The sequence below is a fragment of the Sceloporus occidentalis genome, unplaced genomic scaffold (assembly GCF_023333645.1).
Source record: "Sceloporus occidentalis isolate IW3139 unplaced genomic scaffold, rSceOcc1.0.p SCAF_4, whole genome shotgun sequence".
Classification (NCBI taxonomy): domain Eukaryota; kingdom Metazoa; phylum Chordata; class Lepidosauria; order Squamata; family Phrynosomatidae; genus Sceloporus; species Sceloporus occidentalis.
The window spans coordinates 196,099,159-196,675,874 of NW_028316984.1; the positions used below are offsets into that span (position 1 = coordinate 196,099,159).

The 576,716-nt window shown below is 42.2% G+C and overlaps 7 protein-coding genes, 1 long non-coding RNA gene and 1 other non-coding gene across 22 annotated transcripts; 4 read left to right on the forward strand and 5 right to left on the reverse strand.

Annotated features, from left to right (window-relative positions):
• Positions 1-19,091: 19,091 nt before the first annotated feature.
• LOC149315239 (dapper homolog 1-like) lies at positions 19,092-47,087 on the reverse strand. The gene is made up of 4 exons (XM_089523184.1): positions 46,806-47,087; positions 32,755-32,887; positions 30,299-30,454; positions 19,092-28,259 (listed from the first exon to the last, which is right to left on the reverse strand). The coding sequence occupies exons 1-4, from the start codon at positions 47,085-47,087 to the stop codon at positions 26,404-26,406; spliced, it is 2,427 nt and encodes an 808-aa protein (XP_089379310.1). The 3' UTR covers positions 19,092-26,403.
• A 55,898-nt stretch (positions 47,088-102,985) lies between these two features.
• On the reverse strand, positions 102,986-212,532 carry KIAA0586 (KIAA0586 ortholog). Its single transcript, XM_089522804.1, has 33 exons — positions 212,184-212,532; positions 211,701-211,786; positions 209,498-209,564; positions 208,537-208,606; positions 201,270-201,435; positions 199,047-199,283; positions 196,942-197,104; positions 194,677-194,865; positions 193,930-194,032; positions 191,677-191,824; positions 190,833-190,874; positions 188,579-188,695; positions 187,594-187,817; positions 185,523-185,595; positions 183,223-183,378; positions 181,993-182,167; positions 180,613-180,801; positions 178,963-179,159; positions 175,500-175,595; positions 173,349-173,429; positions 167,191-167,390; positions 165,757-165,932; positions 164,548-164,732; positions 159,490-159,652; positions 156,922-157,147; positions 155,613-155,854; positions 154,469-154,545; positions 153,111-153,245; positions 151,863-152,034; positions 148,302-148,426; positions 146,078-146,159; positions 117,108-117,173; positions 102,986-103,373 (listed from the first exon to the last, which is right to left on the reverse strand). Exons 1-33 carry the CDS (start codon positions 212,419-212,421, stop codon positions 103,228-103,230), a joined length of 4,812 nt encoding a protein of 1,603 aa, XP_089378930.1. The 5' UTR covers positions 212,422-212,532; the 3' UTR covers positions 102,986-103,227.
• A 1,171-nt stretch (positions 212,533-213,703) lies between these two features.
• LOC149315241 (mitochondrial import inner membrane translocase subunit Tim9-like) lies at positions 213,704-222,656 on the forward strand. 6 transcript variants are annotated; one of them, XM_089522807.1, is made up of 5 exons: positions 213,704-213,791; positions 216,729-216,746; positions 217,676-217,744; positions 218,001-218,096; positions 222,127-222,656. In XM_089522807.1, exons 3-5 carry the CDS (start codon positions 217,706-217,708, stop codon positions 222,259-222,261), a joined length of 270 nt encoding a protein of 89 aa, XP_089378933.1. In that variant the 5' UTR covers positions 213,704-213,791; positions 216,729-216,746; positions 217,676-217,705; the 3' UTR covers positions 222,262-222,656. The 6 variants fall into 6 exon arrangements, with proteins under 6 accessions (XP_089378933.1, XP_089378932.1, XP_089378935.1 ...); XM_089522806.1 differs by lacking the exon at positions 216,729-216,746; XM_089522809.1 differs by lacking the exon at positions 216,729-216,746 and having other exon boundaries at positions 217,681-217,744.
• Positions 222,657-222,659: 3 nt separating this feature from the next.
• Positions 222,660-234,314, reverse strand: TOMM20L (translocase of outer mitochondrial membrane 20 like). The gene is made up of 5 exons (XM_089522805.1): positions 233,768-234,314; positions 229,854-229,897; positions 226,368-226,449; positions 223,628-223,770; positions 222,660-222,796 (listed from the first exon to the last, which is right to left on the reverse strand). The coding sequence occupies exons 1-5, from the start codon at positions 233,892-233,894 to the stop codon at positions 222,764-222,766; spliced, it is 429 nt and encodes a 142-aa protein (XP_089378931.1). The 5' UTR covers positions 233,895-234,314; the 3' UTR covers positions 222,660-222,763.
• An 8,321-nt stretch (positions 234,315-242,635) lies between these two features.
• On the reverse strand, positions 242,636-327,853 carry ARID4A (AT-rich interaction domain 4A). 3 transcript variants are annotated; one of them, XM_089522812.1, is made up of 25 exons: positions 327,579-327,852; positions 325,200-325,269; positions 322,868-322,978; positions 320,578-320,643; positions 317,651-317,741; positions 307,556-307,635; positions 307,366-307,460; positions 303,097-303,229; positions 296,086-296,165; positions 293,333-293,409; positions 289,424-289,593; positions 272,590-272,662; positions 270,770-270,864; positions 270,528-270,625; positions 269,404-269,632; positions 265,621-265,865; positions 257,475-257,672; positions 256,192-256,276; positions 255,133-255,334; positions 254,828-254,890; positions 252,540-253,667; positions 251,269-251,373; positions 249,864-250,076; positions 244,978-245,124; positions 242,636-244,529 (listed from the first exon to the last, which is right to left on the reverse strand). In XM_089522812.1, exons 2-25 carry the CDS (start codon positions 325,203-325,205, stop codon positions 244,426-244,428), a joined length of 3,894 nt encoding a protein of 1,297 aa, XP_089378938.1. In that variant the 5' UTR covers positions 325,206-325,269; positions 327,579-327,852; the 3' UTR covers positions 242,636-244,425. The 3 variants fall into 3 exon arrangements, with proteins under 3 accessions (XP_089378938.1, XP_089378939.1, XP_089378941.1); XM_089522813.1 differs by lacking the exon at positions 251,269-251,373 and having other exon boundaries at positions 327,579-327,853; XM_089522815.1 differs by lacking the exons at positions 307,366-307,460; positions 307,556-307,635; positions 317,651-317,741; ... (2 more) ...; positions 325,200-325,269; positions 327,579-327,852 and adding an exon at positions 305,099-305,200.
• A 311-nt stretch (positions 327,854-328,164) lies between these two features.
• Positions 328,165-334,548, forward strand: LOC149315244 (uncharacterized). Its single transcript, XR_016281044.1, has 2 exons — positions 328,165-328,615; positions 333,581-334,548. It is a non-coding gene; the product is annotated as an uncharacterized LOC149315244 (long non-coding RNA).
• A 4,604-nt stretch (positions 334,549-339,152) lies between these two features.
• PSMA3 (proteasome 20S subunit alpha 3) lies at positions 339,153-358,860 on the reverse strand. The gene is made up of 11 exons (XM_089522816.1): positions 358,728-358,860; positions 353,457-353,539; positions 350,175-350,298; positions 349,771-349,872; positions 349,168-349,241; positions 347,898-347,970; positions 346,024-346,089; positions 342,984-343,030; positions 342,479-342,546; positions 340,108-340,172; positions 339,153-339,317 (listed from the first exon to the last, which is right to left on the reverse strand). Exons 1-11 carry the CDS (start codon positions 358,746-358,748, stop codon positions 339,273-339,275), a joined length of 768 nt encoding a protein of 255 aa, XP_089378942.1. The 5' UTR covers positions 358,749-358,860; the 3' UTR covers positions 339,153-339,272.
• A 206-nt stretch (positions 358,861-359,066) lies between these two features.
• TRNAK-CUU (transfer RNA lysine (anticodon CUU)) lies at positions 359,067-359,139 on the forward strand. Its single transcript has one exon. It is a non-coding gene; the product is annotated as a tRNA-Lys (tRNA).
• Positions 359,140-371,038: 11,899 nt separating this feature from the next.
• KTN1 (kinectin 1) lies at positions 371,039-536,620 on the forward strand. 7 transcript variants are annotated; one of them, XM_089522818.1, is made up of 48 exons: positions 371,039-371,190; positions 394,611-394,666; positions 419,474-420,031; positions 429,754-429,891; positions 436,941-437,117; positions 442,662-442,792; positions 444,732-444,848; positions 445,644-445,784; positions 446,843-446,949; positions 448,153-448,285; positions 452,641-452,728; positions 453,937-454,103; positions 454,779-454,847; positions 456,754-456,791; positions 459,331-459,421; positions 462,803-462,871; positions 464,778-464,815; positions 467,355-467,445; positions 472,195-472,263; positions 474,964-475,001; positions 475,145-475,235; positions 475,633-475,701; positions 481,263-481,297; positions 481,679-481,769; positions 483,113-483,181; positions 485,853-485,890; positions 496,551-496,641; positions 496,820-496,888; positions 500,431-500,468; positions 502,351-502,441; positions 502,530-502,598; positions 503,751-503,788; positions 504,838-504,928; positions 505,012-505,080; positions 505,942-505,979; positions 507,888-507,978; positions 511,090-511,176; positions 516,355-516,444; positions 519,139-519,219; positions 520,906-520,995; positions 521,096-521,188; positions 523,619-523,690; positions 524,637-524,720; positions 525,275-525,358; positions 527,556-527,639; positions 532,588-532,680; positions 534,131-534,254; positions 536,067-536,620. In XM_089522818.1, the coding sequence occupies exons 3-48, from the start codon at positions 419,509-419,511 to the stop codon at positions 536,069-536,071; spliced, it is 4,290 nt and encodes a 1,429-aa protein (XP_089378944.1). In that variant the 5' UTR covers positions 371,039-371,190; positions 394,611-394,666; positions 419,474-419,508; the 3' UTR covers positions 536,072-536,620. The 7 variants fall into 7 exon arrangements, with proteins under 7 accessions (XP_089378944.1, XP_089378943.1, XP_089378947.1 ...); XM_089522817.1 differs by lacking the exon at positions 394,611-394,666; XM_089522821.1 differs by lacking the exons at positions 394,611-394,666; positions 511,090-511,176.
• The last annotated feature ends 40,096 nt before the right edge of the window (positions 536,621-576,716 follow it).

Below are 576,716 nucleotides of genomic sequence, written 5' to 3' on the forward strand. Positions count from 1 at the left end.
TCTATAAAAAAACAAAAACATACAAAAGTTAAAAAAATAACTTTTAAATTTTTAATTTTTTCTTCTGCAGTCGTGAAATGAATGCAAACATTTCACGTTAGACAAAATTGCCCAACCATTTCCATAGATGAATTTATGCATGCATAAGACGCTAACAGGATTCCAGCGATTAAAGAAATATTTGCATTTAACATGCAGGATTTTTAAAGAAATGCAAATAACATTAACTGCAATGCTATGGTGATTATTAACAGGCACAGAGAGAGAATTTAACCTTTCCTTTTCTCCATCTTACAGTCTTTAGAAAACCTGTCCTCTGAAACTGGTATTTCCTTTAAGGAGAAATCACCAATGAATTTGTTTCTTGTCCCTCTGTCTTTATGCAATGGCACTGAAAATTCATACACAAATTAAATGTTTAACATTTCTTTTCAATCAAACAGGGAAAGTTGGTTTCCCCATCTGTTTGTTCTTCTGAAATGGGTTCAAAAATCTAACAGAGGAGAAAAGCTGCAACTGCCCAAGCTTTAGAGTTTTCTTTTTTCTTAGAAAGCGAAATACCAAGTTGCAAAAAAGGAGAAATGTATTTTGGGCTTCCATCTCTCAATTGCAGTGACCACAGGAAAGACACTGCTTTTGCTTCCTATTCGGAGTTTATCACACTGGGACTGATTTTCACATTAAAATGAGATTAAAGCACATTTAAAGCATCCCACAAATGAAGTGGAAATGGCGAGTAATTGCACGAATGATTATCACACACAATTGTGCAAATAAAGTATATCCGAAATGCATTGTCTCTGAAATCCAGAAAGATGTGCATTAATGCTTCTTTGTGACCACTTTAATGGCGGGTTTTGTGTGACGTCATGTGAAATCGTTATATGTAAATATGTTATTTTTCTGGGATATTCATGGGATAAACTTCCGATCTCCTTCGTGTAATAAACTCGTCAGTAATGGGATACCCACTAGATATCCTTGGACTGCATTATCCAGCATTAATTGTGATGGTTAAAACAACCAACAGTGAGGAATGCTGGAACTTGCAGTCCAACAACATCTAGAAGGGCACATTATCCCACCCTGCTTTAGACCAGAGGTTCTCTATTTTCGGTTGTCTTTAGAACTTCAAGTGCCAGAATCCTTTACCATTGGAGCTTCTGGGAGATGAAGTTCAAAACATTCACAGGACTAAAAGTTTTTAGTCCCTCCCCTAAACTGATGATTTATAGTCTAAGATATCTGGAAGGTGCAGGTTTGCAGGAGGCTGCTCTATACAATTAATTCCTTGTTCAAGGACTGAGAACCCAAATGTGATCACTTTCAGCACTGAAAACACCTGACTCAAATTGTAGCAATTCAGAAGCTAGAGATGAGTATCACAGCATCAGCAAGGGAGAAAAATACACTCAATTATACTGGCTAGTTATTATTCACTCCATTCTTTTCAGTGGGGGAGAAATAGCAGCAGATTGGAAAGCTCTTAGATAGTGATCCATATTACAGCCATAGATAATTGTCTCACCGGGTAGGATGTAATTGTCGTACAGATAAGCGACAGGGAAATTGCTTTCAATGTTTCCCCCTTGTAATGCATAGTTGCAAATCTTAAGCCAGAAGCTTCTTAGAAGGAACAAGATATTAGCTGCCATTTCTACATTTTTAAAAAGAAAATGTTCAGAATCTTATTGGTGTCTTATGCACATAGCATTTCCCCATAGAAGAAGCTGGACATTTCTGTCTGATGCAGAATGGCTCTATCCAGTTCAAGATTACAGACGCAGCACTGCACATATAATGCATTTGCTCATGGTTGCTCATTGCACATGAACACACAAATAGTGAGGGTGGTGCCTTTGATCCTGATGGCATCATTGACCACAGCTGCCTCACTGCTCACCTTTAGCTCCAAGCCATCCTCAATATAAGAGGGTTGAGGCCCTTCATCAAGGAGATAGTGTGTAACTTTATGCTCAGAGTTTTGTGGCAGTTGTGCAACACCACTTCCATAGTGAATTGTGACACTCTGAAACCAACTGTGCAACCAATGCACGTGCACAATCTCGAACTATGCCTGGTGTGCATCCATGTACAATATGCATCCACACATAATGCACAATGTACCTCATATGCAAGATGTGCAATGAGCAACCATGCACAAATGCATTATATGTGCATCTGTAATCTTGAACTGGATCAGACAGAATGGTTCTGAAGGCAGCATTGACCACAAGAGGTCAATGAGCCACAGGTAGACTCTATGCAAGTAGCAGATTGGCCTGTTAGCATGTTAATGAGGATGTGGCCCTGCCCATCACTAGAGGTGATCTCAACAGCTGCCAACATTCATGCTTCACATGGCATGACATCCAAGGAGAGCTGGGAAGCTCCTCTGAGGTAAACAAGTGGTTTTCAACCTTGGTACTCCAGATGTAAAGAACTTCAACACAAGGCATCCTTTCAGGAAGGAAACAAGAAGCGGAAGGCATCTGAGAGTATTAGGAAGTATACATTAGCTGAACCAGGAAGCTGTGCATCTGATTTTAGAGCTAGAAGCAACCAAGGATTGTCTGTGTCTATGGCTGAAGCAGATAAGAAGGAAATCATGGTGCTGTTGAAATCTCTTTTCCTGTATCTGATGTCCACTTCGGAGACCTGAGCCAATGACTCCACCATTCCCCTTCAGCAGCCCACCAAACCTCATTCCGGACAAAGTTTAATGGCTCTAAGCCTCATATATTTCAGTTGACTATGGCCCCATACAGACAAGCCGAAATAAAGCTGCTTCTAGTCACGTTGGAGTAAATTATGCATGTATCCTAAGAGTCCGGAAGCTGCACCAAAGCTGCATTCCAGTCGTTAGGACTGGAGTGTGGCTTTGGCATGGCTTCTGGTCTCTTAGGACGCATGCATCTTTAAACAGCATACATCCAAAGTGACCCGAAGCAGCTTTATTTTGGCCTGACTGTATGGGGCCTATATCTGGATGCTGATATAAACACTTTCTGATACAGCTCAGTGCAGTATGCTCCCTTGCAAAGCAGCAGGCTGCTCTGCTCAGGCCCTATAGGCTGTGGCCTTCTTGATTGAAAACTGCAGTTAGAATAGTCATAAAGTGCAAGGATATATAACTAAATATTAAAGTTATGACTGTCCATGCCTTTGTATTTCCCATTTCTATGCATGGTTGTGAAAGCTGGACAGTGAAGAAAGAGGATAGGAAGAGATTCAACTCATTTGAAATATGCTGCTGGAGAAGAGTTCTGCAAATCAAGCAAATCAAGTTTGAACTCTCCCTAGAATTAAAGACAATTAAACTGAGGCTGTCGTAATTTGGACTTATCATGAGAAGACAAGACTCACTAGAAAAAAACAATAATGTTTGGCAAAGTAGAAGGCACAAGAAAAAGAGGATGACCATATTCCAGATGCATAGATTTAGGAGATTATCACATTCTATGTAAACTGATTTATCCCTGATGGGATAAAATCTTGTTTAAATTTAAAAGCAGATGTTATCACACTCAGCTGCAGCTGGGTGAGTGAAACCTGTCTGCAGACTGGACCCCAGCTGCACTTATCCAGTGGCTTTTCAAAAACAGCAAGCTACCATTTTTTAAAACCCATTGGATAAGTGCGGCTGGGGTTCAGGCTGCAGACTGATTGCACTCGCCTGGCCACAACTGAGTGTAATAACACCCGCATTTAAATTTAAATGCGACTTTATCCAGTTGGAGATAAATCGATTTAAATAGAATGCAATAATCTTCTTGATCAAGGAAGCAATGGGCCTGAGGACTCTATCACACGAAGGAGGCAAGCGTCATTAAAGTGTGATTAAAACATGGTAATAGCGCGATCAGGGAGAAGATTATCACACCCCGCGTGCTTCTCCCATTCATGTTCTGTGCATAAACTGTAATAGATGTGTCATTGGCTCATAACGGGTGTTTCCATTATTACCCAATGATGTGTCCATTATAGTTTATGCACGGGACATGAACGGGAGAATGTTATTACCATGTTTTGATCACGTTTTAATGATGCTTGCCTCCCGTTGTGATAGAGTCCTGAGTCTGCAAGACTTGAGTAGGGCTGTTGATGACAGGAGGACTTGGTGGTCTCTCATTCATAGCGCCTCCATCAATTGAAGTTGACTTGACAACCATTAACAACAGCACGATCTCAACTGATAATATAGAAACATCTGGGACAAAATGTAGTCCTGTGACTCTAATATTGTCACTTTTCTTCTTCTGTATCATTTTAAACATCTTTTCAAAATGAAGAAGTTAGTGGAGCTTCAAAAGCTTGCATGATGTATTCCATGCTTTGGAGTTGGCCCAATGTACTGCTATATTGCGGATGTTGAATTTGGTTCTATTTTGCTCTATGGCCATCATGGCTACCCCCAGAATACCCAGAATATCTCTCTCTCTCTCTCTCTCTCTCTCTCTCTCTCTCTCTCTCTCTCTCTCTCTCAATCTCTCTCTGTTTTTGTGTGTGAGAGAGAAAGGGGGAGAGAGATAAATGAATCTCTCCTCTAGCGTCATCCCATCAGAATTCTTATCCTCTTTTACGCTAAAGACTCAGAGTAGAAGTTATTAGTGGGGTTTATATAATACAGCCTGGATAATATCTTTGGTTCTCTCTAAACCCACTGCAAAGGCCGGAGATTAAAGGTGCAAGCACCACATCTTTGAGCAGTGGAGAGAACTTTAAAGCTGCCATCTGCCCACAAAGAACTTCTTGCCTGTCAATCAGTTTCTTCCTAAATGCCGGAGGCTGAGTGATACAGATCTTTAGATGGGTTTCTACAAAGGGGAGCTTTGATGTTCAGGTTTCAGTGCCAGCCTTAGCCACCATCCCTGCTGCATCCTCTATAAGGAAAAAAAGCCAAGGTCTTGCCAGTTGTCCAGGTATTAGGTTTACACTCCCACTTTTGGGGTAACCCTATCCTTGTGACCTTTATGTGGGACCTTCTGCTGCCTCCCATCTGCGTATCCACCAACATTTGCCAAATTAAATCAGCATCTTTTGTTTTTCATACAGCTCTGTGCAGGGAAGTGGTGAGGGGCTGGGTGAAACCAGGAAGAGGTGCACTTCTGCATGTATTATTAAAGAAACCTTTATGAAATATTTGTACAAAGATATGCATTCATCTATTCTGTGGTTTTCGGGGACATGCTTGTGGCTCCCAGGGATCCCTAAGAGATTAAAAATGCTCCAAAATGCACACCCAATACCATCTGGAGAGCATGGGGAACATTTCAGGTCCAGGGGAGCCATTTTAAAAAAAAGCAAGAGGTGATTTCTGGCAATTTCCTGCTGTTAAAAAAGGGTATTCCTTGACCTAAATTGGCTTGGGGGGACTAAAAACAGGGTGGGATGCCCCATGCCCCTAGAAGGCACTTGAGTGCATTTAGGGACCAAATTTTTTTTTAATTGCATGTGTGGGGGCAAGGGATGAGGCCTCCTAGCATCCCACACTTTTTTATTGTTGTTAACTGCCTTTGCATCGATCACAACCCATGACAACCCTGCTGATGAGACATCTCCAGCCCCCCTTCCCTCTACTGCAATGCCCAGCTCCTGCAAACTCATATTTGTAGTGTCTTTAATAATGTCCATCCATCTAGCATGTGGCCTTCCTCTCCTTCTACATTCTTCTACCTTTCCTAACATCATTGTTTTTTTCCAGTGATTCGTGCCTTCTCGTGATGTGTCCAAAGTACGTCAGTCTAGGTTTTGTCATCTTGGCTTCTAGGGATATTTCTGGCTTGATCCGCTCTAAGACACCATCTTTTGGTCTTTTTGGCTATCCATGGATTCCTCAGCACTCTTCTCCAGCACCATATCTCAAATACATTGATTTTCCTCCTATCTTCTTTCTTAATCATCCAGCTCTCACATCCATACATGGTAATGGGAAATACAGTGGCTTGTATGATTCTAATTTTCATGCTCAGTTGTATATCTTAGCATTTTAGGATCTTTTCTAGTTCTTTCATGGCTGCCCTACCCATTCTTAATCTTCTGATTTTCTGGCTGTAGTCCCCAGTCCGATCAATGTTTGATCCCAGATGTGAGAACTCTTTTACTATTTCTATTTAATAATTGTCTAGTTTGAATATGTGTAAGTTCTCTGTGGTCATTATTTTTATTTTCTTTATGTTCAACAGTAAGCCTGCCATTGCACTTTCTTCTTTGATCTTCCTTAGTAGTTGTTCAAGGGCTGTGAAGTTTTCTGCTAGTATTATGGTACGGTCAGCATATCTCAGATTGATGATATTTTTTCTTCCTATTTTCACTCCTCCCTCTTCTGTTTCCAAGCCTACTTTCCTTACTATATGTTCTGCATATAGTAAGGGTGATAGGATGCAGCCTTGTCTGACCCCTTTGCCAATTGGGAACTATTCTGTTTCTCCATGTTCTGTTCTGAAAGTAGCCTTTTGTACAGAGTACAGATTCCTCATGAGGACTATAAGATGTCTTGGCACTCTCATGTTTTTAAGGATGTTCCATAGTCTTCCATGATCTATGTAGTCAACGGCTTTGCTATAGTCTATAAAGGACATGCTGATTTTCTTTTGGAACTCCCTGCTGCGCTCCATTAGCCATCATATATTTGTGATGTGATCCCTAGTGTCTCTTCCTTTCCTGAACCCTGCTTGGACCTCTTGGATTTCTCTCTCCATGTGTGGTTGGAGTCTCTGTTGCAGTATTTTGAGCATAATTTTGCTTGCATGAGAGATCAGTGCTATGGTTCTATAGTTGCTGCAGTCTCATGTGTCTCCTTTTTTGTGGATGAGGATGTATATTGATCTTTTCCAATCTGTTGGCCATCATTTTGTTTTCCATATCTGTTGACATATATTGGTTAGCACTAGAACTGACTCTGTCAATGTGTGTTGCAACAATTTTATTGGAATATCACACAGTTTATTGGAATATCCCACAAATTACCCCTCCTGATTTACAGCAAGCATCAAGATTGCAAAGGGTGTCAAAGAAAGCAGAGAAACAGATGTTCTCCTCTCTCAAAGGTCTAGGTGTTGTCAGTTGTATTCAGTAAAACTTCCAATTTGGATCAAATGAAAAGAAGTACCCATTTTTAGTGCCACAATGATAGGCTGGGGGATTCTGGGAGATATTGTCAAGTCCAGTAACTCCATGCTTTAGTCCACAATCCTCAATGGCAGTTACAAATCATACACTAGAGTTACGTACTCATGACTATTTGCTGTTGTTGTTAACTACCCTTGAGTCGATCTCGACCTGTGGCAATCCTGCTGATGAGAAATCTCGAAGACCCCGTGTCCTCCACTGCTCTGCTTAGTTCCTGCACATTCATACTCATGTTCTCTTTAATAGAGTCCATCCATCCAACCTTCCTCTCTTTCTACTTCCCTCCACCTTTCCTAACATTTGGGGCGGGTTACAGACCGCCATTAGGGACGTCCTGAGGATGTCCCAGTTTGAAAGGGACGTCCTTGGATGTCCCAGTCTTCTAGATGCCCCTACTCCTATTACAGACAGAGTCCGTAACAAATGGCGGCGGCCATTCCACACGGCCACCGTCATTTTGACGTAATGGACGCTCTGCGTACGCACGTCATGCCCCGGAAATGACGCCGCGAGTGCGCGACTAGAGCCTTGCGGAGTCTTTTCTGGGGAGCAAGAAGGAACGTGATTTTTGCGCTCCTTCTTTGCTGCGTCCGGGAACCGCACTGTTTGGCTGCTGCGGTTCCCGGACGCAGCAACCGGCGGTGGCAGCAGACCGCCGCTTCTCGGCGGTCTGTAACGCGCCATTGTTTTCTCTGATGAGTCATGCCTTCTCATGATGTGTTCAACGTACAACAGCCTAAGCTTTGTCATCTTGGCTTCCAGGGAGATTTCTAGTTTGATCTGCTCTAGGACCCATTTGTTTGTCTTTTTGGCTGTCCACGGGATCCTCGGCACTCTTCTCCAGCACCACATCTCAAATGAATGGATTTTCTTCCTATCTTCTTAAATGTCCAGCTCTCACATCCATGTATGGTAATAGCAAATACAACGGCTTGTATGATTCTAATTTTTGTGCTCCATTGTACAGTATATCTTGGCATTTTAGGATCTTCTCTAGTTCCTTCATAGCTTCCTTCCCCATTCTAAATCTTCTTCTGATTTCCTGGCTGCAGTCCTCATTGCTATCAATGTTGGATCCCAGATATGGGAATTCTTTTACTATTTCTATTTCCTGATTGCCTAGATTGAATTTGTGTATGTTCTCCATGGTCATTATTTTTGCTTTTTTGTGTGTTCAGCAGTAAGTCTGACTTTGCACTTTCTTCCTTGATCTTCCTTAGTAGTTGTTCCAGGTTTGTTACAGATCTCTAGCCATGAAAGTCATTGGGTACCAACTTACCAGGCAAGAGCTGCTGCCAGTGATGGGGGTCTGTTCCTCTGTTAATCAGGAAGCAGCTGACATTCCTACCCAGCTCTCACATGCACCAGGAAAACTTGTGACAAAGTCCTGCTTCTGTCTGTCACACTAGAGATCGCTCATGAAAGGGGTGGAAACTGCAGCCAGCTGCTTCCCAAGCAACAGGAAAATAGGTCACCCTCAGTTGCAGTGGCTGCTCTCCAGTAAGTGGAGGTTAGGGAGGGTCAGGCTGGGATTCACTGTGTAGCACTGTAACTATGATGTTTATACATCCTGGTCTTCTTCCCAATCCTAGTCTTCGGATTTCTTCAGTGCAGTCAATATGTGAATTCCACAGCATTGAGCCATGGCAGTTAAAGCAACGTCAAACTGCATTATATCTGCAGTGCAGTCGCAGCTGTATTGAATCAACTGCTAAATGGTCAGCATTTGCCATCTATACTAGACTATATGTCAACCTCATTTGGAGCCAAATATATGGATTTGATATGACCCATGGATTTTTTGCCATGCATAAGTCAAGGGTAAAACTTAGGGGCACATAACAAAAGATCTAAAGGATGAAGCAAAGGACAATTACACCCAGGAACTTACAAGGTCCCAGCAGGCATAACTGTTTATGCTCACCCTAAAGCCTGGATGGATGAGAGAACAGAGGTGTGTGTGTGTGGGGGGGGGGGGGGGTGTCAGTGCTTCCAGGACAGATTATACTCTTGTCTTTTTACCAGGAGCTGGTTCCTTTTTACAATAAGACTTAAAGTATAGTACTTACATTAACCCATGGATAAGTCGACTCAGGTTTTTGGGGTCAGTTTTTTCAACTAACATTTCTAGATGTTTACATCAGTATATACAATAAGTAAGTGGCATTGATTCAATGAGTCTACTCCTTTAAATGAGCCTTACCAACATGATACACACCTGAGAGTTCTGAACAACAACAACACCCAGATCTTTTCTCTGCTCTTTTCCTCCCTGGAAAGTAGTAACAAACAGTATTGGATGTGGCTGTTTCCGGAAAATATGAACAGAAGTAATGAACCGTGCCCAGTTTTAAGGGATAGGAGGGAAAAGGGGGAAATCTGAACCCATTGAACAGACTGTTACAAATGAGAGGAAGGAAAAGTCAGGTGGCTTTTATCTCCAGGAGCATCTCTGGAAACAACTGGAACTCCCTTTCAGGCACGAATTAGAGTTCAGACCATCTGCTAAATGGGTGGCTAGAGAGAATGGGAAGGCCTGATCAGAGGCAGGGAGTGCAGCCTGACACTCATTTTCTAGATTTAATTAATCTAATTAGCTTTCTCCTGTTGGATTCCTGAGCCTGGATAAATGTTTCAACAGATGTGCACTGAATTCGAGGGTAAAGACATGCTTTCTAGCATCACAAAAGTTTCATGTCAAAGGATAGAGCTTGGAAAAACCTGGTATTTATTTATTTATTTATTTATTTATTTATTTTATTTTATTTCAGCTCCCAGAATCCAGTCTGGTCAAATGCTGGGTGTGGGGTTCTGGGAGTTTTACTTTTGAAACAACTTTTCCAGGCTCTGTCTAAGAATGACTGCAGTTTTTCATTGCATAAATAGCATAAATATTTGCTGGTGAAGATATATCTGCCCTAGGTAACCCTCATCCAGAATAGCAACATTGCACAGCACAAGTTCAGGAATGGAATGCAATGTGCGATGCACAATGAGCAGTGTTCAGTGACAGCCGCCTATGAATGTAGCCTTTTGTGCATCTGCATGCATAATGATTCCAGTTGTGCTGCTCTGTTTCTGCCATTGACAGTTGAATATGGCCATTGAACAATGGTCACCTAATGTTTGCATGTGTCACTAACAGGATGCAAGTCCTGATTGGAATAAAGGCAGGTTGACAACAGTGACAATGATGGTTATGCCCCTAGTTGATTTACCATCCTGTGGAAGCCACCAGTCACCAATATAGTATCTTCAAACATGTCTATCGTGTCCTTTAATGTTCATAACTTTGCACAATTGGGATCCAAAACAAAACAAATGAAAGCTAAGTATGATTTAGGTGGGGCAGCATGTGGTGCTCTATGGCCAGAAAGTGTCTTACATGTACATATATTCCCCAACAGAACTTTTTTTTTCCTGATGCACAACATCCATATTAAACTCAGGGTTGTGGAATCAGAGTTGAACTTGCCATGCTGTAGTGCATGCAGAACTGTTCACTGATTTGCAAGGGGATACTTTTGGTTGTACACACATTTGGTTGTACAGTCATTTCCACATTTAGAAGTCTCTTCATTTGTGTAATGTTACCATTCAACATAAGGACTGTGTAGTACAATCAAGGCATAACCTCACATGTACAGATTGATGCAGTGAGAAACCTTGGGTCCCTTTCTGGGAGAAAGGTGGAATATAAAATTAATTAATTAATTAATTAAAATACTGCACAACCCTGATGTAGTATCTCCTCCAAAATGTTGCTGAAATTCAGCTTTTCTCATTCCTCACTGTGGCTGTACTGATGAAAGCTGCTAACAGTTGTAATTGACCAACATTTGGAGGACCACAATTCTGCTTGTGGTTTAAAGAGCGATCACATAAATGTCTCCGACATAAGCCGAGATCCTACATCATGCCTGTGTAGTGCAAATCAATACGAATGTGGTTAAGTAGTGGTTGACCATAAGTCAGCAAGTATCCAAGGAAGGAAGAAGAAGATACCAAATAGTCAGTCCAGTCCAGGTCAGTCATGGGTTATCTGAACAAAATAGAAAGAGAAGCACAAAGGTTGCCATTAGCCAGTCCAGAACTCCAAATGCACAAGCCAGCAGGGAGTAAACAGAGCAGTCCAAATGCAGTTAGTGCAAGGTCAAGACAAACAGGAACACAAGAGAGTTGTGCCGGCAGTTGTGAGAGTTGTCAGCCTGAAGGCTGGAAGAGAACTACCAAGATATTTATGAGCAGTTCCTGCAAGGTCATCTGTGCCTCATTAGTTCTTAATAAGTCCTGCATTTAGTTTTTAATCTGAGTTGAGCCTGGCGTCTCTCTCTCCTTCGTTTACTGAAGGATTGGGGGGGGGGGTGTCTTCTGTGTCTATGGCCTCTGTCAGCTCTGCCAACTCCAAGAGAGAATTGTCAGCAGCTTCCTAGTACACTGTCCTTTCCTCCTGAAGTGGGTCATCCAGAGGCTGAGTTATGATGCTTTCCTGCTCTTCATGGGATTCATCTGAGGAGATGAGTTATGACAATTACACCACCCTTCTGCCAAAACATTGCAGAACCAGTTATGTCTCTGCAAATCTGCTTGCTGTTTCTGCAATCCCAGTGAATCAAGCACTCATGAGTAGCTGTGTACCATCCAAGAATGTATAACTCCATGTGCAATATGTTACACTTGCAGAACTCTGCTTATACATCCTGTGAATGGAATGCAGGCATTATGCTATGGCCAAAAAAGTACAACCAGATGCATAAGGGAATGTATACGCACTTAAAACACCAAAATAATGTCGGCCACAGATTGAAGCATTATTTCAATGCTTTGGGTGACATCACAACCATATCAATGGCATCACTGCCTAATTTGCATTACCTTCCAGGACTAGTGGGAAAGGGAAGCCAGTCTCCCAGTGTGCTTGACTGGAGAGATGGTAGTGGTGGGAAGAGGGAAGCCCACTGTTTTACATAGAGCACCTTTGGTCACAAGAGATCTCAAAAGCACCCACAAATTGAAAATTGAGGCTGAGGGCCTTATTTTACAGGTCTGAGACTGTGACAGCTACACGTTGAGTGATGGAGCAAGCACACTCTCCTTCAACACTCTTCAGCCTATCAGTGACCACTCAGATCAGGGAACAGAATTGTCTGACTCCTTTAATATCAGGACTGCAGGAAAGAGATGTCTTACACCCACAAGCGTGTGTTCAAAGCATTACAGTCATGCTAAAACAGTTAGATGTGATAAGAAAAGTTTTCAAAGTGGTATGTTCCTGTTTCCATTCATAACACAATTGCTGTGAGACAGGAAGCTGATTTGATAATGTCCTTAGGTTGTAAATGGCTAGGGCTATGCTGACATCCTGCTAATGACATGTTCAGGTGTAACTTGAGTTTGGGGGGGCAATGCATCATATCCAGCTGAAGACAGAATAAGGACAGTTATACATTTGGTAATGCATTGAAGTACAGTGAGGAGCATGTGTAGGCACATTGCCTCTATGCATTCTCTTTGTGTGTTTCACATTGCAATTGCATAATGGGTTCTCAGTCATGCACATTGACCATCAATTCATATATAGAATCACAAGAGTTGGAAGAGACCACAAGGGCCATCCAGTCCAACCCCCTTCCATGCAGGAACTCTCAGTCAAAGCATCCCCGACAGATGACCATCCAACCTCTGTTTAAAGACCTCCAAGGAGGGAGACTCTACTACACTTCAAGGGAGTGTGTTCCACTGTCAAACAGCCCTTACTGTCAGGAAGTTCCTCCTAATGTTGAAGTGGCATCTCTTTTCCTGCAGTTTGTATCCATTGTTCCAGGTCCTAGTCTCTGGAGCAGCAGAAAACAAGCTTACTCCCTCCTCAATATGATATCCCTTCAAATATTTAAACAGGGCTATCATATCACCTCTTAACCTTCTCTTCTCCAGGCTAAACATTCCCAGCTCCCTGAGTCGTTCCTCATAGGACATGGTTTCCAGACCTTTTACCATTTTCGATGCCCTCCTTTGGACACACTCCAGTTTTTCAACATCCTTTTTAAATTGTGGTGCCCAGAACTGAACACAATATTCCAGGTGGGGCCTGACCAGAGCAGGATAGAGTGGCACTATTACTTCCCTTGGTCTAGATACTATATTTTTACTGATGCAGCCTAAAATCGCATTGGCCTTGTTAACTGCCACATCACACTGTTGACTCATGTTCAACTTGTGGTCTACTTGGACTCCCAGATCCCTTTCACACATAGTTTCATTCAGCCAGGTGTCCCCCAACATCTGGATACTGGTTAGGAAATGCCAGAGTGTAAGAAGAGTTCCCAGTGCCTATCAGAAATGCCCGATGCATGTCGGAGCAGTTTTGCTCGTGCCAGAGTCACATCTTCTTATTTCACTGATGGATTCATTGCATTTTTGCAACTTAATGATGGATTCATAAAATTATGAAATGTGATGTAGGGTCTTGACTAAAGTTTACAACAGTATGAAACTGTATAAAGTCTAATATGTGTCTTCTGAGAATACTGCTGAAACCTCTAGAGGATTCTTTGCTTCTCAGCACTTCTGTAATCATTTCACATCTGGCCACAGGAACACAGCCAGACAGTTTGCTTCTCAGTCTTGTATTTGAAATTACTACACCATGCTGACTCATGTTGAATTGCAGCCTGTGATGCAAAGTTATACTCCACCTTTATGATGTGAGGATCTCAGCCTTTCGTCTAATGTGTACATATTTGGGCAAGCTCTCAGTGTTGAGAAAAGCAAAGTGTCTTGCTGTTTTGCCATCTTCCTATTGTGTTCTGAAGTTTACACAAGCATTATGTTCTAAAGATTGCATAAGCATAATCTTCTGGGAAACACTTCTTTTCCTTCTGCCTCACAAGTAAACTGCCCAGCCCCCGAGAGAGCTTTCTCAGGTTTTCTTTGGTTCAAGGTTTATGCTGCAATCTGGTCTCTTCTTCCCTTTCCCGCCGCCTCCAAATGCCTATAATTGCACCACCAAATCCTTGAGCAAAGACCAGGAATTCCTAGTCAATCTACTTGAGAGCCGTGATGAGGGTAAACAGACCAATAATGCCATATTTTTTCCCCTTCCCTTTCAACTGGAATGAGGTGCAGTGGGGACTTTGGAAGGATGACTACTAATTGTCATGCAACTGCTTCTTTTCCCACCTTGTGAAACAACTGAATCCACCCCATTCCCTTTAAATTAAAATAAATGGATCTGCTTAACAATTTGCCTTTCCAAAAATTACAAAAGGGATGTATGATCCCCCTTCCATGTACAAGAAATGTGCCCGGAGAAGCAACATATTTGGCACTTTTCTGGACTAATTGGTGGGATCTGCTGATCTTATCTCCAGCATAATTGTGTCTGACTCCTTGGAATGTAGAGATGTAAAAAAAGAGACGCTTTTGAGCAGAGTGTCAAATGGGCTTTGTGGATCACATAGCTAGCAAGCAAATGACAAGGACGAGAAATACTGAAGACTTGAACAAGAAATAGAAATTCTGAAACCTTGGCCATCATAATAATTATGGTCAATCATCTGTCCCTAGATTTTCCAACCTGCGGTCCTGCCAGATATTATGGTTGCATTTTCCTTAACCATTGGCTGGAGTTGATGGGAGTTGCAGTCCAAATAATTAAAAAGAAACCAATTTGGGGAAAGTTAGTACAGTGGAACCTTGCCATATGTGCGCTCGCCATACGCGGCCTTGAGCATACGTGAATGGGCAATTGAATGGGCGCATGCGCCCGTTGTGCCCTGCGTGCGCCTGTGCCGCCGCGCATGAGCCCCATTGTTTACAATGGGGCTCGAGCATAGGCGGAAATCACCATACGCGGCGGGATCCGGAACGGATCCCCCACGTATGACGAGGTTCCACTGTACATCAAAAACAGAACTGTCTCTGCCCTCAGAGATACAATGTAATATGCATGCTGTGTGTGTGTGTGTGTGTGTGTGTGTGTGTGTGTACTGGTAGAAGGAATGAGAATGGAGCAGGCAAATGCAGGCTCTTATTTTTCATAACATCACACACATCACATCATTCAAGATCTTTTAGAAGAGAAGAATTGTGACCTGGCTTGCATTACAGAGACCTGGCTGGGGGCCGAGAGCAATGCAGTGTGGGCACAGGCTCTCCCAGCCGGGTACACAGTTAAGGAGCAGGCCAGGACTCGTGGGCGGGGGGGGGGGGGGGGAGGTGTTGCCATAGTCCATAAAAACACCTTTACCTTAACCAGGAACTCTATCTGGAAAACAGACTATATCGAATGTATTTACCTGACCCTGAAGGCTAGGGATAGTCTGGGGATCCTGTTGGTCTACCATCCACCCCGTGGGTTAACAGACTCCCTGGTTGAGCTGACACAGCTGGTCTCGTAACCGGTGTTGGAGTCCCCTAGACTTTTAGTTCTGGGGGACCTCAACATCCCTTTCAAGGCCGGCTCACAAAATCTGACAGGTGCAGCTCAGGAGTTCATGGCTTCCATGACGGGCATGGGCCTGTCCCAGTTAGTCTCAAGTCCAACACATTGCGCAGGTAATACGCTCGATGTCGTCTTTAGTACGGATTGGGATAATCCGTGGGCAGAGGTATGTAGTACCTCTGCCTTGTCATGGATGGACCATTTCCTGGTTGAGGTTCGACTTAAGGCAACTATCCAAAACCCTCCCAGGGGTGGAGGACCTATTAGGATGGTCCACCCTCGAAGGCTGATGGAACCCAAAAGGTTTCAAGAAGCCTTAGAGGGGTTTATGGTTGGATCTGACGGCGATTCTGTTGATGTCCTGACTAACATCTGGGATAATGATCTCTCCAGGGCTATACACAGTATCGCTCCTAAGTGTCCTTTCTGACCCGTTTCTAATAAGAAACCCTGGTATACGGAAGATCTTCAGGAAATGAAATAGGCCACGCAACGACTAGAGCGCAGCTGGTGGAGACACCAGCGCTTATCTGACAAGACACTCCATGAGGCTCTTTTGAAGTCTTATGGAGTGGCAATAGGTGCAGCAAAGAACTCCTTCTATGCTGCACATATTGCGTCTGCAGAGTCACGTCCAGCAGAGCTGTTCAGGGTGGTGAGGGAGCTTACCCAACTTCCTCCCACTCTGAACCCTATTTTAGAACCATCTAAGGCCTGCTGTGATGATTTTAACAACTTTTTTGCAGATAAAATCTCGGATAAGGGCTGATCTCGACGCTGGCATTTTAAGGGAGACAATGGAAGAGGTGTCCGGAGCTTTCGTGGACTCCATTAAACTGGATCACTTTGAGTTTGTTGATACCGATGAAGTGGAGAAGCTTCTTGGAAATGTTAGGAAGATGACGTGCTCTCTCGATCCCTGTCCCTCCTGGCTGACCGCCCAGGGTGGTGATGCTGTAACATCATTATTGCAACGCGTAATTAATGCATCATTAAGGGAGGGTAAATTTCCATCTAGTTTAAAATTAGCAACAGTTAAGCCGTTGCTCAAAAAACCCTCCCTGGACCCCCTGGTGAGAACTATAGACCAGTCTCATTATTGCCATTTTTAGGTAAGGTGATCAAGAGGGCGGTTGCCTTCCAACTCCAAGCAGTCTTGGATGAAGCCGATTATCTGGACCCATGTCAAACTGGCTTCAGATCAGGATATGGGGTTGAGACTGCCATGGTCGCCTTAGTCGATGATCTCCGTCCGGGAAGTGTGACCTTGTTGGTGCTTTTGAACATCTCAGCAGCTTTCAATACCATTGACCACGGTATCCTTCTGGAACACCTCAGAGAGCTGGGTATCGGGGGCACTGCGCTCCAGTGGTTCCGTTCCTACCCCTCAGGAAGATTCCAGATGGTGCAGCTGAGGGACACTTGCTCCTCTAAGAGGGAACTTACATCTGGTATCCCTCAAGGAGCTATCTTGTCCCCCACTTTGTTTAACATTTACATGAAACCGCTGGGAGAGATCATCCGAAGACACGGGGCGCGGTGTTATCAGTATGCTGATGACACCCAAATATGCTTCTCTGTGTCCCCGACTGATGCAGTGACTAAGGATGGCGTCTCTCCTCTGAATGCCTGCCTAGAGTCGGTAATGGGCTGGATGAGGGAAAACAAACTCAGCCTGAATCCAGAGAAAACGGAAGTACTGGTGATAGATTCCCCAGGCTCGGGGAAGGAAATTTATCCACCTGTCCTGAATGGGGTCACACTTCCCCTGAAGGACGAAGTTCGCAGCTTAGGAGTACTTCTGGACTCGTCCCTGCAGTTGACATCTCAAGTAAATGCGACGGTCAGAAGTGCTTGCTATCAGCTTCGGTTGATACGCCAGCTGCGACCTTACCTGGGCCAAAGGGACCTTGAAACTGTGGTACATGCTCTGGTAACCTCTCCCTTAGATTTCTGTAATGCGCTCTACATGGGGCTACCCTTGTACCAAGCCTGGAAGCTTCAGTTAGTACAAAACATGGCAGCCAGACTGGTCACCGGCGCATCCAGGTTTGACCATATAACACTTATTCTGAAAAATCTTCACTGGCTGCCCATTCGCTTCCGAGCGCAATACAAGGTGTTGGTTATTACCTATAAAGCCCTACATGGCTTGGGCCCGAGTTACTTAAGGAACCACATCTCCCCACACAATCCGCCCCGCACACTCAGAACATCTGGGAAGAATCTGTTGGAGTTTCCATCTTCCAAATATGTCTCCACATCCCAGATGGCCTTTTCAGTGGCGGCCCCGCAGATTTGGAACAGTCTCCCTGAGGAGCTCCATCTCATGACCCCCCTAGAAACATTTTAAAAAAGGCTTAAAACCTTTCTTTTTTGCCAAGCCTCCCCCGCCCCCCAAGGAATGAAGTTGAGTGCTCTTGATGCCATCGATTCTCTGCCTTACCCTATGAATGATTTTGTTTGTTTAATTGTATTACTTGTTTTTATCTATTTTTATGAGCTGTTTGTAATAGTTTTATAGTCTGTAAACCGTTTTGATCTAGGGAAAAACGGTATACAAATAAAATTTATTATTATTATTATCATACATGAAGACTTTTCCAGAGGCATAATTCATGCATCACATGCAGTACAACATAATGGATGAAATTCCTGTATTGGAGTTCCTAGTGTAGATCTCCATGTGTGAGATTACATATTAATTGTGCCATACAACTCTTCTGATGAATGGCAATGTTGTGCAACTGACCCAAGTCACTAAAAGTGCAACTGAACCCCAACTAAATGTGCATGCGCATCCCTGCCCAGGGCACACCACTTCACAATGTGCAATGCTCATCATTCATAATGTGCATTTACAAAGGTACTACATGCACACCTTTATTCTTTTAGTTATAGGCCCACATAGAGATGTACAAGGCTGTTGAAAATTCTCCCTTCCCTGATTTTGGCTGAGATCCTATGTCATGTCACCCCACTGATGGAGCTACATTATGCAGTTCTGATACTGAATACTAATGTAGTGGAACATATTCAAAATACGTTCAATTCAAAAAAGATGTTGAGAAACTGGAGCGTGTCCAAAGGAGGGTGACCTTGTGGTCTCTTCCAACGCTATGATTCTATGATTCTATTTGTGGAGTGCATCAATGCACATCAGTACTCACTGTGTACTGAACCATTGTGCATCAATAACTCTATTGGCTACCACTGTGCAACAGACACCAGCATGTTGTAATGCGTGGCAGTCCCTAAGTGAATATGAATTTGAACTTCAGCCCCCATAATTCCTCACCATTGGCCAAGTTGGCTGGAGCTTCTGGGAGCGGAGATCCAAAACAAATGGAGGACCAAAGATTAGAAAGCTTTGCCCAATAGGACTGCCCTGCCCATTGATATGTCCAGTCCATTGGGGTAGTTTCTTTGTTCTTGAAAGCAGTTGGGGTTAGATCACACATGAGGCAAGATTAAAAGACAAGTGTTTATTACAGCATATTGATGCATTATATTAATTTACAAAGTGATATGATTTATATATATAGATATAAAATACAACTGCTTATGATGTACAATTATGGGACACTGACAGAAATATTAACACAATCAATGCTCATGCTCTTAACATGCATATCTGCACGAGTTTTAAGAAAACATATATTACACAATATACTCAAAAAACCTTTCAGCTTTCAACAAGTTCAAAAGAGGGAAAACTGACAGATAATGACCAGGGCATTTAAACAATTGGGTTCTGGTCACCATATCTTTAAAAAGGATACTGTAGAATTAGAAATAGTGAAGAAACAGGACAGGGCAGCGGAAATGATCTGGGGGTTGGAACAACTCCACTATGAGCAAAGCTTTCAATGTTTGTTAAGGGGTGTTAATTCAGAAAGGAGTAAAGGCCCTATCAAATTGCACTTATATAGCTATAATTCCATTTAACTGCCATGCTTCCCTCTAAGGGGATCATGAGATTTGTAGTTTGGTGAAGATTTGAAATTCACATCAGAGAGCTCTGCTGCCCCATGTAACTACAAATCCCAGGATTCCATTAGATGAAACCAGGGCAGTTAAAGTGGAATCATAATTCTTTTAACTATGTAGCATGAAAGGGCGCAAGGCTTGTAGAGTTTTGCCTGCTGTGGAGAAAATGGATAGCGTGTAGTTTTTCTCCCTCTTCCATAATATTCAATGGCTACTTTCCACATCTGTAGGCCAGTGAAGCTGCTAAGGGTTTGAATGTGAACTCTAACAGAACTCTCCAAGCTGCTGAAACTATTAGAGAGTTGGGAAGAAGGTTCCACACCTTGGATTGCTCTTTTAATGTTCATACTACAACCAAGAATGGATTCCCAGCTCCATGCACAAGGATGTCACCAGCCACCATTGAAAATGTTACGATCCAATGTCCTTCCAATGTAGCGGGAATTCAAGTTGGACAGAAAAAAGCACTTCTTCCACAATGTAGGGGAATTTGCACCTACAAGACACTATGATGGCTCCCAATGTAGATTGCTTTAAAGGGGAATTAAAAATGTTAATGGAGGATAAGTCTGCCATTGCCTACTAGTCAGAACAGGTGCAAATTCACTCCAGTATGAGGCAGTATGCCTCTTAGTACCAGCTGCCTGGTGACACAGGCAGGCAAATGGTCATTGTCCTTATGTCCTGCTTATATACCTTGCATTGCTTCACACTGAAACGTAACTGCTCTGTGCAGAGCAGAATGGATTCACTGCTCCTCAAGGAGCACTTCTTGAAAAAAGAGCAAGCTGGTTTTCTGCTGCTCCAGGGATGAGTGCAATGGATTCAAATGACATTTGACAGTGGAACCCACTCCCTTTGGGTATGGCAGTCTCTCTTTCTTTGGAGGTTTTTAAAGAAAGGCTGGATGGCCATCTGTCAAGATGCTTTGACTGTGAATTTCTGCATAGCAGGGGGGTTAGACTTGATAGCTCTTGAGGTCTCTTCCAACTCTATGATTCTATGGGAAAAGATCCCACATAAACATTAGGAAGAATCTTCTGGTGTCAAGAGCCTTGGCGTGCAGTGAACTCTCAGTCTTTGGAGGTTTTAAAAACAGGCTGGATGTCCATCTGCTGGGGGAAGCTTTGATTGTGTCTTTCCCGCATGGTAAGGGGTTGGATGGCCCTTGTGGTCTCTTCCAATTCCATGATTCTATGACATGGGAGCTACAAGGCACCTCAGATGAAAACTCAGGCTTATCCAATGAAGTTTAAAGATGTAGGAGTACAGATTTTCAAGAGGACATTGGTTGGTCAGGGTAACAAGAGGCTGGAGTTTGGTTTGATCCAAACAGCACCCTTCTTATATTCTTCCACTAGAGAGGATGGCAGGGGTTCCATCACAGAGTCAAAACAACCAACAAAGGTCCTTAAGGGGGGAAACTCTCACTATAGCTTCACAAAATATATTCAAGACTTGATCCTAATGCTTTTAAAATCTGTAGATAGAATCAGCCCAATGAAAAAGGTCTAGAAATGGAAAACCAAGTCAAAACATGGGCAGATTCGTTGCTGTGCTAAGGATGGTCTAGAGTTAGGATAAGTTATTTTGGGGGGCCATAACATTCCAAATCTCCAGCTAACTGGTAATTGTAGTCCACAAGGTAACTCCCTCTACATGACACCATTCTCAAAGAGACTATGTAATGCCAAGGGATGAAACCTATTGTTAATGCAAACTAGAGCAAACCCATTGAATCAATGGAATTGACCTTTACATTAATTCACCAGTCAACAACTGATCAAGACTTGCTCCTTGCACTAGGCCCCTTTCTAAGTACTCACAGAAAGCATCTCTTTTCAAGGCATTGCATGCCAATTCTATACATCCTTCCTTATGAATTAAGTCCCCATGAATTCCAGAGGACTCAGCCTTGGAGAGAGGAACACAGGATTTCACCTTTAAAGGATTTAGTTATCCAAAGCAATGCATTATAATATTCATCACATTGACAGGGACATTTTAAAAAATGCCAGCAATTAACTGCCTGGCAAAGAGAAACATGTTGCACTATATTGTTTCATCCGAATGATTTGAAATGATTTGTGCCATCTGTGAAAGTCTCAGAGCTAAAAGCCCTTTTGAGACTCTTAAGGAGGAAAGGAACTCCAAACCATCTTTTCCCCAAACTGACTTGCTTGCAAAAAAAAAAAAAAAAAAAATGGTCAAGCTTTTTGTTTTACAAATTTCAGTACAAATTTGCATAAATGGCAATAAATATGAACATGTTTCCTTGACATTTAAACATTTCCAATAATAGATTGGTAAGGTTTGGCAAATAAAATCCCATATCAATTTCCCCAATTGACACTACACACTACAAGATTTACACTGGTTTTTTTAAAGCATTTCTTAAAGTTTTTCAAACTTCCTGTTGAATTCAAAAATGTAAAAATCTGTTTATGACTGGAATGTCAATTTCCAAACTGAGAAATTTCCCCAAAGTTCAAGAGTTGTGCTGCAATTATTTTGATTTTGAACAGGGCCACATAGCCTGAAAAACCCACAAAAAACTATGGATGCCAGCCATGAAAGCCTTCAACTTTATATTTTGATTCAGTGTGCTGCTCCAGTGTTTCTGGGACAGTAAAAAAAAACTGCCAAGTTTTCAGTCTCAGTTGTGAATACAAGAGCCTGGTCTTATTATATAATGAGGCCATCTTCTGAGAATACCAAATACATTTTAAAACTAAGGTGAAAACTCCAATTTCCTGGCAGACCACCTTGTACCTGGTGATTCCTAGCACACTTAACAAAGGCTGTATCTGCCTTTTATTGTCATAATAGCTTGATTACCTCTTTCAACTGCACCCTACAAATTCCTGAGATTTGTATGCTTGGTGAGGCCCTTTAACGTTTCTCTGCTAGAAAGATTTTTAGGAAGAGTTTTGGTGGCAAGTACAGTACAGTAAATTCAGCAGCAAATATCAACTCTCTGTGGTACAGGCAAGTTCCAGAGCAGTGATTCCCAAACTTTGGTCCTCCAGGTGTTATGAACTTTGGCTCCCAGAAGCCCCAGCCAACTTGGCCAACAATCTGGAATTCTGGGAGATGGGGTCCAAAACACCTGGAGGACCAATGTTGTGGCATCACTGTTGCAGAGCTTTCTCTTGTGGCAAAGAGCAGCTTGTCCCACATTCCAGAGTCTCCTTCTCTGCCAGAAGGGGAGAAAACTAAGTGCATCTGCACTGCAGAAATAATGCAGTTTGGCACCACTTTAACATGCTTTAAAACAATGGAATTCTGGGATTTGCAGTTTTGTGAAATATATCTCTCTTTGCCAGAGAGCTCTGGTGCCACAACAAACTGCAAATCCCAGGATTCCACAGCATTGAGCCATGGCAGATAAAGTTGTGTCAAGCTGCATTATTTCTGCAGTGCAGATACAGCCACAAGGTGATGGCACTATTCTGATAGGAGCTTGGACCTTGTTGCCCAGGCTGCAGATGATAGAACAATCTAGGCCTGAGACCATGGAAAGGTGGTGCAACTCTGAGTAGACTGTATTGGATTCGATGGACATTGTCTGGCCAGGTCCTTCATTCCTAAGATATCCTGAAAATATTTCCTTGCTTATGAAATTTCAAAACACATCAGAGGCCTGTAGGGTGCCAGGTTATTTTTTTTAAATGTCACACAGGATTGAAGTCATCCCATCTCATTCCATAAAAGCAAGCCATCTTTTTACTTTTGTGTCTCAACATGGCATATTTCTGCCTCTCTGAATTTCCTATCTGAATGAAGGATTTGTAGAAACCAAAGTAAAGATCAACAGATTGCTAAGATCTTTGTTAACCCAATCCCAGCCCCCCAAAAAAAGAAACTTGCCCAGAGTTTTTCATATACTCAAAGCTGTCACAGTTGAAAAACGATGGCCCTTCGATAAAAACTAGCACAGTGGCCTTTGTTTTGCCACTTTAAAGGCACTAGCACAACATTCGGAGGTTCGGGTGACAATGTTTGAGCAATTCAAAAGTTTTAAATAGTGCATCTTTTTTATTAAAAAATGCACAACCAGCATTCTGGGAAAATATATACAAGAAGCACCTTGTTTCATTTTGGGAGCTGTATGCATGAGCACATGCATGCTCACCCAAGGCATGACTACTGTAGAGCTTTGTTTTGGCATAGTAGTGCACATCTGGAGAGGAGAAACAGCACCAGAAACCAAGAAAAGGTTCTGCATAGAGCAAGGCATTGGTTATCATTTTTGCTGTGCATCACCAGGCTGAGCTAGTCGCTTGCCCAGTGGCTTATGGTATCTTCAAGCTACCAAGCACAAAAGTCTTTGTAAACTAGAAGAGAGCTGCTCTGTTTCTTGCACCTTCTACATTACACACACACACGTACACACGTACACACACTTACCAGTTAAGGCCCCTGACATGTCACATGCAACCAACACAGACATTTGCTCAGTTTGGACCTATGGGTTTGTTGTTGTTTTCAAATCCACTTTTCCTTCTGCTATGTTTTGGGGCAGATGAAATGAAGATGAAATGAAGGTAATAACCCCTCCCCCAAGAAGAATTCTGAAATTTTCCTTCAGTCCCCATAGTTCCAGCACTGCAGAGTGTTAGACAGTGAAAATCATTATTACCTACGCCTCTGAAATTTGCTGCCTTTGCATTCCCTTTGTAAACTTTGCTTGGTCCTTTTCTTTGGCTTTGTTATTGTTGTGTTCCTTCAAGTTGTTTCTGATTTATGGAGACCCTAAGGCAAACCTATCATTGGGTTTTCTTGGCAAGATTTGTTCAGAGGTTTGCTATTGCCTACCTGAGCCTGAGAGAGTGTGACTTGCCCAGCGTCACTCAGTGAGTTTGATGGCTGAGCTGGGACTTGAACCCTGGTCTCCATAGTCATAGTCCAAACATCAAACCACTACGCCATGCTAGCTCTCCCACCTAAATAGTATTTCTAAATGCTTGGCTGCATTTTAAAGCTATTGCAGTGCTCAAAATCAGGGGGGTGATGGAAGATTTCACAAGGAAGAAATTCTTGGCAGAGGGGCAATAAGGTTCCCAGACTGGAAACTGGAGAGAGCTGCTGTACCCTTGAAAGGTATTTACAAGAGAGAACTTCAGGACATGTTGTCTATCATGCAAACAGGTAAGGCACAACTCCTGCTGAAATTCTTGCTTCAGCACAACTAGTGAAGACATCAAAGCCTTCTCCAGTTTTCATTCTGATAATCCTAAGGGGAAATGCCACACCGCCATAGATACACCCCTGACTAGAAGTGACAGGTTCTATCTACATTTTGTCACTGATGAGGTTTCCAGTTCTGCATTTTCATATAGGACCACTAGGATCAAATTGCATTATGGCATTCCATCACTTTCTTTAAAATTATTTTGTTTTTAAACCGCAGTTGCAAGGAGAAGACCTACTCAGGACTGACAATGAATTGAGTGGGGTTTAAAAGCACCTGTCTACAATGTCATGATTATGCCTCAAACAGCCTCTGCTCCCAACCTTCCCCCGGCTGCTATTTATGAGAAACGGGAAGCTGGTGTTTAATACCCTTCAACATTTTGTCAATGAAAACTTGGACAGGTGTAACCAAGCAATATCAGAGTGGTCAAGATGGCAACAGTTATTATTTAGGAACAACACACAAGCCCAGAGAGGCTGCAGTGGTTTGCTTTTGCTTGAGCCTACTGGGAAGGGCAAGATTTCATTACTACCCTCATCTCTAACTGAATTCAAACTACTTTAAATTGAACTAATTGGATGCAAACTATTTTATAGACTTTGAATTCTGTCTATCCCAGTGGAAGTAAACCAGGACAAGGGGGGAAAAGAGAGAAATAGGCATTTTAAAAGCAGCTGAGAAAGTGGAAAGACAGAAAATTAATCAGGATTGCCCCTGCCAAATATGGATAGCTGGAGGGTATGCAACTGCAAAGTGGGACCTTATTTGCTAAAATTTCTTGGCATTGTTTTATATAAGTAGATGATAAATCCACATGGAAGAACCTCATAGAAATATGCTAGAAGCACTCATGAATAAAGATAAGGGACAGACAACTGTCATAATATGGGTCGACAAGTCCCCAGGACAGATTTTGTTCCCTGGGGATTAACCGTGGATTTGGGGGCAAAAAAAATCCTGGTGTTCATTGGCGGTTTCCCATCCAAGTACAATGGGCCCTTGATATTCACAGGGGTTTGCTCCCAAGACCTCCTGTGGATACCAAAATCCATGGATGCTCAAGTCCTATTAAATGAAATGGCAAAGTAAAATGGAGTTCCTGATATAAAATTGTCAAATCAAGGTTTGCTTTTTGGATTTTATATATTTTAAAAATATTTTCAAGGCTTGGATGCTTGAATCTGTGGATAAAGAATCCACAGAGGACTGACTGTACTAAAAAGGGCTGACCCTACTTATCTTTTAAAATCAGATGGGATCTGGTGCCTTTAGGGTATTTAGGCCCCCTACACACACACACACACACACACACACCCCAACACTGCTGCCATGGAGTACCTGAAAACTTTACAGCCACCATAAATGGCTTCTGCATTTGCACATCCCACTTTTTGTATGCTAGGGGACACTTTGCTTGGTGACCCTTTTGTTGGATGGGTAGAGGAGCTAGCATTACTTTTGTGCCTTCTGTGTACTGAACAAAAGCACCCAAGGCCCCACAAAAACTTGGTGCACAATGTACATGTTCACACACACCAACTAGAGGCACATATTTACACACAGATCCCTCTAGCAGGCATGTGTTTCTTCATCATCATCATCATTAAAATCATCACTGTTACTGTTTATGACCAGTAGAAATTTAGACAGTAGTCATCAGTTTGAGAGAGCCAGATCTAAAGCGGAGGATTTTCTTCTTTAGGTTATGCGAGGCTTTAATCTTAACAAATGCTTTGGCTGCATTTTCGTGGAGCTCTGAAGCAGCGGCAACTGCCTGGATTGGAAGAGTCTGGACGAACTGGGACCAAATGAGACCCCCACTTTCATCTGAGTCACTGGTTGTTGTGCTTTCGCCAACAAACTCCACCCCACTCAAGCTGGATTCACTGTCCCCAAAACAGTTGGTCGTGTAGTTGCTCCTTTCATCCTCACTGGTATCCACTACCGTGGAATGGAAAAGGGATTCACACTCCGCTGAATACTCTGAGTCACTCGCCACATAGGCATAGGGGCTGGTGTAAGGATGGGGGGCCTGTGTGTAGACCCCAACTGCTTCTCTCCGGTTTCTCCTTGCCCGCCGAAGGGCTTCCTCATAGGACACCTCAGCTGACAGTTTCCAGCGACGATAATCGGCCCGCTTATGCTTGGGTTTGGCTACCACAGGTTCTCGGCCATGTCCGTGGGGCCTCAATCCAGATTTCAACACGCCCGATGGCCGACTAAGAAGGCTTGTTTCTGGCAGCACATGGCTGCTTTTCTTCCCTTTCATGGTGGCCTTCTTCGGCTTTTTAGTCGTATCCAGGTCATCAGGGAAACGGCACTTTTTGCTCGTGGGTTTGCCTTTCTCCCGCCCAACCTGTGGCCCATTTTCCATCACGGTGACAAGATGGGACCTCTGTTTTGCCATAGAGCTCTTGAGGATTTTGACACTTCTGGTGCCCTTGTGAAGTCTCACTGGTTGGGGCTCAGCTGGTATGTACTGGCCGTTCACCAGTACACTCTCCTCTAGTCTCTGAGAAGACAACACTTCACTCTTGAAATCAAGTGGAAGCCTAGTTTCCTGAGTGGGTGGAATGGAGCACGCTGCTTGTACCCCACTGTTTTTAAACAGTATCTTTTTGGGAAGCTGGGTGGCTTTACTTTCCTTCAATAGTGTCCCATGATGACAAGGGCTTTCTTTAGGACATGCCACAAAGGCCTGGCCATTTTCCTTGGCGATGTCCCCCTTGTTGACCACAGGACACCGCGCCACCTCTTGAGATTTGAAATTCCTTCCCGAGTGTTTGCTTTGAAGTTCATTGTTTACATTTGTTGGAGGAGGCATCTTTTTGGTCTCCTGATGCTCCATTTCTTTTGAATGCTCCTTTAAGGGGGAGAAGGCACCATTATCAAGGATGGTGGTGGTGGTGGTTCCACTGGAATGAGGAAATACCTGGCCCATACTCTTAAGATTTGTAACACTGTTGTGTGCTGTACCAGTCACCTGTCGAACACACATGCTTCCATGTCTCAAAATCCCTTTGGCAGGGTCTGCATTCAGGTTTGTTCTTGGCTTGTTAGTCCTCACCGAAGGGATCTTTTTCTGCACAAGGCTCAAAATGTAGCTGTCAATTTTTTGGCTGGCTGTGGGACAGGATGTGGAATGAGAGATGTGTAGGGGACAAGAAGCACCTGGTTTTACTGAGTTAAGTTCAGATCCAGCACCAACATCAACAGTGTTGTCTTCAGGTCTCTCTTCTTCATCCACTTCTCTCGGGGGGTTACCAATTACTGGCAGGAGAAACATTGGGCTCTGAACAGCAACTGCATGTAGGGGACTGGGGTAACGGTACACATCATTTCCATTTTTGGACACCAGATCACACTGATATTTTGGATGCACATCAGAAATCACATCAAGGGAATTTGAATATGGTGTGGAGGAAGAGGGAGACACCATCCCCATAGATTGGTCTTCATGTTGGCTTCCTTTGTTATACTCCAACCAGCCAATGAGATCTGAAATTCCATAAGAAGAAAAATAAGTAAATAAAAATTGTGATCTTATAGGGAATGTTAACATTCATGACTATGACAAAGATTTTAAGAAATAAGGATGCAACTGACAAAGGCATTTAGAAATGTGCAACGACCATAGTTACATAGCTATATATAGTAGGCCCTTGGTATCCGCTAGGCTTTGGTTCCAGGGCCCCATGTGGATACCAAAATCCATGGATGCTCAAGTTCCATTATATAAAATAGCATAGTAAAATGGTATCTAAAACTAAATAACTAAAACTAATAACTAAAAGCTGGTGGTCCATATCCACCCAGCCTGCTCACTGATGCTGCTAAAAGGAGTGACTACTGTTCAGTGGTACAGATAATGTTCTACTTGCAAAACAGATGCATTGTAAACAATAGTACTGAGAAAAGCTACTATTTCGAGTATAGTTCCCAGAATCATCTACTTTTGCAAGATTTGTTTTCAATGCTACATTAGGTTTAGAAGGTCTTTAGCCTTTTCTACCAAAGAATGCTGGTGCCTCAACAAAACTACAAATGCCAGGATTCTGTAGGATGGAGCTACATCAGTTAAAGTGGTGTCAAACTACATTATTTCTACAGTGTAGATGCAGCCTAGGAGAGAAATAGTGTTTTTGTAGGGGGACTGTCAGCAGCTAAATCTTTCAACTTGCCTGCCAGAGTTATAAACAGTGGCTTTGCTTGCTTTGTTGGTGTATAATTGGCTATATAATGTACTAATACTGGATGATGGGACACATAGTTGCAAGAAAAATTGTAAGACTGGCACTTACATCCATGTGGTGGTTAATGAGCAGATGGGAAAAGGAAGAAGAAGCAGTGCAGGGAGTTTTAAGGACAGTTCCATGGAAATGGATGGTACAGGGTGAAAAGAGGGGCAGGCAGGGAGAGGCAGAAAGAAGTTTGTTTGATTATATGGACAAATGGGGTGTCCTCTCACTCAAAATTTGAATATTGTATACTTAAATAAATGGTACTAACATTGGACTCTTAGTCCTATCAACACATATCTGTGGTGAACATCTATAATTTCTGAATAAAGCCTTCCTAATTTTACTACAGAAAGTCAGGATTTCTGAACCGAAGTGTTCCTGTACATGACAGATTTTCTAGATAGTTACCAAAAGTATTAAGACTAAAGAGACAACAAAATATGGATGGTACAGGAGTTCAAGAGCCCTGGTGGCACAGTAAGAGCCCTGAGGACACAGTGGTTAAATGCCTGTACTGCAGACACTCACTCGCAAACCCTAAGGTTGCAAATTCAATACCAGCCAAGGGCTCAGACTCGATTCAGGCTTGCATCCTTCCGAGGTGCGTGAATGCAAATATGCACACTAAACAAACAAAATATATTTATTCATATACTATATCAAATGGTGTGTGTGTGACATCCACATATAGCTGTAAAGAGGGGTCAGAACGGTAAAAAGTTCATGAACAATTGTATGAGAGAGGTAAAGTAGGATGTAGGAAACATGGGTTCTAGTCCACACTGAGCCATGAGAAGTCACTGGATGGGTGATTTAGAGCCACTCTCTCTCTCAGCCTAACTAAAAGGGTTGTTATTAAGGATACAGTGGGGTGGCGGAGAGCCATGCACACCATATTTGAGCTTAATGGAGGAAAAATGGGATGCTGGGTTTAGCTTGTGGATTCCTGCACTGAACCAAGGGGTTGGACAAGTTGACCCTTGTGTTCAATCCATCATTATAGTTCTATGATACAGTGGACTAAATAAACATGGCTAAAGTGCTACACAACCTGGCTGATGGGAGGCATGCTTCCTTGAACTTGAAAAACTCTCATGTGCAACACCCAGAATCCTGCAATCATGCTAGCTGGAAAGTTTTTGCCATCATAGTCCAAAGAAAATAACTTTTCCAAGAACATTAGAGCATGGGCAAAAGGCAGTGTGGCAAGGGCCAAGATCACAATTCAGAAGTCTCCCCTATTTTAGCCAAACTCTCAAACTGCTCCTGCATTAATCTATCTATTTCCAGCCATACCTGCAGATTTGGGGCGTCCATCTGAGCTGTTCAAGGAGGCATCCAAAGGGCTAGAGAAGCAGGTACTGGAGTGGCAGCTGGACAAACACTCGCTGAAAACAGAGTTGGACGAATTGGAGAGGGACCCGGAAGCTCCATCACTCAGCTCATAAAACCCTAAAGCAACAACAGGAGAATCCATTAATGTTATACCTGGTTAATACTATAGGAATATGTGGGTGTCTAAGTACCTTCAGGTTGCCTGTTGACTTATGGTGGCCCTATGAATTTCATAGGGTTTTCTTAGACAAGGAATACTCACAGGCAGTTTTTCCAAGTCCCTCCTCTCAAATACAGCCTACAGCACCTGGTATTTGTTGGCAGTCTCCTTTCCAAGTACTAACCTGGACTGACCCCAAGGCTCTTTTTCTGACCCCCAAACCCTCCCTGCTCCCCAGATCACTAAAAAAGGGGGTGAATGTACCTGTCCTGGGAACCTTCAAAATCGGTTATTCACCTTTTAAACGGGTTGCAAGGCCAGCCTGCCTTATTTAACATATAAAAATAAATTTGTTTTGCATTTCTCTCCACTCCACACACACACACCCTTTTCTTTCTCCCTTGTTTTAGAACTTTTGGCAGTCTGTGTGCTCTCCAATGTGTCATAGGTGCAAAAAACGGCCCCCCACCAGGCCAGACCTGCCACAGCTGCCCAGTCCTGAATGGCTGATTGTCAAGGTGGCCACACCATAATAAAATATAAATTTTCCTTTTGTTGTTATTCTTGTTGTGTGTCTTCAAGTACTTTCTGACTTATGGTGGCCCTAAGGCCAACCTATCACAGGGTTTCCTTCCTATTCAGAGGGGTTTTGCTCTTGCCTTCATTGGAAGCTGTGAGAGTGTGACTTGCCCAAGGTCACCCAGTAGGCTTCCATGACCAAGCAGGAATCTGAACACTGATCTCCCGGGTGTCCTAATTCAACACTCAAACCACTACACTATACTACACTGGCTCTTCTTCTGTACTTGAAGTATTTTGCAGTACAGTGACTTAACTCACATGGCTCAGATCCTGCACTCTGCTGGCAGAGCATAAATCTTCACCTGGCACAGTTAAGTGTTCTGCTGCTCCCTGAGTCCACTAGTGTTGACAGACTTGGTGTACATCCACACAGCAATTCAGTGACCAGCAAAAGAGAAAGGCCAGCCAGGCAGAATCCAGCTCTGTTCCAGCAGCTAGCTTCAAGAATATGTCGTCTTTCTGGGCCCCTGGGAGGTTCAGGAGATGCCTTTTTCCTTCTTTGTTCATCTGCAGATATAGAATTGGAAGGCTTCCTGGCTGCCCTCCATCCTTCTTCCCCTGACTTCCTCTGTCCAATGAATGCCCATAGGAGGACTACCCAGGCTGGTAACAAGTAGGTGGCTTAGGAATGGAGTTGTGACAGATGGAGGGGATGAATTCCTCCATCTGCCATGACCAAAAAAGCACATACACAGGTGTAATTATACTTGTTATATCCCTAACTTGACAGGCGAATACACTATCTGAATTTAAAACAGTATTATAGACCAGCCTCTTCTAGCAGGCTTATCCAGTTGACTTTAAATTGTGAATTTTAAATAATGAATTTTAAATGTGGATTGTTTTAATATGCATGTGTTTTATTTGTTTTTTCAAACTGATGTGTGTTTTTAACTAATGTGTAATCTTAATCTGTTGTTCTCCACCTCAGTCCATCAGGAGCGATGGGTTAGAAATTATTCTTCTTATTCTTAGGATGTCAACCCATGGTCAAGACCCTGTAACACACAGTATAGCATAAGCATCCTGCATGCAGAACTACAGTACTTCTCTGCTCTCACCCCATCTCCAGACTCACCATTTGGCCACCTCAAATCCCACCCACCCCCAACCTCATTCAGTAACTGCTGATAAATTGGGAGGCTCAGTTAAACATCTGGCTATGCCCTCAGAGCCAGACACAGACCACTGACATCATCCATTGACACCGTCCAAGTTCCTCCAGGTCTCACCAAATTATGCAATTATTCTGTGTCTGATTACTGGGACACAGGCAGACACTTCTGTGATTCTCCCCCACTCCCCACCAGACAATGAATGGCAGGAGGGTGCTACAGCAACTGAAGAGCAAGTCATGGGGGAAGAGCTTTGAAGAATGGAGAGTAGAAAGGTATATCCGTGACCAAAAAAGAATGCGCAGAAGTATGTTGGACTTGTGTCTGTGTGTCATGAAGAGAATGCCAGCAGATGCCTGCATTATGCCTTCTTTGCAGTCTTAGCACCAACAGTTTATTCCATGCATAAGCCACAGGCAGGGAGGAATCTGTGCCTGGAATGCATAGATTGCAGAGTTCAAGTGCAGAAACACATTCAAAAGCTGTAAAATAATCATGATAGCCATGTCTCTGAGGAACCGCAAATATCCACCAGTAGCATGACTACAGGAAAAGCTTACCTGAGCTGGGACGGCTGTCTGTCTCAAGGTGTTCATCTGCTGTTTTTTCCACATCCAGCCTCAGATCGCTGATCTGTTTGTCCAGTTCTTGCAGCTGGTTTAATAGTCCTGCATCGCGCCTTCGCAAGCAGTTCTGCCATGACAAAAAAGAAAACAACATTCCTGATTATTGATTTATTTTACTGAATTTATATCCCACTTTCCTCCAGACACGGGACCCAGGTGGATCACAGCAACGTTAAAAACAAGGTACAACTAAAAATGTGACGCCTTTTCTTAAAAATGTAAATTAATTATCATATTAAAATACCAATAATGTAAAAGAGTAAAAAAAATTTAAAACCATAATAATAGCAACCAGGATAGAAGTACAGTACACACACCTCATTAAAAATCCATCTGCACAGTCAATTAGTCACCAAATGCCTGTTTAAATAAGACACAACCAAGCCAGACTGGAGCTGTCTAAATATCCGAAAGGCATCAGATCTCGGTTTATCTTGGAAGCTAAGGAGGGTGAGCCCTGGTTAGTACTTTGATGGGAGATAGCCAATGAACACCAGGTGCTGCAGATAATATTTCAGAGGGAGGAACTAGCAAAACCACCTGAGTATCCCTTGTCTGAGAAAACCCTGCAAAATTCACAGGGTCTCCATAATGCAACAGGCAACTTGAAGGCTCATAGTCCAGAGCTCCAAGCATTATAAACTACCTTTCTGAAAACTGTTAGCAGCCACATTTGTGGAGCTGCAACTATTAAAGGCTCCCCTTTCTCTTCCTCTCCCATCCCTAAAGCTGGAATATTTATCTACGCCAGAAGATATTACAGTTCTGCCTCTTCTGCCACTCAGATTCTCTATCTGCTGAAATTCTATTACAGTATTGTGATTTTTTTGTGGGTTTTTTGGGCTATGTGGCCATGTTCTAGCAGAGTTTCTTTCTGACGTTTCACCAGCATCTGTGGCTATGGGCATCTTCAGAGAATGCTTGCCTGGAAAAAGTGGGTGTATATATACTGTGTGAGCCTGGGAATGCAGGAGTGATTTGCATGTGTCTTGTTCTGTGCTGATGGCTGGCCTCAGGCTGGGAGGCTAATGCAAACGAGGATTAGTGTCTGCTAATTGGTGATCATTATCTGCTGGGACTCTGAATGGTTTCCCATTTGCATTTGCTGAGTCCTAATTTTGCTATTCCTCAGGACTGGTAGTCCAGAGGGGAAGGAACCAAACTGGTGAAGGGTCTGCAAACCACCAATCCCTATGAGGAGCAATTTAGGGAGCTAGGTATGTTTAATCTGGGGAAGAGAAGGTTAAGAAGTGACATGATAGCTATGTTTAAATATCTGAAGGGATGTTATACCGAGGATGAGCAAACTTGTTTTCTTTTTTTATTTTGAAGGGTAAGACTCACAGTGGATCTGGAAAGGAGGACTAGCCTCTGAGCTCCTGGAATTTATGCACCTTGTTTTGTTGATAGTATTTCATGGAATATTCTTGCCATCTGTCTTCAAGTTAACCCTCTATTAGGGTTTTCTTGGAAAAGATTTGTCCAGAGGAGGTTTGTCATTGTCTTCTCCTGATGCTGAGAGAGTGGGACTTATCTATGGCCACTGGGTGGGTTTCTATGGCTGAGTCTTATTCCCATTTCTGCATATGAGAGAATTCTAAGCAGTTTTTAAAATTAATGTTTGATAGTGTTCATCATTAGCTGGCTTGAAACCTTTTTTTAGAGTAAAATAGGGATAGAACTTAAAGGGGGATTTAAAAACTGTTTAAAAAAAAATAAAATCCAGTTTTCAAAATACTGAATTTTGAACCCAGCACCACAAACTATACTTTTCTGACATTTCCTCAGAATCCCAATCTAACAATCTTTGACAGTGTTAAAATATCCAAGGCAGATACATCTTCTGAGCATTTCAGGCTAGGCGTTTAACCTCATTTTACAATACAGGCATTCAATTACAACAACCTCAGTTTGCATATGAAGGTTCTATATCCTTATAAAGCAAGCAGACATGATTATAAGAGCTGTATCAATGCAATGGATGGACACATGGTAATTCATTTCTCTACCCTCAATTATACTAATGCATTGCTTTCTTGAAATAACAAGAGCGTTTAAGCAGTTTTTGCAAAGGTATTCGTGATGCTCACTGCTACAAAGATTGAGTTTAAAATAAGCTCATTAACCCCCAGGTCAGAGCAATCAGTTTTCCTGCTGAATCTTATAATTATCTCTATCCATCAACCAACCAGTTGGATAAAGCTTTTTCTACACGTTTTGCTTTGCGTCTTGTGCAGTTTCACTGCACTGCCTTCTAGAAGGTGTTTCTTCTACGAAAAAGAAGGATGAGAAACTCATTAACTGGCAGAGGTCCCATCGAGTGACGTAAAAGCACTGAGACCTTTGTTTGTTGGGATGCTGTGATTCAAAAGCAGCTTCATACAATCCAAGCCCCACTTAAATACCTGTGAGCACATGCCTTTAATGATGCTTTGAGATGGTAGTTTCCAATCTTTGTAGGTTCAGGGGGCTGTGGCTGGCTGCCATTTTGCCACACCTTTGTCAGGATTTATGTAACAAAAACATCCCACTGCTCTGAAAGAGGGCCTATCGGTTTGTCCATGCATGGCTACAGAATCCCCTTTGCTTGCATGGCTAATACCATCAGCAGAGGTTGGTGGGCTCCATGTCAGTTGGGCAGTGAATCCATTCTATGTTTTAACATGAATTTTAAAGCCGTGGTCCTAATCCTGTCTTAGGTATAAGGTTCAGAATAAATAAGGGAGCCAGTGTGGTGTAGTGGTTTGAGAGGTTATAGTGGTTAGGGATCTGGGTTTGTTTAGCCTGGAGAAGAGAAGGTTAAGAGGTGACATGATAGCCATGTTTAAATAATTGAAGGGGTGTCATATTGAGGGTGTAGCAATCTTGTTTTCAGCTGCGCCACAGACGAAGGGCCTGAACAGACAGGCCAAAATAAAGCTGCTTCAGGTCATTTTGGAAGTATGCTGTTTAAATGATAATCACATCTTAAGAGGCCAGAAGGTGTGCCAAAGCTGAGCTCCAGTCCTTAGGACTAGAGCGTGGCTTTGGCACAGCTTTCAGATTCTTTGGATGCATGTATCATTTAAATAGTATATCTCCAAAGTGACCTGAAGCAGCTTTATTTTAGCCTGTCTGTTTGGGCCTTAAGACACAGAGCAATAGATTCAAACTACAGGAAAAGAGATTCTGCCTCAACATTAGTAAAAATGTTCTGACAATAAGAGCTGTCCAACAGTGGAATATGCTGCCTCGGAGAGTGGTGAAGTCAAACAGAGATTGGATGGCCATCTGTCTGGAGTGCTTTGATTGTGTATTCCTACATGGCAGAGGGTTGGACTGAATGGAAAAGGAACCCCACTGAAACTGAGAGCTGATTCTTCAACCTACTGAGATCACTGAATGAGGGAACCATAGAACCACAGAGCGGAAAGGGATTGCAAGGGTTATACAGCAAGAACCATCAGTGATCCCAATAAAGTTTCGAGGTACATGACTGTCCTAGACTGCCTCTGCTACACCTTTAATTTCAGGCCAGTCCTTCACCATCTCTAAAGATTGCACAGTAATTTAAAAAGGCAGCAGTTTTCTGTAACATCAACACCCATTTCAGAATCATCCTTAACTTCCTTTCAGACCTCTGTACATGTCTAGCAACCAACAAGCCTCAAACTAAGGAAAGGAAAGCAATTAAAAGATTTTCTATATGATGACTTGGCCATGAATCAAAAAAGAGATCGAGAGCTAGTGTGATGTGTGGCTTGAGCACTGGACTATGATTCTGGAAACCAGAGTTCAAATCCCGCTCAATCGTAGAAACCCACTGGGTGACCTTGGGCAAGTCGCATTTTCTCAGCCTCAGAGGAAGGCAAGAGCAAACTGAATAAACCTTGCCAAAAAAACAAACAAACACCATGATAGGGTCACCTTAGGACCACCATAAATCAGAAACAACTTGAAGGCACACAACAACAACAACAACAACACAATAACAACAATGTCAAGAAATCAGAAGAAGACTAGAACTTGGAAGTGCAGCTATGAAAAATCTGATCCTTAACTGCAAATATGCATAATTAAATATCGAAGTCAGAATAATCTTCCAGTGGTTTCCAATCTTTGGCCTTCCAGATGATTTGAATTCAGCCCCTATAATTTCTGGTTGTTGGCCATGTTTTCTGCGGCCTCTGAGAGTTGAAATCCAAAACTAATGGAGGACCAAAGGTTGGGAACCACTGAATTCTATACCATATTATTATTATTATTATTATTATTATTATTATCATTATTATTATTATTATTATTTCTGTATATTGCTGTGGAAGCAGGACAGTGAAGAAAGCTGACACTCATTTGAAATGTGGAACTGGAGGACAGTTTATGGATACAATGGATTGTCAAAAAAAATCAATCAAAGGATCTGAGAGCAAACCAAGTCTGAACTCCTCCTAGAAGCAAGCAACAACTAAAATGGAGCTTTGGATATATCATGGGAAAACATGACCCACTGGAAAAGTCATTTGTTGTTGTTGTGTGCCTTCAAGTTGACTTTGATTTTATGGTGTCCCTATCACAGGATTTTCTGCCTAAGATTTCTTCAGAGGTGGTTTGCCATTGCCTTCCTCAGAGACTGATAGAGTGAGATGTGCCAAAGGCCACTGAGTGAGTTTCCACAGCTCAGCACATATTTGAACCCTAGTCTTCCAGATTACAACATTCAAAACACTACAATTTTTCATTGTTCCATCTCCCAGTCTCTGGACTAGCAGAAAACAAGCTTGCTCCATCCTCAATATGACATCCCTTCAAATATTTAAACGGGGCTATCATATCACCTCTTACTCTTCTCTTCTCCAGATTAAACATACCCAGCTCCCTAAGTTACTCCTCACAGGGCACAGTTTCCAGACTATTCACTATTTTGGTTGCCCTTCTCTGGACACACTCCAACTGGTCAATATCCTTTTTGAATTGTGGTGCCCAGAACTGGACACAGTATTCCAGGTGGGGCCTGATCAAAGTGGAATAGAGTGGTATAATTACTTCCCTTGATCTAGACACTATACTTCTACTGATACAGCCTAAAATCGCATTGGCCTTTTTAGCTGCTGCATCACACTGTTGACTCATGTTCAACTTGTGGTCTGCAAGGACTCCTAGATCTCTTTCATGTGTACTGTTGGTAAGGGAGGTGTCCCCCATCCTATAAATGTGCATTTCATGTACATGTAGCACCTTACATTTCTCTGTATTGAATTTCATTTTGTTAGTTTTGGCCCAGCTTTCTAATCTATTAAAGTCATCTTGAATTTTGATCCTGTCCTCTGGGGTATTAGCTACTCCTCCTAATTTGGTGTCATCTGCAAATTTGATAAGCATGCCCTCTTTTCTTTCATCCAAGTCATTGATAAAGATGTTGAATAGCACTGGGCCCAGGGTCGAACCCTGTGACACCCACTGGTCACTTCTCTCCAGGACGAAGAGGAGCCATTGGTGAACACCCTTTGGGTTCGGCTGGTCAACCAATTACAAATCCACCTAACAGTTGCATTATCTAACAGATAATGCAACTGTTAGGTGGATTTGTAATTGGTTGACCAGCCGAACCCAAAGGGTGTTCACCAATGGCTCCTCTTCGTCCTGGAGAGAAGTGACCAGTGGGTGCCACTGTCAAAGTCAAAGCCAACCTAACAGCAAATAAAAAGAAAAACAGAAAGGGACAGAATGCATTCTGCACACATTTTCACTTCCCATTCATGTTCTGTTGGCGGGACTTCCCTAGCCTGGTTGGCTGCTGTGTGAGCAAAATGTTGGACTAGAGGAATCTTCTTTGATTCAGTATCACTTTTCTTATGTTCTTATCAATAGGTTATAGGCAGCAAAGTCTGCTCAGCCCAAATTCCCCAATTCAAGAAGTTTGCTATTAAGCCACTCTATAAAAAAGGCAAACAGAAATAATAAAAATGAGTCTACTGAACCCTGAATTCTGAGCAAGACATGCAAATACTTCATCTGGCATTTTTCTTTAACTAAACACTAATATGGTGGGCCTTTCCCATGTACAAGTGTTTGGTTTTGGGCTCCCCCATGGATGGAAAAAATGTGGGAGCTCAAGCCCATATTAGTTAATGAGTGGCAACATGCACATACCCACAATAGAATGTATGACCAAATGCTCTTCTGAATGCAAAACTGGATATACAAGTGAATATATACAACTGAACTTGCAAAAAGAAAAGCATTTAACTAGATACATAACCAAATGCACAATGATCCTTTATGTATAATTCCAATTTCATGACCTTGTATTAAATGCAGATGTTGCATATGAGCCAAAAATGCCCAAAGGCTTCCATAAGGGGAATTTATACATATATGAAAGTCATTAACAGGATTTGGCCTGTGACTACAGGCTGGGATAGAATGTTTCTCCATAACAGAGGTTCTCTCCTCATAGAAAACTAGATACACTGTCATGGAGATGGGAAAAGTGTATTAATTAGTCCACCCATTTATTCTCATTACTGTGTGTGCACAGAGAACTGCCTTTGTATGGAAGCACTCTGAACCATACTTAAGGAGTCTGGTATTGCAGCCCAGACAGGGCTGGTGCCACCACATTGCAGACACTTTTCAGGTTCGCTGGCTTCAGGACATACTATTTTGCTGCTGCCCATAGATCTGAAAAGGCTTATGTTATCGACAGCTACAGGCCAAAATGGCTATATATTAACCTGTGGAGTCATTCAGACATCAGGCTTTTTTAGTGTAACAATGGCCTGTTACAGACAGCCAAAATAAAACTGCTTCGAGTCACAGTGGAGGTATGGTGTTTCAATGATGCATGCATCCTAAGAGTCCAGAAGTCGCACCAAAGCCACACTCCAGCCCTAAGGACTAGAGCGTGGCTTTGGTGTGGCTTCTGGACTCTTAGGACGTATGCATCATTGAAACACCATACCTCCACTGTGACTCGAAGCAGCTTTATTTTGGCAGTCTGTAACAGGCCAATGCGATTAATCTCGCACATTGCAAGTTTGTTATTTACACTACGGAGCCATATCTATGCACATCTCTACAAATTCGGAAGCTCACACATGCCAGCACTCAAATAAAGATGAAGTTGATGATGCGAATGTATTCAAAGCATATTCAAGGCATGCAGAGTTTTATCCTGGTTTATCCTGGGTCTATCCTCATTGGTTATTCACACTGCCAACGATGCATTTTTTTGAAAAAGAACTCCCGATATCGATTATCCCAGATTAAATGGGGGTATTAGCAGCCCCACCCCCCAAAAAAACTTTAAGTGGGTGCATTCAAAATGCATCTGAACAACAAAGATTCAACCCAGATTATTTTCACCGTCTGGATAACCTTGGTGGCAGAGGATAGCATCCACATTATAGTGAGCAAGTGGACCCACTCTGGGTTATATTTTGTGGTTTAAAGGAACCAGCCATGGTGCTGAACTCTATTGCCTACTACCCCAAGACTCCTCACCATTAGCTAGGCTGGTTAGGGCTGGAAGGCTATACTATCCAACAGTCTTTGAGGTGATCCCTACCCCTGGCCTGCATTGAAGGAAAACCCCATTTTAAATCTCCAGGTTCAAACCAGACTCAGCAGGGGGGTTGTGTAGTTATGTAGTTAGCTTCCTCATTCCCTCCCAGTCACTGTAACATCAGGACTCACCTTGCACAATGTTTTGCATCTATCTTCAGCCTTAGAAGAAAGTAAACTATATTGCTTACCACCCCACTTTCCTAAGAAAGTGAGGAGTAATCCTCTCATTTCACTTTGGCCTGGAAACAGTCTCTTTAATTTTGACTTAATTTACTAACAGAGGGTCTCTCTCTCCCTCTCTCTTCCATGTGTGTGTGTGTGCTTGCAGAATCATAGAGTTGGAAGAGACTCCATCCAGTCCAATCTCATTCTGCCATGCAGAAACACAGAATCAAAGCACCCTCAACAGATGGCCATCCAGCCTCTGTTTAAAGACCTCCAAAGAAAGAGACTCCACCACACTTGGAGGCAGTGTATTCTACTAGTAAACAGCTCTAACCACCAGTAAGTTCTTCCTAATGTTTAGGTGCAATCTCTTTGCCTGTAGCTTAAATCCATTGCTCCAGGTCCTAAACCAAGGGTAGGCAACCTATGGCCCGCAGGCCGAATCCAGCCCAGCGAGGGCTTGGGACCGGCCCCAGTCCGGTCCTGCCACCGATTGCTGCCAGGGCCTTTGGGGGGCAACTGTCTATAGAAACCTCAGAAGCATGCATTTATATTAACTTTTTTTTAAAATCAGAAAATTTTTTCGCATGTCCTCCATTTTTAAAAAAAAACTGTCCTCCGTTGGAAAATTTTGTCCTGCATTTGTCCCAGTTTATTTATATATTTAAATTTTTTAATTTTTTAATTATTTATTTTTTGGCTTCGGCCCCCCAGTTGTCTGAGGGACAGCAACCCGGCCCCCGACTCAAAAAGGTTGCCTACCCCTGTCCTAAACTGTGAGCAACTATGATTGGTACTTAACACTTAATGGCATCACCAGGGCCATCCCTTGATCTCAGGTTTTGACCCAGAAACCTCAGGTACTGGGATGATCCTAATGGGCAACCCAAACCCTGGGGCTCTTGTATCATGTAAGCCACAGGCCACTGTCATGCTGGAGCCCATGTGCCAAAAGGATTGCTAGCCTAACATGTATATGTCCATGTATAAAATAACTCGCAGCACACTGTCACTCCAAGTGAGGTGCAGAGGGGAAGGATAAGTGAGCCCTTCCCATAAAATGAACTGCTTGCCTTGCTCTGAGCTTTTTCTTAGCTAAATGAAACAAACAAACAAAACAAACAAGCTTCATTTATATACCGCTTCATACCGCCTAAGCAGTGTCTAAGCGGTTTACAACTGTAAGCTAATTTGCCCCATTGTACTCATTTTAGCCACCTCGAAAGGATGCAAGCCTGAGTCGAGCTTGAACCCTTTTGCTGGTCTCGAACTCGCAACCTTATGGTTTTGAGTGAGTGGCTGCAGTACAGCCATTTAACCACTGTGCCACCACTGGTTAAATTAACAGATGGAACTGGATGGAAATGCAGCCGCAAAACATGCAAGTGTGCTTTCTGCATTCCTGCTGCATTCCATTCCCAGTTTCCATTTGCCAAATTGAAGGCTTACATGGGAGATGTTTACACGTGTGTATGCACTCTCTTGCATTGGTGAAGCCTTGGATGATGTTTGGCAGAGCTAGTGTGTTGGCACAAAACAGCCACAAACTTGCCAGCTGCTCAAGCAACACATCTGTTGGCATGTTTTCAGTTCACCTTCCATGGGGGGAAGGAAACTTGTCCCTTTGTGGCATCAGCCTAGTAGACTTTGAAAGGAATGTTCTATATTTTAGGAGCAGCAGAAGGGAGCAGGGATTTTGTAGCATGTGGCCTAGCATCTACTGTTGGCGACAGAACTGTGATTTGGCAACACGCTATAGAGAAGCAGAAACTAGAGCCAAGAAGCAAAATGAGAGTTTGGGTGAAATGACTCTTTTGGACTACGATTCCCAGTAGCCTCCCTGGCTGGGAGACTCTGGGAATTACAGTCCAAAAGACTGATTTTTCTAAGCTCTGGAATAGTCCAAATTGAATTTCTCACACTGTTTTGAATTAGCCAAATTGTTCTAGTCACAGGCATCCCCTTTCATTTTTAATATGGCCTCTGTGCCCTTCATCGTGACCTTCTCGGGTGCATCTACGCTGTAGAAATAATGCAGTTTGACACTTCTTTAAGTGCTGTATGCTCCATCGTGTGTAATCCTGGGTTTAGTAGTTTGATCAGGTCTTTAGCCTCTCGGCCAATGAGTGCTGTTGCCTCACAGAACTACCAATCCCAGGATTCTGTAGGATGGAATCTAAAGTGAAGCCAAACTGCATTATTTCTACAGTGTAAATGCAGTTTGTTTCTACAAACTGCATTATTTCTAAAGTCATTCTTATAGCTTCCTGACATGTTCCTTACTAACACTCTCAAGCCCACCCATATTTTTTCTGTTTCCACCCATCCACCCCATTGCTCTTTATCTGCAATGTTCTAACTTTACACTAAAACACACAAAATTAAACACACACACACAAATCTTAACATCAAATTAAAAAAAAAAACACATAGCAACTGAGCACTCGCTTTGGAGTTTGCTGTCTTTCTATTTTATGATTTTTGCATCACTGGATTTTGCTAAAAAGGTATTTTGGCTTGTCCTTCCTCAGCAGGGAACTCAGATCTCTGTAGCAGGGAACACACCACCAGCCCCTGCTCACTGGTTCTCTAAGCCAACTCTCCCATTGCTGTCGCTACAACAATCCTTCCTTTTTAATTACAGCCACAGGGACGGCCCTCTATCAAAACGTCCCTTGCACAAACCCCTATTGATAGGAAGTCCAGACAGGCCTCGGAGGTGGATCTGGTGGAGTGGGGGTGCAAACCACCAGGGAATTTTTCCCTGCACGAACTCCCCTGTAAAGAGAATGAGAGGCAAGAGAGAAAAATCCTCTGCACTGAGATGGACAAAAATCCCTGGCTCCCCATCACCACAAAAAAAAAAAAAAAACCACACACACAGCCTTGCAAAAGCCATGCTGGAATGCCGCACACTCAGCTGAGGTGGGAGTGAAGGAACATCACCCAAGCAAAACAACACCTGATCTTGATTTGATTTGATTTTCCCCCTCCTCTGTTTGCTGCAGCTCAAAAGCTCGGCTGCCAAGGTCTGCAGAAAGCATCCTTCCACTTTCCAGTTCCTTTGCTGAAGGTTGTGTATGTGTGTGTGCATGAAGCAACGGCAGTGCAGTTCCCCACCCACTTTGCTGGGATTTCTGCAGGGCAGAATGACACCCATTGTCCTCTAAATGCTCCTCTGCTTGGTGCCAGTCCATTGAGTCCCATTTTTGGTGCCTGCAGCAACAACAAACCAGTTCCTACCTCCTTTTTATCCACCACCCCATTTTACGTGCAAGAAACCTGCAAAGCATCCGGCATCACTGACAGAGACTCAGGAAAGGAAATGCTTCAGCTTCTCGTGCTAGCAATGGTCTCCTGGTTCCCATACCAGCTCTGGGCAGATACCCGTCCACCACATCAGGAGGATGGAATGCAATGCCCTTAAGCATCCAACCTAATATCCACCAAAAGATGCCCAGCAAGACATGAGCATCCATGTATTCTTCATGTCCTCCCCATTTGTCTGAAACTCTTCACCGGGCAAGACATGAGCATCCATGTGTTCCTCCTGTCCTCCCCATTCATCTGAAACTCTTCTCACCTACCCTCCCACCCACCCGGCTTGCAGAAATGGCCTCCCCAAATCTGTCATGGCAAAAATCAGGAATTGGACCAGTTGCAGCACCGGTCAATCGTTGGTGGAGGGAACTATTCCCTGTACTTGCAGTACAGCAAGATGACCACAAAAAAGAAAGCAAGCAAGGAGGAAAAAGGGGGGAAATTCCCTTCCTTGGAAAGCTGCAGTAATTAATCATGATATCCTAGCAGGAATGGCTGCTATTGTTAGCCCAAAAATGGGACAAAGGACAGCGGAAGATGCAGGAGGCTAGAAAAGGAGTAAAGGCCAGCTGTCTTACTTCTCTTCTGAGCCCCAAATTCAAACCAGAAACAGTTCTTTTTTAAAAGTGAGGCTGAGACATCTGTTCCCATCTACTGGCAGCATGACAGTCAGGAAACCAACCTGCCAAATCCTGAATCTCACAGACACAGGGTCCAAAAATGTGGTACCTCCTATTTTACAGAGGTGCACAGAGGTCACCTTTTGCCCACCTTTTTATTTGGGAGAGGAATAGAGGCACTTCCATCTGCCTTCTTCCATCTCTTCCATCCTTCAACAAGCTGGCTCTAACCACAAGCATATTCTAGTAGTGGCTAACTACAACTCTCCCTGCAACACATCATCCCTTTCCTCAGTGAGTTGGTGTCTCAGCCCTTTATTTTCCCTGGGTGACCAGGCAACTTCACCGTCAAGGAGGATGAGACACTGCAAAATAAGAGGACCTTCCAGAAAAAGATAGGGACATGGCCAGGTCCTTGGAGTAGGGAAGAGAGGATCCCCATCCCCAGGCCTACAGAATCACAGCCCAAATAACCGCAAAATCCTGCCATTTCCTTGCAAAGATGGCACTCCACAACATGGCACAAGAGATGCGCAAAAGCAGTCCTCCCCCCCCCCATCACTAGTTAGAGTTCAGAGGTCCAAATATGGCTCCATAGCCCCCCCTTCCTCTTCTGGTAGTGGTTTGAGACTATGGAGACCAGGGTTCGAATTCACTTGGGTGACCCTGGGCAAGTCACACTCAGCTTCAGAGGGTGGCAATGGCAAACCTCACCTGAAGAAACTTGCCAAGAAACCCCCAGGATAGGGTCACCATAAGTTGGAAAGGACTTGAAGGCACACAACAACAACACTGAATTAATTCCCTGAGCGCGTAAGGTGGCAACGAAAAGGGCACTCTGCACATGCACAGAGTTCCTCCTAGGCATGATTGTCAACCATCCCCATTTTGACACCATTGGGAAAAGGGATGGAAAGAGGGTGACCAGACGTCCTCCTTTTCCAGGACACATCCTACATTTCAGCCTTCTGTCCAGGAAGAAGGCAAAAATGTTGTCCAGTTTTGAGCATGCCGAAGAAGCGCAGATTTAGAGTTCTATCAATGTTTTGAGCCTTTCTTTAGTAATATCCTACATTATTATTGTTATTATTATTATTATTTTGGAATGTCCTACATTTTGCAGTCCTTTGTCCTCCTTTGCAGGGAGGACACTGGTCACCCTAGGAGGGAGGCAGGGATATTGTGGAGAGGGGTTAAACAGGGTGACCAGATATCCTAACCACAAAGGAGGACAAGGCTCCACAAAATGTAGGGCATTCAAGAAAAATGTAGGGCTTGGCCAACCTACAATTTACATTGTAGAAATGTAAATGCACGCTTCTTAGACCCGCTCAAAAGGGAGGACATTTTGACATTCCTCCTGGACAGAAGGTTGAAAAGGGAGGACATGTCCTGGAAAAGGAGGACGCCTGCTCATCCTGGGTTTAAAGCTGTCCCTTCATCACTCAGGTTTCCTCAGCCCCCCCCCCTCTATCCACCCTCTTTCTCCTTCTCTCAGGGTGACCAGACATGTCTGCTTATTCCAGGGCAGGTCCTCCATTTCACTCCAGGAGGAGTGCAAAAGTGACCAGGCATTCTCCTTTTCCAGGACATGCCCTCCATGTCATCTTTCTGTCCAGGAGGAATTCCAAGCTGACCAGGCATGCCCTCCTTTCCAACGACACGTCCTCTGTTCCCCCCTTCTGTATGGGAGGCGCTCCAAAATGAAGAGGAGTCCTTCATGTCCTCCATTTCACCCTTCCGTCCACAGCAAAAGTTCCCTGAACGTGAAACCTTTTGGAACTCCTGGACAGAAGCCTGAAAATGGAGGGCATGGCCTGGTCACCTTGAGTGCAGGGCGTCCTCCTATTCCAGGACATGTCCTCCATTTCCACCCTTCCATCCAGGAGGAGCGCCAAAACGAAGAGGCGTCCTCCTTTCCAAGGAGATGCCCTCCATTTCATTCTTCTGTCAAGGAGGAGTTCTCAAATGCCCTGCAGGACATGTCCTCCATTTCACCCTTCTGTCCAGCAGGAATTCCAAGAGGACCAGGCATGTCCTCCATTTCCCCCTTCCATCCACAGCAGGAGTTCCCTAAACGCAGGCCCTTTGTGGAACTCCTGCTGGAGAGAAGGCTGCCATCGGAGGAGGTGGCTGGGTCCCCTCAGGGCGTCCTCCCTTTTCACCCTCCTGTCCGGGAGGACTCCCGAAAGGCCCTCCCGTCGCCCAGCAGGACCAGGAGGGGTGGGCTTTACATTTCTAGGAGTGGTGGGTTGCTTTTGGTTTGGGGGGGCATGTCCTCCCTTGGTCCGGGAGGTCCTCCATTCCGGTCCTCCTTGGAGGCCAGGGACTCACCAGCTGCCTCCTGAGGAGCAGGATGTTCTCCTCCAGGACCTTCTCCTCCAGGCTCCGGGGAGGGGGCTCCAGGGGGGGCCTCTTGGCAGGGGCTCCTCCGCTGTTCTCCCGGAGCTCCCTCCGGACCCTGCGCTCCTGCCTCTGCCGGAGGAGGGCCAGCTCAGCCAGGCCGGCCAAGGCGGCCCCCAGCCTCTCCCTGGTCCGCAGCCTCTCCCAGGAGCAAGAGGAAGAGGAGGAGGAGGAAGGAGGACCCTCTGCTGGCTCCGCGATGGCAGGCTTCATGCTCTTCAGGGAGGAGGCTTGCAAGGCACCAGCAGCATCCCTGCTCCTCCAGAGGCTTCTCAGCAGCAGCAGCAGCAGCAGCAGCAGCAGCAGCAGCAGCAGCAGCAGCCGCCTCCTCCTGCTCTGCTCCTTCTGCTTCTTTGGGGCTCCTCCTCCTCCTCTCTTCTCTCCGCCTCCCCCAACAGGGAAGTCAGGGAATAACGCCTCTCTCCAGGATCAGGGCAGGCACCCGCCTCTAGGGGGCGACAGAGACAACAGCAGCACTAGCCCCACTCACTCCTCCTCTGCAGAAGGAGGGCTGCTTGGGACAGAGAGTGGGATGCTGCTGGGGAGGGAAGGGGGGCAGTGGGGGCAGCAGGAAGGAGAGGGACCAGGGTTGGGGGTTGGGGGTTGGGTTGGTTGGTTTCTTTTTAATTAAAGTTTAATCATTTTGATACAATTATTTGAAAAAACATTTAATGTGTGTGTGTGTATATATATATATATATATTATAATACAAATACAATAAATATAATATTATATATGTGTGTGTGTGTGTGTATAATATATATATATATATATATATATATATATATTGGAGCAATGGATGCAAACTGCAAGAAAAGAGATTCCACCTGAACATTGGGAGGAACTGCCTGACAGTAAGGGCTGTTCGACAGTGGAACACATTCCCTCGGAGTGTATGGAGTCTCCTTCCTTGGAGGTCTTCAAGCAGAGGCTTTGATTGAGAGTTCCTGCATGGCAGGGGTTGGACTGGATGCTGTTTCTTCCAGCTCTATGATTCTATGATTATATGTAATGCAGCGGGCCCATGGTATCCACTGTCAGGGAGAGGAGAAAGGAGAGGGCCCGTTAAATTGAATTTAATTGAATTTTTATAATTTTTATAAAATTATGTTTTGAAAAAAACATTTGTGTGTGTGTGTGTGTGTGTGTAATACAGTGGGTCCATAGTATCCACTGTCAAGGTTGTTGTTCTTGTTTTAAATTAAATTTTAGTAATGTTTATAATTAATGTATATATATATATATATATATATATGCCTTGTCCTCTTTTTAAAAATATATGGGTGTGTATGTGCCTTCACCTCCTTTTTAAAAAATTATATATATATATATATATATATATACCTTCTCCTTTTTAAAAAAGACCCCTTTATGGGTCTGAAACATGGGTCACCTATCGCCAGCACCTACGACTCCTTGAACGCTTTCATCGCTGTTTACGCACAATTCTAAATATACACTGGACTGACTATGTGTCAAATGTTGCTGTCCTTGAGCAAGCAGGGATCGCCAGCATTGAGGCCATGCTATTGAGGACGCAGCTGCGCTGGGCAGGACACGTTTCTAGGATGAAGGACCATCGCCTCCCAAAAATAGTATTCTACAGTGAACTAGCCACAGGTCAGCATAAGAGGGGCGCCCCAAAGAAGAGATACAAGGACTCCCTGAAACAACATCTCAGGCTTGGCCAAATTGATCACCAACAATGGTCTGCCTTGGCCTCGCATCGGGAGGCATGGAGACGCACTATCCACGATGCTGCAGCCTTTTTTGAAAGCTCACACCGAACGAATCTTGAAGAGAAATGACAACACAGAAAGAACCGCAACCCGGAAACAACACCCAAGGAGACCTTCCACTGTGCTTTCTGCAACCGGACCTGTTTATCCCGGATTGGCCTTTTTAGTCACGAACGCGCTTGTACAAAGCGCAGGATGCGTCCTTCCTGAATCTTCATTTGCAAAGAAAAGCCAGATATATATATATATACACACAACATATATATGCCTCCTCCTTTTAAAAATTTTATACATATTTTTAAATATAATATACACACACACACAGAGAGAGAGAGAGAGAGTATATATATATATGCCTTCTCCTCTTAAAAATGATTTTATATATACACATATATTTATATATATATATCTAAATATATGCTTTCTCCTCCTTTTAAAAAAATGATTTTATACATACACATACCATACATATATTTCTCTATATCTCAAACTGATGCAGTGTCTATGGATGGCATCTCTCCTCTGAATGCCTGTCTTGGGGCGGTAATGGACTGGATGAGGGAAAACCGACTCAAGCTGAATCCAAGTAAGATGGAGGTAATTGTTATAGGAAACCCAAGCCCAGGTATGGAATTATGTCAGCCAGTTCTGGATGGGGTCACACTTCCCCTGAAAGACTCTGTCCGCAGCTTAGGGGTGCTCCTTGACTCGTCGCTTCACCTGACAGCTCAGGTAGATGCGACAGTCAGGAGCACTTGTTATCAGCTTCGGCTGATACGCCAGCTGCGCCCCTTCCTGGAGCAGGGAGACCTTGAAACAGTTGTACATGCGCTGGTAACCTCTCGATTGGACTTCTCTAATGCGCTCTACATGGGGCTACCCTTGTGCCAAGTTCAGAAACTTCAACTTGTACAAAATATGACAGCCAGGTTAATTACAAGTACTCGTCGTACCGATCACATAACACTGGTTTTGAAATCCCTTCACTGGCTGCCAATTAGTTTCCGGGCAAGGTACAAGGTGTTGGTGATTACCTTCAAAGCCCTACATGGCTTGGGTCCAGAATACTTAAGAGATCGCCTACTTCCATACTGTCCGTCCCGCACTCTAAGGTCCTCAGGGAAGAATCTATTTCAGCCAATAAAATCTAGGCTAACTTCAGTCACCCAGAGGGCCTTTTCCATCGCAGCTCCGAAGCTATGGAATGACCTGCCGAAGGAGATCCGTGACATTTCTACTCTTACAGCCTTTAAGAAGGCTCTTAAGACGGATCTCTTCCGGCAGGCCTTCCCTACCTAGTTCTACTCCCCATTTACTGTGACTTGTGTCACTCTGTCCACCAATTCTTCTCTTAAATTTAATGAGAAGAATTAAATTAAAATTAATTAAAATAAAATCCTTGCCTCAAGAAGAAGAGCCCTCCCTCCATGACATCATCATCAGACCTGGGAGGGAATGAAAAAGAGAGGCCCAACTTCCATCAGGCCTAACTGTGAATGTTCTCACTTCGCTCTCTTTAATTTTATTGTATTTTATTTATTTATTGTATTTTATTTTATTATCTGTTGTAACCTGCCTGGATTCCTTGTGATTGGGCGGGCTATAAATAAATCATTATTATTATTATTATTATTATTATTATTATTATATGCCTTGTCCTCCTTATTAAAAAAAACTGTGTGTGTGTGTGCCTTCTCCTTTTAAAAACGATTACACACACACCATATATACTTGTGTATAAGTGAAAAAAAATCCCAAAAACTTGAGCCAAAAAACCTGCTGGAAGAGATCCGTCTTAAGAGCCTTCTTAAAGGCATCTAATAAGATGGATCTCTTCCGATAGGCTATTCCATAATTTGGGGGCTGAGGCTGTAAATGATATGAGAAGTTGTTGTTAGCCTGGACTTATGGTGTTCCAATAAATACTTCCCTGATATTCTGAGGGTGTGGGGCAGAATGTGTAGGGAGAGGCATTCCTTCACATAACTTGGGCCCAAAACATGTAGGGCTTTAAAGGTAATAACCAACACTTTGTACTGTGCCTGGAAGCTAATTGGCAGCCAGTGAAGAGATTTTAGCACTTGTGTTATGTGGTCCAACCTCTTCCGGTGACCAATCTGGCTGCCGCATTTTGAACCAATTGAAGCTTCCGAACTTGATATAAAGGTAGCCCCATGTAGAGCGCATTACAGAAATCTAAGCGAGAGATTACCAGTGCAAGTACCACTGCTTCAAGGTCCTTTCGGTCCACGAAAGTTGGCGTATCAACCGAAGCTGATACCAAGCACTCCTGGCCATCGCATCTACTTGAGATGAAAACTGGATCCAGGAGTACTCCCAAACTGCAAACTTCATCCTTTAAGGGAAATGTGACCCCGTCCAGGACTGGTTGACAAAGCTCCGTCTCCGGATTTGGGGTACTTATCGCAAGCACCTCCATTTTCTCTGGATTCAACTTCAGTGTGTTTTCCCTCTGTGGGCGGGGCAGGTGTCACTGGTTGCATGATGTGGGTACAAGGCTCCTCCCACCACCTTCTCCTCCACATGAGTAACAAACTTACTACACAGCGTGCAGCAACAATAACTTTTAATAATAACAGAAGAGTCCACAGCGGGTTTAAACGGAACTAGTAGTCAACTTAAACAACATGGCCCAGCCACTTCCCAAAGTCCCAGGCGAGTCTTACTTCAAACTCCGGGCTTCCAAACCGCTCCCCGAAGATACCGAATCCAGTGTTCGTCGGCAGCGTCCCCCTGAATGCTTCTCCAAGGGTTCCAGCTCATCTTTCTCCCGTTCTCTAAGCTTAAGTCCTACCTCCCAATGTTCCCCCTTTGGGTCCCACCATTCCGCTTCCCGACTCTGGGAGTCTCGCGGCTTCCACAACTCTACCTCCATCCAGGGAAAAACACCCTCCTCCCGAGGATCTCGCAATAAAATTTCCTTGTGGGGTCCTCTCTTCCTGAACCCCGCCTTCCCTTGCAGGGAGACCGGAGTTCTATCCCGCTTTGGGCTCCTTTGTACTAATTCTCTCCCTTTCTCGACTGCCACTTCCCGACCAGTTCTTCCGTGTCCTTCCCTGCCTCCCGCGTGCCTCTGACCCTCTCCTTTTATTTTCCCAAGAACCACGCCTCCTCCTTCCCTTGGCCCCGCCCCTGGGACTCTTTCCTTTTCCTCTCCCACCTGATTCTCCTTAGCCCTCTCATCTCTCCCATTCTCAGTCACCACCTCACTACACCCTCATCTAGCCCATTACCGACCTAAGGCAGGCATTCAGAGGAGAGATGCCATCCTTAGTCACTGCAGCAATCAGAGGCATAGAGAAATAGATTTGGATGTCATCAGCGTAGTGATAACACAGCGCCCCGTGTCTCCGAACGATCTCTCCCAGCGGCTTCATGTCAGTGTTAAACAGCATTGGGGACAGAATCGCACCTTGAGGGATGACGGATTTGAGGTCCCTCTTGGATGAATAACTGTCCTCAAGTGACACCATCTGGAATCTTCCCAAGAGGTAGGACCTGAGCCACTGCAAAGCAGTGCCCCTGATACCTAACTCCCTCAGGTGTTCCAGAAGGATGATATGGTCTATGGTATTGAAGACTGCTGAGAGGTCCAAGAGCACCAACAGGGTCACACTTCCCCTGTCGATACCCAGACAGAGATCAACTAAGGCAACCATGGCCGTCTCAACTCTATATCCTGTGCTAAAGCCGATTTGAAGTGGGTCCAAATAATCGGCTTCATCCAAGACAATACACGGCCAGCATTCACAAATAACAGATCATGGAGAAACAGAATGGTTCCCAATTGGCAGAGGGGCCAGGCAAGGCTGCATCCTTTCATGCTACCTGTTCAACTTGTATACAAAAAATATATAAAGAGCAAGCAGACACAGAAGAAGGAGGAAGAATGAAGATAGGAGGAAGAAACATCAACAATCTAAGATATGGGGATGACACTATACTACTAGTGGAAAACATCACTAGACCTGAAGCAACTATTAAAGAAGATCAAGGGAGAAAGTGGAAAGGAAGGCTTGCTACTAAACATAAAGAAAACAAAAATAATGACTATGGAGAATCTACACACATTCAGGGTAAGCAATGAGGAAACAGAAATAGTAAAAGTGTTCCTGTACCTTGGATCAAACACTGATGTTTGACTTGACTGCAGAAATCCATAGAAGACTAAGAATGGGGAGGGCAGCTATAAAAGAACTAGATAAGATCCTAAAGTACAGAGATATACAACTGAGCACTGAAGTTAGAATTGGCCAAGCCATCATATTCCCCATCACCATGTGCTGATGTGGGAGCTGGACAGTAAAGAAAGGTGACAGAAAGAAAATCAACGCATTTGAGATGTGGTGCTGAAGAAGACTGCTGAGGGTACCATGGACAGCCAAAAAGACAAACAAATGGGTCCTTGAACAGATCAAGCCTGAATTCTCCCTGGAAACTAATATGATGAATGTTGTCCTTTGGTCACATCATGTTGTCCCCATCTTCAAAAAGGGAAAAAAAGAGGATCCCAACAATTATTGTCCAGTTAGTCTGACATCAATACCAGGAAAGAGTCTGGAGCAGATCATTGAACAAAGACTCTGAACATCTATAAGGCAATTCCATAATCACAAAAAGCCAACATGGGTTTCAGAGAAAGAAGTCATGCCAGACAAATCTGATCTCTTTCTTTGATAAAATTACCAGCTTGGTAGATGAAGAGAATACTGTAGATATAGTATATTTTGATTTCAGAAAGGCCTTTGACACGGTTCACCATGACATTCTTGCAAACAAGCTAGTAAAATGTGGGATAGACAAGGCAACCGTTATATGGATCTGTAATTGGGTGACCGGCTGAACCCAAAGGGTGCTCAACAATGGCACCTTTTCATCCTGGAGAGAAAGGACCAGTGGGGTCCCACAGGGCTCTGTCCTGGGCCCAGTGTTATTCAACATCTTTATCAGTGACCTGGATGACAAAATTGGGAGCATACTTATCAAATTTGCAGATGACACCAAATTAGGAGGAATAGCTAATACTCCAGAGGAGAGGATCAACATTCAAAATGACCTGAATAGACTTGAAAGCTGGGCCAAAGCTAACAAAATGAAATTCAACACAGAGAAATGTAAGGTACTGCACTTAGGGCAGAAAAATGAAAGACACAGATATAGGATGGGGACACCTGGCTGAACAAGACTACATAAATAAATAATAAATAAAGCTTTTATTTATATACCGCACCTTCCATAGATCAGGGCGGTTTACATAAAATTACAGTACACATACAATGGTTAAAAACGGCACCATACAATATACAAGAATAAAATTAAAATGAAACCAGCTAAAGCCCCAGTAGCCCATCCTCATAGCCACGGAAGAGGAGGGAGGTCCACAGGATTTTTATGCGGGGAATGCTAGCTGGAAGAAAAAGGTTTTCAACTCCCTTTTAAATTGGGCCAGGGAGGTAATCGAGCGGAGCTCGACGGGCAGCGTGTTCCAAAGGGCCAGGGCGGCGATGGAAAATGTCCGCCTTGCGACAGAAGTAAGCCTAGCCCCAGGCACCTTCAGTAATAGCTGCCCGGATGTTCTGAGGGTGCGGGACGGAATATATGGGGAGAGGCGGTCCTTCAAGTATCCTGGACCCAAGCCATTTAGGGCTTTATAGGTAATCACCAACGCCTTATATTGGGCCCGGAAACAAATAGGCAGCCAGTGAAGATCTTTCAGCACCGGTGTTATATGGCTGGTCCTGGAAATACCAGTGACCAGCCTGGCTGCCATATTTTGCACCATCTGTAGTTTCCGGGTTTGGTATAAGGGTTGCCCCATGTAGAGTACATTGCAGAAGTCCAATCTCGAGGTTACCAGAGCATGTACAACGGTTTCTAGGTCCCTCTGGGCCAGGTATGGGCGCAGCTGGCGAATAAGCCGCAGCTGATAACAGGTGTTCTTGACCGTCGCATTCACCTGAGCAGTCAGGTGAAGCGACGAATCAAGAAGCACCCCCAGACTGCGCACGGAGTCCTTCACAGGGAGCGTGACCCCGTTCAGGACAGGTGGAACCACCGCCATTCCTGGACCAGGAGAACCTATCACTAGTACCTCCGTTTTCTCTGGATTCAGCTTGAGTCGGTTTTCCCTCATCCAGCCCATTACTGACTCTAGACAGGCCACGAGAGGAGAGACGCCATCCCCAGTCACTGCATCAGTCGGAGACATAGAGAAAATGATTTGGGTGTCATCAGCGTACTGATAACCCCGCGCCCCATGTCTCCGGATGATCTCTCCCAGCGGTTTCATGTAAATGTTAAATAGCATGGGAGACAGAATGGCTCCTTGAGGGACCCCAGTTTTAAGGGTCCGCTCATCGGAGCGCACGTCTCCCAGCTGCACCATCTGGGACCTCCCAGAGAGGTAGGACCGGAACCACTGGAGCACAGTGCCCCCGATTCCCACCTCTGCCAGGCGCCCCAGAAGGATACCATGGTCTATGGTATCGAAAGCCGCTGAGATGTCCAAGAGCACCAACAGGGACACGCTTCCCCTGTCGATGCCCAGACGGAGATCATCGACCAAGGCGACCATGGCCGTCTCAACCCCGTAACCCGTCCGGAAGCCAGTTTGAAATGGGTCCAGATAATCCGTTTCATCCAAGATCGCCTGAAGTTGGATTGCAACCGCCCTCTCGATCACCTTTCCCAAAAATGGCAGCAGTGAAACTGGCCGATAATTATTATAAACCAGGGGGTCGAGGGAGGGCTTTTTTAAGATAGGTTTTATAATGGCCAATTTAAGTTCTGATGGAAATTGGCCCTCCCTCAAAGATGTATTAATAATCCGGCGTAACAACAAGGTTACCGCCGGTCCCCCCTGGGCCGCAAGCCACGAGGGACAGGGATCGAGAGAGCAGGTTGTCTTCCGGACACTTCCGAGGATCTTGTCCACATCATCGGTACTTACCAACTCAAACTGATCCAGTTTAATAAAGTCCACGGAGGCTCTGGATACCTCTACTCTAGGTTCTGCTTGAATGTCGGCATCAAGACCTTCGCTTATCCGAGAGGTTTTATCCACAAAGAAGTCGTTAAATCGGTCACAGCAGGCCTTAGAAGGTTCAAGGATCTGGTTCAGGGCGGGAGGGAGCTGAGTTAGCTCCCTGACCACCCTGAACAACTCTGCCGGACGCGACTCTGCGGACGCAATACGAGCACCATAGAACGAATTCTTTTCTGCTCGTATTGCCTCTCCGTAGTCCTCTAACAGTTGGTCTAGGAGAGCCTTGTCGTCTAAGCGAAGGTGTTTCCGCCAACGGTACTCTAGCCGTCGCAGTTCCCGCTTCCTTGCCCGGAGATCTTCCGTATACCAGGGCTTACATTTGGAAGCGGGCCTGAGAGGGCGCTTGGGAGCGATGCTGTGTATAGCCCTCGAAAGACCGGTATTCCAAATACCAGTCAGGGCATCAACAGAATCGCCGTCACTTCCAACCATGAACCTCTCTAAGGCTTCTTGGAACCTCTCAGGTTCCATCAGCCTTCGAGGGTGGACCATCCGAATAGGTCCACCACCCCCGGGAGGGATCTGGGTAGAGACCTTGATTTTTGCCTCCACCAGGAAGTGATCCGTCCATGACAAGGGGGAAATATTAATTATTTCCGCCCACGGATTTTCCGCATCCGAACAGAAGACCAAATCAAGAGTATTACCCGCACAATGCGTAGGACCCTCTATCAGCTGGGACAGGCCCATGGCCGCCATGGTGTCCATGAATTCGCGAGCTGCACCGGGTGGAACATAGCTGGCCGTGAGGGAGATGTTGAAGTCACCCAGGACAAGTAGCCTGGGTGTCTCCAGCATCAGCTCCGCGACCAGCTGTGTCAGCTCGTTAAGGGAGTCCGTTAGCGCACGGGGTGGCCGATACACCAACAGAATCCCCAGACTGTCCCTAGCATTTAGGGTCAGGTAAATACACTCGATATAGGACGTCTGTCGGATGTGGTTCCTGGTGAGGGACAAGGTGTTCCTATGTATCAAGGCCACACACCCCCCCCCGCCCACCTAACCTGGGCTGGTCCTTCACCGAGAACCCGGCAGGCAGGGCCTGAGCCCACACAGCATCCCCTTCAGGCCCAAGCCAGGTCTCGGTAATGCAAGCCAGGTCGCATTTTCTGTCCTCCACCAGGTCGTGGAGGATGTGGGTCTTGGTATTAATCGACCTGGCATTGCACAGGAGCAGCGACAGGGTTTGTGGCACGGTTGGAGTGACCCTCAGGTCCCTTTGGTTGGGAGAGGGACAGGAAGGGGAGATAGATATGATGCATCGATCTCTCCTTCCCCTGGAACGCAAGTCCCTTCTCCCACCGCCATACCTCCCCCTGCCCCACACTACCTCAATAGGAGCTCCGCTCGTATAGATGTTATCCCTCCCTTCCCCAGCCCAAGCATCCCCCGCAACCATCACCTCCCCCCGCCCTTCCCCAGCAATTAAGAGAGCAGGGGTTAACCACCTCAGGCATCCCCTGCTCTAAGGCTAACAACAATATAGCCACCTTATACCCTGTACCCTACCCCTCCTAAAACGCCCTCCCTGATGGGAGGGAACAAACGGCAGCGTCTCCGGCGGGAAGGCCGGAGCCGGCTTTATGGGGCCGCTCTCACCGGGCCCACCCCTCCGCAAAACGCCACTCCGGGGCGAAGAGTCCTTCCTGGGCCGGTGCCCGATGGGAGGGGGCAAACGGCAGCGTCTCTGGCGGGGAGGCCGGGAGCCGGCTTTATGGGGCCGCTCTCACCGGCCCCACCCCTCCGAAAACGCCGCTCCGGCGGCGAAGAGAAGTCCTCTTGGGCCGCTGCCCAGATGGGAAGGGGGTGAGCGGCAGCGTCTCTGGCGGGGAGGCCGGGAGCCGGCTTTATGGGGCCGCTCTCACCGGCCCCGCCCCTCCGAAAACGCCGCTCCGGCGGCGAAGAGAAGTCCTCTTGGGCCGCTGCCCAGATGGGAGGGGGGCGAGCGGCAGCGTCTCTGGCGGGGAGGCCGGGAGCCGGCTTTATGGGGCCGCTCTCACCGGCCCCGCCCCTCCGAAAACGCCGCTCCGGCGGCGAAGAGAAGTCCTCTTTGGCCGCTGCCCAGATGGGAAGGGGGCGAGCGGCAGCGTCTCTGGCGGGGAGGCCGGGAGCCGGCTTTATGGGGCCGCTCTCACCGGCCCCGCCCCTCCGAAAACGCCGCTCCGGCGGCGAAGAGAAGTCCTCTTGGGCCGCTGCCCAGATGGGAGGGGGGCGAGCGGCAGCGTCTCTGGCGGGGAGGCCGGGAGCCGGCTTTATGGGGCCGCTCTCACCGGCCCCGCCCCTCCGAAAACGCCACTCCGGCGGCGAAGAGAAGTCCTCTTGGGCCGTTGCCCAGATGGGAGGGGGGCGAGCGGCAGCGTCTCTGGCGGGGAGGCCGGGAGCCGGCTTTATGGGGCCGCTCTCACTGGCCCCGCCCCTCCGAAAACGCCGCTCCGGCGGCGAAGAGAAGTCCTCTTTGGCCGCTGCCCAGATGGGAAGGGGGCGAGCGGCAGCGTCTCTGGCGGGGAGGCCGGGAGCCGGCTTTATGGGGCCGCTCTCACCGGCCCCGCCCCTCCGAAAACGCCGCTCCGGCGGCGAAGAGAAGTCCTCTTTGGCCGCTGCCCAGATGGGAAGGGGATCTAGGAGTCCAAGGCGGAATACAGATTGCCCAAAAGGGCTGTCTGCCACCACCCTAGTTTGCTGCGTGAGGGAGCCGCAGTGTACAAATGGCGCACTTGCAGCGTCATAAAAGCACCGAGACATGTGGACGCTAGGCGTCCGTCACATCAAAATGGCGGCATCCGTGTGTACAGGGTGCCGCCATTTTGACACCCTCATCAGGGGCGAGGGGCGTCTGAAAGCACCGCCCCTCGCACATGATGACGGTGCCCCATAGGGCCCGTCTATCGTGCACCCAAGTAGACCATAAGTTGAACATGAGTCAACAGTGTGATGCGGCAGCTAAAAAGGCCAATGCAATTTTAGGCTGCATCAATAGAAGTATAGTGTCTAGATCAAGGGAAGTAATAGTGCCACTCTATTCTGCTCTGGTCAGGTCCCACCTGGAATATTGTGTCCAGTTCTGGGCACCACAATTTAAAAAGTATGTTGAGAAACTGGAGCGTGTCCAAAGGAGGGCAACTAAAATGGTGAAGGGTCTGGAAACCTTGCCCTATGAGGAACTACTTAGGGAGCTGGGGATGTTTAGCGTGGAGAAGAGAAGGTTAAGATGTGATATGATAGCCCTGTTTAAATACTTGAAGGGATGTCATATTGAGGAGGGAGTAAGCTTGTTTTCTGCTGCTCCAGAGAACAGGACCCGCAGCAATGGATGCAAGCTACAGGAAAAGAGATTGCACCGCAACATTAGGAGGAACTTCCTGACAGTAAGGGCTGTTCGACAGTGGAACACACTCCTTCCTCAGAGTGTAGTGGAGTCTCCTTCTTTGGAGGTCTTTAAGCAGAGGCTGGATGGCCATCTGTCAGGGATGCTTTGATTGAGATTTCCTGCATGGCAAGGAGTTGGACTGGATGGCCCTTGTGGTCTCTTCCAACTCTATGATTCTATGAGATGGCATGAGCCATTAGAAAAGACAATAATGCTAGGAAAGTTTGAAGGTAGTGGAAAAGCGAGGAAGACCACACACCAGATAGATGGACTCCTCTCTGGAAACCCAATGGGTGAATAAAGCAATAATAAATACACTACCCAAATGTGGATTCAGCATCTGCTGGATCAACCAGTCCTTCAACATGTGAACTATCACAAAGTGAAGTGGATCCCAGGCTGCTGCCACACAGCAGAATAATGCGGTTTGACACTACCTTAAGTGTCATGGCTCCATCCTATGGAATCCTGGGATTTGTAGTTTGAATCTGACAGCAGAACTGTCTGACAGAGAAGGTTAAATATCTCACAAAACTACAGATCCTGCAAAGTGACAGATTAGGGTCATGAAGTATGTTCAGCATTCTTCTGGCTGCGTGTGCCATTTCTCATTTGGGCGTCCTTCTCATCTGAGCCAGCAATATATATTTTGTAATTAAATTATGCACATATTTGGGAAAAAAGGGTATAAAATTAAATTTTTCACATCTTGACTCAGTAAAGCTATGAGGTAACGGAACTCCAGCATTTGGGATCTCCTCCTCCTCCTCTTTTAACGTTAATGATGCATTTAGTAATTCATCTCCTTGGAAACGTGAACCTTTCAAACCATTTATAATGATTTAAGATCTCTTTATAATGACTTAAGATGAGGCATCAAGAGAGCAGCAAAAAAATGTATAAACCTCACTCATAAAGCCACCCACACCTGGGGATTTCCCAGGTCTGACCTTATTATCACACTCTTAACTACATCTTTCAAAATGGACTTATTTAGGGGATGAGCTATATTCATTGCTTAGCTTCTTACCCATAGGGAATCAAGGAAAACATTTGCATCACTGCCTGATCACATTCTGCCTTATAAATTTGTAAGAAGAGCTTTTTTTTTTTTTTTTTTACTTCTTTCAGGGAAATCAGGCACCCCTGAAATGAGGATTTGTCTATCTGCTACTATTTTTTAGCTCCTCCGGCTTATTGAGCAAACTGTCTGTGAAGACTTGCAGATCCTGGGCTCTATGGTTTTCCTTTAAGCTTAAATCTGAAACTCTGGGCATGTTTGTGTTTGTACATGACAGTTTTGCCAAAAGTACCATTCTTTCTAGAGTGCCTGCTTATCAGATTTGCAGATGACATCAAATTAGGATGAGTGTCTAATACCCCAGAGGAGGGGATAAAAATTCATGCTGGGCCAAAAGTAAGAAAATGAATCTCAATAGGGAGAAATGTAAGGTACTACACTTAGGCAGAAAAAATAAAATACACAGATATAGGATGGTGTGACAACAATGCATATGAAAGGCAACTAGGAGTCCTCCTAACCCACAAGCTCAACATGAGCCAACAGTGTGATAGGGTAGCTGAAGCCAATGCAATTCTAGGCTGCATCAATAGGAGCCTTTAAAGCCCTACATGGCTTGGGCCCGAGTTACTTGTGGGAACGCCTCTCCCTACATAATCCACCCTGCACACTCAGAACATCTGCAAGAATCTATTGGAACATTATAACACGAGATTAATATTGACTTCCATAGAGCAGTCACAGCCGCAGCCCCCACATTATGGAATAGCCTACCGGAAGAGATCCATCTTATTACCATCATAGATGCCTTCAAGAAGGCACTTAAGACGGATCTCTTCTGGCAGATGTATCCACCTGATTCTATATAAAATCATAATTAATACTCCACTCCCAATGACACTCATAGGACTACAGTTGGTTATATATTTTAAGGAACTAATAGGAATGTTTAATTCAGTGTTAGTATTTTATAGTTTATATTTGTATTGTACTATATTTTTAATATAATGTAATCCCACTTCGATCTTTGGAGAAGCAGGAAATACAAATTATTATTATTATTATTATTATTATTATTATTATTATTATTATGTCTAGATCAAGCGAAGTAATAGTACTACTCTCTTTTGCTTTGCTCAGACCTCATCTGGAATACTGTCTCCAGTTCTAGGCACACAATTCAAAAAGGATGTGGACAAGCTGGCGCGTGTCCAAAGGAGGACAACCAAAATGGTGAAAGATTTGGAAACTGTCCTGTGAGGAGTGTGACAGGGAGCTGGGTATGAGAAGAGAAGGTAACAAAGTAAAATGTAACAGCTGTGTTTCCTGAGAAAAATTCATTAGATGCAGAAGCTCCAAAGCTCAGCATTTCCACACAGGGAAAAAGCTTCTGTTCTGGCATCCCAAAAAGGTGCTGTCAGTAAATGTGTATTCAGGCCTCCAGATATCGAGTGGTATCCATATTGCTGCCCTACAACTCCCATCATCCCCAGTCAGCAAGGTTTTCCACTCCCCATCCATGTTGGCAGAATGTGAGCCTCTGAGAGTTCCTGCATGGCAGAATGGGGTTGGACTAGATGGCCCTTGTGGTCTCTTCCAAATCTATGATTCTATGATTCTCTGAGTTTTGAACATTTACTGGTTTTATTTTTAAAAATGCATTGGGGGAAAGGAATAAGGTCTGGAATCATCTGAAGTTCCATGTCCAGTGGCAAAGTTGGAAGTCACATTCTTTATGTGAAAATGTTGCTACTAAGAACTGGGGAATGGGGCCACAAAATCTCTCGTCCCATCTCCCTGGAAGTCAAAATGCCACAGTAATAGAATAACAGTAATGACTAACAAATTGCTGCCTTGTCAGCAGAAATCACTGAGATGGTTGATGCACTTTGCCTAACAGATGGGTTGGATTCAGATGGCTCTTTGATCATTTCCTAATGGATGTAACTAATGCAGTTAGGAAAATAAACTTATGGATGGAATTTGGAAACTTTACTTATTTGGACTAGGGCTCACATCCTAACAGTGGCTTGTGTGAGCATAAGCCACCTGTCAACTTATGATGAATCCATGAATTTCATAAGGTTTTCTTAGGCAAGGAATACTCAGAAGTGGTTTTGCCAGTTTCTTCCTCTGAAATATAGCTGACAGCACTTGGTATTCCTTGGTGGTCTCCCATCCAAATATGAAATACTAAATAGAGTTGACTCTACTTAGCTTCCAAGGTCAGAAGTGATCTGATGCCTTTCCGGTATTTAGGCACATGATAGTGAATTTGTTGTTGTTGTTGTTGTGTGCCTTCAAGTTATTTATGACAACTTATGACAATCCTAATGCTGTCTATCATGGGGTTTTCTTGGGAAGATTTATTCAGAGGGGTTTTTCCATTGCAGTCCTCTGAGGCTGAGAGAGTGTAACTTGCACAAGGTTACCCAGTGGGTTTCATGGCTGAGCTGTGAACTGAACCTTGGTCTCCAGAGTTGTAGTTCAACACTCAAACCACTACACCACACTGACTCTCTGACAGTAACTTACACATGTATAATTCCCCTTATGTATGTAGTTGTAGTGTTTAGTCATGGCATAGCATCGGTATTCAATTGAAGGCTCCAGAAGCAGAGTTGAACATATGATGCTGTTGCACATGTGGTGCCATTGAGTATTTCACATGCAGGGATACATAGTGCTGATCTGCCTTGTGCATTGCCATGATGGATTTCACATTTCTTTGCACATTCATTTGTGCAGTGATGCAATTCACTATTGTACAGTTCCCCCTCCATTTTCTGCCTGTTCACAGGCGGCAAACAAAGGGGAGCAAAATGTGACTATGGTGCATCCCTGGGGGGCACACCAACATTCAAGCCAATGGGGCATGAATATAAGCAATTTTCCATTTAATGGATCCCCCACAAAAACAGGGGGGCAACTGTAGAAACATCACAAAACCCTTTGAATGCAATGTTACATGTCATCTCCTTGATGCCTCCTCCTTTAACTCCCAGAATCTCCAAGCCAGGTGGGGATAATGGGAGTTGCAATCCGAAATGTAGGTTTCCAAGTGCTGCTTAGGGCTCCAGGTCATTTCCAGACAAATCCCTATGTAAGTTTCTAACATTTCCCTTTGTTTCCCACTGAGAACTAGGCTCAAAAGATTTGGTGGTCACTTTGGAATGCATGGTGACTTCCCTTTTGTTCTCCTTTCCCCCTTCAAAGCCTTTTCCCCTTCTTTATCTTCCCACCCCACATGCTCTCCCTGCAAGGAAACCCCACTGTAAATCCCAGACCATAATTAGTCTGAACATTTGCTCTCTTGCCACCACTCTGCCAGGCTGACAAGGGCTTTTTGATCCCTGTCCTCTGCAATTTGGGACAGTCCTGTGTTCAAAGGGCTCTCCCTTCTTCATCTCCCTGGTTCCCTTCTCTTTCAGATTGCCTGGGAAATGGCTTTCCTCCAACATCACTTTTGATTTTACATTTGTGGTTGTTAAAAAAAAATACACAGCACTGAAGCACAGAGTGTCATGTGGAATGGTTTAAAATCCCATATAAAAATAAATCCAGTTTTGGTCCAAGTGCTTTATCAGAGCTTAGAAAAGCTAGGTGGGGTTTTTGGACTACATAGTTTTTTGTGGGTTTTTTGGACTATGTGGCCATGTTCTAGCAGATGCCAACCACAGATGCTGGTGAAACATCAGGAATAAACTCTTCTAGAACATGGCCACATAGTCTGAAAAACCCACAAAAACTATGGATGCCAGCCATGAACGCTTTTGACTTTTTGGACTACAATTTCCAGGAGGCTCTAGTCAGTAAGACCACTGGTGGGTAGGGTAGGGATGATGGGGGCAGTAGTCTGATATAGAGAGAGGATGCTCATTGGGGAAGGCTGACCAAGGGAGCCAAGTCAAGTCAGGTTTGTTGGCTATAATATCATTAGATGCCATGAAAGCTTTCAGTCATCTTCGTCATAGGTACTTGTTGCTAGAACTATTTTTTAAAAATTAATATCTCACAAAACTACAAATCCCATCCAGCCTTGGCAGTTAAAGTGGTGTCAAATCAGAATTCTGCAGTGCAGATGCAGCCTTCCCTCTTTCACACTGCACAATTACAGCCCTTTGGTACCCCTTTAACAGTCATGACTTCCGCTTACAGAATCCTGGGATTTGTAGTTTGGCAAAGAATTCTAACTATTTCACAAAAACTACAAATCCCAGGATTCCATAGAACGGAGTCGTGGCAATTGAAATGGTATCACGGTGCTACAGCTGTGTAGTGTCAAAGAGACACCGGTCCCTGCTGAAGTTTAATACCTCCTTGGCTTCATTTCCACTGCAGAAATAATGAAGTTTGATGACGCTTTAGCTGCCATGGGTCAGTGCTATGGAATCCTGGGGTTTATAGTTGTGGAATCAACGCTTTCTGACAAAGAAGGCTAAGTGTCTCACAAAATTATAAATCCAAGAATTCCATAGCATTGAGCCACGGCAGTTAAAACCGTGTCGAACGGCATTATTTCTGCACTATTACTTAGCGGTATTTCATTATTCGGCATTATTTCTGCAGGGCAGATGCACTATCTTTGTCATGGCTGGAGACTTGGGGAAATGTCAACAAAAAAGGGGAGGAAGGGGGGAAGAAAAATGAAAGAGGGAAAAGAGAAGAAAAACAGTCCCAGAAGATTTCTCAATATATAATCCAGTTTTGTCTCTTTTTTCAGAGAAAACATCCTGGTCCCCACCCAGTCGACTGGAATCTGGAATCTCATGACCAAGCAGCTGATTTGGGAAATTGGATCCTTTGCATTTTGCTTGCTTGCTATTTTATGAGGACCAGATGTGGGGGGAAAGGAGGGTTTTTTCTTTCCCCAGAATACCAGCCTCCTCCTCTCTTCCAGGAGCCACTCAGCACCGTGGAATGCATTTCATTTCAAAGCTTCCAGACGTTGCTAAGCTAATTAATCCCTTTATATTGTCAGGGGGCATCATGTGCAGCCCATGATGGAAAAGGGGCTGGTGTCACAGGTCTATTTCTTTTTCATGTCTGGCAGATGGTAGGCTGCAGAGGTCCAACTTAGGCAACTTTCCTTGATATTTGAGGACTTTGTGGGTGACTTGAATGTGTGAATCGGCCTCCCAGGTCCGACACCTGACAGAAAACAACCACATCCACTCTAATGCCATGCTTTTAAGTGGCGAATGTTTGCCTTTTCCACCAATTACCATCAGGATGATATCGTCTCCCTTTTATCTTACAACACTGCATGCATTCTCTGGCTCCATTCCCACTACATAATAAACCAGTTTGCAAACTGGTTTGAAGTGGTTTAAATGGCCCTTGTTCGCACTTGTGCTGAATCCCTGGCATGGTTTGTCAAGGAAGGCTCTGGTGCTAGACTCATTTAAAGCACTACTTCCAGATCTGCTAAATTCCCCGCATGTTTTGCAATAAATCAATTCAACACTAGTGTGAACAGACTGTGGGTCAGAATTGGTTCCTGTGGCATGATCACCCCTATGAGGCGACTCCATGTTAAATCGATCCATCACTGAATGTGAATGCAAAGTGGATTAAACTGAAACGATAAGTAAATCAAAGGCACAAATAGTGTGAACCACAAGAAACTACAATTCAGCACTAAATTGTGTCATCAATTTGATTCCAAAAACAATTTACACAATCATGCTGGCTGTCTCTGGCTACATCCACACTGTAGAAATAATCCAGTCTGACACTGCTTTAACTGCCATGGTTCTCTGCTATGGAATTCTGGTAATTGTAGTTTGTTGTGGTACCAAAGCTCGCCGAATATCTCACAAAACTACAGCCCCAGAATTCCATAGCAGTGAGTCATGGCAGTTAAAGCATTGTCAAACCAGATTATTTCTGCAGTGTGGATGGATTCTCTATTCTTGTTGTTGTATGCCTTCAACTCATTTCCAACTTACAGCAAACCTAAGGCAAATCTGTCACAGGGTTTTCTTGTCAAGATGTGTTCAGAGGGGCTCCTTTGCCATTGCCTTCCTCTGAGGCTGAGAGAGTGCAACTTCCCCAAGGTCACCAGTGGATTGCCATGGTAAAGCAGGGATTCAAATTTTCATCTCCCGGAGTCTTATTCCAACACTCATACTACAACACCACCTTGCCTCTCCTGCAGGTATCTTACACATGCCTGAAGTTCCCTTATGTATGGGAACAATCACACATTTTTGTCCCATATGGAAGATTCACTTCACAGAAGCAGACTCACACATGTGGAGTTGCACTTGTGCACTGGGTTGTTTCACATTACACATTTTAACACTATAATTTCACTTAAACTGGCCTGATATCATCTTGGGAATCCTGGAATTTGTAGTTTAGAAAGAGGAGTCTCCTTAAGAATTGTAAGCTAGAGAGCAATTCTAGTGCCACCCCAAACTACAAATCCCAGTATTCTATACGATGCAGTCATTGCAGTTAAAGTGGATTCATTTTATAACTGTGTGGCATATACCCTTGCTATTCAACACAAGGAGTACATAGCACAATCAGGATTTATTATTTGTTGGATGGTTGGTTCCTTTATCACTTACAGTAGTGGTTCTCAACCTCTGGTCCTCCCTTTCCTTTGGTCTTTAGTTCCCAAAAACCCTAGCCAACTTAGACAACAGTCAGGAATTAGAATCATAGAATCATAGAGTTGGAAGAGACCACAAGGGCCATCCAGTCCAGCCCCCTGCCATGCAGGAAATCCAAATCAAAGCATCCCGACAGATGGCCATCTAGTCTCTGCTTAGAGACCTCCAAGGAATGAGACTCCATTATATTCCAAGGGAGTGTGTTCCACTGTCGAACAGCCCTTATTGTCAGGAAGTTCCTCCTAATGTTGAGGTGGAATCTCTTTTCCTTCAGCTTGCATCCATTGTTCCGAGTCCTGTTCTCTGGAGCAACAGAAAACAAGCTTGCTCCCTCCTCAATATGACTTCCTTTCAAATATTTAAACAGGGCTATCATATCACCTCTTAACCTTCTTTTCTCCAGGCTAAACATCCCCAGCTCCCTGAGTCGTTCCTCATAGGACATGGTTTCCAGACCTTTCATCATTTATGGGAGCTGAAGTCCAAATCATCTGGAGGACCAAAAGATGGGAACTACTGACTTAAGGCATATGTTTATCACTGCTCTGCCCACTAGGGATATTATGGCAATGTGTGATAGGTGGAAGCTCCACATGCAGAAACATTTGCTGTGCAGTTGTGATGCAAAATCATGGCCTGTGCCTTTTTATTTACTTTGCGATGCATTCACTCATGCTTGCTTTTATCTCGATGACTGCAGTGTTGCAGGATAAACTCTGTGGCCAAGCACTCAGAAACCCTGCACTGCAGATGAAGGTTGCATATCAACGCCCCCATTTTATTTATCAGATGATGCAACTTTGTAAACCAAGCCAGTTAATCTGTGGTGATATTTCTGGCGTCAAGGGACAGGGCAGTGATGGAAGGGTACCACTGTTAGTCTGTAGCAGCAAAAACAACCCAGAGTCTTGAGATAACCTCAGAATTGGCTGGGTTTATTTGGCATAAACTTTCTGGCAGCTAGAGTCCACAAACGCTTATGCCAGATATAACATGCTGGTCTTTAGGATGTCAAGGAACTCTTGGCTGTAGCCAAACATATATGTATTTATTTATTACTCTGTTATCCTGATTCTTTCCATAGCTAAAGGTGGCGTTCAGCAGGGGCAGGTGGAGCATTACAATAGTAGTAAGACAATGTAACAGAATAATATAGTCTACCTTTCCCCCAGGAAGCTCAAGGTAAAATACAAGGCTCTCATCCTCCACATAGCTCTACAAGCTAGCCAAGACTGATCAAATGCCCTGGTTTCCCTTTCCTCTTCCGATTTCCCCCTTTGTTATGCAGACTGGCAAAAAAGGGTGAAAGCTGTTTGCACTTCATTAACCCAGCAGCAGGAAGAGCAACAGAATGGGCAGAATATTGTCCTTCCCTGTAGGCTCCGTCCAAAGCAAACTGCTGCAGGCTGTCCTTGCTTGTGTGCTCTTCCTGCTTAATAACATTGGCCATCTTAACCATACTCTGATCTTGATTAACTACACGAGTCCTGGATTTCATCTGTGAAATGTTGGAAGACAGGTCATCATGGTCATCCTAGTCCAAAATTCTATCAAGTACCCCACAGCTTCGGCTTCCTGAAGTTTTACATCCCCTGTGAAGAGTAGCCAGAGATACTGGAAACCTCATCAGGCCAGTCATTACATACAATAATAATATGCAAGCTGATTTTTTAAAATTAACATCAGCTAAATGAAAGCAGAATAGTCAGACCAAGTAGTGTACAGGTCGATCAGATTCCTTTACTCTTGGGAGCTTTTATAATTAAAGCCTGGAAGAATCCTGGACAAAGTGTTTCTGGTTACCCCACACATGATTGTTTGGCTCCTTCCAGAATGCCTTGCAGCCGTATTTGACAAAGCCACTGTCTAAATTTCCCATCATGCCCTTGATGGAGCATCACTCAGGAAAACTGTGTAAAATTAAAATGACAGCTTCTGGACCCAAACACACTTTCAATGGGCAGCACAAGGCAGGTGTCAAATGAAGTCATTTTCCAAAAAGATAACTCTGTCTCCCCTAAAAAAAAAGTGGTAGCATTACTCTATTTCTCCATTTCTGGGATTTTCCCCCTCCAAACCCAAAGCCACCATCATAGTAACATGATGAAAATAAAATCAACTTGTGTGCATTGCTACGTGGGAGTTTTTGTTTTGTTTCCACTCAAATCCTGGAATTTGCAATCAGAAAAGCAATCAGAAAGGTCATTCTTCTTACTTAAGAGGTCTAAACTTGGCAGCTCCACACCCATTTTTTGAGAACAGGCTCCCTCCCCCCCCCCCCCCATACACAAAACACAGAGAGAGAGAGAGAGAGAATAGCTGGTTTTGTTCCTTTCTGGACTTTGCTGCTCTCTGGTGATGGCTGAGCTGGTTATCAACAAAATGCATTCCTTCCATCTGCAGTGGCCTCTTTCTCAGGAGGGCAGTGAATCTGCACCAAGTTTTAGATTGAACTCTAAAGGAGCTATCCAAGTTACTAATCTCTATCCTCAAGGGAGCTTCCTACCCTTTAAAGTTTAGACTAAACCCAGAGTGGGATCATTGTCCCACTGACATGGGAACCACGACCCACTAATATCTCCAACTGATTCATTGGTGCATGATGACACATTTCAGTCCCTCTTCTCTGCTTTCTTTTCCCCCAACTCTTTATTCTCATACTGGGATTGTTTAAGTGCTTTCAGAACTTGAAGTGGTTTGAAGAATTAGTGCTTAGTCCCCAGCATATCAGGGATGGCCACGCTCCAGACCCTGGGTGGTTGCCTCAACCAATGTTAGGCTCATGTGGCGCTCCAGAGGACCACAGCCATGCTATCATGGCTGCCATTCTGGGCAACTGGAAGTGACATCACATCACTCCTGGTTGTCTTTGGGGTGGCTTTGGGGTTGGCTGCTTGCTATACCGAGGTGTGGGACTGTCCTTGCCATCATATTTCTGATTTCAATATATGGTTATGAAAGTGAAGAAAGATGATAGGAAGAGAATCAACTCATTTGAGAATGGTGCTGGAGAAGAGCTCATCGGATACCGTGAATTACCAAAAATACAAATAAATGGGTCCTAGAGCAAGTCAAGTCTGAACTCTCCCTAGAAGCCAAGATGACTAAACTATGACTGTCATACAGTAGACCCTTGGGATCCACTGAGGTTCCAGGGTACCCCATAGATACCAAAATCCATGGATGCTCAAGTCCTATTAAATACAATCCCACACAAAATGGTGACCTTTACAAAATATGGCAAATCAAGGCTTGCTTTCTGAAATTTCTATTTATTTATTTTTTAAATTTTGAAGTCATGGATAGTTGAATTATGTGGATAAAGAATCTCTGGATGCCGAGAGCTGACAGTACTTTGGATATGTCTTGCGAAGACATGACTCATTAGAAAAGAGAATAATGCTTAGTAAGATGACAGGAAGAAAATCCATTCATTTGAGACGTGGTTCTGGAAAAGAATGCTGAAAACCCCGTGGACTGCTAAAAGGACAAACAAATGGGTCCTAGAGCAGATCAAGCCAGAAATCTCCCTGGAAGCCAAGATGACAAATCTGAGGTTGTCATACTTCGGACAATTCATGAGAAGGGAAGACTCATTGGAAGAAACAATGACGCTAGGAAAGATGGAGAGAAGCAGAAAGAGAGGAAGGCTGCATGCTAGATGGATGGACTCTGTTCGGGAGGTCATGGGCATGGGTTTTCAGGAACTAAGCAGAGTAGTGAAGGACAGGGAGTCTTAGAGATGCCTCATCCACAGTGTTACTATGGGTCAAAACTGACTTGAGGACACTCAGCAACAGCAAAGGTAGAAGGCAGTAGAAAAAGAGAGAGACTGCATTACATGTGGATAGACTCAGTCAAAGAAGCCACAGCTCTGAGTCTGCAAGACCTTGCTGTTGAAAACAGCAAGACTAGGAGGTCTCTCATTCATAGGGTCACCATAAGTTGAAGACAACTTGACAGCAATTAACAAAATAGCTAGGTTAGTGTTTGCTACAGTGGAGTTATCCTGGATAATTTAAATGGGCAGCCACAACTTTCACTCATGTATCGCATAACAGTGCAGTTATTTCCCAGCCGCCAAATGAAATGAAGGCACAACAGAACTTCCTAGAAAGCATGCTGAGTTATGCAACCATTGCATCCCAGTGTGCAACCATTCCACCGCTTGGACAGCCCTGAGACCACCCTTGTGCAACCCACCGCATAGTGCCAGTGTAAAATTGCCCTCAGCCACAGGATTCATACAAATTTATCATTGTAATTAATGAATGTTTGGGAGGAAATCACATTCAGAAAGAGAAATTCTCAGGTGCAGGGCAAGCTGTTTGACAAAGGGAATCAACCAGTAGTGGTGATGTATTGTTCATCCCCATTTGGTTGTGGTGGTATTGCTGCTTAAACCCTCTCAGATGTTGATTGCCGTATCCTTTTGTATTGGTGCAATGGTGGAGGGATTATGAAGACTGCAAATAGCAATTAGCATGCAGATTTTGAGACAGAAGCACATCTGTGTGTTTTGGTTGCCTCTGTGTTTGTTTAGCTGATGCGTCTGAGGTCTGAACTGGAGCTTCCCTTAGCCCTGCAATTAGCAGCATAAATATGAATTTGGGATGATGCTAATTATTGCATGCAATGCCTTGTCTTTTCCCTTAAATGGCCCTGACGCTTATATGGACCCAGGAGAGGGCTTCAGCCACTGCTTGGTGGGTGGTTTCCTAAAGGAACTTCTCCAAATAAAAAAGAAGATTGGGGAGGGTGGGGGAGGAAGAGCAGTGAAATCCCCAATTTAATTAAAAGGCAAAGGCAAGCTTTTCTTTAAAAAAAGAAATGAAATGAAATGAAATGAGAGCCACGTAGCAGTAAGCTGTCAGCTGTAATGCATACATTACCGTAAAATGCATGGGAATTAATTGGGCTCCTTTCAAGGTGCAACCACAGAGGTGGCTGGGTTCTGATAATTGCCTTTGTTTTATGGGAAAACCTTTGGGGGATTGGAGGGAATAAATTAAAATGAATGTAGAAGGGAGAGAGAGCGCAAACTGTTCTGAAAGGAGAAGAAAAGGTCTTGGCAGGTAGAGAAGATCAAGGTGGCATGACCTCCAAAGCCTCCTCCTCTCATTTCTCAAGGTGGGCCATTTTTGGCCCATCCTCAGCCACACCGAAACATTGTGGCACATCAGTTGTGTTCACCTTTTCCATGTAGTTCATGGCCTAAAAGAACAGAGTTTGGGGGTTTGTGGTTCTGGGCAGCCGGTGGGGAAGCCATATAGAAAATTACCCAAAAAATATTGTGGAAGAGCTTATGAGGAAAACATGGGGTCCAGGGGCTATACTTCCCCAGCCCTGAGAGCTTTTGTGTGTGTGTGTGTGTGCCCCCAATAAAATAAAATCAATTAAATAAAATCAATACAATCAGTCACACTCTCTCAACCTCAGAGGATGGCCATGGCAAACCCCTTCTGAAAAAGCTTGCCAAGAAAATCCCTTGATAGGTTTGCTTTAGGGTCGCCGTAAGTCAGAAATGACTTGAAGGCACACCACAACAACAAACCAATAAATAAATTAACTTATTTACCAGTTAAAAACAAGACAATTTAAAACGAATTAAAACAATTTACAATTGTTCCAATATGCACTATCACAACAACAACACTACAACAATAAACTGTGCAATACCCACAGAGTAACCTTACACTAGTCACAGGTTTGTTGTGAGGATAAAGTGGAGGTAGGGGAGAAACAGGGATGCTACCTTAAACTCATTGGAAAAAAGGCAGGATAGTTGTTGCTGTTGTTGTGTGTCATCTAATTTTGGGGCCTGAAGGTGAACCTATCATGGTGTTTTCTTGGCAAAATTTCTTCAGAGGAGGGTTGCGAGTGTCTTTCTTCCTGTAAAGATGAGAGAGTATAACTTGTCCAAAATGCCATGAAATGGTCACCATACGTCAGTATCCATTTAAAGGCATATAACAACAACAACGTGTCACACCACCCAGTTAGGCTTATCTTTCTGGAACAGGGGATGAATGAAGTCTTCTCCTTGTCTTCTCAGGTGACAAATTTATAGCAGTCATTTTTTAATGTTTAAATCTAGGACATTTGCAGTTTCCAGACTGGTCTTCAGACCTAATTGATGTATTATTCTTTATCAATGGAGATGTTGAACTGCAGCAGATCTTGAAACAACTTCCTTGAAACACTACAAAGAAGTTTTAGAGTATCAGTCATCAATAGTTAAATTGTGAGCAATAAGACTGTGCTGCCGGCATCACCCGGTATTATCTTCTCTCTCTGCAGTGAGATAGCTACTGTATCTCTTTGTAAATTATAGCAGAGGTGTAAAGAAACCCTATTAATGAATTGTGAAGATGCGTAACCAGCACCCTAGCACACCAGGATCAATACACATAATTACCATTGTGCATTGGTCACACTACTGGTCCTTACTGTCAGGAAGTTCTTAATCTCCAGGTGGAATCTCTTTTCCTGTAGTTTGCATCCATTGATCCATGTCCTGGTCTCTGGAGCACCAGAAAACAAGCCTGCACTGTCCTCAACATGATCCCTTCAAATATTTAAACTGAAGAGATTATTGGACAGGGGGAAATAGGGGAAGAAAAAGGCATACTCCCCAAGATAATGCTTTCACTTCCACCATCCTTACTGGAATGGTAGGAATGGTAGGAATGCAGGAGAGGGCCTTCTCCATAACTTCTCTTACACTCCAGCACTCCTTTTCTTAAGAAGTTAAACCTACTCCATCCTTACTTTCCTTGCACCATTAGATAAAGACATTTCTATTCCTGCAGGTATTTGGAAACCCATTGCTTTATATGATGTCAGCTCTGTGTTGTTTTTAATATATGCATTTAAACACATGCTTTATATAATTTTAATTCTATAGTCTGTTTAATATTACAGTGGACCCTTCACATTCGCTGGGGTTAGGGACACAAGACCTCCACGAAAGTGGACAAACCACAAATTTAAAAAACCACTTTTTTTTACTGGGGAGAACACCTCTCTAGGAATCATTAAGTCCTCCAGAGAAATTCTATGGTCAGGATCTGGCAGAAGTTGACCATGAAATTGAGCTGGAGGACCTACAAATGTCTAGAGAAGTGTTCTCTCTAGGAATCTCTAGGTCATTCAGTGCGACTTTTGGTTAAAGTTGACCATAGAGTTACACTGGAGGACCTAGATATTCTTAGAGAGAACATATTAGTAAAATCCATGAATAATCAAATCTGCAAAAGTCAAAGTCACAAATGTGGATGGCCAATTGTATTTTAATCCTACCTTCTTGTACATTTTTAGCTATATGTGTTTTTACCTGTATTCACTCTAAACCCCCTAAAGTCCCACTTTTGGGAAGAAGGCAGGATATAAATAAATTCATCCACTGACTGGTGTGAAGAGGTACACTGTGCTACTTGTGTGTAGGGTCTCATACAATGGGGGACAACAGCTAAGTGGTGACCCTAACAGAACTGTAGTCTTACCCTCATTGTCTGCCCCATTACAGACTCTTTTGCCTCCTCCAGACCTATTGCAGTTTAGGAGACAAAGAACAAGAGCAAACAAAGCCAAGCACCTTTGGTTCTGCTGTGAAATTTATGGCTCCCCTGGGTGCCCTGGAGCAGCCTTATTAACACTGTCTATTCTTTAGCAGGGGAGCCGAGTCAGTGGAATAATAAGCTCCCAGAATCATTAGTGTCAGCACCTTTGGAATCATGTGTATTAATGGCGGGTGAGAGATCTGTGTACACCACCCAGCGACAGCCAGCACAGAAGTGTTTCCTCACTGCTTGACACCCATGAATAATGGAAGATGTTGTGCTGCATTTGGAACACATGACTAACCTTCCATCCCATGCGCCCACAGAGCAGGGTGGCAAGCAGTGGCAGAAAGACCAATGTGTGTGTGTGTCTTGGGGGGCTGACATGTCACATTCTTCACTCCAACCATCATTAACCTAGTTGAAAGCCGCAGATGATATGGCGGCTAATTGAAGCGCTTGCCCGACATGATTTTATTAGCCGAGCTCAGCCAGCATTAAATGGAATTTTAATCGTGGGCTTGTCCCAGTGCACTTGTTGGTCTCCCATGAAAAGACTCGTAAATAATTAGAAGTGTGTTTAAAATGCCTGCAGGGTGGTAGCAGATGTGTGTGTATCGGTCTGCAATAGCAACACCAGTGAAATGAGTGCTGGAAGGGTGAGAATTTACATGTATACTTCCAAAATAGTAATAGAAGACACTTTGCATGAATTTGTGGGAGAGAAAAAACACCCAAGAACCAGTCACAGCAACAGTATGAGAAAAGGGGTCTTTGCATGCTACATAATTCTAGAATTATGGCTGCATCCACACCTCTTGAACTGTCGTGGTTCCATCCTATGGAGTCCTGGAATTTGTAGTTTGTTGTGCCATCAGTGCTTCCTGACAGAGAAGGCCAAATATCTCACAAGACTTCACATACTTGATTTCCATAGTACTGAGCCATGGCAGTTAAAGCAGTGCCAAACTGCATTATTTCTGCAAGCCAGATGCAGCCAAAGTTTCCCTTCAACTGCCAAGGTGGCATTCCATGGAATCCTGGAATTTGCAGTCTATGTGGTGGTTGTGCATTAGTGAATTGCAACACTGCACAACTGTTTGACACAATGTGCCTTTGTATCTGCAGTATGCAATGGCACCATGTGCCTAACTCTACATCTGCAACCTTCAGCTGAATACAGATTTCCACTTTGGACAAACATTGTCCAGCCACATGTGCAAGTCATGAACAGAATGCCATTCAGAGTCACAAGAAATAAGTGAATATCCTTGAAGAGAAAGGAGGGGGGATGCCAGGCAGGCTCCAACTTTGAGAGGGCCTAAATACTGTAAAGGCACCAGATCCCATCTAATGTTGGAAGCTAAGCAAGCTCAACCCTGGTTAATAATTGGAGGGGCAAGTGCCATTGAATCCCAGGTGCTGTAGGCTATATTTCAGAGGAAAGAACTGGCAAAACCATCTCTTGAGCATTCCTTGCCTAAGAAAGCCATGTGAAGTTAATGGGGTTGGAACTTCAAGGCACATACACACACATATACATAGAGGACCTTGAAGTCCACAGTGCAAAGATCTCTTCAAAAGAGGCAGGGAAAATCCCATGTGTAACCTCCTCCACCTTCCAGAGCAATAGACTGATGCACCTGAGGCTATTTCTGCATCTTCATTTAAATAGTCCCTATTCTGCCTTTTGTAACATTTGTCTATAGGGATTTTAATTATGAGTGGCATGGCACAAGGACCCTTATTTGATCTTATCCATGTCAAAGCTGTTCATTCAGAGGGCATTCTTCAGGCAGACTTACAGGAAGGAAGCCCATGGAAATGCATCTTAATTGCCTTTTTTGAGTGGCTTTTCAACGACTGCTTGGCTTTAACAATGAGTGATAGCCTTGAGACAAAACTGTTACAGCTGAGATTGGGTGGGAGATCATTCATGAGTAATTCTCATTACAGAAAAAATGATGAGAATCTGGCCAAACTGCTCTTGTCAGTTCCAAATACACATACCTATGATGAAAATGTTTTTTTTCCTAAAAAAAGAATATTGTAGCTGTTTCAAACGTATTTTTGACTGCTGAATTTGAAAAACACAATAAAAATGTCATACCACACAGTTCTTTCACAAATGTGACTTTTTTTTTATCAATTTAGTCGTTGCCCAGTTTTGATGAAGTGCAGATACTGTTGTCCCTGTGTGGTTTCTTTTACTGCTTTTGGACATGTTTTTGTGCTTCATAGCAGCAAATTCAAGTGGTAACCTCTTGCATACTCTTTGAAGGACAATCCTTTGCAGGATCATTTCATTCAGTCACATATTACAGAAACATCAAACAAGCTGTGGGGGGGGCTGTTTGTGATGGAGCAAATATGAGGTCATTTTTTTAGATTTCAAACTCGAAATTCCTATAAACCATTTTTATATACTAGGTTGATACTGGCTTGTTGGTGGTGGTGTGTGCCTTGGTTGGTTAGTTCCTTAGCGTTATTCCTTAGCGTAGTGTAGATGCAGCCCTGGAGACCTTTTATGTTACCAACATGCACTTTTGTAAAGCCTGAATATCATGAAAGTTCAAAAAACAACCACATATACAAGATACAGCTTCATGTTTCTTAAACTAGCAGATTGTCCTGGAGATGGAACAAGGTAATCAATTGCCAAAGTCAGTTCCGGACATCTGGTGGATTTGGCTTCGTGCATGTGTCCATGTGTGTTTTTAAAGGACTTGGGGGTGGAAGAGCCATGTGGGTTGAGAGATCAATAAAATGTTCATAGAAGGGCCATTGTCATCCCCCCCCCCCCCCTTAGGTCTATGAAGCAGCCAGCAAATGCAGCCAAAAAAAGACTTAAGGCCTTTCGGGTCAGGTACTAAAGACAAGAAAAGGCAGAGATTAAAAGCAGACTCAGCCAAAGCAACACTACTATGCAGCATTGCTGGATAATTTGTGTGCACCAAGATTTTTATTGTTTTGTTAAATAATAACAGCATGGAAATGTAAGAAGTTATCCAGACATGCATTGGGAAAGATCACGGCAGTTCTCCTAGCTACTGGACCAACACACCCCCCCCATTGTCTTCAGTCCTTGAGTTCAGACCTTGAATTGATTGTTCTCCCCCCCCACACACCAGTTCAGATCTATATTATCAAAAGATATTTGCAACACAAAAGGATGTAGTGTAGTGCTATGTGGAATGGAACAAAATGGAGAACTTCACGTTCTAGAAGGGGAAAGCATTTGGGCAGAGGACTAGGAAATTTTTACCAAGACATTAAGGAGAAGCTACTTCCTTCCTCCTTTTTATGGACAGGAGAGTCAGAAGGGAAAACTATCAATGTTTTTACCTGTAACTCATCTTGATTGGTCACATCAGACTTGTCACTTTGGCACAGAAAGGACACCTTCCCCGCAAAAGAAGGGGACAGGTTGTTGTTGTTAGCTGCCCTTGAGTTGACTTTGACTCATGGCGACCCTGTGGATGAGACAGCTCCAAGATTCCCTCTCCTCCACTGCTCTGCTTAAGTTCTCTAGACCCAGGTCAAACCATCTGGCATGTGGTCTTCATCGCTTTCTACTGTCCTCACCTTTCCCAGCGTATTTGTCTATTCTAATGATTCATTCCTTCTACTGGTGTGGCCAAAGTCCAACAGTCTCAGTTTAATCATCCTAGCTTCCAGGAGGAATTCTGGCTTAATCTCTTCTAAAAATCCATTTATTTCTTTGCCATCCACAGTATCCTCAGCATTCTTCTCCAGCATCTGAACATGAGTTGATTTTCTTTCTCTGTCTGCTTTCTTCACTATCCAGTTCTCACATCCGTACATGATATTAGGGAATACAATGGCTTAGATCAGTGGTTCTCAACCTTCCTAATGCCGCGACTCACAGGTTGAGAACCGCAAAGGGGTCATGACCCACAGGTTGAGAACCGCTGGCTTAGATGATCCTCACTTGAGTTTTATCTTTGCACTTGAAGAACTTGTCCAGTTCTTACATAACTGCCCTGCCCATTCTTAATCTTCTTCTGATTTCTTGACCCTACTCTCCCTTCTGATTGATATTTGATCCAAGGTATGGATATTCTTTTACTATTTCAATTTTCTCGCTGTCTAGGGTGAATTCTTGTACAACTTCAGTGGTCATCCTTAAACCTACCTGGGCACTTTCCTCCTTGGCCTCCAGGTTTTTTAAAATTTCTGCTAGTAGTATTGTGACATCTGCATATTTTAGTAGTACTGTGTCATCTGCTTATCTTGTTAGTTTATATCCTGCTTCTTTTCCAGCAAGGGATTCAGGGCACTGTACATTTTAAAACACAATACAAAACAAAACAAAATTTCTCTTGGTACAAAAGTTAAAGCACAATTAAACTAAACTTTGAATTAAAAAAAAACACAAATTAAAAACAGCATTAAAAAGAGCAAGAAGAGAGCGAACTGGACCTCCCATGGAAGGGAGTTCCACAGCTTGGGAGCAACCACTGAGAAGGCTGTCATCTCCTCACCAAAGTTGTCTGAGATGTTGGTGGACCAAGAGAAAATCTTCCCTCGCAGATCTTGGAGAACAGGCTGGATCACATAGAGAGAGATGTTGTTTCTCTCTTTATTACTTTAAAAAAATAGAGAGAGAATACAGGCTTTTCCAAAACACTTTTCAAATTTTCCAAAAGGAAACTTCTTGGAATTTAGGAACAACAAATTAAGGGAAACAGCAGAAAACTGCTAGATTATTTTTAAAAGCTGGGTCTGGAAGATCAGCAAAGCAATTTTATTAGACTCTGCAGGGCTGTTCCAGCAGTGCATTCCTTTCAAGCACATGGCCAGGTTTAAGATCTTCTCTCCAGAGCCGAGAAAACCAGATCCAGTTAAAATCAAGCCATTCCATCCAACTTCCTTCAATCTGACATTCAGTGAAAGGATTTGAAAGACAGAGGAGAAAGTGCACATGCCACTGGAAGGTTGTCGTCTCCAGAGAAAATCATTTGAAAAGAGAGAAGCTGTGCTGGAGGCCAGGAGGTTGGCTTGTGACACAGTTCAGACGGCCCATGTCCCCTGGGGGTTTTAATAAATAAATCAAATGGATCTGAATCACAAGATAGTGCAGAAGCATATGAAGTTATAATAAGGATGAGAGTTCACTCAGCGGCAGCTGCTAATATCCATCTCAGTGGGCATGTTGAATCAGCTCCTGGTCTTAGAGCCTCATTGCTATGAGAAAAGAAAGCTGAAATGGGGTGGGAGAGTAGCGGCTTTCTCCGCATGTCATTGTAGCACTGCTCATCTCTTCCCGAGGGAGATGGTTATAACAGTGTGCTTTTTGTCAAACAGATTTTTTCCAGCACAGCAAAAGACATGGCTTTATGATCATCATCCTCAGAAAGAGAATGGAAGTGATACGACTTCATGTGGAGAGGCAAGGAGAAAGTTGCTACTCTCTTACTCCATTTTGGCTTTCTTTACTCATGCAATGAGGTTATTAATCTAAAGGAGTTATCAAAGCTGCCAAACCAAATCAGTCACTTGGATAGCTGACTACTAACTGAGTATAGGTACACCCATTGCTCCATGTCCTAGGGTGCATCTACACTGTAGAAATAATACAGTTTGGCACCACTTTAAGTGGTGTAGCTTCATTCTATGGAATCTCAGGATTTGCGGTTTTACAAAGTCTTTAGCCTTCTCTGCCAGAGTACTGGTGCCTCACAAAACTACAAAATCCCAGATCATGCAGGATGAGGCCATGACAGCTAAAGTGGTATCAGACTGCATTACCTCTTCAGTGTACATGCACCCCTAGTATCTGCAGCAGCAGAAAACAAGTTTGCTCCATCCTCAGTATGTCATTACTTAAAGATAACTTTCAAAATGAACTTGGTGCACCACAGTTCACTGAGTGTTTCAACTCTATTTCCTATGGTTTCAGCCAGAATATAGAGTTTTCTTTTTCTTTCTAAACCACACTAATCAGTTTATGCACTGCAATCAACAATTGTTTTAATACAGATGTCTGTGTTATCTGTGTTACTCATATGTCCCATGAATGGTCACCTTTAAGGTAAGTATCCCATCCTTTTAACTATCTGCATTTGAATTTCTTCTGATCTCACTGTTTCTACGCACGCACGCACACAGAATTAATATACATATCTAGGACAAACGCAGCAATACTGATCAAAGGCTTTTGTCAGATTATGGAAAAAAGATGGAACTATACAGAAAGATCTCCAGACTGACATTACATTCCATTTAACATTTTTTGCTTGCATGGTAAAGGGGGGAAATGTTTTAAAAGCATTACCTTCTGTCAGTAATCAGACTCAGTCAGGATGTAACTGTCTCCCACCATCCCCCCCCCTTTTCTTTCTTTCTTTCTTTCTTTCTTTCTTTCTTTCTTTCTCTTATTTTGCTTCCCTTCTTTGTTATTGCTTTCAAATTCTGGTTATTTTTTTAAAACTGTGGCCAGAATCCTGTTTGTGTCTTACACATACCTAAGTTTCTGGACTTTTTTTTTTTTAATGCAGAATGGCTGCATTCAGTTCAAGGTTGCAGAAGCTAAGTTGCGCATGAATTCACATTGTACATGGACACTCATGGGCATAGGTATTTGAAGATACCAAGACGAGAAGATTGAGAAATGATATGATAGCTATCTTTAAATATTTGAAGGAATGCCATTTAGATGGTGGAAAAGAGACTCCACTTAAACAAAGCTTTCCATTGTTGGATGATCATCTTTTAAGATTGCTTTAGTTGTATATTCCTGCCTGGCTCTTGTGCTCCCTTCCAACTCTATGATTCCTCATGGAACCCTCCATGTGAAAGCACAAAAACAAAAGAATATGTTTTCCTGCAAAAGAACCTTGAATCAATGACATTTGAGTGCCTGGGTAGCAGATACGTGACTTACCTGAGATTTAACCAATACTTCAATTGGTATGACAGCTGATTCCTTCCTGGAGCAGCTGGCATGCACCATCCCTGTCCATGTGGCATGGGCAGAGTACACAATTAAGAAACTGCAAAACATACAAGTGGATGATAACAGCTTCTAAAATACAAAATAAGAATTGAGCTAAGAGCAAGTGGTAGAAATCCAAGGATGTATCTGGAGCACAGAGAAGCAAATAAAGCTAATAAATAACAGAAGGGTTATTATGCACCCTCCAAATGTTTAGCTTACTGACCCCGTATCCCAGCATGTTGGCCACACTGTATAGAGCTAATGGGAGCTGTAGACAAAAACATCTACAGGGCCAAAGAATTGAGGGGAAGCCCCCTTCTAGTCATGAATCAGGACTTCAAAGGTGATGGAATGTAACCCCATACTGACTGGGACATGTGAAGAGTGTGCATTCGTGAGTTGCAACACCGTCCAATGGGATGTACCAACAAAAACACAAAGCACAATTTACTACTCCCTTTCCCAAAGGCTCCTTTTTTAACCCCCTAACCTGCTTAGCCTTCTGTTGGAGGACTGTGTTCAAAAATAAACTATTATTATAAGGTTTTGTCCCAGGCCAAGGGTATTCATATGAGCATGCATCTGTGGAAGTAGGCTCAAGTCTACAAAAGCTCATGGTATCAACTTCTTTCTTTCAGTTAGTCTCAAGGATGCTACAAGATCTATAACACTATAGATATAATGTATGTAGTCGTACCTTTTTAGCTATGGTGGAACATCTGTATTGAGCTGAAGGTTGAAGAAGTAGAGTTGTGCATGCGATGCCATCATAAATGTGCATTATGCATGAAGCGCTGCACCTGTGCCTTTCACTTTGCTGTTGTGCATTCCACAATTGTTTGTACACAATTCAGTAATGCATACTCATTGCAGACATCCATTAATATAAAGTTATACTCCATTTCCTTCATGTAGGATCTCAGCCAGCGCCGGTGATGGCTGTGCATCTTGGTCCCCTGTACCAGGCCAAAAGTAACGCACTGTTTGCACTAAAGCAGGTGGGGGCAAAGTGCAGGCAGGTTGTGACCGCAAAACCTTTTTTACAGCCTAAAAGCCCCTCTGATCATCCCTTCCCATGATTATTCTGCTCCTGGAAAGGGGGGGGGGGTTAAATTAGAAGGAAATTCACGGCCTCTGAAAAGCAGACACAGACACAGACAGACAGACACAGATTTGCACAAACAACACACAAAGGCTGACCTGTCATTAATGTTGTTGTTATTGTCGTCATTGGCCAGAATTCAGTAAGCGGACTTACATTTTCATAAGTGGACTTATGTCTGTAGGAAATAGAATTGAGTAGTTTTGCAATGTTTGTATTCAACAAGGGGTTGCCGTGAAGTGGCCAAATGAGATCCAGTTATGGAGTGTTGATGCCCCTGTCCTGCAACACATCTTTGCAATTCACTACCAGGGCTTTTTTAATGCCTCTGCTATCAGCTAAGTATATACAAAACTGCAAAATTAATATAGTTTGACAATGCTTTGACAGGCATGGCTCCATGCTATAGAATCCTGGGATCTGTAGTATGTTGTGGCACTAAATCTCTCTGACAGAGAAGGCTAAATATCTTGCAAAATGACAAATCCCACAATTCCATAGCATTGAGCCATGGCAATTAAAGCGGTATCAAACTGCATTAATTCTGTAGTATAGATGCAGCCGTAGGCAGGGATAGAGAAATCCAACCAGTATTATTATGGATTTTGTTTGGTTTGGTTTGGTTTGGCCTTGTGCTATCCACATACAGTTCGGAGATGAAAAATTAGTCCTCAACCTGTTGGTGGTAGACTCCTACAGTAGTAGAGTTCAGAAGGGTCCCAGTGGTAATTCATTCCAAACCCTAGGCTAAAATGGTAATATAATATAATTATAATTTTTAAATATCTGAAAGGATATCATGTAAAAGAAAGAGCAAGGTTGTTTTTTTGCTGCTTCACAAATCAATGGATTTAAATGACAAGAAAAGAGATTGCAGCAAAACATTAGGAAGAACTTAATTGTCAGAGCTGTTGGGGAATAGAACAAACTGCCTCAGAAGGTGGTGGGTTCTCCTTTGGATGGTTTTAAACAAGGGTCAAATGGGTATCTTTCAGGAGTGCTTTCACATTACCGCATTGCGTTCTGAGAACGTTCCGTGTCGTAACGTGATGAGAACGTTCCTGGAACGGATATTACTGCATTAGCAAACTAGAACGTGATCAGAACATGATGAGAACGCATTTTACCGCACAGCGATTCCTTTTTCTTGAAACCGTTCCCAGAACATATTCCACTGAGGTCCATTCAAGCCGAGAGAAATCCATTCTCTCATTCCTACGTCTCCTGATTGGCTGAAAGAATGACAGGCAGGGAGGCAGGCGGGCAAGCGACTGCAGTGAGGGAAGGTGTGTGTGTGTGAGAGAGAGAGGGGGGAAAGAAGGAGGGAGGGAAGGGAGGGAGGGAGAGAGGGAAGAAGGAGGAGCTCCATGCAGGTCTCTTCAAGCCGAAGGAAAGCAAGTTGCCAGGGAGGGGACTGGGCCAAGGGCAGAGCCCTGTCAGCCATAGCAGCTCTTTAAACCGGTTAGAAAAGAAGAGTCCTCTGCTGTCATCCCAATTCCCCTTTTTGGCAGCTTGTCACCCTTTTGCCTCCTGTGTCTGTGCGCATGTAATGTGTGCCTTCATAGAATCATAGAATCATAGAGTTGGAAGAGACCACAAGGGCCATCCAGTCCAACCCCCTGTCATGCAGGAAATCACAATCAAAGCATCCCCGACAGATGGCCATCCAGCCTCTGTTTGAAGACCTCCAAGGAAGGAGACTCCACTACACTCCGGGGGAGTTTGTTCCACTGTCGAACAGCCCTTACTGTCAGCAAGTTCCTCCTAATGTTGAGACAGAATCTCTTTTCCTGCAGCTTGCATCCATTGCTCCAGGTCCTAGTCTCTGGAGCAGCAGAAAACAAGCTTGCTCCCTCCTCAATATGACATCCCTTCAAATATTTAAACAGGGCTATCATATCACCTCTTAATCTTCTCTTCTCCAGGCTAAACATCCCCAGCTCCCTGAGTCGTTCCTCGTAGGGCATAGTTTCCAGACCTTTCACCATTTTAGTCGCCCTCCTTTGGACACACTCCAGTTTCTCAATGTCCTTTTTGAATTGTGGTGCCCAGAACTGGACACAATATTCCAGGTAGGGCCTGTGAGCTTTCCTCCTCGCTTTAATTCTTGTCTGGCTCTTTGCAATGGAATTCTGGGAGTTGTTTGCTTGCTTTTGTGTGGTGCTCCAAACAGAGGAGCTTTTGTGGGTTCCTTCCTGGAGGGAAGGAGAAGGTCCTGGGCATGCCTGCCATCCCTGCCTCCTGCAGGCTACCAGCACAGGAGCCCCGCTGGACATGACACTAGAGGCCCCCGCAGAAGCAGCCAGACCCTCTCCCTCTTGCTCTCTGCCCTGGCCCCCTGTTTCCCTCTCTCTTTCTCTCTCTTTCGCTCCTTTCCTCTTCTCTCCCTTGTCCCAACTTTCCTCCCTTCCCTCCCTCCTTCTTTCCCCCCTCTCACACACACACCTTCCCTCACTGCAGTCGCTCGCCTGCCTGCTTCCCTGCCTCCCTGCCTGTCATTCTTTCAGCCAATCAGGAGACGGAGGAATGAGAGAACGGATTTGAGAACGGATAAGAATACCGCACAGACATCTGTTGGAATGTTCTCGTCACGTTACAGATCGCTGGGAACACATTCAATCCGTACCCTCCTGGAACACATGTAGAACACATTTAGAACGTTCTCAGAACCCGATTGGAACACAGACGTGTGGTATTCTTAAATGTGTTCCGTTCTCATCACGTTCTGAGAACGTTCTCAGAATGCAGTGCGGTAATCTCCCATGTGTTCTCCATCGCAGGAGGTTGGCCGTCCCTTCCAAATCTATGATTCTATCAGCAGCCCTGCTTAAGTCTTGCAAATTCAGAGCAGCTAAGGCTTCCTTGATTGAGTCAATCTATCTTTAATGCACTGTTTGTTTGTTTGTTTGTTTGTTTGTTTGTTTGTTTGTTTTAATTCAGAATTTTAAAAACTGTGTTTTATATGTGCTGGGCTTATTTATTCTTTTAAATGGGTGTGGGCTGCATTATACACCTACACCAAAGATTTCGGAAGGCTGCACCCCCTATTTCCCCCACTCCCACAAAAGCATCAAAACCATGTTTGGTCCCTGAACACCTTCTAGGGGACATGAGTGTATTTTTACAATGATTTGGGTCCATTTTACAATGTTTCCTGGTCCATGTTAGTCCAGGAGAGGCCTTTTTCAATAACAGAAAATAAGCAGAAGTCCTTTCCTGTTCAAATCCTGTTGCAAAACTGGCTTCCCCTGGGCCTAAATTGCCCCCCTTCCCAATGTGGTTGAAATGCAAAAAATTGGGGAATTTTTTAAAAAAAATTTACTCTAGGGTTACACAAAAAAGGCCCTGGGAAACCATATAAAACCCGTGGCCCACACCTTGCTGTAAGTGATTGGATGCCAGGCAAGAACCCCAGGTTATCTTGTCGTTTTCCCCCCTTTGACTTCAAATAATTTTGGCAGCTTTTTAGCCATTGCTTTCTGTGTGTACAGTGGGTCCTTGGTATCTGCCGAGGTTTGGATCCAGGACCCTCTGTGGATGCTAAAATCCATGGATGCTCAAGTCCCAATGTATACAACAGTGGAGTAAAATGATGTCCCTTATTTAAATGGCAAAATCAAGGTTTATTCTTTGTAATTTATATATTCTTTGAATATTTTCAAGCCATGAATGGTGAAATCCATGGATAAAGAATCTGTAGGTACAGAGCACCAAGCATACGTACAAGACTGACATTTGTCTGTCTACACTTTCACTAAACACAGGCCTGTTTCTGAGGCAGTGCTCCATACAGCCACATCTGCTTTCCAACAATACAGAAACCAAAAGTTATCTGTGAAAAGCAGCAAGGCAGACGAAGTTGCTAAAGTGCTCCCATTGATTTCCCCAAACTTCTTTTTAAAAATGGAATGCAGTTCATTTTAACGCTGGCGTCAGATCCCCGTAGGAAATGATCTTTGCCTTGTCTTCTTCCCCAGGAGCGATGTTTAAATTAAGTGTTGTGGCTATACAGAGGCTTTCAAGTGCTCGGTGTTAAATTAGACTTGTTAACAACATGCCATGGGAAAACCTGGCTCGTTTTCAAATGGAGAGTCAACAGACTTAGAGGGAAGCGATATTCTCCTGTGCTCTTGACTGATAAGTACTCTCAGATATAAAACCATGTGAGGAGAAGTGAAGAGAGCTTAATCCCACAGAGCTGAGCTCTGGAGGGGGACCAGAGCTGTGGTGTGAAGTGTCAGCATAGCAAAAACACACATCCCCAAACCCAACAGGAACTATGCCTTTCCCTTGTGCACTTCAGAGCTGTTAACTCCTACTTCTCTCAAGGCTTTGTCATACCTTGATTTCCACTGGGCAGGAGGAAGAGGTTTCTTTCCACAAGATCAGTCTGTCCACACACAAATATTTCAGCCAAGATTGTGCACGGGGATTCGGAGCATAATCACATTGATTATTCTATGCAGCCCTTATTGGTTGTTGTTAACTACCTTCAAGTCAACCCTGACTCATGGTGACTCAGTAGATGAGAGATTTCCAAAAACCCCTGCCCTCATCTGCTCTGCCTAGGTCCTACAGACTCGTGCCCATGACCCCCTTAATTGAATCCAACCATTTAGTGTGTGGCCTTCTTCTCTTTCTGCTTCCCTCTACCTTTCCTGGCATTTTTGTCTTTTCTAATTAGCTGTGCCTTCTCATGATGTGGCTAAAATATGACCGTCTCAGTTTGATCATCTTGGCTTCCAGGGAGAGTTCAGGCTTGATCTGTTCAAGGACCAGTTTGTCTTTTTGTCCGTCCACATGTTCTCAGCATTTTTTTCTAGGACTACATATAAAATGAGTTGATTTTCTTCCTCTCCATTTTATTCAGCATCCAGTTCTCACATCCTTACATGACAATGGGGAATATGATGGTTTGGAGATTAAAACTTTCATGCTCAGTTTTATATCTTTGCTCTTTGGATCATGTCTAGTTCTTTCATAGCTACCCTTCTCATTCCTAGTCTTCTTCTGATTTCTTGAATGCAGTCTTCATTCTGATCAATGCTTGATCCAAGGTATGGGAACTCCTTTACTATTTCAATTTCCTCATTGTCTAGTTTGTATGTATGTAGGTCCTCCATGGTAATTATTTTTGTTTCCTTTTTGTTCAGCAGCAAGCCTGCCTTTGTACTGGATGGTAACTTTGAGCATGCAACCAAATGTAAAGCTGATGTGCAATACTTAGTCAGGCCCATACACTATGGGCTTCATTGCACAATGGTACCACAGGCACAACTCCACTTCTGCAACTTGGAATTGAATGTAGAAAAAAGCCTCACAATGTCTGAAAAGGAATTTGTGCATGTATTAGAGACCACCGGGAAATCTAAGCTTGCAGTTTCTTATTAATTCTTGTTGCGCAGGTCTTGCATTGAATGGCAATATTGCACAACTAAACTAATCACCAAACATAGAACAAAACACACAACCAAATGCACATGCAATGCACATCCTTGTCATGTGTTTGTTGTTGTGTGCCTGCAAATTATTTCTGATTTATGGCAAGGCTAAAGTGAAGCTAAATAATGCGTGGCAAGATTTATTCAGAGAGGGTTTGTCTTTGCCTTCCTCTGAGGCTGAGAGAATGCGACTTGCCCAAGATTACTCCGTAGATTCCCATGGCTGAGCTCAGTAGGTATCCATGGTCTCCCAGTGTCCTTACCCAGCACTCAAACCAGTACACTAGGCTGGCTGTCATTCCATGTGTGTCCATGTGCAACTCTGATTCCACAACCTTGAACTGAATGCAGCTATTCTGCATCAAACAAAAATGGTCAAGGGCTTCTCCAGGGGAACTTACATGTGCCCCACTACCAACACCCATTTTCTGGTTTTTCTGATCTCAGATCAGCTGCTCAGAATTATAGGATCAGAATAATAACAACTGAAAATTAGATTGGGGATTACTCCTGACATTCATTCTCCAAGAAAAAAAATGGTGCCTGATGTGTTCTTTAAGGACTGGGCCACACCAGCAAGCTCAGTCCATCTCCTGGTTTCTACCATCAAATGATTCTTTGGGTATATTTTCACATTTTCTTAGGTACCTGATTTTCAAACTGAACAGTTGCCAAGTCTATATTTTGATTTATTCCTGAAGTGAATAGAAGCAGATGTTTCTAGTTTCCCAAAGAGACTCTGGAAGAAGTTGGACTAATCAACAGAGCAGTCGGTTTAGCACAACTGTTTCAAGCAGCTCCAACAATCCCTAGCTTTGGAGCCGTTTCATAATTGGATAGGATTTTCTTTCTTGTAAAGATATCCATGGTTTTATTTTTGCACATTTATGATTTGTTTTTGTTTGGAAAATGGATATTTTCTACAGCAGAGAAAGAAACATTGCTCACAAACATCTGGCGCAACCTACATTTTAATGTGTAAAACAACAACATGCATCAAAGAAAGGAAGCCCACAGGTTTCTGGGTTTCATCTGGGCCATGTTTTCATGACTAAAATATTTCTTCTCTAGAGAAGGCTGCACTTCTTCTGTTTCAAAGATGAAGTTCTCCTTCCCCATTTGTGTGAATGCTAGGGTCAAGAGAATAACTACATTATCAAAACCATAGGATCATAGAGACCACAAGGGCCATCCAGTCCAACCTCCTGCCATGCAGGAACTCTCAATCAAAGCACTCCCAACAGATGGCCATCCAGCCTCTGTTTAAAGACACCTGAAGAAGGAAACTCCAGCACTCTCTGAGGGAGTATCTTTCATGGTCAAACAGCTCATACTGTCAGGAACTTTCTCCTAATGTTGGGCTGGAATCTCTCTTCCTGTAGCTTGCATCCATTGCTCCATGTTCTAGTCTCTGGAGCAGCAGGAAACAAGCTTGCTCCCTCCTCAATATGACATCCCTTCCAATATTTAAGCAGGGCAACCATGTCACCTCTTAACCTTCTTATAAACATCCCTAGCTCCCTTATTCATTCCTCATAGGGCATGGTTTCCAGACCTTTCACCATTTTAGTCGCTCTTCCTTGGACACGCTTCAGCTTCTAAACATCCTTTTCAAATTGTGGTGCCCATAACTGGACACAATATTCCAGGTGGGGCCTAATTTTAGAGATACTCTGACAGCTACCAGTTAATGCTCTGAAGTCATAGAGTTGGAAGAGACCACAAGGGCCATCCAGTCCAAGCTTACAATCCAAGCACTCCTGATGGATAGCCATTCAGACTGTTTAGAAACCTCCAAAGAAAGAGGCTCCACCACTCTCTGAGGCAACGTCTTCCACTGTCAAAAAGCTCTTTACTGTCAAGCAATTCTTCCCAAAGTCAAGGTGGAATTTATTTTCCTGTTATTTGAATTCATGGCTCTGTGTCCGAGTATGTGGAGCATCAGAAAACAAATGTGCACCTTTAAACATGGCTATCATGTCACCTCTTAACCTTCTCCAGGGAGGCAAAAGACTATGCTGATGGCAGCAGTTTTGTTGGTAGGGTCTCCCATGTCAGACAGATTTTTGCTGAAGAGCCAGATTACATGTGCAAAACTGCTACTGGGCAGCAGCATATGTTCACACTGGCAAAGGATCTGTCAGAGACAACGACAGTGGCACCATAGCTAATTCCTGTTAGTACATACTGTTCAAAGGGAGGCACAGGTAAACCTTCTTTTGAAGATCTTTTGCCACAAATAGGAGTAGGAAGACAAGATCAAAATTCAAAATGAACTGAATAAGCTGGAAAGCTGGGCCAAAGCTAACAAAATGAAATTCAACACGGAGAAATTGATGGGGGGACACCTAGCTGAACGAAACTACATGTGAAAGGGATCTAGGAGTCCAAGCAGACCACAAGTTGAACATGAATCAACAGTGTGATGCAGCAGCTAAAAAAGCCAATGCAATTTTAGGCTGCATCAACAGAAGTATAGTGTCTAGATCAAGGGAAGTAATAGGGCCACTATATTCTGCTTTGGTCAGGCCCCACCTGGAATATTGTGTCCATTTCTGGGCACCACAATTCAAAAAGGACGTTGAGAAACTGGAGCGTGTCCAAAGGAGGGCGACTAAATGGGTGAAGGGTCTGGAAACTATGCCCTATGAGATATATTTAGCCCTGTTTAAATATTTGAAGGCATGTCATATTGGAGCAAGCTTGTTTTCTGCTGTTCCAAAGAACAGGACCCGGAACAATGGATGCAAGCTACAGGAAAAGAGATTCCACCTCAACATTAGGAGGAACTTCCTGACAGTAAGGGCTGTTTGACAGTGGAACAAACTCCCTCAGAGTGTACTGGAATCTCCTTCCGTAGAGGTTTTTAAAAAGAGGCTGGATGGCCATCTGTCAGGGATGCTTTGATTGAGAGTTCCTGCATGACAGGGAGTCGGACTAGATGGCCCTTGCAGTCTCTTCCAACTTTATGAAAAACCGTATGATGAGACAACTCAGAATGAAATATGAGCTAATGCCAGATGATGAGACTCCCATGTCAGAAAGCACTAAATGAACTACTGAGTAAGGGAAGAGGTTAAGTTCAAGTAGCACTGTGGCTAATGGCACAACTGGTCTCAGACTGAAAGGACTTCAGCTGTTGACATGCTCAGAGTTGAAAGAAATGTCCAAAGCTGAACTATACAAATTATACGTACATGGTACGTGAGAAGCATGAATCAAGGGAAGCTAGACATAGTAAAACAAGAAATGGAATATATGGCATTGCAATACTTGGGATGAGTGAGTTAAAGTGGCCAGGAATGGGACATTTTGACTCAGATAATTGCCGTGCACAGTGTTTTATTCAGGAAATGGAAATCTAAGAAGATATGGAGTAGCATTAATAGTGAGGAGAGATGTAGCAAAAGCAGTCATAGGATGTAATGCAACATCGGCTTGAATAATATCAATAAAACGTCAGGGAAAACCCATCAATATAATCAGCAGGGGAGCACATTGGGGCATAGGACAGACGGGCGCAATAGGGCACCCTCGTCACGTGCAAGGGGCAATGCTTCCAGATGCCCCTCACCCCTTGCATGCGACGAGGGTGTCAAAATGGCAGTGCCCTTTATAATGGGCACCACCATTTTGACGTGACGGATGCTTAGCATCCGCACGTCGCAGTGCCATAATGACATTGTGAGTGCGCCATTGGCACACTGCAGAATCATTATGGTGACACTTTTTGCGAGTTCTTTTTGCTGTGTGAGGTAGCCGTGCGGTTTGTCCGCTGTGGCTTCCTTGCGCAGCAAAACAAGGTGCGGGCAGAGTGCCCTTTTTGGGCACTCTGTACCGGGCCTACGTGACCAAATAGAAATAAAAAGACAATGGAAACAATACACTGTAGAACTATATAAAAGAAATGAAATGGTGACAGAATCATTTGAAGAAAAATCATCTGAAGACAAACTGCTGATTTTATGATCCGCTAATTTTACCTGCACCAACAGAACTGTTGCAACAGAGGAGTTGTATGATCCTTATAGCCACAGTTGCTGCAGCTCTTTGGGCCAGCTGAAGTTTCTGAGCATTTTTCAAAGACAGCCCCATGTAGAGTGCATTGCAGTAATCCAAATGGGTACAGAGCCATTGTGTAAATGGGATTTACCCACATGTTGACTCATTCTTTAACAATTGATTCAGGGGCTCCACTTTAGTTGCAGCTAACCAACAGGACTCCAGCCATCATAGTGAGATGTTACTCCTTGTCCCCATGTTTGTAATGTATAATGGCCCCATGTTTTCCCACTGACTCCTCTGTCTTTTTCCTCCATCTATTTAAAAATGTGCTAAAGAGATGCTGGTTAATGGAGCACTGAATAAGCTACTGCTGGAAAGAAAGAATTGGAGCACAGTGTCTTTGACTAATGCTCCCTGCCTCATGGCCTCCTCCCTCCGACTCTGTGGACTTTCCCTAAATGATTCATTTCTGTTTTACAGTGCGATCAGCTTATCCCACCTGTTTCATATACTCCAGCTATCCTGATTGTAGCCATTATAAAAACATTCCAGTTTCATTCTCCTCCTTCCACTTTCCCCCTTTGTCCTCAGTTTACATTAATTACTGCAGAGTTCAAAATGGCAAAGTATTTTCCACTGAATTAATCCAGTATGGAGGAGAAGAGATGGCAAAAACTGGTCCTTCCCAGTTGGGTCAGGCAAAAGTAAACTGCTGCAACTCTTCTAGCTTGTGTGTTTTTCCTCCTTAATAACTGGTGGCACCTTGACCATGTTGCTTGGTACATGCGTCCAGGTTATCATGTGTGAAAAGCTGGAATGTTTGGTATCTGTTTCAAAGCAAGCATGATTGAGTTTAAAGAGGACTAACTTCCAGGTGATTTTGTCTGGTTTTCAGCCTTCCTTCCTTCCTTCCTTCCTTCCTTCCTTCCTTCCTTCTTCCTTCCTTCCTTTCTTTCCTTTCTGTACCTGTTGCTAGCATAGCTGATGTTGTCCTTTTGGGATTACTGTGTTCACTGAGCAACGTTTTGACACTGAGGATTGATTTATTATGTTTATGGTTGGAGTGTAATACTGCCTGTGCCCCAAGGTAATTCTAAACGTGTATAATGCCATAACGTGCTACATGAATATTGTGTATTTTAGATATATTACTCTCTTACGTGTGATTTATTTAGTGGTGTTCAAAAATGTGCAAAAGCTGCTTTCATTGTAATTAGTTTGTTAGTTGGGTGGGTAATGATTTAAAGCCAATAAATCTGATGGTGAGAAAAAGAAAGAGTAGATTCCACACTCCTTGTTTTGAGAGTGTCTACTGTCTGCTGTCTACTTTCTGCCAGGTATCTCTCAGTCTCAGAAGAAGGCAATGACAAAGCCCCTCTGAAAAAAATCTGGCTCAGAAAATGCTATGATAGGGTTGCTGTAAGTCAGAGTTGACTTGAAGGCACATAACAATTAAAAATTAAGAACCAGCAAGGAGTAGTGGTTGGAGTGTCAGACCTTTGGAGATCAGGGTTCAAATCTCCACTCAGCCACAGGAACTCACTGCGTGACCTTGGCAAGTCACACTCTCTCAGCCTCCTCAGAAGAATAAATCCCACCTAGGATCGGGATTTGAAGGCATACAGCACCAACAACAAATAGTCTTACGCACTTGTAACACGCACCTAGTTTCCCAACCAGTGCCAAAAATTCTTCAACCCAAAGCCACAGTGTCATGAAAACGTTGAAAGTTTTAATTTTGGAATTGTTACGCTTCTGAAAAACGCCCAGCTTGAGAGTCTATTTTTCCGTGCTTTGGACATTAGTAAAATGATTGTCTTACTTTGTGGACCACTATAGCTGTCAAAAAATTGGCCAACCAGCTTTAGGGCTTTGTTTTTCTGGCTATATTCATTGCAAAAACATAAATTAACTTTCTAAAGTCCATTCCTCTAGCAAATTCACCTTTGGTAAACAAGAGGTGCCACAACCATTCTTGCCTTGTTGCAGAACGCCTGCAGTTTTCGTTGAGCGCTAGCTTGCTGTAATGTCTTTCCACTTCTGTCAGAGTCACCAGCAGGGTGCAAAAAATAAACTATGCTCTTCCCTGACAATTAAATGCAGTTGTGTCTTGTAAATCTCACATAACAATATAGTTCCAACAGTAGACCTGAAGATTTGTTTGTTTGTTTGTTTGTTTGTTTGTTTATTCATTTGCCAGCTGCAGCATTTCACAAGAATTTCCTGAAAGACCTGTGGGACATTTCAGAGATATTCAGAAGCTATTTCCTATTCCCCAGCTATTAATGTCATATATGTTAAAACTGAACACAATGTAAAGCAAATGGTATTGATTTCTTGGAAGATGTTGTTTAATGCTCAGATGACATTGCCGAAAGTCGCAATGTGACTGTGAGAGAATTAGAAGCTTACTGAGGGTCCTACAAATCCTACCATATGTAGCATAACCACTTTCTCCCACTGTCTTATAGTGCTTTGCCTTCTACTTTCTGCCAGGTATCTGTTCTTCTAGCCTACATTCTAGGTGGATTCCCAATGTAGATTACAGCAAAATAGCTTCAAAATTTAGTTTCTTGGGACAGATGAGGATTGTGCTATAGCTAGTGTACAACAGAGAACCATCTGGACACAAAGAATACTCCCTTCCAAGCTGCCACCACAACTTTAACATCTTAAGTTTTATAATCTTGTTAACACTGGAATCATTTGATCTATTCCAATCATAAACAAAAGTAAACAAAAAGTCCTATGTCCGTTTGCATTTATGGAAGAACCAAAAGAGAAATATAACATGTTGGCTCTGTATAATAGTTTCTCATGTAATTAATGACTTAATTCTGGAATTATGTTAATACAAAAAGTCCAATGTACATAGCTCAATTCATTTAAAATATTTTTTAAGTTATCCCATTTTATTAAGAAAAATCTAAGTTAATTTCTAACTTGATTGATTTTTAATTATTTAAATCCTATCCTGGGTTTTGGATATTTTATTGCGTATTCATAATAGCTGGATTCCGGTGGCTGTCACATGCACATGTATCCACACATGTGGCTGTCCTTCTTTAGCTGTTATTTAATGGATGTAACTATGCTTCTATTTAGTGCACAGTTGTATATGTGGAGTTCTACAAGTGTAACCCTTTCACATGCAGTTTAACACCCTTGGATGGTAGATTAGCTATTGATTCATCACTGCATTTCACAGATGAAAACCAGGACAGCTGCGACCAAACAACATCAGAGTGTAGTCACGATGGCAATGAAGAACACATAAGCTGGGAGAGGCTACAACTCTTTGCTTTTGCCCTCGCCTTCTGGAAAGGGGAAGATTCTGCCCTTTCCTCTCCTCTCTGCACTGATGAATTTATTGAGTGCAAACTACTTATGCACTTTGAACTCGGGTCCAAAACACATTGCAGAAATAATCCAGTTTAAGACCACTTTAACTGCCCTGGCTCAGTGCTAGGGAATTCTGGAAACTGTAGTTTTGTGAGACATTTAGCTTTCGTCAGAGAGTTCTGGTGCCACAGTAAACTGCAATTCCCAGGAGCTGAAGACCATCCTGTTCAGAGAAGCGTTCCCAGGCATTGCATAATTGTCACTTGCTATTTGATGTTCTTTTGTTGTCTGTTTCATTGAATCACTTCCTGTATTGCTATGTATTTTATATGTATTATCCTACTAGAAAGGCCCCCTCCCCACCATCTTTCCCTTCTCCTTTTGTGTCATGTCTTTTTAGATTGTAAGCCCGAGGGCAGGGAACCATCCAATTAAAAAGATTGTATGTACAGCGCTGTGTAAATTTAGAGCGCTTTATAAATAAAGCATAATAATAATAATAATAATAATAATAATAATAATAATAATAATAATAGGATTCTCTAGCACTGAGCTAGGGCAGTTAAAGCAGTCTTGGACTGGATTATTTCGGCCAGTGTGTTCTGGACCGCAATTTCCAGCAACTAAATTAAGCTGAGACCAAAGGTAGAAACTGGCTGTAGGGGAGAGAAACTGGGCCATTTTAAAAGCAGTTGAAAAAGTGGGGTGGCAGAGGATTAATCAGGACTGTCTCCAATCCAACTGGGATGTTGTACCTCTTGAGTCACCGGGATTGTGGAAGCCAGGATTGGTAGTACAATCAACATGAAGCTTGGCAGATTTGCAGTCAATATCAGTATTTAGTAGAAGCATAGTAATGATGGGGAAGCCACCACATGTTGTCGTTGCTCTGTGTCTTCATGTCATTTCTGGTTTATGGCAACCCTATCATGGGGTTTTCTTGGCAAGATTTATTCAGAGGAGGTTGTCACTGCCTTCTCCTCAGGCTTGAGATTGCCAGGCCAAAATGTGAGAGCTTGGGAGTGCTCAATGTGCAACACTTTGCTGGCTCCCTTAGTAGTAGTTACTATTGTTAACCGCCCGGATGTTGTTAACCGCCCGGATTGGTTTGCCAGAGGGCGGTATACAAATAAATATTATTATTATTATTATTATTATTATGTAGTAATATAACGACAACCCCTTGTTGAATATGGACACTGCAAAATCGCTCAATTCTATTTCCCACAGACAGAAGTCCATTTGTGTAGGTGTATGTCTCAGACTGAATTCCAGCCTGTATTTTAAAATTTTGCATTAGAATTTAAAATGCGTATCACTGTTAACCTTTGCAAGCCATTTTGAGCCTATTAAAAAGGAGAAACATAAATATAACAACAAATATAAAGCATGATCCACCCTATCTATGGGACTGCTACCCATGGTTTCGCGTATCCACGTCCAAAAAAATGGACAGGCATCTGGCGGCCCTCCAGTGTGATTCTGTGGTCAATTCCAGCTGGAAACATAGGATTTGCTATTATCCACAATTTTCACAAAGTCAGGGAATGTATCCCCTTTGGGGATCCCCGAGGATGTGGACAAGATCCTTAGAAGTGTTAGGAAGACAACTTGCTCTCTCAATCCCTGTCCCTCGTGGCTAGCGGCTCAGGGGGGGACGGTGGTAACTTCCATGTTACACCGCATAATTAATACATCACTGAGGGATGGGCAATTTCCATCTAGCTTAAAATTGGCCATTGTAAAACCCTTGCTAAAAAAGCCCTCCCTTGACCCCCTGATGCATAATAAGTATCGGCCAGTATCGCTACTGCCATTTTTGGGGAAGGTGATTGAGAGGGCAGTTGCAATCCAGCTTCAGTCGATCTTGGATGAAACGGATTATCTAGACCCATTTCAAACCGGCTTTCGGGCAGGTTACGGGGTTGAGACCGCCATGGTCTCCTTGGTCGATGATCTCCATCTGGGCATGGACAGGGGTAGCGTGTCCCTGTTAGTGCTCTTGGACATCTCAGCGGCTTTCGATACCATAGACCATGGTATCATTCTGGAGCGCCTGGGGGAGTTGGGAATCGGGGGCACTGTGCTCCAGTGGTTCCGATCCTATCTCTCTGGGAGATTCCAGATGGTGCAGCTGGGGGACATGTGCTCCGACAAGAGGGCCCTTACATCTGGGGTCCCTCAAGGAGCCATTCTGTCCCCCATGCTTTTTAACATTTACATGAAACCGCTGGGAGAGATCATCTGGAGGCATGGGGCATGGGGTTATCAGTATGCTGATGACACCCAAATAGTCTTCTCTATGTCTCTGACTGATTCAGTGACCAAGGATGGCATCTCTCCTCTCATTGCCTGTCTGGAGTCGGTAATGGGCTAGATGAGGGAAAACAGATTCATCCTGAATCCAGAGAAAACGGAAGTACTCATGATAGGCTCCCCTGGCCCGGGGATGGCGGTGGTTCCACCTGTTCTGAACGGAGTCAACGCTTCCCGTGAAGGACTCAGTACGCAGTCTGGGGGTGCTCCTTGACTCATCGCTCCACCTTACATCTCAGGTGGATGCGACGGTCAGGAGCACCTGTTACCAGCTTAGGCTGATACGCCAGCTGCGACCCTACCTGGGCCGGGGGGACCTTGAAACGGTAGTACATGCTCTGGTAAACTCTCGGTTGGATTTCTGCAATGCGCTCTACATGGGGCAACCCTTGTACCATACCCGGAAGCTGCAATTGGTGCAGAATATGGCGGCAAGACTGGTCACTGGTACTTCCAGGACCAGTCATATAACACCGGTCCTTAAAGACCTTCACTGGCTGCCTATTCGCTTCCGGGTGCAATACAAGGTGTTGGTTATTACCTATAAAGCCCTAAATGGCTTGGGCCCAGGGTACTTGGAGGACCGCCTCTCTCCATACAATCCGCCCCGCACACTCAGGTCTGCCGGGAAGCAATTGCTAAGGGTTCCAGAGGCTAGATATGTCACCACCACGCAGAGAGCCTTTTCTACCTCGGCCCCCAAGCTCTGGAACTTGCTTCCCGTCGAGCTCCGCTCGGCCGCCTCGCTGGAACAATTTAAAAAGGGGTTAAAAACACACCTATTCCAGCAGGCATACCCTGACCCCTGATGTACTCCCTTCCTCTCTCCTCTCAGCAGCATTGTTGAGCTAGCGTGAGACTGTTTACTGTATGATTTGTTTTTATGATGTTTTTAATGGTTTTTATTGTTATATGTGTTGTGTTGTGAAACCGCCTTGATCTCTGGAAAGGCGGTATATAAATAAAATTTTATTATTATTTATTATTATAAGGGAGTCACATTGTATAAACTGTACTCACACATTTCAAGGCAGTTCTCTCAACTTGAGATTCCTCCCTTTACCCTAAAGACCAGAGAAAGAAGGGCCAGGCTCTTAGATGCAGGATCAGGCCTGGAGATCTAGGAACTCTGGGTATTATTAAATAAACAAACATACATGTGGGAATCATCAAACATGCATAGGGACTCCTAGTGATCTTCCGTCCCACCTTCCCAATGCTACATCTGCAGGACAAGACAAGGTGATACGAAAGCTCTGTTTAAATATTTGAAGGGGTATCACATTGAGGATGGAGCAAGCTTGTTTTCTGCTGTTCCAGAGACTAGGACCCACAGCAATGGATGCAAGCTCCAGGAAAAGAGATTCCACCTCAACATCAGGAGGAACGTCCTGACATTAAGGGCTGTTTGACAGTGGAACACACTCCCTCAGAGTATGGTGGAGTCTCCTTCCTTGGAGGTCTTTAAACAGAGGCTAGATGGCCATCTGTCGGGGATACTTTGACTGAGAGTTCCTGCATAGCAGAATGGGGTTGGACTGATGGCCCTTGTGGTCTCTTCCAGCTCTAGGATTCTATGATTCCAAGTCATCTGGACTGTTGACCTCTCTGGCCTTGTTGCAGCAGGTAAGAAACGCTCTTCCTTGGTTCTGCAGGAGACAACAAGGAAGGAATGTGGTTATTCTGGCTGGGAAGCAGCATTTTAAGTGCAGCTCTGGCAGGAGAGCTGTGGCTGCTTCTCCATGTAGGAGAAAGTGCTGGGGGTGGGAGGTGTGGGGAGGGGTGTTTCTTCTCTTGCACCAGTGCCAGACCACTAGCTTCGTAGTCTTCAGTTCCTACCCAGAAGAATGCTTGACGCAGAGCTTAGCAACATATTAAAAACAGAGGAACAGTGTGCTCTTCTGAAGATTTATAGCATGCCAGATTCCAAGGTCTCAAGGAAGGTTACAATATGGAAAGAGTTTCCTGCCTCCCAATCTCTAAAATCAAACAAAGCCCCCAACTGTAAAAGCTGGCTGGGGGCAGGGGGGAGGGGGGAGCTCTGTATGTTTGTGTGTGTGTATGTGGGAGAAATTGCAATAAGTATCAATGAGACCAAATCTGCAATTTCAAAATTGCAGATTTAACAAACAACTAAATGCTTCGACCCAAAAGTGGGGAATTGGCAGTTATTTGGACAGATGTCACCTTGTGAGATTTTCCCAGACAGGCATATCTGTGTTAGTTGGTTATCCATTCCATGACAAGCTGTTTTGTCTTTGTTGTAAGAGTGTAGAACATGGCACATCTATCTACTTCCAAGATTCGTGTCCCAAGTTGCGAAGAGGTACTGCAGGAAGACAAACACTAGGCATCCACTCTCGCTTTTCCCCAGCTGACACACATACATACACACTCAGCTTTGCCTGGAAGTCATCATCTTCTTTGCCAACAGACTCATATCTGTATCTGCATGCCATATATAGGAAAACTGGAAGGAATGAGATGCCCCATGTTCGCCTGTGCCATGAAAACAGTATTGCTGGCATCATCATGCTATCTATATACAGAATCACTGAATTATAGAGGTGAAATGGCTTCCATCTAGTTCAATCCTCTGCTAGTACTAAAGTACCACTGTGTGGTGGTCAACTAATACCTGTTTTAAAAACTCCCCGTGCAAGAGAATATATCATAAGAAACATAGATGCCACACACAAGTGCACATGCAGGCCAGCCCCACGCACAAATCAAAGTAAAACACTTTTTGTTCCATACAATTATTAGCTGCTAACATTTTGATTTGATTTAAATTTCCCTTTCGTTTCTTGGATCTTTTGGAAAAGGTTTCTTGTTCTTCCTTATTTGTTGTCACCCTTCTGTTTCTCTGCATTCATTATTATAGTTCTCAATGTCTCACTGTACAAATTGTTGAACAGTTGCATTCAGAGTTTGACTCTGTTTCAGTCCTTTTAGTTTTGCTTCCTGACTGTGCGTAACTCTCTGAAAAGTTTCATCTTTTTTCTTTTTGGCTATAGATAAGTGGGGTTTTGTTGTTATTTATTATTATTATTAACCTTTATTTATAAAGCGCAGTAAATTTACACAGCGCTGTACATACAGTCTTTTTAATTGGACGGTTCCCTGCCCTCAGGCTTACAATCTAGAAAGATACGACACAGAGGGAGTGCTGGTGGGGAAGGGGCATCTCTAGTAGGATAATACATATAAAATACATAGCAATACAGGAAATGATTCAATAAAACAGACAACAAAAGAACATCAAATAGCAAGTGACAATTATGCAATGCCTGGGAACGCTGCCCTGAACAGAATGGTCTTCAACTCCGTTTTGAAGCTGGTTAAAGAAGTGATGGCTCTTGTTCGCGGGGGAAGAAGGTTCCAGGAGTGAGGGGCAGCAAGTGAAAAGGGGCGAATCTGAGATGGGGCAGAGGAAATCCTGGGCTGAGACAGCAGGCCTTGACTACCAGAATGGAGGGCCCTAGTGGGAAGGTGAGGAGAAATAAGGTCTGATAAGTAAGGGGGGGCCAGCCCATGGAGGGCTTTAAACGTCGACAGCAGGAGTTTGTACTGAATGCGGAAAGGGAGGGGGAGCCAGTGAAGGGATGCCAACACAGGAGAGATGTGGTCAGAGCAGTGGGTGGAAGTGATAATGCGAGCAGCTGAATGCTGGACAGAGATTAAAGGACGGAGGTGAGAAAGAGGAAGCCCAGCCAGGAGGATGTTACAGTAATCAAGTCGTGAGATCACTAGGGCATGGACCAGGATCTTGGAAGTAGAGGCGGAGAGATATGGTCGCATTTTGGCAATATTGTACAAAAAGAATCTACAAGCCTTGGCTGTGGTCTGGATCTGAGGGATACACGACAGAGAAGAATCAAAGATAAAACCAAGACTGCGGGCTTGCTGGACTGGTTGAATAGACTGGTTGTTGTTGTTTTGTTGTTTGCATTTGTCCCTAAATTCAGTCCAGACTTCTTCTGCTTCCTGGTCAAGTATATAGTGCAAATCTATTTTTCACATTCTCTTCAAATCATGGATGCTTTTCAGGTTGTATTTAGGCATGATAGTTCATTTAGTGTTATTCTTTAGCTTTATTTTAATTTTTATACTAGTAGTTCATGGTATATGCTGCAGTCTGATCCTGGTCCATGCATAGCAAATTGAATTATGAATCAAGAAAAGGTGAAGGCGGATGCTGTCTTTGGATACACCAGAGTGAATGGCCTGACCTACCAACCATAAGGAAGGAGAGAGTGAGCTTTACTTCTGAGTTGTTGATAGGTCCATCAGAATACAAAGGCTTTTCTTTCCTGTTTGAAAAGGAGCTCATGTTCGAGATGAGGATCCTCCACTGATAGAAGAGTGATTACAGAAAATTGGTGAATTAAAAGACATGGACAGGCTAACTTTCATGTTAAATAACAAATCAACTCAGAAAGTAGAAAGAGACTGGTTATCAATTCTGGAATATTGGAAAGAATTATGGGATATAAATAAAAATCTTCAGAATTAGTAACTTAATGAAGTAGTAACAACATAATAAAGCTACAAGAAATACAAAGGATGACAAAGATTACTAAACATATGTAACCACTTGTATATAGAAATATATGTAGTATTGTGAAGAACTCTAGAATGAAAAAAAACCATGAGAGGCAAGGAATTATGGAGAGAAGGCTTTGCTTAGTGGACCCTATTTTTTAAAAAAATGTATGGCAATAATTTTTACTATTGATTTAAGACTTCAGATTTATACATTGTAATGAAGGAAAACTAAAAAGTTAATATTATTTGGACAGAAATGTTCATATGCAGATATAAGCTGCCCTGCTGTCCTCCAGGAAGTCCTGGCTCAGCTGAGGGAGTGCCTGCCCCAAACCACTGGGACTCAGCTGCAAACACTCAGAGGCATGGCAGAGAGCGGCTTAAAAATGCTGCCCTGCTGCCCTCCTTGCCCTTTTCACCTGGGCTACAGCTGGGCTCCGTATCTGGCCAGGAGGTGGGCAGAGAGGCGCCAAGGTCTTTTCCCCCCACCACCTCCAGCCAGTTTTACATCAGTAGACGGAGGAGAGCGGCGGAGGACTCTAACGCCAGCTCCAATGTCCTCAGAACACCTGGCTATACTGGCCCAGTTTTTTATTATTTCAGATATGTAATTGATATTTGATAACTGACTGTTCTTCTGTTGCTAGGGGAGAGTTGGGGATGCATTTTTTGTGTACTTTGTATTCTCCATGATGTAATTTGGATTTTTGTGTGTTATTATTCTATTATTCTATAATTGTGCTGTAATTTGGAGGGGTGTGTGTGTAAATTTTTGTATTGTTTCTGCTGCCTTTACTTGTAATTTGCCTTGATTCCACAAAGAAAAGGTGGAATATAAGTTGTTGTAGTTGTTGTTGTTGTTATTATGAACCAGGTAACTGGGGTGGGATTTGCATAAAGCCACTTTCCTACATTTTCCCTATGTGGTCTGAATCTTTTTCTCCTCCCAACATGTAGTGCTGTCAGACAAATCTAATCCACAAAGATGTACAAATATGTTGAAAAATTAAACTCGTCTTTTAAAAAGAAAAAAATATATATTTTATTTGTTTCTTTTAAAAAATGTACAAGTTCACATGCAAGACACACTCACACAAATGCACACATACATCATTTATGATGAAGAGCAAGCTGATTCTGCATCAAACCACTGGTTCTGGAGAAAATGTTTGCCGTGTCCATTATTTTGAGCCAACAGCTGGGGCTGTTTCCCTCTCCCCACCTGTGCTTTCCTGTGCACAAGTGCACAGAAGACTGCTTCAAAGTGTATCTGCTCCAGAAGAATCTGAACTCCCATGGATAGAACTGAAGCTCTGAAGCTCATCATCAATATTGACAGATGGCACCATCACAGACATCTTTGCTGGTTCAGGCAGCTTGCTCAGGTGTGGTGCAGTTTCTGCCACTGAAACAGAAAGAATATTTAGTTCTTTGCAATCCAAACCAAATAAATACAAGATGCACTAAGACCGCCAGCTGATTCATCATCGATCTGCAGGGAGAGGCAGGAAATATAAATAAAAATGGTATTATCATCATCATCATCATCATCATCATCATCTTCAGATGAAAAAATATCAGACTTTGTTATGCATGTCCAGTGTCCATAAATCAGACCCTATTTCAGGCATGGTTTGTTCCAAATTTTCCTGGGTGTGTGCTTCAACATGTGTTAGCGACCCACACAGTTTGTGACACCTACAAATAGTGAATACCAAAATTGGAGGATGGGCAGCAGGGGGAGAGGAGCACCTTTCCAAAATGCAAAAATGAACTATTACGTTATTCAGCCTTAACCATATCAATCCCAATAATTGAGGACTATAAAAACAGTCAAAGAGCATAAGATATAAATAAGGTCAGCCCTCATACCCATGGATCTTTTATCCATGGAGTAAAGCATGCATGGCTTGAAAAGATTCCAAAAAGATATACATTCCAAACAGCAAATCTTGATTTTGCCATTTTATATAATGGATACCATTTTACTAGCCATTGTATTTAATGGGAGTTGAGCATCCACAGATTCTGGTATCCCTGGGGGGTGGGGGGGAGGCGGCCTGGAACCAAATCCTAGTGGATGCCAAGGACCCACTGTAATTCTGCATTCCATCTCTCCAGCCATTTCAAATCATAATTCCAGTCTGTTTCAATGTGACAGGACATGATGATTTCCATAAACAGGGAAGAAAGACGCACACTAGACAAGGAGAAATAAAGCATGCAACTACGAGTTTTTAGCACAAGCGGCAAAACATAATTCATCATTACTTGGGTGTAAATTCTTAGGTCAGCTTCACACATTTATGTAACAACAAGCATAGACTGGCAAACATTATGCCTTTAGAATTCAAGGTGGAATTGTTGTGTATGTTAGTGAAGATTACTCTGTTAGTGAATATTACTTTAGCATGCTCTGTACACAGGTCTTGCAAGAGTGAATTAATACATAAAGGATCAAAATATAGTCTTTCAACTTCTTGTATTGAGTAATATTGACTGGAAGATTTATACAAAACATTTGCTAGCCATACTGTTCTGTTTGGCACTGATTTGTGAGTCAACCTGTTCTCTTCCTGCAGCCTCCCCGCCCCTTGTTGATAATCTGAACTACCTTCATCCAAAATCAACATCCAGAGGAGGCATTTGTTGCTACATAGAGACACTCTGGCTGTACCCTTGGTATAGTGAGGTTCAACAAAGCAAGAGCAAATTGAGAACTCTGAAGACTTGAATTGTATTCAAGTATGAAATCGAAATCTCTAGTGGCATCTGCATTACTATCAGGACATGCTAAATTAATAATCCACCTCTTCTCATTGACATGCACAGCCAGTAACATTTCCCCTTCAATTCTAAAGGGATAATATTTGCCAACCTCTGCCCCCTTCCCTGCTTAGTTATCTGCTGTGACTATGCAATGGCAACTCAAATTCATTTAGTCTGTTCTAGATTGTGCTTTGGAGACTACTAATTAGCTGATCAGCCTTGGCATGAAGCCTTTCCTCTCTGTGCATCTGCCCATCCATTCCTTTGTTCATAGCCCACCTTTCTCACAGACTGGAACATCGTATTCAAGGGATGGAAGTGAGTTAAATAGATGAAGAATGGGCTGCCTCTCTCTTTGCCACTCTCACCATAGGGTCAGCATCTCCTCTCTACACCTGGCCAGTTCAAATGGCATCCACAGGGCATCTACCCAGAGTGACAAAAGAAGTTGCCTCCTTCTCTTTGAGGCTGGATGAGATCTTCTTTATTTATTGCCCAGCTGCCAGCTCTGCCAGGAAGACTGCCATTTCATGTATTCAGCTTAACCTGAAGGGTACACATTCAAAATGGACACCAAGATGCTCAAGGGACACTTGTTTCCCTGGATAAAATGCTTATCCCTCCATGACACTAAGTAAATATGTATTCTTTTCAAAAATGTTTATAGCATTCCCATCTTCCACTAAAACGTGCTTCAATAAAGCCTTGCCATTGCAAGATGTTGGGTTACACTGTATAGTGTACATACAAGGATGCAACAGCCAGTGTACAGAAGCATTTACTGTATATATTCGTGTATAAGTCTAGAAATTTAGGTCCAAAAATTGACCCAAAAAACTTGAGTCGACTTATCCACAGGTCAATGTAAGTACTGTATTTTAACTCGTATTTAAAAGAAGGAAACTTTCCCTTGTCAAAGGCAATGGTATAATCTGTCCTGGAAGCACCAATCCCCTCTACTTTCTCATCCATCCAGCCTTAGGAGTGAGCACAAAGAACTATGTCTGCTGGAATGTTGTAAGTTCTTTGACATTGTTTTGCTTTGCATTGTCATTTAGATCCTTTGCTATATGCCCCTACGTTTTACCCTTGACTTATCTACGGGTCATAGAAAAATCCGTAATTTTGGCCCCAAAACTTGCCCTCAACTTTCACATGAGGTCGACTTACAGTCATACCTAAAATTCCATGCTTATGTATAATGGAACAGTCATTATGATGTTCCTCATTCAACTTTTGGGGGTCAAAGCATCTCCCAAGGGAAAGCAGCAATTGAGGAGAAGCCTAAGTGCTACACTCCTGTCTTGGCTGTATCTTTTTGCAGTGCTAAAAGCTGTATCCTGCAACTCTTTTTTGCCCTTCTGAAATGATTCCAAAACTCTTCTTCGTGCTCTTTTAATATACTCTCTTTCTTTTTTTTTCTTTTTTCTTTTTTTCTTTTTTTTTAAATTTTTATTATTAAAATACACTCTATACAAAAAACAACACTAATAACTTTACATGTCCACAAATCAAAAATAACAATTAATTAAAACAAACTTGACAAAACTAAAAAACAAAACAGACAACAAAACAAACTAAACTACAAACATCTCCTAACAGCTAAACAATAACATAAAATCTTCCTTCCCTTCCTTTGAGCTAAATATTTATACTACATTATTTATTTGACTTTCTTTTAACTCCTCTTACGACTCTTTAATCATGTTTATGGAATATCTTTCCCTTCTCCCTTTATACATATATAAATATATATTTATCTATCTATTCACTTTCTATTATACTTCACATAATAACCTATTACTTTTAATTAATATCTATTTGTACATATATTCCAATACATTTCTTTTTTTTTTTTTTACAATTATCAGTATTTCATCAAACATCTTATCTCTTAAAACTATAACTAATACAAAGGTCATACTATGCATTCTGATATCGAGTTAGTCTCTTCCTTTTCGTGCCATCAAATAATCCAGTACTGGTCTCCATTGTTTATCTACCTCATTAACATTTTCATTTCTGAGTAAATATGTTAATTTATCTGATATTATCATGTCATATATCTTGTTATACCATTCCTCCTTTACCGGTGTTTCTTTACATTTCCATTTTCTTGCAAAGACCATTCTTGCTGCAGTCACCAGGTAAAATATCACTTTACCATATTCCTTTTCTATCTTTGTATCTGTTATTATCCCTAATAGGAATAAAATCATATCTTTCTTTATTTTGATATTTAGGATTTTTTCTATTTCAATGTGGATCTCTTTCCAAAATTCTTTCGCTTTTTTACATTCCCACCACATGTGTTTAAAAGTTCCAGTTTTTCCTTTACAATTCCAGCAATCTGGTTTACCATTTTTATTAATCTTGCATAGCTTTTCTGGTGTCAGGTACCATCTATATTGAGTTTTATAATAATTTTCTTTTATATCAGCACAGAGCGTGTATCTTATTCTTTTATTCCAATTTTTTCCCCAATCATCCAACATTATTGGTCTCCCTATATCTTGTGCCCAGGTTATCATAAAATGTTTAATTGTTTCATTTTCCATCTCTAGATTTAATAAAAATTTATATAATTTAGATATTCTGTGTTCCTCCTCATTAATTAAATTTTTTGCCAACTGTGTCCCTTCTTTTTCAATCTGATGTGTTTTAGAGTCTAATTTATATCTTTCCACCATCTGCATGTAGAGGAACCAGTTACAGTTTAGCCCTTCTCCTATCAGTTCTTCCATTGTTTTTACTCTATGTTTTCCTACTTCCTGCTTAAGTAAATCATCGTATATACTCTCTTTCTTTATAGGACAGAATGGCTACTGCTAGCCACTACTGAAATGTAAATTATGCTAGGACTTTATTATCCTGGCTTTCTTTGGACCCAAGGGCTGTTGTAAAAAATAATAAGTAATAAGTAATGAATACTACCATTACTACTACAACTAGCAACAACAACAACAAACTAAGAAAACTGGAACAGGTCCATTAGGTTGCAAGCAAAATCAACACAGAATGAAAGACATTCAAGAAAATGCAAGCCATCAAGTACTAAACATGCTGTAGTCCGTTTTGTGATATTCTTATATCAGTGTTTTTACAGCTGTGCTCTGGAGGATCCAGAGTATTCCCTAATTTTTTCTAAGGGGCTCCTCTAAAGAAGATGAGTACTGGCAGACAAGATAGCTCAGGGATGTGATGCTAAACGCATTGACAATGTCTGCTCAGTATAAAAAGTGCTGAACAAGGCAACCTCCATGGCCAGGATCCCATGGGGTCAAACCTCATTCTCTCTCTCTCTCTTGCATTTGACTGTTTCATTACCCATGCAACGAGGTATCTGCGACCATGCAATATACACTGGCAGACTGAAGCCTTCTCCTGCATATGTGCAAGGAGAGAAACAATAAAGAACCTTGTTATACCATAACATTTTACTGGATATAAACTTTCATGGAGTCCAGTCCACTTCAGCTGATGCATGAAAGTGTATCACACAGACTCCAGTGGACTTAGTGCACTACCTGTGGGTTGTCACAGTTTGTGTCACAGAATAGTGGCTGGCCAAATCAGAACATTAATCTGATGAAAGAGAGTGTACTGTATTTCTTTTCACATTGCACTATTTGCAATTACAACTGCAACTGGTTTATATCATACAATGTAATACATATAATATAAAATATACTATTTCCCCATGTAGAAACCTTACTGTTTTGTATTCTGCTTCTCACGTTTGCAGTGGCTTATAGCTATAAGCAATTAACAATTCAGACAAAGGGGAAATAGGCACTAGTCTTAGACGGATTATTTGGTCTGATCTATCAGGCCTCTTGTAGTTTTCTTGAAAACATCACATTGCTTCATGTGGTCAGAGGTGAGCATTGGGTGCATTCTACACTGTGTTCCATACAGGGCCAGAGCTTGGAAAACAGCTTTGAACTGCAGCTCCCAGTTCAAAGCTGTACAATGTCAGCTGGGAGTAATCTGGGAGAACAACAGCAACACCTTTTCCAACCTTTGCAAAGGGCAACAATGTGACTAAATCGTCCTGGCCACCACAAAGTCAACATGATAGCTCTGTTTAAATATCTGAAGGGATGTCATATTGAGGAGGGAGCAAGCTTGTTTTCTGCTGCTCCAGAGGCTAGGACCCGGAGCAATGGATGCAAACTGCAGGAAAAGAGATTCCACCTCAACATTAGGAGGAACTTCCTGACAGTAAGGGCTGTTCGACAGTGGAACAAACTCCCTCGGAGTGTAGGGAGTCTCCTTCCTTGGAGGTCTTTAAGCAGAGGCTGGATGGCCATCTGTTGGGGATGCTTTGATTGTGATTTCCTGCATGGCGGAATGGGGTTGGACTGGATGGCCCTAGTGGTCTCTTCCAACTCTACGATTCTATGATTCTATGCCCACTAAAATACACCACAAAATATTCTGCAACATGCAGGGATTCCGCTGCAGACTTAGTGATTCCGCAGCCAAGAAATAGCCCTTAAAAGGTTCCCTTCAGAGAGCAAGTTTGAAACCCATTAGCTTAAAATTGCAAACTAAAACTGCATTGCCCTCAATCAAGCTCACTGGCACTCTCAAAGTGTGACAACTAATTTTAAGCTTCATGACATCACTGTTTCATCAGGTATTTCCAGGTTTAGAATGAAAGGCAGACAGACAGACATAATATTCCTAGAACTGAGAGGTTCACTGAAATTAAATCCCCACACCTCCAGTCTTGAATCTGAGGTGGTAACAGCCCACACTGGCTCTGACATCTGCTAACACGGAGTGTGATACATATTGTGCAGGACTAATTGGAACAATTTTATGTTAAAAACACCACTCTGGAAAAAGGTAATTTAGAAAGCTGAAGGTTCATCAGTGTAAGTAGTCTGCTGTTTTACTCCTCAAAACACTATTTTAATACTTGTTAATTAAAAAAAAAGCCACATTGTTCCCCTTACATATCTTGGCTTTAAAGTGCTATCTGCTTTAACATCTGTATAAAATACATTTGGAAATACCAGCGTGTATGTAATACTAGAGTTCCATGGATACTCTTCTGGGGGTGCTTTGAGATTCCAGTTAATGAATGCTGAATTACAAGGCAAGTGCTTGCTGCAAACTCTCAAAGGGCCCAGTCACTTGACTCCAAATGGCTTTTATCTGGCTTGTATTAATCTCACTGGTTGTCAGAACTTCAGCATGTGCAAGTCAGACACTTTATAAACACAAACCCCTGGAAGCTCATGTTCTCTTGCTTTCATGCTAGTGTGCATGTATCCACACGCACACACACACACACATATACACAGCTCTACTTGGCAAAGCACAAAAGTACACCAAATTTCTCACAGCTAGGGCTGTGAGTAGCTTGAAGTAAAGCACAATGAAAACCCCCATGTTGTATTTCATGCATTGGAAACCCAAATTCTAAGCACTAAAATATCTTTGCATAATTTCCTTCAAATGTGTCTCAGTGGGAATAAAACTGGCATTCAAACAAAGAGCTAGCTCATATGTATTTTAGACTTAAGTTCTCAAATGCGACTCCTAATATTATTTAGTGATTAATCTGATATTAGTGCCCTCCTTTGCTCCCCCCAAAACCTGGTATGTCCCTTCTCCAACCCAAATGCAACAACCACAGATATCTTTATCCCCATAGGTAACTTTTTCAGCGACTGCTCCAAAATCATGGAACTCCCTCCCACTGGAGGTCTGCTTGGCTCTCTTTCTGCAGTATTTCTGACAGCAAGGCAAAGAGCTTTTTGGTTTGGCAGGTCTTTGGCTCCAAGTGCCCCAGAAAAGGCTTTTGGTGGTGTGTGTTATCCTCTTATTCCTTTTTAGTATTTTTTTAAAAAAACAGAACTACATATTTAAATAGAACTGCTTATTTAATTGTTTTACAAAAATTATTTATTCAACTTTTGTATCAAGCAGGTTTTAGCTTGTTTTAATTGACGTAAGCCAGTTTGGGACCTACACTGGGCAAATGACAGGATATAAAACTGAATACTGTATATACTCATGTGTAAGTCGAGAAATTTTAGTCAAAAAAAATTGACTGTGAGCAAAAATAATTAAGTCTCCTGGGACTTAGTTCCCAGGAGTAAGTTCTTTGGCATTGTTTTCCTTTGCTTCATCCTTTAGATCCTTTCTTACATGACCCTAAATTTTACCCTCAACTTATCCATGGGTCATATCAAAATCCTTAATTTTGGCCCCAAACCTGCTCTTGACTTATGCATGAGATCAATTTATAGTCGCATATATACGGCACAGGAGTGGGCAGCATATATAAGCGGCTATAAACAGGAATTTAAGCCGGAGTGAGTGCCATTTGCTTATGTCACTTGTGAACATTAAAACAAAAGTGGTTTATTACTTTGAAGGCTTCATATTCCATGGGGCATATGCATAAACTATTTAGAAGCCTGTACCTCCCCATACAAGCCTGTCTACGTCCTACGATCTTCAGAGAAAGGCTTTCTCTCCATCCTATCACTTTCTCAGGCTTGGCTGGTGAGGATCCAGGAGAGAGCTCCCACCCAAGGGAGGATTAATCTGCTCCCTATGCCATCTTTCCACCAACGGATAAAGAGCTTCCTGTTTAAACAGGACTTCCGCTTCAACTTACAAGACTAGATAGATTATCTATCTATCTATCTATCTATCTATCTATCTATCTATCTATCTATCGGATTTATATCCCACCTTTCACAAAATTGGATTCAAGGCGGCTTACAATAATTTAAAAGATAGAACTAAAACACTGACTACAAAAGTTAAAAAAATAACTAAATATTACTAATATTACAACATCAGTTAAAAATAGAATATGCAACTAGGTGTTCTGCTTTTTGGTAAGAAATATGTATTTTAGGTGCCTTAATCATTTCAATTGTTAAAGTCTTAAAAGGAGTGTTTTAATTGGATGTATGGTCAGTGGTGTCACTACGGTTGGTGTCACCCAGTGCAGTAACTCATGGTGCCAACCCCTATTACCCACCCACCCCCCACACACACACCATGTAGAATTTTAGTATTTTTTTTGTACTACTGTTACTCATAAATTGTAATACCCGTATATTTTGTAATTCCTGACTGTAATGGCAATAGTTGTGACAGGAACAACGAGGAAAATTAAAATTACATCTTTAAATTAAATTATATGCACAGCCTAAATGTATTTACAGGTACATTGTTTCATGTAGTTAAAGTGAAAATCTGGTAAAACATGATTGTTTAAAACAAATCTTTAAAACATTAAATTTATTTAAAAAACAACCCGGGCCTCTTTCTCTTCCCACTGAGCCTTGCCGCTTCATACCATCTCTTTGACCTTTTAAAGGGACGCAGGCAAATGCCACAGCCCATTTCTTCCAAAAGGCAGATGTTTCAGGAGTAGTGGTATCACTCCCATAGGGAGTGTGGTCTGAACCTCCTGCACACCTGTGTACAGTGAAATGTTTTAAAACTTTATTGTACTTTATATTGTTTTAGATCGAGATGAATCCAGGTCCGCAGGATTCTTTTTTGCAGGCCCCAGGGGTCAAAAGTACTAGGGTTTGTATTTTTCACTATTTTCGCCATGACTGGTGGCCCCCAGGGGTCAAAAACAAAATTTGCAAAGTTTTATTTAAAAAAATGACCCAAAATGGCTATTAGCAGACATGAGGTCTATTTTCACCACATTTTGCAGGCCCCAATTTAAGCCCAGGAGAGGCCTTTTTTGAAATCCAAAACATGGTAAAATGCCCCCATATCTCTTAGAGGTATTTACGGGAACAATGTATTTTTTTGCACACCAGTACAGATGCAGCCCTCCATGTTGTGTCTGAAGCCCATGGGTCTAAGGTTATTTAAAGGATTGTATCCCTCTTTATGAACCCATTAGAATCATAGAATCATAGAGTTGGAAGAGACCACAAGGGCCATCCAGTCCAACCCCCTGCCATGCAGGAAATCCAAATAAAAGCATCCCCAACAGATGGCCATCTAGCCTCTGCTTGAAGACCTCCAAGGAAGGAGACTCCACTACACTCCGGGGGAGTTTGTTCCACTGTCGAACAGCCCTTACTGTCAGGAAGTTCCTCCTAATGTTGAGGTGGAATCTCTTTTCCTGTAGCTTGCATCCATTGTTCCGGGTGCTGTTCTCTGGAGCAGCAGAAAACAAGCTTGCTCCCTCCTCAATGTGACATCCTTTCAAATATTTAAACAGGGCTATCATATCACCTCTTAACCTTCTCTTCTCCAGGCTAAACATCCCCAGCTCCCTGAGTCGTTCCTCATAGGGCAAGGTTTCCAGACCTTTCACCATTTTAGTTGCCCTCCTCTGGACACGCTCCAGTTTCTCAATGCCCTTTTTGAATTGTGGTGCCCAGAACTAGACACAATATTCCAGGTGGGGCCTGATCAGAGCAGAATACAGTGGCACAATTCCTTCTCTTGATCTAGACACTATACTTTTATTGATGCAGCCTAGAATTGCATTGGCCTTTTTAGCTGCCACATCACACTGTTGACTCATGTTCAACTTATGGTCTACTTGGACTCCTAGATTCCTTTCACATGTACTTTCATTCAGCAATGTGTCTCCCATCCTATATCTGTGCATTTCATTTTTCTGCCCTAAGTGCAGTACCTTACATTTCTCTGTGTTGCATTTCATTTTGTTAGTTTTGGCCCAGCTTTCTAGTCTATTCAGATCATTTTGAATGTTGGTCCTGTCCTCTGGAGTATTAACTATTACTCCTAATTTGGTGTCATCTGCAAATTTGATAAGTGTGCTCCCAATTCTGTCATCCAGGTCATTGATAAAGATGTTGAATAACACTGGGCCCAGGACAGAGCCCTGTGGGACCCCACTGGTCACTTCCCTCCAGGAGGAAAAAGAGCCATTGTTGAGCACCCTTTGGGTTCGGCCGGTCAACCAATTACAGATCCATTTAACAGTTAGATATTTAAGATCATCTGGAAAGGCCCTCCTTCTCTCTGTCCCATCACCTTCTCAGGCTTGTTTAGTGGGAACAGGGGAGAAAGTCTTTTTGGTGGTTGCTCCCAGACTTTGGAACTTCCTCCTCAAAGAGGCCAGGTTAGCTCCATCCTTGCTGTCCTTCCAAAAGCAGGTCAAAGCATTTCTGTGCCACCATGTTTTACTAATTAATTAAGGTTGGGCTTTTTATGCTTTCCAGTTCTGTTTGTAAGGTTGGTATACAGTCTTTTTTGTTATTTGTAGTCTTTTAATGTATTTTAATATTTTAAATTATTGTTTTGTTCAATTTGTGTATGCTATTAATGCTTTTGTGTGGTTTTAAATTTGCATTTTTTAAACTGTTGTTAGCTGCTTTGAGTCCCATTATTGGGAGAAAGGCAGCACACAAATTAAATAAATAAAACCATCCTCTGGCCTTACTACCCACTGGAAAGAAGCCTCTGGTAGCACAACACAAATGTCGCTCTCTCCAGCTGGTGTTTTCCATTGGTTGACCAGAAAGAAGGGATCCTGAGTCCCATACTCTACCCAACTGGTACCCAGCTGGTCCCATACATCCCTCCTACATTCTCCAGGAACACTCATTCTACATGATAGATCTTTTAGAACATTCTTATCTGACTGGCACCAAGCCAGTGCATTAAATGCACAAAGTGACTGCATTCTCTTAAAGATTACCCCTGTCTATCTTTGGATATTCCCCAACCCCACACATGCAGGGAGAGAAAAAGAGAAGGAGAGGGGGAAATCAAAACATCCTCCCCCCTCTTTTTTTTTACAAGTTTGCAATGTAGTCCAAAGATAAAATTGCTCAATTCAATGGAAAGAACACCTGGGAAAACATCCGTTGCACAGTATTTGTCTCTTATTAAGAGAAGGGCTGACACAAGTGTCTTGTTTCTTCTGCTGCCAGATTCTGGCTGAATTGCTGACTTCAAAGTTTTCGAAGCTGTCGTGTTCCAGCATTTTAGTGCCCACCAATGGCACTGTCTTAAGCCTGATCCTTGGAGCTTTGAACACACACCTGCAACCTTCTAATTCAACTTTTTAACATGCTTCCAGCAAGGAAGTAACAGCTCTCCCTCCCTCTCTCGCTTTTCTAAACCATCCCTCTATTCCTCTTCTTGGTACTCCACTCCTCTTTCTTCTTTCCTTGAGCTGCAACACATCTGGATCATATTTACAGATGCAATTCTTTTGCAAATTACAGATCCCCTGGCTAGCAATGCTCAGACAGGTCTCGCTGCAAAGAAATATATCTGCATGTGAACATGACAGCTTCTAAAGACATACATGCTGCATTGTGGATGCTATATACTGGGGAGAAATGCTCCTCTCCCTGCTCAGATATCCCTCTACTGTAGACTGTGAGCTTAAGATGGAGGGAAGAGGTTTGCTGCATGAGTAACAAGCAAGATGGAGGGCAAAGAGAAAGAGAGATCTTTAAACAGAGGTTAGATGTGCATCTTTCAGTTGTGCATTGCTGTGTAGTCCTGCACAGTAGGGGAGTTAGAGTGGATGGTCCTTGAGGTCCCTTCCAACTCTAAGATTCTATTAAGACAGCCATGAAAGAGAAGGTGAGTGCAGGACAGCTATGAAAAAAAGCTTTGCTGAAGAAGCGGGTCTCCAACAACCAAATAAATAAATATGAAAGTGAAGACATCTGAGATAAAAAAAAAAGAACTATGTGTGTCTGGGGGAGGGATTGTTTACAGGAAAGTAATGTGGCTTGCAGGAGGAATAGAGATAGGAGAGGGAGAAAAGATGTGAAGCAGGAGAGCATGTGGTGTCAGAAAGAGAAAGAGGTGGGATGGGAAATCAGGGAAGAGAGAAACTTCATTTATTTCCTTCTTTCTCTCTCTTTTAACTTACTTGATCTGCATGTAATGTTTTAACTGTATTTGGTTCCTTTTTAAAAATGTATTACTGCTGGTTGCCTTGGGTGAGCGCTTTTTTGTAAATTACATATAAATTTACAGTTGGCCCTCCACATTTGCAGCTTTGTCTTTTACAAATTTTATTATTTGTGGATTTAATTAATATGTTCTCTCTAGGAATCTCTAGGTCCTCCATGATTCTATGACTCTATGGTTAATGTCCACCAGATGACCACAGATTTGTGCTGGAGGACCTAGAGAGAATATTTCTGTAGGCATTTGAAGGTCCTCCACCCTAGAGTTGGACAGGAGAGCCTAGAGATTCAAAGAAAGGTGTTCTCTCAGGTAAAAAAAAGTGGGTTTTTTATTTGCAGTTTTTCCACTTTCACAAGAATAATCCCTGGATCCCTAAAGCCAGTGAATGTGGAGGTCCCACTGTAATAGATAGGTGTCTTGCCTTCTTTTCATTTGAGGTGGCTTAAGAAACAGGGTATTCTGCCATTGCTCAGAGATGACTGCAAACACTTTCTCGAGGAAGACTGCTGGCCTGGCACGCATGGCACAGCACACCCACATTAGTATTCCAGTGGGCGAAGAAGCACTCTGTTGGGTCAGGCCAAAAATTCTGTACTCTGTCTCTCATAGTAGCCAAACACAAGGCCACAAGAAGAACAGGAAAGCTAAAGCACTTCTCCACTCCACATGTTTCTTCTAAAGGCCATCCTTACTTCTCGTAGGATGGGACATCTGGCAGGACAGTCAGGGAAGATCTCAACTCGTACAAATAGGAGAGTAAAGCCATGGATGGATATGGATGAGAAGAGACATGGATGCAGTCTTGGTCTTGTGACTATAAAGCGATTCAGAAATTTAATGAAGCAATTTTGAATTGAGCCTGAAAGTGAACTGGTGGCCTGTGCAGCCAAAATAAACATGGCTGACCATGAACCAACTTCCTTATGGTCTCAAGGAGTCTGTGCCAACTGAAGCATCTGAGATATCTTGAAAGGGAAGTTTCATGTAAAGCTAATTAAAACAAGTCCCCTTGAGAAGTTACAAAGTAATGAATGACAATTGGTGAGGTTCATTTTCTCCAAAAAGAGTGCAGTTATTACACTTAGGCAAAATAGCTTCCTGTCCCTTTCGGAGTAGAGATGGATCTAGCAGCACCTGTTGTGGTAATGCTTCTTGGATTAACTTTTTGAGCCCATCCACTCCAAACAGAAACAGAGACTCTCCCCAGAGCATCTGATCTCCCCAGTTCTTTATGGCTTCACCTTGTTCAGCGTCAGATCAGATTAGGCATTCCCAGTGAGTTGGACCTTCAGAGAAGCCAGGGAGTATCACCTAGCCCACTTTAGCCTATTAGCAACTTCCTCATTGGCTTGGTTAGTCTCCCTCCTTTAGCTAGTGATAGAGGGCAACACTAGTAGAAATGAGGTCTAAAATCTTCAGATTAGGACAACATATTTCCTTAGGGGAATGCAAAACTTACCTGGAAGTAATGATGCAAAATATCCACTGGGTTCAAACTGAGCATGATTAGTATTTCCTGGGAAATCTGCATAAAAGGAAAAATGACATTTGTTTGGGTTATAATCTAGAGTACCAACAAGAAAAGAAAGAGAAAAATCATAGAATAAACAAGTGTGCTACCAATATTATGTTAAGAAGCTAGAAAACAGGCCTGGACATCTCTCTGCAGTCCCCCAGCAACTTAGGTTTAATAATACAGTGGACCCTTGGAATCTGCTGGAGTTTGGTTCCAGGATTCCACATGGACACCAAAATCTCTGGATGCTCAAATCTCATTAAATACAATGGCATAGTGGAATGGCCTCCCTTTTATAAAATGGTAAAATCAAGGTTTGCTTTTTGGAATTTATGTATTTTAAATATATTTTCAAGCCATAGATGCTTAAATCCGTGGATAAATAGTCTTGGATATGGAGGGCTGACTGTAACAACAACAACAACAACAATTTCTTACCCTCCTCTCCCCATGGACTGAGACGGAGAATGGCAGACTAACAAATACACAACATCAGTTAAAAGCAAACATCAATTTAAAAGAACAAACAAGACCCATTCATATTAAAACAAACCATATTTAAAAAACTATCATTTCAGTTCAAAAATCATCTGGATAGGCCTGCTGGAAGAGATGGGTCTTCAATGCTGTTTTAAATTTGGACAGCATATTCAAATTGTCAAATCTCTCTTGGCATTTTTTCCACAATTTAGGGGCAGCTAAAGAATGAGTCCTGTGGCTGACAGTTGCTAACCTAATCCTGGCTGACTGGAGTAATTGTCCCCCAGAGGACCTGAATGTACAGGGTGGATTATAGGAGAAAAGGTGATCCTGAAGGTAGCCTGGGCCCAAACCATGTGAGGCTTTAGCTCTCATGGAGGTGCTAAACCTGTGTCTGGACCATGCTTCATCAGATTGTAGGCTGAATGTTGTGTGACTGAGTGCACTCATTTATTTATTCCCTACACAGCTAGCCTCCGACTCTTTTCCTTGGAATACAGGAACATCTAGTCATATACACCCCACAACTCTAATTTTATATGATACAATTCAGGCTAGCTTAAGGAGTCAAAAGAAGATGTCTGTGCGCTTAGCATCAAGATGACCTATTTTGCATCTATAGACGTTTAGAACTCTGGGGAGATTATCTGACACTGAAGATATATGTTCTTATCTGTTATCTGAACGCTGGGTGAGATTAGCAAAGCAAGTGGGAAGCCTGATGACTGCTTCCTTAGAGAATATGTACACAGAGACAGAAGACCTTCACTGGAGTCAAAGAATATAGACTTCAACTGGAAACTCAATATCCACTGTAGGATTTGTACTCAAAAAGGACAATTCAATATTTGGCTTACTATGCTAAATTCAATATTTAGCTTACTATGCTAAATCTACTAATTACAACTGTAAGATTTAGTAATTATTTCCAGGAATCTTCCAAAATTCATAGCAAAATTGGACATTTCTAGCATTCAGAATGGCCTACTTTTATCCTCCAAGAGGCCATGGCTGTAGTCATGGAAAAAATGGTCTCCCATGGCCATCATTAATCTTTTTTTTTACCAACTCCCCCAACCCACTTTCCCTTTTAGTTCCCTGCAAAGATTCATCCCAAATGCAAAAGTCCTGCAAAGAATGCACTCGTGGGATGTTCAGTCTCAACTCTGTCTCCACAGCTGCAAGGCAGCTGTCAGACACACCCATCCCAACCACAGAACCAGTGTGGGCTGCTTGGCAAAAGTCCAGCTTCTGCTTCTGAGCATGGAAAGATAGCTTCTTCAAGCATAATAAAAGGCAAGTCACTTTCTAACCACTTTATAAGAAAAAATAAAATTGCTCCATACAGTCAATTCCATTTTAAGTTTTTAAACTAAATAATGTTATTGTGATGTTAAAGTCAGTCTTATTACTATTATTTCTATGGCACTGTTACTGTGCATGGTGTTTTTTATAGGATTAATCTTTGTCCCTGAGCAGCTCAGAATCAAGGAACAGATATTGTTGTTGTTGTTGTTGTTAATTTATTTCTTGCCTACCTCTTCCTATGAAGTGAGGTAGGGAACAACAGATTGAAATACAACAGATGAACACATTACATCAGTTAAAAACACAAGATGCCAGCCACAGATGCTGGTGAAATGTCAGGAAGAAACTCTTCTAGAACATGGCCGCACAGTTTTTTGTGGGGTTTTTTGGACTATCATCTCACTGGGTTTTATAACAACATAGCACAAGAACTTTCCCTTCCACAGGGCCCAATATGCCAAATGTATCCTTTATTAGTAACCATAGTAGTAGTAGTGCTATTACTACTAGTAGTATTACTACTATTATCATCATGATCACCACCACCACCACCACCACCACCATTAATCCAAGATACCCCAAGATACCTCTGCTCCAAAGAGCTTACAATTTAAAATATGACATGGGAAACAACCAAAAACGGAGAACACAGAAGCAAAGAGATATCGTTTTTCTTGTGCTAAGGACAATACGGAATGGTGAGGCTGGGAGAAAAGCTGTCATGTAGCTGCATTTTTATCCCACATCTTCTGCAAGGAGCTCAAAAAGTATATTGGGGCCCGGGACAGATGGGCCCTTTATGGCGTGGTGGCGGCGGCGCAACTAGGGTTAGGGACCACGCGGCAACCGTACGGTCCCTAACCCTAGCACGGACTGGTGGCGCTACAATGGTGGCACCCCATGTACACGGGAGCCGCCATTATGATGTAACGGAAGCATAAGGTCCACATGTCGTGCCAAGCCAGTTATGTCACGAGTGCGCCATTGGCGGCGCAAAAAGAACCGTTTTTTTCGGGTTCCTTTTACTCCAAAGTGACGGCGCGTGGTTTGGGGGCTGCAGCGTTCTTTCGGAGTAAAAACAGGCACCAGCAGATCGCCGTTTCTTGGCGGTATGTTCTGTGCCATAGTTTCCTTTCTGAATGCCTTCAACCACCCTATGAAGAAGGTTGGCTAGAGTTACTGACTGGTCCCTGACTTGTTGTTGTTGTGTGTCTTCAAGTCATTTCTGACTTATGGCGCCCCTAAGGTGAACACAACATATGGGGTTTTCTTGGCAAGAGTAGTTCAGAGAGGGTTTGCCATTGCCATCCACTGAGGCTGAGAGAGTATGGCTTGCCCAAGATCACCCAGTGGTTTTCCATGGCCGAGCCGGGATGATCAGCTGGCTTGGAAATGTCATTTTGAGGGGGACAACAACTCCCATAGTCCCCCAACCACCATGACTTTGAGAGGACCTGGGAGTTACACAATCTGCCAAAGGCCACTCAGGCTCCCACAGTGAACTCATGTACTGCTGTTAAACAAAACCAAACTACAGAGAAGTACTTGTTCATTATGACACTGGTTGACCAAGTCACTTGGGGCTCATTCTCACGTATGCTTTTGGGCTTGGCTCACTGTGGACAGGCTGACACAAATTCATCTCTAGGAGAAGAATCAATAACCTTCAAATCGCATATAGTCCTTTAGATCTAACATCTGATGAAAATTATTTTCACATCTAATCCTGTATTCTCTGTCCCTGGAAGCTCTTCTGCCAATAACTTTAATAAACATTCTCTCTAAGTGCCTACAAGATGTTTTTTCAAAAACAGTGGCTAAAAGCCTTCTTGGAATTTACATGCAAGACCTGAAACACATTTATGATAATGTGAAGAATTTAATGGTGTGAAAAGGTCTGCACCTCAGCTGCTTTTACAGCAGATTGCTGAGAGACTGTCTACTGGGCTATGCGCCAGCACTTTCAAAATTACTCACAAGCATCTGGGACAGTACTGGAAAGAACTGTCAATAAATGAGAAGTTTCCAATTCTCCTTCACAGATCATGCTACAATGCTGTGAAGGAGGAGGACTACTATCAAAACAATAGGCTGAGAAGATGGCTGTGCTTACGGCTTAACCATTTATGTAGAGAAAACAGAGTGTAGGAAGTAAGTTTTGTTTTAAGAAATGATACACCTCAAGGCTTTGTGCCGGGGTCTGAGCTATTTATTTAATAAATGATCTAAAAAAAGATAATTGTAAGATATTGAAAATAGTGAAAACTCAAGAAGATTGTGAAAAGATTGCAAAAATCATCACAGAGGGTAACAGAGTTATAAACAGCATCATGAAAGTAAAGCAGTATTTTTACCCCCCTCTCAAATAAACTTTATTTGAGACTAGGACTTGATTCACCGCAGTGATGTAAACAGGCACCAAGTCAGAACTGATTACTGAAAGTATCAGCTACAGCAATCAACTTGGGGCTCTCCAAAAGTTCCTGATTACCATCTCCACTGAGCATCCCATGGAAAATGATGAGGTTTTAGTCTAACTCATTTAGAAGGCACCAGGATGGGTGAAGATTGGGCTAAGAAGACATGTTCTTTGAATGACCTAGCAAGAAAAGTCCATGGCATCCTCCCAAACCAACTGTCTATGGAAAACTCAAGTGTTCAAAGAGAGAGAGTGAATCCATTGTTGTTAACTGCCCTCAAGTCAACTTCAGCCTGTGGCAACCTTGTGAATGAGGCCTCTTCAGGACTCCTTGTCCTCGACAAACCTACTCACTTCCTGCAGACTTAGGGCTATGGCCTCTGACTGTGTCCACCCACCTGGATGCGGTCTTCTTCTCTTTCTACTGGCCTCTATCTTTCCAAGCACTGTTGCCTTTTCTAGTGAGTCATGCCTTCTCATGACGTGACCAAAGTATAACAGCCTCAATTCAGTCATCTTGGCTTCTAGGGGAAAGTCAGATCCACTTTGTTCTTGTATCCATTTGTTTGTCTTTTTGGCTGCCCACGGTGTTCACAGAACAATTCTCCACCATCCCATCTCAAATGAGTTGATTTTCTTTCTATCAGCTTTCTGCACTGTCCAGTTCTCATGCCCATATACAGTGATGGGAAATACAATGGCAAGCTTGTTTTCTGCTGCTCCAGAGAATAGGACCCGGAACAATGGATGCAAGCTACAGGAAAAGAGATTCCACCTCAATATTAGGAGAAACTTCCTGACAGTAAGAGCTGTTTGACAGTGGAACTCACTTCCTTGGATAGTAGTGGAGTCTTCTTCTTTGGAGCTGGATGGCCATCTGTCAGGGGTGCTTTGATTGTAAGTACCTGCATGGCAGGAGTTGGACTTTGGGGTTTCTTCCAACTCTATGATTCTATGAACACTCCTTACTCTCCATACCAGAGAGTAATCCAATATGACTTTGGTTTGTCTCACACTGTCTGGATGGAGGCTTTCTCCATCAACCTTCAGGGGTTCAGAATCATTTGACTTCATGTCCTCTACCCCACACCAGGAGAGAATGCTGGGAGGCATCCCATCCCCTGATTATATAGAAATTGTTTAGTTAAAGCATTTTTTACTCTTCTCTTTTTAAAAAAATTGTTTCCCATCAACAGAAATTTCCACTGTCGCGGAAATAGAACAAAACAATGAACCTTGAACCCAGAGATGCTTGAATGCTGGGTGAATTCATTTTCAATGACTGTTTACAGTTCCTTTCCCATACCGTTTCCTTGGCTTTGGATATGAAGCTTTTATCTTTTTATTGGAAATATTTGTAGCTTATGTTCAGCAATGTTTTATATAAAAGTGCTATATAAGGGAAGGCTCTGAAGGAAACAAAACAAAACAAAACACAAAGATGATGATGGCATTTGTATACACTATTTTTATGTGAGTGAAAGGAGATAGCAGTGAAGCTAACACTTACTGCTCAGGCTTGGGCTGAAACTATGCAAACAAGAAGATGTGTTTTAACTTCAATCCCAGCTCTTTCATCTGTGGTCAAATCCATGCTTGCCAGGAAACTGGCATAAGTTTCTTTCAGATTTTTTTTAAAAATTAGAAGTTCTGGCCTTGCAATAAAAGCAGTCAAGCAAAACATACATTTTCTTACTTGCTCACTCATGTACACACCCAAATTACTGCACTGAATTAATATCTCCAGCTGCAATTCTCCAGTGCTTGTGCTTTGCATTCTTTGTTTGGGATTTAACAGTAAATCCACAGTATGGTAAAAAAAAAACCCCACTTCCAGGAGCATTCAAGTGTGTGAAAATAAAGGGATTAAGAACATCTCTCTTGTTTTATCCTATTTGTTTGTTTAATCATTTAAATGTGGGCCCTCCAGTCATATGCTCATAGGGTAATTTATAAGAAAAACAAAATCAGCAAGGTAAAACAGGATAAAGGTGAGCAAAGGACCATAAAAAAGAAAATGCACAGCAAGACAGTGAAGATGAAAAAAAAATCTAGAAATCATCAATAAAACCAGCAGAATCCCATAGGCTGGCTGACGTGTTGCAGTTGTGCGCCTTCACGTCATTTCTGACTTACAGAGACCCTCATGTGAACGTATCTCAGCGTTTTCTTGAAAGTTTTTTTTCCCAGAGGGGGTTTGCCACTGGCATTCTCTGAGGCTGAGAGAGTGTGACTTGCCGAAGGTCACCTAATTGGTTTACATACTCAAGTGGGTGTTTGACCCCTAGTCTTCAGAGTCATTGTGCAACACTCAAACCACTACACCATGCTGGCTCTCAACATGCTATTAAGGTATAAGCAAATAAAAAGATCTTAGAATCATAGAATCATAGCTTGACCAATAATAGAAAGATGTCAAAAGTTATGGCAGGTGAATCACGGCCATCCAGCCTCTGTTGAAAATCTTCCAACGAAAGAGATCCCAAAACCCTCCAAGTCAGCATCTTCCACTGTCAAACAGCTCTTACGGTCAGAAAGTTCTTCCTAATGTTGAGGTGGAATCTCATTTCCTAGAGTTTGACTCCATTGCTCTGTGTCCCAGTCCCTGGAGCTGCAGAAAATAAGTTTGCTCCATCCTCAATATGACATCCCTTCAAATATTTAAACAGGGCTATCACATCACTCTTAACCTTCTCTTCTACAAGTTAAACGTACTGAGCTCCCTAAATCTCTCCTCATAAGGCATCGTTTCCAGATCCTTCATCACTTTGGTTGCCCACCTCTACATTTAAAGGTTTTTCTTTTTTTAAAAAAAACTTTCCAGCTGTTGTCATTAATCCTTTTCTAAATAAGGAAAAAGTCCTCTTTCCTGTATTGTTAGAAAAATCAGAATGATAAACCATTAAAATATAAAAAAGATGAAGAAGACAGAAGAGTGGCCCTGTGAATAATTAAACATACTGCCCAACAGAATCCAGTGACTATCTTTATCTTTATTGCCCTTTGGGCTACTTGAAGAATTTGTCCTTGGCCTAGGAAGGCAAGTTAAGATTAAGGCAATAAACACCCTAATTTAGAGGGTCCAATTTTGACAAAGAAGTCAAATGTACATGGACAGGGAATCTACTTAGGTAAAAATAATCTGAGGAATGCTTTTAGCATTACAGCTTGGGATCACTTAAACACTTCAACAATTCCTTCTTGACAAAGAAAACTGTAAGATAGGAGAACTTAAATAAGTTATCATTTAGCTATGCAAGAATGGTGGAACAAGAATCCTGGGGGTGGTCCATGAACACAAATGGTAATAGGACTGGCACGATTCCTTCCAGAATATTTATCTCATCAAGGGAGAAAATTTTCAGAGCAGATGGATTGTGGAATGGTAGAATATCCTGTTTTCCCCCCATTTGCAATGCTTGCATTCTCCTGCTGTCTGGGAGAGGAACAGAATTATAAAGGCTGAGAGGAAAGAGGAATTCATATTACCTGTTGCTAGTTTAAGAGAGAAAAAGATGCTTTGAAATGACATTGTTGCATCCCCTGAAATTACACTTGCAGCAAATGTTTTCAGAATGTTAAGAATGGGAAAAGGAAGTCACTTAATACCTAAAAACATTCAGCAATGTTCAGGCTCACCATTATCAATGTGGATGTGTCCTTCCAGCCTGTGCAATGGATTTTTCTGGTGGAGCGCAGCGTGCACAGAACTGGCCTCACCCTTTAAACCAGAGGTTCGTCTGCTGAGGCCTTGACAAGCATGGACAGTGGCAGCGAGGTCCTCGGGTCGTAGGTTTGATTAGAGTTTCCTTCTCTGAGATGGTTGACCTTGCAGGGTCCCGGGTTTGGGATTAGAGTTTTCCTTCTCCTAGGATGGTTGCCATTAGGCTAAAGAGCACATCCTGCCCTTTCGCGCTCTTGGTCAGACCCTTCGGTTGTGACCTGTCTGGCATGGGATTCCCTGCCGGTGGCTATTATACCACCGCCAGCATAGCTCACAGCTTCATTAGCATACGCAAGCCTCTCCCCCAGGACAAGGGGGCGTCCATGGAGAGGATTATCAATGTACATACATGAAAAATACCATGCAGAGTCCAATTACTACTCCCTAATCCAAGGCCTGAGGCCAATGTCTTTTCCTAATCTGCACTGCCCCGAACCTAACTCGAAGCTAAAGCTAGAAAAAAACTACCTTTGCTTGGATTACAATCCCCAGAATCAAAATAAAAAATTTTAAAATCCCAGTATACTAGAAAATGTAGGGAAAGAGCTTGGAATTTGGGTTGGCAAATTTTGCTTGTGAAGCTTAAAGGGAGTACAGAGTACAATGAAGCTAATAATGTAATTAAATCCATACCCCACATACCGAATGAAGATTTTTGAATGTAAACAAATACTGATTCTAATATCTATTAAACCGGGGGGGGGGGGGGGGGGAGGTGGCACAAGTTATGTGTAACACTATTTGTATTTATTAAAATAATTCAATATAAATAAATAAAAACAAATAAAAACAAATAAAAACAATCCCTAGAATCCCCCGGGCAACATGGTCATGATGGTTAGGTAATTCTGGGAGATATATACCAAAAAAGGATAACTTTTCAAAATTTTACCTGGAACTAGGGCCTTTGGTCCTATGCTGTATATCTGGCAAAGGTCTTAAGAATACGCATTCCCAAAGATCTGCCAATTTAGCTGATGAAGGAAGCACTACTAATTTTTTAAAAAAACACTCTTCAAGTATTCATCCATACACACTAGTTTCCAAACAATTCATGTGTGGTAAACCTGTGAGGTTGTACTAGTGAAACTTCATCAAAGGCTGATTCTGTCCAACAGATTTGTTGCTGCTGCTGCTGCTGTTGTTACTGGGGGTTTTTGTGCCTTCAAGTCATTTCTGACTTATGGCAAACCTAAGGTGAACCTATCCATAAGGTTTTCTTGGCACATTTCTTCAGAGGGGGTTCGCCCCTGCCCTCCTTTGAGGCTGAGAGAGTATGACTTGTCAAAGGTTACTCAGTGGGTTTCCATTGCTGAGCCAGGAATCGTTATACCACACAGGCCCTTGCAATATGTTTACTAGTGAGTTATGTCCTTCCGGACCTCAATACAGACTGATAACAGAATGGCATAAAACTTGAAATGTTCACCTTTAAAAGTAAAATTTGAAAGAAACACAGCTACCCCTGAATGTTTTCTATACTAGGTACTATTATTCACTATATCAACTAAGTCAGGGGTCGGCAACCTATGGCCTGCGGGCTGGATCCGGCCTGGCAAGGCCTTGGGACCGGCCCCAGCCCGGTCCTGCCAATTGCAGCCCCCACCGCAGCTTCCGCGCCGCTCCAGGCACCATTTTGAGTTCGGCCCCCCAGGTGTCTGAGGGACAGCAACTCGGACCCCGGCTCAAAAAGGTTGCCTACCCCTGAACTAAATTAATTTCAATCTTGCTTGACACTTTTGTTTTGCAACTTTGTCACTTCCATCTGAAAAATAACTACAGTGGACCTTTTGTTATCCACTGGGTTTTAGTTTCAGTACTCGCCATTGATACCAAATACATGGATGCCATTATATACAATGGCAGAGTAACATGGAGTTCCTTATTTAAAATGACAAAACCAAGATCGGCTTTTTGGAAATTATTTTTTTTAAAAAATATTTCTAAGTCATTGATGGTTGAATTCATGGATGCAGAATCTGTGGCTACAGAGGGCCAACTGTTGTTACAAATAACTGCACTGCTTGCAACTTGTTCCTTTTCAGCTCTGCTTAAAATAAACAGCAGCTTAGCAATAGCGACTTCATTTATATACCGCTCATACTGCCTAAGCAGTTTCTAAGTGGCTTACAATTACTTCATTATTAGCAAACAATGCACTGGAAAAAGGAAAAAGAAAATGCACAGTAAGACAGTGAAGATGAAAAAAATCTACAAATCATCAATAAAAACAGCATAATCACATGGGCTGGCTGACGTGTTGCAGTTGTGTGCCTTCAAGTCATTCCCAACTTATGGACACTGTTAGGTGAACCTATCACAGGGCTTTCTTGACAATATTTTCCCCAGAGGGGTGTGTTGCTTGTCGAGAATGCCAGCATTTTTCCTTTCTTTTAATTTGAAAATGATACACTTGACACCATGCGGACAATGTCTGATAAAAATCACACACGCTAGACCTTCCTTGTGACCAAGTGAATGCAAATCTGCCTGCGAGAAAGTGCTATATTAGAACAATGGAGAGAAGCTTCTTTAGATAGTCAAATTGTTTCTAAATCCTAATTGCAAAAAGTGTCAGGAGCAAACAAAGTTGACAGAGTGTTAGTAAATGACGGGCTTTCCATTTTCACATTGGATGGCATATTGGCAGGTTTAGCACTATGCCTGCACTCATGCTATTTTTCAGAACTACATAAAAACTCAGCCCAGGATTAAGGGGAACACACACAAAAAAACTCATCTTCTATGCATTACAGAGTACAGTAAGAGTTACTGGCAACAAATCATTGGTCTCTGGAAAGCATAATGGCAGTTCGACCTTGTTCTATGTAATTTAAAAACTTTTTTAAATATTAAAGGCTTTATGAATGCTGAGATCAAAAACTTGAGGCAAAAACCTTAGCCACAAATCCAAGGCTAGATCAAAAGAAAAAAATGTAAGCCAGTTGTTGATGATGCTCGGTAAGGTGGAGGGAAGTAGGAAAAGAAGAAGACTGCATTCCAGATGGATAAACTCATTCGAGGAAGCCATAGCCCTGAGTCTGCAAGACCTGAGCAGGGCTGTTGACACGTTGACTTGGAGATCTCTCATTCATAAGGTCACCATAAGTGAAAGTCGACTTAAAGGCAGTTAACAACACCAAATCAATCACCCCTTCCTAAAATCAGAGAGAAAATTTCCTTTCCCTCCACCCAAATCAACAGTAACTAAGTATGTAAAGGGATCTTGTAGCACCTTTGAGACTTCCTCAGATGCACGTGACTTCCATCTGAGCAGGTAGACCAAGTCTACGAGAGGTTATGCTACAACTTCTTTTGCACAGTTAGCCTCAAAGGTGCTACAAGATCCCTTTGCATACTGATATCCCAGACTAATACAGCTATGTATCTGAATTCTAGTTACTAAGTATGTTAGAATTCAAAGATATAGCCGTGCTAGTCTGTAGAATCAATATGTAGAGAGATCTTGTAGCACCTTTGAAACTAAAGAAAGAAGTTGGCAGCATGAGCTTTCATAAACTTAAGGTCTAGTTCCTTAAATGGAAGTAGACCTAAGTCTAGGAAAGCTCATGCTGCCAACTTCTTTCTTTAGTTAGGCCCTCTACAAACAGGCAGGAAGGGGCGGCGAGATGCTGCCCCTTTCTGCCCTGGATCGGTGCCACAGCAAACACACACCCTGGCACCGATCTGGCCTCCGCAGATCACAAAAAGGAACGGGTTTTTCTGGCTCCTTTTTGGGCCTAGGTGGCTTGATCATGCCCCTTTGGCGCAGCCCCATTTGGGCGCTGCATCAAAGGGATTATCAAGGCGCACACCTGTGAACAAAGATGGCGCCTGAGCAGCGCAGGGTGGGTTGTGAATGTGGAGACGCTCAGCCCTCACCCTGCCCACAGACCAGCGTTTTTCGCCCATCTGTACTGGGACCTAATCTCAAAGATACTACAAGATCTCTCTACACACTAATTATGTTAGAGATATTATCGATTCTGTGAAAGTGGTTGGAAGAAAGATCCCAATGGAAGCCTTGGGATCCAGAAAACATATTTATACCAGGAAGGAGGAGAAATGTAGCAGAGATGAGTTTGGTCAAGGTGAAAGGCAACAGATAGATGTCTCCCTGCCACCCAGGAGAAGAGGACCAGGAGAATATGTAACCAAGACTTTGTCATCAAGTCAGCTTCAATTCTCATGATCTTATGAATGAGAGACCTCCAACCAAGAGAATCCTCCAACTAACCAAGACTGCAGTCTGTCATAACCGATGATGGTAAATAACAAGAAGTAAAAGCAGCTTGGAGTCGTGTTTGTAAGAGAAAGAAGGATCTCTCAATTTTATCAGAAGCCCTAGAGCAGTCTTCATAGGCTATCTGAAGTAGGACTGGCAATTATTGTTTTCTAATATGCCAGAGACTGGTACTAAATTTGTGACTGTTAGGAACAACTGTTTCTTCCTCTCATAGAAATTTGTGAAGGAATGACTGCCAATGTCTCAGGGACCAAGACTAGGGATCATCATTTGGATTATCACTGACAATACAGAACCTGGTGAAAATCTAGCTTTCTGTGGGCATAGTCAGTTGAGACAGTCAAGGATGGGAAGAGCCTCAAGGATCCCACAGTTAAAGGTAAATATATGCACATACATGTAAGACTCATCTTCTTCCTCAAAGGAACCTACAACTGCAGTCTTCATTGGATCATGGTAGGACTAAATAGCTGAATAAAATTTGGAAAAGTTACCTTCTAGGACTCCAGATCTCAGACCCTAGCACAGGCAGATAGATACATAAGAACTTGGTAGCAGGACAATCTGCAGGTGGGGCACTCCTTTGTGGATCCCCCAGTAGAGGCAACACACAATGAGGGGATGCAGAAGGGAATTTTTTCTGCTACAGCATCCCGTCTGTGGAATAGCCTCCCCAGAGAGGCCTGCCTGGTGCCAACACTGGTATCATTCTGGTGCCAAATAAAAATGTGGCTTTTTACTGAAGCCTTTGAACTTATATGTTTTGATACAGATCCACATGTGTACGTGGCATTGATTTTTAAAGCCGAGTTAACTGGTTTTAATTTGCCTTGTTTTAATCTGTGTAACATGTTTTAGTTTGTGTAAATGACATCAACAATTTTATTTTACATTACCCTGAGAGCTTCTGATGTAGGACAAGATATAAATATTTAAATATTTGTTTGTTTATTTAGTACAAGATGGAGGCTGCTGCTGAACGGCTTCCCATGAGCAAATGGTTGGCCACTATGTGAACAGAATTCAGGATAAGCCAGATCATTCATCTGATGCAACATGGCACTTAGGACATTCTTATAAGTCCCTCTCCCCGACCAGCTGCGATTTCCAAGGCATTCATAACCACCAGCTAACCACACATGCAGGTCTGGGACTGCATGGGGCTAAAGACTGTTTTCACAGCTAGGTTGCTTTTAATGGGGGAGGGGGAAGCAACCAGGAGCCCAATCCCCACTTAAGCAGAAGTGGACATCCAACTATTTCCATTTTGTTGCTGTTTTGCAGTTCTACATATAACACATAGGGTTTGCAAATGTACAAAACTACGGTAGCTCTCAGACCCATTACCATTGCCTACCCCTGAGCTTTCTTGTTGTTGTGTGCCTTCAAGTTGTTTCCAACTTATTACTACCCTAAGGTGAACCTATCAAAGGGATTTCCTAGCAAGATTTTTTCCAAAGGTGAGGCTCTTCCTATGAGGCTGAGAGACTATGTTTTGCCCAAGGTCACATGTTTACATGGCCAAGCTGGGATTCGAACCCTGGTCTCTGGAGTTATAGTCCAATGCTCAAACCACTATACCATCCGGGATTACAATTCTGCACTAGGTTAAGAATTCTCCACTCAGAAAGCACACTGGACAATGTAAAGCCTGGTTCTGCAAACAATTCCTGAAATTTCCCCATGAACTCTATTTACTAAATACAAATGCACCCTTGCTTCCACTAGGACTCTCATAATAAAAAGAAAATCATTGTTATGTATATTTGATACTACTGTGAACCGCTTTGATCGCTGCGGAAAAGCGGTATATAAATAAAGTTTTTATTATTTATTTATTATTATTATTATAGTTCAAACAAGCAAGCTTTATATACATACATACATACACCTGTGGCATTGCAGCTCCTACCTTGAACAATGCCACAGGAAACTGGGCTAATGGTTTTTCTGTTTGTGCATACACAGACAGACGCATGTTTCACTCTTTAGGAAAAAACTGGTACTCTTGGGTGCAGGAAACTGTTGTAAATGGGGAAAAAAACTTTTAAAAGAAGGGATGAAAACTGTAAGTGGAAAAGGGAGGGGTTCCCCAAAACTCAGTTGGAGGGTGCAGTATTATTGCATTGTTCACTGTACTTACATGACACCAATGGGAATAAGGGCCGATTCAAGTTCTAAGTTGCCATTATTTGGCTAATAGCTTCAAGCTGCTGTGGCACAGCTGCATGGGTCCAGCCAGACAGGCTCTCACAGCAATGCTTTGATAGCGTGGGGGCCCTTAAGTGTCAGGATATAGAAAAGGCAGCAGTTGTTGGCTGTGAAAACAGTCTGATGCAAACCAGATGGGGACTCGCTTGATGGGCAACACAAAAGGAAAACAATTGGTTCATTCAACAAAAAGTCAAACCTTCTGCCCAAGAGAGTTAACAGAACACAACAACAATCAAACAGAGAGGAAGCAAACAAGAAACAGTTGTGCGGTGCTGGCTGAAGGAAATTTGTTTCTCTTCAGACTAAACAATTTCTAATTGTAGAATTCATTAATTTTGCCCCAGATTACACAGCACTCTCCCTTCTGCCAGAAAGCCTCTACAATCTTATATACCTTGGTTCATTTTACTTGAAGCAGAAGATTCCTTGGGAAAAAGGAAAGGTAATGGTAAAGAAAGATTTACACTAAATATGTCTTGTAAAGTTTCTAACAAGGGAGACGTCTTTTCTTGAATACATTCAGAAAGGTGTGGCCATCTTACTACTAGGAGTAAGATGGCCACACCTTTCTGAATGTATGTATGTATACACCTTTCTGAATGTAAAATAGGAGTTTTTCACATACCAAAGAAAGGCACTGCTGAACCTTTTTTTCCCCAAAGGACAGAAATGATCTGCTCTGTTATACTGAAAGATCTTTCCCCCACCTCGCACCTTCCAGATGTGTTGGATTACTGCAGACCACGGGCAGAAATATCTAGTTTCTGCACTCAAGTATTATAAATACTAAACAATAGAATACAGGTGGGAACCCTCTTTCAGCAAAATTCTGGTGTGGAAGTTTTCCAATGTTGGGCTGTGCCAAAGGCAAAAGAATGGGATTAAGAACATCAGCATATTTTATTCTAAAAGTCTTAGCGACAGCAACTAAGCCTTATGAGTGTTATTTCAACATTTTAGAATGGGGAAAAACATACAAAAGCTGGGAAGCCACCAAATGAAAGTATTATGCAGAAGGAAGAGCATCATCTAAGAAATTTTAGTGGGTCAAACTACAACTCTGGGCAGGTCTAATTCATCTCCAGCGCCTGAGGTTTCCCATGCCCATGACAAGTTATGTGTGTTGTGTTGCATTGTTTGCTACCAAGTCATTTCTGACTTACGGTAACCCTCAAGCAAACCTATAACAGGGTTTTCTTAGCAAGTTTCTTCAAAGGGGGATTGCCATTGCCATCTTCAGTGGCCGAGAGACTGTGACTTGCCCAAGGTCATCCAACAGATCATGCACTTTATTAATTATTGTGATTATAATAGACACACATGTTAACTCCAATCTCATGAGAGGATGAGGAGAAACAAGCAACTATCATGCTTACTCTGTTCAGCAAAAATTGTTCTTGCTAGTATGCTCTAGCCCACAGAGGGGCAGCTGTGAGAGGATAGGCATAAGCCAGCTGGGAGAACTTGTTAGACCATACTCTCACCACAAAATATAAAATAAAATAAAATAATACACCCCAAATATCCTCTATAGCACATAGGCAGCATTTTCATCATGCTTTTAGACTTTATTTGAACATTCTAGGTCTAGAAAAGGTCTTTCTTTAATAGTAGGAAGCAACTATAACTCACTTTCCGTTCCCTTCCTGATTTTAAAAAAGGCCTCTCCTGGGCCTACAATGGCCTAGGGGGCTCAAAAACATGGCAAATGTGCCCCTATAGTTGCTAGAGGACATTTGGGGCAAAGAAAATTGTCCCAAAGATGACAACCTCAGTTTATTCATTTTAGTTTCCAATAGGAATTCAGGCTCAATTTGCTCTTGCACTGACCTAACATGGAGATATGAAGAAGAGAGGAAAGTGTTTGTCACAAAGCACATAACTTAAGAGTACTAGTTGTCACAAAGTCTGCTGATGGTCCTTGGTTTCAATGGTTTTTAAAAAGTGTCTACCTGCTCATAGAGGGAAAGACTGCAGATTCTTATTATGCAGAACACTGTTATGGAAACCCTGATTTATGGAAACCCTAATTTTGAGGTGGGGAGGGAGTCAGTACCCATCTTTCCACTTCAGGACTAAGAGCTCAAGGTGGCCAGTGTTATTTAATCACAATTCCAGCATGCTATCTAGATCTGTTAACAAGTGAATTACAGTTGACACATTGGCAGACATATATATGTAGCTGTTATTGCACAGCTGAGTGCAAAGCATGATAACCTTTATATAAAAGCATCTGAATTATGGGGTTAGGCTTTTCATATTTTGAAGGAGAACCAAGTATCTAGTCCCCCTTGTTATAGAGAAAACTGCAGAATTTTGCAGTCAAGGAACGATGTTTCTTTATTCGTGAGTACAGAGCTTCTCCCCAAAGCCCCACTGGCATTTACTGTACATAATATTTGTCACAGACTGGGATTCACTCTGCTCCACTTCTTTCGCAACAAAGGGAAAATGGAAATGCACCAACTACAACACGCTCAACTTTTTGTCTCTGATTAAGACTCATTCACTGCAGCATATAGGCTGGGGGCAACTAAGGACAGCTTTAATTTTTTTTCCTCAATTGGCAAGTTGGGAGTGACAGACACCATGCTGCGACAGTCCTCATTTGCAAAAATTGTTGGGAAGGGTAACTAAATTGTCCTTGGTTTCACACAGTCATTAGCATCACAGCAAGACTCTTCCTTTAATGTTCATTCATTTTGCTTTTTGGTCCCTTGTTCATGTAAAGGGATGTATGCTGGAGGAAGGTGAAAGCAGGTCAGCCTTGCCAGCTTTTATTCACCACCACCACTCAGACCTGGTGCCAACAGGATCCTTGCCTGCTTGGCCAGCTTGCTTTGCTCCATGAAGGCAGAGGAAGTTACGAATTGCTATGATTTGCAAGGCCAGAAAGACAAAGCTGTTCCAGCTACATCCTCACAGGTTTCTGAGTCCTGTGAGGAACTTTGAAATTACACGCTTCTGAAGCAATCTTCATCAGAATTGTAAGTGTCCCAAGCAAGATCCTTACTAACCTCCAGAAAGTTTTAGTTTTCAAAACCATTGTTTCAGCTCATACAAGCAGCTTCCAACAGAGCTATTCCTGTTTGGAGTTAGGGAAGGAAGGGTTAGATAGGTTGGATGGGTTGCTACACATTACACTTTTCACCTACATAAGCAGAAAACCTTTATAAGGAAAATAAATTCTGATTAACCTTCATTTGCTTATAAGGCCTGAATCTGTCTAAGGGTCTAATTCTGACCTGCTCTTTGCTGTGCAAAACCCACTCTCTGTTACCAGTTCTCCTGGTTAATTCTTCCAGGCTTTCCAATTAATTGAGAATTAATTAATTGGCTCATAGCCAAGGTAGCAAGGTATACGTTATCACTCACCTCCTGCTCTTCGGAAACCACCACCAAAAAACCACAGAAAGAAAACGAAACACTGGGTACAACTATTAAGATTCATTCTCAGTTGGTAGAGAGGATAAAACTGCACAGAATGGATTACATCCATCAACACCCAAAGAGAAGCAGGAAAGTCAAGAGATCTTAGACAGATTGGCCATATGCTTTTTCACACCCTCATAAGAGCACAGAGAGACAAGCAAAAAAGGAACAAAAGGGAGGAACCAGAGGGAAAAACAATCCACCCACAGTATCTGGTGAATAGATAGCCACAATGAGGAGGGTATGAGTTCTTAGAATCATAAACTCATAGAGTTGGAAGACACTCCCAAGGATCATCCAGTCCAATCCTCTGCCATGCAGGAATACACAACCAAACTACTCGTGACAGATGACCATTCAGCCTCTATTGAAAACCTTCCGAAGAAGGAGACTCCACCACACTCTGAGGTAATGTATTCCACTGTCAAACAACTTTTACTGTCAGGAAGTTCTTCCACATGTTTAGGTGGAATCTCTTTTCCTGTAGCTTGAATCTACTGCTCTATGTCATGGAGCAGCAGAAAACAAGATTGTTCCATCCTTTCAGATATTTAAAAATGGCTATCATGTCACTCCTTAACCTTTTCTTCTGCAAGTTAAACACACCCTGCTCTCTACGTCACTTCTCATAGGGCATGGCTTCCAGATCTTTCACCATTCTGGTCACCTCCCACTGGACACATTCCAGTTTGCCAATATCACCTTGAACTGTGGTGCCCAGAACTGGACACAGTATTTCACATGACCTCTTTACCAACCCAGAATGAACCTTCATGGTAAGTACTGAATGTATCATTCTCTGGGTTGGCAAGAGGAGGAATCCATACAAATGGGATACACCCAAGACTTCACATACCTTAAGAGTGGCTTTCTGAACATTTAAATGTGTCAATATTGTAAGCCTGAGGAAAATAGTCAATGTACTCCACTGCTTGACAGATCTCTAAAAGTGATGCACTGGAAGAAAAGGTGGAAGACATGACAGAAGCTCTAGTGGAAAGAGCTGCAAGGTGGATTTCTGCAAGATCATAGGCTATGGAAATACATGCCTTTATCCATCTGGGCAAAAAGAATCTGGGGACCCGATACCTCCCAGGACAGAGTGAAACAAAGTAAGCAAGGTACAGCATCTGACTTTCTGAATGATTTAGTTCTAGCAATATAAACCTTCAAGATGAGACTTATATCAAGATCATGCCGTGTGAGTTCCAATGACTACAATGGCTTTGGACATGAAAACAAAACAAAACAGGGGGATCTTCTGGGAGATAGGAAAAGAAGGAACTTTTGGCAGGAAGACTGAATGTAACTGGAAAGAGATAAAGAGGCATAATTGGGATGCAGGACAGGTCCTTGACAGTGCAGGAGTAGAGGTGCAGAGAGAAAACATGGTTCTTCAAAAACCTATTATCTCAGATAACTATGCCCTCCTCAGTCTGAAGAGAAATCAATGCACCACCTGCCTCCCCCCCAACCCATCAACAATATTCACACAAGGAATAACTGAAGTGAAAGTTGGTTGAGTGGTCTAGTTGGCCAGGGAGGCAGAAACATGGTGTGTTCAATTGTACTGTAGAAACTGTAGAAACCCATGGGCAATAAACCCTAGTGTACAATTGGAATTGTTTGTGTTGGCCTTCAAGGCAAAAAATACCTACTATCATGCATCCTGTCCTCTATTTTATTCTACATTTACTAAATGAATACTCCACCTTTCTCCTGGGATGGGATCCAAGAATTTGAAGGAAGACTCTTGATGTGATGTGTTCATGTTGAGAACACATCAACATGAAAGTCTATCCCCAAATTTGTGGAGCCCTGAACCCACTGGGATGGTATGGGCAGTACTATTTTCTCCATCCGTTTGAATAGAAGGGATGCCTCTGTGTAATGGGAGTGTGGTCAAAATCCACCCTGTTCAAAAAGGTGATCCCTTGTTGCAGTGTTGTCAGTTCTTAATACTATGTTCTGCTACAATAGAAGAAAGTAGGAAAGCTGCAGTTTCACCAGCTGCCTAAAGCTCCCATCAGTTTATGCTGAGTACATTCCTGAACCTCCCAACAATGCTGCATCACTTCTAAGCAATGTGCCTTTCATCACTGAAGAATGATATAGGATTGACCAGAGTCATTACAGGTCTAAGCAGATGGGGAGACACTCCCTAATTTGGCCCAACTTGTTCACCACTGAAGTGACTACCTCTCACCTGGACAAAGGCAAATTACAAAATGTTATGGCAATTCACCACTGAAATGGTCTAACATTACTCTGAACTGAAAATGGGGTTAGTTATAAGAAAACTTTACAAGTATCCTGCTCCTTGGGACCATCACTACATGCAAATAAAACTGTTAAATCAATAGAAGCCAGAATTTTTTTCTTCTGGAGGACTTCCCCAATAATAGACAAGGTTTATATTTGTATACATACAGTGGGCTCTCAGTATCCATGGGGATGGTTCCAGGACCCTGCACGGATAACAAAAAACATGGATGATTGAGTCCCCACTAATAATATAGCATAGGGCAACAGCTGAGTGTCAGCAAGCCCTGGCCACCATATGCATATTCTTTGGGCTCCTCTGTCTCTGGGGAGCACGCCACCCATCCACGTCTGCTTAGAATCTCTCTGCAGCCTCTCCAGTATTGCAAATAAAGTAGTGTATATACTATGCTACTTCTGTTAAATGTTGTATTGTTTACAGTACTGTAGTTTGATATTGTGACTGGGAGAATCTGAAGATTGTGCACCTGTGGATATGGTGAGCCTGCTGTACTGCAAAGTACTTTATGAATCTGAAGTCCTGAATGGAAGGCTAACTGCCTCCTTCCCTTTGGGAACACAAAGAAAATACTGTACAATAAACTCCACAGACATGATCCTCCAATGGAATTGGTTCTTTTGCCCCAATGAGAGGGACAGTCTTGGTCCCCAGAGAAGAGGCAAATTGTGAAACAAGCAGAACTGTTAAGGAATCAGATAAGATTCTTTTTTTAAAAGTTGTTGGCATTGCTTTAAGAAAAATGGGGTCAAAAAGCACTGTGCAAGTAGAACAAATGGTGCTCTGCTTCTGTCTTGGCTCTTCCTCACAGCTGTGATAAAATCATTGCTGCTGCAGCAACAGATTCAGGGTAAACATGTGTGCCAGTGCCAGAGAAGGTGTCAAAAGGACATGACCAAAATGGGAAGTATTTAGCTGTTGGAAAATAATAGGAAAGTCTAGCACAAAACAGCATCTTTTTCAGAGCCAGAAAACACCGTGCTTCCCTACTTTCCTAGTTAGATCTTTAGCCCCTTTCTGCCACTGTTTCAGAGACGTAATAGGTTGTTGTGTAATGAATAGAAGATATTCATGACTGCAGGCTTCACTTTCACTTTGCTGTTGTTGTGTGCCTTCAAGTCGTTTCTGACTTATGACAACCCTAAGGCAACCCTAACATGGGGTTTTCTTGGCAAGATTTGTTCAGAGGAGGCTTGCCATTGCCTTTCCAAGGCTGAGAGTGTATGACTTGTCCAAGGTTACCCAGTGGGTTTCATGGCCAAGTGGTAATCAAACCCTGGTCTCCAGAGTTGCAGTCCAACACTTAAACCACTATGCCATGCTGTCACCTTCACTGCTTGAGCCCAAACCTAAGAGATATAAAAAAAGGGTGATGCTACTTCCCTTATGACTCTGCTTTGGTTTCAGTAGTGGTTGTACATGGTGCCAAATTTGTGAGTTCAATTCAGAATCTCTCTCTTCAAATTCAAAGATCAAATTAGATGGGAGTTGAAGAAAAGAGATCTGCTCTGGGCAAGACTAGAAGGAGAAATGACAAAGTGAGTTGAGTATGCAAAATGACCAGTCAGTTTACAATCATGTGACTTTCTTGCTTCTCTATTGGCAATGAATGGCACAACCTACTTTATATGGATTCCTCTTCTCACCCATTCCATCAACTACTATGCTTCTTTAGACCTATTTGTGTTCTGAAGTTGGCCTTAATGTTACTCCAAGCATCTGGTAGAGATTTGCTATACCACAGTAAGTATTGTAATTCATTAGAATAATTTCTGTCTAATAAGGAGATGACAGTGAAGCATCTTGCAAAGCTCAATAATGAATATATTAAGAGAGGAAGTGAATTTTGTGAAGCCTAATGGGTTTCAAATCTAAGAAAGGAAGATATTATTTTCAGTGTGGAACATGACGCTTCATCAAAGCTTTTACAGATTTCACTTTGGACCACCCACTTCCTCATCAATGCTTTCCCACTTGCTAAAAAGACTGGATAAGGGATGATGATAAACATGCTGGTTTCTCCTTCCACACTACACACCAACACACAAAGCAGATCCAGATTACTAGTGTGCAATGCCACATAGCAGTTATTATGCAAACTTTGTTTGGCAGGACCCATATGAAGCTTGGTCCAATACTTAATTGACTCTGTGACCAGCAAGTTATTAGCTAGGAATTCTGCACAAACTGAGATTAGATCGTGAAATGGCTAAAGAACGGTGTCCTTCTAGGATTCAGTATCCAGAGGACTTCCCCATATATTGCACACACAAAATGTACTGGAAGCTTCTCATAAACTGTGATCAAACAAAGAAAACCTGCACCCCAAATTACAGATATTTGTGTCTGGTGCTCTCCAATTTTGCCTCTTGTTAATTGGAGGCATCCAGGACATTTAGGTTATATAGGTTAAAAATCACCACCTTTATTTGTACCTTGAATACTACAGAAAGCCAAAACACATCTAACACAAAGCAAGACCCAACAGAAAAAAACTAGGAAGACCATTCTCTTGGCAAGTCTACAAATCACTGGACTGAGCAAAGTTTTAACATAATTGGCAGCTTACATATTTTTACTACCATAAATAATTGCCTGAGCTTCTGAAAATGCATTTTAATGTACTGTATTAGAAGAGAACATCTGCAGGCAATGGAAGAAGATTAAAGGATATATTCTGAAGCCAGTGTGCATCTCCACAAGAAACAGTGAATATATATCTTTCTGTCCAAAGTTATACTCCACACTGAAATCCACCAGCTATTGTTTTCAACATCTTGCTCCCAACAATACAGTGGGCCCTTGTTATCCGCTGGGGTTTGGTTCCAGGAACTCCCGTAAATAACAAAATCCATGGATGCTCAAGTCCCATTAAATACAATGGCATAGCAAAATGGTATCTCTTATATAAAATGAAAAAAATCAAGGTTTGATACTTCAAATTTATACTTTTGTTGAATATTTTCAAGCCGTAGAGGCGTAGATGCTTGAATTTGTGTATAAAAAATCTGTATATAAGGAGGGCCAACTGTATAACTTAAGAGCTTTGTTGACCAAGAACTTTCATCTTAAGCAATCTGTCTGCATACATGATCTATGGGATTGCAAATTTCTTGATCAGAAAAATGGATATTGGGTCTGGATTTGTTTGACTCTCCTGAACAATTATGTACAAACACACACACACACACCATGTCTGTAAAATACCAAAATAATTATTAGAATTAAATACTAGATATTAGCATTCAGTTTTTAAAAACAGAACATCATTCTCTATAAATCCCTGCAGGTTAAATTATAAATCAATGGAGAAGTGTTTACTGTACTGAATACGCTATAAATGCTCCTACACACTATATATTTGGGGTAGGAACTGTATAGTCCTTCAGATGTTGTTGAACTGTCACTCCCAGCAACTCTAGCTAGCATAGCCAAGGGTGAGAAATGCCAGAAGGTACGATCCAACAACATCTGGAGACTTGGACAGTTCCTCCCTCCACTATGAATGATGCAATATTTCCACAATAATGTATGGAACTATGTATGGAACCACCCATGATACAGTAAAGTAATATTTCAACCAATAATATTAAATGTATTAAATTTGTTGCTACTTGATGTTGCACCTAATTTTTGGGTCCTAATCTTCTAGATAATCTTCTTTCACCATAGAAGGTGAGAAATGCCAGATGTCTAAGCTGGGTTCAGAAAATGAAGAAGAACGATGTATGCAAGCATACGTTAGATAATGGAACACACCAAAAATTAAAATCAGCCTGTGGTTTACAGATTATAGCAAAGCCTTTGATTGTGTTGCTCACGAAAAACATTTGCTCACTCTTAAACATTTGATTGTCCTGATGCGTTATAACATATTATCAGGACAAGAGGCTCAGAATATGGAAAAACAGAATGGTTTCTAATTGGCAAAGGGGTCAGGCAAGCCTGCATTTTATCACCCTATCTGTTTCATTTGTATTGTATTTAAAGCAGGAATAGGCTCAGAGGAAGGAGGTATAAAAATTGGAAGAAGGAACATCAACAATTTAAGATATGCAGATGACACCATACTTCCACTCGAAATAGCAAAGGCTTGGAACAAGTACTGAAGGAAGTCAAGGAAGAAACTGCAAAGATAGGTTTACAGTTAAACATTAAAAGAATGACCACAGGTGATTCACATAAATTTTAAACTGACTATGAAGAAATAGTTCAAGATTTTCTATACCTTGGCTAGTCCTTTGATATTTTTTAATAACTACTTATATACTCATGTGTACGTCTAGAAATTTAGGTTAAAACTTTATTTAAGATTTATACAGGTTTAATTATTTGTTTTTATCCTCCTTTACTATAAAGACAAATGTTAAATTGCTGTTTTAAAGATTATAGAGATATTTTTGATAACAGAGCTGATTATGCTAAGTTTAATGTACTTATTCTACTTATTGAATGTATACTGTATAATTAACTGAACGCATATTGTGTTGTACAATCAATTTCGTGCTGATTAAGAGAAATATTTTTTTTAAAAAAAAGGAAAGAAATAGATCTCAAAAACCTAAGTCAACATATCCACGGGTCAATGTAAGTACTGTGTTTTAACTCATACATACATACATACATACACATGGTGAAAGGAAAGAGTTTAATCTGCCCTGGAAGCACTGACCCCCTTCTACTCTCTCATCCATCCAGCCTTTAGTACATGCGCAAATAGTTATGCCTGCTGAAATCTCCTAAGTTCTTACACATTGTTTTCCTTTACTTCATCCTTTATATCCTTCATTGCATGTACCTAAGTTCGTCTTATCCATGGGTCATAGCAAAATCCATAATTTTGGCCCCAAAACTTTCCCTCGACTTAAAATGTTATTTTAATCCACAATTTTTATGTGGCATCCTTTCCCTGTGTTGTTCAAGCAACCTATCAATAACTGCATTGATTTCATGTACATAATGAACTGAGCACTGCAAGATTCAGCCCGTTACAAAAACAGGTCAACTGTAACTTATGGCAACTCTATCATATGGTTTTCGTGGCAAGATTTATTCAGAGGAGTTTGCCACTGCTCTCCTCTGAGGCCGAGAGAGTGTGACTTGCCCAAGCATACCTATTCATCTGTGACTGAACAGACCCTGGTCTCCTAGAATCCTAGTCAAACACTCAACCCACTATACCACTGGCTCAAAAAAGTATGTATAAAAATTAGTATGATTAAAATTTGCTCCTGATAAACTAAGCAGTTTTTTAAAAAAACAAAAAGCCCAAAACATTATTTTAAATAACTTAATTTATAAACAATCATAAGCAAATGGCATCTGAGAAGATGTATTTCCTTCCAAGCTGAGAAAGAAAGGAAGGCGGCTTCTTCTAAAATGGTGATTGCTGGACTTTCCTTCAGTACTTGAGTACCCTACTTAAGAAGATGGTGGACTTTTTCTTCTTTATGGCTATTTTTATTCATATGCAGAAAAACCCACAGATCTTATCAGTTAGAAAGAAATTCTGCTCCTTGCCTCAACACACTTGGCTATAATACCTTTAGCTTGTAACAGAGGGATCAGTGAGAAGAGGCCCCTCTTCAATGCTCATAAACCATTTCAGTCTAGCTGCTTTAATGGTATAACAGTCAGCATTAAACTAGATTTTCCATGGATTAGAATTTTATATCTGTTGCATCTTTTTTTTATTTTTTCTCTTTTAAAGTCCAACAATTCTTTATTGATCAATATATGGAAGAAAATCCAGCTATCATTCTCCTGTAATAAGAAGAGACAGATGGCTGCCATCTTGTGGCCAAGACCTCACATACAAGCAGAACTACTGAGGCAGATTCATACATTATCCAGCAGAAGATGTAGAATTTCTACAGGTTTACCAAGTGTTCTTTATTGTAATGGATGCCCCTATTTTAAGGTTGGAAATATTTCCTTTTATAGAGACTTAACAGGATGCCAAAAAATCCCATATTTTGGGTGCAGAACTTTCATAAAGACAGAATTGTGTGCATCACGTAATTTACGAATGTGGATAATATGTTAATGTCACAGAAAAACACAAAGCAAAAAAGTATACATTTCAAATATCAAACCTTGATTTTTTTTTATAAGTGACACCATTTTGCTATGTCATTATATTTAATGAGACTTGAGCATACACAAATTTTGTTATACCCGGGGGATCTTGGAACCAAACTCCAGCGTATAACAAGGGTCCACTGTAGTTTCATTTGGCATTTAGATAGATGAGAAACTTGTAAATAACTGCTCTCTGAATGTCAATTCTACATATCATGAATTTCAATTGTCCCTTGTTGATACTTGGAAGACCCGATAATACATGCTTCAGGAGTCACAGCTAATCCTAGCCCCCAGCCAAGTGTAGCTGTATGATGTATGTGCTAATATACTGGCCAACTGCACACTCCACGTACTCAGATCTACACTAATTTGTAGGCCATAGAAATGAACCATTTTTTTTCTAATGAAACAATTCAGAACCCATCTTTTTTCAAAATCTCTCTTCTCTATTTAAACATCTCATACGACTGCTTCTCATATCTAAGCTTTAAAATGTATTCCAAACATAATGTAAATTCTGCCTAGAAACTTGAAATACCGTTTTAGAAAAGATTTTTCCAATGAAATATACAACTCAGCTTGGCAATTGCTTCCATTTCTATAGCATTCTGTTACAGTAACCTGCCAGACTAAATTAAGCTTTAAAATGCAGGCACATACAAAAGACACCAGAGCATTATTAAAAGATCAAGACAGTTTACTCACTCCAGACTGGAGTTGATTTTTCTTTAAGATCTTTTTCTCCATGGCCTTGCTGGGCCAGCCTGCCTTGTTCAGAGGACTGAGTACTACCTGCTCTGCTCTCATTCTTCTGCCTATGCATTATCTTTTGTCCATTTCTCATCTTGAACATCTGCACCTGGCATTCATGCAATGTACTTGGCAGTGCATTCACTGTGGAGGGGAGGGGAGGGGGGGACAAAAGCCTATACTGAGCCACTGAGTACCACTTGTGGGAACTGTGCGGCCTATGACCTGCATGCGGCCCACCATGTATCCTAACATGCTGCCTATCAATGAAAAAAATTGCAAATTGCACTTTCTGAAGGTTTCAGGCAACAAGGTGCTCCATTCAAGGTCTTTTCAGGTATGGGTCGCTGTGAAGACACACCCTACTAAAGATGGTGGCAGATTTGGGTGTGCAACGCCGGTACCCTGGTAAAATCAAACTCTTTTACCCAAAAAGGCTCTGATGTTGAATATAAAGTTCAAAAAGGGGGGAGTTTAATTTAAAGAACAAAAGTAAAGAGTTTTTTCCTACCCAGCTCTAGATAACTTGAAATAAAGAATACTTTAAAGTTTGAGTTTCAGCAATCTTCAGGATGTCATCTCTCTGGATTTAATCTTGGTTTGATTTTCTCACTCAATGGAGCTGGTGCAAAGTCTTTCAGCTCCTGATTCCTTTCACTTATTTGTTGTTGGTAACTAAATTGGCTAACGTGTAAGAAATGCCCTTTCCGGCTGTCTGGGCCTGACTGCCACCAAAAAGACAGTTCTCTGCAAGCTCACAGCAAAGACTGCCTAAAAACTAAAAAGCCTCTAGCTAAAACAGAGCTTGCTGGGAAGGGGCAAACCAAACCTGGAAAAATGCAGGGGATACATACAGCTCCTCCCACAACTAATACAAAGAACTAAAACTTACTATGGCCTGGACTAATATAAAGGGAAATGCAGGGGGAGATTCAAACAGTCCTGACTGGACATCACAGTCGCTGCTTCTTGCTGTTGTTCTCTGCAAGATCCCCTGTCCTCCACTGCCCTGCTCAGGTACTGTAAGCTCAGGGTTACGGCCTCTCTGAGTTGATCTATCTTTCTATTGCCTTCTATTTTTCCTAGCATTAGTGTCTTTTCTAATTGTTCATGCCTTCTCATGATGTGGCCAAAGTAGGACAGACTCGATTCAGTGATCCTGGCTTCCAAGATGTTTAGGCTTGAATTGTTCTAGAACCCATTTGTTTGTCTTCCTGTCCATGGTATCCTTAGCACTCTTCTCCAGTATCACATCTCAAATAAGTTGACTTTCTCTCTGCTTTCTTCACTGTCCAGCGTTCACATCCATACATGGTAATGGGGAATACAATGGTTTGGAAGATTCTCACTTTAGTGTTAGGAGTTATATTTACACTTCAGGATCTTGTCCAGTTTTTACACAGCTGCCCTTCCATATACTAGTTGTCTTCTAATTTCCTGACTGCAGTCTCTGTTCTGGTCAATGTTTGATCTGAAGTATGGAAATTCCTTGACTATTTTAATTTTCTCGTAATCTAGGATGAATGCTGGTAGATCTTCCATGGTCATTAGTTTTGTTTTCTCAATGTTCAGCGTTAAGCCTACCTTGGCACTTTCCTCCTTGACCTCCTTCAGTAACTGTCCATGTCATTGTTGGTTTCTGCTAGTAGTATTGTGTCAACTGCATACCTTAAGCTGTTAATGTTTCTTCCTCAGATCTTCACTCCTCCTGCCTCTAAGTCTAAGCCTATTCTCCATGTTTTCTGAATACAGATTGAATAGACAGGGTGATAGTAATTTGCTGATGGGGAAACCATTCTGTTTCTCCATATTCAGTTCTGACAGTAGTCTCTTGTCCTGAGCATGGGTTATGCACCAGGACAATCAGACATAGCAGTTCTCAACCTCAGGCTTAAATTGACAACTGTCAGGCCACAAAACTGTTGGCTCAGTGTGGGAAGATCATATTTAAGAAATTATAAAAGGAATAATTTACCTTGCTGCTCTGTGCTTTCAGATCTGGGTTTCACACAGATGACTCTGGATTTCATTGGCTGCTGTGTCTCTTGGTGTTTCTGCTGCATACAAGTTATTAAATGTCCTGTTAACATTCTGATATTTAACAACCATCTAAGCAAACGGAGCTTCAAGAATGACACAGTGGGTACCTACTGTGAAGGTGAATTCTGGGGTATTGAGAGGAGGAATCCGCACAACTTGGGTTTCTCCCATCACAGCCCAGAGACAGGCAGGAAGAACAACAAAGTCTTGCAAGATCTGAAAACAGACCCTGATGCCCCCCCCCCCACCCAAACTTGGCCATCTTAGAGACCAGTTCACTTTCTAGCCAAACCACTTATACAGAGAGGTTAAAAGAGTTATAGAACAGGAAACACATTGCACCTTGGTGAAACTTTGAGTGATCATGATGGGTGAGGTGGATTCCTCCTATCAACAACCCAAAATGCACCTTCATAGTAAGTACCCAACGTGGCATTTTCTAGGCTGTTGAGTGGAGGAAGCCACACAACCTGGGAGGGAAGTAAATATGCATTAGTCTCTAAGCACCTCCAATAGCACCTTCTACTATGTGCTGACCTGAACTTGTCAATCTTGTAATGAGGAAGGAAGGAAGCAAGCAAGCAAGTTACTGCAGGTAGTTGCCCTACAAATGTCAGTGATCAGAGCATTAGTGGAAAACACTGTTGAAGTGGCAGCTGCTCTGGTTGAGCCAGCCACCCGTTAGCCCAGTGTAGTATCTTAGCCAAGTCATATGCCATCAGGATGCATGTCATGATCCACGTGGCTACCATAGAACGAGACACCTTGCACTCTTATGAAGCTGGACTGAAGGATACAAACAATGAGCCATTTCTAAATGACTTAGTTCTTTGAATGTAAATTTTTAATGTTCTGAGCACTTGGAGGTTGTGCCATAACTTCTCTTCTGGGTACAATGTTAGGACAAAAAGAAGGCAGAGGCAGGAAACAGAACTGGGCAAGTGGGGAGAGTCATCAAGGTGTGTTTTCAGATACCACAAAACTATGTTGTTCTTGCTGCTTGTCTCTGGGCAGTGATGGGAAAAACTCAGGTTGTGTGGATTCCTCCTCTCACCAACCCAGAGGGAGAAAAACTTTTTTAAAGAAAATGTGTTATATTTAAATTTGCTTAAACATGGATGATTATAAAAATAATGTATGGCACCTTGAGTTCTTGGGAGAAAGGTGAGATATACATTAAATAAATAATAAAAAGGGGTGGTATCTAATGCCTATTTCTTCAAGTAAGATCAGAGCCCGAAAATAAAGTGGAGCTGATAAAATGAGTCCCTATCCATGATTGTCACTTGTGGGATCTGGAATGGAGAAACACACTGAAGCTGAGCACTTTATTCAGTGATGGAAGGGATGCATCATATTCTGAGATGGATCAAGAAAGGCCCTATTCAAGATACAACTATTGCAGGCACAAGATCAGTATTCACTGAAAGCAGGGTTTATCAGGAATTGCCCTAAAATGTGGAATACCATTCCTCAGAAGGTGAATTTTGTCCCACCATGAACTTTTGGAAGCAGGCAAGCTTCTTTGTTTCTGACTTTAAGGCCATTGTACATTCTTAAACAGCCCTGTTTGATGTTTTATTTGGCTAGTTTTAAGCATTAGCATTCTATCAATTCACATTTCTGTCTTGTAAGCTACTTGGCAAATGACTATTGAGAAGTATGCAGATAAGCAATAAATAAACTCAAAATGCTTGTCCACTCTGAGGTAGCAAGGATTGCCAACAAATACTGCTTCCATCATGTCTGAATTCTGTTTCACTCTGTTTGACCGCTGTATAATGATGCATGCGTCCTAAGAGTCCGGAAGTTGCGCCAAAGCCATGATCAGTCCTAAGGACTGGAGCGCAGCATTGGAGCAGCTTCTGGACTCTTAGGACGCATGCATCATTTAAACAGTATACCTCCAAAGTGACCTGAAGCAGCTTTATTTTGGCCTGTCTGTATGAGGCCATAGTTATGTTAGTCTGGAAAATCAGTATACAAAGGGATCTTGTAGCACCTTTGAAACTAATTGAAAGAGAGAAGTTGGTAGCATGAGTTTTCATAGACTTAAGTCTAATTCCTAGGTTGTATGACATCAAATCTGTCAATCCAGCCTGGGTGTTTTAAGAACACTTGAAAATACAGAAATACAAAAAACTGCTGCAGGACGTTACCAGGGATGTGCTGTCCAAGTGAGATGCCAGTCTGCTGTCTCCATAAGCTGTTGGGGAAACAGGTTGATCCAGTTCAGCCACGCTCATTGGTCCATGAGTAACATCAGCATCTTCAAGAACCTCTCCTGTGAGACAGCATATTTAAAACAGTAAAGCTGTGTTAAAAACCACACAGCATGTTCCAAGACAACCACAGCAAATTAAAGTGAGATTTATAGCCTCCCACATATGAAAGAACACTTCGCTGTGAGGGTGTTATTTAGATGTATTTATATGCTACTCTCAAAAGAAGAAAGCAATTCTCTCTCATGCTCAACATACTGTGAGCATGACTCTTATGTTACCAAAGCAGTTGATCTCTGTACTGTGCTGTTCTGGAAAAACTGCAATGGGAATTTTGCCAAAGAAAGCTTTGAAACGGAGGATTCGAAACTAGTCCTAGGTAGTATCAAATAAGATTTCACCATAAATCTACCAAATATCATTTTCATCATCAAGTTCATTGCAAGAAAAAAATATAGTGACCATGCAGACAAAATGAGGCCGACATTTAACTGTGTATAAGAGCATTACACTTGCATAAACTGTATGGTTAATGCTGTGTGCTACAATTCTGAGTAAGTGATCTGAATCACATTTAACAGAGAATCTATCCAACTTTAAACTCTGGTTAAAGTTGGTGCCACAATAATGCATCTTTACAATTAATGAGGAAGGAAGATGAGGAGGTGGTGAAAACAAGGATTCTGATTCTCTGAAGATGCCAGCCACAGATGCTAGCGAAATGTCAGGAAGAAACTCTTCTAGAACATGGCCACATAGCCCAAAAAACCCACAAAAAACTAAGGATTCTGATGGTTAAAAGATTTGCCCCACTACATTAGCACAAACCTAGACTTATTTTGTGTGCTGATTTTTTAAAGGTACATATTAATGTGTAACCTCAGAAATTCTAAGGTTCTTCTGCACTGTAGAAATAATACAGTCTCACAGAATTTTAAATGCTTTAACTTCATCCTATGGAATCCTGAGATTTGTAGTTTTACAAGGTCTTTCATCTGTGCAGATACTTCATAAGACAATAAATCCCAGGATTTTATAAGACAGAGCCACGGAAGTTGAAATGGTGTCAAACGGCATTATTTCTACAGTATAGATGCATCCTAAGTCTGCAAGCATGCACATTTATGAATTGCAGTTTCCAAAATGATTCACATTTATAAACTATGGTATCAAAAGCAAGAGAATTTCAATTTATTATGGGAACAAGCAAAAAAACAGCACACACTAATTCAAAACAGAGTCATTATTTACAAGTATTGTACATTTACAGACTCTGTGAAAGATAACAGCGGCAGTTCTGAATCCACTGTGCTTCAAGTCAGAGTTGTTGTTGTTTTAAAAAATGCATAAGCCATTAGCTACAGAAAACACTGATTTATATTGGAAATGTGGATAGCGCCACAATTATTGCTTGGCGGCTCAACCAGACATGACTAGCTCATAAACTCTTGGAACAGCTCACTGAATTTATGACATGTAAAATAAAGGCAGGTCACACGAATGAAGACATGATCCCTAGCATGCTGTACCATAACAGTTAACATGTAAAGCTTTTATTTGCTAAATGCGGAACCTGAAGGTCTACTTTTAAGTAATGTGGTTAACTTAATGTTTATTTCTTCAATGTATACACAAGGTCAAACTCTAGAAATATGTAATCTTTTATAACCAGATGATGTAATGGGCTATTTAATTGTTCAACTTCTAAATTATAATATAGGCAGCAAGACTGAAATAAAATATAGCACTTAACCTTAACTGCTGACGGATTGATGCATAACCTCATGTTATACATTATACTTATTAGCATGAAAAGTGGCAGCCATTCAAAAAGTAATTATCCTGTTTCACTTGTTCCTGGAGGGGATGATTCTTTGTTGAATGTGCTGTTTTAACTGTGCTGGGTTTTTGGCTGCTATGAAACAAGAATCCTTGATTCTTTTTAAAATGAAAAATCTTTCTTGAAGAACTGCCCAAAGCTTTTCATATTTGGAAGTGTTCAATTAAAAAAAGATACCAAGCTTGTAAGAAAGCGGGTGTTTTTTTGGCAGTTTGGAAAAGTTACTTATTTTTAGGCTACAAAATCCAAATGCACACTTATGGGATGGGAGATACTTGGCTTAGCAGCAGTGCATCTCAAAAGAACCTTGGGATCATTGATGATTATAAGCTGAACATAACTGAGCAGTGTGATGCTGCAGCAAAGAAGGCAAATAATATTTTAGAACAGTAGTTCCCAAGACAAGGGAAGTAATAGTTTCTCTATGTTCAGTTCTGCAATAGACATGCCCCATTTGGAGGACTATGTTCAGTTCTGGGCACCTTATTTTAACAATGATAAAAGCTGGAGCAAATTCTGAGAAGGGCAATAAGATAAAGAGACATGAAGAACAAAACATATGAGAAAAGGTTGAGAGATGTTCGGCATGTTCAGCCTGGTGAAGAAAAGGCTGAGGAGTGACATGCCTACCTCTCTGAACTTCTAAAGGACTATCAGAGAGAGAAGGGTACAGGTTTTTCTTTGTTGCCCCAGAGGGCAACCAAATCTAGTGGTTTTAAGTTAAAGGAGGGTAGATTTTGCTTGAATTCTGTTGTAGGTTTCAATTTTGATTTATCTTCTATTTTCCCCTGACATATTTAAAAAAAAAAAAACCCTAACACATCAGTTACCATTGTATCAGATTGTACTGCTATGCTAAAAACTAACTTTTTGTGCCTGTTTGCTTATTTCTTTAATCAATTTATATCCCACTTTCTCTCAGTATGGGACTCAGGTACAGCTGAAACCCTATTTGATGCAAATGTTTTTTTTTAAAAATAAAATTGAATAAACAATTACATTAAAACACCAAACCATCTGTCTGGCGTGTTTTGATTGTGTCTTCCTGCATGGCAGGGAGTTGGACTGAATGGTATCTTCCAACTTTAGGATTCTATCATTCTAAAGCAGTTTAAAATGAAGTGAAAAGGGTAAAAGTATAAAATATTCTATTAAAAAACCTTTCTGGCACTGTAATGAAAGAGACAAATAAATTTTAAAAAAGGTCTTTGCTTGCTGATGGAAACAGAGCAAACAGGGCAACAAATGAGCCTTTTGTTGGAGGGAGCTCCACAAGTTTGGAACGGTCACCAAGACGCCTCTCGCCTGGGTCCTCATATTATCAACGGACAAGAAAATACATTTTGAACCTGTAGTGGGCTCTATCTGGGACAGGGATGGGCATCTCTGATGGATCAAGAGGCTGAATTTCCACCACTGGAAACATTACAGAAGCCACAGTTAGTGCTAAACATGAAACAAACACACACAAAAGTGGACAAGAGCCCATTTCTTATTCTGGAAAAAAATGTATTTTTTGATGTGAAATAGTGCAGCCTGCAACCTATTCAAAAGGGAATTCTGCCAGAAAGAGAGTGGAAGAGTGGTCTGGGGAGGCTGAGGGTACAAAAATGGCCTTCAGGACACCCCAGAAAAAAAAGATTATTTCAAATCTGCACCTGCTTCTCTGCCATGTTGTCCAGGTGATGGCTTATGGTGATTTGGCTGCCTAGGAGCCTGGCTGGCAGGTCGGTCCATATAAACAGATTGTCCCATTAGGATAGTTTCTGCAGTTCTTGTCAGCCTTGGCCTCTGACCCTCGCTGAGTTCTCCAGCACTGTCATCAGTATTCTAAAGCAAAAGGGAGAGAAATAGGTCTGAAAGAAGCAAGGGGAAATCATATTTGCCTCCATAGTCTTTTGGATGCACACTGTCCACAAACTGACAATTTATAGAGATCTATCCTGCTTCCCAGCCCAGCAGCCACTCAATCTATGTATCAATGTGGCTGGGGTGAAGAGTGAGAGAAGATAGCCTCTGGAATGCCTTGAGAAACATGTTGCTGTTCCTGCTCCTGCACTCCCCTGAAAGCTAGAAAAGCACTGTGATTCACTTCGAATGGATAAACGGAACTTGTAGCCCCTTTGAGGCTTACCGAGTGAAAGAAGTTGTAGCATTAGCTTTTGTAGACTTGGTCTATGCCCTCCATGCAAGTCTACAAAAGCTAATGTTGCAACTTTGCAAAATGATATTCCAGACTAACACGGCTATGTCTCTGAATCACTTAGACCAGGAATTTCAGACGTCCTTCTCTAGGGGAGCACATCCTCCCCCCTGCTTTCTCTTGGCATTTTCTACTGGTCAGTGAGGATGACAGGTGGCTTCTATACTATACAAGGCTTCTGCTGTGCTCATTTACATAAGGACACGGTTTAAAGATTCACCTTTTTAAAAATCTGTTGTGCTTCCCCCAGTATTTTTTGGATACCATGTTTTGCTGTGCATTGTAATGTTAAGTCATGTAAACTGCCTTGGGTGATGTGCAAGACAAAGGAAGGCAGGGATAGCATTCCTAAATAAATAAATCAGTCCTGGCTTCCAGAGAGAGGAGACAGGGAAGAGGGAGTACACAGCAGTAACAGAAGCAACTTCAGCAATTGCTGGAGGGGAAGGAATAGTAGTGGCTGCCTGGATGTGTGTAATAGAGAAGAAATTGCGGTGAGTCAATATGAGCAGGATGCTATAGGGAAAAAGTAGTGGTAAGTGAACCCATTTTCCACTCCATGCCTCATCTACCTAGACTACAAAAAATAATCCTGCTCTGGAAGTAGAAGAAACTTCAAGATTTAACCGCTGTAAACCATTTGATGCAGACTGAAGTATGGACGCAACTCTGTGATTCATATTATGCTGATAAAAGAAACTACCTCAGATCCACAGATCTCTTCCTGAGAAGCAAGTGGAGCTTGGTTTAATTTTGAAAAGAGAGAGAGCGCCAGATCCCTGTGGTATCCTTTGTGAGGCCTCCGCAGCACTTGTCCTTCACTGGGGGGATCGTAATCCTGAAAGATGCATAAGAGAATTGTGTTGATTGGTGATTAAGCCATACGTCCTCAAAATCAGTCATTTTTCTGAATCATTATATACTCTGATATATCCACAGACTCAGAAACAGCAGCAGCTAAGTAAAAAGGAATTTCAAAACACTTTGTGATGAGGGACACTACAAGATCAGTGCTTATGAAAGTATAACACTTTACATGCCATATTCTGTAATGCCATGAATGCATGATGCCTTATAATATGCAGTATAATATAATGAAAACAATGTTCCTAGATACTGAAAGGTCTGTGGTTTTTCCCTAAGAAGAGTGTATGTGTATACATGTGTGTGCTATTTCCATACAATAAATAACCTAAAAGACTAACAGAGAGCCTGCCCTTTCTCCCATATAAATACCCTGAGATTCCACTACTTAAGAATGTATAAGTAGGTTAATGCTAACTCTGCCTGACTGGCTTTTAACATTAGTTACAAGATGCATGCTTAGGTGACCAGAGATGATAAAAATGACCTTCAGATACAGATTAGCTGACAAATGGCTAAGAGCCCTTGTTCCTTCAGTCTAAGAGACAGGAGTGAGGAACCATGCCAGCTTAAGGATACCATGCCCATCACTAAACCAAATCTGGGCAATGTCCTTGCCCATCAAATGTCACATTTAGATGCAAATAGACAGCATGGTGTAATGGTTTGAGTGTTGGACTAGGACTCAGAAGACCAGGATTCAAATTCCAGCTCAGCCATATAAACTCACTGGGTAGCCTTGGGAAAGTCACACTCTCTCAACCTCAGAGGAAGGCAATGGTGTCAAACCCCCTCTAAAGAAACATGTCAAGAAAACCCTATGATAGTTTCACCTTAGGGCTGGCCTAAGCTTCCCTACAGCTTCTGCCACAAGTCTTTAGCTAGCACTGAAAAATGTAATTAAATTCATGTGATGGAACATTCACACCTTTAAAAATAAGGTGGGCTGCTATCTTGGTAACCAAGTCAGTCATACAGAAAGAGTGACCCATTTGCTATTTCATGAAGTTGACACATGACATGTTTCACCTTTTTTATTTGCAAACTGAACTGTTTGAGTTTGTTCTCTCAGATTCTGCTGCTCTTTCTGCAATTCATTTAAACAGTGAATAGTTATTGGAACTTTAATAACTCACTCTAAGGTATAATGAAACATTCTCTGCTCATTTCAACTGTCTAATGAAAGGATTTCATTACCATCTCTTGAGCATCATGAAGAGAGTTGGTCAAACTGTCGCTAAGGTTTGGAAGAGAAAGTCCTCCCTCTGCTAAAGCTAGAATAATAGTAAGAAAAAATACACACAGTTAGGCAGAAGACTTCAATTACCTTTCACTCACAAATATTTCCACAGTGAAAAATATGTTTTGTAGATGAGGGTACGGAGTGTCTCTCTTTGTACTTTCCATACATTTCTTTTTGCTTTAGTTTGCAGACACTGTTCCCCTAATCTAAAGCTTCTTCAACATCAGTTTTAACCCTTTAAGTTGAAAGGGCTTTGTTATTTTCCTTCAGATTTTTTTTTTTTCAGATGATCCCAGGCCATCAAGAATCATACAATTACAAGACTATGACATCCTAGCCCATCAGATCTTGCTGATCCCAATGAAGCAATGTGCTTTACTTCAATTAGTTATGGGAAAGGCAGGTGAGTGGAAAAAGAGATAATGGCCCTGTACAGATGGGCCCTTTGTGGTGCGTTCACGATGTGCTAGGGTTGCCTCAGGGTGGTGCATGCACACGCCCCGCAACCTTAGCACTTTGTGCACATGCTGCTGTAACGCAGCGCCATACAGACGGCACGCGTAACGGTTATGTCGCAGCTGTGCAGCCTCCAAACGGGGTTGCACAGCTGCGACGTAACCGTGCCGTCTCTGGCACTTTGCGGTGTCACAAAAAGGAGCCATTTTTGGAGCTCCTTTTTTCCTGTGCAGGAGCGCCCCGCAATTTGTATGCTGCAGTGCTCCTGCGCAGCAAAGAGTGGCGCCGAGGAGGCGCCTCTTTTTGGCGGTCTGTACCCCACCATTGTGTCCCTATAGCAGAGATCAATGGCTTGCTTCCACAGTCTCCGTGTACTGCTTTTTGAATGGTTCCCCATGCTAAAGATAATCGATACAACCCCAAAGTCTTTTACTTCAACAATTCAATGTGTAAAACACCTTGATGTGATCTCCAAGAAGCAACCATGGGAGCAGGCAGAGGAATAGTTCCCAACTGCCATTTCTATATATCTTATGAATTACACTTGTTCTCTTAAGGAATGTGCTGTCTCTTCCTACTCTTGAGGGATGCACAGTTCTAAAAAATACTACAGCAAGGATGGATGGATGGGAATAGTTTCACCTTTTGCAGCTAGCAGTTGTCCGTAACTACACAAAAGTTCTCCTTCTGAAATTGGCCTGTCCACAGTCTCTGTTTCTGTGGTGGTTGGACTGCTTTCTTCTGTTGAAGAGCCAGAACTAGGGGTATGCAATGAAGGAGATTGTGCCCTGGGTTCCTGAGACTGTAGATCATGGGGCTCAGTCAGCACTGAAGCTGGCAAAACCAAGTTGTCTGGTTCTTCATGTTTAGCCACAGACATGATCCTAAAAATGACAAAAAAGAATGCACCTTTAAAAATTGATGACACATACCTTTTTTTTTACTCTGCATAGTTTATTGAAGAAAATAACTCTTCCCTCATTAAACCTAATGTTATTTCCTGCCTCCATCCCATTATCGCAGCTTCCATTTGCACTGCCACTGGAATAAAAGCAACAAAGATATGTACACTGTACAGCTTTCAAGATAATAGAAATAAACTTGATGGTTAGCCATAAAAATGCATTTCCCACAGACATCTTGAATGGATAGGACCATTTAGCTTAGCTCTGTTCATCAACTTTGATACTTTCCTGCCCACAGTAACTGCTTCTTCTAAAGAGCCACTTCTCATCTCATCAAAGCAGCAACTACAGGGAAGGAATGGGACAAAGTGAAAACACTGAAATAAGAAATAAGACTTCTGCTCCCAATGAAATTTTCTTTGAGTCCACAAATTTCTAGCATCGCAGTAAACTAAAACTTCAGTTGAGCCTTCAAAGTTTAGGCATCCAAAAAAAGGGGCACACAAAGCAGCCAAGGCAATACCAACACAGTAAATATGAGATATAGAGAAGCTGGTAGCATAAGCTTCCTTAGACTTGACTCTATTTCCCCAGATGCATTGGGTCATATGAGGAAATAGATACAAGTCTACAAAAGCTCATGCTACCAGCTTTACTCTTTCAGTTAGTTTCAAAGGTGCTACAAGATCCCTTTGCATACTCATTTTTTAGACAAACATAGCTATGTCTTTCAGCAATTAGTTTTAGTTGTGAATGATTTTCAATACCTTACTCTCTGCAGAGAAATTTGGGAACTGAAGGAAAATTTCATGGTGGGGAAAGATTCCTATTTGGAAGGGCAAGTGCACTTCTGCTCTTCTCCCCCCACCCCATAACTATATTCCTGCATCCCACCCACCCCAGGTAAAGGTAACAAGAGAACAACCTCATCCAAGTAAAAGAGCTGCTTTATAAGATAAAGCGCTTTATGCATGTCTTTCTCACTACAGCTGAGAATATTACGGAGGAGGTTAGAAAGTGATTTTATGTCAACTCATTGGACTCACACAGCTCTTGGATGATAGGCACCTTCCTCACTCTGTGGGCTGGGCTTTTCTTCTTCCAGAGGAAGCTCTGCATCTTCCCAAGGGTTCGGAGGTGCTGGTTTTCCTTTTGCTTCCATGTCTGGAACATGTTCTGATACAGGAGGACTTGGTGTAACTACTTTGGGTGGTGTAGTCACAGGGGTAACTACAGGTGTGTGAAGCAGGCTAGCAACAGCTGCCTCCAGTCCTTTTTCAAAAAAAAGAAGACAAAGAAGAGAGGGAGATAAAAAGAAAAGGAATCCAAAGCAAAGCTACATTTCTGGGTCCTTTGTACAAGGATTTTCTCACTGCAGGGACCCAAGCTTAGTTTAACAGCCAGAACTGGTAAAAATTATTACTTTCAGTTTTTTATTACTACAGGTTGAGCATCCCTTGTCCAAAATGCTCCAAAATTCAAAACTTTCTGAGCACTGACATGATGCTTCAAGGTGGTGGCTGCAGTACTCCTATTTCTTCATTAGAAAGTTGGAAGCAGGCCACTGAAAGTCTTCCTGCAGCTCTGTAATATTGTTTTCCCCCGCAGTGAGGTTGGCTAGAGACACGAGGCTGGGAAGAGACACAAGGTCTGTGAAAATGGCAGGAGGCATAGGTTTGTGCCAAGAACTGTTTGGTTTCTGCCATTTCACAGATCCTAACATCTGTCTCTAGCCTTGCAAGTACAGTACAGTGCAGTACAGTGGACCCTCAGTATCTGCGGGGGATCCGTTCTGGACCCTCCCCCCCAGATACCAAAATTCACAGATGTTCAAGTCCCATTGTCCTCAATACTGGTGTGGCCAAGCAGCCATGCCACCACTGGGGTCAGGACTTCACCTCATCCATTCTCTATCCCTCCCTCCTTGCTTTCACCTGAGGTGGCAGGGACCTCTGATGCAGCCACCATTGCTGCTGCTTCTTTCTCCTCTTCCTCCTCCTGCCTCCTTCCCCTTCTTCCTCCCACTGCCTCCTTCCTTCCCTCCCTCCCTCCTCATCCTCATCTTCCTCCTCCTCCACGGTTTCTTCCTTTTCCTCTTCCTCCCGCGTCCTCTTCCTCCTGCTCTTTCCTCCCCCTCCCCATCTTCTTCCTTCTCCTGTGGCTTCCTCCCACCTCCTCCTTCCATCTCTCCCTCCTCCTGCACTCTCTTCCTCCTGCTCCTTCCTCTTCCTTCTCCTTCCTCTTCCTCCGTGGCTTCTTCCTACTCCTCCTCTCACTCCTTCCTCTTACTTCCCCTGCTTGAGTCTGCGGGTGCTTAAATCCGCAGATGGCTAGTCCAAGGATATGGAGGGCTCACTGTATTCCAAAATCCAAAATATTCAAAAATCCAAACACCCAAACACCTTTGGTCTCAATTATTTAGGATAAAGGATACCCAACTTCTCCTTGTTTTGAGGTTTTAAAAAGCAGATCTCCTTTGTTCAACTGACCAATAACAACACCAATGGCATTTACATTTCTATACCACTTCATTGTAAACTACGCACTTTCTAAGCCATTTAAAACATAATAATAATAAATAAATAAACTGTTTATTTATAGCCCGCTTTTCCTGGGAGATCAAAGCGGGTTACAACAGAGTACTACACAATGTACAATTTACAAACAGTATTCATATAAAAACCACAATAATACATCAGATTAATTAAAAACAGAGTAAAAATTTACAAGATAAAACCGAACAAACTAGCATAAAGTGCTGGTGCAATGGGGAGAGAGTAAATCTCATAACATCTGGGGGAAAGCCTGTTGGAAGAGGAAAGTTTTTAACTTCTTCCTGAACAGGTCAAGGGAGGTAACCGAGCGGAGCTCACCGGGAAGAGAGTTCCAAAGCTGCGGGGCAGAGCTAGAAAATGCCCTCTGGGCAGTCACAGAATATCTCGTTTCAGGAACCCTCAAGAGTTGCTTCCCGGCCAACCTGAGAGCGCGGGGCGGATTATATGGGGAGGGGCGGTCCTTCAAGTACCCTGGGCCCAAGCCATTTAGGGCTTTATATGTAAGCCAATTGCCCCCAACAAGCTGGCTGCTCATTTTACTGACCTACAAAAGAATGGAAGGCTGAGTCAATCTGGAGCCCTCTGGGATCCAACTCACAATGTTGTGCCTGCAATACCAACATTTAACCACTGTGCCACCCAAGTACAGCCATGCATGTGCCTTTGGAACAGGAAATGAATTCCCTCTGCCCAACTGAACGGAAACAAGAGACAGCTTACATTCCAGCTGGGCTGAGATCCAGCTGGTTTTCAAGATACTTTAATTTCAAAAGCAGAGTAGAGAGGTTTTCAATGGCCTTTCCATCTAGCCTTCCAGAGGAACCCTCCAAAATTATGCATGAAATTCCTTGCCTCCTTGTGCACAGAGAAGGACAAACGGATGCCTGTAAAGAGGCAAAGCTAAATGACCAAGAGAAACACCATCACCCTGCCCACTGGCTTGATCCTGGGAGAGAGGGAATTTGTCCCCAGGACAATCCTTTTCCATACTTTAGAGAAAAGGTGATGGCTAACAAGTAAGTAAACACTTTTTTGTAACCTGGAAACATGTTTGGTTACCTGCTCCTGTTCTTAGTGGCTGTCCACCAGCATTTCCATCCATTTCAGTCACCGATAGAGAGGACTCTGGGGTTTTTACTGGAAATGGTTCATTTAAAGGTGGTGGTGGTGACTGAGGCGGTGTGGCTTCAGGTGTGACCAGAGGAGTAGATAATGCAGTTTCCTGAGGAGGAAGAACAGCACGTGACAGCAGTAAAAAGAATGGTAATTCCAGTACATGTGTTGTGTACCTTCAAGTAATTTCTAATTTATTATGACCCTTTCATGGAGTTTTCTTGACAAGATTTATTCAGAGCTGGAGTGCCACTGCTTCCCCTGAGGCTGAGAGAGTGTGACTTGGCCAAGGTCACCCAGTGGGTTTCCATGGCTGAGTGGGGCTTTAAATCCTAGTCACCAGAATCCCAATCTAACACTCAAGCCAATACACTATGTTAACAAACCCTATTTTAACATATATACTTGTATATAAGTTGAACTCATGTATAAGTCAAGGGCAGATTTTGGGGCCAAAATTGTGGATTTTGATATGACCCATCGATAAGTCGAGGGTAAAGCTTTGAGACATGTAACAAAGGATGTAAAGGAAGAAGCAAAGGGAAAAGATGCCAAATAACTTAACACTTCCCAACAGGCATAACAGTTAGTCACCCTGAAAGCTGGATGGATGAGGGAACTACAGGTAAATGGCAGCTGTGTGATGTAGAAGAGAGGAGGCCAAGTGCAGGCAGGGCTAAAAAGATGTAATGGCAAGAATGAAGGTACAGCATTTACTCTTCTCAAAAAAAGAACCATCCCCTTCTCTGAGTAAGGAGAGAGCTTAGTCCGTCCTGGGAGAACATAAAAGAAGCATCAGCTCCTCTCTTGGCACTTTTTTGAGAGGAAGCACCAAAAAGCTGCTCCCACTAGAACTGCCCTGCCCAGGCATTCAAAAAGTCCAGAAAGTGGTGTAATGGTGGACAGTGTAGAGAGGGGCTGGAGCTTCTTTTAGGGTCTCCTGAGACAGACTAAGCTCTTGGTAGGCTGGTTCCTTTTGTTAGGGTACAGTACTTATACTGACCTGTGGACAAGTTGGCTCAGGCTTTTTTGTGACATTTTTTAACTAAAATCTCTAGACTTATACATGAGTATATATAGTACTCTCTCCTAGTTCTTCAAATTGAATGCGGGGGGGGGGGGAGCAGGAGCAAGTCATCCAATAAGCAATCTCACCCTTTCTCAGTAAAGGAGGACTAACAGGCATTAATGATTCCCAGAAGGGAAATATTACCATGAACAAATATTTCATATACTGAGGATCAGCAGAAGCTGGGTGAGGTTGCAAAGCCAAAGCCATGAGAAGCCTACAAATCAATACTTCCTCTCTGGTGGGATGTTTGAAATCTAGGGCCTGGTGGGATAAACAAGTCCAACTTAATGCAGTTAATCCTTGAACTATAGACTCAGATAAAACTGATGGAAGAACATAAGGATGGGTTTCTGTGATCACAACTTAAGCAGGGATTATTGATTTTCTTTTTCACTTCTAAGTGCTTCTGTCCACCAGACAACGTAGCTACATGTGCTGTATGAAAGCATAGCCAAAGAAAGAACCCTCACACAACTTCATATTCACCATCCTTCCTCAAATCCATTTATAAGGTATGTGCTTTTACTAGTGTTTGTTGTTGTTGTTGTTGTGTGCCTTCAAGTTGATTCTGACTTGCGGTGCTCCTAAAGTGAACTATCATGGGGTTTTCTTGGCAAGATTTGTTCAGAGGAGATTTGCCATTGTCTTCTTCTGAGGCTGAGAGTGTGTGACTTGCCCAAGGTCACACAGTGGGTTTCATAGATGAGCAGAGAATCAGGGAATTGAACCTTGGTCTCCAGAGTCCCAGTCAAACACTCAGTACTTGGTACTGTTTTTATTTCTAGCCCTTTTTAATGGATACATTTTAAATTCTTTTTAATTCTACTGATAGTTTAATTTCATTATCATATTCATCCATTCATTCAATTCAAAGCGTTCGTTTATCCCTTTTCAATCCACCAGGGCTGCTGAGGCAATGCCTAATCAATAAAAACTCTTCAAAAAAATTAAATCAACAGCTAAAATCCAATTACAAATTTCTTCCTTAAGAATGATTCTAAACCAGACAAGTAGGTAAAAAAAAAAAACCACAGCCAGGGCAACCACTCCTAATTTTAAAGGCAATGGGATATACACACTATTTACTGCCCAGCAGAGAACCCTACAAGAGTCAGAAGGGATGGAGCCAGCCTAACTTTCCTTGGGAAGGACTTCCATAATTGGGGTGCTGCTACAGAGAAAGCTCTTCCATATGTACCCCCCTGCCTAGTCTCACAAATTTCAGGCAGGTTACATATGAGGAGGAGATGGTCTTTCAGATATCCTGGTCCCAAACTGTTTAGGGCTTTATAGGTTTTTTGCTTCTTCTTTGTTATGGTATGTTTGTACAGTTGGCCCTCCCCTTTTGCAGATTTGATTATTCACAGTTTTGATTAATATGTTCTCTCTAGGAATCTCTAGGTCCTCCAGCATGACTCTGCCAGAAGTTGCCCATGTGCTGGAGAACACAGAAGTCCCTAGAGAAAACACTTCTCTAGGCATTTTTAGGTCTTCCCAACATGATTTTATGATCAACTTCTGGCAAGTGTTGATCACAGAGTTGCACTGGAGGATCTGGAGATTCCTAGAGAGGTGCTCTCCCGTGTAAAAAGAACAGTTTTTTTATGTGTGTTTTTTCCACAGAGAATGTGAGGGACCATTGTACACATACATACGTATACAAACATTTTCTATGTTTATTCATAGGTATTCAATTTTTGTAAGCTGCCCTGTGATAGATTCCCCTTAGGGTCACTGTAAGTCAGAAACAACTTGAAGGCACATACAGCAGCAGCAGCAACAACACTTGAGTCCCTATTCTGGGGAAAAGGCTAGATAATCACAACAATAATAATGATGACAATCTAAACAATCTAGCTCCTCCAAAGGTTGTGTACTACAACTTCCATCATCCCCAATGTGGAAAGGACAGAAGCTGAATGAAAAGAACTTTTGTTAATACTGAGAGAGCAGGTTGGGAGGGAAAGGAGATACAACACTGACCAAAATTAATTAGCTTACAATTATTACCAAATATCATGGTTTAGGCTGAAAACACAGCAAGCAATAAAGAAATTAAATAGTTTTTTGTGGGTTTTTCGGGCTATGTGGCCATGTTCTAGCAGAGTTTTTTTCTTACGTTTTGCCAGCATCTGTGGCTGGCATCTTTAGAGAATGCTTTATGTGTGTTTTTTCCACTGAGAATGTGGAGGTACCATTGTACACATCGCCAACCACAGATGCTGGCGAAATGTCGGAAAGAAACTCTGCTAGAACATGGCCACATAGCCCGAAAAAACCACAAAGATGCCGGCCATGAAAGCCTTTGACTTTACATAAGAAATTAAATGTTTATTCTTAAGCATGAGTATTTAAAAACTTCCCTTTGAAATTACAATTTAAATGGCACACAACAGCAGCACCCATTTATCACTTCATATCACTGTGGAGTAACTACTCAGAGAAAATGAACCAAATTAGCTTCCTGCTGATTTCAGATACTATGGCCCGTTACAGATGGGCTAAAAGTGCACACTCTGCACGTGCTAGGGTTAGGAAGCGCCAGTGCTTCTGCACCCCCCAATCCTAGCGCGTGCAGAGCACGCACAAAATGGCGGCAGCCGTTCCACACGGCCACTGCCATTACTATGCCACAACCGCAACGCCTCTAAACGGGGTGGCGCGGTTGTTACGTAGTGGGGCCGCGCAAGGGCGCTTAGTGCGCCCTTTCCGCGGCCCTGGAAGGAGCTCCATTTCGGAGCTCCTTCCAGGTTTGCGTTGCTGGGCGCAGCCTTTAGATGGCTGCGCCCAGCAACGCAGAGGAGAAAGGGGCCAAGCAGCCCCTTTCTCCTCCTCCCCGCCACTGTGGGGTGTCCTTGGGGCTTGAAGCCCCAAGGGCACCCCTTTCCAGGCCTCGGGTAAGCGGCCTTTTGCTGAGGCCCCAATCCGGTGGGGAAAGGGGCGGGTGCAGGTCGCCGCTTTTTGGTGGTCTGTAACGCGCCATAGTATTTTCAAGAAAAAACAAGTACCAAGAAATGCTAGACTGTGATTCTAAAAAGTTAGAATGAAGACATCAAAAATTTATTATTATTATTATTAGTAGTAGTAGTAGTAGTAGTAGTGGTAGTAAAATTGCCCTGTATTTAACCCTTTAAGCTGGCATGGGGAACCTGAGTTCTGGGGGTCTTAATCCAGCTTTCCATGTGTCCCTAGAAGTCCATATCCCCTTCATCATGAAAACATCAACTTGGTGATTTCCCAGAGTTGGTTTGGGTTACTTTCCTGCTCTAAAAGGCTGAGATGACTCTGCTGATGCACAGCTATTGGCAGTGAAGAATTTTATGCCAGGCTTTGCCCTACCAGTTTGGTTTTGGCCCCAGACATGTGAGTGAGACTCCCAAACTTGTCTGAGAGTGAGTTGGATCCTGGGATTCTCTAACCTTGATTCTGCTCATCAGCTGTATATACACCCGCCTTGCAGCAAGCTCAGTTGCCCAAAGCAATGACTCCTTCGGACCCAGAAGAGAGCCAAAGTCACTGCTAAAATTTAGGAAGATAGTACAGGAGGATGAAGTGAAATCCTGAGGTACACTTCAGTAACCAAAGTAATGGGCTCCAGAAATTGTACAGAGATTTCTTCTTCGTTTACCCTCTGAGTCTGGGACTACCATGTCCAAGTCAGGGCATGTAACATGCTGGCTAGCTTGGGCCCTGGCATCAGATCTTAAAGTTATTGTGCTGGCCAAATGGCCGTAATAAAGTTATTATTATTTATTATAAAGTTATGCCTTTTGTTTATGCCTTTGCACTTTGAAGGTGCAGGAAGTCCAAGAAGCACCTCCTTTTCAAACATTCTTCCCCTGGGTACACAACCAAAATGAAACAAGACATTAGGATTACAAAAAGATTAATTGTCCTTAACTGCAAATCCAGAACAGGAGAAAGCAAATCACCTTTTCTGGTAACACTGTTGGAGGAACGACTGGAACAGAAGTTGCTTTGTGGGTCTCTCTGTCTCCAAGCATGGTAGCCACTGTCTCAGCAAGTGCCTCATTCACAAATCGTCGAATCATTTCTGAATCCACTGGGATGCCAGCATCCACAAACAACTGAAAGCCAGCAGTACCTGCAGCTTCAACTAAAAATAAATTGAAACGCATGTAAAAGCTAAATTCAAATTGATGAGTATTTATTGTTTGGATTTTAAGAATCACCAGTCATGTTTTCTGAAATAAAACTTCCCCATTGTCTTTTACCCCCTCCCCACGTCTGTCCCCCAGCCCAGCCCTGCTGTTCGTGAAGGTCAAGGAGTCCTTGGAAATGGTGTGCCCTTCTCAAGTCCTTAGCTCCCCAAATTTAATAAAAATATTTCCAGGCAATTTCCCACCTAATAGTCTCTCCAAAATGGACCAAAATTGCTGAAAAATGCTGCAGCTTTGCTCCCCTAACCCCCATATCTTAGAAATGAACCAGATTCTTTATAAAACTCAGTTCCAGTCAAAACCAGACATGAGCTCAATCACCTTGTTTCAAATCTGGCCAATTTTCAGCCACTTTTGGGGGGTTCTTGCATCTTTCTAACGTTTTTGCGGCATTAGTGCAACAACCGAGAAAAAATATTTCAGAATATTTTTAATGAGATCTGGGGGCTTTGGCACCCTGTTGTGGCCTGGGGAGGGGTGGGAACAGAAAATGGCTACTGCCCCTTCTGCACTTGCTTTTCCCTGGTGTAATGGGGAAAACCCTCACAAGCTTCCAGCCAACATAAATGTTGATTAATACTTGACTAAAAATTTTCTGAACTGCCGTGGAGGACAACTTCAAATCAAGAGCATAGGTTTTACATCTCCTTCAGATTTGCCCTGTGGAGAATTTGACAGCATCATATAATAAATATGATTTGCTGTACTGGGTTTATTTGATGGCATATTGTTTGTTGCTATTAAACTGAAAAAATTGGTGTTGGGGTGAGGGAAAGGGGTAAAGAGAACTATTTTTGCATGTTTGGGTTAGGTTGAGGAAATGCAAGGTTCCACGTCTGAATCAAGCTATGCGGACCATGGGCCTTTCCTAAATTCAGACTGTTTGCTATTCAAATCTTGGTTCCATTTGAGGAATTGGAAGAGATGACAGAGAGAGGGAAAGACAGTGCTGCTGCTCACCAATATCCGATGACACAGATAGACTGTGCTCACTCTCTGAAGAGTTTATGCTGGGCACTGCCTCTTTCTGTGTTGGATACATCCCATTGATGATTCGCGCCATTACTTCTTGCTCCACCCTGACAATATAAAGAAGTTGTATTTTTTGTCCATTTGCCTTTAAGCTGTTCAGCATCCTGAGTACATAAGAGGAGAATTACTTTTGTTCAGGGGTTTCCTACTGCTTTCTACACCAAGTTTTTATTCTTGCCTTTCTAGCTTTTCATGCCTTTGGCCTAATCCACCACTTACAAATTTAGTTGTTCATCTTCCATGGAGGTTTTCTTCAACCTGATGCCCTCCAGGTGTTTCGAACAACTCCTCCCCAAATTACTCATCACTGACTATGTTGGTGAAGAGGACTTTCTCCAATCCCTTGGAGCCATTGGGAACAAGATAAACCATAAAAATTTCATAGTGCCAGTTTACTCATCTGGAATAAATTTCCCCAGACCAAGGCAAATAATAAAAGGGAGACAAGCTTTTCTTGTCTCCAAATACTGGAATATTTTCCAAAATATTCAAGAGGACACCAGTCTAGGGAACGCTTCACTATGGTAAGCTGAGTTAGGTGTTCCTTTAAATAACTGTTTCTGTTCTTTACTAACTATCCTGAGGCTTAGGTCTCTCCCACATTAACTCCACGGAGCCAGCTTCTTCCCTTCAGATTCTGCAAAACCAATTCTTTGTTTTGTCTTGACTCACAGAATCATAGAGCTGGAAGAGTCCCCAAGTGCCATCCAGCCCAACCTCCTGCCATGCAGGAATACACACTCAAAGCACTCCTGACAGAAGGCCATCCAGCTTCTGTTTAAAACTTTGAAAAGAAGGAGATTCCATCGCACTCTGGGGGAGTGTGTTTCACTGTAGAACAACTTTTACTGACAGGAAGTTCTTTTTAACATTGAGGTGGGATCTCTTTTCCTGTAATTTGAATCCACTGCTCCATATCCTGGTCTTTGGAGCAGCAGAAAACAAGCTTGCTCCTTTTTCAATATGACATCCTTTCAAATATTTAAATATGGCTATTATGTCACCTCTTAACCTCCTCTTCCCCAGGCTAAACAACTCCAGCTCTCTAAGATGCTCCTCATAATGTTTCCAGATTCCTTATACTGCATGTCTAACCAAAATTAGTACAAATCTACCTTTCTCATCTCTTCTCCTTCCCTTCTTTCCTCTCTGCCTCTGTTGTGCCCATAACAGTAGAAGTTTAGACCCTAGATTCCTTAAGGCAGAGACCTGTTTGTTTTATATGTGATAGTCTGGAAAAAACTATCTACTTTGATGATGCCACTAGAAGACAACAAAGTATATGGAAAAGAATATGTCACAAAGAACAGAAAGCAAAATACAGTTCATCAACATTTTATGATCACACCTCTGAGAACTCACCAGTCAACCAGTTTGTTTTCCAGGGTCTCCCGTTTTTCTATGATCTCATCCAGAACATCGGAAGAGACTTGAGGAGGAGGAGGAGCAGCTGGTGGAAATGGGGGGCCATTATATTTGGGGGATTCTCTTTCTCCTCGTCTGTTGAACTCTAGAACTGGTTCTACAAATTCTGGGATGTCAATATCCTCATCTTCTTCATCCTAATGGCAACAAATATTTCTTCAGCACAGCCAGGGAAATTTTCACTACCTTTTTATTAGAAATAAAAATCAAACTTCTAGGTTTTAACACTCATGATATTCAAAGAGTGCAACAAAGGAAATCTGAATTTTGTTTCATATGACGTTGTGCAACTTAAAGAAAGCATACAAACCTCCACTTGTATTAGAAGGCGCATTACTGGAGGCGACTCTTTGGGCTGGGACTCTAAAAGTAGCCTTGATGGCAATTCTCTAGAAGTCCCCATAAACATTATTACATCCTGAATCTTTGTTTTGTATTCTCTGCTGCCATCAGCAATGTTGCCGTGCACCAAACCATATGAACAAAAAGAGAAAAGACCACACTTTGAAAATGCATGCAGAGAAAACACAAACAGCAAACATCTTTCTTTACTCTACCAAACTTAACATCTTTGCTGTTTGTGTTTTCTCTACATGCATTTTTAAAGTGTGGTCTTTTCTCTTTCTGTTCGTGTGGTTTGGTGCTATGGTTAAAGTAGCTGCACAGAATAGAAAACAAAGATTCAGGGTACAATAATGTTTATGGAGACTTCTAGAGAATGATGTCTGGCAGAACAACATAATGAGAGTCAATACATAAAATATTCCAGAAATACCAAAGAGAAACCTTTTATCTAATCAAATGTCAGGAGGAAATCGCTGAATGATAGTTGAACAGTGAATGGATGTGAGGTTCCTCCCAGTTCTGTGGTGAAAGCTGCAGGTGAAAGTTGGACAAGGGCATTCTACATCATTAAGAAAGAATAGATTTTCTTGTGTAGACACAAAACAAAGACAGCAACAACCCAGGATGTGAGCAATAGCTATTGAAAATGATTGCTAACAAAAGATAATCAGAACCTAAACGTACCTACATGACCTGCTTCTTTTTTCACTTCAACCACTGGCTATGCAACATACTGTATATAGCAGAGACTAGCATCAGTAAACAGGTGCCTGTATTCAAAGAAATGTGCCATGCATACATAAAGTGTCTGTAGCCCTTAACAACCAATGCAAATTGTCTGTGGAGGGGAAAAAACATGAGTCTGCTGCAATATATGAATATACAGTCCGCTCCATCAGCTCTAATGGGAATGATGCTAATTAATGCTTAAGAGGCAGGGATGGATGGCAGCTTATTGACACACACCATGATACCTTTAAATTCTACTCAGTTGGCTTCCACTTGTTATGAAGGTATGGATTTAATTTTTTGTTCCATTTACATTGCAAGAGACAGAACAGCAATAGTAAAAGGCAGCAAACTGAGAGTGAGGCAGGATGTCTTCTTTTATTTGTTTCCTCCTTGTTTCCTTTTGGGGGGGAACAGAGAAGACAAAGGTCAAAGAATTCTCCTGCCTGATGAATGCTGAGATTAAGGGGGGTTTTCCCCCAGAAAAAGGAATTGTTTGTCTCTTGAAAGAAGTAGAGAAAGCTCCTTACTGCATCATTCAAACCGCTGTCACAATAGAACTCAGATCCTAAACTGGTGAGCATAAGTTGGCTTGGTGTGGCAAAGTAGGTGACCATGCTAATTGGGGGATAATGAGAGTTATAGTCCAAAAAATAACTTTGCAAGCCCTAGGGGAGGTTCTATTGACCACTGAGGAACAAGAGCTACAGGCTCTTCTAAGTGCTACATGTTTTTTAAGTGCTGCTCTCCACATGTGTGTTTGCACAGAAACCATAAAGAATGTTTTCTCACCTATCTCATGTGCTCACAACCTTCATGATGTAAGTACGTATTTATTCTTACTCCCATAGCACAGATGAAAGCCTAAGATCAAATGTGGCCAGCATTCCCAGGGTCATAAAATGACTCTGTGACAGACGTATGACTGAAACCCAGATCTCCCCAATTCAAATGCAAGAACCCACTCACTGGACCACACTGTTCTTAAACCGAGCTTTCCTATCCCAGAAACTGGTTACCACAGAAACTGATACGTCTCTTCAGTGCAAAGTTCAAAAGACAAATGATATTCTACACATTAATACCCACATGCCTCATTAATTTTAAAGTTCAAGCAAGGCTTCTATATCCTTCTTCACAAGACTTAAAAACTGGCAAACATTCCTCCCCAGTGGAATATAGGCAATCATAGTGGTAATTTACTCTGACAGCAAAAGTATAGTTTGTTATCCAAATGTCACGTTACTGGACAACATTTCTTCCATTGGATCTCTGTAACAGTTCTATTAAATCCAGCCTGCCCTGATGATATTAGGACAGAACACACATGGCTGAGCTGAAAATACTCAGGGGGCGTGCAGTTGCTTTCTTGAGCGCCAACTTCTTTTCAACATTTTTTCGGGGGAGGACAGGGGCAAACACTTACTGGGTACATGTTGTCAATGCTATGCTGTAGTTGTGTGTTGCCCTGGCTTCTGCAACAACTGGTTCAAGCCCTATTGCTTGCCTTCCATCTCATTAGTCCTTGCCAGCATTTAAGATCAAGTTTAAACCAATACTAAAGACCAATCTTTTCCAGCAGGCTTATCTAGATTATTTTTCACATTATGATTTTTAATTTTTATGTTGGTTGTTTTTTTAGCTGTTTTAGTTTCATAGGCTCTTTTAAACGTGTTATGAGTTTAATTTGTTGTTTTCCCCCACGTCAATCTCTAGGAAGAAGCAGGTAAGAAATAAATATTATTTATCATAATAATCCCTTAACTTGATGGGACACCTTGTGTGATTCCATTGGTGAGGTCACACTTCCACCTTTGATGCAACGACATTATGAATTCCCGGAAACAAAGCCACATAGGTCAACGCACAACCAAACTAAACAGCAGTGATGGCAAATGAGGTCAAGGCCAGAGAGATCAAAACAGGATCAAAAGATGCTGAAAAGAATCAGCAGCCAAGCTAAGGAAAGGGTATTAAACACAGTAACCACTGAACAGGGAGGGAAGTCAAGAGTATTCTTCAACTCGCATACTTTTCATAACGAAAAGTGAATGTCATGCCAAACAGTTTACAGATGTTTTTTGTATGTATGCACTTCCAGCAAAGCTGTTAAGAGGATTTTCTTTTCATGTCTGAAATATTTTTCTATTTTTTAAAATGAATACATATATATACATGTTTCCAGATGAAAGTGAATTCCCACACATCTTCCAGTCCATCATCTATGCAAAAGGAAGCCAAACGTGTGCTGGAGCTAGAATGTTTTAAAGAATTTGTGTACGAATAAAAGCAACTCCTGAAAAAATGGAAAGGAATGGGGGAAACAGTGCTCCCATCTTTTTTAAAAAATGATTGTCTTTGTGTCTTTTATGGCTACTTTCTTCACATGATGTGGAAGGAAAAGGCTAGGCAATTCAGTTTTTCTTTTTAACAGAAAAGAAATGCTTTTTCTAAGCAGAAGAATTCTTGCTTCTGACATTATAGCCTGTGCAAAAGTTTATGGATTTTTGTATAAAGAAAAATCTGAATTAAAATGAGAAAGAAAACAAACTGCAAAAAAATAAAAACAGAAAAACCCACCAAGAACATCAAAGATAAGAACATCATAATTGCTGAAAAAGAAAAAAAAATGAAGGAAAGTCTGTTTTACATAGTTCAAATTGCTGAAAGTAGACTTTTTTATAGGACTGTGGCAAGCCAAGCTTATGGACTATAGGAAACAGCAAAATAAGAAGCAAAAATGGTGGATGGATGAGACTCAGTGGATGGAAGAAACAGCCAAATAAGAAAGAAAGAGAGGAGAGAAGGTAGGAAATAGCACAGCAAAAGCCCCTCTTCTGAACAGTCTATGGTTTAAATCCAAGGCGCATTACAGACCGCCCCTTTGGGGCGGCCTGTAGGCGCACCTTTCCCCGCCGGATCGGGGCCTCAGTGGCCAGAGCAGCAGCCGCTGAGGCCCCGATTCGCCACTTTCCGGGCAGCAGGGAAGTGGCAAAAGGCCCCTTCCCCGCAGCCTGGAAAGGGGTGTCCTTGGGGCTTCCAGCCCCAAGGACACCCCGCGGCGGCGGTGAGAAGGAGAAAGGGGCCATTTGGCCCCTTTCTCCTTTGGTCCACTGGGCACAGCCATCTGAAGGCTGCGCCCAGCGGACCAAACCAGGAAGGAGCTCCGAAACGGAGCTCCTTCCGGGGTTGTGGAAAGGGCGCCCTAGGCGCCCTGCCGCGACCCTAATATGTCACTACCGCACCGCCTCGTTTGGAGGCGGCGCGGCCATGACGTATCGATGACAGCGGCCGTGCGGAACAGCCGCCGTCATTTTGTGTGCGCACAGCGCGCACTAGGGTTAGGGCGGTGTGGAAGCACCGCCCCGCCTTAACCCTAGTACACGCTCTGCGCGTACTTTCCTGCCCGTGTGTAACGGGCCCAAGTTTCAACTCTAACAGTAAATGCTGAATTATCATGTTCCAATTGGTTGAATAGATCAATGTTAGTTGGGATTAACAGTTACGTTTAGGCCTATGTGACTCCTTGTTCCATCATGAAAGCAGCTGCCAAAAGTATTGTAGCAAAAAAATCTAGTTGGAAAAGCTACGTGCTGTAAAAGAACTGAGCTTGGAAACCCTCAGAAATTCCTAGCCAGTAAGATAACTGGTCATGCTGGTTAGGGTATTCTGGGGGCTGTAGTCTTCAAAGGTGACTTTTGCAAGATCTGAAAAAGTGAGCAAGCTTAGTAAACTTGAGGACTTGCTTTTCTAGAGGAATCCCCCCAAATATCCCAGCATGTACAAAATGTTCAGTCTCACTCCCACAGAGAGCAATACCGTGGTTTTCTGTGGTTTTTAAATCCCTGTCCCGCAATATCTGGAACAGCAACCCATTTGAAGATCACAGAATCACAGAGTTGGAAGAGACCACAAAAGCCATCCAGTCCAATCCCCCTGCCATGCAGGCACACACAATCAAAGCACCCATGACAGATGGCCATCCAGCCTCTGCTTAAGGCCCTCCAAAGAAGGAGACGTCACCATTCTCTGAAGGAGAGAGAGCTCAAATGTCAAACAGCTCTTACTGTCAGGAAGTTCTTTTCCTGTAGATTAAATCTGTTGCTCTGTATCTTAGGACTGGAGCATGGCTTTGGCATGGCTTCCGGACTCTTAGGATGCATGCATCATTTAAACAGCATACCTCCAAAGTGACCCGAAGCAGCTTTATTTTGGCCTGTCTGTATGGGCCCTCAGTCTCTGGAGCAGCAGAAAACAAGCTTGCTCCATCCTCAATATGACACCCTTTCAAATAAAGGGCTATCATATAATCTCTTAAATGTCTCTTTCCAAACTCTGGTATGCTGGCCCTCTACTGGCTCCTGAAGCCCTGAAGAAATTGGCCTGTTACAGACTGCCAAAATAAAGCTGCTTCGGGTCTCTTTGGAGGTATGCTGTTTAAATTATGCATGCACCCTAAGAATCCGGAAGCTGCACCAAAGCTGCATTCCAGTGTGGCTTTGGTGCGACCTCCGGACTCTTAGGACCCATGCATCATTTAAATAGCATACGTGCAAAGAGACCCGAAGCAGCTTTATTTTGGCAGTCTGTAACAGGCCATTGCAACTGTAAAAGATTCTATGAAGATACCATGATTTCACCTCTCTTTGTATACATGTGTAACCAGCTCCTATTGCATGTTTTTTTTTCATTAGAGGCTTGCCTCTTTTTTCCATAGGCAAGAACCTCCACAGTTTATGCTGCTCCCACATGAGTTTACAGTGCTTCAGAGAAACCATATGGATAGGTTTTAGCTGAGATTCATATGCACCACGGAAGTCAATAGTCATGTTGCTGCTGATTGCAGTAATGAGTGCTGAATTTTTACAAATGCTGTTTGAGGAATTTGCTTCTGCATATGTCCTTCTGGCATTTATAAATTAATGAAATAAGCCTACTAAGATTATTTTAATTGACAAAAAGGTCTTTAAAAGGCAAACTTTTTTTCCCTCTAGTGCAAAAAAGGTTATCATAAAACTCACCTGACTGACATCAGTGACATCAAAATGAGCACCAGGAAGTTTCAGTTCTTCATCCTGGAGCTGACTACCGTCTGGAGAGGCCTACAAAAGCACAGCGGAAGTAAATCTAGAGGTTTAACTGTAGAAAGCAAGTAAACTGCTGAACTGCAATATAAGAACTAATCAAATGTCACAACTTTTAATTCATCTATTAATCTCTTGCAGGGAGGGTAACCAATCAAAAGTCTTCAGGCATATTAAATATTACCAGTAGCATATATGTGAAATATGATTTCTTGTACAGCCAGCATGGGGTAGTGGTTTGAGCACTGGAGTATGACTCTGCAGATCAGGTTTCAAATCCTGGCTCAGCCATGTAAATGCACTGGGTGACCTTGAGCAAGTCACACTCTCTCAACCTCAGAGGATGGCAAACTGCAAACCCCCTCTGAAGAAATTTGCCAAGAAAATGCCATGCCTGCTCCCACATATGAGTTTACAGTGCTTCAGAGAAACCATATGGATAGGTTTTAGCTGAGATTCATATGCACCACGGAAGTCAATAGTCATGTTGCTGCTGATTGCAGTAATGAGTGCTGAATTTTTACAAATGCTGTTTGCTTAAAGGTAGAAAAATCATGGATACCATGGCCATAGTGAGCTATCCTCCTTGAAAATTACCATGTCTGTGCCCACCCATCTCCCCATCCCCACTTCTTTGAGGATGCTGAAGAGACTAAGAAATTTGCTCTTCCAAACAGAAGTGAAATGGTGAGGCCAAGGGAAGCCCTGTCTCCTGCAGTAAGAAGCTAAATGCATCTTCCTACCAGTTGGGAGAAAGGTGAACCTTCCTCTGCATCACTGGGAGAAAGCAAGTAGTACAGATTTGTGCAGATTTTAAGATCCAAAGCATATATGCACAGTCACCAAGTTCAGTGAACCTTCTGTGGAGTTTCAGTGGTCTTTAAAATCAAAAAAACATTTTTTTTCATGATTTCATCTACCTTATAGGAACCATCTAAGCTACACTCAGCCTTTTTTGATCCTTAGTATCAAGGAAAAGAAGCCCCAAATCCTATAAATCTCTAGATCTACAGTCAGAGAATCTACAGGCTGTCACAAAAATAATGGAAATTAAAGGAGGTAGAAGAAATTGGCTGTGCATTCACAATGAAAGCTTCTCTGAAAAGTCCCCTACTGATAGGCCAACCAGAGCAAATCCACTGAAGCAACTAGTGACTGTAAATCAAACACACTAATCCAAAAGAACTATTCTACAAAGATTACCAATAGGATTCAGACTAAGAGATGGTAAGCACAGCCATTCCTTAACATGCATATTTATTGTTTTAAACTGATTTTATCATAACCCACCCTGAAATCTTTGGTTATGGGGTGGGATATAAATATTTAAACAAATAACTAGCTATTTCAATTAATAAATAAAATATTTATTCCCAGAGGATTTTTTCCTTTTTATTGCAGCTCACATCTCCTTGGAAATGTGGAACAGCAGGAACCGCAATCAAACCTGTAAGAACTCTTTGTCCCCATGAAAGCACTTTGGTATAAATAAGATCACATCTTATAAATGAGTGCTTTTGACTGGGGGGGGGGGGAGGTGTTCTGGGAGAGTTTTTTTTCTTCATAAAAGCAACTTTACAAAGCTCTATAGGAAAGAATGAAAATGGTATGCAGATAGATAATCATGCAAACCAGTTACTCAAAAGGATGTTTTTGTGAGATATACAGACTGTGCAGGGACGTAGCCAAAATTTTGGGAAGGGGGGGGGTCCAGGCTAAGTGCCACTGTTATAATGGGGCTTGGGTGCGGTGGCGCGGCAGCATGCACCATTCATTTTATCTAATGGAGGGGGGGTCTGGACCCCAAGTACACACACCCCTTGGCTACATCCCTGGACTGTGATGCTTTTAGCCATAGTATTTTCAAATACAAAGATATGTGGAAAAACAGCCACACACACTGTGACATAAGAGTGCTTTCTAGTAAGACTGGATTATACATGGAGTAGCCTGTTGAAGTGAAATTCCTTCTTTCAACAGCAACCCCTCTAGACCTCCCTTCTGTGAAAAAGAAAGCCCATTATGATACAAATTGGTACTGTTTCAACATTTTAGGTATCAGAAATCATCAGGATCAAATTAAGGTACCTGTATCATACCCTTTGTAGGAAAGGATGTTAAAGAATCTTGGCTTACACTTGAACGGTCACTAAAAATACTGTCAATATCAACATTTGGTAGCACCTGAAAAGAAAAAAGAAAAAACAGAGAGATATAAACTAATTTTTAAAACTTCTGAAATGTTAACCAGGCAAAAATCACTCAAACACACTGTTTTTTTCTGAACCATCTATGGTTCATTTTCATTTTCTAAATAATTTCCTTCATTCTTCTGAACCATTTCCTGAACCAGCCAGAGGTATTAGATATACAGCACATGGGTGGGAAGCAGTTAGCGGTACTGCAAACCAGGCAGAAATCTCTGCAGAAATTATCAATGCCTGGAAAGAAGTTCTTCGTGCTTGGAAAAAGGAGCTTTGAGTTACAAAAACTCAGGGACTGGCTTGGCAGCATCTGAAAAGGGAAGCTGATTAGCCAATATCAACAAGATTTCAGTCCTAATAAGCCATTAGCAAGAGGCAACTGTGCACCCATTTTGCTAGGTCAAATTCCCACTGGAAGATAGTCAAGCTGACATACCACTCACTAGGAGGCAAATAAGCTGAGGGCCAAACAACATGTCAGAAACAAATGGGGTGCTTCTCTGCTTTTGGAGGGGAGTTTCTTATTTCAAGTATTTATGACCCTTTGGTTTTTAACTGAAAAGGATGTTCAGTGGCAAAGAAGGAAAACTGCAAACACACAGGAGATGATAACTGAATCCCAAGCACACCTCCAATCAGCTCACAAGACAGTCCAAATGCATATGTGATTGTAAAATGTGAGTAAGGAAAGCCATGTATGGAGCAAGGGATTTGGCTGTAGAAATGGCAGATGGAAACAGGCTAAGCATGTTTTCCATTCACAATTCTCTCCTCCTGTGGCAGCATTTGGTCCACAAAATAGGGGCAATACATGCCATGTATATACATCATACTGTTTTACTTTGTTATAGGTCTGTCTGCCCTCTCGCAACCACCCAAAGAAAAACAAACATATCCTAACAGACCTTTTAAAGGCCTGTGTTGTATTAACTTTTTGCCATCATTTTTAGGAAAATAAAAAAAACATAGAAGTTATTTTGAGGCCAAAGCAGACAGGCAGAACAGCATGGGCCAAGCCCATATTATCCTGTCCTATAGTCTAACCTTACTCAGTCCCCAGGCTGGCATGGTGACAGGCAGGTGTTTACATGCCCACCTGCCACTGCACCATGGACCACTATTGCTGCACACTCTGTACCTGCCTCTTCCATCACATCTGTTCAGAAGACCCGTATCACGGCTTGTAAGGGTGGAAATGGAATACCTGGTTACACCCACATGGCCAGGCACCCCCATCTGATGTGAATTTGTGACAGGGGTCCTTTGAGCAGAGGCAGGTATCAGGTGTGCAGGGCCATGTGGTGTGCTGGCTGTTGCCATAAGAGTTTCAAGGAAATTCCACTGCAACCAGCAGGTTTATATGCCCCAGGCTAACACTCCTTTGGGCTGGGATAGGCCCATAAACACCAGATTGGCAACCAGACAGGCAGATTCTGGCCTGAGGTTAATTGCCTGTGTCATCCATTAAGGATGAAGCAAGGCCAGGAGGAGCACGGGCTTTTTGTAACATGAGTACAGGCCCTTAGTTACCACAGGGATGCCAGTAAAAATTGGAGAGGGCTCCTGTACCTTTGCTGAAAGAAGACGATCCCTCCCTCTATCCAGCATCTTGAAGGAGAGGAAGACAAGCCAGCTCCAACAGGCCTTGCCTGAAAAGAAGAAGAGCCCTCCTTCTATTCACCACCTTAAGGGAAAGGAAGGTAAGCCAGATCAAACAGGCCTCTGAGGGACAGCAGATCTGCTGGACTTTTCCCCTTCCTTACTGTCATTCCCTTCTCCTTTTGTGTCTTTTCTTTTTAGATTGTAAGCCTGAGGGGAGGGAAATGTCTAATTAACAAACTGTAAGCTGCTTTGATAACCCTGGCTGAAGAGCGGGGTATAAATAAATAAGTATTATTATTAAGTATTATTAGCAGATGAAATTTCAGCTGATGTTGATTCTCATGCAACCAAACTTCCTCTTCTACATAACTATTAAAGCCCTCTCCAGTTTTAAGCCTGGCAACCCTAGTTACTTCAGATGAGAAAAGGAACCCATGCCAGTATGCCTCCTTGATCATGGTAATCAATGCCTTCAGAATGCCTAATATATGACAATCCATTCTTCTCTATTTGAAGACAAACTTCTAGCTGAAGCACGTGACTACATACAAAAGATGGAGCCATCTGTATTGTAGCTCAAACACATGGAATAATAACATGAAAAACTACAGAATACTCTGGCCAAATTATCTAGATTTATTTTAAGCATGCCCAACACATCTTGTCATGCTTTTGTAGCTCTCCTGATATTTTTATGGTTGTTTTCATGAAGCCTTGCCTTATCCTACATACAGTTACAGCTTTACCCTTCAAACAATTATTGTACAGCTGGGGTAGGGAACCTGTTAAGTTCTAGAGCTTACTGAACCACTAGCTATTCTGGCAGCAGCTGATGACTAAGTCCAACACTCTCTGGAGGACCACAGGCTTCCTCTAGCATAGGGGTGGGAAACATGCAGCCTATAAGCTGCAGGCAGCCTTCAGGATCCAAGAGCCACCTTCTGAACACCTCTTGAAAAATAACCGAGCCCCCAAAACAGTAAACTGTGGTCCCACAAACCCAATGGTTGCAATTTGTCCTTGAAGTGTAGAATATCTGTATCAGAGATATATTATTGAGGTATAACTGGTATTTTCAATCGGGAAGTAAAGCCAGAGAGAGAGATGACTGATATGGTTGTTGTAGAGTCAGTGCAACTAAGTTGTTTATGTTTGTCTGTATGTACTATATTTGTGTAAACTGCAATGGTCATTGGCCTAACTGCAAATAAAATTTAATTTGATTTTGAGCTCAGATTTATCCGTGCCTAGAGATCCCTAGTAATCCTTGATGGTCTTTCATGCATGTAAAAACAGCCTGCTTAGCTTCCAAAATCAAATGCGATCAGATGTGAGGAGAAAGCTTCTATGCTATGCTGAGTCAGACCACTGGTCCATCAAGGCAAGTACAGTATTATCAATTCTTACAGCAATGGCTTAGCAGGATAAGGCTGGATTCTTTTTTTAGCCCCATCTAGAGATCCCTGATGGTCTCCAATCAAGGAATTTACTCAATCCTGCTTTGTTTCTAGATTGGCTTTGTTGGTTGGGCACACATGGTTGGTTGGTGGGCATGCATTAAATCTTAAATCACAAGCAAAGAATTCTACAACACACATTTCTACAGAAAACAATAACAACTGCACATTCAAATTGTTTTAAAAGTTTTAGATATTACAAAGAAAGCTTGACCAGCTGTACAGAAGAGATGAAGTGGTATTAGGTTTACATTTTGTAATCCAACTTTTGCCATTCTTGTTCCATACCTGCAGAGTCAGTTTGGGAGGATCCTTTTTCTCCGATTTCATGTGTATCACTGCAATATTGGGCTTCTTAACATTCAGCTGTGGCTTTTGTAGATTAGGAGGGGGAGGAGGAACAGAGGTTGTCACAGTAACAGGATGGAATTCACCTATACTTATGCCTGAAGGTTGAGGCGAAATGCCGTTGATCTGTTTTTGGCCTAGTAAAAATTCAAAAGAAAAGGAAAAGTCACTTTTAAGAACTCTGTGACCATGATGTAAGTTATAACAATGGTGGAATTTGAGTTAACATTTTGTTTTTTTACAAATAATATTTACTGATTATATAACATCCATTTTTAAAATCATTCAATGAGACATTCATAACACCTCATAACAAATTATAATATTATTATTCCTCACACTGACACACTGTCAAAAGAAAGAATGTTCTGGACTACATCCAGTATTTTTCTGCCTGTATTAAGTGGCCTGTAGTTTAACGTGTTTTCGATTAGCATTTGAGCTTGACAAAGTTCCTTTTTTCAGATTATAACTCGCAGAATCTCCCAGCCAACACAAGACACATGAAGAGCAAACTTTCCCTGTGCTCTGTGGAAATTTGGTTTATTACAGTGACCTCTATGGATGTAAAAACAAAATTGCAATGACTATCACCCAAGTTACCATATACTTTAAGCTACCCTGATCAAGTTGGTAAAAGCTGTGGTCTTGATCCTCCACATGGGTTCAGTGACATAACCGCTCAATTTACTTAGAATCTCAGAGTTGTAAGGGGCCTCAAGGAACATCTAGTACAACCTTTGCCATGCAGTAATATACAACTACAGCAATTCTGAAAGATGGGATACCCTACGGAATATCTTGGTTTGGTGTCACCTGGTGTGGGGCGGCTGCTGGGGAGGCCCTTGCGGTCTCTTCCAACTCTATGATTCTAGGTATCTGCTTCCTCCACTCATTTGGTCAGATGCCTGTCCAGGGTGGCTCACCCCTCCTTCACCTCCATGTAGCTTCCTTCTCACAAGGAAGCCAGGCAGAGGCAAAGCCAGGAGGACCAAACTTACCCTTCCTTTGCCTCCGTGCAGCTTCCCCATGAGGAGGTAGCCCCTTCTCCTATTCTGCTGCCTTTGCTTTCTCCTCAGGGAGAGCCACAGCAGCAGCACATCGCCCCCTGCAGCGCAAGAATGGCCCCCATCAGGTATAATCCCTCTTCATAGGTGTCACCTAGTGCAGTCCGCATCCCCTAGTGACACCACTTTGGACACCCAAACTGTTTAAAGACCTCCAAAGGAGAGTCACCACCTCCAAGGTTGTCTATTGTTGGAAGAGAGAGAGGAAAGTACAGCAATTACGGCAGATAAATTCTTCCTAATGTTTAGGTGGCATCTCTTGTTTTGTAATTTGAATTTTATAGTAAGATGATCAAGACACACAGAGGAGATACAGACATTCTGGGACTCAGAACAGAATTCTAACCCCACCATGTATTGAATCTGAAGTCCCCATTTTTTAGTTAAATACAGCTGAGCAACCTCGACTCAGCATTACATTCTCAGAAAAAGAAACTCATGCAAATCTCCACAAATATGGGAGAATTCTTTCTGAGTTAAGGCAGCCCATGTAACCTGAGAGATCCTTGGTTGTTGTCCATACCTAGTGGAATAGCCATTGGAATGAGATGACCCTCAAGAGGACCAGAGGTGCTGGGTGCCTCTTTATTGGGGCTGAAGAGATACTGGAGTTCTTGATGAGGAGCAGATGCCAGGTGTGGCCTTTCAGGACTAGCAACTTTGCTATGCATAGAGTAGTTGGTTTGTGTCCTCGCTGACTTAACTTTTGTACCTAGGAAGAAAGTTTGATACATTATGAGTCTTTTGAAACTATATGTACTTGCCCTGGGTTTTTATGCGATTTGTATGAAGTTGTGATTGTAATATTTTATTGTTCTGTACCGTGACATGTGTCACATAATTTGCTAAACTGTAAACTGTTTTGATCTATAGGAAAGGCAGTATATAAATAAAACTTTTATTTATTATATTATATTTTGAAACATATTCAAGGGTAGCTGTGCTGGCCATACAGCAAAACAAAACAAAACAAAATCCACAAAAGTGTGGTACTTTTATTGGTCAGCCAAAATGCACAAACATATCATGCAAGCTTTCAAAGCTTCACTGACTTCTTCATAAAGCAAAAGATGTTTTTAAAAATCATAAAGGAGGAAGAGAAAATGGCAGTGTTCGAGGCACAGGAGTACATTTTGTATACATGTTGTTTCTGCTGTAGTACTTTTGGTTACCAACATCTCTATATAATGCAGGCCTGTGACCCCAAAATCATGACTTTTCTTCTTCCTATATAATTTTTTTAAACATCCTTTGCTGATGAAGAAGCCAGTTGAGCTTTGAAGGCTTGCATTATAGCTTTCATGCATTTTGGTTGGCCAATAAAGGTATCACACTTTTATGGATGTTAGATTTTGTTTTATTTTACTGAGCCCTATGAGCACAGAAAGGGAGTTTCAGAATAAGTTTTAGCAGAGCAAATAAAACAAAATAAAATAAAACAGTCTCCAGTGCTCTTGAGACTATTGGACCTTAAGGTAGGGTAGCTACTTCAGCATCTAATTTATGTGTACCTCATGCGCTTCTGATTAAGTATGGAAACCCCCTCACCTTCCAGCCTGTATCTTCCAGCTGCATGGGAAAAGCATAAACAAAATGATGCTATCCTCTCATCCTTCAAAAGGGGCTGAATACCTGCCATGATTTTTCTGGGTACGTCTTTATGGAACTTAAGGAAAACAGTTCTGAAAGGTTGAGTGCATTGAATACTAAAGACATTCTCCCATTGCAGATGCTTTATATATGGCCAATAGTGGCCACAATAATATGAGCTTTGCTGATACATTACTATAATAAGGCTACTGTTATGATGAAGTAAAGAAGCGAGAAAGAGAATGCAGTGTGGAAATCAGGAGCATGATCTTTGAAATACTAGCTTTAAAAGGGAGGGAGCAAGATTACTTACCTTTAACACTTTCTATCAGTTTAGGTCTTGGAGGCTTTGATTTGGGAGGGGGCGAGTTGAACCTGAGATATGGAGATTTTTTAAGTGTGCTCCTGTGACCCTGGTAAATCGGCCTGCCATAAACCTGAGAGAGAAACTCTTCATGTGGTAACCCCATCCTTGTTTTCAGAAACCCCTGTATAAAACAGAAAACCTTCAAATGTCCAATTTATACAGGAAAGTGATTAAACAATAGCCAGAACATCACAAGTGATAGAATGCTGGAACTTGATCACAGACACTGGAGGTTCATACACCTGCTCTGCCAGGGCTAATGGCTTGTTGGGGTTTTATGTATGTTTATAGCATTATGTTTTATTATTTTTGTCTTTGACTATACATGTTTTATAAGAGCATTATAAATATCATCATCACAGCCAAATAGGTGGCTTTAGGCAAGTTACCCTCTCACTCTAAAACCATTTCAATGAAGCACCTGGAAGAACAAAACTGAGTAACTACATTGAGTGCCTTACAGCAGTGCTTCTTAGACTAGTTGATGTGGTGGCCTGGCAAGTATTTTTTTTTCTAATGTGCTAGGGACTGGTACCATATTAACATCCATGAACCACAACTGTTTCTTTCTTTCCTGAAGACTCATCATGGGCCAGCAGACTATTGCAGACTGGCAATAGTCCACAGGCCACTATTTTAAATCGCATGGTTTTAGGGGAAGGGCAAGCAAACATAAATAGCCCTGAGAATGGGCAAGTCCATAGTGCAATAGACAGAGGCATGGGACTTTCTGGGGAAAGTAGGCTGAGAATGAGAAAACACTGCTGTTGTGTGTACTAGAACTGATATGGAATGAAAAAGATGAAAGTGTCAAGTAAATGCCCAATGCGGTCCTTATGGTTTTCAGCTGAAAACATTTGGAATCAAAGTTTAGGCTGTGATGCTCTAGTAGAATCTGAATTTATGACTGTAGGCTCTCCAACCTAAGGTCTCTAGAATCAATTGCTATTCCTGGGGCCTGAGATGTAATGTTGAACAGGAAAGTACCAAATTCCTAGCACATTCTGAATCTGGTCAATCTTTAGGCTTCATATTGCCTGACAATACAGGGGGCTGATAATGCATGTGACTTTTCCCTTCAGTGCTCCCCCAACATGTAGAAGCACATGTAATAACTTGTAGGTTCTTGAGTCAATCCCCTAGGACCTTAACAGCTATCGAACTCTACATTCTCACCATATCTGTGAGCTTTTGAATGGGTCTTGTTGCAGGCACAGGCCTTTTTGTTGGTATTCTTGGGGGATATTGAGATTTTCCATTCATTTCTCTGCTGGCTTTCGTCATCTTGGTGGCTTGTTGCCTCTTGAGGCAGTCTGTCCTTCCCATTTCATCCTAAATACAATGTAAGAAGAGTTGGAAAACTACAATTTTAATTGCACCCAAACAGTTTGAGGACACATTTGACTAGCAAATCACATATTCAGCAGAAGTGACTACAATATAAATAAGTAGACAAGTAAGAGTTTTTATAAGCCATATCGCACAAATGCAGGTTAATGAGACAGCTATGTTCCTGGGCTTTATTTCTTTGCTACCAGAGGCAGAAATAACATGAAAAGAAAAGAGACAGTTTCCTACACCATAAGAAAGAAAAACCAACTGTTCAACATGTTTCAGCTTTTTCATCAAAACTTAATAACATGTGCATGTGAAATTAAACAACCAGATCAATTAAGCCTTGGATAAGTAAAGAAAAATATTGTGAATCTTCAAGAGACCACTTGAAAGCTTCTACCAAAATGCATTCCAGGATAACTTTTTTCTATCAACAGCTTCCACTTTTTTTATGATTTTCATTTTAGTGACAAAAGTTAAAGATCTATGTTTTGACAATATGCCAGAGTAGCTGGTGTTGCAGGCTAATCTGCCTTCCTCTTTCCTTTCTGTTTCCCTCCTCACATGTGCTCAGTAAGCGATACTGGAGGTAGATGTTTACTTTGACTGATATACATAAGCATACCCATATATAGTACAACCACCTAGAGTAGAATCCCATTCTTACCCAGGTCAAGCTGCAGACCCACTGTTTCAACCTAACATTTAAAGTTTGTCTTTCTCCATCATCATTCACCATCCTCCCAATGTCAATGCTATAAGAAAACTTCTAAATAGACAGATGAAAAAAGAGAGAGGAAAAAAAAAAGGGGGGGGAGATGGCTGGACTGGGTTCCCCTAAAAAGACTTTGTAAAAAGGAGGTTCTCTATTTGTATAGCAGAATATACATGTTGAGTCTCCCATACCTGGAATTCCAAACACTGAAATACTCCAAAATCCGTAACTGTCTATATGGGTGGCTGAGATAGTGACACCTTTGCTTTCTGATGGTGCAGCGTACACAAAGTTTGTTTCATACATAAAATAATTAAATATATTATGTGTAAAATTACCTTCAGGCTACGTGTATAAGGTATATATAAATGAATTTTATGTTTAGAGTTGGGTCCCATTCCCAAGATATTGCATTATGTATACGCAAATATTCCAAAATACAAAAAATCAAAAATCAAAAATACTTCTGCTACCAAGCATTTCAGATAAGGGAGACATAACCTATACTCTAAGAACTGGTCTCTAAATTTCCATGCAACCAATCATAGCATTAAAAAAATTCCATACACAAGTTGGGCAATTACTCCAGAAAATATGAACTTTTATGTTTTTTACACAAGAATTTCTTTTCAACAAAACCATTAAGAGTGTGCTCTCAAACACTGCCCATTTACCTTAAAATGTAAATAGAAAATCCTGTATTACTTGCTCATCTGAGATACATGCCAGAAGATAACAAAACACCATAAGATACTGCAATTATGGTGCCATGTATGTACAGTATGCGTCTCTGATAAACAAATATCATGAAATATCAAGAAGGCTGTGGGAATTAACAGCACTTTCATCCTCTCCTCTGTACTGCTGGAATATAGAATTCCTAATATATTTCCAGTTTTCTGCAGTGCTGTCACAGACTTTTTTATAGCCACTCTATGTGGACAGTTGCCTAATTAGCCAATGAGAATATCTGTCTTTTCCAAGTGGTGAAATCAGACTATAGAATTTATAGTCACTACTATTTTTTTTCTTACTTATCAACTTTATTTTGGAAAAAATAAAGATCTTAAAATGCTGATAAACTCAAATCTATGCCATGTCTCAAATATAGCCCACTTCTGTATTTCTCAGAGTCATTATACTCTCCAGATTAATGCCCAGACCCACACTAAATTTAGCCCCACCAAGCAGAATGGGTTTCAGCATTAGAGAAACTCTTGAGCCCAAACAACAAACAAGTATCTCCAAGTCCCTCAGAAAAGCTATAAGACACTGAAATATCTCTGCACTCTGGGAAGGACAAGCAGAAGCCTTATAAACTTGTTTTCTGAGTTTTACCTGGTTCACACACCAGCTGTTAAACTAGATAAATGCTTCTAAAACGTTAGGAACACTCTTGCTCCACTTGTAATCCTAGAAGCCATACCTGGATTTCCATGCTGATAGTCTTGATCCATTCATCCACAGTCTTTCTGATCCGTATCTCCTCCAGCACATCTCTAGATGAGGAAGAGAAGGAGAAGGAGGATTATAGCATCTATTGACAAGAAAAGATTTTGTTCACGAGGATTAGGGGGACTGACCTCATACTTAAGGTTTCTTTTTTCAAAGTATCTGAAAGTAATGCTTAGATGGAGAAAGTACAGCCCACAATTGTGGCCCTTAAAGTCCCACACCAGGACTGTCAAATCCTTCCATTCCCCAATTAAATATATATTTGTATTATTAGCATGATTTTTGGAATATCTGCAATCCCAAAACTATGCAGAAAAGCTCCCCAAACTTATGAGTATATGCAAAAATATCCCCCCACCCTCACAAGCACCCCAGAACCCAGAACTATCCAAAATACTTCTGTTTTCCTCTGTGGTCTCTCTCAAAATGGTGTCAGAAAGTGATGGCACAGCACCTTCTGTCACCACTGTGAGAGGGACTGCAGAGAAATATGGAAGTATTTGGGCTTGCTGTTGGGGAGTGTGGCCTTGGAAGGCCTAGTGGGAAGAACTGGGCCCCACAAAATTGCCCACTCTGCTTTAAACTTTCCTTATTTCCCCAGAAAATTCTTAGTCTTGCTAATTACATATGTTTCTGTATGTACGTATAGTATACACTATTAAATCTCAAGAGCCAAGGCAGGTTTGAGCACTGAACAACAACTCTGGAGATCAGAGTTCAAATCCACTCTGAACAAATCTGGCCAAGAAAACCCAATGATAGGTTCTCCTTAGGGTCACCATAAGTTGGAAATGACTTGAAGGCACACAGCAACAACTGAATCTCCATCTCTCTATGGATTCTGATGCTACTGATGACAGAAACTTGACTGACTGGTTCTGTGGGTTGGGGGAACACACAAATATGATGACTCTCCTTGCTCTTGAAAGAAAAAAGCAACCAGTTCCTTCAACTTCCTTCCTCACATCATCTGTTTTGGGATTTTTTAAAAATCCAATCAGCTCTTTTTAAAATTCTTTCAGTGTTTATTTACTTTATCAGATATTATCAGATGTCATTCATTTCAGAAATAATAGCTTTAGAAATCCTGTGAAGAAAATTTTTAACACATTTTACTTTAGATTTTTTAATGTCCTGCAATAATAATAATAATAATAGTCTTCATTGTCAGAATGCATTTGTGGAAACCAAAATTTAAAATGCTTACTACTTTCTCTGGAATAAATTATTCAGAATTTATACAAAGGACTCCTTCTGTATCTTTCTATCAATAGAATCCACAAGTCAGCTCACAGTAAACTGACAGGATACACAGAATACTACTTAGTGAAATGTCAATTAAAATTGAAGATAAAAATTCAGTTAGAAAGTTTAAGAAGCAGGACCCTCGTATTCTAGCTATCACACACTACACACCCTGTAAGTTATCCTCCTTCTTTCTGCTGATGCTTTTTTGCTTGGTTTCTCACTTTTATTATTAAACATTCATAATGTGCTGTGAAGAGACCAAGCACAGGACAGAGAGTTACATACTTGGACAAATACAGGACACACTGAAGTCTAATGGGCTCAGAATACACAGTCATGGTGTGTTTTTTTAAAAATATCAGAATTTAGTACCACCAACATGAGTGTCACTGTTATTCTTTCCCTACCTACTGTTCATGTGTGTCTTTACAAGGAAGCAAACACTAGCAGTTGGAATAATGTTTCCCTTCTGATGCCATTTTTGCTCCTCTTCTTTAGTTCATACTTTCTTACCCCAGGCCTCTGTCTGTCCCATCTAATTCTGCCATATGTCAAATATATCTTTTACTTTTCACTTCTAGACACAATATATATATATATAGATTAGGAAGTGCAGAAACATTTAAAGTAAAGTTGAAGAGCTTCACAAAGGAGGCAGAGAGCAGCCTTCTGGCAGGTGAGTCACACTCAAGACTTCTAATATCCACAGTGCAAAGGAGTAAAGACAGATATAAACATCAGACATCAGTGTAAGAAATGCAACATATCCTTTTAAAAAAGCAACAGAAATCAACCTGTCTGCTGTCAGCTCATCTATGAAGGCATGTAAGGCATTGCCATCCTTGGCACGAATAATGGCTTCCAGGTTTTCTTCCAGGAGCTTCTTATTCTTCTGCACAGCTCTCAGGATCTTTTCAGCATCTCTCAGTATGGATTTTGATGCCTTGGTTGATTGAAGAATGGATGACTTGGAAAGCTGCTGAAGCTCAAGAAGCGTTGGAGCAACAGGATCTTTTTGCTTAAAGTCCAAGCAGATAAAAATGTAAATGGAAACAACTATTCTGCTTGCCACTAACAGCCAGCAACCAGAGATATATCAGAACTATAAATCAAATCAATATTTCCATATGCAAGCTTCATTCCTGTTACTGTGCAATGAAGGCATTATTCCCATCCCCAATGGACAGGCATAAGAAGAAGAAAGTAAAGGAAACAAAAACTATTATCTTAAGATACTGGTCATCTTAACAACTCTCATACATAAATTTTACCATCCAAAATCAAACCTGAATGTTATTTTTATTTGCTGTCTACTGCCACTCAAAATGATTAAACTGAGGGTACCATACTTTGGACATATCATGAAATGACAGGACTTAATGGAAAAGCCAGTGGTGCTGGGGAAAATGGGAGGCAGTAGGAAAACAGGAAGACCAAGTTAAGATGTATGGATTTCATCAAGGAAGCCACAGCCCTGAGTTTGCAAGACCTGAGCAGGGAAGTTGGTAACCAGCATTGATGGAGGTCTTTCATTCATAGGGTTGCCGTAAATCAAAGCTGACTGGACAGCAAATAACAATGACAAGTAGGGTGAGCAACACCACCAGTTAAAAGCAGCCAAGAAAGAGAAAGACAAAGAAAAAACAATCTTAGAATGTCTGAGAAATGTCAGGTGCCAAAAAGATAGCAAAGTAAATTCTAGGTAAAGCTGTCTGGGGACAGAGTTCCAAGCCAGGGTGCCACAAGTGAGGAGGCCCTCTCCTTGGTTGGTGCCTGTACCTCAGCTGGAGGAGGCATGGGGATAAGAGCCTCTGATGATGGCCACAGTGAATGTGAAGACTGAGGTTGCTGTAGGTGATCTTTCATTTGGACTGCTTCTCCCAGGTTTGGTGTGGTCTACAATTTAATAGAATCATTATTAAAAATTTAATATAAACACTGAAAAAAAGGCTCAGCTCTCCTAGATATGTTTCTAAGGCAACACCAGAGATCATCTACAGTAGGAGAGGCTGATAACACCAAGCTCTTCAGGAGAATCTTAGTTTTTACTGTACAGGAAATAAGTACATGAACATCTTCAAAATAGAAGGAAACTTCTTAAGAGCACATGGTTGCCAGTCACTGTACCAATTTCCAAGTTCCAAAAAGAGAGAGAGAACATTATATTGTCTTTAGGTTTAATGCTGCAGCACAGACTCTGTTGTTATGTTCTCATCAGCTAACCTGAGCCTTTGTACTTCAATCAAATTGAGCCACAGACCCAAAGAACGATGACTCCAAGAAGGGAGCACTATTTGATCATGTGCACAAAGTCCAAGATCTGTAAGACAATTTTGTTTATTTGTGTACATAGCCCACTGCTGCTGAGGAACATTTCATCTGTTTCATGTTCTTTATTTCTTGTATGTAGAGATTTTGTAGCACCTTTGAGACTAACTGAAAGGAAGAAGTTGGCAGCCCAAGCTTTCATAGACTTAGGTCTAGTTCCTCAGATGCATTTGGAAGTAGTTAAGTCTCAAAGGTGTTTCAAGTTCTCTCTACATCCAGATTCTGCAAACAAACAAGGATATATCTTTACATTCATTTCTTGTGTATTTCTTTGATTTCTTTGATTCTCATCCTGGCCTCCATAAGAAACCAAAAGCAGCTTAAAATATAAGTTAAAACAAACTAGCTAATATATATGGTACAAAAGTTTTAAAAGGATTTAAAAAATCAATCCATTTACAACATTACTTTTAAAAGTTAATTTTAAACAATTAAAAACACCTAAAGCTCATATTAACTATTGAAAAACACCACACCCTTTGCACATTCCTCTACCAACTAGTTAAAAGTCTGAAGGCCTTTTTAAACAAGAAGATCCTTGCCTGCCAGGAAAAAGAGAGCACAGAGGGAGTTCCATAGTCTAGGTACAGCCTGGGACCTCCCCAGCCAAGCCTGGGAGAGTGACAGGACAGAAAGAAAACCCTTAATTATAAGGCTAAGGCATGTTCATACAGGGTCATAGTCTGGGCCTTAGCCATACAGAGCTTTATAGGTCATAACCAGCACTTAATTCTTTTAAACATAAGAGCACTGTGGATCAAACTAAAGGCCTCTCAAGTGTAGGATTCTGTTCCCATAGTGACCAGACAGATGTCTAAGTCCTAAGGAAGGAGGTGAACACAGTATCATCCTTCTACTCATGTAAATGAGCTACTGATATAGGAACACGTAATGTCTCTAATAATGGAAGTAATGCAAAGCCATCATGAGTAGCAGGGTTTTTTATTATTTAAAAAATAACAAATCAAAATGTACTACTTGTACTCTATTTTAATGACTTTAAAATGGGTCTAGTCCAGTGGTACTCCAACATTTTACCCTTGGGACCCTCCTTTACATCCACATGCGAATGCCATGCCGCCCCTCCACTCAAAGTAGTATAGGAATGAAAATATTTTGTTTATTTAGTGTGAATATTTTCATTTGTACATTTATGTATATTCATTTTTTAACATTTTATAAGGAAACAACATTCATATTAGAACAGTTTTATTTAAGTATATTCAGTATTTTACTCAATGCATGTGTAAATCTGACACACAAAAAAGTTTGGAAAAGAGGAGGGGGGAATCAGGGACTCCAATAGCAACAGCAGCTTCATTTATATACCACTTTATACTGCACTAAGCAGTCTCTAAGGAGTTTACAGCTGTAAGCTAATTGCCCACAACAGGCTGGGTGCTCATTTTAGTGACCTTAGAAGGATACAAGGATGAGTTGACCCTGAGACCCAGGCTGGGATTGAACTCACAACCTTGTGGTTTGTGAGTGAGTGGCTGCAGTACTGGCATTTAACCACTGTGCCAACAGAGCTCCAAGTCTTGCACACACCTCTTGAGCAACTCTCAGGCCTGCCCCTGGGGTTCCGCCCTAACATTTGGGAACCACTGGCCTAGTTCATGTATTTTATTGATGCTGATTTCAGTGCCTTGGAATTGAATAATTGGCAAATATATATAATTTTTAAAAATTCAGTGACACAGACCTTCATAATCCTATTCATGTCTGATTTCCAATCCTTTGCATCCTGTAAAACAGAAAAAGAATCTTACAATCATGACAAAGTTACAAAGATGTACTAGAAGTGGTCTTGCATATTCCTAGTGAAGATAGAGCATAACATAACTACTACCTCTTTGGGCCTTCTCCTTTTTATTGAAACATTTTTAAATAGCCCTTTATCTTAATGGATACCAGAGTGGTGTATATAAAAACACATTCATTATTTTAGGCCTAATAACCATGAATAAAATGTTCTTGGTTACTTAGAGAAGGAAGTATCTTTGACTATCTAATGAAGTCAAATCAATGTGATTGCTTTATTAACAAGAAGGGTTGCAAAGTATACATCCCTGCAATAAACAAGCTTTTGTATACTTACATCTACTTCTTCAGATGCATTTTATGATTTGAGGTATTCTCCACAATCCAGGAAAGAATGTTTGCAAAAGAGAGGAGTGTATGTATACCGTGCGTCAGCTCTGGCTCACAGGCATCCTGTGTGGTATGTATGGCTAACAGAAACTGACTTGTTCAAGACTGACCCAGCAAGGTTCACAGCCAAGTTGACAGGTGAAGCCAGCTAAAGAAAACTGTTTTTAAACTAATGTGCACCAGAGTTTTAAGGAGCTTACTGATTTACATCCACTGCATACTATCTGCATGATTATTCTGCTTGAAGGAATGTCTGAAGCTTTTATTTCCAGGCAGCAACATTTTAACTTCCAATAAATACCTCTGCATGCCCAGATATCAGGATTCTGATTTATAGATTGTTTCAGCTTTCCCACTTTCAATTATTTCAGCAATACAATTATCTTGTGCCTTACCTGCAAGATGTCATGCATTTCCCTCTTCAGCTGTCCCAGATCACGGAGCACATCATCTGCTTTCTTAACAGTTCTCTCAATTGGATTGGAATTTTGATCTGTGCTTTTAAAGGCATGGATGGGCTCTGGCTGCTGAACATTGGATCTGCTAAGAAGAATATTTACAAATCCCCACAAATCCCTACTGAGAGTAAGAATACATTTTTATGAAGCAGTCTAGATTACAGAGTGGTGCTGAGTAAAAGTCAACTGAACCAGTAGGTGACCTGCGTCACTTATAAAGAATCCTTGGGAAAGCAAGGTAAAACACATCAGAACTGAGCATTTATGGCTCATGTTGTTTAAATCTACAAATGACCACCTATTCTCACTAAAACAAACATATATAAGGAAAGCAATATCTAAGCAAGCCCTGTTCCTGTCTGCCACACCTGTCACATGTCAGCTGAGCAGGCCATCAACTACCTCTTTCGATTCTGCCCAGCATAAAAGTACATTTCTTAGAAGGAAAATTAATTTTGCATCTCTAGTGAGTTCAGCCTCTGGCACTAGACAGGTTTTGGATACCTAGCCAGCCTCATGGCCAAACCTTAACAGCTGTCCAGTGACACAAAGAAAAGACTAATTTGTAGCAGCACGTTTTTAGATACTTTTTTCCTTAGTTGTTGCTGCTTGTTGTTGTTGTTATTATTTATATAGTGCCCTAAATTTGTATGGCACTTTACAGGCATTATCATTATTATTATTATTTATGGTTATATTTATTTATATCCCACTTTCCCCCCAAAACTGGGACTCAAAGTGGTTTACAATTTAAAAGAACACCACAATTAAAAACACATAAAAACCAACATAAAAATACCATTAAACTATTATTAAAACACATCACTCATTAAAAGAATAAAATGCAATTTAAACAAACAAATAACACTTAAAAACAGTACAATTAAAACCGTACAGTACTCCCAGCATATTCTTCAAAGACTTTCTGTTTTAAAAGCCTGTCTGAATAAAAATGTCTTAGCCTGCCAACAGAAGGATAAGGGGGCCATTCTGGCCTCCCTGGGAAGGGAGTTCCAGAATCTAGGGCAGCCACTGGAGAGGCTCTTTCATGCATTCCCACCAACCATGCCTGCGATGCTGGTGGGACTGAAAGAAGGGCCTCTCATAATGATCTCAGAGCCTGGGCCAGCTCATACAGAGAGATATGGTCTGCCAAATAGCCTCGACCTGAGCCATAATAGGGCTTTATAGGCCATAACCAGCCCTTTGAATTGTACCTGGAAACAGTGGAGCTGTTTCAGCCAGTGGAGCTGTTTCAGCAGGGGTATTGTGTGGTCTCTGTAACCAGCCCAGTTAATAGTCTGGCTGCAGCTGTTTGGACCAGCCAACATTTCCAAACACTCTTCAAAGTTAGTCCAAAGTAGAATGTGTTACAGTAGTCCAAACAGGATGTAACTATGGGCCCAAACAGACAGACCAAAATAAAGCTGCTTCGGGTCACTTTGGAGGTATGCTGTTTAAATGACATACACATCTTAAGAGGGCAGAAGCTGCACTAAAGCCATGTTCCAGTCCTAAGGACTGGAGCACAGCTTTGGTACAGCTTCTGGCCTCTTAAGAGGCCTGTGTCATTTAAACAGCATACCTCCAAAGAGACCTGAAGCAGCTTTTTGGCCTGTCTGTTTAGGCCCTAAGGCATGCACTATCACGGCCAGATCCAACGTCTCAAAGAACGGGCCCAGCTGGCGTACACACTTTAAATATGCAAAAGCACTCCTGGCCACCTCAGAAACCTGGGTCTTCCAGGTTCAAAGCTCAGTGCAGGAGTACATCCAAAGTGTGAACCTGCACCTTCAGGAGTAGTGTAACCTCATCTATCACAGGCTCAATTCCCATTCCCTGATCTGCCCTCTGACTGACCAGGAGCACCCTTGTGTTGTCTGCATTAAGTTTCAGATGGTTTACTCTCCTCCAGTTGATGGTAAAGATATGCAAAAAGATATGCAAGGATGAAGATGGACTTGGGGAGTGAATTTTCCTCTGTTACTAACCTGCTTGCACAGTTCTCATAGCTACTGGGGGAGGGAGATGGGTCACAGGAGATTCCTAAAGACTCATTGTTTCCCCAGTTCATCAATCCTTTTAGACCCAGCTGAGATAAGGATACCATGGCTGATTCAATACTTTTTAATTTTTTTTTAGCTGGGCTTCTCCACATTATAAAGCTTGAGGCAACAGGAAGATACTTACCACTCTCTTTCAAAAGGCCACAGCACTGTATTGCTTTTCATTGGATCCTGTCTTAAGGGAGTTTCTTGAGAATTCAAAATCTGTTCTAGCAGTTTTCCTCCTCCTAGGGGGGAAACCAACACTATAACTAAATAGGGCCCTATGTGTTAATGTGAGAAACAGTGTTGCTAGTTTCCATTCTAGAATGGCAGCACTTCTACCAATTTAGGAGTTAAATTTCAATGCATGTTTTTGAAATAAATTGGTTGTAAAAAAATCAATTATTTGAGCTTCAGTTCAATAATAATAATAATAATAATAATAATAATTTATATTCCGCTTAATCACTTGGAATCCAAGCGGATTACAATAATAAAATGAGATACAGTTAAAAATTCTAAAAACCGCTATCCCCCAGTATAAAAGCATAGTAATACTAAAAAGAGATTAAACCAGAAAGACATTAAAACAATAGTACAATACAATACAGAATTATTTGGATCAATACCTGTACCAATAAAAGACACACGTGGAGATTTAAATAAAAAGAACTGAGCTATAACTGACCATCACAGTATGCCTATTTAGAATAAAAGCTAAAATACACTCAGGAGGGCATGATACTGTAATTGGCACATCCATTTAAATAGATAAATCCCATTTGGGGAGAAAGGTGGGATACAAATCCCATAAATAGATAAGTAAATAAATAAATGGGGGTGAGGTCACGGCTACCTCTTAACCTTTCTGGCTACCTCTTAACCTTACCCAAAGTTCTTCCATAAGCTGACTGATGCATATTTTCTTTTTCTCCAACAGGTTGTTCTCTCTTGGACATTTTTTGAGAGATTTTAGCATCTCTGGATACTGGCACAGGAGCATAGCGCCGTGGTGCTGGTGTGTTTAGAGGGGACTTCTGCCTATGGACATTATGGTTTCCAAAGTGCCTTGAACAGGCTAGAATGTAGAATGAAGAACAGATTTGTCCATGAAAAGAATACATATTAAAAGACAGCCAGAAAACCAAGAACATTTACTATAATACTTCGAAAACCTTGCCAATTTAAAGGAATCTCATTCAGATGGAACCATTCCATCTTACAAGAAAGGTGAAACCAGCAATCTGGGAGTGAGTGATAAAACTCTCAAAAGTACAAGAATACCATCTGTCCCATAATTACTTAACACAGACAGAATGTACTGTCAGATTCTTGGTGACTGCTCACCAAGAGTGAAAGACTTGTGGAGACCTGCCAAACTTGGACATATTTCTAAAATGATATTTTTATTTTGGAAATCTTCCAGAAGTCTATAAAATATAACATGGAAAGGGGGAAGTTAAAGAGAAATCATACATCTTCTCTTTTTCTATCACCCCATTCTTAGCAGGTCATTACAGCTTGAAAATTTAAGCTTTGCACAGGGAACATCTTCAAAAAATGTAGGTCAGTTCTAAACTTTTCTATTCTTGCTTTTCAGAGAAACTCCAATTCAGACATCACAGCATGTCATGGTTAAAAAAATTTAATCATTTGATGAGGCTTTTTTTCCATTTTTTTTTTCATTTATTAAAAATATTATTAATTACTTTTTTTTTAATCCACCAAGGCCTGTTACAGACTGCCAAAATAAAGCTGCTTCGGGTCTCTTTGGAGGTATGCTGTTTAAATGATGCATGCATCCTAAGAATCTGGAAGCTGCACCAAAGCTGCACTCCAGTGCTTAGGAATGGAGTGTGGCTTTGGTGGGACCTCCGGACTCTTAGGACCCGTGCATCATTTAAATAGCATACCTCCCTAGAGACCCGAAGCAGCTTTATTTTGGCAGTCGTCTCCCAAAATGATGCCTAATAAAATAATGCCAATTTTATTAACCAAAGATCACATAGAATCATACTGTGTTGAATGAGTTCTAGAAGCACAGCAAAAATGGATCCAGACTGACTTCCACCCACAACTGAGCTGCTGCCCCAGAGAAGTGACTGCTGTGTATACTCATTATCCTAGCCTTTTAGTGTTGATACAACAGAATGGCTACTAAATTTCTCAAAATTTGATCAGGCTTACACAAGAGGAGGCATCTGAACTGAGATGCAACAGTTTGCAATTGGCTGGCAAATTAGAATCATGATTTGAAGTAAGTCGGCAAAGCATGGTTTGGAACGGATGTTAATATTGACAAATCAGAATAATCACCATTGTTTTGCTGCATCACAAAGAGCTAAGTGAATCCTACAATCTGGAGAGGCAGGATATAAATAAAACATATTATTATTATTATTACTACTACTACTACTACTACAAAAACAAAAATAAAAAAACCTGTGATTTACCTACTGCAAAATTGGAAGTTCACATCATGGTTTGGATACTAATGTATGATAAAAGCAAACCATGATTTGATGTTATTACAAATGACTTACTGTTAATGCTGCTGAGTTGGCCAGAGGGAGGGGGGAGTTCAGTGTTACTCACTTTTGCATAATCAGAAATTTAAATGTTTTTATGTTGTCTAAATTTTATGGAATATTTTAAAAATAAAACAAAAAGGGCTACTAAGTGCCGAAACAGATGACCCATTAAAGCCCACTTCCGGGCGTCTTGGGAGCGTGGCATTTACACACCGCATGCTCCAAAGCCACCTGGAAGCTGCCCAGCTGCCCAGACATGAATGATTTCAAGATGCTCCTGCAATGTGATGTTTACATGCCACACACTGCAGGAGTGTCTTGAAGCTGCCCTGGGGTTGAAGTGGGGCTGGAAAAGGCATCTCTTTCTCGACCAAAATAGGTGCAGATCTTTTCCACTCCTATTTGGGTTGGGTGCAGGGTGGATTGGGGTCACACGGCATATGTTTGCTGCAGCCCCAATGCATCTTCAGTGGGGGCAGATTCAAGCCACTCCTTCCTAGCTGTCTGTTCCAGCCCTAAAATAGCTTTAAGCCTCTGAAAAATACAAATAGTATTACTCTTTTGCTTTTAAACAGAACATAAAAAGAACACAATGACAAACAAAACAACTGAACTTCTCCCACCTTGTGTATGCACAGCACAAGCAGAAAATAAATCCTGTTGAGTTGAGGTTTGAGTGGCAAGTGATCTTCCTGGTTTTGCAGCATTTTTTGTCATTTCTTTGGAAGGTGCTGTGCTGGCAGCTTGGAAGCCACCAGAATTCAGTGCAGAACTAATTAATTGGGACTAGGAGGAAGAGATTACAGAATTATCAGAGGAATCACTTGGTAAAATCCTCTTTGCCTACAGAGACAGTATCAGCTGCAGAGATAATATCACACATAATTGCCCATGATCCTGTTCCAATTCAAGATGAATAACATATGACCACCACAAGAGAATCAGTATTAGAGTAATGTATTGGGAGTACAGAAGCTTAAGCAGGACTTCCCACCTGACTTCTAGCTAGCATTAGACCCAAAGGATCTACCCACCTCACACAGTTTCCTCAAGGAAAGAGACAAAGATACAGAGTTGTGAGCTCCTTCTTTGCCAATGTGAACAGTAACAGAAGCTTTAGCCAAGTTTCCTTGGCCAAGTGCTGAAGCCCATTTGAGAGTCAAGGTACAACAACTGGAAGCACATTGCCTTTTATGTGTAATGGAAGAACTGCTCCCAACTTTCTCTTGCTAGTCACGATAGGGGATTTTGTTCAAGATCCTTTTGCCTATGTCTCAACTTATGTGATCAAGTTAGCAGGGAACACCAGTGTTGTTGGTCTCAAACTCTTGCTCATTTCAAAATATGGCTCCTGCTGTTAAACAAGTTGCTGATCAGTGATGTACAGATTCAAACAAAATATCACACATTGAAATATGTGCCTTCAACTTCACCTTGAATCCCATTTTGGAGAAAGGCAGGACATAAATAAATAAAATAATGGGCAGGAAGAAAGCAGCCAGAACAGAGCGTAATGATCTCCAGTTCAGTGTGACATCAATATCCCATTTACAGCTTTTGTTCCACTTGTGGGATTCTACCTGGAATGATGTTAAGAATGGGCTGCAGGCCCATTCACACTTATTCCTCTCCCAGTGTGGTCACTACAGACAAAATATAAAAAACAAAATCCTCCAGTTTTCCTAATTATCTGAACAAAGCACCTATCTCACCTTGTTTGGAGTGGGTGGGTAAAGATTTCTAATTTTAAATACGGATGCTAAAATAATAGGACTCTTAGCAAGCAGAAAAGGACTGTTAAAACTCTGCCAAAAACTGTCCATCTATAGTTGCTATTTGTCATCAGATGGACAGTCCTACTGGGCCTCAGGAAGTGGGGGCCAGAGGTTCTTCAGGATGGCATGTCACAATTGTAATAACTATCACCTTTGTTCCCAGCATCTACCTATTGCCAATTTTAAAAATGCAGACTCACCCCAAAGACACACTGAATGTCACACTTACTTTTGGTCCTAAACTTCCACTATTATTAACATAGCTCAACCCAGCATCCTCCTCAAACTAGGAGACAAACTTCTGTTAGGTATTACAATTGTAACTACTTAATTAAGGCTGTGATTCTTAAGGTTTCAAAGGCCCTGTACAGACAGGCCAAAATAAAGCTGTTTTGGGTCACTTTGGAGGTGTGTTGTTCATATGACACACACATCTTAAGAGGCCAGAAGCTGCAACAAAGCTATGCTCCAGTCCTTAGGGCTGGAGCATGGCTTTGACGTGGCTTCTGGCCTCTTAGGACACATGCATCACTTAAACAGCGTAACTCCAAAGTGACCAGAAGCAGCTTTATTTAGGCCTGTCTGTTCAGGGCCAAAAAGACTTATTTGTTATAATGTGCACAAAACTGAATGGCAGCAGCATAAGGAGACCAATACAAAACCAACATAAGATATCCCCCCGCCCCCATGCAAATCTGGTGCCCCACTCATGTACTGGACTACAATTCTCATAATCCCTACCCAATGTGACATAGTTGGATATAGATTTTGGGAACTGTAGTTAAGCACGCTGAGAAAGTACCAGGTTCTTGGGGGTGGAGGGACTTTCTGCAAAAGGCAGAGGCTCATAAAATGAGCCACACATCCTTTCATGCTGTTCTGTAAAACATCAGTAAGATGTTTATTCAGCAGTGATCAGACAGAACTGCATTTTTTAATTTTTCAGCTGTTACCTGAATATTCATTTGCTGCTGCTGCAAGTTTTCCAGATGCTGAATTCGCTGTTCCATAAATAGGTTCATTTGCTTCTCAAGCTCGCCAACCCTCTGGTGGCAAGGGGACTTATTACTCTGTTGAGCCTTTACGGTTGCTTGCTGTTCTGCCACACTCTGCAGTTGTCTGTCTGTCTCCTGTAACTTATTCAGTATTTCGGATACAGAGCTCACTTTTGCTTCCAAGTCACTTTGGACCTGAGGAGAAATGTACATCAACATCTAAGGTGCTGTGAAGGTGAAATCTTCCACTTCTTCATTTATTAAAACGTCTTTTTATTATGAGACCTCAGTGCAGCAAACAGATAAAACAATTCCATGTTAAAATCAAGAAATAATTTAAACATAATTAAAACATAGTAAGGCCTTTGACAAGGTTTCCCATGATATTCTTGCAAATAAGCTAGTAAAATGTGGGCTAGACAAGGCAACTGTTACATGGATTTGTAATTGGTTGACTGGCCGAACCCAAAGGGTGCTCAACAATGGCTCCTTTTCATCCTGGAGAGAAGTGACCAGTGGGGTCCCACAGGGCTCTGTCCTGGGCCCAGTGCTATTTAACATCTTTATCAATGACTTGCATGACAGAATTGGGGGCATACTCATCAAATTTGCAGATGACACCAAAACTGGAGAGTGTCCAAAGGAGGGCGACTAAAATGGTGAAGGGTCTGGAAACCATGTCCTATGAAGAACGACTTAGGGAGACGGGCATGTTTAGCCTGGAGAAAAGAAGATTAAGAGGTGATATGATAGCCCTCTTTAAATATTTGAAGGGATGTCATATTGAGGAGGGAGCAAGCTTGTTTTCTGCTGCTCCAGAGAACAGGACCCGGAACAACGGATGTAAGCTGCAGGAAAAGAGATTCCACCTCAACATTAGGAAGAACTTCCTGACAGTTAGGGCTGTTCGATAGTGGAACACACTCCTTCCTTGGAGTGTAGCGGAGTCTCCTTCTTTGGAGGTCTTTAAGCAGAGGCTGGATGGCCATCTGTCAGGGATGCTTTGACTGAGACTTCCTGCATGGCAGGGGGTTGGACTGGATGGCCCTTGTAGTCTCTTCCAACTCTACGATTCTATGATTCTATGAAAACATATTAAACAATACATGCAAATTAAAAGAGCTTTAAAATGCTAAAAGAATTAAAACCATGCACCTGCTTAAAAGTAAAGTAAAACAAAACAAACAGCTTCATTCATATACTGCTTCATACTGAACTAACAGCATCTAAGCGATTTACAACCGTAAGCTAATTGCCCCCAACAATCTGGGTAGTCATTTTAGCGACCTCCTCGGAAGAATGCAAGCCTGAGCCAAGCTTGAGCCCTTTTGCTGGTATTGAACTTGCAACCTTATCGTTTTGAGTGAGTGGCTGCAGTACAGGCATTTAACCACTGCACCACCAGGACTCCTAAATTAGGCCCCAAAGGTTTTAACAAAAAGCCCTGCTTTGGCCTGGCACTGAAAAGAAATCAAGATTGGCACCAATCAGGTCTCCAAGGGAAAGGATGCCACAAGTAGGGTGCCACAGTCAAGAAGGCTGTCTCCTGGGTCCTCCCTACCTGTATTGTCTTCAGCAGTGGGAGGGCCCTCCAGCAGATCTCATTCCTTGGGCAGGCATGTGCGAGGAGAGGGACTCCTTTAAGTACTGAGGTGCCAAGTTGTTTAGGACTTTGAATGTCATCACTGGCACCTCCTAGGTCAATGGATTAAAAAGCTATATGTTGTTTATTCCCAAAAGAATGAATGTGACAGGTACCTTTAGGAGAAAGTTAACCAGTAAATTACAGATAAAGACTACTCCTCAGAATCTGGAGAAACATGCACCTGAATAGATTGCTTGGACTTGCATGTGTGTAGAGAGGTGGTAGCCAAGGTCCAACTGTGGCAGGAATGGGACACCATGAAGTGGGCTGCTTTGAAGGGACCTTTTTCCACAGAACCACAAAGAGTTCTGGATCTTTTGTAAAGGTTGTTCGAGAGTCACAAATCCACACACACAGATGTGGAACAGATGTTGGTAGGAAAAGAGAGGGGAGGAGATTACTTTGTCCAAAAGTTTCCACACAAATTCAGGATCCGACTCACAGTCTGCGTATGCTCTCAGTGGTTGTGGTGGGAACTGATATCTCAGCTCCCTCCTCCCTGCTTATTGGAACAGTTATCCAAATCAATCACTTACTTTGAGAAGTGGAGCTGTAGAAGCAATGGCTGCTGCTGTGGCGGCGGCAATCGTAGTTGCTGAATCCATCTCACTACATGTTGATTTAGGATTGTCCTTTTTGTCTGGCCACATGTTATCTAGAAGCTGTACCTTCACCTCTTTAAACACCGGAGCATTTTGAATTCTAAGTTGAAAGACAGACAGGCCCATGGTTATTTCTCTGAAAGGCATTTTTCACTAATTCTTCTCTGTACATTTTTCAGTGAACACATTTTCTTGACATGAGTTCATAATTGGACAGAAGAAATTGCCTTACATCAGGTAAGACTATTTGCCTACCAACAGCTATCTTATTTGTCTGTTAGAATATTGTATACTGTGACCAGTAACAACTTTTAAATGTTTCAGCCAGAGATTAAAAAAAAATGGAAACATTCTTTCCAAAACACTTTATTGGGGAAGATAAAGCTGCCCAATCCCAAAAAGAAGAACAAACTAAAATGAGCTTTAGCCCTATCCTCCCTTCAGGTGCTTTTCAACAGTACAGTGGGCCCTTGGTATACGCAGGGAATCCGTTCCGGACCCCCCCCCCCCCCGCATATACCAAAATCCGTGTATGCTCAAGTCCCATTTGTCCCCATTGGGAACAAAAGTCCCAGGCTTCCCCTCCTCTCCCTCTTACTTACCTTTCGGACTAAGTGCCGCTGCTGGAGGTCTTGGAGGCCTCCGGCGTGGCTGCTTGGCCTCCTCGCTGCCGCCACAGGAAAAGTCAGGTGGTGGTGGTGGCGGCGGCAGTGGAGGTCAAGCCACAGCCTCCTTGCTGCTGCCGCGGAAGGACCCGATGGCGGCATTGGAGGCCAAGAGGGCCCCAGCACTGACACCTGGCCCTTTCACGGCGGCAGTGATGCCAAGTGGCAGTGCAGGCCTTGAAGGTCTCTGGCGCTGCTGCGCTCTGCCTCCTCATTGCCGCCACAGGAAAGGCCCAGTGGTGGTGGCGAGGAGGCAGAGCGCAGCAGCACCAGAGGCCTTCAAGGCCTCCTGCACCGTCACCCAGTGTCCTCACCCCTGCCACTGCGGAAGGGCCGGGTGTCGGTGCTGGGGGCTTCTTGGCCTTCAACACCGATATCCGGCCCTTCCATGGCGGCGGAGGCGTCGAGGAGGCCAAGTGCCTGCGCTGGAGGCCTTGAAGACCTCCAGCGTGGCAGCTCTGCCTCCTCGCCACCGCTGCGGGAAAGGCCCGGTGGCAGTGCTATTGGGGGACAAGAGGCCTCCAACACTGCCATTAGGCCATTCCGTGGCAGCAGCAATGAGGCCGAGGCTTGACCTCCGCCACCACCCAGCTTTTCCCGGGGTGGCGGCGAGGAGGCCAAGCAGCCACGCTGGAGTCCTCCAAGACCTCCAGCACCAGCACCCGGCCCAAAAGGTAAGTAAGAGGGAGGGAGGGATGGAAGAAAGGGAGGGAGGGAAGGGAGGAGAGGAGGGGAGGCCAGGGACTTTTGTTCCCAATGGCAACGCGCGTGCACACGTACCACCACTGGGAACAACTTCCGGGTTTGGCATCCACGGATGCTCAAATCAGTGTATAAGAAGGGCCGACTGTAAATACAACATAAGCATAGACAAGCCCATCTGTGAACAAGGTACTGAGTGGTAACGGGCAGCAGAAATTCTTGCTATGGGGCTTGTCTTCACGGTCCAGAATACGCTGGGTTTCCCTCAAGAGTATTCTGACCCCCAATTTTCCCTGTTATCTGTGCTCTCTCTGCAGTGACAACAGGCAGTTGCTTTCCCACTCGATTTCTGTTTGTTGCCATGTGACACCACTGAGGTTACAGCGTGGTGTCCATCCAGGTTATCAACACAAGGATGCCTCATTCTGCCCTCAGAGTGAATTACATCCAAGCTCCAGGTGGCTTACAGGGACTGCAATGGGAAGGTGGCTGCCTGTCATCGCTATAGAGAAAGCCGAAAATCGAGAGCAAAAGGTTTTTAAATTCAGGTTAAGGAGAGGAAAGACTGAATCAGATGCAGACATTGTGAAGCCAGTCTGAGCCTGATTCAGGGTTTTGGCCCTGAGTCATGCAAACAGGACAAAGTAGGCACGGGGAGAATTCAAAGTAAATAATCCACACAGACAAGCCCTATGAGAACCTTTTGGCTAGAACAGGGGCAGGCAATGCACAACTGGTGTCCCCTTTCCCAGATGATTGAGACCACAACACCCACAGTTTTTCAACAGTGACCTGACGATTATGAGAAATGCAGTCCAAACCATCTGGAGAGCTCCATAGCTTGAACAAATCACCATCTAGAGTGCTTTGAAGCTGGGATGCAGTCAAAATAGATTCAAAGGGAGAAGAAATGTCACTTGCTCTTCAGGAACCTTTAAAACACTGTAGGCATCCTGTAGCATCATTTTAGCACAGGGTATGTGTCAAATATCAGCGCCCATCCCGGGGGCCAGGAACACCTGGAGGAAGGCGGAGGAGGGGGCGTGTCGGTGAGAGCGACTTAGATAAATCCAACGCGTCTGGCCCTCCTCCTCCGTCCCGCCTCTGCCCGCCCCCAAGGACTGTGTTGCTGCTGCTGGGGCCACCGCCGTGCCGCTGGACGGTCCTCCGTGTTTGGAGGACACTGCGCAGCTGCGCACCCACGCGGAGGAGCCGCCCAGGACTTACCATCTGCGGCTCCCCAGAGAGCAAGCGCCCATCCCGGGGGCCAGGAACACCTGGAGGAAGGCGGAGGAGGGGGCGTGTCGGTGAGAGCGACTTAGATAAATCCAACGCGTCTGGCCCTCCTCCTCCGTCCCGCCTCTGCCCGCCCCCAAGGACTGTGTTGCTGCTGCTGGGGCCACCGCCGTGCCGCTGGACGGTCCTCCGTGTTTGGAGGACACTGCGCAGCTGCGCACCCACGCGGAGGAGCCGCCCAGGACTTACCATCTGCGGCTCCCCAGAGAGCAAGCGCCCATCCCGGGGGCCAGGAACACCTGGAGGAAGGCGGAGGAGGGGGCGTGTCGGTGAGAGCGACTTAGATAAATCCAACGCGTCTGGCCCTCCTCCTCCGTCCCGCCTCTGCCCGCCCCCAAGGACTGTGTTGCTGCTGCTGGGGCCACCGCCGTGCCGCTGGACGGTCCTCCGTGTTTGGAGGACACTGCGCAGCTGCGCACCCACGCGGAGGAGCCGCCCAGGACTTACCATCTGCGGCTCCCCAGAGAGCAAGCGCCCATCCCGGGGGCCAGGAACACCTGGAGGAAGGCGGAGGAGGGGGCGTGTCGGTGAGAGCGACTTAGATAAATCCAACGCGTCTGGCCCTCCTCCTCCGTCCCGCCTCTGCCCGCCCCCAAGGACTGTGTTGCTGCTGCTGGGGCCACCGCCGTGCCGCTGGACGGTCCTCCGTGTTTGGAGGACACTGCGCAGCTGCGCACCCACGCGGAGGAGCCGCCCAGGACTTACCATCTGCGGCTCCCCAGAGAGCAAGCGCCCATCCCGGGGGCCAGGAACACCTGGAGGAAGGCGGAGGAGGGGGCGTGTCGGTGAGAGCGACTTAGATAAATCCAACGCGTCTGGCCCTCCTCCTCCGTCCCGCCTCTGCCCGCCCCCAAGGACTGTGTTGCTGCTGCTGGGGCCACCGCCGTGCCGCTGGACGGTCCTCCGTGTTTGGAGGACACTGCGCAGCTGCGCACCCACGCGGAGGAGCCGCCCAGGACTTACCATCTGCGGCTCCCCAGAGAGCAAGCGCGCAGCTGCACAACTGCGCAGCTGCGTTTTTTAGGTGGGTTAGGGAGGCTGGGTTCGAGCCCTTAGAGCAGGGGATGCCTGGGGTGGCTAAACCCCTGCTCTTTATATTGCCACGGTGGGATGGGGGGAGGAACTGGTGGCGGGGAATGCACAGGCTGGGGAGGGAAGGGATAACATCGTGTTGAGCGGAGCTCCTATCGAGGTAGTGTGGGGCAAGGGGAGGTATGGCGGTGGGAGAAGGGGCTTACGTTCCAGGGGAAGGAGGGATCGATGCATCATATCTATCCCTCCTTCCGGTCCCCCTCCCAACCAAAGGAACCTGAGGGTCGCTCCAACCGTGCCACATACCCTGTCACTGCTCCTGTGCAATGTCAGGTCAATCAACAACAAGACCCACATCCTCCACGACCTTGTGGAGGACTCAAAGTGTGACCTGGCTTGCATTACCGAGACCTGGCTAGGGCCTGAAGGGGATGCTGTGTGGGCTCAGGCCCTGCCTGCCGGGTTCTCGGTGAAGGACCAGCGCAGGTTAGGTGGGCGGGGGGGGTGTGTGGCCTTGATACATAGGAACACCGTGTCCCTCATCAGGAACCACATCCGACAGACGTCCCATATTGAGTGTATCTACCTGACCCTAAAGGCTAGGGACAGTCTAGGGATTCTGTTAGTGTATCGGCCACCCCGTGCATTAGCGGACTCCCTTAACGAGCTGACACAGTTGGTCGCAGAGCTGATGTTGGAGACGCCCAGGCTTCTTGTCCTGGGCGACCTCAATATCCCTCTTGCGGCCAGCTATGTTCCATCCGGTGCGGCTCGGGAATTCATGGAAACCATGGCAGCCATGGGCCTGTCCCAGCTGATACAGGGTCCCACACATTGTGCAGGTAATACTCTCGATCTGGTCTTCTGTTCGGATGCGGAAAATCCGTGGGCGGAAATAGTTAATATTTCCCCCTTGTCATGGACGGATCATTTCCTGGTAGAGGCAAAAATCAAGGTCTCTACCCAGATCCCCCCCGGGGGTGGTGGACCTATTCGGATGGTCCACCCTCGAAGGCTGATGGAACCTGGAAGGTTCCAAGAGGCCTTAGAGGGGCTCATGGTTGGTAGCGACGGCGATTCTGTTGATGCCCTCACCGGTATTTGGAATACCGGTCTTTCAAGGGCTATACACAGTATCGCTCCTAAGCGCCCTCTCAGGCCCGCTTCCAAATGTAAGCCTTGGTATACGGAAGACCTCCGGGCAAGGAAGCGGGTACTGCGACGGCTAGAGTACCGTTGGCGGAAACACCTTCGCTTAGACGACAAGGCTCTCCTAGACCAACTGTTAGAGGACTACGGAGAGGCAATACGAGCAGCAAAGAACTCGTTCTATGGTGCCCGCATTGCGTCCGCAGAGTCGCGTCCAGCAGAGTTGTTCAGGGTGGTCAGGGAGCTAACTCAGCTCCCCCCCTCCCTGAACCAGATCCTTGAACCTTCTAAGGCCTGCTGTGACCAATTTAACGACTTTTTTGCGGATAAAACCTCTCGGATAAGCGAAGGTCTTAACGCCGACATTCAAGCAAAACCTAGGGTAGAGGTGTCCAGAGCCTCCGTGGACTCTATTGTACTGGATCGATTTGAGTTGGTGAGTACCGATGATGTGGACAAGATCCTCGGAAGAGTTCGGAAGACGACCTGCTCTCTCGATCCCTGTCCCTCGTGGCTAGCGGCCCAGGGGGGACCGGCGGTAACTTCGTTGTTACGCCGGATTATTAATACATCTTTGAGGGAGGGCCAATTTCCATCAGAACTCAAATTGGCCATTGTAAAACCTATTCTGAAAAAGCCCTCCCTCGACCCCCTGGTATATAATAATTATCGGCCAGTTTCCCTGCTGCCATTTTTGGGGAAGGTGATCGAGAGGGCGGTTGCAATCCAACTTCAGGCGGTCTTGGATGAAACGGATTATCTAGACCCATTTCAAACTGGCTTCCGGGCGGGTTACGGGGTTGAGACGGCCATGGTCGCCTTGGTCGATGATCTCCGTCTGGGTATCGACAGGGGAAGCGTGTCCCTGCTGGTGCTCTTGGACATCTCAGCGGCTTTCGATACCATAGACCATGGTATCCTTCTGGGGCGCCTAGCGGAGGTGGGAATCGGGGGCACTGCGCTCCAGTGGTTCCGGTCCTACCTCTCTGGGAGGTCCCAGATGGTGCAGCTGGGAGACGTGTGCTCCGACGAGAGGCCCCTTAAAACCGGGGTCCCTCAAGGGGCCATTCTGTCTCCCATGCTATTTAACATTTACATGAAACCGCTGGGAGAGGTCATCCGGAGACATGGGGCGCGGGGTTATCAGTACGCTGATGACACCCAAATTATTTTCTCTATGTCTCCGACTGATGCAGTGACTGGGGATGGTGTCTCTCCTCTCGTGGCCTGTCTTGAGTCAGTAATGGGCTGGATGAGGGAAAACCGACTCAAGCTGAATCCAGAGAAAACGGAGGTACTAGTGATAGGTTCCCCTGGTCCAGGAATGGCGGTGGTTCCACCTGTCCTGAACGGGGTCACGCTCCCTGTGAAGGACTCCGTGCGCAGTCTGGGGGTGCTTCTGGATTCGTCGCTTCACCTGACTGCTCAGGTGAGTGCGACGGTCAGGAGCACATGTTATCAGCTTCGGCTGATTCGCCAGCTGCGCCCATACCTGGCCCAGAGGGACCTTGAAACGATCGTACATGCTCTGGTAACCTCAAGACTGGATTTTTGCAATGTACTCTACATGGGGCAACCCTTATACCAAACTCGGAAGCTACAATTGGTGCAGAATATGGCAGCCCGGCTGGTCACTGGTGCTCCCAGGACCAGCCATATAACACCGATTTTAAAAGATCTTCACTGGCTGCCTATTCGCTTCCGAGCTCAATATAAGGCGTTGGTAATTACCTATAAAGCCCTAAATGGCTTGGGTCCAGGATACCTGAAGGACCGCCTCTCCCCATATATTCCGTCCCGCACCCTCAGAACATCCGGGCAGCAACTCCTGAAGGTGCCAGGGGCTAGGCTTTCTTCCGTCACTAAGCGGACGTTTTCCATCGCCGCCCCGGCCCTCTGGAATACGCTGCCCGCTGAGCTCCGCTCGACTACCTCCCTGGCCCAATTTAAGAAGGATTTAAAGACCTTCTTATTTCATCAAGCATTCCCCCCATGAACATCTTTTAGGGCCTCCCTCCTCTTCCGTGGCCATGAGGAAGGGCTAACTGGGGTTTTATCTTTTTCATTGCTTTTATTGTTCTTTGATGCACTGTTTGCGCGCGATTTGTTGATTTATGTATTTTTCACTGTTGTACACCGCCCTGATCTATGGAAGGCTGCGGTATATAAATAAAACTTTTATTTTATTATTATTTTATTGTTTACATTTATGCCTTTTCTGTTGTTCCATTTAAAACACACTGAAGGGAATTATGGGACACTCCACTTTTTTTGGCCTCAAAAATCTGAATTGAGAACAGCAACACTTTACAGCTGTTCAAAGAGATCAAGACACTGTTCTAAGTTGTCACACTTACCGCTGCTTGAATACAGCTCTTACAGCCTCCTTCTGCCCAGCATCATAATGGGAGACAAAAATGTCTGCTGCTATAAAACAGAAAAAAAAGAAACTATTGTGTTGTTGTAAGCAGGAATTAGAACCCTGGACTCCCAGTGTCCTACTCCAAGGCTCAAGTAACTACACAGCACTGGTGCCCAGAACAAACTATACTTTGCACAAAACAAAATTGTCACAAACTGCAACATGAGGAAAAAAGTCATCTTCAGATACTACTCATCACCGACAACTGGACATACAACAAGACTGGATCTTGCCTGACACACCATTTTTTGAACCCCAACCTTATGTCAAAGAGCATTCCAGAAGTATGGATTCCAGGATTTAAAATCATTTTAAAAGGTCGTTTTAAAGCTATGTTTGGAATAAGAGAAAGAACCAGAAAATGGTAGGGCTATTGTATGGAGAAGAATGTGAGGTGCTAACAGGAAACAGAGGGAAAACACAAGTATATATGTATCTTTCTACTTTGTAATCTCTTTGTTAGCTAAAGCTCTGTGAAAAGGGGGAAGCAGGGCTCCAGTACCATCCTCTCCTAATGTTTTCCAGAGCTAGCTTTTGAAAGAGTATAGAAGCATGTACATATGCAAAATATATAAACCCTCCAAGATCATGATTCTATTTTGTGTGCTCACTCTGATTCTAGCTGAGCCAGAATTTTAGCTCAATCCATCATGTGTTTTATTGTTTGAAGGAACATTTATTCTAAACTGGTAACTTGACTCTTTTTCCAAGTTCAGACTCAACAAAGACTTTCAGAGCAAACTGCAGGTTCTATTCTGGTTCAGGAAAAAAGTAAAAATTTGTTGAGTTAAGATCAATTTCACTCTCCGAGGAACACTGAAAAATTATTTTAAAAAAGACAAACAGAAGCAAGAAACAAGGATGCAATCTTATGCATAAACAACACATTGCATTACCTTTTTGTTTAGCTGCTGCTTCTTTCATTTCTGAAGGAACATGTACTGCATTTTCATGGCAATAAGCCTATTGGAGGGAAAAAAGAAAATCATGGAAAAAGCTTCAATTCTGTGTAACACAGATAGCACAACATCCTGTTACATATATACATGCATCTGTCTTTTTGGACAAGGGGCATGTGGGGCTATTCTGTACCAAAACCTTCCCCCCCATACAACTGTCAAGCCCCAACTGTCAAGGACTCTGCTACTTCTTGCTGGAGAGGGGAGGAAGAGATGATGAATATGTGGCTGGCCTGAGTTCCTTAAGGAAGGGAAAGCAGGCTGCACTCCATCTGTGAGAGCACTCTTGCTTCTTTCCCCCTCTGAGCTGAGACCAACACCTTCATCATCATCTGAATTGTCTCCTCTTATCCACTGGTAAGCAGCAGCAAAGCCTGCCCCCTCCTGCAGTTTGACAACTCACAGGACAAAAGGACAACAAATAACATCCACCAGCTTGATGCTGAATTTTGACCATGGTCATCCTGTTTGTTAATTCTAGATGGATAGCCTTGTGGATGTGATGACACCAAGAGTATGCTATTACTATTATTATGGCTGTTGCTTTTGTTCATATTTATTTATATAGCACCATCAATTTACATGAGATTTTACAGGCACAACAACCAAGGCACATCTTACTTGTCAGATCGATCTTTTTCAGTGGTCTCAGGTGGTCAGACCTCGTCTTCTGTCCCCTTATCTGTTGGAGTTCCTCAGGGCTCTGTTTTGGGTCCCCTTCTGTTCTCTTTATACACACTCTCCCTTGGCAAACTTATCAGTTCTTTTGGTTTCTCCTACCATCTTTACGCCGATGATACCCAGCTGTACCTTTCCACCCCTAATCTTTCACCAGAGCTAGAGCAGCAAGTGTCATCCTGTTTAACAGCTGTCTCCCACTGGATGCACCATCGGCGTCTGAAGCTCAATATGTCCAAGACTGAGCTTCTTGTTTTCCCTCCTAAGCCCACCCTTCACTATTCCTTTTCTATTTCCGTCAATAACATCTCGATCCAGCCGGTCCAGGAAGCCCGCAGTCTCGGTTTCATCTTTGACTCCTCTTTGTCATTTATCCCACAGATCCAGACTACAGCCAAAGTCTGTAGATTTTTTCTCTATAATATCGCCAAAATCCGTCCATATCTCTCAGCTTCTACCGCAAAGACACTGGTCCATGCCCTAGTGGTCTCACGACTAGACTACTGTAACCTCCTCTTGGCAGGGCTTCCCCTCTCTCATCTCCACCCATTAATTTCTGTTCAGCATTCAGCTGCACGCATTATTTCACTCGCTCGCCGTTATGATCATGTCTCCCCTCTGTTGTCTTCCCTTCACTGGCTCCCTCTTCCTTTCCGCATCAGGTACAAACTTTTGCTACTCACCTTTAAAGCCCTGCATGGGCTGGCCCCTCTTTATTTAACTGATCTTCTCTCTCCCTACATCCCTACTCGCACTCTCCGCTCTGGTAGCCAAAGTCTCCTCTCTCAACCCAGGATCTCCTCTGCCCCATCCCGGATCCGTCCCTTCTCTCTAGCTGCCCCTCATTCCTGGAACCTTCTTCCTCTGCATGCACGGCTCATCACTTCCCTAACCAGCTTTAAAGCTGAGCTGAAAACCATATTGTTTAGGGAAGCGTTCTCAGGGAATTTGTGATTGTTATCTGGCTGTCTGACAATATTTGAGGTGATGTGATTTGTTTGATATTTGATGTTTTTACTCTGTTTTTTCCTTTCTATATGGTAATTTTATCTATTCCTCTTTTAATTGTTATTATCTTAGAATGTACGCCTTGGGCAGGCTTTTATTTACTTCTAATTTCACCGACTTTGTACAGCGCTGTGTATAATTACAGCGCTATAGAAATAAAGTTTAATAATAATAATAATAATAAAACTGTGGGTCCTGCCAAATGCATACAATCTAAAATGTGTGCATACACACACATGTAGAGGGAAGGAAGGAATATATATTTATACCCAACTCCTTTCCAGGCAAGCATTCTCTGAAGATGCCAGCGAAACGTCAGGAAGAAACTCTTCTAGAACATGGCCACATAATCTGAAAAACCCACAAAAATCTATGGATGCCGGCCATGAAAGCCTTCGACTTCACAGAGGAAATATTACTTGTCATCAAAAGAAAAGAATACTACTATGCTTACCTCTGGAGTTGCCTGTGAGGCTTGTCCATCTTTTCCAGGAGATGGCAACTCTTCTGACCCTCTGGCAAAATATTTGCTTGGATCACCTAGAAGAAATGTTAATTTACTGTATGTTGTGTTTCCTGATTAATCAGTGAATGGAATACTTAATGGAATGGAAAGCTGCCAAAATGACAACCAAAACTGAACGTGGTCAGAAACCCACTGGAGGAAATAAGATGGAGCAAAGCCAGCTGGGGAGAAGAAATTTGCAACGTAACAATAGGAAAACACTTCACCTGTGATTTAGATGAAAAGGTGAAAACATTATGGAAACAAACGGTTTATGGAAACTGTCAAATCTGTAGTACTTATGGCTTATAAAGAGAGGTGACAGCCTCAGAGAAAGTGCTGCAGATGTATGTGTCAATGAAGTTTTCTACTGATACAAATCAGTTGGACCACATGGAAATATTTCAGTCTGTATAACACTAACAAACGTACCATCTGTTTTGCCTTCAGATGTTTCTGTTGTCAGCTTACGAGGTTCAGGTTTGTTTGCCGCCAATGCTGGTGGGACATAGGCTCCCTCATCCTTAGTCAGCGCAGGGCGTTCCAGGCGACGGGGAGGAGCTATTTCCCGAAGCCTCTTTGCTGAAATGGAGACCTTCTTCTTCGCACAAGCAGCAGGCTTGCTGTCAGCAGACGCTGCCGCCTGAGCGTCAAGGGGTTTCTTCTTCATGTGGAAGGAGATGGAGTGGACAAGGAGGCTGTCGCCAGCAGAAGCTCAGCTCCAGACAGCGATCTCTTCGGAGAACTCTTGTTAGCTGCTCATAGAAAACAGTTCGGCTCTTGTTCCTTTAAAACAAAGCACAAAGCTAATGTTGCGCTCAGCTAAGGACAGGAGGGCAGGCCTCCCTGTTGTTGTTGTGTGCCTTGGCATTGTTTCTGACTTATGGTGACCCGGTCCCCATGACTAAGCTACACCAGGTGTCTCATTCATAGGGTCGCCATAATTCGAGGCCGACGTGAAGACGGTTAACGCACACACAAGACGAAGGGGGGTAGAGTCTCACCACGTTCATGGTTGCCATGCAAGGCAATTTGACACTGAGACTTTAGTGTCATCCGTTTTGACATCGCTTTAAGTGCCTTGGCTGAATGCTATGGAATTCTGGGAGTTGTAGTTTGTTGTGGCGCCCCGAACGAAGCTCTGCTCCACTTGGGGCCCACAACAAACTACAATTCCCAGAATTCCATAGCATTCAGCCAAGGCACTTAAAGCAGTATCCAATTATTTCTCCAGTGTGGATGCAGCCTTAAATCTACTTCCTCAGATGCATTTTACACCTCTTCCCATCATACACATGATGCCCATGGAGAGAGAGACAGAGAGATCCCTCTCCTCACCAGAAGTCTAACCAGCAGCAACACCCGTTGCCATGGCAACAGCCGCACCCCACAGACTGCTCTCCCGCCGCTTCCCAACCGGTCAATTCGGCACAGCCCCTTCCGCAGGCTGAGGGCAGAGTGCGCACGCGCGGCTCCGAGTCACTTTACATCCAAGTCACAGAGCCGGAATTCTATGCGCATGCGCGGTTCACTTCACGTTCTCCCCCCCCCCCGTCAGAACGCCGGAGTTCTACGCGCATGTGCGATTCTCTTCTAAATCGCCAATCAGAGCGCCGGAGTTCTAACCGCACGCGAAGTTTCACGTCTCCAAGTCAAAGCGCCAGAGTTCTACACGCATGCGCGGCTCATATAGCTCGTTCCCTCACAACGCCTGAGTTCTATGCGCATGCGTGATTCACTTCACGTCTCCCAGAGTTCCTGGGTTTTGTGCGCATGCGAGATTCATTTCACATCCTCCAGCGAGAGCGCCGGAGTTATACGCGCATGCGCGGCTCACAGCATGTCCCCGCGCCGGACTTCAATGTTAGCGCCTGTCCTACGCGCGTGAGCAGCTGACATCACTTCCCCAATGCCAATCAGAGCTCCACGCGCATGCGCCTCAAGCTCTTCCCGCCCGCTGTGTTCCTTACCGACAGCCACCCGGGTTCAAACAAGGCCTCTCCACGAACGGCCCGGCGCTTTTCCGTTCCGTCTGTACAAGTATGTAACGAGGCCATTGGCGACATCCCCAGTTTACCATCGTTGAGTAAAAGGGGGAAAGGCCCAAGAGTTCTGGGGTGGGGAGGTTGGGAGTGGGGAAGTTTGACTGAAGTGAGGGGGACGCTTTATAGTGCTGCACCCGCCCCATGCGGTCAATGGAAGGTTACGCTGCGGCTTCAGCCCTCGAGAGGTATGCGAGGAGGAAGGCTGGGTGCTCCGAGGGGAGCCAGGCGGAGGGGCCGCTGCTGCTGCTGCTGCCGCTTGTCATAAGCACAGGCCAAGAGGAGGAGGGTGGGTTGGGGAAGGAGGGATCATAGGGTTTGGAGACACCCCAAAAGGGGCCCTGGTCCAGTCCAGCCCCCTTCTTCTGCCATGCAGGAACTCTCTATCAAAGCATCCCATTGACAGATGGCCATCCAGCTCCAAGGAAGGAGACTCCCCCACAATCTCCGAGGAAGGAGTGTGTTCCACTCTCGAACAGCCCTGACTGTCAGGAAGTTCTTCCTGATGTTGAGGAGGGAAAAGTGGGTGTCTCTTTACAGGGTCACACTCTCTCAGCCTCAGGGGAAAGCAGTGGCAAACCTCCTCTGAAGAAACTTGCTTAAGTCAGGAACGGCTTGGAGGCACAGCAACACATTTGGTTTGAAAACGATATTTGTCTGTGAGAGCTTTGTGTTATTGTTGTTAAATAATAATGATAATCAATATGAAGGCAAAGGCTTTCAAGAGAGATCTTGGAGCAGTTGGCAGCGTAAGCTTTCCTAGACTTCAGTCTGCTTCACTGGGTGGCCTTGGGCAAATGGTCACACTCTCTCAGCCTCAGAGGAAGAATCGTCAGAAAGAAACTCTGCTAGAACGTGGCCAGATAGCCCGAAAAACCCACAAAAAACTATGGATGCCGGCCATGAAAGCCTTGGGCTCATAGCCCAGCACCCAAACCACTACGCTCCTAAGAGCAGCCTGTCCCAGCCACATTTAGTGAGTGGTATTTTCTTAATGGAAGAGAAAATGTCGTAGGGAGGGGAAAACGCTTTGCCTGCTAGAGTGGCTGCATGTCAGGCTCAGGGTGACCAGATGTGATAACCGCAAAGGAGGATAAGGCACTGCTAAATGTAAGACGTTTGAGACAAAAATGGAGGGCATCACCAAATCAAAGCTGAAAGCACTCATATAAATATAAATCCATGCATCTTAGTCATGCTCAAAACGAAGGACATTTTGAAATTCCTCCCAGAAGGCTGGGAATGTAGGGAAAAGGAGGAGGCCTGGTTACCTCTGGTCAAGTTGCCCTCAAGAGTATAGGAGTCAGAGGCTGAAAAAAGGTGGCAACTCTAGGATGAATGGAGGGAGAGCTAGGAAGAAATCCGGGGGGGGGGGGGGAGCTTTGCTGCTGTGTTTTCGCGTTCCTTGCTGCTTTCCAGCATTTCGCCCCAGAAGATGGGATTGGATTACAAGGATTCATGATGACCTCGAGTCAACCAAGCCCAATGTCCTTCACTGTTCTGCTCAGGTCCTGCAAATTGAGGCCCTTGACCTCCCTAACTGACTCTATCCATCTAGTGTGTGGTCTTCCTCTCTTTCTGCTAGCCTCCACCTTTCCTAACATGATTTTCTTTTCTAGTGAGCCATGCCTTCTCGTGATGTGGCCAAAGTACAGCAGCCCAGAACAAGAAGGCAACCTGACAATAATACTGATGGAAACACACCACCTGGCATAACGGTGGTCTATATACAAATATACTGTACACCCATTCCTTCTGTCCAAATGCACATTATAAGTCAGGTTAAAACCCAGCATTAGGCAAGCACAGCTTCTCAGCGTAATTTTCATCACAGGAGTGTTGTAATGATAAACAAAAAGTATTGGAAAAATCATTTCCACTTGGTCCTCCTCATTTGTGGCTTAGACTTTTGCAGCTTTGATTAATTGAGGTTTTTATTAATATCTTCTCTCTAGGTATCTCTAGGTCAGTGGTCCCCACAATGTGCCATTTAAGAGATTTTGGACTTCAGCTCCTAGAAGCCTCAGCCATGTGGGCCAGTAGTCTGGGATTCTGGGAGCTGAAGTCCAGAATCCCTTAAAGGGCAGTTTGGGGACCATACTCTAGGTCCTCCAGTGCAGCTCTGTCAGAAGTTGGCCATAGAGTTGTGCTAGATGTTCCTAGGCATTTGTAGGCCCTCCAGCATTATTCTGTGGTCAATTTCTGGCAGATGTTGACCATAGAGTTGCAATGGAGGACCTGGAGATTCCTAGAGAGGTGTTCTCTCAGGTAAAAAGAGTAGCATTTTTTTATTTGCAGTTTTTTTCCACGTTCACTAGAATTCTTCACTCCTAACTCCAGCGAATTGAATAATCATAAACTACAAGTGTGTGCGATGAAACATTCTTATGATTAAGACATAATAATACATGTTACATAAAATAAACAGTGATGCATACAGCTCTTATCCAAGGAGGACATTTAGTTCCATTCCCTTATTGGGAGATTTCTCCTTCTCCAGTAAGACCCAAGACAAGAGTATACTGGGCACTGTATTCATCCTTTCTGTGTGTATAGAATAGATGGTAATGTTATTTGTATAGAGCACTATTATATACCAGGTGTTCTGTTACTATCAAAGTACGACAGCCTTAGTTTGATCACCTTGGCTTCCAGGGAGATTTAAGGCTTCATCTGTTCAAGGACCCATTTGTTTGTCTTTTTGGCTGTCCATGGCCTTCTCAGCATCCTTCTCCAGCACCACATCTGAAAGGCAGTCCATTTTCTTTTTATCCGCTTTCTTCACTGTCCAACTCTTACGTCTGCATATGGTGAAAATTCAAACTTTTGTGCTCAGTTGTATATCTGTACGCTTTATGATTTTGTCTAGTTCTTTCATAGCTGCCCTTCTCATTCCTAATCTTCTTCTGATTTCTTGACTGGATTCTCCATTCAGGTCACTGTTTGATCCAAGGTACAAGAAACTTTTAACTATTTTGATTTCTTCATTATCTAAGTTGAATTTATGTTGATCCCTCTTGGTAATTATTTTTGTTTTCTTTATCTTCAGCAGTAAGCCTGCATTTGAACTTTCTTCTTTAACTTTCCTTGGTAATTGTTCCAAGTCTGATGTTTATTAGGGGACCCAAAATGGGATAAGGGCTCACTGTCAAATTGTCTTGCCATTGTCACATTGTATAGTGCACTTAAGTCTAAAAGCTAAAAATTATCTCCCTAAATTTTAGGGCCCAAAAAGTGCATTGTGTCATTTGTTTTTATACGAACAGATCAAAACAAATATTTTGACTTGATTTTATATTAGTATTAGCATGCCCAATCCCGTTAAGGACCTGCATTCAGCATAGCTGGTTCAAAAACAATATATAAATTAAAGGCTTTGCAGAACTTTCCCATAAATACAATGCTTCCCAGGTATGCAATATCAGAGTTAGCAAAGGTCCTTTTCATTGTGCCCCTCTCTCCTTTGATTTATTACAGGAATATACATTTATAAATAAAGATTTATACCTATACCCAATTGGTAGTTCCAACCAGAAAAGGTACATTGAATCAATGGGATTTACACAAGTATTGACTGATCCTGTCTGATCTTGGAAGCTGGGCAGGGTCAGCCCTAGTTAGTACTTGGATAGGAGACTACCTACTAGGTGATATAGGCTACATTGCAGAGGAAGGAACTGGCCAAACCACCTCTGAGTATTCCTTGCCTAAGAAAACACTATGAAAGTCACGGGGTCACCATAAGTCGACAGGTGACATGAACGCACACACGCAAACAATTACCTTGGTGGGTCTGTTCTGGATGTAGCCTTTGGCTGCAGTGTTTGTATATCAGTCATAAATGTTACGGAGTAAACATTGACCTAAATATTTTGTGTTCAGTTTAGGTGGCGGCTGGCTGAGCATTAAATTATGGCTGGGCAAATATCGGAATCTGATCAGATCAAGCAGGTAAATATGGTACTGTTTCTCTCAACTTAGAACCAAGAGGATGCTTTTAAAATGTTTGTATTAAGTAAGAATTTGACAGTTTGGTACTCTCAGCAAATATTGTTTTTAGCATTAGACATATTTTTAATGTGCTGTATGAGTGCCCTTCACTTCAATAGATGTTACCTTTTCTGTGTCCTCATGCATCCTTTTGTGGCCAGTCTTCTGTGAAGTAAGGATCTACCCAGTTCTGAAGATCTATTTGATTTATTTACAGTTCAAGGAATTTCTTGGGACATACAACAAACTGACAGAAACCTGCTTCCTGGACTGCGTGAAAGATTTCACTAGCCGAGAAGTCAAGTCAGAAGAGGTAAGTTGCAGCTTATAAGCTTTGAATTTGTTTCTGTTGGAGCTTCGGTGTACATCGGAATGCTATGTTTAATGAAGAAAGACAGTTAAAATCCAACCAGTACAAAAAGAATTATGCAACTTTTCAGTCTGCGTAGTTATAAAAACGAAACTCCAGAATAAGACCAAAGGCCTGTCTAGTCCAACTTTCTCTTTCAAATAGTGTCCAGTCATATGGGAGGACAAAAATGTTGGACTAAAGAAGCTCTCACAAGTGGTGCAGAATTCTGCTGCCTGAGCTGCCATCATCTATTCACACAGGACTGGATTTCATCTTTTGGTAGAGTTCACCTCCCAGGAATTGGCAAATTATTTTCTAAAGCCATATAAACCAGGACCAGATGAACTACATCCAAGGGTACTAAAAGAACTGACAAATGTAATATCGGAGCCATTGGCAATCATATTTGAAAACTCCTGGAAAACAGGAGAAATCCCAGCAAACTGGCAGAGGGCAAACGTTGTCCCCATCTTCAAAAAGGGAAAAAAAGAAGATCCCAACAATTATCGTCCAGTTAATCTGACATCAATCCCAGGAAAGATTCTGGAGCAGATCATTAAACAAAGAGTCTGTGAACATCTAGAAGGCAATGCCATAATCACAAAAAGTCAACATGGGTTTCAGAGAAACAAGTCATGCCAGACAAACCTAATCTCTTTCTTTGATAAAATTACCAGCTTGGTAGATGAAGGGAATGCTGTGGATACAGTATATCTTGATTTCCGTAAGGCCTTTGACAAGGTTTCCCATGACATTCTTGCAAACAAGCTTATAAAATGTGGGCTAGACAAAGAAACTGTTAAATGGATCTGTAATTGGATGACCGGCCGAACCCAAAGGGTGCTCAACAATGGCTCCTTTTCATCCTGGAGGGAAGTGACCAGTGGGGTCCCACAGGGCTCTGTCCTGGGCCCAGTGCTATTCAACATCTTTATCAATGACCTGGATGACAGAATTGGGAGAATACTGATCAAATTTGCAGATGACACCAAATTAGGAGGAATAGTTAATACTCCAGAGGACAGGATCAAAATTCAATATGATCTGAATAGACTAGAAAGCTGGGCCAAAGCTAACAAAATGAAATTCAACACAGAGAAATGTAAGGTACTGCACTTAGGGCAGAAAAATGAAATGCATAGATATAGGATGGGGGATACCTGGCTGAATGAAACTACATGTGAAAGGGATCTGGGAGTCCAAGTAGACCACAAGTTGAACATGAGTCAACAGTGCGATGCGGCAGCTAAAAAGGCCAATGCAATTTTAGGCTGCATCAATAAAAGTATAGTGTCTAGATCAAGAGAAGTAATAGTGCCACTGTATTCTGCTCTGGTCAGGCCCCACCTGGAATATTGTGTCCAGTTCTGGGCGCCACAATTCAAAAAGGACATTGAGAAACGAGCGTGTCCAGAGGAGGGCGACTAAAATGGTGAAGGGTCTGGAAACCATGCCCTATGAGGAACGACTCAGGGAGCTGGGGATGTTTAGCCTGGAGAAGAGAAGGTTAAGAGGTGATATTATAGCCCTGATTAAATATTTGAAAGGATGTCATATTGAGAGAGCAAGCTTGTTTTCTGCTGCTGCAGAGAACAGGACCCGGAACAATGGATGCAAGCTACAGGAAAAGAGATTCCACCTCAACATTAGGAAGAACTTCCTGACAGTAAGGGCTGTTCGACAGTGGAACAAACTCCCCCGGAGTGTAGTGGAGTCTCCTTCCTTGGAGGTCTTCAAACGGAGGCTGGATGGCCATCTGTCGGGGATGCTTTGATCTGGATTTCCTGCATGGCAGGGGGTTGGACTGGATGGCCCGTGCAGTCTCTTCCAACTCTATGATTCTATAATTCTATGATTCTAAACCTGCTGGTGTCCTGTTGTCCCAGATTAAACAGTTCCTTTGCCATAAATTCTCTTTCCTTGATGCAAGGACTGTAGAGATCTAAGATCTTCTAAATATGTTATTTAATGTGTCTCTCTTTTGCTCTCAGCTGCAGCAAAAATGTCCTCATAGTAATAGCCAGTTCACATATTGTGCAGCAACAAAACCAAGTATTCCAGCTGTGCACACAATGGGGAGCAACAACCATTTCTCGCTCTCTGTTATGTATATAGGGAGGATGCAGGCATCACATTTTTCATGTACACTTGTAGTGACTACTTTTGTAGCCTATTTTATATATCAGCTATGCTTAATTAACACAGAGCTTTTTTAGTTGATGGGATGTATATAATGCTGGACTTGGCCAAATTGTATTAGATTAGAAGCTGATAGACATAAGAGCAGTGATTCATAAGTGGAGAGTAAAGGATTGTTAAGAGCCTACAGAAGGTGAACAGGATGGAGGTTGGACGGACATCTTGCATTATGTAAATGTATTTATTTAATGTTTCCATAAATGCCATACAGGAAAGAATGGCTTTTTAAAAAAAATTTTACCAAAATCTTTAGAATAATGACTGTTGATAATGGTATAAAAGGGGATATGATGCTGGAAGGAATGCCAGAATTTTAAAACAGTAGAGTAAAAAAATTGTTCATTTATTGTTCCATAATGGGGTTTCTCTCATTTTAAAACAAGTTGATGTAATCTTAAAATAGTGTCTCCCTAGCAAGTAAAGGTGAAGCCTGACGAAAACTGCATGTGAAAATCTGGGCTCATCAATATTCTCTGATCTCAACCTTAAAGCTCATTCCAAATTAAATTTTGAGACATACAGTATTTTAATATTGTTTTTGAAATGTTTACATTGTTAATTCCGTGCATTTTTGGAAATATCCTTTTTTCTCCTACTAACAGATTTGTGTGCATTTTTCATTGTGCACATTTCTAGCAAATTTTGTTTTGTGAATCATGTCACAAGCTCAGATCTGTGGATTCACAGAATCATAGAATTGGAAGAGACCCCAAGAGCCATCCAGTCCAACCCTCTGCCATGCAGGAACTCACAATCAAAGCAACCCTGACAGATGGCCATCCAGCCTCTGTTTAAAGACCTCCAAGGAGGGAGACTCCATCACACATCCATTGTTCCGTGTTCCCGTCTCTGGAGCAGTAGAAAACAAGCTTGCTCGTTGACACCCCTTTAAATACTTAAACATATCACCCCTTAACCATCTCTTTTCCAGGCTAAACATACCCAGCTCCCTTAGTATCTCCTCATAGGGCATGGTTTCCAGATCCTTCACCATTTTGGTCACCCTCCTCTGGACACACTCCAATTTGTCAACATCCTCTTTGAATCGTGGTGCCCAGAACTTGACACAGTATTTCAGATGAGGCCTGACCAAAGCAGAATATAGTGGTACTATTATTTCCCTTGATCTAAACACTATATTTCTATTGATGCAGCCTAAAATAGCATTGGCCTTTTTAGCTGCTGCATCACACTGTGGACTCATGTTCTACTTGTGGCCTACTAAGATTCCTAGATCCCTTTCACACGTGGTTTCATTCAGTCATTTCATTGCATCTCATTTTTCTGCCCTAAGTGCAGTACCTTACATTTCTCTGTGTTGAATTTCATTTTGTTAGCTTTGGCCCAGCTTTCTAATCTGTTCTGAATTTCTTGAATTTTGATCCTGTCTTGGGGTATTAACTACTCCTCCTAATTTGGCGGCATTTGCAAATTTGATAAGCAGGCCTTCTCTTCCTTCATCCAAGTGGTTCTTGGAGGTCTGAATTGCAGAAATTCTGGTCAGAATGGATTGAGATTACTTTCTCATCTCTTTGTAATTACAATAAACATTTGTAATTAAATTACAATTAAACTTAGAGATTCAAGTAAGATTCGTTTCTCAAATCCTCCATTGTAGGTATCAATACATTTTAAAATTTTACTATGAACCGTGCTGGGGAAAAAGTTTATGATGGGCAGTATGCAATTTTTAAAAGTTAATAACAAAGATGGATAGCCATTTTACAATATTAAAATATGTTTTAAAAATCTGAGCGACTACCAATGCCCTCCTGTCTCTTTCTTGATACAGATGACATGTTCGGAACACTGCTTACAGAAGTATTTAAAAATGACCCAGAGGATATCTATGAGGTTTCAAGAGTACCATATTCAACAGAATGAAGCACTTGCAGCCAAAGCAGGACTTCTTAGCCAGCCTCGCTAGAAGGCAGGGGCTTGTCTATATGAAAGAGTGCCAACAGTGATTGCATTGCACCAAGGGGTGTGCCAGTCTCCACTGCTGTAGTGGAAACATCCACCAACTCGGAACAGAACGTGTCAGAGTACCACAAAGTGTGGAAACCATCAGCTGTGGAACTAATGGAATCTGTTCCAAGATCACCTTTTACTGTGCAGTGGAATAATGTTGTTGCTGCCTTTTCTGGAGGCCTACAAACTGGCTCTGCCAGTTACTAGGTTAGAGATGGGAGAAAGCAAACACTTTTATTTTTCTGCTGTTTCTCATGCAGTGACTGTTTTAAAACACAAATGGTTTGTTCAAAAATTATATCCACAATTGTCTAAAACAAACTTTATTTTTTATTAATCAAAGTAAATAAATGGAAATTACTGTCTTTATTGAAAGTATTTTGAAATGAAGGCTCATAGACTGTCATAAGGTCCTGCCTTTAGAGCAGCCCTTTGCGTGATGCTGTGTTCTCTCATTTCTAATCCTGTTCATTCAATGCCGTCTCAAGCCTCTAGCAGGGAGAGAAAGAATTGACAGGTGAAGGATACAAATACATTGAATCTTCTGAGTTCTGTTTTTTATACAATGTACTGGCTTCTGTAAAGAAAGACTTATCTCCACAGGTGACTTCTCTTAATGTCTTGTGGACCAAGCATATTTGTATCTTCTCTTTCAACTTAGGGGAGAAAAACACCCGCATGCAATAAACTAGTTTAAATAGTCTATCTAAACAGAAGCAGGGCTGGCCTTCAATTCAGCATACACCACACTCTTTAAAGTATTGCTCATGCAGACCTAATGAATAGTTTAGGAGAATCTGATGCTACAGCAATGCTGAACCAAAGCAGGTATGGACCTGCAGGGTACCCTGAAAGGGGGCACTGCAAACACCACGTGAGAATAAAATAGTAATAGAAAGAAGTGAAATTGAATGTAATATCACTTGACAAAATTCTGTTCAAGCTCGTTCAGTACTAGCTCATGTGTACAGGGCTGTAAAGCAATAGTCTTGCACACTTTCATTACTGTTCAATTAATATCGTTCAGATATTGCTATAGATTCCTGCCTTCCAGGAACCGAGCCAAGACCTTGCTTCTGGGGAGGAATATTCCTACTACATTTGCCTCTTTTGTGAAAACCTGAGTACTAAATTGCCAGTTTGCCTTCAGGAGTCTGAGCTATATAATTAAACAACTCCTGACTCTGCAGTGTTTGGAAATTTTACTTTGTACTTCATGCATGAATCATGAAGTAAAAGTTTTCCTCCGCATTGGAACATGCTGGTGAATTATCAAGTGATGCATCATTTGTTTGAGCTTGAAAACTTTAAAATGTACCTACCTCCACTGCATATGGAATGGTATGCAGAAGCATCTCAAATACGTGGGGTGGCAGAGTCTGTTCGAGGACTTTCAGTAGTTGGTTTGGATGTGTACACACTGAAATGGCATTGGCAAGGTGTTCAGTGCTCTTCGTGTGCTCACCTGTAATTAATTTATTTTCCTGAGTCTTGGGTCTACATGATCTTTAGAACTGCAGAAGACATTTACATTCCAACCTCAGTCAGTATCTGTAGCACTGTCTCAGTATCAGATGTTGCTGCCCTACATCTTGCTCTCTTCACCTACTGTGGGCATATTTCTGCTTGTTCTCATAAGTGAGAGAAAAGACTGGGCAAAGGATCCAGTGGGAGAAAAAGGCAGCCATTATGTCCTATCTTGCTGCTTCAGGTTTTAAAAGTTTAACTGACCCTTCAACCTGGTACCTTCCAGATGCCCTTTCTGATCAGAGTTGCAATTCAACATATTTGGAAAGCATTTGTGTGAGAAAAGCTGGCTTAAGCACAGCATGTATCAAAGGAGTCCCTACTCTATATACATAGTAGTCAGTACCACAATGCTACTACTTCTAAGAGAGACAATTCAGGCAAAGTATCCATACGTCTTACTCAGCATTGAATATATAATTTCAGGTTTCCTAGATACTCCTTACAGTGCTATTAGAAGGTAGGTGTACATTATTAACTGAAGCCTTCTGTGGTTCATATTCATAGCTATTTTCCTACTTCATATCAAAATAAAGCCTGATTGTTTGAACTGATTTAATCTAAAGCATAACGGATACAAATACTGTTAATTCTTTTACTATAAAAAGCTTACTGGTTAATGGATGTTGAATGATGACACTCACCTTAGGGTGAACTATTGTCTGGCAGAGCCTGTTTCAGGGCAGAGGGGGATTCAAAACATTATTCAATAAAACCTCTAAGCCTTCTTGTGGAACATGGCACTGAGCTTGTACCACTGTTGTAGGAATGTATGAGGAAAAAAAGATTTGGTACAACACTCACTCAAATGCACACAGTTTTCTCTCATGACTAAATGTAAACTGCCTTATGCTAAATCTGGGTCTTGATCCAGCTATACTGGCAAAGGCCCACACAGACATTTTCCCCAATCCTGACATGCAAGGTTTTTCAGTGCCTGGGAACTGAATCTAGGACTTGGTGTATGCAAAGCATGCACCCTAGTACTTGAGCATGTCTGCCTCATTTCAATCAGTGCTTTTGCTCCTCACTCCTTTCTCTCTGTCATCCCAATCATTCTCAAAATATCCAAATATTTTGAAAACGGGGATGCTTGAGAGATGAGCAATGATTGGTTAATACTGTATATTCAACATTATTTTCAAAAGGCATATATAAAAAAAGTCTCCACTGGTTTTAGTAAAGTGCTAAGCCATACTGTTAAGGTCTTGGAAACATTGTAGAAAAACAAATGTTGCATTTTCATGGCTTGGCAAGGATGACTTGAAGGTCTCTCATTCATCAGATCACCACAAGTCCAAATTAACTTGGCAGCAGTTAATAATAAAACAAGCTTATGAACTTCTGAAACTATCTCCTCTTAACTAGATAATGTAGATACTAGTTTTTAGAACATTACTGAGTCTGCTAAATTCTTCCTATAATTTCAGACAATTATTGCAAGATACAGGAAACAATAATCTAGTACAGTGGGCCTTGGTATCTGCTGAGTTTGGTTCCAGGACACTCTTGTGGACACCAAAATCTGTGGCTACTCAAGTCCCATTAAATACAATGGCATAGTAAAATAGTGTCCTTGTATGACATGGTAAAATCAGTTTGCTTTTTGGAATTTATATATTTTTAAAATACTTTAAATGCTTGAATCCATGGGTGCTTGAATCGGTGGATAAAGAAGAATCTGTGGATATGGAGAGATGGCTGTTTATGGGTGGCTATGCTTCAAATTGCAAGATCTACTTCATTTTTTACCTTGCACTTTAAAGCCCATCAAGCAAACCAAGGGAGAAGACAGCGATGCAGGCAGGCTGTATCTTTGAGCACACAGTCATCCCGGAAATTCCTGATCAGTACCAGGACCAAGGCAGTAGATTCTTTTACCTAGAAATCTGATCTTGGTTTTTCTCCCCTTAATTTGGCAGATATAAACATAGATCCTGAACTATCTCCAGACTACCCCAACAGATTTTCTAATTTACAGATTAATATATTAATTAAATTTAATTTTTCTGTTCTTCAGATCTTTCCTGGCAATATGAAGTTAACCTGAGCCTCATATAAAATTACAGCTCCAAAGCTATGTTTAGAAATAGCAGAGAGAGGCAGAAATCAAGGCTGTCTTATTAGCAAGATGAGAGCTGTCTCCTGTTTTTCAGTGTCCTTTTTAAAAGAACAAAGTGGATCTCTGGGTTGCGATTTGGCAATTCCATATTTAGCCAAATTTTTAGCTTTTTTTAATTTTTAACTGTCAGTCCTTGAGGGGAAGTACCACACAGAAGAGAGATTATAGCAGCTTCTTTCACTTGCAGAAGCAAATCCTTTACTTCAGTTCTACCTATAATGTTCACAGAGAAGACTACAAACAGATAGGAATATGATTGCAGTTGTCAAAATAATTACCTAGCTCATCTCTGTGATGAATATACTGACTGTGTATGAATAGTAATGGATAATTTTCAAGCAATTTAATATGTGTAAATGTATACATATGTACATAGTTTCTACCACCACTCTTATGATTTCTCTTTTCCTTACCTATTGCCAGCCATTGCTCTGCCAACTGTATCTCTTGCAGAAAGAAATCTTGTAGCTTTGCAGTATCTTTCAGCTTGCGAAACTAAGGGTATTATAAACATTTTCGTCTTAGACAAATTATGCATTGACTGATTAGTCTGAGTGTTAATGAGAAAATAATTCTGATATATATAAAGAAATGTTAATCCTGCAAGTATTTCTATAACCGTGTTTTGTAAATAACTCTAATGCTTTTAACAAGGCTTCTGTCTCTGAGAATACTCTACCTGAAACTGGAGCATCTATAGAACTACCTACCGTCATGTAAGAAAAAATGTGCTATTTCTGACATGGCCTTTGGAGCTGAATACAGTTCCCATCCCTGCCTAATCAGGATTATAGACTAAGGTAGAACTGACAGTTTGTTCAGTTAAATAAGACATTCATCCTGAGTGGAAGAATTATAGCTAATCTCCATATCATTAGTAGCAGGGGAAACTATTGTTAAGAAATGGTGCATTTCTTACAGATGTGCAAAACTGCACCTGTGCAGAAAACCCCCCAGGATCTGACATCTGACCAAGATCCTTTTTGTTAGCAGCCATTAGGAATATAATTCCAAGTTGCAGACCATCTAGCTGCCAAACGCTTGTGCCTTGTAGTTTATTCACAACTGCTTCAACTTTAAGCAGAAAATGTATCTTCAAATTAATGTCACTCCCGTGGGCAGTCACAGGGCTCCACATTATGCCCATGTATGCACAGATGACATAGAACACTTGCTCAGATCCACTCAGCTTGCGATAGATTAATGGCATCTTTATTATCTGGATATGTGGACAAGAATCATTTCAGAAGTTTCACCAAGAATTCAATAACCTTTACACTAGCCACAGGATGGGTTCACTTTCTTGATATTACTGTGCAACTACAAAATAGTTGTAAAATATTACTATTTTCCAATTATTTACTATGCAAAGGGATCTTGTAGCACCTTGGAGACTAACTGAAAGAAAGGTACTGCTAGCATGAGCTTTTGTAGGCTTGAGCTTGCTTCTTCAGATGCATGGAGTGGAGAGTCCAGAAACAGTCCCACGTAGCCCGAAAAACCCACAAAAAAGTATGGATGCAGGGCATGAAAGCCTTCGACTGCATCATGTGTCAGTGACTAGTTAGATGCATGAAGTATTATCTAGTATTTCAGACAGTAGGCCAATTACTGCAGAAAATGTGGTAAGAAACCTTTATTCAGATTTCTCCTCTGGAGACAAAACTGGAACCTATTGATGAATTACCGGTATAACCCAGCCATCCTTTGTTCTCAGCTTTTGTTCTGCAATGGTCATTTTAAGGTTAATGACAGAGCATCCTGGGAGGATGAAGTTTTATTTCAGTACTTTTTGAATATTACTATTTCAGATCTCTTATTTGTAGCTTAATTGTGTGGATACTGGCTTGTTATTTTGTTTGGATATCGACCATGTCTATGAGATAGACGGCAGAAGGGATGCATGCAGCACATGCATAACGTGCTAGGGTTGCAGGGTGTGTGCATGCGCTGCCCCGAGGCAACCCTAGCACGTCGTGGACACGCTGCAAAGGGCCCGTCTGGAAAGAGCGTACGACTGGTTAGTATTTAAGGTGCCATAGGACTCTTTGCAGAGGCAGCATGGTGTAGTGATTTCAGCGTTGGACTGCGACTCTGGAGACCTGGGCTCAAATCCCTACTGGGCCATGGAAACCCACTGGGTGACTTTTGTCAAGTCACACGCTCTCAGCCTCAGGAGACAAACTCCCTCTGAACAAATCTTGGCCATATTCCCACTTACAAATAAATTGCTTTGCGATCCGAATCAATGGATTGGTTTGACAGCGGAGCGTAGTTCACACTACATTTGCCCCGATTGCATTTTCTTGCTGCAAAATAAAATGAAATCACCCACATGTGGTTCACATTGATGAATGAATCAGTTTGAAATGGATCCGCTTCAGCCGGCCAAAGGGCAAATTTAAATCAATTCCAATCCACATCTGGTTCACACTTGTGCAGAACTGATTTATCCAAAAAGACATGGAAAAAATCAGCGTCAAAAAGAATTGGCTTAAAGGGGTCTATCACATGGCCCCCCCTCTCTGAATTGCTTCAGCGATTCAGTTCAAGTGCGAACCAGGGTCATTTAAACAGGTTCAAACCGATTTGCAATCTGGTTTAAAAGGTAGTGGGAATGAGGCCCTTGCCAAGAAAACCCCATGAAAGACTCACTTTAGGGTTGCTGTAAGTCAGAAATGACTTGAAGGCATACAAAAAACTAGGAATCTTTGCCAGGCTAAGGAGCTATCCCTTTAGCAAGGTCCTTTTTATCCGTCACTATTCCACAGTAAGTCTTGCTAAACTGAATGTGAATTACTGCAAATTGAGCATGTATAGGATTGCTGCCTTCATGTGTAACCTTCTATAATATGCTTATACCCTAAGATTTATAACCTAAACTTATTAGTTTTGGGGGGCTAGGAAAGAGAGTCACAGACATAAATAAGATGAAAGCCTATTATTATTATTATTATTATTATTATTTGTACTTCTTAAGATAAGAGTTGGTCTTCTGTTATGTTGTTGTTGTTGTTGTTGTTGTTGTTGTGTGCCTTCAAGTTGTTTCCAACTTGTGGCGACCCTAAGACCCTATTATGGGGTTTTCTTGGCAAGATTTGTTCAGAGGTTAGATAATGCCTTCCCTATAACATCCTTGCAAATATTAAGCTGTATTTTAAATTTAATATACCATCTTGAAATAGGGTTTCCAGTTCAGGACGGTCTCAGGCCCAAAGATTTCAGGGCCAAAACCAAGGCTTAAGGAACAACCCCTTGTGGTATTACAAGATTGGTGATACCACTAAGTATGATACATTAAGCAGTAACCACAATTGCACACATTATGCCATTCTAATCAAAAAGCACTAATAAAATGAGGAAAATGTACACCCAGATACTTTGCGAAGTAGCATTGTTGCCCTGATCTTCCACCCTGAGGACTGGAGAAGAGAGCCCAGGACCAGGCAACCCTAAATGGGAAAGTGGTATAATTTCCAGTGATAGAGAGCTAGTGTGGTGCATCTGGTTGAAATATTGGACAGAAATTAGGAGATCCAGGTTCAAGTCCCTACTAGCCATGAAACTCACTCATTAGGTGATAGTTTTTGGTAAGTTTTTCGGACTATGTGGCCCTTAACATGTCAGCCACAGATGCTGGCGAAACGTCAGGAATAAACTCTTCTAGAATATGGCCATATAGTCCAAAAACTCAGAAAAAACTATGGATGCCGGCTGTGAAAGCCTTTGACGTCTCAGTAGGCAATCTTTAGGAAACTATTTTATCTCCGCTTGACCACCTTCACATGTTTGTTGTGAAGATAAAGCAGTAGAGACAGCAGAGCCATGCATGCTGTCTTGAGTTCACTGGAGGAAAGGTGGGCTATACATGAAAATAATAAATAAAAGTGATATTTCACCTTTGTATCACGTTCTTTGGCCTTTTCATTCTCTTTTCTTCTTTCTGTAAGAATAACATGGAAGTTTCTACATTTAAAATTCCAGAACTGTGAAAACTTTAAAGCTGGATCACATGGTCATTTGTTTTCCAATTATGAATTCTTTTGAATGTAAAAGACTAATAACAAGCAATACAAGACATCTGTAACTGCCACTCCTGGTATCCTTTGACCACCCAAATGCAATTTTTATGAATCATAACCACCTTGAAACAGATCAGCACACAGCAAGAACAACAGCAACTACCTACTTTGGGGGACCCCAGGGAGCTATAAATGTGACTAATGACTTTTTAAAAGTAGCCTTCAGATCTTGCCATTGGAAGGAATGTGGGCGGCAAATAAAATTACATCCAGGCATTTCTTCAAAGCAGGTGAGCGCCTAGGTAGTGCTTAGTCACTAAACTTTAGCATGTGTTTAAAGATGCCCATGTATGTGCAAGTTTTTCAAGTTGACCATTTGGGGCTGGAAAAAATGTTTCTAGCTGCAATCTGCAGTGAAGAAATAATATAATTTGACATGGCTTTAACTGCTATCTCTAAATGCTATGGAATCCTGGGATTTGTCGTCTGTCGTGATACCAGAGCTCTCTGAGAGAGAAGGCTAAATAGCTCACACAGCTGCAAATCCCAGAATTCCACAGCACTGAGCCATGGCAGTTAAAGCGATGTCAAACTGTGTTATTTCTGCAGTGCAGATGGAGACCTTGACCTGAATTTTGAGGGGGAGATGTGAGGATTCTGGGGGGGTCTGGAAACCACCTCAGAGCCACCCTTTCCCAACTCAAAGGGTAAGACTTGTGCTGCAAAGGAAAGTGTCCTGCTCTTTAATTTATAGGTTCTTTCATCTCAAAGAGCAATTTAAACTCCAGCAGTTACTTCAACAATTAAAGTTTTTTTTCATCTGAATACTAGTAACTGCATCAAAATTAGCAGGTTTTGCATTTTTCTCTGACCCCAGCCAGCAGTGCAAAAAAGAACAAGTACTTTATTTCTGAAGCTGTTCTTAAGAGTAAAATGCTATTTAAGAGAATACGTGTGAACACATTTTATGACGTGACCAGGGGTCCTATTTGTTTGTTATATTTATTTCAAGGATTTATACCCTGCCTTTCTCCCACAATGGGATTCAAGGCAGGTTGCACTCTGCTTTTCCAGGGCATGTGCTACATTTCAACCTTCTGTCCAGGAGGAATTCCAAAATGTCCTCAATTTTACGCATGACTAAGAAGCATGAATTTATATTCAGATTAGTGTTTTTAGCTTTTCTTTTGTAGTATCCTACATTCTTATTGAGCGTCTTACACTTTTCCGTGCCTTGTTCTCCTTTGCAGTTATGACATCTGGCCACCCTCAGCTACCCATTTTCTAGCTCTGGTCTCTGGTAAGCCAGTCTTCCAAATTTTATTTTGGAAGGTTTGCAGGCAATGCTTTTTGGTACAAAAAAAATGTTGCTTGTGTGAGTTGGTTTGAATTATCCTTCTTCATGTTTCAGATGTTTTCCTTTTGAGATCTGAAATCTCTGAGGTTGTCATCTCACACATACCTATTTAGGAATAAGCATGATTGTGTATTAAGGGATTGCTTCAATTTATCACAGGAGTTTATCACACAAAGGAAATCGGGAATATATATTGTGAAATATCTTGGAAAAATCACGTAATTCTTTTATATACACTTAACAAGATTCCCTTTTGCCAAAAAAAAATAAAGAAAGAATGTCCTGTATTTTGGGGTGTGAGTCCTTCAAAAAGCCATAATTCTGTCAATTATGAATGATAAACCAGATATCTGTATTTGAACGTTGCTTAATGACTTTAATCTATAAGGTGGGTTAGTATGTATGTTGCAGTGGAAGAAAATTACAAGAGGCATTGTTCGTAGGGAGATGTATTTGGGAAATGTGGGTAGAGAGAGTGTCTGTTAAGAGACTCACCTGAGATTAATTGTAATACAGGTGGATTAATAACGCTTTATTAGCTTTTTGTAGAAAATAAGATGTTTTTGGTAAACCTACAATTTCTTTATTAAGTAGACTATAAAGAGGAGGAGAGATATAAATGGAGCATACGTTTATAAAAGAAGATGGGAAGTCACTCTTTCCATTCCTCTCTTTTGCAATTTCTCTTTCTCCCCGCTTGCCTCGTTCTCCGCTTCTCTATCATGTATTGATATTGGAAAATTCAAAAATAATTTAATGTAGAGATACAGTTGAACTGAAAGAAATTATAAAAGATCTAAAGTTAAACTGGCAAAGAGGGGAAGATTAAATAACTTGTCTTCGTTTTTGGTTTGTTTGTGAATATTATTTTTTAGTTTGAGTTTGTATTAATTTAGAGATTCGGTTGAAATGAAGGAGACTATAAAATATGAAAGTTAAACTGGAAAGGAAAAGGAGAGGGATGAAAGTCATTTATATCTCCTTTTTGTTTCTTTGTGTGGATTTTTTGTTTGTTTGTTTGAGTTTGTATCAATTTAGAGATTTGGTTGAAATGAAAGAGAGTGTAAGATATAAAATTATACTTGCAGAGGGGGAAAAGAGGAAATGATTTGTATGGGGTTTTTTTTGTTTGTTTGTGTGTGTGTGTGTGTGAATTTTTTGAAGTCTGAATATTATGTACGGAGAGCTGAGTGTTATGTACTGAGCATTTGTATTATGGTTTTAAAGACTGATTGATTTAATAAGGCTATTTGTAATTTGTAAGCCGCTTTGTGTCCCAACTCTGGGATATAAATAAATATAGTAGTAGTAGTAGTAGTAGTAGTAGTAAAAATATATTTTAAAAAAGAATTTAAAAAGAAATTATAGACAATCCACTCATTTTACCGAGAAACACATGTTTAACTGAAACTAATACTTTGATTTGAAACGTAGGCAGACCATAAACTTCTTAACAGCTATTTCTATGAATTGTGAGCCTGCAATTCTTGCTGTTTTGAAAACTGGCAACACAACATGAGGGCAAGTGAAACTGTGTGTGTGTGTATGTGTTTCTGTGTGTGTGTTTGTGTCCCCTTGTGTCTTTTTGTTCTATTGTCAACGTCACACCTCTGAAGAGGCGCTGTGGCACAACTTTGGTGCCTGAATCTGCGTCCACACTGCAGGAGTAATCTGGTTTGACCCCACTTTAACTGCTATGGCTCAGTGGTATGAGTTTTTTGGGGCACCAGAGCAAAGAAAAAAGAAAGCTCTGGTGCCCCAACAAACTACCATTTTCACAGCATGGAGCCATGGCAGCTAAAGTGGTGTCAAACTGGATTATTACTGCAGTGGATGCAGCCTGAAGGGAAAAAAAATAGAAGGCCCACTTTCCTTGCGGCCTCCTGAGGCGACCATTCCCAGAATCCCATAGTACTGATCCATGGCAGTTAAAGAGGTGTCAAACTGGATTCTTTATGCAGTGTGGATGCAGACTGAGGAGGGAAAAGGTGCACTTCACTCATGGCCTCCTGAGGCGACCATTCCCAGAACCCACAGCGTTAAACCATGACAGTTAAAGGTCCAAAACATACTGCAGAATAACCCTGATTGAGACCGCTTTAACTGTCCTGGCTCAGCGCTAGGGAATCCTGGGGATTGTAGTTCATTGTGGCATCAGAGCTTTCTGACAGAGAAGGCTAAATGTCTCATGAAACTACAGTTCCCAGAATTCCCTAGCTTTGAGCCAGGGCAGTTAAAGCAGTGTCAAACTAGATTATTTCTGCAGTGCGGATGATCTTGAAGTGGAAAAAGGCGCTTTCCTCAAGGCCTCATGAAGCAACGGTTTCTAGAATCCCATAGCACAGTTAAAGCGGTGTCAAACTGGATTATTTCTGCAGTGCGGATGCAGCCTGAGGCCTCCTGAGGCGAAACCACAACCATCTTCACCACTCACTTTCCCTCAGCCTCCGCTTGAAGTCAGGGGCGCCTCGCCGTTTGCGGTCGAAATAAAGGCAGTAGCCCAGCAAGGCTAAGCCGCAGGCGCCTGCCAGGAGCCAAAAGAGAGCCTTCCGGAAAGACATGGCCGCCCTCGGGCCACTTTCCCCAAACCTCAGGCGCTTGTCTTAACCGCAATTGTTCCCACACAAATACACAGCCACCACAGAGCGAGGATAAAGCCCTCCTTTCCTCACATGCACAGCTCATGTGTTTGCACACTGAGAAGGGGTCAGTATGGCCAGAGGGCCTAACTGAAAAGGAGGACAAGGCGCTTGCGTTTCACGAGAAACGGAGGACGTGACCAAACCAAAGGGGTTTATCACACTAGAGGAATCCCGCGGGGAAAACGGGAGCTAAATGAGATTCGAACTTTAAATGAAACTTGAAAATTTAGTATTATTTATTTAGCTTATCACACTATTTAGTTTATCACACTAGGGACTGCCCAAGTGAAATAACGCAAAGTTAATCCAAATGCAAAGCAGAGAAAACGGAAGCTTTTTCTACTTTCGGATTGTTCCGAGAATAAAAAAGCTGCTGGTTTTCTCCGCTTTGCATTCGGATTAACCTTGCGCTATTTCGTGTTAACAGCATCGCCATGTGATAAACTTTGGGCCTTTTCGGGTTTTCTCTAATTTAAATCTTGTTTAACTCCCGTTTTCCAGCAGGATTTCCCTAGTGTGATAAACTCCAAAGTTAAAAAGGCTTAAATGTTGATTTAGATTATAAGGCTGAGGGTCTGAATAACTATCCGTAAGCCGCTCTGAGAGCCGTTAGGGCTGAAGAGCGGGGTATAAATACACTAAATCAATCAATTAATTAAAATTCATGCTTCTTAGGTCCAGAACACACAGCAGAAATAACCCAGTTTGAGACCACTATAACTGCCCCTTGGCTCAATGCTAGGGGAATCCTGGGAACTGTAGTGTTTGTGAGACATTGAGCCTTCTCTGTCAAAGAGCTTTGGGGCCACAATGAACTACAATTCCCAGGATTCCCTAGCACTGAGCCAGGGCAATTAAAGCAGTCTCAAACTGGGTTATTTCTGTAGTGTGTTTTGGATCTTAGTCCTGCTCAAAATGGAGGCCCCTTTGGAAACTAGTCCTGGACGGAAGGTTGAAATGGAGGACGTGTCCTGGAAAAGGAGGATGTCTGGTCACCCTGAGGAGGGATTTCTTCTTCTTCTTCTTCTTCTTCTTCTTCTTCTTCTTCTATTTTATAATAATAATAATAATAATAATAATAATAATAATAAATTGTATTTATATGCCTCCACTCCACCACAACCAATATTTTATTTATATCCTGCCTTTCTTCCAATATAGGGACTCAAGGTGGTGAACAACAAGTATAAAGCAATACGATTTAAAAACCATACAACGATATTAAATATATATATATATATATATATATATATATGTATGTAAAATTTAAAAACCAGTTAGACAATTTTAAAAGTTAAAACAGTTATAAATTAAAATACGACATGTTAAAAATACAAACCATTAAAATTTTATATAGATAGCACAACATTAAAAACTAATTAATTTAATTAACAGATTAATTTAATTAAATTTGTTTCTCCTGAGGGAATTTTAATGGCGACAAAACCTGCCCCAGTGTTTAAAAAGTGAGGGAGAATAAGGGTGTGAGAGAGGGAAGAGTTTAGGAGGACATTTTGAGGTTTGGGTTGTTGCTGTTGTTGTACGCCTTCCAAGTTGTTTCTGACTTATGGCGACCCTAAGGCCCCTATCATGCGTTTTTCTAGGTAAATTTATTCAGAGAGGGTTTGCCATGGCCATCCTCGAAGGCTGAGAGAGTGTGACCCAGGGGGTTTCCATGCCCCAGGGTGACCCGACATCCTCTTTTTCCAAGACATGTCCTACATTTCAACCATCTGCCTAGGAGGAATTCCAAAATGTCCACCATTTTGAGCACAATTAAGATGCATGTGTTTATATTTATATGACTATTTCTAGCTTTTCTCTTGTAGTCTCCTTCATTTTTTCTTGAATGTCCTACATTTTGAATGTCCTCCTTTCCGACTGTGTAGGAAGGGGTAGCTAATACCCCAGAGATGGTTGTTGTTGTTGTTGTGTGCCTTCATGGCTTATGGCGACCCTATAATGAACCTGTAATGGGATTTTCCTGGCAAGATTTATTCAGAGAAGGTTTGCCATTGCCTTCCTTTGAGGCTGAGAGCATGTGACATCCTCAGGGTCACCCAGTGGGTTTCATGGCCAAGCAGGGAATCGAACCAGGACAGGATCAATGTTCAAAATGACCTTAACAGATTAAGAAACGAATTTCAACAGAGAAAAATGAGGCAAAAAAATAATAATAAAATGCAGATATAGGATGGGGGACACCTGGCTTAAGGATACAACGTGTGAAAGAGATCTAGGAGTCCTAGTAGACCATAAGTTGAACATGAGTCAACAGTGCGATGCGGCAGCAAAAAAGGCTAATATGATTTTAGGCTGCATCAATAGAAGTATAGTGTCTAGATCAAGGGAAGTAATAGTGCCACTCTATTCTGCTCTGGTCAGGCCCCACCTGGAATATTGTGTCCAGTTCTGGGCACATAGTTTTTTGTGGGGGTTTGTGGGCTATGTGGCCATGTTCTAGAAAAGTTTGCTCCTGACGTTTCACTTGCATCTGTGGCTGGCATCTTCAGAGAATGCTGGCATGGAAGAGAGTGGAGTGTATATATGAGTGTGTGTGTGTGTGCGCGCGCGCGTCTGTGTACACACACACACATATACATACATACAGTGTGTGATCCTGGGTAGGAAAGAGTGATCTCCATGTTAATCTGTGTATTGTTCTGTTGTGGATGGCCAGGCCTCAGGGTGGGAGGATATGCAAAGAGGATTAGTGTCTGCTTAATTAGTGATCATTGTCTGCTGGGACAAAACCCTGGGTGGTTTTCATTTGCATTTGCTGTGTCCTGATTTTGCTGTTTTTCAGCACTGGTAGCCAAATTATGTTCACTTTAAGGGTTTCTTCTTTCCTGTTGAAGTTGTCCAGGTGTTTGTGGATTTCAATGGCTTCCCTGTGCATTTTGACCTGATAGTTGTTGCCATGGTCCAGAATTTCAGTGTTTTTAAACAGCATTTTATATTATTATTATTATTATTATTATTATTATTATTATTATTTATGGTATTTATATCCTGCCCTTCAGCCCTAATGGCTATCGGAGCGGCTTACAATTTTTATTTTTAATTAGACGGTTCCCTGCCCTCAGGCTTACAATCTAAAATATTATGCCCAGGGTGGTTTGTGGCATGTTCTGCTACTGCTGATTTTTCTGGCTTGACCCAGTCTGCAGTGTTTCTCATGTTCCTTGATTTGTGTTTGGAGACTGCATTTGGTGGTCCCTATGTAGACTTGTCTGCAGCTGTATGACGGCCTTGCCATCAACAACAGAACAATACACAGATTAACATGGAGATCGCTCCTCCCTGCTCAGGATCACACAGTATATATACACACAAACACATACCCCACTCTCTTCCATGCCAGCATTCTCTGAAGATTCCAGCCACAGATGCAGGCAAAACACCAGGAGTAAACTTTTCTAGAACATGGCGGCATAGCCTGAAAAAATACAAAAAACTATGGATGCCAGCCATGAAAGCCTTCGACTTCACAGGTTGGAGCATGTCCAGAGGAGCGCCACCAAAATGGTGAAGGGTCTGGAAATCATCCCTTATGAAGACCAAGCTGATTATGTTTAGCCTGGAAAAGAGATGGTTAAGAGTTGATATGATAGCCCTGTTTAAGTATTTGAAGGGATGTCATATTGTGGATGGAGCAAGCTTGTTTTCTGCTGCTCCAGAGAATAGTATATATAGAGCAATGGATTCAAACTACAGGAAAAGAGATTCCACCTCAACATTAGGGGGAGCATCCTGACAGTAAGAGCTGTTTGACAGTGGAACACACTCCCTTGGGAAATGGTGGAGTCTCCTCCTTTAGAGGTTTATTAAACAGAGGCTGGATGGCCATCTGTCAGGAGTGTTTTGTGTATTCCTGCATGGCAGAATGAGGTTGGACTGGATGACCCTTGGGGTCTCTTCCAATTCTACGGTTCTATGCCTGCTTGGATCTCTGGGATCTCTTTCCATGCATGGTTGGATCCTTTCTAGATTACTGCACTACACTCTTATAGTGCTGCTATTCCACTTTAACTGCGCTGGCTGCCTCCTGTTACATTCTGGGATTTGCAGTTTAAGGGGGAACATTTAGAATTCTCAGCCAGAGAGCTCCTAGGCCTCACTGAACTACAAACCCCAGAGTGCAAGAGGAGCCAGCCAGAGCAACAGAAGTGGGATAGCAGCACTATAAGCGTGTAGTACAGTAATGTGGTCGCTTGCAGAATTTTGAGCATATTTTGCTTGTTTGGGAGATCAGTGCTATGGTCCTATACTTGCTGCAGCCTCTCGTGTCTCCTTTTCTGTGGATGGGGATGTATATTGATCACTTCCAATCTGTTGGCCATTGTTTTGTTTTCTATGTCTGTTGACACATTTTGGTTACTCCGTTGCAGCAAACATGGCAGTAGGCTCTCATAAATGTAATTAGCCTACCCTGTTTTTGTTTTAACTTATTGGGCCACACTATTAATTAAAAAAAAAAAGTTAAAATCTTCTATCAATACATCCATTTTCCAAAAAGGAGCATAGATTCTTATGCTTTTTCTATGTATGCAATTGCAGCTTGGTTTAGTAGCAAAACAGCCTCATGCTTAGAGTACTGGGAATCAAGCACGAATCACACCTGGGAATGGTCCAGCCCTCCAGATTTTTATTAAACTGAAATTCTCAACAGCCCCAGCCAGTACATATCCAGAGTTAAATGGCAGTACTGCAGCCAAAACACTGTGAGTTTGAGCCCACAGGGCTCCAGGTTGGTTCAGTCTTCCATTCTTTCATAGGTTGATAAAATGAGGACCCAGCTTGTTGGGGGAAATTGGATTACAGATTGTAAACCACTTAGAAAGCTCTGAGTTCACTGATAAGCAGTATAGAAATGTAAATGCTATTGCTATATCCAAGGGAGAACACTGGGAGCTGTATCGGTCAGATTGTCAAGGGTTAAAGTCAGCACACTGGGAAATGCTTAGATGTGTGTGTGTGGCTGACCATGAGCATCAAGCCTGGGAAGGACAAGGCTGATCAAGCACAGCTGATGCTCACAGCCTCAAGGACACTTTGGTGCCTGTGTGCACTTGTGCCTGGCTGATGTAACATCTGACTGGATTGCACAGGAACTCACTGAGTTTGGGAGACCACATGGTCTGAAGGGTATATAAACTCAGGGGCTTCCAGTAATTGCTTGTGGGTTGTAGTAGGAGTTTGGTATTCGTTTGTGATCTGTATTATAGCACTGTAAATAAAGCACTTCGGGAGACTTGGCTTGTCTGTCGTTTATCAGCTGAAGCCTGGCATCGGTTGCTGTGTGTCCCCGGAGGTTCCTGCATTTCTTCAGTTCCTGGAAGACATCCAGCTGCTGTTATCTCTACTGGGAGCTGGAACCACGTTTCTGAATTTGCCAGCTTACTCTGCCATAAGCCAACATTGGCTACAGAGCTCAAATGAGTTGCTGACAGTATCCCAACATCTGGAGCTCCACTCAATTCCCACATCAGCTACTATTGAAGGCTAGAGATGAGAACTCTTCTCCACATTTTCAATTGGATTAGAACTGACCAGTTGCTATTTTAACAATTAAGATCAATCAACCCTCACTAAATGTTCTAATAACATGCAATACCAAGATCTTCATAATTTTAAAGTAGTAGCTTGAAATGTAAGCATGTTTCCTTGTCTCAAGGCACTGCACACAGGGTGAACATTTACATAGCAGAAATGCTGTCTCCATGGGGCAGCTTTTGGAAAGCAGGACTATATGCAAGTATATCCAGTTGTGAAATATAGTCCAGTTTGCCAAAGAATCTTATGACTGTACAGAGTGTACTGATATACTCATGCATAAGTCTAGACATTTTAGATAAAACATTGACCCAAAGAACTGGTGTTGACTTATCCACAGGTCACTGTAAGTACTGTACTTTCTCTTCATTGAAAAAGAAACCATCATCATTTCCTGGAGAAAGACAAGAGTGTGATCTGTCCTGGAAGCACTGACTGCCCTCTACTCTCATCCATCCAGTCTTTAGGGTGAGCACAAACAGATATGCCTGCTGGAATTTTGCCAGGTTTTTTGGCACTGTTTTCCTTTGCCCCATGCTTTACATCCTTTGTTACATGCCCTTCCCTCAACAAATCCATTGGCCATATCAAAATTCATAATTTTGGCCTCAAAACCTGCCCTCAGCTTATACACAAGGTCGACTTATACTGTACTTGAGTATATACAGTACATGTGTGTCTTCGAATCACCTGTTGACTTATGACAAGCCCATGAATTTCTTAGGGGTTTCTTAGGTAAAGAATACTTAGATGGTTTTGCCAGTTCTTTTCTCTGAAATATAGCCTATAGCACCCAGTATTCATTGGTGGTCTCCCATCCAAGTACTAACCAGGGCCCACGCTGCCTAGCTTCCCAGGTCAGGTGAGAACTCATGCCTTTAGGGTATTTAGACAAGATGATCCCACAGACACTGCCATTAAGAGGGAGAGGGATTTCTTCCAGTCTGCCCTTCCCTTGCAGGCTTTCTTCATAGTTCATTGTTCTTCTGAAGGATTCCCTCATATTATGGAAATTTCAAGGGGGCTATAGGGGAAACCAATGAAATTGCTTACTCTCCTCTTGTTAGAAGAGGTCTGCTGGATAAAAGCAGAGCCAGGTCAGAAGGCTTGTGTGACAGCTGTGCCTCTTCCTTGGGTTCTTGCCACAGTAACAAATGCCTTAGTCACATCTTGTTTGGATTACTGTACTGTATTCTATGCAGGGTTTCCTTTGAGGAGTGTTCAGAAGCTTCAGCCAATCAAAAAAAAATTGCAGCCAGATTGCTAACTGAGGTTGGCTACAGGGAACATAGAATCACAGAGTTGGAAGAGACCACAAGGGCCATCCAGTCCAACCCCTGCCGTGCAGGAACTCACAATCAACAGATAGCCATCCAGCCTTCTTTGCATATAGCAGTTGTTACAACAGCTCCACTGGCTCCCCTTCCAACTCCCAGGCAGAATTCAGAGTTGCTGATGACCTATAAAGCCCTGTAAGATTCATATTGAAGAGAGCCAGCATGGTGTAGTGGATTGAGTGATGGGCTGCGACTCTGGAGGTCAGGGTTCAATTCCCCGCTAGAGAATAAAAACCCACTGGATGACCTTGGGCAGGTCACACTCTGTCGGCCTCAGAGGATTTGACACAGGGTCGCCATGCATCAAAAAATGACTTGGAGGCACACAACAACAACAGCAAACACTTCAGGTCCAGGTTATATGAGGGTTATCTTCTGGGAAAGCCCTACTCTCCATCCCACCCCCCTCGCTGATAGATTTGGTGGGAATGTGGAAGAGAGGCTTCTCTATGGCTCTCAGACCTTCCTTAATATCTTTCCACAAGGCAACAAAACCTTTTTGTTCCAGCAAGTCTTTGAGAGAGGATTCTTCGGGGAAAGCAGGCCTTATATAAGGGGATGGACTTTAGCCGTTGCTGCTGTTTTAACTGGTTTCACTTTTATGATGGATTAATTGCTTTTGAACTTCTGTAAGTTGTTCAGTTTTAATTATGTTTGTTCAAGTTGTTGTAAACCGCCTCAAGTCCCAAACTGGGAAGAAGGCAAATTATAAATAAATATAACCATAATAAGCAAACAATGTGTGGCTGGTTCTCAAATAGTGCAAATGTTAAGCATGCTAACACGTGCCCCACATTTTTACTGTAGTTACAATGCCTTTTATTATTAAGGCTGTACAGTCTTCCCTCCGCATTCACGGCTTTGAAACTCAGTTTTGATCATTCGTGAAGGCATGGCCCCCACATGCACACACACTCCCCCTTCTCTCCATCCCCTCCATGCCGCTCTGTAACTAGCCCAGCTGAACCAGCTACAGGGCAACAGCAAGAGGAAAGAGAGGGAAGCTCTTGCTTTCTTTTTCTTTCTCCAAGGCTTTCCAGGGCAACAGGGTCAAGATGTGCTGGTTTCATACACAGGCTCACTTTATGCAGCTTTCAGCTTATGCTGCTCACCATGAAAGGCAACAGCATGCGCGCCCATGTTGTGCGTGCCATGCTGTGCAGCATGCACAAGCTCCATTGTTTTAAATGGTGCTTAAGCATCCGTGGAATTTCCCTTACAGATCCCGCACGTAAGGGAAGGGAGCCCTGCATAAGGGCTTGGGGGAGGCTTCTCCAAAGGCTTTTCAGGGCAGCAGCGGCCAGAGGAAAAGAGAGCGAGTCCCCTGCCTTCCTTCTGATGCATCAGAGAGCAGAGGCAAGCCCTCTGGAGCACTGGAAGGGAGGTGGGGGAATCTATCTCGCACTTCTCTCTCTCTTCCTTGATGCCTGAGAGAGCCTGAGGAGGGTGAGAGCAGCGTGTGCTTCCTTAGGATACCGGAGAGCTCACGCAAGCTCTCTGAGACTTGGAGGAGGGAAGAGAGGCAAGCATGCGCATGCTCTTCTCTAACCCTTCCTTGTCGCTCTGAAACTGGGGGGGGGGGAGGAGTTATTCGTGAAATTTTCAAATTCACGAGGGTCCTTTGCCCCTAACCCTTGTGAATGCAGAGGGATGGCTGTAGTGAAAAGTTTGCTCTGAAACATCTGTAACACACTGTGAAGTCATTATCTTCTATCTGGTCATGACGGCAGGTTTATAAAACCACTTAAAAATAAAATAAAGCCTATGTTTAAAAACATAACCTTTATTAATGCTCTCTCCATTGAGCTCCATTTGTATCATACATCGAAATAGCTCTGCTTAAGAAAAGACAGAAAAGTGCATTTTTACAAGAGTACTTTTTCCTTTAGTTCTCTCTGAAAATGGAAGGAATGGGAATCACAAATCGACAGAGTGGTAAAATGAAACTGCAGGAGGCATTAAGCGTCAGCTACACGGCCCCTTCACAAGTCTCTCACAGCTGAGAATGTCAGATTTCGTGAACTTTCAGGATCCTGACAGTCTCGATAAATCTGTTATAACTCTAGAGCATATTAACAAGGAAAAAGGAAGAAAGCCCCTTTTCAATGTACAAAGGTGGATTTTTAAAAATTGATTTAAAAAAATCACTTTATACACAATGTATATGCAAACCTTCTTAAATACATAGTTTTGGGAAAGTTATTTACAAACTGTTTTCAGTCTGTGGGACAATCCACAGCCAAAGCAGTCATGCTAATTCTTTTGATGAGACGCATCTCAACTTTGGCAGCAGTAAGATTCATTTCAGCAATACAGCAAATGAAAAAAGTGGGACAAAGCATTGTGAGGGCAATGCCAGTAAATGTGTTCCTTAAAAGCAACAGAAGTACTAGGACTGCTAAAGTTTTCAAGACAGGTTATACTTTAATCCAGATGCCAGATTACAGTTTTACACTGCGAAAGGTTGAACAGACAAAACCACTTCATATACAGGTATGGCTAATACATAAAGCCGCCTATATATGGATTTATTTTTTAAGTGGCAGGTATATTTTATTGAAAGAGTGAACCTAACAAGACTTTTTCTCCCCTATTTTATTATTTTTTTAAAAAATACATAAAAATACAACATCCAATGTCTGAATAAATATATTTAACAAGTCGCAAGATACCTTATTTTACACAAAAAAATTCAGCTTTAGAAATCTTGTTAAATAACTTCATTGTTATATATTTTAATTTTTTGCCTTTTTGTAACAAAATAAAAACTCTGAAATTACATAGAAAAAGAGACAAAATACATTTGTCAAGGGATAAGATAGTCCACTGAAAACCTATTCACAATTCCACTGTAAACATTAAACATTAAAATATTTGCATAATCATGTGCTCAAAAATCCTATAAAAAGTGGAAGACTCGTTACAATGGTAGTTTCCAGTCAACTACACTTCCTTTCACAATTTATTTTGTCCAATTTACACCTTTAAAACTGGGCACATTGCTGAATACATACTTTGGCAGGTCTGTATAGCAAGTGCTTCTTCAAAAATAAAATAAAAAATAAAAAAATGGGACTCTCACTCAGGATTAAGATACAACTTGGTGAAGAAAGTGCAGCAGTAGCTATTTTCAGATGAGCCTATCCTGATGCAATTTGGTGTGCTTGCTCTTTTTTCTTTATTAAAAAAAGCAAACTTCCTTGTAACACCCAAATGCTAAATTGGATATCTGTGTTTCCAAATTATACTAAGTGCCCTTTTTCTGTTTTAAAGGGGGGAAACCCTAAAAAGCACAAAGACAGAGCTGTCTAAGTGCACCCATACACCTTCCATTGCCAAGTAGCTTAATTAATCTCCATAATAAAAGGTTTTTTTTAAAATCCACAATGACAAAATGGAGGAAGGGGCACCAAGCGGAGGAGAGACAGACACAGTCCAGCAGTGGAAGAGTATACAGAATATACTTGGCAATGTCAAATCAGCTGAGTGCTTTCTATGGTATTTCAGGAGTTCTGTCCATGACAGCAACATGCTGCTCAAGGCAGAGAAGACCAGTATCACCTGCATTCAACTGCAAGCACGTTCTGTGGAGGAGAGGATGACGAAGGGCTCATTCCAGTGTCTGAAGAGCCAGAAGACATGGACGCTCCAGTGTGGGACACTGTAGAATATGGAAAAAAATAAATAAACATTATCTAGCCCCTTCGCCAATAGGGCTGCCCACTCCCTTTGATGGATCTTCATTAAGACATTAACCCCCAACTGCCCTACTTTCTGATAACCTCCTGAAAAAGCTTTCCTTAGCTTTAATTAATTACCAGCCTACTAAATTGGAATCAATAAAATCTCTTCAGTGAGCCCTCAAACATGAGATCATTGTTCCTTACTCAACTAGAGATATCACTGAAGTAATACTTTGTAGGGTTACGGATGAAATATTCAACAAACACCACACTAATTTCCCATTAACATTATGCCTAAATGTCCCATATAAACGATATAAAAGTTTCATCAATGAGGGAGAACTTGCAGATCAAGAATTGGTACACAATATTTCTAACAAGGGTGCTGATGCAAAAGGTTGTATACCTCACAATGACTCAACTTGCCTTCTCGGTCTTTCTTTTTCAACCGTTTTCTTCTCCTGTCTATGGTGGCTACTTCAGACTTCAGAGACATGTAGTATTTCCTGATTTCTTGCAGTTTTTCCTGGAGAAAGGAAATCCTCTCTGTGCTGCTCATGTTGTCCAATTCATCTTTAAAAATCAAATGATATATTTTAAAATACCCAACTTTAGCAACTTAAAAGACTTTTTTAATGATTGTAAATATTAGGGACAAGTAAGAGAAAGTAACTGTCAGCTGACGCCATTGTGACAGAAAGGCAGGATATATAAATCCTTGAAATAAAGTAAAATGAAATGAAATGAAATACAAGAAGTAATAAATTATCATCACACTAAACACAACTGTATTTGGCACAGAAAACCAAATATGCAGCAGGCATATATATTTCAAAGTTTTAAAAAATGTGTGAACTTCATCTCCCATGGTGTTTATATTTAGCAAAAAAGAAATAATTTGCCTTAAAAAAATAATACTAGTGTATTGTTTGTAGTGTACACAACATAATCCATTTTTTCTCCACAAGAGAAAATCTCTACCACTGTGTCAAAAATCATCAATTTCAACGACCAACAACCTTAAGCAAAAAAGTGTGCCATGTGAAAAGTGTAACACACTTCCTCTGGTCAACATGTCCTTGAGTAAAATTATTTTCAGAATCCCAAAATATCGAGATCCTGAGAACAAAGGATAACATTCTTTTACAAGAGCACGTCATGCCATCCAACACTGCGGTTACAATCCAGAAACTGTAAGCATGAGCAGATGTTTATGTGTCATGTGCACATATTTTCCCAGCTGCATCTCTGTAAGCAAGATAAAGTAAGTACTATACTCTGCTCATGTATGAACACATCACTTTTGTTGTGTGCAATATACCCATGTCAGGGTGCTTTGCTTGTGTATTCCTGCATGTCAAGGGTGTTGGATTTGATGGTGCTTGACGTCTCTTCCAACCCTAAAATTCTAAGTAAATTCATAGAGCAGCTATTTGTGTCCAGCCTGGACTAAGTCTCAAATCCCTGCTAATGCATTCAAAAGCCACAAACATCAAGCTAGGGGCAGGACATCATTTTAGCCCAATGTCTTAGCCTAACATAATCTTAGTCTCAAGGATGTTAAAATATGGAATGTATACCATAAACTGGAGTGCCACATAACGTACAGTTTCAAGATTCAAACAACATGAAAAGAGGTTCCACCTAAACTTTAGGAAGAACTTCCTGACAGCTGTTCAACAGTGGAATATGCTGCCTCAGAGTGGTGGAGTTTCCTTCTTTGGAGGTTTTCAACTGAGGGTGGATGGCCATCTGTCGGGAGTGCTTTAATTGTGCATTCCTGTGGTCTCGTCCAACTCTATGATTCTATGAGTTTCCCTCCACAGAAATGAAGAACAAAAGGCTTTGTATCCTGATAGTCTTAAATTACTACAGTGCCAATATCTGGAATATAAAGGAGGCCAGGAGAACATCTGAGGCCCACAACAGGCTGTAGAAGAGGTACCAGAACTGAAAACACAACTTACAAACTGTAGGGCAATTTAAGTTTCCTAAGGTTTCAGCCTTTGTTAAGGAAACAAAAATGTTTAAATATCAGTAATATCAAAGCCAGGCCTGTTAGGGTCTGGCTTAAAAGAGTAGCAGAAAACATATCCTTGCTAACTATGCTTCTCGAAGAACAGAGACTGATTCAAAAACAACAAACACAAGTAGCTTGCAGTTTAAAATAAAAGTGTACTAATGGCTTTAATCTACATATCTCTGGCTTTGCTTTGTGAACGAAGATTCAGGAAGGACTCATCCCGCACTTTGTACAAGTGCATTGGTGACTAAAAAGGCCAATCCGGGATAAACAGGTCCGGTTGCAGAAAGCACAGTGGAAGGTCTCCTTGGGTGATGTTTCCGGGTTGCGGTTCTTTCTGCGTTGTCGTTTCTCTTCAAGATTCGTTTGGCGTGAGCTTTCGAAAAAGGCTGCAGCATCGTGGATAGTGCGTCTCCATGTCTCCCGATGCGAGGCCAAAGCAGACCATTGTTGGTGATCAATTTGGCCAAGCCTGAGATGTTGTTTCAGGGAGTCCTTGTATCTCTTCTTTGGGGTGCCCCTCTTACGCTGACCTGTGGCTAGTTCACCGTAGAATACTATTTTTGGTTTGCTGGTCAATGACCGAATAAACTTTTACATTACATACTATTTTTGGGAGGCGATGGTCCTTCATCCTAGAAACATGTCCTGCCCAGCGCAGCTGCGTCCTCAATAGCATGGCCTCAATGCTGGTGATCCCTGCTTGTCAAGGACAGCAACATTTGTCACATAGTCAGTCCAGTGTATATTTAGAATTGTGCGTAAACAGCGCTGATGAAAGCGTTCAAGGAGTCGTAGGTGTTGGCGATAGGTGACCCATGTTTCAGACCCACAGAGGAGAATACAGTACAATGGCTCTATATACACTGATTTTTGTGCTACGCTTCAAGTGTTTGTTACTCCAGACTCTTTTGTGAAGCCTTCCGAATGCACTATATGACTTTGCCAGTCTGTGATCCATCTCTTTATCAATATTGGCATCAGAGGAGATGATGCTTCCCAGGTAGGCGAGCTGCTGGACGGACTTAAGCACAGATGTGCCTACAGTGATGTGGGGATGGTAGTGTTCTTCCTGAGGTGCCGGCTGATAGAGAACTTCCGTTTTCTTCAGGCTGACTTCCAGTCCAAAGAGCTCTGCAGCTGTTGCAAAGCAAGATGTTAGGCGCTGCAGAGCTGCTTCCGTATGGGCAAAGAGGGCAGCATCGTCAGCAAAAAGCAGCTCATGGACTAGATAGTTTAGAGTCTTAGTGCGGGCCCTCAGGCGGCTTAAGTTAAACAGGCCACCATCAGTATGGTAGCATATATAAATGCTGTCTTCTTCTTTGAGATCTGCCGTAGCCCTTTGGAGCATCATGCTGAAGAAGATTGTAAATAGAGTTGGAGCGAGAACACAACCTTGTTTCACACCATTAGCTATTAGAAAGGGCTCCGAGAGAGCGTCGCCATATCTGACTTGACCTTGCTGGCCTTCATGTAGCAGGATGATCATTTTGAGGAATTTGGGGAGGCATCCTAGTCGTTCCAGGATCTGCCACAGTCCTTTTCTACTCACAGTATCAAAGGCTTTGGTGAGGTTGACAAATGTTACATAGAGTCCTCTGTTCTGATCTCTACATTTCTCTTGCAGTTGTCTAAGGGCAAATACCATGTCTATAGTGTTCCTATTAGCTCTAAAGCCACACTGGCTTTCAGGGAGAAGTTCTTCTGCAATAGCAGGGACTAATCTGTTCAGCAGTATCCTTGCAAGGATTTTTCCAGCAATGGAGAGCAGTGTTATACCTTGATAGTTTGAGCAATCAGATTTTGCTCCTTTTTTCTTGTAGAGAGTGATGATGACTGCATCTCGGAGATCTGATGGCAGTTCGCCTTTTTCCCAGCAACTCACAAGGAGCTCGTGGAGTTTAGCATGGAGTGCATGACCTCCATGTTTCCAAGCTTCAGGTGGAATATACATACAGGCTATATCCTAAACTATCTAAGGAACAGTTGAGGGTTGCAAAATTGTTGCCCTGTGATTCAGTAGGAGCAAATGGGATGTTTTAATGAGGGGAGACAGCAGGATTTGCATACAGGAAAAACTCTCTCTCTAAGGCGGGGAAGAGAAAATGCAAAAAATCTTCCAACACATACTTATCTACCTCATTCAGTCCAGGAGTTCAAAATTTTTATAGTTTACATAGTGACCGTGTTCTAAAATGTTAAACAGCATGTTAAAATGATTAATGTATTTCAAGAATTTGCTTTGGACTGGGATACCTGAAGGGTCACTTTTTCTCATATGAACATGCCAAAAAGCTAACGTTTTTTCCACAGAGGCCCTTTTGCATGTTCAACAACTCTGAACTTTGTACGGTGGAGAACATCCAAATGGTGATTGCAGCCAGAAATCAAAATCCTCTCTGGAGAGAGGCCTCTCTTGTTCCCTCCATTATTTTTTATTACTGCATCAACACTTTTGTCTTCTGACAGGCCTCTGAATTGTGAAGTGGTTAAATACATCTTCTGGTATCTTGTCACAACTTTCTTTTTAAATATGTGTTAGTGGCATTACAGCAGTTTCCAGATTTAATGTAATGTTTTTGTTCCTACTGTGTTGTTTACTAGTGACTGTATCTTTGTTAGCAGTCCCAATGGGCACTTGAAAACCAGATTATAAATATTTATTATAAGTAACAACAACACTGAGGTAATAACTGGAGTACTACTGCAGTTGAAGGGGAGAAAATTTGGTAATTTGAACTGTCAGCCTTTTAGGAGATGGGGTGCAAACAAAACGAGAGGCCTGTAAGCTGTTTGAAAATATACAAAAATACACAGAAAGTGAACTGACTACAATCAATAAGGGATCTTTTAAACTGAGATTTTTATGTTCCACGCTTTGTGCTTTGCCTACTAAATCTACCATGAAAGCCAAGCATACTACAAAGGATTCTGAGTCACAGCTCAGGCACATTTTGAATTCATATGGGGCACCAGCAGACAAGCCTACTGGGCTTTTCCACTGCTCACCTCCTGTCTCCAATAGTCTCCTGTAACTCCATCCTGCAAATATCAGAAATGGTAGGGACTCTCCCTTTAATTCACTGGTAAAATTTTAGAGAAAAATATTAAAGCTATCTGAGTGCTGTACACGTAAACTAATACTAACTAGCAGCTCATCAAAGATTAAAATTAAAAGAACTGTGGGAGATTCTTCAAAACATAGTTCTGGGGGGGGGGGGGGGGGGGAAGTGGCAACAGCCAAGGTCCAAAAAAGAGAGCATACATTAGAAACATGTACAGCACTTACTTAGTTGGAAACTCCACTTATATACTCTTGGGGAAACATTTTGATGGTTCTTCTCCCTTTGTTTGTCCTTATCTCCATCCTTAATATGTGAGGATATCACTCTTGCAGGTGATCGAGTGAGCTTCTGTGGCTTCGACACACCAAGGTGTTTTACAGAAGTACATTTGCTTGAGTGGTCCAGGGCAGGAAGATCTTCACTGTCACTGCTTTGCCCTGTAACAAGACAGTGTTTGGGGTTATAGCCCATCCCTATACAGCCAGTATTTAAAATTGCAATAATTATGTATCTATAAATTCATAGAGCCTCCTTACAGCATACACTTTTGATAAAAATTTACCTGACAATTAAAACTTGCATCATGAATACTACTACTGGTGAAGTATACAAGTATCCAACATTTCTAAATAAATAAATAAATAAATAAACTTTATTTGTATACCGCCCTTCGAAACATCAGGGCGGTTCACAGCAGACATCCATACAATTATCAAAACACAGGACATTCTCAGAGACATTTAGTGTACATGCTGATGGCCTAAAAGTCTGAAAACCAGATATCTCAACTCCTTTCAGCTGAAGCATACAACATAACGCTTGTTTCATAAGCTACATGCAGTTTGCTAAACCGTATCTCCAAAGGAATCTAGGACACACTCCTTTACATATGTAAGAGTCAAATTGAAAACTTCCCTTTGCCCAGCAGCAGCTAAGAAACCATCTATTCTTGAAAAATATAAGCAGTATTTATATGGCGTGTATAACACACTTATGTACACAATTCAGCCGAGCAAGGGACATGTATGGCTACCTATTAAAATTCTTATCACAGCTATTGGTTGATTATAAACACAAGTGTTGGGTTCTTACCACTGAGTCCCACAGAGTAAGCACATGTTTAAAATTAATTTCTGGAACACACTAACAAATGTATAGGCTTCTGTAGTCTCCATTTTGGTACTATTGGTGTGCAGACAAATGTAGAAAATATTTCTTGATAGAAAAAAAGAACCCCACTCTATTACCAAAGTAATAGTTCATCTTTAAGAGTTAGAGGAGTTGCTTTAGATTTCATTTAAGTCTTTTTTTTTTTTTTGGTGGCCAACTCGAGGTATCCATGCTATGGAAGAACAGCCAAATAAAGATTTTTGTACTTAATATATTAGAAACAAAACCCAAACCCTGAAGGTATTGTAGCAATCCATCTAAAAAATGGCTATTATAGTTGTTGAAAAATCATGACTTGCCCAATTTGAAAACGATTCCCCACTTGGGCAAAGTGCCAGTCCCCCTGGCCCATAAGTCTGCAGGAAACCCACATCTCTGTAACTGTGACATATGTAACACTGGAATTAGAAAAGGAATGAAAAAGTAAAGCACATGTTCTTCTGGACAATAAAAACATACCTGCCCCATTCTTTTCATTTTTGGCTACAGTGGTTGCTCGTTTTGGGGTTCGCTTTTGCTTCTTTGCCAATGAGCTGCTACTATTGTCACAAGGCCTTTTCTGACCTAAAAATAAAATGAAAGTGCTTTTCATTTAATAACCTTTTAGGGCATGACCGTTTCAACTGTAGAAGGATCCATGAGGGTGCCCAAATTATAGGAAACAAAATATAGTGTGCTACAAGTTGATACAAAAAGCCTGAAAAAACCTGTAAGGCAGGGCATATTTTGGCAGAGCTGCCCCAGCAAAAGATTGTAGTATTTCACAAAGACAGCAGGGTAGGTCTTCAAAACTTGGATTACAGCAGGGGAAGTGACTGGAGATTCATAGAGTGACATTCCTAACCCCCCCCCCCCCCCAAACATACAATGTGAACAGGTGTAAAGAACACAGAGCAGTGCATAAAAATGCACTCTCCAGACAGGATGGAAATGAGAATTACATGGAGCAAAACCCAAATGGGAAGCAGTGGGGGGCAGAGGTAGTGAAGAACTTGCCCTTGCAGCAAAATTTACCTGATTCTGTTCCATGGTGTCCACTAGTATCTTTCTTGCATGAAATGGTAGCAAATTCCACCTTATAGACTTATTTAGGGAAGGCATGTGGCCTTTGGAATTACTGAGTATAAATTTATGGAAACAAAACAGGAATCCATACATTTCCTCTGGTCTTTGAGGTTACCAAGTATAAGCTCATCTTTGGGAATGGCTTGCTCCTGACCTTGTGATAGGTTTCCAAAATGTGGATTATAGTCAGGCATAGTATCTCTGCCTCACCCTGATCCAAGACCAGATGAATGCAGGATGCTATTTGCCTTGCAGTTCCAAACGTTTGTATGTGGAGGATCATCCTCATTTGTGCTAAACTTCAAACATGCTCTAAAAAACTTCAAAGTAGAAGCTGCACTTGTCAGTGGACAGGGGAAATTTTTGCTGCAGCCAATACAACTGAACATACCTGGCAGCATACATTGTTACTTAGGTACAGCTGCAGCTTATTCTAATATTTTTTACCCATCTGAACATTTTATTGTTAGCTGCCTTAGTAGGATAAAAATGAATAAAAAATTGGATCTGAAGAATTTGGAGGCAGTTCTCCAAATACCATGGCTTCTTTTCCACACTTTCTTCTCCTTACCACACTTTCAATATGTCTAACTCACCACAGAGACTAGAAACTCACTTGTTATAAACCATCAAAATACGTGTTTTATTCAGAAAATGGAACTTACCCTTCTCTGTCATCTCCCTTTCTGGGATGGCTACACTACAGTTGCTTGAAGTGGTACAGGCTTCAAACCCATTTGCAGACTCACTCTCACACAGACCTTCCTGAGACTCTTCAGCCACACTGTCCACTTCAATGGTGATATCGCTTTCGCTTTTTATGCTCCGCGATTCATCCTGACTGAGAGTGAGAGGTGAGGCAACAGAGAAGTTTGGCTGGACCACAGGAGGTAAGGCAGGCAGGTTTGAAATGGGATTATTGGTGTCATGTTTTTCCGTGACAGAGTTCTCAGGCCCATTCTTGTCCTTCTCATCAAAGTCATCTAAGTCTACTTCATGGCAAAGGAGAGTTTCGGGCCCAATTTGAGGCATGGAGTCATCTTCATCCTTTAGGGGGATGTTACGATTTTCCTCAGAAGAACAATCAAAATGCTCATTTCCCCGAGTTTGAAGACGCTGATCCAGTTCTGCCACCAAGGATGGCATTTCCTCATTTGCATTTTTGAGGGACTCATCAGCACTGAAATCCTTACATTCTTTTGTCCCAGAACATTCATTTGTCTTTCCCTCAGTCACAATATTTGGCACCTCCACTTCATTCTCCTGTCGCAACCGTTTGTCAGCTGACGACTGTTCCATTGTTTTTCTTTTCAAAGGTTTCTTCTCTTTTCCACAAGCATCTGTTTCATTCTCACAAGTGATGCTCAAACATTTACTGTCCAAGGCAGAAGTATCTAATCTTTCACATTCAACAAGATGCTCACTTGGCTCTTCTTGGTTTAGTGGTACAATCTTTACATTCTCTAAGGAAGAATCTCTTGTTCTGTTCCGTCGTCCTTTCCCTTTAGGTGATTTCTCCATCTCTCTCTTGATGTCCTCTACTTGATCACTTTTGTTTACAAAAATCTGAACCACTTGTTCATGCTCTTCAACTTCTAATTTCAATGTTTCTAGAGAGCATACTTGATTCCTGTCATTCTCTTTGAGCACATGCGTGATCTTTGGGATCTCTTCATCAGATTTATCAACTATTCTTTTCTCATCTTTTTCCAGTTCAGAATTGTTTGGAGAAAGCTCTTCATTCATGTTCTTTTCAGAAGCTTCATCTGCATCACTGTCAGATGAAATGGAGTCTACCAAATACCACAGAATGATAATCAAAACAAGGCATAGCTCTAGATATAATTTATAAAAAATAATTCAAACTAAGCTACAAGCAGAATAGACTAAGAAAATTGTATCATTTAAATGTGCCTACTTTTACAATGGAAAGCATGCCTCTTAATATTCAGTCACTCACAATTTATTATGGTCCAGAGACTCAAAAATTGAGCATTAAATGAAAACATACATGTCATCAAATCCCCCAAAATAAAATTCCACACACTAATACAGTAATTTTAATATTCAAAGGGTGCTTTCCTTTTAGCTCCCTGATAAAGTGTAAGATGTGTTCACTGAACATAGGCTCAGGTAGCTTCTTAGCCAAAAAAGAAAAAAAAATCTCCCACCATTTTATTCAGGAGGAAAAATGTTTTTTGCTTAAATGAACCATTTCCCATGAGGTGTTTTGGATAGATACCAAAATACCACACAATCATATCATCAGTTATACTAGGTACACATGCTTATAAAACACTGCTTCTTTTTCTTTGCTACTCGAGACACTAGCAAAGTACATGATGCTCGTTCTTAAAAGTGTTTAAAAGATTTAAAACATCAGCACACATAGGTATATATAAGTACTCCACTATTGTAATTTAATGTCTAGTCTTGGTATCAAGAGTACAAAATATCTCACTAGAATCACTCTAGATTAGAACAATATGTTTGTGTGCTTCGAACTGAACTGCATTATTTTAATAAGGCACATGAAGGTAAAATCTGCCACCAAAGGACAATTAATATTTACACGGCTCAAATAATTACTGATCACAGTATGTATGTCCCAGAATCTTTGAAGAACCACCTCAACTCACAACTGGTACTACTGTGTGCTACTGAAAAAGTAACATGGTAACTATTTGTACTTTTAAGCATTAAGTTGAACAAAACCTCACGGTACGCTCCGCACCTCCGTTACTAACACTGCTCTCCTTTTCAGCAGGCCAAGATGATGATGATGATGATGATGATGATAATAATAATAATAATAATAATATTTATTTGTATACCGCCCTGTGGCGAACCAATCCGGGCGGTTGACAACAAGATTGGCTTGCATTAGCTGTCCATTCCCCTATTTCTCTTTCTGTGTACCATCTTCCCACAATTTTCAAAAACCCCTACTCACCATTTGAGCCTCTATCAGAATCCAACATTCCTGAGCTTCGTCTTGTTTGCCTGCGAGGTGCTCCTAAAAATTAAAGGAAGGGGCTCGATTATCAAGAGGAAACATGGCGTTTTTGCACAGAAAACCTTTATAAAACCTTCACTTCTTTCTGCAGTGCATGCAACAGTCTTAACACAAAATATTTTACATTTCTTGACTTTCAAGAGACAGGAAGCTTTCTACCCTAATGCGCGTCACTGGCAGGTTGGGCCACGTGAAAAAAGAACATATGCCCCAACCCATCACGGCACCAATCTGGAAGTTACCTTCTGTTCCGTTAGGTAGAGGTGAGCAGTCTGGCTGGCTGCCCCGTGGGGTTCGGACTCCTGGCTTAGTTTCATTATTTGGAATTTTCGCTAGACAGGAAGACAGGTTTGACAGAAGAGTGGATTTCAGAGGAGGGCGCCCACGCTTAGCTTTTTGTTTCTCCTCTTCTTTCTTTTCATCTTTTTCACAGTCTTCTTTGCTCTGAACACAAGCACATAGCCTTTATTTAGGGGTGTGTACCAGCCAAAAGTTTGGTTTTAGACACTGACAATTCACTGTGGACCACTTTGGCAGCTGCCAAAGTTGAGTCTGGGAAAAAGTAAGAATACCAAAACCTTTCTCCCTTCCTTCTAATCATCAGTGAGCATTAAAAATGGCACAGACTTTTGGCTTTCAGATAGTGCTGGATAAAACATGTGAGTAGCGTAGCCAATTCTGAGGTGACAAAGCCTGACATATTTTCATATTGTTTATGTATTTGTTTATTTATTGTAAAAACATTTCTATCATACCCTATATCAAAAAATGTCAGGGAAGCACACTGATAAAATCAATATTAACAGGCTAAAACAATGTTAAAATAATGATTTAATGATGGTAAAAACCCATTAAATATATTAAGAAGCTGAAAGAAATTTAACAGATTAAAACAGTTTTAAAACCCCATACATAGGATTTGAAGTAAACCAGTGACGCTCAAAAGACTTTAATAAACAGTCATGTTTTAACTTGGTGCTTAAATTACACCAACATTGGAGTCAACTGGGCCTCCAAAAGAAGAGTGTTCCACAACTGGGGTGCCATATCACAAATATAGGGAGCTGCACTCCCTCAGGGATTTACCCATCTTGAATTCAGGCCAGAAGCATATTGACACCCAGTACAATTCTGAGAGGTGGAAACATTTGTTGAAATCCAAATGCATATCTCTAGACTTTTTACTGATGCATTGTCTGCAATATTTTCAAACAGTGGTCAGAAAGGAAGGGGTCTTTTAAAAAACAGATTTCAGTGTTGAAAATAAATTCACTAACATTACCTTCTGTTATGTTACCTACTTTTGCTTTTTTCTTTTGCTTCTTCTTTGGTCCTCCCTTTTCTGCAGGCCAGATAATCCGATCAGCTTTCACCCACTCATCATACCTGCAGGAAACACACACCACATTATTACTCCTGTCAACAATCGCTTTTGATCATGTGTTAATTGTAAAAAGATCCTTGACTAGATTTCAGCCATCTTAGACAATGCTGACTATAAACCTGCAAGCAAAGCCCAGGATCATACTGGGGGGGGGGGGGGGGGAGTGAACAGGGAGGGGGAGGAAATCTAGTACTTTTTATAAATAGAAATTCCCATTTTTTCCAGTTAGTGCTTATCTTTCCAGTTCTTGGTTAGTTATCAAAATAAATAAATTCAACTTCCCAAAAGAAACCTCACATATTGGGACAAAGGTGGGATATACATTGAATAAATAAGTACATTTATTGTTGTTTTGTGCCTTCAAGTCATTTATGGTGACTCTAAGGTGAATCAATAACAGAGTTATTGTGGCAAGTGTTTTTGTTCAGAAGACGTTTGTCATTGCCTTCCTCTATGGCAGAGAGCATGTGGCTTGCCCAAGGTCACCCAGTGGGTTTCCATGGCTGGGATTCAAACCCTGGTCTCCCAGAGTCCTGGTCCAACACTCTACTCCATGCTGACTCTCAAATAAATACATAAATATAAACATTAAAATAAACCTTTTGATTTCTCCTCTTACACCAATAAACACTACTGTGAATATTTCAACTGTGCCTCAATTTAAAATCGCAATAAGACTGATGGAGGAATAGATTAAAATCACTTGGCAGGTTACTTTCTGTTAGATGCCACCAGGCAATTGCTGTTTTAGAACATGGGTGCAAGAAACAGAAAATCTTACCATGTCAAGGCACTTCCAGAAGACTATTGTATGTCTCTGTGTGCTCCGGATGTTGCTGGACTAGTAATTCCAACATCCCTGACCATTGGTTGTGTTGTATGAGGCTAATGGGAGTTGAGAGTCCAACATTTGGAAGACTACAGGTTCCCTAAATAAAAGCTGAAGTGAAAGTGCAATACTCCACGGTGGACTATAGTTTTAGGGGGGAATGGCTGTGTCTTCCAGCTCCAAAAACAACCAGGGCAAAATGCTCACAACTTGACAATGGGCTGCACCTAGTTTAAGGAATACTAGGAGCAGCCACATCCAAAGAAAAAGCGGTGGAACAGGGATAGGGCTGTAGCTGGCCAACCTGAATTTTCAAAGCCACCGTTACACAACAGTGAAAATTAAGACTGCTTTAATGTCTTTCCCCTTACCTTACATTCCAGCCGTAGTAATGTACCAAATACAAAACCTCTCCATCATCATTTTCTGTACTTTTAATACTGGCTTCATAAATTTTCTGCGTTTTTCCACGGCCATATTTTACTTTGACTTTGGTTCCTGTTAGACAAGGCTCTGCGTCTTCCTCACCCTCCTCTCCTTCTGATTCGCCCTGGTTTTCAAGTTCTTCCCTGCAGCAAAATAGGAGTGAGGAAGGATGCAGGCCAATTAGAAGCCAAATGCAGGCAGCAGAATAGCAGTCACCTTCCTATTACACTTTTGTGATGGCTTGCAGTGCTGCCAACTTTGTCTTGAAGAAGCATGATTCAGCAACAGAATCCTGGCAAAACCTTCACTTCCCAAGCACCTAATCAATCCCATAGTGACAGAGAGTAATCAATGCAATACCAGTGCAACAGGTGATCAATTTTTCAGGACCACTTTTAAAATTTTCAGTACTGTAGCTGTAGTTTTCTGAAGTAGTCATCTACTACTTAAGCAAAGGGTTTTAGCCACCAGTACCCCTTCCTTCCTTGTAGTACCTTTTTAGCTAGACTAGTTGTGAAACGAAAAGTAGAGAAGGAAAACTGCAAAAATGCAACAGACATTAATTACTTATATGAATATATGTTTCCATCAAGATGTTGCACGCATTGTATGACTGCCTGAAGTTGGTAATGGATTGGATGAGAAAAAATAGACTTAAGCTGAATCCAAATAAAACGGAGGTACTTGTGAGAGGTAACCCCAACCCCAATATGGAGATAAGTTCGCCAGTTCTAGATGGGGTTACACTTCCCCTGAAAGACTGCGTCCGCAGCTTGGAGGTGCTCCTGGATTCGTCACTTCAACTGTCTTCTCAGACTGATGAGACAGCCAGGAGTGCCTGCTATCAGCTTTGGCTGATACGCCAGTTGCGCCCCTACCTGGAGCAGCGGGACCTAGAAACGGTCGTACATGCTCTAGTAACCTCTCGTCTTGATTTCTGCAATGCGCTCTACATGGGGCAACCTTTGTGCCACGTCCGGAAGCTCCAATTGATACAAAACATGGCAGCCAGACTGGTTGCCAGAAAATCCAAGTTTGACCATATTACACCTATTTTAAAATCACTACATTGGCTGCCTATTAGCTTCCGGGCACAGTACAAGATGTTGGTTATCACCTATAAAGCCCTACATGGCCTGGGTCCAGTCTACTTGAAGGAATGCCTCCTCCCATACAATCCTTCCCGTACACTCCGATCCTCTGGGAAAAACTCTTAAAATCTAGAAATACCAGACTGGCGGTGACCTCCCGGAGGTCCTTTTCTGTCACCGCTCCAAAAACTTGGAATGACCTGCTGGAAGAGATTCGCCAATTATCCTCACTCGAGGCTTTTAAAAAGGCGACAATAACCTTTCTCTTCCGGCAGGCCTTCCCTGATTGATAATGTCCAGAACCAATGGAATCCCCTTCCTTTTATTATTTTTCTTATTTGTGATTCGTTTTTAACTTTGATGTATTGTTATGTACTTTAAAAACATTTTTTACTGTTAATTTTATAGTTGGGAGGGAGGGAGGGTTGGGTTGGGGTTTTGTGGGGTTTGTTATTTTTATTGTATATTGTATTCACTTTGCTGTTACCCACCTCGATCATCAAAGCGAAGAGGCGGGATATAAATAAATATTTATTATTATTATATAATAAAGGTAGCACATGTGTTTTGCCATAGGTACATTCCATGACTTCCAGTTACACATGCATACACCAAAATAAACAGGAGAGCATTTCTCACAGGTGCTGATGCATGTGCAGGATACATAGAAATTCCGACACAAGATAGGACATCACATACTTGGGTAAGACCTGTGTTGCTCAGATCTGCACACAGAGCAGATTCTTTGAATTGTTTGGGAGTACCACTTGCTTCAGTGATAATGAAGCTAAAATAGGTCTGGACCTGATCACTCAATATTTAGTTGAGATCTACAGTATCTCAGTACTCTTTAAAGTGGGCCATTGGTATCCGCTGGGGTTTGGTTCCAGGACCTACCCACCCTGGATACTAAAATCCATGGATGTTCAAGTCCCATTAAATAAAATGGATAGTAAAATGGTGTTCCTTACATAAAGTGGCAAAATCAAGGTTTGCATTTTGGAATTTATATATTTTTTAAAATATTTTCAAGCCATGGTTGCTTTATCCATGGATATGGAGGGGTGACTGTACTTGTGCAGCAACTTACTAACACCATAAGCTATAGCTTTTGAAGTTCTCGATCTGAGATCATCTACGTATAGTGGGCCCTTGGTATCCACTAGAGTTTGATTGCAGAATCTCCTGTGGATACCAAAATCCGTGGATGCTCAAGTCCCATCAAATACAATGGCATAGTAAAATGGTGACCCTTATATAAGATGACAAACGCAAGGTTTCCTCTTTGCAGTTTATGTATTTTTTGAATATTTTCCAACCGTGGATGCTTGAATCCATGGATAAAAAAAAATTCCATGTCTTCCATCACTTGTTCTTCTAACTTACCATTATATATTATAGAACAAGATGGAGCCAAGCCCTCCCTCCAGTCCACCTGCCTTGGTCCAGGCCTTGGAGGTAGAGAGGAACTGCTGGACCTCATCCCCTTCCCCTCCACCACTCGCTTCTCCTTTTGTATCATGTCTTTTTAGATAGTTAGCCTGAGGGCAGGGAACCGTCCAATTAAAAAGATTGTATGTACAGCGCTGTGTAAATTTACAGCACTTTATAAATAAAGGTTAATAATAATAATAACAGCAAATATATAATTGCTTCACTTCTGCAAATTTCATACCAAATTATTCATTACAGTATAATGACAATCTTCTTAAAACCTTTTGATTTCTCCCCAGTTTCAGACACTTGTCCTCACTCTGTTTACTTAAATCCCTCCAAACCTCCACTTCATTGAGAATCAGAAGCAAGGATCCTGATCTCAGTCTGTACCTTAACCTACGTAAATTCACCATCTTTCCCCTTTGATTTGTCTGTTCACTTTAGAGTACAAGGCATTCTAGTTGCAGAATTGATTCAGCTACCATAGAACCAGTGCAGCTGAGAAATTAATCAGATAATCCAAAGGATACCTCAGAATTAAGGCTGCAGCTCATTTTAAAAGGTCTTAAAATTGAAATACAATTTTAAACAACTGATTAAGAACACTGGATCAGATGAAAGGCCTGTCTAATCCAGCAATGCTACCAGGACAACCGACCAAATGCCTACAAAGAGTCCATGAGAGCACAGGAGAGTGAAGGCACCCACTCAATGGTATTCTTCAGCGACTGGAATTTTTATTTTATTTATTTACGATATTTATACCTTGCCCTTCAGCCCTAAAGGCTCTCAGAGTAGCTTACAATTATTATTTTAATTAGACGGTTCCCTGCCTTCAGGCTTAACAATCTAAAAAAAATTCAGGGACACACTCTTAACACTGAAGATAATATACAGCCATTGAGTGGCAGCCACTGACAAATGTTTCCTCCAGAAATTTGTCTAAACCCCATTTACTAAGATTGAATCTGTATTAAGCACATTTGTTTCTAAATTATACACTGTATCCAAGAAGTATTCTTCACCTTCTAGTCATCTACGGCCCTATACTAGGAAAAAGGTGGTTGTTGTGTGCCTTCAAGTTATTTCTGACTTATGGCAACCCTAAAGGTTTTCAGAGGGTTTTCTTGGCAAGATTTGTTCAGAGTGGGTTTGTCATTGCCATCCTCTGAGGCTGAGAGTGTGTGACTGGCACAGAGTCACCCAGTGGGTTTCACGTCTGAGAGGCTATTTGAATCTTGTTCTCTGGAGTCATAGCCCAATGCTGAAACCACTATTATTATTATTATTATTAACCTTTATTTATGAAGCGCTGTAAATTTACACAGCGCTGTACATGCAATCTTTTTAGTCAGACGGTTCCCTGCCCTCAGGCTTACAATCTAAAAAGACATGACACAGAGGGAGAAGGGAGTGGTGACGGGAAAGGGTAAGAGGTCCAGCAGTTCCTCTCAACCTCCGAGGCCTGGACCAAGGCAGATGGACAGGAGGGAGGGTTTGGCTTCAAAATGGAAGGTTAATCATTATCCAGGGAAAATACATACTCACAAGTAGGATAATACATATACAGTACATAGCAATACAGTCAACAACAGAACATCAGATAGTAAGCAACAATTATGCGATGTCTGGGAAGGCTTCTCTGAACAGGATGGTTTTCAACTCCGTTTTGAAGCTGGTTAGAGAAGTGATGACTCTTGCTTGTGGGGGAAGAAGGTTCCAGGAGTGAGGGGCAGCAAGTGAAAAGGGGCGAATCCGGGATGGGGCAGAGGAAATCATGGGCTGAGACAGGAACCCTTGACTACCAGAACGGAGGGCCCGAGTGGGAAGGTGAGGAGAAAGGAGGTCTGATAAGTAAGGAGGGGCCAGTCCATGGAGGGCTTTAAATGTCAACAGCAAGAGCTTATACTGAATGCGGAAAGGGAGAGGGAGCCAGTGAAGGGATGCCAACACAGGAGAGATGTGGTCAGAGCGGTGGGTGGAAGTGATAATGCGTGCAGCTGAATGCTGGGCAGAGATTAAAGGACGGAGGTGAGAAAGAGGAAGTCCAGCCAGGAGGACATTACAGTAATCAAGTCGTGAGATCACTAGGGCATGGACCAGGATCTTGGCAGTAGAGGCGGAGAGATATGGTCGGATTTTGGCAATATTGTACAAAAAGAACCTACAAGCCTTGGCTGTGGTCTGGATCTGAGGGATGCACGACAGAGAAGAGTCAAAGATAAAGCCAAGACTGCGGGCTTGCTGGACTGGTTGAATGGAAATGTTGTCCACAGAGACAGAAAAGGAGTGTTGAAGGTTGGGCTTAGGAGGAAAGACAAGAAGCTCCGTCTTGGACATGTTGAGCTTCAAACGCCGATGGCGCATCCACTGTGAGACAGCTGTAAGGCAAGACGAGACTTGCTGTTCAAGCCTTGGAGAAAGGTCAGGGGCAGAAAGATACAGCTGGGTGTCATCAGCATACAGATGGTAGGAAAAACCAAAAGAGCTGATGAGTTTTCCTAAGGACAGTGTGTAGAGAGAAAACAGAAGGGGACCCAGAACAGAGCCCTGGGGAACTCCAACAGATAAGGGAACAGGAGAAGAAGTCTGACCCCCTGCAACTACTGCAAAAGATCTGCCAGACAAGTAAGATCTAAACCAGTCGAGAACAGAGTCTGAGAACCCAAGGTCAGAGAGTATGTCAATTAGGAGACAGTGATCAACAGTGTCGAAGGCTGCAGACAAATCGAGAAGAATGAGAACAGAGTAAAGGCCATTAGCCTTGGCCTGTAAAAGGTCATTCGAGATCTTTGTGAGAGCTGTCTCTGTGGAATGCCTTGGGCGGAAACCAGACTGATAGGGATCAAGGATGGAGTTGGTTTCGAGAAACTTGAGACAGCGTGAATAAACAACCCGTTCCAAAACCTTAGAAAGAAAGGGGAGAAGAGAAATCGGACGATAGCTAGACAAAGAGGAGGGGTCAAGAGAAGGTTTTTTCAGAATTGGGGAAATGAGAGCATGTTTGAAGTCCGAAGGGAAGGAGCCTGTAGAGAGAGAGAGATTGAAGATATGGAGAAGCGAGGGCAGAAAGGAGGGAGCTATAGAGATTAGAAGACGAGTAGGAATAGGATCAAGAGGACAGGTAGCAGGTTTGGAAGAGTTCAGAAGTGTAGAGAGTTCATCCAAGGAGGCAGGAGGAAAGACCGAAAATTTGTTAGGCGAAGGCGATAGAAGATTAAATTTGTTAGGCGAAGGCGATAGAAGATTAAGAGCAGAAGAAGAATCACATACTCGCTCATGGGAAAAAGGTATGACATAAAAAAATGTTGAAAGAACCATTTCCCTTCAGTGAGATAAGAGAAAATGCCTCTTAAGATGGTGCTTGCCTTCTTCCATTGTTATGAGCACCCATATTTTAACCTGCTCTCCATTATTAAATCAGGGGCATATGGGGTGGGGGGAAATGAAGTGTTTTTTAAACACTTTATTACTGCATTAATAAGAACTATGAACTTCTTCAAAATTATTTTTAGTGGAGAAAAAAGTGTTTTGTATAGCTGTTTTGGTAGTGGAAAGAAACTAAAGATGAAAGCAGTAAATAAAAACAATCAAGAGGGTTTTAGACAGTTCTTCGGATGAGGAGTATCCTTACCAGTTCTCAACAAATATTTCATGAATTTCAATCCCTTCTCCCCTTGCTGCTCCTGATTTGCTTCACAGCTTAGATCACTGGTCCCCAAAGTTTAGACCTCCAGACATTTTGGGACTTCACCTATAAGAATTCCTGACTGTTGGCCAAGTTGGCAGAAGCTTCTGGGAACTGAAGTCCAAAACACCTGGAGGACTGAAGTTTGGGAATCAGTGGCGTAGATGCAAATCATATACTCAGGATGAAGTCCCAATTAATTCAAAGGGATTTATTTCTGAGTAGATATGAATAGGACCACATAGACAATTATCAAATCACCAGTTAGCAAACATGAGCTTTAGCTAGCACCTAACCTACCATGGTTCTTGGAAAGCTGCTACATCTGCCACTATAAGAGGCAGTGTTTAAATAAAGCAGTCACTAAGTCTATCAGATATAAACTAATAGTTGGCCCTTCTTATACACGGATTCAAACATCCATGGTTTGAAAATGTTCCCCCAAAAAAGTATAAATTTCAAATATCAAACCTTGATTTTCCATTTTTTATAAGGGACACCATTTTGCTATGTCATTATATTAATGGGACTTGAGCATCCACAGATTTTGTTATCTACGGTGGATCTTGGAACCAAACTCCAGCATATAACAAAGGTACACTGTAGTGTGCACAATTTCTTGTGCTCTCTGAGCTTCTGGAGAATCTGAACTGCCAAATTTGGATTTTATTATTTATTTTCCTCAAAATTAAGAGGTCTTAACCAAAAAGCATGAACAGTAGTCAGGTCACTGGCCTGCAGGTAAAGAAAATATATCCCAAAGAGATGCAACTGATGGAAGCAGAAATTAGGAAGGTGAGACACAATTCCCTTCTGTTGTTAGAAGCTTTTACTGTTGAGAGACACTTTCCACTGGGGTAATCTGCTGGACTGCATGCTGGTGGCATGTGGAGCCACCCTATTAATTCATTTGTTCATTCATTCTCTCTCTGAATTTATCAGAGAACAGACAGATTGCCTGATAGAGCTGTGAACTAATTGCCTACTAAACCTTTGAAATTAGTCAGACAGCTGCAGGTTATCCACCTCTAAGTTAAACAAGGACTAAAAAGGCTGTGAAGATAGACTGCAGACTTGTAAAATCATAAATCTGGAAGGGCCGATTTTAGGTAAATTTTAACATCAAGCTATATAGTAACATGTATTTATTTGGCCACAGGAGGAGTTGCATGTAATGATAAACTAAGGCTCAGCATTGTGGGAACAGGTCTACTATCTCCAGGTTTACATATTTTTAAAAATAATTTCTGTCAGAAAAAAGAGTCTGGAATTTTTCATTTCTGTTTTAGATTCATTGCTGTTTACCATGTTATCCGAACAAGGACAAACAGGAAAATCCTAACCACAGCTAGTGGAAACAAGCCAACTTCAAACCACTGTTTTGAAGCTGTGTAGATATTACTAAGGTTAACCACAGTTGAAGCTTTAGAGAACATGGATGCCTGTTATTAAATTATTATTAACTATTATTAAAAAGGAAATCTCTATGTTCCTACTTGGAGCTGCATTAAAGAAAAGGAGGAATAGACAAGGTGGGGGAGGGTAATCACAGCCTTGTCTGAATGTGTTCATGACAATCACGCTTTCATGCTCTTAACTATGAAGATTAGGCTTGCAAAGAGATGAATGTTTTATAGAGATCCAGATAAAAACAGCCAAATAAAAGCTGCTTTACATTCAAGTTACAGATTAAGGCTGCAATCCCATACTCATCTCTTTTACCTGTGAGTAAGCTCAACTGAATTAGATTTGGAGTAGACACAGTACTGCACTGTAAGTATAATTTTCATAAGCTGAATGATTCCAAGCCTTTTGTACTCCGCAGATGTACTGCAACACCAGATAGAAAGGAAAAAACAAACATATTTTTCTTGCCTCCTCTCCTCTTCTTCATCTGACTCTCTGTCAGATTCCTCTTCCTGTTTTGCTTTCTTTTCCTTTTGCTTTGGTGTGGTCTTTCTGCTTCCAAGCACCATCTCGTTTTCCCTTTTTTCTGTATTATTGGACATTTCCTCCACCTCTTTGTTCTCCTTGTTGCTATCTTTTAGTTTGTCCTGCATTTTATCATCTTCACCTTCTTTTTTAGCCACAGCAACATCACGGGCAAGTCTTCGTCGTCCCTATGACAGGAGAAGGGAAAACCGGGCTATTTAAGATGCACTGCTGCCTTCCAGGCAGTAATATTACACAATACAACACTGCAGTATGAAATTAAAGCTTCTTCTTGACAAACAGAATATTAGAGAATTCATGTACATATAGAGTACACCACTCTATCATAGAAAGCCAGCACTGGGATTTTCTTATTCGGGATCAGAGCATGTGAATTCTGTTAACATATGAACGAGCTTAAACAGACATCAGAGAAAAACTAAGAGGGAAAACAGTAAGCTATGGTTTTGGCTTACTATTTTCAAGCAGCATGCTGGGACATGCCACTTGACTTGCCCTATAGGGAAAGGGTCATCTAAACAAACCACAGACCTTCTACCTTCAGGCTGGAAAGGAACAAGTCAGAGTTCTCAATTCACGCATCATGCTAAACAAGCCACATGCTAAGTGGACTAAGGACAGAGGGTCTATGACTTGGGATCTGGGAATCCAAGTAGACCACAAGTTGAACATGAGTCAACAGTGTGATGCGGCAGCCAATGCGATTTTAGGGTGCATCAATAGAAGTATAGTGTCTAGATCAAGGGAAATAATAGTCCCACTCTATTCTGCTCTGGTCAGGTCCCACCTGGAATACTGTTTCCAGTTCTGGGCACCACAATTTATAAAGGATGTGGAGAAACTGGAGCATGTCCAAAGGAGGGCGACTAAAATGGTGAAGGGTCTGGAAACCATGCCCTATTTAGGGAGCTGGGGATGTTTAGCCTGGAGAAGAGAAGGTTAAGAGGTGATATGATAGCCCTGTTTAAATACTTGAAGGGATGTCATACTGAGGAGGTAGCAAGCTTGTTTTCTGCTGCTCCAGAGAACAGGACACGGAACAATGGATGCAAGCTCCAGGAAAAGACATTCCGCCTCAACATTAGGAGGAACTTCCTGACAGTAAGGGCTGTTTTGACAGTGGCACACAATCCTTCCTCGGAGTGTAGTGGAGTCTCCTTCTTTGGAGGTCTTTAAGCAGAGGCTGGATGGCCATCTGTCGGGGATGCTTTGATTGAGATTTCCTGCATGGCAGGGGGTTGGACTGGATGGCCCTTGCGGTCTCTTCCAACTCTATGATTCTATCATTCCTGCTTGAAGGAGCCGCTGAATGAGGGAAATTGAAGAACATGCACCAGCACCTAGCCTCCTTCACAGCAAGCCAGAATTCTTTCTAGGTCTGGATTACTGTGAAATGCAAACACAGACAGAAAGATAAGAGTAGCCATTTCCAGAAGAAACAGAGTGATATGCTTCCATTTTAAAAAAGCCCTGCTGGGAGAACAATAGTGCATGTTGTTTTGGACATGTAACCAATTTAGGGTAGCCAGGTGAAAAACAGACCAAGGCTCCTGTACTTTTAATGATTATATGGAAGAGAGAATTTCAGAAGTGTAGCTTGCATGACAAGCAACTCCTGCTGAAATGCCTGCTTTTATGTAACTCTTAAAGGTGAAGGAGCCATGTCTTGTTTTTCACTTGGCAAACATAAATCAAATGTGCCTGAAAATTCAGGAACAGGCAGATGCTGAATACTCTTGCAAATCTCTATTTAACTCATTCCTTTACCAATTCAGTATAAATTAGGCTGCAAACTGTAATTATCTAACTAGAACAATTGATCAAAAACCTGTTTAAAGGTAACCATAAATACATCCTGAATAAATTGGGCAACACTTTTCTTGTCAATCTTTTGAACTATAGGAATTTACAAAAAACAGCAGATGGCAGGCATAATCTTAAAAGAGGAGTTCTCCACTGAAAGAGGGAAAGGAAAAACGCATCTTCCTGGATAGTGCTTGCTATGAGGTATATATGCATAATTTTTTAAAAAAAAGTCCAGGGTTTTCCCTTTAAAAATATTATTTTAAATGCAAACAAATGAATGCAGGCTTAAATCAAAGCATATCCTTTTGACAAATTGTAAAATTATAGAGTCGGATGGGGTCCCATGAGCCACCAAGTCTAACCCCACACTCAATGCAGCATCCCCAGCTGAAGCATCCTGAGCAGGAAGCAGTCCAATCTCTTTTTGAATATGTCCAGAGACAGAGACCCCACCACCTCTCCAGGCAATTCATTCCACTGCTGAACCACTCTTACTGTCAAGATGTTATCCCTAATGTTCAATCACAATATACTCTCCTGTCACTTCAACCATTAGGCCTGGTACTACCCTCAGAGGCAGCAGAAAACAGGTCTGACCCTCCTCTGTGTGATAATCAGGTCACATCCCTAATATAAATCATGGAAGACCAAGAAGAGAGAAAGCTAACACTTTAAACACTGATGACAGTTCTCAAATAGTTCAAGGAAACTCTTTCATGAAGGGAGAATTGTTGTAAACATCAATACAGTGGGCCCTTGCCTTACGCGGGGGATCCGTTTCGGACCTCCCGTGCAGGGCGAATTCCACCTATGCTCAAGCCCCATTCATTTGAATGGGGCTTGTGTGCAGCGGTGCGGGAGCGTGCAGGGCGCCACGGTCGTGCACCTCATTCATTTGAATGGGACACGCCACCCCATGCGCTCCCCACGGCTTCAGCGCATACGCGTATAATGCGGGCGCACTGTACAACAGTATCTACTTTAAAAGATAACATCTCTGGCATGAGAAAGCAGGGATAAAATACACTCATCCCTCCACATTTGCGGTTTTGACTTTTGAGGATTTGATTATTCATAGATTTTATTAATATGCTTTCTCTAGGAATATCTAGGTCCTCCAGTGCCACTCTATGGTTAACTTTAACCAAAAGTCGCATGGAAGGACCTAGAGATTCCTAGAGAGAACACCCCACTAGGCATTTGTAGCTCCTCCAGAGAAATTCTATGGTCAACGTCTGGCAAATGGTGACCACAGTGTTACACTGGAGGACCTAGAGATTCCTAGAGAGGTGTTCTCTCAGGTAAAAACAGTGTTTTTGTTATTTGTGGTTTTTCCACATACATGGGGATCCTGTGTCCCCAGCCCCTGCGAATGTAGAGGGATGAGTGTATTAGCAAATACAGTCTGAGTGTGTGTGTGTGTGTGTGTGTGTGTGTGTGTGTGTGTGAATTCATTTCAGTTTCACATGTGAATTCTGGGGCTTCAGAAACAAAGTGGGCTTTGAGAGTGAATCTGACAGAGGAGAACAAACAGAATTAGACAAGAGAACAGGTAATGAGTTCCAGATTGTAGAAAGTGCAGATGCCCCCTCTTCACAGAAGAATCTATGACCTAACATAGGGGTGAGCAATGTTTGTCAGCCTCCCAGGCCATTTTATTGTCTCCAGGACCCCCAAGGGGTCAATACTTCCTCCCCCCAATTTAAATATAATTTTGTACTCCAAAATACCCTCTAAGAGGGTGTGGGGGGAATTTCTCCCATGCTTTGGGAGGGGGAAGGGGGTCTGGGCCATTTTAGGCCCAGGAAAGGCCTTTTTGCATACAAGTTGAATACCCTACATTACAAGAGATAAGGATGATAGGAGTTAACAGAGGATTTCCCCCCCCAAAATGCTTACCCTTGGAGATCTCTGCTCGATTTCTTCTTTTTCACTTTCACTGCCGCATTCATTTTCTTCTGCCTCATTCTGAACCTCTATGGGGGACATCTCTCGCTCTTCTTTTATATTTTCCTCCATTGGTTCTTCTTGCTTCTGCACTATTGGTATTATTTTTGGTTCATTGTGGTGGATGGTTCTAAACTGAATGTTTGCAGAGCGGCAGTACTCTTCAAAACCATAAAGATACCTACAAATATTTGAAGTCATATTTAGGAGTGAGGAAGCACAAAGAGTTCTTTCCATCTTCTTCACAACACAAAGGAACAATATACAGTTTTTAAAATCCCCCCCTTCAGTTAACAGTCTGATCCAGAGAAGAATTCTGGTTTCATTTCTAGCATACACATCCTTAAAACATACTCCTCTATTCCATTCATTAAACAAAATGTTTTCCCTCTTCTTTCCCTCCTCTCTCTCTCTTTCAGATGCTCTGATAGAATGTATTAAGGCATGGAAGACCACAGGAAATGCTATCGCAATTCATCATAGCTGCTTGTAATTGGCTTCTTTTTGCACTTCAAACTGTATTACAGCGAGTCCTTGGTATCTGCTGGGGTTTAGTTCCAGGACCCCCACTCCAATGGATACAAAAATCGGTGGATGCTCAAGTCCCATTAAGTACAGCATAGTATAATTATATCCTTTATATAAAATATCATAATCAAGCTTTGCTCTTTGGAATTTATATATTTTTGAATATTTTCAAGCACTGGATGCTTGAATCAGTGGACACAGAGGACCAACTGTACTTATCATCTTTTGAATTATTGTCAGCCATTGCAAAAGCCCAGAAATTGACTGCCTGGGAGAAAAGAAAATTTAACAGTAAATAAAAACATATACAGCAAAATGGAGTTATTTGTTGTTAATGAGATTCCTAACTAAATAGGGCTTATTTTTTCTCATCCTTGACCCTCCCCAAATCCTGTTTCTTATATTTGTTTTGAATCTACATTATTTTGAGTTATTTGAATGAACACAGCTGAAACAGGAAAGCTTGATGTTAAAAATATATGTACACAGGAGCTTTTGTCCTTTAAAGCAAGATGTATACAATTTAGATAAGCAAAAGGGCTACTTACTTTCTATAAGCCGTTTTTACATTGTAGGAAGCAGCTGAGTTCAAAATAGGAATGCCAAGGTCCATATAAATTTGCTTCCACACAGCTCCACTATCAATCTTTTGGGCACATGAGTGGGAGAAAGGAGAGAGGTTTTACTTATTAACATTTTTTGTAAAACCCCTAACAAAAATGTCATTTCAGTGTTCACTTAAAATCAAAGGACAATAATGCAGGCTAATTTCAAGAAGATTCATACTTACATTGTCGCACCCACCCTGCTGATATACCAGTCTGAAAAGTTTGAAAAGGTTAAGATCCTTATAGCCCAGAACTGGTGGCTTATTGATAGGAGTACCTAATTAGTTTTTAAAAGAGAGGGAGAGAGAGAAACAGAGAATAAAAAAACACTATATTAGTCTTGCAGTTTTATCATACAGTACAGACTTTTACACACACAACTGAGCAAGCTTCTTGTCTGACACCTGTGACAACACAAATGTTATGAAAACTGATTCTTTTTAGACCACAATCAAAGAGTAACTGTGGGCTAGTGAAAATACAAATGCGATTATGAGTTGCTTCTCCTAGTTACCTAGACAGAAGAGACATCTCAAAATCAGAAATTCGCATTTGTTTGCTGGCTTGGTGGGAAAAAAGGTTAGCTTAAACAGGATTCAGACATGCTTAAAATTCAGATCTGTCAGCTAAATGTTACATAATGGGAACTCAAGTATTTTCTCCCTTTCTTTAGCTGATAAAACCTGCAAGTTGGAAAAAAGCAATAAAAAGTAGCCAAGATGGGGAGACATGACAGTTTAAATCACTATGCCCTTCATGTGAATTCCCTCAAATACGTACATGCTCTTGGAACTTTTAAAGGTTTGATATAAATTGATGCTTACAGGAAGTTTACACTTTTTAATTGTCCAAAAAAACCCACAAACAAACAAACAAACAAAAACCACCCCTGACTGATTAGTTCTAACAACCAAATAGATATGAATGAGTCAATGAGAATATATTATACCTATATGTTTTCTAAACCCTTCTCGGTATATTGGTACAAATATATATTCCATCAAAGTTTATTGACAAAAATAATATGATCCAACATATAGAGTGGGATCTCGGTATTCGCGAGAGATCCGTTTCAGACTCACCCCCCCCCCCAGAAAACAGAATCCACGAATGTTCAAGTTCTCTTGTCCTCAATGGTGGCGCATGCATGTGCCATCACTGGGGACAATGCAGGCTTGCTGTCTGCAGATGCTCAAATTCGCGGATGGTACAAAATCCCCTCGTATAATGATATTCCAGACTAACATAGCTATGTCTCTAAGTATTCTTGTTCTTGTGTTCCTTCAAGTAATTTCTGATTTAAGGAGACCCTAAGGTGAACCTGAAAGGCAGTGCAATCAGGACTCTGGAGACTAGGATTTGAATTCTGCCTCAGATGTGATGACCCATTTGGTGACCTTGGGCAAGTCACACTTTCTCAGCCTTAAAGAATGGGAATGGCAAATCCCCCCTTAAGAAACTTGCCAAGAAAATCCCATGATAGGTTTGCCTTAGGGTCACCATAAGCCAGAAATGACTTGAAGGCATACAACAACAAGGTGAACCTATCATGGGGTTTTCTTGGCAGAATTTGTTCAGTGGGCTTTTGACCTTGCCTGTCTGAGGGTGAGCGTGTGTGACCTATTCAAGGTCACTCAGTGGATTTTGATGGCTCTCCAGGGATTTGAACCCTGGTCTTTCTGTGTCCTAGTCCAACACTCAAACTACTACATCAAACTGGCTCTCATAACTAAGTACCTCCCCTCATAAATGCTGCCTCATAATGCATCTTTTACATTTTGTAAATTTTAGGTGCTTTGCATTTATAAAGTACAGTGCCAATTCTGTATGTATGCATTCAGAATGAAACACCACTGAGTTTAATGGAACATACTCTCATGAACATGGCCATATAGCATAAAGCACTTAAGCACTTCATTCAGAAAGAAACACAACACTAGTCAAACACAGTTCTACATTAGCTTTAATATTCCCCATTTTAGCCCAAGCTAAGTATTGTTACCTCTGTCTTCCATAAACTTGTAAAGCTGTTGGAGGAAATTGTCCCTCTCTTCAGGATCAAGCTCTTCCTCAAGCTGTCAAAATAACACAAAAAGTCAAGATATTCAAATATTTCTGAAAAAATAAACATTTGATTTAATAGCAGCATCACAAGCATTTGCATTGGGATAGCAGACTTCAGCAAACTTTCAGATCTGAAAGAAAAATTTAAGATTCACGAATGAACAGTATATGGATATCCAAGCAACGTAGTAGAAAGAATGGTGATGTCAAATGAAAACTGACAGGATCTGGAAACAACTGAACACTCTTCTTTTTCTAGGACCTGGCTTTAGCCTTAATAAATCACTGACTGATCACCCTGTGAATATGAAGTCATCTTCATCAGGCTGACAGCAGCTGGAACAAGATACTTCCCGTTAGAATTACTGGTCCCTGTTCAGTTTTTCAGTTGAAAAGACTTGAAACTTTAAGCAAGATTTCTGAGTCTTCACTAAGCAAGTGGGACGTGCAACAAAATGTTGCCACCTCCAGGGATCCAGCCAACCATACCTTCCTGCAGCATTCTCTAAATCAGGCTTTCCACCTGCTGCAGTTACCCTCAAATGTTTTCAGTTTCTTTCTGCAACAGAAGCTAGTATTCCACAGCTTCCAGACACACTGTTCATTTAAGAATTTTCTGCAAACCTCACGGTTCCCTTAACCATGATACCTGCCTCTTGACTTCTCAGGGGCCCCCTTTTGACTCCATTTCTGTTGTCACCCGCTACCCATATTTTGCAATTAAGGTAACTATAACACACACATCAAGGATTAAGCTCTCACTTCTGCAATGTATTTGTTATGGATTTTTAAACTGTACTGCAGCATGTCAGATAACTGACTGTACTGTAAAATGTACAACTTTGCAGGAAACCTCCTGATTTCTCATTACTATATTTTTATCCTGCCCTTTCTCCAAGGAGTTAACGATGGAACATGTCTCCATGCCACTCTACTTTACCCTAGTATAGTCAGTCTATGAAGACTAACCCGAGAAGGGCTTGAAACCAGGGCTGTCTGCATAAATGACTCTTTCCAACAAAATACATGCCTATGGAGGTGTGTGTGTGTGTGGGGGGGGGGGGGGGATGAGCCTCTGAGAACCTCAGCATTCATCAAAAGTGCCAAAAATGTTTCTGAAGGCTTTGGTTTTTGCCTCCAAATATTCTGGAAAATGGTAAACAAAACTGCATTTCTGTTGACAAGGTTTTCTTACTGAAGTACCTTTAACAATTTTTACTCTTTATTCAGTTTCTCTCCACTCAATTGTTACCTAATGCTTAGTTTAGGTAATACTTGTGGGCTGACATTCAAGTCAGTATGTTCATGTTCTTCCCCGATTCTGAAATGAAAATGGAAGTCTTTATTCCATTTACTTGCAGTATTTAGCAGACATCAGTAGCATTATATGAATTCCTTAGATCTTGTAATTTCTTGTTTGCTCATAAATGCCACACCAGTGTACATGTTCATTTTTTTACATAATAATAGTAAAATGATTCAGCAGCTTATGAGTATAATGTAAATTTCTCAAGTATAACTGAGAAGAAGTTTGAAGAATCAAAGCAATCCTATGACAGCTGAAAGTTATGTTAGCTTTCTGTTTGCTTCCAGTAAAATCAGCGCATATTACAGTGTACATAAAAGTTCTGAGTATGTGCTCTTTGATGGTTTTAACTCATTTCAGAGAGAATGGATGCAGTTTGGGACAGCATGCTTTCTACGTATATAGGAGGCAAGAGTCAATCTTTCTCAAGTGCACTGGATACACTTCAGCGTTTAAACCTAAATTTGGAAATGACACAGCTAAAAGTATTTCATTTGCATAGTTCTGCAGACAGTTAACAAAGGTCCAAAATATACTGCAGAAATAATCCAGTTTGAGACTGCATTAACTGCCTTGGCTCTGTGCTAGGGAATCCTGGGAATTGTAGTTTATTGTGGCACCAGAGCTCTCTGATATTAGAAGGCTAAATGTGTCACAAAACCACAGTTCCAAGAATCTCCTAGAATTCAGCCAGGGCAGTTAAACCGGTAACTGCCGTGTATTTTGGACCAGAAATAAAACATTTAGAATCATAGAATCATAGAAACATAGAGTTGGAAGAGACCACAAGGGCCATCCAGTCCAACCCCCTGCCATGCAGGAAATCCAAATCAAAGCATCCCCGACAGATGGCCATCCAGCCACCATTTGAAGACCTCCAAGGAGGGAGACTCCACTACACTCCAAGGAAGTGTGTTCCACTGTCGAACAGCCCTTACTGTCAGCAAGTTCCTCCTAATGTTGAGGTGGATTCTCTTTTCCTGGAGCTTGCATCCATTGTTCTGGGTCCTAGTCTCTGGAGCAGCAGAAAACAAGCTGGCTCCCTCCTCAATATGACATCCTTTCAAATATTTAAACAGGGCTATCATATCACCTCTTAACCTTCTTTTCTCCAGGCTAAACATCCCCAGCTCCCTAAGTCGTTCCTCATAGGGCATGGTCTCCAGACCCTTCACCATTTTTGTCGCCCTCCTTTGGACACACTCCAGTTTCTCAATGTCCTTTTTGAATTGTGGCGCCCAGAACTGGACACAATATTCCAGGTGGGGCCTGACCAGAGCAGAATATAGTGGCACTATTACTTCCCTTGATCTAGACACTATACTTCTATTGATGTAGCCTAAAATATCTTACTTCCTAATTAGCTTACTTGCTGTTCTCCGCTATGATCTTTGGAATAGCGGTATATAAATAAAACAAAAAAAAAATTTTTTTAAAACACACTACAGCATACAAATTTCCTGAAGAGAGACACCTAAATCCAAGTTCACAGCATAACCAGAATGGAGTAAGAAGTCAGGCTTTAGGGACACAGATCATACAAGCCTGGAAGAATAAAAAGCCTAATAAAAATGCCAAGCTGGGGAAGGTATGTCACAGTTGGAGTGGCATCTGATCAGGCACTCTTTCCAGGAGCCACCAGCCTCTCTTTCTTCAATTGTCAGATGAGGATCCTGTGAAGAAAAACTTAAGGTTTGGATATATACGAGAGAAGTAAATTTATTGCTCCTTCTTTGGAAGCTGCACACTTAGATATCTACTGACCAAATTCAGTTGTGTTCTCCAATCCTGTTTTAAATAATGAAGCAATTGTTTTCCTTCAAACTTCCACTGGGTTTGTTTTTAAAGGAAGGTTATTACAGTTTGAAAATGAGTGTGGCACAGTAAATGAAATACAATTATTATCATTTTCTTCCAGTCACTCTGCATAGCAGACTTTGCTCTCAGCATAATGTAAAATATTTAAACTACAATCTGAATACATATAAAGCGCAATTCATGTAACCAAGAACTTGTGGACCTGCACAATTACTTTTTGAATGCCAAAGCAGATTCTGCAAGTGATATGGGATTGCTTTACTGTCACAAAGGCAAATAGAAGCCTTTGTTCAAACCATGAACCACTTTTTACACACACACACACTTAACACGTACCCAAAACAGAGGACATCCATTTATAAGGCTGCAGAACTGCACTGAGCAGCAACATTCATTTTTTTACTTTTGCTTTTAATATTGGAAGCATTTTAAATGAGAAAATATATAATACAGCTTGTTATTTTTCAGAAAGTTAAACAGACGGCTGAATATCCCGTGTCCCTACTATTAATATCCCTCTTCCAATTCTTACTGATAGCCCAAAGGAAGAACAAACATAACCATTTATGCAAAACACTTATAACAGCAGTTGAAGTCACCATGCTGTGTAAGCCTCACTATGTTAGAACATGCTGGAAAAGTTGGAATGCTGTTTTTGCACTCCAAATAAGCCTGGAGGCCAAAAATAAGTCTTTTTTTACTACATTACTTGGTCAACAGACAATGAAGTTTTTTGAGAGCCAAGCTGCAAAATTGAAGGAGAAAAAAGCTCACCAAAAATGAGGATACACACCTTCCAACAAGGACACAAGAGTCAAAAGGATATTGGCATTATGCTGCAGCAGATACATATGTTCTCAGTCACACAGAAAATATGTTTAAGAGAAAGAAGAGGGAACACCACATATTTATTATATGTTCTCAAGGTTTTAAGGATTTTGAAAGCATGCAATCTTGGCAAACTTTTAAAGCCATGTTTTCTGAACACACATTTTGTACCAATGGCTACCTGTAGTTACAATTTGGACTCTCAAGGGCATTTAGGCAGCAACAACCCCAAGGGGAAAAACAGTATTAAAAGCTATCAATCACCCACAGGAATATGATTTCAGTTCTAAGTAAGACAGTAAACTTCAGATTTCATTTGAAGTTAACCTTTTGTGCTTGTAAGATGGCGAAAGTCATCCACAAATTAACATCTACCCTTAACTAGGCAAGATCTCCAATAAACCTTCTTTTCAGTGATACATAAAACCCAAAGCAGTCTTGGTAATGGAACGATAGCTTTGGCTTCCTCTGAATAGAAGCTTCTGGAATCTCCTTAACTCACTGAAGAGTTATGAATACATCAGAGATCCAAGGAAGAAGGGTGACTATTGCTATTTTACAAAGGTGTAGGCAGACCAGACTTATTTCAAGGACAAACCCAAATCCCATTGTTTAACCTCTGGGGAATGGAAGAGGTATGGAACTGAGCTGAGGAGGAGGAGAAGAATCATTAGACTAATTTTCAAAACTCATAAAATATAAATACATTTGAAATTCTTATTTAAAACACAACGCTCAAGGTTAATATGTACTATTTCAGAACAGCAGCAAAAAAACTGGTTTTCTTTATAACAGTATCTGGATCTGACTCTTGCACATGGCAGTGGCAGTAACCAAATGTCTGAAAGTCACCAGCAGAAGTCACCTTTGGCTTCTTGCAAGCACTGTTTTTGCAAGTCATGTCACAGAAGAAGCATTAATTCCAATTTGTTACAGGTGCCCTGAAAGCAGTTTCTGTGTAAGCAAAGCCTTAGATTAAAATTCAACTGATGGACCATTCAATGGTCTAAGTAAGAAACCTATTCAGAAGCTGAAATTAATCAGGTCAGATGGAATATGTATATAGAGAGAGCATACACATTTATATAAATGGGAATGTTAACATTGCAGAAAACTGGTTGGTCTTTAATTAGAAAGTCCTGGGTTCAAACTGCTATACAGGTATAATGAGATGTGCATATAGGAAAGGGAGCATTTGAAAGACCAATCCAGCAAGCAAATATTGTTGCTGCATAAACTCCATACATTTGAATAGGAGATGGCTTGGAGCTTCCAAAAAGCTCTGCTGGAGTTAAGTGAGCCAACAATTAGTGGATTGGTCCCCATGTGTCATTTCTGAAGGAGATGGTCCATCAAGGAAATGCACAGCTAAGAACCGCAATAAAGATATCCAGCTAGCAAATAAAGCACAAAGGCATTTTCAGAAAATTGTACACCTTGATTAGAAAATAATTCCACCCTATTTTTAAACAGAAAATACAAAGAAAACACTGCATTTTACAGAGCCAACAGAGAAGCTAAAAGAAGTCAATCTATTCATTGGTTTACTTAGGCATGTATCTCCTTCTTAAGAACACTAGAAGAAGATGAAAAAGAATCTGAATATTCTCTTCAGACGTAATGCAAAGGGAGAGGAAAGATCAGGAGGCATCACTGCTCCATGTTTAAGAATTCAAAATAATTAATTTGGCTTAATGATTCAGTATGGCCACTTTCTGCTGACAGCATAAAAAGCAAGTGCCAGGGTTCCATCACGTTTACATTCATTTTTAAGTCTTCTTTTCCACCCAAATCAGCTCTACAGCCCTATGAAACAATAGATTCTGCAGATATTCCTCTAGCATTCTCTCTCTAGTGTACTTTACCTTCCTGCTTCCTCCAACAGTTTATTATATTCCAAGCTAAGACTGGGAAGAGGGGGGGGAAGATCCCCAGGAATGCCATTTTCTTTTCTTAAAAAAACAAAAACAAAATACCCAGAGCTTCTTCCCCCTCCTTCCTCTTTTGTTTGAAAGGTACAAGCTTTCTGGAACAAACTGATCAGCTGTAAGGAACAACACATAAAATGATTATCTCAAGTCCAAACAAGACAATCCTCCATGTTCACTTACCTGCAAGAAGGGGGCATTGAGCAATGCTAAGACACAAAGCCAGTGCGCTCTGCAACAGTTCACACCCTGCAAAATGTGGCCTGTTCGCTGCCGTGTGTAACAACATGAGGGAGGAGAAAAGGGGAGAAGGAGGAGGAAGAAGAAGAGGAGGAGGAGGAGAGATTCCACATTCCACAAACAGAATGAGAGCTCACACTTTGCTCAGCATTAGCACGCTTGCATGGAAAGTGACTCCATTTTGTTAAAAAGCCCTTCTTTTATGCCAGAGTGAATCCTAGACACACACACACACACACACACAACAATGGTCTTGGGTTTTGGCAAGGAAAGGAGGAGGGGGGAAAAGAGGCATATGGATCTTTACATTGCTGGGGTGGGTAGTGGGGAAAGGCAACATAAACTTACTAAATCTAAATCCCACCCCTCCAGAAACCCAGACTGGTCAAAGCATTACAAGGGATCCTTACCTAGGTGCTGCACTTTTTAGCTCTTAAGTGAAAGGGAAGGGGGGGGGATTGTATTTGCTTTTCTACCTAACCTGCTCACCACTGAGTGCCAACATACTTCATCCTAATTTGCAAAAATATCTGTGTGTTCTCTGGCTGCTAACCCAAAGGCAGGCTTATGCAGCATGGCATATAGTCTCTTCCATATTTTTTTAGATTAATAATAAAGTAACAACCATCAGACATTACATGAAAGGAAAAGCAAAGGGACAGCCCATTTTCAAAGCATCTGGTAAGCCTCCCTGGGCAGCCTGCCAAGCCTCTGCTAAATCTTCCCCCTTCCTGAGCATGCTCAGTGGGGACCAACAGTGTGTCACCATGGCAACCCCCTAGGCAGCCTCTAAGCATGAACAGACATTCGGGGTTTTCGGGGCCCTTACAAGACCAGAGAATGCAAGGAAGGGGGAAAGGAAAGGGGAACAACCCTTGTTATCCCTTCTGCTTGTCCAAGTTGATCCTCTTCCTCCACAGTCCCACACTAGCAAAGTTTAACTTGGGTCCCATCATGGGCGACCAGATGGGATAACCACCAAGGAGGACAAAGGCACAGCTGGATGAAGGACATTACCAAATAAAATGTATCACTTCTGGGTTGCCATTAGTACATAAGTTGGATAATAATAATAATAATAAATTTTATTTATATACCGCTTTTCCACAGATCAAAGCGGTGTACAGACAATTACAACCACACAGGCATTTCATAAAAGGATAAAAATCCCATAATAAAACCATACAATTACAGAACTCTAAGCACAATCATTCGCCTTCAAGGGTAAAGCAGGGAATTGATGGCAACAGGGTAGATAACTTCATTCTTCAGGGTGGAAGGCTTGACAAAAAGAAGAGTTTTAAGTCTCTTTTTGAATGTTTCTAGGGGGGCTGTCAAATGGAGCTCCTCGGGTAGATCATTCCACATCCATGGGGCCACCACTGAAAAGGCCATCTGGGATGTGGCAACATATTTGGAAGGTGAAATTACCAGTAAGTTTTTCCCAGATGTTCTGAGTGTGTGGGGCGGATCATATGGGGAGATGCGGTCCCTTAAGTAACTCGGGCCCAAGCCATGTAGGGCTTTATAGGTAGTGACCAACACCTTGTATTGCACTCGGAAGTGAATGGGCAGCCAGGGAAGATCTTTCAAGATAGGTGATATATGGTCAAACCTGGACGCACCAGTGACCAATCTGGCTGCCATATTTTGTACTAACTGAAGCTTCCGGACTTGGTACAAGGGTAGCCCCATGTAGAGTGTGTTACAGAAATCTAATCGAGAAGTTACCAGAGCATGTACTACAGTTTCAAGGTCCCTTTGGCCCAGGTAAGGTCACAGCTGGCGTATCAACCGAAGTTGACAGCAAGCACTTCTGACCGTCACATTTACTTGAGATGTCAACTGCAGGGACGAGTCCAGAAGTACTCCTAAACTGCAAACTTCGTCCTTCAGGGGAAGTGTGACCCCGTTCAGGACAGGTGGATAAATTTCCTTTCAAAGGCCTGGGGGACCTATCACCAGTACTTCCGTTTTCTCTGGATTCAGGCTGAGTTTGTTTTCCCTCATCCAGCCCATTACCGACTCCAGGCAGGCATTCAGAGGAGAAACGCCATCCTTAGTCAATGCATCAGTCGGGGACACAGAAAAGTATATTTGGGTGTCATCAGCGTACTGATAACACGGCGCCCCGTGTCTCCGGATGATCTCTCCCAGCGGTTTCATGTAAATGTTAAACAAAGTGGGGGACAAAATAGCTCCCTGAGGGACACCAGATGTCAGTTCCCTCTTAGAGGAGCAAGTGTCCCCCAACTGCACCATCTGGAATCTGCCCGACAGGTAGGAACGGAACCACTGGAGCGCAGTGCCCCCGATGCCCAGCTCTCTCAGTTGTTCCAGAAGGATACCATGGTCAATGGTATCGAAAGCCGCTGAGATGTTCAAAAGCACCAACAGGGTCACACTTCCCCTGTCGATGCCCAGACGGAGATCATCGACTAAGGCGACCATGGCAGTCTCAACTCCATAACAGGCTCTAAAGCCAGTTTGAAATGGGTCCAGATAATCAGTTTCATCCAAGACTGCTTGGAGTTGGACGGCGACAGCTCGCTCTATCACCTTACCTAGAAATGGCAACAATGAGACCGGTCTGTAGTTATTCCTTACCAGGGGGTCCAAGGAGGGTTTCTTAAGCAACGGTTTAACTGTTGCTAGTTTTAGACTTGATGGAAATTTTCCCTCCCTGAATGATGCACTGATTATACGTTGTAACAGTAATGTTACAGCAACACCACCCTGGACGGTCAGCCAAGAAGGACAGGGCTCGAGAGAGCATGTCATCTTCCTAACACTTCCAAGAAGCTTGTCCACTTCATCGGTATGAACAAACTCAAAGTGATCCAGTTTAATAGAGTCCATGGAAGCTCTGGATACCTCTTCTATAGTTTCTGTTGAAATGCCAGCATCGAGATCAGCCCTTATCTGAGAGATTTTATCTGCAAAGAAGTTGTTAAAATCGTCACAACAGGCTATAGTTGGTTCTAAAATAGGGTTCAGGGTGGGGGGAAGCTGAGTCAGCTCCCTGACCACCCTGAACAGCTCTGCTGGACGTGACTCCACAGACGCAATACGCGCAGCATAGAAGGAGTTCTTTGCTGCGTCCATTGCCACTCCATATGACTTCAAAAGAGCCTCATGGAGTGTCTTGTCGGATAAGCGCTGGTGTCTCCGCCAGCTGCATTCTAGTCGTTGCGCAGCCCGCTTCATTTCCCGGAGATCTTCTGTATACCATGGTTTTCTATTGGAAGCAGGCCGGAAAGGACGCTTAGGAGCGATACTGTGTATACCCCTGGAGAGATCGTTGTCCCAGATGTTAGTCAGGGCATCAACAGAATTGCCGTCAGATCCAACCATAAGCCCTTCTAAGGCTTCTTGGAACCTTTTGGGTTCCATCTGCCTTCGAGGGTGGACCATCCTAATCGGTCCTCCACCCCCGGAGGGGATTTGGGTAGTTGCCTTAAGTCGAACCTCAACCAGGTAATGGTCCATCCACGACAGAGCAGAGGTACTGCCTACCTCTGCCCACGGAGTGTCCCAGTCCATACTAAAGACAACATTGAGCGTATTACCTGCGCAATGCATTGGACCCGAGACTAACTGGGATAGGCCCATGGCCATCATTAAAGCCATGAACTCCCGAGCGGCACCTGTTAGATTTTGTGAGCTGGCCTCAAAAGGGATGTTGAGGACTCCCAGAACCAGAAGTCTGGGAGACTCCAGCACCAGTTCCGAGACCAGCTGTGTCAGCTCGGCTAGGGAGTCTGTTAGCCCACGGGGTGGACGGTAGACCAACAGGATCCCCAGACTATCCTTAACCTTCAAGGTCAGGTAAATACACTTGATGAAGTCTGTTTTCCGGATGGGGTTTCTGGTTAAGGTGAGAATATTTTTATGGACTATGGCAACACCTCCCCCCTACATGTCCTGGTCTGCTCCCTAACAGTATACCCAGCTGGAATTGCCTGTGCCCACACTGCATTGCTCTCAGCCCCCAGCCAGGTCTCTGTAATGCAAGCCAGGTCACAGTTGGATGTTCCCAGCCTTAAAGGAAGGCAGTGGCCAAAGTGACCACTGTAATGGAAGACAAAGGCACCGCAAGATGCAGGACGTTACCAAATCAAAGAATCATAGAGTTGGAAGAGACCCCATGACCATCCAGTCCAACCCCCTGCCATGCAGGAACTCACAATCAAAGCAGCCCTGACAGATGGCCATCCAGCCTCTGCTTAAAGACCTCCAAAGAAAGAGACTCCACTGCTCTCTGAGGGAGTGTGTTCCACCATCAAACAGCTCTCACTGTCAGGAAGTTCCTCCTAATGTTTAGGTGGAATCTCTTTTACATGTCCTAGTCTCTTGAGCAGCAGAAAACAAGCTTTCCCCCTCCTCAATGTGACACCCTTTCATATACAGTGCACCCTTGCCTTACGTGGGGATATGTTCCGGACTCCCCCGTTTAAGACAAATAGCACATGCTCGAGCCCCACTGAAAATAATGGCGCTCATGTGCGCCACGGGAACACAAACTATTGTTACTTCCGTCATGCGGCTTTCAGCATAAGCTGAAAGCTGCATATGACAGAGGCGCACTGTACTTAAACAGGGCGATCATATCACCTCTTAACCGTCTCTTTTCCAGGCTAAACATATCCAGCTCCCTAATTCTTTCCTCATGGGATAATTTCCAGACCCATCACCATTTTGGTGGCCCTCCTTTAGACACGCTCCAGTTTCTCAACATCCTTTTTGAATTGTGGTGCCCAGAACTGGAAACAGTATTCCAGGTGGGCCCTGACCAAGGCAGAACAGAGTGGAACTATTATTTCCCTTGATATAGACACTATAGTTTTATTGATGCAGCCTAAAATAGCATTGGCCTTTTAAGCTGCGACATCACACTGTTGACTCATGTTCAATGTGGTCTACTAGGACTCCTAGATCCCTTTCACACGTAGTCTTGTTCAGCCAGGTGTCCCCTATCCTATATCTGTGCATTTCACTTTTCCGTCCTAAGTGCAGTATCTTACATTTCTCCCTGTTGAAGTTCATTTTGTTAGTTTTTGCTCAGCTTTCTAATCTATTTAGGTCATTTTGAATTTTGATCCTGTCCTCTTGTGTATCAGCTATTCCTCCTGATTTGGTATCATCTGCAAATTTGATAAACATGCCCTCTATTCCTTCATCCAAGTAATTGATAAAGATGTCGAATAGCACTGGGTGCGGGACAAAACCCTGTGGCACTCCACTGGTCACTACTTTCCAGGATGAATAAATATTTGAAGGGATGGCATATTGAGGAGGGAGCAAGCTTGTTTTCTGCTGCTCCAGAGAACAGGACCCGGAACAATGGATGCAAGCTGCAGGAAAAGAGATTTCGCCTCAACATTTGGAGGAACTTGCTGACAGTAAGGGCTGTTCGACAGTGGAACAAACTCCCTCGGAGTGTGGTGGAGTCTCCTTCTTTGGAGGTCTTTAAACAGAGGCTGGATGGCCATCTGTCGGGGATGCTTTGATTGAGAGTTCCTGCATGGCAGAATGGGGTTGGACTGGATGGCCCTTGTGGTCTCTTCCAACTCTACGATTCTATGAAGATGAGCCATTGCTGAGTACCCTTTGGGTTAGGCTGGTCAGCCAATTACAAATCCACCTCACAGATTTGGAACAATTACTAAAAACGTTGAAATAAGAATGTGCAAAGGCAGGCTTACTGCTGAACATAAGGAAAACAAAAATAATGACCATGGAGGAAATACACAAATTTACCTCAGACAATGAGAAAATTGAAATAGTTGGATTTCCCATACCTTGAATCAAACATTGATCAGAATGGAGACTGCAGTCAAGAAATCAGAAGAAGATTAGGAATGGGAAGTACAGTCATGAAAGAACTAGATGAGAGCTTAAAGAGTAAAGATATATAACTGAGCACTAAATTTAGAATCGTCCAAGCCATTATATTCTCAATCACCATGTACAGATATGAGAGCTGGACAGTGAAGAAAGCCAACAAAAAGATAAACTTATTTAAGATGTGGTCCTGGAAAAGAGTGCTGAGGATACTATGGACAGCCAAAAAGACAAATAAATGAGTCCTAGAAGAGATTAAACTAGAAGCCAAGATGATGAAACTGAGGCTTGCCCTACTTTGGCCACATCATGAGAAGGCATGGCTCACTAGAAAAGATGATAATGCTAAGGAAAGTAGAATACCTTAGAAAGAAAGGAAGACCACATATCAGATGGACAGACTTAATCAGGGAGGCCATGGACCTGAATCTACGGTGGGTTACAAACTGCCATTAGGGACGTCCCGAGGACGTCCCAGTTTGGAAAAGGGGCGTCTCTTCTAGACACCCCTTGCCCTATCACGGACTTAGTCCGTACAAAATGGCGGCGCCCTGTTCATATGGGCGCTGCCATTTTGACGTAACGGACGCTCTGCATCCGCACGTGGCGCACCGGAAGTGACGCCGTGAGTGCGCCCTTTGGCACTCGCGGCACCTCTTCCGGGGCCTGAGAAGGAGCACGATTTCCGCGCTCCTTCTCTGCAGCATCCTGGAGCCGCGCCGTTTAAAGGCTGCAGCTCCCGGACGCTGCAAGCAGCGGCGGAGCCAGACCGCCGCTTTTCAGCGGTCTATAACCCGCCTACAGGACCAGAGCAGAGCAGTGGAGGATAGTTGGGGCCAACTTGAGGGCAGAACAACAGGACAGTGCTTCTCAGGCTATCAGATACTGGGGATTAGCAACTATGTTCCAGTGTGCTACAGACCAGCACACTTTGCTCACTGGGTATGATTGTTCTGTCTTTCCTGGGAACTTACCAGGGACTGGCCCAAGGACCACACTTTGAGTAGCACTGGGGCAGAAGGGGGGAATGTCAGTAAATGTGATGCTTGTTACCTGGTTCTGTGGCACCTGCTGAAATTCCATCTCTGTACATCCGTTAAAGGTACAGAAGCCAGCTCCAATTTTCATTCTGGCAACCCTAGTTTTCACATGTCATTTCCTCTCTCAGGAAATGGAGCCTCAACTAAAGTCACTGCCACCATAGAAGTCTCATGTTACACTTGGAGCCCTGTAGATGGATCCATATAACACAGGAGATTCAAAAGGACACTGGTGTAAGCCCACATCTATTAAAATGAAACAGAACTTTGTAGTCAAGAAATTATTAGCAAACAACTTAATGTTCTAACATGTTTTGTTCAGTTTATTAAGCTCACTGTCTAAATCCAACTGTTAACTTCAATTTATTGAATCAATAGAACTCATAAAATATCAGACATTATTTAAGTGTTGAGTTACCAAGTTCCCATTGAATCAATGGGTCTACTGTATTTAAGAACAATACCAGCATGTCCGTCAATGTTATTACTTCTCTTTAAGTCTTATCAATGTTCTTAAAGGATGGTTGAGGCCCTTAAGTAATTTACAAAACATAAAGCAACATAAGCTATTCCTGTATTACATGTGGAGGGACCAGAGTGAGAAAGTAACTTGCTAAAAAAGTATCTCATGTGTTCAGGGCCAAGGTGAGATTTCAACTGGGAAGACCCATGCACTTTAAATCAGTTTGCCTCACTGTTTTTTTTCCGGGGGGGGGGGGGGGCAGAAAAAGAAGCTCAAGTTATGTTCAGCATGTGAAACACACACAAGCACTGAATTTACTCAAAAGCAGTATAACAGTGATCCACAAATAGAAAAAAAAAATACTGCATTAACTCAAAGGTTTAATCAATGTTCTCTCCTCCTCTTTAGAACAGGCAATGTTCTGCACACACAGGATCATAATTCAGATGCTGTTTGCAGAGGTCTGACTCTGTTTCTTGTCTCTGCCACCCTGCCAGAAATACTCAATGTGGCAAAAGATGCCACAATTTTTCCCATGCCTCTGAGGACACAGCAAGTGGAGAGTTCATTTTAACCATAGAATAAAGAGGAGGCGGTGCTTCACATCAGTGGGTGTTCTACTACAGAATGACGGAAATGAAAATTTTAGATCACAAAGCAAAAAAGACATAACTGGTCACTCTTAGGCAGGGGTAGGCAACCTTTTCGAGCCAGGGGCCGGGTTGCTGTCCCTCAGACAACTGGGGGGCCGAAGCCAAAAAATAAATAATTAAATAATTTTTTAAAAATTACATAAATAAATAAACCGGGACAAATGTGGGACAAAATTTTCAAATGGAGGACACTTTTTTTAAAAAAATGGAGGACACGCAAAAAAATTTGCTGATTTTTTAAAAAATGTCAATATAAATGCATGTTTCGGAGGCTTCTATAGACAATTGCCCCTCTTGCCCGCCACTTGCCCCCCTTGCCTGCCACTTGCCCCCCCTTGCCCGCCTCCTCCTGATAGGCCAAAGGCCCCACGCCCTCACGCGAGAGGCCAAAGGCTCCAGCGGCAATTGGCGGCAGGACCGGGCTGGGGCCGGTCCCAAGGCCTTGCCGGGTCGCATCCGGCCTGCGGGCCGCAGGTTGCCTACCCCTGCTCTTAGGTATGGTGAATCTATATTAAATCATTGTTGTTGTCATGTGCCTCCAAGTATTTATTTATTTATTTATTTATACATACCCTGCTCTTCAGCCAAAAGGCTATCAGAGCGGCTTACATTGTTTTAAATTAGACATTTCCCTGCCCTCACGTTGACTTACGACTACTCTAAGGCAAACCTATCATAGGGTTTTTCTTGGTAAGTTTCTTCAGAAGGGTTTGCCATTGCCATCCTCTGAGGATGACAGAGTGTGACTTGCCCAAGGTCATCGACTGGGTTTTTTAATGCTTGAGCAGAGAATCGAGTCATGATCTCTAGAGTCATAGTCCAACACTCAATCCACTACACCATGCTTCCTCTTAAAATGTTACATGCATATATAATGTATGGCACATAAAAAAATTACTTACTAACAATGCTCACTCTAATATATATATATATATATATATAATACAATGCGCCCTCCCCCTGCGTGGGGATCTGTTCCGGATCCCTCCGTGTAAAGGGAATTTTGGGTGTGCTGGAGCCCTATTGGAAGTAATGGGGCTCGCGTCCGCGGCACATGACAGTGTGACGGTGCACACACGTGATGGGCATGTACCCCATTACTTTTTCTGGGGCATGCAACAGGCTCTTCTGGCACGGGTTTCAGCGATGGCGTGCCCACATAAAATGCAGGCGCACTGTAATATGGTTATTAAGTGTTGAATCTAATACATGACTATTCAATGTATTACAGATACCTTCTTTATTCTACCAGTCAACGTCTTCTCTTGGCATTTTTCACAAAATTTAAAAAGAATGTGCAATAAAAACACTTCAGTGCAAACTTTTTCCTTGAATTGTTTTTTTCTTACAGTTGTGCAAAAGATCAAGTCATAAAATACCATCAAAAGGAATTCAAGAGCCCAGCAGAGTTAGAAAGGACAAACTAAAAGTTCTCTAAACAACGAGGTGTGCACATATGTGTGTGCATTAATTACATGAAATGCTTTCCTTCACCTTGAAATACTAACTTCTATATTAGCTCAGAGATCTTATCAACAGTTCTTTCCTTCTTCTCATAAAAGGCAGTGTTCTGCACACACATTACTCCAATGTAGCAAGCACCTTTTTTAAGAGATCTGGCTCTGTATTCTGAATACCAGTAGTTCTTCTGATTTGTTTACACTATAATCTGTGCAAATGCTCTGCATTAGTATGAAATAGCTTAATCCATATCAAAGCTTCCAGAAATGTTGTGATGTGCTACTATGAATTTGATCTATTCCAGACTAAGCGACTATCAATTAAGAATCCACTTCAAGCATACATAGCTTTAAACAGATTTGACATCTAACACAGTTACTGCACGTGGAAGAAATTTCAAAGTTTCATGGCCATAGTTAGCACATACTCCTGAATCCTACGAATGTAAAATAATGCACCTTGAGAAAATTATGGAAAGACTTTTGATTTCAGAATCTGGGAAAGAAAAGCCATGCCCACATATCCTAAGGGAAAGCATAAAGCTACAGAATAGGCAAAAAGAAAACATACATGTTTTCTCTTAGCCAACCTTCACCTGTTGCAGTGCAACATCTGGAGTCCCAAGTCTCCCTCCCTCCATTATAAACCACACTTCATCATTTAGTTGCTGAGTTGTAATTAACTAAAATGTCAATTTTGTTAATTTAAGATTTTTAAGAGTAATGATTATTAAAATATACCCTAATCTAAATCTATGAGAAGTACACAGTGAAGGGAGATTTTTTTAAAAAAATAATTACTTATTAATCCATTCCTTCAGTTTCCAGAATGACAGTTCTCAGCAATACATCCTTACCTTTTTCTACAAACATCAGCTATCTGTAATTTTGAGTTTTTCATAACTCTTTTTACATTAAGAACCTACTAATATAGGAACAAACTCTAAGACTTGGTTACCAGGCATCTGTAAAATGATGTCCCTCAGATGTTTCTGTAAAGTTCCCATTAGCCCCAGCCACCATGGCCCATGGTCAGAGATGTAGAAATCAGTTAGAACATCTGGAAGACACTATGTCAAAAGGCTGATTTAGATGATCAGACTAAGATTTTCAAGTATAGCATTCAAGGTGCATTGTCATACTAGGGGCATGCTATGTTACATACTTGTCCAAAGTCAATACATACACTCACCGCTACTTCCTCCTCCTTGTTTTCTTTTTTTGCTTTTTCTTCCTCTTCACTTCCAGCATCACCTCCCTCTTCTTCGTCACTGCTGGAGGATTCCAAAATTTCACGCATATCCATCTTCCAATTAGCAGGTATAACCTTCAGATTGTAGAAGTAGCTTGCCTCTTGTAACCCTTCGGAGGAAAACGTCCCGTGCTTACTCATTCAAGGTACTAAGAATCAAAACTATATTATTACCAATTAACACCAGCCTTGCTTCTTTGCTCAACCATGTTAAATTTCAAGTCCAGGTCACAAACTTTAGTGCCAGTCGCATATTTTATTCATCTTGGCATTACTAAAACTTAACTATAATACCTATTTATAACGGCAGGCAATTCTACATTGGAAGAAGAATTTAACATGGCAAGAGTGGATTTCCACTTATGCAATAGAACCTTCTGCATCCACGTAGCAGAAATAATCTGGTTTGACACTACTTTAACTGCCATGGCCCCATGCTATGGAATTCTAGGAAATGTAGTTTTTGGTAGCACAACAAATTACAACTTCCAGAATTCCATAGCACTGAACCATGGCAGTTAAAGTGGTGTCAAACTGGATTATTTCTGCAGTGTGGATGCAGTCAAAGTCTTCAGTGTCTCCCATCAGCTCTAGAAGATCTTCAAATCCTCCAGAGCAGACTAGGAGGATCCCACTGAAGAGGAGAATAAGAGGCTGGGACATAACATGAATAATCAATCATTCTATAAATGCTGAAGGAGAAATCCAAATCCATAGAGATATTTCCTCATGCCAGCTGATCAAGGTTGGAGACCAAAATTCCAAACTGTTCATTCCATTTCCGCCTCCTCTCTCCCATCCATTTTATTACATTGCCATGCATGCTGGCAACTTTTAAATTCAGATGAAGAATTAAAGCAGACAGAAAATGAACAGTTTGTGTTGTTGTTTTTAAATGCAGTCATGGGTGAGGGTGGATTGCTCCTTAAGCCTTCCTAGAATCATCAAAATAGGTATCAACCTCTCATTCTCAGGACCACAACCACTGGGATATACCCAAGCTAATATCTTCATGGGCAGGAGTGGTTGCTTGATTCCTGAACTACTGCTTGTAAAGCCATTCAACCTTTTACTGCCTGTCCTGATTTAAATCTGTTCACTTTATAATGTCTGATAAATGTGAAAAGTTCTTTCCAACCTGTTACCTTACACACTTGATCCAACAAAGACGTTACAGTGAATGTTGCTGAAGTCACCATTGATCTTGTTTGCCTGAGCCCACAATTACTGCAATCCTGGTGTGTGGATATAGTCATAGCAGAAATGAATGCAACCTTTCAACCATCTTGAAATAATTTTTTAGGAGCTTTGTAACCTAAATTTCTTGGATGAAACAAAATAAATAATGCCTCTGCATGTCTAATTGCTCTTTCAATAGAAATCTTTACAGTCCTCCTGACATCCAAGGAGTCCCATCTTCTTTCTAAAGAATGTGTCAGATTTTGGACAAAGTGCCAGTATAAGTATGGCCCAGTTTTTGTTAGAAAGGAGGGACTGATGGTCAAAGGTAACTATCTCTATAAGATTGGCATAGGTTTGGGTTTATTGTGTGAATGGTTGACTGAGCTTATAAAGTTGCCCTCCTTCAAGAACTGTTTGACATGAGAAGTAGCTGACACAAGGCTTTACATTAAAAGCACAGATGACAAAGCTGCAGCCTGTCTCTTTAAAGTATTAGGTCATGGTCCTTTAGCTATTCCACTATGTAGAAAGGACAAGATATCACCAGTCTGTATGTCTTCCATTAACACTGAATTTTATTCACACCACTTCCAGAATGCCTTCCAAATGGTCTCATATATACTTTCTGTCTAGATGCTAGAATGATATTCGTTACTGTATCTAGGTACTGCACCCGTTTTCTCAGGGTTTGCTGCTCAACTCTGACAGCTGAGTGGCAAAGACTTGACCGTTGTGTGCTGGAGTGATAAACTGGGCCTTCAGTCAATAGATCACATATTTATTAAGAGAAGATGCCATGGTCTGCATGGCCAATGTGGGGGAATTACATTTGCCTTCTCCACTCTGATTTTCACCAATATCCTCTGTACTACTGGAAGCAGATGGAAAACATAAAGTAGATCCTTCAGCTAGTCTAGTGTTAATGCATTGTCGTTCCACACTTGCACTTCCACCTACTAAAAATCTTTTTTACTTTGAAATTTTGACCAAATCAAGAAAGGTCCACCACAAAATGTCCATAGTTGTTTTATAAATTGTTAAATATTCCCTGGTTCAAACTCCACTGTCCTCATTGTATTTTGTTTCTGCTTAAGTAATTCACTGTCAGATTCGAAACCTTTCTGAGACAACTGCTGTCAGTGAATCCACCCACTTCTCAGCTCCAGTCAATATTCTGGTTGATTTTTTTAGTAGTTGCTGGGATCTTGTTCCTCCTGGGTTTCAAAGGCATACTATCACAGCGATGTTACTGTAGAGACTTGCACATACTTGTTTTATTTTGCTTGCAAATTTTAACATTGCTAAACTGACTGCTTCCATCTTCAGTAAATCTATGCTGAGTCTTTTCTCTAACTTTGTCCATTCATCTTGTACTACGTGACCCTAAAAATGGACAACTCATCCATAAAGACTTGCATTTGTTGTTTTTGTTGTTCAAACCAAGTTCCCCGGTCCATATTCCCTGGTTTAACACACCAAAATAAACATCTCTTTATTTGTATGGGTATGGCCAGGGTGATATGTCCTTTAATTATTATATGACTCTGATATGGTCTCATGAAATCTTGTAGTGTCTTTATGTGGCCAGATGCAGTGGGTCTACCTTTTCCCCACCTTCCTCTGTTTCCTTTGTCCTTTATATTTTGCTTTCTTTCCTTCTGTGTATTATTTCTGCCCCCAAATGAGTTATGATCTTTCCGACTCTCAACTGACTCTTCTGAAATGTATTAGAAAGCCTTAAGTCTATAAACACAGTAGTGCCATTCTGAGGTTGTGCTCTGCCTTCTCTCTGCAGCAAGCTTTCAGCAAAATATTGTCTAAATATGGGAACAACTGAACCCTTTGGGGTTTCAAAAATGCTATCAGTGGAACTGCAGGTTGAGCATCTCTTATCTGAAATACTTGGGACCAGAAGTGTTTAGGATTTTTTTCTGGATTTTGGAATATTTGCATATACAAAATGAGCTATCTTGGAGATGGGACTCAAGTCTAAACATGAAATTCATTTATGTTTCATATACATCTTATACACATAGTCTGAAGTTAATTTTATATACAATATTTTAATAGTTCTGTGCATAAAACAAAACTGGGGTAACCTGAACCATCAGAAAATAATAATAAAGGTGTCATTATCTGAGCCACCATGTGGGCAATTTTTGATTTTGGAGTATGTCAGATTTCCAGAAAAGGGAAACTCTATAGTACTGTGTAGTACAGAACTATCATTCATTCCAACAAGACTGTATCACACTTTTTGGTGTTCTTGAAAATGCCATGAAAATCATTTCAATATACCAAGAAGGCAATCTTAAGGACAATCAGAGATACATCTCAATCCTATAAACATTTATTGGGGGAGGGATTCATAATTATGTCATATTTGTCATAGACTGACTTAAAACTTTATTATAATGGGCCTACTCCAAATATGACCAAATCTGTCTCCAGCTCACTGTATTTTTTCATTCAAGTGACAATGTAAGTTTTTGCTTCCAAAATAGAAATCTATGATGTAAGTGCAACTCCTAGCACTATTAATTGTTACCAGTGTTGGCAGTGCAACCAAAACACCCTAAGTATTTTTCTAACGGTGCATACAGTCTTAAGATCAGACTTTCAACATCCTAACATTCTCCCAAAAGTATAATAAATAACAATATTTACCTTTTCTAGATGATAACTCAGATTTCGTAATGTTTTGGATGTCTAATTTCTCAATGTCCTTTCTTGATACTGAGTAACTGGAAGAGAATTGTTTGATTTTTATAACACATATCACTTTAAAAATCTGGTTGAGTTTTCCCCCCTAATTTTTTGTTAAAAAAAGACTTTTTCCTTTGCTCGCTAAAAGTGACAAAATATGCACACTCTGTTGTTAACAAACAACTGAAACGGTTATTTCAATGTTTACATTATAGTAAGTAAATCTTGTATTTAACATGCCAAATTAAAAGCATGAGTAATTATTTCAGTATTATTTTAAATAACTACTCATAACAGAACAATGACCACACCAAATAGTATATACATAAAAAAAATTCGCTTTAGATTTCAGTAGTTTGGATTGCCTTATTCATGCAAAAATGTGAATATTAGCACTTGCTCAGGGATCAGTGGGATTGGATATGGGTTCAATTCTTGTTTCACCATAAATTTACTGGCTGAATACTACCCAATCCATAAGGTTTCCTTAGTTACCAGGATATTGAATTAAGGAGTGTGGAGCAGTAAGGCTGCAAACAAGCACCGATGTACAAGTAATACCCACATTATCCAGCTGTCTTATCACCACCATCATCTTTATTTATATCCCACATTCCCCGCCCCCCAGTCTGGGATTCAAGGAAGCTTACAAAACTTAACAGAAGCAGGTAAAATTTTCATCTACCAGAGTAAAAATATAATTAATATATTAAAAACAGTTACATGAAGAAATGCCTATCTATTCAGTACTTCTGCTGCATTAGTCTCACCCAAATGCCACATTTTTGCATGGTTCACACACATATCAGGGTGGTAAGCTTACTAAAGGTTTGCTTTGTTTGTTGTTAACTGCTTTTGACTTGACTACATCTCATGCTGATTCTGTGAATGAGACACCTTCAAGACCCCCTGTACTCACCCTGTCTGCTCAGGCCCTGCAGGTTCAGGCCTGCGGCCTCCCTGACTGAGTCTAGGCATTTGGCATGTGCTCTTCTATTTCTACTACCTTTTAGCTTTCCTAGCATTGTTGTCTTTTCAAATGAGTCATGCCTTCTCATGATGCAGCCAAAGTCTGACAGCCTTAACTTGGGCTTGAAATAGATTGGCCAAATAAAGCGGCTTCCGGCCACTTTGGAGGTGTGGCGCTTAGATGATGCATGTCCCCAAAGCAGCTGGAAGTCACACCGAGGCTGCACCAAGCCAGAAAAAGCCAGCCCTTTTAGGAGCAGATTTAATCCGCTCCTGCTGGCTTGGACCGCGGTGGCAGTCTGCTTCGGCCCTTGGTCATCTTGGCTTTCAGGTAGAGTTCAGGCTTAATCTGTTCTCGGACCCATTTGTTTATCCTTTGGGCTGTCCACTATATCCTCAGCACTCTTCTGTAGCACCACATCTCAAATGAGTTTATTTCCTAGCCGCTTTCTTCACTGTCCTGCTCTCACATCCATACATGGTAATGGGGAACATAATAGCTGAAGGTAGCCTTCCAACGACCTTCCAAAGGTTTTAGATTACAGTCCTTATAAATCCTGGCCAATATGACCACTCGTCAAGCACAATGGGACCTATCATTCAACATACCTAGAGGACATCAAGTTGGAGAAGGTGGCTAAAATTAAATTTTATTTGAGCAGATAGTAGGATTGTAGATGAAGGGTATTTGGGGTTAGAAGCATAGCCATCAATAAAGAAAGTAATGTAAAATATAGATGGCCTTTCTTTCTAATAGATAATAGCTTTTGTTTACTGGAGGATAACCTATCTTGCAATATGCTCCCAGAAGATACCTATATTGAAGTTCTGGTAATATGGATTAAAAAATCAATTAAACAGTTAAAAAGGCATGCAAATAATGAAGGAGAAACTCTTTAGTCAGCCAACAGCCTTTTTACATGTCTCTCTAAAGAGAATAAAATACTTCAGTGTAGTCCCTTCTTTATTTCCTGTTCAGCCCCTACAGAATTCAGATGTAGAATTCAGGTGCTCTGCGCAAGGGAATGACTATCTGTCTGAAAGCAGCCTCACCAAGACAAGTGACTAAGCAGAGCATGTTACTGCAATAGGCAAATAATAATATTTTCTTGCATATAAGAGTTATCAGCAGTAGAGAAAAACATCTTATTTTAAAAAGCAGCACAAATGTTAAATAACTTGCAATAGTGTGTTTAGATCCTCAACCAGTTATTTTCCTTTGGGAAGTTGAGTAAGTAAACAAGCTTCATTTATATACTGCTTCATACTGCCTAAGCAGTGTCTAAGCGGTTTACAACTGTAAACTAATTTGCCCCCAACAATCTGGGTACTCATTTTAGCGACTTCCTTGGAACTTGCAACCTTGTGGTTTTGAGTGAGTGGCTGCAGTACAGGCATTTAACCACTGCGCCACCAGGGCACCTAAGTAATGTATTTGTTTAAAAGTACCCTGTGCATTAAGAATTCCATCTCAGCTAGGTTTATGATAGAAAATGGGAAACAAGAACTCAGCTTTTTTTTTGGCCTTTACATTTTGAATATGCTTCGATCATATCTTTAAGGAAGATAAAAAAGGCATTCTGGAAAAAAACTTTAACAAACAATTGAGGATTGTCATCAATAACTAATCAGTAGCCTGTAGGAGTTTTAATTTTGATTTTAATTTGTCAGATGTTCCTGATATAATTTTACGACACCCTTCATTTGAGAGATGTGCATTGAAATGATTTTAAAACACTACTCACAATTTGGAATCTGCAAAAGATCGAACTAAACACTGGTCCTTTTTCACTGAAATGTCATCACTACAGCTGGGTGATAATATCTGAAAAATTTAAAAACCCATATAAAAAATATTACATTCAGGAATTTCAGATTCTTTATCTAAAGGAAACATAAAATGATAAATTACTTGTTATATCAAGTTCTCGATAGCTGTAGTTAATTCTCCAAAAGAAATGAACTCAAAGTCAATAACTGTGTTGAATGATAATTTTTCTCCCTCTCTTAATATTATGTCACTAAATAAAATCAGTGCATTTACAACCAAAACTAATAGTTCATAGCTTGAGTAACTCACCTTGGTTTTAGGTAATATCTTTCCTCCTACCTTTATTCCACAATGACTATAATTAAAATTGAACTTGTCACCTCATCACCATATCCACATTTGCATTTCTATTGTTATTCTCACAGGGAACCTGCTCATACATAGGTATAAATGTCTGTCCATAAGCACTTCATTCCATGCATGTGATGAAGTAGACTTAGAACCAAAAAAGACTGGCTTGAAATGCCAGATTCCTGCCGGCTTGGGGTGTATGCTTGACCCATGCCCTAACACCACACGGAAGCCACTAGGCTGACCACATGTGGGCTGACTTCAAGGCGCCCCAGCGGCACAACATTTACATGCCACAGGAGTGCTATAGGGGAGGGTAAAGTTGATTTCTTGTTGACTCAAAAAGAAGCGGCATTTTGCAACTTCTTTTTGGGCCTACAAAAAAACAGATTGGGGCCATGGTGTGCAGTTGCTGCGGCCCAACCAGGCTCTCTGAGGGGCAGCTTCAAGTTGCCCCTTCGTGGCTGTCTGTTTTGCCCCTTATTCTATAAAGGTTTATGCTACAAAACTTCTCTCTTTGCATAAGGAAGAAACGGCCACATATGTAGCAGGCTTACAATAGACATACATATACAGTAAGTCACATCTGAGGGTAAAATCCACCAATAGCTATTACCCACGACTGCAAAATGCACAGGCAGTAGACTTTAAAGCCCTTAAATGGCTTGGGTCCAAGCTATCTTAGAGACTGCCTCTTCCCATACAATTCTCCCTGCGCCCTCCGGTCCTCTGGGAGGAACTTGTTGCAGCCTCAAAAATCGAGGTTTGCGGCGACCTCCTGGAGGGCTTTTTCTGCTGTCGCCCCCAGGCTCTGGAACAACCTGCCGGACGAGATCCGTCAATTAACATCTTTGGACAGCTTCAAAAAGGCTGTCAAGACGGATCTCTTCAGGCAGGCCTTCCCAGACTAAAATATCCTGGCCTCAGGATCTCCCCCCTCCTCAGTAATGTCTCCAAAGCCCCCTTTTCTTTTCTTTAGAACTGAAGTTGCAGTGGTTTATAGGTTGGTATTATTTTGTTTAATTTATTGTTGTTCTAACTAGTTGTGGTTTTAATTTAGATATGCAGTTTAATAACTTTTTAAGGGAGGAGGGAAATATATTGTTTTTATGATGTATGTTATTTTAATGTTGTAAACCGCCCAGATTGGTTCGCCACAGGGCGTTATATACATAAAATTTATTATTTATTATTATTAGACATCTTAATTTGGGGAAAACCATAATGCGAAATCTTATGTGGGATTTGCTTAATTATGATTCAAAACAATACAGCTTTAAATGGAGCTTCATCTGATCCAAAAAGACAACATGTTGTCTTGCTCTCTCTCTCTCTCTCTCTCTCTCTCTCTCTCTGTGTGTACATGTACGTACAGTATTTTGATAATCCAGAACGTTCCATCATTATAACTACTTCTGTGTAACAACTGGTATCACAATCTGTTTAATTTCTCCCATAGCAAGCAAAATATTCAAATTACATATATATTTACAATGATTTCTACGTTTGCTCAGGTGTATAGTTAAAAGATGTGATCCAGGAGAGGTCCTTAACTGTTCACCCAAACATCTTGGAGACAGACAATCTGTAACAGTAAGCCCAAATTTGAGAAGCAGTTAACCCCATTAAATAGCAGCCATAATGTTGTAATCTCGAATACAGTATTCTAAGGCTGAGGCCCAGTTATTAAGTAATATGTTGCATTTTATTGAAAGTTTTTGCTTCAGTATATAAATAGAGTGCTCAATTCCACAGTTCTGAGATGCTGGAAAGCTATGTAGAAAAGTCCCCAGCCTTAGAATGCATTCTATGTGGCTTTAGGGGCTGCAGGTGGAGGTACTAATTTTGTTTACTGTAGCTCTCTCTCTCTGGCTTTGCTTCACGAACGAAGATTCAGGAAGGACTCATCCCGCGCTTTGTACAAGCATGTTGGTGACTAAAAAGGCCAATCCGGGACAAATAGGTCCAGTTGCAGAAAGCACAGCGGAAAGTCTCCTTGGGTGATGTTTCCAGGTTGTGGTTCTTTCTGCGTTGTCGTTTCTCTTCGAGACTCGTTCGGTGTGATCTTTCAAAAAAGGCTGCAACATTGTGGATATTGCGTCCCCATGCCTCCCGATGTGAAGCCAGGGTGGACCATTGTTGGTGATCGATTTGGCCAAGCCTGAAATGTTGTTTCAGGGAGTCTTTGTATCTCTTCTTTGGGGTGCCCCTCTAACGCTGACCTGTAGCTAGTTCACCGTAGAATACTATTTTTGGGAGGCGTTGGTCCTTCATCCTAGAAACATGTCCTGCCCAGCGCAGCTGCGTTCTCAACAGCATGGCCTCAATGCTGGTGATCCCTGCTTGTCAAGGACAGCAACATTTGTCACATAGTCAGTCCAGTGTATATTTAGAATTGTGCGTAAACACGCTGATGAAAGCGTTCAAGGAGTCGTAGGTGCTGGCGATAGGTGACCCATGTTTCAGACCCATGGAGGAGAATAGACAGTAGAATGGCTCTATACATACTGAGTTTTGTGCTTCGCCTCAAGTGTTTGTTACTCCAGACACTTTTGTGAAGCCTTCCGAATGCACTATATGCCTTTGCCAGTCTGTGATCGATCTCTTTATCAATCTTGGCATCTGAGGAGATGATGCTTCCCAGGTAGGTGAACTGCTGGACGGACTTAAGCACAGATGTGCCGACAGTGATGTGAGGATGGTAGTGTTCTTCCTGAGGTGCCGGCTGGTAGAGAACTTCCATTTTCTTCAGGCTGACTTCCAGTCCAAAGAGCTCTGCAGCTGTTGCAAAGCAAGATGTTAGGCGCTGCAGAGCTGCTTCTGTATGGGCAAAGAGGGCAGCATCGTCAGCAAAAAGCAGCTCATAGACTAGATAGTTTAGAGTCTTAGTGCAGGCCCTCAGGCGGCTTAAGTTAAGCAGGCCACCATCAGTACGGTAGCGTATATGAATGCCGTCTTCTTCTTTGAGATCTGCCGTAGCCCTTTGGAGCATCATGCTGAAGAAGACTGTAAATAGAGTTGGAGCGAGAACACAACCTTGTTTCACACCATTAGTTATTAGAAAGGGCTCCTAGAGAGTTGTGTCTTTTCTGCTAAATTGATCCACCACTTCTTCTGAATGTCTCGGAGTTTTTGTTGGAGTTGACTACATGCAAGGCGAAAGGCTGCTTTTTTTTACATGGCAGGATGGCTGGGCGAGGTGTGCCTGGTGAGCAATTCTCTTCTTTGCCAACAGCTCCTGGATCTCTTGGTTGTTTTCATCAAACCAGTCTTGGTTTTTCTTGAGGGAGAACCCTAAGGATTCTTCCGCAGATTGCAGGATGCTGTTTTTGATATGTTGCCAAAGCACCGTAGGAGAAGAGTCTACAGGATGATCTTCAAGTTTTGTTTGCAAATTTGCCTGAAAGTTGTCTCTCATGGCAGCTTGTTGAAGATTGTTGACTTGGAGTCTCCTCTTTAGGATGCCACCCCTCTTAGGTTTGAACTGAAAATGAAGATTTAGTTTGCATCTTACGAGGCGTTGATCTGTTTGACATTCTGCACTGGGCATTACTTGGGTATGACGGACATCGCGAATATTTCTCTGGTGCACTAGGATGTAGTCAATGAGGTGCCAGTGTTTGGATCGGGGATGCATCCAGGTTGTCTTCAGGCTGTCTTTCTGCTGAAAGATGGTGTTTGTAATAGTCAGCTGCTGTTCTGCACAAAACTCTAGCAGGAGACGTCCGTTATCGTTACAGTTTCCAACACCATGCTCGCCTAAAACACCTTTCCAGGCTTCGAAGTTCTTTCCTACTCTGGCATTGAAGTCACCAAGGACAATGATTTTGTCTTCTGCAGGGACTTTTTGTATAAGGTGGCGTAGGTCTGAGTAGAATTTGTCTTTCTCCGCAGGGTCGGCTTGCATAGTTGGGGCATATATACTGAAGAGAACAACATGTGGGAGGCGTAAGGAGATAATGCGATCAGAGTGTCCTGTTGGCAAGGTTTCCAGTTTGGAGGCAATGGAGTTTTTGATCATAAAGCCTACACCTGAAAGGTGTTTTTCAGTTTTGGGTTTGCCAGACCAGTAGTGTGTGTAGCCAGCACCGTGTTCTTTAGGCTGCCTTTCTCGTGGAGACGAACTTCACTAAGAACAGCGATGTCGATGTTAAGTCGTGACAGTTCATGGGCTATTAGGGCAGAACGACGCTCAGGACGTCCTCTATCTGCAGAATCTTGCATGGTTCTGATGTTCCAGCATGCAAGCGTTAGTCTATTTGCACCTTTGGAGGCTGGTGTGTGCCTTTGTCTCTTTGTCTTTGTTTGACTGCAGCAGAAGATGCCCGTTGGCCACAGCTAGCCAACCAGGTTGTTGGGGATGAACTTTCTTTAGGCCACCTTTTCTAGGCCCCTCTCCATATGGAGCAAGCAGTGCTCTCCTTAAAAAAGACTGCTTGGTCATTCAGGATGCTGCCGAACAAGACTGTCATCCCCGGTCAGTCTCAAGCGACCAAAGTCCTGAACCGCCTGCATGCAGGGTTGGGTCTGCCGCTTCCAGTGCATCTATCGATACCATAGACCATGGTATCCTTCTGGAGTGCCTGGTGGAGGTGGGAATCGGGGGCACTGCGCTTCAGTGGTTCCGATCCTACCTCTCTGGGAGGTTCCAGATGGTGCAGCTGGGAGACGTGTGCTCCGACAGGAGACCCCTAACATCTGGGGTCCCTCAAGGAGCCATTCTGTCTCCCATGCTTTTTAACATTTACATGAAACCGCTGGGTGAGATCATCCGGAGACATGGGGCGCGGGGTTATCAGTACGCTGATGACACCCAAATAGTCTTCTCTATGCCTCCGGCTGATGCAGTGACCGGGGATGGCATCTCTCCTCTCGTGGCCTGTTTGGAGTCGGTAATGGGCTGGATGAGGGAAAACAGACTCAGCCTGAATCCAGAGAAAATGGAAGTACTTGTGATAGCTTCTCCTGGTCCGGGGATGGCAGTAATTCCACCCGTCCTGAATGGGGTCACACTCCCTGTGAAGGACTCTGTACGCAGTCTGGGGGTGCTCCTTGACTCGTCGCTCCACCTTACATCTCAAGTGGATGCGACAGTCAGGAGCACCTGTTATCAGCTTCGGCGGATACGCCAGCTGCGTCCCTACCTGGGCCAGAAGGACCTTGAAACTGTTGTACATGCTCTGGTAACCTCTCGCTTGGATTTCTGTAATGCGCTCTACATGGGGCAACCCTTGTACCATACCCGGAAGCTGCAATTAGTGCAGAATATGGCAGCCCGACTGGTCACTAATACATCTAGGGCCAGTCACATAACACCAGTGCTCAAAGAGCTGCACTGGCTGCCTATTCGCTTCCGGGCGCAATACAAGGTGTTGGTCGTTACCTATAAAGCCCTAAATGGCTTGGGCCCAGGGTACCTGATGGACCGCCTCTCCCCATACAATCCGCCCCGCACTCTCAGATCATCTGGACAGCAACTCCTAAGAGTTCCGGAGGCTAGGTTAGTTTCTACCTCCAAGAGGGCCTTCACGATCTCGGCCCCCAGCCTCTGGAACTCGCTGCCCACAGAGCTTCGCGCAGCCACCTCCCTACCCCAATTTAAGAAGGGGTTAAAAACCCATTTATTTGAGCAGGCTTACCCCTGAATATTTCCCCCCTGACTATTTATTCTCCCCCCTTCTCTCCGCCAGCACTGTAGACTGGCAAGAGGCTGTAATGTTTTTAAAATGTTTGCTTTTTACTGTAATATGGTTTTTGTATATTGTATGTTTGGTGATTATTGTATTATATAATTCTGCTGTGCACCGCCCTGATTTGAAGAAGGGCGGTATAAAAATAAAACTTTTATTTATTATTATTATTTATTATTTATTATTTACACCTGCCATTTTGTCCCTCGCCTATCGCTACAGGGCTTTTTCAGAGATTGGATGTATCTTTCGAGCCTGTGCAATGGATTTTTCTGGTGGAGCGCAGCGTGCACAGAACTGGCCTCACCCTTTAAACCAGAGGTTCGCCTGCTGAGGCCTTGACAAGCATGGACGGTAGGTAGCAGCAAGGTCCTTGGGTCGTAGGTTTGATTAGAGTTTCCTTCCCTTAGATGGTTGACCTTACAGGGTTAGACGAGCACCATCTGCCCCGGCTTGGGATTAGAGTTTTCCTTCTCCTAGGATGGTTGCCATAAGGCTAGAGAGCCCATCCTACCCTTTGGCGCTCTTGGTCAGACCCTTCGGTTGTGACCTGTCTGGCATAGGAGGCCCTGCTGGTGGCTATTATACCACCGCCAGCATAGCTTACAACATCATTAGGGTGCGCAAGCCTCTCCCCCATGACAAGGGGGCGTCCATGGAGAGATAGCAATCTGCTGCTTTGCAAACTTCCTCTGATGTGTCACAGTACATTTTGTCTGTTCCTCCTGACCAAACACCAAGTTCTTCCCCTTTCCACAGCCACACATGTGTAACATATATCAACTGGGAATATTTCCCTAACATCTCCCTGAATATTTGCCCCATCTTTCTTGAATGGCAGCTCATACTCAAATGGTGTTTTGCCCTGATGAAATTCCAAACTCTCTCCTTTCTCAATACTCTGTTTTATTAGGAATGCCCTAAAGACTTCTTACATAACTCACCAAAGCTGGATAACACTCGCCCTCCTCAGAACTGGATGTCACGTTGACAATTTTACCAAGCAAGTCATCGTTGAGACGCTTCTTATCATCTTCCTCCTCTTCGCTGCTTTCTTCCTCTTTTTCATCTTCATTACTAGAGGATTAAGAATATGGTGATTTAGACAGCCTGAACATGGAGATAAAAAAGCCAAAAGGAGAACACCATGCCATCACACTAACTGTATCTTAGCCTCAATATGTCAAGAGATCCTGCTCGGCAACCTGCATGCTTTGTGGAAAAGCCTGTACACTACCAAAGAAGTTCAGATGCTAACAGTTTTTTGTGGGGTTTTTGGGCTGTGTGGCCATGTTCTAGAAGAGTTTATTCCTAATGTTTTGCCAGCATCTGTGGCTGGCATCTTCAGAGAAGACATCAGGAATAACTCTTCTAGAACATGGCCACACAGTCTGAAAAACCCACAAAAAACTATGGATGCCAGCCATGAAAGCCTTCAACTTCACATTCAGATGCTAATGTTCATGGGTGTTCCTGTCAGGAGATGCTGGGGTTAGAACAGTAAACATTTTGACTTGTGTGCTCCTGCACCAACCTATTAAGCAGCCACAGGTACAATGCAGTGGTTTAGCAAAGCCAGTTACTCTGATGCCTCTGCACAACCAGGCAGCCCATTGCTCAGGTTCAAATGCTAACAGCTTTTGACTTTTACTTCCACTTCTGTCTCCCTGACCACACTGCTCAAAAAGCATCCTGTTCTGTACTAAGGACACATGAGTCTATTAGGAGCTTAAAAACAACAAAAACAATTATCTACCAAAATAGTACAAGTCCTGTACCAAGAAAACCTAAATTCTATGACTATGTAAATTATGCAAATTGTAATAGGTAACTGTTTGCATAATTTAATCCATTCTGGCCAATGATTAAATAGTAAACAGCCTTACAGAGTAGTGAAGTTATTTTCTATTTGCTTATATTCTTCCTTTACCACACTTTCAAATCTTTCAGAGCAGTGGAGCAAGACATTTATGTTCAAATATGACCCGTGTGCCCAATTCTCCTTTTGAATTGCCACCTGGAATGCAAATATTGTTCCTTAAGACTCAGGATTTTTAATCTTTCCTGTCATCATGATTTCTGATTTATAACTTTTGCAACTATCTCTAGCAGAGATTTGCAAGATGTTCCTGCAGGAAGAGAATATTCCATTTCATAGAACACCAACAGAGGTTGGGACAGCAAATGTCCAGAATACATAGGTGACTTCTTTCTTCCCCTCAGAAGCTATCCATGGACAAAAAGTTCAAATCACCCTTCTATCCTGTATCCACAGACATGTGCTCATTTTATGCCCCTCTAGGAATATTGGAATTGTAAGCTTGGTTTGTTCTTATACAGTATCCTTCTCAGTCTCTCAATGACAAAAAGCAGACTTGTTGAAATGAGAATTTCAGAAGCAATATCTGATATGTTGGAGCATATCTAGAGGAGGGTGAACAAAATGGTCAAAGGTCTGGAAACCATACCCTATGAGAAGCAGATTAGTGAGCCAAATATGTTTAGCCTGGAGAAGAGAAGATTAAAAGGTGAACACCTGAGGGAGTTGGGCATCGGGGGCACTGTGCTCCAGTGGTTCCGTTCCTACCACTCGGGAAGATTCCAGATGGTGTAGTTGGGGGACACTTGCTCCTCTAAGAGGGAACTAACATCTGGGGTCCCTCAGGGAGCTATTTTGTCCGCCACTTTGTGTTTGCTATCAGCTTCGGCTGATACGCCAGCTGCAACCCTACCTGGGCCAAAGGGACCTTGAAACTGTGGTACATGCTCTGGTAACCTCTCGCTCAGATTTCTGTAATGTGCTTTACATGGGGCTACCCTTGTACAAAACATGGCAGCCAGATTGGTCACCGGTGTATCCAGGTTTGACCATATAACACCTATTTTGAAAGATCTCCACTGGCTGCCCATTCGCTTCCGAGCGCAATATAAGGTGTTGGTTATCACCTATAAAGCCCTACATGGCTTGGGCCCGAGTTACTTGAGGGATCGCATCTCCCCATATAATCCGGCCCACACACTAAGAACATCCGGGAAGAATCTGTTGGAAATTCCTTCATCCAAATATGTTTCCACTTCTCAGATGGCCTTTTCAGTGGCGGCCCCCCGGATTTGGAACAGTCTTCCCGAGGAGCTCCGTCTGATGACCCCCCTAGAAACATTTAAAAAGAGGCTTAAAACCATTATCTTTTGTCAAGCCTTCCCCTCTGAAGAATGATGTTGCATATTTTTGTTGCCATTGACTCTCTGCCTGACCCTCTTGAAGGACTGTGTTTAGAGTTTATATATCTGTATGAATGTTTTATTGGATTTTATCTATTTTTTATGAGATGGTTTGTAATGGTTTTAATAGTCTGTAAACCACTTTGATCTATGGAAAAGTGGTATACAAATAAAATTTATTATTATTATTATTATTATTATTATTATTATTATTATTACTATTATGTTAGCCCTGTTTAAATTTTTGAAGTAGTGTCATACTGCCATACTGAAGATGGAGCAAGTTTGTTTCCTGCAGTTCCAGAGACTAGGACACAGACCAATGGGTTCAAACTACAAGAAAAGAGATTCTGCCTCAACATTAAGAAGGACTTCCTGACAGTAAGAAATGTTTGACAGTGGAACACCCTGCCTCAGAGTGTAGTGGAACCTCCTCCTTTCTAGCTTTTTAAAAAGAAGCAGGATGGCCTTGTTTTGGGAGTGCTTTGATCATGTATTCCTGCACAGCAGGAGATTGGACCGGATGGCCCTTCCAATTTCTTCCAGCTCTAGAAATATCTGATTCAAACTTCAGGAAAAGAGATCCCACCAAAACATTAGGAAGAACCTCCTGACAATATGAACTGTTTGACAGTGGAATATACTTCCTTGGAGAGTGGTGGAGTCTCCTTCTTTGGAGGTCTTTAAACAGAGGCTGGATGGCCAACTGTCAGGAGTGCTTTGATTGTGTATTCCTGCATGGCAAAGGTTGAACTTGATGGCCCTTGTGGTCTCTTCCAATTCTGCAAATCTATGTCTGGGTGCAAGAAACTGCCTAAAGCTGTTTTCATTCTACTCAGTGAATTTACTTTTAATTTCCACATGGCTTATTACACCATTACCATTAAATGAATGTCTAGGAGTAACAATTTTAAACAAAAAATGGAAGTACTGGTGATAGGTTCCCCAGGCCTGGGGAAGGAAATTTATCCACCTGTCCTGAACGGGGTCACACTTCCCCTGAAGGACAAAGTTCGCAGTCTAGGAGTACTTCTGGACTCGTCTCTGCAGTTGACATCTCAAGTAAATGCGACGGTCAGAAGTGCTTGCTATCGCCAGCTGCGACCCTACCTGGGCCAAAGGGACCCTGAAACTGTGGTACATGCTCTGGTAAACTCTCGTCTAGATTTCTGTAATGTGCTCTACATGGGGGTACCCTTGTACCAAGCCCGGAAGCTTCAGTTAGTACAAAATATGGCAGCCAGACTGGTCACCAGTACATCTAGGTTTGACCATATAACACCTATTTTAAAAGATCTTCACTGGCTGCCTATTCGCTTCCGAGCGCAATACAAGGTGTTGGTTATTACCTATAAAGCCCTACATGGCTTGGGCCCGAGTTACTTGAGGGACCGCATCTCCCCATATAATCCGCCCCGCACACTCAGAACAACCAGGAAGAACTTGCTGGAAATTCCACCTTCTAAATATGTTATTACTTCCCAGAGGGCCTTTTCAGTGATGGCCCCGCGAATCTGGAATAGCCTTCCCAAGGAGCTCCGTTTGACGACCCCGCTAGAAACATTTTTTAAAAGGCTTAAAACCTTCCTTTTTTGTCAAGCCTTCCCCCTGATAAATGAAGTTGTGTATGTTGATGCCATTGATTCCCTGCCTTACCTTGCTGTATGACTGTGTTTTAAATTTTGTATAATTGGTTTTTATCTAGAGATGTTTTGTAACTTTTTTTATGGTTGTAATGGTTTTCTACGGTTGTAAACCGCTTTGATCTGTGGAAAAGCGGTATACAAATAATAATAATAATAATAATAATAATAATAATATTAAACACATTTCTGCAATTATTCTCCTCTTTGCAGACAGTACATTTAATTCTCTGTTCTCAACTGAAGGCCAGTACCTGCCTGGATCACTCTAATGCAGAAGAAGCCTAAATCTCACTGAGAAAAGTTTACTAATACCATTAGTAAAATATAGTATCGCAAAACACTCACACAGGAAAAGAGGATCGTCTTCCTCTGTTGGATTTTTTCCCAATAACTGGTGTTCCAAAGTGCTCAGGGTTTGTCAGTGGCAGTTGATCAAGAGTCTAAGAGAAGGAAGAGAAAAGCTTACCAATTTCAGTAAGAACATACCCAAGTAAAAACTAAAGAATATAATTTTCAGTATTAATGATGACATTACCTCACTTTCTGCAAAGTGCCTCTCCCCCTTCAAACACAACGATGTCCGTCGCAATGTCCTCTCGTCACCATCATCAAAAACTAAACAAAGCCAGACCAAAACAATATTATGTATATGCCAGTTGTAAAATGTTAGATTTGCAAAAGGCAGCTGAATGAAGGATATGAATTGCTGAAGCAAGCAGTAGGTCTCAGAAGTCTTCTATCTGAACTGGTATCTCACCAAGAGTTTGAACCACTGAGGCTATCAAAGCAAATGAATTCAGAAATAATTGTAAGCCACAGACACAGGCTTATGTCACCTCAAATTATTCCATAATTTATTATATTAAAGAAAACATATTCTATGTATAAATTGTAATATAACAATCTGTCCTTGGTATTCACAGATTTTGCACCCACAGATTCAACCTGAAAGCTTGAAAATATACACACATGCACATGTTTTGCAAATGTTGGATTTGCAAAAGGCAGCTGAATGAAGGATATGAATTGCTGAAGCAAGCAGTAGGTCTCAGAAGAGTTCTATCTGAACTGGTATCTCACATACAAATCCAAAAAGCAAACTTCGATTTTGCTACAGTATTTTATATAGGGGATGCCATTTTACTACACCGCTGTATATAATGGGACTTGAGCATCTATGGATTTTGGTATCCACAAGGGATCTTGGAACCAAACACAAGTGGATACCAAGGGCTCACTGTATTTATAACTTATAACCCATCTAGGTTGCAAATGTGATCTACATCTGATTGAATTTGATGTTCTCAAATCATTTGCTTGTCTCTGTCACATAAATTCCATCCTGTACCACATTGCATGGAACATTTCAATGTGGAATGAAGCATTTCTTATACTGAGACTTTCTCTCCATCTTATCACAATCAACACCAAGAAACTGAAACCACATACTGAAATACTGCTTAGCTACCAGTGCTTCTCAATGTGACAAAGGTGTTTATCACACTATGCTCTTAAGGAGGTACTATTCCAGTGTGACTCCTCTAGCTGCCTCCTGTTGCATGCTGGGATTGGCAGTTTTAAGGAGGGGTATTTAGAATTCTCAGGCAGAGAAGTTCAGCTCCTTAAAACTGCCAATCCCAGCATGCAACAGGAGGCTGCTAGAGGAGTCACACTGGAATAGTAGCTCTTTAAGAGCACATGGAAAGGGCAAAAAATAGTTGAGAAACACATTGGTGTATTAAGGGGAAATCCTAATCTTTTGGCTGGGTGGCTCCTTCTACAGCACAGTAGCCATTCACCCACAGGAAGACAAGGAGTCCATAAGCTTAGATGACATGAAGTCATTTAGCTGAGTGCATTAACTGAAAAAATGAGCTTCCTGAAAGCAGCAAGTTGACAACAGTATTTCACCCTTTAACATTCATGTCAGAGAACAACGCAATATACATTTCAGACAGATACACAGATCTTGTGTAACAGACATATTAAGAAATCCTTTCCCCATATTTTCACACAGACAATTGCCCTTGCAGGTCGGTCACAGAAGAGGGCCCCTCCAATAAACCTCAGGCTGCTGCATATAGAGATGTGCTCCTTCAAATATCAAGATCCTAAACCACTTAGGGCTTTCAATGTCATTACCATCATCTAGAATTTGGACTGGAAACATATTGGCAGCCAGGGCAATTTCTTTAAGACTGGTATTATATAGTTTCTACATGGTGTTCCAATCAGCAATCTAACTGCTATGTTTTCCACTAGATTCAGCTTCTGAGTTATTCTCAAGGGCAACTCCACTTGTCTAATTGGAAAGTTAGTGCATTACTACTGTGGATAAGTTACCCCACTTCAGAAAAGGCCACAGATGATGGGCTAGTCAAAATTGGCCCTAAGCACTCCAATCCATGAAATCTGCTGCACCCTCCAGAATTGAATGTAGGAGTATATGCACCTAACACCTCAGAGGGACTGCAATTCCTAGACCCAAGAACCACTAATCCACAATAGTGTAGGATACTGCTAAATACAACTATACACATCAAGATTAAATGTAATTTTGTTAAAAATGGAGATTAAGCCAAGAACTGTGGTTTTTTTAAAAAAAAAATCCATTCCAGGATAGATTTAAAGATACACCACTTCTCCAGAAGACACAATACTAAATTAATATTTATTGTGCGCTAGGGCAGAGAGACACATAATTGTAGATAAAAAAGCCACACTCTTCTCTACAGCCACAGGAACAAACCTTTCAAGCCCTTTCAATTTTGTCTTTAATCAACAAAAGATAGGCTAAATTGTGCAAGTTACAAAAAGGAGTCTACCACAGTTCATCTGTAACTTCCAGAAGTAGTTGGGAGAAGGTGAAAGTGTGTGGACTCCAATAAAATTCAAAACAGTGGCAACAAGAACAGAAGGCAGGAAGTCAAGAAAATGTTTTTTATCCAGAAAAGACTGAGGTCCCCACCTGCTCAACATCTCATCTAGACACGTGGACAGCTACCTACTCCAGTGCACTTATCCAATCTGTGACGGGACAACAGAAAGCACTTGTAGTTTCTAAAATGGGGCATCCAAGACAATTGGCCTAAATGTTAAACAAGAATGGAAAAATCTGTCTTCATCAGACACAGAGGATTCCTCTGCCTGGGACAAAGAAAACACACTGCAGATCTGAAAATATGCAATGTCTTCCATTTAATTAAGGCCTAAATTTTTAGTACAGAAAGATGTACAGAGCTGAAGATTGTGTCACTGATGCTGAAACTGGTGGCATGGCCAAGTATTCTAAATCTGAAAGGTTAGTTAAATGAAAGGTAAAACAATAATGTGTTATGTCTACTTTTATTTAATCCAACAGAAACTACAGTCGACTTACAGTGTTCAAAGACAGTCCATACTAAAATTTGAATCTTGACTATGAGCAAGTTGGGTACTAGCTAGCTAAACAACTTCCTCCACATACCTGTTTCACATGCAAGTGTGACTCAATAATGCCTTATATCTTTATTTCAAAAAGCTGGGAGAAGGCTGACTAGGTCTAATGATCAAGTGATACTTTTCTAATGCCCCCTCCTAACCAAGAAACATTTCCTGCTACTACAGAGTACCGTAAGCACTGTCCATTTTATGCACAATTAATTGTACCAAAGCCCATCAATTTTGACTGGCAAAGGGACAGTTGGTTATCTCTTAAATTCAGGCTGCAGGATCAAGACAGTTTTCTAGAATCTTTAGAGAATTTTAGTGACTTGGAAGTATGCACTCCAAGATTTCATCACAGAATGAAAATCCCCCCCCCCCCAATCTTTCAGTGGGTTATAAAGACAAGGAAAAACGTATTCAACAAGGACATCTCTTCTAACCAATGTACTGTATATTATAATGGGTTTGCTTTAACCTGAAAGCTTGTTTCCTTGTCTCAACTGAGGGCACAACATATCCTAGTAGGGAAACGTGCTCATAAGCTCCTAAAGAACTCTGAACATATAATTAAAATTCTGTCACTTAAATTTAATACTGTTGGTATGCCTGATAAAGGATGCATTATTAAATTAATTGAACTTGCATAAAGCTTTCATTTTCAACAAAAAGTACCATTGGAAAGACTAAGAGATTTGATATTTTACTGGAATACTTCACACACATCCCCAACGTACATTCAGTGGAGGTTTTCACATCATATTCAACATGAAGGACCTCTTCTAATGACTTATCTATGGCTTTTGTGCAGCTTGGTTTTATACTTCATAAAAAGTCATAGACTACATACACAAGAGCTGTGTGTTTAGTTAATTACTTCCACCGAACCCTCCTTTTCCTGTTAGTCTCTTATAGTTCCTTTCAGAGACTGCACCTTTCACAGTACAGTGAAATTCCCCCCATTTCATCTACTAGTCAAGAAAACAATATTTCTCTTTATTCATGAAATCCACTCTTAGTAACCTAAACTAAGTGATTGAATAGAGCAAGCTCATGCAACCGCAACTGAGTTATTTGCCAGAGAAAGTGTGTCAATTTCACCACATTAAATATGTTGTTTACACTTTTCTTGCTGGGACTGTAAAAAGCAGGGGCACAAGCATCTGGCTTCTCAATGCTTTTTTACAACCATACTTCTATCCTATCACCTCCTACTCCTTTCACCCAGTAAAATACTCCTTGCTGTTTTAAATCCCCTTTCTTTTTAATCTACTTCACATGCAACCGCCTTCAAATCAAAGCTTCCCAGGGCATGACCTTTTCAAAACACTCATCAGCTGTTCTTAAATAATACACTGTCAAAAAGTACCACAGAATGAAAGTTTCCTAGAAGACTAACTGATGGAGTCTTTTTGCTCTTTTATAACTGTTCATGTTTCATCCAATAAAACATACTTGCTTCCCCAGTGATAAATATCCTTGAGTCAAGGATACATAACAATTTCATTTAATACTGCAGCTGCAGAATTTCCAAAGCTGTTCTCATATATATACAGGGTGATTAAAAAAGGATGATGCAAAAGTAAAGCTGTTCTTACTCTGTTTTTGCCCTATTGTTCTTGAATTGCTCTGTACACACACGCACACACCTGTGCTAAATTATTATAGGCCTACAGTTATTTTAAACATTTCCCCCATACTGCAATGTATAAAGTAATAAGGTCCAAAAAGGAATGGAGAACAGGAAGCCAAGCATTCTTACTTAAGATAAACAATTCATTTTTTCCACCATTTATTTTTAAAGACAGAAAAAAGGTGTTTACATAATCATCACCATGACCACTGCTTCTACCTGCCCTTCTTCAAAAAGTTTAGGACAGCCTTCATACCATTTCATCCTTGCTGCAATTTAGGAGAGGCCGCAAAACAGTGACTGTCCCAAGGCCATGCTCATCCAAAATCCTGCCTTCTTCTCTGCACCGGTTTCTGTGTGACAATCTGAGGGGTGCGGTTACACTGCGTAAGGAAGAATTTCCCCTGAAATTTCATCTTTTGGACAATGAGCCAAAAGGTATTCGGAAGCAACGTCTTTGAGCCAACATTTGATCACAAAATGGATGTAAGTTGGAAAGTGTATTTCATTGTCTCAATTTAGCATATATCACACACACACACACACACACACACACACACACACACATATATATATATATATATAAAATAAATAGGTCCTGCAAAAATGGTTGCATCTCTCTGGTGCCCTACTACTTTGATAAGCCCAAAGTAGACATGCCACTGTGATGTATAAAACATTACAGTTTAACCACAACTCCTGCCCTATGTCTCTGTGGTGTCTCAGAAATTGGTTACTATATACCTACACCACAATGAGCTGGAAGAAATATAAGGTCAACCGCTCATCTCTTCTGTAGCATCCCCACAACCTGAGGAGGGTGAAGTTTGAGATCCACTCATACACAGGTAGAATGCAGAGTGGTAGCATCTACTACTACTACTCTTGATCCTTCAACAGACATGCATTTTAATTTCTATGGTTTCATACCAAGAATTGCATTTTGTCAGCAACCAGGTATATGTTCAAATATCTATGCTGATGGTATATGACATTTTTATTCATACATCTTCTGATCTGCTACTCTCCATATCAGATTAGACTAATATCATAAGTATGACCAAATCTGTCCTCTCCTTGTCTACCTGCACATTGTAATTGTCACTATTTAAGTAAACTAGTAACTTCACCAGGTTTTTTTAAAATATGAACTTAACTTTAGGCTGACAACACACAGAAACATGTGAATTACTTAAGGCACACTTGCCAGTTCTCACTGAGTTCAGCACAGTTTACTCTGCAGTAATGGTGCTTAAGTTTAATTTCTTAAAACCAATGAAGAATATTCCTGAGCAAATTTATGCAGATCCTCCCCTTTACTTGAACCTTTAGGATAACTTGGAAATGTGCTCCAGAGGGTTTCCCAGCCCTCTGCATCAATTTTTTTGGTGCACAACATGGCAGAGAGACCATTCCTCTCCTGATTCCACTAATTAAAGCTCTTTCATCAACGGAAAAAACGGTCTAGATCCAGGTTGAAGGTGCAACCCCAACCCTGCAAAATTTTTGCAAGAGCTGATTCTCTTTAATATCAGTCTTCAAGTTCCAATAGCAGTCAATCACTCATCTTTGGGAGCTTAGAAGCAAGGTACATAAATAGACTATCCAATTTGTTCCCACCACCTGATATTCAGAAGGATACTGAGGCCTCTAGCTGCTGATCCTATACAAAACTGTCTTCTTAAAATAACATCTAAGGCAGTGACCATCATGGTATAAGTAAACGCCATTCCGTTTCAATATTTTACTCCAACTCAAATGAAAAAGACTGGCGTATCAGTATCTCCTGCAGTGGTGAGGCTAGTTTGCAACTAAATCAGATATCCCCTGGATTATGCTGTGCACATCTTTGGGTCAAGCTAATATTATTCAGAACTCATCTGCCAAAAATAAAGATCCTGGCTTGAATCCTAAGTTTGCCTTCCATTCATAGGAGTCCTACCATTCTCTGAAGATTTCTGATTTAGCAGAGGATCCGATAAGGACAAGAGTGGGAACATGCATGCATTTTCCCTTCCTCCTGAAGTACTCCTCAGAGGAGATTTTTGGAAAGGGTGAGGTACTGCAGGGAGAAAGGAACACTGATGAACATTGTTTTGCTTGTAGAAGCATTAAGTGAGTTGAACTGTGCTCACGAGATGCTCCTGCTGGCAGGAGAGAATTTAGGATCCAAACCCCTGTCTCCTTGCCAAGAAATGTCATCAAGAAGAGGAATGTGTATTCTTTCCTTCATGGACTTCAGAGCATATCCTGCTTTCTTATTCTTGCAACAATAAAATCCAAACAAAAGTTTAATCATAATCTTCTTCCAATTTTTTTTAAAAACCTTCACATAAAAATTCACTGTATCATAAAAATGCATTTCTCTTTACCAGCTTTAAGGCTGAGCTGAAAACCATATTGTTTAGGGAAGCATTCTCAGGGAATTTGTGATTGTCATCTGGCTGTCTGATAATGTTTGATGTGATGTGATCTGCTTTTATATTTGATGTTTTTAATTTGTCTTTTCTTTTCTACATGGTAATTTTATCTATTCTTCTATTTAATTGTTATTATCTCAGAGTGTACGCCTTGGGCAGGCTTTTATATACTCCTTAATTTTACCGACTTTGTACAGCGCTGTGTATAATTACAGCGCTCTAGAAATAAAGTTTAATAACAATAATAATAATATTAATAATAATTTACACATTAAGATTAGCACCTCAGTATTCACTGGGAGAGCAAGTGTGTCTATAAAGCAGCAGTAACTCCAGGGAAGAAAACTGATCTCTGCCAAAAGCTGCTGGGCCAGCTGAAAGTCACAGCAAACTTGAAGACTAATGTGTAAAGATAAAACTATATTTACCAGAAGATTCACATTTTGAATCAAGTAGTGCCTATATCTGCTTAAAATGCACCCATCCCAGCTATTTTCAAAGACAAGCAACATCTTAACACCCAGTCCTGTCAAATGTTTCAAGAGCGTATCCTACAAGGAAGCAACAGGAGGGTAAAGTACAGAACCAGTCTCTTGGAACTCACCCACAAGGGAATAAGAGCCAAGAAGTTGAGTTTAATGCAACAGCCTCAATAAAGTTTAGTCACGTCAAAGTTTACTAAAACAAATGTCTAATTATAAAGCAAGTTTTGTTCCTAATTCTTGATGCAAATCTTGAACCTGAAATTGAATATCATTACAGCTTTGTCCTTGACACTTGCATGAAACACTCCTAGAACAATTCTAAGTCATTCTTCCAGAAATCAATATTTACTCAAGTATTAAGTTGCAAAGCACTTAGGAAACCTCTTGAAAGATGTAACTTATAAATACAACCATTGTTCTAACAGCATGAATATTGTTCCAGATCCATGCAGTTATTGCTCACAACCATGTAAGGCATTCTAAATTTACACATTTTTCTTTTTAATAAAACCTTCAGAAATATTTCATTCAAAAACCAGTTGAAAAGTTTTAAAACACTGTGTGCTGTTGTGGTCACCAGCAGTTCTCTACTGGCAGAGGCTTTCAATGGCCTGTTTACATATAAAAAAAATCAAAGACAAATATGGTTCTTAAACCTGGGCTGCAGCAATATTCAATAGACTATAAAGCCAAATCCACACCTCATCTCCTCTTCACAAGCATTTACAATATTAAATGTACAATCATTTCCCTCTATCTTCCAACTCGGATTGCTGTGGGAGAGGTAGAACAGGAAAGCTGTCATACGAGCAGTTTGTGAACCCAACCCCCCCAAATGTTCCAACTGCAGTTGCACATCTGAGAGAGAAGGACAGCCACCAGGAATTGCTGAACTTGATTTCCATCCCATCACCCCCTATTCCTTGTGTGACATGTCTTATTTAGATTCGCCTGCAGGCTGGGAACTGTCAAACTAACTAAATGTAAAAATCAGAGACATAACCACATTATTCTGGAATATCAGCATGCAACCGGATCCTGCAGAAGCTTTGTGACTGAGCCAAAGCATATGCTTTCTTAGATTTGGTCTACATCTCAAGACACAGACCAAGTCTACAAAAGGTTATGCGACCATTTCTTTTACTCAGGTCCAAAACACACTGCAGAAATAATCTAGTCTGAGACCACTTTAACTGCCCTGGATCAATGCTAGGGTATACTGAGAACTGTAATTTCGCGAGACATTTAGCCTTCTCTGTCAGACAGTTCTGGGGCCTCATACCTAGTACTGAGCCAGGGCAGTTAAAGTGGTCTCAAGCTGGATTATTTTTACAGTGTGTTTTGGACCTCAGTCTCAAAAGTGCTACAAGATTGCTTTCCGTGGTAACTAATTGTAAGCCATTCTAGGAGCCTTTGTGACTGATGGGTGGGGGGGGAAATATTTAAGTAAGCTTAGTACAGTTGGCCCTCCATACACAAAGATTTTTTTACCCACCACTTGAAAATATTCCAAAATATATAAATTCCAAAAAGCAAACCTTGATTGTGCTGTTTGAGATAAGGGATGCCATTTACTATGTATATAATGGTATCTCCTCCTCTCTTGAGCATCCATGGATTTTGGTGTCCAGAGGGAGTTCTGGAATCAAAACCCAGCAGGTAGCATGGACCCAGTGTATGTGGCAAATGAATGAGCTGCATGAAGGCTCCAGTGAAATCAAACCAAGCTTTTCTAGACTTGTGTGGTCACTTCAACACACAGCTTGTATTTGCTTCCTAAGAATCTGAATTCCCCACACCAAAACCAGGATTACTCAAACACTAAAGAGACAATATAAAAATAGCTACAGTATGTTATCAGACCAAAGGTTACTTAGCCCTGCATTCTGTTCCCCTGATACTCAACAAAATGCCTGTGGGAAGTCCAAAAGCAGAACATAAGTGCAGCACTATATGATGCACCTGTAACTCAACTATGTGTGTGTGTGCGTGCACACCTTCAAGTCTCCTTATGGTGACCATGAATAATATAGCGTTTTCTTATGTCATCATTTCATACTGAATATAGGTATGTCTAATTGCTGAATTCTCCCTCCAGATATGGAAAAAGAAGACGCATCTAGAAATCTTCTAAAAGACGTATGAGATTTGTATATTCAGGGAGCCATTTTTAACATGACTAGATATTCCACCTGTGGATTCTCAGGCACAACCTGAAGTAGTATAATCCAGGTATTTATACTGTTAATACAGATTAAGTCCGTGAACTACTAGTTGTTGTTGCTCTTGCTTAATTTTTTTTAAAGTATTATAAGCCAACTTGAATCCCATCTTGGGGAAAAAGCAAGATATAAATTCAAAAAATAAATAAATGCTTACTCAGTTTCAATGACTTCAGCTGCTATATTTTAAGAAAGCATCCATAAAGAAAGAATATTCTTCTAACCTGTAAGAAATTTCATCTAGTTCAAATTTCTTATCCTAATTCTGAACCACTGTGAAATGTTTAGCCATTTTCTTTTACACAAAGATTAAATATTTTATTAGAAAGTAGAAACTTAAGATCATTACCTAGGGAGCATTAGGTGTTTGGGACAGAAAGCAACTGAAATACACCTTAGTGCCAATGAAGCCAGTTTTCGACTGGATAGTCATGAAAATTTACTCACCTACAGTATACCAGCTGGCATCTGTCAATTTACTGATGACGGCTTCTTGAAAGGATCCGTCAGGCATCTTGGTTTCAACAACTGCACCTGCCTATAATATTAAAGATCACACTTCATGTTCTCATGTTCTTCAGGAGTGCTTTACTATTCCTCCAATATGTGATACTAGTATACAGCAGTTAACAAATTAGTTAAGTTCCTGACCATTACTTCTTTAGCAAAAAATATTCTTTCCACAAATTATGTGGAAAGAATATGGATATTTTTACACCATGAAAGCAGCAATTCAACATGCTTCAATGAAAATTTTATTCAAAACACTATGCACATATGAAATGAAATAACCAAGTCAGCTAAGCCCTTGTATAAGTAAACAAAAACAATCTAAACCTTCTAAAGTCCACTTGAAAGTTTCTTCAATTTTTTTCCTTTTATCAGCATCCACTTTTCTTATACTTTCATTTTGGTGACCAGATCTATGCTTTTTAAAAAAAGCACGCTGAATGTAGCTGTTGAGGTAGGCTTATCTGGTCTCTCCTTCTCTCTTTGTTCTACTGTTTATGTATGCTCATGAAGGGGTTTTGAAGGCACTGCTCTTTAGTTCCCTGTTGTAGGTAGCTCTGGTACAGAATGCTACAGCAGAATTAGGGCCTGAACAGACAGGCCAAAATACAGCTGCTTCGGGTCACTTTGGAGGTATGCTATTTAAATGATGTATGCATCCTAAGAGGCCAGAAGCCATGCCAAAGCCACGCTCCAATCCTGAGGACTGGAGCACAGCTTTGGCGCAGTTTCTGGACTCTTAAGACATTTGTGTCATTTAAACAGCATACCTCCAAGGTGACCCGAAGCAGCTTTATTTTGCCCTGTCTGTTCAGGCCCTTAGTTAGTTTTTTATTACACTATTGACTGCAGACATGCTGCTGCTGCAATCTGACACCAAAAGTCAGTATTCCTCAGTCCTCCTCCACCATCTTCTTAATGCTGATGCTGCTACAAACATCCAGCTAAACTAAGGCTGGGAGAGCATAAAAAGATTTTATAAAAAGGAGCTTCACTGTCAGGCTTTGTTAAATGAGGTATGCCTGCACCTGGGATAAAAGCCTTTATTTATGTAGTTTACATTTTGAAATACTCCCCCAGCCTGCAATGTGTAAGGAGGTCAGCACTCTCCATAATTCTACATGATAACTCTACAAATACTGCATTCCTGAAACTTTTGTGTGTGTGAGCCCAGAGACCAGTTGTGTCTGTCTTATGCAGAATGACATATTTAGCTCAAAATTGTCTAAAGCCGTTAAAGAAAAGTTTCAGAGATTAGGCTTCTCAGACAGTCCTCTCCTCACATTAGACTTACTCAGGGCAAAGTCAATCCTCGCACAACGGATTAAGGATATTGACACACAGTATTCTTTATCTATTGCACATACCTCTTCCTCCCCCATTAGCTTAGGTTTGTCCTTTAACTTGAATGGAGACACAAATTATTTAGATAATTTAACTATTCAAAGTATCACCAAGTGTTTAGCAAAGCTAGGTTTAATATAATTCCATCTGCTATATTAGAGGGTTGATTCCAACAAAATGAATGTAATGAACGAGTTTTCCCTTTGTGGAGTAAGATTAACAGAAACCTATCTTATGTTCTTTTCTTGTGTACTTTCTATAAGGGATAATGGAACAAGGTTAGTAACGGGATTGCTAAATAAACTTTCCCTGGGTTTGTACTTGATATACTTTTTAACAGATACTGAAAAAATGAGTTATGGAAGAGACTGCAAAGGGTTTCCCCCCTACTATTAAAACCCATAGGGCAATGTTACATAATTGATAACAATACTGGGTGTGGTTTAGATACTATTTATATTTTAATCCTAAATAAAGGACCAATTTTGTAGAATAGGTGGGGAATATTAATAGCTTGCTTATGTAGCATTGATTACATTCTGTTTTTAAGCTGGTGTTAATTGTTTACATAACCATATTTTGTATATTTATATTGTAAACTTATTATATATTTATATGTTATTTTTGTACTGTTTTTTTATTGACGTTTCTAACTTGTTCTCTGCCTCATAGTCTGTTGACTGTAATAAATGTAATGACTGACTGTATACTGATTGAATATAACATTCCAGGTATCTTAACCTCTCTAGTGACCACCCAGTCAATTATAAAATAATGATCTTTGCTTTCAGGAAAAATAATGGTGTGTCATGTATTCTCCTGTATTAATCAGCTATCGTACAGCTTGTGTCTTCTTAGTCCATCAGTGATCCATCAATACTACATGGGCACTGCTATCCAATGAAGAGGGGCAAAGGGATCCAATGGAGCAGCTTCCTTCTTCATGGTACAAAATTCAGTCCATCCTACAATAGTTAGACTTAAAACAGTGTTTCTGTAGTAATGGCAATTGTGTGAAAAACAGTAGTGAATTGTTTGAAAAAATGCCCTCAATCCAAGGAATATTGGCTGCAGCACTTAACAGAATGTTACCTTCAAGAGTGAAAAGTCTGCCACTAGTTTAGTATCTGTGTTTTATTGCTAACTAAAAACAGAATATATGTGCTGCAACAGAACCAGAATTGAGGATCATCCCTTCAATGTCTGCACTTTTGAATTTGAAAACTTTGTATCAAGTCAGATATTTCTGAAAGAAGTAGTTACAGAAGCATATACACAGAACTGCAATTCATCTTAGTATGCTGCCTGCAACACTTTTTTTCTTGTGGATAGCTCCTTTCTCTATTTTGGACTAACCTATTTACGGATTTTCTATTTCATGTAATATTTCAGATAAAAAATTATCCACGAACAATTAAAAACAAATGGGAATTCACTTAGCTTAGTTTAAATTAACCCACCAGACAAAGTCAGTTTTTAAATATACCAAAATAACTGAAGAAAACATGCTGCATACATACCCGTAAAGGTCCTTTCACTTGGTCATCTTGCACTAACTGTGTTGAATTATCTTGTTTTAAAATCACCTAAATGATATAAGAGAGATTTTAAACAATAGTACAAGTAGGTTAAAAAACCCATAATTCAGGGTGGGTGAGATCTACAGTGCCAATCAGCAAAATGCTACCCATAGGATGTTCCCAACTGAGACAGGAAGGAGGTAATTTTTTTTAAGCCCACTAAAGTGCTCTGCCAAGTCCTGGGAGACTTCCTAGAGTAACACACAGGAGGTGGCATGAGGGCCTAGGACAGGAGAAGTGGAATCAGAAAATATCATCTCTTGCCTCTTCCTCCAGTGCCATGCTCTCCCAGACACACATATTTTCAAGGAACAGAAGGAGGCTTTCTGTTCATGGAGCAAGAGGCCTAGATCCAAACCAGTGTAGCCCAGCATTCTGATGAGATTAGAACTTCCTTCCTTGAATCAAAAATTATGCACTGGAAGATTTTATATTGAGTTTAAGCAACTTCATACTGTTGACTGTGTGGGGCATTTATCTTCTTTAATAATATCAACCAGCCACATGAACCCGTAATTAAAAACAGTACTGTCTAAGGGATTTTTTTCTGTAGCACATCTAAATTATTGATACAAATTTGACAAATTCCAGCGATCAGATGTTTATACCACAACAACAGTACAATTCTATGCCCATCTACTGAAAAGTATCACTGGGTTCAATGGAGTTTTCTCCCCGATACAGTGGGCCCTTGGTATCTACTGGGGTTTGGTTCCAGGACCCCCTGTGGAAAACAAAATCCATGGATGCTCAGTTCCCATTATATATGATGTCCCTTTTACAAAATAGCAAAATCAAGGTTTGTTTTTTTTTTGGAATTATTGTCTTTTTAGAATATTTTCAAGCCGTGAATGGTTGACTCCATGGATGTATATGACAGCAGCTTGGCTCTATTTACCTTTAAAGATGCCACAGGACTATAAATTATGAAAGAAGAAACTGACATTATCCTGGCTTTACCTACAGCTGGGCTCCATTAAAGATATATTTTCCTATGACCAACGACTGAGCAAATCACAATTCCTGCTACACCAGCAACAAAGCCAGATTACACCAGTTCATAAGTTCTGTTAACAACCCAGAAACTGTGTACTACATGTACACTATACTTATGACTGCTCCATACTATATTACAAGAAAAATGCTTATTGCAGATCCTTCAGAAATGAAGCTATTTTAAGGCATATTCATGATATACAAGTAGATCCAAAAGGGTTTCATTTACCAAAAAACAAAACCCTGATAGAAATATTATTTGCCACCCTGCTCATAAGCAAGAAGTAACACTAAGTGTAAGGCAGCAAAAAGCAGCTGCTAAATAGAGCTCTTTCACCCTTTCTTAACTCCCTACAAGATAAGAGTGCCAAAATAAAACAATGATTGTTTCCCTACTTTTGAAAACTTATAGAGCTCCCTTACACAATCATAGAATCGCAGAGTTGGAAGAGACCACTAGGGCCATCCAGTCCAACCCCATTCTGCCATGCAGGAAATCCAAATCAAAGCATCCCTGACAGATGGCCATCCAGCCTCTGTTTAAAGACCTCCAAGGAAGGAAACAATCATTATGTTTTCCTACCATTGAAGGTCAAGAAGCTGCCTTGCATTTTGGCAAACTTTTCATTTTCACTAAGTGTCTCCACTGAGATGGGCAACAGCCTGGCACATATTTTGCATACAAAAGGTCCCAGGCATCTGCAGTTAAAGCAGGGGTGGACAATATGTGGCCCATCAGCTGCAGGCACCTCAGTGTATTTTTGGAGCCCCGCCCCCTCAATATATCAGTGCTGAAATTCAGCAGCAAACTGTGAAAAGCATAAGCTGTTTTTTCTAAGGCAATGGTTCTTAACCTTTGCTCCTCCAGTTGCTTTGGACTTCAATTCCCAGGAACACTACCCATCATGGCCTATAGTGAGGAATATTGGGAGCTAAAGTCCAAAGCACCTGGAGAATCAAAGGCTGAGAACCCCTGTCCTACGTTCTTTTTTCTGACACCAGAGGGGATGAGTGTGGCACATGTAAGAACAGCAAAACTGTCTCCTTCACCAGCCCCTGAAATTGCTCACTGCACAGTTAAAAGGAGCTGTGTGATCAAAAGATGCAGAAACCCTGAAACAACAGAGAGCTGCAGCCAGCCATACCATGCAGTACTGGATTAGATGAAGCACTAGCCTGACATGGCACAAGGCGACCTAACAGTCTATAATAAGCCCTTCTTGTTTCATCTTACCTTAACTTTCACCAGCCTTTTTACAGTCTTAATTTTTGCCTCGCAGAAGGCACCCCGGTACTTGGCACTGACATCAGTTCCCACTGTCAGGTAGGCAGGCTCGTCTGCTGCCTGAAGAACAGAAACATCATTGAGTGCAACACTCCATTGACAGAAGTGCCCATAAAGACAAACACACACCTCAGATTTGAGTCCAATATTCCAGCTTTAGCTTCAGTGTCAAAAACAAAATAAGCTTCAAATTCTTTAAAGTCTACAGAATCTCTCAAATGACTTTGGTCTATACCTGTTGCTGAGAAGCACCCAAATACAGAAGTATGGGCATGCAAAATCCTGCTGCCAAAGCAACGAAACAGATTTTTTTATCACAACAACAAATATGTTTTCATCTTTCTCATCATTCTCATCTTTATTATGCAGTATATCAGCTACTGTTTGGGAACCAGCCTATACTATTAAAAATTAAAAGCCGGTCTGGAAACACAATGAAAAATCCTGCAAGAACATGCATTTGTGCAAAGTCTAGTTCTATGCAAAATGCTTTCACTGATGCACTTCTGAAATTATTGGCCACAAGTATATTCTCAGACAGAGGTAGTAGCAGCCCAGTTTTCCCTGTAATTTGTTTTTGCCGTAAGAATATAGAACATTCTGTATCCTTCTGACTTTGCATAAGCAATCTGGAGCAGAGGGGGAGGAATTTCACCTAATGTTTAAGTGAATGTATCACTATCTTTTCCTTTTAAAATTTCCTTATCTTTTCAATAAGCTGGCTGTTCCCCATCTCCCAAACAACCACAACAGCATATTTGCTAATTTAGACTTATTACATTCAATAATGCACACTGGATTGCAGTCAGGATTCAATAGAGACCCAAATGACTACAATACATTTTCTATTTTTCACTTTAAATTACTCCACCAAATGTGAACATTTGTTCAACCAACTGGTGGCAATTCCATATCTGTATCACAAAATGTGGATAAGTGACATCATAAGAACTTTCACACTCCTGTCAAAGAAAAATCCAGTTTTGAATTGTACTGTGGACTGAATTTGAATTGTGCTTGTCAAAACAAAGTTCCAAGAAGAACGTACAAACAACCTCATAGCTGAAGACAGTTGCTGACTTCTTACGTGTGAATACTATGAAGAGGAGGAGGAGGAGGAGGAGGAGGAGTGGGGGCGCTCAATTTCTGACAATTTTCAGACCACAAGATCAATAACTTTCAAGTGTTCAAATATAATACTTTCATGTGCATCTACCTAACCGTGCTATTTATTATTTCTTTTCCTCCAACAAATGCTAAAGTACATCAAATTTAATATAAAAATAACTATACATAAGAATATCAATGTATATAAAAAACCCAATTTGTCTCTACAAATCTTTTCGTATCCCATCCACTCTATTAGCAGATTGGCTATGCTAGAAGTCAGGGAGCTGATGTCCTCCAGATGCTGCTAGACTGAAACTTCCATTGGCCAGGATAGCAGACTGATAACGCTTATGGAGGGTGCAGTACAAGAACACTGGGTGGGAGCCTTATTCAGGCAATTCTGAACTACTTTCTTTCTGATCTGCAAACAGAACTATAGAAAAAAAGCCATTGTCATGTAATAGTTTGAGTGTTGAACTATAATTCTGGGGGCCATAGTTTGATTCCCAGCTCAGCCATGAAACCCACTGGGTGATCTTGGTCAAGTCACACTCTCAGCCTCAGGGGAAGGCAATGAACAAATTTTGCCAAGGAAACCCCATGATGTTCATCTTCAGGTCACACAGAAGCAAGGGAAAGAAACATGTTGAAAGTACAATCCAGAGGAAAAAAACCTAGTGTACTGTGGCATTTCATTAAGTTCTGATGTCTTCAGTCAAATATATCCCAAACAAAACACAAATGGGATGTTTTCTTCCATGTGCATATTTCCACATCTAAGTGTATCAGAGATGAACTACAGCTGTCCCTGAGAAGGTCCCATGTTCAGTTCCCAACACCAGGCAGCAAGTAACGGAAGAGATTTCTGCTTGAGACCCTGGCGGGACTCTGTCATAACAAACAGAGTTATATCAGCATTTTATTGTATTTCTGTGAAATAGTAACATTAACTTGCCATTTGGGTTTGGAGACTTGTGAAGCAGCTCAGCAAGTGACAAAACATGTTGAGAAAGTGGCAGATAATACATATTTAACCGAACAGACATTAAACAGGGCTACATTTTTAACATTTTAAGAAAAATAAGCACAAAATTTGAAAAAGGAGGAAGGAAAGAAAATGATTTTTTTAAAAAAGATATTTTTCATGCACTCCTAAGCAGCATGCATTTACCTTCATCTCGGAAAATTATTTGAGGGATTCCAGCTCAGGAAGCTTCTCTTTGCCAGACCTGAAAAAAAACCTAAAAGGAAAAAAAGAAAATATGAGTACTGGAGATTCAACCATACGCTTACAAGAGAGGTGACACAGCACTAGTGAGCATAATTAAACATGCTCCTCTCTATAGTGTACACAACACACACCCTTTGCATCTCTAACACACCCATTCCAGGCCTAACATGCTTCAGAAAGGTTAAAGGAAAACACCACCAGATAGGCTAAAGGAAGCTCTGGCTAGAAAGGAAGAGAATCCACCATCTTCTCCTCTGTCTCTTATTCATGGCATGGTGCTGGACTACAGTATCCAGAATACTTCTATATGATATGTAATAATACTGAGGGTTGCTGTCCACCAATATCTGGAGGGAGCATGTCCAGAGAAGGGTGACCAAAATGGCAAAAGGTCTGGAAATTATGCCCTATGAGGACTGGCTTAGGGAATGGGGTATGTTTAGCCTGGAGAACAGAAGGTTAACAGGTGACAAGATAGCCATGTCTAAGTATCTGAAGAGATGTCATATTGAAGAGAGATCAAGCTTGTTTTTGGCAGCTCCAGAGGCTACAAGGGGAAGCAATCGGTTCAAACTACAGGAAAAGAGATTCCACATAAACATGAGGAAGACCTTCCTGACGATGATAAGAGGTGTTTGACAGTGGGAGACACTCCCTCAGAGAGTGGTGGAGCCTCCTTTGAGATCTTAAACAGAGGCTGGATGGCCATCTGCCGGGGAGGGGGCTTTGACTGTGTCTTCCTGCATGGGCTGCACTGGTGCCCTTGGGGCCTCTTCCAACTCTATGGTTCCCACCGTTGTTCTAGGAAAAACAGAGGATGGAAAGGAATCAGGGAACAGCAAGAAAGTTAGAGCCAGCTCTTCAGCTGCGCTCTCAAAAGTTGTGGGATCAGAAAAAGAAGCCGACCTGTAAGAGGGAGGCTGACAGGCCGGTTGCATGCAGACACACCCTCCATTTATCACTTCCACGTTTAGTGGAGGGTAAACTGTCCATGTACAGTGAGACTTAACTCTCAGATGTGCCCAGGGCTGCTGCCATTGCTTGAAGCATCCCCTCAAAGTCCCCCTCTTTGCTCAGGAGGAGGCATCCCAGAGACCACTCAGCAGCCCCTGCTTCTCCTCTTGGCAAGAGCTGCCCCTTTCCTTCCTCATCCACTTCCCTCACCAGCCCCAGCAGGAAAAAGGAGCTTCAGGGGAGGCTTTTTGAGAAGCAGAAGCCCTGGCCTCAGCCTCTGAATCCACGATCCCACGAAGACACACACACACACCGCCTTCTCCAGCCTGGTTTTTGGGAGATCCCTTAAGTAAACAAATGGTTCTTCACAAGACGGTTGTGCCCTGGCAAGCACAAAGCACAGCCCCTTCCCCAGCATCGCAGCAGGAGAGGAGAGGAGAGGAGAGGAGAGAAGCCTTGCGCCTGTGAGTGAGTGGAGACAAGGCCTGGTCAATGAGGGATGATGAGTTCAGTGCGGGGCACATGGGGAGGTTTCCCTTCAGAGGCGGCGGAGACGGAGCATGCTTCTCCGACACACGCCTCCCCTCTTCTGCCCGGCGGCTGCTGCTGCTGCTGCTCCTGGGGCTGGAGGCTCCCCAGTCAGGGCAAAGGGAGGCCCCCTTCTGAGGTGGGGCAAGAAGAGATCGAGGCAAGGCACGCACCGCCCTCCTCTGCCTGCCGCTTGGCTGCAAAGGGAGGGAGGGAGGGAGGGAGGCCCTTGGGATGCGCGGCAGCTGAGGCCAGAGAAGAAGGGATGAAGAGCATTTATTCCTTGGGACGCGGAAGAGGCTGGGTCTGGAGGGACCCCAACAAGGGAAGAGCAGCCCTTGCAGACGAATCCAGGCCGGCGCCCCTGCTGCCCGGCTGCCCTCGGGGCCAACGCCTGGAGAGACCCCAATCGGGGCCAAGGGAGGCCCCATGCTCTCGGGGGAGAGATGAAGGCCAACCCGCCTGTCCCCCTCCCTGGCTGCCTGTCTCCGGGGCTGGAGGCTCCCCAACAAGAGAGGCCCCACTCGGACGCCGGGCGCTGCCTGCCTGCCTTGCCTGGCTGTTCTCGGGGCAGGGACTCCCTTTCAGGGCGGAGAGGGGAAGGCGAGGGCTCCCTGGACCCACACCCCCTTCCTCCCGCTTCCCTGGGGACGGAGCTCAGGGCTCCCCGATCAAGGCAGGAAGCAGCGCCAGTGCCGCCGCCGCCGTTTCGGAGAAGGAGGGACCCGTCCTGGCTCCACGGTCCCTGAAGGCTTCCCTCCCTCCCTTCCTTCCTTCTGGGCCCTCTTCAGCCACTTCCCTCCCTGCCTCCCTCCGCAGAGCCTGCCCCCAACTCACAGCCGCCACAGCGGCAACGGCGCCTCTCTGAGGGAGACCCTCCGGCCCTCGGAACCAGGAACAGGCGAAGGAGGACGGCGACGACGACGACGAAGGCGGAGGAAGGAGAGGAGGAGGAGAAGGAGCAGCAGCGACGACGACGACGACGACGGTGGTGTCGGAGGGGGCCGTTCCGCTCCGCTTGGCTCCGCCTCCTGCCCGCCCCTTTCCCGACAAGCCCGGGCTCGGCCTCTCTCCCTTCCTCCTCCTTCTCCCTTCACTCAATGACTGAGGGACTCTCTCTCTCGGCTCACAACAAGCTCTTGAGACAGCGGCGGCCTCCCATTGGCTGATCGCGAGTGACGTACTCGCGCGCATGCGCAGCTATTGCTCTCCCTGGCGCGCGCGCGCTCTCTTTCTTCTCCCCTCCTCCTTTCTCTTCTTCTATTGGACACTTCGCACGTCCGTTCCCGTCCCCACTGCTTGTCATTGGACAGCGGAAGGGAAACGATTGGGTGAGGAGGGGGAGCTGTACCGCCCACCTTCCCTCCCTCCCCGCTCCGTCGCTTTGGCGAAGGAGACTTCGGATTGGTCGCCCTCAGGCCCCGCCCCCTTTCCCGAGGACGAGGCTTAAAAAGGGAGTGAAGTCAAAGTTTTCCCATTTAGTCCCTCCTCCTTCTCCTCTCTGACAGAAGAGGGAGGGACTACAGGAAGCGCCGCTCGCTGTGATTGGACAGAAAGGAACGACAAGAAAAAAGTAGTCGGCGTGTGGTGATTGGCTGGCGTAGCCCCGTCTCTTGGAAACGGGATGGAGGGGGCGGGGCCGGCCCAAAAGCCTTCGAATTGAAGACGGCAACCTGAGTCCAACCGCGCATGCGCTCCAGGCCTTTAACGTTCTTTCTTCCCTCCCCTTCGGCCGGGCGCCATTTTGTGCGCTGCTCCGCGTCACGTCCCGGGTCCATCTCTGTCTATCCGAAGGGGAGGAGCAGCTGGAGCGCGAAGAAGGCGGCGGCGGCGGAAAGGGCTGCGAAGGGAGAGGCCTTGAAGGCAGGCTGGAGGTAACGGGGAGGGCGCTTGGGGGAGGGGGCCGAGCCCAGGGCGTCGGGAAGAAGGGAGCAACGGCGGCGACCCTCAAAGGACGAAACTGGCGCTCAGCCCCGGTGGGGGAGGGGAGGGGAGGGGAGGGGGGGAGGGAGCTGACGGCGGGCCGGAAGTCGCGTGTGACGTCAGAACCGGCGCCGCCATTGAGGGGCGGGACTTCCGCTCACGCCCTCGTCCTCTCCCAGCCAGAGAATTGGGCTATAAGGCTTTTATGGCGCTTAATCGTCCATTTTGTACCTTAAGGTCTTTTAATCCTGTTTTAATGTTGTAAGCCGCCTCGATCCAATTGGAGAGGCGGGATATAAATACATTTTACTGTTGCTGTTATTATTATTATCATTAGCCATTATATTGGCCGTTTAGCAAATCCAGAATTGGGAGAATACTGATCAAATTTGCAGATGACACCAAATTAGGAGGAATAGCTAATACTCCAGAGGACAGGATCAAGATTCAAAATGACCTGAATAGACTAGAAAGCTGGGCCAAAGCTAACAAAATGAAATTCAACACAGAGAAATGTAAGGTATTGCACTTAGGGTGGAAAAATAAAATGCACAGATATAGGATGGGTGACACCTGGCTGAATGAAACTACGTGTGAAAGGGATCTAGGAGTCCAAGTAGACGATGAGTTGAACATGAGTCAAGAGTGCGATGCGGCAGCTAAAAAGGCCAATGCAATTTTAGGCTGCATCAATAAAAGTATAGTGTCTAGATCAAGAGAAGTAATAGTGCCACTGTATTCTGCTCTGGTCAGGCCCCACCTAGAATATTGTGTCCAGTTCTGGGCGCCACAATTCAAAAAGGACATTGAGAAACTGGAGCGTGTCCAGAGGAGGGCGATTAAAATGGTGAAAGGTCTGGAAACCATGCCCTATGAGGAACGACTTAGGGAGCTGGGGATGTTTAGCCTGGAGAAAAGAAGGTTAAGAGGTGATATGATAGCCCTGTTTAAATATTTGAAAGGATGTCATATTGAGGAGGGAGCAAGCTTGTTTTCTGCTGATCCAGAGAACAGGACCCGGAACAATGGATGCAAGCTGCAGGAAGAGAGATTCCACCTCAACATTAGGAGGAACTTCTTCACAGTAAGGGCTGTTCGACAGTGGAACAAACTCCCTCGGAGTGTAGTAGAGTCTCCTTCCTTGGAGGTCTTTAAACAGAGGCTGGATGGCCATCTGTCGGGGATACTTTGATTGAGAGTTCCTGCATGGCAGAATGGGGTTGGACTGGATGGCCCTTGTGGTCTCTTCCAACTCTATGATTCTATGGTGTCATTTCTCCATTGACCTCCTCTCATTTCACACCATACAGACTCCTTAGTAACACTTTTTGCAGTAATGTTACTCCATAAATCGTAATTCCCATATACCACCAAATGCGATGCTACTGCCATATATACTGGGCTATAAGTCGACCCCATGTATAAGCCAAGGGCAAAAAACACTTCCTTTGCAGTCCAGTGTGCCTCGATCCTTGTGCGGCCGTACGGTGAGACATCTCCGTCCTCAGCTACTCTGCTCAGGTCCTGTAGATTGAGGCCCATGGTCCCCCAGTTGAGTCTAACCATCTGACATATGGCTTCCTGCTCTTTCTTCTCCCTCTGCCTTTCCTAGCATTATTGTTTTTCTTTTCTAGTGATCCATGCCTTCTCATGCCGTATGACAGCCTCAATTTGATCACTTCAGCTTCTGATGAGATTTCTGGCTCAGTCTGCTCAAGGACCCATTTGTTTCTTTCTGGCTGTTCCCATGATCCTCAGCACTCTTCTCCAGCTCCACATCTCAAATGAGTTGATTTCCCTCCTGTCCTCCTTCTTAACTGTCCAGCTCTCGCCTCCATACATGGTGATGGGGGATACAGTGGCTTGTATGATTTTAACTTTAGTGCTCAGTTGTCTATCTTTATTCTTTAGGATCTCTTCTGGTTCTTTCATAGCTGCCCTCCCTGTTCTTAATCTTCTTTTGATTTCCTCTACGTGGGGCTGCCTTTGAAAACTGCTCACAAACTTCAGATGGTCCAAAGAGATGCAACCAGGTTGTTAACTGGGGCTGCCTACAAGGAGCATGCCACTGCCCTGCACTGGCTGCCAGTCTGTCTCTGGGCACGATTCACAGTGCTAGTTTTGGCCTATATGGCTTGGGTCCCAGTTATTTGAAGGAACATAGCACCCTGTACAAGCCCACCAGGGTTTTAAGATCGTCTGGAGAGGCTGTCCTCTCTGTCCCACCACTTTCTCAGGTCTGTTTAGTGGGAACAAAGGAGAAGGTGTTCTCAGTGCTTGTTCCCAGATTTTGGAGCTCCCTCACCCTGCCCCCTTTTCTGTCTTTCTAGCAGACGTTAAAACGTTTTTGTGCCAGCGGACCTTTACTAACAGTTGAGGTGGAGTCTTTAAGGACCTGTATATAGTTTTATTTTAAATGTTTTAATGTGTTTAGTATTTTTAATTATTTCACTATGTACTACTGTTTTAAGCAATTCATCTTTTTAATTGAATTTTATTCTTTTAATGAGTGATGTGTTTTAATATTATATTTTAATGGTCACTTTTGTATGTTTTCAGTTGCATTGTTCTTTTAATTTATAAGTTGATTTGTGTCCAAATTTTTTTGGGGTGAAAGGGATATAAATAAATATAGGAACAGTACTCCTTGCCTGAGAAAATCCTATGAAAACCATGCAGTAAGTCAGCAGTTGACCTGAAGGCACATAACACAGAGACAGTTTTCCTTTACATTGACTTGGCCTTCAGTGTGTGTGCCTAGTCCTGGAAGTGCTTTATGAGGGAAAATAACCCCTGAATTGCCTCTTTCTAAGAAAAGAAAAGAAGAACTGATTAGCATACTGTCATATTTCAGTGACTCAAACCAGCCAGAAATGAAACAGCTGTGACACTTCATAGGAAGCATGTTCATGTCCATGTCTTCAGGCATATTCATCATGCCATTCATGACATACAAATTGAAATAGGGCGGGGAGAGGATGCTCTTCATTATTGTTTTTGTTGTTGTTAATTGCCCTCAGTCAATCTCAAACCATGGCAACCTTGTGGATGAGACATCTCCAAGACACCTGTCATCACTGCTCTGCTTAGCTCCTGCAAACTCATACCTGTGACCTCCTTAAACAGAATTCCTCCATCTAGCATGTGGCCCTCTTCTCTTTCTACTTTCCTCCACCATCCCTAGCATTATTTTTCCAGTGAGTCCTGCCTTTTCATGATGTGTCCAAAGTATGACAGCCTCAGTTTTGTCATCTTGGCTTCCAGGGAGATTTCTGGCTTGATCTGCTCTAGGGCCCATTTGTCTTTTTGGCTATCCACAGGGTCATCAGCGCTCTTCTCCAGCACTACGTCTCAAATGAATTGATTTTCCTCCTGTTTTCTTTCTTAACTGCCCAGTTCTTGCATCCATACATAGTAATAGGGAAAACAATGGCTTGTATGATTCTAACTTTTGTGTTCAGTTGTATATCTTCACATTTTAGGATCTTTTCTAGTTCTTTCATAGCTGTCCACCCCATTCTTAATCTTTCCTGATTGTAATCTTTGTTCTTATCAATGCTTGATCCCAAGTATGAGAATTTCCTGTTTCTAGGTTGAATTTGTGTATATTCTCAATAGTCATTAATTTTATTTTCTTTATGTTAAACAGTAGGCCTGTCTTTTGCACTTTCTTCCTCGATCTTCCTTAGTAGATGTTCCAGATCTGTGATGTTTTCTGCTAGTATTGTGGTATCATAGATTCATAGAGTTGGAAGAGACCACAAGGGCCATCCAGTCCAACCCCATTCTGCCATGCAGGAAGTCACAATCAAAGCACCCCCAACAGATGGCCATCCAGCCTCTGTTTAAAGACCTCTAAGGAAGGAGACTCCACTACACTCCAAAAGAGTTTGTTCCACTGTCGAACAGCCCTTACTTTTTCTTATTTGCTTATCTTAGATTGTTGATATTCCTTCCCTGTTTTCACTCCTTCTGTGTCCAAACCTGCTTTTCTTATAACATGTTCCGCATAGAAATTGAACAGATCGGGTGAGAGGATACAGCCTTGTCTGACTCCTTTGCCATTTGGGAACCATTCTGCTTCTTTGTATTCTGTTCTGACAGTGGCTTCTTGTCCTAAGTACAGATTTCTAATCAGGACTCTCATTATTGTTAGTCAATCCCAATTTTATCATCTTGGGCTAAAATGTTTCTTTTTTTGTTTTGTTTTGTTTTTTTGTTAAGCAACTATTGCTTAATTCTTCAGGAAAGGTTCCAAATACAGCTTATACACAATCAATAAAACTAGGCACTTTCTGCTCACTATCTAAAAGACATAATTCAAAAGGAAGAAAATGAATATCACCTTCAATCATGACTTTATGCAATTGAAACACTTCAAGAAGAGGAGGAGCCAGGAATAAACAGTAGCATAAAAGAGAACCGAGATAGCTGCAGTCACATGCTGATTTTGTTTAGCTGCCTGCATGCAACCAACAGGGCAGTGGTTTTCCAAACGGAGCAGTCATACAGGGTAACACACAATATCTTAAACCAGATAGAGCCTGCCACATCTTACAAGCCCAAAAGTAGGTGATTTGAATGCCCTCTAGCAATTTATTTTTTATTCATCATGATTCGTGAGGCTTGGTTGCTTTCCCAGCCAATTTGGCAAGAGTTGCTGCTTTGTTCTCCAAGTGTGGTCAGTGTTGGTTGGGTGTCCCACTTCTAGGTCTTTGCATAAGCCAGTGCATGGGAATTTGTCTGTGATGTTCTGTAGAGTAGGTACTTTAGTTGGTGCTGATCTAGAGACGTCAGAAATAAGCCAGTGTAAATGATGAACATAAGAGCTAAGCCCAGAAAATATGACAAATTGCTGCAGTGATTACCTTTCATGGTACAGATTACTGACACTTTATATCTCTCATTTCTCTCAGCAGTATTCTACTTCAGAACTTGCCCTAGAAAGGCATCCAAGTGACGTGGTCGTCAGAGCCGTGGTAAATAAAATTGGAACAGTGATGAAGTACTTCATGAAGGAGCCTGTGGCATCAAACAGCTTAAAGAGAATGAAAATTTTACAGTTGCAAAACTGGAAAATTGAATTCAAGAGAAACATGTTTGGCATATATGGTCTGGAAGACAGCTGAATGTGGGTAACATACACACTGTATGTTGATGCATTGACAAGATGGTTGTAGATCATGCCTGCAGTGGTGGGTCAGAAACCTTGTGAGTGAAAAGTCAATATGAGGGATGTCCTTTATGTTGAATATTGGTCTGAATACAGCACCAGTTTACCACTCTTGATGTCACAATGCGAGGAATCAGCTGCAGTTTATAGGCTGACAGGTTACATATCTCAGCTGTAGATTTTGGATGCTATGGCAGTGAAATGGATAACAAGTAGTAATAAAGCTGTGGCACCAGTGCTGCATGTAGTAGCAGGTAGTGAAGGTGGGGAATGGCATCCTTATAGAATTTAGTGACTGAAAGTGCTGATGATCAATAGTCAAAAGATGATTCAGTATAAAGAAGCTTGGTCATGTAAGGCTTTAGCTGTGGTAATGGTTAACAGAAGCTTTAAACTGCTTACTGAACAACAAAAGGAGATGACATGTTGGAACTTGCACTTTCCTATAGCAATGTCCTTTGTGCTACAGAAGTTGTCCATACTCAGAAAGTTAACTCGGCTGACGTTTATTTTGGGATATAGATTGTTTGTTGTTTTGATCTTCTTTTGTGCAAGTGCTTGCATTATATCTATTTGTACCATCTGTTCTACCAGACTGGAACTCAAGCCAGGTTACCAAATGAAAAGAAATTCCCCTAAAATGCATAAATATACAAAATGTGATGTTTAAAATGTTACCTAAAGTAGAATTAAAAACTCTTGCACAGTAAACATGTGTGTTGATGAGATTCCTTTTAGCTGGTCTCTGCAGATATGTTTATAAATCTGGAAAGCAAAGTTGGTGGGGAAAACGGATAGAAGTGAGTTTTTGCTTTCCTTTTGTTTTGCATATTGTCCCAAGTCTGAGTTGAAATGAGCAGCTGTATGACTGACTTGCAAGAAAGGTACTATAGCTGGATTTGTAGAACTTCAAAGAAAATTGATATGCCTTAGAAACTCATCTGTTACAGTTTGGTAATCAATCCTGGGCTGCATTAACCCATTGGGTATCCATTGATTTAACACAAATGTTTAATGTAGCTGTAGTTGAGTTGGTGAACTGAGTGTTTTAATACTTCATTTTCTTTAAATCACGCTAAAGAATGTCTCGGATGACATGTTGTACCAAACTAGTTTACTACCACAGAAATAAGTTTGGGCTTCTGTGCTCTTACCTTGGATGTTCCCTTTGGTGACAAACCTTAGTCCACCATTATGTCAAAACCACTGTCACTGTTGCTTAGAAGTTAAGTGTGTTGGGAATGCAATTTGGGAGTTCTGAGTCCTAACACAAACTGAGCTATGAAAACACAGAGTGACCTTATGTCAGGCACACGGTTGCAGTGTCACATCTGATTGTTCACAAGAGGTTTGCCATTGCCTTCCCCTGAAGGTGAGAGCATGTGATTTGCCCAAGGTGACCCAGTGGGTTTTATGGCCAAGCGTTACAGTCCAACATTCAAACCACTACGCTACGCTGGCTAAATAACCTACTTGACCCTGAAGGCCATACAAACATTCCTTGGCCAAAACACACTGTGCTGTTTCTTGGAATAAAACTTTTGGGACTGGATCTTCACATCAGGTTCTACTGGATGCTTCCAGTTTCTTCTGCTGTGATACTCCTTTTACCCTTATATTTACTTCAACAGTTCCTTAACAATCTACTTTGGAAGAAATGTTTCATAGGCCTTTTCTGTTTTTCCAGATTCTTCTCCCCTTCCAGGTTGCTGCTATTGCCTGCCACTCCAGCAGCTTTTTCCTAGCTCTTTTGAGCCAGACTGGCTAAAATAAAATTTAAAATTACATTTACCAGTTGGTGTCTTTTCATGCCTTAATAGTGTCATTTAATGTTGTCTCCAGTTGGGAGAGGCAATAAAGCTAACAGAAGTCACAATATGGAAAAGGACAGGAATGTGAGGTTTGACTCTGCTGGTTAGGGGTGGTATATGTTGTTGTTACCAACAATAAACTTCCTTTGCTGATGTTGCTTTTTGTGCAGTACTGTAAAGGCAGAGGTTCTCCATGTTCTCAAGAAATACACAATGAGATTTCTAGCAATGTAATTTCCTTTTACCTTTTTATTGAACTTCTTTACAATTCCGTGCACATTTGGAAATACGTACTTTTAGTCATCATACCAACTGGAAAACTAATAAGAACCTCTCAGTATATACTAACTGTTGGGTGTATAGAACTTAATTGTTCCTATCTTTGTGTCATCTTTTATGCCCTGCTTTACCAAAACTGCATCATTATCAAGCAAAATCATTCTCCAGATTTTATATAGCTGAAATAATATCACTTGCATACAAAAATGTGGCATTAAAAAGCTTAGGGGAAACTCACAATTTTCAGAAGTATGAAGTAGGTTTAGGGGAAAACCCTAATGGGTGGACTGAGGATGATTACTGGGCAGAGTGACACTGGGCATGTGGGGAAGAAATGCAGTTCCTGGGGGAAAAACAGGAGCTCTGCACCAGCATTTTGTTACTCGCCTCAATTTGTTCTGCACTGGAAGACCTTCAAGATCAGGTGATACTGCCACAATTATCTACACCTCTTACTATACAACTGAATGGGACAACCCCTCCATACCTCTGGTCTACAGGGGCAAAAAGGTGCCAGTCCACAGTAAATCCAATTATACAAATTTTACTTATTCACAGCCCTCAAGGATCTGCATATTCTGTGGTATTTCCTCATGAGGGGAGGCTGGGAAATTAGATTACAGAAAAGGTCTTCCTCATAAATTTGCAAAAAAAAAAAAAAAAAGCAGCACTAGAGCATCTAAGTTCTATAAATAATTGTATAAAACATGTCTGAAGACTACCCTGAACACACCTGATTTTGGAAGTTGAGCTTGATTAGCAGTTGTTGGAAGAAACCTCAAGGGCCATCCAGTCCGACTTTCTTCCATGCAGGAATACATAATCAAAGCACCCCCAAAAAATGGCCATCCAGCCTGTTGAAAAACCTCCAAAGGAGACTCCATCATACTTTGAGGCAGCGTCTTCCACTGTCGAGCAGCACTTACTGTCAGGAACTTCTTCCAAATGTTGAGGTGGAATCTCTTTTCCTGTAATTTGAATCCATTGCTCTGGGTCCTATTCTCTGGAGCAGCAGAAAACAAGCTTGCTCCATGTTCAGCATGACATCTCAAATATCTAAACCTGGCTATCATATCACCTCTTAACCTTCTCTTCTCCAGACTAAACATCCCCAGATCCCCAAGTCATTCTTCATAGGGTGTTACATCTTAGATGGAAGACTCTCCAATCTCCAGGTAGAGCTAGGAAAGAATTTGTCCTGAAACACTGGAAGGTCGCTGTCAGAGTTGACAATACTAAGCTATGTTGATCCATAGTTTAGGTAAATATAAAGCAGGTTTCCCTATAAAATGGGTTTTCTTTAGTGCATTGGACACACACTTGAGCTTTCTCCCTTTGTAATGGAAAAAGTCCAATTTTGAGTTGAGGCTTTTTCTCCAGGCTCAACTGTAAAACATGTAGCCACTTTAGGAAGTAGCAACGAGAATATAATAATTACTTTGGTGCTAGCTCTTCTGCTTGCTGGTAGGAACTGACCTACTCCTGTACATTTCATGCTTCCCATCTAGCTTGATTTGTTTTTTGACAGTTCAAAGTAACCTTGTGCAGCAGTCACAAGTTACAGAAATATGAAATTGTTTTTCTAAGGAGCGATAGGCTATCTTCTTGATGGAAGCCTTTTGGGATCTACAGCAAAAAAAAACTGCCAGTAGTTTTCTGCATGTAATGAGAAACCACACATCTTGCATAGCAAATTTCTTCAGGAATAGCAGGCTAAGTAAGTGAAATAACCTGGTTTTTTTACATCATGCAGTAGTTCCCAGTATGGGAGAAATGCCACTGGTAAAAATTTGCCATTCCTGTCTTCTCCCAAATCTGAATAGTGTGATTTAAGTATGGTTCGTATGTTTGGGAACTACATAAAATGAACTCACATAGATCTACCTTGATTAATGTATTTTTCCATTCATCCTTCTCCCCAGAGTGGACATTTGTGTATATAGGAGTGGCCTGAGACCAAGCAACAGGGAAGTGGAAACCATAACGCTTTGAAACACAACAGTTAGCCATGACTGATTCCAGAACAAGCCTTATGCAGCTGTAATTCTGTACAGTAATGAGATCTTTTCTGATAATAATTATTTCCATTATCAAGGTGCTAAAAAATTCTGAGTATTCAATGACTAACAAGATATTTCTCAAGCACATTTGTCATTTAGTATTACACAAAACCATTCTTTGAGACTTGTTTTCTCCTTTAGTACTGCAAGTAGATTGGCAAGAAATACTTGGGCTTCTAAGAGCCTACTTCTGTGCGGCTCCTTAAATTGTAAATATGGTTTGCTGCATCTTTCCAGATAAGCATTGTTCTCGAATGACAGCTTGACATGCTCAGTTATGGCAAGTAGAGACAGGTATTCTTTTTTACTAGTCACAAAGTTCAAATAATGGCACAGATTTTATAGAAGTGAATGTTTATTTTTAATTTTGCAGTCTAGCTGCTTACGGGACTCACTGAGTAACGTGTTTAATTGAGTTGTCCTGACTACTCAGCTTTTGTATTGCATTATGTTCTTGGTGTGTTTGCCTTCAAGTCATTTCTTGACTTTATGGAGACCCCAAGGTGAACCTACTACAGGGTTTTCTGGGGCTGCAAGTATGACTAGGTCAACTAGGGTTTCCATGGCCAAGCAGGGAATCAAACCCTAGTCTCCAGAGTTGTAGTCCAGTGCTCACTACTCCATGCTGGCTCACACTAGATTATGAGCAAATATTGATTTGTTTCCTCAAAAAATGGGATTCAGGTATTTTTTTTTCCATTTACTAATTTAACACAATAGCCTGAAATTTTATGATCGGTACCTGGTTTCTAACTAACAACAGAGGATGGGTATATCTTGCAATGTTGCTCTTTTCTCTAACAGAAGTGCAACAATGAATGTAGCACAGGTCCCAGAGAGGAGGAAGGGCAACCATTCCCAGACCTAGAGCAGTGGTTTTGTGTAATAAGGTTGCAAATGAGGGTCGACTGTTGTTGTTGCTTTGAGTCTTGAAGTCATTTTTTACTCATGGCAACCTTATCATAAGGTTTTCTTGGCAAGGGTTTGCCATTACCACTCCTGGTTCCCCAGTGTCCTAGTCAAATGCTCAAACCATTACACCAGATTGGCGTTACCAATGAGGGTGATACATCTCCTAAATCACTTGTGTGATTTAATGCATACCATACTCAGCCTTTTTGCCTCTGTTTTAATCCTTGATCCAAGAATACTCAAACCCAAAGAATAATTGGAAAAATGTTTAGTGCAAGTTGGTCACTCGAAATATTCTTCCAGAACATACATAATGGCAAATACATAAAACAGGCCAGCAGTATAGATTAAATCCTGTGTAAGTAACAACCTGTTACATGTTTTCATCATCTGATTCATCCTCTTCTTTCAGAGATTCCTGTGAAAAGAAAAACAGAAGATCAGATTTTACTTCTTGCTGAATAGGAACAATGTATAGGGAACTAAAATACAGCGCTCCACAATCTTGGGAGTGAAAGTTTAGTTGATTTATATTAGCCAACACTACAGCAAACCAAAAACCACTTCGCTTGCTCCCAACTGGTATTTCTAACTTACTCAGGCAATCTTCACAAGCAGGTGTCTTTCTTCCAGAAGAAAGGACTGTTTTGAAACTAGTACCAGGTGAGCCAAAATTAAGCTTGTGAGATTAGTTGGCCTAATAAGAGAATCACCCTTATGGAATTTTTCATAGGCTAGCATTACCGTCTTTGGTTTCTGAACTATGGCGCTTTAAACATGCGCTGAAAGTACGTGTTAGGGTTAGGAAGGGGCGTCACCTCCTGATGCCTCTCAACCCTAGTACGGACGGTCCGTAGAAAATGGCGGCGCCCATCCACACAGGGCCGCCATCTTGATGTCGCGGACACGTAGCGTCTGGATGTCACAACCTGGAAGTGACGTCGCAAGTGCGCGACTAGCGCCTCACGGCTCCACTTCCGGGGCGCAAAAAGAAGCACCATTTTGGCGCTTCTTTTCGGCTGTGCCCAGGAATCGCGCAGTTTGGCCGCTGCGGTTCCAGGATGCAGCAACTAGCGCCACCGGCAGACCGCCGCTTTTAGGCGGTCTGTAAAGCACCCATGTCAGTTTTCCTTGACAGTACATTAGAACTATTTGGAGCCATGTTTGTGAGTAGTTACTTCCATTGACTCTGAAGTTCCAGAATTTACCTTAGCATATTTCTCAGCTTCTTCCTTAATGTCTTTTGGGACAATTTCATGTTTTCCTTTAGTTACTGTGAATAAAAAAACAAAACATCAGACTCTGAGGACATTTTCAGAGAACATTACATCTGATTGCGCACGTGGCAAACAGGAATTGTCTTTGTTTTTCAGAGCACCTATATTCCAGACTAATTTGAGTTGATTTAGATTAATTCTAGGATGAAATTACTTAGTAATGTTTCTGATTTATGGTGACTCTATCAGAAGATTGTCTTGGCAAGATTTGTTCTGAGGGGGTTTGACACTGCTTTCCTCTGAGGCCGAGAGTGTGACTTGCCCAAGGCCACCAAGGACAAACAGAGAATCAAACCCTGGAACCCTAGTCCAATACTTAAACCATACCAACACACTGGCGCTCATAATTTAGTAATACCTCAACATTATTTAAATATAATTTACTTAAATTTACCGCCCCATTACTCTATTGAACCAGGACTATAAGGTCTATGCGTCTATTCTTGCTCAACGATTAAAAAGGGTTTTATCATTTTGGATTGATAAAGATCAGGTGGGATTGTAGGAACCTGACAGATAATATTAGAACAGTTCTGAATATATTAGATTTATGTAAAAAGAATAATAATGGCAAATTGGGGGCGGTCTTTTTGGATCTAGAAAAGTCCTTCGGTAAGATAAACTGGAACTTTATGAATATAGCGTCGGAAGAAATTGGTCTAGAGGGAAAATTTGCAAACAGGATACAAATGATTTACAGAAACCAAAACACGCAAATTTTAGTGAATGAAGAGAGAACAAGACCTTGTATAATAAATAAAGGGACTTGGCAAGGTTGCCCCCTATCCCCCCCCCTGATATTTATTATTTTGATAGATGTGTTAATTACAAAATAAAAGATAAATTAGTGCAAGGGGTAAAAATTAATAACCAGAGCTATAAGGTTCGGGCATTCGGGATGATTTAGTGTTTTTTTGTTTTTGTTTTTTGGAAAACCCAAGTATTGAAAGATTGCAAGAAATATTAGCTCAATTTGGAAATTTGGCAGAATGTGGAATAAACAACAACAAAAGCGGAATTCTAACTAAAAATTTCTCAAGACAAGAAAAGGAACATTTGGAAAAAAAATACAGACATAAAAATAATTAGCAAAACTAAATACTTAGGTATAATAATTACAAAGGAAAATGCAGATCCATACTTTAATATAGTTATTCAATTATTATACCTCAGTATTTAGTGGAACATCTATAAAAGATATTTCTATAATAAATTACCTAGATGGTTTTCATCTCAGGAAGCTTTGTATAGTAAAGAGAATTTAACGAAGGGGATATGGCTAAAATATGGGTATTTTTTAGTCAGTAAGAAAGAAGAAATACGACTAAAATCAAGACAAGACTTAAAGAAATGGGGGGGAACATCCCATGCTTTGTATATTTACAAATAACAGAAGACTTTAAAAAAAGACATGACTCAATATGGAATAGAGAAAGAAGTAAAAACATTAGATAAGATAATGACAGGTGGTGCAAAAGGGATGATATCAAAATTATATAAAGTATTGTTAGATATAGAACTGGAAGAAGAAGTTATAAAAACCAATATGGTAAACTGGATGCAAGATTTTAAAAGAACGATACCGCTAGCATATTGGGAAAAATCCTGGATACTTACACATAAATTCTCAAAAGGTAATAATTTAAAAGAAAATTATCTTAAAATCTTTTATAGGTGGTATCTAACTCCTGCCGAATTAGCAAAAATTACAAGATCAAAAGAGAACAAATGTTGGAAATGTAACAAAAAGACAGGCACAATGTTCCACATACGATGGAAATGCAAAACTGCAACAACAAAAAATGGAGAAAAATTGCTAGAGTGATAGAAAAGAAACTGGATTGTAAGTTATCATTTACCCCAGAATTATAGTTACTCAATATAACGGAAGGTTTAAGTTTAAATTTGAATGAGGAAAAAATTAACATATGAATTTATCTGATAAGAGCGGCACGAACAGTATACGCACGCCACTGGAAGTGTAAGGAAAGTCCTACAATAGAGGAATGGTTTGTTTAAGAATTTGCAACAATGGATACATTGTCAATGAAAGGAGATTCAATTCAACAACACAAGAAAAAATGGGAGAAAATAGCTGAACTCTGGGGGTAAATTCTGAAGAAAAGACTTTTGTTTAGATACTCAAAAAGTCCTGGTACCATTGTTATATTCTGATGTTTAGATTTTTATATTCTTGTATCTATTTAGAATATACATAAGATTTAAAAAATTATTTAAATACAATTATTCACACTTTCTTCAAAGAGCAAATGTCAAAAACAAGATCCATGTGATACATTACTTTCTCCAACCCAACTGAGTTCCAGTTCAAAAGCTTTGTCTTTAACTTCATCATGGACTATGTAGATTCTAGAAACAAGACAAAAACATGATTATTCAATTATAGGTCAATAAGAAAAGTGAGTTTCTTGAGTCTGGGGAAAGGATGGGATTACTTGTAAAGCGACTTTGCATACACTGAGAACACAACAAGTTCTCAGAAATGTTACACAGAATTAGAATTCAAAACAATAAACTGCATCTCTTACACACAAACCTGAAATTATAGTTATGAAACATGTAGTCTGAAATGACATACTTTTACATGGCTGCAAAGCTGAACCTAAAAGAGCAAGTCCAATTTACGTAAACCGTTTGTTCCTCAGAACCAGCACCCAAGCAAGAGCCAAAGAGCTTAACTGAATGCTTTCTTGTCCACCTAAGTAACTGTTGTGCTACAATGTTATGTGTTTCTGCAATCAAAAGCTAGCCTATTTGGGCATGAATGACAGTCAAGAACAACTTACATTTTTGCAACTTCTTTAACAACATCACGGCATGTCATGTCTTTCATCTGTGGAGATACTGATAAAGTTAGTGTTTAATCATATACTGTATATACTCATGTATAAGTCTAGAAATTTTAGTCAAAAAATGACCCCCAAAACCTAAGTTGACTTATCCACGGGTCAATGTAAATACTATACTTTAACTCTTTTTAGAAAGGGAACCATCCCCTGGTGAAAGGCAAGAGTATGATTTTTAATGTATTTTTATTATTGTATTGTATTCTGTGTTGTTGTTATGTTGTACACCGCCCTGATTGATAGAAGGGCGGTATAAAAATAAAGCTTTTATTATTATTATTATTTAAGAGTGCAATCTGTCCTGGAAGCACTGGCCTTCCTCTGTTCTCTCTTTTATCCAGTCTTAAGAGTGAGCACAAAGTGTTATGCCTGCCAAAATTTTGTAGGTTCTTTGGCATTATTTTCCTTTGCTTCATCATTTAGATCCTTTGCTGCATGTCCCTAAGTTTTACCCTCGATTTATCCAAGGGTCATATCAAAATCCATAATTTTGCCCCCAAAACCTGCCCTTGACTTATACATGAGGTCGACTTATGAATGAATGAATGAAATGAATGAAATTTTATTTCTATACCGCTATTCCTATACAGATCACAGCGGTTTACAACAAAAGATAACACAATACAACAACACATATCCCAACAGTGCAAATAAAACCACCCATACCAATTAAAAGCCACACATAATACTCTAAAGCCATTCCATTACATTATAATAGAGTATATACAGTAATAGGCAAAAGAAGATGTGCAAAAATTATACAGCAACGTAAATAACACATGCAGCCATCAAAAGCCTAAAAGGATATTTTCTCACTGAAATAGCTGCATTTATGTGCTCTTTAAATTATTATTAGCATCTTACACAGTGATTTGTCAGAAAGACCACAGATAACCTCTTAACAATTTGTGAACAGATAATTATTTAGCCCTTTCCACTTAAGTTTAGTATGCCATCCAAATCCTAAATGGTGGATAATCTGAACTGTAGCAATAGCAGCTACATTTCTATACTGCTTCATACTGAACTAAGCAATCTCTAAGGGGCTTACAACGTGTAAGCCAACTGCCCCCAACAAGCTGCGTACTCATTTAGCAACCTCGGAAGGATGACAGGCTGATTCAACCCTGATTCCCTGGCTGGAATCGAACTCACAACCTTGTGGCGTGTGAGTGAGTGGCTGCAGTACTGGCATTTAACCACCAGGGCTGCTGTGATTAGAGTTTCACTGTAATTGATGAAAATACGCCAACTCCATAAACTGCAAAGCCATGAGAAGTACAAAATCCAGACTTCTGCAACTCCTTTTTAAGATACTAAATCTAGATTTTAGTGTTATGAGTTGACACAAATGTAATGAGGATGCTCCTCTCTCCCTAGAAACAATGGCAAATCTTGGTTCATACTTTTGACCTTGTTACCCCACAAGTAGGACAGAATGCATCAGATTGTTTTACAAGAAAACAACAACTTGGATCAGAGCAAGTCCTCTCCATCCCTATCAAGAAATGGATTAAATAAATGACTGTGGTAGTGGTGTGTACGTTCTCTCCAAAGAATCATCTGAAGAAGACACTGCAGGCAATCGGTGGTTTGAAACCAAGGAATTAAACACCTGATATACAAGTAGTTTTTACAACTAGGTAAGGTCAAGCTAGTTAACAATACAGGACTGAAGTGAAAACAATTTAAGGAATATCCATCTGAGAAAAAAAAATCTAGGAACTGTAAGCAGATGAACTTTTTGTATGAACGTCTAGGAGGTTCATCTCAAGATTATTACACAGTATCAAATTTGTAAGAGTCAGAAAAGGACTGAAATTTGGGATGTACATATGGCATAGCGCATCCTAGTATATCTACTCTGGAGTCCAATCATTACTAGAACTGAAACAATGGAAAATATTATCACAGGTTATCATCCATTTGCTTGTCTTGAGAATAGTTTCAAACACAAGGTTTAAGAGCTAGCTATTAATTTGCTTGTGGATGAAAAGAGCTCAAGGACCAACAGAACTCCAATAAGAAGCATAAAGTATGGGAACTACCAAAATGTTTATTTAGAATTAAGACAATTCAGCTTGTTTGGTTAACTTGTTTTAACTACAGACCTTATAGACAATGAGCTTTTTAAAAAACAAAACAAAACAAATTGTGTTACAACTGGACGCAATTTCAGATTTAATGGAAATGATGAGAATGTGGGCAAGAAAGCCCTAGGCACATCTTTCCCCCACAGTCCTATGGTTTGTTCCTGATTTGTCTGAACTATTTATTGTTACAGCAAAAAAGCCTCTTCACATTTAGATATAAACATGAAACAGCAGATCTCCCTTTCTGTGCAAAAGAAAACGAGTAGCAAGAAGAATCCGGGATAGCAGCCCACTATAACAGGTCAACACGGCATTGCATATTGAGGACTATAACTGGGTTAGGGTCTTGACATTTTGAGAGAGAGGGAGTAGCAAAGAGTTAAACTGGGTAGTGTTCCACTTTTGGACTTTACTTTAACTTCCATGGTGCAAAGCTATGGAATTCTGTGAACTGTAATTTCTTGTGGCACCACAGCTCTCTGACAGAAAAGGCTAAATATCTCATAAAATGACTATTTCCAGAATTTCATAGCATTGAGCCATAACTGTTGAAGTGGCGTCCGCCACAAATATTTGTGAGATATTTTTGCAGTGTGGATTCAGCCAGAGGCATATCTTAGCAATTATTGGAAGCTTGAAATGTGTGTTGGGGAGAAAGCTTTAGTGAGATTTTCAGGAAGGTGAATTCTACGACAATCACATATGTTTGGACAAACTACTAAAATTGTGGATGGAGTGAAGGACCTTCCTATAGTGGACCAGCGTTCTGCTGACAGGACTAGAGTTCTGGATAGCTAGGTTTGAAAATTCTACAAATCACTATCATGTTCAGAAGGCAGGCAACAAAAAATCGGACTAATAACATTTTGTGAAAGACCAAGCCTTACTTGGAGTTTTTCAATTTCTGTCTTTGCAGCTTGCCGTGCTTTCCCAATGGCACATCCCCAGTAACCCTGTCAAAGAAAAGAAAGTGATCTATGACAATCTAGGGGTTTAAGAACAGGCTTTAAGTATCCTATGCAATATATCCATATGAGAAAATAAACGAGAAGTTCAGTCTTGGCTTTTGAAATCAAGAAGTGGTGATGGAGCTCCAGATTCCTGATTTGGGGCTGACCTGTTTGCTATCCTGCACCCAACCCTTCTGAACACATTTAAAAATGAGCTGTATTCATGTAGGCAGTATTCCTCCTTTCCCAACTTCCTGCTGGCCCTGAAAGATCCTGCTTGTCCAAAACAAGCAGCTGAGGAATCAGCAACCAGGTCATGAGAGACTATTAGCTGGCCCTTGATCAGCTTGTTCACATTCCCAACAAGTGGAAGTAAATTTATAGTAAAGGATTGCAGTGACAGGGGAAATGAAGACAAGGCTGAACTTCAAACCAACTTCATGTTGGTTCCACTAAAAAAAGTTTTAATTTTGGATGAGGGATAACGGATGGAGTCACATACTGCATACCTTTCTCATCAGCAAAGGCAGCTGTATACTTTTTCCAGCCAGCTCCGCTGAAGGACAGTTTATTTCATACAGGACAAGAGATTAAAGCAACAGTAGCTGCACATGGAGCATGTATTCAGTTTTCTTTCCCTGGTAATGAAATCTAGGCCCGTTACAGACGGGCCTTAAAGTACGTGCTGAGCACATACTAGGGTTAGGAAGCGGCGGTGCTTCTGCCCCCCCCCCAACCCTAGTACGTGCTCAGCACGTACTAAATGGCGGCGGCCGTTCCACACAGCCGCCGCCATGACTACGTCATGACCGCGCTGCCTCAAAACGAGGCACCGCGGTTGTTACGTAGTGGGGCTGCGCAAGGGCACTTCGTGCGCCCTTTCTGCGGCCCTGGAAGGAGCTCCGTTTCAGAGCTCCTTCCAGGTTTGCGTCACTGGGCGCAGCGGGGTGTCCTTGGGGCTTGAAGCCCCAAGGACACCCCTTTCCAGGCCACGGGGAAGCGGCCTTTTCCGCCTTCCTCGCGGCCCGGAAAGCGGCGGATCGGGGCCTCAGCGGCTGCCGCTCTGGCCACTAAGGCCCCGACCCAGTGGAGAAAGGGGCAGGTGCAGGCCACTGCTTTTCGGCGGTCTGTAACGCGCCCTAGATTCCTGTACTGGCAGACCATTTAATAGTCTTCTGCTCTTGCTGACTTTGTTTTTATTTCAGTTTCTGCCATCCTGCTCAAATCTTGCAAAGTACTTGTCTTCTATCTATGCTTCATGACTTCCTACTTCCTCATCCCAAGACTATATGGCCAGAATTTCCAACAGAGACTGGTCTTTTTCACATTACACTCTTATAGCACCTTGATTCCAGGTCAATTGCCATGGCTACAAGCCCCAGAATCCTTGGATTTGTCATCTGGGGAGACACCAACGCTCTCTAGCAGTGAATTCTTAATGTCTCACCAAACCTTTCAACTGCTTGTTCCCTTGGAATGCGACTCCTCATTTCAAAGAGCATTGCTCAACAAGACCAAGCAACTGATAAGCATTTTATCATGACAAAAATGTAATGGTTTCAGTCACCAGTTATTGTAATCATATACTATGTAGTACACCCCTTAAATGAATTCCAAAAAGAAAACACCGGTGTATTTACAATTATCCAACAATCTGCTGCTGTGTATTACCTGTCTTCAGGTGTGAGGGAGTTTTCTCATCAGAAACTTCCTACTATCCCATAATTTACTGGACACATGACTAACTTTTTTTTAAACTAGCTTCCATGCAAACTGAAGTCTTAACATAAAAAGTGGTTAAAAATACTCACATATGAAACACCTGAAGGATCAATCATGTACAGCTGGGCTCCATCATCATCATCATAGGAGCCCAACATGAAGCTGGAAAGGGCAAGAGATCTTGTTAAGACAGAACCTGCAGTCTGCAGAGAATTCTGACATGGCTGACCTCATGCAAAATAATAAACATCTAAATGATTTGTGATTGCTCCTCTGAAGTCACATGCTACAAGCCGCAGCCCACAATTATTATTTTCCAAGTAATAAATCAATCAATAAACCTTTTTTAGACAGGCGAGACAGTGATTTTGTAAGTGGTAATGTATCATGATGTTCAGTTGAGCACTATTACAAGCCAGTCACCTATCTCAGTTTGGCAAACTGTGAAAGAATTCTCTGCCCTTGTGTTCTGTGTTCATCAGAAGTAATAATGGGCAATTTCTCAAGTCTTAGTAGAGGAGTCCACATGATCAACTTACCTAATTACATGCACATGTTTGAACTTTTACAAGTTTACTTAAAAATAGTTACCTATATTTATCCCAAGTCACTGGAACATGTGTGTCCCTCTAAAGAACTATATCTCCAAAGTACGTAAATGCACTTATTGTTAACAGAAAGCCCTGAAGCCAAACTTGATAACCAAAAGTATGTTTCACTCCCAAATCCTAAATTCAAGCTTTTAGCACAGAATTCCAGAGGAAGGAATAAATAGTACAAGGTATTGTTCTTCCTGATACAAAATTGGAAGGGGGAAGAAATATGTAGAAGGATGTTGAGTGTTTTGTCTTAAATATATACATGCTCACAACCTCTTGAATTGAATAATCTATAGATAGAGGGGCTTGTGGAGCAGCAGCCTGAGGGCAGGGAAGTTATATATGTACCCTGCAGCAAACTATGGATACACTGAATTCTTAGTAATGTTGCTGAGGGAGATTTGGATATTACATGTGGCATGACTCAAATATCATTCTGTAGAACTCAGAGGAAATGCCTCTTCGAAACAAGTCAGCTATTCACTTTGAAGAAAGCTCTCTGTCAAATATGTTTGGCAGGGTATCTTTTGTAGCAGATTCTCTGCCAGCCAGCCATTTGAGAATTATCAAACTTCACCATCCCATGTGTATGTCTTGTCCTTGTCCTACCATCCTTCCCTATCCACCTAAGCACTCATGGGTTGTTTTAAACTTTAATTTTATACAGCTGTTTGTTTATTGTTTTAGGAAACTATTATATGCCCCAAAGCATTGCTCACAGGATGTTATGAACTGCAATACAGTGAATAAAAGCTTATACCTGCAGCCAAAAGGTCTGACAGCGCTGTATAGTGTGTAGGCATGTACATACATAGCCACTCTGTCTGCAAGATGCTATTGGGGGAAAGGAGGAGGAGGATGTTAGAGCATAGAAAACAATCACCACTTCATTTCAATTGAAGTTTTTGTGTAAAAGAAGTTAAGGTAATCTTCGGCCATGTTCCCATATAGTACTAAGCCATGGTCCATCATTAAGTACCCAAGCAGGAACAGGCTTATCTTATGCCTTTCCTTTTGCCTCACACATGGACAGGGAAGATTTCTGAAGCTTTTGGCTGACTCTGCTCTATTGTTCTGCCTAGAAAGACAAGCAGTACCTAACCCTAATTACAGTTAAGTTCAAACTAGGTGATTTCATAGGGTATGAATCAGATTTACTTGAACTAGCCACAGTTAGTCTTAAACACAATTTCAGATCTCAACAACTCAGCCAACAGGCTAATTAAAAGTGGAAAGAATTTCCCAAGTATTATTCTTGTCCAGGGGTGGGGATGACCACCCAAGGAAGGTTTAGTATTATATGTGAACATGGCCTTTATTGTTCAGAAGCTATATGGACATCAGCAAAAAGAATCCTACTTACTTTCAGTGGAATATTGTAACCATAGTTGGATCTGAAGTTTGAAGCTTCTTCCCTTGCTATGTCAGCCAAAGATCGGGCATCAGCCAGAAGTCCTGCTACAGCCTGAAATAAAGATCATCATCTCACAGCGTAGTCAATTCAAGAATTTAAAACTCAACACATCTATCTCCAAGTCTCATTCTGGCATTATCGTTTACATCAGGAACGTGTTTACCAAGAACGTGTTTCGACAACTGGTCAAACTAGCATTTCCACTCCCACAAGTTGAGGCCATAAATTCCTCCTGCTTACAAGCTGGAAGTTACAACTTGCTTATCCAGGAAGATTTTTAACAACTGAATAATCACCATTTAAGCATACTCATGCACTAAACAAAAAGTATAAAATTCTGAGCATCAACTCACCATTCCAACATGTCGATCAACATTAAAGAGACGTTTATTTGATCCTTCTTCATAAAGTTTGGATAGAACTAATTTTTCTACTCCAAAGACAATACCATCTTTACACCGTATCCCAATTGCTGTACTGAAAAGAAATCATAACAGAGTAATCAGTTCACTGTGTTTACTTATAGGACATGCCTAACCTAAAGGTGCTCTAGAAAAAAGCATAAAAGCTACGAGATCAATGCAACCTGATCCTAAAAGCTCACTGAATAACAAGTCCCTTTCGGTGACAAGAAATCTTCTATTCAAAGGCCTGCATAAACAAGGCAGTTTCAAGTGAAAGTCAGATTTTTCTAAGAAGGGATCCACTGGACGCACACCCTTGGATTTGGAATAAAAATATTTACGGTTTAGTATTTTAATCTTTCTTGTTTGGTTGCTACAGAATAGGAAATAAACAACATTTCATGGTAAACCATAACTAGAAGATCCACTTTTACAGATTCGCATGTGACTTCAGAAGTATATTAGAGCATCAGTTTAAAAACACAGACATTTTGAAAGGAGTTTAAGAGATTTAAATTTAACAAGTAAAAATATACACTTGTGGATACAAGAAGTTAAGAGAAACAAGCACACTAGAATAAAAGAGCAACAAGTGAAATTAATAGGGCGATGGTACTGGACCCCTTCTTAATTAGCATTTTTCAATAAAAATCTATCAGCTGAATGTTGGCACTGCAGTGGGTCCAAGGGTTTTTACATGCACATGTGGTGGGATTGTCCGTGTGTGCAGAAGTTTTGGGGTGGAGTGATCATAGAATCATAGAGTTGGAAGAGACCACAAGGGCCATCCAGTCCAACCCCATTCTGCCATGCAGGAACTCACAATCAAAGCATCCCTGACAGATGGCCATCCAGTCTCTGCTTAAAGACCTCCAAGGAAGGAGACTCCACTACACTCCGAGGAAGGAGTGTGTTCCACTGTCGAACAGCCCTTACTGTTAGGAAGTTCCTCCTAATGTTGAGGTTGAATCTCTTTTCCTGTAACTTGCATCCATTGTTCTGCGTTCTAGTCTCTGGAGCAGCAGAAAACAAGCTTGCTCCCTCCTCAATGACATCCCTTCAAATATTTAAACAGGGCTATCATATCACCTCTTAATCTTCTTTTCTCCAAGCTAAACATCCCCAGCTCCTTAAGTCGTTCCTCATAGGACATGGTTTCCAGACCCTTTTAGTCGCCCTCCTTTGGACACGCTCCAGTTTCTCAATGTCCTTTTTGAATTGTGGTGCCCAGAACTGGACGCAATATTCCAGGTGATAAGTGATAAGGGAGATTAATAAAATTATAGGCAAGGATGTTCATTTGAGCAAAGAGAATTGTATGACATTAAATTTGAAGAATAAGAGATTGAAGAATAATAAAGAGAAAGCAATAAAGAATATGTTAAAAGCAACACAGGCTGTGATAGCATCAGGTTGGAAAGAAAGTAAAAATTGGAACTTGACCAAGGTAGATAAGTATTTGGCAGATAACTTGTTGTTTGATATTATTAGAGATAGAAGATTAAAATATACCGGAGAAAGGAAACTAAAAGCTTGGAATTTGGGTTGAGAAATCCTGCTTGAGAAGGTTAAAGGGAATACGGAGTACAATGAAGTCAATAACATAATTAAATCCCACATATTGAATGTTTGGTATTAATTGTAAACAGTGTATTGATTCTAACCTCTATCAAGCCATGTGGAGGGGGGAGTAGGGAATGGGGCATATGCAACATCGTTTGTACATATGTTAAAATAATTTAATAAAGACTTTTAAAAACAATAAATAAGAAATATATTTAAAACAGAAACCTGATTTTTCTAGAACTAGTACTGCATCAAAATAAAAGGCCATCACCCTCAAATAAATGGAGGAAAATCACTCACTCACTCACACACACAGTGTAGCAGACACTCCTCTTTGTAAACCACCCATATTGCAAACTATTACTAATAGAAGAGATGTTTATGCATCCAGGGAAATGTGCCATTTACAACTTCAATACTTTTTAAAAAATAGCTTCCTCCTGATGTTATGAAAATAAAGTTTAAATACAGAACTCAAAAGCTTGTGTACTTTTATGAACATACTGTATATTCCATCCTAATAAAAGTATTCCCTGCCTGAGGATTTTGGACTCTGTATGAGTCAAACCGTCAGAGTTTGGGACAAGATAAATGAAGTGACACTGTTACCCAGGTAGACATTCAGTCCCTAAGAAACAAATGTATAAATGGTACTTTTACATAATAGTTCAGATCTAGCCCATAAATTATATTGGTATATGTAGCTAGGGACGCTAATTCTATGCCAGCATATTTGTGAATAAGACCTTTAAATCTGTGGAAACTGAAGATGTACAAATCAGACTTCACAGCTGCAACTGTACAAGCACATACTTGGAGGTAGGTTCTATTAAAACCATCTTTACATATTCCCATCACATCTTCTAGCCATCAAGTTAGAAAAGAAAGGTTTGATCCTGTTCTCATTGATATTATGACCCAAATGTATTCTTCATGCCCTACAAGGTGCAGCTTACGGGGCTGGGGATGTTTCACCTGGAGAAAGTTAAGCTATGATAACCACTTTTAAATAGCTGAAAGGATGTCATATTGAGAATGGAGCACATTTGTTTTCTGATGCTCCAGAGACTAGGACACAGAGCAATGGTTTCAAACTACAGGAAAAGAGGTTCCACCTCAACATTAGGAAGAACTTCCTGACAGTAAGTGGAACATGCTACACTGGTGAAGTCTCTCCATTTTGGAGATTTTTAAACAGCGGCCATCTGTTGTAGGGAGTGATTTGATTGTGTGTTCCTGCATGGCAGCAGGTTGTACTGAATGTACCTTGTGGTCTCTTCCAACTCTAGGATTCTGATTCATTTTAATGGAGCAGGTCTACAGTTTAAGGCCTTAATTCACTGAGACTTTAGTCTTAGTGAACAAAAGTAAACAAAACGTAAACAAAAGTGTATCACACAAAAGGCCCTGGTTGAATTCCTGGCATCTGTAGTCAATGGGATAAGGCAGCAGTTCATGGTAGCCCCTTGCCTGAAATTTTGGAGACTGCTACCACACAAAGAAGATAATACTGGGACAGGTAATAATAGTCAAGCAAATACTAGGCAAATGAATGAATGTGTGATCCAGCTTACTCTCCAAAGAAAAAAAATCTTCCTTGTAAAATCATCTTGTACCTAGACTGATAATTTTCAAATGATGGAAAAATAAAAACTTATCTCTCACCTGCTGTTCTCAACAGCTTTCATAGCATATTCTACTTGAAATACTCTACCATCTGGCGAAAATGTGGAGGCCGACAAATCATACTGTGAAGAAGAAAAACATTATTTTTTTCTTTTCCCCCTTTTATTAATTTTATTATACTAAAAATAAAACTATACTAATATAGACAAACTATCATACATATAATATTGTAATACAAAGGACATAACACAGACAAACGATCATAATACAAACACAGTGACCTCTCAAAACCCAATTCTATTAACTATTCTTTAACCAAGTTATTAAATTTTTCAAAAAACAGCTGCAACAAGAGGTGAGTGAACTTGAACTGTATTGATCACATCTCAATGTAGGCAGTTTTCCCCACTACAGGAACAAGTTGTCTCCAAAAGTACACATCTTTCATTAATATTTATGCTGCACATACTAAATATACTCAAGAAAACAGGAAAAGACACCACTCTTCCCAGAAGATGGAAATCTGGAGCATTTGGTGTCCTGATACATACAGTTACTGGGGAATAAGATTAAATCCTGCTGGGTTTACCAGTACTTTCCTACTAAATAAAATTGGGGTTGACACCTTACTTAGAGCAAGGGCCTCCAGACGTTTCTGGACTGCATGCCACAGCCGCTCAAACTATAAGCAATGCAAGTTGAGGTCCAACATCCACAGGGCCACACAATTCCCACTCCTGCTATTGTGATTAGCAGTGTAAGCAGAAAATGAGAGAAGCATGTTACACTTTGTAGAGTGCGTTGTGTAATCCTACTTGTGGCAACCCTAAGGCGACTATCATGGGGTTTTCTTGGCAAGTTTCTTCAGAGTGGGTTTGCCATTGCCATCCTCTGAGGCTGAAAGAGTCTGACTTGCCCAAGGTCACCCAGTGGGTTTACAGGGCTGAGCTGAGATTCAAACCCTTACTACACCCTATTTGTTATTGGAGTCAAACATATAAATATATATGTAGTTGTTCATCCTTCAGAAAGCAAGCTTAAAATATTTTAAAACTGTTACTGACAAAATGCACAGAGACAACGTTTTTCATAACAGAAAGATTATACACTTATGTGGAAAAAATGTTCTGTTCTTTTGAATTCTGACGGAACATTTGAAATCTGTTTACAAAGGCTTTAATAAGCTGTTTTATATTATTCCTGTTCTTGCCTTTTAATCATTTTAATTCTATAGATGGTTTCATTACACTTTTTAAAAATTATGTTCCATCTATGTGGACTTGTTCTAATTGCTTTAACCTTCCTTGACTCCCAGTTCTTTTTTTTTTTTTTTTTTTGGGGGGGGGGGGAGGCAGGATGTAAATTAATGAAATAACAATGCTGAGACTGAGCATCTGTTGTGTTACCTTGCCAAAACCTAACCCATCCTGCTGCCAGTGTCTGGCTTCAAAGTCACAGGAGAAGTCTGGCATATGCTAGTCAATAGCAACCTCTGCTGGTCGACCAGGAACCACAGTGAGTACCTTCTACTAACCTTTCAGATTTCTACTCTTTTAGGGCCCATTTTACACATTAGATGTTAAATGTGGCTCTGGGCTTACAACCATTTGCCATACATTCAGATTATACTTGATATTAAAGGCTGGTGACTATAACATCTTGAGGCTCCAAGTGTGTGACCCAGAAGCTAAAGCAGAAGAATATCTGCAAGGAGTGAAAGTTTGATATTTTACATACTGATGAAAAATTGTCTTTAAATTAGGGGCTGAGTTTGGTAAGAGAGGTAATCATATGGCTTCCACAAAATGTCTAGCTGGGAACACATACATTTCCCGGGGATTAATTGTGCTCAGTCCTACTAACAGTTATGTGAGGCTGCTGGGAAATATGTTTCTCAAATATTCAACAATGTTTGGGTTATTTCCTGTAAGTTGAGGAATGTTTAATATTAAAATTAACTGGACCTTTGGGAGTGCCAACTCATCCATTTGGCTTTAAACTTGAGCATTAATGGAAGGAAGCTGGAATCCTTCACCACTTACCTGGGAATAATTCCCACTCAATGGGATTTACTTTTAAGAAAGCATACAGTGCTATTGATTCAGTGCTAGTACTGTAAATCAGGCATTCTCCTATCTGTGCTTCTTAGAAGCTGAGTTAATACTTATCACAAAGAAAGGGAAAAGAGGCCCAAAATAATTTGTTTCTGAAATTCCCTGGAAGCCACAGATTCCCCTACAGACATATGTGATGATGTCTGTATAGAGGTAGGGTAAAGATTCTTAGCACTGACACAGGTGATATATAAAAGGCACAAAAGAAAAAGCAATTTTAACTGGTTAATGTAACATTCAGACTGTAAGGTTATCCTAGGACCAGAGTCTTGTCAGTTCTCTCTCATATTTCATATTCTGCTTTAGTTTACAGCAGTGCTACCTGAAGTGGTGGTTCAAAGAACATTGGCTGCCAGTCCAGAGCGAGTTGCCAGGAAAGAAAGAAATAGCTGTAATGGATGGACCAAATCTGGTACTCCTCTCTGGCATATAAGGGGGGAAAATACTGGTCTGTCACAACAGATAGCCTGAAAGTACAATCCATTCCGGACCTCCACATATGCTGGAGTCCCATTCATTTGAATGACAGCGCGCTCTTGCGTGCCACAGCATGAATGCCATTTTGTCCCTTGCTGTCCATGTAAGCTCAAAGTCATGTATGCCGAGGGTGTGCATGGCGAGGGTGGACTGTACTTGCCTGGAGGACTATGGTCCAAAACACACTGAAGAAATAATCCAGTTGGAGACTGCTTTAATTGCCCTGGCTCAGTCCTAGGGAATTCTGGGAACTGTAATTTTGTGAGCCATAGAACCTCTGTCAGAAATCTCTGGTGCCACAACAAACTACAGTTCCCAGCATTGCCTACTCACTGAGCCTGGACAGTTAAAGTGGTCTCAAACTGGAGTATTTCTGCAGTATGTTTTGAACCTAAGCCATATACTATAGGGCTCATTTTCTGAGATATATGTTCCAAAGGAATCAAGGAGTAAGGGCTAAAATACACTGCAGAAGTAATCCAGTTTGACACCACTTTAACTGCCCTGGCTGAATGCTAAGGAATTCTGGGAACTGTAGTTCTGTGAAACATTTTGTCGTCTTTAGAGCAGTGGTTCTCAAACTTTGATCCTCAGCGTTTTGGACTTTACCTCCCAGAAGGCCCAGCCAGCCTGGCCATCATTCTGGAACTACGGGAGCTGAAGTCCAAAAAATAAAAAAGCCCAGCATAAATCCACTATGAAAAGACCTTAGTAATTAAGTGCCTGTTGAAATTAGAACATTTTTTAACAAGGTGATGGAAGGGGAGCAGAGAGAGGGCCATCCTAGCCTTCTGTAGGAGCGACCATCAAGGAAGCCCTCTCACATGTCCTCCTCACTGGATGGGCTTGTGACTCTGGCAGGACCAACAGAAAGCCCTTCCCCTAAAGATTTTACATCTAGGGCAGGTTCATATGGAAGTAAAATATTTCTGACAGTCTGCACTAAAGCAATATAAGGCTTTATAAGTGCCAAGCAGTACTTTGAATTGTGATCAAAACCAAACTGTTTGCCAACCAAGTTGTTTCAACCACCAGCCCCCAGCATTCTGGCCCTGCTAAAGTTTCCGAACAGTTGCCTTGTAAAATGAGTTAGAGTAATCCAAATGTGAGCCAGAAATGTTATTACCATGCCCAGATCTGACTTCTCCAGGAACAGGTGCAACTGGTAGACTAGCTTTCACTATGTAGAGACACTCTGGGTCACCACCAGAACCTGGGCATCCGAGCTTAGAGCTAAATCCAGGAGATCAGCCAGGCTGCAAACCTCCATCTTCAGGGGGAGTGTAAGCCCATCCAGAACAGGCTGAGCCCCTATTCCCAAATCAGCCTTTAGAGAGACCAGGATTCCACCCGAACATTAGTAAGAACTTCCTCATAAGCCAGGTGTCACCCATCCTATATCTGTGCATTTCATTTTTCTGCCCTAAGTGCAATACCTTACATTTCTCCGTGTTGAATTTCATTTTGTTAGTTTTGGCCCAGCTTTCTGTCTATTCAGGTCATTTTGAATCTTGATCCTGTCCTCTGGAGTATTAGCTATTCCTCCTAATTTGGTGTCATCTGCAAATTTGAGAAGTATGCTCCCAATTCTGTCATCCAGGTCATTGATAAAGATGTTGAATAGCACTGGGCCCAGGACAGAGCCCTGTGGGACCCCACTGGTCACTTCCCTCCAGGAGGAAAAAGAGCCATTGTTGAGCACCCTTTGGGTTCAGCCAGTCAACCAATTACAGATCCATTTAACAGTTCCTTTGTCTAGCCCACATTTTACTAGCTTATTTGCAAGAATGTCATGGGAAACCTTGTCAAAGGCCTTACTGAATGGGATTGTCTCCTTGTGTATGATCCACCTGATGCATTCAGGTCCTCTGGGAAGAATTGACTGCAACTACCAGAGGACCTTTTCTTCAGCCACTCCCAGATTATGGAACGACCTGCCAGAGGAAATCCATCCTATTACCAGCTTGGGCAGCTTCAGAAAGGCTGTCAAGATGGATCTCTTCCGGCAGGCCTTTCCTGAATAACAACTTGACCACTAACTGAATAGACCACTAATTCCATTGAATGGAATCTCAGTACTCTGCAGCCCCACTGACCCTTCTCTATCCTTTGTACTGTTTGTAATAGTTACTGTGTTGAATCATGTGTGAGGGGAGGGAGGGAGGGAGCAATTGGGGCCTGGATATTGTAGGTCTTCTTTTTAATTGTAAGCCGCCTCTGTCAGAGAGGCTGGATAAAAATAAAGCTCTTATTATTATTATTATTGTTATTATTACTCCAGGCACAGCATTCCCTTCCTCTAACAAGATGTTAATTTCATCAGAGAAGGAGATCAGGTGTGTCTGGCTTGGCGTCTCTGCTGGGAAAGGAGCCATGGCTGAGCGAGCTCCGTTTGGGTCCAGGTCCGTGTCTCTGCTCTCTCGAAGGGGGACTCCCCCTTGCAAAACCCTGCCTGCCTCCAGAGACAACTGCAGCAGCAGCAGCAGCAGCAGCAGCAGCAGCAGCAGCACCAGCTTCCGCTTCCGCCTCCCCTCCAGTGACTCAGCGGCCCTCTCCTCCGAGGCGCGCGGGGATGACGTCACGCTCCTCCAAGACGCGCTGAATGACGTCATCCCCATCGTCTCTGAGGAGAAGGAAAGGCGCTCCCTCTGAGGGAGCCCTTCGCCCGGCCGAGGACAGAGACAGAACTCCCCCTGAGCCGCTCCCTTCCCTCACTCACCCCGGTTCCGATGGAGCTCATGGCGGCGGAGGGCACCCGAGAGAACACAACCGTCCCGCCTCCGCGCCGCCGGCCTTCCTTTCCTCTGCTCCAGTCACCTCTTCAGCCACCTCTCAACAACGCGCCTAACCATTGGCCGCCGCCAGCGTCTTGGCCAATAGCCTCTCAGGAGTAGAGTGACGGACAACAGGAGGGGGCGGAGCCCCCGTAATACTTGCGCGTGCGCGCTCCAGAGACAGAGCGCCGAGTCACTGCGTTGGCGGGCGGGAGGGAATAGCAGAGTGCGCATGCGTTGAGGAGGCAAGAACAAGAGTAGTTCTGCGGAGGGTGTGCGTCAGCGCCCGGCTAGCTCAGTCGGTAGAGCATGGGACTCTTAATCCCAGGGTCGTGGGTTCGAGCCCCACGTTGGGCGGCGGCTTCTTTTAGCTGAGGCTTCGTTCGTTCATTCTGATTGTTGGTCTTCTCTGAAATTGATGCAGGATTAGATTCAAGGACATTATAGACGTTTAAGAAAATGAGCGTATGCTTTATACACTAAAGCCAAGCCTTTGGCTGAAGGTACGCTCTGGGGCAAAGCCTTTGCCTGAAACACACACACACATATATACACACATACACATATAGACACACACATACACACATATATACACACATACACATATAGACATACACACACACACATACACACATATATACACACATACGCATATAGACATACACACACACACATACACACATATATACACACATACGCATATAGACATACACACACACACATACACACATATATACACACATACGCATATAGACATACACACACACACATACACACATATATACACACATACGCATATAGACACACACATACACACATATATACACACATACACATATAGACATACACACACACACATACACACATATATACACACATACGCATATAGACATACACACACACACATACACACATATATACACACATACGCATATAGACATACACACACACACATACACACATATATACACACATACGCATATAGACATACACACACACACACACATACATATATACACACATACACATATAGACATACACACACACACATACACACATATATACACACATACACATATAGACACACACATACACACATATATACACACATACACATATAGACATACACACACACACATACACACATATATACACACATACGCATATAGACATACACACACACACATACACACATATATACACACATACGCATATAGACATACACACACACACATACACACATATATACACACATACGCATATAGACATACACACACACACACACATACATATATACACACATACACATATAGACATACACACACACACATACACACATATATATATATACACATATACAGTATACGCACACATTTATACACACTTATACACACACATACACACATTGTAAACATAACAGATAGGGCCAATGCGTGGAGAAGATGGCAAAATGCTAACAGAGGACAGAGAAAAGGCAGAATTCCTCAAGACCTTCTTTGCCTCAGTCTTCTCAGAAAAGGAAAAGGGGCTCAACCTGAGGATAATGGAGCAGATGACAGAATAGGGGAATTTCAGCACAGAATAAGTAAGGAGATAGTAGAGGAATACCTTGTTAATCTAAATGAATTTAAGTCTCCGGGACCAGATGAACTCCATCCAAGGGTATTAAAAGAACTGGCAAAAGTAATATCGGAGCCATTGGCAATCATATTTGAAAACTCCTGGAGAACAGGAGAAATCCCAGCAGACTGGAGGAGGGCAAACGTTGTCCCCATCTTCAAAAAGGGGAAAAAAGAGGATCCCAACAATTATCGTCCAGTTAGTCTGACATCAGTTCTAGGAAAGATTCTGGAGCAGATCATTAAACAGAGAGTCTGTGAACATCTAGAAGGCAATGCCATAATCACAAAAAGTCAACATGGGTTTCAGAGAAACAAGTCATGCCAGACAAATCTGATCTCTTTCTTTGATAAAATTACCAGCTTGGTAGATGAAGGGAATGCTGTGGATATAGTATATCTTGATTTCAGTAAGGCCTTTGACAAGGTTTCCCATGACATTCTTGCAAACAAGCTTGTAAAATGTGGGCTAGACAAAGTAACTGTTAAATGGATCTGTAATTGGTTGACCGGCCGAACCCAAAGGGTGCTCAACAATGGCTCCTTTTCATCCTGGAGAGAAGTGACCAGTGGGGTCCCACAGGGCTCTGTCCTGGGCCCAGTGCTATTCAACATCTTTATCAATGACCTGGATGACAGAATTGGGAGCATACTTATCAAATTTGCAGATGACACCAAATTAGGAGGAATAGTTAATACTCCAGAGGACAGGATCAAGATTCAAAATGACCTGAATAGACTAGAAAGCTGGGCCAAAGGTAACAAAATGAAATTCAACACAGAGAAATGTAAGGTATTGCACTTAGGGCGGAAAAATAAAATGCACAGATATAGGATGGGTGACACCTGGCTGAATGAAACTACGTGTGAAAGGGATCTAGGAGTCCAAGTGGACCACAAGTTGAACATGAGTGAACAGTGTGATGCGGCAGCTAAAAAGGCCAATGCTATTTTAGGCTGCATCAATAGAAGTATAGTGTCTAGATCAAGAGAAGTAATAGTGCCACTCTATTCTGCTCTGGTCAGGCCCCACCTGGAATATTGTGTCCAGTTCTGGGTACCACAGTTTAAAAAGGATGTGGAGAAACTGGAGTGTGTCCAGAGGAAGGCGACTAAAATGGTGAAGGGTTTGGAGACCCTCAATCCGTAAGAGGCATGACTTAAGGAGCTATAATAATAATAATAGGTTTTATTTATATACCGCCCAATCACTGGGAATCCGAGCGGTTTACAATCTATCTCCTGGTAGTTCACAAGTTGAACATAAGTCAACAGTGTCACACCAGTGCCTTTCGCATTGCAGTCATGCAAGCTAAAACTAAAATGGTAACGTACCTGCACAGGAGCAGCCAAGACCACACTTCTTCCTTTAGCGCAACACCGCACTCCATTCCCATCTTCTCCCTTAGCCCTTCCCTCACTTTCTTATGCCTTGCCTGGCATCCTTTTCAGGTTTTTTAAAAATATTTTTCCAGCATTTTTTTTGCGAAATTACAGAGCTCCGCATCCCCATCTACTCCCTTAAAACAGGGTTTTTTAAAACTTTGGGGCTTTGGCCTGTAGTCCAAAAAAGTAAATTTTCTTATGCCACGTGTCATATTACTTATGTCATATTTAGTCTGGAGAAGAGATGGTTAAGAGGTGATATGATAGCTGTGTTTAAATATTCGAACGGATGTCATATTGAGGAGGGAGCAAGCTTGTTTTATGCTGCTCCAGATAACAGGACCCAGAGCAATGGAAAAGAGATTCCACCTGAACTTGCTGACCATAAGGGCTTTTTGACAGTGGAACACACTCCTTCCTCAGAGTGTGGTGGAGTCTCCTGCTTTGGAGGTCTTTAAACAGAGGCTGAATGGCCATCTGTCGGGGATGCTTTGATTGTGATTTCTTGCATGGCAGGGGTTGGACTGGATGGCCCTTGCGGTCTCTTCCAACTCTATGGTTCTATGATTCTTAAAAGTGCTTGCGGACCCTGGCTGGGACCCACCTGGGACCTGGGCTGATGGCAGCCAACAGTTCGGTGGCGATTTAGTGAGTGATGATCCCTGCCTCTATCCTGCATCTCAGCTCCAGCCAGGGAGGCTGGAGATGGTTTAAAAAGGTGAGCAATAAGCTCCCAACTGACATTATCAGACAAGGGAAATTGGAAGTATAATCCAATGGCAAACCAAACGCAATCATGGGTTTTAACATTATTATGTGATACACTACCACACACAATTTCAGGCAATGGGAAGTCAGTCCGAGCGCAATCATGGGGTTTCACGTTATTGCGTGAGAGGTGATCACACGCAATTTCGGGTAATGGCAAGCTATTTTCGGGCAATGGGAAGTCAATTTGAATGCAATTCAAATTCACATAAATTCACTGAACTAGCGAATTCACCTGAATGCGTTGTGGCCCCACTTTCTTTTCATTCAAAATTAAGAGAAATTCCTCCCGTGTGATAAACTCCTCCATCTTTCCCAGACAGGAGCATCACCTCTGCAGTCGGTAAAGTCTTGCCCTACCCTCCACACCGCTTTCTGCTACCACCGTTTATACCTTAGTTCTTGTATGTGTGTGTGTGTGAGTCTGTGTTTTTGTGTGAAAATGTATTTCTCTTTTACTGTGCAAATAAAACTGCCTTTGGACCTTGCACTCCGGAGTTCTGGTAGTTTGGAACCAATATACATAGGCTAAAGGTCCCGGCTTTAAGTTACTAAAGCCCTCTCGCTGCTTCCTATTGAGCTATATGAATTTCCCCTCAGGACCCTCTGCAATTTGGGTAGCAATAGGCTAGATGAATTAGTAGCTTCTCATCAGTTACTTTGGAGATATTAACCTGCATCTGCATGATTTGGTTCCAACTAAATCAAGTATCTCCATCCAGAATACAGTACTTTGTTCCCATTGCAGAGGCGTTTATTCTTCCTTTCTGTTCCTGCCGCTGGGGATTCTTGCTTAATCCAGTGAAGATGGGTGGACCGTGGAGTTGATATTATATTATATCACTGATCATGGAGATATGCCTCCCTCCCACACTTTCTACTTATGTGTTGGGATTTTTCTGTATACTCTGTGGACAAAAGAGGGAGCCCTTTTCCCAGCTGACTTCCACATCTTTCAGATAAAAACATATTTCCCAAAAGGTTCTTTAATGAGTGGTTAAAAACAAACAAACAAAAAAGTTATGTTTTGTCAGCATTGACAACTAACTGAAAAAAGGGACGCAACAATGGCAGATATGCAAAAAATTTGCTGTTATTTCTCACAGGGACTGGCCAAGAAGAAGGATCTTGTAGCACCTTTGGGACTAACTGAGGCTGCATCAGCACTGCAGGAATAAAGCAGTGTGACACCACTGTAACTGCCATGGCATTCTGTGATTTGTAGTTTTGTGAGATATTTATAGCCTTCCCTGCCAGGCAACGCAGGCTCTGCGCCAAACTACAGATCCCAGAGTTCCACAGCATTGAGCCATGGCAGTTAAGGTGGTGTGAAACTGCTTTATTTCTGCAGTGCAGACAAGGCCTGAAAGAGAGAGGTTTGTCACATGCGTTTTCGTAGACTCTTAACAATGTACTACGCTGTTATAGAGCTAATATTCTGCTTTTACTGCTACAGCTGCGTCTTGTGGAACCCTTGGATTTGCAGTATAGGAAAAGCCATTTGGAATTCTCAGCTAGAGCTCTTAGGAACCACTAAAACTACAAACCCCAGAATGCCACAGGAGGCAGCCATAGCAGCAAAAGTGGAAAGTAGCACTGTAACAGTATAGTGCGGTATAGTGTTCTGATTCTGATGAAGTAGGCTCAAGTCTATGAAAGCTCACACTGCCAATTTCCTTCTTTCAGGTTGGTCCAAAACACACTGCAGAAATAATCCAGTTTCAGACCACTTTAACTGCCCTGGCTCAGTCCTAGAGAATTCTAGGAACTGTGGTTTTGTGACACATTTAGCCTTCTATGTCAGAGAGTTCTGGTGCCACAATGAACTATAATTCCCAGGATTTTCTAGCACTGAGCCAGGGCAGTTAAAGCGGTTTCAAACTGGATTATTTCTGCAGTGTGTTTTGGATGTTGGTCTCAAAGGTGCTACAAGATCCCTTTGCATACTGATTTCCCAAACTAATATGGCTGTATCTTTACACTCATCCCTCCTCATTCGCTGGGGTTAGGGGCACAGGACCCCGTGAATGTTGAAAAAACGCAAATAACAAAAAAACACTATGTGTTTACCTGAGAGAACAACTCTCTGGGAATCTAGGTCCTCCAGTGCAACTCTGCAGTTAACATCTGCCAGACACTGACCATAGGATTGCGCTGGAGGAGCTACAAATGCCTAGCGGAGTGTTCTCTCTAGAAATCTCTAGGTTGTTCAGTGTGACTTTTGGTTAAAGTTGACCACAGAGTTACGCTGGAGGACCTAGATATTCCTAGAGAGAACATATTAGTAAAATCCGTGAATAATCAAATCTGCAAAAGTCAAAGCCACAAATGTGGAAGTACGAGTGTAATCCAAGAGGTGAAGAGTGTGTCAAAGGAACAGGATTTCTCATTAGTTATCCAAGGAAAGATGTAAACACTGAAAGGGAGAATGTCTTCTTTTGAACCACCAAAGCCAAAGTACACAATCATGAATCTCAAAACGTTCTTCTGTCTCTGGGAAAACAGCCAAGGAAAACAATCATTCTACGTAGCTATGTAGTTTGGATCAATACGCAAAGGGATCTAGTAGCACCTTTGAAACTCTGTTGTGTATGCCTTCAATAATAGGTTGTTGTTTTGGCAAGATTTGTTCAGAGGAGGGTTGCCTTTGTCTTCCTCTGAAGCTGAGAGAGTGTGACTTGCCTAAGGTAGGTTTCCATGGCTGAGCGGGGATTCAAACTCTGGTCTTCAGAGTCATAGTCCAACACTCAAACTGCTACACCTTCCTGGCTCTCTACCTTTGAGGATAACTGTATCTTATAAAGTCGACTTAGGTCCAAAACACACTGCAAAAATATGAATATGGTTTCTAACATCATTGTATGTTACCTATGCAACCAGCCCAGTATCTTCCTTTTGTTTCCGAAGTTAGCCTGATAGACTGCCAGCCCCCCGGGCTTCTTTGGATGACAAGTATACAATCCTGGACTGCTCTGGAAGGTTCCCTCTCACTCCAGCTGTGGACTTTGCCAATGCAGAGCAGCAGACGTCTGTGGGTAAGAAGAAAGCCAAGAGCAAAGGTGCAGCTTCAGAGCAGAACTGGAACTAAAAGCTCTTTGAAAGAGCCCCATGGTACTGGTGACTGCCCTTAAACTGGCCAAGGAAAGAAAGAGATTTCAGACAATCTCTTGAAGAGATCTGATCTATAGAGATGTATATTATGTTTGTAAGGAAGTGCTAATGTTACCAAAATACCATTAACTGTCTTTAAAGGAAATCAAAAGTGTAAGATGGATCCCTGCAATTCAAGTACTTCAATGGTGCTATGTAAATACAATCAACCCTCCACATTTGCAGCTTTGATTATTTGTGGTTTCGATTAATATCTTCTCTCTAGGAATCTCTAGGTCCTTCAGCACAACTCTGCCAGAAGTTGACCATAGAGTTGTGCTGGAAAATCTAGAGGTTCCTAGAGAAAACACTTCTTTAGGCATTTGTAGGTCTTCCAGTATGACTCTGTGATCTGGCAGATGTTGATCACAGAGTTGCACTGGAAGACCTGGAAATTCCTCTCAAGGAATATCTTCGAGAGAAAAAAAGTGCTTTTTTTATTTGCGGTTTTCCCACATTCAAGGGAGGAATGTGGAAGGACCACTGTACGGTCAGCCCTCTGTATCCATGGATTCTTTATCCACAGATTCAGCAATCCCCAATTTGAAAGCATATACCAGTTCCAAAAAGGAAACCTTAATTTTTCCATTTTATATCAGGGACACCATTTTACTTAAATTGTATTTAATGAGGCTTGAGCATCCATGGATGCTGGTATCCACAGGGGGTCCTGGAACCAAAACCCAGCAGATACCAAGGGCCCACTATAAATTATAATTCTCACGACTCGGAGAACTAGAAAGCAATATAGGGGCTGTGCAGACTGGCCTTAAAGGCTGACATGGGGCCAGAGTTGGGGTGTAGCATCCTTACGATTCATGCCCTGGCTCCATCCCATGGTGCCATGCCACCATGTGCCATACCACATGTGGCGTCATGGTGCTCCTCTGATGCTGTGTACAGCCCCATACTATAATATTCTATGGCCTCATTCACATTACAAAATAAACCAGTTTTCAAATCGGTTTAAACAGCTTTAAAGGGCCCTTGTTCACACTGGCGCCAAATTTTTCTGACACAGTTTGCGAGGGGGGTGGTGCTAAACCCAGTTAAACTGGTTCTTCCAAATGCAAGGCATTTACAGCATCATTTTAAATGATTTGGTTCAATGCAAGAGCAAACATGTTGTCGATTGGATTCAGCTCCCTGCGATGAGATGATGATTATTATGATGATTATTATATTTATGTATATCACACTCTTGTCAGGGTGGTTTACAACATTAAAAATAACACCATACAGTTAAAAACATACAAAAACATTATATCAAAATAGAATTAAATGACTACAATAATTAAAACAAATTCAATGCTAAAATCAAGTTTAAAAAGATTAAAATGCTTAAAATACATTAAAAACATCGCACATAGAGAATCCATTTTGAACCGATCTGATCGTTAACGTGAATGCGAAGTGGGTTAAATTGAAACGGGCAGGTTCGGTTGTGGCAACCAATGTCTACACATCTATTCGGTGTCGAATCATTCCATCGATTTGGAACAATTTAACACAAAAATCGGTTTATTATGTAGTGTGAATGAGGCCTATGTTAGAACAAGTGTTATATGATGATCAGAGTAGTGGATTAGAAGCGGGGAGACCTAGTTTCAAATCCCCTCTCAGCCACAAAGCTCCTTGGAACCATTTCTTTGAGCCAGTCACTTTCTCTTGGTCAGGATAACAGGAGGAGAAAGGTTCATGTACATTGCCTTGAACTCTTTGGGGATGGGGGGGAAGGGCAGGATGCAAATACAATGCTTCTCACTTACATTTCCTTTAAACCAATATGAAAAGCAGGCCAGCATTATTGATCTCATGTTGCACACGTTGGGGGAATGCGGCTAAGGCTGAGAGAATTAAATGCTTAAACCGTATGCTTAAGGTCACCTCACAGGTCAAGGTATGATTTGAATCAAGGATTTGCTTTCTCAAGCACAAGAAGCAATAAAATAATTTGGAGCCAATCTGGGCACATAGAGGAGGGATGAGCTGAGCCACAATTATTACATTTCAATGAGTGTTATAGGATGGAATGTCAATAAACTGTTTAAAATTCTACTGTAATGTTTTTAAAATGTTTTATCTGTGAGCCGCCTTGGGTCCCTTCGGGGAGAAAGGCAGCATTAAAAAGAAATACATATATAAATAAATACACAGAGAGGGACGTACTGAAGGACAGGATAAGAGATTTATTACATTATACATGATGTAGAGAAAGTGAATATGGAGAAGTTTTTCTCCATCTCTCAGAATTTGGGGTTATCACATACAGACAAATATATGTAGTATAAAATTCAGAAAAGACAGGAGGAAATATTTTAACACAGCACACAGCTAAACCTGTTGTTGTTGTGTGCCTTCAAGTTGTCTTTGACATATGGTGACCCTAAAGCAAATCTGTCATGGGATTTTCTTGGCAGCATTTGTTCAGAGGTTTGCCATTGGCTTCCCTGAGACTGAGAGAGTGTGACTTGCCCAAGGTCACCCAGTGGGTTTCATGGCCAAGCTGGCAATCGAATCCTGGTCTTCAGAGTCATAGTCCAATACTCAAACCACTATGCCATACTGGGACCTTTATCCTTAATTTTAAACATGCTGAGAGCAGAGTGTGGTGGGAAGGAGCACCAAAGAGGCAGTAGTAGTAGTAGTAGTAGTAGAATCATAGAATCATAGAGTTGGAAGATACCGCAAGAGCCATCCAGTCCAACCTCCTGCCATGCAGGAAATCTAAAAGTAGTAATAATAACAATAATGGGGGGGGGGGGGACACCCTGCCCATCCTCAGGGTCACTCTTTTCATCACAAGCCAGATATTTGTTGGAGGGGTTGCAATGATGATGATGATGATGATGGAAGCGCCTCTGGGGGCGTACAGAGTGGTGCTACACCAACCCTCTCCTAGCTTTCTCCCCCCTCCAATCTCCCCAAATATTAGACATATTGTAAGCCCATGGTTCTGTACCATTATTCTAAATTTAGAATGCACTGAGAGCGCAGAGTGTGTGTGTGTGTGTGTATATATACTCTATATGGGGTCATCAGAAAAGGAGGCGATGATGATGATGGGGGCACTCTGCCTATCCCCAGAGGCACTATTTTATTCACAAATGAGCCAAATTGTTGGAGGGGAATTGCAGCGATGATGATGATGATGATAAATGAAATGCCTCTGAAAGTGTACAGAGTGGCACAGCATTAACCCTCGCTTGGCCTTCTCCTCCCCTCATCTCCTCAAATATTAGGCCTATTGCATGCCCTAGTTTCTGTTTGTTGTTGTGTGCCTTCAAGTCCTTTTCCAACTTATGGCAGCCCTAAGGCAAACCTATTATGGGGTTTTCTTGGCAAGATGGCTTCAGAGGAGGTTTGCCATTGCCCCATCCTCTGAGGCTGAGAGTGTGTGACTTGCCCAAGGTTGCACAGTGACTTTTATGGCCAAGCTGGGAATCGAACCCTGGACTCTTTGCATGACCCAGCTTCTGTACTTTTATCCTAAATTTCAGACACATTGAGAGTGGCGTATGTGTGGGGGAGATAGCAGCAAATGCGGTGATGATAATAACAATAATGGGGCTGGTACTCTGCCTACCCTCAGAGGCACTCTTTTCTTCACAAATGAGCCAGATAGGGCAGGTTGCAGTCATGATGATGATCATGATGGAAGTGTCTCTGAGGGCATAAAGATTGATGCTACCACCTCTCCTCCACCTCCATCTCCCCAGATATTAGACATATTGCAAGCCTAAGGTGGGGTCATCAGAAAAGAAGGCCATAAAAATAATGATGATGATGATGATGATGATGGAGGGGCATTCTGTCCATCCTCAGAGGTACTATTTTCTTCACAAATAAGGTAGATCATGGGAGGGGGGTGATAATGATAAAGGAGGTGCCTCTGAAGATGTACAGAGTGGTGCCTCCCATCTCCCCAAATATTAAGAGTATCACATGCCCCAGTTTCTGTACATTTATCCTAAATTTCAAATGCCTTAAAAGTGGCGGAAATGGAAATTATCAGCCAATTCTGGATATAGAGGAATGGGTCCTAAAACTAATGGAGACGGCAGAGATGGACAAATGAACAATGCGTCTGAGTAGTAAGTCATTGCAGTTTTATGAAAGTGAATGGGAAAGATAGCCAGCTTGTGGGAAACAATGGGAAAATAACAGGACAAGAGATACTGAAGGCAGAAACAGTAATATAAATGTTATTACATGTGTATTATATTATATATATATATTATATATATATATATATATATATATATATATAGCATAAATATATAGTGCATATATATATATATATATGTAATACACACACACACGTGTATATATAAAACCAAGTAAGATTTACATAAATATTTTAGGGTGGGTAACAAAAAATTAAGAGTAGAAATGCAGACAATGGGAACTAAAGCAAAATATAACTGTAGTGCTAGAAACTAGGAAGTCAAAGAAAGGTGACGAATGAGTGCATAGATGTGTGTATAAGAGAGAAGTATAATAAGAGATTATATATAAGATTGGACAGAAGATGTCAATATGATTGTATGATTGTATCAATGTAATATGGTTGAGTTGTAGTTGTAGCCTTCTCTCTCTAAACATTGCAAGGCCAGCATGGTGCAGTGGTTTGAGAGTTGGACTAAGACACTGGGTTCAAATCCCGGCTCGGCCATGAAACCCACTGAGTGACCTGGGTCAAGTCACACTCTCTCAGCCTCAGAGGATGGCAAAAATCCTTCTGAAGAAGCTTGCCAAGGAAACCCTACAGCAGTTCACCTTAGGGTAGTAATTACTTGGAAAGGACTTGAAGGCACACAACAACAACGACAGTGTTAGACGTCACACTCTCTCAGCCTCAGAGGATGGACATGGCAACCCCCCTCTGAACAAACCCTGCCAAAACAAAACAAAACCCATAATAGATTTGCCTCAGGGTTGGACTAGGGACCAGGGTTAGATCCCCAGCTCAGCCATGGAAACCCATGGGGTGACTCTGGTCGAAGTCACACTCTCTCAGCCTCAGAGGATGTCAGAAACCCCTCTGAAGAAACACGCCAAGAAAACCATAAGAGAGAAAGAAGGAAACAACAACTAAGTCACACAACCACAACCCCGAACACGGGGCGCTGTGGGGATGCGGCCAATAAGTGTGTGTTTGTGTGTGTGAGAGAGAGAGAGAAGCATTGTGCGCCATTAGGGCGAGGAGGCCTCTCCTTCTCCTCCCTGTTTGGCGGCGGCGGAGGAGGAGGAGGAGCAGGCGGAGAGGGCCGAGTCTGGGCCAGGGTCGGAGGGAGGCCGCCTCCCTCCTCCTCCGCCGCCGCCGCCGCGTGAGGAGGAGCCGGGGCCGACGGCGAGGACGACGCCCCACCGCCCTCTTCCTCCTCCTCCTCCTCCTCCTCCTCGGTTCCTCCAGCCCCAGCAGCCCCAGCAGCAGCAGCAGCAGCCACCGGCCCAGCTGGCCTTCTCCTTCTGCTCCCCTCAGGTAGGTCTTTCCCGCCTCCCCCTCAGAAAGGGAGGCTCCCCCTCAGCCAGGGCATCGGGAGGGTCGCCCTCCTCCGCCTCCTGGGCCCGCTAGGCCGCCCGGGAAGGGCCAGGGAGGCACGGGGAAGCGCCTCACGAGAGGCCGGGGATGGAGGGGCTCCAGGCCGCCAGGGGGGCCTCGCCCTCCCCGCCCTCATGAATCCCCCTTCCTTCTTTCCTTCCTTCCTTCTTTCCTTCCTTCCTTCGCTTTCCTTTATTCCCATCCTTTGCGTTCCTCTCTTCCCTTCCTTCCTTCCTTCGCTTTCCTTTCTTCCCTTCCTTTGCTTTCCTCTCTTCTATTCCTTCCTTCCTTTGCTTTCCTTTATTCCCATCCTTTGCTTTCCTCTCTTCCCTTCCTTCCTTCCATCTTCCTTCCTTCTTTCCTTCCTTCTCTTCTCTTCCCTTCCTCCCTTCCTTCCTTCCCTTTCTTCTTTCCTTCCCTTCCTTCGCTTCCCTTCCTTCCCTTCCTTTGCTTTTCTCTCTTCTATTCCTTCCTTCCTTCGCTTTCCTTTATTCCCTTCCTTTGCTTTCCTCTCTTCCCTTCCTTCCTTCCTTTGCTTTCCTTTCTTCCCTCCTTTGCTTTCCTCTCTTCCCTTCCTTCCTTCCTTTGCTTTCCTCTCTTCCCTTCCTTCCTTCCTTTGCTTTCCTTTCTTCCCTCCTTTGCTTTCCTCTCTTCCCTTCCTTCCTTCCTTTGCTTTCCTCTCTTCCCTTCCTTCCTTCCTTTGCTTTCCTCTCTTCCCTTCCTTCCTTCCTTTGCTTTCCTCTCTTCTCTTCCTTCCTTTGCTTTCCTTTCTTCCCTTCCTTTGTTTTCCTCTCTTCCTTCCTTCCTTCCTTCCTTCGCTTTCCTTTCTTCCCTTCCTTTGCTTTCCTCTCTTCCCTTCCTTCCTTCCTTCGCTTTCCTTTCTTCCCTTCCTTTGCTTTCCTCTCTTCCCTTCCTTCCTTCCTTCGCTTTCCTTTCTTCCCTTCCTTTGCTTTCCTCTCTTCCCTTCCTTCCTTTCTTCGCTTTCCTTTCTTCCCTTCCTTTGCTTTCCTCTCTTCCCTTCCTTCCTTCCTTCGCTTTCCTTTCTTCCCTTCCTTTGCTTTCCTCTCTTCCCTTCCTTCCTTCCTTCCTTCCTTCCTTCCTTCGCTTTCCTTTCTTCCCTTCCTTTGCTTTCCTCTCTTCCCTTCCTTCCTTCCTTCCTTCCTTCGCTTTCCTTTCTTCCCTTCCTTTGCTTTCCTCTCTTCCCTTCCTTCCTTTGCTTTCCTCTCTTCCTTCCTTCCTTCGCTTTCCTTTCTTCCCTTCCTTTGCTTTCCTCTCTTCCCTTCCTTCCTTCCTTCCTTCCTTCGCTTTCCTTTCTTCCCTTCCTTTGCTTTCCTCTCTTCCCTTCCTTCCTTCCTTCCTTCCTTCCTTCCTTCGCTTTCCTTTCTTCCCTTCCTTTGCTTTCCTCTCTTCCCTTCCTTCCTTCCTTCCTTCCTTCCTTCGCTTTCCTTTCTTCCCTTCCTTTGCTTTCCTCTCTTCCCTTCCTTCCTTTGCTTTCCTCTCTTCCTTCCTTCCTTCGCTTTCCTTTCTTCCCTTCCTTTGCTTTCCTCTCTTCCCTTCCTTCCTTTGCTTTCCTCTCTTCCCTTCCTTCCTTCGCTTTCCTCTCTTCCTTTCCTTTGCTTTCCTCTCTTCTCTTCCTTCCTTCCTTCCTTCCTGCCTTCCTTTCTCTTTCCCGACCCCACCTGGCCGCCTTTTGGGGTAACCCTTCTTTCCCCATACCTTGCTTCCTAATCCTTTCCCATTTATGGCCAGCCTATTTGTTTTAATGGTGAGGTTTGTTCAGAGGAGGTTTGGCATTGCCTTCCGTGAGGCTGAGAGCATGTGACTTGCGCATGGTCACCCTTCGTGGCCGAGGTGGGAGGACTCGAACCCCGTTCTCCTGATTCGTTGTCCAACACTTCAACTACTCCCTTCCCCCTGAGGAAAAGAAAGGTTTTTGCAAAAAAAGGGGGGACTGGGAAGGAGGGAAAAAAAAGGGGGGGGGGCTCCCTGCTGCTGTTGCTTTGGCAAATCACACTTTCTCAGCCTGGAGACCACTTCCCAGCTCAGTCATGAAACCCGCAGGGTGACAAGTCACACGCTCTCAGCTTCAAGAGAAGGCAATGGCAAACCTTTCCTCTGCCATTGTGATAGGATTCAAACATATGTTAGTTTGCAAAACCAGGAGGTAAAGAAGAGATCTTGCAGCGCCTTTGAGGCTGTAACTGAAAAGCCCATGAGAGTGGCCATCAGTCAGAAAATGACTTGAAGGCACACAACACACACACACACACTGAGAGGGTTTTTTGTGCCCCTTAGAGATCCATTGAGTAGTTTCTCAGACCCCCCCAAAAGTTAGCTTATAACTATAGTATGCACACGCACACACACATGTGCACACACCTGGACACTATGCATTTTTCGCCAGTATTTCCATTAAAAAATAATCTGAGACTTTCTACACACACACACACACACACACACAGAGGGTTTTTGCTCCCCTAAGGATCCATTGAGTAGCTTCTCAGACTCCCCAAAAGTTAGCCTAAATCTAGTAGGAACCTCACACACAAACACACACCTACCCTGGACATTTTTCTCCAATATTTCCATTTAAAAAATGATAATAACCGAAGACTCCACACACACACACACACACACACGCTCTTTCATTATTTGAATTTTAGATGTGGATAGTTTTAATATATGATCGTACATCTTATTTCTCCTTTTAAATTGATGTGTGTTTTAACTGATGCTTGTTTGTCTGTTACTTGTTGTTGTCCCCCGCCTCAATCTATCGGGAGAAGTGGCTAAGAAATATTATTATTATTGTTGTACTTGTTATTAATGCCATTTTGAAAAAAGATAAGGGGAGAAGGGGGACCCCCTCCTGTTGCACCCCAAGAGGATTTTTGAGACCCTTAAGAATTCCATGGAGTAGTTTCTCAAACCCCCAAATTAGCCTAAATCTATCATTAGTTGTGTGCACATGGGGGGGGGGGGATATAAAGTGCAAATAAGGCTTGTTGTTGTTGTTGTTGTTGTGTCTTCACATCATTTGCAATTTATGGTTACGATAAAGCAAACTTACCATGGGGTATTCTGGGCAAGATTTGTTCAGAGGGGGTTTGCCATTGCCATCCTCTGAGGCTGAGAGAATGTGACTTGCCAGAAATCCCCCCTCCTTAAATGTGAGGAAGGAATGTAGGACAGACAGACAGACAGACAGACAGACAGACAGACAGACAGACAGACAGACAGACCATTTTGGAAAAAGAAAAAAAATTGAGATTTCTGACTGCTTTAGTTGAAACAAGGCAGGGAAGGGGGATTAAGGCAGCTCTTCTACGCTCAGGTTTGTTTGTTGTGTGCCTTCAAGTTGTTTCTGACTTATTGCAAACACTAAGGTATATTATTCACACTCTCTCAGCCTCAGGCGAAGGCAGTGGGGAAAAAACCTCCTCTGAACAAATCTTGCCAAGAAAACGGCATGAGGGTCGCAGTAAGTCTGAAAGGACTTGAAGGCACATGGTATCAGCAAAGGAGAACCTATCATGGCAGTTTTCTTGGCAAGATTTGTTCAGAGGTTTGCCATTGCTTTCTCTGAGTTGGTTTCATTGAACCTTGGTCTCCAGAGTGGTAGTCCAACACTCAAACCACCATGCCACACTGTTTTTCTTCACTGCAGAAACCCATTGAGTGGAGTGAAATTTACCTCTGGGGAGGCTGGGCAATGGCAAAGGATGGCGGGAGCAGTAATTGGTCAATATCTGGAGAGCCACAGATTTGCTGGCCTTGGTATAAGGGTCCAAGTAGAGTCCATGTTGTGGCGTTGTTCAGAGAGGAGAAAATCAGGGTGGGAGACTTGAGGCTTAATACAGGTTGAGTCTCCCTTATCCAAAATACTTACAAAATCATCCACATGGGTGCCTGAGATAGTGACACTTTTGCTTTCTGGTGGTTCAATGTACATAAACTTGGTTTCATGCACAAAATCATTAAAAATACTGTGTATAAAATTACCTTCAGGCTGTGTGTTTAAGATGTACAGAATACATTTTGCGTTTAGATTTAGGTCCCATCTCAAGGTATCTCATTATGTACCGTCTTTTCCGGCGTATAAGACGACCCCCAACTTTCCCAGTTAAAATACAGAGCTTGAGGTATACTCGCCATATAAGACTACCCCTCTTCCAATGCATACCAAATAAAAATTTAAAAACATCAATATGGTAATTTTAAATCAAATGCTTATGACATGCAGGTACTTAGCAGGAAAATTTGTTGTATACAAAGCCTACTTGGATTGGTCAGCTCTCCCTGCCTGCCCAGCCCTCCCCGTCTCCAAGATTTTCTTCTATCGTACTTGTACAGCGCTGCCTTTGCTGCTTTCATACAGTTGCCACATACGGAGGGGATGTGGCTGCAGCTGTTTTTGAGCTCCCCCACCATATGCAGTGACTGCAGATTCTCCAGTCTGGCTCAGAAGTTTCAGCAACTGCCCTATAAGACGACACCCGGCATATAAGACGACCCCTGACTTTTGAGTAGATTTTCCTGGGTTAAAAAGTTGTCTTATACGCCAGAAAATACAGTATATGCAAATATTCCAAACTCCGAAAAAATCCAAAGCTTCTGGTCCCAAGCATTTTGGGTAAGGGAGACTGAACCTATATTATACATGCTTAAAGGAGAGTAAGTCCATTGAACTGTGAAGGGCACCTTTCTGAGTCAACATATCTAAGATGACATTTTGAGGGATAAACAGAAAACCTCTCTGTTCCTGACTGGAAAAAAATGCTAATGTGCATGAAGGATATGTTTCCCTGCTCAAAAATATGCTCCCTATTCCTAAATCTGCCCCCAAAGTCTGTTTGAGGTTGGTAAAGATTATTTTTGGATTAAAGTGCTTGTCATTTGCTTTTTTGGAGAGTTTGAGAACTGTGCCTTGAGGTGGTCCATGGAGGCAATTGTTGTGGCCTTCCTCTTCCTAGTTGCAAAAAGTGGGGCATCCTATACGTAACCCTTCCTATGCAGAATTCAGAGATATAGCCGTGTTAGTCTGTCAGATCAGTATGTAAAGAGATCTTGTAGCACCTTTGAGGCTAACTGAAAGAAAGAAGTTGGCAGCATGAACTTTCATAGAATTCAGTCTACTTCCTCAGATTCATTTTCCTATGCAGGTGACCTATGAAATTTCTTTCCTGTGCAATAGGACTGCACTTGAGAGGAGCTGGCATGGGGCTCTTTCTCTTCCTCCAAGTTAAAAAGGGTGATGGGTTTGTGAGGGTATGTTGTTGGCTCAAGATGTAGTGTGCGTTCTTTCTTGCAAGGCTGCTCTGGCATCTGTGTTGCTGTGCATGGATGGGGGAAACAAAGGCTCAGTTCAGACATAACAGTAAACTATGGCTTAGTGTTGCAGGAACCAGCTGGTACGAGCCACAGCTCACATTCTCTTCCTCTTTCCTTTGTGTGTGTGTGTGGGGGGGGGGGGGGAGCAGAGAGCCTGTGTGGTGTAGGGCTTAAAATGTTGAGCCAGGGCATGGAAGATCCAAGTTCTCACTCGCTTCTGAGTCATGAAACTGACTGGGTGACCTCTATTCAATTAATTTTTTTCAATTTTGGTTTACTTCCCAGGGGTGCTGTGAGGAAGATGTGGAGGGAAAAACAGTGTATGCTTCCTTGAACTCACCAGAGAAAAATTGGGTTATAGATACAAAGTTCCCTGTAACCACAATTTTCTGTGACACCTGAACACAGGATAACTATGATTTGTTCTACAACGCAAACTTCACTCACCTAAACATTAGGAAGAACTTCTGGTGGCAAGAGCTGTTTGAGAGTAGAAGACAGTGGAGAGTGGTGGAGTCCTTCTTTGGAGGTTGGATGATGCTCAACTGTTGAGCCGGGTGACCAGGGTGAACTGACTCTTCCACACAGGCTTACCTGAAATAAGCCAATTGAATTCAGTGGGTTTTACTTTTGATTAGGGGTTGCATTGCCTGCCTGCCATATATACTCGACTATAAGTCAACATCATGCATAAGTCTAGGGCAGGTTTGGGGGGCAAAATTATGGATTTTGTTATGACCCGTGGATAGGTCGAGGGTAAAACTTAGAGGCATCTAATGAAGGGTCTAAGGATGAAGCAAAGGAATTTTGCCAGAGAACTTACAGAATTCCAGCAGGCATAATTATTTGTGCTCGAACTAAAGGCTGGATGGATAAGAAACTAAAGGGGGTTCAGTGCTTCCAGGACAGATGACACTCTTGCCTTTCACCAGGAGATGGTTCCTTCCTTATTGAAGTTAAAGTACAATTCTTGCATTGACTCATGGATAAGTTGATTCAGTTTTTTTTGGGTCAGTTTTTTGACTAAAATTTCTAGACAGTTTTTACACATGGAACATGTGCTTCACCATTGTGTAATGTTGGCTAATTTTTGTAAAACTTAACCATAGTTTAGTGTTAGAGCTGGATTGGCTTTATGAATCTGTTGCTCTAAAATGTTTAACATGTTGGCATGATAACTAGTAGTGAGTGCTGAGACTGACTTTCACTTAATGCCACAGTTGGCCATGTGAAATATAAAAGCACACTGTCACTGAACTAATTTACTGTACCCAGAAGAAACACGAAAGCAAGTGACCTAAATAACATAGATTGTATAATAAAAGAAATTTACACAGATTAATTTTGTCAACTTGTTTTAATGCATTCCACTCTCACTCAACCCTCATTATAGTTCAGATTAAAAAATTCAGTACAGTACTACAGTACAAAAGTAGGCAATTACTCAGTTGCATTACATGAGCTTCATCTGGAGGGGAAAGCTGCATGGGTTAAGAAAGTTGAGGATTGCTGTGATATATTCTGGGCATAAACTATTTCTACAATGGCACACCTCTTCACTCTTCTGTTACCACTGTATGATGAGCCCTGGTCATATACAGCGTTCTTCATGGTTTAGCTCGATAAAATTGCATCAGTAATGGATTCTCTGAGATCTTAAACTGCTTGCTGGGATTTTTAAAAAGGACTTGGCACCTTACATTTAATCAGAAGCAGTACACTGCCTCAAATGTCACTGGCTTTTGGGAAGCAGCGGCTGTTAATAGAGCAGCAAATGAAGCCCTAATCCTGCAGTCCTAAATATAATTCTCTTGGATCTTGTCCCATAGATTTCAGTGGAACCTCCAAGTTTAAGGCTGCAGCTTAAGGCCAGCAGATTCTATAGTTCTGTTTTCAAACTAAATTAAGTTCAAACCAGTGTCCTCCATCTTTAGCATGAGGGTTAGAAGGTAAACATGAATTGGGGCTTTGGAATTCGGGGATGTGGTGTCTGTGAGGAAATTGGAAGGTTTATTTATTTCAAGGATTTATGTCCTGCCTTTCTCCCACCGTGGTATTCAAGGCACCTTGAAGATTTTAAACATGTTTTATTGACTGCTTAACCAATTATTGTTCTGCTTCCATCCTTCCTTTTCAGGGAAAAAAGTTGTGATATGAGTGGTCAGTTGCTTTGCAGTCTCAAATATTCTTGAATGCGGTTAATTTCTTCTTCAGTGTTAGCACTGTCAATCACCTTTTTTGCAGTTGGTTTTCTCTTTTGGCACTGGATCATTTGATTTAATGATTTCTCCAGCAAGGCTGTTTTTGAAGGACTCTCCTCTGTCTAGCAAACCAAATTGTCTGTTTTCTTCTCTATCTGATAAAAGTGAGGCCAAGGAAAGCATCTATGGTTCAAAACACACTGCAGAAATAATCTAGTTTGAGACTGCTTTAACTGTGCTGGCTCAGTGCTAGGGAATCCTGGGAACTGTAGTTTATTGTAGCCCCAGAGCTTTCTGACAGAGAAGGCTAAATGTCTTTCACAAGTACAGTTCCCAGAATTCCCTAACACTGAGTGGTTTCAAACTGGATTATTTTTGCAGTGTGTTTTGGATCTATATGTGTGCATACTGAAGTGTCTTTTCCTCACTTCCAAGTTCCTTGGATTTATGAATAATTAAAATATTAGCGAAAATATCAGAGTGCTCGCAAGGTTTTGATTAGGAAGGATAAATGAACTGTGGTTTAATAACAAATTGGTGTTTCATTTGAGGAATGGGTTGACAATCAAAAAGGCATGGGAACCCTTGCTAACCTATGGCTGTTTTTATTAAACTCAGTACTGTATTAGCCCAGGAGAGAGCCAGCATGGTGTAGTATTTTGAGCATCGGACTATGACCCTGGAGGTCAGGGCTTGATTCCCCACTTGGGAACCCCCATGGAAACCCACTAAATAACTTTGAGTCAGTCACATTCTCTCAGTCCTGGGAAACCCCATGATAGGTTCGTTGTAGGGTTTCCATAAGCCGGAAACAACTTGAAGGCACACAACAACAACAAGCATAACCCAGGAGGTTCACATTTCTCCTTCAAAACTAAACCACCCAAGGTGATTATGGCTATAGTACAGTACTCAGACTCTGCTTATGGGGTTTATCACTTAAAGATTTTTGGTCATGCTTGACACTGTTGGTTGAACATTTTGTAAAACAGTCATAATTTCCTTGGGAACTTCCTGCAGGAGGGTAATGTAGAGCACTCCTCAGCCTGCTTCATGCATATGAGGCTTGTGGGGAGAAAATGAGAGTAACATCTCATCTGTTGCTTTTTGCCATTCACCCACTTGGGAGCTACACTCCAACCTTTCCCCAACACACAGCTCTGGACTCCAATCATGCTAATGTACTTCATCCTACATCTTGCTTTGACCTCATACCGTTATGACAACTATGGATTCAATCCATCTTTAAGTGTGTCCAGTAGGTTGTCAGAAAGGGCCATGGCTGAGTGCTTTGGAATTCTAGGATTTGTAGTTTGTTGTGGCATTAGAGCCATCTGACAGAGAAGGCTAAATGTCTTGCAAAACTACAAGCCCAGAATTGTGTAACATTGAGTTAAAGTGGTGTCAAACTGGATAATTTCTGCAGTGCAGATGCAGCCTTTGAGTTACATTCTGGAGCTGTTGTAAAAGCCCTCAAAAGTGAGGTGAGGAATTTTTACTGTTGTGGGCCAGTATTCTATTTCTGTAAAATGTATCTGGCAGGATCTTAAAACATCATATAATTATATGAAAAATGCCTTAAAGATTAAAGGAAGGTATTCTTGAGGAATCTTATGAATGTACCAGATATTGGAAGCATGCAACAAAACTAGTGACAGTGCAAACAACTACAGCATGGTAACATTTTTATATCACTAGCAAGTCCCTTTTCTACACAAGGTTTACAGAAGGGAAAGAATGAGAAATTTTTTTTTGTAAACTGGGTAAACTCTCCAGGCACTGAAAAGACAAATGTCAGAATGTATTGAAATTAAGAGGACTCACCTTACACATGTGAAAATCTGACTCAATTTTGTTGCATTTCTTCAAAATCCATCTGTATTCTGGCCCCAGCAACATTTTGCAGCAAGCTGCATGTTTTTGGTTCTGTGAATTTTTGGAGCATTAAAAATGTACACATTTTCATAGGCATCTCTAAATGTGTTCATGTATTCACGCAGGGATGGGTGACTGCAGTTGGTGTGGATGCTGGGTTTTACCCCTACAGTCGGACGTACAATGCCATTTTGGTACCACTTGGGGCTGGAAATTGCAGCTGAAAGTAAGCTGATAAACACAACCAGATTTCACTTCTGGTAGCAAGTACAGTATCTTGCCGAGATCCTTGCTGCTTTGGGGTTGCAAGAGTTTTAGATGCAAACTTGACACTTCTGGAGGCTTCAGGGAGCAATGATTATTTCCAAATGATTTTTAAAAAACCTTTAAAATCATCTGGGAAGGTTTTGGGACCTTTTGAGTTTTGGGAAAAATGGGAAGGGGCTTGAAAAAACTTGGGACACATATGGCTCATGGACAACACAATCCTTACCCTTCCACTAAGGATTTTATCACACATGGACTTTAAACTGCTTTTAAAGTTGGAAAATAGTGCCTTTGGTTTACTTACCATACAATGCTGTCTCCATCTCATCATTGCCTTGCCTTTTAATTATGGCTACAGTGCATCCTGTCATTGACAGGAAAACCCATCAATAAGCCCCCAAATGTGCAGCTATCCCATTAATCCCTAGTTGTGTTCTTTGTGTGGCAGATCTGGGATTGGGCAGTCGCATAGCATCAGTGTTTCCTCCTTTCCCTCACTATTTCCAATTAGACTTTTTTCACCATTCTAAACTTTCTTTTATTATTTTTTTACCGTAAAATGTATTGGCTTACTTCTGGAATTGCATTTAAAATATCAACCTCAAATCACTTCAGAAAGAATCATAGAATATTGGAAGGAGATGTGGGATATAGACAAAGATCTGTTCCAGAATTAGAGTCAAGAATAGTGGCAGAGAGGATCCTTGGTTAAAGATGATTATATGTAATGAAAAAAATATACAGTGTAAGCTAATATCTAGGAGGTCAGGATGACTTTGGAAAGATAATCAATGCAGGAGGAAAGACAAGGGAATCAAGGGAAGTATCTATTCATGGATACTGTTGAAGTGAAAGTATAGGGGAATAATTATAATTAATGTTTAGAAAGTTAGAATGGAATATGTAAAAGGAGGGAGACCAAGAAGCATTTCTTTTCCCCTTCATTTAGTGGTAAAACATGATGTATGAATATGATATGGGAAATAATGTTATGTAGGTAAATGACATGAAATGGGCATGGGGGCGGAATGTTGTATGCCAGTGATACTGAAACTTTTAGGGACTGACTGCCCGAATGAAAAGGCCTTCTGGCACCCAGTGTTAATCAGTGCCAGGGCAGGACTTCTTGTGTGTGTGTGTGTGTGTGGGGGGGGGGGAACGGGACTTCTGGGGTGGGACCTCTGCCCTCTGGGGCAGGACTTCCAGGGCAGGAGTTCTTCCTCACGCCCCCTGGGCCTTCAGCTGCCTCTCTCTCCAGAGGCAGCTGAAGGGCCGGGACAGCTGGAAAGGAGAAGGAAATCTCACGCCTGTCCCACCATTTCCTCGCCCTCCGTGTGCCACAAAAAATGGCTTCACGTGCCATAGGTTCACCACCACTGCTGTATGCAGAAAAGGAGTACGTAAGAAAGTCATCTTTGTGAATTAACCATTTTAAGTGTGACTCAGAGATAATCAAGTTTAAGACTGAATTTATTTTATGTTTATGTAATTATCAATAAATAAATATATATATATTTTAAAAAGCAACCTCAAACCCTGAAAGGCATGTTGGGTAGGGCATAGGGCAAGGAGACAGGGTTAGGGAGGAGTGTGGAAGAGAGTGTGAGGCCTCTTTTATGTCATTGTATGTACATGTGAGTGTGTGTGCTGTGTGCCTTCAAGTTGTTTCTGACATAAGGTGCACCTATCATGGGTTGTCTTGTCAAGATTTGTGCAGGGAAGGTTTGACATTGCCTTCCCCTGAGGTTGAGAATGTGTGACTTTCCCAAGGGGGGATGCTCCAAAAGTGGTATGTATCTGGTTCCCTTTACTAGCTCAGTTGAAGTGAGAACAGTGTGATAAACACCCAAAGCCTGTTTAGCCATTGACATTGGTTGTTTGTACCTGCTGTTTAGGCATAGATTGCAAGCAATAGAACTAACTTTAGTTTGCTTTCTTCATTTTATTAAAATAATAAAGTGAATGCTCAGAATAGCATGAGCCTAGCAAATACCAACAACAGCTTTACTGAGACCTTGTGGGAAGCCCTAGTAATGAGGTGGTGATTGCAATCTTTGATCAGCAAAAGTATTTGAGTTAAATTAGATCATTGCATAGCATGATTTGGTAAGAACAGTAAACAGGAAGCTGGTTTTGGAGAAGTTGATGAGATCTCTTTAGTGGCGATTTCTTCACATGCCTGCCTTTCAGGTTGTGGGGAACTGTGCTCAAGAAAACACTGCCTGGTTTAAGGTTAAATAATGGTATATATTTCTTGAACCTCTTTATGAAAAGTGCTAAGGGGACAAAAAAAAAAAAAATTGGCATCCTGCAAACTGAAAAGGCTGGTATTTAAAACTGGTGAATGCATTGACTTGAGTTAGTATGTGGGGAATGTGTGGACCTCTGTGTCCTTGGATTGCAATTCCTATGATCTCCATCTTGAGGGGAGAGAAGCAGGCAAGAAACAACAGGCCTCCGCCTGCCAAGTTGAAGAGCCCTCCCCCCGACCTCCATCTTGAGGGGAGAGAAGCAGAGTTTTTTTTTTTGTTACTTGCTTTGTTGTTATATATGCATATGTATGCTGTAAACCGCTTTGATCGTAGGAAAAGCGGTATACAAATAAATCATATTATTATTATTATTATTATTGCCATTGGCTATGCTTACTAGGGCTGATGGGAGTTGCAGTATAATAACATTTGGAGAGCCACCCATTTCCTATTTTTGATATAGAGCTTACTTGTAAATACTGTCATTGCTAACTCTGCGTAACACTTGTGACTTTTAAAATTTGTGCGTTTGCTGCCCAATGGAGCCAAGATGCTTTAGCAAAGCTGTGCGAGGTGTTTGTTTGCCTGAGGCTAGTCAGTCTATCAATCAGTGACTAAGAGAGTTCTTATGTGATGCATGTCCAGCCTGCTTTCCTAGGAGCTTCATTAATGAAAGCTGGAAATATTGCCCTAAATCCTGTTATTAGCCCAACTAGAGGAGTGCCATTGAAGCAACTGGATTCACTTCTATTGATTAAATGGATTTAATCTAGTTGTGACTGACCAACAAGATTCTAGCCACTGGGTGCAGCTCTAATCTCCTATAACAGGCCTGAGAGTTTTGTGACCAACCAGGGAAACACAAATTGTCAAGCTTCCACCAGGCTACACTATGAAGCACAAGGGTTCCCAACTTTTTCTGTGTGCCATACCCCTGGCAAATGTTCATTCTCTACAGAAGCAATATCCCATTTGAAGAGGAAGAAGTCTAATTTTGAAATCACAAACTGAATCACATACAGTACTACAGGTAAACAAATTGAACTTTTAGCTCAGTGCATAAAATGCAAATCGAGCAATTAAATTTGAATTTATTCAGAAAAAAAAGATGAATGATTTGTGACTTGAAGAATACAAGCCATTCTTTGTTGCATCTCCTGAAATTCAATCTCATACCTGCTGGAGTTTTGGGCACCCCAAGTTGGGAGCCCCTAATGTAGTATTGCATTTAAATAAATAATAAATAAATGTTTTGTTTTTATCCCGCTTTTCTGTGACAAGACAGTCAAAGTGTCTCACAACACATTAAAATATCCAAATCAATACAGTATTATGTCTCAAATTCCCCCCTTAAAACAGGATTAAACATGATACAATTAAAATTGGAGATTAAAATATCTGTTAACATATATATCTATATATATGAGACAATAAAAAAAAGAACAAGGACAGAGTTGTGGGCTAATACATGATGTGAGGAGCAATCATTCTGTGTAGATTGAATTTAGTAGATTGAACCCTAATGTAGTTTTGAGTTTAAAAGATTGAACCCTAAAGTAGTGTTGAATTTAGTAGATCAGTGGGTGGGTAGTATTGAACTTAGTAAATCAGAAGTAGTACAAATTTGTCTTCTAGCATGGGCATAATAGTTAATTACTTTATTGTTCTCTAGTCAGGATGGATGAATGGGAAGTGTTGATGCAAGCAGATATTTAAGGAGATGAGTGGAATGCCAATTCAAATAATATTGTTTGTGGAGAAAGGAGTATGCTAAGAACTTGTTAGCTCCATTCCCTCTGTTAATTTGTGGAGCATGCAGCATGTCTTCAGTTCTGTTTACAAAATGGCTTAGCAAATGTAGCTTGCTAAACAGTCTTAATAAAGTTTAATAGTTTATTAAAGTTTAAATCTTAGTTTGCCAAGTAGTTTGAATAAAGAAAAGTCAGGACACATTTGCTCTTGGAGAAAAACTTTCCAGGCTTTCCCAGAAAGAAGTTGAATAAACGTGTCTCTCAATATTCTTGGTGTTGCTGCTTTTTAAACGGTTTTGTCTGTTTTGGGCATCTGAAATAGAATCGATTAAATCCTTAGAACAATTTCACTGTCTTTGTTCCGATTTGTTTCAAGCATATCTTCTGAGGCTAAATAAAGATTAAATAGCTGTGGCAGTGATCCTAATTGCTCTTGGGATCCCTCAGCCAGCTGCGGAGTTGTCTTTTGCTGAATTTTTCAGATTGGATGCTGAATCTTCCTACTTAAAAGAAATTCCCTTTTTCTGTTGACAAGGATGGAGGAGGAGATGGCAAAGCTGTGTTAAACTGAAATGAGCAAATGATGACTGTTCTTGTTAGCAAAATCCCAAGATTCTCATTGAAACCAATGTTTATCAATAATGTAGAGACATCTTGTAGCACCTTTGAGACTAACTGAAAAAAAGAAATTGACAGCATGAGCTTTCGTAACTTCAGTCTACTTCAGAGGCATCTGGGGAAGTAGACTGAGGTCTATGAAAGGGGATACTGCCAATTTCTTTCTTTCAGTTAGTCTCAAAGGTGCTACAAGATCTTTCTACGTACTGATTCTACAGACTAACACGGCTATATCTTTGAATTTATCAATAATATTTACAAAGTTGCCTTAATGTTCGTCTGTTAATATTTCCATCCCGTGTGTCTGAAGGCTATAGCCTCTAAAAGTCTAGACAGTCAGCCCTCTACATTTGTGGCTTTGACCTTTGTGGATTTGATTATTCATAGATTTGATTAATGTGTTCTCTCTAGGACTCTCTAGGTCCTCCAGCATGACTCTGCGGTCAACCTCTGCCAAAAGTCATGCTGAAGGACCTAGAAATTCCTAAAGAGAACACTTGAGTAGGCATTTGTAGGTCTTCCAGTGCAATTCTGAGGACCTAGTGATTCCTAGAGAGAGGTTTAAAGTTTAAAGTTTAAAAAATTGTTCTTTCTTTGCAGTTTTCCCCACTTTCACAGGGGTCCTGTGCCCTTGACCCCAGAGAATGTGGAAGGCCCACTGTACGTTTAGAAATGACAGAACTTAGTCTTTAAGGAAGACATTCTTAGGAAATCCTGAGAGCTGTGCTGTGTGTCATGTCATGTAAAAGAAGAACTAGACCTGCTCAAGCTTGCATTGGGTGGCATGATGATGCAGCAGCCTGTGAAACAGCAATCCCTTCTCCTCTTTACCAGTCATTTGCTCAGCTCCACCCACCTATTTCTGTTCTGGAGATTAGATGATCATAGGTCAAAGTACTTCCAGTTGTTACTTGAACCAGATTACAGTATGGTTACTCAAGATCAGCTATGAGTGTTAACAAAAATACACACCCTTCTATAAACAAAGGAAACTTTTTTCCACCACCCCTTCCTGAAAAAGTTTGTGTTCCTCCCTTTAGTGCTGAGGAAGAGCGAGAACAGAATTATTTTCTGTAGCTGGAGTAAGAGAGGCATAAGAAGTCGTTGTTGAGGAATGTTTTTACTGGAAAAGATTTTTAAAAAGCTGGTCTTTGTCTCAAATAAAGTACTGTATATACTTGACTATAAGTCGACCTCATATATAAATGGAGGGCAGATTTTCGGGCCAAAATTATGGATTTCGATGTGGATAAGTCGAGAGTAAAACCTAGGGGGATATACCAAAGGCTCTAAAGTGGGTAAAGCAAAGGAAAACGATGCCAAAGAACTTACAAAATTCCAGCAGGCAAAATTATTTGTGCTCATACTAAAGGCTGGATGGATGAGAGACTAGAAGGGGGCAGTGCTTCCAGGGCAGATTAAACTCTTGAGCCAGGTTTTTTTGGGGGTCAAATTTTTAACCTAAATTTCTAGACTTATACATGAGTATATTCAGTAATTGTGGCTTCATTTTTGTCAAGATTCTTTAAAGGGTCAAGACTGTAGAGAATGGGATGAATTTAACACTGCTGTAAAGTGTTAATAATCCAGTTTGAGACTGCTTTAACTACCCTGGCTCAGTGCTAAGGGATTTTGGGAACTGTGGTTTTGTGAGATATTTAGCCTTATCAGGGAACCATCTACTTAAAAAGCTTGTATGTACAGCGCTGTGTAAATTTACAGCGCTTTCTAAATAAAGGATAATAATAATAATAATAATAATAATAATAATAATAATAATAATCTGTCAGAGAGCTGTGGTGCCATAATAAACTACAATTCTCAGGATTCTCTAGCATTGAGCCAGGGCAGGTAAAACAATCTTAAACTGGATTATTTCTGCAGTGTATTTTGGACCAAAGTTTAATTCATTTTGTTTGATGAAGCTGCTATTGCTACCTATGCTCAGGTCCAAAAAAATTAGTCTAAATTCCTAATACTGTAAGTCAAAAGGATCTATTTGAAGCTATGGAGTAGGATAGTGGGGGTGGAATTAGTTTTCTAAATAGCCTTCTATTTTAGCTATTTAGGAAACCCAGCCTCATGTATTTTTCTGATCTCTCTCTTGTGCATGTGTACACATGCATACTCCTTTGGAAATGATTTTGGAGTGAGGTTAAAAGGATTGCTTCCTTGTGATAACACACATTACTATTAAATAATATTTCATGTGTTGTTCACTGGTGTTTCATTGCTGTCAGCCCACTGAAAGGTCATGCAGTGTTAATAATATGTGGTGTTTATAAAGTAACATGAGCAAAAGCAAGTCCCCTGCCCTGAAGAGTCTAAATATATATGATGAGAGGTGGGGAAAGCAAGGGTAGCAAGGGATGCTGATAAGCAAATTCAGTTATACTTAGAGTTTCTTTCAATTTGGGATTATGACTAATGGGATGAATCAAATGCACCTGGGGGATGGTTATATCATCTAGCTGCCTTTATTCTTACAAAACAATTATACCCATAATATTACTTATTCACATTTTATTAAACATTAGTAATTAATTTCAAGCACACAACAGCAACAACAAGGTAATCATAATAGTTATTTGTTCCTGCTGAAATTTTCATGGAGCCGGTCACTTCTAACCAGATTTTATCACTACCTGGAATGTGGAAAGGAACCTCTTTTAGAATTTGGATTTGAGTTCTTCCCCTTTGCGTTATGTATATAAACAGGCAAACATTGCCATATTGTATTTATATTTTTTGTACACGAATATATGTGCATATACATGCTAATTCGGAAAATAGATAATCTACCAGGAAGACAAGAGGCCAGTGATTAAAACCACATCAAACTAGCATAAGGGGTATTTTATTGCTGCTTTGTATTATTTTGATTATACACCACTTCCCCCAAAGTTACCACCGGTGACTTCTCCTAACTCTGAGACTCAAGGGTCAGCAAGAAATGGAAAAGAACAAACTATTTCAAATTAGGAGACGTTGTTAAAGCAACAGCTGTAGCTGTTATAGGAGGCATGGGAAGATGTTTGTTGAAGCTTAGTTCATTTGAGGAAAAGAAGGATTGGTTATACTTTTTTGGCTAACTGTTTGAGAATCCCTAATAGTGGGGTGTGGCAGAGAAGAAGAGGTGAGACTGACTCATTAATTCTACACTCATAGTAGAATTCAAACTTGCTAGTGAGAAATGAGCCTGACAATCTGTTTTAGATATTACCAGAAACTAGCCACAAAAAACGCTCCTTGATTTGTTCTTTGCTTTCTCTGCAAGTGGACATGAGCAGAACGTGGAAGCTGGCAGTTTGGCTTATCCATGGTAAACCAGGATTCCTCTGGAGACATGCTGGTTGTGGTGCCCATATGCAGCCTTAGTGTGATGTCTGGATGTGTCCAGTGTAATGTGAGTACAGTGGTCCATTGGTATCCACTGAAATTTGTTTCCAGGATCCCCCATGGATGCCAAAATCGGTGGATGCTCAAGTCCCATTAAGTACAATGGTATAGTAAAAAGGTGTCTATTATTTAAAATGGCAAAATCAAGGTTTGCTTTAGGAATTTGTATTTTTTAAAATATTTTCAAATCATGGATGGTTGAATCCGTGGATAAAGAATCCTTGAATATAGAATATTTAGTCTTTTTCTTCAACTATTAGGTTATTGTTGATTTTAAATGGAAACAGATGCTAAGAATTCATAATTTATATAGTATAATTTTTAATAAATTTGTATTACACACAGGAGCGCTTATAGAAATGTCTACATTACGTCTGGGCAAATAACCATACCTCAAACGGCTCATGTAAAACAGGGAAAAGTATTTACTGAATCCAGATTCCAGAGGACAGTTCTTTCCAAATTTGTTTTCAGTTCTGGGAATTGAAATGATCTTTGGTTAGAAGTGACGGTATTCATGACAAAACCACAAGCAGTGATGGTTTCTTTATGTCACTTTGAGCCATGATTTAGCTTACCTGTGATTTCCTCCTTTAGTCGTGTGTTCTCCTGCAAATGACCAAACAAACCACAGTTGGGTTTCTCCATTTCTGGTCTCTCCTGTCCATTTTGTCAGCTCCTGTTTTCTAGTAGGCACATAGAAAAATAAACCAAGGAAAGGCTGTAGTTCTGGTTTCAGACAATAACAGCAAGCTGTAATTTTAAAAAGCCAGAGTTCCCATACCTACAGGAAACCTTGGCTTCTAGCTGTGGTCTGCTTTTGTCTAACAAACAATAGGTTGTTTATGAGGATAGGTTTTGACGCGTACAGGGCAGAATTCAAGAAACTACAAACGTATTTACTGTTATGTGCAAATCCAGCCATGTAGTGAATTCTTTTAACCTTATTTGATTGTGAGAGTAAATGTGAATGAAAGCAACCTCAGTTTTGTTCCCTCCACCCCCCACAAAAAGATGCATATTTTAAAGAAGTTGGTGATATTTTTGATAATCTTATTCCAACTTGCAGCTATTTAGAACTCATTTTAATGGCAAAAAAAGAAAGAAAGAAAGAAAGAAAGAAAGAAAGAAAGAAAGAAAGATCAGGTTGGGAAACTCTTCCATTCCTTGTGTTTTTATGGTGTTTCTTTCTTGATAGTGTTGGATGATTGCTCTATATTTCAGTGAAGAAAATTTGTGTACTGCTCGGTGCCCATTTCTGTTCTATTGTGGGCTTGCTTTGCTTTGCAAGAAAAGTGACAGTAACTACCACAGGCAAACAGTACCTAATTGCTCTGTAGCAACTAGCCTGACATAATGAGTAATGTAGTGTAATTAGATTATCTTTGAATGAATAAGTAAATTCTTCAAAATGAACTTGATGGCATGTTAGTGTATTGGATAAAAGCTTGGAGAGATGTTTTGAGTTTGCTTCACTGGAATCAACCTTCAATGAAAACCATTGTGATGGAGTGACCATAGCAGGCCTCTATAACCTGTGATGCCAAAAGAATGTACGTATTCAGCTATTGGCAATCCACCAGAAACTGAGCAATCTTCCTATGTCAGCCAAAGCTTCTCAATATACTTAAAGGAGCATAAGGCAAGATTTGTTAGTCCCCCGAAGCAGGGACTACTTCAGATTTAAGGCAGTGGGAAGAGGAGACTGACAAAGCGATTGTTCCTGGTCCTCCTGCTGGTCCTCCTCTGGCATTGCTGCTGCTGCTGTGTGTCTTTCTGACTTAATGGTGATCCTAACACTGAGTTTTTTGGGTAGGATTTGTCCAAAGACCATTATTATTATTATTATTATTATTATTATTATTATTATTATTATTATTTTATTTATATAGTGCTGTAGATTTACACAGCGCTGTACATACAAACAATATAATAGATAAAAATGAAACCTGCCAATGGCGTAAATTTTGCAAAATACATATAAAACAATAGATAATAATACAAGATAGAATTAGATAAAAAAGCAGACAACAAATTAAAAGATCAAATATCAAATCAAATATCAGATCTCAAATAACAATCGGATAAACAATCACACAATGCCTGGGAACGCTTTCCTGAACAATATAGTCTTCAACTCAGTTTTGAAACTAGTTAAAGAAGTGATGATCCATGCTTCTCGTGGGGGAAGGAGGTTCCAGGAGTGAGGGGCAGCAAGTGAGAAGGGATGAATCCAGGATGGGGCAGTGGAAATCCTAGGCTGGGACAGCAGACCTTGACTACCAGAACAGAGGGTACAAGTGGGAATGTGAGGATAAAGAAGTTCAGATAAATAAAGAAGGATCAGCCCATGCAGGGCTTTAAAAGTCAACAACAGGAGCTTATACTGAATATGGAAGGGGAAGGGAAGCCATTGAAAGGATGATAATAGAGGAGAAACATGGTCAAAGCGGTGAGCGGATGTAATAATGCGTGCAGCTGAATGCTGGACAGAAATCAACAGATGGAGGTAAGAGAGAGAAAGCCCTGCCAGAAGGAGGTTACAATAATCTAGTCGCAAGACCACCAAGGCATGGACTAGGGTCTTGGCAATAGTGGCTGAGAGAAATGAATGGATTTTAGCAATATTGTAGAGAAAGAATCTACAGGCCTTGGCTGGGGTTTGCATTTTGCCTTTCTCTGAGGCTGAGAGAGTGGGACTTGCCCAGTGTCACCTAGTGGGTTTCTATGGTTGAGCGGATATCCAAATCCTGCTCTCCAGAGACATAATCCAGTGCTCAAACCACTACACTATAGCTCCTATTCCATCTCTCATTTCAGAAAATCCATGCTCAAAATATTCAAATGAAGCTGTTGGAGGTTCTATCTCTCGCCCTGTGGCAGTGAGAGTGAAATACTGTATGTCTTTGCTTAGAATTGTAGTTTTGATTCCTCCCCTTCCCCAAACACAATCATACTACCACATGTCTGGGATTTTTATCAGTGGCATCCAGTCGCTTGACTCACAGGATGATTTGAGTGCAGTCACAGCCGATTTCTGATTGCTTCGATGGTAAGGAGATGACTAAGCAGTTCAGAGCCACAGTCATCCTTCTGGAATAGCTGTTGGGTAAATGATACGCAATCACAAAATGCCATTCCTACATTCTTGTCTGAATATCCTTCCCCTGCTTTGAAAATCACTTCTCTTCATAGTTTTAAAAGTGAAAGCAGAATTGAAAGTAGCAATGGACAAATTTAAAAATTTAATGGAGTGACTGAAAATTTGAATGAGCAAGTATTAAATGAGGCTCAAGCCAATTGTGACACGTTGGTCAAGAGCAGATGACATTAGTGTTTTAGAGTCATAGAGTTGGAAGACACCCCAGGGGCCATCCTGTCCAACCCCCTGCCATGTAGGAACACACAATCAAAGTACCCCTGGACAGATGTCCATCCAGCTTCTTCAAAGGGCACAGTATCCCACTGTCAGACAGCTCTTACCATCAGGAAGTTCTTCCTAATGTTGAGGTGGAATCTCTTTTCCTGTAGTTTGCACCCATTGCTCCATATCCTATTCTCTGGAACTGCAGAAAACAAGCTTGTTCCATCCTCAACGTGACATTCCTTTAAATATTTAAACAGGACTATCATTTCACCTCTTAATCAACTCTTCTCCAGTCTAAACATACCCAGCTTCCTAAGTCTCTCCTCATAAGGCATGGTTTCCAGACCCTTTGCCGTTTTGGTCGCCCTCCTCTGGACATGCTCCGGCTTCTCAACATCCTTTTTGAATTATGGTATCTAGAACTAGACACAGTATCTCAGTTGAGGTTTGACCAAAGCAAAATAGAGTGGTACTATTACTTTGCTCAATCTAGACCCCATACTGTAATTCTATTGATGCAACTTAGAATTTTAAGTAACAGGGTTAACAAAAAGGAGTGCATGCCTGGCCTACCGCAGTTACAAAATGGCATACAGGTACTTTGCTATCTGCTGGGGTTTGGTTCCAAAATCCTGCATGGATACCAAAATCTGAGGGTGCTCAAGTCCCATTAAATACAATGGCGTAGTATAATGGTGTCCCTTATGTAAAATGGCAAAATCAATGTTTGCTTTTTGGAATTCATTTTTAAAAAATATTTTCAATCTGTGGATGGTTGAGTCTGCGGATAAGGAATTGGTGTATATGAAGGGCTGACTGTATAAGCAGACATCAAATGGATGGGTGTATTTTGCTAATGGAACTCATAACTCTTATGAATGATCTGGATTCAGAGGTAACCACTAAATTGACCAAGTTTGAAAAAGAAACATTTTTAATTTTTTTTTAAAATTGTTTGTTTTCTGGCTCAAAAAAAGTATCCAAGGTGGCATATGAATTAAAACGTAAAGCAGAGTAATAATAATAATAATAATACTTAGAATCATAACAAATAAAGGTAAACTGAAGGAAAAACACAATGGACAAATTCTCAGCTGCAAACTACATAGACAACAGCAAATGGTGGTGGAGATTAAATGTAAATAATTTAGATAGCTTTTAGTGCTGCCAGGACTTGTACTTCTCTAGTCCTAAAAGATTGGTGCCATTACAGATTTGCTTTCATGAAGCCTTATAAATTAATTGAGTCCCAAATTCCTGAAAAAAAAATCTTCCCATATATGCCAGTTAAAATGTTAAGATCAATATGGAATTGATTATATTGTTTTTGATACTGATGCCTGTGAGGAGGTGGCAGTACATATAAGGGACTTCTTTGTGTTGTCACCAAGACTGAGGAAAACCCATTCATGTGAGGTGAATCTGGTGCCTGACTTTTCTGTGTTTTGTTCACAAAGGTTTTAGAACGGGAATAGAGATAAGATGGTGTGTCCCTCCAGTACTAAAGCTAGGTACTATATATGTGTTTTAAACTTCTTTGATGATCGAGCTCGTACTCAGTTGTACATCTTTGCTCATTAGGAGCTTTTGTAGTTCTTTCATAGCTGCCCTCTCCATTCGTAGTCGTCTTCTGCTTTCATGACTGCAGTCCTCGTTCTGATCAATGTCTAATCCAAGGTGTAGGAACTCTTTTACTGTTTCCGTGTCCTCATTGTCCAGGCTGAACTTCTGAAGATCCTCTGTGGTCATTATTTTTGTTTTCTTTATGTTCAATAGTAAGCCTGTCTTTGCACTTTCTTCTTTCACCTCCCTCAGTAGTTGGCTCATATATACATCCTCATGCATAAATGCAAGAGCTGGACAGTTAAGAAAATTAACAAAAAGAGAATAAATTCTTTTTAGATGTGGTGCTGGAGAAGAGTGCTGAGGATACCAATGACAGCAAAAAGAACAAATAAGTGGATCCTAGAACAGATTAAGCCTGGATTCCTTGGAGGCATAGATGGGAAACTGAGGCTGTTATGCTTTGGCTATGAATCATTAGGCATGAATCAATAGAAAAGACAATAATGCTAGGAAAGGTAGAGAGTAGCAGAAAGAGAGGAAGACCACATGCCAGATGGATGGACTCAAGGAGGTCACAGGTATGAGTCTGCAGAAACTCAGAAGAGTAGTGGAGGATCAACTCAAGGGTGGTTAACAACAACACATGGTGGTGTTCAGTTGTTTTATATCATTGATAACAATATGATACTAAATTATGAGTGAAGCTAATAGTTCACCCTGTTTTTTTTTACAGAGCTGCTACCATTTTTTTTATGAGGAAGTGCCCCTGGAGCCAAGAGACACTTAGCAGTAGGTTAATGAGTGGGTATTGTTTATTTCGTCACCTTGTGCTGTGCCATGGTGTGTGTGTGTGTGTGTGTGTGTCTTCACACCATTAGTTGGGGATGAATTATTGTAAAGATGGCCAAAGGTTGGCTACTATATTGTACTGCTGAAGCCAGCTAGTCCTCATTGGCAATAAAAATATTGAAGGAGAAAGATGCAAGTAGTCTTCTGTTCTATCCCTCAGTCTCATGTTTTCTCAATATCTGGTTTCTTTGAGCCGCGTTTTTTCCTCTTCTTACACAATGTGCAAATGAAGCAGCTCTTTCTTGCTTGAAGAATGAAAAACATATAAAAGAAAAATAGTTGAAAGACTTCACTGATGTTCTAATGTTGTGAACTCATTGTGGAAGTTGAATAAATATATGTGTAGTTCTAAATTCTCATGGGAGTAGGTAATTTTTGTAGTTTAAAGTGCTCTGATAGATTATTGAGGTTAGGTTACATGCTAAATTTAGTACACTGCTTTTGGCATAGCAAGTACTAAAATATAAGTAACAGTCTGTATCCTTACAGTGCATTAGTCTAGGTTCACACTGCTGAATAATTAGTTTCCTAAATTGGCACTTGTGTCGATGGTGATCTCTAATTATGTAGCCTGAATACTGCCGCTTTTTAAAAAATCCAAAGTAGTTTTGTATATATGATTTAGTAGGATGGAGAATAATGTTCAAGAAGGCCATTGCCTATTTGCCTATTAAAGTTCATATATTTGCCGTTATTTTATTTATTTAAAAGATTTATATTAGCCAAGCATGTGTATTAACTGGACAGCTAATAAAAAAAATTACAGTGAGCGCTTGATATCCACTGGGATTTAGTTCCAGCCCCCCCCCCCCATTACCAAAATCCATGGATGTTCAAGTCCCATCAAATACAATGGTAGTAAAATTGTGACCCTTACATAACATAGCAAAATCAAGGTTTTCTTTTTGAAATGTGTATACTTTTTGAATATTTTCAAGCCCTCCATTCTTGAATCCATGGATAAATAATCCATGAATATGGAGGGCCGATTATACTTCATTTTGTGTAGTATTTTATTGTGTGCTTCTGGGCTTTATTCCATTCTTTAGCTTCTTTACGTAGCTGGATTGTACCCAAATACAATGTCAGAGGAAGCACACATTTAAAAAAGTATCCTGCAGTGTGGAAAAGGCCTTTTTATTTCATCCTGATGTGTGTTCATTGGGAATCTCCTCCCCTTCCCTGCCTTGTTTTGTGTGATGCCAAGTCTAAGCCACCCAAGTACACAAATTTGCAAATGCTTGCAGTATCTGAGGACATAATCCTCTAGTTTAAGGTCCTTTCCCTAGTTCCCGGCGAAGTATGTAGAAGAGAGGTGAAGCTTCTGCTACTTGTACTGAAGCTAAAGAAGCATATTTGTAAGAAGATTTTGAATGGGAGTCTCCCTGGGAGCCCTGTGTGTAAACTGCTTAAACCTCTTTGGGGAAAGAGCAGCCCCAAAAGTAGCACAAGCATTGTACTGAAGTGAGCTGACTGAATTGTTCCCAGTATCTTCTATCTCCCTAAACATTTTTCTGTTTCTGAATCAGAATCTGAATCCTGTGAACCACTTGGTGCGTCATGCATTTTCTTTATACTAAGAAAGCCAGCATGGTGTAGTAGTTTGAACTATGGCCCATAATTCGGGAGATCAGGGTTTGAATCCCCGCTCAGCCATGGAAATCCACTAGGTGACCTTGGGCAAGTCACACTCACTCAGCCTCAGGAAGGCAATGACAGCCCCCCATCTGAATGAATCTGGCCAAGAAAACTCTATGGTAAGTTCACCTTAGGTGTACCATATGTGAGAAATAACTTGAAATCACATAACAAGTATTCCATTAAACCAACACTGACTGTTTCCTATGAGGATTGCACATGTATGTGCCTACATGGGTGCTAAAAAATGTGAGGCTATGTGCCAGTTCTACACATGTGTATTATTTCTACATGTGCTGTTGAATTATATGTGGTTTAGCAGTACTTCCTATATGGAAGAAGTGCACAATATAAAGTAAGCATGATCAAGGGCGATTAAACTTGAAAAATAATTTGTGATCACAGATACAATGCTACTTGCATAATTCTATTATTTAAAAAGTTGGCTTAACTTGCCTTTTTGGCTCCTAAAGCATCTTACAGGAACTAATCACCATAATCATAAGAATGCAATAAAGTAATACTGTAGGCTTCACTAATGATTGGGATGGCAACTGAATTGTTTTGTTATGCTTTAGACTCACCTTGTGTGTGGCCCCAATTCCTAGTGATCAGTTACTGTTTTCTTAGCTTGAGAGAATCCCTCAACTGCTTATGCTTGTAAAAATAAGGATCAGTAAATGCAGAGGTTTAATGACTTGTATTTTTCTAGTAAAATGTGGATTGGCAAGACTGGAGGGAGAGAGAATATCTTCCCTGCATTTTCTTGTTGCCAACCGACAACTTTATTGTTCCCCACCCCAAGGAGGACAAGGGCTTAAGCTAAGGTTTACAAGGAGATCTTTGGAAAAGCACCAAACAAGTGCTTAAAGACTTCAGCTTTCATAAGCAGATATGCTGAAAGGCATCCATTTAACTATCTACATTAATAACCAGTGTGGTGTAGTGGTTTGAGACTATGACTCTGGACATCAGAGTTGGATTCCCAACTTGACCATGGAAGCCTAGCGGGTGATCTTGGGCGAGTCACACTCAGCTCTCAAAAACCCCATGATAAGTTCACCTTTAGTATCACCATAAATTGGAAAGGACTTAAAGGGACACAACAGTAACAACTCACATAGTTTAGAAGCTTACATCATAATTGTTTAGTTATGTAACCATTGGATGTGTGTAGTTCAGGTCAAGGAGTATGTATATAATAATGTATTTAGTCTCAGGTTAATGGGAGTCTGATTATTGATGCTTCCTGTCTGCTTTGGGGATGTATTTAGGAATGTGCATGTGTGGAGGAATATCCTCTTCGGCTTAATTCATTGGGTTGGAATGGGTTGTTCTTCCCTCTATAGTTTGAACTATCAGTAACGGCTTTCATTCCTCCTGTTTAACAATAGTCCCATTGAATCTGCGGAAGGTTAACGAAGCATTTTTCTTTTGTCAGCTGCCCAATCTCTTTGTATGTGTGAATAGCAGACTGAATAGAAATAACAGACAAAATGTTACTGGGTCATTGTGATGCCTTGCTTCAAGCTGAAGACCTATTTGGGCTTTCCAGATTATTGGCTCCCTTGAAATTCTTTTACTGGAATTGCAATACTTCTTAAACCTCTCCACCTCGAATTTTTGTTTTGTTGTGATAAAAAACATTCAGGAGCAATATAGCATTAACATTCTTCTTGCCTTTGCCACCAGCCCCACACTGTCTTGGTTTGTTATTATGAAGCTCCAGGTCATTCTGCATCAATGGCTTCCTCTATCATGATACTCTCCAGATATGCTGGACAGCAGTTCCCATCATCAAGCCAATAAATCTCAGTCATTATTGAGAACAAGGATGGAGAAAGTGTCACCTGTGAGTCACATGTGGCCACACTTTTGCAGAACCTGGAAACCCCCAAGCCCCTGTCAGGTCCCCCATTCCTAAAAGAACCCAAACATTTGGATCAATTTTCAGGTGATTCCCCCCCCCCCCAACCACAAAATGGTCTAGAAATGTCCTCAGAGGAGCCACAGATGTAATGTTTTTTGTGGGTTTTTCGGGCTATGTGACCATGTTCTAGCAGAGTTTCTGGCTACATAGCCCGAAAAACCCGCAAAAAATTATGGATGCCGGCCATGAAAGCCTTCGACTATACAACAGATGTAATGGTTTGCCCTGTCATGCTGAAAAACTCTGAAAATGGCTGAAATTGATAACCACACATGACATGACATTTGGGACAACTTGCAGGGCATGGGGGCGATAATGGACTCCCAATCTCCATGCACTTTCCTACCTTGTCCTAGGATGTGGAAAGTATTCCATTCTCTCCTGGGCTTCAGAATAGTGAAAGAACAGTGGAATAAAAATAGTGAACACTGGAGACTTTGGTACGGTCTTTGATATGTAGCTCTGGAGTAGTAGAAATGGTAGTGAACTGTTCCTAGAGGCTGTTTTCACTTGAGGTCCAACTACAAATATGTTAACGGTATCTTTGTATATGTATTTAATAGTATCTGGGCAGTGTGGTGGAGGGAGAGCCTGAATCATAACAGAGTTAATTTTTGTAGAGATTGTGGTATGGGAAAAAAGGGTTAACTTGCTTGTGCTGAGGACCTGATTGAGAACCAGTGGACCTTTGGGGGATGCTGTTAAAGATGAACAAAGCACAACACCTAGCAAAACCACATGTGCATACATGTGCAAGTGCTAGGAAGTATTTAAGTTATCATGTTGTCAGGAAAAAGCAACATGGGATATATAGTCACAAGAAATATAATATGTATATGAATGTATTTGAAAGTAACATGACACAGCAAAAGCAATTGAAATGGCACATAGGTGTTGCATATAATGTAATTAGAAGTTCCTAAAAGCCAAGGACACATGTGGCAAGGACAAAGTGAAAAGGTGCAAATTGATAACACCTGAAAGTCATTGAGTGGACAGCAATGTATGATGCAATGTGAGGTAAAGATTGAGCCAAGTATGATATGTCAATCATAATGTATGTACACGCCCAGGAGGTGGCAACTGTATAATGAATTGAGAGACAAATGTCTATATAAGCAATAATGTATGGCAATACTTTTTGTGGGTATTGAGGAGTATAGTAGTGTGGGTATTGAGGAGTATAGTAGTGTGAGTAGTGAATTGTTTTGTGCATAGTGTATATATTAGAATAAAAGTAGATCTTTTATAGAAGACTACTGTGTTGACTGGTGTCTTGAGAGCTGAACAAGAACCAGCAGACTCCAGAGAAGATTAGAAGACATCTTCAGCCAATTCTCAGAGCTATTGGTCAATCTGGTTGTTCTTCCGCTGACCAGGGGGGTGAGAGTGAAAGCCAGGAGAAGAGCTGCAACTCCCATCATCCCTAACACATGTAGCATGGTGTATGGGAACCTGTGAGAAATAAGTACCGAGTTGAGCATCAGGAGCAGGCTTGCTGGATCACACAAAAAGATGTCTTGTTGCAGAAACTCTTTTTAGCTGCATGTTCTTGCAAGTGTTTTGAGCCCCAGCTTTGAGGAAAAGAGAGGGTATAAATCAAGGAACAGAATAAAATAGGAGGTCTTAAGGAATTTCAGGTTTAGATGCAATGTGCCCTTGAGTAGTATTTGCTGTTACAGCAGGAGAAAGCTGTTGGCTCCATACCAAATTTGATGGCCTTGCAAACACATTTGTTTGGTGTGGTGTTGCAACAGGATACTGAGCAGGATGGATTCATGATCTGATCTAGTGAGGCTCTCTTTTTATCTTCACCCACATCTTAGGTAAACCTAAATGTTCACTCTCTTGGGATAACACTAAGGCCTGTTACAGACTGCCAAAATAAAGCTGCTTCGGGTCTCTTTGGAGGTATGCTGTTTAAATGATGCATGCATCCTAAGAATCGGAAAGCTGTACCAAAACTTCACTCCAGTGCTTAGGAATGGAGTGTGTGGCTTTGGTGCGACCAGCTTTATTTTTGCAGTCTGTAACAGGCCTAAGATACCTTGAAATGAGTTGAACAGACAGCCTGTAGTGATTTCTTGATCAAACTGCTTATGGGATGCAGTTGTAGGACTAAACAGAACAGCACAATGTGGGTGTGGACACCTGTCACTTACAGTTGGCTCTCTGCATTTCCGGCTTTGACTTTTGCGGATTTGATTATTTGCGGTTTTGATTAATGTGTTCTCTCAAGGAATAATTGTGCCAGATGTTGACCATAGAGTTGTGCTGGAGAATCTAGACATTCCTAGAGAAAATACTTCTCTAGGCATTTGTAGGTCCTCCAGCATGTTCCTGTGATCAACTTCTGCCTGGAGAAGAGAAGGTTAAGAGGTGATATGATAGCCCTGTTTAAATATTTGAAGGGATGTCATATTAATGAGGGAGCAAGCTTGTTTTCTGCTGCTCCAGAGACTAGGACCCGGAGCAATGGATACAAACTGCAGGAAAAGAGATGCCACTTCAACATTAGGAGGAACTTCCTGACAGTAAGGGCTGTTCGACAGTGGAACAAACTCCCCCGGAGTGTAGTGGAGTCTCCTTCCTTGGAGGTCTTTAAGCAGAGGCTGGATGGCCATCTGTCGGGGATGCTTTGATTGTGATTTCCTGCATGGCAGAATGGGGTTGTACTGGATGGCCCTAGTGGTCTCTTCCAACTCTATGATTCTATGATTCTATGATTCTGTGACTACAAAGTTGCACTGGAAGACCTGAAGATTTTTAGAGAGATGTTCTGTCAGGTAAAAAGAAGTGTTTTTTTTTTTTTAAATTTGCAGTTTTCCCACACTCATGGGGTCCTTCACCCCTAACCCCAAAGAATGTGGAGGGACTATTGTATAGTGTATAAATGATGCTCATGAAAATTCCACAGGTAGGAATATTTTCCACCTGTGTAAGGCCTGTCCTTATCTGGCACTTGGAGAAATCTGCTCAATAATCATAGTTTTCTGTCACATTTGTGCTATACAGTCAGCTCTCTGTATTCACACATTTTGCATCCACAGATTCAACCATCCATGGCTTGAAAATAAATATTTTTTAAAAATCCAATGATCTTGCCATTTTATATAAGGGTCAGTTATAAAAAGATATTTTTAATGGGGCTTGGAACATCCACGGATTTTTGTTATCCACAGGAGTGGTGGTCCTGGAACCAACCACCAGTGGCCCATTGCATGTTCTTTCTGCTTTGAGGCAAATAATGTAAGCTACTAAGATCACTTATTCTCTATTCAGTTTTCACTTTATTTTGTATGGAGGTGACATTTGTGTCTAAATAGAAAGAACATGTTCTTTTTAGAAAATAATTAGAAGCTGAATTGTTGAACTGATTTTTTTTCTTTGGATGCAGAAACTAATGAAGACCATGGCCTCTCTGTCCATAGCATTGTTCATCGTAACTGTAGAAACAAGGTTAAAAGATGGTTAGTATTTTAGTATTTTTTGTGTCGATAGAACTGAGCCATTCGTAGGACTCACCTTTGATTAAAAGTTGAACTTGTAACAGCAGATGTAAGAATGTGAGTTTCCTCTTTTTTCTTGCAACTCACCCACTACCCTTTTTCAAGGCTTCAAACTATTGTCAAACAGCATTATCTTGGTATATGTGAAAGAGGAATGCAGTGCTTCTCACTTTCATGTTGATGATTATGTTGGAGCCTTTACACACATCACGTGGGACTTTGCCCTGTTTTCAGATAGTGTTATGTACAGCTCCACCTTACAACTTGATTGCTGCTATTAAGATGTGATGGTGTGAAATTGCTCTTGAATGTGTTGTTAAATGAATATCTGTCTTCTCATAACACTAAACAACTGGCCTTGCAGTCTTTATCTTTGTATTAATATTGTACATTTGATCAAATTAAAAGACCTTCCCCTTTCTGTGTCATTTCCTAGGATTGTACTGGAGCTAATGTGATTCAGGACAAGTACAGACATCCTTGGATCTAAATGGTAGTTGGACATTTCTGTTATCCCTCCAGCTAAAAAAAATAATTTGTTTTTTTTTATAAATGTCATCTTTGGAAATGACAGGCAGATTTTTGCAAGCAGATCTTGATTTGAACTTGTTACCAATACCTCAAGTGGGGATTGACCTGATAAAGAGGGATGATGGCCCATTATGTATTGAAAGCAAGTGCCTAAAATGTTTTCACTAGACATGTGTGCCATACCCTTTTGAAAAGGAAACAAAACAGAAACCTTTGACAAGGTCTGGCATCTTGGTTTGATGAATAAAAGAAACAGCAGGCTTTGCTAACTAACACTTCTTTCCTAACCCAAGCCTCCGTGGAAGCTGGAGGCCTGGACAAAGAGGTGGGGTCTTCTCTCCACTTTCGTGGAGGCTTAGGTTAGGAAAGAAAGGTCAGTTAGTAAGGCCTGCTGTTTCTTTTATTCATCAGGCCAACATGTAAGTGAGACCTTGCCATAGGTTTCTGTTTGCTTCTTTGCTTCAAAAGGGTAAGGCACACATGTCTAGTGGAAACATTTTAGACACCTGCTTTCAGAACATAATGACCCATTGTGCCTCTTTACCAGTCAACAGCATGTTGGCCATGTTGACTCTGGGCTTTAGGGGTTCTTCTCAACTCTGACTTGCTCTTGGAGAAAGAGCTTTCTGGGAGGCTCTTTTTCCTCACATGTGCCCTTGGTATGTAAGCTCTGTATCTTCCTGGGCATCCCTAATCTTAATATATCAGATGTGGTCAACTGCACCAAAGGGTTTCAATTTTTATCCTCATGTTTTTCCTGTGACCTCTCTGGCTCATGCCTGTTGACTCAGAAGGGACCAGAAGTCCAATTCAATTTTGGCAGATTTTCAGTTTTTCCCCTGTTGGGGTTTGGGAAATAGGGATCAGTTCAAACTGCTGTGTTTTCGTGGCATCTTGGGTGATTTTGCGGCAATTTTTTGCCTCTCAAAATTCATATTTATGCAATCTGGTGTTCTTGTAGGACATAGAAAAGCAGCTGAGGGTTGCACATAGGGCATAAGCCACACTTCAGCTACCCCTGTACTATATCGATCCATACTTCTAAAACTTCAGAGCTTGTGTGTAAATGTGGGGCTGGTCTTGAAGGCAATGCAGAGTTAGTGCTGGGTGCCTCCTGTAGGAAGAAGAAGTTTGCATATTCTGATCAGTTACACTAGTTGCCAGTTTGCTTTGAGCAAAGTCAGGAAGCCAATTTTGACTGCTAAAACTGTCTTAAAAGAACAATTTTCCTTGTATGAAAACCAGTTGAGTTTTTGTTGGTAGATGCTTCTTTGTTGTCTTGGCTTTGTGATAGGACAGAACAGTGACAGAAGTGGGACCTTTACCATTCTGACTCCCAACTTCTGCAACTTCCTTCCAGGATATGTTTTACAGCCATGTTACTCAATGCGGTAATGATCCATGGACTGGTGCGGATCCATAAAACATAGGCTGCTGGTCCCTGATGAGTTTCCAGGAAGAAAAAAGCATTATGATTTGGAATAACCTTCCAGAAGAGCTTCGACTCATTCCCACCTTGGACGCCTTCAAAAAGGCACTGAAAACATACCTCTTCTGGCAAGCATACCCTCCTGATCTTTTATAGATTCAACAAGTTCGCTACCTCCCGATCAGGAGTCTACCTCAGGCTGTGATAAATTTTTATATTGTACCAATTGTTTTTAGATGAGATATGTTTATATTGTGATTTTAAATAACTGTTATTAGTATCATTGTATTTGTATAATTCTGTTGTAATCCCGCCTCGATCCATCAGGAGAGGCGGGACAATATAAATAAAACTTATTCTTCTTCTTATTATTATTGTAGCCAATGGGCACAAATTTGGTATTGGTCGCTGGCATATTGGGTGAAAAAATGCTGGTCTCCTTCATCAGATAGCTTGGGATGCACTGTTTTACACTTTTCTTCAAACCCTAAAAAAGCCTGAATCTTCACTGCAGAATTAATTCAGTTTGATACCTCTTTATCTGCCATGGCTCAGTGCTGTGGAATTCTGGGATCTGTAGTATTGTAAGACATTTAGCTGCTTCTGCCAGGGAGCTCTGGTGCAACAACAGACTACAAATCCCAAGATTCCATAAGATGGAGCCATGATGGTTGAAGTGCTGTCAAACTGCATTAATACTGTGGTGTGGCTGCAGCCAAAGGCATAGGTTTCTTGACCAATTTCTTTTTCAATGGGCATGTAGCATGTTTAGTGTCCTTAATTTGTAACTCATTTGTGTTTAATGATTATGTCTGATGATAAAACTGCTTCTTATTGTTCTGATGAAGTGTTTTATTAGATAATTACCTGATCAGAATAACTAGAGCCAGAATACCTGCGGCTCCAGTATTGAAATGGTGACTGCTTCAGGGCTCAGGTCTGGCTTGTCTGGCAGGCTTTTGGGTTGTAATAGTCCTTTCAGGATTCTGTTGTCTGGATGGATGTATTTTCCCTGCACAGCTACTGTGCTCTTGTAGTCTTTTGCCTCATAGTGGGCTTTAGGTTTGTATCCAGAGCTGTTTGCACAAGATTTAAGGTTGCATTGTCATCGGCTTGTCGTGTCAACTCGATTTACGCAAACCTACATCTCACTTCCTGAACAGCTAAGTCGAATTGCAGAATGCTGGCGAGGCGCCCCTCCTTTTGCTAACATATCTGTGGCTTTTAAAATCTGGATGAGGTGCCTGAGTGGGAAGCAATCTGAAATGGGACTGGTAGCATTTTGAGCTAAATTAATGTCTGTCTCACATTGACTGTAAATTTCTATATTTAAGGGGGAGAAACCTCTAAAATGCGGAGAGGCAATGACTGGGTGTTATCACCGTATGAAGTCATAATAAACAAAAAAAATCGAAATTATGAACAAGCTTTCAAAGTTGTTGATCTGATAAACTGGAGATATGCTATATTTAAGGAAAAAGTAGAACCATCTTATCCATGACTTTCAAACTGCTTGAAAGCTGAAGCTTTGCTGTGCAAATGGATTCCATAAAATTGCAAGCCTTTACTTGTCTGGATAGCAATAAAGGTTGAGTATCCCTTATTCGGAATTCCAAAATACTCCAAAATCCAAAATTGTCAACCTAGGTGGCTGGGTTTTGCTTTTTGATGGTTCAGTGTACACAAATTTTGTTTCATGCACAGGATTATTAAAAATAGTATGCATAAAAATATCTTTAGGCCATAGTATAAGTTGTATACAAAACATAAATGAATTTTAGACATCTCCAAGCTATCTATCTCATTATGTATATGCAAATATTCTGAAATCCAGAATCCCCAAACACTTCTGGTCCCAAGTATTTCAGTAAGGTAAACTCAACCTGTAATTTATTTTGAGGGAAAAAAAACAGTCATTGAAAATTATTTTTTAAAAAAATGTTTTCCTTGGAAAATCTGTCTTAAGCCTCAGGTTTCAAGGGAAACATGAATTTAATACAGATATATTTTCTATATACTTATTGTATCTAATAATGCCGTCTTCCATTGCTATATGATTATCTTAGTTGTTTTTACCCTTCATTTTTATTGGCAGTATGTACGACAGGAGCACCATTTTAAAGGGAAAATTAGAATTAAATGATAAGATATTGTCATTGATCAGAAAGGAGACTGCAGTCAAGAAATAAGAAGACTAGGAATGGGAAGCACAGTAATGAAAGAACTAGAAAAGATCCTAAAGAATAAAGATATACAGCTGATCACCAAAATTAGAATCATCCAATCTATTGTATTCCCCATCACCATGTATTGATGTGAGAGCTGGACAGTGAAGAAAGTGGATAAAAAAAGAAACAACTCCTTTCAGATGTGGTGCTGAAGAAGACTTCTGAAAATACTTTAGACAGCCAAAAAGACAAACAAATGGGTCCTTGAACAGACCAGCCTGAATTTTTCCTGGAGGACAAGATGACTAAATTGAGGATGTCATACTTTGGCCACATCAAGAGAAAGCATGACTTACTAGAAAAGGCAGTGATGCTAGGGAAGGTAGAAAACAGCAGAAAGAGGGTAAGACCACATACTAGATGGATAGACTCAGGGAGGCCACTAGCCTGAATCTACCAGACCTAAGCAGAGCAGTGAAGGATAGGTGGGCTTGGAAATGTCTCATCCATAGGTTCACCATGAGTCAAAGTCAACACAAGGGCAGCTAACAAGAACAACAATGCTACTAGTGTGGAATACACAAATTGGAGATGAATAGCAAGGATGTAGTGGCTGTCTCAAAATACAAATTCCATTCCATTTCTGAGGGTTTACGTGTGAATGGGAATAAATTCTTGGTTCCCTGAAGTTGAACATACAGAAATACAAAGGTAGCATCTGTGAAAGTATAAACGGGAGGGTTGCTGTTTCCTATGTAGTACATCTTTCCTAAGCCCAGTCCGTGTTCCTCCCCATAGAAATGTCTCATTTCTGTAATCGCTGTGCTGGAATACTGCTAAACTTACAGCAACTGTGGTTAGTCTTGCTGAACAAGCATTTACTTTGGCCAGGCAGGAAAGGAAGAAAAAAAGGAAGTGTTTCAGCCAGCAACTAAGAGCCCTGTTGGATCAGGCCATCAGTCCTAGTTCACATAGAAGTTGTTTTCTTTTCCTTTTTCCTGTCCCTCAGGTTCTCTCAGCTCTTAGGAATTTGGGCATAAATTGATAAGTTGTTCACACTTTGCAACCAAAAGGTACAATAACATGAGCAGTGTGCAATCTACTATGCATATGACTGTCTTTCCCGTGGTTTGTAGATCTAGTTGGTAATTTTGGCTTGCTTCCTTTCCTGTGCCAGTCAGATCTTTGCCAAAACATTTGAAACCATGTGAACATCAAACATTGTAGCTGCCATAAATTGTGGGCATTAGGCAGCCAGCCAGTATAATTTGAGCATAGACCGCAATACAGAATTTCATCTTTTTAAGAAGCTATGATATTTCACTTCCCAGGCCTGGAAAAATCCCAGGCATTTTAATATATGAAGCTGGGGCCCAAGAATGTTGCCTTTCTTCTCTTTCTGCAAGGAACTGAGTGAGGGAGAACAAAATCTACACCAACCTGTGAAACTGGTGCTCAAGAGTCTTCCATAATAACAGTCTACATGTTTGTGTTTCTGCTACTCTTCTTCCTTTCAATGATGTTTGCTGTGAGGAGCAGGAAGGATAAATCTTTCTATTTTTGTTTTCTCAAAATGCTAATTTTTCTGATTTCTGCATCAGTTTGTGACTTTTGAAAATGGCAGCACAAAAACTTGTCCATTTTTTGTATATTTCTTTGCTTTTGATATACATTCCTTCGTGGTATAAGCATATTTTTGCTAGCAGTTTTCCCTTATATTTTTTGTACACTTTTTTCACTGATAGACACACTTTGTGTGTATTTTCTCCTGAAGCTATCTTATACATTTTTGATTCAGAGAACACCCCTAGGAATACAGTTGGCTCTCTGTTTGCGCAGGGGATCCATTCTGGGCCCCCTGCGAAAACGGAGGCTTGTGCGTATTCAAGCCTCATAGGCTTGAATAGGGTGTGCCCCTGTGTATGAGGCTCAGGCGTGTGTGCTGGGGCACATACACCATTAGAAATAATGGAGGTCGCCCCTCTGCACATAGTCGAGGTCGCAGATCTCAGATTGAGTTAGGAGGGGTGACTGAAAACATCCCATCAGAAACCTGGAGAGCTGTGCCTAGAGACAGCATAGAAAATGTTGTATTGAGCCAGATGGACTAATGGTCTTATGTAGCATAATGTTACTTTCTATATATCTGTACCACCTCTTGGAGAACTACCAATTTTCTACTTCTGGAGAGTGGTGCACCCCCAACTTGAAAACATATAAAGCAATATAAGCAAGCCTCAATTCACGTTGCCCTAATTTACACCATTTTAAATTTACATTTTTCCATAACTAAATTTTAAAAATGACAGTTCAACCCACAATGCATGGTAGTTGCAGCCTTGGTGTTGCTGGAAGAAAAGGGTTTCCTTTGCCTACTTGGTTTTTCTCTCTTGGAGAAAGGAAGCAAAAGTATTCCCCTCTGCACCATCTGCAGCCATTGCATCAGCGGTCTTTCTAGTGTGCAGCGTTATGCTTCATTTACTTAAATGTGGGAGGGTGCGGTCCAAAAAATATAATCAGCTTGCTATCCTGTGTGTTTGTACTGCTGCATCTGGGTTCCGTTCCCCCCCCCCCCCCCCACCACAGAGAGTCCAACTTTTTGAGGGGGTTGAGGAATACCAAAATCCCTGCACGTGTAAACAGCCTAGTGCTATTCTTCTATCTTTTTTTTTTTAAGGGTATGTTTTTGGTGTGAATCTGTCTGTCTGAAAGCAGCCCTTGAGTCAGACCTTGAAGCCAAGAGTTAGGAATGGAATGTGGATATACAAAGCTGAACCAAAAAGCAGCAGTCCTGCTCCATGCTGATTTCTACTCCAGCTGCATGGTACTGCTGGAAAGCCGTTGTCTGTTTTCTTACCCTTCCTTAAAGCTACCATGATCAGCCGGTTATACTGCAAAGCCTAGTCTTTAGTTATTTTACACTGTGTTGGAAGCCAGGTCATTTTAATAGTTTGAGGGCATCTGATGGTAACTCACCAGATGGTACATATGACTCTTTGGTACGGTTGGAATGGAAAACATTTACCTAGAGGGTATTTAGAGGGCTGAGATTATTGTGTTCGGCTAATGGCTTAATTGGATCAGTTTCATCAAGAGAAGAGCAAGGAGATTTGCTTGAGTCTCTGTCTGCCTTCTTTTGCCTGTGTTGAAATGCAGGACATACCAAATAGCAAAACAATGTTAAGAAGAATACTTAAAATTGTATTCCAGTGAAGCTTTTTCCACTGGATTTTAAGAGATAAAAGGATAATCATAGAACAGCAGTGTTTTGGTTTTTTAAAAACCTAGGTAAACTTATCTTTCTTCCTTTTTAGGATTTGTAGTTAGGGCTGTAGTTGTGCATTACGCTTTGAATCACAGACAAATTGCAGCAAATGACAAATCTAAAACGTTATGGATATCAGTGCTTGTCAGATTTCCTTTGTCAAATGTCCTTATGTGTATGATGACCTCAGGCAAAACAAGCTACTGTCTGCACAAACCTGCATGCACACATTTTTTAAGGTAAAGCTGTTCTCTAGTTTTCAAGATCCTCTTGTTGTATCACCTGGATGCACTGTGTGAAAGAGGAGACATTCACACAAAGTTCATATTGGCTTCACTGACTTTGGTGGAATCATAGAATCATAGAATTGGAAGAGACCACAAGGACCATCCAGTCCAACCCCCTGCCTTGCAGGAACTCACAATCAAAGCATCCCCGACAGATGGCCATCCAGCCTCTGTTTGAAGACTTCCAAGGAGGGAGACTCCACCACACTCTGAGGGAGTGTGTTCCACTGTTGAATAGCTCTTACTGTTAGGAAGTTCCTCCTAATGTTGAGGTGGAATCTCTTTTCCTGTAGCTTGCATCCATTGTTCCCGGTCCTATTCTTTGGAGCAGCAGAAAACAAGCTTGTTCCCTCCTTAATATGACATCCTTTCAAATATTTAAACAGGGCTATCATATCACCTCTTAACCTTCTCTTCTCCAGGCTAAATATTCCCAGCTCCCTAAGTCGTTCCTCATAGGGCATGGTTTGTTCAGAGTTGTCACAGTGTAAATCGGAGTACTTAAGCCTGTTGCACTGAGCTTCTCTAAATTTGTAAAGATAACTATTTGAATCTTCTCATATGTCATCAGCTTTACATAAGAATACAAGAAAAACACTGCAGGTTTAGACTTATATTTTGTCCAGCTTGTTTCCCATAGGGACATTTTAATCCCTCCAAGAAATCTACCAGCAGGACATGAGGACAACAGTACTGTCCTACTCTTGTTTCCCAATATTTAAATGATTGCTACCTCCAGTACTGCTAGCAATATGTAGTTAGTCATAGCCCTGTCTTCTGTCAAATCCCCTATTTCATAAAACCATTGAGATTAGTGGCCATCACATCTTGTGTCAGTGAATTCCAGTTTACCTACTTGCTTTGTGAAGAAGTACCATATATATTCAGCAGTAAGTTGATCTCAGGTATAAGTCAAGGGCAAGTTTTCGGGCCAAAATCAAAGATTTTGATATGACCCTTGGAAAAGTCGAGGATACAACTTAAGGGCATGCAACAAAGGATGTAGAGGAGGAAAGGAAAATGGTGGCAAAGAACTAACAAAATCCCAGCAGGCATAACTGTGCTCACGTTAAAGGCTGGACGGATGAGAGAACAGAGGAGGTCAGTGCTTCAAGGACAGATTACACTTTTACCTTTCACCGGAGGATGGTTTCTTTTTTAAAATAAAAGTTGAAGTACAGTACAGCGGGCCCTGCCCTTATCCGGGGGATCCAGAACAGAACCCCCCACGTAAGGGGAAATCCACATATGCTCACACCCCATTAAAATAATGGGGTGTGTGCTCGCGGCTCGGGGGCAGCATATACGCCTTGGGTGCGTGTGCCATTGCTTTAATTGGTACGTGGCTTCCTTGTAAGCTGGAAGCTGCGTATAGTGCACCCACATATGGCGTGGGCACACTGTACTTACAGTGACCCGTGAATAAGTCAACTCAAGTTTTTGGGGTCAATTTTTTTGACCTAAATTTCTAGGCTTATACATGAATATATACAGTAATTCTTTGTATCTGCCCTGAATTTTCCACTATTCAGGATTCTCTGAGGTTAGGACCCCCATGAATGTGGAAAAACTGCAAATAAAAAAAATATTCTTTTTACCTAAGAGAACACTTCTCTAGGAATCTCCAGGCCTTCCAGTGCAACTCTGTGGTCAACATCTGCCAGAAGTTGACCAAATAATCATGCTGGAGGACCTACAAATACCTAGAGAAGTGTTTTCTCTGTGAACATAGGTTCTCCAGGACAACACTATGGTCAGCTTCTGGCAGAATTGTGCTGGAGGACCTAGAGATTCCTAGAGAGAACATACTAATCAAAACTGCAAATAATCAGATCCGCAGAAGTCAACGCTGCAGATGTGGAGGGCCAACTGTATATACCTCTATTGTCTTCCTCGCCTTTTCTTTTGTTTCTAAATTAAATAGCCCCAAATTTCACAACCTTTCTGTAAAACTCCAGAGTCTTTCCAGGCTCAAACTACAACTGACAGCAGTAGCCCAGTTGGCTGCCTTCATGTATATAGAGAAGGAAATGGGATGGCTTCTTTTCAAAATAAAAAGAGACCTGTGGTAAATTAAAGTGTATTTTTATTCTTCCATCATATCTTTGTTTAAAATTCAAACGTATTGTCTTGGAAAAGCTTATCCTTTTGCTTTTATTTATGCCTTACAGGATTTACAGTTTTGCATCCTAGTTTGTCCTGGTGTAGTAAAGAAGGCTAAAAATGGTTTATTCCTTCTTTTTGTGTTCACAGTTAAGCATTGTTTCATAATACCCTCTGACTACCTACTAGCCGCCTGCTCCGTTGAACAGTTATCCATAGGTACTAGATGTTGTACATTATATCCTGCTTCTATATCCAAAGATGAGAAATGTACGAGCTGTACTGTTGTATTAGTTTCAATAACATATAAATATGGGGAAAAACCCTCTTCATTCTTGATTAATATTCAGCAGTACTAACTGAACTGTAAGCATTTGTATTGGGATATGAGGAGAATAAATCTACTTGGTCTGTGTCCGTTTAAAACATTCCATGGTGTTTTAAATCTTTGCTGGGCAGGAAATAACTGGTATACCTAAGTCTCTGGTGCTTGGGAAAGTCTGTCTCATTGCAGAATGATGTTCTTCAAAAAGATTTATCAGCCTAGCTCAGCTGGCTGGCCGGTGAAGCCATTGCAATCCTTAGAAATAAGAGGGGTCATGAACGTCTACAGCAAATCCTTGGGAAAGGCCCCGGCTAAAGATGCAACAACAGCCACCTTAATTTAAGCTTAATGCTTTTTCTAGAACCAACTTGATGACTCATGCGGTTCAGGGATCTGTTCAGAACATAAAGAAGTATACAGCTCCCATGCAGAAGAATTACAGTCAGTCTGAAGTTCACAGCGGATTACTTGGCCACCTATTACACAGCATGAAGAAAATGGTTTAGCAGTCTTTGGCCAGATGGAGCCGTATCGTTTTCTAAGGTTAGGAATTAAAAGTTTGGAGGAATTGCTTAAAGAAACTGGAGCTCTCAGGTCTATAATGTGTCAGCATGCAAGCACCTACTTTCCTGCTATTATTAAATTTGCTTTTACATTGACTTTAGTGGGTTTTTAACTTAGTGTTCTTGTGCCATAAGTGCACATGATTTTTTAAAAAATTAAATCTATCTGAGCCTGGCAAATAAATTCTGCTTAGTACTTTCCCCTTCTTTACCAGGATTCCTACCCTGCAAATGCATAACGTGGCAGTATTTTCAAGAAATGGTCTTTGAATAGGGAATTTAGTCACAGTATATTGTTGATCATTCACTTCCTTCTTGCTCTGATGAAAAATGAAGGGAGAACAGATACTGTGTGGAATTAAGTGACCATTGCAAGACAGGTCTCCTCATCCTTTAACAGAGAGGTTGCAAAAGCCCTTTGATGCCCACAGAAGTGTGTGTGTATGTGTTTTCCACTCACTTGCCAGAAGTAGCTACTGTAATTTTAAAACAAATGATGGCCTTACATTTGGCTCATACTTCAAGAGTTGGGAGCAATTCCCAGAATCCAGATATGTGAAGAGAACCCATGGGAATCTTGCTACAGGTCAAGTCCCCCTTATCTGGAATTCCAAAATCTGAAATTATTCCAGAACCCAAAACTTTTTTCATGGGTAGCTAAGATAGTGACACTTTTGGTTTCCTTTTAAACAAAGTTCACAGTGTGGTCTGGATATCCCCCCCCACCCCCTAAAATCAGCCTTTCCTACCAAGATGGAACCATGTCTGATGTTGTGAATTTGCATTCATTTATCCTTTAGGCCTGATCATGATCATGGTGTACTCAGTGACAGACCTACTCTCTAAATAATAGAGAGGTTGTATGGTTGTTCTGCAGTGAAAGTATAGGGATTTTTCTCCTAGCAAACCCTTTGGTTGTGGTCACCAGCTTCTCTAGTCTAGTACCATATCTATGGTATGCAGAGCTTGAAAATCTTACTTTGGCACTGCAGCTTCCAGAATTCCCCAATTAATATGGGCATGCTGCTATGTCCAAAATTCTGGAAGCTGTTGTCCGAAGACATAACGTTTCCAAACTCTGATTGTGGGGTGTTTCATTTTCAATTTACCAGCTGTAGTTTTTGAATCTACCTGGAGTTCTGCCCTAGGATCCTGGTACCTGGGTGTGGTGTTCAATGGCCCTGAACTTTGAGCCCAGAAATCAGAATGGTCGAGGGGGAAGTGGATGCATTCTGAAGCAGGGTGTGTGCCTAACATGCCTAACAGTTTCACAGCCTACGGGGCCAGTGCTTGGTGCAAGGCAGAAAGAAGGAGGGCAGCACCCATTTCAAGCCAACATTTCAAACAATGGATCATAAAGTTTATGATAAGATTAAATTTTAGTGACATTTGAACCCTCTGTCTGTAATGTAGATGTTACACGTGAGGAGCATTTGGTTATATATTCGTACATCTACATGTAAGCCTAATTCAACACGGATGTGGTTCAACAACACACAGGGATTCAAAGCCAACATTTTAATCTCTCAGGTCCAAAACATGCTGCAGCAATAATCCACTTGGAGACTGCTTTAACTGCCCTGGCTCAGTGCTAGGAAATTCTGGGAACTGTAGTTTTGTGAGACATTTAGCCGCCTCTGTCAGAGTGCTCTGGTGCCACAATAAACTACAATTCCCAGGATTATTATTATTATTATTATTATTAAGCTTTATTTATAAAGCGCTGTAAATTTACACAGCGCTGTACATACAATCTTTTTAATTGGATGGTTCCCTGCCCTCGGGCTTACAATCTAAAAAGACATGACACAAAAGGAGAAGGGAAAGATGGTGGGGAGGGGGCCTTTCTAGTAGGATAATACATATAAAATACATAGCAATACAGGAAGTGATTCAATAAAACAGACAACAAAAGAACATCAAATAGCAAGTGACAATTATGCAATGCCTGGGAACGCTTCTCTGAACAGGATGGTCTTCAGCTCCGTTTTGAAGCTGGTTAAAGAAGTGATGGCTCATGCTCGCAGGGGAAGAAGGTTCCAGGAGTGAGGGGCAGCGAGTGAAAAGGGGCGAATCCGAGATGGGGCAGAGGAAATCCTGGGCTGAGACAGCAGACCTTGACTACCAGATTCCCTAGAATTGAGCCAGGACAGTTGAAGTGGTCTCAACTGGATTATTTCTGAAGTGTGTTTTGGACCTCAGTGTCACTTTCTCCTATATTTAAAGTTTTAACATCTCAAGCTCTTTCCACCCCAAATGTGAAGAAATTTGTAAATATGGGTGGCTTTTCTAAAACCAAAATTCCCATCCATCTTTTTTGGGTGTAAGATTAGTGGTTTGGGGGCTCCGGTGTGGATAACCTCCTATGGCTGGGTATCCTGAGAAAGTTGTATGGCACCAAATGAAATCACTGAAATTCAAACATGGATGATAAGGTTTCCATCTCTGGCATTGTTGCCTATGTAGAGCAGGGGTGAAGGTGCAACTTCTGCTCTTGCTGTTCCTAGTACAATGTGATTAAGAGAATAAGATATGTTTGGGGAAGTTAAAGTCCAGCTCTGTCTATGTACAGCTAGTATACTACTGAATTCTTGACTTTTCTTTTTGCCATGCCAAACCATTGTATGCACTGTGCTCTAGCGCACTGCTATTTGGAGTGGTGGTCCATGGACCAGTGCTAGCCCATGAACCATTGGTTGCTGATCTATAGGAAGATTCCAGGAAAGAAAGAACATAATGTATCCAGTGGACACAAGTATGGTACTGGTTTTGGTATGTTGTGAGAGCCGGTGTTGCCTAGTGGTTTGAACATTGGACTACAACTCTGGAGATGTGGGTTTGATTCCCCACTTGGCCGTGGAAACCCACTCGGTGACCTTGGGCAAGTCACGCCCTCTCAGCCCTAGAAAACCCCATGAAAACCCCAACCTTATGGTTGCCATAAGCTGGAAATGACTCGAAGGCACACAACAACAACAGCAACAAGCTTGGCATGTTGGGAATGGGAAAATTGCTGATTCCCCACCACAGATAGCTTGACAGGCATTGCTCTAGTGTTAAATTTGTGCCGTATTTTTGTTGTTGATATTTGCTGACAAGTTAACTTTGACTTATGCCAACTCTCTGAATCAGATGTTTCAAAGAACGCCAGTCTGATTTTATTTGTGGGCAGGTCCTTCCTCCCAAGAGATTCAGTTGCCTCTTAAACATCAGTCAGTTGTTGAAATTTCTCACCTTGCTTTTACTTCAAAGTTTTGAGGAAGAGATGTAGCTATACTGTATATTGTTGTTGATGTGTGCCTTCAAGTCATTTCCAATTTATGGTGACCCTAAAGTGAATGGGGTTTTCTTGGCAAGAGGAGATTAGCCATTATTTTCCCTGAGGCTGAGAGCATGTGACTTGCTCAAGGTCACCCAGTGGAGTTCAAATTGAACCCTGGTCTCCAAAGTTGTTGCCCAACACACAAACCAACATGCCACACTATATTAGTCTGTTGCAAAAGCTGCAACCAAAAAAACAACAACAGTGAGGTGTTTTGTGTCACCTTAAAGACTGTTTTATTTGGCATAGGCTTTTGCGGAGTGTTTTATTAAATAGACTGTTTTACATGTCAGAATTTTTATGCATTAAGCTGCTTTGAGTTTAATGTATATAAACAAAAAAAATATACAAACTTAAAAATAACTGAATGGGATTATGGTTCAGCATTTAATCCTTTTATTGCTTTTTAAAAAAGCACTGGGAACTCAAAATTATTAACTCAATTGATTTTGTTTTTGTAATTAAGTGGTACTGAGTCAGCAGTCTTAATCTCACCAGAATGGATGCCACCTCATTTGTTTTTCTCTCTTGCTTAAAGGGACTGTGGACTTTCCTAGTTGTTGATTTGAATATTTCTATATAGTAGGCCCTTGGTATCCGCTGGGGTTTGGCTCCAGAAACCTCAGTGGATAACAAAATCCGTGGATGCTCAAGCCCCATTAAATACAATGGCATAGTAAAGTGGTGTCCCTTAGAGTGTGGTTTGGAATTTATACTTCTGAAAAATATTTTCAAGCCATGGATGCTTGAATCCATGGATGAAAAATCCTTGAATACAGAGGGCCGACTGTATATAATTGTGTTGTAATTGGAACTACTTGAATTTGTCCAAAAAGGGAGATTAGACCAATGAGGGTTTAGGTATTATAATTCAGATGCTTATAAAAGTGCTGTACACTTCATGAATGCTCTGTTTATGCACATGCAACACAAGCCTTCAGATCACCTGTTGATTGTTGTTGTGTGTTTTCAAGTTGTTTGCAATTTATGGCAACCTTATCATGAGATTTTCTTGGCAAGATTTGTTCAGAGGGGGTTTGCCTTTGCCATCTTCTGAGGCTGAAGGAGTGTAACTTGCCCAAAATCAACCAATGGTTTTCTCGGACAATTGGGGATTCAGACCCTGCTCTCTAGAGTCATAGCCCAGCTCTTAAACCACTATATCACACTGATTCTCTCTGTTGACTGTACCGATACTAAAATATAAACCAGGCCCTGCTTGCAGGCTCACAGTCTTAACAGGTATCTGTGGTGATCCCTGGAGCCAGGGATCACCAAAGTATCAAAGAAAGAAAGAAAGGGGGAGAGAAGAGGAAAGACAGCATTGGAATAGTTGTGTTTTCACTGGTCACTAGATTTGGCTTGGGGTGTTTCATCCTTTGCATGTCCCTTTTGAGGTGCAGCCCCCCAGTGACCCTTGACAAGTGTCAAAGGACAGAGCGTTCTTTACTTTAGAGGTTTATGTGAATCAAAGTTGTTTTTCGGGCTCAAAATTGTATTAGATGATCTTTGATTTCTTCAGTCCTATGAGATTCCACATTTTCTAGCTTCAGGGAAATCTTTCCTGTCTCATCTTGCCTGTGTATCTGTGGGAAGGGCCTAGAAACCCTAAAGGCATCAAATCCTGTCTGATCTTGAAAGCTAAATAGGGTCATCCCTGGTTAGTCCTTGGAAAGGAGGTCATCAACCATTACCAGGTGCTGTAGAAAGGAACTGGCAAAAATCACCTCTGAGTATTCCTTGCCTAAGAAAACCCCATGAAATTCATAGAGTTGCCCTAAGTCGACAGGCAGGCAGTTTGAAGGCACATACATATATTGCGTCAGGAACCCTGGTGAAATGTATTTAAGTGAATTTAGACCCCTAGTCCTCTTAGCTTGAGAATGTCTTTTTCAACTGTCAGTGATTCGCTAGTTTCCAAGAAAGAATTCTTCAAACAGTGAAGAACATGGGAAGGCAAAAGTTTCAGCTTGGGAATTTTTTCAAGTAATATTTGTATGGACACAGTTCTCCATATCCAAGGATTTTTTTATCCATGGATCCAAGCATCCATGGCTTGAAAATACTTTAAAAATATATAAATTCCCAAAAGCAAACCTTCGTTTTTCCATTTTGTGTAAGGGGCACCATTTTACTATGCCATTGTATTTAATAGGACTTGAGCATCCACAGATTTTGGTATCCATGGGGGTGCTGGAACCAAACTCCAGCAGAGTCTCCAGCAGATTCTAAGGACCCATGCCATTGATGCCATGGAATGTTGCAATCTGCATGTAATGCTCTGGCCAGCCTTTTTGAGCCACACAACCTTTTCACCTGACTTGAGAATGAGACCTAAACCCACCCAACCCTCTCCAGTGGTAGCACAAATCACTTCTACTGGGCTATCTCTCACTCTTGCAGAAGCTACCTTGCTGTTACTGTCATTTCATTCATTTATTTATTTAAAGTAGTCAGAGACATAGTCTTGTTAGTCTAGAAAATACTTGTGCAAAGAAGCTGGCAGCATGAGCTTTTGTAGTCCTGAATCTACCGCATATGCTCCACTATATGTCAAGAAATTTATGCCCAAAAATTGACCCTAAAATCCTGGGCCAACATACAGTATATCTGGGTCAGTCCAGTAATAGTGCTTAGAAAGGTCCTGAAAGAAGCACTACTCTGTGTCCCTTGGTAGTGATTTCCGAAAGAGTTGCCGGCAGAGGGTGTGTGTGTGTGTGTGTGTGTGTGTGTGTGTGTGTGTGTGAAAAAGAGGTTATTCTTTTCCCGATCCAATGTTAAAGCCTTCTCTCCCCATCAAGCCCCACATTTAAATCCACTTCCTTTCCAATCTAATGTTAAAGCCTTCTCTCCCCACCAAACCTCACATTTAAATCCACTTCTTTCCCTTCCCCATCCCGTATTAAAGCCATCTCCTCCAGTATCTGGGAAATGGTGTTAACTAGTCAGGAGAGTTCCAGAGAAGAAAGAGGGATGGAGGTGGAGTTCCCCCTTTAGATCCATTGTTATAGCCCCCCATGGTATATCCTTGACTTATCCATGAGTCATATCAAAATCCATGATTTTGACCCATGACTTATACATGAGGTTGACTTGTACACGCGTATATACGGTCATTCTTCAGGTCTGTGAAAGCTCATGCTACCAGCTTCTTTCAGTTAATCTCCAAGGTGCTACAAGATCCTTCTGCATACTTATTTAGAGCATTTTAAACTTGAAAAGCACTTATTTGAATCACTAAAAAGCAAAGCAATTCTGGCCTTGGGTTTTATAATATAAAGGACATAACATAAAAAGAAGAGAATGGGATTTTTTTTTGGGGGGGGGGAGAGGGCGGATAAATTCTGCCAACATTTCCTTAAGTTACTGTTCTAATAACCAGATGGGATGCAGGCAACCTTAGCTGGACTGATGGAACAGGTACTTCCAAGTGATAGTTGTGGGAGAGCCAAAGATTATGCAGGAGAGCTGATGAAGTAACTTTTCCCCTTGTCTTCCTTTACTTTGACCTGCTGAAATGGCCACAGTCTCACTGTTGACCCCTTGCTATCCACTTAGTGAGCTGTAATATATTTTGAAAAAACTGTTTTTAAGGATGCTTTTCCAGACTGGCTTCTTACTGCTCTCTCTCTCTCTCTCTCTCTCTCTCTCTCCCCCCCCCCCCCCGACTTTTGCAGATTTACTCTTATAGGCAGTAGTCAAGAAAAGCACAATGGAATTCTATGAGTCTACCTATTTCATTATCCTCGTACCGTCAGTTGTGATTGCGGTGATCTTCCTCTTTTTCTGGCTTTTCATGAAAGAAACCCTGTACGATGAAGCCCTCGCGAAACAAAAGAGGGATCAAAAGTTTCCACCTGTCAAGACTGATAAAAAGAAAGCAGAGAAGAAGAAGAGCAAAAAGAAAGAAGCCCAAAATGGGACCCTTCACGAATCTGACTCGGAAAGCACCCCCAGGGACTTCAAACTATCTGATGCTTTGGGGGCGGAGGACGAACATGTACTTCCTTCGCAGCTGAGTGTGACAGAAGCCCCCACCAGCCTCCGAGAGCGCAAGAAGAAGGAGAAAAAACACAAAGGTAGTCCAGAGGAGCACGTGTCAAAAGAATCAGATGGAGCCAAGCCTGCCGGGAAGAAAGTAGAACCGGTACCTGTTACCAAACAGCCTACCCCACCTTCAGAAGTAGCTGTGTCTAAGAAGAAAGCTGGACAAAAGAAGCAGAAAAATGGAATAGGTATCCCTGTGCTACAGCTTGGTTTGGGTGAGGGACGTGGGTAGTTTAGCCCATTATGTGTTAACTCTTATCTAAACACATTTATCCCATCTTCAGCCAGAAGTGTTCTCACAATGGTTTATACATTAGTAACAAACAAGATAGTTGCTGCCTGTGCACGTAGAATACTATGGAAGACACAGCACATAAAAAAAGGAGGAAGGGGAGAAAAGGAAAAAAACGAGCAAACTTGTGTATCTGTTCCTAACATTACAGGATTCTTAGCTGGAATGGAAACGGGCTGATCACAGTTCAGAAGAAGGCCTACAAAAAATAGTTTGGGAACAGTTGGAGCTAACTGTAGCATAGTGAAAGGTTGCTGACCTTACAAAAGGAATCAGAACTCATGACCATGCCAGATGATGTTGCATTACAAGTCCCACTGTCTGTCATTATTGGCTATGCTGGCTAGAGTTGATGGGAGTTGTAGTGCAACAAAATCTGGAGGACTTCAGGTTTGTCACTTCTACCATATCTATACTTGATGGCATCACTTCACTCTTGGTGCAGCCGGTGAGGCTCAGAGGTTGCAGATAACACCTGGCCACCACCTCACACAGGTACCTCACGCAGATAGCCGTGCTTTTTTTCCTTACAGGACAATTAGTTTCCAAAATGTTTGTGAGTGGAAGAGAGGCTCAACACAGCTGCTCAAAAATGCAGTGAGAATAATAGTAAAGATGGGGGCAGATTTGGGAACAGGTATTATTATAAGCTCTCACAAGACTTGCCTCCATCTTTGTATAAAATAGTAAAATATTTGTACTCCTTCCTCTCCCTGATGAAATTGTCTCCCTGAGTAGAATGTTTTAATCTTTTTCCCAGTTGGAGAGCTAATCCAAATACAGAAATCTTCTTCACTGCTTGTGAAAACCTCTTAGGCTTCAGTGAGTCTCCAAAGAAAATACTTACTAACAGTTGCTGCCTCCCTATGGTCCAGATGAAGCCAGTCTTTACTGTGTTTAGCCAAAAGCTTTTATAATTTGGTAGATGGTGTAAAACAAATAATCCATAATATGATACAATAAAATACAGTATATTATTGAATCCACTTTTTATAGGAGTGTCCACAGAACAGATAAATTAACTTTAAAGTTAATGATTAAACACTTTAAATGTGAGTAGTGAGGTTTTAATTTCCATGTGGAAACATTAGTTAATAGTATGATATGTCTGAAAGGACAGTGTTTATGTTCCAATACTGGCACAGCGATAGAATTGTGGAGATCATCTGCTCCATCCTGTTCTGTACATTCTGAAGTTCAAGGTACAACTAAAGCATTTCAGGCAGATGACTAGCCTCTGCTTAGGTTATCTCTGACCAGTGCTTCCAGCAGCAGACACTTCCACCGTCAAACAGTTCTTACTTTTATGAAGTTTTTCCTGATGCTTGTTCATAATTCTCTTCCTTGCCATTTCTGGCAGTTTGTTTTAAGCATCTTCTCTGGAGCAGTAGAGTACCAGTCTGCTTTATCGTTGACTTGAACAGGATTCAGCATAAAGCCAAAGTGCAAATGTAGTCTTTGTGGGTGAAATGCAGGCTATTCTAAAGAAGCAATAGAAGACTTCCTAGCATGTCTGAAGGTTAACTGGTGTCAGGGCTTCAGGGTAAAAATGCTCACCAAAACTTGTGGTCTGTCCATATTTCCAGAATTACTTCTGCAACAACATTCCTGTTTTGAAAGGAGTTAATGTTTTTGCTTTGTTTGGGAGAGCCTCTTGTTGTCTTACCACCATTCACACACCTCCCTGAGTTTATGTTTTTAGCTGTGTCTTTAAGATCCACACAAGGGCATGTAAACCCAATATGTGTTCCCTCACTTCTTCCCTTTTCTTTCGTTCTTTTGGATATATTTTGGGTATTCCTTTCCTGAAATCTAATGATATGAAGTCCATTATGTTTGTGAATGGCAAGTGTAATAACCAGAAGGCCTGATCATAAAAAACAGATTGGAGGATAATTAGGATGAGACAAAGCCACTTGTGTGGAAGCAGATTTATTGTTGAAGAACGGATGTGGTAGGTGTCTTATAGCAAAGCAGGCTCAGCCTTCTGCTCACTCTGGACTAGAAGTGTAAAATTACAGAAATTCTTAAGCTATGGAAAAGCCCTGCTTTTTTGAGCCGGGGGGGGGGGGGAGGGGGGAGGAATGGGAATTCTTGGAAAATTTGGAAAAAATAATATTAGGATCCTTTAAAAATGAAAATCACTTTGTTACTTTTAACACATTAAATGATATACAGCTTGGTTAGACATAACATTATCAGGCACATAAAATGTATTATATAATTTGGTTATCCACTACATTATCGTATTTGGTTTATTCAGACAATAATTACAAATTGAATTTTCTTAATTTCAAAAAACCCATTGCAAATGGAATTACATGCTTATGAATAGTAAGGAGCTCTTGAACTGCATGAAAGGAACATCTTTCACTTTATTAATTTAAGAGGAACAGACTAAAAAAAAATCCTAAACAAAAATATCAGTATTATAAAAAGAAAAGAATTTTATCTCCTCTTATCTTTCATAGTACCGAGGAAACATAAAACGCATATTTCCACAAAGAGAACTAAGAGAAAGTAAGAACAAGAATTGTGGTGATGTGAGATATTTGCATAGTCCTATGCAAAACTTTACATGTTAAATAGCTTTTAGAAATAAGGAGGGAGAAGTAAATATACGAACATCTTGTGTTAAATATTTTATTCTTAATCTAAAAGAGAACATCCTATAAACCATTTTTTACAATTTTTCAAGGAAAAAAATATTTTGGGAAAAAAATCCTTCCACCCCCCCAAACGTTTACACACCCCCCCCCCAGAATATTTACGTATCTACTCTAAAAGATCCTTGTAATGACCCCACTGTGGTTCTCACACTTCTTAACCAGCAGTGCTTTCAGACTTCCCTACATTCTTCTTCTTAAGAGCATGCTTCTACCAGGAATTACAAAAAGAACAGATTTCCAGGGTCATTGGAGGAAGTGGATTGTTTGCTGTTGTTGTTGTTATATTTATGTATAGCCCACTTTCCCCCCAAAATTGAGACTCAAAGCAGCTTACAGTTTCATACAGTCATAGAATAATAGAATTATAAATTGGAAGAGGCCACAAGGGCCATCCAGTCCAACCTCCTGCCATGCAGGAACACAGTCAAAGCACTCCCAACAGAAGGCCATCCAGTCTCTGTTTAAATAACTCCAAAGAAGGAGACTCCACCAGCCTCTGAGGCAGTGTGTTCCACTGTCCAACAGTCTGATCATCTAGAAGTTCTTCCCCAGGTTTAGGTGGAATCTCTTTTCTTGTAGTTGGAATACATTGCTCCGGATCTTATTCTCTGGAGCAGCAGAAAAGAAGCTTGCTTCATCCTCAATATGGCGCCCCTTCAGATATTTAAACAACACTATCATATCACCTCTCAACCTTTAGCGAAGGTTAAGAGGTGAAGTTTCAAAGGATAGTACAATTAAAATCTTACAAAAGTGACAATGGAAACAATTAAGCTGTTTTAAAACAGATCACTTGTTTGAAAATAGAATACAATTAAAAAAGGTAAAAGCACTTAAAAACCATATACTTTAAAACAGTACTGCATCCCCAGGACAGGATTCATTGGGGGAATTCCCTTCCTCCAAATCTCAATAGGACCATTTCTTTTCTAATGGCAGTTCTTTTAGGCTGTAACCCTGCTAGAACACCGACGTAGTGATCAGATGGGAGCTATAGTTATGTTGCACCAATAATATAATTCTATTAACTACAATTGAACATATTTATGAAGCTTTTATTTAAATAATTATAGACCACCTGTCTTTAATGTAATCCTATCTTTAATGCTTAGGCCCTTCCCCTCTCTAAAGTGTCTTCATTCAAACCTTCATCCTGTCTGACCCTCATCTTCATCGCTCTCATCCTTAGAGAACTTTCCACGCTCATTTTCTTCACTAATTACCAAGCACAACCAAATTCACATACTATGCTACTCCTATCACCCACACTGCCCTACCTGTACTTAGTTGTTGTATGCCTTCAAGTAGTTTCTGACTTATGGTGACCCTAAGGTGAACCTATCATGGGGTTTTCTGGGGCTGAGGCTATGTGACTCACCCAAGGTCACCAGTGGGTCTCCTTGGCCGAATGGGGAATTGAAACCTGTACTTGTATTGTACCTTTATGTAACGTCCCAGTCCCCATCCTTTGAGAATGCAGCTGTGGAGGCCCTCATGTCCCCATGTGTGTCCATTTGAAAGTCCTAGGGACAGGAAGCTTAGAGATGTACAATTTCTGGAAGTGTTAAATCCATGGACAAAATGTCCCTCCACCCCCCACCCTATGCTACCATTTTGTTCCTGGAGCTGGGGTAAGAAAGTTTTGGAAAAATTGGGGGGAAAATGACATCTTTTACAAACGGAATGTCACTTTGTTACTCTAGGAATGTGGTTTGGCACAAATTTACCCTGGTTGGTTTATTAAAAGTACAATTTATTTAGAAAATTATCACAAATTAAATTACAAATTAAATTACAAATAATTACCAATTTAATTTTTTAAATGTTGGTTTGTTTTTTGTTTTTTTGTACAAATGAAGCTACAAAGTACTAAATTGTAGCAAACACCTGAACTGTAAGAAACCTCTTTGAATTTGTCAGTTTATGAGAACTGAGCAAAAAACATCCTCTCCCAACAGAAGAAATAATCAGCAGTAGTAAAACAAGGAAAACTGTTTTGTCTCCTCCAGCACACATTGCTATAAAAAGAAATGAGAAAAGGAAACAAGGGCCAGGAATCTAATCTGATTTGATACTCTATGGATGCTTCTCAGACTGTCTGATGTAGGGGAACTGGCATTATATTTTTCTAATGTGCCAGGAATCAGTATTCTGTTTGTGGCCATTGGCTGCAACTGTTTCTTTCTTGGAAATTAACCACAGATTGGATGCCAATGGTTCACACACCAGCATTGGTCTACATCCGTCGGAGAATCCATCCATCCATCCATCCATCCAACCAACCATCCAACCAATAAGTAAATAAAGGAACACCATTTTTATGTGCTAGCCTAAAGAACTAAGCAAAAGAAGTATCCAGAAGCTGAAGCAGCTACAACAGGCTCTATCCCCTAGGTCTTGCAGATCAGAGAAGCAGGACACAGTTTCTCTACTATAGCTGTGCATTGTTGATTAGTTCTCAAGCCCCCACCCTGCCATGTTGAGTACATCTATGTCCTGCCCATCCAAAGCAATGTCATAATGTCTCTGAATGATTTAGGTGTTCATTATGATTTTTCCTTATGATGATTCTTCACAACCACTTCATGATGGACTTGGACTTCTTGACCCTAGGTCCAAAAAATATCTCAGCTCTAGATGTTGACTTCTAGCTCCAGGCAAGCTAGATGTCTTTTTGACTTGGGTTCCTCATTTTTAAAAAGGGAATACTTTTATAATGTATTGCAGAAGGAGTGATTGTGAGAGCAAACAGACTCTTATTCTAAGGAAGAGAGGAAAGTTTGCAAACAAAAGTGTCGTGAGCAGAGATTTTAATATTGGAAAATGGTTACTAAAATGGCTAGGTTTGTGTTTCACTTGTGTTTTTACTCTGAAATGAACAATTTAACTCCTTTTGCAAGAAGCCAAGCCTGTTTTTAATGGACTTGGATAAAGTCCTCATATCTGTGCTATTCTTGCTGTGTGCTGTCAAGTCGTTCCTGACTTTTGGCAACTCTAAAGCAAACTTGTTGGGGTTTTCTTGGCAAGATTTGTTCAGAGGAGGTTTGCTGTTACCTTTCCCTGAGGCTGAGCATGTGACCTGCCCAGAGTCACCCAGTGGGAATCCTGAATGGATTGCATGGGAAAGTGGCAAATGGAGCAGTTTGTGGAGAATGACTATTTGAACATGTGTTTGAAAATCTACTTAGGTTTCAATTTAGAACAGCATCTGCAGAGCAAAAACATGTACTGGTCTTCTTCCAACCAATTTCAGAATGCTAGAAATGTGATACAAAGAGCTGCATAGAACTGCTTTTAAAGTGTTCAGTGCTAAAAGCAGATGTTTTTGAATGTTTGGATACAGGGCAGTATATAAATATTTGAATGCATAAAAAAGTAAGTACAATAAATGTAACATCAGTGTTTAGGCATTAAAGAGAGGTGTAATGATCCTGCCAAAGCTAAGTGATTTAGGCTGTGTTCTAGGGAATAACTCATTGGGTCTTCTGTGCAAACATGTACAATTGTTGTGCTGCTCTCTCACCTGTGGGTAGGGATTTGAGTATCTGTTGAAATCCCAGTGCAGGATGTAATAGGAGGAAAGCTGTGCTTCAGGAAGAAGTTGGTTAAAAGTACAAGTCAGCCATACAGGGAAAAGCTCCTTTTTAGGTTTGTATGCAGAGGATTTTGTTGCACTTTTCAGACTGTATGAAAGAAATAGTGTAAGCTTTCATTTTTTGTTGTTGTTATGTGTCTTCAAGTCATTTCTGACATGGCACTCCTAAGTGGACCTATGATCTTGGCAAGATTTGTTCAGAGGAGGTTTGTCATTGCCTTCTCTTGAGGCTGACTGCATGTAACTTGCCCAGGGTCACCCAGTGGGTTTCATGGTTGATATGGGAATTGGACCCTGGTCTCCATAATTCATAGTCTAACACTCAAGCCACTATGCCACACTGGTTCTATACGCTTTTGTAGACTTGGACTACTTTCTCAGATGCGTGGACTGAAATGTTGCCTAAGAATGAGCTTTAAATCCAGACTGTATGAATAGGCACAGAAATGCAAAACTTACGGGTATGGTGATCAGTTGACAAGTTCAGTTTTAACTATGGTTGTTGAAGGACAAAGGCAGGAGGAAAGATGTTGCCTAATTTCAGGGTGGTTAGATGACCATATGAATGGTGGAGGGAATGTGGTGTGTGCAGGCTGGGAACCAGAAAGGAGTTACTATAAATGGAAAAAGATATTTCTTTTCTAGTTCCCAGCCTGCACACACCACATTTCAAAACTCCCTCCACCATTCATATGGTCCTTCAAGTTGCAAAATAGGTTTTCAGATATTACAGTCAGCTCTCGTTATCTATGGATTTCTTATCCATGAATTCAAGCATCCACGGCTTGAATATACTTGAAATATATAAATTTCAATAGGCAAACCTTGATTTTGCCATTTTATATAAGCACACCATTTTACCCTGCCATTGTAACTAATGGGACTTGATCATCCATGGATTTTGGTATTCATGGGGGGGGGGGGGTGTCCTGGAACCAAACCTCAGCAAGGGCCCACTGTGCTGTGCACCCATCTACCTCTTTTAAAAATCTTGCCTATCAATGCTCAAATCAGTGACTGGCCAACATAGAGAAAGGCTGATTTTACAGCCAGTATTATACTGGCATCAATTCCACCTCAAGTCTTGAGAGATGAGGACATTAGTTTGAAAGCCACATGTTGGCCCTATACAGGATTTTTTTGTTGTTGCCCCATTTACTAATCATAGAGAATAAGCCTCCATACATTAAATAAAGGACATCCCTTACAATGAGGGATATTGGCAATCCTAGTGTGAGCATGCATGTATGTGTAGTGAGATAATATATCACATGTATTGCAAGGTATTTTTTATCCTAGAGATATAGTTGAGCTGTTTATTTATTTATGAGATTTATATCCAGTCTTCCTCCCAAAATGGGAAGCCATTGAGAAAACAGTATGACAGCTACCCAAGTAAGGTGGAAAGTGCTTATTCAGATAAAATTGATGAAATTCTCTTAGTGGTTGAATGGTATAGTTTGTTTCTCAAAAAGATGCATCAAGACAGCAGCACGTAGTCAACTCCTCTCTCCTTCTGTGGAAAACCTTTCTTGGACAGCTGAAATAGAACTTATCCACTAGATCAAAGTCTTAGCAGCTGCCTGAGCTCAGCACAATACCAATGAGGCAATACTATATTAAAAGAAGTTGTTTCAAAATAGAATGTGGCGTAAGGACAAAGAGCTTGCTGCTTGGAACCTTCTGCCTTTCATGTGGAAGAAGCCTATTAGTACTGTAGGGTCTGCTTTGTCATATACAGCTTTGCCTTAGGAGGGGAAATTTCACCTGCTACTTGAGTGGACTTAATCCACCATGCTTTTGCATCTCCTGGTTTTGTTAGACCAAAGTCTTGCTTCGATTTGTGGAGCACAGCTTCGAAAATGGAGACATCCTCTTGGACCACGTAAGCTTTCAGGCCAAACAGGACTTGTCCCCAGGTCCAGATGTTCCAGTTGTGGGGGATGAATGAAAAACGAGTGGTTGTGGTATGAATAATCCATCTTGCGTTTTCTGTTGAAATCCTGTTTTGACTATTTCCTTTTAAGCCTTTCAGCCAGGTGCTTCTATTAAATTATAGCTGTACTTAGTGCTGTTTTAAGTATCAGAACAGATCTGTTATTACCAAGAAGATATATGTGCATGGAATCTGTAAACTGCAAAGAGTTTTTATTTGTTGGGTCCCTTTCTGGGAGAAAGGTGGCATAGAAATAAAAATCAATCAGTCAATAAAGATTTGGAATGGGGAATGTCTTTTTATTGAATGATGTGAACAGAGACCCAGAGCACCCATCTTGTGGGTTTCCTGTTGACCATGGGTCTCCCATCTTAGTTTGTGGGAGACAATGGGTAGTTTTTGGCTTTCCTCAGAAGCAAAACACATTGAATTCCATGGTGTAGTGAGTAAACTCAAGAAAGTATTTATTGGTTTAGGTTTTGGAGAGGGTGATTAACAAGTGCTACATTCTTTTGTACAGTCTATATGTGCTTTTGAGTCACCTGTTGGCTTATGGACCCCATGAATTTCATAGGGTTTTCTTAGGCAAGGGATACTCAGAGGTGGTTTTGCCAGTTTTTCCCCTCTGAAATATAGCCTAAAGCACCTGGTATCTGCTAGTGGCCTCCCATGCAAGTACTAACCAGGACTAACACTGCTTAGCTTCCAAGATCAGATGGGAACTGGTGTCTTTAGAGTATTTAGTTACTTATAATTGTTGATGGCTTCACCTCACTTTATTATAGATCTGTTATCTTAGAATTATTATTTTAATGGTGCTGAGCTGTAGTACTATGTCTTGAATAAGTTGCTAGCCTCTCTGGATATTTTTTGAGGAATTACATGATATTTAGATAAATAAAAGGGAGCATTCAGACACTCTAGAGTTGATGTAACATTTTCTACTTGCATTTGGAGGCCTTGAGCATTGACATTCGAGTCTGCTTTTGTCTGGAGAGCTTCAGCCTAGGTTCTTTTTCTTGGTCACAAAGTTAAGAGCAACAGTGGGCACCTCTGGAGGGTCTGAGACCCAGTTTTCTTTCACAGGACCCTCTGTGAACTGCATGAGTCTTGAAAATAAGCAGAGCAAAAAGTGTTGGTTTTGCAAGGTTCTGAAGATTTGGGGGGTTAAAGGATCTGCACCACTGAAAATCAAAATCACCACTCCTAGAGGCTTCTGCTATCAGAAAAATCACCTTTGGGCCTTAATGTCTTTTCTCTGCTTGGGAGCCTTGAGGAGGCCATGGGAGTGCACCTTGCTCACCCTGGTCCAGAGTGTGACATAATGTAGGGGGCTGACTTGAGTGTGGCACACACAAACATGCACACACAAAGCTATAAACCCTGGTGTTTCTCATCTTGTATTTTTTTTTAAACAGATGACCAGGATGCCAAGAGTGATTCATTTCTATCCCCATCCAAAAAGCAAGATCCTCTCCTGGTACATCATGAGATAAAACAAGAAAGCGGATCAGGAAAGAAGAAAGTTTCAGCAAAGAAGCAAAAGACAGATAATGGTAATGGATCATTTCTTTTTAATGACTCATCATAAGTAGCTGTTGTTGAATGAAAGTAGCGCTTGCTGAACCTGGGATCTTGATTTTCCAGAATTTAGGTTTAACCTCTCAGAATGCTTTCTAATGGAGAAGGGGTTGATTTATCCCAAAAGCCAATCAAAACTCTTTTAGATATTTGGGTAGAGAGTGAGAGAGGGACGTCTGGTTGGCAGTTGTGGTAATGGTTGGCATGTGTCATTATGATCCAAGACATGCCTGAATTGGGAGCAGCCTTGTAATTCTTCCTTGTTGCTAATAATCAATAATGGAGTCTTAGTGTACCTTGAAGGCAAATAACTGCATTATGGTTTCTCAAGCTGCAGTCCACTTTATGGGGAATCTAGTCCACAAAGGCTTGGGTATATTGGTTAATGTTAAAGATTCAGAATATCAGCAAAAATAGCAGACTCAAACACTTATCAGCATTCTGGGTACACATATGAGCTGAATTAACTATAGACTGGATCTTAAAAATGAAAAAGCACAGAAACTTGTGGGTAAACATTTCTACCTCAAAGGATTTCATTTCTGACCCTCAAAGTTGCTCTACTGAAGATGAAGCATTTGAGGCAATAAAATGACAGTTTTGAGACAGTCTATTTGGGGACTAGATCTTTAAACCTAGATCTGCACTGGCATTATATTACAGGTGGCATGAGAAAAGTCTAAATTGCAGCTTCTCCTAAAAGTTGGTTCTTTGTGGACCTATCTCTGTCCAAAGGCATTTTGACCCCTGCTAATGGACTCTTGTTAACTCTAATAAGAATTTTATAGGGTATTGCTACTTTCAGTTTATTGATTATATGTTGTTTTTCTCTTATTTCTGTACATTTTTAAAAAAAGTCACATTGCAAACAGTTTCCACTTCCACTGTGTGAATGTACGTACTGTTTTTATAATTGTATGCTTCTTTATCCACTTGGTGCAACCTGAAGCATGCTGTGATACCTTATCCACAAGTAATATTTGGACAATATCTTTATTAAGCCGACTCAACATTACGAACAACATTAAAGCTTTCAGCTTTTTCAGAAGTCTTTGTCATGAAAATTTCAAAATATTGCATTACAATTTGTGACCTTAAGTTGGCTTGATAAAGATATTGGCCCATCTGTTTTTTGGAATTGCTTTCCTTAAAGCCAAAAAGTTTACATTTTGCTTCTTAGCCACAATAAACGTCTTAACAAGAGGGCTGTTCATCTGCTTTATAGCTCATCTTAATGTTTAAAGTTCATGACAAGAAATGGTCTCTACATCTACTATTAATGTTTTCCCTCAAAGGAATGTGCCTGTGTCGCTTCTGTGACAAGGGTGAACATCAAACACTGGTGTGATTGTTTTTTTGTGGGTTTTTCGGGCTTTGTGGCCATGTTCTAGAAAATGTTCTTCCTGATGTTTCACCAGCATCTGTGGCTGGTATCTTCAGACTTCGACTTCACACTGGTGTGATTGTGTCCATCAGGACTTATCTGTCCCAGAAATCTCTGTTCAGCTTTCCCATAAACAGCTCAAGGGTTTGACTCCTGGGTCAAGCAATGGTATGCCAAGAATCCAGGCAGCAGCTTTATGTCTGAATTAATAGCACTCTGCACTAGTCACTCTCGTGATCCTTGTGGAAGTGGCACAGAGGTGCTCACGTAACCCTTTTGGAAGGTTTTTTTAGATGTTCATAAAGAATCAGTCTGTGAGGTTAGTAATTTTTCTTAGGTTTCAGCTGTCTGACAGTGTTAAGGTGGGCAACAGATTGGGAGGCAAGGACCATTTCCCTCATGCAATGAAGAGGCTCCATCACTCTCAGTGCAACCAAAAGTACACTCTCAGTTTTTGTTTTTTGGCTTAAACTTTCTCATGTCTAGGCTTGAGACATGCTAGCTGTGGAGTTTGTGGGTTTGGAGGGGAGGTAAAGGGACCCAAATCACCACATCTCAGTTGCAGTTGGGGTATTTTTCTACCAATTTTGGCTAGAAAAAATCTTTTGGGGGGAAATCTCTTAGTGCAGCTCCAAACAGGTTGAAGGGGCCCATATATGGTCTGTGGGCTGCTCTTTCCCCACCCTGTTTTAGATGATGGTGGAGGAAGAGGTAGTAGACGGAAGTGTTGGTGCAAGAGCTAGGTTTCAGGAGCTTCCTGCATCTCACACATCTCAGGGGGTATTAGGTAGGAAGAGGGATTATTGATCCACCCTATTAAAGGCTCCTGGTGAACCTTTGGGTAGTAGAGCCCTCTTCTGTTTTCCAAAGGAGAGGGCAGAGAGTGTTGGGCTAACCCAATGTTGGGCAGTCTTCTACTTGAGGAAGGAAACCTTTGGAGGGTGTGGAGATTGGCTGGTTAAGTGCTGGAAATGACTTTGGCTATGGTTCAGCACTGGTGATCAGCTCCCCTACTCCCAAAGAGAAGATGATATGGGCAGTAGAAAAAGAGAGGGGTTTGAGCCCAAGGAGAGCTACGAAGATACAAATCAGGGTGACTTATTGCCAACCCCAGGTGGATGCTTTCAAGAGATTCTGAGGAAATTATTCCTGTTTTTTCTTTAGCCTTGCCAAAATGTTGGCCTTTATGGAAACGACTGAAGCAGTAGAGGAATAGTATTAAATGGCAAGCCTAGACATGAGAAAGTTATGTAACTGGGGATGTAAAAATCTGATGATGAATTGCCTGGTGATTGGATGGTAGTTTCTGATTCAGTGCTTGCTTGTGCAGTCAGACTCATAGTGGTAAACCTCCCTGCCCTATCAGCTCCCTGTTGAAACATGAGGAGTCTTATTGGCGGCGGGGGGGGGGGGGAATGTTCAGACATGCAATACGCTCCACGCTCCACCTAAGCAGACTGAAAGATGAATAATGCTGGCCAAATAAGCAACGGATGTTGCTTGGGTTGTTGGTCTTCTTTCTGGGGCTGAGAAAGACATAAGATAAATATGTAGAGTGATTTTAGCACCATCTGCTGGTACTGAAGTGTAGACATGGATACTGCAACACTGATATTAAAACATTATTCGGCAAGTCTGCCCAAGTGCTGCTACGTATGCAGGTTGCATCATTCTTGTGTGGTCTTAGCTCTACTGTACTATAGCAGAGAGGAAGGAGTTATGTGACATCTTATGCTGTAACTGGGCTCACAGCTCTGTGCTTCAGTTTGTGCCACTGTACCCCTTACTTACCTTTTCCCTCTATAATTCTGCAGACCTTTCCAGTTGGAGTCTATATACATATGTGTATTATAACTCTGTGCCACTGAACCATAAATTTGAGTCGTATTGTAGAGTGTACAGGTATTTCTAGGTGGCCAAAACAGAAGTGGTTATAAAACACAGACAGCCCTTGGTCACCTTGGTGGATGACCTACACAGGGAACTGGACAGTGTTTCCCTGTTGATTCTGTTGGACCTCTCAGTGGCTTTTGATACCATCAACCATGATATTCTTCTGGGCTGCCTCACTGGCATGGGACTTAGAGGTACTGTTTTACAGTGGCTCCCTTCCTGGGGGAGGGGGCATTATCAGAAGGTAATGCTAAGGGATGCCTGCTTGATCCCCTGGCCTTTGACCCATGGGGTCCTTCAAAGTTCTGTTTTGTCCCCTATGCTATTTAACATCAAACCACTGGGAAAACTTGTCCAGAGGTTTGGGGTGCGGTGCCATCAATATGCTACTCCTTTCCACCTCAGTTTGGGGCTGCTTATCATGGTCTTAACCCAGGGGTAGGCAACCTTTTTGAGCTGGGGGCCGGGTTGCTGTCCCTCAGACAACTGGGGGACCGAAGCCAAAAAATAAATAATAATTATTATTTTTTTTAAAAAAATTAATTAAATAAATAAACCGGGACAAATGTAGGACAAAACTTTCAAATGGAGGACACTTTTATAAAAATGGAGGACACACGAAAAAATTGCTGCTTTTTTAAAAAAATGTTAATACAAATGCATGTTTCTGAGGCTTCTATAGACAATTGCCCCCCTTGCCTGCCGCTTGCCCCCCCTTGCCCGCCGCTTGCCCCCCTTCCCCGCCTCTGGCGGCAATCGGCGGCAGGACTGGGCTGGGGCCGGTCCCAAGGCCTTGCCGGGCCGCATCCGGCCCGCGGGCTGTAGGTTGCCTACCCCTGGTCTTAACCATTACGTGTTGATACTTGTACTGTAGAGAAATTGAGTGTCCTGTCTCTTCTCAGGGGTGGGAGGGACAAGACTACTCTTGCATTGCATTATGGTGGGTATAGTAGCTGCTGTGTTAACATTAGGATATACAGTTGGTCCTCCTTATACGCGGATTTGAGCATTCGTGGATGGCAAATCAGGAAATTGTCCCCAATGGTGGCGTGCATGCACACGCGCCGCCATTGTGGACAATTTCCTTCTCCTCCCTCCCCTCCCTCGCTTCCCTCCTCCCTTCCCTCCCTGCCTCCCTCCTTTCCCTTCCCCTTACTTACCTTTACTCTCTCGGCGCAGCGGCTTGGTCTCCGCTGCCGCTGCTGCGGGGGAAGCCGGGTGGCAGCAGCGGCAACGGAGGCCAAGCCTCGGCTTCCTTGCCGCCGCCGTGAAAGGGCGCGATGGCGGTGCTGTAGGCCTCTTGGCCCCCAACAGCACCGCCACCGGGCCTTTCCCACGGCGGCGGCGAGGAAGCAGGGCTGCTGCGCCGGAGGCCTTCAAGGCCTCCTGCGCTGGCATCCAGCCTCCTCCAGGCCTCCGCTGCTGCGGAAGGGCCGGATACCGGTGCTGGAGGCCAAGAGGGCCCCAGCACCGACAGCCGCATCTTCCACAGCGCTGAGGAGGCCAGGTGACGGTGCCGGAGGCCTTGAAGGCCTCTGGTGCTGCTGCCCTCCGCGCCTCCTCTTCCCCACCTCCGTGCCTTTTTTTTGGAAGAGGAGGCGTGGAGGGCAGCAGTGCCAGAGGCCTTCAAGGCCTCCAGCGCCAGCACCCAGCTTCCACCGCCGCGGAAGGGCCGGATAGAGGTGTTGGAGGCCAGGAGGCCCCAGCACAGATTCTTGGCCCTTCCGTGGCCGTGGAGGCCTGGAGGAGGCTGGGTGACGGTGCCGGAGGCCTTGAAGGCCTCTGGCACTGCTGCCCTCCGCGCCTCCTCTTCGCAAGGAAAAGCGAAGAGGAGGCGCGGAGGGCAGCAGTGTCAGAGGCCTTCAAGGCCTCCGGCACCGTCACCCGGCCTCCTCAGCGCCGCGGAAGGGGCGGGTGTCGGTGCTGGGGCCCTCTTGGCCTCCAGCATTGGTATCCGGCCTTTCTGCAGCGGTGGAGGCCTGGAGGAGGCTGGATGCCGGCGCGGGAGGCCTTGAAGGCCTCCGGCGCAGCAGCCCTGCTTCCTTGCCGCCACCGTGGGAAAGGCCCGGTGGCGGTGCTGTTGGGGGCCAAGAGGCCTCCAGCACCGCCATCGCGCCCTTTCACGGCGGCGGCGAGGAAGCCGAGGCTTGGCCTCCACCGCCGCTGCTGCCACCCGGCTTCCCCCGCAGCGGCTGCAGCGGAGACCAAGCCGCTGCGCCGAGAGAGTAAAGGTAAGTAAGGGGAAGGGAAAGGAGGGAGGCAGGGAGGAAAGGGAGGAGAGAAGAGAGGGCAGGGAGGGAGAAAGAACTTTTGTCCCAATGGCGGCGCACGTACACGTGCGCCGCCATTGGGACAAATGGGACTTGAGCATACGTGGATTTTGGTATACGCGGGGGGGGGGTCTGGAACGGATCCCCTGCGTATACCAAGGGCCCACTGTATATGCTTTAGTGTGGTGTAATGAAGATACTGGAATCTCAAAGACAGTGTAGAAGTGCAAACTGTATTTCCCTTCGTTCAGTGGCATATACTTTATAAAGTAACTTTTGTCAACCTGGTGTCCTCTGTATATGTTGGGAGTTCTATTCCAATTTATATAGCAGGCAGCAGGCTACAAAGGATGTCCTAGGAAATATATTTGGGAGTGTCCTTAAACTGAAGGAATCTGAAATACCTGTTGCAGGATGTCATATTTCTTATTGATGCTTTGACCTAAAGTATGAAGTCCTTCTTTGTAAGTTAAAGCCTGTATGTGAAGTAAAACGTGAATTGTGAAACAGGAGTGTCCCCAATTCAAATCTGTCTTCTGTCCTGAATAACAATGTTATGAATGAACAGTTATCTCTATCAATGGACCCTTGTCTATATAGAGGTAATACTGACTTACCTTGTTAGAATGTATTTGGAATTTTTTTAAAGTGTTATTATTAAAAAGTATTATTTATTTATTATTTATTAAAGTTTATCTATTTGGTAGGCTGAGGTACAGGATTAGATATGAACCTGTTATTTCATAATACAGGTTAAGTTTCTCATTTTATGTCTTGAAATTTTGTAATATTTGAATATACATAATGAGATATCTTGGAGATTGGACCCAAACCTAAACACAGAATCCATTTATGTTTCATGTACCCTTTATACTCATAGCCAGAAAGTAATTTTATGCACAATATTTTAAATAATTTTGTGCATAAAACAAAGTTTATGTGCATTAAATCGTCAGCAAGCAAAAGTGTAACTATCTCAGCCACATATTTAGACAGTTTTGGATTTTGGAGTGTTTCAGATTTCTGGATAAGGGATATTCAACCTGTAATAGCTTGTCTAACTGAAACAATCATAGTGTTTTCATTGTTGCTGTTGCTGATAGTATTCATAGTAATTATTTATATAGCACTCTCAAAGCACTTCACATTAGTAATCTTGTAAATCTTATAATCAATGCTACAAAGTGAGTGAATGCTCTTATTACCATATTACCGATAAGAATGGTTGGAGCTTAAGAAACTGATTTACACCTGGTACATTCTTTCTTGGGGCCAAATCCAGACTGAGGACTTCTCGATTCTTTGCTCAGTTTTATAGCCACTGTTCCATACCAATTCTGCTGAACTTAAGTGAAAAAAGGGATCAGATTTCTTAGACACAACAGGAATGTTTAGATTGGTTTGAAACAATGCAAGCCAAGCTAATTATAAGGCTTAATACAACTCACTAGGTTCATTGTGTTCCCTAAAATTCTAGTTATGACCTTGGTGGATGAGCCTTTGATTCATGGAACGACTTACATTCCTCTGATGGATAATTCTGACCAGAACCTGGCAGTGGAAAAAAGAGAAGTGGCTGACTTAGTGAAACAAGATGGAATTGAAGGGATGCAGAAAAGCAATGCAAAGAAACTGAAGACTGAAACTGATAAAGGTACAGACAAGGGGCTAGTGGATTGAGCTGTGACTCATTGAAATGTGCTTGGGTCAAGGGCAGGGGTAGGCAACCTTTTTGAGCCGGGGGCCGGGTTGCTGTCCCTCAGACAACTGGGGGGCCGAAGCCGGGGGTGGAGCTTCCACCCTCCGGGGGCGGAGCTGTACACGGGGGTGGAGCTTCCACCCTCTGGGGCGGAGCTGCATGCCAGGGCGGAGCTTCCACTATCTGGAGGCAGGGCCACATGTCAGGGGTGGAGTTTCCACCCTCCGGGGGCGGAGCCGCATAATAATAACAATATTTGCAAGAAGCGACTAGGCAAGGCCACAAAACAGCAAAAAATGCATGCCACTGTCTGAACCCAGAAATGTGCAAGCAAGTCCATGTGGGGGGATCTTGCAAAGACAATACCAAGGGATAACAACAATAATAATAGCAGTATTTGCAAGGATGGAAGCGACTAGGCAAGGCCACAAAACAGCAAAAAATGCATGCCACTGTCTGAACCCAGAAATGTGCAAGCAAGTCCATGTGGGGGGATCTTGCAAAGACAATACCAAGGGATAACAACAATAATAATAGCAGTATTTGCAAGGATGGAAGCTACTAGGCAAGGCCACAAAACAGCAAAAAATGCATGCCACTGTCTCAAAACACAAAGGCACAGGTAGTATAACCCCCCTCCCCCAATGAACAAACCTCTCACCTGGCTCAGTGGCTGTGGTTCTCTCTCTCTCTTCCCTCTCTTTCTCTCCCTTCCTCCCTCCCTCTCACTCCCACCCTCCCATCCTTTCTCTCTCTCCCTCTCTCCTCATAGAGTCATAGAGTTGGAAGAGACCCCAAGGGCCATCCAGTCCAACCCCCTGCCATGCAGGAAATCAGAATCAAAGCATCCCCAAAGGAGCATGGGGGGGGGGGGTTGCAAAGATATTAAGGGAGTCACAAAGCACAGGAGAAACATAGAATCATAGAGTTGGAAGAGACCCCAAGGGCCATCCAGTCCAACCCCCTGCCATGCAGGAAATCAGAATCAAAGCATCCCCAAAGGAGCATTGGGGGGGGGGGGGTTGCAAAGATAGTAAGGGAGTCACAAAGCACAGGAGAAACATAGAATCATAGAGTTGGAAGAGACCCCAAGGGCCATCCAGTCCAACCCCCTGCCATGCAGGAAATCAGAATCAAAGCATCCCCAAAGGAGCATTGGGGGGGGGGGTTGCAAAGATAGTAAGGGAGTCACAAAGCACAGGAGAAACATAGAATCATAGAGTTGGAAGAGACCCCAAGGGCCATCCAGTCCAACCCCCTGCCATGCAGGAAATCAGAATCAAAGCATCCCCAAAGGAGCATGGGGGGGGGTTGCAAAGATACCAAGGGAGAGTAAATCACAGTCACCAAGCAGAGGAAAATACATGCACCAACCAACCTCTTCAGTGGCTCGCTCCGGCTGGCTGCCTGGCTGGCTGGCTCTCTTACTTTCGCTTTCCTTTTCTCTGCCGCCTCCTCCTTTCCCTCCCCTCCACACTCTTTTATTCATAGAGGGAGGCGGAGAGAGGAGGGCAGAGCTAGGAAAACGGAGCCAGGAGGGCGAAGGGCAGAGAGAGAAGGGAGGAGGGCGGAGCCCATTCGGAGGGCTGGCGCGGCCCTGCAGCCCTGGAACAGGGCTGCAGCAAGCGCCCCGGGCCTCCTAGAGGGGCGCCGCCATTTTGAAAAACAAAATGGCGGCCGGAGCGGCGCCAATCGGCGGCGCAATCGGCGGCAGGGGCGAGCGAGGGCCAGGCCTAGAGGCTTCGCGGGCCGCATCCGGCCCGCGGGCCGCACGTTGCCGATGCCTGGTCAAGGGGATTCTGAGGTTTCTTTTCCATCCTATCCCTTCCCTTTATGGTAGAAGTGGAAAATTTGAGCAGATGTTTAACTTCTTGAAAATGGGTTGAGTGGGAAGAGAATCTTTTGGTGGAACCTTTTAGTAATTGTGAGGAGGTGCAAAAATTTAATTTGCATCCCATGTCCCTGTTGCCACCATCCCCTGGTTTGTCTCTAAACACTCTTTGAATCAAAGTATGGTAATTGAAATATTTTAGCAAAGAATGACAAAGTTGTTTTCCGAGACTTTTTGTTGTAGTATGTACAGAGACATGACACATTAATTACTGAGAGATTTTTTGTTTGTTGCAACCTACAGATGTATACAACATGTTCTTTAGCAGGCAAGTGTACATATTACACATTGTTGTCAGAGAAGATAAAGAGTTTTTGCTAAAAGATGAGACTTGTTAGTAACTGTTAGGAGAAGGGCAATGTGAATAGATCATTGTTAGGGTAGCAGACAAAGAAACTGAAGGTAGAACTTCATGTTATAGTCACAATAAGGCATTTGGATAATAACCCTGGCAATCTTTTTGGTTGCCTCCATATGTGTAATGCCTGTGGTTGTACATGTTGTAACACTATTCAGGGGCCATACATATTGTAAGCTTTTGAAGCTCTGCTGACTTCTTCATTGGGCAAAGGTGTTAAAAATCCTAGCGGAGAAAGAAAGGGGAAAACATTGACAATGTTAGTCATAGCCCTACATTGGTCAAGATGTTGTGGTTGTTGTCCTCAGTTCAGATGGCATAGAAGGGTATTGATGCAGGCAGGCCCCTCCTGCTTCTGGCCATGTGGGTACTGCTAAATTCAGTTCAGAAAGTAAGCATTAGCAAGACAAAAAACTATTGCCTTTAAGATCCAGTTTGTCTCAAATCCTTTGTGAGGCCCCTTTGTTGGGAAGAGAACACTGAATTTCTCAGGAAGCCTCATGCTTTTGCATCAGGAATTGTAAAACTGAAATGTCCTGCAGCACTTTTGATGAGCATCAATGCCATGAGATGTGGTTGATTTTGAAACATACATCTGGCTAATGCACACACTGTTAATTCAAATCTAATATTGTAGGCATTGCCCCTGCTCTGTACTTTTAATCCAGCTGTCCACTTTCATTATGCCTCTACAGCTTTATCACTTCTGCGCACTTTCCCCATTATGTTGATTCCATTATCCAAATGTCGATAATTCTTTCCCTTGTACAACCTGGGATTTGCCCACCCAAATTAGAAACACCCCCCCTCCCTGGTTTTGAGCAATAAGCTTCTTGGGGGACTCAGCACAAGGTTTTCCTGTATTTATTAGAGGACAGTGTTCTGAGGACATGACTTTGAGCCATGCCTTTCACCTCCCTGGTGAGAATGTTGCTGCCTCTTTGATGTTTGCATTGGTCTGACCTGTTTGAATAAGGTTTGATGCTGTCTTGAATTAAGGTTGGCCTGTTCCAGAGACAGCTAACCTCATTTATCTTAGGGAGATCTTGTATAACTTAAGGCAATAGCCTGAAAGTGAAGCAACCCTACATAGTTCTGTATGGAAGATGGCATTTTCCAGTACTGAGGTCTTCAAAGGAATACAGTCAGCTGTCTATTTTTGTGGGGGATCCATTCCACACACACACACCCCTGCGAAAACAGAATTTTCCACATATTCAAGCCCCATAGGTTTGAATGGGGCATGTGCTTCCAAGGGGCCTTGGACACGCGCCCCATTTTAATCCCCTCCTCGCGTGTAAGTGAGGGTTGCTCCGCACAAGTAAGAGAGGGTTGCGGATATGAAGTCCATGAAAACAGAGGGGCAGCTGAAGTGAACACATTATGTGGCAGCACAGGGTCTTCATTTTGAGTTGAGGAATCACAAAACCATAGAGTTGGAAGAGACCACAAGAACCATCCAGTCTAACCCCCTGCTGCGCAAGAATAGCCAATCAAAGCACTTCTGACATATGGTCATCCAGCTTCTGTTTAAAAACCCCAAAGAAGGAGACTCCACCACACTCTGAGGCAGCATATGTCACTATCAAACAGCTCTTATTGTCAAGAAGTTAATACAGTGTGCCCGCGTCATACGTGGTTTTCAGCATATGCTGAAAGCTGTGCTGGAGCACGCGTTCCATTGTTCCATTGTCGCTGTGCCGCCGCATGCACGAGCCCCATTCAGTTAAATGTTCAGGTGGAATCTCTTGTCCTGGAGCTTGCATCCATTGCTCCGCGTTCTAGTCTCTGGAGCAGCAGAAAACAAGCTGATTCCCTCCCTCCTCAAAATGACATCCCTCCAAGTATTTAAACAGGGCTATCATATCACCACTTAACCTTCTCTCCTCCAGTCTAAACATCCCCAGATCCCTGAATCTCTCCTCATAGGGCATAGGTTGCCCTCTTTTGGACACACTCTATTTTCTCAATGTCCTTTTTGAATTGTGGTGCCCAGAACTGGACACAATATTCTAGGTGGGGCCTGAGCAGAGCGGAATAGAGCGACACTATTACTTCCCTTGATCTAGACACTATACTTTTATTGATGCAGCCTAAAATTGCATTGGCCTTTTTAGCTGCCGCATCACACTGTTGACTCATGTTCAATTTGTGGTCTACTTGGACTCATGGGCCTGTTACAGACTGCCAAAATAAAGCTGCTTCGGGTCTCTTTGAAGGTATGCTATTTAAATGATGCATGAGTCCTAAGAGTCCGGAGGTCGCACCAAAGCCACACTCCATTCCTAAGCACCAGAGTGCAGTTTTTGGTGCAGCTTCTGGATACTTAGGATGCATGCATCATTTAAATAGCATACCTCCAAAGAGACCCGAAGCAGCTTTATTTTGGCAGTCTGTAACAGGCCCTAGATCCCTTGCACATGTACATAGGTTTGGAGGTCTATCCAGTCCAAACCTGGTTTACTGATATAAAAAATCAGAAGGGAAAGCAAAAAGAGCCCTGAAATTGCCCATCATAAAAGATGCACTTGGACAGCAGACTAACCAAGCAGGCCCAATGGTTGCCTGGCTGTAGAATTCTCACTCTGGCAAGCTATGTAATATTTTTATTTAAATTTTAGTCATTATTTCTATATCCATCTATACATATACATTAATATAGCTCAAACTATGTCTTTTGTCCTCTTTATTAGCTATTTATAAGACTTATGGTGGCTGTTATGACTTTTCTTAGTCAAAAGGAAGAAACCGTGAATAAAATACTTGGTTGCATTCTATATTCATTTCTGTATTCATTTTTGCTCAGAGGTTTAGCACAACTGAGTTTAATTGAGCTCTCTCTTTGCTAGGTGGAAAAGTTCTCTACTCTTTCTTTGGACAATGTCCGTTGGTATATGAACTAATTGTTGTAGGAAAAGGCTTTCATTTTACCCTGCCCTCTTATTGTGATAAGGAAGAAAAGTTAAAAGGAAAAATAAAATGTGTGCATTTGTGCACACCTTCAAGTCATCTGTCGACTGTGACGACTCCATGAATTTCATAGGGTTTTCTTAGGCAAGGAATACTTAGAGGTGGTTTTGTCAATTCTTTCCCCTGAAATATAACCTAAAGCACCTGGGATTCATTGGCGGTCTTCCATCCAAGTAATAACCAGAGCTGATCATGCTTAACTTCTAAGATCAGATGGGATCTAGTGCCTTTAGGGTATGTATGTACTCCATGTTAATTGCTGCTGGTGGTTTAATTGTAGAAAATGCAGAAGTGAAGTTTAAGGATTTTCTCTTGGCTATGAAGAACATGATATTCACAGAAGAGGAAGCTTTGAGTGTGGTGGAGCTGCTAAAGGAGAAATCAAATGTGATACAAGATGTTCTGCAGAAGGTATGTGCTGTCCTTGTGACTGTATAAGTTAGAGATGGAGGATGTTGAGTTTATTTAGATATTCATAGTTAATAGCTGCTTTTGGAATCTGGTAATGTCAATACTGGATCTGACAAAAGGCCTATTTAGGCTAGCATCTTGTCCTGAAGTGCGGTAGTCATTCCGTAGCCACTGATATTCAGAGGCATACTACTTGTGATATTGGAGGTGATATATATCCATCCTTACAAGTAGCCACTGATGTCCATGAATTTATCAAATCTCCTTTGAAAAGCGTGGCAACTGACAGCCATCACAACAGACAGCATTGAATTCCATAGCTTGACCTCTAATTGAGTGATAATGATTTTATATTGATATCTGTTTTTATCTTCTTGTGTGCCACTTGGTTTACTGGCACAGGGCATCGAAGTTCTGTAACTAAAATTGTGACACTCAAAATAGTTAATAATAATAATAATAATAATAATAATAATAATAATATGTTTTATTTATAGACCGCTATTCCGCAATGATCATAGCGGTGTACAGTAAAAATCTTAATGCAATACAAATACAAGGTGACAAAGGAGGGAGAAGTCTCGTCCTTCAGGCAGTCCCTGATGTTGCTGGGTCTGCCTGATGGCTCCCTCTGAGGCCGAGATGACAGTTGAGGAGGGAGGGGCCTCTTCCTTCAGGCAGTCCCTGATGTTGCTGGTTTGCCTGATGGCTCCCTCTGATGCCGAGATGACAGTTGAGGAGGGAGGGGCCTCTTCCTTCAGACAGTCCCTGATGTTACTGGGTCTGCCTGATCGCTCCCTCTGAGGCCGAGATGACAGTTGAGGAGGGAGGGGCCTCTTCCTTCAGGCAGTCCCTGATGTTGCTGGGTCTGCCTGATCTCTCCCTCTGAGGCCAAGATGACAGTTGAGGAGGGAGGGGCCTCTTCCTTCAGACAGTCCCTGATGTTGCTGGGTCTGCCTGATGGCTCCCTCTGAGGCCAAGATGACAGTTGAGGAGGGAGGGGCCTCTTCCTTCAGACAGTCCCCGATGTTGCTGGGTCTGCCTGATGGCTCCCTCTGAGGCCAAGATGACAGTTGAGGAGGGAGGGGCCTCTTCCTTCAGACAGTCCCCGATGTTGCTGGGTCTGCCTGATGGCTCCCTCTGAGGCCAAGATGACAGTTGAGGAGGGAGGGGCCTCTTCCTTCAGGCAGTCCCTGATGTTGCTGGGTCTGCCTGATCTCTCCCTCTGAGGCCAAGATGACAGTTGGTTTCCACATAATGCAGTCTTTCCAGTCACATTTTTTCTGCACTTTTTAGTGTGTGTGTATTTGTTTTTGAGACTTGCCTGCTTTTGTATTTGATTATTTTTGTGCTTTTTGCCAAGTCTTTTCCTTCTTGAGTTGGATTCCTTTCCTTGTCATAAGGCAAAGACATTTTCTTTTTGTTAGGTGTCAAAATTTAGTTCATCCAGGTGAGACCTCTTTGAGACTAACTGCGCTTCATCTTTCACATAGTCTCAAAGGTGCTACTACAAGATCCCTTTGCATACAATAGACCATTGTTTATCATGACAGGAAGAAGCTTCAGCAAACAGTTCCATCTTCTACTTTTTGCCTCTGGTACAACCACAGAAGGGCACATGTGATTTTTGCTTATCATTTTATCTGATCCTGAGACCAGTTGATGTTGACTGGTTTGTTGAAACAATTTAACTTGAGAAGACATGAATCTTCTCTTAGGCATGTTTCTTTCACCATAACCATAGTTTATGTTTTGGATGTAACACTGGACTCAGTCAAAAACAGAAGCAGAAGTTTCTGAATTTCTTGTGGTCATGGTGAAGGAGAAGGGTGGTTTGTTAGTACGTGCTCATTACATCTGCTTGACATTACAGTTTATTGTGACATCCAGTCTGGCTCTCCTCTTCATTTTACCTTCAATGTGTTATTGTTTGTTGCAGGCCAGTAAGGGAGAGTCAACTGTAGCCTTACATCAGCTGCAAGAAAAGGACAAACTCCTTGTAGCCTTGAAGGAAGAAGCTGCTGTTGCAAAGGAGCAATGCAAACAGCTCTCTCAGGTACATTGGTTCCCAGGGGAAATAAATGTAGCACAACTGTACTTGCCTAGTGAGGAGAGGGGATGATTCTTGGAAACATTGCCAATTCATGAATACTGGCTTAAGAAATTTCCAAAAAAACTGTTTAGGATCTGTGAGGCTAGGCTGCCTTTTCCAGCTCTACAACAGGAGGTATAAATCAGAATCTTGTAAGGGAAATGTAACATGTAAATATAAATGCTAAGAGGAGCTGTGAAAAGTTGATGAGGGAAGCACATGTATCCATCTTCACTCTATCCTCCCCTTTTTTGCATCTGGTCAACAGCAATTTGCCCAACTCACTTTAACTTACACATTGTATTTACCCTCCTGATCCCCATTATCTATCTTTTTCTGGTGTAGCCCTCACACAGCCTTTTGTGCATAAGTTCTCCCACTCTGAGCTGCTCCATAGCAGCTTGAGAAGACATGATTCTTCTCTTAGACATGCTTCTTTCACCAAACTGTAGTCAACATTAACCACAGTTTATGGTTTGTATGTAACACTGGACTGAGTAAAAAAAAAAAGGAAGTGGAAGTTGACAACCACTCCATTGTTGTCCCTATCTCCCAGAATTTCCACAAGGGAGCTACACTCAGAGCTTCTTCTTCCTCACTCCCACATGGAGGCTTTGACTTATCTGTAGCCTTCCTTCCCAACTTAAATGAATACTAAATAGGCACACTGGATTTGTTGGCTTTATGTTCTTGTTAAACCTTGGCAGGAATTAAATATGTTTGCTTGCAGAAATGAGGCATCAGTTGATATTTTCCTAGGAGCTGGTGTCAGAGAAGGAAAGGAACAACTTAGTTGCGGCAAAAATGAGAGAGCGAATTGGCACCCTGGAAAAAGAGCATGGTGTCTTTCAGAACAAAATCCATGTAGGCTACCAGGAAGCCCAACAGATGAAGATGAAGGTAAGAATCATAACCTCAGTTGTGTGTTTACGTGCCTTCAAGTTATCTGTTGACATATGGTGATCCCATGAATTTAATAAGATTTTCTTCGACAAGGAATACTCAGAGATGGTTTTGCTAGTTCCTCCCTCTGAAATATAGCCTACAGCACCTGGTATCCCTTGGTGGTCTCCTCTCCAAGTACTAACAAGACTGGCCCTGCTTACCATCCAAGATTAGAAAGGATCTGGTGCCTTTAACTATGTTGTAACCCACCTTGAGCCGTGAGGAGAGGTGGGTAAGAAATAAATTTATTATTATTATTATTTATAGTATTTAGGCCTTGTCTTCCCTTGGTACTAATACAAAAAATAAAGCAGATTGGGTGATATATGGTGATTTAGGCTTCCAGAATGAAGGAAAAACCTTTGATATGTGACTTGGAGTAGGAATGACTGGATCCATGTTTGTTTCCAGTTCTGTGTTAGTTTCTCCTGTATTTCCTCATTCTGTCTTATTTCCTCAGTAATCTCCTGTTTTTATAAAAATGCAACCCTCCCTTTTTTAAATGTATTTTTTTTAACGTAATATTGATTTTAATGCATTTACCTTTAGTGGTTTAAGTGTATGACTATGTCTCTGGAGACCAAGGTTCAAATCCCTGCTCAGCCATAAAACCCAATGAGTGACCCTGGGCAAGTCACACTCTCTGAGCTTCAGAGGATGGCAATTGCAAACCCCCTCTGAAGCAACCTGCCAAGAAAAACCCTTTTATAGGTTTACCTTAGGGTCCCCATAAGTGAAAAATGACTTGAAGGCAAAACTACACGACACACACACACACACACACACACACACACACACACACACACATTCTGGCATGTTTTTGTAAGCCTAGATTTACATTTTTAAAAATCTAGAAAAGTACAAAACCTGCGGGATAACTGTATTTGATCCATATATTAATCCAGAAAGACAAGAACAAATTGAGTAAAATTGTTTTTTGGACTTTTGTTGGAAAATAGAAATTGTACAGTGGTCCTCTCATCCATATGTTTGCCCCCGCCCTCCATCTCTAGTTTCAGCAACTTCGTGAGCAGATGGAGGCAGAGATCAATCGCCTGAAGCAAGAGAATGGTATTCTGAGGGATGCTGTCAGTACTTCTACCAACCAAATGGAAAGCAAGTACGCTACTATGGTGATTCCACCCAAGCAATCATTTTCTTGAATCCGCAGTTATTTTATGGAGCTGTTGTGCTTCTGAAGTGGTTGACACACATTGTGTGCGTGCCCTAATTTTGGTTGGAACCCACTGTTAGATCCAGTTCAGTGTATTAAGTCAGCGGTCTTGGGAAGAAGGTACTAGCTGTGTTGCGGGGAGTGGGAGATATTCATAAAAGGTAATGGAGGGGACCACCTGCAAATGGCTTGGATTTTGAAAGTGAAGGCAGTCCTCATCACAATGTCACCCTGAATGTACCCAATTTCATCTGATTTTGAAAACTAAACAGGATTAGTGTTTGGATGGGATGCCACCTGGGAATACCAGAGATGTCCAGATAGTGCTAGGAATGAATCATGCTTGAAGCCCTGAGGACCCACTGCTGTCTGTCAGAGCTGATAATACTGGGCTAAATAGATCAATTGTTTTGACTCAGTACAAGACAACTTGTTGTGTTTCTTACAGCTAACAATTACTCAGTTAGGTGGACCTAGGGAGGAACCAGGCAGAGCAAATAGAAACCTGGACCTGTAATCTGATTTTTCCTTCCTCTGATCTCCCTTATACACACTCACCTAACTTCTGATGACTGCTCCAGACTGTATACTAAAGTACAGTGCTTCATTCCTTCCTGTGAGTTAAATTTCAGTTTTGATAGTAGACTGTATCTGAGCATATAAGTTTCATCCTGTTATCTCTAAGGCTTTTCGCTGCAATTCTTCAGGGGGCAGGATACTTGGTATGTATATTGTCTGTGCTCAAAATGGCAGGTTTTCCCCTTTTGAGAAAGTGTTTGGATGATAGAGTTTACACATTGTTTCTAGAATTTATTACATGCTTGTGTACTTAAGAGCCTGCTTATATGTAAACAGCAAACCCCATTTCAACAAAAATTTGGATCACAGGATTCTGTATTTCTTTATGTAGGGGACCAAATGTGAGGGTGATCATGTGAAATTGTCACAGCAGAGGGCTGAGGCTGAGAGAGTGTTAAAGTCAGTAACAGTGCAGCTATTTTAAATCAGTTTTCTTAGGTGGTTGAAATATTATCATTCTGTGATTTCACAGAGGCCACCATCTGTCTTTCTCCTCAAATGTGCTTCATTCACACTGCCAACTAATGTCTTTCCTACCAGTGAAAAGCAACCTCCTTTCCTTCCTTCTAGACAGTCTTCAGAGCTCAATAAACTGCGCCAAGATTGTGCTAGGCTTGTGAATGAGCTGACTGAGAAGAACAACAAACTGCAGCAGGAAGAACTTCTAAAGAAGAATGCAGAACAAGCTGCTGGTCAGCTAAAGGTGAGTGCCACCTTGCCTTTATCCTGAATCCCAAACATGGATTCAAAAAGGATTTCTGGTTTTTATAAATTTTCTAGTTGGGCACCATATTCTTACAATTACTACTGCTTTTACCACTCCTACTGTTGTTGTGTGTCTTGGTGCTGGGTGTTATCAGTACGCTGATGACACCCAAATCTATTTCTCCGTATCTCGTTTGTCGGCCTCGAATTCTGATGGCATCTCTTCTCTCAATGAATGTCTTCAGGCGGTAATGGGCTGGATGAGGAAAAACAGATTGAAACTGAATCCAGACAAGACGGAGGTGCTCATGGTAGCGGCCCCGAAACCAAGAATTGGGTTGCAACCTCCAGTCCTGGATGGGGTCACACTCTCCTCCAGCGACTGTGTTCGCAGTCTGGGGGTGCTCCTTGACTCGTCGCTCCTGATGACAAATCAGGTAAATGCGACAGTCAGGAGTGCCTGTTATCAGCTTCGGTTGATACGCCAGCTGCGCCCTTTTCTGGAAGTAAGGGATCTCGAGACGGTTGTGCACGCGCTGGTAACCTCACGCCTTGACTTCTGTAATGCACTCTACATGGGGCTACCCCTGTGCTTGACTCGGAAATTACAGCTGGTTCAAAACATGGCAGCCAGGCTTGTCTCAGGAACATCTAGGAGGGACCACATTACTCCGGTTTTGAGGTCCCTCCACTGGCTGCCTATCAGCTTCCGGGCCCAGTACAAGGTGTTGGTTATTACCTTTAAAGCCCTAAATGGCTTGGGTCCAAGCTATCTCCGGGACCGCCTCCTCCCGTACAATCCTCCCCGCGCTCTCCGGTCCTCTGGGAGGAACTTACTGCAGTCTTTAAAATCTAGGCTTGCGGCGACCTCCCAGAGGGCGTTCTGCTGTCGCTCCCAAACTCTGGAACGACCTGCCGAATGAGATCCGTCAGATAACATAATTAGACAACTTTTAAAAAGCGGTCAAGACGGATCTCTTCCGGCAGGCCTTTCCAGACTAACCATCCCGGCCCAGGTTCCCTGATTCCCTCATTCCTCCCGTGGCCCCATCTTAGTGATGGTCGAGGATCAACAGAGGGATATCAGGGTTTTTAGTTTTAATTGCTGTTTTTATGCTTGATATTGTGTTTTTAATATGTTATACTGTTTAATATTGTCTTAAGGGGGGGAGGGATAAAGTGTTTTTAATTGTTATATTTTATATTTTACTGTTGTTAACCGCCCGGATTGGTTTGCCACAGGGCGGTATATAAATAAATATTATTATTATAATATTATTATTATTATTATTGTTCTTTTCTTATGACAAGCTTGTCATGGGATTTTCTTGGCAAGACTTCTTCAGCAGAGGTTTTCTATTGCCTTTTTCTGAGGCTGTGACTTGCCTTCTGTGACTGCTACTATCTCTTCATTTATCTGCAGAATAAAAATGCAGATAGAATCTCCAACAACCAGAGCTGTCATCAGTGGGAGCTTTTGAAATCCTATATTTTACCTTCTTAATTGCTTGACTTCTATAACTTATTGCTAGGCTTAGTTCCAAAGCATTGTGTGATTGCTACTGCTTATGCAAGTTGGCATTTCTTCTCACATCTGAAAAGCAGCTCCAAAGCATTCACAACTTTAAGGTGTATCTTTTTAGTGACATCAAGAGATGCCAAAAGAAACAGATGCACTTTAAGCTTATGAACGCATGCTTTAGAGTTGCTTTTCAGGAGATATTAAAACCTGCAGCTTTTCTGTGGAGGATACCTGATGATGTACTTTTGGTGCTTTCTAACACTATCTTATGCCTGTATTCTTGGCCTTCAGAGCCATGGTCTCATGAGGTTAGTTAAAAAATGCACAAAGGGCAGCCTGACCCTACAGACTAAGAACAAACAATATGCTGTTCAGTTAGGCAGAATACACAACAGTTGTATACTTTGTTTTTAATGAGTTACCAGCTACAGAAGCTTTATGACCTGTATAATTGGTCTTTGCCAATAAATTATACACACACACACACACACACACACACACACACACTTCTTTCTCAAAGAAGTAAACCTTGATTTTGCTATTTTATATAAGGGAGACAATTTTACTATGCTGTTGTATTTAATGAGATTTGAGCATCCATGGATTTTGATATCCACTCTGGGTCCTGGAACCAAACCCCAGTGGATACTAAGGACCCACTCTATGCTCTCTTTATTTAAAAAAGCTATGTTAACAATTTAATCTATCCTAGGAATTAAATTTGCTTTGATTTATTTATTTATTTATTTATTTATCCATTCCAGGACTCTTCACATAATAAATTTTTTGTGTATAATCTGGAATGCTGTTTGTTTTTTTTTAAAAAAAACAAAACCCTGAAATGAATGATGAAGTGTTCTCTCTAGGCATTTTCTATGTCCTCCAGCGTGATACTGTGGTATGCTGCTGGTAGAAGCTGGCCACAGAGTCCCGCTGTAGGACATAGAAATTCCTTGAGAAGTATTCTAGGAATCTCTAGATCCCCCATGACATCTTCATGGCAAACTTCTGGTGGAAGCATACCATAAAATTATTCTGGAGGATGTAGAAAATGCCTAGATAGAATATATTTTTTCAGTCACATATAACTGATACGCGATACTACGAGCTCACGTTATATGGGGTCTTATTGTATGATCATACTATTTCTGTTTGCAGTTGCATTCTGATACGATTCTGACATGCAGTTGCACTAGATATGATATGTATCATTTATTGTTCCTAAATTAAATTGCATATGCAAATATTTGCTAATAAAAGAATTTGTTTGTGGAGTTAGCACTACAAGGACATATCTAAATCTGTGCAAATTAAATTATAAATTGTGTAAATGCTGTTCTGCCTCCGTTTTCTAATTTGTTGTATTCAGATTAGAAAGTAAATGTTAATTATATCAAATTCTCTACGAAGTAATATAAATAGTGAAAAAAACACCAAATAAAATAAGCAAAATGTCAGAGTAAAACAGAAGATAAAAGAAGAGAACATGTTTTTCTGTAATGGCTTTAAAGCTTTAGAACACTTGGGAGAATGAAAAGGCCCTTACCTGGCTCCAGAATGGCCCTAGTATCAATGCCAGCCTCAAAAACCTAGAAGACCCATGGATGCATTATGAGATTTATGTAAATGCTGTGCCAAATTGTAAAGATTATGCAGACTACAGTCACCCCTCCTTTCTTGCGTACTTGGGATACACGTTCTTGATTACTCAGAGGGGTGACCTCTGTTAGCATCTATGGGGCTTGAATATGTGCGAGTCTCCGTTTTTGTGGGGTGTGTGTGTCCAGAATGGATCCCCTGTGAAAACGGAGGGTTGACTGTATTATTAAAAGACAACAAAAACAAAAAATTTACAGCACCTTAAAGATGCAACATATTTTATTTGGTGTAAGCTTTTGTGGACTGCAGACCACTTCAAGAGAGTCCATGAAAGGTTATGCCAAATTAAATTAGTGTTCACTTCCCCATGAGACTTTTTGTTCTTGCAACAGATTAACATGGCTCCTTCACTGAAAGCCACTAGATTATTCAGGAACTGAAACTGGAGGATGATGCCAAAGATACCATGAGTCAAAGACATGATCTCTGGGGAGACCTTTGGCTGGCAAGGAAATTTCTGGATATGTACCAGTGGCTACACTGAACATAGAACCTTGTGAATCTGCAAATGTCAGTTAACTTAACTGGATGAGCAGTGTGGACTGTATTTGTGTAGACCATTTATCACCATCTTCGTGCCCTCTTCTGTTCGTAGTTGCAGTTGTGGAAGATATTCAGTAGTGAAAGAAAAGCCAGATAGCTTCTTCTTGGTTACATGGGCAGAAGTGCTGTCTGCTTGTGTGTAGGGAACCAGGGTGGAGGCAGGGTATGGTAGCCTTGGATGCCAGCCACTGCGTCTTTCTCCACAAACTTGCATAAACTTTGCAGTTGGAATAATAATAGCAGTGACACATTCCACTTCTCTCTTTACTCAGATTGCAAAATTCATGCTGTGACCTGATGACCTTGGCAGGTTAAGCCAATTTACACAGAAAGTGCATAACATTCACTTTTTCATTCTCAGCCTCCTATTCAGGACTCCCCTTCTCTGGCAGTAGTCTTTTCCTTAAAGTAGCCCTGGTGGTTTTCTCAGATACCAAAAACTAGCAAATAAATAAAACAGGATTTTGAGGTTCTATTTTGTTCATTTGGCTTGGAGTGCTGCTCAGAAGTGACAAGAATAATAAAAGGCATGTGGGTCTCCTCTATACATTTTAAAAAAAAGTGTTTGAAGAGTGATACAATAACAGGGTCAGTGATGGCTATGGTTTTCCATTCCTTTTAACATCAAGGCACAGCAACAGGAAGCAGAGCGAAGATGGGAGGAAATGCAGAGCTATCTTAGGAAACGGACTGCTGAACATGAGGCGGCCCAGCAAGGTGCGTTCCAAGGAGGCATTCAGGCTGTTGAATCCCAACCCCCCTTTTTCTTTATCCTCTTTCATTGGGAAGAGAAATGAGTTTCTCTCAGGACCTTTTGATGCATGCACCCAAGGTGCCTCTTAAATATGTCATGGGGAAGCGCTGTCATGGGGAAAAGTGCGATATGATGCTAAATGGGTATACTTCCATTCTTAAACAAGTCCAGTTGTGGTAGGACAGCATGCTAGTGTGACAAAGTCCTGAGAGAAAGAAGTTGGTAGCATAAGCTTTTGTAGACTAAGGGCCAAAACAGACTGGCAGCCTCAGCTGGCTTTAAGCTGGTTTGAGAGCATGGCATGTAAACGTGCCACACACCCCAAGTCACCCAGAAGTTGCACCAGTGATTATATGCTGAGCGGCTTCCAGGCGACTTGAGGGTGTGACATTTAGATGCCACGCACCCCGGAGCCGGTGAAAAGCTGCTCCAGAGGCAAAGGGCAGCTTTTTTCAGCCCCAAATAGAAGTAGATTTTCCCCACTCTTTTTTGGGGCAGAAGCTGGCTGGATTGAGGCCGCTTATCTGCTGCTAAGTCTGTTTCACCCCTAAGTCAGATGCAAGGACCCCTAAGTCAGATGCAACCCAACATGTCTTTTGAATTAACTGGAAGCAGCTTCCATGTATGACTTTAATAAGTGGGCATGCACATGTCAGAAAAGGCATACCCTCAGATCCCAAACTAGTTGGGTCCAAATGGGAAACCAATGCTGTTGTTCCAAAAATGCTTCTGATTCTAGTCTGTGCTGGTGAATGATGGCTCTACAGAGTTTCTGGCTGAAGTATTTTATAGTTCTACTTGAAGATGGCCTGTATTGAACTTGGGATGCTAGCTGTGAGCTGGTGCCCTTCTTTTGAATGAAATCCTACCTCATCTATGAACTCAGTAGCTTTAGGCAGACTGCTATCTTAGTACCTGTGTAATCTTGCAAGTCATGATTAATATATGTATGGTCCTCTTTTCTGACCCTTGATCCAGACCTGTGGGGAGGGAGTTCTTAGGTTTTTCTTTCTAAGTGCACACTTGGTGATCAACTTGAGATGTGCTTCCAGTAAGTAGCCTTCATCCAAAGGAAGTGAAAGTACATGTAATGTCTTTTAAATCTAAATTGCCAGGTTACATGGTTGCTTTGTTTGATTTGCCCCCAACCCTTTTGCTCTTCTAATGGCAGACATCCAGAATAAGCTTGTGGCCAAGGACAATGAAATCCAGAGCCTGCACAGCAAGCTTACTGATACAATGGTTTCCAAACAACAACTAGAACAAAGGATGAGGCAGTTAATGGAAGCAGAACAAAAGAGAGTTGCAGCTGAAGACTCATTCCAGAGACAGGTGCAGGTATGGCTTGGATCAGGTTTTGCTTTGCTTCTCCTAAAGCCTTTGGAGAGTGTGGTATATTCTGGAAACAGTCAGGGACTCTAGGATATGGTTCCCGAGGCAATATTAAATAACATTGCCCAGTGTAATGTGAATGGAAAACCTTTGAATCAACAGATGTTTTGACGTACCAACTGGTTGGCACCAGCTAGCATGACCAGTTGTAAGGATAGTGGGAGCTGTAGATCAAAAACCATTTGGAAGGGCAAAGGCTTCCCCCCCTGATCTGAATTGTTCAGAATGAGTTAAGTATCCTTAATAATGCTTATAAGTTCAAGGACTTTTCTTGTCTATTTGATTTGTGTCGGTTTCATGACACTGTGTGTGACAACTCCATTGATCAGGTTGAACAATTGTAGCATAATAATTCCACCATGAAAAAGTGTATTCTAGATTTTTGTCTGAACTTGAAAGATTTGGCTAAGATGGTGAAGTTATTTGAGGGATAGTACTCCAAGACCCTAAACAACTTTTTAGAAACTGAACTAAAATCCATTCTGGATTCACCAGCCACTGATTTGGATGCCAACAGCCACTAGTATCTCCAGAGTTAAGCTTTTTCCTGTACCATTACATTGTGGAGAAAAACCCTTTCTAAACATGCTATTTACTTGATTTTTTAAAAATTTCTCATAGGAGCTGATGGAACAGAATGAGGATTTAAAAGCTCAGCTTCAGAAGTTCCATTCACAGATGGCAGTACAGGTATGGACATACCAGATAAGTCATTGTCATCTCCTCCTTCCCTTTCCTACTTTTTTCATTCAAAAATGAACACCAGCTCTTTAACTGTTGAACGTCGAGTCTGCATTGCAGTTACATTCCACATAAGAGAGCTTTGCATCCTCCGATTTGCTGTTGTATTCAGGTGGTGAACTGGAGTCTGAGTTGAACTGAAAGTGCCATAAACCTTTTGAGGAAATTGCCAGCTCATGATGGCCAAGTGCCAATGTGATTTCATCTTCCTTAAAGCAATACTTTGTAATCTGGCAACCAACCTCAGAGACTTAAATTCCCCCTGACTCAGGTGTTGCCTATCTTTTGGCACTGGCTAAGCTTCCTCTTCTCACTTAGGACTAGCAAATATATTCCAGAGAGAGGAATCTTGCTAGCTTGATTCATGTAGGAGGGTGTGTTGATGGCTGACCTTCCTATAAAATAGAGAAACCCAACCCATTAAGCTTGGTCAGAGGGAGTGAGCATTTGCCTCCCTGTTACCTAAGTCAGTGTATGGCCCGGAAGACCAAATAGATTAGTTGAATGAAGTCTTCAGGAAGAACCAACTAAGAGATGTGAAAATCAGTTCCAGGCTAAACATAATTGTATACTGCTAGAATTCAAAGATATAGCTATGTTAGTCTGTGGAATCAGTATGTAGCGAGATCTTGTAGCACTTTTGAGACTAACTGAAAGAAAGAAGTTGACAGCATGAGCTTTCATAGACTTAAGTCTACTTCCTCAGATACATTTGGACAAGCCCATAAAATAATCAAGTGCTAGCTGAGCACTTGATCACTGCCAGTATACAATTATGTAGAGAGAATTGTATACTGGCAGTGATCAAGTGCTCAGCTAGCATTTGATTATTTTATGGGCTAGTAGCTTAGCCTTTGTGGCATATGTTTATGCTTAGTTGGCATTCCCTTTCTAGGAGAACAGTCAGCCACACATCTCATTAGAAAATTGTGTGTGAGCTGAACATATTCAGATTTAAAATCCACAGGTTGCTCTCTGTTAATAAGTAGCTTTGCCAAAGCATTGGGGCCTAGAATTTCAGTTGCTTACAAAAACCTTTTTCAGTAACTCCACTATCTTTTTATATATATGGCAAAACAGTAACTCCAGTTCACTGCACACAGATATTTACACCTAAAACATTATTAAGGTGGAAGGGAGGGGGGCATTCTGTATTCCCAAGGCTGATCCAACAAACATGGTTATAGTTGTGTAATGACATACCATCATGTTTGACTAATTGGTAGCTGTTTACCAAACAGCAGCAACAACAATTCACTTACTGTGCCTTGTTATTTGAAGATAGTACAGTCTGCCCGCGTCATACGCGGCTTTCAGCATATGCTGCAAGCTGCGCTAGAAGAAGTGGTGCTGTGTGCCGGAAAAAGTAATGGTCCACACACCGCCATGGGCACAAGCCCCATTATCTTTAATGGGACTTGAGCATATGCGGAATTTCCCTTATGTTGGGGGTGGGTGGGTCGGGAATGGATCTCTCGTGTAAGGGAAGGGACCACTGTATATGTCGCATCACATTCCCTTACTTTGTGTTGGATGTTACTGTTATGTGAAACTTCTACAATGTTTCCCCCCTATTTTGGTTGATTTCCCCACATAGACGCTGACAAATTGGCTGTTATTTTTTTAAAAAAGACTGGGAGGACGGTGTCAGCATATCTCTGGGCTTGATTCAGGGGCTGGCATACTTTTCCTACTCCTGATCAAAAGAAATCCACTAACTCTGGGCTGATTGTGTACCATTAGAAGTGCAGTTTGCTCTTTTGTTAAATGCCCATAAACATGGTGATGCCTGGTCAAGGGTTATGAAGGAACTCCCGCAGAGTAGCATTTTCAGCTGTATCCTCTTCTCTTTTAGAGCTCGGCTTCAGCCCTCGCAGAAGAATTGCACAAAGTGTAAGTCTCTTCCTCTCCCCCAACCCCACCCCTTACCCCACTTGCTTCTTGGCTTATTTTTTTTTTTTAGTGTGTCAGCACTTCAAAGTATATGAGAGATTTTCTTGAAGGAAGTGCTGTCATCTCCAGTATTTTTGCCCTCTATTGTTACAGATTCCCTTTAGAAATGATATACATCTTCCTAAGGATTTCCCTTTTTTGCTTAAAGTTTGCAGGGCATTGTACTGTCTGTTGTCTTAGCAAAAGAATTAAGCTCCATCCCATTTTTTAAATATAAAGAAATAACATTGACTGTGCATGGCTGTGAAACTCAGGGTGAGGCAAAGTGTGAGAGTATGACCATATTTCTTTTTGTAAGCATACTTAAAGACGACCATTTTAAAACAAATCTAAACCATATTCTTTTTTGTATGGAGTTAGGCTTTTGTTATGTCTGCTCCAATGATAACAGCTCCCCATATCTCAGGTGGGAAGAGCCCTGTCGCTGGCTGCATCTGCACTGTAGAATTAATGCAATTTGACACCACTTTAACTGCCATGGCTCAATGCTATGGAATTCTGGGATTTGTAGTTTTGTGAAATATTTAGCCTTCTTTTGATAGAGAGCTCTGGTATCACAACAAACTACAAATCCATAGGATGGAGCCATGACAGTTAAAGTGTTGTCAATCTGCATTATTTTTGCAGTGCAGATGCAGCCCCAGTCCTGCTTTCTAAGGCTCTCTTTTGGAAATTGTAGATGCTTGTAATTGAATCTAATTCTGGTTTAATTCCACTGTGGCACTGGTGCTACAGTGCCAGTGTGATAGAACTTCTTTCCTTCCCACACAGCCCTTGAAGGTGCTTGAAAACTGACTTGTGCACTGGGCAAGAGTCCTCAGACCTCTTGAATAGGCTTTGAGAACCCCTGTGAAGACTGCACTGGAGAAGAAAGATAACCACCTTCCTACTATCATTGGATTCTGCTGCCCCATCAATGGATGTCTAGCTTGGATCCTGCCCTTTGCATGAAAAGAAATTTTGCAAACTGCCCTGGAAACTCTTTTGAAGGGCAAATTATAAATTATTTATATAAAATAAATACATTCTCCATCATTCAACTGTTCTCTACCATCACTTAATCACAGCTATTGTGGTTTCCCTCTTCCCCCACATTTTATCAGTCTTTTTTTCTTTCCTGACATTTGTTGTTAGGTGACACTGTCATCTTTCCTGATATGCTAGGTTAATGCAACACCGATAAGGCTTCAGTTAGGCAACATGATGGTTCGTGTTTGACCCCAGCCAAGGACTGATAGATTAAAAGGAAAACTCAAGTCATGTTGGATTAAATGCTCTATGTTTCTTGTTCCTACCCCCTGTGAGCGGGAAGACCAGAAGAAAAGAGGAAGAGAACAGAGCCCCACACCCTGGCATCACAATAATACACTGTATTGTGTATGTGATAAACACTAGAGTTGCCACATGACACTTTTGAATCAACAGTCATGATTCCTTGCCCTGACAGGCAACATGATGTATGTAGCAGGCACTGATCAGGAACCATGACTGTGTGTTGGTTTGGTGCTTTCTAGCTCTGTAAGAGTCTTTTCATTGCTGGTAAGGATGCTCTTCCAGAGCTGGCTTGTCTTTCTCTGACAGTCTGCCTTGAGGATGTAAAACCAGAGTGTTCCTCTCATCAATACTGGTGGTGGTGATGGTGGTGTTATTTGCTGTCAAATTGACCTCAACTTATGGTGATCCTATGAATGAGAGATTTCCAGTCATCAACTACCCTGCTCACATATTGCAAACTCAGGGCTGTGGCTTCCTTCATTGAATCAATCCGCCTGTAATGTGGTCCTCCTTTTTTCTTACTGCCTTGCACTTACCCCACCATCATTGTCTTTTCCAGTGAATCATGACATCGGATGACATGTCTAGAGTATGACAGCCTCTATTTACTCATTTGGGCTTCTAATGAGAGATCAGCTTGATTTGCCCTAAGACTTGTTCATTTGTCTTATAGCAGTCTGTGGTATCCATAGAACATTTCTCCAGCACCACGTTGCAAATGAATTGTTTCTCTTCCTGTCAGTTTTCTTCACTTTCCAGCTTTCACAGCCATGCATAGAAATTGGAAATACTATGGCCTGATGATTCTGATTTTGGTGTTTTGGTAACATTCTTCAAAGTCCTAGTTTTCATGGGGCATGTATGTATGTTTGGGAATATCTACTGTCACACTAGTTACTGAAGTAAGCCCCAGTTTACTGCACTTGTTGGCAGAATTTCATCAAGGTTAGATGGTATCACTTGTGTTCTCAGCATTTGATTTTTTTCTAAAGAGGTTATTCCAAAAAGCAGTAGTACATTCTGAAATAAACTACTGTTGATCCACAGTTGTGTTTGAATTATGCTTTTGTTCGGGCCAGACAACAACAGTAGCTACTTCATTGGCAGTAGCCACAAGAGCAAATTATGGCTTCCACCAAGATTTGGTCAAGGCTGCTGCTTATTGTATGTTGCTCCTGGAATTCATTGAGTCTTTTTGTTACAGAATTGCTGAAAAAGATAAATGGATAAACGAAGCTAAGGAGACATTAGCCAACGAGCGCACCAACCTAACAAGCACGGAAGAGGATCTAATGGTACAGTAAAAGCTCCTGTATTATCTATGAAAAGATGGAGTGAGTTAATTACCAGAATTTTTAATCTTAGTGGGTGGATCTAGTGCATATACTTAATCCTGGTACTGGGGATTAATATAATGGGCGTATGTATCTCTCTCTTTCTCTGACTGTGTATATGGGTCACATTCCACAAGAGATTCCCCCATCGCCACACTCACATCCCTTGTCAAACACAATGATTCTGCAGCTGATTTGAGGAGAAGTGCTGTGCCTCTTTCCCCTTTCTCTTTGCATTCTCAGTGCTGCAGGCCTCAGCAAGGAAGTTATCTCCTTCTCTTGCAAGTTCTGCTTCAGATCCATGCTTTCTGCTGTGGTTATGACCTTACCTCTAGAAGCTCATAACAATCAGGATGGGGAAGTTGTAGCATCTCTTTTGGAAGGATTATGCTTATCTCCACAGCTATTCAAAATTGCTTCTGAAACTGTACTTGCTCCCGTTCCTCTTAAGAGTCACACCATGCAAGATGCATGGAGTGTTTGCAGAGAGGGGAGAAGGTAACTGGGTAATATTCTGGGTCAGAGCAGTTTTCTTACACTTTACGGGAGATGGTTGGGATTGTTGGCAGTCTGTAGATTTGCAAGCATACTGGTTGGCAGGCTATCATAGGAGCACTGAAGCAAGCACAGGAAGGCAGGGAGTACACTCGTCCCCCGGGTTACGAAATTAATTCGTTCCGGCGCCATTTTCGTAACCCGGGGGACTTTCGTTAGCCGAATCCCCATAGGCGCTAATGGGGAAAAGCCGCGGCTCCGCCGCGGCTCCATTTAAAATAGCGCCGGCTTTTTTTCGCAACCCGGGTAAACCTTCGTAACCCGGAAATAATTAATTAAAGTTTTTTTTTTCGTATCCCGGGATTTTCGTATCGCGGCGCGTTCGTATCCCGGGGTACCAGTGTACAGGATTGGCAGCAATAGCAGTCACCCAGACAGCTCAAAGCCTACTTCTCTTCAGAAATTTCACAGGGGTTAAACAAACCAGTTTGAATTCACAGCATGTTTCCCTTCAGTCTTTTGTGTCTTTCCCTGTTGCTCACTTGGGTCTCATGTACACATAATAGCAGATATTGGTGGTAGAATCATAAGGTAACAATATGCTTCTCTGTGCCTCCGACACAGAGTGTCATATGCTGTGACACTTCAGACTGAATGCAGACATGCAGTTTCTGAATATTTCCTGTGGTTAAAAACCCAAAATCTTGCAAGTATTTAAAAAAAAAAATCCCAAAGCAAACAGCCCAACAACAGCCCTTTAAGGAGAAATGTTTTTTCAGCCCAGCTTGTTCTCTTACAGATCCACCTGTTGGGTGGATTTTTTCTTTTCTCTCTCTCTCTCTCTTAATACAAGTGAGCTACCAAATCAGAATTATGTATTCCATTTCGTTATCTCCTTCAGCATGGATAAGCCAGTCCATGAGCAATTTGGATTCACAGCCTCTCCTCTGCCAGTGTCTTAAATGACAATGAGTTCATATCTGTACATTTGTTCACATCCTTGGTTAGCTTTCAGGTAGCTGAATAACTGAAAGCTTAACAATGCAGCATGACTCATAATAGCTTTCATTATTGATGATGAGTTCTTCAGCACTGAAGAATTGCGAACTGTACATGTACGTATAGAAAAGACAATAATGCTAGGAAAGGTAGAAAGAGAGGAAGATTGCCTGCCAGATGAATGAATGAATGAATGAATGAATGAATGAAATTTTATTTCTAGACCGCTATTCCTTGCAGATCACAGCGGTTTACAAAAACACCAACAAAACCAAAACAAAGTGACGACCCATAGCCCAACAATACAAAAACCCACCCATACCATTTAAAAACAATACAGAAATTCTAAAAACAATCCATACAATCATTCAATCTAAAACCAATTAAAAACCTATATAACAAATTAGCTGGATTGATCAAAATGCACAGGGGAGAGAGAGAATAACATCAAGGCACATGGGGGAAGGCTTGATGGAAAAGAAAAGTCTTCAGATTCTTCCTAAAAAGATCTAGAGAGGTTGCTGAGTGGAGCTTGTTGGGCAAAGAGTTCCAGGTCTGAGGGGCCACGATGGAAAATGCCCTTTGTGACGAAGACACAAACCTTGCCTTGGGAACTCTTAATAGATATTTTCGCCCGATCTGAGAGTGCGGAGCGGACTGTATGGGGAGAGGCGGTCCTCCAAGTACCCTGGACCCAAGCCATTTAGGGCTTTATAGGTCATTACCAACACCTTGTATTGCGCCCGGAAGCGAATAGGCAGCCAATGTAGATCTTTCAATATAGGTGTTATATGGCTGGTCCTGGAACATCCAGTGACCAGCCTCGCTGCCATATTCTGAACCAATTGTAGCTTCCGAGTTTGGTACAAGGGTTGCCCCATGTAGAGCGCATTGCAGAAATCCAACCGAGAGGTTACCAGAGCATGTACCACCATTTCAAGGTCCCCCCGGCCCAGGTAGGGTCGCAGCTGGCATATCAGCCGAAGCTGATAACAGGTGCTCCTGACCGTCGCATCCACCTGAGATGTAAGGTGGAGTGACGAGTCCAGAAGCACCCCGAAACTGCGAACTGAGTCCTTCAAGGGGAGCGTGACCCCATTCAGGACAGGTGGACAAATATCCATCCCCGGGCCCGGGGAACCTATCACGAGTACTTCCGTTTTCTCTGGATTCAAGCTGAGTCTGTTTTCCCTCATCCAGCCCATTACCGACTCCAGACAGGCGTTTAGAGGAGAGATGCCATCCCTGGTCACTGCATCAGTCGGAGGCACAGAGAAGCATATTTGGGTGTCATCAGTGTACTGATAACACCGCGCACCGTGTCTCCGGATGATCTCTCCCAGCAGCTTCATGTAAATGTTAAATAGCATGGGGGACAAAATCGCTCCCTGAGGGACACCAGATGTAAGGGCCCTCTTGTCGGAGCGACAGTCTCCCAGCTGCACCATCAGAATGAGTTAAGTATCCTTAATAATGCTTATAAGTTCAAGGACTTTTCTTGTCTATTTGATTTGTGTCTGTTTCATGACACTGTGTGTGACAACTCCATTGATCAGGTTGAACAATTGTAGCATAATAATTCCAGCATGAAAAAGTGTATTCTAGATTTTTGTCTGAACTTGAAAGATTTGGCTAAGATGGTGAAGTTATTTGAGGGATAGTACTCCAAGACCCTAAACAACTTTTTAGAAACTGAACTAAAATCCATTCTGGATTCACCAGCCACTGATTTGGATGCCAACAGCCACTAGTATCTCCAGAGTTAAGCTTTTTCCTGTACCATTACATTGTGGAGAAAAACCCTTTCTAAACATGCTATTTACTTGATTTTTTAAAAATTTCTCATAGGAGCAAATGTTAGAGAATGAGGATTTAAAAGCTCAGCTTCAGAAGTTCCATTCACAGATGGCAGTACAGGTATGGACATACCAGATAAGTCATTGTCATCTCCTCCTTCCCTTTCCTACTTTTTTCATTCAAAAATGAACACCAGCTCTTTAACTGTTGAACGTCGAGTCTGCATTGCAGTTACATTTCACATAAGAGAGCTTTGCATCCTCCGATTTGCTGTTGTATTCAGGTGGTGAACTGGAGTCTGAGTTGAACTGAAAGTGCCATAAACCTTTTGAGGAAATTGCCAGCTCATGATGGCCAAGTGCCAATGTGATTTCATCTTCCTTAAAGCAATACTTTGTAATCTGGCAACCAACCTCAGAGACTTAAATTCCCCCTGACTCAGGTGTTGCCTATCTTTTGGCACTGGCTAAGCTTCCTCTTCTCACTTAGGACTAGCAAATATATTCCAGAGAGAGGAATCTTGCTAGCTTGATTCATGTAGGAGGGTGTGTTGATGGCTGACCTTCCTATAAAATAGAGAAACCCAACCCATTAAGCTTGGTCAGAGGGAGTGAGCATTTGCCTCCCTGTTACCTAAGTCAGTGTATGGCCCGGAAGACCAAATAGATTAGTTGAATGAAGTCTTCAGGAAGAACCAACTAAGAGATGTGAAAATCAGTTCCAGGCTAAACATAATTGTATACTGCTAGAATTCAAAGATATAGCTATGTTAGTCTGTGGAATCAGTATGTAGCGAGATCTTGTAGCACTTTTGAGACTAACTGAAAGAAAGAAGTTGACAGCATGAGCTTTCATAGACTTAAGTCTACTTCCTCAGATACATTTGGACAAGCCCATAAAATAATCAAGTGCTAGCTGAGCACTTGATCACTGCCAGTATACAATTATGTAGAGAGAATTGTATACTGGCAGTGATCAAGTGCTCAGCTAGCATTTGATTATTTTATGGGCTAGTAGCTTAGCCTTTGTGGCATATGTTTATGCTTAGTTGGCATTCCCTTTCTAGGAGAACAGTCAGCCACACATCTCATTAGAAAATTGTGTGTGAGCTGAACATATTCAGATTTAAAATCCACAGGTTGCTCTCTGTTAATAAGTAGCTTTGCCAAAGCATTGGGGCCTAGAATTTCAGTTGCTTACAAAAACCTTTTTCAGTAACTCCACTATCTTTTTATATATATGGCAAAACAGTAACTCCAGTTCACTGCACACAGATATTTACACCTAAAACATTATTAAGGTGGAAGGGAGGGGGGCATTCTGTATTCCCAAGGCTGATCCAACAAACATGGTTATAGTTGTGTAATGACATACCATCATGTTTGACTAATTGGTAGCTGTTTACCAAACAGCAGCAACAACAATTCACTTACTGTGCCTTGTTATTTGAAGATAGTACAGTCTGCCCGCGTCATACGCGGCTTTCAGCATATGCTGCAAGCTGCGCTAGAAGAAGTGGTGCTGTGTGCCGGAAAAAGTAATGGTCCACACACCGCCATGGGCACAAGCCCCATTATCTTTAATGGGACTTGAGCATATGCGGAATTTCCCTTATGTTGGGGGTGGGTGGGTCGGGAATGGATCTCTCGTGTAAGGGAAGGGACCACTGTATATGTCGCATCACATTCCCTTACTTTGTGTTGGATGTTACTGTTATGTGAAACTTCTACAATGTTTCCCCCCTATTTTGGTTGATTTCCCCACATAGACGCTGACAAATTGGCTGTTATTTTTTTAAAAAAGACTGGGAGGACGGTGTCAGCATATCTCTGGGCTTGATTCAGGGGCTGGCATACTTTTCCTACTCCTGATCAAAAGAAATCCACTAACTCTGGGCTGATTGTGTACCATTAGAAGTGCAGTTTGCTCTTTTGTTAAATGCCCATAAACATGGTGATGCCTGGTCAAGGGTTATGAAGGAACTCCCGCAGAGTAGCATTTTCAGCTGTATCCTCTTCTCTTTTAGAGCTCGGCTTCAGCCCTCGCAGAAGAATTGCACAAAGTGTAAGTCTCTTCCTCTCCCCCAACCCCACCCCTTACCCCACTTGCTTCTTGGCTTATTTTTTTTTTTTAGTGTGTCAGCACTTCAAAGTATATGAGAGATTTTCTTGAAGGAAGTGCTGTCATCTCCAGTATTTTTGCCCTCTATTGTTACAGATTCCCTTTAGAAATGATATACATCTTCCTAAGGATTTCCCTTTTTTGCTTAAAGTTTGCAGGGCATTGTACTGTCTGTTGTCTTAGCAAAAGAATTAAGCTCCATCCCATTTTTTAAATATAAAGAAATAACATTGACTGTGCATGGCTGTGAAACTCAGGGTGAGGCAAAGTGTGAGAGTATGACCATATTTCTTTTTGTAAGCATACTTAAAGACGACCATTTTAAAACAAATCTAAACCATATTCTTTTTTGTATGGAGTTAGGCTTTTGTTATGTCTGCTCCAATGATAACAGCTCCCCATATCTCAGGTGGGAAGAGCCCTGTCGCTGGCTGCATCTGCACTGTAGAATTAATGCAATTTGACACCACTTTAACTGCCATGGCTCAATGCTATGGAATTCTGGGATTTGTAGTTTTGTGAAATATTTAGCCTTCTTTTGATAGAGAGCTCTGGTATCACAACAAACTACAAATCCATAGGATGGAGCCATGACAGTTAAAGTGTTGTCAATCTGCATTATTTTTGCAGTGCAGATGCAGCCCCAGTCCTGCTTTCTAAGGCTCTCTTTTGGAAATTGTAGATGCTTGTAATTGAATCTAATTCTGGTTTAATTCCACTGTGGCACTGGTGCTACAGTGCCAGTGTGATAGAACTTCTTTCCTTCCCACACAGCCCTTGAAGGTGCTTGAAAACTGACTTGTGCACTGGGCAAGAGTCCTCAGACCTCTTGAATAGGCTTTGAGAACCCCTGTGAAGACTGCACTGGAGAAGAAAGATAACCACCTTCCTACTATCATTGGATTCTGCTGCCCCATCAATGGATGTCTAGCTTGGATCCTGCCCTTTGCATGAAAAGAAATTTTGCAAACTGCCCTGGAAACTCTTTTGAAGGGCAAATTATAAATTATTTATATAAAATAAATACATTCTCCATCATTCAACTGTTCTCTACCATCACTTAATCACAGCTATTGTGGTTTCCCTCTTCCCCCACATTTTATCAGTCTTTTTTTCTTTCCTGACATTTGTTGTTAGGTGACACTGTCATCTTTCCTGATATGCTAGGTTAATGCAACACCGATAAGGCTTCAGTTAGGCAACATGATGGTTCGTGTTTGACCCCAGCCAAGGACTGATAGATTAAAAGGAAAACTCAAGTCATGTTGGATTAAATGCTCTATGTTTCTTGTTCCTACCCCCTGTGAGCGGGAAGACCAGAAGAAAAGAGGAAGAGAACAGAGCCCCACACCCTGGCATCACAATAATACACTGTATTGTGTATGTGATAAACACTAGAGTTGCCACATGACACTTTTGAATCAACAGTCATGATTCCTTGCCCTGACAGGCAACATGATGTATGTAGCAGGCACTGATCAGGAACCATGACTGTGTGTTGGTTTGGTGCTTTCTAGCTCTGTAAGAGTCTTTTCATTGCTGGTAAGGATGCTCTTCCAGAGCTGGCTTGTCTTTCTCTGACAGTCTGCCTTGAGGATGTAAAACCAGAGTGTTCCTCTCATCAATACTGGTGGTGGTGATGGTGGTGTTATTTGCTGTCAAATTGACCTCAACTTATGGTGATCCTATGAATGAGAGATTTCCAGTCATCAACTACCCTGCTCACATATTGCAAACTCAGGGCTGTGGCTTCCTTCATTGAATCAATCCGCCTGTAATGTGGTCCTCCTTTTTTCTTACTGCCTTGCACTTACCCCACCATCATTGTCTTTTCCAGTGAATCATGACATCGGATGACATGTCTAGAGTATGACAGCCTCTATTTACTCATTTGGGCTTCTAATGAGAGATCAGCTTGATTTGCCCTAAGACTTGTTCATTTGTCTTATAGCAGTCTGTGGTATCCATAGAACATTTCTCCAGCACCACGTTGCAAATGAATTGTTTCTCTTCCTGTCAGTTTTCTTCACTTTCCAGCTTTCACAGCCATGCATAGAAATTGGAAATACTATGGCCTGATGATTCTGATTTTGGTGTTTTGGTAACATTCTTCAAAGTCCTAGTTTTCATGGGGCATGTATGTATGTTTGGGAATATCTACTGTCACACTAGTTACTGAAGTAAGCCCCAGTTTACTGCACTTGTTGGCAGAATTTCATCAAGGTTAGATGGTATCACTTGTGTTCTCAGCATTTGATTTTTTTCTAAAGAGGTTATTCCAAAAAGCAGTAGTACATTCTGAAATAAACTACTGTTGACCCACAGTTGTGTTTGAATTATGCTTTTGTTCGGGCCAGACAACAACAGTAGCTACTTCATTGGCAGTAGCCACAAGAGCAAATTATGGCTTCCACCAAGATTTGGTCAAGGCTGCTGCTTATTGTATGTTGCTCCTGGAATTCATTGAGTCTTTTTGTTACAGAATTGCTGAAAAAGATAAATTGATAAGCCAAGCTGAGGAGACATTAGCCAACGAGCGCATCAAGCTAACAAGCACGGAAGAGGATCTAATGGTACAGTAAAAGCTCCTGTATTATCTATGAAAAGATGGAGTGAGTTAATTACCAGAATTTTTAATCTTAGTGGGTGGATCTAGTGCATATACTTAATCCTGGTACTGGGGATTAATATAATGGGCGTATGTATCTCTCTCTTTCTCTGACTGTGTATATGGGTCACATTCCACAAGAGATTCCCCCATCGCCACACTCACATCCCTTGTCAAACACAATGATTCTGCAGCTGATTTGAGGAGAAGTGCTGTGCCTCTTTCCCCTTTCTCTTTGCATTCTCAGTGCTGCAGGCCTCAGCAAGGAAGTTATCTCCTTCTCTTGCAAGTTCTGCTTCAGATCCATGCTTTCTGCTGTGGTTATGACCTTACCTCTAGAAGCTCATAACAATCAGGATGGGGAAGTTGTAGCATCTCTTTTGGAAGGATTATGCTTATCTCCACAGCTATTCAAAATTGCTTCTGAAACTGTACTTGCTCCCGTTCCTCTTAAGAGTCACACCATGCAAGATGCATGGAGTGTTTGCAGAGAGGGGAGAAGGTAACTGGGTAATATTCTGGGTCAGAGCAGTTTTCTTACACTTTACGGGAGATGGTTGGGATTGTTGGCAGTCTGTAGATTTGCAAGCATACTGGTTGGCAGGCTATCATAGGAGCACTGAAGCAAGCACAGGAAGGCAGGGAGTACAGGATTGGCAGCAATAGCAGTCACCCAGACAGCTCAAAGCCTACTTCTCTTCAGAAATTTCACAGGGGTTAAACAAACCAGTTTGAATTCACAGCATGTTTCCCTTCAGTCTTTTGTGTCTTTCCCTGTTGCTCACTTGGGTCTCATGTACACATAATAGCAGATATTGGTGGTAGAATCATAAGGTAACAATATGCTTCTCTGTGCCTCCGACACAGAGTGTCATATGCTGTGACACTTCAGACTGAATGCAGACATGCAGTTTCTGAATATTTCCTGTGGTTAAAAACCCAAAATCTTGCAAGTATTTAAAAAAAAAAATCCCAAAACAAACAGCCCAACAACAGCCCTTTAAGGAGAAATGTTTTTTCAGCCCAGCTTGTTCTCTTACAGATCCACCTGTTGGGTGGATTTTTTCTTTTCTCTCTCTCTCTCTCTTAATACAAGTGAGCTACCAAATCAGAATTATGTATTCCATTTCGTTATCTCCTTCAGCATGGATAAGCCAGTCCATGAGCAATTTGGATTCACAGCCTCTCCTCTGCCAGTGTCTTAAATGACAATGAGTTCATATCTGTACATTTGTTCACATCCTTGGTTAGCTTTCAGGTAGCTGAATAACTGAAAGCTTAACAATGCAGCATGACTCATAATAGCTTTCATTATTGATGATGAGTTCTTCAGCACTGAAGAATTGCGAACTGTACATGTACGTATAGAAAAGACAATAATGCTAGGAAAGGTAGAAAGAGAGGAAGATTGCCTGCCAGATGAATGAATGAATGAATGAATGAATGAATGAAATTTTATTTCTAGACCGCTATTCCTTGCAGATCACAGCGGTTTACAAAAACACCAACAAAACCAAAACAAAGTGACGACCCATAGCCCAACAATACAAAAACCCACCCATACCATTTAAAAACAATACAGAAATTCTAAAAACAATCCATACAATCATTCAATCTAAAACCAATTAAAAACCTATATAACAAATTAGCTGGATTGATCAAAATGCACAGGGGAGAGAGAGAATAACATCAAGGCACATGGGGGAAGGCTTGATGGAAAAGAAAAGTCTTCAGATTCTTCCTAAAAAGATCTAGAGAGGTTGCTGAGTGGAGCTTGTTGGGCAAAGAGTTCCAGGTCTGAGGGGCCACGATGGAAAATGCCCTTTGTGACGAAGACACAAACCTTGCCTTGGGAACTCTTAATAGATATTTTCGCCCGATCTGAGAGTGCGGAGCGGACTGTATGGGGAGAGGCGGTCCTCCAAGTACCCTGGACCCAAGCCATTTAGGGCTTTATAGGTCATTACCAACACCTTGTATTGCGCCCGGAAGCGAATAGGCAGCCAATGTAGATCTTTCAATATAGGTGTTATATGGCTGGTCCTGGAACATCCAGTGACCAGCCTCGCTGCCATATTCTGAACCAATTGTAGCTTCCGAGTTTGGTACAAGGGTTGCCCCATGTAGAGCGCATTGCAGAAATCCAACCGAGAGGTTACCAGAGCATGTACCACCATTTCAAGGTCCCCCCGGCCCAGGTAGGGTCGCAGCTGGCATATCAGCCGAAGCTGATAACAGGTGCTCCTGACCGTCGCATCCACCTGAGATGTAAGGTGGAGTGACGAGTCCAGAAGCACCCCGAAACTGCGAACTGAGTCCTTCAAGGGGAGCGTGACCCCATTCAGGACAGGTGGACAAATATCCATCCCCGGGCCCGGGGAACCTATCACGAGTACTTCCGTTTTCTCTGGATTCAAGCTGAGTCTGTTTTCCCTCATCCAGCCCATTACCGACTCCAGACAGGCGTTTAGAGGAGAGATGCCATCCCTGGTCACTGCATCAGTCGGAGGCACAGAGAAACATATTTGGGTGTCATCAGTGTACTGATAACACCGCGCACCGTGTCTCCGGATGATCTCTCCCAGCAGCTTCATGTAAATGTTAAATAGCATGGGGGACAAAATCGCTCCCTGAGGGACACCAGATGTAAGGGCCCTCTTGTCGGAGCGACAGTCTCCCAGCTGCACCATCTGGAATCTACCCAAGAGGTAGGAACGGACCCACTGGAGCGCAGTGCCCCAACTCTCTCAGGCGTTCCAGAAGGATACCATGGTCAATGGTATCAAAGGCCGCTGAGATGTCCAAAAGCACTAACAGGGACACGCTACCCCTGTCCATGCCCAGACGGAGATCTTTGACCAGGGCGACCATGGCAGTCTCAACTCCATAGCCCGCCCGGAAACCGGTTTCAAATGGGTCCAGAAAATCCGTCTCCTCCAAGATCCCTTGAAGCTGGAAGGCAACCGCCCTCTCAATCACCTTCCCTAAAACGGCAGCAGCGAGACAGGCCGATAATTATTCCGAATTAGGGGGTCTAGGGTGGGCTTTTTTAATAAAGGTTTTACAATGGCCACTTTCAAACTCGATGGAAACTGCCCTTCCCTGAAAGATGAATTAATAATCCGGCATAACATCTCTGTCACCTCCGTTCCCCCCTGAGCTGCCAGCCATGAAGGGCAAGGATCGAGAGAGCATGTCGTCTTCCTAACACTACAAAGAATCTTGTCCACATCCTCCATTAGGGAGATCACGGGTGTGAATTTACAGGATCTAAGCAGACCAGTGGAGGATAGGGGTCTTGGAGATGTTTTATCCATAGGCTTACCATGAGTTGATATTGACTCAAAGGTGGCTAACAACAATAACAACAAACAGGCATATGTGTGGATGCAATTGTGTGCAAATCTACACATTTTTCCTGGCATACTGTTGCCACCAGGATTACCACTTCCTCTCCTGCAGAAATGGGAAAGTGCGGTCCATGGGCCACATGTGGGCCCTAGTACAGTTCCCCTCAATTGTTGGGTTTTATGTTTTAAAAAGCCCCTACCCAGTAGAATGCATGTAGAGCAGCTTTGATAGGTTCGCTGAGGCCCTTTTTTGTTTGTTTCAAAACTAGAAGTGACCTATCATTTCTGGCCTTCCTGGACAAAAAAAACATATCAGGTGGGAGATGTGAAATCATAATGAAATTGTTCCTATTGCCCTCTAGAGGACATGAGGGCCTTTTTAAAATAGGGAGCTCTGTGTTTGGTTGGAGGCAGTTACAGTAATCCCAAGAGTTCCTGATAAACGCTGTAACCAAACATGGAGTCTCATAGCCAATCTGCGGTACTTTGTTCTCACTGTGCAAAATTCTAGCCTAGCAGTAGGTACAAGCTGAAATTTGGAGGTGTGGCTAGAACTAGCAGTTGGAGGTGTGTACTCCAGTTGCCAGTTCTAGCCCAGTATGCAATCAGGTCAGTATCTGACCAGGTCTTCTGCCTGCTTCAGAGCCCTAAAACTACTAGGCAATTTCATCCTCATTCTCATAAGATTCCAGCAACATAGCCCACTTGTACTCTCACAGCCAATCCTTCTGCAAAGCCAAAGTGATGTTGTCAAGTCTTTTACTCAAAGTGTCAAGTCAAGTCTCAAGTCTTTGCAAGATACTTTCAAGTCGAGACTCAAGTCTGGGAGCCATTTTCATTTTAACAAAAGGAAAAAAGAAACTGCGTGTGTTTCTCGGGGGGGGGGAGCAGAGAGCAAACACATTAGGCAATGGGCTTGAGGTGGGGGCTGAGGTCTGCTTAGCAGCCTGTCCCCACTGCATATCAGAGAAGCTTTTCAGAAGCATTAGAAGTACCCTTCCGCCTCAAGCACATTGCCTAACACATTTGCTGTTCGCTTCCAAGAAATGCGCCCCACACTTTGGGGGCAGGTCTTGCCTACTGCTTGAAGTGAATGGCACCAGCAAGTCAGTCACTAAAATATACAGGTCTCAAGTCAAGCTGAGTCGGTGTGTAATTTTTGCCTTTTCAAGTCATTGAAGCGACTTGAGTCCTACTTAAGTCCAAGTCAGTTGACTTGACTCACTGCAAAGTCAATACTTCCACCATCGACTCTTCTGGCTCAGTCTTCATAGACACCTCTGTGCATTCTTATAATTTCATATTAAAATATAGGGACACTGACCTTAATGTAACTCACAAGTGCCTGTTTTCCCCTTTTCTAGGTTGTGCAGAACATTAACATGTCACTGAAAGCAGAAGTGCAAAAGTTGCAGGCACTCACAAATGAGCAGGTAAACATTTGTTTTTATACCTTGGCAAATACTGCCATTCCATTAACAATTCTGAATGTTAACTGTGCTTAGTGGCAAGGAATTTGGAAAGCCATCTTGCATAGCCGGGCAGAAGAGAAAACTGACCAAAATGAAAGAGATGGGGATTGGTCTGTGTTTCTTGATGATAGTAATGTCTCCAGCTCTAAAATACTGACACATGCTCAGTTAGAACTGCATCCCCCTGAATGAGTTTAGCATATATCCTGCAGTGTAATAAAGCTAGGGCTCACAGGGTGACATATCCTCCAACTGTCCAGATTTGGCAGGGACAGTACCAATTAATCTTCTGTCGACCCACTTTTTCAGCTGCTTTTAAAATGTCCTGGTTTTTCTCTCCTCCTCTCATGTTCCCTCTTTGTCCTGAGCTTACATCTGCTACTGCAAACTGAGTTCAGAGTGCAAAATGAGTTCACACTCCATTAACTCAGCATGAGGGAGAAGAGAGGAGAGGTGAAATCTTGCTCTTTCCAGTACACTCAAGCAAAAACAAACGGCTGCAGTCATTCCCAGCTTGTGTGTTCTTCCTCCTTAATAACTTTTGCCAACATGACCACGCTCTGACATTGCTTGACCTTGCGTGTCTCAGTTTTCATCTGTGAAATGTTAGAGGGTATGGGATATTTTGATTAGCGAGAGTGGTGACATCGTCTGCTGCTGCCTTGAGCTTTCCTGCACCCTCTGAGCTTAGCTACAGTCCTCAAGAATAGCTGAATTTGTCCACTAATAATATAAAAGTATACCTCAGTTAACAAAGAACTTTCTTTAACAGAATATTTGGTACCAGAGGCAGAAATAACTTGGAGAGAATAGGGATAGTTCCTGCACAAGGGCACAACAAAAGAGAGTAGCAGTTCAACATGTTTCAGCAAACTTTTTATTCAAAGCTAACATTATGCACATGTGAAATGAAACAGCCAGGTCAGGTAAGACTTGCATAAGTAAATATTATGCATTTTAAATCTTCTAGAGACCACTTGAAAGCTTCTTCCAAAATGCATCCAGAGATGATTCCCCTCCCCCCAAAAAATCCTCCACTTTTCTTATGCCTTCCATTTTGGTGGTGAAACTGAAAGGTTTATGCTTTTTCAACATGCCAAGGTAGCTGGTGAGGCAGCCTTATCTGCTAATGCCTTCGTTGCTCACGTATTCTAGAAGCAGCTGCTGTTTACCTTGCATGTTGTAGGTAGGGACACATAACTGCAACAGGATCTGTTAGATTAGGATCACATTATTTCCAAGCTCAAGCTTTATTACACTGTTTACTGCAGACATACAGCTGAAACCTGGCACCAAAAGTCTGCTTTTCTCCAGCCTTCCTTCATCATCTTTCCAATTCCAATGCTGCTGAAAAACCTCTAGCTAGACAAAGAGCAAGGAAAAAGGGGGCACAATAAGACCTTTTTAAAAAGCTTGTTTTTCAGAGGTTTTGTTAATTGAGGTATGCCTATATAGCTGAGACCTATTCGTGTTGTAAAGTGGAGTTCTTGGTAGCTAAGACTTCAGTGAACAGCTATGAAACATCTGCTCGTGGCGAACTAACAGAACTGGTCTAGTGATATAGGTCCATGCTTTTTTTGGATGTTATTAGGGGTATTGCTATAGAGACTGTACCAATAAATATTTGTGCTTCAAAATTGGCTATGTACACCCACAATTCTTAGCATTGAATATAATTCTGAAAATAGCAGATAGCTTGGCTCACACCTTTCTTCCAATCCAGAAGCCCTTTTTTCCAATTGTGGAAGAGGGGAGGCTGTTTATCTAATCTTTAATGTTCCCCTGCCACCTTCAACCCCAAATTTTACTGAATTTCCCACCATACCATGAAATTTTTTAAAAAAGAAAAACCTGCACTTCCACTTTAAAAGATACCATTTTGTTTCTGCCTTGGTTTTTAATCTGAAACACAACCTCTCAGAAGTAGAACTGTTCCAAAAGTATGTTGTGGCTTTAAAACTAGGCATGACATTTCCGCTTGACTTGTTTTAAAGTAAAAGCAGGGGGAGAGTTGCTGCAGCTAAAATTTAGCAGAATTAGATGAGACAGCAGGGTCTGTGCCCCATGGATTAAAAGGGGGCAGTGCACCCCTCCTCAGTGTCTCAGATTACGAAGGCTTGCTCTGGCTCAAATGGCAAACCCACCCTTTTTCAAGACTGCAGCTTGAAGTCATTTTCATGGCATGAGTGTGATGGAATTGTTTTCCCCAACCTCAGATAGCCTTTAAACAATTGAATACACAGAACTTTCTCCCTCCCTCTCAATTTCTCTTTTGCAGCTGGCTTTGGTTTTCTTGTATTAGCTTTCAGACCCTTCACAAAGTCACATACATCACTATTCAGGCAGGCCGACATGTTGCCTTGAGCATTTCCATTTCTAACTCATCATCTAAAATAAAGTGCTTTCCTTCCAAGATCTGAATGCTTTCAAAGCATTGAAGCTGAACACACTGTTTTGAAGAGACACTGAGCATGTGCTGGTTCCTTCCCTTCAACCCAAGACAAACAAAATGTGCATTTTCCTTTTGCTCATCATAGAAAGGGAGACATAGCAAGAGACTAAAATCCATAGGCTCAACTTTTGTTTTTAATGTTGGATGTTTGCTGAAACATTGTGCAGTGCAATTTACTACTAAACAGAGCTAATCCTCTTTATGTCTAGGCGGCTGCTGCACATGAGTTGGAGAGGATGCAGAAGAGGTAAATAAACAGAGTCACAATTAGGAAAGGATGGTTTCTTGAGCCTTAATATTCTGGTTGGGGGACGGGCAGATCTGGTTCAACGCCTTGTGTGTAAGGGCAAAGCAGGTTTTTTTACCTTTTTCTTTTACTCTGCAATTCAGTACTCATGTCAGAGATGAAAAAATCAGAGCCTTGGAGGAACAGCTTCAGGAACACCATTCCAAAGCTTCAAATGCAAAGGACGAACTTCAGGTACTATGGCACTTAAAGCAGACTTGCTCACAGATGACATTTCTGTCCCCTTTGGTGTGGGAACTAGGAAGGGTACATCATACCATCGATATTGATAGTAATGGGGGGGGGGGGGGGCATTTCAAATTATACAAATTAGAAAAAGAGAGAGAACTTTTATAAATGGTGAATTTTACTTCTTAAAGGCTTCTGGGAGCCTTCTCTTTTTGTTTTAAATCACAAAGGAGTTTGGGACTACAAGGACTAAAATGAGCGCACATGAAGATAGGTGGTGGAGCATAGGTCGCCTTTGGGACGTTTGTTGTCTCCTTCAGTCTTAAATGACGAAAACTGCATGGCCAGTGCCTTGAGTATGGAATTCTGATTTTGACATGGCTGTCTGGTTATTTCATTCCAGGTTCTAAAGGATCAAAACAAAGCTTTGCACTTGGAACTGCAGAAGCTGCAGGCCCTCTTATCTGAGCAGGTATGGCAGATGATATCTCCTTATTTAGAGAGCTTTGTTTGAGTGGATATAGCTGTTTTGAGCATTGGAAAATAGTCTAAGGGACGTGAATTGGGAAAGTATACTCATCTTGTTACTTTTAATTGCTTCAGGACTGCTTTAGTAATTTTTCAGTTGTGTTTCCATGGTGAGGAATTTATCTATGGGTCAGTATAGGTAGATGTTGCATGCTTTTACTGTTGCAAAATGACTTATACTCCAAAGTTTGAGAGAGAAAACATGCACCATCTGGGTTCATTGCCCAGAGGATCTTATTGCTTTAGATATGCAAGAATATTTATTTTATAGGCATCAATTTGAAGAAAATGTTTTTTTGAAATATAGTCATCAATGTACATGCCTAGCCCTTTCTTGTTCATATCCTTTGCATATCCTTCACCCCCTTTTTTGTTTCTTTCTTTTTCTTTTTGTAATCTTTTTTTTTTGAAAAAAATCTATTTTTTAAAAAAATAGCCATTACTTCTAGGAAGAAGGGCATCCTTGATGCAGGCCTCTGGCCTCTAGGCACAAAAAGTCTCACATATGAGGAGAGAAGTGCTAGGCAGCACCTGGATGTAGAATTCCAAAGCCTAATGTCAAGAATTATAATTCTCAATTTCTCTTCATAAGTGGGCAAAATTTGATTACTGTATCCTCTCAACTGTAAGTCAACCTCATGTATAAATTGAGGGCAGGTATAGGGGCCAAAATTATGGATTTTTATATGACTTGTGGACAAATCACGGGTAAAACTTAGGGGCATGTAACAAAGGATATAAAGGATGAAGCAAAAGAAAAGGATGCAAAAGAACGTATAAGATTGCTGGAGGCATAACTTTGTGTTCACACTAAAGACTGGATAGGTGAGAGAGCTGAGGGCAGTGCTTCCAAAACAGATTATATTCTTGCCTTTAACAGGGGATGTTTCCTTTTTTATATAAGAGTTAAAGTATAGTACTTACATTGACCTGTGGATAAGTGAACTCACATTTTTGAATGAATTTTTTGACTAAAATTTCTAGACTTATACATGAGTATATACAGTAGTTAAGCTAGTTCATACCTCCCAATTAATGCCTCTAGGGAATCAGAATGGATGTCTTTAAAGAAAAGGGCAGTAACTTAGTGGTAGAACACATGGCTTTTTTTAAATCCTTGGTATGTCCAATAATGTAGGAGAAAATCTTACCTGAAATCCTTCTAGGCTGCTGCCAATTAGTGCTGGTGCATAGCTCACATCCCAGTTCAATGTGCAAGGCAACTTCTTTGTTGTTGTTATGTGCCTTCAAACCATTTCTGTGTTATGGTGACCATAAGCTCAACCTATCATGGGGTTTTCTTGGCAAGATTTCTTCAGAGTTGGTTTACTTTTTGCCTTCCTTTGAGGCTCAGAGGATATGACTTGCCCAATGCCACCAGTGGGTTTCCATGGCCAAGCAGGGATTCCTACCCTGGTCTCCAGAGCTGTAGTCCAACACTACACCACGGTGGCTCACTCAAGACAACTTGAAAAATTTTTAAATACAACTAAAGTTGATAGCACTGGACTAGATAAACCAGTGGTGTGTCTTGGTATAAGATAGCTTCATAGGTTCCTAGGAAACATACTCTTCAAAGATAGACTTGAAGGTACAAGAGATCTTTTCACCAGAATTTCATGGTGGTGGGGAGATGGCTGTATAGTTGTAGCCCCAAACATCTGGAGAGCCACAATGGTCCACTGCTTTTCTAAGAGGTGGCAATTCTGCTCCATCTTTCCAGGTTTGTACTTGCTCTTGCCCTCCACCTTTATATCTAGGATTGGTATTTTGTTGTCTGTTTCAGTAATGATGCTGACTCCCAAGAATTTCTTAATAGGAAAGAGGTGTGTGGTCTTCATGGATATGGTTAGAAAGCATGCAGCTAGAAAAAATCCATCATTTGGGAGTTACTTGTGATATACAATTTCTTTTCCTTCCAATCATAAGAAGGGTAGGAAAGCTATCAAATGAAACCTCTTACTCATTCCTTTTTCCTTCACTTGGCCAATATTTCTACTCCATAATCAGCACATCATTGTGTTTGTAACCCGCAAAAACAACACCATCATTTGAGAAGACAAGCAGGCAGAGCAACCCAAATAGCATATTTCAGTAAGCTCTTCCTTGCTTCCAGATGTCCAGATGTTTACTCTTTTGTACATCTGACAGCTTGAGAGGCATTGGTGGCAGCACTGAAAGTACAATATGCCAGTTGGCGAACAATATTTGGCTATTAAAAGGAGCAGTTTCCTTGACACAATGGTGAGAACTACCGCTAGGTGTTTCTGTTAAGTGTCAAATCATGCTGGAGAGATCGAGGAAGTCTAGTAGTTCCTTATAAGAGATAAGCCTTAGCTCTGTGGGTATTTTTGTGCATGTATGTGGGTTTGCTTGGCTAATGGAAGGGAAAGGGTTCCATTAATTTTTGACTCTGAAGGGCTCAGAATGGAGGCTGGACTGTAGGGTTGCAGTATTCCTGCATGCTCCAGATGGCAGGGTATTAGCCCCTCTGATCTCACACACCCTGACCTAGAAATGTTTGTTTTGGAAACAGGCAATGTCTAGAAATACAGCCACCTTCTATTCTGAACGGAAGCAGTTGTTGCTTTTGGCTTTTCTAACTTTACTTTATGCCACTTAAGATAGCCACCTCCTTCGGGTACAAGATTTCTGCTAATGCATGTAATAATGTCAGCTCTTTTTGACACTTGTGGAAGCTTATGGTATATGTAGTTAGAGTTTAAGGTGCCACAGAGCCCATAGTGTCCTGGTGATTTAGAGTAGCATGGCTCCACTTGTATAACTTTCAGCCATGAAGTTACACATCATAAGTAGTGGTGGCAAATAAGGTTATAATCCTGCAGTAAACTAGTTTCCTCTGTATTTTGAAAGCCTTTCTTTGTACTTTGAAAGCCTTTCAGTTGTCAAGCAGGGATAATTTTCAGTCCTGCTCTCTGGCATGTTTTAATGGGGCACACTAAGAACTGAATCTGGCATTTCCTTTGAAACAAGTAAAAGGAGGAGCAAAGAGCAAGTATTACAGATAATCAAATAAGCCAGAAGAGGGAAATCCAACTTTTTTAGGGGATAAATATCTTTTAAAGGTTCCAGCAGTGGTGCAACTGGTTAGGGATGCCCCAGTTGCTCTCTTGGTAGTTGGAGACCAACACAAAATATGGCCCAAAATTTCTAGGTATTTTTTTGGGACAGGTTTATGTTGCTGAAAGTTGAGGGTATTTCTTCAGCCTTAGGTAGTTCATCTTTGATGGAGATGAGAGCCTGAATCCAGTTGTTAGTCCCAGTCAGTGTTAATTTGTTGAGGCAGTTGGAACTTGGTAAACCATGACTTGTGTAAATCCCATTGATTTAAAGAGTCTGCTGTTGGTGAGACTAACAATTGTTAAATGAAGGTTGGAAAAGAATCCTAAGAAGAGTGAGTGTGAATGAGCTTGTAGGCACATGGCAAAAGCCTTTACAGAGATGGTGGTAGTGGTTTTTTAAAAAAAAGGAGATAGGAAGGTATTGCAGAACAAGTTTTTCAACAGTTAGGCCAAGGGAGCTGCTATGCTTTGCATAACACTTCCCTCTTTAAATGGTTCTCAAGAACTGTATAAACCTATGTCCTAACACAGGGGTAGGCAACCTTTTTGAGCTGGGGGCCGGGTTGCTGTCCCTCAGACAACTGGGGGACCGAAGCCAAAAAATAAATAATTAAATAATAAAAAAAAAAATTAAATAAATAAATAAACCGGGACAAATGTAGGATAAAACTTTCAAATGGAGGACACTTTTATAAAAATGGAGGACATGCGAAAAAAATTGCTGCTTTTTAAAAAAATGTTAATATAAATGCATGTTTCTGAGGCTTCTATAGACAATTGCCCCCCTTGCCCGCCGCTTGCTCCCCCTTGCCCGCCGCTTGCTCCCCCTTGCCCGCCGCTTGCCCCCCTTCCCCGCCTCCTCCTGATAGGCCAAAGGCCCCACGCCCTCACGTGAGAGGCCAAAGGCTCTGGCGGCAATTGGCGGCAGGACTGGGCTGGGGCCGGTCCCAAGGCCTTGCCGGGCCGCATCCGGCCCGCGGGCCGTAGGTTGCCTACCCCTGTCCTAACATGTGAAATGATTCAATTAGAAGTAATTATTCAGCTTTTAGAGCCAGCATGGCATAGTGATTTGAGCATTGGACTAGGGCTCTGGAGGCCAGGGTTTGATTCCCAGCTCAACCATGGAAACCAGCTGGGAGACTTGGGCAAGTCACATTCTGTCAGCCTCTCATAAAGCAGAGCTCTGGTGCCTCAACAAACTTCAGTTCCCAGAGTTCCATAGCATTGAGCCAGGCTTGTGTCAGGTACATCTAGGAGGGACCACATTACTCCGGTTTTGAGGTCCCTCCACTGGCTGCCTATCAGCTTCCGGGCCCAGTACAAGGTGTTGGTTATCACCTTTAAAGCCCTAAATGGCTTGGGTCCAAACTATCTTAGAGACCGCCTCCTCCCGTACAATCCTCCCCGCGCTCTCCGGTCCTCTGGGAGGAACTTGCTGCAGCCTCTAAAATCTAGGCTTGCGGCAACCTCCCAGAGGGCGTTCTCTGCTGTCGCCCCCAAACTCTGGAACGACCTGCCGAATGAGATCCGTCAGATAACATCATTAGACAGCTTTAAAAAAGCGGTCAAGACGGATCTCTTCCGGCAGGCCTTTCCAGATTAACCATCCCGGCCCAGGTTCCCTGATTCCCTCATTCCTCCCGTGGCCCCATCTTAGTGATGGTTGAGGATCAACAGAGGGATATCAGGGTTTTTAGTTTTAATTGCTGTTTTTATCCCTGATATTGTATTTTTAATATGTTATACTATTTAATACTGTCTTAAGGGGGGGAGGGATAAAGTGTTTTTAATTGTGATATTTTATATTTTACTGTTGTTAACCGCCCGGATTGGTTTGCCAGAGGGCGGTATACAAATAAATATTATTATTATTATTATTATTGAGGCATGGCCATTAAAGTGGTGTCAAACTGCATTATTTCTACGGTGTGGATACAGCTGCAGTGTTTCACTTTCATTTAACAGTGCTGCTGCTATGGTTCCTCCTCCTCCTCCTCCTCCTCCTCCTCCTCCTCGAATCATAGAGTTGGAAGAGACCACAAGGACCATCCTGTCCAGCCCCATTCTGCTATGCAGAAATACACAATCAAAGCAACCCTGACAGATGGCCATCCAGCCTCTGTTTAAAAACCCTCAAAGAAGGAGACTCCACCAGAGCTACATATTCCACTGTCAAACAGCTCTTACTTTCAGAAGGTTCTTCCTAATGTTTGATTGTTAGTATCCCCGGTAAGAGGAGAGGTTCTTTTTGGATATTCAGTTTCAGTTTTATACATTAGGCTCTCTAGTGTGGCTCTTGCATTTGAGTTTTGGATTATTAGCACAAAGGCAAGCAATAAATAAGTAAATCCACTGATGTTGACTTATTTACTAAAGTTGCAAGCTAACATTTATGTTCTATTCTCTCTCTCTTGCCCTTTAGGCTAATAAGGAATTGTTGGAGCAAATGGAAAGAAGGTAAGGTATGGACAAACAGGGGAGTAAATGGGCTTCTCATTGCTTTTCGAATAGAAGCATTTCTCTAAATTTTAAATAAAAGATACTTTCGGTCTACTCTGGGATAGGACCATGGCTTTGTGACAGAGTATATGCTTGACATGGAGGGGTTCTAGTTTTGATCTTTGCTATCTCCTGTCAAAATGATTTCAGGTATTTGTCTGAGACTTTGAAGACACTTGATTCGTAGAGTTTCACAGTGTTGTATGCAAGTTTACTCAACAGCCAACATCAGCAATTTCAACAGGATATACTTGGTCCCAGGCTAGTGTACTTGGGGTTGTAGCTACAGCTGAGTTTCAGATGAAGACATGTTTTTACACATATTTTTTCCTCTTCCAGCATTACAGAAAAAGATGACAAAATAAAGACAGTTGAAGAACTCCTTGAAACTGGGCTCATAGAAATGGCAAATAAGGAGGATGAGCTTAAGGTAAAATATCTGTAAGAGAGGCACATACTTCACCTATGGATGACATGAAAATGGGGTATTACAGCTCCCATATATAGTTGTGTTGACCTCATGTATAAGTTGAGAGTACGTTTTGGGGCCAAATTGTGGATTTTGATATGATCTGTGGATAAGTTGAGGGTAAAACCTAGGAGCATGTAACACAGGGTGTAAAGAACAAAGCAAAGGAAAATGATGGCAAAGAACTTAACAAAATTCCGGCAGACATAACTTTGTGTTCACCCTAAAGGCTGGATGGGTGAGGAGGGAGCTACAGTAAATGGAGGCTATCTGATGTGTCAAGGAGATGACAAAGCATGGGCATAATTAAGAAAACATGTATATGTCAAAAAAGATGTGAAGGCAAGAGTTGGGATACAATATTAACTCGTATCAAAAAAAGGAACCATCCCTTTCTTTGAGTAGAAAGGTTAGAGCCTTAGTCTTTCCTGGGAGAACCTAAAAGAAGCGCTGACCACCTCTACTTTCTCGTCACTTCTCTGAGAGCCATTAGCACTGCTGTTTTCCCACCCAGACATTCAAAAAGGCCGGAAGTGATGCCGTGGAGAAATCAGCTTATAAAATACAAATGTAACATGGAGGGGTCCACCCATGTCAAAGTGATATTTTTCTTACAAAGTTATGTGCATGTCTAGGCACTGCTTTTATAGGGTTTAGAAGGGAAAGCCACCTTTTAGGTATTGTGCACACAGGAGCTCTTTATAATTCATTGGAGTATACCTGTGTTTAATTTCTGAGTATCCATGCCATTTAGCCCTATTTTTAGCAGACCTGTTGAAATTAACAGACTTTTAATTAGTTATACTAATAGCATCCATTTTAATGGGTCTGTTCTGAATAGGACTAAGTGGCTTTACTCCAGTATGTTATATAATAATAATATTAATTAATAATTTGTTTTATTTATATGAAGTAGTCTATGTAAGAATAGAGTGTTAAGTATGTTTAGGAACAAACAGTGCTGTTATATTGATCAGAAGCAAGTAAACATTGTTTTGGCAGAGTTCAAAATATTCACAGGTTCAAAACACACTGCAGAAATAATCCAGTTTGAGATCGCTTTAACTGGCCTGTCTCCATGCTAGAGAATCCAGGGAATTATAGTTTATTGTGGCACCATAGCTCTCTGACAGAGAAGGCTAAACATCTCACAAAACTACGGTTCCCAGAATTCCAAAGCACTGAGCCAGGGCAATTAAAGCAGTCTCAAACTAGATTATTTCTGCAGTGTGTTTTGGATTATTTTCCTTTCTGTGGCAATTGGTATAATTTAAAACACTTTTAAAACTCTGTGTTTTTTAAAGGCACTGAGAACAGAAAACACATCCTTGAAAAATGAAGTTGAAAGTCTGCAGAGGGTGCAGACAGAACAGGTATGCCATGAATTTTATTTTAAAGAACAGTCACCAGATTGGTCACTAGAATCATATATTCCAGCTGGCGGAATGAGCAGAAATATTCTTGCATTATAAAGTTACTATTATATTTGTTAACTTTTCAGCTGTAGAGTCACACCTCACTTAACATAACCTCTGACAAAGAAGCTGCTTTTTTTTTTTTTACAAAGTCTTTGTATATTTGCCTAGTCCCCTTTTTATTACTTGTCCTCTGTCTAGTTGTACGTATGTTTTTTAGTTGCATTGGTATTGGTTGGGTGGTGAAGGGAGGGCTGGAGAAATACAGACTTTCAGTATCAGGTGGCAGTAGTGTATCCGCAGTAAACAGTCCAAGAAAGCTTGATTTGGAAAAGGGATTCTTCTCTGGCTGATTCTACTGTAGTTGGGTGTGCCTACCCACACAAGGCAAGGTAAACAGTGGCTGCCTCCAGATTCTCCTACTGAGTATGCATGAACAGCAAAAGAGAGACAGCAGCAAACCAGAGAACATTTTTAAAAAGCATAGATCTATAACTTTGGCCAAAAGAAAATCTGTCACTCCTAGAATGCATTTTGGAAGGAACTTGCACATATTCCCTAGAAGTCTGTAAATGTTTGTCTCCTTATGCAAGGCCAAACTGTCTGGTTATGGTGTAAGAACCATTTTTTGTGGTATAGAAACCTATCCTATTTCTTCTTGTGTTGTTTCTGCTACTGAGAGCAAAATTTATTTTAGAAAAGTAATATCCAGTAACACATCTACTTCACTAACCAAGGTATAGTGCCTATAATATGTTGTGTATATAATTTTACATTGTATCTTCATAAAGATGGGGTTCAAAGAATTAGGAACTTGAAAGGTTAGCTCTGGTGGCAGATATTGCTGCAGCCGCCTAATAAGAAATGAACATAAATGTGTTTGATCTGCATTTTAATGCAAACTTTGCATTTCCCAAACCAAAAATGCACTTAGAAAAATGTGTATGTTATATGAAAGTGTGTATAAAAATGCTTATGCTTATGACCAAAATGCATTTTGTTAAGGGAAATTGTTGTGTATTATTGGACAAAAACATGTACAAAAATCAATATATAAGCAACACATGGATTTTTGTGCTGATTTGTTTTTGTTTGCTTTTTAATGTAAATTGATGCAGAAAGAGAGTAAAACAAATTGAGGCTGAGAAAATAAAAACCTGAGCAAAACCAAAATTGAGATTCATGCTTGTCTGCTACTAACATAAATGCCTTATGCCATGTAAACAAAAGGATGCTACAGAGAGGATTGCAGAGGATAAGTGCCTACTTCTACAATTAGATAGATGACATGCAGCCATTCATTTATGTGATAAGCTAGCTCTTTTGTGTAACCTGTACATCAATATATAATGCAAATACTGCTGCAGTCTTAATTTGATCCAAAAATATAATTGATAAATGTTCTAATCTATAGCCATCATTAGCAAAACTAGAGAGGGTTGATGCTATCTATGCTAGGTTCGGTAGCATATTTTGGTCCCCACTTGCAACTCAAAGCAAGAGGCACATTTTTCTCATTTTGGAAAATAGCCATTGCTAATTTTTGTGAGCACCATCTCCAAATTGTTGCACTGGCGTCTACTCACGTGCCTAGTTTTTATTAACTTTTATTAATAAGCCACCTGAAGTAATTTCCATCTGACCATAGATGAAGACACTGGACTCTTGCAAGGCAGAAACCAATTCAAGGAGTAGATTTCATAAATCACACACAGATTCCCTTCAGTAAATTCTCTCATCTCCCAACGTTTCCCCGCAAAATGTGCCTGCCAATCAGTTCCAGGCATTTCCCATTTGCTGTTTCGCATTACATGCAGATCCACATCCACCTTTAAATCCAGTTGAAAAGAAAGAGAAACTCAAGCAGAGAAGCAGGCTTGCTTGCTGAGCCAGTATCTCTGGATAAACCCTGTGAGCTGAACTATTATTATTATTATTATTATTATTATTAACCTACAAGCTGGAGAAGATGCAGGCCTCCAGAGCTATTAGCTAGCTTGACCCAGTGAAAAATATATACTCAGTCCTGAGCCGCTTCACAAGTGTTGAGCTGATCCCATCAGGCAAGTTATGCTAAAAGACAGTTAGGTTCACAGCCTTCAATATGGTGACTTGAGGTGCAATAGTTTCTAGTGTCACAGAGGAGTGGAAACAGAGTTTGTGATGAGTCCATCATACATCTGGCCATCTCTCTCTGGAGTCCTGTGATGATAGCCTTATGCCTCAAGTTTACTTTTAACAGAATGAAATCATGCTACAAATTAGACATGATGAAGAGGTTGCCGTTTAGTCTGATCTAGCAACCGGGACAAACTTAGCTTGTGGCCATGCATCCTTCAGTAAACTAATTTGGTGGCATCAATGCTAAGTCAGGCATTTCATTCAAAAGGTAGCATACTTGTAGGAAGCATGGGTAGGAAGGCAACATTGTATTGGTGAGATTTTGTGGCAAAAGTTACTGCATTTCCCAGAATTCCCCTCTCCCTGCCAATAAGTTATGAAACCTGGGGAAATTTGTGTGTAGGGAAAGACAGAGAACTGAGGAATAAAGAAATTTGAAGCATTCACTTAAACTGACTTGTTTTCCCCTCTGAATCTCAGTGTTCTCTTTCCTTTGTGCCTCCCTAAGGTTTCCTTTGCATCTTTGGTTGAAGAGTTGCAAAAAGTGTAAGTAGCTGTGTTCTTATTCAGTTTTAACATAATCTTTGCTTTTACTTTTTTGTTAGCTTTGAAACCTTGATTGGTAACCTTAAGAAGAAGCATTTGAATTTGAATTTTTTTGTGTTGAATAGGTTTTGGGGGATTGGAGATAAATAATACATTTGGTGTACCTTACTCATCAGAAAAAAACTGATAATCTTGTACATGGATCCTCTAAATCCTAGCAGTTTGATAAGTAGTGGCCATGCTCTATAAGAGTTTATTCATGACGTTTCGCCAACATCTGTGGCGTCTTTGATAAGTGATTAAAGATGGTTTTAATCTTGTACTGGTGTTGCTGGTTTACTTCATCTTTTAGGTTGAGTTAAAGAAAGCAGTGCCTTCTCATATTTTTCCATGCATTTCACATAGTTTAATTGCTTGTCAGGTTGTACTGAATGAATCTTGATTGCTTGTAGTGGATTCAGAATATTTGGATTGCCTTTCAGAGTCTCAGGTCAGATAGAGCTGGACATGCATTGCCTGTTTTCATATGCAGCATTAAACCATTGGATAATGCAGGGGTGGGAAAAGTGAGTCCCTCCAGATGTTGCTGGAGTATTCCCCACTTGAGCAACATTGGCTATCCATCACTTAGTCCAGGGGTAGGCAACCTTTTTGAGCCAGGGGCCAGGTTGCTGTCCCTCAGCCAACTGGGGGGCCAAAGCCAAAAAATTAATAATTAAATAATATAGGATATTTTCAAATGTAGGACACATTTTTAAAAAATGGAGGACATGCGAAAATTTTTGATGATTTTTTAAAAAAGTTAATATAAATGCATGTTTGTTAGGCATGATCAAAATGGAGGACATTTGGGCCTCAGAAGCTGGCTGATATCAATATCACCATCACCATCATCATCACTATCATTGTTAAAGCAGACCTTTTAGCATTAAAAGCACCGAAAATACACAGAAATGCACTTTGGAAAGTCACACTGTCTCACGTTCAGAAAGAGTGAGTGCATGTCTCAGAAACTGACTGATATCATCATCATCATCATCATCATCATCATCATCATTGTTAAAACAAAGCAGACCTGTAGAAATGGAATGGAAATCCTCCTCCTCCTCCTGCTACTCTTCTTCTTCATCCTCCTCCTCCTGCTGCTCCTTCCTTCCTTCCTCCCTCCTCCTCCTTCCTCCCTCCTCCTCTTCCTCCTTCTTCTTCCCTCCCTCCTCCTCCTCCTTCTTCCTCCCTCCCTCCCTCCTCCTCCTCCTTCCTTCTTTCCTCCCTCCCTCCCTTCCTCCTCCTCCTGCTCCTCTTCCCCCACCCCTTTCTTCCCTGCCCGCGGCTGTCTGGCAGCCGCGGGAAGGGAGGGAAGGAGGAGGAGGGCCCCCGCCCCCTTCCTGCCCTGCCTGGAGGGGAACAGGCAGGGCCAAGGAGCCTCGCTTCAGTGGGGCTCCTTGGCCCTGCCCACCCCACCTGCCGGTGGAAGGGACCAGGCAGGGCCAAGGAGCCTCACTGAAGCAAGGCTCCTTGGCCCTGCCTGTCCGCTGGCTGAGGGCCGCTCGCGCGAGAGGCCAAAGGCCCCACGCGAGAGAGCCGGTCCTGCCACCGATTGCCACCGGCACAGGGCCTTTGGCAATCAGCGGCAGGACCGGGCTCGGGCCGGTCCCAAGGCCTCGCCAGGCCAGGGGTTGCTGACCCCTGACTTAGTCACTATATTTCTTCTTCGTGGTCTCTGCGAATCATACAAATGGGTTGTACTGCTCCTGCGCAGTGCCTTCGGAAACTTCTGGAATCACTAGGCAAAGTACTCTTTGCAACATATAGAAACTTTTTGGCGGTAACCCCGCCCATCCCTTATAAAGCCCCTGCTTTCCCGCTCTTTCCCCAGTTCCTTTTTTCCGCCGCGTTAGCTGCTTAGGGAACTTCGCTCTTGAGATATCTCAGTTTAGGAATCACGGACCTGACCTCGGACTGTTATTGACCACTCTTTGCTTGACCCTTAACTGACCATTTGGCTTTGACTTTGGACTCCGCTTTCTGCCCGCTCCTTCTGATTTGGCAATCTTCCCGGACCGGCATTGACCATCGGACTGTCTGACTACGAGTTCTATGTGGACCATGCCATCGGTCCCCTTCAAGAAATGTTCTGTTTGCGGGGGTAAGATTCCCGGTCAAGACCCCCACTCCGCTTGTCTTCTCTGTCTGGGCGAGACACATATTCCCTCATCCTGTGCCTTGTGTAAATCCCTAACACCTCAGGCCAGGAAAAATAGGGAGACTAGGCTGAAGGCCGCTATCTATACGAAGGTCTTCACCGCGGGCACTATGTCCCTGCCTTCTTCGTCCACGGCCGCCAACCCACTGCCGACCCTGCCTGAGACTCCGGCCCAACTTGTGCCCTCCGAAGCTGGGATGCCTGGGGAGGTCGTCGCCACTTCTTCAGCTGCGCCCCGAGCCTCCCTGGATGCTCCGGAGACTGAGGCCTCGGTGGAAGGCGCCCCTCGATCCTCGAAGAAGGACAAGCAGGAGAAGCGCAAGAAGGGCTCGAAGGAGAGCCGCGCTTCAGACAAGGATTCGAGCTCCCATAAGGGTTCTGCCTCGAAGTCCTCTGTCTCTCAAGCCTCTACTGCCAAGGCTATAAAGTCTCCAGACCCTGCCAAGGCCCAGGCCACCGTGCCACAGGCGCCTTCGGCCTCCAAGAAATCCCGTACGAGGTCCCCGGAGGGAGGACACTCGGCCGCCAAGCGCCACCGCTCCGAGAAACGGGATTTGGATGGGTCGAGACACAAGGAGGCCCCCCGAGAGCCATCGGATGTCGACCGACGGCCTTCTGATCCCCGCTCCGCGGCGCGGGCTCTCCTGGCTTCCGAGGCTGTCGACACCCGTCCCGGACGCCGGAGTTCTTCCCCAGCTGGGTCCCGGCCTCTCTCGACATTCCGCCATGCTCCGGAGGACATCATCATGGACCTCTCCGAGCCAGCCTCACCTGCCAGCCCGAGAGACGACAGGCGCTCCCCCACCCCGATGCCCACGTCGGTGGTCCACCGGGCCCTGGTACATCGGGTCGCCTCACCATCTCCTCCACGTCCCTTGGAGCCCGACTACTTTTATGACGAGGAGACTAACACCTACTACATGGCTGTCTCCCGTGACTCCATCAGGTCCCGCTTCGGTGCACCCGTCGAGAGGTCTAGACCACGTGCACCTTCCAGGCCCTCCCGCGCCACTACAGCTCCGCCTAGCCGCATCTCGACAGCCACCGACCTCGAGGTCGTTGATCTTGACGCGGGACAGGAGACATCTTCCCAGGCTCGCTATCATCCCAGGGACGACTCGGAGGCCTCGTCGGACGACGACTACCGGCCTTCTAATCAGGAGTTCGCCCAGCCGGGTGCGGTGTCCCCCTCGGACGACGTACGCACGTTTGCCGAGCATGTGATCAAAATGGGGAATGCTCTGGACATCCAATTCTCTCAGGCGGAGGATGAGGCCTCGGATCCGATTGAGAGGAGAATTCACGGCAAGCTTCCCACACCGCCTGCCATCCCTCTTCTCCCCTCCTTGGAAAAGTTGGCCAGACGCTCATGGGCAGCCCCCGCATCGACAGCTGCTAGCAACAGGAAGATTGAATCCCTGTACAGAGTGGCCCCGCACCCGACATGGCTGTTGGAACATCCGCGCCAGAACTCGGCCATCGTGGAGGGTTCCCAGCGTACCTCCACTCCGAAAGCTTCCCTGATGCCTTCAGATAGAGAGGCTAAGAAGATTGATGCCCTCGCTAAGAAGGCCTATTTTTCTTCGGCTCTGGGGATGAGGGTAGCCAATTACAATGCATGTATGGGCGCATACATACAATGGCTTATGGAGAAGATCTCCCCTCTCATCCCGGACCTTCCGGACGACTCCCAGGGCATCCTCTCTGAGGTCCGAGACGAGGCACATTCAATTGGAAGCTGGATTATTACATCAGCCAGACATTCCACTGATTGCGCCGCAAGATCCATGTCGGCGGCCATCGCCCTACGGAGACACGCATGGTTGAGGTCCTCCGACTTGAACCAGAACGCCCGCTCCACCATCGAGGACATGTCCTTCGACGAAGACGGCCTCTTCCACCGTGAGACGGATGAGAAGTTGAACTTCAAATACAGGATGAGGACCGCAGCCAAGAAACACGGTATGTCGGCCTCCCCTCAAACTTCCCGTAAACGCTTTACGGGCGTCCGTCAGTGGTATGGCCAGGGCCAGAGGCCCTATCAGCAGGACCGTCCATTCCAACGCCAGGACCAGCCCAGGCAGCGCTACCCCTCGCAATCCTCTTCTTCCTTGGGCCGTCGCTCTGGTTCTAAATATAAAAAGAACTACAGGAGACAGGACCCCGAACAAACTAAGAAGAGGAACTGAGGGGACGCCGCGTACTCCGTCGATCCCTCCTTCCTTGTCTTTCTGGATAGACTGAGGCCATTTTCCACCGTCTGGGCCTCAATTTCCACCGATTCTTGGGCACTCACCATCGTCCGTAGGGGTTACGCCCTTGAATTCGAGAAACTCCCACCAACTGGAGTTTTCCTTTCCACCCTACCCTCGGACACCCTTCTCGACGAAGTACGCACCCTTCTAGCCAAAGGCGCCATCTCACCGGTCGACGCCAGTGACATTCCTAGATGTTTTTTCTCCCGTTATTTTACGGTCCCGAAGACTGATGGTGGTATCAGACCCATACTAGACTTGAGGGCCCTAAATGTTTACATGTCCTACAGACGTTTCCGAATGGTAACGCTTGCTTCTATCTTGCCTTTGTTGTACCAGGGCTTGTGGTTTGCGACGATCGACTTAAAGGACGCCTACTTCCACGTGAGCATCCGCGAGAGCCACCGCAGGTTCCTAGCCTTCGCCGTCGGGGCCGACGCCTACAGATACAACGTCCTCCTGTTCGGCCTGTCCACAGCTCCTCGAGTTTTCACCAAATGCATGGCGCCTGTAATATCCCACCTGCATCGCCGCGGCATCAGAGTTTTTCCGTACCTGGACGATTGGCTAATTGTAGCGCCTTCAGACCGAGAGCTCAGTCGTCACATTGCCGAAACCCTAGAGCTCCTACAAAGCCTGGGACTGGTCGTAAACTTCGAAAAGTCCCAACTACTGCCCACCAAGCGCATAAGGTTCATCGGCTCGACCCTCGACTCAAACACTTGTGTAGCGTCCTTGCCCTCCGACCGTTTCCGAGCTCTCGCCCGAGCCATAGGCAGGTGTGTCGGCCAAAGAAGGGTCGTCGCCAGGGATGTCCAGGTAGCCCTCGGACATATGGCATCAACAACCTTTGTCACACCGTGGGCAAGACTCCGGTCTCGGCCCCTCCAGTCCTGGTTCCTGTCCGTCTTCGACCCGGAGACAGACCATCCATCACGTCGTCTCACGATCCCGAGGCCGATCGCCCGCTCCCTCCGCTGGTGGCTCGACTCCCGGAACGTTTGCGCCGGCATGCCTTTTTTGCAACCCCAACCGGAGGTTGTGTTGACCACCGATGCATCGGAAGACGGGTGGGGAGCCCACACCCTGGACCTGTGGGCCAAAGGCCAGTGGTCCCAGGACGAGAAGATGCTACACATCAATGCTCTAGAGCTAGTGGCGGTACAAAAGGCTCTGAGAGTGTTCGAGTCCTCCCTATCCAACAAGGTTGTTCAGCTCAGGACGGACAACACCACCGTTATGTATTACCTGAACAAACAGGGAGGAACCAAATCGCGCACTCTTCTCGACATCACTCTCGAGGTTTGGGACTGGTGCATAGACCGGAACATTCTCCTCCAGGCAGTGCACCTGCTGGGCATCCAGAACGACCTGGCGGATCTTCTCAGCAGATCTCCGTCTCAATGCCACGAATGGAGACTGCATCCCGACACGGTGCTCGACCTCTTCAGTCGATGGGGAACCCCACAAATAGACTTGTTCGCGACTGTCCACAACACCCATTGTCCCCAGTTCTGCTCCCGGACGCCGAACAAACACTCCCTCGGGGACGCGTTCGGGTTCCAGTGGTCGGGGGTCAGGATTTACGCCTTCCCCCCCTTCCCGCTGATCACCAGGACAGTCTCCAAGATGACATCGGACGGTACCAATGCCATCCTGATCACTCCATGGTGGCCGGGACAGCCCTGGTTCCCTTGCCTCCTCCACCTTTCTCGGTCCAACTTTCTCCGGATCGAACACAGACCGGATCTCCTCACGGTTCAAGAAGGTCGGGTTCGACACCCGGACATCGAGACCCTTCCCCTGGTGGCATGGAGGATCCATCCCTAGCTCAACTACCGGTTCCCGTACGCAGAGTCATCCTAGCTGCTCACAAGCCAGCTACTCGGAAGTCCTACACTCTAAAATGGAACAAGTTCCTTCGGTTCCTGACTGACAGACAACTGTCTCCATCCCAGGTCACGACACCGGTGGTCTTGGATTTTTTGATGTCCTTGGTTGACTCAGGCCTCTGCCTCACCTCGGTCAAGTGCTACTTGTCGGCCATTTGTTCCTTCTTCCAGTTCAATGGGAGGCCCTCCCTTTTCAAGGACCCCTTGGTGAAGAGTTTCCTTAAGGGATGCAACAATCTCCATCCGCAGGCATCTCTACCACCCCCGGCCTGGAGCCTTGATGCGGTGTTGGAAACATTGCAATCTAAGCCTTTCGAACCTTTAGCCACCACGGACATTAGACTTTTAACCTGGAAAACAGTTTTTCTGGTGGCCATCACCTCTGCCCGCCGTGCGGGCGAGCTCTGTGCCCTCCGCCGAGACCAACCATACCTGAGGTTTCACCGGGACAAGGTAGTCCTCAGAACAGACATTACCTTCCTGCCCAAGGTTGTCTCTATGTTCCACATGTGTCAGGACATTATTCTCCCGACCCTGGCCCCGAACCCGACTACCGATGCCGAACGGGCCCTGCACACCCTGGACGTTCGTAGAGCCCTGGCTTTTTACCTCGACAGGACTAGAGACTCTAGCCGCTCCGAGAGACTGTTCCAGTGCTACTCGGAGTCCAAAAAGGGACTGCCCGTTTCGGCTCAGAGACTCTCTAAGTGGGTGTCTAACACCATCTCTTTGTCCTATGAGCTTTTGGGTAAACCTTTGCCAGCTAGGGTTCGTGCTCACTCCACGAGGGCAGTTGCAACATCCTCTGCCTTTTTGTCAGGTGTGCCCCTGGATGACATCTGCAAGGCTGCAGTCTGGTCTCAACCTCTTACCTTTATCAAGCATTACAGGTTGGACGCCAGGGCCAGAAGGGATGCAGCCTTTGGGAGGGCTGTCTTATTGTCTGGGTTACACTGACTATGGATTGGGGTGCATTATGTTGTATTCTATTGCATCACTTCATACCAAAATAATTATTTCTAACTGCAAGGTTTCTGAGCTCTTGGGCCTATTGTTTGAGTTCGTGGAGCTCTGGTTGGTTTTTACCTCTATTTTATGGTGATAATAATAAGAACACCACTTAGACCACTACCTTGTGTTGGTTTTTCTCTCTTTCACTTTATTGAGATGTGATAACAGTGTTGGAGACACAGGTGACCTGACACTCCCTCCTCCATCAACCTTAGCTTGCTAGTCTCAACCCATTTGTATGATTCGCAGAGACCACGAAGAAGAAGGACAGGTTGCTTACCTGTAACAGTATTTCTTCGAGTGGTCATCTGCGAATACATACAAATCCCGCCCATCCTCCCCTCAGTGTCCTGCTCTATATTGGCTCATCCTTATCGCCTACTTGGCGGAAAATTGCGGAACTGGGGAAAGAGCGGGAAAGCAGGGGCTTTATAAGGGATGGGCGGGGTTACCGCCAAAAAGTTTCTATATGTTGCAAAGAGTACTTTGCCTAGTGATTCCAGAAGTTTCCGAAGGCACTGCGCAGGCGCAGTACAACCCATTTGTATGTATTCGCAGATGACCACTCGAAGAAATACTGTTACAGGTAAGCAACCTGTCCATCTCCACTGGCGATCCATCACTGGCTATCCATCACTTAGTCACTACAGTGCGTCCTCGCCTTACGCGGGGGATCCGTTCCGGATCTCTCCGCGTAAGGCGAATTCCGCCTATGCTCGAGCCCCATTGGAAACAATGGGGCTCGTGCACGGCGGCGCGGGCGCGGGGGGGGGGCGCAACGGGCGCGTGCGCCCATTCGATTGAATGGGACGCGCCGCCCCTTCCGCCCCGCGCGCGCACCGCGGCTTGAGCGCGTACGCTCAAGTCCGCGTATGGTGCGCCCGCGTATGGCGCAGGCGCTCTGTATATATCTCCCCTTGAGATGGAGACTCATGACCATTTACAGATAAAAAAATATGCAAATAAATCCGCAGGTAGTTAAAACAATTTTAAAAAATCATGAGTAAAACAGTATTTAAAATTATTTATTTAAAACATTAAAACCATAGAATAATATTACTTAAAACCTAAATTATTTAAATCATTAAAACCATAGAATAATAGTGTGTGTATATTTGCCTTCAAGTTGCTTGTCAACCTATGGTGACCATATGAAACTTCCTAAGGGTTTTCTTAGGCAAGGGACACTCAGAGTTCCTTCTTCTGAAATTTGGCCACATCACGTGGTAGTTGTTGGCAGTCTCCCATCCAAGTACAATTGGCTCTCTTCATTTGCAGCTGTGACTTCTATGGATTTGATTATTTGTGAATTTGATTAATATGTTATCTCTAGGATTTCTAGGTCCTCCAGTGCAACTCTGTCAGACGTTATCTGTAGAGTCACATTAGAGTAGGGGTCCTCAAACTCCAGATGTTTTGGACTTCATCTCCCAGAAGCCTCAGCCAATTACCGCAGACATGCAAATTTCCTTCCTACCTCTGCATTCTACAGTCAATCTGAATAGACTTCCAGAGCCCCATAAAGGCTCCTCCTTCCTCTTTGTCCCTCAGCCAATCACTACCACATGCAAATTTCCATCCTACCTCATAATGCCCTCCCTGACAGCTTGGCCAATCATCTGGGATTTTGGGAGCTGATGTCCAGCAGGGACGTAGCTAGGATTTTAGGAAGGGGGGGGTCCAGACTAAGTGCCACCATTATAATGGGGCTTGGGTGCAACGGCACAGCAGCACACACCATTCATTTTTCTAATGGAAGGGGGGATCCAGACCCCAAGAACCCCCCCCCCCGGCTACGTCCCTGTGTCCAAAACATCTGGAGATCCGAAGTTTGAGAACCCCTGCATTAGAGGACCTTCTCTAGGCATTTTTATGTCCTCCAGTGCAATTCTGTGGTCAACCTCTGCCAGATGTTGGCCCTAGAGTTGTGATGGAAGACCTAAAGATTTGTAGAGAGGTGTTCTCTCAGGTAAAATTCAGTAGTTGTTTTATCTGTGGGTTTTCCTCCACTTTCACAGGGGTCCTGTGCCCCTAACCCCAGGAACTGTGGAGGGCCCACTGTACTAACCAGAACTGACCCTGTTTAGCTTCCAAGACCAGATGGCATCTGGTGCCTTTTGGGTATTTAGGGCATAGAATGATAGTACAGCACACTAAAACTGAAAATCCTTACAGGTAAGACAGTCTGTTCTTAAATTCCCATTGCAGTGGGAAGATATTCACCTGCTGCCAAAAGGACAGTAAGGAGGGAGCCAGGCTATCCTCCCTAGAGATGGATTTCCAGAGTCTAGGAGCAGCCCAAAGAAGGCCACCAAACATGCCTGTGAAGGTGGTGGGACTATGAGAAGCTCTATGGCTTGGAGATGCACCTTGTTTAGCAATACAAGAAGGAATTTAGCCTTCCTCACTCCTCCCTTCAGTCTGGCTGGGAGGAATACTTCTGTTTATCATATGAATGATGATTAGTCATAATCACAGTTAGTGAAAGTAAGCCAGCTTCGCCAGCTATGGCTTGAAGACAGCCTGTTTCCCTAATGATAATTAAGAATAACTATGGCTTCTTTGTGTTTGGTGTAACTGCAAACTGTGGCTAATCTAAAATCAATCCAGTTTTAGGAGAGTGAGGTACAATGAGAGGTTGCAGAAACCTGGGAAGAGGCTAGATGTTTTCTTTCTTTCTCAGAATGCTTAACTATGGTTCAGTGCTGTATCCATTGTACATAAGAAGGAGATGCAAAAGAAGAGAAATTGTTTTTCAAATGGAGATATCCATGAATATCTCTACTTACAACAATATCTTATTTATTAGCAAAGCATGCTCAGCTATTTCATGGATATTATCAACCCTTGTGAATTCATTTACTTATATTTAGGTACAGAAAATTGATTCTGTAGGTATGAAGCATCCTCTGTAGACTCTTTTAAAATTATATTTCTTGATTTTCTAAACCATTTCTAAACTTCAAATGCAGTTAGTGTGAGTGACCACACATCCCCTTCTGATGTTTTGAGTGCTGAAATTTTATATATGTATGTATCTATGTCCTGCTCATTTACTAGTCTGGGACTTAAGGCAGCTTAACAAAGGTTAAAAGTGATACAGCTTTAAAATTCTTATCACACAAAAATGTAAAAAGTGTAATTAAACGTACAGTAGAATTAGAAATAATAAAAAACCAGACCATTAAAAGCCAAAACCAACAAATAGTACAGCAAATATGAAATACAGAGTAAAGAGCACCAAAAGGAATTCTGTAACTACACAATCTTTGAACTGTTTCCCTCTTTCTCTCCAAAAGAATCAGTGAAAAGGATGGAAAGATCAAATCTGTGGAGGAGTTGCTTCAGGCTGAGGTTCTTAAAGTTGCTACCAAGGAAAAAACTGTCATGGTAAGTGCAAAGACCTGTCGCGTGTCACTTTCCCACATTCTGTGGCATTAACTTGTGTATGTTTGTTCCTGCATAGTGTTGTTTTTAGTAGTAATCGCTTGTTTTTGTACCACTCTTTTCATTTTGTGTGATGTGTTTGTCTCCATTTCCCAATTTTGTCTGTTTTGTCATTGAAAAGGCTTTGACACAGGAAATAGAGGCGCTGAAGGAAGAAGTAGGAAAGGCCAAGCTTGAGAAAGACACACAGGTAAAGTGGGATTGAGTCAGCAGCTGGGAGGAAGCTTGCAATGGGCCTTTTGCTTGCAGAATTTCTCTCCCTGCGGTGTGTGCTGCTCCTTTCCCATCCATCGGTGGCCGGGGGGGTGGCGATCACTTAGGGCAAGAGAAGCTTGGCTTTTCCATCCATGGCAATTGAGTAGAACCCCTAGGATTGTAGTAGCCTTTGCATTTAAAATAAATGTAATCATAGAATCAGAGTTGGAAGAGATTGTAAGGGACATCCAGTCCCTGCTGTGCAGGAACTCACAGTCAAAACACCCTGACAGATGGCCATCCAGCCTCTGTTTAAAGACTTCCATAGAAGGAGCCTCCACCGCTCTCCAAGGGAGTGTGCTCCACTATCAAACAGCTCTTATTGTCAGGAAATTCTTCCTAATGTTGAGCTGGAATCCCTTTTTCTGTAAAAGTTGTGAACTTTTTATATTCACTTGCAAAACTAAAGTTCACTTCTTAGAAAAGGTATACATTCTCATACACAGCAAGAAAAAGAGCTTGGAATTCCCTAGGATTCCCCAGCTAACATGGCGTCTGGCTATATCAGATGGAGGATTCCATTAGTTGTATTCTAAAAATAATGGGGGTACTTCTGAAATGTTATCATTTTAAAAAAAAACACATCATCTCATTGAATTTTGGAATGGCTCCTAGTTTGTGGTCTCCTAACTTGCATCTACTGGCTGGTGTACTGTTTTAACTTTGGTTCCTTGGACATTCTGATTGCATGTTATCAACACATGGTGCATGCATTCATTTTCATTGTTAATCTTCACATGTTTTTTGAGCTTACATTGTTGTCTAAATTTCTTCTTTGTACTCTAAAACCAGTTAACACAGACATTTGCTTGTACAGTTGTTGAATACTCTGGCATCTCCCATATACTGTATACATGTTCTGTAGGGAGCTGTGATTTCTTTTCATTTTCTTCTTTTTTTGACATTTTTAAAAACTAAATTTAAAACATGCCGTCCAACAGTTCAACAGAAGAAGAAGGAAAAAAAAAGCTTTTCTGTGACTAAAATTATCAGTTATATTATCATAAAACAAAAAGTAAAAAGTAGGGGGGGGGAAACCTTCTGATCTATAGATCAACAGTCATATATAACTATACAGCTTCAACCTCTCCAAGTAACTTTATACACACTTCTTTCTACTATCACAAATATTCTAAACTGAAATTATTCAAATATTCTAAATTCAAATTATTCAAAACTCTATAGGAGTTTCAGCTCATCCAAAAGTCCTGTCTCAAATTAGAATAGTCAGTTTATTCATCTTCACTAAATCCATCAACTTTGGCTTCCACTCATCCCTAGTTGGTATTGCCAGGTCTTTCCAATTTTGTGCCTATACTAGCTATGCTTCAATAATCATATTTTGTAATAAATCTTCCATGGTCTTTTTCTGCCTGTCTGTCCAGAAGTCCTAAAAGCAGAAACTCAGATTTATTTGAACAGGTTTTTCCCCAGTATCTTCTGTAACAATGTATGTATTTTGGATACATCATTTCATAAACATTTTCTTTAGGTCAACAACATCAAGTAAATTTTAACTCTTCTGTCCACATACATTCCCACTGTCCCATCTATATATTATAACCAAAAGGTTTAGTCCATTTAACCATATAAACTTTAACCTGTTTCTCCTCTACATCAGATTTCAACCAAAGTTTATACATTTTTGCAGTGAAATGTTAATCATCCAGTTGGACGTTCTCTTCAAATGAGAAGATCAATTGGTTGACATTAACAAAGGGCTCATCTATATTTGCCAGAAAACTCTGGGATGCCCCAAATCCCCCCTTTACCTTCTGTGGGTTTTCAGCGAATGATGGGCGTCTGGCTTCCCACACTGTCCCTTTTGGCATGGCGGGCGCCATTGCTGCAAGTGAAAGTCTCTCTGAGGTGAGAACGAGGCACCTAGCCATGTTATCAACGTTTTGACCTCACAGCGACTCTTGCCCATAGAGCAACTTATTAGGGACCGTGTGGGAAGGGAGCCGGATGTTGCATTTGCTCCGGGTTTTAAGCCTGGAGCAAAAGGTAAATATTTTCAATGTGGAACAAGCTGGGGAGGAACACTGGATTGGATCTGGGCATTGTAAAAACAGCCCAGACCTGATTAGGATTTTAAAGTGAGCCAGCATGGTGTACTGGTTTGAGCATTGTACTATGACTTTGGAGATACACATTCTGGCTGAGGCATGGAAACCTACTGGGTGACCTTGGGCAAATCACACTATCTCAGCCTTAGAGAATGGCAGTGGCAAACCTCCTCTGAAGAAACTTGCCAAGAAAACCCATGATAGGGTCGCCGTAGGGTCGCCATAAGTCGGAAACAACTTGAAGGCACACAACAACAATGTAAGCAGCATGCAGCATGTGTCAGGAGAAATTTGGGTTATACAAGTAATATAGCTTCACGATTAATATTCGCATTAGATCCACTGAATGATAGAATATTATTGGGTATCTTTATAGTGCTTCTGAGATAGTTTGATGTGCCCATTATTTAGTAATCCTTGTAACTTGCTCATAAGTTGGGAGAGGGGCAGTGATATTATGTCCACATTTCAGATGACGAGACTAAAATTGAAAGAGGAGTGGAACTAAGTCAGCTAGTGTGGAGTGTGTGCAGAATTTGCTAAGTTTCCTTTTTGTTAATAACTTGCCAAATTTGCACTTCCCAACTCAAAATCTGGACCGGGCCCCAGTTATCCTTCAATATTAGCATATCAGGTCAGTTGATATGTCCTTTCTGCTGGCAGCAGTTCTTTATCTGCTGCTTGCTTCTTTTAACTGAAGATACCTTGGGTTGAATCTGGGACTTTAGGCATAAAAGTTCAATTTATAGTCCCTTCATAAAGCACAGCTGAAGATGAGGGTTGACTGTAATCTCAAGCAAAGTAGTCAAACCTAGCATCTTTCCTCCATTAAAGGCCAGCCTAAACATTGTTCTGTCTTTCTGAGCCAATCTTGTCTGTGGAGTGTCATCTGACTAAATGTTTGTGATTGTCAGTGCTGAAAATAAAACATATAGATTAGGAAGGGGCAGGACATTTCAATCTGTGTTAACCTTTCTATGTTGGGTTTCATTACGGGATGGACTTGAACTAATATATTTTAGCTAGAGGACAAGAGACCAGAAGAACAGTGGCCAAACAGCTCATGGAATTTGGAGTGGAAGTAATGGAATAGGGCTTTGTTGGTTTAATCTATTTAAAATAGTTGTTCTGTTTTTTTCATTCAAAAGTTGCTTGTGACAAAAAGGACTTTATAAGTGGTGACTTGGTGAATGAAAAAAAAAAACCCTCTAACTCATGGAACAGATGGAATTTTTGCCGTACCAAATTTTTGCTTCTAGAAATCCAATTTTTTCTTTTCTCTTTATAGTGAGTGATTCATTGACTTGCTGCCTTGCTGATCTCTTATTGTTGCTAGTTACAATTACTTTGTGCTTCTTTTCAGAGTAACCATATACAAATATATCAATATTGTATGCTCTTTCTGTAGATATCAGTCGCCCAAGAAGTCAAAGAGCTTCAGAATTTGTAAGTACTTCTGCAAACTTGAATTGTAGGTATTTGCCATTTATTTTCTCTTTGAAAGATAAACGTTTTGGGTTTCACAGTAATTTCTCTTCAGTTATACTAAATTGTCATTTCCACAGGTTTTTATGTGTATGTGTTTATTTGTTTCATTTCTTCATGATCTGAAATGGTAGCACTCTTGAACCTAACTTCTCTCTCTGATTGGGATTAGGTAGTCAAGTTAATCTAAGGCTAATATGATTTTAACAGCAGAAATTAGGTAATTTAGAGATTTTTGCTGGTTAAGTTAAATTGCTATTTTCCTTTAATAAACACTGTGAGGGTCTGAAAGGATGAGGAGATTCCCTAAGTGAATTGTGAAGCAGAATAAGGATGGGGAGCCATAGGTCCTGGTACCATAATTGCTTCTCCTGGGGTTCCAGTCCACTCTGGGTTCTCTGGAAGACCACTCTTTCTTCTCCAAGACATCTGGTGTTTTCTCGGCTTCTGTATGTTTTTCTTTCTCATTCTAAAAGTTTGAATTGCCTCTCCTAAGGCATAGTTTGTGGCAGTAAAAACTTTAAGCTAAAATATGCTGGTCCAACATTTTTACTTTTGACACCATCCACTACTGGAATGCAACCCTCAAAAAGTTCTCAGAAATTGGATTTGTCCACCAGCTGGAAAGAGGCTCCATTCCCTTGGAATAGAATCTAGACCTGTACTAATTTGAATCACCATAGCTAATTCAGGCTACATTGAGCAGAGAGCTTTTTCAATTGATTCTTAACTAAGGCACCAGGTCTGCAAGTGCCTCAGAATTATTTTTAAGGGCATTACTAGGACTTCCTAGGGACACTTTAACTGCTATGATTCGTCTCAAAACCTCTGTTCCAACTTTAGAAAGCCAAATAGATAGAAGGATCTTCTGTTATTGATTTAAGATCCAAGAGATGCCAACCTCTAGATTACCAAAAAAAATGTCTTTTGGAACTTAATAATGGATTACCTGTTAATAATTGGGCAGCCCAATTAATTAGAGGATTTGGTACATTATTTAACCTGTTGCGCTTTGTATAAAGATCCTAGGGAGCATTTTATTTTACCCTTAATCAATAATAAAATCTTTTCAAACTGTCAAGAAAAAGTACTTTACCTCCTTATGGACACAGATAGATATGTGACCTGGCGCATAGCATTGTTTGCTCTTGCTGCTAAAAAGACTAGGAGGAAATACATAGCAGAGATTGCTGTTTGGGGATAACTTGATCTAAAAGGGTCCAACTGTGAATTTTAACATATTCATGTTATCTAAGTTGTCCACAATGGTTAATGTTAAACTTTTGCTATTTGATACAATTTGTTGTATATTGTTTTTACGGAAATTTTATGTGTATTGTATTATTACCTTGATCTTGCAATGGCCATTGGCCAAAAGCAATAAAGTATGTATGTATGTAATTCTTGATTTGTAGGGATTACAGTCAGTTCTTGCATGCAGAAGTTCTCAGGTTTAATCCTTGGGACTTCTGGTTAGATGGGGTCTTAGAGTTGCAAGATGAGAGCCATCATGGTGTAGTAGTATAGGAGACTAGGGTTCAAGTCTCCACTGAGTCATGGAAACCCATTGGGTGACCTTGGGGAAGCCACATTCTCTCATCCTCAATTGAAAGCTATGGCAAATCTGCTCTGAATAAATCTTGGTGAGAAAACCCCATCATAGATTCACCATAAGTCAAAAAGGACTTGTAGGCACACATCACACAACGGAGAGTTACAGGACTGGGAATGGTTTGGGATGGCTGTGTTTTTGATGTTGGTTGTGAAGGTAAGTTAGCAGTTTTCTAAAAAATTGTTTTGTTTTTAAATGGATCTTTTTCTTTCCTTGTGTTCTCTCTTGCAGACTGAAGGGGAAAGAGGACCAGGTGAGAAGCCTGGAGGTCTCTTTGAAAGAAAAGGAGAATGAACTTGCTAAGAAGGGAGAGTGGCTTCAGGTAGGGTCTAGTGCAAATCTGAAAAGTCTTCTGCTTTTTAAGAGGCAGAACATTTGTGTCTGAAATGGTATTTTTCTAATGTCCAAAGGGTCAACAGGATACGCTGCAGCACTTGAACAACAAAGTCAAAGAACTCGAGCAGCTGAGCTCTGAACAGGTGGGAGAACATTAACTTCGCTGCCATTTTGCTATGTAGCTTTCAAAAGTTGATTAATGTAGCCAGAAATGGGTGATTATGCTGTCTAAGCTTAGGGTTCCTAGCCATACTGAACCCCTCGGTACATCTGAGTTTTTAAAAAAGTGCCATCAGTGCAAGCAGAAAATGGCTGCTGTAGAAGCATAGCAAGTCACATAATTTTGGGAATGCCCTTGCCCCTCTGTATTTCTTTTACAGACATACATGCACAGGTGAATAATGAATGGGAGAAAGCACATAGAGAGAGAGAAAGATAAAGGGAAACATACACAGAACAAACCAGGGCAGGAGGAGATGGAAATAGAAAGAAGGAGAAAAGGGGGAATACAGATGGTGGAAAAGAGAAAAAAAAACAGACAGAAGGAGCAAGCAAAAGGGAAAACAGAGAAAGGGAAGGAAAGAAGGCAACACATACACCCAGGACATTTTTGTACCCTGGGCAAGATTTTGGCTCTGCATGGGAGGGAGGGGAAGCTGTCTTGTTAGAAACAGGTGAATGAAGGAGGTGAAGTCCATCCCCTCTTGCTGTCACCTCTGAGTGATTTTTCAGTAGATTGGATCCTTACCTCCTCAGTAGAATGAAGGGATGATCACTGCATTCACTTGAATAGGGGCAAAACAAGCAGCTTTCTGAAAAATGGCCAGAGACTAGGAAACATCCACCCCCTGCCAAGGACCTTCTTGCCTCAAGGATCTTGCAAGGGAGGGGAGGCTGAATTGCCCCCATCCCAACAGTTTGTGAGATGGGCAGATTTCCTCCTTCTTCCTTGCAAGGAAATGAGCTATCACTTCTTTGATTTTGTGTAGGACAAAAATAGCCTGGTGGGCACCTCATTATGGTCTTGCCACCACAGGGACACTCCTAGGCTTCTCATGGGGACTTCAGCTCAGAAGAAGCATTTACAATCAATTATTATGGAAGGCACATTTCTGTATGTGGCATGTACTGAAGGGGCACAAGCAGACATAGTGGAAGAGCAAAATGGAACTCTTTTTGCAAAGTTTTAGGGTAATCTCCAGCTGAAATCTTAGCTCAGGCATGAATTTACTAGGTGGGTTTTTAAACACACACACACACACACATTCATATTCCTTATGTTTGTTCCCTCTTAGGTTTCTGTTGGTTCCTCAGTCAAGGACCTTGAGGCTCTGTAAGTAAGCCAGGTGGAGCTCCATTCTTTGCTATTCTTTCACTTTTATGTTTGTATTAGACTACTGAGATGGTGTGTTTGCAGTCTGCAGGTGAGAGTGTGTGTATATCATCAGTGTAGCTTCCTGAAATTCCCAGTGCTACTTTTTTGAAGTCCTGTTCCTGTTGAAAACATTATTTGGTCATCTTCAAATCAGAGCTTGGGAGCATTATTGTTGTTTGGACTACAGCTTACACATTCTCAAGCTAGAATAGCCAGTGGGTTATAGGACTTGCAGGGCGGATTGTGTAGGGAGAGGCATTTCCGAGTTACTTGCAGGAACGCCTCTCCCTACACAATCCGCCCCGCACTCTGAGAGTTTCAGGAAAAAACTTTTTGGAAATACAAGCCACCAGATTGTGTATAACCTCTCAAAGATCTTTCACTGCTGTTGCCCCTAAATTGTGGAATAGTCTGCCGGAAGAGATCCGTCTAACCACCGTCTTGGACACTTTCAGGAGGGCTGTCAAGACAGAGCTCTTCTGGCAGGCATACCCTCCTGATCCTGATTAAGACACCATGTTATCTGCCAGATTGATTCTCTGTAATTGACCATTGTAGCATGTTTTGAATGTTTACTGTTCCTGGATTGTGATTGTATTTTACTGTATTGTATCTTATGATTGTATTTATGGTTTTTTATCAGGTTGTAACCCCACCTCGATCCGAAGGGAGAGGCAGGGCAATATAAATAAAACTTTTATTTTTATTTATTATTATAAGAAAAGTAACTTTCTCTAGCCCGGGGCTAGTACCATATTTGTTCCCATTAGCCATAATTGTTTCTTCCATCCTCCCTTCCCTTCCCTTCCCTTCCCTTCCTGTACACTTGTGATTGATCAGCAGACAATGGCTTGGGGACTTGCAGTGGTCCATGGGCCACCACTTTCAGCAGCACTGACATAAACCATATAGCAGAATGAACACATTAGTAAATAGAATAAATTGTGGCTCTGACTCTTTTTTTGATGGAATACATGTAGATAACTTTTAAAACGGTGTCCTTACAGACTGAAGGGGAAGCAGGAAGAAGTGCAAAAGATGGAGGCCTTATTAGATGAGCGGGGAAAAGAAGTCGCTCACCACAGAAAAGAGTTGCAGGTGATGGCTTAACAGCCTCAGGAGAAGAGGGTCAAGTATTATAAACTGGGCATTTGGGTTTAACCCTCCCCCCTTTCTTGCAGGCTGTACAAGAGGAGAACCAATTACTGAGAGCACAAATTCAGGAAAGAAATCAAGGAAACAATGAGCAGGTATTTTCTCCTAGTTGCTGACTTTGAGCTGAGGGGAGGCAGGTAGGGAGGAAAGGAAGAAGGGTGGTATGAAATCATTCTGGTTGAAATGTTTGAAAGATAAAATTAGCCACCTTGTTCTACATTTCTTTGACTGCATCCTATGTTCTGCAAGAGAGAAGGATTAAATTAGAAGAAGAAAAAAGAATTGTCATTAGCATCTATTTACATAGTACTATCAATGTATATTGTGCTTTGCAAGTCAAACGACAGCAAAAAACAATCAGCTGTGCCCAAGTTGTACAATCTAAAATATGTATACATACACAAAGGGAAAGGAAGGAGTAAGGCAAATATAAAACTATACAATACAACTGTAAAGAAAAAATTAGCTGTCCAGCCTCTTATTGAAGATGTCCAGAGAAGAAGACCCCACCACCTCTCTGTGTCATTGGTTCCATTGTCCAGCATTATGCAAATCTTAGACTAGCCTTAGAATTTAGTTATCTGCTGTTTGGTGGGTTGGGGGGAGGTATTTTATTTTGCTTTTGTGAGGGTCCAAACAGTCACGGCAGTTAACTTGAACTATGTAATGTGTATCAAAGAACACTGCACTATATATTCAGTAACCTACAGTAATAAACACTGGATGTATATTGCATTATTTTAGCAAAGCAAGTACCTCTAAGGTAGAACATTATAGCATCCCTATATCGATACGTTTGTGTAAGGAAGTTTGATCCAGTGACTTTCCAGCTCATAGATGAGCATCTTAACTACTGTACAAGACATACGTATTTTGCATGAAATAATTAAATATGTTAAAAACTCAGGAGGTCTTCTACACACTTTTGTTAAGCAATATGTATTATTCTCTTTCAGGAATCTCTGACTGTCAGGAATGAACAACTTCTGCAGCTGTAAGTGATTATTGTCCCAACTAAGATGTGTTGTTTTCTTTGCAAGGGCAAAAAAAAAGAAAATAAAAGAGAGAGATGTTGGATGACTTGGACGATCCTATGTCCCTGCTTCATCCTAACTAGCTGCTCTTGCCTTAGTAACCAAGAATGCCTTGGTACATTTGGCATAGCTGTCCTGACCTGGAACAGATCTTTGGGCACCATTTAGTAGAAAAGAAAGGTAGACATTTTAAAAAATACAAATAAATACAACCACTGACTGCTCTACCAGTGTTCCTGTGGTCATGCTGTGCTGCAGTGAAAACTTCTAAGTACCTTTGATTTAAAAACCACAATGTAGAGCCCTAGTTTTCAGCGTTCTAGAGAGATTATTTAACATCAGAAATGGAGAAGCCTTGGTGGTACATGCTTTAGTTACATTCTTTTTGCATTATTGTAATGCAGTCTACAGCAGGGTGCCTTAAGAAGTGCTCAGAAAGTTCCTTTGGCCCAAAGAACTGCAGGCAGCTTGTTAACTGGGGCTGCCTATAGGGACTGCCCAACTCTCCTGATCCAGCACTGGCTACCAGTCTTGTTTCCAGGCACAATTCTGGTGATGGCCTATAAAGCCCCCTAAGCTTGGGTCCAGCCTTTTTTGAATGGCAGTGTCTCCTTTTATGAGCCTATTAGAGCTCTAAAATGTTCTGTCTGTCCCACTACTTTCCCAGGCAGGTCTGGTAGGGAAAAGGCCTTCTTGGTAGCTGGTCCCAGACTTTGGAACCCTCTCCCTAAGGAAGTTAGAATGGCTTCCTTCTTATTCTTCTTCCCGTAGCAAATAAAACATTCCTATTCTATCAGGCCTTTGAGAATTGGCTCCACACTGATGAGTGAATCTACACACTGAAGAGTGATACAAGAAAGTTTTTTTTTGTTTATTACTTTATTTATTTACCATCCTGCTTTTCTCTAAGCATAGGACCCAAGGTGGTACACAGTCTTTTGAGTGTGGGTGGATACAATTTTACAGATGTCCTCAATCTGGGGGTCCCCATAATCTAATGGCAAACTTAGTTGTAGTGAACACCTCTCAGGCAAGGTACCAAATTGGGAAATGCTAGTATTGTGGAAAATAAAAGGGGAAAAACAACCACAAATTAGGTGCAAAAGCTGAACAGAAGTGATGGTAAATCTAAAACATTTCCCCTCTTCCCCACTAAGCAATACCCAGTGGGGAATTTCTCTGCTTCTCATAAATTTCTAACTTATAAAATATACAAGAAGTGCTTACTTGGCACATAGCATGATGCCTTGTACACTTGGTGGAATGCATGTGATGGTAGACTCTTTGACCTATAAGAAGAGGAAAAGTTTCTTCAAATGGGATCAGTTGTGGTGACAAGCCAGAGAAAAAGAGGAGTGCTTAAATCTGTCCCTGCTTGCTTTTCCTCTAGCAGCAGCTTCTTCTCCTAGGTTTTTTAAAAAATGGAAAGCACACTTTCACCCATGATTGGTTTATGAGACTCACCATGGAAAGTGATTTGGAATGAGCAAAATGGCAAGCTAGGGAGTATCAAAGCCCCCTTCATGCCTCTGAATTATCCTATCAGTATCAGCTTTTTTTTATCCATCTAAACCATCAGCTGCCATTGCACATAGTTTAATGTAATCTGCAGATTCTTGCCTTGTCCTTCTGGTCTGAGGATTAATCTTGAACGTACATAAGAGGTTTCTGCATGTATTTCTAAGTTTATAATAAGATGAAATAAGCAGAAAATGTACTCCAGGTACACAGCGCCATGTTCTGTTTGGAGGAGGGATGTGGAGGGTTTCCTGAAATGCTGATGACTCTCTCTCTCTCTCTCTCTCTCTCTCTCTCTCTCTCTCTCTCTTTCTCTTTCTCTCTTTCTTGCTTTTTGGGTACTTATTCAGCATTGCTGGGAAAGAACAAGAGCTTGCTAGCCTCCAAAAGGAGCTGAGTTCCTTCAAACTCGCAGTGGAGCAGCAGAGACAGAAAAACAATGTAAGAAAATGCTTACAAATAAATGTTTGGGGGGACTGACTTTGCCAAAAGAACGAGAAGAAGCACCTTCTGGCTAGAATCTGTGGCCCAGCCTCCACTTACGCCTGAGCAGGAAGGTCTTCCCCAGCCTGGTTCCTTCCAGATGCATTGAACTAGTGCAGCTCTCATCACGCTTTGGCCACTATGGTCATTGGCTCCATCTGGAGTGTGGGAAAGGTTAGCAAAGGCTTTGTTATTGAATGTACTTGTAGACAGCAAAGGGACTTCGGGGAAACTATCCTAGCATGGGTTTATAAAAGTTCCTAAAGTCCTTGCTTGGTCCAAAGAAGCAGGTTTGTGTCACTCACCATGTGATTTGGGCATCTTCATCTTGCCTTGACTTTTCCTTCTTAAATACTTGGTTCTATTTAATCTTCTGTTCAGGGCAATACTTTTCTAAGAGGGTAATGTGTTGTGGTACAGTTTAGCCACTTGTCGTCCCCTTTTGAAACTTCCTGGGCCCTGAATCATCCCTCAGCTGTACAGCATCACCTTCCAGGAGCACACCATGAGACAAGGTGCAGTAGAGGTGCCTTTAAAGGCCACAGCCTTGTTGGGCAAGTGCAGAATGGCTGTGTAAAATCCAGACAGATAGACATTTGATTCTCTCCCCACCCCACATTTTTAAAGGAGCTACCTTACCCATTTCATACCTGTAGAGCCCACAGAAAAATTAAAAAATCACCCCAATTTGGGCTAAACAGCCTTCAAAATAAAAAAAAGTTGAGCTGTGCTTTTCAATAGGTAGAAGTACTGTAGTTAAGTCTTGCTGCAAATGCCAGCCTTTGAAACAATCTGGTAATTACCCTCCTAATGACTAAAGCCACTCCTGCCCTGCAGTTCACCTCTGTGTTTCTATGTGGAGCAATGCTCATTTGTGCTGCTTAGTGTGCTCTTGCATTCAGAAGTCTTCTCCATCTTTTTCATTTCCTCACACTTGGAAGCATTTGACAATTATGATAAGAACTGAATAAATCTCTCTGCAGGGGGTGACTTAATGCTTTTTTCCTCCAACAAAAATTTTCTGTGTTGTTGCATATCAGGGACACTCAGAAGTCCTGTCATGGCTGAGCTGTGAGCCTGGATGGTCCCCAGCTCAAATCTCACTAGGAAACTTGAAGCAAGCCATTTTCTCTCTCCTCTTCACTCTTATGCTCAACCTGCAAAATGGGATAATAATACAAACCTAATCATTCAGATTGATAGGGGTAATTGATTTGAAATGATCACAACATTATTTAAATGCTTCATATTATTTAGAGAATTTACACAGATGCAGTAAAGAAGTGAAAGTGTCACATTTTTGTGATACTGTTTTGCGTTTTCTTAACTTGCCTTTAAGCACAAACATCCAACAGTATAAAGAATGCGAAACCTTTTAACACACCCATGAAGTGCACCCAGACTGCAAATCCCTAGATGTAATAAGATCAGACTGAGGCATGTCCGGTGCAAGCCAGTGCAACCCACAATACCTGCGACAGTCTCAGGCAGGCAGTGAAAGACCATTTTGAGGCACAGATTCTGTAGCCCTGATGTAATCAGCTTTTCATACCTCCACAGCTGCAAGTAAATATAAGGACTGTGATGAAAGGAGAACAAAAATATGCCACATATTTTTGTTCATAGTTCAGACAGACTCAGGACTAAAGGGAACAGAACTATAACTGGTGGGGCTTATGCTTCAGAGGAGTAGGATGCTCTTCCCTGACAATTTCAGTTCTGGAATTCACTGTGGGAAGTTGAAACCCCTTTAATATGACTGATGAAAGGAGAGCTAAGAAAGGTTGATGACTTGAACGTCTACTAAGATGCTGCTTTGCTGCTGTTTCAAAATTGTTGCAGGTTTGATGATTTACTAATTGTTTTTTATTGAAATGTTATGAGCAACCTTTAAACGTCACTTAAATAGAAAGTTCAGGGAATAAAAGCTTTACCAAACAAAAAAGTTAGCTGCTAGCCCTCCTGCTGGTACAGAATGCATTGGAACAGATATGTTGGCTTGGCCCCCACTTAACATTTGGACAGAAGGTGAACATAGAAACCTACACTGTACTGAGCAGCTTTGCTGATCCAGCACTGCTTCTTCAAATTGACTGAGGTTCTCCAGGATCTTGATCAAGGGTCTCTCAACTTCAAGGATGAGATCTCATAGTTCTCTGGGCCTTGTTATAATCCATCTAGAAGCCACAAGAACCATTGGTCAATGATGATAGAGTTATAGTCCAACCACAGCTTGGAAGAAAAGCTCTTTTTTGCATTACAAAATGTTAAGCGCTGTGTATAATTACAGCGCTTTAGAAATAAAGTTGTTTAATAATAATAATAATAATAATAATAATAATAATAATAATTACAGCTCCCAAGATGCCTCATCCAGCATCTGGGTGAGGCATTTTGGGAGGGCTATAGCCTCATGAAGTAATTATTCCAGACTGATTTGAACAGTGTCTGGAGTGTTACAGATTCTCCACCATTTTGTTTTACATTTTGAACACATCCATAGCTTGTGCTTCCAGGGATTGAGCCTAGGGCCTTCAATTTACAGGGCATCTGCTTTGCCACTGAACTTTGGAACCACCTCAAGATGGTTTTTTCACATGATGTCTAAAATGCCCCCCTTAAGTGTTTACAGCACCATTCTCTTTTGGTTGATTTCTGGTTTACGTAAAGCTTGGGTCTTACATGATTTTAGTGTGCTCGGGTATGGGTGTCTATGTGTGTATGTTGCTCACTTTTGAATACTCCTCCTTTATCCTTCCTCACAAATGCAGTCAAAGTGTGTGGGTTGCTATCAGTAATGCCATAGTAGCCCTAAAGCCAGAAAAAGAGTGGTGGAGTGCAGGAAGACTTAACCTTTTTTGTTTGTTTTCAAATTATTCCATACAAACTCCCTTTTATTTTTTTTTAACATCGCACTTGTCTTTTGCTAGTGTGCATCATCTTAATCAAGCACCCAACCCCATTTTGCAGTAACCTGCACTCAAATGCAAATGCTCGCTCTCTGAAGTGAAAGCAGACAACCGTTTGATTGTTGGCTGAACTGAAACCATTCTTTCTAAAAACGATTAGGACCTTCGGGAGAAAAACTGGAAAGCAATGGAAGCATTGGCCTCAACTGAAAAATTGCTGCAGGACAAAGTGAACAAGACTTCCAAGGTTGTAATACTAACTGCTAGAAACCATGCATTAAGCTAGAAGTGATTCTGCAGCCGCCTTCTAGAATCAAATGGAAGCATTTAGCTTTTACTGCAATTTTAAATACACTCTGTTCTGAATGCTCTCTCTCTCTCTCTCTCTCTCTCTCTCTCTCTCTCTCTCTCTCTCTCATGCTGTATTTTCCACCTCTGCTTATGCCTGTCATCTTAATCCTTCTCTTTATTTTCCCCCCCTCTTTGATTTGTGAGCATGCTGATGATTACTTTGGTTTTGCTTGGAACAGTTGTCAGGGCTGAAGAGCTGCTGTCCTCTAACTGCAGAGTTGCAATCAAACCCTCTGGCCTTTTTGACATTGACCTAGACCTTTCCTTGCTCTGTGCCCAAAGAAACTTGCCTGGCATGCAAGGGACTACCTGTAGGCTTTAAAAAAAAGCGGGGGGGGGGGGGGGAGGAAAGAACACAGATACCCATCACCATCATCAAAAGGAAGGTTGAAATTTAAACACACAGGCTTTCCCTCAAATACATTAAACATGTGTGAAAGCCCTTCTGTTTTGATAGAAGTGCTCAGATATATGGTTAACATCCTGCCATTGAAAGTGATCAGATTTCAAAAATTCTCAGCTTAGATGGAATTGTACCAAAATTGCCATCACTGTGACTCCTAAATTCAGGTTGCCATGTCCTAATTATAACTGCAGTTAGAACTTCACATAGCCCAAACTGAAGTCTCATGCCACTTTTAAAAATACAAACAAACTGGAGTATGTCGTTTAGTTTTCCAAGGACTTAGAGCCAGCTTGGTGTTGAGTGTTGAACTAGGACTGTGAAGGATCAGTCCACTTCCTCTCACAGTCATGGAAACTCCTTCTGTTAACCTGAGAGTTGGGCAATGGCAAACCACCCTCTGACTAACCCTTGCCAGTAAAATCATAGGGTAGGATTGCAATGAGTTGGAATCACCTTGAGGGAGTGTAACAACTAGTCCCTGCTGCATAACATTTAAATTTAAACTTATAATAACTTAGATATTAAAAGACATGTAAAATCCTTTAAAATACCATAGGGCAACCTTCCCATAACTTGATATCATGCACAGGTAGGTGCTGGGCTACAATTCTACTTATCCTCAGGTTGCCATTAGGGAAGGAGCCACAGGTTTAAACTATAGAATTATTATTATTATTATTATTATTATTATTATTATCATTATTATTATTATTATTAAGCTTTATTTATATAGCACTGTAAATTTACACAGCACTGTACATACAATCTTTTAATTAGACGGTTCCCTGCCCTCAGGCTTACAATCTAAGAAGACATGACACAAAGGAAGGGAGTGGAGGATGGAGGCAGAAGTCTTCTGGGAAGGGCTCAGTTTCTTTGGGGAGGCCTGATGGGATTGGCCCACCTCTCTCTCCCTCTCTAAGATCTCTAGAAGGGAGATCTTGTCTCTCTCCTGCCCCTTGCTTAAATTGTGCTCTCTGTCTCTAATAGATTGCAATAGCAATAGCATTTACATTTCTATACCACTTAATAGTGAATTCAGCACTCTCTAAGCAGTTTATAAAATTGTGAGGCAATTGCCCCCAACAAGCTGGGTACTCATTTTACCGACCTACGAAAGGATGGAAGGCTGAGTCAACCTTGGAGCCCCTGGGATCACACTCATTCAATTGGGCAACCTCTCACGTGAAATGTTTTAATGGCCAAACTGATAGTTTGCTTCCCTCACAGAAAAGTATTGCTGTTCATCAAATGGTATATAAATATATATTTATATTTATATTTATATAAATATATAAATTTATACACCTTTCCTGTAATTGGACCAAATATTATGAGTCTAGTTTGGGGAGGGAAAAGATATCAGTTGCATTAATATAATAGTAGAGAATAATCATTCTAATGATATTGCTGAAATTACACTGAGAATCAGTTTTAATACAGGAGGGCAGCTTTATGTTGAATATGAGAATCATTCAGTCAAGGAATAATCTGCCAGGATTACAGAATCTCTCATGGAAAAGAATTCTAGAAAATGACTGAAAGGCACATGTTGGCATGCCATACCATGCTATGCTTGGGCACTTTTAGGAACCAAGATACGAGACGTGAGGGCAGGAGGCTAAACTTGTTGCCCTGGCCCTTGGGGTTCTTCAACGTGAGACTGCAGCCTTTTACCTACAGCACTGATGAGCCAAACTGTGACTAAACAAAAATGAAATAAAAGGGCAGTGGCTTTCTGAATTTTCACCTTAGGCAAATCAAGGTGGAGAGCTAAATTAATAGTGTTGAGAATTTGCATATTTAGAGTCATCCAGAATAGGAAGGAGAGCTTCAGAGACTTAGCCTTGAGGTGGGTTATTTTGGCTACCCCATGTACATTTACAGATGGTTAGATTCTTAGTGTTGAAACTAGGAGGACATCTAGTGAGTGCTCTATGGAATTCTGGGATTGACATTTAGAATTCTCAGCCTTAGTGTCTCACCAAACTCCAAATCCCAGGATTCCATAAGATGCAGCCATGACCTTTAAGGTGGAATCATAGTGCCATAATGGTGTAATATGAATGGGCTCCTATTCTTATGTGGCCATGGGGTGGGTAGTAGGTGAGGGACTGGATTGCTTATAGCAGAAGTGGAGACTACATGGCCTTATACATGTTGCCAGACTGCAGCTCCTATCAGCCTTAACTATCATAACCAACAAGGTATGCAAAGGGATATTGTAGCACATTTAAGACTAAGTGAAAGAAAGAAATTGGTAGCATGAGGTTCAGTAGACTTGAGCCTACTTCCTCAGATGCATGTTTTGGAGTGGAGACTCCAGAGACAGACCTATATAAGTTATATGTGTGAGAGAATGTCAGTTTAAATTGAAAACCTTGTGAGTAAGGAGATGAAGTGGCAAGTACAGTTTTAACCTGGGGGACAAAGGCAGCAAGAAAGCTGTTGCCTACAGCTAAAAAGTGTAGATGACCATATGAAAGGATATTGGAGTATAGTTGTAAACGGACAAGGATTTGATGAACAAATCAAAAGCGACCTCATGAGGATGGGGGTTAGATAGTATTGAAATGTGTGTATTTTGTCAGTAAACCATTATCTTTGTTCAATCCACTGGAATGTATCCACTGTCTACAGTCCACCAGCAATGGGTTGAACAGAGATAATGGTTTCCTGGCACAGTACACACATTTCAGCTCTCTCTAACCCTCATCCTCATATCTAACCCTCATCGCTCTTGACTCTTTCATCACATCTTGGTTTTCCACACTATACTCCAGTACTCTTTCATATGGTTATCTACATTAGAAATGACTTTCTGACAGTAGGAGCTGTTCGACAATGAAACACACTCCCTTGGAGGGTGGCAGACTCTCCTTCTTTGGAGGTTTTTCAACTGAGGCTGGATGGCCATCTGTCAGGGGTGCTTTGATTGTGTGTTCCTGCATGGCTGGGAGTTGGACTGAATGGCCCTTGTCTCTTCAAACTCTGTGATTCTATGATGCTACTCTCCTTGGTTGTGGGCAACAGCTTTCTTGCTGCCTTATCCTCCAATGACTAATGTTAAAACTGTCCTTGCCACTTCATCCATATACCCACAAAGAATTTGAATTGACATTCTCACATACAAACAATTTAGATAGGTCTGTCTCTGGATTCTCCACTCCAAAATATGCATCTGAGGGAGTAGGCTCAAGTCTACAAAAACTCATGCTTGCAACCTTTTTTCTTTCAGTTAGTCTCAATGGTGCTACAAGATCACTTTGCATACTGACTGTTTTCCAGACTCACATGGCTATGTCTTTGAATTCAGTAACCAACAAAGATGAGGGCTGATGGGAATTACAGCCCAACAAGCTTTGGAGGGTCACACTTTCCCCATGAGTGATTTATGTTGAGAAACATTACCTAGCTCTGTCCGCTGGTTTTGATTTTACCTAACATTCTGCCAATACTTCAGCTAATAAAAAAAAAGAGAAGGAAAAGCTTCCTATTATATCCACACTCAGACTTTTGACTTGTCATCCTTCTGATAAACCAGGAAAAGGAAGCTGGAGTTTGGGAAAGCTGCTTTTTTGAACCACAGCTCCCAGAATCCTCTAGCCAGCATGGTCAAGAACTGGGTGTTGTAGTCCAAAAATTAACTTTTCTAAGCTCTGGCCCCCCCTTATGTCTCTCCCCAAATTATTCAAATTGTCTAACAAATGAAACTGAAACTGCCCTGTCACTTTATAAAATAATACTTTGGTTGGTTCTCTCTGTTTTGAGTTTTTTGGGTGACTGTCCCAGTTGTCCCATAAAAAGAAATTTGCATTATCTCTTAAGAGAAAAGAAATGGGGGAAATTAGGAGACCTAAAAACAAATCTTATTTTGATAGTGCTGTCCCCCATCTTTAATAGCAATAGATGTTTTCTCACAGTGCCACGAAAATACGTTATTTTGAAACTGCATTTCGTTACAGTCTCTCAAAAACTGCATTTATTAACTGAAACAAGTTACACTGTTCTGAGAATATATTCACTGTGAGAAAGTCTGATATTCTCCCAGTGAGTATTGCCCCCAAATTTTAAACACTCTTGGCAACAGAAAAAGAAAATAAGGAGGAAGAAAATAAAAATTAGTAAGAAAGGATGTGATGATACCCAGAAAAAATGCTTGTTACAGAAGAATATTTTTTGCACCATAAGAAACATTGGACAGTACATCATCAATAAAAACAGTCTTTTAGTCACATATTTCAGAGTCACATACTTCCTCTTTCTCTTTAGAAGTGAGGAGCAGTAGTATTTAATTTGGGCACCTCAAGAAAGAGTGGTCATTGATCTATCTGTGTGCTTTTGAGACCCACAACTAAAACTGATGTCCTCCCTGATGCAGTCGCACCAGGTTGAGTAAGGCTGCAATCTTCCATCATAAGAATCCAAGAGAAGTCAAGAAATGATGAAGCCCAAAAGGAGGCTTCTCTTCAAAGTATCAGGTGACACAAAGGCCATATCCTGAAGCAGTTTCATGTTTCACATGCAAAGGCATGAAGGGTTTTGTTGCCCCTCAGACCCAGTCCTCTTCAGAGCAGGGGGAAAGGTATAGCCCAGGTAATTTAACAGTCTTATGGTGGTACTTCTGAATTTACTTGGTCCTGTTTCCTTATGCTTTTGTCAATCCAGGAGAGACAGCAATATGTGGAGGTTGCTGAAGCAGAGATGAGAGGGGTCTTGCAGAAGCTGTTTCCCATGGTGTCTCTTCCTTCTACCTTGGTAAGAAGCATCTCAGTTCTGTCCTGGGCTCAGTGCTATTCAACATCTTTATCCATGATGTGGATGATGGAATAGAAGGCATACTTATCCAGTTTAGAAGATGGCACTAAATTAAGAGGGGTAGCTACTAGCCCAGAGTACAGGATCAGAATTTAAAATGGATGTAACATATTAGAGAGCTGGGCCAAAACTAACAAAATGAATTTTTAACAGGGAGAAATGTAGGATAGCAGACTTGGGCACAGAAAATGAAAATGAAACAGATACAGGATGGGTGACTCCTGGCTTGAAGGCAGTACATGCAAAAAGGAGTTAGGAGTCTTAGTGGACCACAGGCTGAACATGAGTGAGCAATGTGATGCAGCAGCTGAGAAAGTTAACACAGTTCTAGGCTGCATCAATAGGAGAATAGTGTCTGGATCTAGAGAAGTAATAGTACCACTCCATTCTGCTTTGGTCAGGCCCCATCTGGAATGTAGTTTCCATTTCTGATCACCACAATTCAAAAAGGATGTGGAAAAACTGGAGTGTGTCCAGAGGAGGGCGACCAACATGGTGAAGGGTCTGGAAACCATAATGCCCTATGAGGGAGCTGGATATGTTTAGCCTTGAGAAGAGAAGGTGAAGGGGTGACATGATAGTCCTGTTTATGTATTTGAAAGGATGTCATGTTGAGAATGGAGAAAACTTGTCTTCTGCTGCTCCAGAGACTAGGACTTGGAGCAGTGGGTTTGAACTACAGGAAAAGAAATTTCACTTCAATGTTAAGAGGAACTTCCTAACAGTAAAAGCTGTTTGACGGTGGAATACTCAGGCTTGGAGTGTGGTGAAGGCTCCTCCTTTGGATGTTTTTAAACAGAGGCTGGATGGCCATCTGTCAGGAATGCTCTGATTGTGTGTTCCTGCATGGCAGAATGGGATTGGAATGGATGGTCCTTGTGTGGTCTTTCCCAACTCTGGGATTCTGTGATTCAGTGCTGCACTTAACCAGCTGCTGGTGGATTACATCCTAAGCAAGGCTGGGTGTTTTGCAGGCATTGGTGAAGAACAGAACATCTGGGCTTGCTGGCTCAGAGATGTTAATGTGGTCCTCTGGGTGCTCCTGCTAATTGGTGTGCTACAAGCCCTCGGGAGGATAATCACCAAGCGACTGTCTCGGAGCTGGCTGTGCTGCTCAGGAATCTCCTCCTTCCTCCAGATGCTGATAAAACACTCTGAAGCAAGCTTCTCTTTCAAGGAGGCTCTTTAATCTTTCAGTTGCAATATATACAGAAAGCAAATCTCCAAAGAGGCTACACATCCACCACCAACCAACAAAAACCCACACTGTTCAATGAGACCTGGGCTTTTTATAGGCTTTTGCCATGCGGCCACCAAACTCAGGCTCTTCCTGCTGTGTCACCTTAATTGTTGTCCCCCAGCCAAGATGACCAAGGGTATTTACATTAGCTTTCAACACTTCACATTGCTTTCCGGCACATGATGATCTTGCAGATGCATCACATGTCCTAACCCAGCTGTAACCAATTCCCTGGTTAACAGGTTGCATGTGACCCATAGTTGCCTTTGTCACTTCTTCACATCTGGACATATTAAACAAGCTTTATTCTCTAACAATTTCTGCCCATCCAAGTCCTAGTCAGGGCTGAACCTGCTTAATTTCCAAGATCAGACAGGATCTGGTGTGTTTAGGTTCCCTGTGTTTTAAGGAGGCTGAAAGGGGGGCTTTTAAAATTAAAATAGAAATTATAAAAAAGCTTATGGTGTTGGATATATATGCCATTGGTGTGTGAGAATGCCAATACCACTCTTCCAAATTCATCTGAGGAAGTAGACTTCATTCTACAAAGGATCAAGATGCCAACTTCTTTCGTTCAGCTAGTCTCAAAGGTGTTAAAAGATTTCTATTCTGACCTACAGGTTCTACAGACTAACACATCTGTATCTTTATATTCTTCATTATGAGTCTGGTTGTGTTCTGAGATGTTTTGGGGAGGCATTTCTCTCTGCCTCACCATTCTCACAGGTACATCTGGTGGAAACATAGGAAAGACCCTTTTTGGTGGCTGCTCCTAGGCTTTGGCATTCCCTTCCCAGATAATTTAAACTAGCATGTTTCTTGCTATCTTTCCACAGGTAGATCAAGACTCTTTTGTTTCAGCAAATGTTAGAGAACAGATTGCCCAGTGGGAATGGGCCTTGCATAATTTTCCATTTGCTGTTCACTTTTAACATTTTATATTTTAATAGCTTCTATTTTTTTTCATTGTTCAATTATATTTTTAAGTTTTAAGTTTTTTGTGTTGTGAATTTTAGCTGCTTTAACTATTGTAAGCTGCCTAGAGTCCCAAACTGGAAAAAAGGTGACAAATGAACATCATTTTCATATCACCATTTTGCGTGTGTGTGGACATGCACATGAGTGCATACGGCTGTATTTTAACACATGCAAATGAACCAGGGTTTATTCCAGGGTAATTCTTAACCAGATACAAGCTCTGTCTCTTCAAGATGGAGTAAATCCCAGCATCCGGAAAGGAATCTCCTTCCCCCTCCTGAATGGATGATTGACAATTCATGTCTGTGACAGCTGTTAAATGGTGGATGTTGACTGTTGTTCTGCCCATGTTGTCATTTTAAAATTTCTCTCACGTTATCAAGACCTCTTTGCTTTAATGCCCTTTTCTTACACAGAGTCACAGTGAATGGATGCGTGGGTTTGAACAGGCAGTAAGAGAGCATACAAAAGAGACATCTCGACCAGATGAAGTGAAGGTGCGTACAGACTATGTGCATGTATGCTTTTGTTGGTTAATGCCATCCTCCATCAACCTGGGTAATGGAAAGGAGAAAAATGATATTGGCTTCAGATGCATTTGAGATGCAGGAGCTTACATTTTGGCTTCTGATGTGTCACACCCAGGCTGGTTTAACAGGAACTGGGGGGGGGGGGGCATACATCTTTGCAAAAGCAACCATTTTGCTATGGGTAAAGAAACCAGGGCCCTCCTGAATGGCTCTAAAAAGGAGAAACCAGCATGACATTTTCACATGTACAGCTATTGCTATTAAGGATATTCCAGAGTTTGGAAAAGTGCCTTTTTGGACTGTGAAACTCTAAAGTCTTCCAGATTCAAGAACATGTAATACCTTTTCAAAGCTCTGGGATCTTCTGTTTAAGGGGGATGCATAATCCCAGGTTTCAGGATCTGGTAGCATCCTCTGAATCTTAGTCTTATGAAAACAACATGAAAATAACACTCTAAGTTTCTTTCGTTGTAGTATTTACCGTTGACTGCTAACTAAACACAAAGTTAGGAAAAGTAACTACAGTATGTCTTCCAGAATTCACCCCCACGTGCCCAGTTGGTTTTGGGTGTCTGGGGTCTAAATCCAGTTGTTAGTCCCAGCTTGAGTAACCTATCTGATCCATGGAACTTACATAAATGTTGAACTTCTGTTTCCATTGATTCATTGGACCTTCACTCATTGGGGCTAACAATTTGATTTAGCCCCTGGAGTTGTCCAAAAAGAGACTTTTCCAAGCTTCGACTGAAGGGCCCCTGAGAAGCAGAATGGTCCATTCCATTTACCAGTAATAATGTAACTGAAATAAGGCTGATCTTACATTTGCCAGGCTAATCATGGCAGGAACTAAGCATCAAAGTCAGCAAAGGAAAAGAATCTCCATGTGCACATTGCCCCTTTGTTGTCTTTTTTTCTAAATGTTTGTCCAGTGACTGGGAAATAAAACACTCAAATGCAACGTCATTTATCCAGCTTTGAATCAGAAAAGCAGCAGCACTGTAAGGACGTGAATTGTGATAGGTGACAACTTATGCTTAAAAACATGGATTAGTCTTAACATTTAGCCTTTCTTTGTAGCCTTTTTTTCCTTTTCCCTTCTTTATCTGAAATGGGAAGTCACACCTTGAATTCAGGCTATTGATTAATTTGGATTAATATGGCTGCAAACTAAGCAAAATTGAACCCTTTTCAATGACAAATAAAGATTTTTCACATATGGCTGGTTTACGGATTTACTCTTCAGCTCTTAGCCTGGAGCTTAAGGGAAATTACAGAACTTCGTCCAAAATTATGGCTGCTATTCAGAGAGTCTGTGACTTTGTAATGGCTATGGGTTGCAAGTGAGGAATGAATGTTTTAATAAACTAATAAATAAATACATAAATAGAAATTATTGTGATTTTTCATAGTATGTGGGGTAGCCATGTCAGTCTGTTGCAGCACAAGCAACAAAAACAGCTCAAGAGCTAACAAATTTTATTTGGCATCAGCCTTTCTAGACTTATTTTCATGTTTGAATGGATGGGTAATTGTAATTGTAATCAATTGAGCCCGAATTGAAATGAGGGGAATTGCAGTGCAGAAACTTGAAACAGTACTTATATGGCATACATTTCCAAATGTGTATGGAATTTTGTTTGTTTGTTCTAACAGGCCCTGGAGCAAAAGTTGAAAGAGGCAGATGAATTGCATGTAATGCTGCAGCAGGAGTGTGAGAAGTATAAAGTGGTCCTTGCAGAGACGGTAGGGAGGAGCATTGTAAATTCTACTTTTGCCCGGTGGAATTTCCACCTGCCCCAATTTCCTATTGAGCCTCAATGTAACTGAAATTCTGTATTGCTAGGAGGGAATCTTGCAAAGGTTACAGAGAAGCGTGGAAGAAGAGGAGAGCAAATGGAAAATAAAAATTGAAGACTCTCAGAAGGAACTGCAAAAGGTATTTAAAAAAGATCCCACTGGTCTTGTGCATGTCTACCCACTGCACTGACAGAGTTTCTGGCATCAAGGTGCAAATACATAGAGAACATTATAATTAGGAGGAGTAGCAGGATCAAAATTCAAAATGACCTTAATAGATTAGAAAACTGGGCCAAAACTAACAAAACTTCCAACAAGGAGAAATGTAAGGTACTACACTTAGGGTGAAAAAAATGAAATGCACAGATACAGGATGGGGGACACCTGGCCTAACAAGATGACATGTGAAAGGGATCTAGAAGTCTAAGTAGACCACAAGTTGAACATGAGTCATCAGTGTGATATGGCAGCTAAAAAGGCCAATGCAATTCTAGGCTGCATCAATAGAAGTATAACATCTTGATCAAGCGAAGTGATAGTACCATTGTCTTCTGCTTTGGTCAGGCCTCACCTGGAATACTGTGTCCCATTTCTGGACACCACAATTCAAAAAGTCACACTGGCATGGGGGTGGAGTTGGGGTGTGCGTCGTGCATGATGGTGGCCTTTGATGCCGGTTGGTGAAGTTAACTTTGCCTGCTCCTTTACTTTTGATGTCTCAACTTTTATTTCAGAACACTTGGCTAAAGTTTTAAGTTACTGCAGCAATAGAAGTCTGAGGAGTGAAGGAAAATGTCATTTTAGAAGGGGTAGAATTCTTATTTAGAAATCAAGTGCCCTCATTTTGCCCCCTCTATAGCTACACTTCCTATAGAAGGCATCTTTTTAATGCTCCATTCTAAGCTGTGGTTCTTTTAGAAAATTAAATCCTTCTTCTCAGTCTAACAGTTCTCAAAATGAAGGACAAAACTAAAAATAGGCAGTTTAAAACAACAGCTAAACAACCTACGGGAGGAATCGCCAGAAGACATTAATAAAACCAGATAATGCATTGGTGAGCAATTGCTCTGATATACGTTGGATGGTGATCACATATGAAAATAGCAATATGTTCTCAAAGTAGTATCAAGGGGCTTAATCATGCTGCTGTTGTTTTTAATGTGGTACTTCTGTGGTTTTCCTTGCCTTCATCGATACAAATTAATCCCTGTGAAATGATTTTGGATTATGCATCCAGCGAGTGCTTACTGAAGCCAACTTGATGCAAATGGGGGATTGCTCAAGGGGGATAACCCCCTCAAATAGAAGACCAACCGCACTTCAGTGTTAACTAGAAAAGACCATCTGCTTCTGCATTGACTTTACAGGAGATGATAAATTGTCTGGGCTTAACAGTATCGAGTTCATGGATAAAAGCCATTTTTGCTACTTGGATGAAGGAAGTTTGCTCTGACAGTGTGAACTGTCTCAGAGTGAGGCTTTTCTTTCTTTTGCATTGCTTATCATAACATTGATATTGACCTTCAAAGGCTCCAGAAAAGGGCAAAGTGAAACACTACTTATTTCTCTACTGTTGCTAACTAAAAAAAAAAGCTTAGATATTCCCTATTAGGAGTGTGGGTGGTGGAGGGGGTGGTATTAATTTATACCAGAGATTAAACTAATTGGTAAGGAACAAACATGGGAAGGTTGTCAAATGATAAGCAGTTTGGAGCTGATGATTGGAACAATGTCTCCCTCTTATAAGAAGAACTCCTTATCACTTGCTGAAATTGATTGACAGTCAGTTCAGAACTCCACAAAGAAAGCACTGTTGCACACAGTGCTATTTACCTGAAAATCTCAAAAGTGTGATGCAGGCTGACTGCCAATTTGTCTTACAATTTGTTAAATTTAGGGTGTTGACAAGCTGGCATGTGATGAAGGGTCTAGAAACCATGCCCCAAGAGGAGAGACTTAGGAAGCTGGGTATGTTTAGCCTGGAGAAGAGATGGTTAAGAGGTCATATGATAGCCCTGTTTAAATATTTGAAGGAGTGTCATACTGAGGATGAGGCAAGCTTGTTTTCTGCTGCTCCAGAGAATAGGATCTGGAACAATGGATGCAAGATACAGAAAAAGAGATTCCACCTCAACATTAGGAAGGACTTCCTGACAGTAAGGGCTGTTCGGCCGTGCAAGATGCAGCCTCAGAGTGTAGTGGAGTCTCTTTCTTTGGAGATTTTTAAAGAGAAGCTGGATGGCCATCTGTTGGGGGTGCTTTGATTGTGAGTTCTTGCATGGCAGGGGTTTTGACTGGATGGCCTTTGTGGTCTCTTCCAACTTTATGATTCTATGCCCCAGAAACATACGGTCTAAAATGGAAAGCAGAAAGCCTTGTGCATTTGAGAATGTATGTGTTACTGAGAGCTGATGGCAGCCTAATTCTGGCCAGTACGCCTCTGTTGACAACAGAGAAAGCAGAGGAGGGAAAGCAGCTGTGCCCTAAATTCACTTAAAATTTTTGAAGAAGGTAAAGTTCTTCATTTATCATCTGAATGACAGAAGTGTTTATATTTGTCTAATTGCAGATGCAGTCGTCGGTCAGTCTTCTAGAAGAGGAAGTAGAAAGACTAAAGGAAGAAAACAAAGAAGTTGATGCTGTATGTTTTGTTGGATTTAATCTCTGCTATAGAGTTATGTTCATCCCAAATCTGCTGTGAGTGTAGAATGACTCAGTTGAGGTTTAAGAATTCTACAATTTAACAACTGTGGTTTATTAGACCAGCAGTGAGTCATATGCCCCTTAATTCTCCTTCCCCTCATGCAAGTGGCTTTGAACATTTTTGAAGAAGGTAGTTTCTTAAATCACATTTCTTCTTTGTAGTCTCTGTTAATCAAACAGTTGGGTTATCCTGTGTCTGCACAGTGCATCTTTGGAAACTTCCAGAGCTGTTACTTTGGCATTTTGGGGGTAGTCCTGCCTGCTCTCCAAGTGGGCTATCAGTTCGCTTCTCACCTAAGCTTCAGTTCCTTTTTGTCCACCACAGCAGAGTTAATTTTCTTGCCTGTGGGTAATTTCTGTGCTTGACAGGATCTATCCTGCGTTTTGGTAGTTATTTCTTCTTCATTCACCTGGTTTACTTTACATCTTTCGCTCCATAAGGACGAAACCAAGGAGGAACCATGAGATTGCCTATACTGGTGGCTGGAAGATTCCCAGCAAACTAGGATATGAAATCAGACTCTGTTTGAACTAGGCATAATATTAAACTACATATTAAACATTTTGTTTACAGTTTTTACACATAGCCACTGTGATGCAAATTGATGCAAATCTAAGACCACATGATTTTAAAATGGTAATGGTAGGATTTTTCATTTTTACATCTACTGAAGTGCCAAAGAAATTTACACATAAAACATAGATAAGTTCCAGTGAAATTAGAATAATATTCTAAGCAAAATCCGGGCTTATCTCATCTATACTAAACTAGTAGTTGGAGAATCTATGAAGTTGAGGAATAATTTTAAAATGTTTAGTAGAAGACTGAATCTTGAAGTTAACTGTGTAGAAACACGTGTCTTGCGGCTTCATTCCTTTGGCAGCTTAAAAAAGAGAGAGAACACTTGGAGCAGGAACTGGAAAAGGCAGAAATAGAGCGATCAACGTATGTTTCAGAAGTTCGTGAGGTAAGCCACCTACTAAAACACTGTGGCTGTTTTTGCATCAACATACATGGAAAAGTAGCATGAATTTGGTTGGCCCAGGAATGAAATGTTTGCTCAGTAAACGATAGAAGGAATTGGGGCATTATTGTGTTTGTGGCTCCAAGATAGGTGGGCACACTAATAACTGAGCAGAAAGCGGGGGGAAAGAGTGATGACGTTGATGATAATCATAACATTTTTATACCACTAGCCAGTAGGCTCTAAACTCAGTGCAGAGTTTAATAACAATTTAACAGCAGAAAATGTCAGTGTAAGACCACAGTAGCTCTTCTTAGCAGTGATTAAGTTCTGAGCAAAACAAAAGATGTCTTCATTGCTTGCCAGCCTTCAAACTGTGAAGTATTTAGCCAGATCTCCCCAAGAAAGGAGTCCCAAAGATGGTGTGCTGCCACCGAAAAGGCTCTGTTTCATGTTCCCACCCTGGTTTCAGGTGGTGATGGTCAAACATGGAACAGGGCCTCAGATGACCATTGTAAGGACATGCATCCTAAAGCCTCTGAAAAACTTCATTTCAGCTCAAAGATCTATTGACTGAATTGCAGAAAAAACTTGATGACTCATATTCTGAAGCAGTAAGGCAGAATGAAGAGTTAAATTTGGTAAGAGGCCTACCCTCCATCTGAGTATATCTACTCCACAGTGGGGGAACTTTTCCAAATCCTTTCTGTCTGCTAACCACTTCAGTTCAGTCTTTGTCCACTGCAACCACTCTGATAGCCTCTCTCTGCCTCCTATAACAATGTGACTAGTGCTTAAGCATGTGTAGTTTTTTTTTCTTCACCTTTCTTGCTTCAACCATTAATGTTTTGTAGTTTGTGAATTTGGAAAACTGCTTTCACAGAATGCAGCCAAAGTGGTCTGAGTGTGAAACTGCTGCTTTATCTACACTAAATATTAAAGAGAAGGTTAAGGTTCATTCATATAGCGATGGTCTGGCTGAGGTCTGTTTTGGATCAAACATTTCCTTTGGAGTGAATCTAGTTGTTGAAGGGTAAAAGTGAACAATATTGTTTTCTGTTCCAAGGACACTGGGAAACAACAACAAAAGAATCTTGCAGCACCTCAAATTCTTATTGCATTTGGGGCAAGTTTTCATTGAATGCAGCACACTTTAATAGGTGCTGGAATATTGCCTCTGCTGGTAGATATTTATATCATTGCACATATCATTGTATACATCATTAAATACCAAAGTCAGAACAATCCATGCTATTATATTTCCAGTTTCTTTGACTGATTGTGAAAGCTGGCTGGTGAAGAAAGTTGATAGGAAGCAAATCAACTCATGCTGGATGAGGAGAGCTCTGCAGATACCGTGCACTTCCAAAAAGATAAATGAATGGTTTGAGAGCAAATCAGGCCTTAAACTGAGGCTGTTGTATTTTGGACATATCATGAGATGATGTGATTCATTGGAAAAAATGATAATGCTCAGTAAAGCAGAAAGGCAACAGGAAAAGAGGAAGATGGCACTACAGTTTTAAAAGTCAGTGAAGTCAGGGTTGCCCTGAGTTTGCAAGACCTGAGCAGGACAGTTGATGACATCATGGAACTCTCTCATTTTTAGTTGCCATAAGTTGGCACGTATGGTAAATAACAACAAATAAGAGAAAGATATTAGGTGAATGGAAATGCAAAAGGTACAGACATTGGTGATCACTTAATGTTAGTTCTGTAACAAAGAGTAATTGGGAAGTGATGGAGCATGTGTATAAAAATCTGCCCAGAGGAGCAATGCTCTGTCCACCTGGTGAAGTGGGTTGCAGTCTCTGAAAGCCTATGCCAAATAAAATGAGTTTTTCTGCTGGTCCAGACTAACACCTCTATCCCTCTGGAAAGATACTGGAGTCTGCAAGTCTCCCAGAATGTATCTGCTTATGAAGCGATGGACTTTCTATCTTCCATGGAAACTGACTGAACATGGAGAGTGACGCCCAAATGACACACTTGAAGGGAGAACTGGGAATAATGGGATGCTGTGTATCCATCATCATGAATTTAGAAAGCATGGGCCCAGCTTGAAATAGGAACTCTGACTTCTGGTCAGAAAAGTCACCATTGCTTGATTGCAGGGGAAGAACAAGACCTAACATAAAAGAGAACTCAGACAAACCAATCCCTCACTTGACTGAACAATCTCGAGTTGTAAATGATTGGTAGCAGCTGTGAGTGACTTATGGCATATTGTTTCAGATGTCTTTATTGGGAGTATGATGACAGGTTGTGTTCATATATTTGCAGCTCTTCAAAAGTGAGTCTTCCAGAACCAAGGAAATGTTTAATCCACCTCAAAAGAAAAAAATATATTTACATTTCAGGATGGGGAAATGCCACCACATGCACTGACTTTTTCTACACTTTATGTAGAGAAGGTTTCATTTCCCATGTAGGAATCTATTGATTTGGAGAGAACCATATGGTGTTTGAGACATATAATAAGCAGAGTGATTAAAATGTTAGATATTTATTTTTAGTTACTGAAAGGAGGAGTAAGCTCATTCCTAGGAGCAGGGGAAGACAGGTTTGACCTTAAAGCAGACTTTGGTAGTCAGGCCATAGAGGCATATGTGTGAAAAGTTTTGTGCAAATTCACTGGTAATGTTGGTGAGGTGTTCAACAGAGTAAGTAATCTATATAGGGTCCTGTCACTGATTCTAACCCCTGTTTCAAGCTTCTCTACTTGTCATCTTTTTTCATCTGCTCTGGAGATGTATGTGTGTGTAAAACTTGCCTTTCCTTCTTCCTAGTGCTTCTCCGACTCAGTGAATCAGCTGTCTTTCTTTTACTTTTTTATAGCTAAAAACACAGTTGAACGAGACGTTAGCCAAACTCAAAATGGATCAGAGTGAGAGGCAAAAACTAGCTGTCGACTTGCCCAAGGTAAGGAATAAAAAGCTCAAGTGTGTCTGTTCATAGAGCTGGTGTTCAACCTGTTCTGGATGCTGGTGCATTCTCCTCTAAAGAGCTATGTCTGTAATTGGGTTGTGCCCATAGACACATATCACTGAGACACATAGCACCTTTCAGCAGCTTAGGCTATTGGGCCATTTGAAGCGCCTTCTGAACCAAGTCTGGTTACTGTTACTTATACTTCTGTAATTCCCAGGCCAAACCTATACAGTGCATTGTATGTGGGTCTGTCTCTTGGTGACTGTTTGGAAATGTCATTTCAAGATGCTGCCACTTCATGAAAATCTCCAGCTGTTTCTGTATCTGCTGGTCTATTTCCTAATATATTTTAGAGAGCTGATGCTAATTTGGAAAGCCTGACTATAGCTTGGGACTTGGACGCCTGTGGAATATCTTTCTTCTTCTTCTTCTTCTTCTTCTTCTTCTTCTTCTTCTTCTTCTTATTATTATTATTAACCTTTATTTATGAAACGTTGTAAATTTACACAGCGCTGTACATACAATCTTTTTAATTAGACGGTTCCCTGCCCTCGGGCTTACAATCTAAAAAGACATGACACAGAAGGAGAAGGGAGTGGTGGAGGGAAAGGGTAAGAGGTCCAGCAGTTCCTCTCTACCTCCAAGGCCTGGACCAAGGCAGGTGGACTGGAGGGAGGGCTTGGCTTCATAATGGATGGTTAATCTTCTTCCAGGGAAAATACATACTCTCAGGTAGGATAATACATATACAGTACATAGCAATACAGGAAATGGTTCGATAAACAGGCACCAAAAGAACATCAAATAGTAAGCGACAATTATGCAATGCCTGGGAAGGCTTCTCTGAACAGGATGGTTTTCAACTCCGTTTTGAAGCTGGTTAAAGAAGTGATGGCTCTTGCTTGTGGGGGAAGAAGGTTCCAGGAGTGAGGGGCAGCAAGTGAAAAGGGTTGAATCCGGGATGAGGCAGAGGAAATCCTGGGCTGAGACAGCAGACCTTGACTACCAGAACGGAGGGCCCTGGTGGGAAGGTGAGGAGAAAGAAGGTCTGATAAGTAAGGAGGGGCCAGTCCATGGAGGGCTTTAAATGTCAACAACAGGAGCTTATACGGAATGCGAAAAGGGAGGGGGAGCCAGTGAAGGGATGCCAACACAGGAGAGATGTGGTCAGAGCAGTGGGTGGAAGTGATAATGCGTGCAGCTGAATGCTGGACAGAGATTAAAGGACGGAGGTGAGAAAGAGGAAGCCCAGCCAGGAGGACGTTACAGTAATCAAGTCGTGAGATCACTAGGTCATGGACCAGGATCTTGGAAGTAGAGGCGGAGAGATATGGTCGGATTTTGGCAATATTGTACAAAAGGAATCTACAAGCCTTGGCTGTGGTCTGGATCTGAGGGATACATGACAGAGAAGAATCAAAGATAAAACCAAGACTGCGGGCTTGCTGGACTGGTTGTATAGAAATGTTGTCCACAGAGACAGAAAAGGAGAGTTGAAGGGTGGGCTTAGGAGGAAAGACAAGAAGCTCCATCTTGGACATGTTGAGCTTCAAACGCCGATGGCGCATCCACTGCGAGACAGCTGTGAGGCAAGACGAAACTTGCTATTCAAGCCTTGGAAAGGTCAGGGGCGGAAAGATACAGCTGGGTGTCATTGGCATACAGATGGTAGGAAAAGCCAAGAGAGCTAATGAGTTTTCCTAAGGACAGTGTGTAGAGAGAAAACAGAAGGGGACCCAAAACAGAGCCCTGGGGAACTCCAACAGATAAGGGAACAGGAGAAGAAGTCTGACCGCCAGCAACCACTGCAAAAGATCTGCCAGAAAAATAAGATTGAAACCAGTCGAGAAGAGAGTCTGAGAACCCAAGGTCAGAAAGTATGTTAACTAGAAGAGCGTGATCAACAGTGTCAAAGGCTGCAGACAGATCAAGAAGGATGACAACAGAGTAAAGGCCATTTGCCTTGACCAGTAAAAGATCGTTTGAGATCTTGATGAGGGCTGTCTCTGTAGAATGCCGTGGGCGGAAGCCAGACTGAAAGGGATCGAGAATGGAGTTAGCTTCAAGAAACTCAAGACAGCGAGAATAAACAACCCGTTCCAAAACCTTAGAAAAAAAGGGAAGAAGAGAAATCGGACGATAGCTAGACAAAGAGGAGGGGTCAAGAGAAGGTTTTTTCAGAATTGGGGAAATGAGAGCATGTTTGAAGTCCAAAGGGAAGGAGCCTGTAGAGAGAGAGAGATTGAAGATATGGAGAAGGGAGGGCAGAAAGGAGGGAGCTATAGAGATTAGAAGACGAGTAGGAATTGGATCAAGAGAACAGGTTGCTGGTTTGGAAGAGTTCAGAAGTGTAGAGAGTTCATCCAAAGAGGCAGGAGGAAACACAGAAAATTTGTTAGGCGAGGGCGATAGAAGATTATGAGCAGAAGAAGAATCGGGGGACTATCTCAGAGCGAATAGTGGAAATCTTAGAGATGAAATAATTAGCAAAGTCATTAGGAGAGAATGATGAAGAGACAGGAGGAGAGGGAGGTTTAAGCAAAGTGTTGAAGGTGGAGAACAAACGCTGCGGACGCCTCTCATTGGCAGAGATCAATGATTTGTAATAATTTTGTTTTGCCATAGAGAGGGCACGTGAGAAGGAAGGAAGAACAAATTTGGATAAAATCAGCCCACTGTTTGGACTTTCTCCAAAGACGTTCAGCTTTGTTTGATGTTTTATTTATACTATTTATACTATTGGAATCCATTTTGATTCCTTTGTGAAAAAGCAGAATACAAATAATAATAATAATAATTATTATTATTATTATTATTTGTATTCTGCTTTTTCACAAATCAAGGCTGGCATAATGATGATGATGATGATGATGATGATGATAATAATAATAATAATAATAATAATAATAATAATAATAAATGGAGCTGTCTGCTCACTAAGATGCTGCTCTGGGTATATCACTGTCTGATATACCCTCTGGATGTTCTTGGACTCATCAGCTCTAGCCTTCCTGGCTAATGGTGAGGGATTAGGGGAATAGCAGTATACCAATTGTAAGGACTGGGCCTTCAGTCATTGGAAGACTTCTGCCAGGTAATAGGAGTAAGCTGGAAGGGAGGCACATGCAAATAAGTAATGGCATCACAGCTGACGGAAGGCTCACTTGACCAGTCAGTGAGCAGGAGTGAGAGTTTCTTCCAGAAGCTTCTAAGAGAAAAAGCCTCTGAGACCAGTTGACAGTTGGAGAGTGACAGAGAGAGAGGCAGAGAGAGAGAGTCTTCAGCGGTTAATGGTTTGTACAGTGAGAATTCGAGGTGGGAATCTCTCCCTCAAGTTAGTCTTACATGTTAGGAAAACTGTAGTGTTGTGCCTATAGCAAGAAGGCATAATTCAGGCAGATAGTCTATGCTAAGCTAAGACCTGTAACTATATTTCAGATCCATCAAGGCCAGCATATTACATCAATATATCAGTTAGGTGAGAATGTGTCAGATTAGAATGTTTAGGCCTTATTTATTATTTTTCTCGTTGCCTGCATGGAATGAATGCTTTTAGAATTACACATATTGTACCTGCAAGGCCTTTAGGATCTTGCATAATTTATATCTTTTGGTTCTGTTTTGTTTAATTATGATAAATACTTCCTTAAAAGTACAGTGGAGCCTCGGGTTACGAAAATAATCCGTTCCGCGGCCGCTTTCGTAACCCGAACGGCTTTCGCAAGCCGAATCCCCATAGCCGCTAATGGGGAAAAGCCGCGATTTGGTGTAAAATCGCGGCGAAAAGCACCAAAAGTTTTTTCGGGACCCGAAAAAACGTTCGTAACCCGGATCAATAATTTCCAATTGGATTTTTTCGGGTCCCGAAAAATTCGTAACCCGGGTATTTCGTATCCCGAGGTTCCACTGTATCTGCTACTTGGACACTCCTTTACATGTGTCCCAGCTCGGTTGATGCTTGAGAAGATTGGCAAGAAGTAGAATTAGAAGTCCTTAACAAGTCCCAGTGTATGTTAAGGGAAATCCATTACAAATTCACTGGGTGGTGGCAGCGTGATTCGAGGATCTCCAGAGGTCATCTTCAACTCCACAAGGAGTTGGAACATAGACCAGGAGACTCAGGGAGAAGCTAAGGATCTGGTGGGACTAAGAGCCAAGGCAGGCCTGCTGTTTGGCTGCTTGGACCTGGATCATCACACCAGTAGTACAAGAGAATATCCTACCCAGGAGGCTTGCCTGGCACCTACTTTTTGTGTTTCCAGCACTAGGCAAATGCCTTTTTAATCTCTATTTAATTATGGATTTATCTGGTTGCTGTGATCTCATACTGCTTGTGATGCCATGTTACTCTTTGATTTTGGTTTGATTTCTTGTTACTTCTGAGTTTTTGGATTTGTTAAGTTCCCCTGGGAGCATTCATGCTGAAGAGCTGGATACTTTCTATGTAAAATAAATCCCTGCAAATGTGGGGATAAAAGGTTGCTTCACACTCACTAAGCCCTGTATTTGTTGATCTGAATCACTGGCGCCTGAGATCAGGAGCAAAGCCAGGAGTGGTGGAGACACTTAGAGGGAGCAGTGGCCCATCCTAGCTTCCCTGTTTGGGGGAATCTTCATTAGATACTGTTTCCAAATCCACCCAGTGAGACCACACGTTACATTTAGTCATTTGTAAGTCACTCTGAGGGCCTTTGTGCCTGAAGAGTGGGGTATAAATACTCCAAATAGTAAGTCAATAAAAATGTACAAGTGTTCATATATTGTAATTGCTTACATGATCATTCCCCCCTTAAAAATCCCTGTCACTGGTATTCTGTCTTCTGCCTTCCTCCTCCTCATATGGAAATCACTTGGTTTCTACTTCTAGTGGCTCACTGTGATGCACAGTGCTTTAATTTTTAAAATCTTAAATATTTTAACATGTTGCTTTTCTTTTAAGGCTGAGGAATCCTTGGTGACTCTAGAAAGGGAAATAGGAAAAGCTGCTGGAGACACTCATGTGATAGAAAACAGTGATGTCTGCTCACCGACGGTGAGTGTGTCCCTTGGGTATATTGGCGAAATGGTGCAAAGATTTACAGTCATTGTTTACCAGGACTGAGACTAGAGTTCAGAGTTTCATTGGTGTTGTGGTCAAGTGGTGTGAGATCATCCAGAAATGGCTTGGGTGTTCAGTCTGGCTCTGCACCAGTTGTGCTCATTTTTATAGAACTGGGAGTTGCCTGTGTCGTAGCCCAGAGCTCCCCACCCCCCAATTTGGCATTGTTTTATGCCTAGATGACCCATTGTTGTAGGAGGTTGGTTAAGGAGTTCTGGGCTGAGCACTGGATTAAAAAGCCTCATGGGAGCTCTGCAGGTCACTCATGGCAGGACTGTGGACTCCCTGCTATTGGGTTTGACAAGTGAGTGGGATCATGCCTCTCTGTGAATAAAACTGACCATTGGCCCTGTGCTACCTGAATCTACCAGCAGATGGCAGAGTAGAATCATAGAATCATAGAGTTGGAAGAGACTGCAAGGGCCATCCAGTCCAACCCCCTGCCATGCAGGAAATCTCAATCAAAGCATCCCTGACAGATGGCCATCCAGCCTCTGCTTAAAGACCTCCAAGGAAGGAGACTCTACTACACTCCGATGAAGGAGTGTGTTCCACTGTCGAACAGCCCTTACTGTCAGGAAGTTCTTCCTAATGTTGAGGTGGAATCTCTTTTCCTGTAGCTTGCATCCATTGTTCTGGGTCCTGTTCTCTGGAGCAGCAGAAAACAAGCTTGTTCCCTCCTCAGTATGACATCCCTTCAAATATTTAAACATGGTTATCATACCACCTCTTAACTTCGCTTCTCCAGGCTAAACATCCCCAGCTCCCTAAGTTGTTCCTCATAGGACATGGTTTCCAGACCCTTCACCAGTAGTGATGTACAGTATTATATAGATAAATAATGTGAGGGCACAAGTGGTATAAATAATAAATGTAATAATCTTTATAAGTGTAGGTTATTTTTTTAAAAACAAACAAACACTGATTAGTTTACTTCTATTTTAATATTCACTTTTTGTATGTTTTAGCTGAATTGTTCATCTTTTCACTATTCCTGTGAGAAGAACAAGAAAAATCTGTCTTGGCTGGGTTTTTTTCTGGAGACGCTGAGCCCTTTGGCTAAAAGTTGGGGTATTCCTCTGGGTGACCTTTTATGCAGATCTCCACAAGCCTTTTGGATGCGGAGCTGGGAATCATGAGGCCCTCCCAAATGCTACTGGACTCCTAAATCCCATCAGCCCTAGATAGCATAACCAATGGTGTATAACCAATGGTGCAGAATGCTGAGCACTACAGCCTAACTACATCTGCAGAACCACATGATTTCCACCTTCTCTGCCTGCTAATATTCAACATCGTTTCCCATTCACCCCGTTTCTTCCATGCTATTAAACTGCAAATTGGCTGTTTTTTTGTGAACTTGCTTTCTCTTCTACTGTTTCAGGCAGGGCCGGATAAAAATCTCAATGTAGCTGTGAGTTTAAACCAGGATGTTGCCCATCTCAAAAAGCTGCTTGCATCTGTCAGCCAAATGCTCACAAAGGGAAAAGAACACTACCAGCTACTAGGTAGGAGGATTTTGAGCAAATGGGATGTCTTTCATTCTTGGGATTTGACTGGGGTGTGTGTGGGGTGTGTGTGTTTATGTCAGAGGTTGAAGAGAAACTTGGAATGGATCTCCAAGTCCAGTCTTTTGATCACAGGAGAAGAAAATGGTAGAATGGACAGCATCACTTCCAGGCTTTAGCTGGGAGATACCATTGCTGAATCTTCCCCCTGTGTAAGATAGCACATCAGAGAAAATGAGTTTCAAGCCAAACCATTCCCATATAGGTTTTAAAAACTATGAAACAAATTTGCCTAGAGAGATGTTCAGCATTTTTTTTTAAAGTGAGAACATTTTTCCTCTGACGTGGAACAGGATGCAGCTTCCAAGCCTTCCCCACCTCATTCATCATCCTGTATAGACTTGCCCAGTTCATCTTCCTATATAGACTTGCCTAGTACTCTCCCATGCTACACAGATGTTGCAGAGCGCTTTAGTGCAGCATCTGACTTCGAATCCCAAGATTCAAGAGGATGTAGCCATGACAGTTAAAATGGCATCAAAATGCTGTAAATGTGTCGTGTAAAAGAGGCCTAGAGGAAACAGCTTCTAATACTGGGTCTGAACTGATTGCTGTATTTGGGGTTTTGGGCAGGAGTCCTTCCCCTGAGTAAAACTGCCAACAGGGTTTACAAAGAGGGTGATTTACACCTTCTCCCCAGATTATGCTTCCTTGACCGACTTGTATTTGAGCCACCTGGATTGTGTTGGCTAAAACCACCACTTGAATCATAGCTTCTGAAATAGGGACAAGCTATTTTTTGAGACAGAATTTATGGAAGCTAAGCTTTTTAAATTGGCTTTTGGTGAGTTGTTTTTGTCAGAACCATGGTAAATAGGTCTGAGAAAATGACATGGATGTGGCCACTAGGTGGAGCTGTTGTGCAAGTTATTTACAGCTCTAGTGGCAGTTCTATATGTCAGCATTCAAACAGTGCATCATTGGAATGTTGATGCAACTGTCAGTTCTCTACTGTCACTGAGAGTGAGACAGTTGGTGCCTCAGAGTGGGTTGTTACTGGTGTCAGTTATGACAGTTGGTGTTATGTAACTGCCTATCTGTTTAGTTGTTATGGTTGTTTGGTTGGCAAAATAACTTATTTATTAAAGCCCTCGTGAAGAGTGAAGGCTTGTTAGTGTCGTTATCAGTTGCAGACATCTCTTCAGATTCCTTCTCCCTGGCGTCCTGTTGACGTGGTTCATGGTGGACACAGCGCATCTTTCCATGCCCTAACAGTTTTCACAGATCCAAAATTAACTCTGAGGAAAGAGCAACTATTCTGACCCTTGAGTCACATGTCTCCTTTTCTAAGTAGATATAAAATGTGAAATTAATATTTGAGTCTTTGAGTAATATTTGAATGGGGTGTGTGTGCAGTAAGACTCTTCAGTTTTGTGGAGGTTGGTGCCAAACAGTCCTCCTGCTCCTCACCACACCACCCCCAAGAGAAATGAATTTTGAAACTCAAGCTTTGAATGTAAAAGTTACTTTGAATAGTTTGTGTGAATTTGGCTTAACAGACCACCTCCCCATTCTCCTTAGGTTCAGGGATATTTTTAAAAAGCCCCCCACTTTTAAAAAAATATATCTGGATTTCTGTTTTAAAAAATTATTAAGTACTGCTAGTTGTGTTATTTCCTCCATCAGGATAAATTATAGGCAACAATTCTCCACTTTGAAGTTCTGACTTGTTTTTCAATCTATAAATAAAAGTATTTTGCAACAGTTTCAAACCCCTGAACTTACACTGTTTTTTCTTTTTCTTTTTTGCAGAATGAAATCACGGGGAGATCCTTAATTTGGGGGTAGCAGAAGGCACTGTATTTTATATTTTGCCAAATTAAAGCCTTATTTATGTGTTCACCCTTTCTACTTCGTCAAACACTGAACAGAGTTTTGTCTTTTCTACTCCTTGTTAGACTACTGATTTAAACAAGATAATGAAGAAGAAGACTCTGCAGACACCTCCAGAGTTTAGTTTTGTAATAAATAAATAAATAAAAAAGTTTGGATAATTAGAGCTTCACATTCCAGGAGCTACAGTAAACATGTAACCTTTTATCTTTACTATGCTCAGTAAAACTTGTTCAGACACAACACAGTCCTGACATGGTAACAACAGCAACATAAAATAACATTTTAATACTGACGGCCTGTGCTGTTTTACTTAGATACATCTTGGGGAAGTAGCGGCCTCTGACTTCCACCTTCAAGTGAACACTCCTCCTCCTCCTCTCTCCCTCCCCCCTCTCTCTTTCTTTTTTGGTTGCTAATGTAATCAGTTTTTGTAATGGTGTCAGCGAATAAAGGGATGCTTATTACTCAAACTGGGCTGTTAGTGTTTCATTTGGGGCTTCTGAAAGAAGAAACACAGAGTCTTGCAAACGATAGTGCAAATGAACTTGTCATGGGGCCTGGTTAAATTATAGCATAAGCACCATGGCAGATCAGACTCAAAACCCGGCATCCTGTTTCCGGCGGTGGGCAACCACATATGTTCAGGAAGCCCAGAAGCAGGACGGGAAGGCAATAGGCCTTTCCCAGTATTGTTCCCTGGTGACTGGTATTCACACACATGCTGCCTCTGAAGCTTGAGTTTGTCTACTTGTAATTGATAGCCGTAACATCTATGCATTTCTCTTCTTGTTGTTGTGTGGCTTCAAGTAATTTCTGACTCATGGTGACCCTATGATGGGCTTTTCTTGGCAAGATTTGATCAGAGGAGGTTTACCTTTGCTTCCTCTGAGAGAGAGTGACATGCCCAAGGTTACCCAGTGAAAGGTTTCCACAGCTGAGTGGGGAACCCCGGTCGTCAAAGTCATAGTCCAGCGCTCAAGCCACTACACCACACTGGCTCCCATTTGTCAACTGCTTTTGTGCAGACCACCTTTAAAACTGTTCAGGTTGGTGACAGTCAGGGCTGTCACTATTTTCCTTCAGTCCTCAGATTTCTGGCACTGCAGAGAGGCACTGAAAATCCTCTGGAGCTCGTATTTGCTCTGTGCTCATTCCACTGGGAATGTTGTTTTCCCCTTTCCCCCCAGATGTCTCCATTTTGTTCTTAAATGCACAATTGATGTTTTAACTTACTACAATGCTGGAAATTTGGATAGTGAAGAAAAAGTTCATGGGGAGGCAGAATTGTTATTTAAGGGGCAATGCCCCCATGTCCACCCACCCAACCCATAGCTACATTCCTGTTGACACATCACTTTGTAGTGGCAAATTCCAAAGTTTGATTAGGTGCCCTTACAGATTTGTTTAAAGAAGCACGGTTTCTTGGCAATATACTGTATGTAGCTCCTTTAGTTTTTCCAAATTTGCAAAGGGGCAAGTTTTGTCCTCTGAGGTTTTGTTTTTTTGTTAAAGTGTTACAGTGTTATAGCATAAGAGTAACTCTTAAAAAAGAGAGAGACTTTTCCCCAATATATATCAGAATTGAAAAGATGAGGGTGGGAATAAAATGTTGCAACCCATGCTGGAAATTGCCAGAAAATAAACCAAAACAACAGAAACAACATTTGGAACTAAAACAACAACAACAACTTGAGAACCATAGCAATAAATACCACAAGCCCATAATGCATTTGCCCCATCTTGATGAACCCCATGTGTTGTGTAAAGAAATTCCCTGCTCTCTCTGGGAATTTAGGTTGATCTGCTCCTGACAGGATATATCTTTATTTCCTCTCAGGGTGGTCAACTGATCTAGGGACATTGGTTCAGTCTTATCACCTCTTACTTAGTCTGTAACTAGTTCTGGTTCTCTGGTGATTTCCTGTGGTGTCTCAAAACATTTACTGTACCTCAGAAATCACCATACTGAGATCAGGGTTTGTGACAGGTAGTTTCTCACTCTTTTCTTGTGATAATCTGTTACTTTACCTCTGGTTTTTACCGCAGAGGTTCCACTTTAAACTTTTACCATACATTTTCCTCAGGCGCTTCACATCCACACAACATACGTCTGGCAAAACTCTGCCAAGCTATTCACTCTCCTTGTTTCCCTCTTCACCAAATAGCTCTCCTTACAGGATCCAGTCCCATCAGATCCAATTCTGTTTGACCAGATCCTTTCAGACTAGATCCTACCACTTGTCAGCAAATATGTGTGTCGGATCCCTTTACCTAGGCTGGTTTCTACAGCTACAACCCCTAGAAAATCCTGCCGTTGTTTCCCTAAATCTTTCCTTGTTGAATTCAAAGATACCACAATTTTTGTCTGTAAAATAAATAAGTAAAAATATCTTGTAGCACCTTTGAGACTAACTGCTGCTTTGGATTATTAGGCCTCAAGGTGACCCTTATAAATGTGGACTTGTGGTTGTGTTGTTGTGTGGGTTCATTAGTTTGGTTTGTGCTACCTGACACCAATTCATGTTTGACAGCCATCCAGAGACAGTTCAAAAAAATAATAATTGGAATCGATTTATTAAAAATAAAAATATAACAAACTCTAATATTCTGTTAGGCTCCCTGATCTCATAGAAGTTCTCTCCTTCCCCAAATCCAAAACGGTATACGGTTTTATCGAGTTGTTGTGGTCAGGGAAACCCGTCAATATGTCAGACAAGTAGTCAATCTAGTTTTAAAAATACAATTTTTAACAGCATCCCCAGAAACTGGATGATTTCTGAATCCTAATGAGAAAAGATGAGCCTGTGGCTCTCCAGTGTGGGATTCAACTTTTGTAGGATCCTAAATATATATATATTAATCTGTGGCTCTCCAGTGGGGGAATTCGACTTTTGTAGATATAGAGAGTCTCAGTGTTATGGATCTTTTTCCTTCTCTGTGTCCTTTGCAGAACTATAATGTGGTTTTCTTATCTATACAGATTGTACCTGAAATGCTTGGGACCAGAAGTGTTTTAGATTTTGGATTTTATTTTTTCCCATTTATATACATAATGAGATTGAACTTGGGCAAGTTGATCAAGTCATACTTTCTCGGCCTCAGGGGAAGGCAATGAACAAATCTTGCCAAGAAAACCCTGTGATAGGTTCACCTATAAATCAGAAATGATTTGAAGACACAATAACAAAGCAACACACCCAATAGGATTCCAACCTTTTTTATGATGTCGGCGTCGGCGTCATCATCATCATCATTTTTTCTTGTATCCCACCTTTCTCCAATACAGGGACTCAAGACAGCAAACAACAAATATAAAACAATACAACTTAAAAACAGAAGTGACCAGCCTGAACCGTGCCATCCTTCATTTAGAAAGAGCCTACCCGAATGTCACAAATACTAGTTTAATGCTATAAATCAGAAATGATTAGAAGACACACAACAAAGCAACACACCCAATAGGATTCCAACCTCTCTTTTATGAAATTATTATTATTTTCTTATATTCCCAACTTTCTCCTAATATAGGGACTCAAGACGGCGATCAACAAATACAAAACAATATAACTTGAAAACAGAAGTGACTAGCCTCAACCATGTCATCCTTCATTTAAAAAGAGCGTACCTGAGTGTCACAAATACTAGTTTTAACCTTTTGTGCTTGAGTATGAAACACTCATACCACCATCACAACAAACATAATTAGACATCTTGGAAATGGGAGCCAAGTCTAAACACAAAATTCATCTGCGTTTTGTATGCACCTTATACACGTAGCCTGATGTTTCTAATCATTTTGTGAATGAAACAAAGTTTGTGTACATTGATGCATGAAAAAGGTGTCAGTCTTTCAGCCACTCAGGAAAAAAGTTTTGGATTTTGGAGTAATTTAGGCTTCCAAATTCTGGATAAGGAAGACGCAACTTGTATTAGCTCAACACTTTGTCCATATCAACTTCCAGGCCTGTCTGAATCTCCTCAGGCACACACTCTTGCTTTTGATACTGCCATCCCTCAATCTTGAATGGCTGCCTTGAGGCCAAGTACCCTCTAGCGCCTCCTTCACAATGGAGAAAAGAGGAGAACAGAATAATAATAATAATAATAATAATAATAATAATATAATTTTATTTCTTGCTCGCCTCTTCCCATAGATTGAGGCAGAGAACAACAGCTAATATCAGTGATGAACAACAACGGTTAAAACATGCAACAGTGTAAAAGAACAAATAAGACACACATTTTAAAACAGCCCACATATAGAATCCAGAATTTAAATTAACAATTCAGATAGGCCCGCCTAGCCAGCTGCCCCCAACATGTTAATGAAACATAAGTTTGGCCACTAAAATGGAAATCATAGGAAAAGTAGAGGCTGGTGAAAGAAAAAGTCAGCCCCTGATGCATTTTGGAGGAAGCCTTCAAGCCTCAACTTTAGAAAGTTGAGGATATTTTTGCTTACTTATGCAAGTCTTATCCGACTTGGTGGTTTTATATCCCTTGGGTTTGTGTTAGTTTGGGGGCAAAAAAAAAGAAAAAAAAAAAAAGTTTCCTCAGGCCTGTTGAACTGCTTCTTTTTTGTGTTGCAGGTACCTATCCCTATTTTTTCCATGTTATATCTCCCTCAAGTACCATTTTTTAAATGTATTGATTTGTTAAAGAAGCAATGCTGAGAAACACACTTTGTTAACTGTGATCCAAAACACACTACAGAAATAATGCATAGACTTTATCTCCACTGCAGAAATAATGCAGCTTGGCACCGCTTTAATTGCCATGGCTCCATTCTATGAGGAGCCGCTTAGGAAGCTGGGTATGTTTATCCTGGAGAAGAGAAGGTGAAGAGTAGACATGATAAACATAGTTGGCCCTCCACATCCACCAATTCTTTATTCATGGATTCAAGCATCCACAGCTTGCAAATATTCAGTATAGACGAATCCCTTCACATTCACTGGGGTTAGGGGCACAAGACTCCTGTGACTGGATGGCCCTTGCGGTCTCTTCCAACTCTGTTATTCTATGATTCTATGAATATGGGGAAAAAATGCAAACTATGTTTTTACCTGAGAGAACATACAATCATAGATTCATAGAAATGGAAGAGACCACAAGGGCCATCCAGTCCAACCCTCTGCCATGCAGGAAATCACAATCAAAGCAACCCTGACAGATGGCCATCCAGCTTCTGCTTAAAGACCTCCAAGGAAGGAGACTCCACCACTCTCCATTCTCCGAGGAACACATCTCTAGGTCCTCCAGTGCAACTCTGCGGTCAACATCTGCCAGACACTGACCATAGAAATGCACTGAAGGAGCTACAAATGTCTACTGGCATGTTCTCTCGAGGAATCTTTATGGGTCCTCCAGTGTGACTTTTGGTTAAAGTTGACCATGGAGTTACGCTGGAGGACCTAGATATTCTTAGAGAGAACATATTAATAAAATCCATGAATAATCAAATCTGCAAGTCAAAGCAGCAAATGTGGAGGGATGGGTGTGTGTGCATGCGCACTTGCTTGCGTGTGAGTATATAAATTCCAAAGAGCAAACCTTGATTTTGCCATTTCATATAAGGGAGACCATTTTACTATGCCATTGTATTGAATGAGATTTGAGCATCCTTGGCTTTTAGTATCAAAGGGTATGTGTGTGCTGGAAGCAAAACCCAGCAGATAACAAAGGCCCCCGCTGTATTTGAAAAGATATCATACTGAAGATGGAGCAAGTTTGTCTTCGGCACCTTCAGCGAATAGGGGCAATGGGTTCAAACTATAGGAAACAAACAAACAAATAAGCTGGCTTACCTCTTCCAGCTTGAATTCAGGATCCAGGATGCCCCTGGATGTTATCATACCTAAACTGCTTCCTATCTAGGTGTTATGCTGCCACTTGGATGCATCCCGCGTTGAAGCCTCACTTAGCCAACACTTTTTCAAAGTTGTGGAGCTTCTGACTTCAAAAATTGGCTGGCTGAGTGAGGCTTCGACCTAGGATGGATCCAGGTGGTGGCATCCCACCTAGATAGTTGTCGATTTAGATATGATAACGTCCAGGGGCATCCTGGATCCTGAATTCAATCCAGAAGAGGTAAACTGGCTTATTTATTAATGGCATAAGTTCCAAAGTTAGACACACAGGTTGTTTCACAAGACCATCTGTTCTGGTCTTGAATGTGGATGTGTGTATTTTCAATTCCTTCTTATTTTGTTCGAAATGCACAGATGGTTTTGTTTTGCTCAAGAGGATTCAGTCCTCTCTCTGCTGTGGCCTCTGGATGTAGAACTTATTTTGTGTTTTTTCACAGCCTGCCATAATAGTACTGGCTGGCAGGACTGCAATCACCATTTATGTGAAATACAGGCCAGCATAGCATTGTGGATGAATTAAGGGTCTCTTAAATGCGGCAGAATTAGCTTGGAAATTCCTCATGGTGGAGATCTGCAGCCTCACATCCAGAGACAGGAAGTGAGCAATATTGTCGATTCTAGAACCAGATGATTAATGTAATATGAGAACCAGGAGGGTGTAATAACTTTGTGTGGTCTATTCTATTCACCCTGCCTTGCTGGAAAAACTCCCTGAATACATGTTGTTTACGTTAAACCTTCATTACTCAGGCTTCACATATAAGTTGGAAACAAAGATGTGTAACAACTTCTTGCCAGAGCTCTAAATATGGTTTAAAACTGTGCTTTTCACGCTTTCTTAGGTGAAAGACCAGCAAGTATTTTTATTCAGTGTGCCAGAGACAGGAACTTTATTTGTACCCATTTGCCACCATTTGTTTAATTAAATTTTTTAAACTAAAATATACGACAGAAAAAGAAAGGCTAGCACAAGAAGAAAATACTAAAAGAAAAAAAAATACAGTATTTACTTTTGAGTTTCTTACCACTGGTTATAGAGTAAATTATATGAAATTTTACTACCCGTACATAACAGTATTTTATGTCTCTACCTCAAAATTAATCCTAATAATTGTCAAAACCCACAGCAAATATTTTATATTTTTGCTCATGCAAGGAGACAATAAAATTTTCCCAGTCATTCTTAAAAGTTCCCAAAGATTTCTCTCTCAACAAGACGGATAATTTATCAATTTTTACCATGCCCATCAAATTTTTTAGCCAGTTGTCTTGTGTTGGGATCTCGGTATTTTTCCATTTCTGATCATATAACAACTACGCTGTGGTAATCATATACTGTTTATTGTATTTTTTTCTCTATTTGATCATGCAACAGTCCCAATAAAGACATTCCTGGTTTTAATTGTAATTTCATTTTGAAGATCCTCTGCATCATACTACGAATCTGGTTCCAATAGTTTCTTGCTTTCTCACAAGTCCATCACATTTGATAAAAGGTTCCCATCTGATGTTCCTGTTTTCAACATAAATTCAATACTGTATTCCCTTATGCATTTTACATAGTTTTACAGGAATTAGACACCATTGATATACACCTCTTTCATATCTTTAGACCACCTCCTTTCTGACTGCTTGGTTTAGACAGACTTTAGAAAAATTACCTTTTGGACTACCTCTACTCATGTATAAGTCTAGAAATTTTAGTCAAAAAGTCAATCCAGAAAATCTGGATCGACTTATCTGTGTGTCAGTATACATACTGTACTTCAACTCTTATCAAAATAGGAACCAGTAGAGTGGTGAAAGGCAAGAGCTTAGTCCATCCCGGGTGAACCTAAAACAAGCACCAATGCTCTCTACTCTCTCTGCTGTGGCCTGCTTCTGGTCTTTTTGACTGTCTGGATTAGAAAATAGCAGCGCTCTTTGGCATCAGTTTTCTTTCTGTCATCCTTTACATCCTTTGTTACATGCCCCTAAGTTCACCCTCAACTTTTCCACAGGTCATATCAAAATCCATAATTTTGGCCCCAAAACCTGCCCACAATTTATACATGAGATTGACTTATAGTCAAGTATATGTTGTGCATTAGCATGCTTATACTGTATATAGTCATGTATAGGTCTAGAAATGTTAGTCAAAAAATTGACCCAAAAAACCTGGGTTGACTTATCCACGGGTCAATATAAGTATTGTACTTTAACAGTTATCAAAAAAAGAAACAAGCCCTGGTGAAAGATGCAAGCTTAATCTCTTCTTGGAGCACCAAAAAGAAGCATCAACCCCCTCTACTTTCTCATCCATCCAGCCTTTAGGGTAAACACAAACAGTTATGGCTGTCCAAATTTTTTAAGATCTTTAGCATCGTTTTCCTTTGCTTCTTCCTTTACATCCTTTGTTACATCCACGGGTCATATCAAAATACATCATTTTGGCCCCAAACCCTGTCCTTGACTTATACATGAGGTCAACTTACAGTTGAGTATAAACGGTACTTATATTGCAGGGGGATAAAACTAGGACAGAGAGTGTCTTCCTTGGGACGTTGGCACTGGTCTGACAGTGCTGGATTTTGGTGCGCAATCTTTAGGATGTTTGGTTGCCTCTGAACTGTGTCCTAAACACAACATGGGCTAACTGTTTCCCCATCCCCTCAGACTCAATCTCAACCTGAAAGAGGCTGTCTGCATTTTAATGGCGGCACGTCCAATTTTCTCTTAGACAAATTACAACGCCATTCAAGGGGACAGCGACAGCTGCCTCCCTTTCAGCTGCCCCATTGTTCTGCATTAAAATTTGATTTTCATTGTGTTGCACGCTGGTGTCGATAAACTCGGTTACGATTCCTGTGGCTGCCACATGCCCTTCATTTAAAGGGTCCAAATTGCAGTCACAACCATTATTTCTTATGAGCGGGACGCATGCTAGCCGGTCAGGTCAGCGTGGGCCATTTAATGTGGCGGTGGCGGAGGCAAAGTAAATAACCCCTTTGTCCAATTGGAAAGCAAATTGCTCACAAAAAGCTCAGAGCTATTCAAATGTATGGCCGTTTTGTAAGTGAGATGGCCTTCAAAGTCTTTGGAAAAGGCCAGGGCAAATTATAATCCACACACTTCTCCATTCTTATATGCAAAGTTAGTCGGATGGACCGTAATACCCTGGAGGACCTGCATCCATCATGGGGGACAGTTCAAATTTATATCAGCCCCTCTCCCTGCCCTACACTTGCCAAAGACAATGGGTGCACTCTATCAACCCTGCTGCAGTGCAGCCTCCATTAATTTCAACACATTGCCCCAGATATCATTGTGATAGAACGTCAGTCAGTGATTCATTTCTTTTTTCTCAAAGAACAGAAACACTGTGGACTTTGCTTGGGCATTTATGCACCAGCAGGGAAAGTGGTGTTTATTAAAACAATGGTTTGCTTGGGCACCATATGATGCTGTAAATTGAACAGAAATTAGCATTTTGCACTGGCAGGGTAACCCTCTCATATGTTGAGCAAAATCTGCCCATGCCCTTTGGGAAAGTAACATGCAAAGCATTGCTTTGGGTTATTATGGGATACAATATGCTATTTTTTGTTTTTTGTTTTTATTTGTCCTGATCCCTGCAAAGAATATAACTTCACTAGGAATTTTTGGTGTCTGCATAATTACTTTGGGGTACTTGAATTGGCAGAGAAAGAATGATAGAGACAGAGGGAAGAAGGGACCAGATACTGATTCTAAATAATAATAATAATAATAATAATAATAATAATAATATGTTTTATTTATAGACCGCTATTCCGCAATGATCATAGCGGTGTACAGTAAAAATCATAATGCAATACAAAATACAAGGTCCCTGATGTTGCTGGGTCTGCCTGATCGCTCCCTCTGAGGCCAAGATGACAGTTGAGGAAGGAGGGGCCTCTTCCTTCAGGCAGTCCCTGATGTTGCTGGGTCTGCCTGATGGCTCCCTCTGAGGCCGAGATGACAGTTGAGGAGGGAGGGGCCTCTTCCTTCAGGCAGTCCCTGATGTTGCTGGGTCTGCCTGATGGCTCCCTCTGAGGCCGAGATGACAGTTGAGGAGGGAGGGGCCTCTTCCTTCAGGCCGTCCCTGATGTTGCTGGTCTGCCTGATGACTCCCTCTGAGGCCGAGATGACAGTTGAGGAGGGAGGGGCCTCTTCCTTCAGGCAGTCCCTGATGTTGCTGGGTCTGCCTGATGGCTCCCTCTGAGGCCGAGATGACAGTTGAGGAGGGAGGGGCCTCTTCCTTCAGGCAGTCCCTGATGTTGCTGGGTCTGCCTGATGGCTCCCTCTGAGGCCGAGATGACAGTTGAGGAGGGAGGGGCCTCTTCCTTCAGGCAGTCCCTAATGTTGCTGGGTCTGCCTGATGACTCCCTCTGAGGCCAAGATGACAGTTGAGGAGGGAGGGGCCTCTTCCTTCAGGCAGTCCCTGATGTTGCTGGGTCTGCCTGATGGCTCCCTCTGAGGCCGAGATGACAGTTGAGGAGGGAGGGGCCTCTTCCTTCAGGCAGTCCCTGATGTTGCTGGGTCTGCCTGATGGCTCCCTCTGAGGCCGAGATGACAGTTGAGGAGGGAGGGGCCTCTTCCTTCAGGCAGTCCCTAATGTTGCTGGGTCTGCCTGATGACTCCCTCTGAGGCCAAGATGACAGTTGAGGAGGGAGGGGCCTCTTCCTTCAGGCAGTCCCTGATGTTGCTGGGTCTGCCTGATGGCTCCCTCTGAGGCCGAGATGACAGTTGAGGAGGGAGGGGCCTCTTCCTTCAGGCAGTCCCTGATGTTGCTGGGTCTGCCTGATGGCTCCCTCTGAGGCCGAGATGACAGTTGAGGAGGGAGGGGCCTCTTCCTTCAGGCAGTCCCTGATGTTGCTGGGTCTGCCTGATGGCTCCCTCTGAGGCCGAGATGACAGTTGAGGAGGGAGGGGCCTCTTCCTTCAGGCAGTCCAAGATGTTGCTGGGTCTGCCTGATGGCTCCCTCTGAGGCCGAGATGGCAGTTGAGGAGGGAGGGGCCTCTTACTTCAGGCAGTCCCTGATGTTGCTGGGTCTGCCTGATGGCTCCCTCTGAGGCCGAGATGACAGTTGAGGAGGGAGGGGCCTCTTCCTTCAGGCAGTCCCTAATGTTGCTGGGTCTGCCTGATGACTCCCTCTGAGGCCAAGATGACAGTTGAGGAGGTTTGGTTCTGTCTGACAGGTTCCTTTCAATGTGGTCCTATGTATGTTTACTCAGAAGTGGGACATCTGGCTTGACAACAGTACATGGGAAAGGGATCTTGGAGTCCTAACAGACCCCAAGTTGAACAGGATTCTGCTGTGTGAGGCGGCAGCTGAAAAAGCCAACGTGATTCTAGGCTGTGTCAATAGAAGTATAGTGTGTAGATCAAGGGAAGTATAGTGCCACTCTATTCTGCTTTGGTGAGGCTTCACCTGGAATACTGTGTACAGTTCTGGCCACAATTCAAAAAGGATGTTGACAAGCTGAAGCGTGTCCAGAAGTGGGCAACCAAAACGGTGAAGTGTCTGGAAACTGTGCCTTATGAGAGTCTTAGGGAGTCTGTTTAGCTTAGAGTTAAGAGGTGATATGACAGCCCTGTTTAAATATTTGAAAGTGTGTCATATTGATGATGGAGCAAGCGTGTTTTCTGCTGCTCCAGAGACTAGGACGTGGAGCAATGGGTGGAAGCTAAAGGAAAAGAGATTCCATTACATTAGTTCTTTAACATTTGGAGGAACGTCCTGCCAGTAAGGGCTGTTTGACAGTGGAACCCTCTTCCTTGGAGTGTGGTGGAGCCTTGGAGGTTTTTAAACAGAGGCTGGATGGCCATCTGTCAAGAGTGCTTTAATTGTGTGTTTCTGCATGGCAGGGTTTTAGACTGGATGGCCCTTGAGGTCACTTTGAACTAGAGGATTCTATAATTCTATAAAATAAGGCACCAGATCCTGTCTCATCTTGTAAGTTAAGCACGGTTGGTTAGTACTTGGATGGGAGACCAGCAATGAACACCAGGTTCTGTGGACTGTATTTCAGAGAAAGGCTATCTAGTTTACTTCTTTCCAAGTAATTTTGCATGACTTGGTGTTAACGTCATTTTATGTAAAGGGCATTTTGAAACACTGGGTACATATTTTAATTGGATATGCAAATTTAAAATTTAAAATCAAATTTTGGACATTTGGTGGATTTTATTTATTCATTTTTGCTCAATTTGGTTCTAAAAATGAAGGGGTATCTATAGAATCTCCTCCACAGGCTGGTGTAGTAGAGAGAGGCAGAGAGCTATTCAGGCATTGTGGTTTTTTAGCACAACTAATAATCTCACTAAAGCATTCTGGTTTTGTTGTTCACATTATTTTAAAAATATATGCACATCTATGTGCTTCTCTACAAGTTCTGTTGTTTACCCGTGTCAGCATGTGAATAAAGCTGGAGTGCCAGATGGTGCCCCGCAATTATAAACCCCTTACGAAATGGCTGAAGAAGAAACTACAACAGTGGAAGTCCTTTCATCTTTCCATGTTGGGTTGGGTAACATTATTTAAGATGGCTGCATTGCCAAAAATTCTGTTCTTTTTTCAGACCATCCCTCTCTGTCCTCCAAAGCAATATTTTGATATGTGCCGCTCAAAGATAAGCCAGTTTATTTTTGAAGGTAATATACCCAGGTTCTCAAGGAGTGTTAGGCATGGCACTTTGCAAAATGGCGGCCTAGGGTTGTCTGAATTGGAATTATATTTCAATGCCTTCCAAATCAATAATGTCATTCAATTTTTCCACCAAAAAGACAGACCTTCCTGGGCTGCCCTGGAGCTAGAGCTAGCCTCCCTTACAGAGCTCAGTGCATTTTTTTTTCACCTTCATTGGGGAGGGAAATTCATAGAATTAATAACCCATATTTGTATCATACTCTCATGGCCTGGAAAAAGTGGAGGCACATTCTTGCTCCAAGACCTTTACCAATACAACCATTTATTCCTCATCCCCTGTTTGTGGAGCCTGATAGGTGGACTTGGCACAACAGTTTTTTTTTAAATAGTGACAGACCTATTTGTGCATGGTAGACCCAGGTCCAGAGAGTGACTGATCAAAGCCCTTTCCTTGTTTGAGCCCACTTGGATGCAACTGAATCAAATTGCATCCTTTTTAGCTCAGCTTGTTAGGAGGAAAGAACTCCCTCGTTCACTTACTATGTTTGTATGTATATGTACAAACGAAGATACTTGCATTAAAGGCAGAGTGGCAAAAATATATAAGTGGATGCTACACGAGACTTTCGGTTGTGGGCTGATTCATAAAATGGCGTGGAAGATGGATTAAATAATCAAATAACTGATTCAGAGTGGCTTAAAATCTGGAACACTTCCCCATATAAATCTATAGCCCTGAAAGCAACCACTCTTAAAGTTGTGCATAGATGTCACCTTACATCACTACAACTAGCATGGTGCAGTAGCACTATAATGGCGGTGTCCTGTCCATACGGGCACCACCATTGTGACGTAAGTGATGGCCGGCATCCACAAGTTGCCACGCATTGCTTACATCGCAAGTGCACCAGTGGCGCACTTGTGACGTCATTCTGGCACCCAAAAAAGAACCCGGAAACACCAGGTTCTTTTTACTCGGTAGTGACGGTGTGCGGTTTGGGGGCTGCGCTGTCCCTCCGGAGTAAAAACGGGTGCCTGCAGGCCTTAGTTTCAGAAATCACTGATCAAAGAATTGTCCCGTCTCCAGAACTTTTATTGCTTTCAACGTTTACTAATGAAAACAAGACATTACACAATAAAGATATTATTGCATTTTTGTTGACATTGACCAGGATTGAAATTGCCAAGGCTTAGAAAACTGGAAAGGTCAATATGACTGATTAGTGGTCTTGATTTTGGAATTTTTGTTTTATGGAAAAGTTCACTGATCAATCTAGAAGGTTGCTGAGGTGGAATCTTCCTCTGCTTTTTGAAGAACAATGGTCCCCACTTATATCTTATCTCAATAACATTGGAGCAGAAGTGGGTCTTCCTTTGTAATATGATTCCCTTTCGATGACTGAACTGGTGCAAAGACAGTATCTCTATGTTCTGAGTCCATCCTTGTTTTTATGTAATGTTGCCCTTTTATATCCCATGTGACCTTGAATCTTTGAAGTTGGTTTTTAAGGATTTGTATTTTAGCTTGTTTCTGTTTGTATTTGTTATTGTTTTCTGCCTTTTTTTTTGGTAAGAAATAATTAAAAAAAAAAGAATAAAGATGGAGTTGAAGGAGTTTTATCCTGGGTCTACTCACATTGGTTATTCACACAGAGGACAATGCAAATCTTTTAAGAAAAATCAGGGGGAAAACCCAAGATCAATTATCCCAGATTAAGTGTTTTGGGCCTTATTCCCAGGGCAGTCATACAATTTCTGATTCAACTTTGCTCCATATCTGTAGTTGATTTCAAAAGGTCCCTCATTCCCATTACAAAGCAGAACCTTTTCATTATGCCAGTGTAATCAGGGTTTTTTTGCACGATGATTGTCCCCATTAGTTTGCGCCATTTCAAGCTGGGGGCGGAGCAAGTGGGGAGGACGGAGCAGGCATGCCAGGAACAGAGGACGCTGGGGATGGAGGCTGCTGGCCAGGTTATTTCTGCAGTGTGCTTTGGATCTGAGTCTCAAGACCTTTTATATTCAAATATTTTTTTATTCAATCCAAAGGACGCTACATATTTTGTCAGAGGAATATTTGCATGTCCTTCTTCAGGGGTGGTTAAAGAAAGGGGAACAATACAGAGACATTAAAACAAAACATGAACTGGATAGATGAAAATGAAAATTCTTGTGCACATATGCCTTATATTAACTTACACATGGTCTAAAAATCTGTAAAGAACATTACAGTAAATCAAATGGAGTTACATACATATAAAACAGGACTCTCCATACTAAGCAATCTGAAAATCTATCAGCAGGGATTTCAAGAATGTGCGTCTCTGGTTTTGCAGTTAGCAACTGGTAGTTTTCAGCCACAGCTTTTCCTAAGTTGGTGCTCTCTGGGGATGATAAGAGTTGTAGTCCAATACGTCTGGAGGGCAGTGAGTTGGGGAAAGTCTGTCTTACCTAGGAGAATACCGCACTGGGGGAAAATGTTCCCCAATGTGTTCTCACGGGTGCGAGCCCGAAACGTGATGGGACCCCGATGGGTCCCAGAATGCTAGTTTACCGCACGGCGGAATGCTGCTGTTGCCGGAGGGCATTCCCAATGTGTTCCCAATGTGTTCCAGGAGGCACCATTCTGGGAACGCTTTTGAAAGCGTTCCCAGAAATGGGCCTCCTGGAACACATTGGGAATGCCCTGCGGCGACGGCGGTGTTCTGTCGTGCGGTAAACTAGCATTCTGGGACCCATCGGGTTCCCATCACGTTTCGGGCTCGCGCCCGTGAGAACACATTGGGGAACGTTTTTTCCCCAGTGCGGTAATCTTCCTAGTATCCACACTGCACAAATAAAGCAATTTGACACCACATTAAGTATCATGGCTCCATCCTGTGGAATACTGGAATTTGTAGTTTGGCGAGGTATGCAGCCTGGTCTGTTTGAGAGCTCTGATGCCTCATCAAACTAAAAATCACAGGATTCAGTAGGATAGAGTCATGGTAGTTAAAGTGTCATCAAACTGCTTTACTACTGTGGTGCGGATAGCATGTACAGTCAGTCCTCCACATTTGCGGTTTTGATTTTGTGGATTTGATTATTTATGAGTTTGATTAATACATTCTGTCTAGGAATCTCTAGGTCCTCCAGCGTGACTCTATGGTCAAATTCTGCCAGAGGCTGACCACAGAAGCATTCTGAAAAACCTAGAGATTCATAGAAAGGACACTTCTCTAGGCATTTTAAGTCCTCCAGTGCAATTCTATGGTCAACATCTGCCAAAAATTGACAATAGAGTTGTGCTCAAGGACCTAGAGATTCCTAGGTGTTCTCTCAGGTTAAAAAAAAATAGTATTTTAAATTTTTTTGCAGTTTTCCCACTTTCCCAGGGGTCCTGTGCCCCTAACCCCACCAAATGTGGAGGGTCCACTATAATGAAATGCAAGGAGATCCAATAGGGAATGATAAAAATGTAAATCTCTCCTATTTGCAAATGCAAGACCATCCATTGCCAAGTGTTCTGATTTCTGCATGTGGCTGTTGAAGCTGCCTGTATATCACTTTCTGGGGAGCATGAGAAGGAAGGCACTGCTGTGCTCAATTCATGCTCTTGGGCTTCCCATAGATTTCTGATTGGCAGCTATGGGAACAAAATGCTTGAATAGATGGCCCTTTGGTCTGATCCAATGCCACTCTATTTACATGGCAGAATGTGATGCCACACTTGCAATTTGAAATGATACAGTCCATTCTGGTACCTCAAGAGGTTCTTCTGCTTCACTTTGTTACAGCCCTAAATGCAGCTGCTTCAGTTTGGAGTATCACATGTAGGACAGTCTTCAGATTAGGGCCAGCCCTCCATTAGGTAGACTGAGGCAGCCATCTAAGGCAGCAGATTTGGAGTATCATAAAATGAAGGGAAAGAATCAACTCATTTCAAATGTGGCACTGGAGAAGATTTATACAGATACCCCGGGCTGCTAAAAGGACAAATGAATGAGGACAGAGAGCAAATCAAGCCTAGAAGCAAATCTAGGGAGAAGAATGTCCTTAGAAATAAAGATGATGAAAGTAAAGACTTTCATACTTTGGACAAATCATGAGATGATGGCTGCTGCTACACTGCAGAAATAAAGCAGTTTGAAATCGCTTTAATTCACATGGCTCAATGCTGTGGATCCTGGGACTCATAGTTTAGACAGCAAAATATCTTTAAGGTCTTGTGACAGTGTAAATTTTTGTGTGGTATTACAAGACCTTAAAGAAAACTACACAAAATTGCTACATAGCTGGTAATTAACTCCAGTAAAAACTCAATAAAATGTATAAGTCAGTGGAAGGCTAAATATCTCGCAAAAGCTACAAATCCCAGAATCACATAGCAATGAGTCATGGCAGCTAAAATAGTGTCAATCTAGTTTATTTCTGCAGTGTGGCAGCAAGCAATGTGACCCATAAGTAGGGTTGCCATATCCCGCCAGGGGCCGGGACAATCCCGGTTTGGGCGGTGCCGTCCCGGTCCCGGTCCGGTTTGGTGCTCAAACCGGGACGGCCCCGCCCACCGTGGCCACCTCAGCGCCCGCGGCGGCTCCAAGGCCTTGCTGAGGCCTGGGAGGGCTCTCCGTGGTCAGAGCTCCAGCCGCGGAGACGCTCCTTCCCGGGCCCCAGCGAGGCCTTGGAGGCGGCTCCGCGGTCAGAGCTCTGGCCGTGGGGTCCTCCAAGGCCTCTGCGAGACCAGGGAGGAGGAGGAGGCTGCTTCCCACCGCGGCGATCGCCGTGATGGGAGCCGGCCTCCACGTTCTTCCCGGCCTGGGAGCCGGCCCCAGCTTGCTCCTAAGCTGGGGAGGAAGCGGAGACTGCTCCCATCATGGCGATCGCCACGATGGGAGCCGGCCTCTGCCTCCTTCCTGGTCTGGGAACCAAGCCCAGGCTTGCTCCTAAGCCGGGGCCCAGGGAGGAAGTGGAGACTGCTTCCATCGCGGCGATTGCCGCGATGGGAGCCGGCCTCCGCCTCCTTCCCGGCCTGGGAGGAAGCCTGAGCCGGTGATTGCGAAGCCCTGGAAGGCCCGCCGGGGGCTTGGGAGACACTGTCTCCCAAGGCCCCGGCGAAGCCTTCAAGAGGCTCCGCGATTGCGGAGTCCTCCAAGGCCTTGCTGGGGCCCGCGAGACGCTGTCTCCCAGGCCCCAGCGAGGCATTGGACAATGTTTTAAAATGTAGGACCTTTTTTTAAAAATTTCTTGACCAGGAATTTTTTTTAAAATGGTCCTACATTTTAAAACATTGTCCTACATTTGTCCCGGTTTGGAGGTCCTCGGGGATGGCAACCCTACCCATAAGAAAAGAAGATAATGAAAGGCAGCGGAGAAGAAGAAAGGAAACCACAGTAAAGGTGGATTGATTCCATCAAGGAAGCCTCAGCTTTGAGTTTGCAAGACCTGAAGAGGGCAGTTGATGACCAGGGATATTGGAGGTCTCTCATTCATAGGATCGCCATAAATCATAGCTGACTTGATGGCAAATAACAACAATATACAACAAGTCTGTAATGCAATACAATCCATCAGCAATCTGTTCTTCGCACAAGGTGTCAATGTCATTGGCACCTCCTTTGCTTTTTTCGTGGAAACAAACTGCTGAGAAGGGAAATTTATCTCTTCATTTTCGGCTCCTACAGATACAGATAAAAGTCAAACCTGTTTAGCCGGATGCAGGGCTATAGATTTTGATTCCTCGAAGGGGGCTACGGTCGGGGGAGATGGAAAGTACCCCAAACATGAATAGTAAAATATAACCTGTCCTAGGAGAAAGCAGATATATTTGCCCCCTAAACTGTAGCCAGACTGTCACATTATAGTTGTGTTTTCCAATGAAGAAGAAGGGGAATAATAAAACAGGATTTCAAAGGGGGAAGTGCATCAGGAGCATGGTGTCGACTGCAGTCTTTTAATTTAACAGCTCATTTCTTCCCTGCCAGAGAACAGTGCTTGCGTTTTGCACCCAACTTGGATTTATGGAGAAAGACCAATTTTCAGGCTGTTTACACTAGTGCCACTTAAATCAGATTTTGCATTTTCTGTGTCTGAAATCAGAACTTAATCCCATTCCACACAAATCAATCAGGGACTGGAGTAATTTTTCAACAGCACCAGCTTTTTTTCCCTCCCATGAGCAAAGGAAATATGTGCAGCTACCTTATAATGAGTGAAAGCAAACCTTGGCAAAGTTACTTTTTGGGATTACAAATGCCCCTAGCATGTATAGTTACTCTGTTGGATTCCAGTGAGCTGGAGGATAAAAGAGCTGACGAAGATTTCTTCTCTACTGCTGTCACTCCTGGGGGATTATGGGAGTCAAAATCCATTCCTAAGGGTGGAGCTGGAGCCGTTGAATCCCCGGGTTTGTAGATTTGTGAGGCACCAGCACTCTTTGGCAGAGAAGGCACAAGACCTTGTAAAATTACAAATCCCAGGTTTCCTTTAGATGGAGCTACAGCACTGAAAGTGGTGTCAAACTGCATTATTTCTACAGTAAAGATGTACCCATGGTCATTAAAGTGGTATCAATGTGGTGTACCTGTTTAGTGTAGAATGCAGGAATAGCCATGCTGACTATTAAACAAAGTCCAAAATATGCCTTGAGGATAAACTTTATAGGTGCGGACAAGGTGCAGAGAACCAGTATGTTGAAGTGATTTGAGTTTTGGACTGTGACTTTGGAGACCAGCTTGGCCATGAATCCCAGCTTGAATCCCAGCTTGGCCATGAAACCCCTGGGTGACCTTGGGCAAGTCACACTCTCTCAGCCTCAGGGGAGGCATTGTTGATATCCAAGAGGTATCAAGTGAGAGAAGCCTCAAAATGTTTGATGAGACTTGTAATGATGTTGTAAGAGCTCTCAATATGAGCGAGGTTGCTGCCCTTGACATATCATAGGTCCAAAACACACTGCAGAAATAATCCAGTTTGAGACTGCTTTAACTGCCCTGGCTCAGTGCTAGGAAATCCTGGGAATTGGAGTTTATTGTGGCACCAGAGCTCTTTGACAGAGAAAGCTAAATGTCTCACAAAACTACCGTTCCCAGGATTCCCTAGCACTGAGTCAGGGCAGTTAAAGCAGTCACAAACTGCATTATATCTGCAGTGTGCTTTGGACTATCGTCAAATCTCCTCTGAACAAATCTTGCGAAGAAAACCCCATGATAGCTACACTTTAGGGTCATCATAAGCTGGAAATGACTTGAAGGTACCCAACAACAACTAAAGCAGATGGTATAAAAGAACATGATTCTCTCATAGAATCATAGAATGGTAGAGCTGGAAGAGACTACAAGGGCCATCCAGCCCAAGCTCCTGCCATGCAGGAACTCTCAATCAAAGCATCCCCGACAGATGGCCATGTTTAAAGACATGGGGTTCTTCATCAGGGAAACATGGTTAGAAAAATAATATGTAAAGTCAAAGGCTTTCATGGCTGGCATCCATAGTTTTTTGTGGGGTTTTCAGGCTATGTGGCCATGTTCTAGCAGAGTTTCTTTCTGACGTTTCGCCAGCATCTGTGGCTATGGGCATCTTCAGAGAATGCTTTGCCTGGAAAAATTGGGTGTATATATACTGTGTGAGCCTGGGAATGCAGGAGTGATTTGCATGTTTACAGAACACAATGTTGGTTCTGCACAACTCAGTTCCAACAAGGCAGTGCAGCTAAGCAGGCATCAAACATTAGTTCTGTCCATCCTTTTGACAGTTGGTGGCGCTGAGTCCCCAGCCATTGGAGCTATTAAGCTGTAATTAGAATGTGCATTCCCAGGAAGAGGATTAATTAGAGGCGACTTTCTGGAGCTAATGTGCATTTTGTGGCTGGATTGTTCTTTTTGCCAGATGAGCTTGACTTCACACCCAGCTGGGAAGATTTCCTCCTGGGATCTTGTTTCTTGGTGTGCTCCACATATTTGCCTTGTGCATTACTTAAAGACTGCCATCTGAAGAGACAGATTCTGGGCTTTTGTCATCAGGATGTGCAAAATCTGGTAGATGTGTCTCCTAAGAATGCCCCATGGGCCTTCTCAGTCCGACTATCCCCCTAATTTGGAGGCGCCAGCTGCCCCTGGGCACAGACGTTCAGCCTAAAAGTGGGCTCAGGGTTTTGTTGGTATAGCATTAGCTATAGCATTTAAATCTACAGTCAATCCTCCTAACTTGTGGATCTGAGATCTATGATCTCGAAAATTTGTGGAGGGGCGACCTCTGCCATTTTCAATGGGGCGCGCGCCCAGCATGCACACATGGGCACACGCCCCATTCAAGCCTATGGGGCTTAAATATGCGTGAGCCTCTGTTTTCGTGAGGGGGGTCTGGAACAGACCCCCTTCAAAAACAGAGGGCCAACTTATACTGCTTTATACTGAACTAAGCAGTCCCTCTAAGCAGTTTATAATCTGTAAGCAAATTGCCGCCAACAAACAGGGTACTGATTTTACTGACTTCCAAAAGGATGGGAGGCTGAGTCGACCTTGGAGCCCCTCAGGATTGAACTCACAATGTTCTGGCTGCAATACTGGCATTTAACCACTGCATCACCAAAATTAACTCTTGTTAATTTTGGAAAGGGTACCTGCATTATTATTATTATTATTATTAAACTTATCCTGCTTTTCTCTCAAAACTGGGATTCAAAGTGGCTAATGAGGCTGGATATCTCAGAAAGGGTATCATTATCATTATCATCATCATCATCATCATTATCATCATCATCGTCATCGTCATCGTCGTCATCATCTCTATCCTGCTTTGGCTCCCAAGACTGGGACCCAAAGTGGCTAATCATCATCACTAGCTGATAAGAGCCAGTGTGGTGTAGTGGTTTGACCCTGGAGGACAGGGTTTGAATCCTGGCTCGGCCATGGAAACCCAATGGGTTACTTTGAGCAAGTCATACTCTCAGCTTTAGAGGATGGCAATGGCAAACCCCCTCTGAAGAAAAGTGCCAACCCACGTGCAAAATCTGGTAGATATATCTCCTAGGAATGTCTCATAGGCCTTCTCAGTCAGTCTGTCCCTCATAATTCACCTTCGGGTTGCTGTAAGTCGGAAATGACTTGAAGGCACACAACAGAACAACAACAACAACAATGTATACTAGCTAGGGTGACCAGATCTCGGGCCCCAGGTATCCAGTTTTCATAGGTCATCTCCACCCATCCCCATTTAGCTGTGGAAACCACTGGGAAGCAAGGATGCAAATTCTGCATTTCTGGTGAGCTTAGTTCCAAGTAAGAAAAAGAGGACTGTGTGGAAATCCCCAACTCAGCTATTAAATCAGCTTTTGTTCTTGTTGTGTGCTTTCAATCAGTTTGACGCTATCATGGGGTTTTCTTGGCAAGATTTGTTCAGAGGAGGTTTGCTATTGGCTTCCCCTGATGCTGAGAGCATGTAACCTGCCCAAGGTCACTAGTGGGTTTCATGGCTGAGCTGGGAATTGAACCCTGATCTCCAGAGTCATAGTCCAACACTGAAACCACTATGCCATGCTGGCTCTTATTGGAGATTATCACATGGAGATGGGATAAGCACAGAATCGCTCCCCCATCCTTATCCTGTCTTTGACTGCGATTTCTCAAAAGATTTTCAGATTGCAGCACTATTGTCCCATCACTGAAGCGACATTGCATTAACATGAGCTCCTTTTAATGCAAAATGCTGGGCAATGCCGCTTCAATGACGGAATCTGTGCAATCATGGTCAATTGCACTGTCTGGACGGAATAATGTCTGGATAAGTGCAATATCATATGAAAATCTTCTCACAATCGTGCTATGAGAATGGGAAAAGGACTGATAATCTCCATTAAAGCAGCAGCTTGCTACAGTTTGCAAGGGTTAATTGAAACTCACCAGAAGGTCTATGTATATACTTAAAATTCAGAAACAGAGTTGTGCTAGTCTGGAATATCCGTATGTAGAAAGATCTCGTAGCACCTCAGTTGCATCTCAAGAAGCAGACTTAAGTTTACAAAAGCTTATTCTGCACAGATGCCTTTGCACATGTTTTTATTTAGTCAGCGTCCTCCTTCCCTCCCAATGGTTGTGGTGACAGGATTCTCCCTCCTCTCTGCTCTACATCCATCTTCTTCCTAGAAGCAAGTAGGATAGATTGAATGCTCCTTATACTTATGCGAAGGGATCTTATAGCACCTTTGAAAGTGAGAGAAATAAGTTGCTAGCATAAGCTTTCACAGGCATGGGCTGAATGATCTGCACTGCAGAATTAGTGCATTTTGACAGCACTTTAACTGCCGTGGCTCAATGCTGTGGAATCCCAGAATTCCATAGCATTGAGCTACAACAGTTAAAGTGGTGTCAAACTACATTATTTCTGCTGTGCAGATTAGATTTTAGACTGCATCTGCACTACAGATGTAACCCAGTTTGACACCACTTTTTTTGACTGTCACAGCTCAATGCTGTGGAATCCTGAGAATTCTAGTTTGTTTCAATACCAGAGCTTTCTGACATAGGACCTTACCACACAGGGCACAGAAGTAGGGTCAGTTCGCATTGGTCGATGCGTATTCACATTATATCACATTGTTCATTCACACCCGCGGTCTCTGAATACACTTTGCCGTTTCGTATTTGTGTCATATTGCATTGTTGTTTCACACCTGGGCGGCCTTCCGAATTGAGGTTTTGCGAATCGGCCAATGCGTATTCAGGCAAAGTGAGGCAAGTGCAGATTGGATAACCACACCAGCCCAATACAATGTGTATTGGCCGATTCGCATCGGCAGCCTTGCGCATGCTCTGTGGGACTCTGAATGGGGCGCAACATTTTTAACTTCCGGGGTGAAGAATGAGGTCACTGTTTAGCGCATAATATCACGAGAATTGCTGCCTTTAGCCACTTACGAAAGGGGTATGCACCATCTGTGTGTGTGTGTGTGTGTGTATATATATATATATGCACACACATAAATACATACATACATACTTATATATATATACATACATACTTATATATATACACATAGTGGTACAGCCAAAAGTGTGATGCCTTTTTTATGTGTACACACACATTTGTCTGTATGAGTGTTAATATATATACATATACATATACACACATATATATACACAAACACACACATATATATACAAAAACACACTGTGCCACAGCCAAAAGTGTGATGCCGTATTTATATGTGTACACACAGCTGTGTGTGTGTGTGTGTGTGTGTGTGTATACACATACATACATACACACACACACACACACACACAAACTGTGGAGCAGCCGAAAGTGTAATGCTGCATGTATATGCTTACACACACATCTCTGTGTGTGTGTGTGTGTGTGTGTATACATACATATACATATATACACACATATACATATACATTTCCCCCGCCCCCAACACAAAAGGTTTCTGCTTTATCTCGTTCAGTGGAAAAATTGCTCCCCAGCCCCGGCGGTTGTCCTGAAAGGGGAAAGGGCCAACGGAAGGAGATGGGGGAAATTCCAGTGCAGCATCATGGGAAATTTGTGACCCGGTGGTCTTCAGGAGAACCAGCGGATTGGATGTACACACCAGCCAAATCAGCAGAGGTTTCGCACTGGCCATCAATACGGATCCCGTGAATCCACTAATTTTGCGGACTCGCAAGAGCTGGCTGCCTTCAGTTTGGAATCCCGCCGTGAATACGCATTGGTCAAAGCGTATTCACGTTATATTGCATTGGTCAATACGTATTCTGAGCTCACAGGTGTGAAACACCAATGCGATATAACGCAAATACGCATCGACCAATGCGAACTAACCCTATTTCTGTGCTCTGTGTGGTAAGGTCCAAAGAACGCTAAATATCTCACAAAACTACAGCATAGAGCCATGGCTGTTAAAATGGTGTCAGACTGGATTACTTGTACAGTGTGGTTGCAGCCTTAGGCGCGTTACAGACCACCCTTTTGGGGCGGCCTGTAACTGGCCCTTTCCCCGCCGTATCGGGGCCTCAGCTGCCACAGTGGCAGCCTCTGAGGCCCTGATCCGCTGCTTTCCAGGCTGCGGGGAAATGGCAAAAGACCACTTCCCTGTGGCCTGGAAAGGGGTGTCCTTGGGGCTTCAAGCCCCAAGGACACCCGGCGATGGCAGGGAGCAGGAGAAAGGGGCCGCTTGGCCCCTTTCTGCTCTGCGTCACTGGCGCAGCCATGTAAAAGCTGCGCCCAGCGACGCAAAGGTGGAAGGAGCTCCAAAACGGAGCTCCTTCCAGGGCCACGGAAAGGGCGCCCCAGGCACCCTTGCGTGGCTCCACTATGTCACTTCTGTGCTGCCCCATTTGGAGGTGGCGTGGTCATGACGTAGTCATGGCGGCGCCCGTGTGCCTAGGGCGCCCCCATTTTCTATGCGCTCCGCACGTATTAGGGTTAGGGGCATCAGGAAGTGACGCCCCTTCCTAACCCTAGTACACGCAGAGCGCATACTTAATGCCCGTCTGTAACAGGCCTAAGTCTGCTTAATCATATGCAGTGTAGAGAGCCAGCATGGTGTAGGGGTTTGAGTGTTGGACTCTGAAGACCAGGGTTCAATCCCCTGCTCAGCTATGGAAACCTATTTAAGCATGCCACCCTCTCTCAGCCGTCAAGGACAGCAAAGGCAACTTCCCTCTGAACAAACATTGCCAAGAAAACCCTATGATAGGTTCACCTTAGGATCGCCATTAGTCAGAAATGACTTGAAGGCACACAAAAACAATAGGTTTACTGTATGAAAGTTTGTGCTACCAACTTCTTTCTTTCCGTTAATTTCAAATGTGCTACAAGATCCCAGTGCATATTGATCCAGACTAACGTGCAGCTTTGTCTTCGAACTCCTGCCATTGTTGACTAGGAAAGCCAAGGGGTTAACACAGAGTTGCCCATGCAAGCCAGCCAGGAAGGTTTATTGTTTTTCATCCATTATACTGATGAAGGTGGGGGAAGGAGGGAGGAAGTGAGTCTTTTTGCTCTTTCATTTGATGGGAAAATAACAAATGGGCGGAAGACACAATATAGTTCTTCTTTCCTGCTGCACCAGGAAGGCAATTGTTTTGAGAGGAAAAATAATTTTCAATCCTCCCAGTGGTGATAACACTGCTACACAGTTATCTCTTTTGGAAGTCCCCTACAGTTAAAGTTACAGCTGGGAAGGCGCTGCGGTTGGTGATGTGTTAGAGAGCCAAGGACCCTGATTAACTGGATGAGAGGATGCTGGGGCTCAGTAGTTAGGAAAAACTGGGGGCAGATCTGTGTGTGTGTTACAGTTAAGGTATTCAGCATCTTTATATGTGAAGTTCAATGGCAGGCTTGCCAGTTTCTCAAATGGACTCTCCCAAAGCCAAAACTGTGCCTTTAACATTAGTGTGATAAACATTAGGAAGCAAAGCTTTTCTCAGTGTGAAGACCACTCACATAGCAGTGCTTTAAGCTGGACCGCCAAAAAGACTAATAATATGTTGGGAACAATGTTCCATTAAGACAGTGTAAAATAGTTTGTACGGCTGTAAATGAATGTAACACCAGGTTTCAACCCTTAGTCAGTACCATTATACAGTATATAAGTGCCTTAAAACCCAGGGCAGGTGTGGGTTGGAGAGGATTTGGTGTGTAGTGCTTTTCAACTGCTTCATCACACTGTTGGCTCATGTTCAACTTGTGGTCTAAGATAGCTTCTAGATTCCTTTCACATGAACTGTTGTCTAGTGAGGTGTCTCCTATCCTATATCTGTGCATTTCATTTCTCTAAACAACATAGATCCAGACTATCTGAAAGACAATATCTCTCCATCCAAACCTGTAAGGGTCCTCAGCTCTTAAGAGGAAGGCTTTCTGTCGGCCCTGTCACCATTGCAGTCTTGTTTGGTGAGGACACAAGAGAGAGCCTTCTTGGTGGCTGCTCATATCCTTTGGAACTCTCATCCACAGGAGGCTAGGCTGGTCCCCTCCTTGCTTTCCTTGAGCTGGCAGGCAAAGATGTTTTTATTCAAGCAGGCTTTCAATGTATAATGATGTCAGGGAGGCATTTATACTGGGGGTGTGCTTTAGTTATGTTTTTAACTTTTGTATGTTTTATGTAATTTCTTCTTAGCTAGTAGATTTTAATTGTCTTTTAAATTTTTATTGTAAAGATTTAAAATGGTTTTACAGTCGCCCCCTCCGTTTTCGTGGGAGATCCATTCCGGACCCCTCCCCCTGCAAAAACGGAAATTTGCAGATATTCAAGCCCTATTGGCTTGAATAGCGGTGTGCCCCCATGGGCACACACCCCATTTTAAGTCCCTCTGGTGGGACACAGACCACTCAAAAAGAGTGGTTGGCTGCTGCCTCCTTTTCCGCCAGCGGGAAGCCACAGTGGATAAACCATGTGGCTTCCCACCGGTGGAAAAAGAACCCGCAAAAAGCAGGTTCTTTTTTCATTGCGCTTGCACCGCCCGAGTGCGCAAATGGCTCACTCGTAACGTTGCAAACGCGATGCGAAGTGCTGACGCTATGCGTTCGTCACGTCGGACTGGCAGCGCCCATGTAGACAGAGCGACGCCATTTTGATGCTGCTGCGACGTGCTAGGGTTGTGGGGCATGCAGTGGTGCTGCCCTCGGGCAATCCTAGCATGAATCCAGGCCACCGCAAAGCGCCGGTCTGGATAGCACCTTTGTCTGCTCCTCATGAGTAAGCAAGGGGCACAGATTCAAAGTCCATACAAATAGAGGGGCAACTGTATTTGTGAGCTGCTTTGGCTCCCTTTCTGGGAGAAACACAGCATAGAAATGAAATGAAAAAAATACTTAAGCAGAAGAAGTTATAGCATTAGTTTTTGTAGACTTGGTCTGATTCCTCAGATGCATGTCATAGATCAAGTCTACAAACGCTTATGCTACAACTTCTTTTGCTCAGTTAGTCTCAGAAGGTGCCACAAGAAGATACCTTTCCATATTGATATTCCAGACTAAAATGATTAGGTCTCTGAATTCTATTAGTAGAATGTGCCCATGCCTAGTGCGGGCTTGTCATCCACGGTTTAAGCTTCCACAGATGGCAAGCCTTGGCTTTTTTAATGGGTGCACATGTACATGGCAGTGCAATCGGGATCATGCGTCCATTCAAAAGAATGGGACTTAAGGTCCTGCCTTTTTTGCTGTCCACCGAGGGGAGGGGGAAGAGTCCGGAATGGATCCCCCTGCAGATATCAAGGGTGCACTGTATATTGTTACAATCAATCTGTAAACCTGGCCTGCTAATTTGATCTTCTTAGCTGGTCATTAACAACCTAAGTACAAACTCTTATCTCTTGACTATAGTCAAACACTTTTGCTCTATTCTTGCTCTGAGTATGGTTTTCCCACAATTCCCTCTATCAATTTCCCCTTCTACCTGTCCCACTGTGCTACTTCCTTACAGTGAACAACCTATACAGATGATGAGAAGCAATTGCATATTTAAAAATATCTGTATTAGCACAGAAAGGTTAACCTGACTCGCAGGTGAGATAGCTAGCAGCTGAACGGTCTGATCTCAGCATGCCATGAATTAATGATAGCTCTGCCATCTGGGAAAACTTAACCCTGTCAAGGAGGAGTTTGGTTGGTTTAATTGGACATGTTCAGAAAATACGTCCTAGTAGAAATACTCCACTCACTGTACACACACACACACACACACACACAGAGAGAGAGAGAGAGTGTTTGCATTTGAAAGCAGAAAAGTCTGATCAGAGGCAAAGAGAGATCAAAACTGAGTTTGGTCTGTATTATTGCAAGGAAGGAACTTGCTGCCAGAACAGAACAGGAAATCTGGGATAAAGAAGAACTAACTGGAGTATGGGGGAACAGATTCCCTTATGGAATCATGTTGGTATCATAGACTGGTATAAGGAGATTACTACACATGGTTTTTAAACACTATTACATCCAGAAAAAAGTGGCTTTGCTAGTATTGAGAAAGTGGAGCATGTCTAAAGGAGAGTAACTAAAATGGTGAAAGGTCTGGAAACCATGTCCTACGAGGAATGACCTGGGGAGCTGGGGATGTTTAGCCTGGAGAAAAGAAGGTTAAGAGGTGATATGACAGCCCTGTTTAAATATTTGAAAGGATGTCATATGGAGGAGAGAGCAAGCTTGTTTTCTGCTGCTCCAGAGACTAGGACCGGGAGCAATGGATGCAAACTGCAGGAAAAGAGATTCCACCTTAACATTAGGAGGAACTTCCTGACAGTAAGGGCTGTTCGACAGTGGAACAAACTCCCTCGGAGTGTAATGGAGTCTCCTTCCTTGGAGGTCTTCAAGCAGAGGCTGGATGGCCATCTGTCGGGGATGCTTTGATTGTGATTTCCTGCATGGCGGAATGGGGTTGGACTGGATGGCCCTAGTGGTCTCTTCCAACTCTACGATTCTATGACATAACAGATTTGGAAAGGTTACTAAGGTCCCAAACACACTGCAGAAATAATCCAGTTTGAGACCACTTTCACTGCCCTGGCTCAATGCTAGGGAATTCTGGGAACTGCAGTTTATTGTGGTACCAGAGCTCTCTGACAGAGAAGGCTAAATGTCTCACAAAACCACAGTTCCCAGAACTCCCCAGCATTGAGCCAGGGTAGTAAAAGCAGTCTCAAACTGGATGATTTCTGCAGTGTGTTTTGGACTCAAAGAAAGCTAAAGAGGAAAGTACAAAGGAAGGATTAATACTGAACATAAAGTAAACAAAAATCATGACCACAGAAAACATACATAAATTCAATTTAAACAATGAGGAAATTGAAATAGTTAAAGAATTCCCATACCTAGGATCAAATATATACCGGAATGATGACTGCAGTCAAGAAGTAAGAAGAAGATTAGGAACGGGAAGGGCAGCTATGAAAGAACTAGAAAAGATCCTGAAGAGTGAAGATATACGTACAGTGGAGCCTTGTTATCCATGGGCTTGCCATCCACAGGTTTAAGTTATATAAGGTACTGAAGCTACTTAAGAGATAATGTTGAGAACTTTGGATACTCTTTTAAAGTTCAGGCTGAAAACGGAAGTTATGCCATCATGCCACTTGAGAAGATTAAAAGGTGATATGATAGCCCTGTTTGAATATTTTAAGGGATGCCATACTGAAGATGGAGCAAATTTGTTTTCTGCAGCTCCAGAGAATAGGACCCGGAACAATGGGTTCAAACTACAGGAAAAGAGATTCCTCGTAAACGTTTGGAAGATCTTCCTGAGAGTAAGAGCTGTTCAACAGTAGTACATGGCACCTTGGAGTTTGGTGGAGTCTCCTTCCTTAGAGATTTTCAGAGGCTGGATGGCCATCTGTCGGTGGTGCTTTGATTGTGTATTCCTGCATGTTAGGGGTTAGACTGGATAGCCCTTGAGGTCCCTCTCAGCTCTATCATTCAATGGCCTGTTACAGACTGCCAAAATAAAGCTGCTTCGGGTCTCTTTGGAGGTATGCTGTTTAAATGATGCATGCATCCTAAGAATCCGGAAGCTGCACCAAAAGTTGCACTCCGGTGCTTAGGAATGGAGTGGGGCTTTGGCGTGACCTCCGGACTTTTAGAACCCATGCATTATTTAAATGGCATACTTCCAAAGAGACTCGAAGCAGCTTTATTTTGGCAGTCTGTAACAGGCCTATGATTCTTTGACATGGAAGCAGCATGTCACTGACTTCTTGCCATTTCTTGTAGGTTTCCCTTCTAAATGCTGCTGTGTACCCCTCCTGGCCATTTTAAAGGCTCATCATACTGTTTTGTTTCAGTTTGTTTGTGGGAATATGTGTATGATGTGGGCTGTCTGTGATATTAGCTATGTGTGTGTTTAATCCTCTCACTTCCTTCCTGTCTTTTCCATCTGTTTCCAGTTTTTCTCTCCTGGTTTTGAATTTCAGTCTCCCTTGTTTTTTTTCTGGCTTCTACGTGCGACTACATCCTTAGATGTTAAACAGTACAGTAAATATTTGACTCAGGGTGTTGAAAGTGCTACTACATCCTGAGATACTAAGCAGTACATCAGGTTATGTCTAACTTAGGGCAAACTTATTGGCCCTATGGCAAATCTATCATGGGATTTCTTGACAGAATTTCTTCAGAGAGGGTTTGCCCTGGTCTTCCTCTGAGACTCAAACAGTGTGACTTGCCTAAGGTCATCCAATTGGTTTCCATGGCTGAGTAGGAATTCAAACGCTGGTCTCCCAGTGTCCTAGTCTAATATTCAAACCACTACACCATGCTGGCTTTTATCCTGCCCCATCTCATGTAACTAGTGTCTCCTTTCCTGCAATGACTCCTTCCTTCCTTCCTTCCTTCCTTCCTTCCTTCCTTCCTTCCTTTTTAAAAACTCTCCGTAGTATGAGCACCAGATCACCAATTTGCAATGACTGCTGAGGGAGAGTTCAGAAAAGTTACTTCTTAGGAATCTAATTCTTAGTGCTAATGGAAATCCCACAAGAATGCCAGGTACTACTACACGTGGGCATGCAGTTTTTAGTTTTAAAATCTTTAGTTTTTAGATCAATCTAGCTTCTTTCTCCACTGTCCTCATTTTAGATCAGGCCTGCACAACATATGGCCTGGAGCCGGAGGCTGCAGGCGGCCCGCCAAAGGATTTTGGGTGGCCTGCATGGATGTGGAACAGCTTCAAGGCTCCTCCTCTTAGTCTTCTCCTGAGAAGAGGGCCATGTAGGGGAGAAAGAGGAAGGGCGAACACTTGCCCTCTAAATCTCCTCTACTGCTTGGATTTCTCCCAAGGAGAAGGCTGGGTGCAGAAGAAGGAGGCGGGCAAATGTTTGCCCTGTGAGCCTACTACACTGCTTGGCTTTCTCCTGAGGGAAAGGCTGGGTGGAAGATGGGCAAACGCTCGCCCTGCAGGACTCCTCCTCCACCCGGTTTTCTCTTCAGAAGGCTGGGCAATGGAGAAGAAGGTAAAATAGTCACCCCTCATGTCTCCTCTGTCACTCGGCTTTCTCCCGAGGAGAAGTCTGGGCAAAGGAGGAGAAAGACAGGCAAGGCTCCTCTACCTCTTGACTTTCTCCTGAGGAGAGTGGGCCAGAGGAGGAGGACAGAATTAATATTAATTAATTAATTAATTAATTAATTAATTAATATTTAACTAAAACCTATCTCTGGCCCAAAGATGTTTAGCCTATTTTAATTTTGGCCCCTACCTACTGCCAAGTTGTGCAAATCTGTTTTAGAATAATGAATGTTACAATTTCCTAATCTGTAGAAAAGTTTATAAACTCCTGTATTTTATTTGACTGTTTGAGGACAATACAGTGGTTGCAGTGTTGATCTATTGCAGATTACAGAGATTATCACACATGAAATCTGCACCAGGTTACATGTGGGTTGTAAACACTAGCCATGGATCTTATCGCACTGCCTGGTGCCCAGGCGGTAGGCAGCCTGTATCCAACCTGGGCTTCTCCCGCAGCTTTTCATGAATGGGATTTTGCCATTCCTGAAAAGCTGCAGAAGAAGCCAGGGTTGCATATGGGCTGCCTACTGCCAAGGCATGGGGCAGTGCTTAACTGAACCAACCCATCTATAATGTAGTCTTCCTCTGTTCCAACTGCCTTCTACCTTACCAAACATTATTGTCCTCTCATGATATGTCCAAAGTACAGCAGTCTCAGCTTAGTCATCTTGACTTCTAGGGAAAGTTCAGGCTTGATTTGCTTTAAGACCCATTGATTTGTCTTTTAAGCAGTCCATGGTATCTGTGGAAGTCTCCTTTAGCATCTCATTGAAAGTAACTTGATTTCTTCCTGTTAATTTTCTTCACTGTTCAGCTTTCACAACTGTACATAGAAACTGGTAGTACTGTTCAGAGACATAGCCATGGTAGTCTGCAATATCAGTAAGCAAAGGGATCTTCCAGTATCTTTAACACTAACTGTCTAGAAGTTGTTGCATAAGCTTTTGTAGGCTTGGTCTACTGCAGATGCATGGAGTGGACTGATGCACAGGAAGGACTTTTATAATTCATATGGTCATCAATCCATCCTGATCTCAGACAACATCTTTTCTCCTTCCTTTTTCCTTCATTGACTAATTAAGATTGACCTTGTCACTTCATGGCCATGTTTACATCTTTTGCATTTCTATAGGTATTTGTACAGTCTAACTATACAAGTTCTTCCTGTGCATCAGTTCACTCCATGGATCTGAGGAAGTAGACTTAAGTCTACAAAAGCTTATGTTACTTCTTTCACATTAGTACTACTATGGCATGGATAATTCTGACTATGTCACAGAGTCAGAACCAAAGAGTTAGTACTATACAGATGAAGGTGACTACTAAATACCCATTACTGCAAAAACCCTATGTGGTGCTCCCTGGGAGTCCAGCAGCCACACAGCCACCCTGTGCTTGGCTCTTACCTCCAGGGAGTCCCTTAAACTTCCCTTCTAGGATTTCCTAGGTCTCCATTCCCACTCCCTGCTGAGCTGAATGATACCCTTGAGATCCTGTATCTCGCTGCCACCACCCAGTGAATCTCAATGAACTATGTCTCCCTAAGCACACACTGGGACTTGCTAGGGATTTCTAGTTTCCGTTTGCTTGTTAACTTAAAGCAACCAGTAACTGAACTAAGACGCGTGTACAGGAGCAGAGAGAGACAGCAGATACTTTTCAAGAAAGATATTTATTTTAAAGAAATAAAATAGGATAGGAAGATATCATTCATGCAAAGCCTCCTTGCCTTGCAGGTACAGAAAAGCATAGTTACAAAGTATTCATTTCAGGCAAGCTATTAGATAAACATAACAAAACCTAAATGCACTAGCTAACACATTTCCTAGCTACTCACACAGTGATGGGATTTGCAGTCCTTGTTGAGTTTTCGGGTGCAAGGAGCTGGCCCTCATTGCCTAGCTCCACTTGCATTACTCCTGCCTGCCTCAGGGCAAGCACACAGCTGGCTCCCTGAAACAAACACAAAGATGGAGAACAAAGGAAGCAAGGTCCTACAGGGTATTTAAAGTCCTCTCCTGGAACCTTCTTGAAAAGGCCGCTCTGGCACTGCTGATTGGCCAGGCGAGCCTTACATCAGCTATGATGTAGCTGCTCATCAGCATGTGATGTCAGCTCTCATTAGCATGTACCTCCCCCCAGATTAACCCTTTGTGGTTCAGGAGAAGTCCCCAAATGACTGGAGGGCCCAGTCATTACACCCTATAACAAGACAATCCCAAATGGGACATTTGGGAAAATATAACCACAGTAAAGAAGCTAACTAATCATTTGTTGGCCTCCCATGACCTTCTCAAATCTGCTGCCTGAGACAGCCACCATGCTTTTCCTAATGGAGTCCCTTGCCATGCTGGTGGCTGCCTGGATCTCTCAAATGATCTGCAGAATGAAATACCCACTTGTGTGTGTGGCTCAAGGAATGTGTTCAGTGATCTCCACGTATTGGCCCTGAGAGATTTCTCAAGACCTGTTGACCCCAGGAAGATTTCCCTTGGGCCAATTATATTTCACTTTGGAGGAAGGCAAATTACTGACCAAGAGCATCACTCGCTTTTATCTAAAATAAAGAACTTAGCACACTTGCATTAAATAAAAGTTTAGTCTTTCCCAAAGGTCTGGTGCTTCGGTCAGAGCAGTAATTTGTCAGAAGGAAAAAATGCCTCCCGGGCCATATGAAGAGTTTGAGAAACCATATGTAGTGACTTATTAAGGCTTTGCCCTCACATGTTGCCTTATTTATTACTTCAATTTGCTGCTAAGAAAACACATAAGGAATCAGTGAAAACATTTAAGAGCTATACACAAAACAAAAGTGTAGTTTGCTTAAAACAGGCACGCATAAAGAATCCCTAAAGAGTCTGGGCCTACTGTTAGAGCAGGTGAAGTGGGACCTCAAACAACAGGTTTTGGGGAACCGCTGAAGATTGGTTGATGGCCATCAGTTCTTCAAGTGATTAACAAATTGTTATCAGCCAGCATGGTTGACAAGATGAGGTGCTATTTGGGTTTTCTGCCTCAAGCCTTTTGTAGAATCCAACTACTGAATTGAATGTGAGTCCTCCCTTTTTTTCTCTTTTCAGCTGAAGAGTGTACTGATAATACCCCAGAGACCGAAGCAGGATTAAAATAACCTTATCCATTTGGAGAGCTGGGTCAAAACTAATAAAATGAATTTCAGCAGGGAGAAATTTAAGGGTACTGCACTTGGGCAGAAAAAAAATGAAATGCCTAGATATAGGATGGGGGACACCTGGCTTGACAATAGTACATGTGAAAACAATATAAGGGTCTTAGTAGATCACAAGGTAAACATGAGCCAACAGTGTGATACAGTGGCAAAAAAGGCCAATACAATTATAGACTGCATTGACAGCGGTATGGTTGTTAGACTGTGGGAATTAAGAGTACCACTTTATTGTGCTTTGGTTAGATCTCACTTGGAATACTGTGTCTAGTTTGGGCACCATAGTTCAAGACCGATATTTTGGCAGAAAAGAGCTGTGGTATTTGTCCACATCCTTTTAAAATGGTCTGGAAATCATGCCCCATGAGGAGCGACTAAAGGAACTGGGTATGTTTAGCCTGGAGAAGAGAAGGTTAAGAGGTGATATGAGAGCCCTGTTTAAATATTTGAAGGGGTGACATATTGAGCATGGAGCAAGCTTGTTTTCTGCTGCTCCAGAGAATAGGACACAGAACAATGGATGCAAGCTACAGGAAAAGAGAATCCACCTCAACATTAGGAAGAACCTCTTGATGGTAAGAATTGTTAGACAGTGGTGGAGTTTCCTTCTTTGGAGGGTTTTAAACAGAGGCTGGATGGTCATCAGTTAGGGGTGCTTGGATTGTGTCTTCCTGCATGGCAGAAACGAATTGGACTGAATGTCATTTGGGGTCTCTTCCAACTCTGATTTTGTTTTTCCATTTCTGATAAGTAACTAGAATTGTTACTTTCAGTAACTTTTAAGAAATTTCTGTATGCTATGAACTGTTCTGTGTGGCTTAAAGCCATACTGCTCAAAGTGCATATCCTCTTAACTCTCCTGATTTGCCAGGGACAGTCCAGACTGTCATCCCACTTTTCCAACTGCTCTTAAAATATCCCGGTTTCTATTGTCCCTCTTCCCCTTTTTGTTCTCAGCTTACTTCATTTGTTGCTGCTAACTGAAAAAGCATTTTGCACTCTGTTAACTCAGTGAAGGGAGAAGAGAGAAGGAGTTGAAAGCTTGTCCTTCCCATTGGGCTTAGGCAAAAGCACACCACAGCAGCCTTTCCTAGCTTATGGGTTCTTCTTTATTCAAAACCTTTGCCATCTTGATGACATTCTGATGTTGGTTAGCCACACACAGTCCCAGTTTTCATCTGTGAAATGCTGCAGGGTATGACATGGTGATCTACAGAGCAATGCCAATCTATGATCTATTAGTTGCTGGTCCATAGCAAACTATGACTACAATCATATGGCACAAATATGGTACCAGTCCCTGGCACATTAGGGCAAAAATGCTTGTCTGTCACATATGATAGGAATAAAGTAACTGTCACACAGCAAAAGAAGTGATGTTATGCCTTACTAACAATAATGCAATTCAGTCATACCTTAGTTATTGCAAAAAAGAACTAGCCACAAGCAATCAGTTATCTGTAACTAGTTACTACTAAGCTCTAGTTTAAAAGGTGTTGATTTCATCAAATTTGGGGAAACTTTGCTCTTTAAAAATATCCTTGCTTTTGAGGATCTGTCACAGTTGCACACACCGCTGCTGAGGAAGCATTCTAGCCACCAGTTCTTATGTAAGGAAATAATTGTTTAATTATACTTTATATCTCCTGGGCTTTGGGTGTCAGAATTTCTTAATGTGACCTGTGCCAAATATTCATCAGGCCTCCATGACAGATGTGCATGATCTGCCAGTGAAGAGGAAATTAAGTAGAAACAACTTGATCAAAGGCTGACAGGGTGGCCTTTCCTGTATTGATTTCACCCAATACTCAGCCTGGTTCGGGGCTGGATGTGTTTTTAATTATGAGCAAACCTAGTTTAGGTGTGCCTAGTTTTTAAACGATGTTCTTAGCAATGTTCTGCTTGTTTTACTGTTTGCTTTAGAAATTTTATCTGCTTTGTACACTGAAGCCAAGATCCCACATGAAGGAGATGGAGCATAACTTAATGCTCATGGAGTTATGTGGCACCATCCTATTAGTGATCTACTAAATCAACACCCTCTTATGAGTGATTTATAGTGTTGTGCATCTCCACGCACAAGGAAATGTGTATGCACAATGCACACTAATATGAAATGCACAAGTATGTACAATTCATGTGCATCAATCACATTCATGTGCAGCACACATATGTAACCCTCCTCCATGTCCCAAGAGATCACATTTGCAATTCTATTTCTGCAAGTTTGGACTAAACAAAGCAGCTCTTGAAGCTCAATTGCTTCTCTAGAACTTAGGTCTGAGTGTTGTACTATGACTATGAAGGCCATAATTTGATTCCTCGCTTGGCCACAAAACCCACTCGGTGACCTTGGGCAAGTCACACTCTCTCAGCCTCAGGAGAAGGCAATGGCAAACCCCCTCTAGATGAATCTTGCCAAGAGAACCCCATGATAGGGTTTGCCTTAGGGTCGCCATAAGTCGGAAACAACTTGAAGGCACACAACAACAATAACAACAAAGACATTCTGCCCTGAATTTGTATTGTATAATGAAATGTTTTTATGGTATTTATGATAATGCTGCTGCTGTTATGTATATGGCAAGTACTGTCAACATAAATATTGAAAGTGAATAAGAAGTAATGGGAAGTATATGTTGTAGTTGTTGTTTGCAATTATTTTGACTTTGACCCATGGCATCACTGTGACTGAGAAACGTCCAGGAGCCCTGGGCTGAATGTACACATGGGCTGTATCCCAGCTCCACTGTGTAGCATCCCTGCCCCAGTTTCACCTCTTTACTGTTACACAGCCTTGTTTTAATCCAAACTGAAAACAGGTTGGAAAGCCACACACAACTCCCATTAAGTAGCTACATTAGTGCAAGGGGGTGTTTCTACTGTGTGCACATGTTTGCCATTTTAGTTTATGTCCTGCTCACAACTTCAGCAGCAGGTTTTTTTTTTTTTGTATTGTTGTTGTATGCCTTCCAGTCATTTCTGATTTATGTTACCTTAAGGTAAACCTATCATGGAGTTTTCTTGGCAAGATTTCAGAGGAGGTTTGCAATTTCCTTTCCCTGAGGCTGAGAGAGTGTGACTTGCCCGAGGTCACCCAGTGGGTTTCATGGCTGAGCTGGGAATGCAAACCTGGTCTTCAGAGTTGTAGTAAAACCACTCAAACCATTAAACCACACCAAATCGAGGTCCTAAGCCATTTAGGGCTTTAAATGTCATTGCAAGCACCTTGAATTCAGACCAGAAACCTACTGGCAGCCAGTGCAATTCTTTTAAGACTGGCATTATATTCTGTCTATATGCTTCTACAGTCAAACATTGAGCTGCTGCATTTTGAACTAACTGCAGCTTCTGAGTCTTCTTCAAAGACAGCTCCAGGTAGAGTGCATTACAGTAGACTAACTGGGAGCTTATCAGTGCATTGACTACCAGGCCTAGGGGTTATATCTGTCCATGAAAGGCTGGAGCTGGCACCAAGCACTTTCATAGAATCATAGAATCATAGAATCATAGAGTTGGAAGAGACCACTAGGGCCATCCAGTCCAACCCCCTGCCATGCAGGAAATCCAATTCAAAGCATCCCTGACAGATGGCCATCCAGCCTCTGTTTAAAGACCTCCAAGGAAGGAGACTCTATCACCCTCCGAGGGAGTGCATTCCACTGTCGAACAGCCCTTACTGTCAGGAAGTTCCTCCTAATGTTCAGGTGGAATCTCTTTTCCTGTAGCTTGCATCCATTGTTCCGGGTCCTGTTCTCTGGAGCAGCAGAGAACAAGCTTGCTCCCTCTTCAATATGACATCCTTTCAAATATTTAAACAGGGCTATCATATCACCTCTTAACCTTCTTTTCTCCAGGCTAAACATCCCCAGCTCCCTAAGTCGTTCCTCATAGGGCATGGTTTCCAGACCCTTCACCATTTTTGTCGCCCTCCTTTGGACACGCTCCAGTTTCTCAATGTCCTTTCTGAATTGTGGTGCCCAGAACTGGACACAATATTCTAGGTGGGGCCTGACTAAAGCAGAATACAGTGGCACTATTACTTCTCTTGATCTAGACACTATACTTCTATTGATGCAGCCTAAAATAGCATTGGCCTTTTTAGCTGCCGCATCACACTGTTCACTCATGTTCAACTTGTGGTCTACTTGGACTCCTAGATCCCTTTCACACGTAGTTTCATTCAGCCAGGTGTCACCCATCCTATATCTGTGCATTTTATTTATGCCACAGAGTTCACTTTTGATGTGCACTGGGCACTTTGAATGTGCACCAGGTGTTCCAGCACTTTCTAGCTGGGGTCCAACTGCAGACAGAGGAGTGACTTGATGCACATTGGTGCCCACTGTGCATTGCGCCATGGTATGTCTATTGCTTCACTGTTGTACAATGGATGTCTATTCAAAGTAGCATCAAAGCAGCCCCTAGGTGAATACAGATGTTGCAAAACGGCTCAGTTCTATTTCCTGCACCTGTAAGTCCACTTAGGGAGATGTAGATCTCATCATGGGTGCCCTGGTGGCACAGTGGTTAAATGTTGGTACTGCAGCCACAAGGTTGTGAGTTCGATCCCAGAGGGCTCCAAGGTTGACTCAGCCTTCCATCTTTTTGTAGGTCAATAAAATGAGTACCCAGCTTGTTGAGGCAATTAGTTTACAGATTGTAAACTGCTTAGAGAGTGGTTCACTGATAAGTGGTATAGAAATGTACATGCTATTGCTATTGTTATACTAAATTCCAGCCGTGATTTTTCTCACCTTTCTCCCAGTATGGGACTCAAATCAGTTTATTGTTTGTATAGCTGTAGATATCCTCTAGGACTTCCCAAATGTCTTCCAGAAGTCCCTGTGGATGACACCATTGCTTTGCATCCAGTTATAGGGAAAAAAGCTGGATTCTTGTCTGCTGTTCCCACACTTCCCACTGGCCAAAATTCAGGGGGACTACAGCTGAAAAAATGTGTTTTTTAGGGGAGATTTTGGGCTTTGTGTGGGTGATAGAGAATTCCATACTATCTAAGTGTTCCAGTTTGGCAAGGGCAGCCCTGATTCATCCATGTCACCCCACTGTTTCAGCTATTTTAAAAATCACCAAATTTCTCATTCTTACTCCTACTTTCTTCCTTTGACCTCAGTTTAATAATAATAATAATAATAATAATAATAAATTGTTTATTTATTGACCACTTTTCCCAAGATCAAAGCGGTGTACAACATGTAAGATAAATACATAACAAGCAATGACATATTTAAAAATTTGGGAAATATTAAAATAGCTTACAGTCTAAAATCAAATATTTACAACATACAATTCGGCAATTATTAAGATTCCGGTATATATACAACATAAACAATTGTGGGGAAAAACTTATTACAAGAAGTTAGGAGGGTACGTTTGAAGGAAGAGGTAGGTTTTTAGTGCCTTTTTAAAGGCTTCCACCGTTCCTCTAAGGCGGATCTCATCTGGTAAAGCATTCCAGAGAGAAGGCACTACAGCTGTAAAAGCCCTTTGCTGGGTAGTCGCCAATCTCACCTTAGGATGATCAAGTAATAATTTACCTGTTGTCCTGAGTGTGCGGGGAGGATTATGCAGAGAGAGGTGTTCCCTCAGGTAACCTGGGCCCAAGCCATTTAGGGCTTTAAAGGTAATAACCAACACTTTGTACTGGGACCGGAAACGAATTGGCAGCCAGTGAAGAGATTTTAAAACGGGTGTTATGTGGTCAGATCTAGCTGTCCCCGTGATTAACCTGGCTGCAGCATTTTGAATCAGTTGAAGTTTCCGAACCTGATACAAAGGTAGCCCCATGTAGAGCGCGTTGCAGAAATCCAAACGAGAGGTTACCAGTGCATGTACTACATTTTCAAGGTCCTTTCGGTCCAGACAGGGA

Bases quoted from the DNA above. Each gene is read 5' to 3' on its own strand.
- LOC149315239 (XM_089523184.1), bottom strand. From the start codon at position 47,087: ATGAAGCCTGCCATCGCGGAGCCAGCAGAGGGTCCTCCTTCCTCCTCC. The intron at 32,888-46,805 runs GTGAGTCCCTGG...TTGTCATGGCAG, and splicing joins TGCTCCTCAGGAGGCAGCTG to AACTGCTTGCGAAGGCGCGA. The intron at 28,260-30,298 runs GTATGGCTGGAA...ATGGAATTTCAG, and splicing joins TGGACGCCCCAAATCTGCAG to ATCTCATTGGCTGGTTGGAG.
- KIAA0586 (XM_089522804.1), bottom strand. From the start codon at position 212,421: ATGAAGAAGAAACCCCTTGACGCTCAGGCGGCAGCGTCTGCTGACAGC. The intron at 194,033-194,676 runs GTAAGGTTAAGA...TTTCCCCCCTAG, and splicing joins AGCTTATGGAAGAACTTTGG to GAGGAGGAAAACTGCTAGAA. The intron at 148,427-151,862 runs GTGCAGATTTGA...GCTGTCTCACAG, and splicing joins ACAACATGGCAGAGAAGCAG to GAGAGGTTCTTGAAGATGCT.
- LOC149315241 (XM_089522807.1), top strand. From the start codon at position 217,706: ATGGCTGGGCAAATATCGGAATCTGATCAGATCAAGCAG. The intron at 217,745-218,000 runs GTAAATATGGTA...ATTTATTTACAG, and splicing joins AATCTGATCAGATCAAGCAG to TTCAAGGAATTTCTTGGGAC. The intron at 218,097-222,126 runs GTAAGTTGCAGC...TTCTTGATACAG, and splicing joins GAGAAGTCAAGTCAGAAGAG to ATGACATGTTCGGAACACTG.
- TOMM20L (XM_089522805.1), bottom strand. From the start codon at position 233,894: ATGTCTTTCCGGAAGGCTCTCTTTTGGCTCCTGGCAGGCGCCTGCGGC. The intron at 229,898-233,767 runs GTGAGTGGTGAA...TTATTCTTACAG, and splicing joins CAAGCGGAGGCTGAGGGAAA to AAAGAAGAAAAGAGAATGAA. The intron at 223,771-226,367 runs GTAAGGAAAAGA...AATTAATTACAG, and splicing joins AGAGCAATGGCTGGCAATAG to GTGAGCACACGAAGAGCACT.
- ARID4A (XM_089522812.1), bottom strand. The intron at 307,461-307,555 runs GTAATGTCATCA...TCCTTCTCTTAG, and splicing joins GGCACTTTGCAGAAAGTGAG to ACTCTTGATCAACTGCCACT. The intron at 255,335-256,191 runs GTAGGTAACATA...GCTTGTGTTCAG, and splicing joins AGCAAAAGAAAAAAGCAAAA to AGCAAAGAAGACTGTGAAAA.
- PSMA3 (XM_089522816.1), bottom strand. From the start codon at position 358,748: ATGAGCTCCATCGGAACCGGG. The intron at 340,173-342,478 runs GTAATGTATCAC...TTTTATTCACAG, and splicing joins ACTCAGTTGGGTTGGAGAAA to TAACTAAAGGAAAACATGAA. The intron at 339,318-340,107 runs GTAAATTCTGGA...TTCTTTTCACAG, and splicing joins AAGCTGAGAAATATGCTAAG to GAATCTCTGAAAGAAGAGGA.
- KTN1 (XM_089522818.1), top strand. From the start codon at position 419,509: ATGGAATTCTATGAGTCTACCTATTTCATTATCCTCGTACCGTCAGTT. The intron at 462,872-464,777 runs GTATGGACATAC...CTTCTCTTTTAG, and splicing joins ATTCACAGATGGCAGTACAG to AGCTCGGCTTCAGCCCTCGC. The intron at 496,889-500,430 runs GTAAAGTGGGAT...CTCTTTCTGTAG, and splicing joins AGCTTGAGAAAGACACACAG to ATATCAGTCGCCCAAGAAGT.